Source organism: Vulpes vulpes, chromosome 16 (genome assembly GCF_048418805.1).
Source record: "Vulpes vulpes isolate BD-2025 chromosome 16, VulVul3, whole genome shotgun sequence".
Taxonomy (NCBI): Eukaryota; Metazoa; Chordata; class Mammalia; order Carnivora; family Canidae; genus Vulpes; species Vulpes vulpes.
The window spans coordinates 85,134,923-85,711,638 of record NC_132795.1 but is presented as its reverse complement, the minus strand read 5'-3'; the positions used below and the strand labels follow the sequence as shown (position 1 = coordinate 85,711,638).

Sequence of the window (576,716 nt, the reverse complement as noted above, 5' to 3'; positions counted from 1 at the left end):
TATCATTTGGCTGTATTCATAATCTTCACAGAAGAAACAGGTGACCAAAATTTCTCTTGGGCCTTCCTACAAATGATCAGTAGAAGGCCAATATTCATGAGCTAATTGAAACGAAGTTGAATTGTATATCCAGAGAAATGCCTTTTGTTAAAATGTTTTAAACAAATTTTACAAAGGCACAAATCTTTGATTCTCATTTTAGTTAAAAATCTCCCTGATAATGGCAGGTGGGTAGCTCAGTCAGTTAAGCATCAGACTTTCAGCGAGGGTCGTGATCTCAGGGTCATGGGGTCCAGCCCTGCGTGGGACTGTACTTATCATGGAGTCTGCTTGAGATTCCCTCCCTCTGCCCCTCCCCCTGTTTATGCGCTGGCTTGTTCTCTCCAAAATAAACAAAATTTAAAAAAACAAAACAAAACTCCCTGATACAAAGAAGCACAGATCTCATTAAAAAGATAGGCCTATCCCTTAATATTCAGGCTCTAATCCAAGTCTTTGGGGAATTAAAAACAACAGTCTTTGTCCTACAAATCTGTACAAAACCCTGGTGGCTCAGGGGTTTAGTGCCACCTTCAGCCCGGGGTGTGATCCTGGGGACCCGGGATCGAGTCCCATGTCAGGCTCCCTGCATGGAGCCTGCTTCTCCCTCTGCCTGGGTCTCTGCCTCTCTGTCTCTCTTATGAATAAATCTAAAAACAAACAAGCAAATCTGTACAAAACTAGAAATACAACTCTTTACTAATCTCAAAACCTCACCTATTCGTCTCAAAATGTTTGGGGTATGATAAAAGATCTGGATAATGGAACAAATATCATCCAAAGGTGGAAAAAGGATTGATTTTTAAATAAAAATTATTCTGAAACCCTAGGGGGAATTTTTTTTGCTTTGTTTTTACATTCTTTCTCTGTCCCTTGAAATTATAAAACTTGCCTTTGAAATGTAAACATAGCCCACAAATACCTGAGACTGCAGGAAGAAAAAAAAGGCAGGAAGGGACCATGTTCAAATATAAACTGCAGAAAGGGCTCTTGCTGACCAGACTCTAGTACCTCTGGAAGGAGGCAGGTATATCCGATTATGCACCTTAAAGGAAACTTAAGATCTTCTCTCTGTGCCTTGTGATACAAATTTTCTAACCACCATCACCATGATCCCCTTGCCATTTTCTCTGGGACCTAAAAGTCATTCTTTGAAATGGAAAATTTAGGGAGAAGTTGTTCATGAATTTAAAAAAAAGATATTTGAAAATGGGTCCTGTGGTGTTCCCTCCACAAAAAAAAAAAAAAAAAAAAAAACAAGAGCTCTAAGATTTTGTTTGCATTGTGCCTCTGTATTTGTATGTGTGTCATGTATGTTGTAAATGTGATTTTTTTTTCTACTTCCAGATGTGGTTGCTAAAACTAATTTGTAAAAGAATTCTATTTAGTTGGTTTGAAGGCAAGGTTACTTGTAAAGATTGGACATTTTAAAATTCAAAAGTTAAAAGCAAACCTAAATGTTTTTCAAGTTCATGTAATCTGGGAAACTCCTCAGTATTAAAGCTAATTGAAGGTTGTGGGCTCGTACGTCTGTTTTTAGAGTTACCAGCATTAAATATAAAACTTTTATTCTGCATATGTTTACTGAAAGTCAAATAAGTTCATGCAACCTCTGATGCAAAAATGGTCAGGAAAAAAAAATAAATGGTCAGGAAAAAAATTAGAATAATGTTCAACTCTGTTTAATGTCCAATAGAATTGTGGATAGTCTAAATATAATTAAAAACAAGTAAGTAAATAAAAAAGTGTGTAGGTAAACTTTTAAATAGCTTCCAAAATCTTTGATGATCTGAAACTAAAGTTTTGCTGAGTTAATTGATGAATAAAGTTAAATTAATCAAATACTATATCTGTTCCAAATAAGATAAACTTATGTTCAGGACTTAAAGGTTTCATTATTTTATCTACTTTGGTCTTATTGATGGGGGGGAGGCAGAAGAAAAATTCCCTTACTACCTGCATCCCATTGACAAGTCCTTGAACTAGTGATATTTCTCTAGGGATTCAACTGGCTCAATGTTAATACCTTAAGGACAACAGGTAATATCAGTCTAGCCCTCAGGACCCTGTAAGTCTACTTTCACACATAAAATTCCCTTGGGAATTTTCTTTAAATCCCCCAGGATACATGTTAGTAATCATTCCCCAAGCATATGGCCCACTGATGTATATGTGAAGGGTCTCATGAATAAGGTTTATTAGACGGTAATAAATGACCTTTTAACAAGAGCTAGCGCCCTTAAGGTCCTAGAAACTTTGTTCCAAAATTCCTTAGAGACTAGCACTACCCCTAACTCCCTCCCAACTTGAAAGTATATAATGGGCCATTCCTTATTACCCCAGGACAGTTCTTTCTGCTCATGGAGGGGGGAATGGAGGAGGGTGTTCTGTCTGCCTGCTTTAATAAAGCCACCACTTTGTACCAAAGACATCTCAAATTCTTTCTTGGCCGTCAGGTCTAAATCCCACCAATCCTCACCTATATATTCAAACACTACATCATTTTTATAGAAAAACTCAAGATAAATCTGTTAGTACAATATTCTAATATAGCATAAAACAGGTTTACTAAGAAAAAGCACATATTTCCAAAAGTTAGGAATATATTCATAAATTTGCCAATCTCAAGAATTCTGATGAAACCCTTCACAATTGTTTACTACCTAGTTTTTATTAGAAAAGTTTCTGAGCATTAAGAATTCTAATAAAAAAAAAGAATTCTAATAAATATGATACTGAAAATAGTAACTATGCAAGGAAAAGATCAGGGTTTTTGGTCAGAAAGTATAAGGAATATATATTATATATAATTTTATATTATATATAATTTGGGGGGGGGTTCTCCTAAAGTGAGACTGGTCATTTAAAGAGGGAAAACAGAATAAAATCTGAATGGTAAAAAGAATGTTTATGGAGAAAGAATCTTTGGAAAGAAATCTTATGAGTGGTCAGTATTGGCTAAGATTAGGATAAATTTAAGTAAATGCAGTTTTTAAAAATTTATTTTAGGGAGTGCATGGTAACAGAGGGGGTTCGGGGGTAGGGGCAGAGATAATCTGAAGCAAACTCTGTACTGAGTGCAGGGACTGATGTGGGGCTCAATCTCATGACCCTGAGATCATGGACTAAACCAAAACAAAGAGTCAGACACTTAAGGGGTGCCTGGGTGGTTCAGTTGGTTAAGTAAATGAGTTGTTTTACTTAAATTCAATTTGCCAACCTATAACAGCCAGTGCTCATCTCATCATGTGCCCTCCTTAATGATCATCACCTAAGTACCCTATCCGCCCCCACTCCCCTTCTGCAACTATTTGTTTCTCAGAGTTAGGAATCTCTCATAGTTTGTCTTCCTCTCTAATTTTTCCCCACTCAGTTTCTCCCCCTTCCCTTATGATCCTTTCACTATCATATTCCACATATGAATGAAACTATATGATAATTGTCTTTCTCCGATTGACTTATTTCACTCAGCAAAAATACCCTCCAGTTCTGTCCACATCAGTGTAAATGGTAGGTTTCCATCTTTTCTGATGGCTAAGTAATATTCTATTGTATATATAGGCCACATCTTCTTTATCCATTCATCTGTCCGAGGATATCATGGCTCCTTCCATAGTTTGGCTATTTTAGACATTACTGCTATGAACATCGGGGTACAAGTGTCTGTCATTTCACTACATCTGTATCCTAGGGGTAAATATCTGGTAGTGCAATTGCTGGGTCATAGGGTAGCTCTATTTAACTTCTTGAGGAACCTCCACACTGTTTTCCAGATTGGCTGCACCAGCTTGCATGCCCACCAACAGAGCAAAAGGGTTCGCCTTTTTCTGCATCCTTGTCAATATGTTTCCTGTCTTAATTTTAGTCCTATTCACTGGTATAAAGTGGTATCTCATTATGGTTTTGTAAATAAATTTTGATATCAAAAGTATACTGGTATAAAAATTGTTAAAAGGACATAATTTTCTTGATCAATACGCTTTTAAGATATTCTAAACAAAAACATTTTTACCTTTTATCTGCCAAAAGTATTCTGGTTTTCCAATACTTCCTGTTTATCAGGTCTTTGATTACTACAAAAAAAAAAAAAAAAAAACAAACACCAAACTGAATCTTAGTATTAAGAGCTAAATTTTGCTTATGTAAACTTCTATATTTACCTTCAATGTCTTTTATTGTCACTTTGGTTAAATGGATAATTACTATTTCATAATGATTTGTAATCAATTTAATGTTCAGACCTTTTAATATTTTGACCTTGGGACACCTGGTGACTCAGGTGGTTAAGTGGCTGCCTTTGGCTCAGGTCATGATCTCAGGGTCCTGGGATCAAGCCCCGCAGTGGGCTCCCTGCTCAGTGGAGAGTCTGCTTTTCCCTCTCCCTCTGCTCCTCCCCTCTACTCCTGCTTGCTTGCTCATGCTCTCTCTCTCTCTCTCAAATAAATGAATAAATCCTTAATATTTTGACCTGTTTCCCAAATCAAATTCTAAAAGCTTCCTGACCACAATCTAAGGGGCCCTGGAATATTTCAAAAATTTCATGAGAAATTAAAATCCATTTTCCAAAAACCATATAAAAGCTTTTAACAAATGTGCTCAGGGAGACTCATGGGGGAGGGGGGGTGGAAACTAAGTACAGGTTTCTGATAACCTTAAGATATGAATTAAAACTGAATTTCCACAAGTCATGAAAAAACTGGAATCAAGCAAAACAAGAGTTAATAACAGAACTGAATAAACCAAGGAGGAGAGTTTTATGATGTTTGAGACGTTATAGACCTAAGTCTGGGAAATTTTTTTTTTAAGAACTTCTTTTAAGCTGACTTACAGAAATTTGATTAAAATACACCTTTGTGAATAAACTGATCTTTCTTTCTGCCTTCCTAAAGCCTCCAGATTTCAGAAAGTCTTTGAATATTCTTATATAAATATATTGCCATAAAATGTAAGTTCAATAAGTATCTGTTCTCCTGACAGGGTGCAGTTGAAAACATTACCAAAGCTTTGATTGCAGTGTCCTATTTGAGAGAAACCTCAGATATGACCAGACAACTTTAAGGAACTAAAGTTGACTTTATAAAGCCAATAAATCCCCTTGAAAATATCAGTCTGATGCCTTACTTACAGGGTTCCTAGCAGCCTTATTAGTTCCAAACTGCCTTAGAATGTCAGTTCCTAGCAGGTGCAAGAACTTCAGGGAATATGGGGAACCTTGAGAAGAGAGGAATTTATCCAAAACTATAGGTATTTCAGGTGAAGTTTGATGGCAAGTATTTGTCTTGGCTTCTGGCTGTGAGGCTATGATAAAGTTCAATCTAGAGATTCCTTATGAAAAGTTCAGCAAGCAGGTTTTAAAGAACCCATATTATTGATTGCAAGTCTTGCTTCACTTACATAAATAAGGCCAAGTGGTTTTCTTGAAACTAGACTTATTTTGCAAACAACTTATTTTTGGTAGAAATGAAGGTGATTATAGGGAGAAAATGGCACACCCCTTTTGTAGGTATTACATTATAGTACTGTTTCTTATAAACTAGACAAGATCCTGATTTCTTTTAGTGTCCTCCAATGCCTGGCTACAACTCTCAAGACATTTTTAAAAAATATTCATGAGAGACACAGAGAGGCAGAGACACAGGCAGAGGGAGAAGCAGGCTCCATGCAGGGAGCCTGATGCAGGACTCTATCCAGAGACTCCAGGATCATGCCCTGGGCCAAGCTGGCACTAAACCGCTAAGCTACCCAGGGATCCCCTCTCAAGACATTTTACATTTTTCTTCCACATTTATGACTTGGAATAATCGGAAAAATAAAAATGTCCTTTTTCCTGAAGCCCTGCAAAATGAGTATAAAAAAGATAATATAAACTTCAGAGAAATCACAATAGCTCAACTTAGGACCTCTTAGGCCCTGTTGTTCTGTGGGCCACTCAAAGATCACCAGAGACCTTGAACAATAAAGGAGAAAGATCAGATTGCCACTGCCTGCCATCTATTTAAAAGAGCTTCAAGCATGACCTCTACAAATATTTTTGACCACCCTGAGAACTCAAACTGGCTCACAATTTGATTCAATCATTAAGCATGCTTTGTTTCCATAGAAATGCAGCTTAATTAATACCTGATTACTTGAATCCTAGGCCTACCTTTGAAAACATACCTGCATCACTCCTTCCTGAAATGAGATTAGCTAAACTGACCCATTAAGACTGAGACTGCTACTTCTTATTGAACAAATCTACTAGCTTAACTCAATATGGGAAACTCAGGGAAGTTTCAGAGGAGGGGACTGTAGGAGCTAAGGAGAGGCCAACCCAAGATGAGCCACGTCAACATGGAGCTTATTTTGAGCTGAAGGTAATTGAGTCGTAACTGGCTCAAGAAAAACTTTGTATCCCTCCCTTAACTCCGTAGAAGAAGCCACATTGGATATTCTTTCCCAGAATGATAGTTTATGCCAGAGATAAAGTTTATCTGAGTGACCCATCCGTATGGGAAGACAAATCCCAAGTTAATGAACATTGGCTCTTCTTACTGCCTGGAAATAGTTTTCCTTCCCTTGGAAATCTCAAACCCTTACCTACTTCTCCTCACTTTGCTTGTCTTTGGAATGTCCATGTCTGTATGGATTCCCCATATGTATTAAACTAAACTTTATTTTCTTATGTTAATCTGTCTCCTGCCAATTTGATTCAGTCCATCAAGGAGGACCTTGAAGGGAACAAATTCTTCTGAAACAACAAAACAACAAAAGAGAATCTTACATTTTTGCCAGTTAAGTTTTCCATCCCTCTAGGGATAGAGACCAAGCTATTAAGTCAGGCATTTCATGATTTTCCCTGGCACAAATCCAACAGTTAGTTTTGCAAAATCAGTTTTTTCAGGGTAGGGACAAAAGACTGTAATAAGGCTTGACCATCAGTAATAAGGGTCACAAGAAAAAATAAAATGCTAACCCAGGACTAAAATTATTCCCAATAAGAGAAGCCATTGTAAGAAGAACTTAGAATAAATGTACAACTAGTAGGAGTTGTAGATAGAATGGAGCAACTAAAAGAATTAGATTCAGTCCACATGGCAAATAACCAATATGAAAGTAGTGAGTTTTTCTAATACTATAGGATTTTATCAATTAAGGAGGCCTCATTTGTATAATATAGCAAAAAGCATTAGAATGCTTATTAGAACAAACAACCCAAATACTTCAACAGTCCTTCATGACCAATTTTCCTAAGAATCTTAGATGTGTTCTCCAAGTTAAAATGTCAAGCATAAACCCACTCTTGGTACTCTTCATTTTAGACAAAGAGGTCTACAAGGAGTATGAGGATATATGTTAGAAATGATGTTCTATTTCTTCAGAGGAAAGCTGACAAGAGCTTCCCCCGTAAGATGATTAGGGAAAGTGTTATAAAGACAATAAGTTATTGGCTTAAAAAACAACAACATGGAAATACGCAGGCCTGATCCAATGTCTTGGGAAAATTGTCTACCCGGATGTCCTCTGCTTCAACTCTGGGTCAATTTGAGTTTTAGGTCTGCAATACATTCTGGTGCCTTGTGTGTGACTGGAACTTTCTTTAAAATGAGAAACATGAATCTAAGAATCAATGCCTTTGAGTTTAGTTGCATAAACATTAGTTAAACATACTTGGTAGGATCCTTTCCATGAGGGTTATAGGGCAACTTGGTGGTGCTATCTCTTCCAGTAGTCACAATCTCCAGATGTAGATAATGGTGAACGTTGCTTTCATCTTTCAGGAGCATGCTAGGAAAAGAATTTTCTACAAAGTATGCGTAAGAAGGGAAATACTCTTCCTTTACCCTTCAAGGTCTTCCAGTTAGATGACAAATTAAACTTATGTGAGAAAGATCAACAGGAGAAAAAAAGTTTTATGTACACACAGATGCCAAATGATGAAACTGAGACCTAAATAAATAACCAAGGAGGCAGTTTTTAGGCAAAGAGATGGTCTGTGGGGAATTGACAGGACCAAGAATTTAATATTGGGAGCTTCAATTGGTGAGAAATTCTAAGCAGAGTTTGGACTGTGATAGTAAAATTGTAAAAAAGGAACAAGGTTGCTTATAAGTTTTCTGAGCCCATTTCCTGCCTTTGGTCATAACTCTTTACCTCCTAGTACGGGGAAGCCATCTTTCATATGGGAGACTTATTTTCTCTTTTCCAGGGCTATAGAGAAGGGTCTAGTGTCCTTGAACAGGCTATCTCCTAAGTAACTTTTACTTCAAATAATAGACCAAAGTGGCACATTTTGGGTGGCTGACATTTGGGCCTACTTCTCTGGAAGTTTCTCACATTAAAAGTTGACTTCATAGGTGGTTCAGTCTCAACAAACCAGTCTTAGTTCTGACAATAGGTCAGTTCAGTTAAATTCATCAGGAAGTGGTCTTGCAAATGTGTCTTCAAATTTAAGCCTATAGTTCAAATAATCCAGTATTAAATAAGAGGTATTTTTATGGAAACAAAAGAAAAATGATTAATAATTTAAAAAGCAGTTTGGGGGTTCTTTTTTTTAAGTAATAAATTAATTTTTTATTGGTGTTCAATTTGCCAACATACAGAATAACACCCAGTGCTCATCACGTCAAGTGCCCCCCTCAGTGCCTACCACCCAGTCACCCAAACCCCCCGCCCTCCTCCCCTTCCACCACCCCTGGTTTGTTTCCCAGAGTTAGGAGTCTTCCATGTTCTGTCTCCCTTTCTGATATTTCCTAGCCATTTCTTCTCCCTTCCCTTCTATTCCCTTTCACTATTATTTATATTCAGTTTGGGGGTTCTTAGGATAGCCAATTAAGAGAACTTTTAGAGGTCTGGCTTGAAACATCTTCAGATATATTGGATGATTTTTTTCCCCTCAAGTTCCCCCAAACAACCTGAGTTAATTGCACCTGCTAGGAAGTGACTTTCTTTACACACCTGGTAAGGTGGGAACCCTGTGTAGGGACCAGGGGCAGGCTGCACCAAGATGGGCCACTTTAGCATGAACATTATTTTGAGTTAAAAGCAACCCAAATCCAGCAGATGGTAGGAAAGCTCTCTACCTCCCGCTCAACTGCCTGTGTGTACCAGGGAGGAGAGCTACTAACTCTATCTATCTAAAGATAACTCTTTACCTAAGCAACTTCTCTGCATAACAAGCACCTTGTTTTCCCAACATCTCCTTTCACAGTCCTGCTAATGGTCTACTCTCCTTTGTATCCTCAGACCCTACCCTTCTCCTTAGCTCACATAAGTGTCATGTTGCATCACTGTCTTTGGAATTTCCACCTCTGTGTGGATTCCCCATAGTATACTATTAAATTTGATTTTCTCCTGTTAATCTGACTCCAATCAACTTCATTCTTAGTCCCTTAGAAGAACCTAGAAGGTTAAAGGAAGTACTTCCTCCCCAATGCCTGTAAAGCAAGATATAATGTTTTTCTGAGGGACTTCATTGAACCCCTATAGTCAATCTGAGTTCCTAAAAACTGTTTGACTGTATCTGAATCTGTACATACCTTCTCAAAATGACATTCCAGTCAAAGCCTTGGTAATATAACCAATGTTTTCAATTGTGTTATAAAACAGATTTTTACTGAACTTATGCAAATAAATATATTGTCATGAACATAAAAGAATATTCAGAGTTTTTGAATTCTGGAGGGGTCAGGTGGGGAGAAAAGGATATTTTATCAAATTGCTGTAAGTCAGAATTAGCTTAAGAGAACAACTTTTCTTTAATCTGGAAAAAAAAGAACATTAAAAAATATCAAATATTTCAAACAAAAATATTATAAAAATTATAATCCTCTGTTCATTTAGTCTCATGTTACTAATTTTTTTCTGCTTGAATTTAGTTCTTCCACTAGTTCCAGAAATTCTTACCTACTTTAGTTTTACAATCTTAGGGTTATCACAAACTGGCACTTAGAGTTCTTTCCGTAAGTCTAACTGAAGATGAAAATGTTTGCAGAAAGCTTCTGTAAAGCATCTCAATAAAGAATAACTAGCTGTAAATGATAAAAGACTAAAAATGGCCATAGTGAAAGATCTGATAAGAATTCATCACGATGTAACTGATACAGAAATTTGGTTATTTCTGTTACATGACTTACAAAATAACACACCAGGACCTATCAGATTTCTAGATGTTTCATAAACAACTTTTAGAATCTTTATTTTAATATACAAATATAATGTAAGTGGGTTTGTTATCACTTTTGACCATACTTCCTATGTAATTTAATATAACAAGTATAATTTATCTTAATATCTCTTTTACTATAAGAAACAAAATCTTTGAAATATTCAACTTTCTGGAATATTTTACATTGCTATCAAAAAAGGCTTCATTTAGGAATTTGATTTTGGAAGATTTATTTTAAAAATGAAAACGTCTGAACATTTGATTAAATCAGATCACAGATAATCATGAAGACATATTTATTGAACCAAAGTGACAGTCAAGGAATTTAAAGGCAAAAACAGAAAGTTATATAGTTGTGAATAAAACTTAGCTCTTTTATTATTAAAAAGACTCAGGGTTGTTGTTTTTTTGTTTTTTTGGTTTTTTTTTTTTGAATCATCAAAATCTGATACAGACAAAGCCTGGAATCTTTGTCTTCCAGGCATATTATGTTAAAGGTAAAGAAAAAATTTGTTCATAAATGCTTATAAACTAAAAATAAGTTTTTCCTTTTAACAGAAAGAAACAAATTCTAATTTTGCACTAGAGTACTTTTTTATTCAGGTTTTATTTTAATTCCAATATAGTTCACATACAGTGTTGTATTAGTTCCGGGTACACACGCTAGTTATTAAACACTTCTGTACAAAAAAATAAAAATATAAATAAATAAATAAATAAATAAATAAATAAATAAATAAATAAGTAAGTAACACTTCTGTACAACATCCAGTGCTTGTCACAATGAGCACACTCCTTAATTCCTATCATTTTGCTCATTTCCCCCACCCACCTCTCTGGTAGCCATCAGTTCTCTATAGTTAAGTGTTTGTTTCTTGGTTTAGTTTATTCCTAGGTATTTTAATACTTTTGGTGTAACTGTAAAAGGAATTTCTTTATTAATCTTTCTTTCGGTTGCTCCATTATTAGTGCATAGAAATGCAACAGATTTCTGTACATTAATTTTGTATCCTGTGACTTAAGAGTTTCAGTAGTTTTTGGTGGAGCCTTTAGGGTTTTCTATTTATAGTTTTATATCACCTGCAAATAGTGAAAGTTTTACTTCTTCATTACCAATTTGAATGCCCCCCCCCTTTTTTTATCTGATTGTTGTGCAGTATTTTGTTGAATAAAAGTTGTAAGAGTGGACATCTTTGTCTTACTCCTGACCTTAGGGGAAAAGCTCTCAGTATTTCACCATGGAGTATGATTTTAACTGTGGGTTTTTCACATATGGCCTTAATTAGGTTGATGTATGTTCCCTCTAAATCTACTTTGTTGAGGATTTTTATCATGAATATATTTTGTACTTTGTCAAATGCTTTTTCTGCCTTTATTGAAATGATCATATAGATCTCATCCTTTCTCTTAATCATGTGATATATATGTTGATTGCAAATATTGAACAACCTAGCATTCTGGGAATAAATCCCACTTGATCATGGTGAATGACTCTTTAATATATTGTTGGATTCAGTTGGCTAATAAGTTGAGATTTTTTTCATCTATGTTCATCAGAGATATCAGCCTGTGGTTCTTTGTGTGTGTGTGTGTGTGTGTGTGTGTGTCTGTGTGTGTGTGTGTTGTGTGTGTGTGTGTTGTGTGTGTGTGTGATGTGTTTATCTGGTTTTGGTATCAGGGTGATACTGGTCTTATATAATGAATTTGGAAGATTTATGTCCTTTTCTATTTTGGCGGGGGAGATAGTTTGAAAAGAACAGGTGTTAGTTCTTTCCATTTTTGGTAGAACTCACCTGTGAAACTGTCGGCTCCTGGAATTTAGTTTGTCGGGAGTTTTTTGATTACTCATTCAATCTCTTTGGTGGTAATCTGTTCAAATTTTGTCTTCCTCCTTCAATTGTGGTAGATTATGTTTCTAGAAATTTATCCATTTCTTCTTGGTTGTCCAATTTATAGGCATATAATTTTTCATAAACTTACTGTATTTCTGTTATATTGGTTGTTATTTCTCCTTTCATTTCTGATTTTATTTGCATCCTGCCACCCCCCCCACCCTCTTTCTCTTAATGAATCTGGCTAGAGCTGAATTAATTTCATCAATCTTTTTCGATGAACCAGCTCCTGCTTTCATTGATCTGTCCTATTTTTTTAGTTTTCTATTTCATCATTTCCATTCTAATCTTTATTATTTCTTCCTACTACTTGTTTTGGGTTTTCTTTGTTCTTTTTGTAGCTCCTTTAGGTATAAAGTTAGGTTGTTTGAGATTTTTCTTAATGCTTGAACTAGGTCTGTATTGATACAAATTTCCCTCTTAGAACAGCATTTGCTGCCACCCAAGATTTTGGAGTATTGTGTTTTCATTTTTGTCTGTTTGTTTCCACCTATTTTGTATTTCCTGTTTGATTTCTTGGTTGACACATTCATTGTTTAGTAGCATGTTATTTAACTTCCATGTATTTGTGCTCTTTCTGTATTTTTTTCTTGTGGTTGATCTCTAGTTTCATAATGCTGAAGTCAGAAAAGATGCACAGAATGATGTCAATCTTTTTAAATTTGTTAAGACTTGTTTTGTGGCCTAATATGTATTCTGGAGAATGTTTCATGTCAACTTGAGAAGAATGTTTATTCTGCTGTTTTAGGATGGAATGTTAGGACTATATCTGTTAAATCCATCTGTTCCAATGTGTCTTTCAAAGCCTGTTTCCTTTTTAAAAACTTTTTATTTAAATTCTAGTTAGTTAACATACAGTGTATTATTAGTTTCAGGAATATAATTTAGTGATTCATAACTTACATACAACATCCAGTACTTGTCATAACAAGTACCCTCCTTAATACCCACCACCCATCCAGCCCATCCCCTTCCTACTTCCCTCTATCAACCCTAGTGTGTTCTCTATTAAGAGTCTCATTGTTTGTTTCCCTCTTTTGCCACTCCCATATGTTTATCTGTTTTGTTTCTTAAAAAATATTTTTCATTTATTTGACAGAGGGAGCCCAAGCAAGGGGAGCAAAAGGCAGAGGGAGGGGGTAAAGCAGTCTCCTCGTCAAGCAGGAAGCCTGATATGGGGCTCAATCCCAGGACCCTGGGATTATGACCTGAGCTAAAAGCAGACACTTAATTGACTGAGCAACCCAGGTGCCCCCATTTCTTTTGTTTCTTAAATTCCACATGAGTGAAATCATATGGTATTTGTCTTCCTCTGACGTATTTCACTGAGCAAAAAACACTTCTATTTACATCATCGCAAATACCACTATTTCATTCTTTTTGATTGTCAAGTAATATTCAATTGTATGTAATTCTTTATCCATCAGTTGATGAACATTTAGCAAAGCCACTCTTTCCTTGTGATTTTCTGTTTGGATGATCTGTTTATCAGTATACGTGGGGTGTTAAAGTCCTCCAGTATTATTGTATTACTATCAATTATTTCCTTTGTGTTTGTTATTTACTGTTTTAATTATTTCAGTGCTCCCATGTTGGGTACATAAAGATTTAATTTTTTTTAAAGATTTTATTTATTCATAAGGAACACACACACAGAGGCAGATAAATAGGCAGAGGGAGAAGCAGGCTCAATGCAGGGAGCCTGATGTGGGATTCGATCCCAGGTCTCCAGGATCACACCCTGGGCTGAAGGCAGCACCAAACCGCTGAGCCACCCAGGCTGCCCTACATAAAGATTTAAAATTGTTACATCTTTTTGTTGGATTGTCCCCTCTATTAGTATATATTGTCCTAATTTGTCTATTATTACAGTCTTTATTTTAAAGTCTATTTTTTCTAGATATTGTTACTCTACTTTTTATTTATTTATTTATTTATTTATTTATTTATTTATTTATATTTCTACTTTTTCAGACATTCATTTGCATGACAGGTATTTTTCCATCCCTTCAATTTCAGTCTGCTGTGTCTTTAGGTGTTAAATGAGTCACTTATAGACACCTGATAGATGGGTCTTGTTTTTTTTTAATCCATTCTGTCACCTTTTGACTTTTGATAGGAGACTTTAGTCCATTTGCATTCAAAGTAATTATAGATAGGAATGTATTTATTGTAATTTTGTTATTTGTTTTACTCTTGTTTATAGTTTTTCTTCATTCCTTTATTTTCTTGCTCTCTTCACTTATGATTAGTTGGCTTTCTTTCATGACATTACCTCATTTCTCTTTTTTCATATTTATTATTGGTTTTAGATTTGTGGTTCTGATTTGGTTTGTATATAACATTTTGTGTATACAGCAGTCTATTAAGTTGATGGTCACTTAAGTTTCAACCCATTCTTTCTCCTCTCACTATTTTAGATCTATAGTGTCCTACTCCTATCCTTTTATTTTGTGAGTCCCTTGACTGATTTTTACAAATCTACTAATTTTTACTTTTGTGCTTCCTCCTTTCCTTACTCTTGCTTTTATAGTCTTTACACTCTAAAAGTCTTCTTTAATATTTCTTATAAGGCCGGTTTAGTGGTGATGACTTCCTTTAACTCTTGTTTGTCTGGGGAAACTCTTTATCTCTACTTTTATTCCAAATAATAGCCTTGTTAAATAGAATATTCTTGGTTACATGTTTTTCTCCTTTTGGCACTTTGAATATACCATGCCATTCTCTTCTGGGCTGCAAAGTTTCTGCTAAAAAATCAACTGAAGCCTTATGGTGTTTCCCCTTGTATGTAACTTTTCTCTTGTTTTAAAAATTCTCTTTACTGCTACTTTTTGCCATCTTAATTTACTATGTGTCTTGATGTGGACCTCCTTGGGTTGATTTTGTTGGAGGTTCTCTGTGCTTCCTAGATCTGGATTTCTGTGTCTGTCTCAAGATTTGGGGAGTTTTCAGCTATCATTTCTTCAAATTTTCTGCTTCCTTCTCTTTATCTTCTTCTGAGATCCCTATAATGTGAATGTTGTTATACTTGATGGAATCACTGAGTTCCTTGAAACTTTTCTCATCTTGCATATTTTTTCCCTCTATCCTTGATTATTTCCTATTACTTTGTTCTCTAGGTCACTGATTCATTCCTTTGCTTTGTCTAGTCTACTATTTATTCCATCTAGTGTGTTTTTAATTTCATTTATTCATTTATTTCATTAATTCATTTATTTCATCTCTGATTAGTTTTTTTTTTTTTTTAAATCTCATTGTTAGGAGTCTCATTGATGTCCTTACCCTTTTCTCAAGTCCAATCGAGTATCTTTATGGTCATTACCTTAAATTCACTATCAGGCATATTACTTATCTCCATTTCCCTTAGGTCTCTTGTTGTGGTTTTGTCCTGTTCTTTTATTTGGAACATATTCCTCTGTCTCCTCATTCTATCTAAATCTGTGTCTATTTCTGTGTGTTACAAAAGACAGCTACATCTCCTGCTCTTGAAAGTGATTGCCTTATGAAAAATTGGTCCTATAGTGCCCTGCTATCCAGTGTCCCATGTTCACCCAAACCTGGTGCTTGAGGAGAGTCTCCTGTGTGAGAATAGTGCACCTGCTCTTGTGCCTGAGCCACTTTTTCCTTTAGTCCAGTCATCAGCATTGGTTCTCTTTTAACTTTAAGTGATCACTACACCCAACATGGGGCTGAAACTCATGACCCTGAGATCAAGAGTCACAAGATCTATTGACTGAGCCAGCCAGATGGCCTTGCAGTGAGCATCTTTGCCTGTTGTGATCAGTGTTTGGTCCTTGTGGTGTTAGTGGTCGAGTTTGGGGACATTTTGGGCTTGAATTGAGTTGGATTAAGCATTTTCTAGAGATGCAATAGCATGGAACTGCAGGGTACTTTCCCTGTGTTGTCTCCTGAGAAGCTTTTGTTGGTAAGTGGAGCTTGCATTCAGATCAGTTGTCTGCCTCCAGCCCAATGCTAGGGTCTCTGACTAGTTTGTGTGGTTATATTTCCCTGTCTTAGGGGCATGAGTCACTTTGGAATGGTGATGGCTGCTGTAAGGGCTACTTGTACACTGGCAGGCCTGTGGCACTGCCCTATATGGGCTCTGGCCTAAGGAGTATTGTTAAGGATAGACATGCTAACACTCAGCACAGGGTGGAGGTGGTGGGGTGAGGAGTATGCTGATCCCTTCACAGCAGGGCTATGAAGTTAGGGAGTTAACCCCACAGGTGGCCATGTGTGTACGTTGAGTGGTAAGGAAGGGAAATGGCTGCTGCCAGTTCCTTAGCTCCTGAAGTAGTTCCCCAAGGATTTCTGTCCAATAAATTTCCTTCTCATAGGCTGCTCATGGGGACTCTTTCCTCTCACCCACCTGCTATCCCAGAGCTGAGCCCTATATATATATATATATATAGGTTTTAGGTACTGCTGCTTTTAAGAACTCATGAAATTCAGCTCCCCCAGTTTCAAAGCTGTGTTATGGGGATTTGTCTTTCCCATGCAGGCTCCCCAGTGTGGGGGTCTGTTTCTCTCCCTTCTCCATCTGGGCATGGTCCTTCCCTCTTTTTGGAGAACCCCACTTGTTTAATTTCTGATTGTTTCTCTGTCCTTTTCTTACTCTCTTGTATGTGGCCTCTTCCCTATACTTAGTTATAAGATTTGTTCTGCTAGTCTTTGGGTCATTTTGTGGATTATTTACACTGACGTGTTGTATAGTTGTATCTGTGGGATAAGGTGAGGCTAGTAGGGTCCTCCTACTTGGCCATGTTGCCCAGAAGTTGCATGAGTGTACTTTAAATATTAGGGAATCATTCTTAAACAAACATACTTCAATCTTATAGCCAGTACTGACCATGTATAAAATTCCATTGCAAAAATTTCTTTTCTGTAATCTATCTTTTTTTTTTTTGGTTCAGATTTTGTCCTATGTTTTCTTTAACTACCCTCCCTATAGGACAAAAAAAGTTTTTTTTTTCCTCAAGAAAAACGTATTTCCATTTCTTATACTTTATTTTATCAAAGATACACATCTTTTCTTGCATACAGAATTGTTTCTGTATTTTTAGCAACTTTAACTTCATGTATTAGAATTTTTAATTCTTAGAAGCTTTAACTTCTAGGAAAACTAAATAGTAGTAAGGGTATATTCTGTTGTAACAGCATTTTTTGGATTGGAAAATTTATGAATACATTTCATAACTTCTAGAAACATGCTTCTTCATAGTACAATCTTTTTAATAAAACACAAAACATGTTTGCTAATGGACCCAAACTTATTTTTAGTTTCTCTGTAATAAGCCAGAAGTAGATAAATCTATATTAAGTACTTAAAGTTTATCTTATTTGGTAATGACCTAGATATTCAATAAATTCAACCTAATTCAGCCTAATTCATTACTTAGCAAAATTTCAGGATTTTAGGTTACAAAAACAATTTGGGAAAGTTGTTTTAAAATTTCACCTAAGGGTGCCTGGGTATCTCAGTTGTTTAAGTGTCTGACTCTTGATTTCAGCTCAGGTCATGATCTCAGCGTTGTGAGATCAAGCCTGGCATGGGGCTCCACACTGGGAATGGAGCATGCTTAAGATTCTCTCTCCCTCTTCCTTGCCCTCCCCCACCCTCATCCCAAGTGTGTGTGTGTGTGTGTGTGTGTGTGTGTGTGTCTGTGTGCACGTGCACTGCACTCTCTCTCCAAAAGAAAAATTTACCTAAAAACTTATTTCTTATCACATCTGTTTGATTTACTTGTTCTTAATAATCATGCTTAGATTATCCATACAAACTGTGAGACATCCAAGTTAATTATCTTCCCATGCTAAACATATTGTAATAGACATAATAGTAGCTTTAAGTAAACCCAGGCAAAGTAAATGTTTTAAGTTTAAGGCTAATAACTTTGAAGACATGTCTGTTTTAATTAAACAAACAACCTTATATTAGCTTTAATATTAAATAATTTTTCAGAAAACATGAACTTGAAAATCATTTGGGTTAGTTTCTTTGAGAGTTTTAGAATGCTGATCCTTATTAGAGTTTCCCTTAATTTAACTAAATACAACTCTTGTATAAATTAATTTTAGGGGGACGCCTGGGTGGCTCAGTGGTTAAACGTCTGCCTTTGGCTCGGGGTATGATCCTGGAGTCCCAGGATCGAGTCCCGCATTGGGCTCCCTGCATGGAGCCTGCTTCTCCCTCTGCCTGTGTCTCTGCCTCTCTCTCTCTCTGTCTCTCATGAATAAATAAAATCTTTAAAAAAAATTAATTTTAGGAATGCCATCCAAAGGTAGTGAAAATAATCTTACATTTATAACATATGTATAGGCATTTAAACACACAGACATATACAAGTAAAATCTAATGCCTTTTGTTTTTACTAATATTTGTGGAAAGAACATTATAGATCTGATTTCCAAATACCTTTCATTTTCTAATAAAAAAAAAAAAACAACTCCTTAAAAGTCCATATTTCAAAGAATGGCTCTCAATGTCTTCTAGAGAAGACAGGGGCAGAAAATTTGCATTATAAAGGCATAGGGAATGTATCTGAGTTTTTTCCAAGGGGCCTTTTTGGGACATATTGGCTTCTAATCAGAGGTGCTAGACCCTGGGTAAGAACACTTTTAGCAGTTTGTATTTTTAGAAGATCTCTTCCTCTTTGTCCCCCTTTCCTTTTCAGTCTTGGGTGATTGTAGACTGCGTTTATATCTCAAAAATACGATAGAATGTATAGCTATAGGCAATAGAGAAAAAAATTGCAAGTTCTTTTTTAAAGAGATTTGAGATCATTGCTATTAAACATTCTTTCCCTTAAGTACAGGGTGATTTTGTCCCAATATCCCAATCTTTTGTAATATCTATCAGCATTTTTGAGAAGAAAAGGTGAGGTTTTGAGATTAGTGAAGATAGGTAGCCTTAGACTTGCTTTCCTTTTCTAGTTTTGCAGAGATTTAAAAAGAATTTTTTTTGGTAAACTTTTTTTTTTTTTCAAAGAACTAGACTACATGTTGAATATTAAGGAATCGACTCAGCATCTTTCGGTGTAAGCATAACTTTACAGTGTTATATTAGTTTCAGGGGTACAGTATGATTCAACAATTCCATGTATCACCAGGGGCTAATCACAAGAGCCGTCTTTAATCCTCATCACCTATTTCACCCAACCCTCTACCACCCACCCCCGACCTCTGGTAACCAGCAGTTTGTTCTCTATAATTAAGAGTGTTTCTTGGTTTGTGTCTTTGTTCTTTTTCTCCTGCTCATTTGCTTTATTTCTTGAATTCCATATGGGAGTGAAATCATATGGTATTTGTCTTTCTCTGACTAACTTACTTCACTTAGCAGAATACACCTTAGCTCTATCCACATTGTTGCAAATGGCAAGATTTCATTCCTTTTGGTGGCTGAATAATATTCCATTATATATCACTTCTTCCTTCTCTATCAATCAGTGCACAATTGGGCTGAATCCATTTCTTGACTATTATAAGTACTGATGCGGTAAACATAGGGGTGCATGTGTATCTTTGAATTAATATTTATTCTTTGGGTAAATATCTAGTAGTGTAATTGCTGGGTGGTCAGGTAGTCCTATTTTTAACTTCTTTGGGAACCTCCATACTGTTTTTCACAGTGGCTGCACCAGTTCATATTTTCACCAAGAGTGCATGAGGGTTCCTTTTTATTCACATCCTCCCTACCACATGTTGTATTTGAGTTTTTATTTTAGCCATTCTGGCAGGAGTGAGGTGATACCTCATTGTAGTTTTGATTTGTATTTCTCTGATGGTAAAAGATGATGAACATCTTTTCATGTCTGTTTGCCAACTGTATATCCTTTGGAGAAATGTCTATTTGTGCCTCCTTCTCATTTTTCAATTGGATTATTTGGTTTTGGGGGTGTTGAATTATAGAAGTTTTTTTTTATATATCTTGGAAACTAACCCTTTATTGAATATGTCATTGGCAAAGATCTTCTATTCCATAAGTTGCCTTTTAGTTTTGTTGGTTATTTCCTTCACTGTGCAGAAGCTTTTTATTTTGATGAAGTCCCAGTAGTTGATTTTTTTCTTTTTCTTTTTCTTCTTTTCTTTCTTTTCTTTTCTTTCTATCTATCTTTCTTTTTTTTTCTTTAATTCCTCTTGCCTTAGGAGACCTATCTAGAAAATTTGCTATGGCCAATGTCAGAAAGGTTACTGCCTGTATTCTTTTTTTAGGATTTTTATGGGTTCAGGTCTCACATTAAGGTCTTTATTTGACTTTATTTTTGTGGATGGTGTGATAATGAAGTCCAGTTTCTTTCTTTTGCATGTTGCTAACCCAGTTTACCTAACATCATTTGTTGTAAAGACTGTCCTTTCCCCATTGGATATTCTTTCATGCTTTGTCAAAAACTAATTGACCATACTGCAGTGGGTTTATTTCTGGGTTTTCTGTTTGGTTCTGTTGGTTTCTGTGTCTATTTTTGGGCAAGTACTGTGGTGAATGATTTTTAAAATATATTGTTGGATTTAATTTGCTAGTGTTTGGTTGAGGATTTTTCTACGTTCATTGGAGATATTAGCCTGTTCTCTTTTTTGTGTGTGATGTTTGGTTTTGGTATCAGGGTAATGCTGGTCTCTTATAATGAATTTAGAAGTTATATGTCCTTTTCTATCTTTTCAGAATAGTTTGGGAAGAACAAATATTAACTCTTCTTTCAATGTTTGGTAGAATTCACCTGTGAAGCTGTTTCTGGAATTTTGTTGGGGTTTTTTTGATTATTGATTCAAGTTGGTGGCGATTGGTCTATTCAAATTTTGTATATCTTCTTGCTTCAGTTTTGGTAGGATATATGTTTCCAGGAATTTATCCATTTCTTTTTGGTTGTCCAATTTGTTGGTATATAGTTTAATATTCTCTTAGTGCTTGAATTACTTTATTTCTCCTCTCTCACTTGATTTTTGAGTCCTTTCTCTTTTTCTTGAAAGTCTGGCTAGAGGTTTATCAATATTGATTTTTTTTTCAAAGAATCTACTCCTGATTTCATTGATCTGCCCTATTATTTTTTTTTAGATTCTATTTCATTTATTTCTGCTCTAATTTCTATTACTTCCTTCCTTGTACTGGTTTTAGGTTTTCTTTGTTGTCTTTTTCTAGCTCCTATAGATGCAAGCTTAAGTTGTTTGAAATTTTTCTTGTTTCTTAAGATAGGCCTGTATTGCCTTAAACTTCTCTCTTACGACCATTTTTGCTGCATCTCAAAGATTTTGGACCACTGTGTTTTCATTTTTATTTCCCTCTATGTAATTTTTTATTTCTTGTTTGATTTTTTTGGTAGGGCCATTCATTCTTTAGCATATTATTTAGCCTCAATTTTTTTTTCTTTTTTCAGATTTCTTGTGGTTGATTTCTATTTTCATAGTGTTTTTGTCAGAAAAGATACATGCAGAGCACCTCGGTGGCTCAGTCAGTTAAGTGTCTGCCTTCAGCTCAGATCATGATCCCAGGGTCCTGGTATTGAGCCCCACAGCATCCTCCCTCATTGGGGACACTGCTCCTCCCTCTCCCTCTACTGCTCCCTCTGCTTGTGCTGTCTTGCACTTTCTCTCTCTCTCTTTCAAATAATATTTTTTTTAAAAGAAATGATGTATGCAATGACATTGATCTTTTTGAATTTGCTAAGACTTGTTTTGTGGCCTAATATGTGACCTATTCTAGAGAATGTTCCATGTGAACTTGAAGAATGTATATTCTGTTGTTTTAGGATGGAATGTCCTGAATATATCTGTTCAATCCATCTGGTCCAGTGTGTCATTCAGAGTCATTGTTTCCTTATTGATTTCTGTTTGGATGATCTGTCCAGTAATGTAATTAGAGTATTAAATTTCTGTACTATTATTGTTATTACTATCATTTATTTTAAAATATTTTGGTGCTCCCATATTGGATGCATTAATATTTTTGATTATTTTACCTTTTTGTTGGATTGTTCCCTTTATTAGTATATATTATCCTTCTTTGTCTCTTGTTATAGTCTTTGTTTTAAAGTCTATTTTGTATGACCTAAATGTTGCTACCCCAGCTCTCTTGTGACAGCCATTTGCATGATAAATGTTTCTCCATCCCCTTACTTTCAGTCTTTAGATGTGAAATGAGACTCTTGTAGTCAGCATATAGATGGGCCTTTTTTTTTTTTAAGATTTTATTTATTTATTCATGAGAGACACAGAGTCAGAGACACAGGCAGAGGGAGAAGCAGGCTCCATGCAGGGAGCCCAACATGGGACTCGATCCCGGGTCTCCAGGATCACACCCTGGGCCAAAGGCCGCACTGAGCCACCCGGACTGCCCTCTCTCTCTCTCTTTCTCTCTCTCTCTTTTTTAAAATCCATTTCATCATCCAATGCCTTTTGATTGGAGTATTTAGTCCATTTATATTCAAAGTATTTATTCAGAGGTATGTTTTTATTGCCATTTTGTTCTTGTTTTGTGGTTTTCTATTGTAGTTCTCTGTAGATCCTTTCTTTTGTTCTCTTCTCTCATGGTTTGCTGGCTTGCTTTGGTGATATACTTGGATTCCTTTCTCTTTGTTTTGCATGTCAAGTACTGATTTGAGGTTTGTGGTTACCATTTGGTTAGTATATAATGTTGGGCCAGCGGGGGCAAGGGGGATGGGGAGGCACCAACAAAATGGTGGTAGACCCTCCACCTGTTGCCCCCACCTCAGAACTTTCCCATCACCAGCAGACGGCCGGCAGACATGTTATCAGGGGGAGCCTGGACCTATGCAGGAAACCTGATCCCATATAAGGGCATGGGCAGTTATTGCCCCAGGCCGATTTCACCAGTACTATGCCTAATACCTATCATCCTGTACAGACACACAATCCCCCCTTTAAAAAGCCCACTTGTAATCCCCTGCATGTGACTTCCCCGGCCCTCAATTTCCCTGCTCTCTTCCTCCCCTGCGGGCTGTGGAACCTCACCCGAGAGCACGTCCCATTAAAAACCTGTTTTGACCAACTTTGGCCTGGCCTCTCTATTTCATTTCACTACCGATCTGATTAAACCTGACATATAACATCTTCTGGATATAGCAGTTTATATTAAGTTGGCTGCTATATTAAATTGATCGTTTATGTTTGAATCCATTATTTACTCTTCTCCCCACATTTTAGATATATGGTGTCCTATTTTATATGCATTTATTTTGTGAGTTCCTTGGCTGAAATTTTACAAAAACATTCATTTTGACTGCTTTTGTGTTTTCTACTGTCATTTTTTGGTCTTTCTTTTCCGTCCAAAGACTGCCTTTTAATATCTCTTGCAGGGATGATTCAATTATCACAATTTCCTTTAGATTTTATATGTCTGGGAAATTCTTTATCTCTCCTATTCTGAATGATAGCCTTGTTGGATAGAAGGTTCTTGGCCACAGATTTGTCCCATTTAGCACTTTGAATTTATCATGCCACTTTCTTCTGGCTTGGAAATTTTCTCCTAAAAAACCCTTTGATAGCCTTATGGGGTTTCCCATGTATATAACTGTTTTCTTTTGTCTTGCTGCTTTAATTTTTTTATGACTGTATTTTGCCATTTTAATTATAATATATCTTGGTATGGATCTGCTTTTGTTGATTTTTCTTGGGGGCTCTCTGTGCCTCCTGGATCTGGATATTGTTTCCTTCCCCAGATAGGGAAATTTTCATCTCTTCAAATAATTTTTCTACCCCTTTTTCTTTCTCTCCTTATGGGATCCCTATGATGTGAATATTGTTATGTTTCATGGAATCACTGAGTACCCTATCTATTCTCATTTTGCATAATTCTTTTTTCTCTTTTGTTCAGCTTGATTGCTTTCCATTACTCTGTCTTCTAGGTTCTTAATTTGTTTCTCCTTTTCTTCTAGCAGCTGTTTATTCCATCAAGCATGCTTCTCATTTTGTTTATTGAGCTCTTTATCTTTGCTCTATTGTTCTTGATCTCTGTGTCTTCCACTCTTTCCTTGAGTCCAGTGAGTATCTGTATGATCATTACCTTGAGTTCTCTATCAGGCATGTTACTTACACTTAGATCTCTGGCCACAGCCTTGTCCTATTCTTTCATTTGGGACAAATTCCTCTGTCTTCTCAATTTGTCTAAGTCTCTGTGCCTGCTCTCTGTGTTAGAAAAGTCTACTTCTGTTCTTGAGGGTAATGGCCTTATGAAGAAGAGAACCTATATGCCCTACAATGTAGTGTCCCCACCCTCCTGCACTTCAGAAAGTACTTCCTATACATGCTGGTGTGTCCTGCTACTTTGTCTTGGTTGCTTTATTTTTCAGGTCAGTTGTCTGCAGTGACTCTCTTTGCCTGTCATAGAGAGTGTTTGGTACCGTGGTGTTAGTTGATCAGTTTGGGGCCACCTTGGGCTTAAGTTTAGTTTAAACCATTGGTTTGCCATAGATGCAGTAGCACCAAGTTGCAGGCACTTTGCCTGTGTTGTGTCTGGAGAAGTTTTCATTGGTGGGCAGATGCTTCATTTAGACTCCTGAAGTGCAGGAGGGTGGGGCTTTGTGTAAGCATTGTAGATCGTGAATGTTGGTAGTCAGGCTAGTTCCTGCAGATGTGTGTTTATGCTGATAGGCCAGGGAGTAAATGGCACCTGATAGCTCCTTTGTTCCTGGAGAGGTCCCTCAGTAACTCAGCCCCTCTGAGACAGGCTCTAAGGTTAGTAAATAACTGCCTCCCATATGCCAGAGGCATTTTCCAAACTGCTGCTTCTATGCTGTATCTCCGAAGGCTGTTTGTGATACTGTGTCTTTAAGGGTGAGGATTTAGCTTCCTCCCAACTTCTGGGCTCCCCAGCAGTTAGCCCACTGAGTTTTGAAAACTGTAGGCTTAAGTCCCACTAGTTGTAAGAACTCAAGAAATTTGGCCTCTCTAGTTTTTAAAACCAAATGTTATGGGGATTTGTCTTCCCGTTGCAGGCTCCTTGGTGTGAGAGTCTGTTTTACTCCCTTCTTTGTGACTGTAGCTGCTTCCCTATTTCAGCTGGTCCTACATGTCTGTGTAGCTCCTATGTCTCTGCCCTTCTCCTTAGTTGTGGACTTTTTTCTGCCAGTCTTCAAGTCATTTTTTGTGTTATTCACACTGATTTGAGTGTTACCTAGTTGTATCCATGGAATGAGGTGAGCTTACTGTCTTCCTACTCTACTATCTTGCCAGCCTTCTCTGGGCTCTGTTTTTGTATCCATTTAGTTACTCTGTCTTTTGATTGGAGCATTGAATCCATTAACTTTTTTTTTTTTTAAGATTTTATTTATTTGAGAGAGTGAGAGAGCAGCAGGAGGGGCAGTGGCAGAGGGAGAAGCAGACTACTCCTGAGCAAGGAGGCTGACATGGTGAATCAATCCCAGGACCCCGAGATCATGACCTAAGCCAAAGGTAGATGCTTAACTGACTGAGCCACCCAGGTGCCCCAAGTCCATTAACATTTAAAGTAATTATTGATCAGTATGTACTATTGCCATTTTGTTACTTATTTTTTGGTTGATTTTGTAGTTCTTCTGTCACTTTCTTCTTTTGCTCTCCTCCTCTGTGCTGTGATGGCTTTCTTTAGTTATGCTTGGATTCCTTTTTATTTATTTATTTATTTATTTATTTATTTATTTATTTAGTGTTACTGATTTTTAATTTGTGGTTACCCTTAAGTTCATAAGTAACATATATACCACAGTTTATATTAGTTGATGATTAAGGCAAGCAAATTGTAAAAGCACTACATTTTTACTCCCCTCTCCATCTTTTATGTTTTGAAGTCCTATTTAACATAATTGTTGAAGATATAATTGACTTTACTACTTTTATATTTTAGCCTCCTACTGGATTTATAGGGGATTGATCTACCTTTATTACATGTTTGCTTTTACACGTGAAATGTTTTTCTTTTATCAGTTTCTTATTTATGGTTCTGGCCTTTTCACTGAAAGAACTCCCTTTAACATTTACAAAACTGACTTGATGAACTTCTTTAATTTTGGGGGAAACTCTTCACATCTCTCCTCAGTTCTGAATAATCTTTCTGCATAGTGTATTCTTGGTTGTAGATTTTTTTTCCACTCAGCACTTTAAATAGATTATGCCACTCTCTTCTGGCCTGCAAAGTTTCTGCCTACAAGTTAGCTGATAGCCTTATAGGGGCTGGGTGGTGGTGGTGGTGTCCTTTATATGTAACTGTTGCTTTTCTCTGGCTGCTTTTAGGATTCTCTCTTTATCATTAATTTCTGCCATTTTATTTATTTATTATTTTTATTTTTAAAATTTATTTACCCTTTATTTTTAAGATTTTGTTTATTCATGAGAGACACAGAGAGGCAGAGACACAGGCAGAGGGAGAAGCAAGCTCCATGCAGGAGCCTGATGTGGGACTCAATCCGTGGACTCCAGGATCACTCCCTAGGCCAAAGGCAGGCACTAAACCACTGAGCCACCCAGGGATCCCCAATTTCTGCCATCTTAAATAGGTCTTGGTGTGGACTTGCTTGGGTTCACCTTATTTGGGACTATCTATGAATCCTGGACCTGGATATCTATTCCTTAGATTAAGGAAGTTTTCAGCTGCTATTTCCTCAATAATGTTTTCTTTCTCCTGGTTTCTCTTTTCTCATTCTGAGATCCCTATAATGCGAATGTCACTATGCTTGATGGTGTCACAGGGGTCCCTTACCCTGTTCTCTCTCTCTCTCTCTCTCTCTTTGGCCATTCAGCTTGGTTTCTTTTCATTACCCTTACAAATCTCTAATCTATTCTTCTGCATCCTCTAATCTGCTGTCAATTGCCTTTAGCATACTTTTTCATTTTAATTGTTGTATTCATCTCTGGTTCTTTTTAATATTTTCTATCACTTGGAGTTTTCACTGAGTTTATCTGCTTTTTCCTCAAGTCTGGTGAGTATCTTTATGGCCATTACTTTCAAATTTTATCAGACATATTGCTTATCTCTATTTCATTTAGCTCTTTTCTGTGATTTTCTGTTTTGTACTTTCATTTGCCTCTTCATTTTGCATAACCCCCTCTGTTTGTTTCCATGTATTAGGTAAATAGCTGTGTCTCCTGACCTTGAAAATAGTGGTGTGGTATAGAAGAGATCCTGTGCTGCCCTGTAGTGCAACACCCTTTGGTCACCAAGACCAGGTGCTCCAGACATCACCCTGGAGTAAGCTGTATGCTCCCTCTTATTGTGGCTAAGCATAATTGCTATGGGTATGCTGGTGGTTTGGCCTTCACTTGCTGTGGGCACTCTGGGCAAGGTTGGATTACTTCACTGTTGAGAGGCCTAGTTACAGTCTCTATAGGCTTCCTGATGGGCAGAGCTGTAAATCAGCCTCACTGTCTACATTTAGCTGCTGGGACAGCTGTGGTACACAAAGGGCAGAGCTTCTCTCTATGCAGCATGCTAGGAGGCTTGGCTACAGGGATTGCAGGCATACTGGTGTGTGTGGGGTTATGTCTACTCCTCAGGGCAGAAGTCACTTTGGAATGGAACGGCTGCTTGCCGGGTCTGCTAGGGCAGGAGCTGCTTTGGAGCTGTGTCTTTCCAGGTGGGGTTGTTGTGTGGGAGGGTCTGTAGGGAAACACAAAGCTGGGCATGGAAGTGCTAGCAAATTAGAGTGTTATCTGGACCCTTTCAGGAACCAATTCTATCTAATCTGGATAAGCAAATATCTGAAGGTCAAGAGAAATCGTGCCTACCAGGACAAATCTGTAGATTCCTGCCCTCTAACACACATCCTAAGATTAGTCAAATCTCCTTCAGGTATTTTTCAGTCTGCTGCTGCTGTGCTGTCTCAGGCCAAGTTATTTAGTGTGCTGGCCCTTTAAGTGTAGGGACTCAGTTTCCTATAATCTTTAAACTCTCCTGGATTTAAGCCTTGCCGATTTTCTTTTTCTTTCTCTTTCTTTCTTCCTTTCTTCCCTCCTCCCTTTCTTTCCTTCTTATGATTTTATTTATTCATGAGAGACACAGAAAATCGGAGACCTAGGCAGAGGGAAAAGCAGGCTTGCTGCAAGGAGCCTGATGCAGGACTCCAACCCAGGATCCAGGAATCACAACCTGAGCCAAAGGCAAACGCTCAACCACTGAGCCACCCAGGCACCCCAAGACTTGCTGATTTTCAAACCAGATATCACAGGGATTCATCTTCCCATGTCCCCAGGGCAGATACTGGGTCTGAACCCCAGGTGCCTCCATGCTTGTGATGTCCCTCCCATTTATGGTTAGCTGTGTTGGGGGGTTGGTTTTTGACTGTGGCTCTGCCCCCTTTTGCTCCTTTTGATGTGGCCTTTTTCTTTTGACTAGTTGTGGAAGATCTGCTAGTTTTCAGGTCAAAGTTAGTTATAATAGATGTAGTTATTGCTTCATTATGTTTATCCAACTAGGTGAGCTCAGGATCCTTCTACTCTGTCATTTTTCTTGGATTTCCTTATATATCTTACTTAGAATTTTGACTGATTTTGGTGACAGAAAACTAATCTTGACTGACTATAATTTGTTGCTAAGACTGTCACCAAGCAAAGTCTCCTACTGTGGCAAGTTGTAGATTTTGCAGATTTATGAGTCTCTGGAAAATCATGCTTTTGCCCATTTCAAAAATTCATGGATTCTCCAGTTAGGACTTGCATAAGGCTCATCTCCTTAAAGGTCCCCTGGTTCCATTTTAAAACCTCTCTTGCCCTAAATGACCTCATTTCATTTCATCTTTTCCATATTGGTAAGGTACAAGTTTATCCAACCCCAGCATAGAAAAAGTGCAAGCCTTTTTAGGATTTGAGTGCTTTGGAGAACTTCTATTTTCCACTTAGCACAGTGCCTTTTTAGCCTTATACTGTCTGGCAAAGAAAGAGCATGCATAGAACTGGGGATCACAGCAGCATGCCACCTTTTGAGAAGGCAAAAATACTTGAGAAGCTGATTAAAGTTCTGGGCATCTCCCAAGCAGGGTCATCTTGAGTTAGATGTATCTGTGACTCTAAAAGGTATGGGTTAGATGCTGCGGCAGAAGCAACAGAAGGAGAGTACCCTTGGAATTTTGGTCCCAGCTTTGGAAGGGGGCAGAAGCCTGATATATCACATAGAGCAACAGCTCCTAGCAGTGTGCAATCCTTCAGTAGAGCTGCTTAGGAAGGAACAGCCTAGCATGGTAAGAGCTTCCCTTTGAATCAATGTGTGGGTTGAGAATGTTTTATCCACTTACTTCTCCCATGGCTCAAACACCACTTTGACAAAGTGGCATGCCTATTTGCAGCAGAGGAACACTATGTTTGCCAGATTTCTAGCTTTAGAAATGCTGGTGTCAGTAGACCCTATAAATGCCCACATTCCTAGTCCTATGATGGCGCATTTGACCTGTAGAGAAAGGAGGAGGGGTAATTCTAACTCCTCTCTCCTAGGAGTCTACAGATGGGTCCAGTTGGGGCAACCTGCCCATATGGACTGCAGTTACTTTTCTGCCTAATACTGACACCAACTAGATGGAAACAGGAACGGACCACAGTAGCCAGTGAGCTGAACTCAGAACTATTTGGCTAATGATCATTCATAAGCACTGGCCGTTAACCCTTTGGATTGACAATTGGGCTATACCAAGTGATTAACCTTATGGCTTGGACAATGAGCTACTAAGGGGTGGATGATCATCATTAAGCCCTTGTGGAGTCAGGATATATAGTAAGACATTTTGGCTGGTCAGTAAAAACCTAGGGCAGTCTTCACTGCTTTCCATGCCCTGGTTCATAAGGTACCGACACTTCCTGGCAGTCAGGAAGCTGATGCCCTAGCTCAGGTATGAGCCCTTCAGTAGATAGAACAGACTGGGTATATAGAAAAAATGTCCACCATAGCAGCTGATGGGATGGCATATTGCCAAGGATGCCAAATAACCCTTGAAATACACTGAATTGGTTAATGGACTAACACCATATCCTGTGTTTTCTAAATGATACTCAAGGCAACTACCAAAAGAATCTGAGCCCATCTACTGGAGTTCCCAACTGGTGAGGGGCTGGTAGATGGATTATATCGAATCTCTTTTCTCTAAGTGATGGTTATAAGTAAGTCTTGGTTTGTGTGGACACTATATCTGGCCTAAACCAAGCTTTCCCCTGTTGCCATGTAAATCAGGCTGTATTAGAGAAGCTGTGTGCCCTGGGTGGATACTTATCAAATAAATGGTGATCAGGGTCACAGTTCAAAGGTCATGATATAGAAGACTGGGCAGTCTTTCCTTACTGTTGAGATTTTTGCCTCAGCACTGTTTTACCTTGTTCCTCAGATGGGAGGATGGGACGGTTCAGGAGAAGAGTGGCAAAATAGAAAATAAGCAAAAGGAATGAGGAAGGCCCTATTGATAATTTTTTACTCTATCACATAAAGAGAATACAGAACCTTTTTTCTTGTGTGACAGTAGTTAAAGGAATCACATGTTTAGACACTGTTTATTTCAATAAAATTAAGCCATTGTGATATTCTCCAATTTGCTGTGTTAGGAGACCATATATCCAAGTGATAGCATATAAAGTGTACAATTTTATTAAAATTTTGGGCAGTCTGTAACAGGATTCTAAATCAAACTAATTTAAAACAGTAGGGAAAAATTGAATCTATTTGAGAGCCCAAGATCAGAGTGGACTCCAGACAAAGTATAATCGGTGTTTCAGCCCCCTTTCTCCACCTTTTCCTATATGTGTTCTCCTCAGGATGACTTTTTAAATGATAGCCAGCATGACTGTAGGCAAGAGAAAACTCAGCACATCCAACATTAGACAGGAATGTTGTCTACCCATGAAACAAAATTTCTTCCAGGAGTTTAAATGAGCCTCGTTAGGTCTTACTGTGACAATTGGACCATAGGAATGCCATGTGTTGGTTGGCTTAAGACTGGCTTCTTGAGCCAATTATTAGTAAGTAGGACGAGATTACCATGGCCAGCTTTAAGTCTAGGCATTAATCAAGATTCAGCTCTAGAACTGAAAATTGCTTCTCTCCATTCACTTGAAAAGTGTGCAGGGAGGGGTATGTTTCTAAAGCAAAGGAGGGCTCTCCTAGGAAAAGAAAAATGAATCCTGAGTAATCAATGTGTTCACTGTTTGAATAGAAGGGCTATACTGAGTCTGGGGAATGGTGATAGCTTAAAAAAGAATACCCATAGAGACTTATCTGGTCTGTCAGAAAACCATTCCTACCTAACCTAGATTATTACAAAAGGAAAACAGATTTTTTTCTAATAAGGCCTATCTGAAATGCCATGGTAGTAAGCTCACAGAGCTTGGCCCAAACTCAACAATGAATCCATAGAATCAAAGGCCAATTTCAGACACTTTCTTCTTCTATAAATTGCACTCCTGATTAGCATATGAATCTGTTGCCATGGCCATTACGATGTTGCATATTGTATGCTATCGTTTCAGAACATGATCTAGAAAACTAAGGGTCCTAGGATAGGAAAAGGAAACTCTGAGTAATAAGACCAGGTGGAATTAGAACTTGGGCATCAAAACTACGAAAAACACTATTGTAAAAATGAGAGTATCTTGTGTGTTTAAAGGGACATTCTTAAATCTCAGTGAAATGAGACTATACTTCATGTTTGTTTTATCCTTACGTCCAAGTGGTTTTGAGATAGCCATCGACATTAAAACTTAAAATAAGGTGAGTAAAAAAGGAGAGGATGGAAGGAGACAGAAGGATGAAGGGAAATGGTAGAGGAAGTAAGAAAAAGCACTATGAGAATAATAGTAGCTGTTCCTCTTAATTATCAGACTTTTAAAAATCTTCTGCTAAATTCCGGCAGGATTTCTTGGCTTCAATCCTGCTAAGTTGCTCTCAGCAGTGTCCTTTCTGCTAAATGGCCAATGTATTGAGTTTTTCATGCTAACATTTTATTCTCAAGATATGAATTCTTTATAATGAATATGATATTTACAATTTTTTTTGAGAATATTGGACATACTTCTGAAATTCTCTTAATTTTAATTCTTTTCCTTGGTATATATTCTTTACGTTTGGGGCTTCCAATTCTGAGTCATGGCTTCCCTCCAATGTTGGGTGATATTTGGTTGCATATCCATCTTAGTATTGATATTTCCTCATTAACCTTGCTGTGTTTACCATACAACTTGCTTGAAGAAATTGGTCAGGATGCTGGGTTTGGGAGACCCCTGACCATAAATCTAAGGAGGATGGCGGGACAAACTTCTAGGCAGGCTGTTCCAATACCTAATGATCTGAGCACTGAGGGTCCTTCATCCTGTGGGTGTTTACCAAATGGGCGACTTTGCCTTGTGTCTGCAATTCAAGTATCCTTACTCTTTGCTCTGGCCTAGGAGAAATTCTTTGTTCTGTCTGACACAAGGAGGGAGAGATCATATGCGGGAATCAAAATGCCTAGCTCCTGTCAGTTACTCCAGAAGCGCACACGATGAGGCTCCAACTCTTGAATTTGTAGCATCCTTGCAGCCATTCTGAGTTGTCAACAGTACCCTCAATCAGGTACTTTGAAGAATGAATCCATTGTTCCAACCAGATACTGTTTTTCTTCCATTTTTCAAGAATTTATCTTAATTGCTGGTTCAGAGTACACTGTTATGTTCTAGTGGGATTGTAAATACCTCTTCAACCACTGTTAGAGTTTAAGACAAGAGGGAGCTATAGCAGACATTCTGCCATTTTTGAAGTGAAAGTCTTTGCTCTCAAATGTTTTTACAATGATATGAAAAATACAGAATTAAATAGTTGGGGGAATTTTGTTTTTCAAACATCTTGTTCCTGGGAGAATCAGACCATTATCCCCCTTTTCTCTCCATTTCCACAATTTCCACCTGTGATTGGCCAGGATAAGGCCTGCAGACCTGTAGTCTGGAGGATATACAGAAAACAGCTTGAAAGGGTGAGCTGTGCAGCTAGAATTGCTTTATGTGGTTAATAGACCTTCCATGTTTTGTCTATTTTTAGAGATTTTATTTGAGAGAGAGAGCATGAGCCAATCCCAGGACCCTAAGCTCATGACCTGAGCTAAAGGCAGGCACGTACTGACTGAGCCACCCAGGCGCCCCAGACTTTTCATGTTGATGTAATTCCCTCTCCCAACCTAAAGATCTAACATTGCCACACATGTAGGTCTAGGCTCCTGTGTCTTGGAAGACTTGGGGACCGTCAAGACCACGAGCTTGGGAACTACAGAGACTAAAGAATGTTCAAACAAGTCAACAAGAGAGATGCCCTCTCCTTTCAGCACGTCAGGATAGAGGCTCAGCAGAGGTAAGTTGTTTGAACTCAGCCCATTATGGAGTTGAATGCTGAACTTGCTGGCTAAAGTCTGCTGTGCTAAGCCCAAGAGCCTTTATTCAGTGCCGTACTTAGTAAAGCATGCTTCATGTAGGCTCCAGCCAACATGATCTTTTTTTTTTTTTTTAAGATTTTATTTATTTATCCATGAGAGACTCAGAGGGGGGGGGGGGGGGCGGCAAAGGGAGAAGCAAGCTCCATGCAGGGAGCCCGACGTGGGACTCAACCCCTGGTCTCCAGGATCACACTCTGGGCTGAAGGCGGCGCTAAACCGCTGAGCCACCAGGGCTGCCCCAGCCAACGTGATCTATAACACACTCACATCCAACAATGTATTACTGGGTGTCACATAAGATCCAATTTTTCTATTGTGCCTTGAGCATGTGTTAGAAACTTAAAAGACATTCATTTGAAAAGCTTAGATCACGATTGTCAGTCTGTCAGCTTCAAGGCTGGTAAAAATATTCTGCCAAGATGTATAAATTAACCTTTGTTCCAGAAAAAAGGAGATCATAAACTGATCACATAAGAGAATGATGCCACACATTTTTGATAAATATATTAGCAAGATTTCAGGCCCTGCACTATTGCCTATCAGTTATATCCATTAAAGTTGGGGCTAATGTTCAGTGCAGGAAGCCTTATTCTAGTCTTACTAGTGGTTTCCCAGAAGTAGGTGTGTTCTCTGAGCATGTGTATAATGGGTGTTTTCCAATTTTTGTCTTGGTCATAAGCACAGAGGTCAAGTTTTCCACTCTGCAATATTTCCCCTTAGTATATTTCTTCCTATTGACTGTTTTATTTTTTTTTCTATTGACTGTTTTAATGATAATTGAATTAAATTTAAATCTATATGAATAAGTGAAAAATTTTATAACCCTAATTTCTAAATATTAAATACGATTCTAAAGTTTCAATTACATTATAATAGAGAATGGTGTGAATTGAGTAACCTGAATATTAAATCCCTCAAACGTTCCTTTGGTTTAAGATAATGAATCATCTGTTTTACCATGATTAATACCATCATACAGGAATACTGTGATACTTAGTGACCATCAGAAATCTATTGAATGTAGGAAAAACATTTTGAAGGAAAAAACACTGAGATTAAATAATTTATTACCATTGCTAAGATGAACACATATACTTGATACTCAATTTTATGCAGAACTTTAAAAAAATAGTTTTAATACAGTATCAAAATTTACACAAGTATTTTGTCAAAAGACCAGTGTTCCTTGTATTAGCTTCTGCAGTCTCTACTGCAGGCACAAAAACTTGTTTTAAATATCTTCAGAGTGTAGGAATACAACAATTTAAGGATGAATGCTTTTCTACAAGAGAAGGTGTAAATATAGCAAGCCATTTTCTTTTACAGTGTAATAATATAACAGTTCAAAAGAAAAGCTTAACTGGTAACCCAATTACAATAATTAGAGAGATAATTCTATAGCAAATTAATTCATAAATATTTTCTGAAAACAGGGCTGTTTTTTCATCACCATAACATTTTAAAAAGTAACGAAATTCCTTCACATTCCTTCACCAGTGACAATTAGTATACTGTAATGAGTCCATTAAAAACAACAGCAACAATGAATATCTGCTATTAATCCAATCTGAGTAATTTAGAAGAAATCTAAAAACTGGGAATTGTTGCATTCCTACTTTTATAATCTTAAACTACAATAAAAACTTAGCATTCTGTCACAGGCCTCTTGCACATTCATACAAGAAACTATCATTGCATTTGAAAAAAACCAAAATACCTATCATAGCATTTCCAGTACACACAGTCTAATATAATATATATATATATATACCAAAAATAAGAAACTAAGCAAAGCTAGCACATCTCTTTTTCAAACCTCAAGCAATCTGAAGAGCTTTTAGCCTCAATAATGAAGGACATGCGTCAGTTTCATAAAACGTTAGCCACTGTAGGCAAAGAAAGCTTTTTTATCATAAATGCAGTGCAATATTTTAAAGTTTACATAAAGTTTATTAAATGTAACAGCAGATCTAGAAACTAAATTGTAGAAATTGACATCACAGCTGGAAACACTTAGAAAAATTATGTTTGCTTGTTCTTTAATTGGAATTAATATTAACATCAATGGATACACTGAATGAATAGGGAAGTTGGTATGTCCCCAAGATGTGTCTTCATGAACATAGCAAGATGAAAAGGAAAGCTATATTTATCTTGATTACTTGAAATAAATGGTACTCTCTGCTATGCACTCTACAAAGTCCTTCTACCCTGCTAGCTGGTAAAGAGAATTTACGTGATAGTTTTAGCACCTCAAAAGTCAAAACAAAATCCTAGAAACCTAATCTTATCTTACATCCAAATGCATTTTGTATCAGGAATTTGCTGACTAAAATAGAAGAAATAGGCTCCCAACTCAAACTTGGAAAGCTGGAAGATACCTCTTCCTCAAACCTCAGGGTAGGAAAGTCTCACCATTTTGTGCAATGAGTCAACTCTATCAAACCCACCGAGGCCCTACTGGTTCTTCTAATTGTGCAGGTTTCCTGATGACAATATTAGATCTGAGGAGTCCAAAAACATTTTAGTTCTAATGAAAATATTGGTACCAAAGTGGTGATTTTCAAAGCTATTTGAAATCTACTTGAGATGAGCTGTTGTGGGCACGGAAATGAGAGAGACATGAAATACAGCCTCAGTAATACTAAAGGTTTTAGAGGGAAAATATGTGCAATGTACAATCACTCCATGTTATTCAATGAGTCCAGGTTTGTGGAAACTCATTTTTTCTTCTTTTCTGTCTCTGGCAGTGGTGGTCTTTTGCTTGAAAGAGTGCCTTTCACATTGGTCCTTTGTACTGGTTTCCGGACAAATGTTGCCTAATTCCAGGACAGGAACCTGCAGCATCTCCAAGTTTCCTCCACACAACCTTAAAAAAGGTAGAAAATGAGTAAATAAATAGCATCTTAATGGCCTCTATGGTTTTTAAAGGGGGATCTATGAGAGGGGCAAAGAGGAATGTGAAGACGAGACAAAATATCTCCATGAATGAGTTCAAACACAATGAAATGTGATGGAAGTTCTAAATCACAAGGGCTGCTTAGTAGAGGGAACCTACTATGCCTTGTTAGCAATCAGGGTCAAAATTAAAGAATGATGTCCAACTTCCTCTGGTTACGTGAGTGGTCCTCAAGTCTGGCTGTGAAGTGTGCATTTGTAGAACCTTACACAGTAACTCCCCCTGGTAGTGAGGAAGCATCGTCATCTATACCTATTTTTTTTTTAAAAGGCTACCAGTGTAACTCTGTCCAGCCAGAACTAAGAACACACGAGCAAAATCCTCATGATTTCTATGTCCTACATCTTAAACCAGAGATATCAAAATGTTTAATCCACTAAGGAAAATGGAGTTTTTGTTCTTGAGCTATTTAAGCACTGAGCTTAAACAGGGTCACTGGTAAATTTCCCTGGCTTTCTCTACGGGGGGTGGGGGGGAGGAGTCCTAAATCTTAGCTACCCAACAGTACAATCTGATTATCAAAGCAGAGAGCATCCAAATGCAGGACAAATATTAAGAATACATTCAAGAATCATCAAATAAGTACACTATGTCAAAAACTGGGTCATTTTAGAGGGACAATAGCAAAAAGTGAGAATAAGACTAATTTGGGAGTAAAACCACTGAATTCACCAATGATATACCAATATGCTAAACTGGGGGTGGGGGGGGGGATGCATTTTCCAATTAACAGTCATAACCCTCCTTAGGGTGATTCTTTTCAGATTGACTCATTCCCTAGAAATTTACATAGCTCTAACATAAACGCGAAACCAGTTGGTTAATTATTGATAGACTCTTTGTTTTGTTTTTGTTTTTTGTTTTTTTTTCCGGCCCTCCTTTTAAATAGAGCAGATACTCTAGGGAAGCTCAATACTATTCATAGCAATACATAAGAATATAAGGTTCTGTCTACCTTCACTTCTAAGCTAATGAAACTATTAGCTCTCTTTTAGCAGACACCACTATGTGGTAGAAAGGACTGGTCCTTTTTGAAGAGGGTTGTACTGATGGTCTCTAGTAGGAAAGGAATGATCTAGCAATGAAGCTCAAGCTACCCACAGGGGAGTTAGAGAAAAATCTCATTTCTTAATAGACTGCGAAAAGGTGCAAACACTGCATCAGGGAGTCAAGGGATGCTCTGGACTTGCCCTTTCTAGCCCTTATGTGGTGTACACCATTACAGCTGACCAGAGTGCTTTGAATGTCTGATTCTATCCTCTGCTTCTAAGCCAAAGACCTCAAGGAACACAGACACAAAGCCCAAGATGGTTACAACTCCAAAGTGCAAACACTCTCCAAATATTCAAATATGGAATACCATGGGCCTTTGCCCCAGAAGGCAAAACTCTGAAATGAGCCAGTGCTACTAAGCACAGAGTAGCAACTCGTTAACTAGAAGAACAGGATAGGTGTGTGTCTGGGTTAACCAGTCAAGTATTTCAGCTGTACTCAGGGCATTTACAAGAGCCAAACAAACCTAAAAATACCATTACTACAAAAAGATAAGATACTGCTCTGTGAGAAACAGTAATTCTATTTTTGTGGCATAGTTTGGGAAGAGAATAAAAACACCTCTTACTAATCAACGTGATGCTAACAGGTCACGTTGACAACTGATCTCCAGGAGGAACACCGGAAACAGAGGCAAAACTTACTATCCAAAGTTCAGAGTCTTAGAACTGATCTCAGATTATGAGAAAACTTTCCATTCCTGCGACCTTATTTTATAAAAGCACATAGTTCCTCTACTAAGTTTAATAACCTTAGCTAGTTTCTAAGAAATTACTTATCTGTGAAAATTTCTCACAATCTGTTTTTCACTTAATTCTCCAGCATGCAGTATGTGATTTCGATGTTCATATAATTTATAATGTGACAAACATTTTAGGACCAACACCTTTTTCTCCTAGCACTCTTCTATTTGGAAACTATTTAAAAACTAATATCAGATTTAGGTTGGCTTATTTTTTTTTTAAGCTAATGTTGGTAATTAAAGACAAAAGTAGACAAGGAGCCCTAAAGAACTTCTACAGGCAAAAAAAAAATTTGTAGCATTTTTGTGAAACATAGGCAAACCTAAAGATCAACACAAACTAATCAAGACCCAGTCCATTAAACATTTCTTCTGTGACTAAGAAATAAATTTTCAAATGTGCAGAAGTCTTGTATCAAAAAAAAAAAAAAGAAAGAAAATAAGCAATCCTAAGCATGTGATTTTACAGAAATGCATGCATTGATGCATTGCTTTTCATTCTTGGGGAAAGAAAATGGAAGCTCCCAGATTTATCACACTTGGGACAGTGGCGATCTGGGTATAGTTCTGACTTCACTGTTCATTAGAGAACAATTCAAGAGGGCAACTTTATACATGAAATGCAAATGTGAGGATCATTCCCAGGGCTTCCTCTCCAAATTGTCCAGGGGGCTAGGGTGAAACCCCACCATCTGAATTACAAAGGATCCCCTTATACTACTCTTTGGAGAACCACTGTGTAATGATTGCTGTGGCCCCATCTAGTTCAATTCCTAATGTCTGAACCCGTATGTCTCATTCCCTAGCCAACAGAGAAGCGACAGGCTTTTTTATAAAGGTATGTGGCTTAACTTTTTGAATTTATCTGAAGGAAATATTCAAATTTAAAACTGTAAGGACAGGCTGAAAAAGCTACAGAAGGTGTGAAGAGTGGTGCATGGGGAAATAATGACTTGGAGAACTAATGACCTTTTTGAAAACAGATGAAAACAGATGCAGGAAAGAAAGAGTTTCAAAAGAAAAACAGCTACAACATGAAGCCGGAGACTAAGACTGTGGCCCCAGCACATATAAAATGCCCCTGGGACTTAAAACATTTCCTGGATTCCAAGAACACCTCAAGGAAGTAGATACCTTTAAGGTATTAGGACCTTCATGTATTTCTAAGCAATTTTGATATCCTAATGGACAAAGAACGAGGATAAAAGTACGATATAGAGCCAATTAAAATCAGTGCTTAAATTTTTTTTTTTTGCTTTTAACAAACATATTCCTCTACAATAGTCTATGTAGCTTTTTAACTTCAGTTATAGTCTTGATTAAATGATATACCCATGCATATTACTCAAAATTTAGCCAGGGATTAATAATAAAACCAAATCACATTATTGATATGCTTCATGAAAATAGCATGTCAATTTTTTTTTACTGTGTTCTGTGATTTCTATGTGTCTATCTCTTCATTATTTCCTCCTAAACATTTCTGAGCTTTTATTAACCACTGAAAGGTAAAGATACTAGTTTGCATGACACGAAGTGCCCATATCGCCTGATTTAAGTCTGAAGATGGCTGTGTTTTGATCACAGGCTTTTAAACACTGATTTTCAGATACTGATTAAAAGTATGAAACAGAAACCCATTTCTCAAAACTAGCAACACAATATTTTAGACAATAAGTTATGTAAAAATGTTCATAGATCATTTTGGAATAGAGAATTGGCTGATTATCGCTTACCTGAATATTTTGACTGTTAATAAAACTGCAAGAAAACATACTAAAGATAAAAACAAGGGGAATGGGTTTTCATATAAAACTATAAAGGCATTTGGCCAGAATTTTAAAAAGTAGATATTCAAAAAGTGGTAACTAAGCTACGATGGGGCTTTCAACACAGAATACACAATAAAGCACATTAAACTTACATTGCACATTTCTCTGACTATAGCTTTTTCTGTCTCACTAAGGTCATTTTCATACTCTTTACCCTGTTGACGATCTATAGTTTCCTGAACATCCAAGACCTGGATTTGTTGAAAAAGAAAAGCAAATTTCACATGGAAAAAAACTTGTTAGTTATGAATTAAACCATCAAGGAGCTCCACTTTGTAAAACCTTTGGTTTTCTCCGTGTCTGCATATCAGAGTGGATTAATATACGGCAAAATCTTTTAAAACAGTCAATTGTTCTAAAACTTACGACGGATGTTTCTACCTGATTTTCAAATGGCCATTCAAAGCAATCTACTGCATCACTAATAGTCAATTGAATTCATTCATGTCTAAAATAATTAGATGCATTCAGTTAATTGGGTCATTAAAATAACATCAACCATTTCAAGAAAATAGTTCTTGCTCCATTGTAAAGGTGAGCAAAATAATTAAGGATATGCCAAATAATCCAAACGATATGTAGACATGGCCTATAGAAAAGAGGACTAAAAAGAGATATCGACAGGTGAAACTGGTCAGAACCCAGGAATATGTACATAAGAACTTGAGTGAACATTACAGTTCTTGCCTCGACATGTTCCCAGGGCCTAGGAAAGGACTATAGAAATGGCTCTTTGATAGCATCAAAGAGAAAAATTGGCTCCTTACAGTGAAAATGTTTGAGCAACATTTTAAATATTTTTCATTAGAGCAAAGAAAGTTTGGGTGAGATTCCTTTAAGTAATTTTAGGGGCCTATCATTCCACTTCTCTACATTATCTATAAATGGATCCAAAATATTTCTTCAAATAGGTCTATAACGTTTTCATGCCATACTTTCTATAGGTCAAAAGGGGAGAAAACTTTGGTTTTGTTTTCTCTAGATTACCTTACAAGCCAAAGCATTAAACAGCAAAAAGACCCAAGAAAACAAAAAAGCCCAAAAAACCAATGCTTTTCCTCAAAGCTCCTCTAAGAATCCCCACCAAACTGTGACCTTGCTAACCTCCTTGATTCTGTTGTCATCATGGTCAATGCTGATGGCCACCCCTAAAAGCGTCACCTGAGAACTGGCACCAATGAACAGTTGAGCCAAAATAAATGACTTAAGCATGAAGTGGGGCCTTCATGTCAAGTTCGTAGATACTGAGTCTACACGGATATTTACTGGAGTTCAATCCTGAAATAATCTAATTCAGCAACTACTCCCTTGTTAATTCAAAATGTTGAGCAATTATTACTACCTAGGTACTACTACTTTTAAAGGAGGATATCACGGTAGTAAATGAAAGCCTTACCCTGATACTCTGATGAGCGTCTGTTCACATTCTTTAGACACTCAGAGGAACTTTTATTTCCTCAGTGAATATTCATAGAAAACTTAACTCCTGGAACAAGCTCCTTTGCCTACAAATTCAGTTTCTAATGCACCTCAGAGAAGTGTACTTCAAATCAGTTAATTTCTACTAAATGAAGTGAAGCTCCAATTAATAGTTAGAATGAATTTTAAAGCAAGATAAATGTGATGTTATTACAAGTGGGCTAATTTCTCACACCGATTTATAACACTTTCCTCCCAAATCACAACCACAGAGTTTTTTTTTAAAGCTTACAGATTTTTTTTTTTTTTGAACTCTATCAGAAGATGAGAAACTGAGCCATTGTTCTAATTAATCCTTTCACAACAGAAAAATTTTATGATGTAAATCAGCTCTAGAATCCATGGGCTTTTAAAAACCAAACATGTTGAGTGGCTGCTTCTTCTTTTACATTGTGGTATCCCTAAGAGGCATTTCCCACAGGCGATATTTCCCATAGGCACATACTTCTGTTTCATGACACTGTTAATTCATGGAAGTAAACATTTTGTATTCAAGAGCCTCCACTTATCCAATAAAGATGCTTTAGTTGCTCAGTATTACCCATCTTCCGAGTGAGGACACTTATGTCATAATCAGAACATGTTATCTTTCTCTTGAGACAAAATTTTACATGGAAATTAGAAAAGGAATTCAGAGAAAATTGGAGAGCTCCTCCTTGCTCTTCCTTTTAAGGCCATATGAACACAGGTGCAGTGAAAAAGTTTGGGAAAGATTGCAGTGCTATCCACTGTGCTGATCTGATTCAAACAAGATTTGCCATTTAATAAGGCAAAAAGTGGAAATAGTTTTCAATCTGAAAAGTAGAGCAATGTGTTGCTGGAGTAAGTGCAGATGCTAACCCTACAAGATTGAAGCCACACTCATTTTTTATTTCTAAGCTGCTTTTCAGATAGCTGGCGTCTGGTTCATACTCTAGTAACAGCATGTTTATAGCACGCTGCTCATGCTAACCAGCAACCGGATGCTGTTGCAGAGAGCGTGATGTCGGTCAGTTGATAAATCAGCACCCACCAGATGCAGGGTGGTGCCCCTCATTCTGGTGTGCCTTCGCACATGAATTCTTCTCGGTTGCTCACTTGGTGAATTATTCCAACCAAGACAGGAAGTGCCAGGTGCAATGCACCAGCCACCAGCATGGTTCTGCTACCTTCCCTCATCCGCAATCAGTATATATTTGGGAGGAGCAACTTGTTACATGGAAGCTACAGCAAAATATAATGAGCTAAATCTCCTGCTAAAACCAAACCAAATAAATACTTTGAATTTCTTATCTACTTATTTGCTTTATGCATGCCAAAGAAAGTGTGGCCCACTCTTCGGGACCACATCTTCAGGCCACATCTTTAGGCTGCTGATAAATCATCCCGAAACCAAAACCATTTTAATAAAGCTCTGAAGCTCCTGTGGCAAGCGCAGAGCTGAAGCACACTACCTACTTTATGGCTCAGAAAGGTCTGATTAAGGCTATATGTTAAGAAGTACAGATAGTTTGAAGGACAGTGATTCATGCCTTGGAATTTATAAAACTTCAAGGAACCACACTAATTTTTAAAGTGATTTTTATTGCCTGCATCAGTTTCTTCTTTTAGATTATTAATTTTACTTATAATGCTTATTTATTGGAAAGCTTGCTATTAGTAAAGAAAATAAATAATAAATTTCCTCTTTGGAAGTCCTTGGATGATCTGAAGTATAAGCCAAAAAAACTAGCTTTCTGAAAAGATCCTCTATTTTCTAACATGATATGGAAGAGCATTAACCAGCATTTGAAGACTTAATACTTAAAGGGGGATAGAGTAGGTTTTTAGTTCAGTATTTTCTTTCAGTACACTGCACAATATATTTCAATTGCATAAAGAAATATCCTTATTTTGGCCAACTATTATAACTCCCTATTTTGAAGACATGCATGCTACAAACACTGCACATAAAATACCCAGAACAATATTTTACACATATGGATATACATGCACATCAGACTTCAACTTCGATGCAGATTGATATGAATCACATTACTCAAAACAAAATGATAAAACCAGAGATTCAACCATAAGTACTCAAACCCGTTATTAAACAAAAATTATACTTCAAAAATCAAAGTATCTATGGTTAAAACAAGACTGTGAGAACTACCAGACTATAGCGAACAAGCCACAACACAACTGAAGTTCTGTATAAATGGTTGTACACAGTTGGTTACCTTAAGAGAATGTACCACGGGTTCAGGCTGCTGAGAAGGTGTGGTATGTCCACTGAAGCTAGCTGGAGAGTTGGGTGGACTGTTACTCCCATCAGCCCCTGATGACAACCTAAAAGAACCCTTAGTAGAAAATCAACAACTTTGTTATTAAAACAAAAGTCGTTTATAACTGCATAGATGTCATTCAGTATTCAATTTCACTGCCAAGTGAGAATGAGCCACTTTGTTAATTTTTTTTCTAGCCTGTTCTAAGATGCTCTCAACCTGTTAATTGGAATACTCTTGCTGCTTGACCAGCAAGAACACTTAACCAAGTGCCCTCCCTGTGCATGCCCAGATGTCATTTCTGATTTGCCAAAAAGAACAATGCCCCCTAAGGAATGCCCATTAAGAACATTTCAAGACTGATTTTTGAAATTTAAAGATACTCAAGTGCAGGGAATTTATGAGTTGCTCAGCAGCTGAGTTAAACATGCTCACTCAGCAAGACAAGCGCTATATTCCATATGTCTCGGAAAATACGGACACATCACATTCTTGCATTGGAGAGACAGTGTGTGTTATAAAAACTTTAAGGTAAAAACCTATAGCGGAGCATTTTCCAAAGAGATTTAACCAAACTGAACATTTTCTTTAAGGAAGAATTATCTTTTGGTTTTTTAAAAAAATAACTATGGTCGAAAATGACATTTGTACTTTAGTGAGCCTGACTTAATTGCTGAAAAACCAGCACTTGGGCACGATGAACTTGGCCTTGGAGACTCATAGTCACCCAAACAGGAACTGAAAAAAAAGCAAAGCTTCAGTTCTGTCCCCTCCTAACCCGTTTTTATGGAGATCATTACACTCGAAGGGCCTGAGATTTTAGTTTCTGTCCATCTACAAATCTACAGATATTTTTTCATGCCTAACAGGTTAATAATGGCTCCATTTAACTTGATCTTATGACTCTAATACTCCGAGAAGGAGCCATTGAAGGCACCTCCTGTGTGGATTCATAAAGGGAAGAAACAACTGTGGTGAGGAACATATTTTTTCCAGCACCTACAGAAGAGCTTCTGTGTTGTGCTCTTTAGGGATGGGAGGGAGGCTCTGAGAGCAGCAACAGTTCTAAGTACGGGTTTATGCAGACCATACTATTGGTTAGAGAAAATGACAACTCCCAGTGATTTTCACAAAGACTATCATTATTGCAGTTTGGAGTATCTTCCCCCTTCCCTTGTCCCTGTCGTTTCTTCCTGTGTCCTTGAAGGCTACCCTTGCCCCCTCACAAGCCAACTGAAGCCATGTTTTTTTTTTTCCCCTCGTGCATAGAGTTATGCAATCAAATCAGCTCCTACCCACTCCCCACCCCCTTACTAGCCACCAGGAGGAGGAAGCTGTGGAATATGACATTTAGGGGACCTCTCCGGCTCTACCCTTTGCTACTAACGTTACGAGCAGGTGATGACACAGGAAGGCCAATTACAATAGCCCCAACGCCTTCTGGGGGAAAAATGTCTATGTTTTCCTGTATTTGTAATTCAGATCAAATCAGATATAATAGTACCTGATACAAATAACAGAGGGGAACCTAGTAGAAGTTTAAAGATGGTGAAGGGGCCTACCAGTCCCCTCAACTTCACCACCAAATTCTGGACATCCTCTTCCTCGGTAGAGATGAAATGTTTGCAAAATGAAGGAGTTCTAAAGGAAGCTGCTCCTCTCTAAATAGTTCTGCTCCTCTATCGTTCTCTTTCCCTACTGCTACCACCTTTATTAATGGTCTTGAAGAGGCCTCTAAGATGAGGCAGAGTTTACTTCCAACTTCTCATTTAGGACCCACTAATGCAGTATAGTTTGCCCCCTGATAGTTTGCCCCCTGACTTAATCTCACTAGGCAGGCCACAATCCTCCCCCTGGGGGTTATCCGGCCTTCAAGCTCTTCCTTTCCAAACTTCTGCTGCCCAGTCCTTCTGTTTAAAATGTTCCCTTTCCGGGCAGCCCCGGTGGCGCAGCGGTTTAGGGCCGCCTGCAGCCCAGGGTGTGATCCTGGAGACCTGGGATCGAGTCCCACGTCAGGCTCCCTGCATGGAGCCTGCTTCTCTCTCTGCCCGTGTCTCTGCCTCTCTCTCTATCTCTATGAATAAATAAAATAAATCTTTAAAAAAATAAAATAAAATGTTCCCTTTCCAGAACTGGCAAAATGGTGGGCACATCAATCCCAGCATGCTTTTGCTTGGGCATGAGGCCTCTTTGCATTCAGGGCATCTGGATTTAAAAGAATTTCTAAAATCAATGACAACTAGTTCCCCTAAACCAAACCCTTTGGGAAAGTTAGTATTGTTTAAAATTAAGGGGAGTCTTGTTCTTCCCTTAAACACTCTTTTATTTCTTTAATAATAACAATGGCTAAAACAGGAATTGCACAGTGTGGAAAACTTATTCAGCGATTAAAGTTCTACTTCAAATTTGCTTGGCAAGCTAAGGACTAGTCATCACCAGAAAGATCAAGGTTCACATTTTATGTGGTTTTTGTAAAGTCACAGAGGTAACCAAATGCCCAGTAGAGTTGTACACTAGCAGGTGCTCAATAGTTTTCTAGGTTATAACACAAACAACATCATTCCTATCACATCTCATTTAATTACTCTAAGATAAAAGGTTACATATCTTTGTGCTTAGCAGAATCAGACCAATATTTGGAGAATTATCTAGGCTCAATCACTACCTACTCTCAGTTGACTAATAATACATTTTCACAGACCTCTTTTTAAAATATGCTGAGAGAAATACTAGTGAAACGAATGGTTTTAAACAGTCCTTTGGGATTTATGATAGTAACATTAAGCCTGTTTGTTTAAACTGTAACTTGGCTGGCTCAGGAGACAGGGAATTTAAAAAGAAGAAAATCTTAATAAAATTGGAAGTGTGACTTGCAGCTTCAGGGTTATTTTCAAACTACACATGATCGCATAGTGCATACACCACCTTTTGGGGCAGCGATCACTTCTGAAGGACAAGAAATCATTTTCTGGGCTGGTCTACAGACAGTTCATTTTCATGACTGTGGATCTTTTAAACTCCTTTTCATGAAAGGTGCAGGGTACCTTTGTTCTTCTCCAATGCGAGGGGTTACTCAACCTTCAACCCCCAAGTTCAGGAACAACAAAACAAAACAAAACAAAACATCGACGCTGACCATTTAGGAGATGAAAGACTCTACTCCCAGCTTCCCTCCCCAGGTTCAGACACACACACAGCAACTTTTTTTCACGTGTACAGACTTGCTCTCTCCCCCCAGCGTAACTTTTCCTCTAGCAACAGAAGCCATCTGTATGCACAAGCAAAGGCAGCAGCTGACTCATCTTCACTCACCGGGAGAGTGGGCAGGCATCGTCCTATTCCTCGGCACCCTTGCCACCACTGCAAGACCCGCCGGGCTCTGGGCCCCCAGCCTTTCTCCATATTTGAGCTGTTTCTAGTTGGAGGTTGCCTTCTATTCTGGGTGGCCTTATATTTGGAACAATATAGTACAATCACTCAGAAAAATACTGTTTCCCAAGTCTCAAGAAAGCAGATAGAACAAGAAACTTAATGAAATGAACCACAATGACCACAATGGCAAGCTGTAACATGCACCTCAAATTAGGAAAAAAATTAAAAACAAACTCAAGTCCTGTCTATGAAAGCTAATACTGATTTTTAAAGAAAGTTTATGACTAACTCTAAAGCTATCAAAAAGAGGTAGATGATAATGTCCAAATCCCCCCCCCAAAAAAACTGAAGCTACTTGGACAACTGTTTTGTTGGTTTCACTTGTGAGAAACAGAGAATTAGCCATAAGTCTTCTGAGTGTTTAAAACTGTGTAACTTCAGAACTTAGCAGAAATTATTTGAAATGCAATTGGGAGCACCATGCTCTTTTGTTAAGAAACCCAAGGTGGGTAGATATATTCAGCAATACTTCGCACACTGAAGAGTATGTAATGAGCTAAGAAGTCATCACTGCATTAAAATAACTTTTACATGGGACATATACATCATTATCAAAATTTCTATTTATTAAATAAAAATTTTCCCCTAAATTTTAATTTTTTCTAAAATTAGAAAATCTAAAATTAATTTCTAGAATTATGACTAAACAGCATAATTCTATTAAAATCATCAGAAGCAAAATAAACTTACTTGAACGTAATTTCCTCTCCCTGGCAACTTCCACTAAGACCCTTATCTAAGAGTGCTATGTCCTAAGGAATAAGATCTTTTTTTTTTTTTTAATACAGAAAATTCATCAAATAGTCCCCAAATTCCAGCATCTGAATGTTTAATTATAGGAGGATGAAAAATGACAACATAATTTTCAGTTCCCACTGATCTCTTTTCCCAGAAGTGTGTGCTGTGTGTGAGTAGCACTGGTCTAATTTTCACTCTTCTCCAATATTTGGAGGCTGAACAATGAAGAAAATGCGCCACGGTCTTAAGTGAAAAAGAGTAACGATGACTGGCAGTTGGTACTTGCATATATCTCTTCTGAATCTATGGAATCCGTAGGACCAGTTAAGAAGTCAGCCACACATATTCCTCACATATAACAGAGAAAATTATGTATTTGGACTATGATGATCATTTCATTGTTAGCAATACAAATTTGAACATCACTTTCAATAATCATTTCATGTGTCAATGCCTCATTTCTTTCTATCATCAAAAGAATTCTATCCAAGAATTTATAATATGGTTTATGGCTTAAAATCCACCTGTCATCCCAATCTGCATAATTCTATTTTTGAGATGGTCATTAAAAAGTACCGCAGATTTTTTTTGTTGTTGTTTACACGAATGAGTCCTACCTTCCAGATTTGGTTCTCTTCATGACTTATAAATCGATCAGATCTTATGTTTTTGGATTTGGTGATTGAGTAAGACATATAGGGATCCCTACTTCCATTCTTCTTCAATGTGTAGTGAGATTGAAATTCAATGCCTCTCCACTGTAACATGCTCATTATCATAGCCATGAGATCTAAGGTAACAACTATAATCATTTAGAAGCCTGCTGGAAGGAGCAGCCCTTTAACCACAATATTTCCCCAGTTTTATAAAGTAGATAGAACATGATATAATAGCTGTGCCTTTCAGCATCTTGTAAATGGTTCTCTTAAGACATTAAATATAGGTTGCATTTAATCTCTTAAGAGGGGACAATATACATGGGCCAGATTTTTGTGGACGAATACTTGATTGTATAGCCAGTTTCAAGGGAAAGATACTCAGAATCAGGATTATTGGCCTTCTACTCATGTTGGCAACTTAAAAAACAAAACAAAACAAAGAAACCCCCAAATCCCCCCAAAACTCCACGTCATGGAAAAATGTGTTCTGGACCAGCCATCATTTTGACCTGCAAGTAAACTGTTAGCTTTTCGCTAGCTCTACAATTGTCAATTATGCTATCTGCTAAAGGCTGTTTCATAAAACATAAAGCCTTCACTGACTTTACAGGTAGAGTGGTTTCTGGCAACCTCAGAGCTTGAGGTGAGGCAACCTAGATTCTGGCCATCAGTTGGAGAACAACTCCAAACCTTAAAAAACTCACTTTTCCATTTTGCTTAAGTTTTGTTTTCTGCAGTTTTCCAAAATTCCAAATTTATAAAGAATGCCTTAATGATCCTGCTACTCCCTAGAAATCTGTGTACTCAATGGCCACTTTATATACAGGTATACAGAATAACCCATAAATTATTTTAGGTATCAGGAGGAACCTGATGCTAATAGCAAAGTAATGCTCTGTGTCACAACTGCATGGATGTATTTACGATGTGGTAAGTACTCATTATAGAAATCATGAAATCCAGTGCTTATAAGCAAACACCCTAGATCAAGAAACAAAAATATCCCTTACTATCACTGAAGAAGATAAAATGTATCGGTACTGTTATGCATTTTATCACATGATATCTGGAAGATGTTTTTCCAAGAAAATTTGAGACTTGAGGTACTTTCTAGTATTGTCCTTAAAATAACCAACTTCTTCAGAATTAAGGGAACAAAAGAAGCCACTCACATATTTTAAAAGGTCACCTGAACAATAAGAAAATATATTACTTATGGTCTCATTGAGTAAACTATGATTCATAATAAGGGTTTTAAGAGCAACAAGATGAAGCTATTGTCATTAAGTTGTCTTCTTGCTATTTTATGGTTGTATTTTATTTATTGTCATTTTAATTAACATTCTGGAAGTTTCCATTCTTTTACCTTAAAGAAGTACATATTAAAAAAAAAAAAGTCTAACACAAAGAATAGAATGTTTTTATATTTTGTCATATATAGGCTTTTCACTTAGATATAAATCAGTTGAATGCATTTGTAACAAACTTTGGAGCCTAGCCCTCTATTCTAGGAAGCCAATTATGGAGAGCTAAAGATTGATCGGCTAAAGTGGTTTCCTGTTAGTTAAAGATGTTCAATTTTTAATAAGTTCTGAAGCTAGGTCAAACTATCACATGGTGCATCATACCTCATCAGAATGCATACCTAGTTTAGGAAGGAGGATGAACTTTCTTTCCTTATTATGGGACAAAGGCAAATGCTTTGCTTAATTTCATCAGGAAAATAATATTTTGTTCGGTTTGACCAGTCTTTATTCTGACATACCTCAAAATTGTGCCAGCACACAAACAGAAGCTTCGAAGAAACTTTAGAGGTTACCTTGATAAGCCTTTTCCAAAAGATTCCTATGAATGAGCTTAGAAATGCTAAGAGACCCTCTGCCTTATTCTAATAGATGATATTTAGTTGACCAGATTCAAAGAAAAGTGCATTTTAAAAATTTAGGTAAGGAATCTATTCAACACTGATTTAAAACATTAAAGAATTTCCTGGATTTATAGATATTCATCTATTCACTTAAATACTTACTAAGCACCCACCAAAGGTGACATCCTATGCTATGCCAGGTAGGTCCCGAATCCAACCAATTTTTGTGTAAGGAGCAGCAAAGTAGAAGTTCAAGTCATTGACTCTAAGGTCATGCTGCCTGGACTCAGATTCTTGATCAGACAGCTGGCAGGTGCGTGACCTCCCTGAGCCTCAGTTTCCCCATCTATAAAGTGTGGGTAATGATGCTACAATGGCACTTCACTCAATGAGGCTACTTATATGAAAAGAGCTCTTCAAATAGCACCAGGCCCACATTAAGCACTCTGCAAGTATGTGTTTGCTTTGCTTATCAACACATCTTATAATTTATTTGTCCACCTACTTCCACATATTATTATCAAGAGTAGTTCTCAACCTGAGGTGAGTTGACCCTCCACCGGGGACATCTGGCAAAAATGCAGACATTTTTTAGTTGTTAAAACAGGGCGATTTCTATGGGCACTTACAGGTAGAGGCCAAGGATGCTGTTGAATGCCTGACAATCCAATGGACCGCCCCCACAACAAAGACTTATCCAGCCCTAAATGTCACTAATGCTCAAGTTGAGAAACTCTGATTTAGAGAAGAACTGTGCTGGAAAACTGCAAAGCAAAATTTCTGGTGACAGCTTCATAGATTTTGTAGACGAGGACAAGTCACCTACATGATTTGGAGCTAGTGATGATTTTAAAGGAGACTCTCGAAGCTTCAGCCCTCAAGTGGTCTAAGAATAAAGACATCTATATTTCTACCCCAAATAGGAAATCACTCTAACAAAAGGAAAAGATTTAAAAAAAATACTCCAACATCCTACTGTTAACAACGCTAACGGAAACAGAATACAAATGGGCAGCACAGGGCAGCGGTCCAAAGAACAAAGAGCTCTCTGAGAGGAGACAGCATGTTGCAGGCACCTTAAAAATCGAGACACCAGTCCCACAGAGACTAAAATTGGCAGAAGATGCTTTGTGGAAATTATGAAAGGAAATAAAGCTTCCGTAGCAATAGGGCAGGTAAAGATTCTGCACTCAATTTTAAGTAGTCACACTAGGAAAGAACACAACTGCCAGCAAATAGAAATGAGAGACCCAACACGTGAAACAACATCCCTGTGCAGAAGAGCATTGTGTGACATGCAGAGGGAAATCAGAGAAAAATCCCAACCTGAATGGAGACCATTCTCTTCTTCACACCTGGTTAAGAGCTGTAGTCTGAATGCATATCTCCTTAGTAGGTAGAAGACTCCCTGAGGGCGTGTCTTGAGTCCCAAAAGTACTCAGCCACTGAGCTCCTACTCCCTGGTAGGACTCTCCTAAATGCTGTCACTTAAAAGGTGATTAAGATTAGCTAATATGAGCTCCTACCACATGGTAACACGTATTAAGACTCTAACTGTTGGCCTGGTGCTGTTCTTGATAATTTAAAAATTTATGCTCCATAATTTGTTTTGTTTTGGGGTCCTAGAGATCTCCTTCTGTTCAATGTACCCACTACTTAGTTCCTGGGCTGCAAAGAGATCCTGGGGAGGATCAGGTTGTCTGGAATGGTCCAGGGTTTTGTGTGTGTGTGTGTGTGTGGGGGGGGGGGGATCAGAATAAAAGTGTGTTAATGTTAATATCTGATACAAATGAACAGATGAATATATCAGCTGAACATCAGCTCTGTGCTCATTTGACTTTCTCCATTCAAGGCCCATAACTGGGGCTGCAACAGTTCATAAAGTCTGAATCTGGAAAAATAACCCAAGGATTCTGAAACTTGAAATTTTACAAAATCTCCTAAAGAATTTGAGAATTACTGACAATTCATTATGGAATACCATAGGAGTCATGCTATAAGTGAAATATGATAGGGCTCCAGAACAATACAAAGAGAATATTCGACTTCCTGTCTGGCTTTCTTCTATTTGAGTCTGGGCTCCAGCAATACTTTTCTGGATCTCATGGTTTTTTTGATACCATACCAGTGTCATCCAGGATGTCACTCTCTTGCCCCTGGTTCCTATTGATTCCTATTCATATTTTCTCTCCCTCTCTGGTCCTGGGATAGGTATCTTAAAAACTTGCTTCAATCCTGGCTTTGCTGCTGAAAAGTGATGATCACGTGAACTTTTCTTTCATTAACAGATGAGAATAATTACTGTGACCACTCACCTTCAGGTGAGATAAGACTTGTCCGCAGCTCAATTTTAAGCCCTATCATATTTTGCAGCAATATTCTATATCTTTGAGCTCCTTGAGGTCACTGTACTTTTATTATCTTTGTCATAATGATGACTAGTACCCTATCTGCACATAGTAGTGGCTCCATAAACTTGGTATATTATTGGATGGTCAAAATTTACTTGTGAGATTGACTTTTCCTTTATCATCTCAAAAAGAGTTGTGTAAATCCTTTACTTGTATGTCTATACACTTGGTAATTACAAGACACCCAACTACTTGTCAAGTAATTAAAGTATACCTCTGGAGTGCTAGCATGGCCTGGATCAAGAAGTGAAACTCCATTTTGGCAAGTTAAACTCCAACAAGATTCCCATTATTTTTTCTTCTTTCTCATTCCCAGTTAAGACCACAAAAAGTAGAGCAAGATAAATTTATCCTGAAAAATCTTGAACTACTTCTGTTTCTAAATAGTAGTAAAGATCAAATATGTTAAAATAGTGACTGAAAAGACCACTAGGGATGGATAGTAGACTGAAAGTAGAAATAGACTTACTACTAGGGCGTCCAAAGTATATGGTGGTTCTCATCAAAATTATTATGTAATGCCAAACACAAGCGGTAAAAATTAAATATCATCTAAAGAGATACTATTCTCAATTTCTTTAAATGTAGGCCAAACTAGCACTGGTTTGTTGGCAAACTGCATTTGAATAAAATATTTAAAAAAATAAAGTGCCAAAAAATGCCTAAAGAAGAGAAAAAAAATGTAGGGCAATCTTTAAGTATCCCAATATTCCCAGCCAGGGAAACGGGAAGGTAATATTTATTCACTCATTCTTCATTTTTTATGCCAAAAAATGGCTAAGATTGAGGTCTGTAGAGTCGTAGAAGAGGTGGCAAGGAGCTTTAATTCAAAGAACCAAAAATTTGGGATACCTGGGTGGCTTAGCAGTTAAGGCCCTTGGCCCAGGGCATGATCCTGGAGACCCGGGATCGAGTCCCACATCGGGCTCCCTGCATGGAGCCTGCTTCTCCTTCTGCCTCTCTCTCTGTGTCTCATGAATAAATAAAATTAAAAAAATTTAGATATTTGCCCTGTTTAGGGAAACAGAAGTGGTTCAGAAGGATGTGAGGGGCAGAGTAGGAAGAACTGAGGCTGACATGAAAGGCAGGAGTCACATCATGGAGAACCTTCTACACCACATAAGGATTTACATCATGCTAAGGCATGAGCTGTAATAAGACCCGATTTGTGTTCTATAGATCCTTCTAGTAATGATGTGGAGAATGATCTAAGTGGGACAGGACTAGCTGGGATGAAGCCCAATTAGGAGATTGACAGAGAAGTCCAAGTGAAATATGGTTACTTGCTGCCCACCAGACAACGGCAGAGGGAATGAAAAGAGGAACAATGATGGGCTAAAGGGCAGGACCCCCTGAGCCTTTGTGTTGATCTGCATCCAGGATGTCTCCCAGCTTTCTGGCCAGGCACTAGCTAAATAAATGGTCATGCTGTTGACCAGGCCAGGAAATGCCAGAGCAACTGATGCATCTAACTAACTCCTTCATCAGGTATGAAAATCAAGATGAAAAAGGTAATTAATTAAGAATATAAAGCCCCAAACATCTTTCCCACAGATACCCCCATAATGGTTTTCTTCTGACATGTAAAAGAGTCGGCAAAATACTTAAATTAAAAATGATTTGAACTTCATGCCATCATGAAAATAGCCCATCAAATAATATAATGTTCTTGGGAGAAAAACAAAGTCATTTTGAAATATCTGGGACTCCAGGTGAAACTTGCAGATATATAAATACAGTTTCAAAAATAAAACAAGATAAATGGAAGTAATTACAGAGGTTAACGTGAAGCCTTTTTACAAGAATTAGAGAGGGCAAACCCCAGAAGAATAGAATTTGTATCTTGAAAGGGCTAAGACAGCAAACACCCTGTATCTCTGTAGCCAGAGTGACAGCAGACAAAGAATAACAATGAAGGCCCAGTTAAAAAAAAAAAAAAAATTAGCTGTTAAACAATAGGTAGGAAATGTGAACAATTACATTTACGTACATTCTGCTTCTAGGTAATGAGTTTATGTGCTTAATTCTCGTCTTTTGTTAACCATAAAATCCCCAGTGAGAAACACTGAAATTTCTAGAAAAAAAAAAAAAAAAGAATGATTCATTTAGTTTTCCAACCAGGTTGATGTTAATTAAATAGTGAAAAATGATGGCGTTTTTGTTGAGAAAAACATATCTGAATACTTTCAGGCTTGTAAGAATGAGGGTGGAGGAGGCCAGGGTAAGAACTGAGGGTCAGGGCATGCAGCTGAATTGCCAGCGTTATATGCAGAAGCAGAAAAGGAACGCTAGTTAACACTGCATTTGGCTTGCTGAACAGAGCTGATTAATGCTTGTGTTAAAATACCTCGGCCCACCCCTGGAGCCCAGGGTGAAGACCTGGGCAGGGCTAGAGCCCCTGGGACTAAACAATAAGAGAGACACTTGTTGAGCTAAGAAATATTACTCTGTGAGGTGGTTTTGGCTGCCCTGGCTTTGGCAAAAAGGAAGAATCTTTTTCTTCAAGGAGTCGTCCAGTACACAGGCCTCCTGCACAAAATGGGAAGGTCAAGATCGCAGAGAGGTAGACAGAGAGGGAGAGTCTGCATCATCCCAGGGCGCCCACCTCTCTAGGATGCATGCTTGCATCACAAATAAGGCCAGCTGCTTGGGAGACTGAGGGTCCACCCATGCCATTTGTTGGAGGCTCCGTCTTGGAGGATTCACAGTGACTTTCTGCGTGAAGGCTCACAAAAGCAAGGGTGGCCAAGACGATTTCAGGCAGTGTAGCCTCTGCACACCTGGTGGTAATAAAATCTCTAGCCTGGAACAATGAAACTCTCCATTCGTGAGGACACCCTTGGGGCACAAAAGGAAGCATCTTGAAAGCAGGAGCTCTTTTCACAAACAGCTCTTACTGGGAAGAAAGAGACTGACAAATACAGGTTTATGTGTGCCCTGGCTCGTGACGTAAATAATTTATGATGAAAAGCAAGAGTTTGGGATTCAAACTATAACTGCTCGGTTTAAGTAAATAATATTCAGAAAGGTAAGTCGATGACCCATCAGGGGGTTAGAGGGTAAAACCACTTAGCAGAATTAGTACACAAGTAAGGTCTCCCCTCTTCTGGGAGATTAAAAAAGTTGAATGAGCCTCTCCTTCCAGTCTGGACTGCACTTTCGCCTTATCTTTAAATTTTAAAGTATACCAGGCAGGGCACAGTGCACAAACCTCTTTTTCCCTCAACACTCATTCAACAAGAAGTTCCAATCCAGTCCCATAGCCACATATTCTTGCAAATCTGTGTCTCGGGCCCTGACCTTTCTCCCGACTTTCAGAGGTGTAGATCTAACTCTGCAGGCGACTCCTCCTCATAGCTGGCCACCTCCAATGTACCATGTCCAACACAACTTGACTGCCCTGTACCTCCTAACCTGTTCCCCCCCAGTGTTGTCCATCTCCATTAACAGCACCACCAATCACACGAAATTACTTAGATCAAAATCCAAGGAGTCATTCTTGATTCTTCCCAGGGCTGCCATACTGTACCACACCTGGGCCGTCACTCGCTGTACAGTCTGTGTAGACAGTTCCTCCTGGGGTTGTCAGTACTCACACCATGAAGCCATAGGCAGCCTCTCCCCCCCCCCCCCCCCGCCCTTTATATTCCAGACCTAACCTATCACCAAACACTCCCAACTCTGTTTAAAAATATACTAGGACTCCAACACTTCCTTATCATCTCCAACCTACTACTTAGTTCAAGCTACCACCACCCCCTTAGGCAGGCTACAAACCTAGCTCCCTACGTCCTCAACTCCTCGCCCCTTCCTCCGGACTCCACTGCCTCTACTTTTTTAGGTCTCGTCTCTATCCAACATTCACAGTGACCTTCTGATAATGTAACTAGATGTATCACACCCTTGCCCAATTCCTCCAATGGCTTTCCATGAACTCAGACCCAAACTCAAAACACGTGGCTTTGGTCAACAAAGCCCACAGGGGTCTGTTACATGCCTGTCCCTGACCTCACTCTTGTTATTCTCTGTCTCACACACTCTGTTCCAGCCACATTAGCTTTCTTAATCCTGTTTCCTCACACATGCCTAGCTCACTCCCACTGAAAGCCTTTGCCCTTTTGTTCCCACTTCCTGTGACGCTCTCCCTTGCTCCTTCGGGTGCCTCTAGATGTCACTTCCTCAGAGAGGCTTCTTCTCTCTCACTCCAGTCACTCACCAATCCTGTACCCTGCTTTTGTTTCCTTCATAGCGATGATTACTTCCACACTTTACAAATTTATTGTCTTTTAAATAATAGTCCACCAAAATGTAAGCTCCTTGAGTTCAGGGCTGTATCCTCGTTGTCTAAGACAGTATCTACATAAAAGAGGTGCTCAAAAACTATTTAAGGGGCAAACTATTGAAAGAATGACCAATAAAAGCAATCAGCTTTCCATGACCTACAGAAATCCCATTCCATATTTGTTAGCAAGGGTTGTTTTGGTTATGCCAAGAAAAGCAGAGGAAGCCCACTAGTCATCTGTCTTAGATTACTGCAGGGATATGAATTCAAACAATTAATGGCAACATTTCTCATTCCAGATAGCAAGGGCACTGCTTTTTTGTCTAGATTCTATGACATTCTAGGGGTAAAAGCGTAAATAGCTGATATAGAAAGTAGTTTCCCCTCATCCTTCCATACTAACTCTGACCACAGCTAATGCCACAAACCAAGGCTGCCTGGTTAAAAATTTTTGTTTTTCCTTAAGTCTCTAGAGCCTAAATTCTGAGAACATTACCCAAGTAAAGGACCTGGCTGAACCTTAAAAACGCACAGCTAAAATTTCCTGGAAAGTTCTGAAAAGCAATGTTGTGAAGCTTTAGAAAAGGCGAATTTTAGAAAGGAATTTCTGAAAGTTAGAATTTTTATAACAGTATCACCCTGGAAAACAATCAGGTTAACCAATGATAATAAGTTTTCCTAAGCTAGCCAGAGTGGTCTTGAGAAAAAAGAAAAAAAAAAAAAAGGTTTTATGCTAGCTCAAGAGAGAAATGACCTGGAGACTAATGAGCTCCGTAAGTTACTCACTGCCTGACCCTCAGCAAGTCACTTGTCCTCAATAGAGAGGCTAAAATGGAGAGCCCTATCAATTAGCTTCATGTGGCGGCTGTGAAGGATGACTAATAAACCTGATTGCAAGGCTCTCTGAAAACATTAAGTGCTATAGAGAAGCTTCATAATTGCCAGATTGCCATCAGTTGCCATGAAAGCACTGTGAATGCATCTGGCTCTTTTTAAGCCCTTTCCCCCCACCCTTGGCTCTTCTGATGTCAATCAGTCCTAGTGACAAAGACAAAAAGATGAGTGAGGATTCTTCTCACCTTTCTATAGGTCTCGATCCACAGGAAACATGATGGAGACGCAAACTAGCCTTTGCACTCCTTTGTTCCTTCCAAAGTACCTTGCAGATCCCCATGAACAGAGACTGTATGAATGGCCGAGTGAAGGCCTTATCTTTTTTGTCCTTTTCAAGCATAACACAGATCATCATTAAAAACCATATATCTGACAAAGATCATGGGACAAGAGAATATTAATATGAAGGACCTGAAAATACAGAATTCACTTTATTCTTATTATTGATCTCTTGATTTCTCATTCTACCATGTGATGTCCTCACTTAAGGAAAAAGGGAGATTAATTGGTTTTTGACCTCCTTTCCAAGCCAGATATGGTTTTCCTCAATCGCTGATAGACGTGGATTTAGAATTTCACTTGCCTGAGAATGACTATACAGCAATTCATGTTCTTTCCAAGCTACCAGCCATGTGGTATCTATTTTAAAGACAAGCCTGCCCCATGTTATCTTTCCAGCAATCTCTCTAAGACATGCAAGGACACAAAAGCAATATAATCAATCACTCACTAAAGTGCAGCTTCAATCACCAGATATATGTGTTTCAGAAAAGTACAAACTTCCTATCCATTAGTACCACAATAATTGTCTTTCCTCTAGGGGAGGATTTGGCTTTTCCAGTCAAACACAAGCATCTTGATTTCCAACAATTTTCTTCCCAAAGCTCAGTGGTTTCTCGGAAAAAAGAGCTTTTGCCTCTTCTTCACTACTCCTCTGGTTCACTCACAGCGCTTTTCAAATCCCACATATTGATAACTCAGAGCAGGTTTGGGGATGACAGGACAAAGGAACTTAAGCCAATGAAAACATAAATAACACTGGTTAAAGTATTTGTATATAATAAACTCTTTATGTACAAATGAAAATTTACAAAATGAGAGACAAATTTAAATAACATTAAGAGATAAGCCGAGTAATTGACAATTTCAGTGTAGAGTAGGGGTCAGCAAACTACTGTCAGAGTTAAATCCAGACCCTTTCACCTGTTTTATAAGTAGTTTTATTGGAACACAGCAAACTCGTTCATTTAGATATTCTGTTTTCAGCTGTTCTGGTGCCACAATGGCAGACATGAATAGTTGAAAAACACCATATGGCTCACAACTTTGAAAACATTTACTATCTGGCCCTTTATTATAAAAAGTGCCAAGCCCTGGTTTAGAGGACAAGAAAATCATAGACTGGAATAATCTGGGAAATTTTGGAGATGGAGGCAAGTAGCTCACAAAGAAACTATAATTGAACCAGAAGTGATAAGTAGTAAGTAGACAAATCTTCTTTCCTGACTAATCAGTTATCTAGGGGCTAGAAATGTCCTGAAGACTAATAAAAAGAATGAGATCTCCCCATGCTGAGAGAATCATTATCAGAGCAATGAAATCTCTCAGTAAATAGTAAAACAGATGGACTAAAATCCAACTGGGTTTCTCAGCTAATTTCCAATTCAGACCCCAATGATAACTACACTAGAGGTCTGCTTTGGATGGTGATGGTGGTTGGTGGGGTTTTCATCATCATCTTGCTTCAAAAGAAACATACCTGCTGTGCAACAGGTTTCAGCAAGAATGCTAGAGTAGTAGTAACAGAAAAATCTAGGCATAAGCCTTGCCTCTGCCCATGAGTGAACATCCTCTCACCTGCAAAACAGAGATCATCATATGGGCTAGGGTCAGAATGGGAATCTGGCCTTAATCAAGGTGGCCCCCCGGTGTTGCTCCAATACGCAGGACCTCAGCTGCTACTCAGGATGTGGCTCTACTGCTTGTAACAGCAAAAAACTCTAATGTGGAATGGCTGACTCAACCATCCCCATCCTGTGTGTGCTGTCTGCACCCTGAAGCGGGCTCGACTACAAGGATTACAGATGATTGTAAATCAGCCATTTTGCTGTGGCCCAAGCTGTGTTTCTCAAGGGAGAAAGGTCCATTTCAGGCTGCAGCCCCATTGGTTAAGACCTTTTATTTTATTATTTTTTAAAGATTTTATTTATTTATTCATGAGAGATACAGAGAGAGAGAGAGAGACAGAGACACAGGCAGAGGGAGAAGCAGGCTCCATGCAGGGAGCCCGACATGGGACTTGATCTCGGGTCTCCAGGATCACGTCCTGGGCTGAAGGTGACGCTAAACCGCTGAACCACCCGGGCTGCCTGGTTAAGACCTTTTAAAAAGAAATCAGGCACTATCCCTTTCAGACCTCTAGTGTCTTTCCTTGGGCTCTAAAGACCTCAGATTCTGAACACTGAAGACCAACAGGATTGATGCCTTCAAACAGAATGAACATAAAAGATATACCAAAAAAAAAAAAAAAAAAAAACGTAATTTAATGAGGTAATAAGGTATTAAAAATCAATGTGATAGCAACATTGGACATTTTCTAGGCATAAAGACCAAAGTGCTATTGATTCATAAGTTACTACAGCATCATTTACAGCCCCGAGAAACCACCCGGAATTGAGAGCTGTCTTATGACACTCTCATGACTGATTCTGAAGAACTGTCAATACCAAGATCATGAGCAGGGGCAGGGTACTTGTTTTAAGTGAAAAACGTTGGAGAGCCAACTGTCCTTCCCTGCCCTCATGTCCATCTTAATCTCATTCTCCAATGTCAACGGCTCAGTGTAACTGGTTTCCCTAACCAAGAGAATCCTCTTCAATTAAATGAATGCCCATGGGACCACATGAGCCACCCTCTTCACAAGGGAGCATTTAGAGGGTCCAGTCTTAAATCGACTTCTCCAAAGTCCTTTTCAACTGACAAAGGACCTGAGCTGCCATCACCAACTATCATATCATTTATGGTGCTGACAAAAGTGCATGAGTTTTGCTGGTTAAGGACTCATGAGTTAAGATACAAGTGGGATAGGAATATGGAATGGCAAGTGAAACGGGGCTGGTTCCAAACAAAGTAACAAATTTCAAAATGCAAAGCTGCTGAAGCTCCTTTTGTCTAAAACTCTGTCAAAAAGATGTCAGCCAAATTCGAACTGTAGCTTCTGTTAACTTTTGGCTCTCAATACATGCTTGCCACCCAAAAGGATAAAGACCTATCATTCCCACACAATTTATTTGTGATTAAGTTTGCTGGAGTTGTCATTTATTTCTGAATGTGTATTTTATGTTCTTCTTGTATGAGATTTCTGTACTTATGGATATTCAGTTTTCTAGCATATGAAAATGTTTCAGAAAAGAAATTACCTTTTTGACATTAAGATACACCTGCTTTGGGTGTCAAAAACAGCTGAAATATTTTGGCTATTAAAAAGCTTCCCTTTCTTAGAGCCAGCTTTTATGTAAGTCCAGGATGGCTCCCATCTGGTCCTGGGTTTACTAGTTATTTGTTATCTGTCAAACATTAGAATTTCTGCCTCGCATGTTCTGCAAATGAGAGGCATTTTTAGGTCAAAAAAAAAAAAAAAAAAAAAAAAAGAAGACAGTACCAAATTTCTTTGTTACACTACATTTGAGACAGATTTGCATTTCTTTTTGATCCTTACGTTTCTACATGCAATCTTTCCTAATAAACTGCTGAGAGCCGGGGCTAGATGAATAAAACTAGCAAAATAATTAGTCCAAGCATCTTAAGCAAGGGGTTAGTGGTCTCCTTGTTGTGCCTTTTTTTTTTTTTAAAGGTCAATTCAAAAGTTGCCTCTATTCCACTAACCTACATTATGAAAGTTAGAAAAATCTCAAAGAAGGTAACAAATTCTGAAAGAGGGCTTGGTTGGTTGGTTGCCTTCACTAGGGCACTCCCGAAATCACAAATATCTCAGTTGAGTTGATTTCAATGAGGTACTGATAAACCTGAGGACACAAAGTTCTCCCAAAGGAAAGAATTAGACTGTGAGAGAGAGAGAGTAAGAGAGGAAGGGAGGGAGGGACACTAGAATGAAAAATAATGGAGTACTTTGAAAAGGGAGGAACAATTTTTAATAGATTGACCCTTCCCTAATAGTAACTCTTCTTCCCCACCTCCATTTCTGGGCTTACCGCCAGAACTTGTGGGGAGGAGTACTTTTCCCATTAGGCTTTGGATCTGGAACAAGGCAGAACCCAAGCAGGAGTAGGGGGATTTTCTCAGCCCAGAGAATGTTGGGAGCCCCATCACAGGAGTTGGAAATGGCCAGGACATCACTGTAGCAGCTGGTCAACAGCCAAAGTCAGGAGCAGACTTTGGAGGATGGTGAAAACTGATACACTTGAAGGCAAGCTCAGAGAGCAAGGAGTCCCTCTGTCTGACCCCAGTCTACACTGGTGTGGCCTGAGGAAACACAGTGTTCTGTTACTCCCAGTAAAGCCACATCTACAAATGTGGGTGGGTTGTTTCTCAAAACACTCCACTGCTTACTGATGTAGGAACTATTTTGTAGGATTTCTAGAACAAATCCCAAGTCATCTTCTAAGAATTATTTACCCAGCCGCCAAATGCCGTTCAGACTTAAAATTGAAGGGAAACCCATAATTTATTTCCTATGCTCTCTTCATACTGCTTCTCTACACATGCTTTAATTAGCTTCATATGATAACATGTTACCAGGTTATGCAGGCTCAATGGCACAGTCTAAAAGATAATCCATAAACGTTCCACATGAACTATAAAAGCAACACAGATTGTTGTCTTATGGTGCACCCCCGGCAATTCCTCTTTCATGCTCTGTGTCAACGAGAAAGTATGAAGAAAAGCCCAGTCTGCTGATTGCTGGCTGTTACTTCAGATGCTTTAGTGTACAGAACGAATCCAATACATCAGAGAGCCTTTGAAAAAATGTTTTTCCTCTGGACATTGTTCCTTCTGTGTATCCCTAGTCTAGCTGACTTCGATTCATATGCAAGACATCTTGTTATTCTCCTCAGTCTATCACAGTGTAAAAAAATAATGTATGTTATATCAAGTCTTTGTCATCTCTTTTTTACAGTAATTTCTTTTGGCTTATCTCAGAACTGGATTCCTGACAAGTATGTTACATTTTAAAATAGAGAATACAGATGGTTTCCATATAAGTTGCAGGTAAATAAAAGTCAATTTTTTTTTTAAATTTCCTATATTGGTATAGTTTTTCATCACCATTTAAAAAATTCTCTCTGAAATGTCAGATGTCCATGTATCCTATGCAATCTTTTAAAATATTTTTAAATGTGATTTAAAAAAATGTTAACATTAGTTTATGTGCCCAGGAAAGAATATCCTAAGTTCAGGTGATCTTTCGCTATCATCTGTGCCAACTTTTCAAAGGTATTTCCTTCTTGGGTAATAACAGCTAATACATAAATAATACCTAATGAGACGATTCATACTTTTAGGCTTTCTTTGAAATGTTGTGCTCACACTGGATTTAAAGGATAGCCCCACAATATTTACAATACCACAGAGGGCACGGCAGAGGAAGAGCGCTGTGCTGTCTGCTGAGGACTCCTTTTCCATCCATACCTCCTATGAGCTCCTCTTTACCACTGGTAGGACCAACTCAATCCATTGTATGTCTCTAGCTGTGCTTCAATAAAAACTTCTTCATTCTAGGACCTGGACACAACGTTTTTCAGGGCTTGAAAGGGACCCACAGTTATCAAATGAAGACACAGATGCCTTTGTTCCTGACCAGAGAGAAAACTATAAGCATGTATATGCTTGTCAATTTTATTTTTAAATATGTATACTCTTAGGGAAAACTAGTGCCTCTATGTTCATTATGTAGGGTTTACATAAAGAATAAAAATGAAGATTAGGGGAGATTAATGCACATTATCTCTCAAAATACACAAGCTAATACTACTCAGACTGGTATGTGAGCCCCTCTAATACGCATATTAATGTGTCACGAGCCTCAAAGATATATAGCCTTGACTATTACTTAAACAGCTCTCTGATGAAATTTTATTACTTTTAGAACCCAGCGAGGTAGAATAACTCACAATGACATAAATATACACCTATAAATAGAAGACCCTGTATGGTATAAAGTTGTAGTTTTAAGGAATTTAATATCAAAGTTAAAAGGACATGCCTATTTTTATACACATCATACACATACACAAACTTTCTCTGGATAGAGAGTCACGGATTTGTGGAGCTGAGCAGAACCTTCCCTATCATCTATGACAATCGTCTTTGTCACTCAAAGCATATCAAGGTCATAAAGGTTAAGATGCATCATCTTGGTCCAACAGCTAATTAGGCTAAATCCTAGCTCTTGCAATTCCCATTCTGTTTGTTCTAGCATATTTACAGGGACTCCTTTAATTACTTGGTAACTAAGTCACTGCTGACTATGTCTCAGCTTTCTAAAATTAACTCAGTTATGTTTTGCTTATTTTTCACACAATGCTAGCTTAAATATAATTTAGTAAAGTCTCAAATCACTTAGAAGTTTATTTACTTAAACTGTCTTATTGTGTCACAGAACCCCATTATTTGCCTCTATTACAGTGATTATCTAGATTATATTTAGGCAATACAGATAATGCCCGTATTACATTTCTATTTGTCTACTTTACATTTATAAGATATTAAGAGGCACCAACTTGAATTTTTAATGTGTTAAAAGCATGACTGATCACTTTGCTAAGGAAGAAACAAACCAAACCAACTAGAGGTAGAGACTTAAATGAGACATGCCTGAATCCCATTGTAAGAAAGGTCTGAACTGGAGTGGAGGACAGGATGGATCGGATGCCTCTCATCACAAAGAGTAGTGATCATCAGTGGAAAATGGAAAGCAAAGTGAGGCTGCTCAAATAGGAATCTTCCCATCTTTAGGAGCTTCAATTAGATCCAAGTTTTCACGGTAACTATTTTTTAGATATATTATATATCTATAGATTTCCATATCTCAATAGTATTTACATTTAACTAATTTAATTCCCATATCCAACACCACACAAACTTTTCTATCACCTTCTAGGAGACTGTTTCCTTACACAATTAGGAAAGGGAAGACTGTTTGATCTTTTTTGATTTTTCACTTTATTTTGGATAAAAATAAAAAAGAGCAGAAAGCCATTTTTCCAAGGCAACATTAATTTCTCTTATAGTTCCATCTCAAGTTTCCCCCAAATAGTCCTCCATATTGCTTCTCATTCAAATATCTATGATCCTAGTTGATATTACTGCACAGCTAACATTTTTGCTGAATTAGTCCTATCATTTTTTGTGTGTGACACATTCTGCCAAGGACAGGTGACCAAAATGCAACTTTTATGGCTACTCCAAATCAAAAAAAATTTTTTAATATGCCCTAGTGGTAGAACCATTATCATGCCAGTATCGATAGAAAAAGGCAGTACTGTTATATAAGATTTGGTACCACAGTCCCTAATGGGTGCTTTTAAAATTCAATAGGTCTCTTAATAAGTTTAGTAAGTGGCATAGCTGTATTTTCTGTTGCATTTCGATTTTATCTATTTCCTCTCATTAGATTGAAGACTTCTCATTACGTGTCTGAGATTCTCAAATAAGAAACCCTCAAGCATGAGAGGGGGTCACAGAAGAATGTCATAAACCCCCTCACTGTGAAAGGCTCCATGTTGATGCAGATGTTTTTTTTTTTTCTGTGAATTTCATTCTCTTCAATATTTTTGCTAATACATTTTAGCTTTTCCCTTAATCCAGTCTCCATTTATTCAGGTTCTCCAACATGACTTTTCCCCTATAAATTTATTTTCCATATCTATTTGTCTCTTTTATTCCAATACACCCACACCACTTGGGTAGCTCCCATCTGTCCTCTGAAAACTATTGAACTATACATAAAAGCTCTTTTTTTCTTTAATTATATAAATCATGGTGATTTGGAGAAAATGGCAATCCACAAGCATTATTCTTCTGGTGGAGTCCATTTCTTTTTCCCAAATATGACTCTGCAGCAATCAGCCCTTAATAGATTTAACTACTTTCTTCTATCAGTAGCATCCAAATTCTATTCCGGTTGTACCACATAGAGTTGCTTGCTATACATGAAAAAAAAAATTTTTTTTTTGCACAAATTACTCCTCAGGAGTGCCAGAATGGTAATTTCCAAGCAAGTAATAATTGAAGAATAGCACCACTTGCTTTAAGTATCCGGTAAAGCATTACTCTGTGCCTGTTTTTTATACAATAGTGACTGATTTTTTTTTTCCCAGAGCAATTCCAAACCCTAGAAAAGCCAGATATTTATGGCCCTTATAAGACAAAAATGACTTGAAAAACAAGAAAATATGAAAAAAAAAGGGGGGGGGGGCAACAAATAAGTATCTCCACGGCCAAAAAAAAAAAAAAAGGAATAACACATGAGGGAAATCTATGTGTCAGAAAGAATCCTCTCATTTCTGTCCAGGACACTGGTAATCTGCATAGGTACACAGGTAAGGGAGCTTTTCAGAGATGTGATGCTGGACCTGGGTTGTGTTGCCATGGAAGTGACAAGCTGTTTCTTTAGAGCCTGGGAACCCTCCTCAGCACTTCCGGTGATGGTGACAGGTTCTTTTCTTTTATTCAGAAACTGTTCTGGAAATGGCCATGCCTCCTTCCCAACATGCTGCATTGTGGGCCACACTGTAACCAAATTGCAGGAGAGGAAGATTTATTTCCATTGCTAAAATTAGACTCTTCTCTGTGTGTTAGCACAACAGAAATAGAAACACTTGCTTGAAAGGAGCCTTCACTGTGGAGATCCGAGTTGCCATGCTTTTCAAACCGAACCCAGCACAGGGGCAGCCATAGGACACTAGACAGATGAGGGCACCTTTACGGATTCTAAAAAAAATCTCTAAAAAGTTAGTCTCAAGAGGTGGGCAGTTCGTTTTGGAGAGGGACTTTGGGGTACAAAGGACACAGAGTGCTTTCCAGGCTGGAAATGCCAAAGCATTTGATGAAAGGAACAGATTTCCCAGTAGGACCTTTAGCAAATGTACTTAATTGACTTTGAATCAGAGCAAACTACTTATTTCTTGTCTCTTCTTGATGCACACCTAAATTCAACACAAAATAGGTGAGAAGAGTTTTAAAAATAATAGTTTGTACCTCATGGTGATGGCGGAATATTGACTGATTTCTTCAAATGAATTTTACTTATTTCTAATAAAATCATCAGATAGGTGTCCTATATCAACCACTTTAAGGTATTTTCTGGCTGAGCAGAATTCATTGGATAGAGCACATAAAGAGAGTAGATAGGTCTGGATTAAAAGTCCTTGTGACATCAAGAAAAGGACCATGGAATGGTTGAGAAATCCAAGCAAGATTTTTAAATTTGGGCTAAAATAACAAATTTCATGGGTACCTTAAGAACCACGACTATAACTGTTTGTTCCCTTACCCACCTATATCTCCAATTCACTCTGGACAGAAAGGCCCTCTCTGACCACATGCTGTTAAGTATAAATCTCATATGAAGATATGTGTGCATGTTTCCACAAAACCAGGATTCTGAAGTATTTTGGAAATGTGTCAGGAGGAGAAGGCTCTGTAAAATGCATTTTTTTTTCATTTGTGATGGATACCATCCATGGCTTTAAGAAATAGAACATTTATTTTAAATCAGGAGTAGAATGTCAGATAAATCTTGGATAGTCAAGCAAATCCAATGTTAATTTTTTTTTAAGATTTTATTTATTTATTTATTCATGAGAGACACAGAGAGGCAGAGGGAGAAGTAAGCTCCCTGCAGGGAGTGTGATGTGGGACTCAGTCCCAGGATCACAACCTGGGCCAAAGGCAGATGCTCAACCACTGTGCCACCCAAGTGCCTCCAATGTTAATTAAAATAAGTGTTTTTAAAAAAGAATTTGACAATAAGATAAAAAACAGATTTAGCAGTTTACTTACACCGTATTACATAAGTAGCATGAAACAATGGAAAAGGTGTTATGCAAATGCTAGAGCAACACTGAATAGGCCTACATCTTAGCCTGAGTCCATCCTTCATTAGCTGTCTGACCAGAACTATACTCCTAACATTCTATGAATCTTGTAAGCCTTTACTTTAAAAAATGGGATTGTCCAATGTGATATGTGAATTCTACTCAGCTTTGAAAATCTGTGACTCTTTATCCACAGAAAGTTTGTGTTTGTATATATGTCTATTCACAATAGGTATATTCCTTTTGAATTTAATATAAAATTCCTTGCAACTACTTTATACCATTTGGGGTCTTTTATCCATATTTATTTGCATCATTGTGGGTGAATCCACCTCAATAGATTTAAAATTAATAGAAAAAGATTCACCCATGTTGTCACATATTGCAAGATTTCCTTCTTTTTCAAGGCTCAATCATATTCCATTATATGTATATGCCATTTTTTTAATCCATTCATCTCTTGATGGACATTTAGGTTGCTTCCACATCTTGACTGCTATGAACAGTACTGCAGTGAATATAGGATTGCTAATATTTTTTTTGAGATCCTGATTTCAATTCAGGTAAATATCCAGAAGTAGGATTGCTGGATCATATGGTAATGATCACTTGGTAAAATGCCAAGTGAAATAAGACGGCCACAGAAGGACAAATACGACATGATTCCACTTATATGAGGTATCAAAAATACTCAAACTCATAGAGGCAAAGAATACAATGGTGGTTTTCAGAGGCTGAGGGGAAGGGGAAGGTGCTAATCACCATGTACAAAATTTCAGATATGCAAAAAGAATTAAGTTCTAGAAATCTAATGTACATCATACTTATAAATAACAATAGTTGTTATACACTTGAAAATCTGACAAAACGGTAGATCTCATATTTTCCTATCAAATAAATAAATATATAAATGGAGACATTTCCTTTTCAAGTAATATGTAGTACATAATACTGCATTTTCTGTTATTACTTTAGGATTCTTTTGAAATATTGTGTTCACAAACTGGATTTAAAGTACTGCTCAGTGATTCTTGTGAGATATTGCAGAAATCATGGCAGAGCAAAGAGCTACATGCTCACATGGGCTCCATACTGATATTCTAATCACATCTCCTGTAGGCTCCTCTTCATCACTGGACAGAACTGACTCAATCTTCACTGCATTTTTCTAACCGTTTTTGAATAAAAAACCCTTCATTCTGGGACTTGGTAACTTGGCATGTTTATAAAACTGGACCCATGCTTTATTTATACTTAAGGCCTACAAAAGGCTAAGAGGAACCTTGTCATTTATAAATTAAGAAATTAAAGTCTTTGCATCTAACCAGAAAGAAATCCATAAGCACTTATTACACTCATCTTCTTTACTTTTAAATACGTATTGATGGGGCAAAGTTGCAACTCAGTTCATTATACACAATTTAACATAAAGAATAAACATTAGCATTAAGGAGATTTCCTCCTCCAGGAAAATACTTTACATAATTATTCTAAATGCTAAACTATCAGCAAAGACCTGGCCACAGCCACAAAAGACACCCAATATACTTGGAATTCCAATTGCCAACTATATTTTTTATCCTGTCTACCCAAAGTCAAGAGGATATATTTTTATAAACTTGGGAGTAAAACAGAATATCTCCTAATCGAGGCACAGTGAGCAAGTTCCTACAATGGGAAAATCAAGTCTTCAGATATTGAGACTAATTTATGCAGGGATGTCAGCTAGTCACATTGAATTGACCTTGCAAATCAGCTAACATCATGCAGTCAGAAATAGTTTCTGCAGGGAAAGCATGTAATTATTTGTAATAGTACCAATAACATCCAAGAATAAGTCACATATGCCTTTGTGTCATCTGGTCCAAATCTCAGTCTTCACGGCTATTCCCCTTACACGATTCTCACTGCTCTGAGATTCATTTATTGCTTTCCATCCTCAGATCTATTGTCTGTTCATTTCAGTTGTATTTATACAAGTACCTGCCATTGGTGATCCCATCATATTTATCTTAGCTATAAATGAAGGCAACATTCTCAGATAACAGAAATTTCACAGAAATATTGTTTTTGAACTGAGATCTATTGTATTCTTTGCATATATGTCCCATAGCATATTTCAAACAATAGATTTTTCTTTTCAGTAAATTGCCCTGGACATGTAAAAAGCTATTCAATTCTAAAGCATTGTTTTTCCATTTTAACATCTCTAAAATCAACAAGAATCTGACATGGTATAATTGACAACATCTTTTCGCATTCTTAGTGGCACATATGATAATGGTGCATCCCACATTAACAACATCTTAGGATTCAGTCAAACATGATCTTTCCCAGTCTTTTCTGAGGAGAAAGAAAACCTTCTTTGATAGAAAACAGCAATGCATTTAAAAAACATATGTTTTAAGACTTGAGCCTGAAAAGTTGTTTAATCTCTTCTACTTCTTGACTATGCAAGTGCTGTGTGTTTAAATATGCACACACTTGATATATCAAGTACAGCTGAAGCCTCTTCTGATTTCTCTTCAAGACCTCTAACACTTTTACAGATTTTTAAAAATCAATCTTGTAATCATTTTCATATTTGTTGTGCCTCTTTTTAAATAACATAGCGCACAAGCTAGCATTTCAATGTTTGACAGGAACCTCAATTTCCACTCAGAGGTAAACTAAGAGACAGATCTCTTTGTCTTGCTCTTTTCATTTACATTCCCAGTTGCCCCAGAGCCTGTATCACCAGATAGAACACTCATGATAAACTAATTCTATTTTTAGGTTTCTTGGAACGGAAAGAAGTTAGGTGTTTTCAGTGAAGGGTCTCCGCACAGTCAGACTCTGAATCCCATATAAAAGGACAAATGACAAAGAAAAATTTTAAAAATGGAAAGTATAGAAGAGGAAAGAGAAAACTCTACCAGCAGTGTCTTGTCTTATGATGCAAATAATCCCTTCTGTCCACATCAGTATTAACATAGGCGTAGTTTGAGAAGGGAGAAAGTAGACTCATTTCATTTAATCTCATGATTTTTAGCCAGAAGGCTGGTCAGTGGAAGAAAGAGAAAGGCATTCTCTGACAGACCCCACATCATCATTAATGAGCAAAAGTAGTTTAAAAACAAAATGAGATTTAAAAGACCTAAAATATCTTTTCAAAGTGTTACTATTTACATGTCTTCTCTTGAATTTGAACCAATCTCTGTTTTCATTTAAACTACTGTTTGCTTGGTTTTTTAAGGGTTCATTTTCCCTTGGTCACTTAGGAAATAGAAATAATCACCAGAAGGTGGAAAAAAACACTAGCGACTGAATGCTTAGAAAACTCCTTTCCTAAAATATTGAAATACTTTCCTGCCTCCATGTCTGTAAAGGAAACCAAAATCTAGAACCAGGGGATTTGCTCAACTCCTCAACAAAACATTCCCCGAGAACCACCACCTCAGCCAACATCATTCTCATCAAGATATTTCAGCCCAAAGGAATAAGTACAATAATATGGTGAGGGATCCAAAGAGTGCCACTTTGTATTCACCAGGGAAAAGAAATTAAGCCCCAAGGTAAAACTGTCAATTACTGTCATTGCTTTGTTGTACTAGAAGAGTTCATCAGTTATATCACAAAGAATTTTAGGAAGTACTAATTTGAATTAAAATATGAAATCTTCAAACTACCTACAGCTTTCCCTAGCTCATAAATTAGCGCTTTTTAAAAAAAAAAAAAATGAGTCCCTTCCCTATATTCACCAACTACATGCATGATATATGTGAGTAGTACTAGCAAAGTATTTTCTACTTTTCTTCATTTCCTCTTTCTCTTGTTTTCTTCCTTTCAAAATTACTTTGCATTCTTATTTCAGACATCTGCATCCTTTGGTATCACACTTAAGAATCCAGATAATATGATGGTCATTATGGAAAGCAATCACAGTCTACATTGATGAATGACTATTTACAAAATGATTTCTATCATTTAAAGGAGAAAATGTAATTGAGACTTTAAATTCCAGATAAAATGCCACAACTCAAATGACACTGACTAGCTATGAGCTTCTGGAAGTCACCCACCTGGGGCAGCATGCGATTTTCTTCCTCCAGCTGTCTTACTCTTGCCTCCAGCTGCCTAACATAGGACAAGGTTGATTCTAAAATTAAAAAGAAAGAACTCACATTATACACACAGGTCTTGTTTGGTGCACTGTCAGGATATTTCTGGTTTGATTTCTTCAAATCAGGTAGTGACAACATAGACCGTTATTTAAAGAAAAAAAAAAAAAGATTTCTCCCCAGAAAAACAGTAACAAAAGTCATTGAAACCACAAGCAGTTTGAACAATTGTACAATGCTAAGGACAATTAGAAGAATTTATAAGGGGTGAGGTTACAGGCTTTCGTATATCATGCAGCCCTCAGAATGTCAGGCGTTAAGACACTTATTCCCGTTTCTACTTACTTTGTACTTTCAGGGAGCTGTCCCCATGTAAGACTTTTTACAATGTTAATTATCACCAAAATAAATTCCACAGGCATATTTAAAAAATAGAAAATTAAAATATTTCCAAATAGCCAGCTCCCTTCATTTCCCCCCCAAATACTTCAAGCCTTAAATTCAACATTTATCCTTCTCATCAATCTCCAGATATGATGACTATAATCCAGAGAACCATTACAAAAGGGCTAAGTGGAGGGGAGGCTAAATATTGACTTTGATTTTGGGTGAGTGTGACACAGATCTGTTTTTCCCAAATCTTTAGGTAAGCCAGGGGCTGACTTTAAAACTCATTCTTGTTTCCATTTCTTCAGGAGCTCAGGTGTGTGCTGACCGGTGACAATCAGCATTACACCTAGAGTCTGTTCCATGTGAACTCTACAGTTTACAGCTTTACGTCAGGGAATGATTCACAGGTGAAGGAAAGAGGAGTTTCACTTTGAGGAACAATCTGACAGGAACTCTTCTTAAAGCAAAAATATTCAAGTGCATCATATAGCAACATAGCTGCCATTGATTCATTACCCAAGAACACACATATTTCAGGTAGAGTAAAATGTACATGACAATAAAATCCCTCCAGCAGGTTTCCATAGTTAATATTAGAGCAGCATAGCTACTATTAAACCTCAGTGCATGTTCTTCAGCCTTGGAAACATAAAAGAGCAAGGAGCAAGACCAAGATGGTAGTGCATTTAAATGGTAAATATTTGGAGACCCCAACAATTTAAAGTTAGAAAGAATATTGATGTAAATTAATGCCTTGATCTGAAATTCATCATGGAAACTATAATTTCTGTACGGAAATTGGTTATATGAACTCAATTCTGTTTTTGTGACCTTCAAAGCAGTAAGATAGCATTTTATTTTCTTAAAATACACAAGAAATTTTGGTCCTTAATTTGCAAAATGTAACAATTAAGCTCATTCCAGACAGGTTTACAGCATGTCTGTTTTCACAAACATTTGCAAAAAGTCCCTATCACTGATGGTAATATAACCACCCACGAATCTCACACCAATAGGCGAGTCTTGGTTTTGGGCATCCCTCACATAAGACATAAACACAAGGTAAAGGAAACTGAAGACACTTCCTAAAAATATGCTCTCATTTTTTAGCTCAATGAAATGTTGAGTTCGCTTTATGACCAAAAAAAGAGGCATAAATGAATAACAAACATATTGATTTCATGAATCTGCTTTACTCCCGCAAATGAATAAGTGATTTGCAGATCATCAAAACATGAATGCAAATTGCCTGATTTACGCAGTTTTGCAAGCCCCACTCTCTATTTTAGAAAAACGATCATTTGATAAGGGCCATCCAAGTGAAAAGTTGCTCAGAAATGTTCTACTTAAGCCATGAACAAGTATAATTTTTTTCTCCCTTGTTCATAATTTATACCTTATCTTTATTGTCCCTAGACTGCACCATCCCCAAAGCCATGATACTTAAAGCACCTCAAAGACTCTTTATACACAGTCATTCAGGTGACATTTGGAAATGCCACTGAATGGATTTTAATTCGGTAACTATCTTCTATCACTTTAATCTACTTCTCTTTTTAAAATTTTTTGCAGTTTACATATTGGATGGTTTCACTAAGCCTCTCCCTATGTTAAGAAAGTTCTAGCATGTCGGTTCAAAAAAAAAAAGAGGGTAAATTCCTGATTTTGGAAAACATTCCGTAAGTCCAATTTCTAATGTCAAGTTAAAAAAATCAATGAAGTCCACATCTTTGTTTCCAAGCATTCACTGCATATAGGGGCAGGGGCAGGAGAAGATAGGTAGGTAGCCCTTTTAGACTGATAAAATAATTGTTAAAGATTAGCTTTATAAGATAAAGGCAAAAGCTAGGGAGAGTTTTGAATTCATTCACTCAGCACCTATTGACTGTGTCATTGGTTTGTGTCAGGCTCTATTGTAGGGTTGGGATGAAGAGAAGGCCAGTGACTACAAGACTCTCATCTCACAGAACACAAATTCTGCTTTAGGATTACACCCCCACATTCTGTGTTCCAGAAGGCCCTGTTGCTCCTGGCTGCCTCCGCTGCAATTCCTACTTAACAGTGAACAGATACCATGATGAGAAAACTCCTCAGGGGATGGGGGCAGGATGGGGGGCAGGGAAGAAGAGCTGATGCACGTGCATAAATAAGAGAATTCCTGCTGTTAGTTCTTTTATTCATCAAGAACCTGATTATATAATTCCTTAATGGGAGTGGAGTAGGCAAACATTTTTCTGAAACATCACTGGTCCTCAAGTATAGACAAAAAGCCACTCAAGAAACTCTCCAATCCCTCCACTGTGAGGTCAAAGAACAAGAAACGTTTTGTTAAGCTTTAGGATTGAGAGATTTCTTTGTGACTTTCTTTTACTGCTCCACAGGCGAGCCAAGCCTGACTACAAGTACATAGTTAAAATAATGGGAGAGAAAAGACGTAACCATTTTAAAATAAGATGTAATAGGATAAAGTGTAAGAAACTCCATGCTTTGGAAATCCATCACAATGTACATCCCAGTCATGGCTGAACATTGAATAAAATACTGGAGTAATTTCTTGTGAGAAAGAAAAGGAGCCCCTCTTTTATGCTACAACCTGTTGGCCACATTGGCACAACCCCTTCCCCAGCTGCTGCTTCCCTTGTCTTCCTCATTCAAGAAACTTCCAAAGTGCTGTCATCTATAAAATAAGCTGGTTTTCCATTACATGCAGGGAATGAGGACCATGGGTGTGCACTGACCAAAGAGAAGTATCTGGCAAACACTGGCATTCCTTTCTTCTTAACCGAGGTATAGCTGAAGTAGTGTTTTTTAAAATTATTTTATTTATTTATTTATTTATTTATTTATTTATTTATTTATGATAGTCACAAAGAGAGAGAGAGAGGGGCAGAGACATAGGCAGAGGGAGAAGCAGGCCCCATGCACCAGGAGCCCGATGTGGGATTGAATCCCGGGTCTCCAGGATTGCGCCCTGGGCCAAAGGCAGGCGCCAAACCGCTGTGCCACCCAAGGATCCCCTGAAGTAGAGTGTTGTACTAGTTTCAGGTGACAACATAGAGAGATTCCAGAACTCTCTACGGTATGCTGTGCTTATGGTGTTCTTTTTGATTATTAAGTGATACCTGTACACATGCATGCATGCAGCCCTGAATGTGGATATCCTATAATTTGAAGGGATTGTCCCGTCTTCCACCAGTGACTGACAGCTAAAGCTTAGATTGCAGAAGTCATCTGGCTTTCAGAACTGAGAATGAGGCTCTGGACAAGCAGCCAAGCACTATGTGACTCTCTACCCAGATCCACAACGTATTCCAGGAGGACTCCATCTTTCAGAAGGAGATAGCCTGTCGTGGGGAGGGAAGAAGGAAAAGGCAAGGTAATGTGAGATTCAGTGGGAAATCATGTGCCATGTGAGCACAGAAAGAGCAGTATTGGCTGCAGTTCTTAGTAAAGAGAAACTGAGCTTCTCAGATCAACAGAAGTTTGACAGGCCAGAGAGATGCAAGTGTAGTCACAGGATGGACAAGGACCAAATGCCAAGAATGATCCTGAGTGGAACAGGGAAGAGGAAAGGGAGACACAGGAAGGAGGAGAAAGGGACATACTGGGGAGAAGGAGGAAAGGCCAAGTCACTTCCCATATGAAAAGCTAACATCAAAACCCAGTTATGCAGATGGTGGGTGATTTGCTTTTAACATTCCCAAGATGTATTTTCTCTTTCCAGTCTAGGATTGAGGACATCTACATACCAAAAAGGCAAAGTGAAGCAAACAATACCCATGTGGAGAAGCAGGCTCCATGCAGGGAGCCTACGTGGGACTCGATCCCGGGTCTCCAGGATCACGCCCAGGACTGAAGGTGGTGCTAAACCGCTGAGCCACCTGGGCTGCCCTAAATGGCTCCAATTTTAGAACTGGAATGTACCTTAGAGGTTTCCTAGTTCAACCTATCCTTGATCCCTAACTCATTATGGAGATGAGAGGATAACCCCATAGTGTAATAAACTTGGCCGCTAACACGAGAGGTTAAATATATTCAGAAGGTTTTGTTTCATCGCTGGGGCATCACAGTGATTGCCATCTTGGGTCTTTGAAATGTGAAATGATATCACACTTCTCACATAGATAAATTCCAAATTCACCCTTCTTCTTGCTGGTTTTAGATATTTAGGTGGATTTTTATTTAAAATAACTTGATATTTTCCTTGGACAATACCTGGGACTTGACTTCACTTCGTTTTACCTGAAATGCTTTCAATCATATAAAGTAGCTGGACTTTTTCTCCGCTAGTTTGAAAATACTCTGCTCAAAATGTTAAGCCCTCTCTCTTCCCCCTACTTTCTAAAGTAGCACTTCCCTCCTGAGGGGAACACCCATCCTTGAAATCACCCAAGAATTACTCTAATTATTGTACATAAAAGGTTTACTGTTGGTAGCTACAACTATCTGAGGTCTGTCAAACTTCTGAGTGGTTTTGATTAGATGAAGTACCATTGGGTCTTCAAAATTTCAGGGCAGAAAATAAAATCTAGTAGTGGTCCATTCGAAGACAAATTGTATAGCATTTGGAAGGACATAAAGGAAGAAAATCACTTGGAAGACTTTTGCGACCATGGTTTTTATAGATGGTAGCTTTTTGGTGGCTCTCTCAGAGTTAGCCCCTTAGCCAGAGAGAGTCCAATGACCATGTGATTTAAATCTGGAGGCAATCCCTTTGATAAACCCCAACTTCTAAAGGCACTGCTTGGAATAGTTCCAAATTAATCTCACCGTCCACAGGCTTTTGCACATTCTTAAAGAAATTACTTCAAAAAAAAAAAAAAAAGAAATTACTTCAGACTACATTTTAAAAAAAATTATTACTGTTCTACTAGTGTTTCTCCTTCTTCCTCAGGCAAGCAAAGGTCAGCCTCCTACTTAGAATTCATATTAGCTCCAGAAATATAAGTGATTACATTTCTCACTAGAATTTGATGCCTTTCTTATTAAAAAAAAAAAAAATCTTGTTGGAATCAGCATTTTCAGATTTGTCTGGATATTTGCCTCCAACTGCCTTACCATGGGCAGAAATAGGATTTTCGTTTTTCAAAATGGGGAGTTTGCTCTAAATAAATAAAAAATGATGTCAGGTCTTGCTCCAGTCCATTATCTGTGGGGCTAATTTTACTCTTCTCAGACACTTCCCTCTGTGCCAACCCAAAAGAGATAGGAAATATTTTCCATCCTGTTTCTCCCATGTAGAACCCTGCTCACTGGTTATTCACTGGTCTGATGTTCCCCTAGGTCTCTCCAACACCTTCCCTTGGCCAAATACTCACTCCATCCTGCCTAGTACAACAGTCCTTATTCTTCTATGCATGGTAATGTAAAGTAGCTTTCTAATGATTAGAATATCCCAAGACTGGAATATACTGCTTTTTTTTTTTTTTTAATTTTTTTTTTTAATTTATCTATGATAGTCACAGAGAGAGAGAGAGGTAGAGACACAGGCAGAGGGAGAAGCAGGCTCCACGCAGGGAGCCCGACGTGGGATTCGACCCCAGGTCTCCAGGATTGCGCCCCGGGCCAAAGGCAGGCGCCAAACCGCTGCGCCACCCAGGGATCCCCGGAATATACTGCTTTGTATGAGAGCAGCCTTTATATTATCGGAGGTGTTTGGAGAAAGCTCAATAAGATGCTGCAGAGATTTCTACCTGTGTATGTTTTTGGGCTGTTTGAAGTTCAGTAATCCTAAATTTTTAAATATTTCCCATTCCATGAATCTCTTAGTTTTACTTCTTCTCAACTCACTTGCTAATAAATCATGTATTCAGTGCCTTACGATTTCTCTTTATCTACTTTCTTATATGTGATTTTTTTCTGTTTTCACACTTTTTTGCCCAAATATGCTACATGAAAATATTCCTTAAACTTCACACAGTGACTGGTGGCGCTCCCTGCAGGGGTTTAATATGGACTTGCTGATTTATTTTAATATGAAGACTTCTTCACCCAACAGAGAGTGTCCTGCTGTGTGCCAGACGCTGTCCTAGATATCGGGGATACAGGGACACACAAAAGTGGTAAGAGTCTGTGAGTTCATGGAGTTTGCATTCCGGGGGGTGTGGGGAGAAGACGGGCAGTGAAAACCAAATACGATGTGTTGTGCACTGAGGATAACACAGGGTACTGCCGTAGCAAGACTTGGGGAAGTACACCTACATTAGGGAGCATGGCCTGAGGCTAAGGTCCAGAAACAAGCCAACTATGTAAAGACCTGGGAGAAGAGAGTTCTAGGCATGACACAAGGGGAGTGCACAGGCTCAGGCTGGGAAACCCCGCATTCTGGAATCCAGTTGTGAAGAGGGAAGTGACAGCCACAGAGAAGGATCTGTCTTGTCACCTTCTTCCACTGCCTAAGTTTTTAAAACGTTGTCCTGTTTTTGTCTTTTATCCTTAGGACTAGATTTAAACCTTTTGACCAATAGGCTTCCCTTGTGACAAAAACGTGCGCACTGTGTTTGGTTCTCCTCTCCTCTCTTACACACCCCAGTCCTTTTTCATTCAAATTATGTTCCAATCCATAGTAGCCAGGGTTTTCTTCCTAAAATGCTAAGTCTCTTCAGTTCTTTCCCCACTCAAAACTCTGCAGTAACTCCCCATTTTGTTCCTCATAAAAGCCAAAGTCCTTTAAAAGTCCAGCAAAGATACAAATATAGTCATCTGAAGGGGCACCTGCCCCCCCGATGTTTACAGCAGCAATGTCCACAATAGCCCCACTAAGGAAGGAGCCCAGATGTCCATCAACAGATGAATAGATAAAGACAATGTGTATATACGCAATGGAATATGACTCAGCCATCCAAAAAATGAAATCTTGCCATTTCCAACAACATGGATGGAACTAGAGGATATTATGCTAAGCAAAATAAGAGAAAGACTATTATCATATGATCTCATTCATATGTGGAATTTAAGAAACAAAACGGAGGATCATAGGGGAAGAGAGGAAAAAACAAAACAAGATGAAACCAGAGAGAGAGACAAACCATTGGAGACTCTTAATCATAGGAAAAAACCTGAAGGTTGCTGGGGGGAGGGGAGTGAGGGGATGGGGTAACCGGGTGATAGACATTAAGGGGCGGGGCACGTGATGTAATGAGCACTGGGTATTATATAAGACTGATGAATCACTGACCTCTACCTCTGACACTAATAAGACATTCTATGCTAATTAATTAAATTGAAACAAAATTAAAAAAAACAAAGTCCAGCAGGGCCCCACATGACCTGGACACCAGATAGCTGTCTCACTTCATGCCACCATACCCTGTGCTCCAGCCACACAGCTTCCTTTCTGTCCTGAACACCTCAGGCATGCTCCTCCTTTATTGTGTCCCAGCTTTCTGGAAAGCCCTCCCCCAGATAGCTGCTCGGCTGACTTCCTCACTTTCCCCAAGTCTTTGTCCAGATCACAGCTTCTCAATGCAACTCACTGAGTCCACCTCCTTTAATCCCACCCCCCCCACCCCCACCTCTACCCATTTCTGAGCTTCATGTCTGTCGTACTTACTTTTCTCAAGACACTTCATCACCTTCTATCATATATATAAACCTGTGCACAGAGAGAAGTCCCATCTCTCCCCCTCAGAATGTCAACTCCACAGGCAGGGACCCTTTGTGCTGAGTGATGCCCCCCAAGTGCCTAGAATAGTGTCTGGTACAATTAAAATGTACTGAATGTGTCAACCGAGTGATGCAGGCAGTGCCCTGAAAGGGGATTATTTTATAGCACAGGTCTATACTTTTCAATCACTCCAGGCAAGGCAGGATTTGTATTTAAATGGAGCTTCATATAAATTGTGCTGTGCCATTTGAGAAATCTACTACAGAGCACTAAACTCGGGATAGAAACTTCGCAGAGGTTCTCAAATTATGCCAGATCAGGTAACTGGTGGGTAACTTCAGTAAGAAAATCTGAAATGTGCTCTCACCAGGCAGTTAAAAAAAAAAAAAAATCTGTGTATGTGTGTGTTGGGGAGGAAGAGAGAACAGGAAAGAGTGGGAAAGAAGGAAAGAAAAGGAGAGAGAGAGAGAGAGAGAGTAGCAGAGAAAAAGAACAGTTATAGGGGTATACAAAAATGGACCATTTCTATCATTAATATCTTCTAGGATAAATGTCCTTCAGCTGGAAATCCTCTTCAATTAGTAAGGCTGCTTTTTGGTTAGCATGGCCAGTGAGGGGAGTTTTGAGGGTGCAGGAGCACACACAGTTGTGGGGTACCCTGAGGGGCTCGGAGCTGTCAGAGAGCAGCTGGACGAGGGCGGTGGGCAGCGGTCCATATCAAAACAGGTTATGTTTCTTCGAGAAGGGGAAAACCTGTCATTTCGCAGTTAAAGGAAACAGGGCAATGTGCCGTCCTGTTCATTTCAATTAGAATGAAGGCTGAACACACTGCGTCTCTTTCCAAGAGTGCGTGGGACAGAAGTCATGAGTGCTCTTCTCCTGGTGCCCCCCACAAGTGCTCTAGTTTTTGAAACAGTCCAGATTTTGTTTCATTTATTTTCTATAAAAGACTAAAGAGTTAGATGGATATTGAAACCTGACAATTTGCATGTAAGGCAATTTAGAAGTCAGGAAAAAAAAAAAAAAAAGGTGATCCTAACTTTTGTGCCAGAAAATAGTCACCCTAAATTTGTCCTGGTCTCTCCTCTTCCCAATTGAAAGTGCTTTTAAAATGGGAGAAAATGGCACTCGTTGTGTATCTGCGGTCACCCAGCTGGCCTATTCCTTGGTAACGGACACGTGATGGCTTCAGCTTCCATTTCTCTCTTTCTATAAGCTGGAGGCTCGGTGTGGCAAGGTCCTGCCTTCCAGTTCTTTTCTGAGCTGCCTTTTGACCAGCACAGAGCTGTGTGCTATAAGGGGTTCAATAACTTACCATGGAAGGAAAGAATGAATTAATATCCCATCACCCTGGTCCCCAAGCACTCTGGCTGCTACTCAAAGTTTGTGTTCCTCGGATAGTCTGAAGCAGTTAACTCCAAATACAGCCAGATTCCCAGAATTTCTAGAAAACACACAACAACATGCAATCTAAATTGAAGTCTGGTTCAGAGGAATTTTTTTGTGCCCTAAAATTGCCTTCACTTTTACTACTCCCTTTGAAAACATCAGCCCCACAAAGGAGGTACGAGGTAAATAGCAATAAACTGGCAAAAGGACGGGGGGTGGGGGGGAGTATATGGAAAATATTTCAAACTCCAAAGAGCTGTTTAGCATGAGTACCATTTTCACAGCTATTCAGGGTTCAAATGCGTCTTACTTTCCACTGTTACATTGCTGCTGTCCTTGTCATTTCCCAGAGAAAATATCTGCCTTTTCCCAAGGCCAGAGAATAAAAACTGATGTCATTTTAATAAACATAACAATTTTCTTCAATGTGGGTGGCCCCCCTGTAAGTGTATCTTGTCAGTATTGTCAATGAATGCATAAGGAAGTACATCTGTAAAAAAAACAAATTTTCAAGGGACAGTAAAACCCATCAAAATGTTACCCTCTTCAGGTAATTATGTTGACTTTTTATGTATTTTTAGATTTTTAATATTTAGATATTTTTTAAAGCCAACCTACAGTTGTTTCTACTGTCATACTTGTCAGTGAAATAAAATCAAATTTTTATCAGAATTTACAGCAAAGCATCATTAATTTGGATTCCATCATTGGGGAATTCATAAAAACTGTGCTCAATTGAGCCTATATATGCTCTCTGCCCCGGCTATGACCGTTGGCAAAACCAAGACAGTGTAACAGGTAGGAATTAGTTCCCTCACATGAGAAAAGCTGTTTCCACAATGTCTTAGCATTATCTGTGCACATACAAAGTCCTGCAGATAAATAATGGATCAAGTTAGATAATGGATAGTTAATGAAGATAAAGTTGGAAAGATCACATACTTTGGAACAGTTTTTTTGTATGTTAGCTATTTTGGCATATTTATCAAAAAGCACTCTGTAATCTCAGGCGGTTAACGTGTATTTGAGTACCAGCTCTGCGCTAAACACTCTTTCCTGTGCTATAGACTTTCACCGAAAACAAAACCAAAAGGGCTCCTCTGCTTAAGGAACATTCTATATGGAAGGCTGACATGCGTACACAGACATGAATAGCTACAGTGCTCTCCCAGATACCCTCCACCACTTAGCTTACACCTGGACCACCTGAGAACATCTGAGGCATCCAAGTTGAAATCTGAAATGGAAAGTTTCCAAAGTGGAAATGAGCCAGAGGCACCCTCCAAGAACAAAAAGAAGGCCTGAGTGGCCAAGGTGAGGTCAAGAGAAGAGAGAAAAGATCACACTGGAGCAGGAAGGAGACCAGGTGCACACCGTATCAGTGGGCCAATGGGAGGAGCTTGGATTTTTGTACTGTTTGCAGTGAGGAACCATGATTGAAGGAGGCTTTGCCACTATAATGTGACATAATTGATTTACTTTCAAATGATCTTCCTGGCTGCTCTGTGGAGAAGAGAAGAACACAAGTGGAGTGATGGCTGAGGGGGCCTCTAGTGTGCGAGGAGAGGACCGTGGGTTGCAAATGAGCCATAGCAGTGGTGCAGAGAGCACTGGCCTCATTCACTGGATCTCCTAGAGGAGGCAGCCACACAGCACATGCATAGATAGAGTAGAGGTGAGGAATTATGGGGGAAGAAAAGGAATCAAAGATATGGCTACGGTTCTGCCATGAATAGGATTGGTGGTGGCAATCATGAGTTGGCTTTGGAGAAGGAGCACGATTGGAGTCTGAAATCAAGAAATCTACTTTGTTCACATTAGGCTTAACATTTCTACTAGGTCTGTCAGGTAAGACATGGAGGGGATACACAAATCTGGAGCTCAGACAAGAGACTTGGGGTTTTGGTTTAACCGTGAAAGGGAAGAGCAGAGAGCTGTTATAGAAAGGAAGCCTAAGGAGCAGAGCCAGGACTGAGTACAGAAGGCTGCGGGAGGAAGCAGAGTCCCAGGGTAGACACCCCTCCAAAATCTCTCCTCTCCCCAGCCCTGAGCCTCAGAAAGCTGACTACTACCCAGCCTCCCTGGTAGACAGAGTCTGGATCTGTATGACTTCCACGTGGGAATCCTCTAATGAGACCTCTTTATCCATTTTCATTCTCACTTCTGTTTCATTCCTAAGTCCAATCCTCCTACTTTCTTGTAGATCTGCTGCTCCATTTAGCACATCTCCCTCATTCTCTACCATCGGAGACCCCTTGCCCTCCCACACTAATTTTCGAAGGAGGGAGGTAAAGCATAATGGCTAGCAGTACTAGTTCTGTGGACTTTAATTTTCCCTCATCAAACATGAATATTGCAGCAGATGATCTCTTTAAGACCCACAATTCCAGGGTAACAATTATTAGGCATTTTACAATAATCCTTACCAGTGGTTTAACCACTAAAGGCAGCTAAGATAGGATTTCCAACAGGTGTATATTTCTGTTGTTTCATTTATTTGTTAAACAAAAATTTATGGAGCATCTATCACGTATGAGACCTTGGGGAAGCAGAGAATATTTAAGACCATGTAATGCTCTGAGAAATGAGAGAAAGCACACCCACGTGATATAGTATGCTTCTCTGAGGCTTGTTTACATTTTCAAATACTATCCTTTAAGAATACCTCCTTACAGATTTCAGTCCTACTTTGTACACTTAAAAACTCTTTCCAGTAAAGAAAATCATCAGGTTAAGAAAAAACCATCTTACTATAAAGGAATATTAGCTGATGCCACTGATGAGAACAAAGTACTGAATATTAGCTAAAGCAAGGACTCAAAAAACTATAAAAGTACTACTTAATCTAAATAAAATGATGGTATTCTAACTAAACCTAAAATAACAGTTTTTTTTCTGTCATTAGTAAAACTGATACAGGAAATATCTCTCAAAAGTCCTATTAAATACAGCCAATACAGGGCATCCTGTTTTTCATGTCCTTTGTTTTTAGAGGCACTTTGCAATAGTAAAGTAGGGAAGAGGAGGGAAAATTCCTACTGACCTCAAAGTTCAGTTGGGCTCTTCTTGATTCACAAGTATTCAATCATTTTGTCTTCACTAAACAGTTGCTAGGCAACAACAGACCAAGCAATTTGGTCCAGCAAGTAAATCAGATGACACAAATAATGGCTAATAACTTTAACTTGATTTATCATGCATCAAACACTTTGCTAAAAAGGCATATGCATTTTTCACATGCATTAATGCATTCACTCCTCACTGCAAAACTATAAAGGAGGTGTTATTATCCCCATCTTGGAGATTAAAGGCTTAAAGATGTTGAGTAACTCCTCAAAGTCACACAGCTAGTGAGTGCAACTCTGGACTTCAACCTGAGATCTGCCCCAATGAAGTCCACCATCTGTGGCACTGTGAATACTCCTCTTTGCTGGAGGACATAGGTCCTGTAGATAGAATGAAGGCTGAATAAAGCAATTATCAAAGAATTTGACCAGCACCAGCAGAGTCTGATTTAAATTCTCTTATCATAATTGAGCACTACATCATCACTCAATTGATGCACTTATTGACAGAAAGAAAACTGTATTTTTCCCCTAAGATGTAAATCAGTGCATCACCTCTTTGATTTATATGGTGACGCCTTCAAGTAAACAAGAGTCAGCCAAAGTGGAGACAGTAAGTTTCATAGTCAACAAAAACACCAAACCATCCCAAGCTAAGTGCCTGGATCTGCCAGGTAATCGGTGCACTTAATAAATGTAGATGCTATTCAAAATGCAATCTTTGGAAATGCTCACACACTTCTTACAACCCAAATCTTAGAAATCTTCAGTCTTGCAAGAAAATGATGGCAAAGGCAAAGGGCAGTTTCTCTTGCCTTGCAAATGCCTAATTTTTGTTTTCAAAGTAGCTTCTTTCCTGAATCTCCCCTGGATCCTCTTATAAAGGGGTGGTGGTGGTGGTGTCTACTTGGTCCCAAATGGGTTGAGTGGGCACTTTAATTAATAATAATAATGTTTTTATACACATGGGAGAATTTCATTCTAATAAGCTATCTCAGGGCATGCTGGGTGGAGGAAGCCTGGTCAAAGAGGTATTCCTGCTTATGTATACCTTTAATTAATAATTAACATTATTCTATCCCGGCTCCTCTAGGAATACACAGTTATGGGGGCACCTTCACCGTATAAAGAGAATTATAAGTCTATTTTCTCCCTGAGAATAAGCTAAGTTATGCAAGAACTTAAAACGATGCAGTAAAGCAGAGGGTCTGCTAAAAAAATTGCTTATAAATACATCCCTCTCCACTCTGTGTATGGCTCAGCTTTCTGCCATTAGCACCAACAACCCAAATGGGGCTTCTGTTTGAGGCCACTGGGTTAGCAGATTTACCGAAAAAGAGCTGCTTTAAATCATCACATTAGACCCAAGAATGGGACAAGATGAATTGTTTTTAATTTCCATTCTGTCCTTAAGAAGTACCCAGGAACATTAAGGTAGAATAAAACAATATCCCACGGCCCATGTATATTCAAATCCATAAAAAATGATAGATACCTCTTATACTTACAAATATATTTACCTTTTCATAATGAGCATTTTAACAAACTGATCTATAGGTAGATTAATCTTCTCCACCTAAATAACAACTCACTTGAAATTTATTTATTTTCCTATTGCCCTTTATGCAGGGATGACAGAGAAGTCAATCTATCATCAAGAGACAGCAACTTCTCTTATTCCATCACTCCTATCAAGCCAAGAATTTAGCTCTAATATACATGGAGAAAAATAAATTACTTGGAAGGAGTGTGCATAATAAATCTGAAGACAGTGCACCTCAATTCTATGTAAATAAGATCTGCCCTATTTTTATAGAGGCCTACAAAAATACTTGTATTGTGATCAACACTGTCATGGAATATTTGATACTTACGTAGGGAGGGGGAAAAAAAGCTTCCAAGCTTATCCAAGTCTTCGACCTCAGGTCAGAGAAGATTCTATCCTAGGAAGGGAGTAGCCAATGGAAATGTCTCAAACCCACTAGGGTCAGGAACTGCATGTTACTATCTTCTGCTCACTCGGATCGAAATAGCAAGCAGCTGCACAGTAGCTCCAAAGTTAACGTTAACACAAAGCCTCCCTGGACCCCAACCCAGCCTCCTTCCCAGGGGCTGGATTGGGCCTCCATTTCTTACCCCGTCAGAAGCTACCTTCTGTCTTGCTCTTCAGTCTCCTGGAACTGAGGCCTATGCTCCCTGCCCAGCCACTCTGGGTGTGGGGGTCCAGTGAATTTCCTAGCCAATTTCCAGGATATTTCACAGGGTCTACTCTTTGGTGTTTGGGTCTTCTGCAGGACTTCAGCATCACAGCAGTATGAGCTGTGCCCACTGTTTAAATTATTCTATTGTGTCATCAGCACCTGGAAAGTACATGCCATCTTTCTTTCAAGACAACATTTACTGATAATGTGCACTTTTAACTGGCCTTTTATTTTTTTAAATATTTTATTTATTCATGAGAGATGCAGGGGGGAGGGCGGGCGCAGAGACACAGGCAGAGGGAGAAGCAGGCTCCCTGCTGGGAGCCTGACGTGGGACTCGATCCCAGGTCTCCAGGATCATGCCCTGGGCCGAAGGCAAACACTCAACCATTGAGCCACCCAGGCGTCCCTTAACTGGCCTTTTAAAAGTTACTCTTAAATAAAAGGTTTCTAGCTTTAAAAAATTCTCTTACTACTATAATGCTACTACATTATACATTTTTATGCATTGTTTTCACAGTAAAATGGAACATGTCAGATCCAAAATCTTAGGATATTCCTCCCTGGACAAAGGAGGACTATCTATGGCCAGGAGATTTTGCCTAACTCATCCCAACCTTCTGTACTTCAGTAAACGTATGTGACGTGTACAGGCGCAGTCTGCTCTGACAAACTAGATTCCAGGCTCAGGAACTGGCCCTGGACTCAAGCCACAAACCCAAAATCAGGCCTGGGAGTGGAGGGAGCCCTGTGACATTAAGGAAAGCAAAGACCAGGTAGGAAGGCAGGTGCTAGACCTTCAGAGGAGGCATGTTAGGAACAAAGCTCAGGCTTGGAGATTACTGGGGTTGCCCTGTGCCTGGCGTCCAGGACCAGGCATCTTTCCTGTTCATTTGCTTCTACTCACTTTAACTCCAAGTCTTCCAGACAGTTCTAGCTCCTATCTGGCCCTGCTCTGTTTGTGTAATATTCTCTTTATGCAATTGTAAGAATGACTCCCCCGAGGACACTCATCTGGGGTCTGGTATAGACAAGTAGTGAAGAGCTGAAATGTTGGTGCCAGACTGCCTGAGTTTTAATCCTGGCTCTCCCTGCCTTCTCTGTGGCCGTGATGGAGTTGTTAAACTCTTGTGTCTCCATTTTCCCACTTGTAAAATGGATTAATAACACCTCCTAGGTGGAAGATTAAGTCAGTCAACTAAGTGTATGGCACCTAGTACGGTAAACCCCGGCTGTTAGCATTACAGGCCTCCCTTCTAGGGCCCAAGGTGGGTTTTGATATCACTGCCACCGCTGGCACCACACTGGCTCTCTGCAGTGGAACAGATTGCTTGCTCTGCTCTGCCCTCCTCAGGGCCACAATGGTGGAAAGGACTATGCTCAACAGTTGTGTCATCCTCCCTGCCACATGCATGATCTTGGGCCTAGCTTTCTCATCTTAGACCTTCGTGGGCTGCTCGGTCTCAGTCATCCACACACTAACACTGGCAAGTAAGGCAGCTTTCACTGAGTGCTCCCTGATTACTGCATGGAGCACTGGGCATCAGCAGAGGAAATCTGCAAAATGGGAGTGAAAACCGATGAATACAAACGAGTAAGATTAAAAGGAAAGTAAATGCCCATGCTTTGAAGCAGTATTGATTACATGATTAAATGTGTCCCAAATTTGTCCCATGAGTGTTAGGAAACTGGTGAGTTACACTCCGATTGTTAATTAACACTTTGCCTAGGTCACAACAAAGGTCACCATAAAGAGTAGATTCATCTATTCAACGAATATTTGAATGTTCCAGAAACTGGGAGATAGGACAGAGCAAACAATAGATAACAACAGATAAGAAGAAAATAAATAATTAATGTCAAATGTGTCATGAGAAATGAAAGAACCACTGAATGGTCAGGGAAGGCCTCTCTGAGGAAATGGGCATTTAAAAACTTGATAAATACTGAATGAATGAGAGCCAGCCATGATTTACAGGGTGGACCTTTGAGTTAGAGGGGTAGCACATGCAAAGGTCCTGTGGTAGAAATGAGCGAATTTTTTTGTTTTTTGGTTATCAATTGAGAGTACAATTAGAAGACTTAAGCAGCAAATCTGTACTGCCTCAAACCAGCTTGGCCATGAAAGTCATGTGACCTCTCCCAGTTCTAAAATTCCATAAATGGGCACCTAGGTGGCTCAATTGGTTAAGTGTCTGTTTTCAGCTCAGGTCATGATCTCAGGGTCCTGGATCCAGTCCAAGCAGGGCTCCCTGCTTAGCAGAGAGTTTGTTTCTCCCTCTCCCTCTATCTCTCCCCCCCTTTTGTACGGATGCATTCTCACTCACTCTTGCTTCTTTGAGATGAATAAAATCTTAAAAAAAGAAAAAAAAGTGACATATCTATAAGTACACATAAGGCAGATTACACTGGCTCTAGCACTTTGGTCTGATTATACAAACATGCCAGATGAAGGCATTTTAGTAGATGACCTACATAACACAGCAGTAATCAGTCTTCACTAGAGAATGAAGAAGATGGAGTGGATTCTAGAAACTTTGTGATCTAGTCAAAGAAAGAGGAAGTAGCATGATAATCCCCCATCTTCACATCAAAAGGACCAAAGGACTCAGGATGGACATGATGTGGACAAAGTAGAACCAGAGGTTACAGAGCACCAGGCAAGGAGATCCACGAACCACTTGGAATTTTAAACATTTTGATCCCTTTTTGCAAACTGAGACAGAGATCTTAAAAAGTTTAAGTTCCAAAGACTGTTTGAGAGCCTCAGTCAGACTACTCTGCTGGGGGCTTTGAAACAAACACCATTTTCAAGTCCCTTCTGAAAAACTCATTTCCTATTATGAACACAACTCCGATATTTCAGGTAAAATTTCCTCTTAATGAGGAAAGAGAAGAGTCTAGGGACAGATGAACTGGGTTGCTTGACTAAGTATTTAATTTCCCACTTAGCTTTCCAAGTCGAGATAGACAGCCTTAATTCAAACATTAATATTCATGAAAAAATGGCATAATGTTGCATTTGGAGAGAGGATTTGGGGGAAATGCTACATCCAGCAACGCCAGCTTAGGCTTTCTGAACTGAACTGCCACATGCTGGTGTAGGTGTGCTCCTTAATACAGAAGGAAACCTCCAATTAACATGGAATTTATTTTGTGAAAATATCTTTACAGATAAATTGCTCAAATAGATGGCTCGGAAACCATAGCAACTATATATTTTAATTAAAGTTTGCTGCTTCAAAGGAAAATCTTACATAATTGGTACCTACACATCTTTGCTGAATTGGCTTAGCTATGGGAAATACAGGCTTTTAATAACAGGAAAAGAAAAATCTTCCACTTTACCATCTTGCACTTACTACGTACATCTCTTATACTCCATTAGATAGCTTGCATTAATTTTCCGATATGCATGAAGCTAAGATTTGCTCTATGAATAGAAAGTCCGCTTGAACACAAAATAGAAAAAAAATTATAATTCTGACTTATCAGCCAGAGGTAAGACACAAAAAAGAAAAAGACATTTTAAAAACCTTTTGGCAACTATTATTAATACTTCTAATTTATTGGATGGCAATGATGTCTGTTTACTATAGAAAAGTGCCATTTTGCCATTTTGTGAATAATGCCTGAAACAGAAGTGGGACTCTTTAACCACACATTTACTTAAACACTTGTGTGCATCAACCACACAAGTCTTTACAGAAAACAAACAAAACAAAACAAAACCAAACAACCAATACCTAATAGAATATATTTAACAGAACATCCCTTTACTATGTACTTTTGGGATACTTTCTGTTTTACCCCCACAATAATATCATCACAATTCAACAGATAGGGTAGATGGGACCTAGCAAAGGTTAGTGACTCTCTGCAAGTCAAGTATGAAGATTGTGTCTACTCCTACAAGCCAGTCCACACCTTTAAAAGAATCGACCAGTTAGCTTCATCGATAGCTCTCGATTTTTGTAAATAGTAACAAAGCCAAAAACCACACTCAAGTGAATCACTGCACTGATCTTTCTATATATTCAACAGAACCAAAGGTCTTCTGTGTGGTTCCTTGGACCCAGTTAAAAGCAGAACTACAATTCCAAGGCTTTGCCTAACTAAATATAGAAGAGAAAAAAATGCAAGATGGGATAGGACCATTTGGTCTCTGACATCCAAGAACAGCTTATAAAAGAACCACAAAAGTGTCCATATAACCATATAAGTATCCTGGCAAAGATGAATGGTTAAAAGCTATCCAAACCATGGGTACCTGGCTCGTTCAGTCAATTAAGCGTCCAGCTCTTGGATTCATTCAGTTCAGGTCCTGATCTCATGGCTCATTGGGATTGAGCCCCATGTTGGGCTCTGTGCTCAGCAGGGGACTGCTTGGATATTCCCTCCCCCTGCCCCTTCCCATCACCACCCCCTCCAAATAAATAAATCTTAAAAAAAAAAAAAAAAAAAAAAAAAAAAGCTAACCAAACCAAATTTGGCATGGAGACAGCTCTTAGGATGATTCCAAATGAAAACTTGACATTTATTTTACTTGTAATTTATAATCTCATTGGCAGTCAACTAATCCAAATCTCTGAATTCTTTTAACAAATACATCTCAGAAACGTATTAATTATTATGATTCTTAATTGTTAACATCACATTCTTGTCACCACTTGATTGTGGTCCCAGGTCTCCCAACACGGAGTCCACCACTGAGCAGGCTTATCTGCCCATTCCACTGAGCTGGGGAAATTCCAACTTAACCCTCAACAGGGAAGCTGGACTTATGATTCTGTAGCTACTCTACATATGTTCATCTTCCTAGGTCCTACCTATCGACCTGCCGCCTCAAAGAAGGAGTTCTTAGTATCGCCCCCCTTACAAAATGCACTTCCCAGCACATAGCAGGGTTTCAAAAATATTTTGAGTAGGTTTGATTTGCTTATGCCTTTGCCCATCTAAACACTGTCCATTTTCTTTGCAAAATCTACAAATCCCACCTCATATTGAATGAGGTGGCTCTCAAAACCCACCATCTCTGCAGTACTGCCCTTCCCTACGTTAGCTTGTAATGGCCACGTCCATCTCTGAATTCCTACCACACTTTCCCTTGACTCAGGGAAGTTCTAGGTCAATCAATACTGGGTTCCATTCTCATGTCTCCATACTGTGGTCTTACCACCCCAGTTGCATACATTCCTTGAGGGCAGGAGCTTGGTTGACACCCCAAAGTCTCTGGTACGATGTTAGACATGTGGTAGAAATCGCATAAACACTTGCCATCTGAGTAAATATTGTCTTAAAGTCATTACCATAAGTAGATTCAATCCCTAAAAAAGTCACGTTTATTTCCACCATTTATTTTATGAAATTTTCCCAATCCCAAAAGACTTCTGGAAAGAAAAAAAAAAGTCAAGCTGTTCTTATTTATGCAAAATGCAGTCTGATAAAACAATTAGTATTTTTTTCCTACTCTTGATACAAAATGTTTAAACAGATTGTATTTGAGGAATTACCTCAGCCAACCCCATGGGATGTGGGGTGATGGGCAGAAATCCAGAAGCTTATTTGTAAATCAGATATTTAGAAAGAGGAAAACACTTTCCCACTGAAAGACATGCCCTATGAGGGGGTAAGTTTTCCAGAAGTCTTTAAGAGATGAAGTAAAAGGGACTGGAAGAGAAGCACGTGTGGAGAGGTGACTTCATACCAACCCTCCGAGAAGGGAAGGAGGAACAATTGCAGGCACTTTCCACACCCCTTCCTCTGTGCTGGGATCTGGGAAACAGGGACCAGTGTTCCTCTGCGGAGGGACAGGAAATGCCTAACAGCAATGGAGTCCCTAGCATAACTTTAAAGAGGAAAGAAAGAATGAGAAACCAAGTTAAAGTTGAATGGAAGGAGCCATTGGTAGCTACCCAACCGGACAGGCCATTTGTGTGTGTTATCAGTGGCCTCATAAATGAGGGTAGACAGACTTGAGGGTACGCTCAGCTGGCAGGCATCTGAGAAACCGGAGCCCAGTCTTTCTCAGATTGTGAGCTTCAAACTCCAGATCCCCTCTCACTGGGTTAACGGCTGCTTGGGGGGAGGAAAAGACATTCCATGGTCAGTCAGTTTGAGAACCACTAGGCTAAATAAAAATCAATCATAGGTTGATTGTCTACCGACTACCTTAAGATAATAATGAATATTGTAAATCTCGGTGATGTGGGAGGGAGACACACCATACAGCATTCTCCAAACTATTTTAATGCAGAATGCTTTTTACAAAAGGTAACACTCCGCAGGTCACAGGTCATCGTAGGTTAGAAAATGCACATCAACCCATCCTCTGCATTTTACAGATGAGGAAACTGAGACCTAGAGAAGCAGAATAATTTCTTGAGATGGCAAGGTTATACGTGGAAGAGCAGGGGCCAGAACTCAGGATTTTCCTACTCCAGGTCAGTGGTCTTTCTTCTGTGGCAACGCACACCTTCTAACTCCAGCTCTGATCACAGGTTCAAGCGTGTTGGCAAGCTGTGCCTCAGCCCCTCCTCCTCTCCTCCGGATCCTGAGGCTCTGCGCTCCATGGCGAAATGCCGATGCTCATTGAGGACTGCCCTTGACTACTGTCCCTAATTTATTCTACTTAATACCTGGTCCAATCTCAGCTGCCAGCACACCCGGATCTCTGCAGATTACCTGCTGCCAGAAGCCTCATCACAATGTGGTTGATCACCAGCCAAAACACACCTGCTGCCCTTAGCGGCCTTCTTCAATAACGATCACTGCTTGCAGCAATACCATCTCCTGATCCCACAGGCTCCCTTCACAGGCCCAGCCCTAACTACCTGCCTAGAATGCCCCCTGTCCCCCTCATTCCCCCCCAGGAAGGGGGGAGCTCTGCTGGGTCCAACCAAAGTCCCTGCCCTCCCTGTGAATGTCTGGTACTCACATTCCACCCCTGCTCCTCCACCACCCACCCACCGCCCACCCACCGAGCTATTTGTTGCCACAGGCAACATCCTGTACAATGCCTGTAGGACAACCCTCTGAGGCAGCAAGTATCCATGGCAACCAGATGGGGCCAGCAAATAGAATTAAAGTCCACAGATAATTCCCCAAAGTTAGCTTAGCCAATAGATGATTTATCAGAGCAGTGAATGTTTGGCAAAACTGAGTAGAGTGGGTTCCAAATCCTCTTCGTTGCACCACGGTCTGCTGGGCAATGACATGCCTCGAAGTGAGAGCTGGGAAGGGAGAGGCAGCAGCGCTAGCCTTGCCTGGCCTCGAGAACAAAACACTGCCTCGGAAAGGAAGCAAACGAGGCCCTATGCAAGTCAGAATGCCAGTCCTCCTTATTCCCACTTCAGATCCACTAAAGTTATTGGTGGCCTATGATGTGCCAGGTAATAGAAGGAATATAAAGAAATAGAACACCCATGAGATTTGCACAGGCTAGTTAGCCAAATAAAACTGCTATGTATAAAATGATAAATATGCTTTAAATGGCTATTAAAATAAACATAGAAGGCAAAGTTATCACGCAAGGGAACGTGATTAATTGCCAACTGGCTCATACAAACAATAATAGCCATGAATGTTCAGAACAATAATGAAAATTCCTCATCTGTGAGCATAATAAAAGACTTTTAAAATGCAAAGGGCAATAAGATCATCTGACTCATCCATCCGTCCTTAAAATGGGCATGTTAAGACCTAATGCATGTGGGGCTTCAATAAGATGGTAGACAGGAAGCATTTTATTTTATTGTTTTTTAAAGATTTTATTTATTTATTCATGAGAGACACAGGGAGAGAGGCAGAGACACAGGCAGAAGGGGAAGCAGGGTCGCTGCGGGGAGCCTGATGTGGGACTTGATCCCAGGACCCCAGGATCATGCCCTGAGCCGAACACAGATGCTCAACCACTCAGCCACCCAGGTGCCCCAATAAGAAGCATTTTAGAAGCAGAAAGAGCTCTACACACTTAGCCAACATGCTTCTGTATTTCAGGATCAAACCACAGGCTAACAAGTCTATCCTTTCTATACAATATTTCAGAAACAATATGTCAATTCAGTTTTGTGACTTGTGAATATCATCAGATTTTCAAAATTTGAGATGAATATAATTAGTACATAGAAGGCACTCAATATCAAATAAATATTAAAATTAAAGTGCTAAGCAGATAGCGTTTCCTTCTGTGAAGTTAAAATCCTTACAATCACTTTGCAAAATGGACGCTCATAGAGCAAATCATCTTTCCCACTGAGACTATATCATAACTGGGTATTTGTTTCTGACCAAGGATTCAGACTTACAGCTATCACAAATATGACCTACAATCTTATAAAAGCAAAGGTAAAATAATCCTAAGTATAATCATGGAAGGTACTAAAGTTATTCTTCAAACTCTAGGATAGGGGCATCATGCATAGTACACATTGATTAGACAAAGGGCCCTAATGCCTCATAAATTGTACCCATATCACAAAAGACAACCCTATTACACTATAAATTCAAGCCCAAGCTACTGTGGTACCTATAATCAACATTAAACAATTATCAATGCTTTTTTTTCCCCTTTTGTCTTTTTACCATGTCTTCAGGTGTTCAAACATAATCCAAGAAATTATGACTTAGGATCCCGTTTTCTCCTGAACCATGTCTCATGACAGACAGAGATTTTCTAAATCGTGTCATCAATGGAGAGCTGTCATTCAAGAAAAAGGTGCTTGGCAGATATTTAGTACTGATAATGACAGTGATGGTGGTCCAAAATTAGTCTGTAGGTCACCATTACTGCAACACTGTTCTTCATTGCCCCTGACTGCTCGCTGCTGTTAAAGTCAGAAAACTAGATGCTCCACAACGCACCTAAATCATACCACCAGGAAGTGCCCCTGACACCCCATCACCTACTGCAGTTTGCAGTTTAGTTCAACTTCTGAGTGAAGCAGTGCTTCTCGGATATCAACGTGCATTCAAATCACGTAGGGATCTCCTTACACTATAGATTTGGGTGCAGGGGTTCCGGGCTGGGCTGGCACCCTTGTGGCTACCCTCTGAGATGTGCTACTAGGGATGCTGGGCTCCCTGCTCCGCCCGGCCCTGGCTCTGAGAACCTCAGCGAGTTACACAGCCTTCAGATCTGGCTTGCATCTCCAAAAGGGAAATTCTACTGCTACACCTTTGGAATTACTGTAAAGATAAATCGAATTCACATAAAAGCTTCTGACACATAGAGTCTCATTAACTGTTAGTTACCCTCCCTTTACTGCAAAGTCATTAAAAACAATCCCAACCACAATGATTAAGAGATCATTAGCTTGAGCTTTTAGAGGCCGTCTGGAAGCAACTCTCACCAAAATTGCTAAAAGCCACCAAACACCAATATCTCATGTTTTAGCACTGATGAAAAGTGTCAAATGGAGAAAGGCATTGAGACCCGAGGAATGGTATGAATTATGCAGCGTGGCTGAGGGCAGCAGAAAAATAGGAAGCAGGCGAAGAGGAAGGTGGTCCCCAGTGACGGACTCTAGAGTTCAGGACATCCGAGTTTGTATTCCCTTTATCTCTCTTTCCCTCAACCTCATCACCAGACATTACCAGAGGTTCCGAAGAATTTTAGAAACTGAAACAACTTACAAATCAAAATTATTCTTTCCTTCCTATATTGTAAGTCAAAATGCCAGCCTGTAATAGTAATGTATCCATGAAAATGGATAAGGACACCACCACTGAGCTTACAGGAGATTTGGGTGGACAAGGTCTGATTTCACATTTTCTTTCTGAAAGTTATCAGCATTGCAAGGATCAAGAGTTTCTTGAAGATCTAATTCAGGAGAGGGACCGAAGGCTCAAGCTGTGGGAAGAGCAGGGATTCAGCAATCTCATTTTCTGTCTCTTCAGACCCACAAACCTTAAGTGGGAAATCAAACTAAGTTTCTCTTCCTGAAAAGTATGTGCAGTTGTCTACACAACCTTGCTTCCATTTTGCTTCCTGGAAGAACTCCTGGCTGCTTCTTTTTCTCAACGTTCCAGAGTGCTGTAGACCTTACACATTTAGATGTTAGGGGGACAGCTATAAAACTGGAAATCCCATTTTTTCTTTTTCCACCACTGGGGGAATTCTTAAATGGGCATTCTCAGATATAGCCACATAAAAACTAAAAAAAATTAATAATCAGAGTAGTGCTAAGCCTAGGGAATGTGAAATCAATTAAGAATTTGCTCAGATGATACAATAAAATAAAGTTGCAGTAGATCAATTTTTTGTTGTGTGCTTGGTTGGTCTGCTCACATTGATTTAGTTTTTAATATAGAGACATCATTGTAGTCCAACTTTGCAAAGGCCTTGTTATAGGTTACAATACAGGAAATCCATTTTGCCTAAAAAGAATTATTTTGACGTTTTTGTTGCATCCTTAGATGAACTCTGATTTCTTGTTGCTTCTGGTAGTGGTGGTTGACAAGAATAACAGAAAGCTAGATTCCAGTTAGAACCTCCTCGGGGTCCTAACTTTGTCCTTGGTCCATCAGAAGTGGCTTCTGGTATTTGGGGGCAGCCCTCTTTCCCAGAATCCCACCACCTTTGTCAAAATGAGCAAACCATGCTCAACAACCAGCTGCATCAGTGAAGATGGCCATGACACTTCACCCAAGGCACGCTCCTATCTCCCCCAAGATGATAAGTATGAGTTAAACAGTGGCTAGACCCAGAGACAGCAAATGACTCTAACCCTGTCACAGTTGGATGGGACCAGGAGTATGTAATTTCTTCAAGCCTCTGTTTTTTCCTATGTCATATGGGGCAAAACAAGGCAAAAGTTGATGGTGTGAATAGTGTGACTCCTCCGGGGCCTTGTACAACTGTTTTGAGGGCCAAAAACTGAAGTAGAAAGAAAAATAGTATTTTTCTCTATTAGGCAAAGTACACATTATGGTATAACAACTTAAGAAGCTCCCATAAAGTCTAGGCATGGGACTGACATCCAGCCAACTGTGGTGCAGTGAAGCCAGACTCAAATCCCATCACCATCCTTTTGGGTCCTTAGCTAGCATGAGAGTCAAAGTCAATGCCAACCTTTGACGCTGGGATACTTGATAGCTTCTTAATTAGTTTAAATCCTTCTTGAAGCTGTTGTTTAAATGTGACCATCGAAAGATGAACCATTAACAAACAGGCTCATTTCCCCAGTTCACCAAATCGTCTCAAAGTTTATTTTCAAATCACCTCTGTTGTTAACCAGACATTCACAAAATCTCACCACCTCTCAAATCAGCATTGCTATTACTTTCTGAGCAATATTTTACATTGTGGCATTAAGCAAGGTATCATGACACCATAAAATATTTTAGAAACCAAGGTTGTAATGCCAACTAGGGTCTGTGAACCATTTGTGATACTTAAGCTGGCAGCGTCACGTACTGTACTGCAAGCTGAAACTCATAAAACATATTTACAAAACTGCTATGATCTGTGAAGCCGCCTATCAGACTTAAGAGCTGAGTCTGATGTTAAGAAAAATTTAATTTTAACCATATAAGGACTCACATCATAAACCACTTATTTTCTTCTGAACAATGCTTGAGCAAGACATAGAATCTAAAATCTTACACTGCAGTTATTTTCCTATAAAAAGGCTTTGTCACATAAGTTCATATATTATGTTTTCCCTCTTTTTTTCCATAGAAAGAATGCCTAGGTCCCCATCTGACCAAAATAAATCTTATTAACTCTAAGCACAAATTATGATATTAATAATAGTTTCCTGATTTCTGTAGGAAGTAGTCTTAAGGATCAGCTGATGGTTTGGAACTTTAGAAGTTAGGGAACCCACCTTTCCTTTCCACCTTCCAAAGGAAGTTCTGGTTTCTACAGAAGACTCCCCTCAGTCGTCTCAAAGGTACATCCTTCTCTCCCTCCCTGAAATAGCCTCTAAGTTACAAGGGTAAGATTCTGTCTTAAGTCTGTGCGATTCCAAAGCCAAAGAAGCTGGCTTTGGAGTGCAGAATGGATGCGTAAGGTTAAATGAGACAGTACGTGATGTAGATCTGCCAAAGGACTGGGCTTAGTAGACTTCCAATAACTACACACAAGTTCTCTTTCCTCTTGCTCACAAATAAATGGCCTTTTGGGCTGAAGGCCCCACTATGCTTTCAGTAAATGTTGGTATCAACAGGGAGAGAATCTTACACAAAACATGGTAGGTAGCTATTAAGTTCACTTTTCCAGTTGAGGGAAACTAAAGCTCAGAGACATTTAAGTCTCCCCGCCCCACATCAATGTCCACATAGCTAGAAGGCAGCGGAGCCAAGATTTAAACCTAGGTCTTTTTGAGTCCAGAAGAAAGTTCAGTCTTGCTAAACCCCATATTAAATAGATCTTCATAGTGCCAGCCAACAGTGCCCTAACTAAAATCCACTTCCCTAAAATGACATTGGCTCAATCCAGAACCTTTGGATAAACCTACTGATAAGAGCTCCCCCAACATTCCCCCCCATTTTAGTTCGAAAGTAGGGATGGGAGCTAGGGGGAGTTCTTTTTACAGAGGTATAGACAGTTTAAAGAGTGGGCTTAAGAACAGAAACATTTTGATGAGCATAAATCTCTCTCTGGTCGAAGTAGCCAAGATGTCCTTCAGTAAGTGAATGAATAAACTGTGGTACATCTGGACAATGAAACAGTACTCAGTGCTAAAAAGAAATGAGCTACCAAGTCTTCAAAAGAATGGAGGAATCTTAAATGCATATTGCTAAGTGAAAGAAGCCCATCTGAAAAGCCTACATACTGCATGATTCCAACTACAGGACTTTCTGGAAAAGGCAAAACAATAAAGGCAGTAATAAGATCAGTGGTTGCCAGGGGTGGGGTGGGAAAATGAAGAGACAGAGCACAGGATTTTTAGAGCAGTGAAAATAACCTCTATGATATCATAAAGATAGATATCTGTCATTATACTTTCGTCCAAATTGACAAAATGTGCTACACCAAGAATGAACCCTTAAGTAAGCTATGGACTTTGGTGATTATGATGTGTCAGTGTGGGTTCATCATTTGTAACCAATGTGCTACTCTGGTGAGGGATGGTTATAATGAGGGAGGCTATGTATGTGTTGGGGTAGGGAGTAAATGAGAAACCTCTGAACCTTCCTCTCAATTTTGTTGTAAATCTAAAGCTTCTCCCAAAAATATAGACTTGAAAAAATAGTTTTGCTTAAAAAAAAAAAAGGCTGAAAATGTTGAACTACACTGGCTTCTCATGACTAGTTCAGGGACAAGTCAGGAGATGCTCAAGATGGTCTGGACTGGGGTTAAACTGCCAGGTCATCAAAGATCTTCCTTAAATATTTAGTCATGGTACAAAAATAAAACAGGATGATCTCAGAGTGAATGAACTTCAGGATAGGAGTGAGTGAATCATAGAAAATATACTTCCTAAAGACACTTGTTTGCTATTGACAATGATGTCATCATGGTTGTGCTCAGAGAGGCCTTTCTTTCCTGCATTGTTACTGACAACCAAGCTTATCTTGACTGTCAGTAGCCACTGCTCAAAGCACCCAAGAAGTCAGTTGAGATATATAAAATTTATTTATAAAGTACACATATTAAGATTTTATTTACTTATTTATTTAGAGAGAGCATGCATAAGCAGGGGGAGAAGGTGAGAGAGAACCTCAGGCCGACTCGGAGCTAAGTGAGGAACCCTGTGTGGGGCTCAATCTCATGACCCTGAGATCACAACCCGAGATGAAATCAAGAATCTGATGCTGAATCAACTCAGGTGCTCCCAGAAGTCAGTTCTATATATGAATCATATCCACTTGCCTGTACATAACAGATGTATTTGGTAACTATCTGTGTAAATCAAAGTTTCTACATGTCAAATCATTTTATACTAGGTTTGATTTTGTCATAGGTATTATATCTTCATCAATGCCAAGAGCAGCAGGAACAGTGTGGCATTGGAAGAAGCAGAACTAAATATCAACCATTCCAGGTTACTCATTCTGTCACCTTTGCTTTTCTGAAGGCCAATGCTGGAATACCCTTGGGTTGGCTATACAACCCAAGCTATCACTGGGTCCACCATCTTGTCTCGCCAAGGCAAAGAGTGTCACATGCGAACAAAGCACAGGCTTTGATGCCATGGGTATATTGGTTCTTGCCTTCTGAGGGTGCTGACTACAAGGAATACTACTTTGGGCAGTTTTTAATTACCTCAGTTTTCTCACCTGCAAGATGAAGAGGGCAATACTTTGTAGAATTGCTGTCAGAATAAGACGTGAATGACTGGCGCAAAATAAACAATGACATGTTAATTGTTACTACTTTTACATGCAGACATCGTTTAACAGCAAACTCAAAGTTTCCATGTATGTCACTCTATATAAGAAAAAGGGCCATTTATTCAATAAATATTAGTTCATTAAATTTCTATGCTATCTCTTATCACTGGTTTAGATATGAGGATTACTACTAGGAATGAAACCTACATGGAGCTTAACTCCCAGAGAAAACTGATCTGATTGAATTGGACTGAACCCAGATGGGTGTTTTTTTTTTTTTAAATATAATTTGGAATTAATATATTTGGAATTAATATGTTTCATCATGGTAAACCTGATTATCATTTTTCTTGCCTTGCAAACTTAAAAGGAGGCAATCTCTTTAACTGGTAAGACTATAACATGTAAGAAAATTAAGAAAAAGGAATTAAACATTTATCATACAGTATTTATTTACAAAGATGTCAATTTCTTCTATTTGAAGCACAGGAAGTAAATTATAAAGATAACCCCTGATATTTCTTTGGTTTGGGCTACAGTTTAAGAATTAAAAAAAAAAATCCTTAACCTTACCTCAGCTTAAAAATCTAAACTATTAAGAGTTACATAAATTTTGAATCTAGCAAAACCACTCATTCTAAATTTTCAGCCCATCGATCTGAACTAGGCAAATGTCTTTGTAACATAAGAACAGCTAGGAAAGGAAAACTACATTCCCTTTCGGACAATAATCTCATGGAATCTAGCAGTATCCCAGGACAGTGTCTTGTCCAGGACAGGAGTTACAACTTGCTCACTACCATCACTCAGCAGGGCTGGGCACGGCACATGGTAGATATTCAATAAATATCTCCACCTAACCAAGTAGCAAACATGCTTACTTGAAATTTTAGTCTACTTGGCAGATCTCTAGTTAGAAACAGTATGGGTCATGCTATATGGATTGAATGTTCATGTTTGCTCAAATCCCTACAGTGAAGCTCTAACCCTCAAAGCAATGGCATTTGGAGGTAAGGTCTTTGAGCAATACTTGGGTCATGAGTGTTGAGCCCTCATGATGGAATTAGTGCCCTTATTAAAAAAATATGGGGTCATTCCTCTCTCCCCCCATTATGGAAGGAGATCCCAGTCAGGAAAAGGGCCCTCCCCAGAACATGATCATGTGGGCACCCTCATCTTAAGATTTCCAGTCTCCAGAACCGTGAGAAATAAAGTTACACTAAGAAGCCACCCAGTCTATGATATTTTTGTAAGAGCAGTGCAAGCTGACTAAAGCCATGACATGGGTTCACTATATAAAATAAATACAAGGTAAAGAAAGCATTTCTAATTCATACGTTTTATTAATTTAAACCTATACCACCATAATTTCTCTGATTAAACTGGATATAGGATTATGTAAGTGGTTAAACTTTCAATATTTCTATAAAACCTTTTCAACCCAACTGAACAACTGTTGTTGTTTAGGAAGATGCCCTTTCTTGATGTTCTGGAACCCTCACAGAACTTATAATGCAAAGGAGAGACTGCAACCTTCCCATTCATGTTCATTGTTGTAGGCATAATATTTTGTACCTGGTAAGCATTTAATCAAAATTTTGTGAAGCAAGTGAGGAAAGGAAGAGAGCAAGAAACAGGAGGGAATCTCTTTTTGGAACAACTTTATAGTTCAGTTGAAAAGAAATGTATCAATCATCAGATTGTCATTTTGGGTACCTAATGTCATTATCTGGGAAACAGGAGTACTTAATTATTAAATCAGCAATGCTGATTACAGAATCAGAAGTACTCTATGCTGAATTAAATTCAGCAATTAATCAAAGCCAATGTGCCTGCCTGTAAATATCAATATTGAATTTTAAGCATACAAGCCCGCCAATCAATTAAAACCAAGACCATGACTTTAGTCAGTGAATGCTGAGATGTGATTTGCTGAATTCTGCAAGTAATGAAACCGAAATCATTGTTGAAGCCTGATAAAAGGTAAACTGAGGCAAAATTAAAATTTCTGAAAAGATTATCTGAGCAACCATCAACCAGAATCACGCAGTGTCAAATGGAAAGTGGTTAAGAGTGCTCCAGCAACAAGAACTAGGGGAGAGGTTTTTACAGCGAAGATGTGGGGAAAAAAAGCAAAGCAGTTATCTGATTATTTATAACTTAAGCAGTTGCTTTAGTTGGCCAAGTCCAGTTAGTGGTCTGTAAATGCTGTCCTGAAGTTTCACTTTCTCATATTCATATTCAAGTGTATCCACTCTGATTTTGGTGTTGGTTCACTTAGATAACTGAGAGACATTGGGGAGACTTGAGTAATGGTCTCCATCTTTAAAATTTTTAACAAGTGTGATCTTGCTGCCTTTGAGGCAGATACTGAAATTACAGAATCTTTTGGAGTCATTATCTACTGGCTGTGCCCTTGCCTTTTGAATAAATCTGGAAGTAGAAGTTGTGTACTACAAAGATTATACTCTCAACTGCCAACACAGGACAATGTATTTTAGAGTTTAAAAGTGCAGGAACCAAGAAACAAGTGTTAGCAAGGATGTGGAACCAAAGGAACCCTAGTCCACTGTTGGTGGCAATGTAAGCTGGTGCAGCCACTGTAAAAAAAACAGTATGTAGGATCTTCAAAAGGTTAAAAATAGAAGTATCCAATGATCCAGTAACTCCACCACTGGCTCTTTACCCAAAGTAAATGAAAACACTAATTCAAAAGTATAGATCCTATATTCACTGCAGCATCATTTACAGTAGTTAAATTATAGCATTAACCCAAGCGTCCATCAATAACAAATGGATAAAGAAGATGTGGCATATATAATGGAATATTATTCAGCCCCCCAAAATTTAGATCCAGTCATTTGCAACAACGTAGATGGATCTAGAGAGTATAATGCTAAGTGAAATATGTCGGTCAGAGAAAGATAACTACTATATGATTTCATCCATATGTGGAATTTAACAAATAAATGAAATGAATACAGAAAAGCAGATATAAGCCAAAAAAGACTTAACTCTAGAGAACAAACAGATGGCTACCAGCGGGGAGGGTGGGAGCACGGGTGAAATAGCTGATGGTGGTAAGAGTACACTTATCATGATGAGCACTGAGCTATGTATAGAATTGCTGAATCACTATATTGTACACCTGAAACTAATAACGCTGTATGTTAATTATACTGGAACTACACACAGGAACTGGAGACTCCCCAAGTTCAAATCCCAACTCTACTACTTACCAGTTGTGTGACCTAGGGCAGGTCACTTGACATCTCTGTGTTTCAATAAAATAGGGATAATACCTACTTCACATGCTTGCTGGAAAATCAAGTAAGTTAATATCTGTGAAACACTGAAAGTAGTATCTGCTAAACTGTGACTGTTCAATAAATGTTAGTCATTACTAAAAAACTTACGTATTCACCTCCATCCCTTAAAGTGACAATGGGTCAATAGCATTATGTACTAAATATACTCAGGACAACCATTATTGCTTTTTTCATTTTCTTAATACTCCTGAAGATAATCTTCCATAGATTGTTAAACATTGCAAAAAATTTAAACATTTTTAAAGGAAACCTAACTAAACTCAGACATTTTCTTTAGGGCAGCCGGGTGGCTCAGCGGTTTAGCACCGCCTTCAGCCCAGGGCCTGATCCTGGAGACCCGGGATCGAGTCCAGTGTCGGGCTCCCTGCATGGAGCCTGCTTCTCCCTCTGCCTGTGTCTCTGCCTCTCTCTCTCTCTCTCTCTCTCTCTCTCTCTGTCTGTCTCTGTCTCTGTCTCTCATGAATAAATAAATAAAATCTTTAAAAAATATATTTAAAAAAATAAATAAATAAAGTATTTCAGATATGTTTTTATCTCCTAGACTCTCCCATGGATAAAACTTAGAGTGAGCATCAGGTGCATATTTTTTTTTTTTTTTTACATTAGCTATTTCAACACTTCTGAGTTTCATTTTCATCACAACATTATCGTGGGCAGCTCAGCAGTTCTTCCCATAATTTGGATTTCCTATTCTGCTACCAGCACAAATGCAAATAAAATCACGAGTGTTATTTCACCTCATAATTAAGTCTATGCGGCCTGGTGAACTTTCGTATAAATGCATCAGTCCTAGAGGAAATTAGCAATGCCACTGCACAAAAGTCAAGCTTGCTTGCATATCCTATTCCTCAGATTTAAAATTCATCTCAGAGCCCATCTTCAGTGCCATTGTTTAGTGTGAGCATGAGAGTGTTTCAAAAATATGATGTATTTGAAATGTCAGTTCTGTGAATTCTTCTTAGGTCTAGAAAGCCCAAATAATAGGTGCTATCTTCAATTAAAACTATAGAATCAAAGGTGACTCTTACTGTCAGTGCACTGGTCATGAAATGTGATGGGATTCCCGATAACATGCCCTATCTCCTAATGAGAATGCATTTACAACAGCCCAGTTCATAACACCGTAAGGAACCATCACAATTGCTACCTAATTGAAATAACTTATGTATCAGATTTCATTTGATGAAAATCACCAGGACAGAGATCTGACATCGACTCTTTCCTCTCTTTGTCACTTGATATCTCTGTGTTTATCTCTCTCACAGCTCCTCCTGGCTTTACTTGATAATGTGAATTTCCTCAACTTACTCAACTCTTAATAGCATCAGCCATCAATTAATTAATTTCATTAAAATTTAGCACTAATAAATATTAATACAAAATTAAATGTCAATAGTTTACTTGCCAATTATTAATTATTAATGTTAATTCCCAAAAATGTCCTTATAGATTGTGAGCTTCTAAGCAACCTTCATTAGGAGATGCTCATATCAACCAACATATTGCTTGTCCATTAGTGATGCCTAAACACAACATATGTTACACTTAGCAAATAATTGCTCCTTGCATTCAACAAAGACAGTCCAAAACTTTTATGGATATAATTTTCTTCCTTCAATCAAAAGAAGTTCATGGTATTTTCTCATCTGCACTATAAATACACCAATCATTCGGAGGGGGAAAAATAGCTCTATTTCTAGGAAGATAAACTCATTTTCCCAAATTTTTTGCCCAAAAGCAATTATCATCCTAGAATGCTTTTACTGCTTGGTGTCCTTCAAAATCCCTACTTACTCTTCCAGGTTCAGGGTTCGAATTAAGTTCTTTCCTACTTGTAGCGGTCGTTGCTGACCTTCCTTCTTGTCTTCATGCAACAAATACTGATCAAGTGTACTCCGTGCCAGGTCTTGAGCCAAGAATTGAGGGTGCAAACAGAGAAGCCAAGAATTGAGAGTGCAACAGAGAGGAAAAGAATTGATGCCCTCTGGGTTCCCGAGTCCAGCATTGTGTCTTTTGAACTATTTTTAGCTTAACCACAAAATCATGCACATGCTTTCATTTAAACATTACATAATGATTATTTACTCCGAGCCAGGTCGTGGGGGATAATAGGGTATAGAGAAGATGAAACCTTGGGCCTGAAGCAGTTTACTCCAAGTCTGGTACAGGGAACAGGCAAAAACAAGTAAAAAATTATAATGCAATGAGATGCAATCCCTTCCAGATTGAGACGACTGGAGATGACTTCACAGTGGTAACACACAGACAAAGGGCAAAGGCACAGAAACACAAGGGAGCAAAAGCAGGGCCAGGGAAGTGGACAGAGGCCGGAAGATGAAGAATCCCTACCCATCTTTACCAGCTCATTAGGCCCGGGCAACGGAGAGCCACTGAAAAGTAATAAATGGAAGAAGAGTAGACCAGATTGCAGGCTGAGGGTACAATGGGTTAAGAAAATAGTAAAATGGAGGACATATAATTCTCTAAGTAGCTAATGGGAAGGAAGAGAAAAATATTTTCTGAACATTAGTGACATGCATTCCCATCTGCTTTACCTTCCTTGGTGGTGGGCCATGTTTCAGACCTCTTCTGTATCACAACGCTCACTGACTGCAGGCTATAGCACAGAAAGAACTTTCATACAACTTATCCAATTGATTGTTTAAGAAAACGAACCAGCAAAATGTTTAACTGGTTTGAACTAAATCTAGAGGAAAAAAACCCCAAATGAACTAAGAGACAATGAAATAAAGAGGAAAATCAATTCTACTAATAAGATATTGAACAGTAATATCACTTCCAAATGGTTGAAATTTTATTTTAAATGGAAAATAAATTATTCCCTGGAAAGTTTCAAGCTCTTTCCTTATTTTTAGCCCTACAACATATACATTAAAAATGTTATGGTAAACTTTCTGGAATCTGTGATTTAGAATCCTATATATGCCCCAAATGCCTTGTATGTGGAAATTACTAATAAAAAAAAATACATAAAACATTTCTGTAACACTGCAACTATTGGAAGTATATTCAATCAGAAGTCTCTAAACCCACTAAAGATCATCTACTTTGCAATCATCAGCCTGTCCTAAGGGTTACATACTACAATCAGCCTCTCGGAAGACAGACAGTACACTCTGGAATCATACAAGAGGAAGAAAGGCCCACTGAGTGCTCACATTAGCAACATTTTATCCCAACTTAGACAGCCCTAAACAAACTTTTTTTTTGTTTTTCTTCACCTTCCTCCCCCCGAGTGCAATCTTAAGTCTTACTTATGAATCCTGGGCTTCTGTTTATCTATCAAATGGCGGTGGAAAATAGTTCTTACTTCATGAGGTTAGCATAAAGTTGACATAAGTCAATATATATAAGGTGACTGGAAAAAGTTTAAGTGTTCAATATTTCCTATAATAATAATAATAAATAATGATAATTATTATTATTATTATGAACCTAGTCCTATGACAAAAGTCCTAAGAGTGTTCTAACTCTGAATTTTGTGAGAAATCTCTGACTGGAAACCCAATCACCAGTGTTTCCAGCAGCCTATAGGCTTTCCACTTGTGTCAAGGACAGAATATTCCTTGAGTTCCAGGAAGGAAATCAGCAGGTCTATCCAAAGGAGGCATGGAACATAAAGAGGAGAGGCAGTGGCCCGGGAATCCTGAAGCCTGGCCTGACTCCTCCTCTTCTTAGCTCAGCTTGACATGGAACACGTGGCCTAACCTCTCCCCTCCACTCAGGTTCTCAGCTTAAATGCTCTAACAAAGCCTGTCGATTTCATTTATCTCACAGGGTTCACTTGAGCATCAAATGAGAGGAAAAGAATGGAAATGCAATTTACTAAAATTCTGTTCTCAGTTCCCTAACTGGGCTGGCTGGCTGTAGAGGATGGGAGAAGAGGAAGGCTTAGGAGAGCTGACCTCATGGGCACTAATAAACAAGATGCACGTGCACAGTGTGAATCTCACACAGGTATCTGTAAAAACGTGCTCTATGGTGAATTTGTGATATTAGTCTAAGATTAGGTTCACACCAGAGAACGGTAGAAACAAAGATTTGTTTGTATTGGAAAGATGGTATCTAGACATCCTAATCTCTGTCCAGATCTCTTTGTACTAAGCAGACAGTACAAAAACAAATGTATTTCTCTCAGGTTGTTTTCCTTCGGTATTCAAGGGGTTAGTTTTTCTGGCCCAAAATACTGGAGGCCATGCCCATGTCATTTTCTGACAGGTGGGAAAGAGGAAGGAAATCTCTCCAGGCCAAACGAGCACATGTTACTCTCAGTGGTTTCACAACCCAGTCTCCTTCCTGCCCACCACCTCGACAACAGTCATTTTCTCTAAAAGCCCCTCATTATACGTTGCTTCATCTTACTTACCCAAGTATCTTCTTCTACTGCCCTAGGTCAAACAAAGCCTTCACTCTTGAAGAAGCAGGTCTATTTACTTTCTTTTAAATTCTACCTTTTGTTTAAACCAGTCTTTATGCATAAAATGTCCATCTTCTGCTTCAGCACCTAGAAAAATTCAAATTCCACACTGTCTCTACAGTTTCTCAACACTCCAAGCACCATCTCTGAGGACCTTTCCCTTCTCACTTCCTTTTCACTAGGTGTTAATCACATATTGTCAAGAAAGTCATGATGTGGCCTTCTCTCCCCTGTGTATCAGAATCATGGGTGGCAGGCACGTGCTTGTTTAAAATGGAGGTTCCCCAACTCTGGCCTCAAGAAATTCTGACTGGGAAGATGTAGCCAAAGAAACTATTTTAACCAGCACCCTAGGTGATTCTGTCTCAGGTGGCAGTCATGGTCATATTCAGAGGCAGGGTGCTGCCACAAATTCATCCTATGACAGAGCTTTGCACACTCACATGTGTGCACACACACACACTCAAAACACACTCAAGCCCTCCCAAGTCGCATTTAATGCTCAGTAATTTGATTTGCCTCATAAATATTTATATAGAACAAATATTATTTTGAGAGGGAAAGTATTTTAGGGTAGAGCTTCTTATTATTTCAGCATCCAAAGTCTAGAGGTTCAATTCTTTTACAAAATTTCTGGCACAAACACTTATTAGCAGCTTGGACAGATTAAAAAAAAAAAGAAGGGGTTTAATATTGCTCTTTTGATTCATTACTGCTTATTAAATAAAACCAGGGTTTCAAAATCCACATTACTTAGCTAGTATTCCAGGCTGAACTCTATAGTTGGCATCTGTAGGAAAAAATTATCATGATTAAATGTGACTCAAAGCACACACTTGTAAAACAAGATTCACTGACCTTCCTGGGCAAACATCACAAATGCAATCATATTTGCAAAAAAACACCATTCCCACATGAGAGATGACAAGAGTGGACCAGCCCATCCACACTGACTGCAACGGCCAATACTGTCACCTGTTTTTACCTCATTGGGTTATGTTGTACATACTTTGGACTGTTTTTCCTCAAATGCTCTGAGAAAAAAAAAAATTCAAGTATAAACTCATGGAGTTACAAACAGAAAAGTAGTCCATCTTCGACAGTCAGCAGTATGAAGTAACCTGTGTTTTCTATAGATTTTTTTTCCACCCAACCAGAACCACTTGATCAAACACTAGTCAGCTCTTCCCCCAACCTGGTTCAGCCTTGTCCCCAGGTGACTACAGCTGCCTGTAAGTCAGGGAGGGGGAGAGGGGATTGCTGGGAATATCTAAATCAACTCACCAACAATTAAGCATTAAATTACACCTGCTGATAGGCTACCTCTGAGTCTATTTCCAGCACCAGGAAATGCTGTTCAAGTTCATTCACCTTTTCAACAAATATTTATTTAGGACCTACTTTATATAATGTATGGTATTTACCTTCAAGGGTCTTCCGATCAAAATCAGAAAGTCGAGCTCCACCCATCCCTTCCCCATAGAAGAACCATGTAGCGTCCTATCTTATTCCACTAAATCTGGTGCTGAACCTTGAGAACTTGGTCAGCAAGCCAGCTGCTCTAGGTCTGGGGCCTATGGAGTCCTCTCTCTGAATCCCAGTCACTTTGGAGGGGCCTGAAGCTTGCATTTATGTGGACTGTTCCTGAACGCAGGCCACCACTAGGATACACCGTCACGTCACTCAGACACCTCTCACCTGCTACCACTCTCTCCTTTCTTTCCTAGAACAGAGCTTATGGAACATGCCAAAGGCCAAGTTTCTTGACCAGCTGCTCACCTCCTCCAGTTTTTCCTGGTTAACTCTTCTAGTCCCCATTATGTCCCTTGAGTCACTGCCCCTGGGAACTCTAAGAAATGTGTCCTCGTACTTGAAATCAATCACTGCAAATCTTCAGTTAGTAAAAACTCACAAGCCAGCCCCACGTCCAACACAGACTCACACAGATAGAAAGCAACTGGAGCTGGGGTGGGGGGGAGCCTCAGCTGATTTCATGAAGCCAGTGGCAGGGATCACAGCCAAGGTGACCTCAAGGATCGAATTCAGTTTGTCTTTTTGCTTATGGGGAGGTTTTCCTCACCCTCCCCAGTTTCCTGATTCAGGAAAAGTAGTCACTGGCTATTGTCGTCTGTCATCTACTGGGCAGCTGGAGCCTCTTCTTCCCAGTCAGACGGACTGTGACTGACCACCCTCCCTCCCCAGCATTTTCCTTCTCGCATGCATGCTGCTCATCCAACCATCAGCCAAATTGCCCGGAAATTTGTTTCCAGTGGCAAAGCTCGGAAACAAAAGACGTCTGCGCTCCAGAACGGAGTACAGCCTCGGGATCCCAAGCAGAGATTATGAATTTTAATTCTCTACTGCAGCACAGGCGCGCCCAGGCAAGAACATTAGACCAGGCTAATCAAGGAAGAAATCAGCAGGGGGCATGTGCGCGGCTCACTGACAGCACTCTAAACTTAGCACAGCCAAGGCTAATAGCCTCCTTATATCCTCTCCTCCCATTAAAGATGCCCTGAAAACAAGCTACCCAAGAATATTGCTGCAGTTATCACAGTTAGCAAATTGGCAGGTGATAGTCTCTAAGTGCACTAGGCCGCGAGTCGAGGATTTCCTGTGCACCCTTTACTCTCTCAGACCGAGTGCAGTTCTAAGAGAAGAAGGAGCGGAGGTACAACCATAAATAATGCATGAGAACTACAGGTGTGCAAAGCTTCATTCAGACCCTAATGCATGCCCAAGCCTGGTATTCACTACAATGGGGCCGGGTTTGCTCCTCTGTGTGTCTAAAAGGGGGATGAGAATGAACATTGAAGAGTCCGTACCAGCGATCCAGTCCTTAGCCCCACTCTCCAGCCGACCTGTCCACTCTGTGCTGCCGTCCCTCCCAGGTCTCTCCTCTCCAGACCTTGGAGATTTGGCCAGGTAATAAAATCACAGCACTTCCAAGGCCACGAAAGTAACTAGAACTGATGTGTGCGGTTCAATACTCTACCAGTAAGATCCTAAATTCCCAACCCTGCAAAGCTTTATTAGCGATTGAGTTAGCTGCCTCTCCTATTTTCCAACTGTTCTCAAAATTTTTAGAGTAGTGATGTCACCGCAAACCAGTGACCTCTGGACTCTAGTTATCCTAGAAAGAGTTGAACAAAATCTGAAACTGGAAAAGGAATAGTAGGCTTAAAGGATTCCCTAAACTCATCACGTCCCCTGAGAATGCATGAAACCATGTATCTTAAAAACAATTTTCCCTTAAGAATTTCTGAATTAAGGAAAATTTAGCTAAGCTCTGACACAGAATTCAGATCCAATACTTAGTAAGAGTATTAATATTTTCCTTTAATTAAATGTGGAACAAGATCACTTTCTCCATAATGTAGCCTATCATGTGGTTGAAACAAGAGCTCTCATGCATTTAGGATCCTTTCAGATCTGAACTTCCATGATGCTCCCCAGGAGGTACGAGTGTCTTCTAGAATGTATCCTCACACCAGAGCCCTCACTTCCACAGTGACCTCTGTATGAGACTCAGCACTGGGTATCTGTTCAGTCTTGCAAATTCTCTCTCCTGCTGCCATTTCTCAACTGGTACTATTCAGTCAGCTCCAGATTACCTGAAAATATCTCCTTAGCACAAGAGGCCATTTGGCTAGTGCATCTACAAACAAGGAATTGTCATTTCTCAACATGACATCAACCTCGGGAAGGTTCCATGGTTATGCAAGATGGTTCCGGTGCCTGGGGCATGACCCTGTAAATCTCTTCTGCAGACTGCATGTGATGGCACAGCTGGAGAATCACAGCTCAAACCTTTCCTGGAGATGAATATGTAGTTGATAGCCAATCATGGAGTCTCCAACATGGAACAGGTTGGAAAATAGGACCATTTCACAGTCTCTGCCCCCCACTTCCTTTGTTTTACACAGCCCTAAACACTTCCAGTAGTTGGTGCCAAGCTCCACTCACCATCTGCTCAGCGCCAATTTGGCCAAATGGCTAAGGTTTAAGGAAGCTCCGAACCTAGTTCCAAACACCACCATCCAAAGCCATCAAATTTTCTCAAGAGGCAAGCTCTGACACTTACCTGGATTAAGTGATCAAATACCTCTCCCAACAGTCTCTGCTATTGGATTGGGCCGAGAATAAGCCATACTCTTGTCCTTAGGGACCTCACTGTCTGAAACAGGAAACCTACCAATGACAAGCCACTTTCCATGCCCACCACTATGATTCCACTCAAAACATATCACCATTCAGTCAATGAACTCTTGTTTATTAAGTAGCTACATCACAAATTGCTCCAACTGTTGGCCTTAAAACTTGAACAACTGTATATACATACGTTGGAGACAAAAATATACCTACATCATACAAAGGTCACACAGTGGAAAATGCAGGCTGGTACAAAGACTGGTGTCCAAAAACCTAAGAGAAGAATGAGGTTTTCTAAGCAGCCAGAAGAGAGGCACTGCCTCTCTGTTGTCCTAAGTTTCCCCAACTCATCCACACTCCACTTAACATATAGGTAAGAATCCATTTCAGTGAAGCAACCTCGCCTGGCTTGCTCATTTCCTTTGATCATTTTAGTGCCACTGTGGGAAGCATTTGTAATGTGCTTACAGACTCAGGCCTCCACCTCTCAACGAATAAGTATTTCCTCAGTAAATCCCACTGAGAGTGCACTCTAGAAAAAAGCAGTGCTTGCAAAACATCTCATGTTCATTTTTCAGAATTCAGAATGAAGTGACTAACCCCTGATATACAATAAAAATGATTAAATGCAAACACTACTGAGACTCTGTAATAAATATTTTATGTATTAATATGTTTTCGAAAGTCTTATTTCATTTTTACTGCTTTTCTGTATGGCATTATTCTATTTTAGTACATTCAATGAAGTGATCTTCCGTGAAAAAAAAAATAGGCATTTCTGGCCCATTTTAAATAAGCAAATGGATAATTATTATGCTATTAATTTGTTATGTAAATTGTTTAAATTGCTAACTCTTTCCTCTTTCCATTATTAGGGACAGTTCACTCCTTCCCAAGGAAAATGGTTTCCTCCCTCATGCCCAAGATACACCAACCAGGTGCTATATGTCCTAGGGTTATCTTACAAAAGCAGCCATAAACTCAACGAAAAGCACATAGTTCAGTATAACAGCTGCTCATTGCTCACACAACATCAAAACTCACCAAAATTCTCTTCCCTGTTCTAGAAGTTACCCCCTTTCTTTAGGAACAAACAGTAGATGGGGACTATGCCTTCATATAGCAAAGCCTGGGGGCCTGGTGATCTTGAGTTGTCTTCTCCTTTGACAGGCGAAGGTATGTTTCAATAGTCTCTCTTTCTCATTTACATTTGCTGTTTATGGAAAAGGGAAAGAAGAAAACTATTGCATTCTAGGGAGTTCTCAGCTGGTATGCTACAAAGTTATTTCATAACATCCTGGCACAGTTCAGCAGAAAGAAATCTTTTTCTAAACTATTAATGACTCCTTGGGATAAACCTTTTACACAGGTGCTGTTACGGTAGCCAAAGTATGGCCACACATGGCCATCAGACACGTATTTAGAAGCTTCTATCAAGTGGGAAATATTGAGGAGGAGAATAAAAAGAGGCACTGAAAGCTATACACATGAGATCCTGCCAGGGTGCTAAAGTTCCTGATGCTATTTTCATGGAGAGGAAAGGAAAATTGCTGCTTGCAGGTTTCATATTTTAGAAACTGACTTATTTTTCACTTTTCAAGCTGCCTGCCTCCTCTCTCTCCTTACCTATAAGTAAGAAAGATGTCAACACTTTACAGACTTAATTAGAAAGTAGTAGAATACACTGTCAGCTAGATTTGCAGAATTCTGACACAGAAATCCTCAGGCACACAGCACCTGGGCAGTGACACTGGCAGCTTCGCACCTCACCCTTTACCAGGCCTTTGCCTGAGGCCAAAAGCTAGTAGGTGTGGGACCAGGAGAGATGACCCCAGGCACTTCCTTCTTATCTCCTATCCCCGCAAAGAATTTCCTGCCATTAGATAATGATGCTAAAGCTCATGGGAACAACTTAACTACATAAACATCACCTTCTTAATTTAGCAATGACCTGGAACAAGATTGAGTGGCAACAGAATCCCACACTCCCAAAAAGAGGGGTCACTTCTCTTTATTGGAACCACGCACAACCGATTGCCAGCCCAGTGAGGGCCCTTCGGGTAGATTCCAGCAGCATCCTTTAGGAAGAAGTCAACCCCCTTGCCTTTACCCACATGTAGGCTGAGTTTCCGCATCACAAAGAGTGAAAAGCTTCAGCGTGCTAGTAAGCAGTTCTGCTTAGTTACTGCCCCTGTATAAGGTCTGGCCCTTGGTAAAGAAACTAACTCATCCTGGAAATCACAGTTTAACAAAACACAAAGGAAACCTTGATTACCTTGATAGAAGTCTTACCACACAAAAGAAAAAAGACAGCTCAGGATTAAGATCAGAAGCAATGCTCTCATGATCTTAAAAATAAGTGTAAGGGAAAAATTAATTCAGTAAGTATGCTAGTCAATTGGTTTCTTTCTTTGAAGCTGTGACCTTTTTTTTTTTTTGAGGCAGTGGCATTTAGAGAGGTGTCTGTTTCATTCAACAGCAACCAAAAAAAAAAAAAAAAAAGAAAGAAAGAAAAGAAAAAAGAAAACAACCAATCAATTTTAAAAAAAACGTGGGGAGGACAAGCATACTCAGCAACTAATATGTGGCACACTCCTTCAGCAAGTCTGGACTTTGTAAATATACCATTTTTAATCCCATACTCACATCAGGTAACGCACATGATTCAGCGACTCAGGTTTCTGCTATTATGTGTTCAGTCCTCATGACTGCCCAAGTTGCTGTAATTATTACTGCCCTACCTCCACAGCCACCCATTGTGGGTATTTCAGGTACCCAGCAATTGGACGTACTGCCTTAAGAACCACCATGTACTTCCTCACAGCTGAACTCCCTGAAACAAGTCTTATATTGGACTTAGGATCTTAACTTAGGATCTTTTCCAGAAATTCTCTCCCAGCAAGGTGGACACATTAACATCTTTTCATATAGAAATCCTCACGTATGGAAGGTGCTTAAGTTATGGTTTTATCTGCATTGTCAGTCTCCAAGTGATCATACAAGTGACTTGGGGGTGGCGGCTGGGCAGGCGGTGGGGGGAGATGTAAACCCTCAATTCTGAATAGTTATCTCATTGGGATGAGCAATTAATTCCATGAGGTCACTCCCAGATTAAGGGTATTAGGGACAGGATGCCACTGGCTGCAATGCAATCTACAGAATTGAAACAAAACAACAACAAAAAAACCCACATGACCTGGAAAACTGATTTTAAAGTTCCATTCCTGATATACCCTTGGCTTTTCTCTTCCTAGAATCCTCCAGACTAGAATATTCCAACTGGTACACCTGGTGGGCAGCAAATGGGTCACTAATACACCACAGATATTGCTCCCCTTCCTCACTGAGCAGCCATCCAGTGCCCAAGGGAGCTGAGCTCGGACTCTGATCTTCTCTAGCTAGGGGTGACCTGGGCAACTCACTCCACCGTGAGGTTCACAATGCTCATTTTCTGTGTGCCATGACACAAAAAGGCTGCAGTGCTGTTCTGCTCTCTTCTCCTCCAAATGGGCTATCAATTGGGTTCATAAGATTATCCATTCTATTTAAAGCATCTGGGGAAAGTGACACCTTTATAGGCTTGCAGACTACCTCATTTTCAGCCTCTTTTTATAGACATTTTCATCAATGTTAGCCATAATGGGATGGGATGATAACTAGCCAGGAACCAAGCTAGAATGGGATGTCCTGTCCTGTATGTCAATGCCTTCATGGCCTCTTTGGAAGATGGACGTATAAATGGCATATCTAAGGGAACTGCCTGCCAACTGTGCAACTGGTAGCACAGAATGCATCACATGGAGTACTTTGGTTTACTTCTGTCCAGGTCTCAGGCGAGTCCACGTGGCCTGCAATAATACAAGCAGGCCAGATCAATCTCCTATTCCCTCATTCTACTGCAAACCCAGCATCTTATTCATACTACCTTTTCTTCCCAGGGAACTACGACAGGGCTGGGGAAAGTAGAGGGATCTATAACTCCTTCTAAAGGCCGAAATGGAAAGGTTGCGACCAGGGGGATATGAGAAATAAATGTTTATCCTTTCTCAAAGTTTAGAATTATCCTGCAACTCAAAATGCGCCTTTGCTGCAAAAGTCCCTGTTATTACGGAGGCACAGGTATTACTGCAACGTTGCCTCAGATCTGCCCAATCCTCTTCACCCCCAGAAGCATCACCATGGGCTGAGCTAGCTTTTGCTTTCTGCACCTGGCCCTGCACCCACCTCCAACTGGCCCTTGGGCTTCTACTCCTTCCCCTACAACTCTCTGTTCAGGAATCAGCATGAGCTTCCAACATGCATATCAGGGTTATGTCACCCCTCTCCTTAAAACTTTGCAAAGGTTTCCCATTTTTCTTTGAATAGAAGTGAAACAGGTAACTCAGTCTGCATGGTCTGACACTTTCCATCTCCATTTCCAACCCTGCAATGCAAGCATTTGTCTGCAAAATTCCAACCTTCTGGGGCTCTGAAGGCTCTTCAAACATTCTTTCCCACTTCAGGGCTGCTGTACTTGCTGGTCCTCTGATCTTCTCCCAAATTTCCAAGGGAATATAATCTTTTTATCCTTGAGGTTTCAGCCTAAGCATTATCTACTCACATCTCTGCCTACACTAGCCAGAACAGCCCTGTTCTCTCATAGCCGCAGTCTCTTTGGAGCACTCACCATCTGCTGTTTGCATTATCTACAGAAGGGTTCAGTCCTTTACAGCTTTATCTCACTAACTATTGCCCTGTTGTTCACTCCTCTGTCCCTAATGCCCAGCACAGTGCCTACAGTGAAGGACTCTCTCAGAGCTTATTGAATGACTGATCCAGGAATAAATGAGAACCCACAATATGGTTGGATCTATCAATGCATATTTTGTTATCGTTGAGCCTCTACTCCAAGATTAAGACATCAAGCTTTTTAAAAATTCTTTCCTCATAAAATTGGACTCTCTTCAATATGTGTCTAAATAAGAAAGCAATGCATTTAAATTTTCAAGACCAGAATTTCCCAATTTATCATCAGTTGTGCTAATAATGACTACCATACAACCTACAACATCAGTTCTGACAATTATCCCCTCAAAAAGAGAGCCGTGATCAAATGAATCTAGGAAACATTCCACATCATTTCTTTTTTTGCCTTGGAAATTCACAATGCACATTAGCATATTAAAGCTCCAAAAGAATTAGAGTAGAGAAGCCTGATTAACTGTGTGTAACCCAAGATTTTCCATACTTATTTGACAACAGAACCCCTTTTTACCACTACCAATTAACAACCCCAAGAACTAGTATTTCCAAGAATACACTGGAATACATTTTAGAAACAATTTTCAGGTAAATATATAGAATAAAACGTCAAATGCAGTGTTTTTAAGAGTCACTCGCTAGGTTCAAGGTAAAGATACTGGTGATAAAAATCTGAAACACTAACAATGATAGTTAAAAGTCATGATCTCTACACCAGAGGTTAATTAGATGATGATATCATATCATAATTACATAACAATTATCATCTACACTATTTATTTCTGTTTATCTTCTGGACAGTTAAATGGTCACCGTTGGTGATGTTCCTATGAAGTCAACCCAAAGCTGAGTAAGTCTGGAATCGTTCAACAGCAAAATTTCACCACGAATGCAAACATAATTCATTTGATCTCATTTGCCATAGCTGAGAGGCACAGACTCATGCATATTTAATCATAAATGCAGGAAAGAGCAAAAAAGCTTTTCTTTCCCCCCACCACAAAAGATGGATTTTCTTAGGGCCCCTCCCACCAAAACCAGGAAGAAAACAGAGATGTCAGGTTAGCAATGGCAAAAAGTTCCACCTCTAGCATTAGCATAGATTATATAGTTAAGAATCAAAATAGCTAGAATGACAGAAAGATAATGGATTAAAACTAAGACTGATATTTGAGTGATTATAGACAGAGAGATTATGAACTTACTACAATTGAAATGTCAGCACTGATAGGAGAACAAGACAGGGTTACTGTGGAAGGATGTGGCCCACAGTAATGCAGGGCAGAGAAGCACACAGGAGAGTGACTCAGAACTGGATAAAAGCAGAGAAAGAGGGTCTGGGTCAGAACCAGTTCAACCACTACCCCAACTCCTCTAGGATAAGGTTTGAGAACCAAGTACCAGAATTCATTGTTCAACTTGATCTGTAGTTGAAATATAAAATATTAAAACAGAAAGCACCTGACAAAGAGATTATAGTTTATTGCCAGCATGTTCTTCTAGGACTAGAAAGAATGTCATGGTAGGCTTTAACTTCACTCTCTCAAAAATTAGAATATTAAATTAAACTTTGCTAACTGAAAATTCATGACCATCCCAACAACAGAGCTGAAGTTTACCTCATGCTCTTTATTGAGCATGTAAACAGATGAACTGTGGGAAGACGATGGCAGAGGTGCCAGCTGAAGGGGTTCGTTCATCAGGATCTAGTGTGTGCTTACTCCCAGCCCCAGCTCCCAACTCCCAGCCCCCGTCCCCCCCCCCCCCCCCCCCCCCCGTCACCTTTGCCCTGTTTTGGACTTTATACTCCAAGCATCTCATACTACATTGCTTCCCACACATGCCATGTTCTCTCCAGCTGCTCCCTATGCTCAGAATGCCTCTCTACCATCCAATCACCCCCTCCTGCCCAGCTAGATCCTACTTATCTTTCAAGGCTGGGCTCAGGTGCCCTCCACAAGCTCTGCTCCTTCTCCGTCTGGGTTAAGTGCATCTTCCAGTCCTTACACAACCACATCAGAATATTTACACTATACTGTATGGCCTATTTACTTGGCAATTAATTTGTCAGATTTATATCCCCAGTGTCTGCCACAGTGGATAGTCAACAGTGATTGATAAATATAGGTAGAACGAAATACAAAAAAAATATCCATTTGTAAAAAGAAAAAGAGTGACAATCTGAAAACTAAATTCAGCCAACAATCAGAAATCATGGGTTCTGGAGCCTATTGGCTTATGAGTAAATATACTTCATTTGATGTGCTAATTGCAGTCTGGACAGCTCTGCCTATACCTAGGAACCCTGGTGTATATCCCAGGCCCCAATTTCTTCCCAGGGCGACTCTTACACCACCTCTGCTTGCACTATTGAAATCCACTTCCATGTTAGTGAAACTCTCAGCAACTGAAGGGTCACCATATATGGGCACATGGCTCTGTGCACACAGACCCTTAGAAATAATTATCACTTTACCACCACAAAGGGCAGATGTAATGGCCCCCCACAAGTCATTTGAACAGTTAGTACAGACACTGAACTACAAATTTGCAAGGTTCACAGACTAGAAAAATGGTGTTAATTGTGGCGCTCTGGTTTCAGGATATACAATGCAGGAAGAATCACATTTGTTTTAAAAATATATATATTGATTTTGCTTCAATGATGGTAGGGGGGGAAGCAGAAATAGGGCCTCAGGAGATGAAATGTATTTCTCTGCTGATGTGTTCTAAAATACGCCACTAAGCTTGGTTCTGGAAATGTCATTTTCATGCCAAATTAAAAGTAAACATAATTATGTGTAATACATCAAAAGTACCTAATTAAGCACTCTGAAGCCAAAATATGCAGACAGACATAACCAGTTCTAACTTATTTCATATAATTTCATTATTTATTTATTGAAAGGTGTCACTCAAAAACATTAAGCTCGTTTGTGTTTATAAGAAGAGTTTAAAAACTGACAGTGATTTTCATTATAATTCCTTCCTGGTTTTCTTCTTTGGGAAATATACAAGCATCTGATTATTTTGATACTAAAAAGGGGGAAAAAAGAACACAGGCAATTTTAAGTATGGAGAGGCGGTGGGTGAAGATAAAGCCTGATGAGTCATGATGAGCTTGCTGCAAATAAAAACACCAGTATTGTGACCAGATATAAAACTATCCATCAGACTAATATAAAGACCTCAGTCTCCCTCAGTCCACTCCAACCCTCCACAATGAGAAATTACCATGGCATTAGTGCCCTCTCTTAGGTATGGGGAGTGAGCTGTCAATTACTTCCAAAGGCATTGCATCCAGAAGTGAGGCTGACACCAGGCTCTGTTAAGGAGTTTCTGAGAAGGGCTAGAAGGAGATAGGGCTTAAAGCTTCCCCAGAGAACCCCTGCCATGATTCTTGGCAGTTCTGTGGGGAAAAGAGAAAACCAGAGGATGACAGGAAAGGAAGTTAAGAGGCCTAAAGTTCTGCTCCAAATTGGGAAGAAAACTTCACACTCCCAAACGTATTTCGCATTTATATGCACAGAACATTGTGTGTTAGGTGCTAACATGTCCCGTTTATTAAAACCAAGCTGATAGTGAAAAAAGGAAAAAATGTGAAAAGGGCAAAGGCTAGAAAATAAAGGAGAAATGTCAAGAAAGAGCCAAGAAAGAAGAGTCACATAAATACTGGGTCTGAAAGTTGAACTTATCATAGATACCGCAGAAGAAGAATGTAGGATGACCAAGCATCAGTCACGGAGCTCTAGCATGCCTTCCACAGAGAATGTTACTTCCAGTTATGATAGAATAAATTGGAATTGGACTTGCTATCATGGCATAAACTAAAATCTTGGATGGAATACTGGCAACTATTTCCAGACTAAGACAACAGGAAATGAAAAATAGTAATCTCTGAGAGATGGGAAGCCGACAAGGTGAGCCCACATCTGTCCTGGCTTTTTACCTAGGAGCACTTTCTGGAACTGGCACAGGAAGGCAAAACTCAGGCAGAGCACTGTGTTCCTGACTTTAGAGACTGGAGCTTGCAGCCACTGAGGCAACTGGAATTTGTGGGGCTGGGAACTGGGGAGGAGGGCACTCTCTAGGGGGTTACCCAGAAGTCTGGTGGTCTCTCATGGTCCTTGACTCACTGCTGGGATGTACAAATGTGGAGTGAGGCTCTGTCAGGCATGGCAGAGAGTAGCTGATACAAGGCTAAGACATAAGTAAAGCTACCAGATGCTGCCCTGTGCTGAAAGACAGTGGAACCCTGCTGTGGCCAGAGTGGAGGAACCTCACCTAATGCCTTAGCATTCAGCTAAGACCAGACTAGGGCGATATCTGTGGAGAAAATAAACAAAAAGGCGCTCCCTACAGTAAGGAGTCATGCCTGTTCTAAGAACAAAATCTAAACTAGTGCAGTCTCCATAGAGAATAAAACTGAGTCAGATAGGATCTAGAGAATCCACCAGTAATTTAAGTATTGGCCAAAAAAAGAAGCCAATATCTTTCAAAGAAGATAATGTACTTAATATTCCCTACAAGAATTATCCCAGTTGTCCAGTATATAATAAGAAATTATAAGTCATACAAAGCAGTAGAAAAATGTGACTCATATAAAGAAAAACAAGCATTCAACATAAAGACAGCAAATGATGACCCACATGTAGGCCTGAGTAGATAGGATTCTAAATTAGTTATTTTAAATATGGTCAAGGACTTAGAGGAGAATATGGACATATGAGTGAACAGATGGAAAAATCTCACCAGACATAGAAAAAAATAAAACCAATTCTACTACAGCAAAGCAATACATTTAAATTTTAAAATCCACCAGATAGTCTTAATAGCATATTGGAGACTAAAGAATAGAGGATCAGTGAACTTAAAACAGATCAATAGAAATTATCCAATTTGAAGAACACAGATAAAAATATTAGCAAAATAAAATAGAGGCTCAATGGAGAAACTCTCAATAACACCAATGGTCTAACATGTGTACTGCAGGAAGAGAAAAGAAAGAACGGGGCAGAAAACTATTTAAGGAAATAGTAGCTGCAAAGTTTCCAATTTGATGAAAAGCATCTACATACAGATCCAAGAAGCTCAGGAACCACAAGCAGATAAATACAAAGAAAATCACAACTAACCACAGGCTGCCAAACTGCTGAAAACCAAAGCTAGAAGGAAATTGTAAAAAGCAGTCAGAGAAAAACAAAGACATTACCTACAAAGGAACATAATTCAAATTGCAACTGACTGCATCAGAAAAAATGAAGACCAAACAACAATAAAGTAGTCATATTTACACTGTTTAGGGGGAGGGAAGGGAGGTGGGGGAGGGCAGAAAAACTCTGTAACCCTTGTAAACCCTAATTCTATACCCAGTGAATATATCCTTCGAAAGTGGAAGTGAAAGAAAGACATCTGCAGAAAAGATAAAACCTAAGACCTGCACTCCAAAAAGATATTTCTGCTGGCTGAAGGAAAACAATACCAGTTCAAAACTCACAATACAAGAGAAGGAGAGCACTGAAAATAGTAAACATGTAGGTAAATACAAAATACAACCTTCCTTTCTTAATTTTATTAAAAGAAAACTTTGTAAAGATAATATCCTTATACTGCATGGCTTATGATGCATATACAAGTAACATATATGACACAGTACACAAGGACAAAAGGATAAATGAAACTATATCATCAAAGGATTTTTTACATTGTACATGAAGGGTATAATATAAATTCTGAGAAGACTGATAAATTCAATATGTACAGTGTAATTCTCAGAGCAGTGATTTAAAAATATAAAGAATTAAACTAAAAATTTTGATTAACAGTAAATTAAGTATTAAGTAAAAATGAAGTAATGAAAGGAGAAAAAAGAAGGGACAAATAAACAAATGCTTTTCCTCAACTAAATTATATAAAAGCACATTAAATTGAAATTGACAAAATACTCTAATTAAAAAGCAGAAACTGCCAGATTGGAAAAAAAACAACAACATCCAATTATATGCTACCAGAAAAGAACAAATATAAAAACACTTGAGGTCAAGGTAAAAGAACAGAAAACCATATACTATGTAAATAACACGCATTTAAAAAGGTTGTGTGAATATATTAACAATAACAAAAGATCTCAAGGAGTAATACTGTAGATAAAAGATAATTCATAAGGATAAAAGGTAGATTTTTCAGAAAGATAAAACAGTTATAAATATGTGCATAACAATAGCACTTCAAAATAAGGGAATAAAAACTTGATAGAACTAAAGGAGAGACAAACCCAGAATCATGTTCAATATTCCAATACATCTCTGTCAGTAATTGACAAAAACAGTAAACAAAAAATTAGTAAGGATTTAGGCATTTCAAACACTATCAACTGATGGTCATTTAAAAATCATTACATCCGGGACACCTGGGTGGCTCAGTGGTTGGGTGTCTGCTTTTTGGTTCAGGGCGTGATCTCAGAGTCCCGCAATGGAGTTCAACATCAGGCTTCCTGCGTGGAGCCTGCTTCTCCCTCTGCTTATGTCTCTGCTTCTCTTCTCTCTCTCTCTCTGCATGTCTCTCATGAATAAATAAATAAAATCTTACCAAAAACCCCACAAAAACCCATTACATACAAATCCTGGGTGGCTCAGTTGGTTAACTGCACTGAGTGTGGAGCCTGCATAAGATTCTCTCTTTCCCTCTGCCTCTGCCCCTCCTTGCTGTGTGCAAACACAAGCTCTTTCTCTCTCTCAAAATAAAAAAAAAAAAAAAAAAAAAAAATTAAACCATTACATCCAGAAATATCAGAATTCACATTCTTTTTCTGTGCAAATATATTCTCTAGAAAGAACAATTAAAGGCAAAATAAATTTCAAATTGTCGAAACATTACAGTTTGACAAATGAAATAAATTAGAAATCAATGTGAATATCTAGAAATTCCTCAATATTTGGGACGCCTGGGTGGCTCAGCAGTTGAGTGTCTGCCTTTGGCTCAGGGTGTGATCCCGGTCCTAGGATGAAGTCCCACCTCGGGCTCCCTGAGAGGGGCCTGCTTCTCCCTCTGCCTTTGTCTCTGCCTCTCTCTCTGTGTCTCTCATGAATAAACAAAATCTTAAAAATAAATAAATAGTTATTTGAAATAGACTCATTCCTTTAAATTACCAATATTGATTCAAGAAGAACTAGCATACCTCTGATGCCAAAACCAAAGAATCATTTTTTTTAAAACTTGCAAATCAAAATTCTTCATAAAAATAGCCTAATTTTTTAATAGAATATCCAAACCCAGCAAGATGTAGAAAAAGAGAGTCATGAACAAGAAGGGTTCATTCCAGATACACGTTTGGTTTAATAGTAAAAAATCAATGTAATTCCCTTTAGAGAATAAGAAAAAACATATCACAATAGACATAAAAGTATTTGACAAAATGAATACCTATATATGATGAAAACTCAGCAAACTGGGCAGAGGGCAGAACACAATAAAAAGGCCATCTGCAAAAAAGGGACAGAGTGATGGAATAACTATGATCCATATGCAAGAAAATTAATCTAGACACAGACCTTAAATCTTTCAGAAAAATTCAAAATGGATCACAGACCAAAATATAAAATGAAATACTTAAAAATTCTTAGACCATATCATGGGAGAAAACTTGGGTATGGTGCTATTTAGACACAAAATTAAAGACATGATCCATGAAAAAAACAATTGATAATCTGGACTTCATGAAAATTAAAATCTTCTGCTCTGGTAAAGACTGTGTCAAGAAAACAAGATGACAGTGGGACCCCTGGGTGGCTCAGCGGTTGGGCACCTGCCTTCGGCTCAGGTCATGATCCCAGGATCTGGGATTGAGTCCCTCATTGGACTCCCTGTGAGGAACCTGCTTCTCCCTCTGCCTATGTCTCTGCCTCTCTTCCTCTCCCCCCACCCCATGAATAAATAAATCTTTAAAAAAATAAAAAAGACAAGCCACAGATTGGGAGAAAATAATTCCAAAAGACATATCTTTTTTTTTAAGATTTTATTATTTATTCATTCATAAGAGACACAGAAAAACAGAGACATAGGCAGAAGGAGAAGCAGGCTTCCTGCAGGGAGCCCAATGAGGGACTCCATCCCAGGACTCTGGGATCATGCCCTGAGCCGAAAACAGATGCTCAACTGCTGAGCCACCAAGGTGTTACAACAAAAGACATAGGAACTGTTCTTCAAAATATACAAAGAACCCTGAAAATTCAACAATAAGAAAACAAGTAACTAGATTTTTTAAAAAGGGCCAAAGATCTTAACAGATACCTCACCAAAGACGATATACAGACAGCAAATAAGCACATAGAAAAATGTCCCACATCATGCTTACGTCATGAGGGAAATCCAAATTAAAACAATGAGACACCACTACATTCCTACTAGAATGGCCAAAATTCAGGGCACTGACAACACAAGTCCTAAAGAGGCTGTGGAGCAGCAGGAACTCTCATTCATTGCCTATGGTAATACAAAATGGTATAGCCACTTTTGAAGACAATGTGGCAGTTTTCTACATAACTAATAGTCTTACAATACCATCCAGCCAAAATAGTCTTTGGTGTTTACCCAGAGATTCTGAAAATGTATGTCCACACAAAAACTTGCCCATGGATGTTTACAGCATCTTTATTCATAACTGCTATAACTTAGTAATCCATTACATCCTTCAGTGGGTGAAGTGACAAACTGCTACACCCACAAAATGGAATATTATTCGACACTAAAAAGAAATGAATATCTAGCCATGAAAAGGCATGGAGAAAATACAAATCCATATTACTAAGTGAAATAGGACAATCTGAAAAGACTACATACTGTATAATCTCAACTTACATGATCTTAAGAAAAAGGAAACACTATAGAGAAGTAAAATGATCAGTGGTTGACAGGGCTTTGGGAGTGGGGGAAGGAATACAGACTATATGGAGCACAGAGGATGTATGGGACAATGAAACTAATATTAATATTGGTATCTGGTAGCTCTATTTTGGTTATATAGAGGAAAAAAAGTCCTTCCTTCTCCCAGATCTCAGGGATACACACTAATATTTACATACCATATAAACACTAGTATTTATACCAGGGATCTTCTTTAAAACATCCTAGATGTATACTTCTATTCAACTTTTGCAATCAAAATGTAAAAATTAAGAAGATAGCTAACTATGTCAAGATTTGAGGTTACAGCCCCATAGGATTTGATGACCAATGGTTTTCCATCTTTTAGAACTCTAAAAGTCATCTCCTGTTATGTAGCAAAGGTTATTTAGTTACATACTTAACCGGCTCACAAAAAGAAAAAAAAAGAATGCTACTGATAAATAACAAGCATCACAAAACAGGTAAAATCAGTTAAATGAAGAAAGAAATTTTAAAAACTCAACCATGCTAAAAAAGAAAAAAGTGACAAGTAATAGGGGAATATTGAATGATTTCCCCAAGATGAGAAAGGACTCTCATCATTTATATTCAATGTCTGAGTTCCTAGCATGTACATTAAGGCAATAAAAATAAATTGAAAGAGATAAAAATGTCTTCATTTGTACATTACTTCTTACACAAAAAATCCTAAATATTTTATTAAAATACTACTAGAACAAGAGAATTTAATATTGTCAAAGGATACAAGGTTAATATATAAAGATCAGCTGTATTTCTCTATGTTTGCAGAAAAATAGAAAATATATTAATGCCATTAACAATACTATAAAAAAAGTCTTCAGAAATACATTTGAGATTTGGAAGGCTGCTATTCTAAAAAATACAAAAAAACTGCCAAGAAAAGTCAAAGAAGTCTAAACAAATGGAGGTTAAAAAGAATGGCTCACTATTAAGATATATAGATTCAACATAACAAAAATCAAAATCCCATCAGGCTTTTTTTCTCTAAATATAAACTGATAAATTGATTCTGAAATATATCTGACTTCAAATGAGCAAAATAATCTTAACCAAAAGAACAAAATTTAGAGAACTCATGCTACCTGATGCCAGGACTTATTATAAAGCTACAGTTATCAAGATATTGTTGTAGTAATTATAAGGATAGACAAATGAACAGAGTCCAGAAAAAATACATTGTCAATTAATCTTTGACAGAAGTGTCATTTAATTCAAAGGAGAAACAATACTCTTTAATAGATTGTTCCAGAACCTGGCACAATTTCATATAAGAAAAAAAAAGGGGGGATCCCTGGGTGGCGCATCGGTTTGGCGCCTGCCTTTGGCCCAGGGCGCGATCCTGGAGACCCGGGATTGAATCCCACGTCGGGCTCCTGGTGCATGGAGCCTGCTTCTTCCTCTGCCTGTGTCTCTGCCTCTCTCTCTCTCTCTCTCTCTCTGTGTGTGACTATCATAAACAAATAAAAAAAAGGGGTGGGGGACTTAAACTTCCCTTACATGATGAAAGAAATAAAGAACTTGAAATGGATCATAGATCTAAAGGTAAAATCCAAAATGATAGTTCTATTTAAAAATATAGGGGGGATCCCTGGGTGGCGCAGTGGTTTACCACCTGCCTTTGACCCAGGGCACGATCCTAGAGACCGGGGATCAAGTCCCACGTCGGGCTCCCGGTGCATGGAGCCTGCTTCTCCCTCTGCCTCTCTATCTCTCCCTCTCTCTGTGTGTGTGACTATCATAAATAAATAAAAATTTTAAAAAAATTATAAAAATATAGGGGATTTGCAATCGTGAAGTAGGCAAAGGTTTCTTAGAAAGGATAAAGCAGGGTTGTAGAAGGGAAGGTGTGTGGGGGGATAGGGTAACTAGGTGACAGGCATTAAGGAGGGCACATGGCAAGATGAGTACTGGGTGTTATACTATATGCTGGCAAATTGAATTTAAATAACCCTTTTTAAAAAATAAAGAAAGGATAAAGCAAATACAAACCCCAAAGTTTTTAAAGTAATATACTGAATTTGATTAAAATTAAGATTTCTTGTTCATCTATTAAGAAAATTATTACATTTTTCAGAAAATGACAAGTCAAGCTAAGGTTGAGAAAATATTTGCTAGATGTTATATAGTCATGATGTATATGACAAATAACTAAAGACTATATAAAGAACTCCAACTCAATAAAAAAAATGAACAGTCCCATAAAAAGGGCAAAATACTTGAACAGTTCACTAAAAAGATATACAAATGACCAATACTCACACCATAAAGTATCCAAATCATTATTCATCAGAGGAATAAAAATGAAAACCACAAGATACCATAATATATGCCCACCAAAATGGCTACAACTAAAAAGCCTGAAACTACCAAATGTTTATAAGGATGTGGAACAACCAGAGCTCTCAACTTTCAAAAATTACCTGATTTTTTTTAATAAAGCTCAACATACACCTATCCTATGACTTCCAATTCCACTCCTAAGTATTCAAAATAAATAACATATGTCCACAAAAAATGTTGCACGTGGATTTATAATAGACCAAAAGCAGAAACACAAAATCCAATGAATATAATCATATATAAACAAATTGTGTTATATTTAATATAACTGAACAGAACATATATCATAAAAAATGGAGTGAACTGACAGTACACACAACAACATGGTTTCATCTCATAATCATGTTTAATGAAAGACTACAAACACAAGAATAGATACTATATAATTCTATTTATGTGAAGCTCAAAAAAGGCAAATCTAATCTGTGGTGCTATACATAAGAAAAGTGGTTGTCCAAGTGATTTAGAGATTGAATGTAAGGGGGTACAAGGTTACTTTTGGGAGTGATAGAAATGCCCTACATCTTCACTGAACTGTTAGTTCTATGGAAATACCATTTTTCAAAAGTCATCAAACTACACACTCATGATACATGGATTTATCTCTTGAAATTTTTACCTAAAAAAGAGATCAGAATGTAGGACATCTTACAAATACTAATATTTAATGCTAAAGGAGAATGTGAAATTTCATTAGTTTGTGAATGTACCTAGTTAATAATACAGCTTGATTAGGATACTACCTCCTCACCAAAAGTGTGTGTGTGTGTGTGTGTGTGTGTGTGTGTGTGTGAATGAGAGAGAGAGAGAGAGAGAGAAAATGGACCAGGAATGGCTTTTCTGTTCAATGTATTTGCTAACATTACTGCCTCTCCTACACTTTATTCTTCATTGATACTGTCTGACACTTAAGAAGGAAATAGGGATTTTCTCAGTAGCTGGATCCCAATTCCTATCATTCTTGGCAAATGGCTTAGATCTTTAAGCATCTCACTCTCTTTGACCAAGAAATGGCACACCCAAAGCCATGAAGCATTTTCAAACACTAAGCTATACTGCACTTGAGATGTCTTTAAATAAGATCTAAATTGCTCAGTCTATAGATGAGAAAACTGAAGTATAGAAAGGATAATGACTCTAACTGAACCATATAAACTTCAAGGTTAAGAATGACATATCCTTGCACACCTGGTTCAAGGCAGAGCTAACTCCAAATGCCAGGCCAGTGGAATTGCATGAACCATCAAATTCTGCAGAAATAATGGAAAGTGCACAGAATGAAAAGGTTCTAAGAAAGAAGGACAGACATCACGGATTAAATGAATGCATGCCTTGCATTTCGGAGGGATTGAGCACAGTTCCCAAAGTAGTTAAAAGCTTTTGGATTTTTTTTCCTTTCAGGCTTTAAATTTAAGCATTGGAGACAACAATATCAGTAAAACTGCAACAGGAATTTCTAGTACTCACCCTTCCTCCCAAGTAATATCAATTTGAACTATTTGCACAATAAAATACCTTCATAGGAGCCAAGGATTCCAGGTGATAGATAATAGCACTGGTGAAATACAGAAATAAGAAAAGCACAATGAAGAGGGTAGAAATGATAGATTCAACCTACCCACATCACCCCTTCTCCCAAACTCAGGCAGATCAACACAGAAATACCCTCCCTAAGGAAAAAGGAGACTGAAGTCAGTGCTCAGCATCACTATGGATCCCAGAGCCAGCCACCTCAGCAACAGGCCAGCTCCTGCAGCCACAGGTGATATCATATGAGCTCCCACAAGCCCAGGACCCAAGCTCATCCCTATAACTGTGGGCTCCTGCAGCCCCATGTGGCTGACCAAACTCAGGAATCCAATAAAGAGCTTCAACTGAAAACTCGACCAATAAGAAGAATTAATGAACAAGAAAACAAGACATTTGAAGTCATCCACTGACAGGAACAAAAAAGTGAAAAGAATACAGAAAGCCTATGTAAATTATGGGATACCATTAGAAGAAATAGTCTATGTGTTACTGAAGTTCTAAAAGGAGAAGACAGAAAAAGAGGAACAGAAAATTTATTTAAGAAATAACGGCTATGAACTTGCCAAATCTGGGGAGAAATTCACACTTCCAGGTTCTTGAAGCTTATAGGTCATCCCCAAATATGAACCTAAAATGATCTTCTCCAAGACACATTATAGTAAAACTGTCTAGAATCAAAGACAAAAAGAATTTTAAAAACAATAAGAGAAAAAGAATTTCTCACATATAATAATTTCTCAGTAGAAACCTTGCAAGCCAAGAGAGAAGGGGATGATATATTCATAGTACTGGAAAACATACACACATACACCTTGCCAACCAAGAACACTTTACCCAGCAAAGCAATTTTTCAGTGATAAGAGATAACGACTTTCCCTAACAAATAAAAGCTATGGCAGAGTTCATCACCCTGACTTACAAAATGCTCAAAGTTCTTGAAGCTGAAATAAAAGCATGATAATTAATAACATGAAGACATATAAACATATGAAACACAATGTTAAATGTAAATATATAGTCAAATTCAGAAGGCTCTAATACAGTAATATGATAGTGTGTTAATTACCAACTCTAGTATGAAGGTTTAAAGTACAAAAGGATTAAAAAGAACTAGAACTACAATTATTAGAGAATACACAATGTAAAAAAAAAAACAAGTAAATTATGACATTAAAAAAGTAAAATATGGGAAGGGGAGTAAAAGAGTAGTATTTTTGTATGTGATTAAACTTAAGTTGTTACCAGCTTAAAACAGAGTGCTGTATTTACATTTAATGTTAGCCTCATAGTAACTGCAAAGCAAAAACCTAAAGAATACACATAAAAGATAAAGAGATGGAAAACAAAGCTTATCACCACTATGGAAAACCATCAATTCACAAAGAATGTCACCAAAAGAGGAAGAAAGGAACAAAAGAACCAAATAGTTAGAAGACAATTAATTAGAAGGCATTATTAGCACTTATCCATCAATTACTCTAAATGTAAACTGATTAAATTATCCAATCAAAAGCATAAAGTAGCTCAATGGTTTAAGAGAAGAAGCCTCAACTATATGCTGCCTTTAAGAGAGTCACATCAGCTCTAAGAATATACATAGGCTCAAAGTAATGGGATGGATAAAGATATTCCATGCAAATAGAAAACAAAAGAGAGCAGCGGTAGCTATAATTTTACCAGACAAAAAATAGACTCTAAGTCAAAAACTATAAGAGACAAGGTCATTGTATGATGATAAAGGGGTCAACTCATCAAGATATAACATTGCAAATGTACATGCATCCAACACTGAAGCAAATATTAAAAAACATGAAGGAAAAATAGATAGCATTGCAATACTAATATGGGACTTCATTATCCATTTTTAACAATGGATGGATCATACATATAGAAAATCAATAAGGAATCACTGGTCTTGAACTATACCTTAGATCAACTGGACCTAAAAGACAAATGCATAACATTCCACCCACAAGAAGAATGCAAATTCTTCTCAAGTAAACAGAACACTCTTCAGAATAAGTCCTATTTTAGGTTAATAAAACAAGCTTTAACAAACATAAGATGAAAATCACACCAAGGATCTTTCCTAACCACATGGTATGAATTAATAACAGAAGGAAAAATGGAAAATTCAGAAATGTGTGGATGTTAACACACTCCTGAATGCACAATGAGTCAAAAAAGAAATCAAAAGAAAAATTTAAAAATATCATGAAAGAAATGAAAAGGAAACACAATATATTACAACTTACAGGATGCAGAAGTTTTAAGTGATGAACACGTACATTAAGGAAAAAGAAAGATCACAACCTAACTTTATAGCTCAAGGAGCTAGAAAATGAAGAACAAGCAAAGTCCAAAATACGCTAAAAAAAGAAAATAAAGATAAGGCAGAAATTAAAAGAACAGACCAGAAAAGCAATAAAAAAGACCAATTAAAATTAAGAGCTGTTTTTTGGAAAAGATAAAAATTGAAAATCTTTCAGCTACACTAAGGAAAACAAGAGAGAAAAGCCTCAAATAAAATGAAAAATGAAAGAAGAGACATTACAACTGACACAACAGAAATACAAATTATCATGAGAATATTATGAACAATTATATGCCAAAAAGTTGGATAACCTAACAGAAATGATCCATTTCTAGGACATACAACTACCAAGACTGAAACAAAGAAACAAAATCTGAACAGGTCAATTATGAGAAAGGAGACTGAAACTGTTATCAAAAACCTACCAAAGAAAAGTCTTGAACCAGAAGATTTTACTGGTGAATTCTATCAAAAATTTGAAGAATTAACAGCAATCTTTCCCAAACTGCTCCAAAAAGAGGTGAGAACTCATTCAAACACATTGTACTAGGCCAGCATTACTCTGAGTCAAAAGCCGGAAAAGAACACTAACAAAACTACTAACAAAACTAACCTAAAAAAAAACACTAACAAAACTACAAACCAATATCCTTGATGAATATAAATGCAAAACTGCTCAACAAAATACTAGCAAATCCGATTCAACAACACATTTGAGAGGATTATACAGGCTGATCAAGTAGTATTTACTCCAGGGATTCACAATGGCTACACATACACACACACAAAAAATGTGATACAGCACATTAATAGAATAAAAGATTAAATTCATATGATCTTATTAGATGAAGAAAAGTTTGACAAAATTCAATAATTTTTCATGATAAAAACTCTCGAACTGGGTATAGAAGGAATGCACTTCAACATAGTAGAGGCTATAAGTGATAAACCTACAGCTAACATCATACTCAGCAAAGGTCAAAAGCTTTGCCACCAAAATCAGAAAAAAAGATCAGGATGCCCATTCTCTCCTTTACAGCATGGTACTGGACGTCCTAGCCAGAGCAACTAGGCAAGAAAAAAATAAAAGGCCACTAAATTGGAAAGAAAAAGTAAAATTCTCTATTTGCAAAGGATATGATTTTTTTAAAGATTTTATTTATTTATTCATGAGAGACACAGAAACAGAGACAGAGACACAGGCAAAGGAAGAAGCAGGCTCCATGCAGGGAACCTGACGTGGGACTCGATCCCGGGTCTCCAGGATCACATCCCGGGCCAAAGGCAGGCGCTAAACCAGTGAGCCACCCAGGAATCTCCTAGGATATGATCTTATATACAAAAAACCTTGAAGATTCCACCAAGAAAACTGTAACATGTATTAAATGGATTCAGTAAAGTATAGGATATGCAATCAGCATACAAAAACCAGTTGTTTCTATATACTGAGAAACTCTCTAAAGAAGAAATAAAGAAAATGATCCCATTTGCAAGCATCAGAACAATATTTAGAATAAATTTAACCAAGGAGGTAAGAGATCTATATACTGAAAACTGGAAGACACTGATGACAGAAATGAAAGAAGACAGAAATAAATGGAAAGAGTCCATGCTCATGGACTAGAAGAATATTGTTAAAATATCCACACTACCCAAAGCAATCTATGAATGCAATGCAATTCTATCAAAATTCCAGTGGCATTTTTCACAGATATAGATCAATCCTAAAATTTTATGGAAATACAAAATACCCCCAAGTGACTCTGATAAAATAGAATGAAACTGGAGGCACCATAATTTCCGATTTTAAACTTTATTACAATGCAATAGTAATCAAAACAGTATGGTATTAGTTATAAAAGCAGACACTTAAACCAATAGAAGAGAATAAACACCCAGAAATAGACCCATGTATGTACAGTCAACTAATATTTGACAAGGAACCCAAGAATACTCAGTGGGGAAAAGATGGTGTCTTCAATAAATGGTGCTGAGAAAATTGGATATTTGCATGTAAAAGAATGAAAATTGACCCCTCTCTTCTACCACTCACAAAAATTAGCTCTGGATTAAAGACTTAAATGTAAAATCAAAAACTGAAAAACTATTGGAAGAAACCACAGGGTAAAAAGCTACTTGACATTGTTCTTAGCAAAGTTTTTTTGGCTAAGACACCCAAAGTGCAAGCAATGAAGGCAAAACAAACAAGTGGAAGTGCATCAAACTAAAAAGTGTCTGCTCAGCAAAACAATCAGCAAAATGCAAAGGCAACCTACGGAATGGGAGAAAATACTTGCAAACCAAGTATTAAGGGGTTAAGCTCCAAAATATATAAGGAACACATAGAGCTCAACTGAAAAGAAAAATCCGATTTTAAAAAATGGGCAAAGAACCAAGAAAGAATATGTCTCTCCCATGTCAAGCCCTTGAGACTGACTGTTGGGCACTGCTTATAAGGACAGGAGACTGAAGTGAGACCCAAGCCAGGTATCAGCTTAAAGAATTTGGCAGGACTAGATTGGAGTGGACTTTCTTAGATATGTGTAAGTGACTCCATAATTACTCAAGTTATCATTAAAAGAGCAATTCAACATAGCCTGGTTGAAAGCTGTGATTACAGAAAAACGAAACCATTTCATCTATGCACCCAGTCCTGTTCAACCCAGAAATTTGGTTTATGTTATGAAGAAATCATTTTCTTGGTTTTCTTCATGAAATCGGGGAAGAGAGGAGAGTAAATATGCAGACCATCAAAGGAACTAGAAATTGGCATGGTGGAAAGACACTAAAGACACACAGGTTCTAATGACACTTCTGTACAATCACCTACTAAGCCCCCCATCAGAGCTGGTATCCTGAGCACCCGACTGGTATATCCAACGGTCTGCCTGACATCTCATTCCAGTGTTTTTTAAGCTCCCTGCACTCAGCATGTTCAAGTTTGAAATCGTAGTCATCTACCCTCACCTGACATTCTCCTCCTATGTTCTCGATTGATCCAAGCACGTAGTTCCTTTGCCCTTCCAATCTTCATTAGCTCTCACCAGGCCTGCTGCTTTCCCTACACACCCCCCTCCTCCCAGCTGCTCCTCTCAGTCATCCTCCATGCTCCTGTCACACTGATATTTCCAAAAGGTAAAGAGGATTACATCATATCCTCATCTATAAATCTTTCAAAAACTTCTAGGTGCCTTCTTTGACATGCAAGGTTCTTGAAGATAGAGGTCATGCCTGCCTCCCCAGCTGTTATCTCCCACATGTCCTCACAGGCTTCCCTAGTCCCACCAAGTTGTTTGGAATATCCTGAGCTCTCCTGAGTGACTTCCTCTGCATGCTGCTCTGTCTCTCCCATGTCCCCTCATAATATCTAGTCTGAGTTACTCGAATTTGTCTTCCCAAACTCTGAGCAAAAGTCATCACATCTCAGAAACCCTAAGCTAAAGGGTTAAAGGCTAAAGCTAAAGGCCATTCTCACCACATTTCAATGTTTCCTAAGAAGCAGCTACTCAACAGCAGACTAGACTGACAGTCCAGAGTCTCATCTTACTGAGGCTAGTACACCCTACGCTGGGCAGAATGCCTTGTACACAGAAGGTGCTCGATAAATGCCAGCTGAAAGAATAAAGACATGAATGAACCAATGAAGATATGGATTCTGTTGAGAAAGTCTTCTAGAAGATTCTGAAATGTAATATATGAGGCAATTATCATACAGCAAGGTCAGCTTTGAATCCTGCCTATGACTTACCCAAGTTGCATGAATTTTTTATGCTCTTCTGTCTCCATTGTCATATAGAGAGATTGGTTAACCAACCTCTAAACAATTCTTTTCAACTTGAAAATTCTACAGTGCCAGGATTCGGAGAATCAATAAGGAATTTGAAGCAGGAGAGATTTTAGTTAAACATAATAAAAGAACCTCTTAAGGAAGAAAATGAGGACTTTCTGTTCCCAGTTTTCAAGAGAAAACCAAACAACCATCAGCTCTAAAAGGTTTAATCATGTCCTGAAAATGGGGAAACATGTAAGATGATTTTAAATTTTATGTCCTTCCTCACTTTGTAATTTGAGGATCCAGACATCAAAGACACAGGTAGAAGTTCCTCATCAGGGAAGACCAAGGAAAATTTTATCCTGCCAACTTGGCACCAGGATCCAGCTTCCTCACGTGGGCTGCTATTATGAAAAGAATCAAAACTGTCACTGAAGGCAGAAGGGCATGCCAAAACGAGAGGACTCTGTGCCCTTAACAACCTAGCAACTCAGAGTATCTGAGAATTTGTCTGCTCTTGGAAAGTCTGGAGATTGTATTCTCTGCTCCTTGGGTTGTATAATAATTCTGAGATCTTAGGGTTCTTTGCACTGACGAGAAGCTAAAAAAGTTAGCTGCTGAAGCAGGCCGATGCTTGCTTAAGTGCTCGCTGGTCTGCATTTGCAGTCCAGATGTACATCAGCCTTCAAGCTAAAATATGCTAAGACTTCAAAACTGCCCAGGACACTAACCAGTCATCTTCGGGAGGCAGTGTACCAAGAGCCAGCAAGCGAAATGGAAAGCACCAAATAAAAAAAGAATTCCTAGGCGTGTAACCTTGCAACGCTATCCTGGCATATTCCTGGGAATAATTCTACATTTACACCCAAAGCTTAAGTAAAAAAAAAAAAAAATTAATGAGTTTCTAAATTTACCTAATAGGGATATAAGAAGGGGAGGTGCCCTATATCTATTTCACATAGTGTGAAATTGTCTCCAAGCTATCAATCTCGCTGAACTGATGAGGTGTGAAATATTTTTCCTGAGCCAAATTTAAAGAGAACCCTTATGGAGGACGAGGAAACATCATGAGGCTAGCCCACAAGATCTTAATTTTTCTGCCTCAGAGTCTTTTCTCCTAAAATTGCAAAATTAGACCTGCAAACGGTGCTGAAAACAATGGACCGATTTACTCAGAAGGTTCACGATGAACTTTTGCCTCCTGTTTCCCAGGAAGGAGGACCAATTTATATTTTGTTTGGTATCAAGCGAATTGTGTCTCCCCAAAATCTGATGTTGAAACCTTAACCACTAACGTGATGGTATCTGAAGATGAGGCCTTTGGGAGATAATAAGGTTTAGATGAGGTCATAAGGGTTGGGCACTCACAGTGGGATTAGTGCCCTAATAAAAAGAGACACCAGAGAGGTGGCTTAGTCTTTCTCTCCCTGCCTGCCTGCACATCCCCAAGGAGAGGTCACATGAAGACAGTGAGAGGGCAGCCCAGTGGCTCAGCGGTTTAGCGCCACCTTCAGCCCAGGATGTGATCCTGGGGACCGGGGTAGAGTCCCACGCCGGGCTCCCTGCATGGAGCCTGCTTCTCCCTCTGCCTGTGTCTCTGCCTCTTTTCTCTCTCTTTCTCTGGGTCTCTCATGAATAAATAAATGAAATATGAAAAAAAAAGACACAGTGAGAAAGTAGCCCTCTGCAGTCCAAGGACAGAGATTTCACCAAACATCTAACCCTGCTGGCACCTTGATCTCGGACTTCCAGTCTTCTGGATGTTGAGAAATAAATTCCTGCTGTTTAAGCCACATCATCTACGGTATTTTGTCATGACAGCCCAACCTAAGACACAGATTATGCTTAACAGGTTAATGTCTTGTATCAATGTGGCTGAACTACTTTGATGGTGTTTGAGCAAACACTAGCCTGGATGTTTCTGTGAAGGTATTTATGGAGGTGGCTGATCTTTACAAAGCCAACTTTACGTAAAGTAGATTATCCTCCACAGTGTGGATCCAATCAGTTGAAGGTCCTTAGAACAAAGCCGGTGGCTTCCCAAGCTGCAATTGTGCCTCAAGACTACGCAACCTAAACTTTGCCCGAGTTTGCAGCCTGCTAGCCTGCCCACGTTTCAAACTTGAACTCACATTACCGAAACTTCCAGCCTCCTTGATCAGCCTTATAAACTGCAGACTTGCCACCTCTCCCTAAATGTTCCTTAAATACCTATATTTCTTTTTCTGTGTTTGTGCATAGATAGAACACACACACACACACACACACACACACACACACGCTCTTTGATTCTATTTCTTTGTAGAGCCCTGCCTAATATATGTTAAGCAAAATGACAGAATAAAAATATAGAATAAATAAGCAATGATGGAGTAGAGTGGGGATAGGGAACAAGGAGGAAAAAACACACAGAGATCTTTCCCGAGTTATCCTCAAGGGTTGGGGTAATTTACAGAGCTTACTGAAATACAGGAGAGTTATTTTAGACTTATCGACTGATTTGATTGATAAGTCTAAGCAAAAACATTTAAATGAAAACTTAGTATTACCTCCTCTGTTCATGTTTCATTAACTTTATGTTTTACTTATACAGATAATAATGGCCGGTTTTTCTATAGTTTTCAATTCATTCACTTCTATTTGCCATCAGACCCGCCATATGCCTGACAAGAGATCTCCCCCCTCTAATAACAAACATCAGACACTGTCAACTCTTTTTTTTTTTTTCCTGGAGTCCTTCACAATTACCTCCCAGTCACCCTCCTTCTAGAACCAGCTCTGCAACACAGCTGCTATCTTGGGACTTCCCTTCTCCTTTCCCCAGCATTGTTCTTTCTGGAAGAGGAAACTAGGTCTTCCTCTTCCTTGACTTATCCATTCATTTTGCTGAAGAACATCCTCTAGTAACTTTCCAAGAAAGAGGAGATGTGTTCAAAAAACATAGGTCTTTAGCTTTTTTTTTTAAAAAAAAATGCTTCTTTGTTGATTTCCTGCCCTCTTTTTTATGGTGACTTTCTAGAATATTGGATTTGACCTTCTCAAATGGATCTCCTCTTTCCCACACTTTTCTTTTTATTTACTTTCTAGAGAGTTATCTTCTAAATCTTCCTTTAGATCTATTTTGGCTAAGTATATATTTATAAGACCTCTTGTCTGTTCCTTAATTGTTCCTTTTTCATAGCATTCTTTTAATTCATAAATGCAGTACCCTCAAAATCTCTTTAGGAATATCAAATATGGTTATTTTGACATTTTCTTATCTCAATTTTCTTTATTTCCTTTTTTTTTCAATTTGTTCCTAGCAGTGTTTTCTCCCACAATGAAAGCTTTCCTCTAATGCTCTGTAATCTTTGTCTGCATATTCATATTTACAAGTTGAGGCACTAAAAATCTCTGTGGATGGTTGAAATGTATGGGCCGGGTACTTTGCCTTGGAGCCTTAGATGAAGGGCAATCAGCCAAACAGAAGTTGTTTGTTTAAGAAGCTCTCAAATATAAAGATCTGGAAATTTTTTTATCCAGGAGTCATTCTATTTCTCAAGACACTCGTTTTCTACTCTCCTGCCTCAAGAGTAAGTACCTTGCAGATTTACTGAGTCTCCTCATTGTTGGTCCTGTGACTCGGCTTTGCCCTCTGCTCTGTATGTTATATCCCTCTGTGTGGAGCTTCCCAGTTAAGTTCCAAGCAAAAGGGATGGGAGGCTGGTGAGGAGAGGTGGAGAGATAGCCAAGGATCCCAAACACCCCTGTTCCTTAAGAACTTTCTGAATAAATATATTTTGGCAGCTTTTGAACCTATCTCATTGCCACCTTCTGTGGTACTCGCTACTTCTACAGCCATTAGAGGCTGTATTAGTTGAATCTACTCGCTTTTGGACAGTATACCCCTCCACCAGATGGTAGGTGGTAGTTTCCTTTGTTTTGCTGAGTTGGTCACCACTCCTCTTGCTGTGTTTTACCTTGCTAATCTTTATTAAAGTCTATTACTGAGGCCCATTTTCTTTAGCCTTGGGGATCAATACCACTTAATGAGCTTACTATTGTTTGGTAGTATTTTTGGAAAAGAGAGAGAAAAGGAAAAAGCAAAGTGGTCAATTTGTCATATTAAATTATGTCCAAAGCCCCAAACTATCTTAGTCTTACAACCCAGCGGGCTAACCTGTTTGGAAATGAATGCCACCAACTGGTCCCTACCCCCATGCCTCATAGCTTTCTGCTAAGGTTCTTGCTGTAGGCAGAAACTAGAAGAAGCCTGGAGGGAAGCTTACAAATCCAAATGGTACAAACCTGAATCTACCCTTCACCTCATCAATGCTGTCATTTGCCAGACAGCAAGGAACACGCCAGGTAGGGCCTGCCACCAACAGAAAAGCCAAGATCTGATAGATTTCTGCCCCTTTATGCTGTACCTGAAGCAGCCCAGCCCTTCACGGAAGATGAGGCTCCTCTCCTTCCCAGACACACAGGAAATGCCTGCCCATATCTCTGTTCCTAATCTCCCATTAGCACGGAGAGCTCTAGCAACAGAGACCTCCTAATCAGTACAAACTCTGGGGATAGAATGATGGATTGGGAACAGCCTGAAAGGGAGAGGGAAGAAACCAAAGGACTTGATATCCCTGGATTGCTTCTTTATAAGGCAATCTTCAGCATCTGCCCTGAAACTCACCCACATACCTCTGATACCTGCTGTGTAATGTTTGTGGCTCAGAAGCAAAAGACTGCACAAAATATGGCAGGGAGCAGCTCTGGCTCATATACAAAGCCTCCCACACTCCAGTTAGTGCTCTTGCCTTTTTGGCATCTCAGCCCTACCAGCCTAGCCAGTGATGCCTGTCTGCTCCTCTCCATTATAGCCTAGCCATCTGGATCAAATCCTGTGCTTTGCCTAACCACACACAGCATCAACCAACTCTCCCACTGTGCTCTGTCCAATAGTAATTCATTACTCCAACTATTCTCATCTCTACCAAGGACCAGTTCTTGATCAAAATCTACACTCCTCAGAACTGACCTACATACGACCCAAATCTGACTCAAGCCTCGTTAACTCCAGCTTAGGAAATCCTATAGGAGAGGTGATGGAGTAAACTAGTAATAGATTACACACTGGAGCCAGACAGACTTGGGTTCAATGCCAGCTCTGCCACTCATTAGCTGTGGGATCCTGGGCAAGTCACTGCCTCTCCTTGAGCCTACTTCCTCATCGGGAAAACGGCCAGAATACTAAATTCTAATTCAAAAAGTTGTGATGATTCAAGGAATTAATTTAGCACTATCAATTAATAGAGTACATGAAACAGAACAAGCATGTGATAAATACTAAACCCATCCCATCAAAGCTGACCCGAAAAAGTAGCAAATTCAGTGGTTTTCCCGTGGTGGGCTGCACGGACTACCTGGGAAGCATTACACGGATTTGCTTGCCTTGAATTCCTAAGTTAATCACCTTTATCTTTAGTACTGATTTCTGGGTGCTTCTAAATCCCTTGACCTTCAAATACACAAACAAAGCCAATCTTTCAGACCTACTACAATATAAAATAACATTAAAATAGCAAAAGCATAAAAACAGGAGGTTAGGTAATTGGAACTTGTAAAAAAACACTACAAAAATAACTCCTAGGTTTAGTTCTTGATTTAAGTGGAAAATTAACTCTGTTCCAGAGTACACAATAATTGACATAATATTGCAGGCATCCACAATGTATCTATTACTTTTCATCCTAGGTGTTTAAATGGGATGTAGGATACTATTCCATTCATTTTTTTTTAAAGATTTTATTTATTTATTCATGGCAGAGAGAGAGAGAGAGAGAGAGAGGCAGAGGGAGAAGCAGGCTCCATTCAGGGAACCCACCGTGGGACTGGATCCCGGGTCTCCAGGATCACACCCCAGGCTGAAGGTGGCGCTAAACTGCTGAGCCACTGGGGCTGCCCAGGATACTATTCCATTCAAAGCTTTTCTTGTTCTTTGGTATTTTATGAGCACATTTTCTTTGGAAATCTGAATAGTAGCAACATTCTACCCTATTACCCAGGACTTTTTAAAACATCAGCCTTCAAAGATACCTTATGAATTAATAGCAGCGTGAACTAACTTTTTTAGGTATTGTTGCTATTAAATTACAACATTATATGACTAATACATAAGAAAATGATGCTAATTCTCCCACAATTCCTAAAGTTGTCAACTTCCAATCACTAGCATAAATCATTAAACCTTTCTGGAGCCTACCTATATTAATTAGTATAACAGAAAGGTGCAAATCAGGCAATCTGGATCGACATAAGTACATGTATACATTCACTGGCCAAGATCTTCATAATTCCTGCAGTGGAATGAAAACAGCTGGGGCATACATGACAGGCTATTTCTGCACAAAATGAAACTGCCACTCTCTTAGCTTGACAATGCCATTACTATGAGAAAGCATTTAGCAGACAAGACTCCTAATAGCATTCCAACTGACAGATATGCATACCCCATGTTGAGTATAAAATAAAAATCACCAGCAAAGCTAATGTGCAAGGAAAATTTAATAGTGTTGTTTATGGTAATGGATCATCGGAGATAATCCAAGGGAATGAATGGGTGTTAACTCCCATCTTGTGCCCGGAATCAGCCTACCACTTGCATATCCTCACTTAAAAATAAATAAATAACAGCTTTCTATCCTGGTTGCTTTTTAGCAAGGAGGAGGATAGTACTAATGGGGAGGTGGGGGGAGAGCCTCAATTAAGCACAAGGGGACTTTCAATCACACGTTAAATGATGAGAACCGAATGTGACCCTGGGGATAGGAGTTGGTGAGAGGAAGTGCCACACACTCTTTCTCTGGAGAGCACTCTTGGTGATGGATTTGATGAATCATCAATATGTATTAGCTAAGGCAGATTTACTGTGACTGTAAGAAAGCATGAGCTTTAGGACTCTTCACTTGCATGGGCCTCTTCCAACAACTTGGGAGGAGCTCTAGCAATGTGTTCGTTCAGAGTTACATCTCTGTAAAATCTGCACAGATGAGATGTATTACAACTACCATTAAGATTGTTTCCCTCTATTCCTCTCTCCTCCAAGTTTTCCTCCTCCATATACCCTGTCAGACATATGCACGTACACCCTGCCAGGGGGTGTGGTAACATCTATGGACATTTGGAACACTGCTAAGGAACAGTTGAGTTGGGAGTAGATTGAGCTTTAGTAGGATACACTTACGTGTTTCTTTTTTTTTTTCTTTAAGACTTTATTTAAGAAAGAGTGAGAAGGGGATCCCTGGGTGGCGCAGTGGTTTAGTGCCTGCCTTTGGCCCAGGGCGCGGTCCTGGAGACCCGGGATCGAATCCCACGTCGGGCTCCCTACATGGAGCCTGCTTCTCCCTCTGCCTATGTGTCTCTGCCTCTCTCTCTCTCTCTCTCTCTCTCTCTGTGACAATCATAAATAAATAAAAATTTAAAAAAAAGAAAAGAAAAAAGAAAGAGTGAGAAGGAGTGCATGAGCAGGGAGCCTGATGCAGGACTCGATCCCAGGACTCCAGGATCATGACCGGAGCTGAAGGCAGATGCTAAACTGACTGAGCCACCCAGGTGCCCCCACTTAGGGGTTTCTACACGAGGTAAGTTATTGCTAGCTGTCCTGGTGGAGAAATGGCTTCTAGGAATGCTCCTGTCCTAATTCCCCCTGTGTCATGACCCAAAGATACAGGGATGGCAAAATAAACTGCCCAGGACCAAAAAGGAAATAGAACAGAGGAGGAGAAAACGAGGCTTGAAATAAACGTTCAGAGCCAGAAATCAGTCTACGGAAAAGTCTTCCAAATCTTACAGAAAGATATTTATAATGAAAGAAACTTGATTGAGTTTCCCAATTTGACAGCAATGCTGAAAAATGTATATGACATTATTAATAAACCATAAAATTTTCCTAAACTAGCAATAAAAAGCAAAGTCCAATCAATCTTAAGAGGGGGAAAACAATTATCTTTCTAACTTCTCCATGGAAAATATTACAAAAATCAGAGCGCCTGGGTGGCTCAGTTAGTTAAGCAACCAACACTTGATTTTTGGCTCAGGCCATGATCTCAGGGTCATGAGATCAAGCCCTTCAATGGGCTCCACACTAGGCATGGAGCCTGTTTGAGATTCTCTCTCTCTCCATTTTCCTCTACCCTCCCCTCACTAGTGTTCTTTCTTAAAAATAAATAAATAAAGGAAAATATAATAAAAATCACTCTTATATGAAGTGATCAAAGACCATGCAGCCAAAAGTATTCTTTCAAACAACAGACAATGGAGACATTTAATTGAAATATTACATACTTTTCCTGGATATTGTATGATAATGGTATTTTTCACTTTTTAAAAATATATACTTTGCTGTGATCTCTTTTCCTATTCTAAATATTTCACTGTACCTAATCTTTTGTTTTCCTTTAAGATGTCCTCAAAATTTTACATTTTAGGCCCACAAAACCTAGGTTTGCCTCTGCATATTAGATCCTTTTCTTCAACACTCCATAGGGTAAATGAATAGCATTCCTGATACATATGTGGAAGCCCCAGCAACTCGGAAACTTAACCTGGTATTAACCTGAAGAGCTCATGTAAGTCTTCTGATAATATACAACAACCTAAAATGTTTTAAAAGTAAAATTTAGACTTTCTCTATTTTGTATGCCAAGTTTCAAGGGCATAATTTAGCCATCACACAGAAGACAGAGAAAGTCTAAGAGGTCTACCTTTGAAATTAATTTTAAGAAAAATAATTGGCATAGGCTTCCTAAAGCTAGGCAACTTCACACCAGACATCACTAGCTATTTCACCACTGCCCATTTAGCCTTTTCCTCTAAATTGTGTTCAAGGAGAAATGCCCAATGTTCCTAAATTCTATAAGTTAGATATTGGCTATTAGGTTTATAAGTGTAATTGAAGGGAGGGGTGTTCAAAATAGTCCTGAATTATACGAAATCTAGCTCTCTAGTGTTCCTAGTGAAATATGGGTCTATGTGGTTGCCTTCTGAGGTTAACATAGCCAGTTTAATTCTTTATGAGGGTTGAGAGCACTCAATAAACCTGCTCAAAAGCCAACCCCCACCTCCCACCCAGCTCACCCTGGTTTCCAGCAGGCAGAGCCACATCCCATCTGGTCTCAGTCAGAATGAACTCAAGGGCCTAGGCACTGTGATGAACACAACAATGACCTTTTTGAAGAAGAATCCAAAAAGTATATGGATAAAAACAGGTTAAAATTACTTAGGTATGGACCATATATGTAAAAAGGCACTTGAAACATTACCATTCCCCACGGGTTTCATCAATCTTTTCACAGATTTGAGTTTTTGTGTCTAAAAAAAAAAAAAAAAGGCATCAGAAATAGCAATACTGGTTGTTAACGAGCTCTGCCCAGGGAGCTGGCTTGAATCCTGTTCTGTAGCCTTGGCCAGGGATGGTGAGAACTGGCAAGAAAGTGGGGTCTAGGGGGTGGAGAAGTTGATCTCTATTTTTAGGGCCAGTGAAAATTGTTCCATTTTAGAACAGCTTCTACTTCTCAGTTGGAAATACCACAAACCAAGCCCATGAACATATTTCATGGTCCATAATTATATACTACACTTGCTCTACATGGCATGTTAAAAAAAAAACGATAAGGTTGTCTTCATGTGTGCAAGCACATGAAGATTCACAAATAAAACAGTCTTCAAAGAACTTGCTCTCAGTAGGGAATAGGTCTTACAGCCACTTACGTTTTCTGCATAGCCAAACATGCTCCACTGCCTGCTGGACGCCTGACGTTAATGGCCTGCCATCTTGTTCTTCGTATACGGGCATTAGAGAAGCCTTCATTAACTGCTAATATATTTTAAACATCCTCATTTGTACAAAGTGCTAGTAATTCTTAATGAAGAAGATACCGCTAAGGGTCAGGGCCGTAAGTGGGTGACTGACAGCAGGGACAGAGAAGCTTGTGTAACAACAGGAGTCAGGAAGTTGTTCACCCATGTAAGACTGAAAATCCAACCCATGAATGCTAGTTTGTACATTTCAAGGCTTTCTTCAATTCTTTTCAAAGGAATCAGGGTTAATCTTGGCTGGTAGCTGTGTTGTGAAAACGGTTCTCCACAGAAGAGATTACCCTAGCAAGTGTGTTCAAGTGAGGGAACTTTGACAGGAGCAGCAAAGAGGCAGCACAAGGAAGTACAGCTTTTCTTTCTAGTGCTTGTCCTTCCTTTGTCAAGGCCTCCTTTCTCCCTTTCCTGCTCCCTACTCCTTGGGATTGCCACTGGCATCCATGAGCAATGGTTACCTGTGCTTTCCCCCACTCCACCCCCAGCCCCCAGGGGCACTCTGGTTAAGTCTTATAGTAGTACGTGCTATGGGGGGGAAAAATAAAGAGGGCAGAAGTAACTCTAGGAGGAGAACGTTATTATTGTGTTATTTTATACTGGCAGATTCAGGAAGGCCACCTTAAAGAGGTGACATTTTATCAGCGATCTGAATTTATAAAGGCCTAATCAAGCAAAGTACCACCGCTAGCTGGAAGACAGAGGGAGCAGTACATGCAAAAGCCCTGAGGCAAAGCTTGCATCCAGGGTGTGACTGAAGAGCAAGAATGCAAGGAATGGGGGGAGGGGGGCAGCCCCGGTGGCTCAGCAGTTTAGCACCACCTTCAGCCCAGGGCCTGATCCTGGAGACCCGGGATGGAGTCCCACACTGGGCTCCCTACATGGAGCCTGCTTCTCCCTCTGCCTGTGTCTCTGCCTCTCTCTCTCTGTGTCTCATGAATAAATAAATGAAATCTTAAAAAAAAAAAAAATGCAAGGATGGCCTGGAGAGGAGGGAAGGGAAGCCTGCCAGGAGGGAAGGTCAGAGAGCAATGGGCACCAGATCACAGAAGGCCTGCCTCTTCAGTCCCATCAGAACTTCTGCTTTCAGCCTGTAAGAGGGAAGCAGTCAGGATGGCTGTGAAGAGAAGACCGCTCTGGGTGCTGTGTGAAGGGCAGCAGGAGCAAGGGTACCAGCAGGGACCCCAGTTAGGAAGCTGATGTAATGATCCCAGGGGCAAACAATGGCACCTGAGACTGGAGTGCTGGTGGAGGGATGGGGAGAGCAGAGGGTGGATACTGGGTAGCTTCTGAAAGCAGAGCCAATAGGGCTTGCGGGCATTAGGATATGAAAATTCAGAGGTCAATAAGATGTGAGTCACCGGTGACCCAGGTTCCTGCTCTGGGAAATGAAAAGCATAATATTACTACCTATGACTGGCTGATCAAGAGGGGAGAAAAGCAGATTTTATGGGGATGAGGATATTATAAGTTTGGTTTGGGACGTGTTAAATTAGAAAACCTCCTGGATAGTAAGGAAGCAGATATCAAAGTCTGAAGTTCTGGAGGGAGGTGAAGGTTATAGATAAAAGTCAAGAGCAGAGACCCGATATAGGGCTGTATACACATGTGAGACCAGATGCAACCACCCAGGGAACGAGGGGAATCAGAGAGGGGAAGAGCATCCAGGATTCAAATGCTAAGCAGTCCAGGGTTTTAATTTGTAAGTTGGAGGAGATAAAAATAAACTGGGGAAAAAGGGCTGAGAAGGAGTCCCTCATAAATTATTCTGTTTACCGCATTGTAAAGGGAGAATGAATCAGTTCACAGTCTTCAAGAGCCAAACTCTACTGCAGGAAGGAGGCTACTGAAGTGTCTACACCGTCCCACTCATTGCTTTCCGACATGAATTGCTCCCATCCGCACAGGCATACTCCCTCACTGTCAAGAACACACGTTCGCATACACCTTCACACCAGGTTGCACCTCCACAGGACAAGCCCCAGATACCGCTAAAGTGCAAACTTAGGAGAACATACTTGGGGTTATCCGGCTAGGGCAACCTCAGAGCATCATCACCCCCACAAACCTGAAGAGGCAGGCAGAGTGTGGGGAGGGATCAGGGAACTCACTGTCCACTTCAAGATCCTGTCCTGATTCAATCACACAGGCTGCTTTGCCAAATGGAACAAAACTCAAAAAGAATTTTATACTACCTATCCCCAAACATTCTTCCAAGTTTAAAAGAAGAATTTGTATCTTAATCAAGTCTTAGTAGTTACAGAGCCTAATACTACCTAGAAGCTCTCTGTGGGTGTGTGTGGAATGCAAGACAGAGAGGTCCAGGACATCAACTCTCCTCCCGCATCAGGACTTTAGCGATCCGAGGGCACCGGGCTACCTGGAAGAAGTCTGTGCCCGCTGGATTGTACTGCATTTCTGTACAAGATGTCACAGTGCCCAGGAAAGGTCAAGTTTTACACGCTCTGATTAAGTACTTTCACTTGCTTTGTGCTGCTTGCAGTATTCCTAGTGCTGTTCTGAACTAAGTATTCATTTGGTCCCTGCTGGTCTCTTTGTTAATCAACGCTTTAAGTGGTCTTGAAAAAACAAATGTTCTGAGGCGCCTCTTATTTTCCAAGCAAGGTAATTGAAGCTGTAGTTATACTTTGCCTAAGTAATGGAATGATCCAGTGGGGCAAGAAGTGGGCAAACCAAATGCCCTGTTTAGAGGCACATGGCTGAGCATTTAAATCTCCTATTTGTGAGCTACTGTGCTGGCATCAATCAGATGGACATTCTCTGTGCTATGGAGCTTGCCTGTGAGGACTCCATGGGAAAGCACAAAACTGAGAAGAGACAGTGATGTCCTGCCTCAACCTTACTTTGAACATAAGGTCTGACCTGCCGTGGTCTCTCACAAATACAACTGCTGCTACTTACCAGATACCACAGAGAATTTAATGAACCCTTAGCGATGTGTGGATTGTTTATTGATGGCCACCACTGGGGATGAGCATCTCCCAGTGAGGTGAAGACAACTCTTGATTACCTGGGGGCAACTGAGTTACACCAGCTTATCCAGCAGTACCTAATGGCCCAACCCTGGCTTCTCATGTAGGAAAAAAATATATATATATACATATAAAACACGGACAGTTGAGTAAAAGCCAATTTTATAGTAGACTGAAAGAGACATTTCTAGCAATTAGTTATAGGAAAGGATGAGACAAATCTTTATGAGCAAGTCTCATTGTTCTGTTTGAAATAAATCCCCCAATTATCTGATGCACTCCTTGTCATACCAAACTCTTGTTAAAAATCCAAAATCAGTATTAGGTTAATTCTGAATAACCTACCCTTCAGTTATCCAAACCTTAATCAAGACAAAAAGAATCAGTTTACCATATAGAAGGGGTCACTGCAAAGCTACAGGAAATTAGCACACACCTCCACTGACCCTCTCAAATTTCCTCTACAATCCTATTCCTCTTCCAGGCATGTGAAATGTCATCATCACAGTGAAACTAGGCTCATGCACAGCTGTCTCCTCTTAGCTTCAAAGTACTCCAAAACTCTCCAGCACATCATGTGGCAGATGTTCACTAAATACCTACTGAACGAGAGTATGGGTAGTTGATTTCATTAGGTCTTTCCTCATTGCCAGAGGAGCTAGGACAGTGGATGCTGGAAAGGGGGTAGGTGTGAAGGGCCAGGCACATGGCCTGGGTTGGGCCTCAGGGTCATGGAGCGCGACTGAATGGGAGTAGAGGGGCAAATGAAATATTCTACAAAAATTCCTTTCACCCATAACACAATTTGCATTAAGTTACTAGCATTGTTTCTACTTTTCAAATGGCAATTTTACAGCAAGTTTATTCTCATGTCACCAGATGGTAAGTCAGTCCTCGCGAACAGGGGCTGTGCCATGCATATGCCATATATCATACCTTGCATATGTTTGATGCTCACTCATTAAATGTTGGGTAAATTGAAGTAAAATGAAGCATAGATTTTTGTGAATACAACTCAAACGATCCTACTGGGGTACGATGCGTGCAGAATTTCAGATGGCTTAAATGAGATAAATCTTAGCATATGAATTTGGTTAACGGATGTATGAATGTTCAAAATGGCAGCAGGACTGTGCCAGAATCACTTTGGATGCAGTAGGATGTACACACAACATTCATAAAGGAAGGAAAGAGGATGAGAACACCGAGCTTAAAAACTACCTATCGTGCTGCTCTATTTCTCTCTGCAAAGCTGAGGGTTTCAGTTCTAGCCTAAGAATAGCACCATATGTTTGTATAGCCCTATGGTTTTCAAAGTGCTATCACAGGTTTCTCCACAACCTCCCTGATGAAGGAGGTTTCACTTAAGAGATAAGAAAGCTATATTCCACAAATTTCCCCAACATCACCCAGAAGAAGACTGATCTGGGATGGAAATCCAGAGTCCCGATGCCTATTCAAGGCTGTGGCAACTTCGTCACTAAATCAGATTCTTCTCTTTCTTTCTTTCTTTCTTTCTTTCTTTCTTTCTTTCTTTCTTTCTCTTTCTTTCTTTCTTTTTTTTAAAGATTTATTTATTTATTTTAGAGAGAGAGAGAGTGGGCGAGAGGGGCAATGAGAGAGGGAGAGAGAAAAGCTCAAGCAACTCCCTGCTGGGCACAGAGCCTGACACAGGGCTCAATTTCACAACCCTGAGATCATGACCTGAGCCTAAACCAAGAGTCAGATGCTTAACCGACTGACCCACCTAGGGTGCCCCCAGATGTTCTTAAGAAATGAAAAGAAAACTAGATTTGTACGAGATAGTTCTGTAACATCAAGATGCATTTAAAAAATTGTTAGTTTTTGTGAAGGCCAGATCTATGAGAAACAGAAGTCTAATAAAGATTAGAAACCCTGAAACAGGATACAAAGACTATTCAGGCTAAATGAGATATTCAGCCAACAAACTGAATCATTGGAAATGTTTGTAAAAATGATGCTCATTTATGTGTCCAAAGCACCTCATCCTGATACTAAAGTAATAACCCAGATAGACATGGTACCTATACTTCCCAAGCCGATGGAGTTTATACCAACTCCAGGCAACCTCACCCTCAAAAGATGCTTCCTGGCAACAGCAGGCAGTAAAGAGATGACTCGAGTCATGAACACAACGCACGTACTAAAGCAGCCCTTTCCTGCTCATGAGGCTAACCTGCAGAGCCACAGCATGTGGCTGCTCCTGCCAGCAGATAAGCTACCATGACCTTAGAGCAGCTCAAGAAAAACTGGACAAATTTATCATGTTCATGGAAGCCCAGGTTTGAATAAATTAGTTCCACTAAAGTTATTTCAAGCATGACTTCTCACATTATGGGCAGTGGCAAACATCATCTTGAGAAGAACAGTGACCAAATGGAAGATTTTTAGGATTCCTTGTCAGAATCCACCATTATTTATTTATTTATTTTTAAGCCACTGCCCCACTCCTAATCCCTAAGAAAGTGAAACTCAAAATTAAGCTAAATGGTATTTTGTGGGGAGCATGCATTACTGGTCACCTCTTTTTGCACACTGTCTTATTTTTCCTTGTTTTTTTTTTTTTTTTGGTTCCTTACTATCTTTCTAGACTTTAAGATGCATGCTGACTTTCACATTGGTATTTTACTGCTTCCCATCAGCCATCCTGGTTCTCTGACCCTCTGGTTCCTTTCACATCCAACTTCTCTTATCTTAAATGCTAGCATTTAAGCAGGTTTGACTAAGGGAGTACTGAGGTCTCAGCAACCCATTCTTAAGGAAGTGGGTCCAGTTGGATTTGGTGAAGACGATCCAGCTATTAGACTGGCCCCCAAGATGATAATGGGTAGTTCAGCATTCAATGTCCAAAGAGACAAGGAGAAATCAGATCCTGGGCCATCATCAGTACCTGAAGAGGCCCAATTTGGCAAGAAGGCCAAAGCAGCTTCTTGGTATTTAGACCATGAAGGGCAGGACTTCAGTCAATAGTGAGGCTTCTAGTCTCTGCAGAGTAGACTCTAGGGAGATCCAGAACCAGACATGCAGGGGGGTGGTCCAGGCAACCCCAAGCTCAGGGAGGAGCAGTAAACAGAAACTGAAGGAGATCAACTGTAAGGCTACTACTCCACGGATGTGCGAAGGCCATGATTGAGCACATCTTTATCAGACACTGGGGTACAGAAACAGAACTAAGTCCACCTCCAACCACCAGCAGACTAAAAGCTCCCAGTGGGCACAATCACTGTTCTACCCAGGGGGTCAGGGATGGGACAGGCCTGAAATGGGAGAGGAGGAGCCTGGAAGGCACGGCTGGAAAACTGGTGCTGGGGGCACTAGGGCCACCAGCTCTCTGGCCACAGCTCTTTCTTGGGACTCCTCCATTCTCTACCATCAAGATATTAATTCCAACAGGTCACCCTCTAGGAGTACAGAGGAATGAAGCCATTAGTGCCCATGATCCAGTCTAGAGACAATGAACCCCATCCAAAAACACTACTGATAATGTACCCCTACCACCCAGGTTCCCCAGTCACCATATGTCAATGTTCCTGGCTCTGTTCATCCTCAGCACTACTGGACTTCAACTGGCTAAGCCCAGCACTGCAGGAAAAAGCCATAAGCTAGGTCACTACGAATATAGGATTATCCAAATTCACTTGGCCTTTGAGGTTGCACAAACCTTCTATTTTTATTCATCTCACTTTGACACTGAACCATCTGACCTTTATTTTTTTAAAGATTTTATTTATTTATCCGAGAGAGAGGGAGGGGGGGCACAGAGACACCGGCAGAGGGAGAAGCAGGCTCCACACAGGGAGCCCGATGTGGGACTCGATCCCCAGGTCTCCAGGATTCCACCCTGGGACGAAGGTGGTGCTAAACAGCTGAGCCACCCAGGCTGCCCCACCATCTGACCTTTAGCACTTATTTTAAACTCTCTCAAAAGCCTTAGCTCTACATCTTACCCACCTATTCACTCTTAAAGAGAACATTCACATTTTATTGAAAAGATCAAGGAAATCTAACTTAAAGTACTCCAAATTTCCTTCCATTCTGCTTCAAAATGTCTCTATCTTTACCTTCACCCTCAATTCTCAGAAAGAACTATCCCCTGTTCTTGCCTAGCCAAACCCAGAACTCGTCTCTTCCCCTCTGGACTTTGCAAAGTCATAACTTTATCAGTTAGGTCTTTTCTGTCATAATTCAATCTCATTTTTTTTCTCCTGACTTCATTCCTGTCTTAATTATATTTAGGTGTCTCCTGTTCTAGGTCCTATTTTTCCCTTTCAACTACCATGTTGTTCCACCAAAGTTCTGGAATATATACCAAAGTCTATACCAGGATGTCAAGCAGTCTGCCCAGGGCCACCTCTGTCCATAATTATATCTGGAAAAGAACTCAAACCAAGGCCAGGCCATGGCCAATGGTGGAGCAGGACAGAAGGCAGCAGCAGTGAGAGTGCTAAGCACACAGCCTTCATCTTCCTGCCCTCACTCACCCCTGCATTTTTTAAAAAAATATTCTTTTCTTTATTTATTTATGATAGTCACAGAGAGAGAGAGAGAGGCAGAGACACAGGCAGAAGGGAGAAGCAGGCTCCATGCACTGGGAGCCCGACGTGGGATTTGATCCTGGGTCTCCAGGACCACACCCTGGGCCAAAGGCAGGCGCCAAACCTCTGTGCCACCCAGGGATCCCACACCCCTGCATTTCTGACTGGCTTTCAGTGAGATCATAATGGATAAATCCAGACATTCTCATTCTTCATTTTCCTCAGTATCCCCCTTATGCAAACTCTTCCATTGGCTTCTAGATCACTCTGCAGGCTTCAATTTTCTCCCCGCTGGCTGCTCTTCCTTGATCTCCTTCCACAGTCATCCTTCCTCCCTCACCTCTGAACCACAGGTATGCTGGTAGACCCTGCTTTCCAATTCCTTATACATGCTCACAATCCATCCTCTGAAATGGACTCACCCTTCAGTGTAATCTCCATGGCTTCCAGGGCAACATCTCAAGGGAGAGCATTTGATAAATTCTACCATTCTATGATTTAAGGATTAAAACCCAAACTTTTTACCTTAGCTGATCCCAAATAAAAGACAGCCCTTCCTCCTGATTTACCTATTTCTGTTGATGGAAAAGATTTCAATATCTTACCATCAACTTCACTCCCTTTTTCTTCCCCTCCATCAGTAGGTAATATGCATAAGTTTGACATCCATAATATCATTTGCATCTTCTCCTTCGTGTCAGGCTCAGAGTACAGCTCCCCTTGTTTCTATCTTTACAATTTCTCATTTAGATCATCAGAATAGGGGATCCCTGGGTGGCTCAGCGGTTTCGTGCCTGCCTTTGGCCCAGGGTGGATCCTGGGGTCCTGGGATCGAGTCCCGCATCGAGCTCCCAGCATGGAGCCTGCTTCTCCCTCTGTCTGTGTCTCTGCCTCTCTCTCTCTCTTTTTCTTTCTATGTCTATCATAAATAAATAAAAATAAATCTTAAAAAAAAAAAAGATAATCAGAATAGCTCCCTACCTCAACTCCCTGCCTCCAGCATCTCTCTTAACCTATCTTATATATACCTAAATACAAACCTAATTCGACTTCTTAAACATAACTTCGCTCCTCCACTCAAAAAAGTACCAATTCCTCATGTAGGCATCTAAGAGCTGCCAACTTAGGCCCAAACCTACCTTCTTCCCACATATTTTTCATGTGACTCCTCTCCTTCTGTACCTTGCTTCTGTCAGACTATAGGACCACATACACCTTGCCTTTTCACACCTTTTGTTTTCCTCCCACTGCTTTCTGCCCTCACTTCCACCTCCCTGTCTTCTTAATTATCCCATCATAATTCAGGTTCAGCTTGAGGACTCACTTTAAATATTACCTCCTTCATAAAAACTTCCCTGATCCCCTAATTCAAGACACTATCTTCCTCCAGTTGAAAAAGAAAACTGAAGCTGGTGGCATCACAATTCTGGACTTCAAGCTCTATTACAAAGTTGTAATCACCAAGGCAGTATGGTACTGCCACAAAAACAGACACATAGAACAATGGAAAAGAATAGAGAACCCAGAAATGGACCCTCAACTCTATGGTCAACTAATCTTCAACAAAGTAGGAAAGACTATCCAATGGAAAAAAGACAGTCTCTTCAACAAATGGTATTGGGAAAATTGGATGGCCACATGCAAAAGAATGAAACCGGACCATTTCCTTACAGCATACACAAAAATAGCCTGAAAATGGATGAAGGACCTGAATATGAGACAGGAATCCATCAAAATCCTAGAGGAGAACACAGGCAACAACCTTTGTGACCTCGGCTAGCAACTTCCTGCTAGACACATCTCCAAAGGCAAGGGAAACAAAGGCAAGAATGAACTATTGGGACTTCATCAAGATAGCTTTTGTACAGCAAAGGAAACAGTCAATGGGAGAAGATATTTGCAAATGTTTTATCAAATAAAGGGCTAGTGCCCAATATTTATAAAGAACTTATCAAACTCAAGTCCCAAAAAACAAATAATCTAGTCAAGAAATGGGCAGAAGACATGAACAGATATTTCACCACAGATGGCATATAAACAGCCAACAGACACATGAAAAAAAGATCTACATCCATTGGTATCAGGGAAATACAAATCAAACCACAAGGAGATATCACCTCACACTGGTCAGAATGGCTAAAATTAACACATCAGGAAATGTCAAATGTTGGTAAGGATGCAAAGAAAAGAGAACCCTCCTGCATTGCTAGGAGGAATGCAAACTGGTGCAGCCACTCTGGGAAACAGTATGGAGGTTCCTCGAAAAGTTGAAAATAGAGCTACCCTACGACCCAGCAATTTCACTACTAGGTATTTACCCTAAAGATACAGATGCAGTGATCCAAAAGGGCACCTTCACCCCAATGCTTATAGCAGGAATGGCCACAATGGCCACAATATGGAAAGAACCCAGATGTCCATCAACAGATGAATGGATAATGAAGATGTGATACAGAACAGAATACTACTCAGCCATCAAAAAAAAAAGAAAGAAAGAAAAAGAAAAAAGAAATCTTGCCATTTGTAACGATGTGGATGGAACTAGAGGGTATTATGCTAAGTAAAATAAGTCAATCCGAGAAAGACAATTATCATATGATATCACTCATATCTTAAATGTGGGATATAACAAAACAGAGGATCATAGAGGAAGGGAGGGGAAAAATAAAACAAAATCAGAGAGGGAGACAAACCAAAAGAAATTCTTACCCATAGGAAACAAACTGAGAGTTGCTAGAGGGGAGGCAGGTGAGAAGATGGGGACTCTGGGTGATGAACATTAAGGAGGGCACATAATGTAACGAGCACTAGGTGTTATATACAACAGATGAATCACTGAAGTCTACCTCTGAAACTAATAATATGCTATATGTTAATTGAGTGTAAATAAAATTTAATTTAATTTAAAAAAAGACATTACCTTCTTTTTTTAAACTCCTATAGCTCCTTTGGTCTCATTTACGACATCCATTAAATTCTGGTTGCATTACAATTATTTATGCCTTGCCACCATCTCCCCAGTACACATACACATATGATAATATGCTATAAGCTCCCTTAAGTCAAAGATGAGGTCTTAAGTTTATACTTCCAGAGGTTTATACCTCAATACCTCGCACGTGAAAGGTACTTGTTAAACATGCTGTGAATAAAAGCCAACAGAGGTCTATCACCTGGTAACTTTCAAGGTCATAGATCATTTGAGTTAGTCTACATTTATTATGGCATAGGAGGGGTGATCCTGTGCAGACTTCAGATGAATGTCTCCCCTGTGACTAAGCTTTCTCCTTTTCCCTCTCAAATATTTTTGACAAGTTGAATCTGGCTAAGATTACTACCACCTTTTTTTTTTTTTTTTTAACTTTCAAGCACAAAGTGAAAAATAAATGGCATTCATTTAGCAAGAGTTTACAACTGTTGTCTGATTTTTAAAAAAATCTTTCGAGGTGAGTCTGCAGGGCTGTTTACTCTTTTCACAAGTCACAGGGAGCTTACTAAATGCATGTAGCAGTCATTCACACAGCTTAGGCATTGGGCCAGGAGGTCTATATTTATCTGGCTGGACAAGAGGGTCAAATCCAGCCCAACAATACCTCAGTCACCTGTGTGGCTCTTAAATTGGGATAAAAATGGCCTGCCCTCCTTTGAATTTTTAGAGTGAAAGTGAAGACCTAATCCTCCAAAAAAAATATCTGACTTAATACTGCAAATGAAATTCTAAGAGGTGTAATTCATTCCCTCCCTATGCATGAGTTATTTTAGTCAACCACCTTATAATTGAATTTTCTTTAGGCAATTCACAGCTAGGCTGACTGACAGGTTTTAAAGTGATAACACTGATCAATAGGCCACCAAGGACACAGTGTGCCCACTTAATAGTAATAAGAATCAGGTCCCTGACATCTGAAAGATACCTATTAATTCTCATACACAGTCCTACAAGGTACCCTGACTCCGCTTAAGAAGATCTGTAATCCATTCCACCCAGCAGGTTGGTTCTATGTTCCCAAAAAAACAGCATAATTATTCAAAATGCAACATTGACTATTGTTTTAAGTTTCCCAACGGCAGCCCTTTCATTGGGTCCTCCATAGTTCTGGCCTGTAATTAAGATGTATTTGAATTCTGATGATCATGAGCTAACTTGAATATTGAGTCCTGCTGTGCAACTGATTATACATCTCAGGATTTGAACAGGAAACCTCTAAGCGTTCTATATAGGCTATGTACATCTTTTCTTCTCTCCTGACATGCCCTTCATCACCCCAAAGATAGCTATATTTGAAGTCTCCTGTCATCTACTGCTCTTATCTGTAAGAAAGAAATAACCCTCCACCCACCCCATTAGCAAGGCTAACTGAGGACTCTATCTGCTCATCTCCCCTAAATCCTCATCTTCCTGTGTTTCCATTTTCTCTTTTCCATATAATCATGACTCTAGGCCAATCGTCATGTCCAGGATTCACTCCCTCCCACTAAAAGCCCCTAACCCATGACTTTCATCATCTCCCATAATTCTATCTTTTATTTCTCCTTTCTAGATCATCAATAACCTCCCTCAATTCCCCAACCCAATGACCTGGTCTCATTCTCAATCTTTAACATCTACAGTATTTGACAATAGCTGGCCACTGCTCCCTTCTGAAACACCCCTTACCTGAGCTAATGTAACTCCACGTGCTATCCTTTGATTGCTCCTCTTATCTCTGGATGAGTCTGTTTTCCTGGCTCAGCTGCACAGAATGGTTCCCCAAGGTATAGTTCTTACTATCTTCTGTTTTAGTTTCACCTGTCACTCTTTTTTTGTACTGCTCTCAATATGCCATATCTCCAACCCTCACTTCTAGAGCGCTAGTACCAAACTTCCAGCTGCTTATTAGACATTTTATCCCAAAAATACCCCAGACTAAACAGGACCTAAAACAGACTTATTGTCCCTCTCTCTAAAAGTCTCCATCATTTCCTTAACTTTGTGAACTGTACTCTAATTCTACATTCACCCCGGTGCTAAAGACTACCTCCTTCTTCTTGACTCCTTCCCCTTTTGCCAGCCACATTTTATAAGCCATGCTATTGATCTGAGATGTCATTTGCAGGGTCACTGACCTGTTCTCCTTGGATATAGCCATAATCACACTTCAGTGAATGTTATTATCACCTCACAGAGAAAATCATACCTTCTAGTACCCTTTAGCTGGTGTGCCAGTGTGATCGGTCTGGCCAATGGGCCATGAGCAGAAGTATTCTACTTCTGAAAGGGCAGAGAGGAAACTAAAGTGAAAATTCCATGTGTCTTCTCTACTCATGCCACAATGACTTTCAATGCTTTAGAAGAAGTCTCCATTTGGTGGGGTCCCTGATTAACCTGGTCTGCTTCCTTTCTTTTTTTTTTTTTCCAACTACCCTACTATCAATGCTTTTCTCACCATCCTCTCTTGTCCAAATGATATTACTTTTGCAACTGAACCATCACTTCTCCAGGGAGGCCTTTGCTGCTGCCTCTCACTAGACCCAGTCCCTATCTATATGTCCCATAACACCATATATTTCTCCCTTACAGTATGCATTGTTGTCATTTGTTTATTGTTTCTTTAACGTACATTTCCACTACTAGCCCAGAAGCTCCCTGAGAGCAGAGATGTGATGCTTGTTTTAGTTCACCATTGAAACCCAAAGTCCAGCGCAGAAGAAATAAATTAATATGCACTTGCAAACTGAGTCAATCTTACTGATCTTTTTTATCTACAGTGTCTAATACAGCACTTGGCATAATATTTGGTTTTTAACAGGAGATCGTTAATCAATTTGGCACCACTGTACACAATAGACATTGGCATAAATGTCTTATCACCTCTATTCGATTGTTTCAGGGCAGGATCCATATTTAATCCTAATCACCATTGCTACCATCACTACCTCAAGTAGAGAGAGATGACATCACTAAAAGCTGCAGAGTCACCAATGGGATTTAGGGGCTTCTCTAAGAACTTGCTAAGGGTGCTTTATGAGCTGTGAACAGGTATAGGTACTAACCCTTCCATAGTCATCAAATTCAACAGTTATCATCATTCCTTCAAATACTTGAACAACCACTCCAATGAACTCCTGCCTGATAAAAGGGAAAATACATATAAAGCTACATATGTGTAAGTATTTGTGTATATATTTGTGTGTGTGCATCTCCTCCTCAAGAGTAGAGTTGAGGGCAATGAGTTAGGAGACACATAAGTAAATGTGGCACGTTCTTTTAATACTGAACGTACCAAACTGAGTTAGAGCCAACATTTGCATAGATGGGCACCAAACTAATTACATCTGCCCCTTGTTTTGCCTACCTCGTTCCAGACTGATATTCTGTGAAGCCATTTGGGTTGAGCTGACAGATGATCTCAGCAGCTAGCATCACCATTCTTTCATGTTTCCAAACCAGAAAACATGGAAGTCATCCTTGACACCTTCTTCTTCTGGTCTTCATGGCTGATATTATCAATAAGTTCTATCCATCTTTGCTACAAAACAGCTCTCAAATCCACCCTTTGTCTACATTGCTACCACCACCCTGGACCAAGCCACCTCCTCCCCAGCTTAGAATATTGCAGTCACCTCCCAACTGGTCTCCCCATATTCACCCTCTTCAATCCATTCTTTACCCCGCATAAAACACAGGTGGTTCCCAACTCCATTGCTTTTATTATGTGTCAAAACCCTGTACAACGGTCCATGAGACCCACCATAGCCCAGGCTTACCTTCCTCTCTAGCCCTCTCCTATCCCAAAAAGAACTTTTTTCCCCCATCCTGTGCTTGGCTTTTAGTTTCTCAAAAGCTTCCTGCTCCCTCCTGTCATAGGATGCCTTACCAGGAAACCCTTCCTTCAATCTTTGCCTGCACTCCTATCCTACTTAACCTCAGCAATCATCTCAGGTCACATCTCTTTAAGGAATGTTCTCCTACCTTTGTATTTGACCCATGCTCCAAACCAGCCTGCATTGTGAGAAGTTGAATTACAGAGGCTGCAATCCTTACATAGGGAGTAGGACCTTAAAGGGAACACAACAGGGGCTTCTGGGGGCTGATAAAGTTCTGTTTCTCGATCTGGTGCTAGCTACACAGAACCAATGAGTCTGTGAAGATTCATCAAGCTGCATGCTTTTATGTGCTCTCTCTTCTCTGTATATTATATTTCAATGGAAAGCTTTTAAAAATGCCAAGAGCACTTTGATCCTCATATATTTGTCCTTTTACATATTACGTCTTTGCCCAGCTGCAATTTTACATCATTAGCTTTACATTCAACACTCCACCATTAGACCCTAAGGTCCATGGAGGCAGCCTGGGTTTGCTCACCACAACCTCACAATGGAAAGTGAGTACCTAAAAATGCACTCAAGAATTACTAGATGATTTGGCCAGTGAAAATCTGTTGGGATGACTCTCATAGAAGACTAAAATGGGTCAAAGTGAAGGACACAGGCTCTCTGACTGAAGAAACATCGGTTGCTCTCTCTCCTGTTGTGGACATTCTGTTCGCTCAGGGTCCCTCCCACATGCCAGTGTGCAGGTGCTGTGACAAAGCACCAGCTCTTTATCTTAGAAAGACCAAGACCTGTGCCATTTAGGCAGAATGAAAGAATCAAAAGGCAACGAAAGAGGGAGGGCAGTAGAGGAGTCACAATAATAAGGCCTGGAAAAGCATGGCAAGGCAGAGCAGGCCAAGAGGAAGAAAGGCGCTGGCACCAAGACAGCCATGAAGGAAGGTGTAGGCCGGCCGCCGGCAGCACAGTCCAGAGGTGGTGAGCCAAGAGGAAGGTGCAACTTGATAAAACATTAAGAATCAGATTTACTATAAGAACAGAGAAAGGAAAAGAAACAGCAGAACCCAATGAAAATAGGCAATTGAGAAAGAAACAGAGTGCCAAGACAAACTGGCAGCCAAGACAGCTGAGCCACCACACCAGATGCAAAGCCACATGACACCTGCCCACACCTTCCCAAACAACAGTCCTCACTTTCCACTCCAACTGGCCCAAATTTTTCAGAGAATACAGCCACGGCTCAGTAAGCACTGAATGTAGGCCAGGTAATGGGCAGACCCGGGCCATAAAGCATTTGCTATCTAACAGGAGGAGGCAAACTGCCCAGCAAAGGGCTCCTGCACTCATGCTCTTCCTTCCCCCAATGTCTATAATGTACTGAGGCATGACTCCCAGGTTCCCGGGGACACCTTTGGGACAGGAAGTGATGAGACACCTGGCACAGGTAATATCAGATGAATAAGAATCTGGGACCAAAAACATCCCATAAGGAAATACACACACACACACAAAGGAGAAGGGAACTAGGGTGGAAAAACAAATAAAAGGGAATTAGAGTGACAAACAGAACAGGAGAGACTGGAGGTCAGGGCAACATATTAAGTAAGAATCTGGCAGAGGAGAAAGGGAAAAAAAGATAACATTTATAGTAAGAGACTTCAGCAGCTAAAATCCTTCAAATGACCTTTTAATATTCTTCTATTCACTCTGATTCCATGGACTCAATGAACGGAGATCTGATTGCTTATTAATAACCAAGTTCAATTTTTCAGGATGTGTAGGATTTTTTTTTTAAGAAGTGTATTTCAGCAACTTGAAACACAGTATAACCCCTTCCTCTAAAGCATCTACTTCTCAAAATCCTTAACTTACTGCTTCCTAGAAGACTTCAAATTCTCAGTCCTCAGCCTCCATGTCCTGGCCATGGGCCTTCTACTTTCCCTGAAGCTCTCTCTCCCTCCCACCCAGTGTCTTCCCTGGTTAGGCTGGCTGCCATGTCAACCACGATGCCAGAAGTCCAAGGAGAGCTTTTCCTTCCCTATTTTCCCTGGCCAAGTCTGTATCATCTTATTTTGGGGACACATTGTAACATCCTTCTCGACAATGTTCCCAAAAGAAAATTTGCTTCATTTTCCAACTTCAAACTAGGAATATTTTCCAAAGGTTGCATATGCACAGCCCTGGGTACATGGAAGTAATTGTAAAAATCTACTATAGTCTTTATGCCAATTACACAATTGAGTCCAGGGGATATTTCTATTGCTAATGCTTAGAAAAGCATTCCAACTTAAAATCTTGCTATATTTTAAGTAGGCATCTCCCAAACTAGCAAGTACTAAGCCTTTAACGAACAAATACTTGCTTCCAGAGGCTTCCTGCTGTCCCACAAGCCCTTCCCATCTACCTCACTCTCACCAAATTGTTGAGAAGCAAGCCTTGAACACAGAGATCTCATCTACGTGGCCTGGCCTGCCCTTCATGGCTGCTGGCACGCTGAATGCATTTACTGCTTCAGGAATCTCAAAAGCAGAGGCAGAGCACAGAATGAGGCAATGAAGCCATTTAAGTATAGCTATGGCTGGGCCTGGCAATGTTACAGCAAATTAAATTTTAATGAGACACAGAAAATGCTGAACCTTCAGAAAGTTTATCAAAGGAAGGGGCATCTGAAGGACACAAATGCCCCAGGGCCCAAGTGTAGACACAAAAAGATAACTACATGCCAGGGCCGCTCAAGGTCAAAAATTTGCAACCTACACAGACATCCAGATGTGAGGAGCCCAGCCCTCTACAAATATGCTGGCTTTGACTCAGAAGGCAAAGCAAATTGATACAGGCTTCTTCCAGAAGGCTTAGAGAAAACAGATACGTAACAAGGTCAAGTGAAAGATGCTGCATATACAAAGGTAACCAACCTAAATACAGCTGCTGACCAATGACCCTCTCCTTGCCAGCTGTGCTGTGGCAGTGGATACATCCCTCTACCTAAGGGAAAGCTCACATCTGCTGGCCCCTCTCCCCTGGTAAGAGCCACTTCCTCCCCTTGTCCCTGTACATCTGGTCCATGTAGATGGGAGCAATGGACTCTCCTGGCCGCTGGCTTTCCAGCACTGGCTCAGTTTACTGAGCAACTCTTGCAGGATATTAGAGGGAAGAGAGTGAGATCCTGGTACTTATTCCCTCAGTGCGCTCCCCTCCAGTACCACCTTGGGCTGGTGCATTCACACCTTGACCCCAGTGCCTAGAAACTCAACAGTTTTTATGAGGCCCTGACTGGTATGGGCACTCACATGATGTGATGTGCAGGACAACTGCAATAGCTAAGAATATGGGTTCTGGCATCTGACTCCCTGATACGAATTCTGATTTTGCCAGGCATTAGCTTTGTGACTTTGGACGAGTCGCCTTCAGGCTTCCTCACCATGGGATCCTAATGGACTCCAGCTCAGAGTGCTATCATGACAAATAGTCATATATGTGACATTTACTGCACTCCTGGTCATGTAAAAGTGCTCGATAAATGTGGGTCATTATTGTTATCACAATTATTATCTATAAGAATCACTCTCTAGTTCCTCCCTGAATTGCTACTATTGCCTGAAATCCACGCTTTTGTGATGAGCCTCTACATCACTAGAAGCCACTGTTAAAATAGAAAGGCTTTGGGGGTATTTGGGAAGTCTCTATACCTTCTGCTCAGTTTTTCTGTGAATCTAAAGCTGCTTGAAAAAATATGTCCTATTAAAAAAAAATAAAATAAAAGCACATCAGGGAGATAGGACACATTCAGCAGCTAGGACCATCTACCACTCCAAGCAAGAAGCTACCCAGAAGTGACAGGCATGTGGGCCTGGATAGGCAGGCTTCAGCGGATTACCACAGTGGGAACCCTGGGGTGCCAGGGCCTTTGAGTGGGAATGGAAGCCTTGAGAGACAAGCTGGCCACAAGGCAGAGAAGACAACACTGGGAGGGAGGAGGAAAGGCACCCATGGCCTGTGTTATCTGCTTCCCCATTTTTCCAAGGGAAGCCACACTTGGCCAAGGAGCATGCAAGTCTCCTTCAGAGTGTACCACCCACATCTTAGCACCTGATCAGGAGGCTAGGGCTGTCTCCAAACCAAAGGTCACCAAGGCTGGAGACCTGAGCAAGGGACCCCCATGCAGGGCCAGTCATGCCTAGAATTGGCCCTTTGCCTTAAATCCATCATCCTTCCTGCCAACTGGCAAAACATTCTCCCTCCAGAGCCAATGTTTTGGTAGGATATTTAGAGAGTAAAAGCATTTATCACAGTGATATAACCTAACTTCCAGAAATTAAGACATCTAGAAACAGGCATCTGAGTAATATCACTGATATCCCCTGTCACTTTCTGAAATGATCCAGCGAGTGGGAAAGACAAAGTTGTTCTAACTTTCTCCCAAGCAGGTAGAGCATTAATACACCTGACATGTCTCCCTGCTCCCCAGCAAATGAGGGGAGCGTTTCTGAAGCACCTAGCTTTCCTCTCTCAGTGGCTTGTACCTCCGTAAACAGCTTCTGGTACCAGCAAAACACTGGCCCCAATTCCAATATCCCCAGATTTTCCACTTGTTTTTTTTTTGGAATCAGAGCATTCCTTCCTTTCTCCTGTAATCCAAAGGAGAGAATTTAAAAGGGCTGTATTCTAACAAGACTGTATTAGAAAAGAAAATTTAACTTCCATCTTCAATGTCCTTCATATCCTCTCTGATGTCTTTTTATTTGTTTATATTTTTTAATGGTCTGGTCTTTTCCATCTCACTGTTTCATCAAAGCGTAAAAGGAGATACTTATCAGTCACCATCAAAACAAGACACAGTTTGGAAATATCCAAACAAAACACTTCACATTTAAATAAGGTGGCTTCAAGGAGCCCATTTCTCCCTGTGGAGTCCTACTACATTAAAAGTCTGAATACCTTTAAGGAGAAAAAGCCGGACAACACTCCAAATACTTCAAGATTGGAGATGAACACCCTTTTAGTTGTACCAGGTGTGCGTTCTATGCGAGGCAGAACTGCACAAGGAAAAAATGTATCTTTCACATTTCTTTGCTTTTCCTTCCAAGAAACAAAAAAAATCCCGTAGCTGTTATATTCTATGTCTATACTTCCCAGGTAAGTATTAAAATCAAATTTCAGGGCAGCCCCAGTGGCACAGCGGTTTAGCGCCACCTGAAGCCTGGGGTGTGATCCTGGAGACCCGGGATCGAGTCCCACATCGGGCTCCCTGCATGGAGCCGGCTTCTCGCTCTGCCTGTGTCTCTGCCTCTCTCTCTCTGAATAAATAAATAAATAAATGAATAAATAAATAAATAAATAAATATTTAAAAATAAATAAGTAAAATAAAATTTCAATTTCTCAGGACTCACGCTCACTGGATACTAGTGGGTTAACGTTACTTCTCCTAAGCAACATGTTTTCATAGCAACCAATGTCAGAGACAGAGAGAGCCTCAGTGCTAATCCAAAAGATCATGACACCGATGGGAAAAGCTCTGGAAACCCACTGTGTTCTGGTCACCTTCAGATTACTCCCTATTATCAGGCAGCCACACATCCAGGCCAACCTTGGCTGCTGGGAAGAACTTATCCTATGGCATACCCACATTTTAAGAGGACATCATTTAGCACATAGCATATCTGAAATTTTGTAATAAAAACATTAGAGGGTAGAGCCTTGCTGAATTTTCATAGGAAAACGTTGAAAAAAATCATAGCAATCACAACTTTTTCAAGTCTCTTACACATTCTTCAGCTGCAAGGATGACTAGAATCAATCGATCTTTCTCAAAACAAATATATTTTCAAACTATGAAGTCAGAAGTCAAAGAGCCTGAAATCATCAACCTTCAGGGCAGAAACAAATCCAGCAAGTCAATGTTTTTTATTTCATTTTCTAACTTCAATCTCTAAAAGTCTATCTGTGCATTGAAAGCTACAGTGTTGAAATCTAAGTGCACCATCCTATCATATGCTGAGTCTCCGCTTCCTCTTATATGTTTTCTTTCCTTCATTATTTTAGACTGAGTCTATCATCTTTCCAAGAAATTATTAAAAAACAAAACAAAAACCTTCTATCCTTCTTTTCCCAAATGTCCCCATTTAAGATTTAAATGGTGGGTACAGATTTTTTTTTTAATAAATTTATTTTTTATTGGTGTTCAATTTGCCAACATACAGAATAACACCCAGTGCTCATCCCGTCAAGTGCCCCCCTCAGTGCCCGTCACCCATTCACCCCCACCCCCCGCCCTCCTCCCCTTCCACCACCCCTAGTTCGTCTCCCAGAGTTAGGAGTCTTTATGTTCTGTCTCCCTTTCTGATATTTCCCACACATTTCTTCTCCCTTCCCTTCTATTCCCTTTCACTATTGTTTATATTCCCCAAATGAATGTGACCATATAATGTTTGTCCTTCTCCGATTGACTTACTTCACTCAGCATAATACCCTCCAGGTCCATCCACGTTGAAGCAAATGGTGGGTATTTGTCATTTCTAATGGCTGAGGAATATTCCATTGTATACATAGAGCACAGCTTCTTTATCCATTCATCTTTCGGACACGAGGCTCCTTCCACAGTTTGGCTATTGTGGACATTGCTGCTAGAAACTTTGGGGTGCAGGTGTCCCGGGGTTTCATTGCATCTGAATCTTTGGGGTAAATCCCCAACAGTGCAATTGCTGGGTCATAGGGCAGGTCTATTTTTAACTCTTCGAGCAATCTCCACACAGTTTTCCAGAGTGGCTGCACCAGTTCACATTCCCACCAACAGTGTAAGAGGGTTCCCTTTTCTCCGCATCCTCTCCAACATTTGTGGTTTCCTGCCTTGTTAATGTTCCCCATTCTCACTGGTGTGAGGTGGTATCTCATTGTGGTTTTGATTTGTATTTCCCTGATGGCAAGTGATGCGGAGCATTTTCTCATGTGCGTGTTGGCCAGGTAACGCACATCCTAAGGAAACGCACGTTTCTTGGCAATAGCTACCTTCAGGATAGCATGGTTTTCCAGTAACTCCTCTGGAAAGTCTAAAACCAAATGAAGTAATCATCCTCTGGAGGCTAACCAGTAAGGATGCTATGATTTGCCTTCAAATGCCAATTCAGATCCCATACCTCCATCACCACTCCTCATAGCTCAAGTTCCACTGAATTTTGTTAAACATTATAGAAGGAATTTCAATATAAAGCCTTTTCTTCTCAAGACAGTAGACTGAACATCCAGTTGATTTTAAATATAAAAAAATTATACACCACAACCAAGGAAGATTTATCTCAGGAATGCAACATTGGTTCAAAATGTGAAACTCAATATAATATACCATATTAATAGGATAAAGGACAAAAACACATCTGATAAAATCCAATACCCTTTTATGAGAAAAACACAACAATTCAGGACAAAAAGCAAATTTACTCAATTCCATAGAAGCCATCCATGACAAACCCACAGCTAACATGATACTTAGGACTTAAGACTAAAATTTTCTCTCTAAAGTTGGAAACAAAATCAGGATGTCCCCTCTTACTACTTCCATTCAAGTTTGTACTGGAGGTTTTAGCTAGAAAACTGGGCAAGAAAATGAAATAGAAAGCATCCATATTGGAAATGTAGTAAAAACTATCTCTCTGGGCAGATGGCATTATCTTGTATTTAAAAAATCCTAAAGAATCCCCAAATAAAATATTAGAGCTAATTAGTGAGTTAGCAAATTTGCAGGACACAAAAACCAGGTATATTTCTTCACATTAGCAATGAACAAAACAAACAATTAAATTTACAATTCCACTTAAGACAAGAATAAAAAAAAATACTTGGGAATAAATTTAATGAAAGTCATGCAAAATATATACCCCGAAAACCATAAAACTTTCTTGAAAGAAACTAAAGAAGATCTAAATAAATGCAAAGATATCCCATGTTCACCAATCATGACTTAATATTGTTAAGATGGCAAAACTCCCCAAACTCTTAAAAAATCAACACAATCCCTCTCAATATCCTAGCTGGTTTCAGGGAGCCTGGGTGCCTCAGTCAGTTAAGAGTCTGACTTCAGCTCAGGTCATCATCTCAGGGTCCTGGGATGGAGCCTGATGGGGTAAGCAGGGAACTGGCTTGTCCCTCTGCCCCTCCCCCTGCTCGTGCTGTCTCTCTCTCTCTCTCAAATAAATAAATAAAATCTGAAAAAAAAAATCTTAGCTGGTTTCTTTGAAGAAACTGACAAGCTCATATGAAAATACATTCAGAAATTCAAAGGATCAATCAAAATAATCCTGAAAAAACAAAGGTGGAAGACTCACTTCTCCAATTTCAAGGTTTAGTACCAAGCTGCAGTAATCAAGACAGTACAGCACTGCCATAAGAGCATATAGATCAGTAGAATAAAACAGAGTCTAGAAATAAACTCTCACATTTATATATGACTGATTTTCAACACAGATGCCAAAACAATTCAGTGGAGAAAGAATCATCTTTCAACAAACAGTGCCAGGACAATTGTATGTCCACATGAAAAAGAACGAAGATGGAACTCTATCTCATACCATATACAAAATTTAACTCAAAATGGATTATAAAACAAAATGTAAGAGGCAGAACCCACAAATCTCTTAGAAGAAAACATGGGCATAAATCTTCATGATTGTGGATTAGACAGTGGTTTCTCAATTATGACACCAAAAGCACAAGCAGTCTAAGAACAGGTAAATTTAACTACATGGAAATTAAAAGTCTATTGTACTTCAAAGGACACAATCAAGAAAATAAAAAAACTAGAGGGATGCCTGGGTGGCTCAGCAGTTTAGTGCCTGCCTTCGGCCCAGGGCGTGATCCTGGAGTCCTGGGATCGAGTTCCGCATTGGGCTCCAAAACATGGAGCATGTTTCTCCCTCTGCCTGTGTCTCTGCCTCTCTCTCTGTCTTTCATAAACAAATAAATAAATAAATCTTTAAAAAAAAAAAAAGAAAAGAAAAAAACCCACAGAATGAGAAAGAGCATTTGCAAATCATATCTAATAAGCAACATGTAATCAGATTATACATAAAGAACTCTTAAACAAAAAGAAACTCAATAAAAAATGGGCAAAAGATTTAAATAGACATTTACCCAAACAATATATGCAAATTGCCAATAAGACACAAGATGTTTATTAGTCATTAGGGCAATACAAATCAGAACTACAAGAAATACCATTTACACCTACTAGGATGGCAATGATCCAAAGGACAGACAATAACAAATGTTGACAAGGATGTGGAGAAATTGGAACCCTTACATGTTGCCAGTGGGAATGTAAAATGGTACAGCTACTTTGGAAAACAGTCTGGCAGACCTTCAAAAAGTTAATCACAGAGTCACCATATGGTGCAGCAATTCCACTCCCCAAAGAATTGAAAACATATGTCCACACAAACACTTGTACACAAATATTCAGAGCAGTGTGATTTCTAATAGCCAAAAAAATGGAAACTCAAATGCCCATCAACTGATGAATAGATAAGAGATGGTACATCCATACAGTGGACTATTACACAGCCTTAAAAAGAACTAAAGCACTGACATGTGCCACAGTATGAACAAACCTTACACATTAGACTAAGTGAAAGGGGCGGGCACAAAAGATCACATATTGCATGATTCCATTTGTATAAAATGCCCAGTACAGGCAAATTCACAGAGACAAAAGTATTTAAGTGGGTGCTAGGGATTGAAAGAGAGGAAAATGAGGAACAACTGCTAATAGGTACGAGGTTTCTTTCTGGAGTAATGGAAAGGATTCTATCTGGGATTATACAGTATTGATGATTGCACAATGCCGTGAATTTACTCCACACCCTTTTAAAAGGTGAATTTTATGGTGTGTGAATTACATCTCAATTTTTGGAAGCTTTTGCAGATTTCTATGTAGATTTTAAGATTAAAATCTTGATTTAAAAAAAAATCAAGCAATTCTATTAAAAAATTGCCATGGAACAGACCTAAGCATATAAAGCGACAAGTTGATAAAAAGATCAAGTTATGATGGTCCTTAAAAGTATGATTCCAAGAGCCATCCAAGGACACAAACGATCACATCATATTGCCAGCAGCTGTCACTAAAGGCTCAGAACAATACGCTCACTGAATGAGACCAGAGCATGCCCTTTCCAAAACCCAAAACCTGGAAAAAATCTTTCACTTGGTCTGAAGAATTAACAATGAACACCCTACTCAAAGCAAAAGCCATCCCAAAAATATTTTTTTAATGATTCTTCATCATAAAAATGAACACTGCCAATTTATTTCTCAAATAAGCTATATGCTGCAGGGTATTTCAGACTTGTTTCACAAGGCTCCAGGCCCTAACCTACTAAGCGATTCTATCTGAAAAGCACGTGGCTAATTCCCAGCAACTGGTAGCTTCCTGCAAAGTCATTTTAAAGAGGAAAGAGGAATGAGGAATGTGCCAGATAAAACCTACAGAGAGTAGTCTGTCAGCCAATACAAGGCATTAGACAGGCTTCATAAGCATATTGCTTTACCGTTTCTCTTATGGGCTTCATCATCCAGAGGTTTCCTCTCTCCTGCCCACTTCTGAACAAAGAAAACAGTATGACATGTACCTTGAGTCTCAGGACATTTAATTCTCTCTTTTTCTGACCCAAACAGGCTGTCTGTGCATACTCCACAGTCATACAGTGACCTTGACAACCAGTTCAATAAAAAAGAGTGAAATGTCTACTCAGGGAACCTCAAAAGCATACTGTCCTCTCTTCAACATTTTTTTTTAATTTTTTTTTTTAATTTATTTATGATAGTCACAGAGAGAGAGAGAGGCAGAGACACAGGCGGAGGGAGAAGCAGGCTCCATGCACCGGGAGCCTGACGTGGGATTCGATCCCGGGTCTCCAGGATCACACCCTGGGCCAAAGGCAGGCGCCAAACCGCTGCGCCACCCAGGGATCCCTCTTCAACATTTTAAATTTCAGCACACTTTAGAGAGGAAAACTACCTCTCTTTTCAAGTTTCCCTGAATTTCTTTTTTTTTTTTAGCTGCCAAGTAAATTCTTAAGCATAAGGATCCATTTTGCTCTTAGATAAGTATTGAGCATAGGAGTATGATGTTACATCTCATGAGGAGAGCACAAAATGAAAAGATACAGGTAATTAAGTAAATTTTAGCAAACACTCATCTCAGAGCCATACAGCTACGGTTACAAGTATACGTGATGACCTACCGAATGAGTCAATCCTCCATGAAAAGGGTTGGTTTTATGTAGACTGTGCCCATGGCTCAAAATAATACAAGTTTATTATTCTTGCACAGTACCTACCTAACAAGTGGTCTTGTATTAAGAAAATGATCAATTCTTTGAAAGGAAAATGAATGAACACGTGAACAAACTGCCCAATTCCTCACTCTAATTAAGCAAGTGGTCCCATAAAAACAGAGCTTCCAAATAATTTTCAAAGATTTTCTCTATCTTCTAATATATTTGCACAATGTTCAACCAAATGAAAACATGGGCTCCACAGACTGTGCCGTGAAGGAGTCGTAGACAATGAGTCATATTTTTAATAAAAGTATATATTATGTTGTATTTGTTTAATGACAAAGTTGAATGCTGAGTGCTGCGTTTATTTTCACCTGCTACCTCACGGCAGCATGGCACAGTATAAAGAGCAGAGAAAACTGGACAGTCAGGCAGACCTGGGTTCAAAGCCCAGCTCCACAACAAATTGGCTATGGGTGAACTTGATGTTACAGCCAACTTTATTCATTTTCATTATCATTCAATGGTTAGAGGTAGTGCAGCATCACAAACCAGAGTTACAGTAAAACAGGGATGAGATTTGAGTTTGAATCTTAGTTCCACTGCATCCTGGTGAAGATTTGGACTGAACTTCTTAACCTCCCAAATGCAACCTCTTTATCTTTGAATTAGGGATGAAACATTCATAAACTGCTCAATAAAGAGCTTGATAAACATTAGGCATTATTGTCACTATTGATCAAGATTCTTACACGATTTTTTTCTCTACTGAATTCCTTTAAGGTACAAACCTGTTGAATCTCCATGGAGAAAAAGTGACATTATGGCAGAAAGACCAGCAGACACCTTCTTTCTGCCTCCTGCAGCCGACCCTTCTGGTCAAATGAGCTAGGTCTGCCCAGTATTTGAATTATAACTGTAACAATAAGCTTGAAGAACTAAGTGTAAATTATATGTGCTCTCTAAATCATTGCAGGATTCTGAAGGGAACATCTACCTGGCTTTAATGGGCGCACCAGCCATATATAAGTGAATGGCTCTCTACACTGGGGAAGGTGTATGGTTAGCCTTCTTAGCAGGCTACAGATTATGGGCCTATCCCCAGTGGGAATCCTAACATAAAAGAAATGTCGAAATAAGAACCACCTAGAAATGGCCCTCTGCACTAAAGCAGCACTTTGCACGGATTAGCAACCAACTAAATAAAATACTGTAAATAAGTTCATAGGAAAGCTGGACATGACAGAAAGAATAGGACAGAATCAGTATTCTTCAGGAGATGGGCCCTACTTTGCTCCTCGCCTCAAAGACAATCTAGCACACCTCACAGGTGACTGCATCATTCACACATTCAGGCGTGAAACTAGGAATGAGAACCATGGGGACAGAAGAAGCTGGACAAATTCACACAAATATGAGGCCAGAATGCCAAAGCGGCCATTTATAGAGACAAAAGAATTCATCTGGGAAATCTGGGTTCTTTTCATTCCTCCACAAAACTGCATGTTTATTTTATATCGTGTGCCCTCCTAAATCATCCCCCCTTCTCCTGATACCCGTGCAGGACATTTTTAGGTCCTGAAACAGAATATGTAAAATGTGGGTGGAGAATTAAGAAAAAATGAAAGTGAATTTAGCATAAAATGTCAAGAAATGTGACATTATGGGGCACCTGGGTGGCTCAGTAGGTTAAGCATCTGCTTTCAGCTCCAGTCATGATCCCAGCATCCTGGGATTGAGCCCCACGTGGGGCTACCTGTTCTGCTGGGAGTCTGCTTGTCCCTCTCCCTCTGCCTCATCCCACCCCCCTGCTCATGAGCTCTCTCTCATTCTCAAATAAATCTTTTTTTTTTTTTAAGCACGAGGTCACATCTCCTCAACCCTCCATAAGTTGCTTTTCCTCTTCCATCTCGACAGCACACAATCTTCTCACTTCTCTTTCATTATCTGTGCCTGACTTCCAACTCAAGGGAGAGGTCAAGACCAGAAATGGACTGCAGAAGTCAGATCCAGAACACACCTTGTCACCTCTCCTGGTCTCCCAGTTGCCTCAAGTCTCCCCCCACCCCATTCCATCAGGCATGTGACCGTGCCACTTTCCTGCTCAAACACAGAGAACAGCTCCCTACCATCCTCCTACTACCGGTCAAAGAGTGTCTGCTAGGTACCAGGGATGGACTGCACAGGACGTTTCCTGAATTATTATTCAGGAATTATTTCCTGAATTATTCCCAGTGCTTATGTGACCCTAGAAGCAAGTTATCATTCCATTATTGTTATTATTATTATTATCTGCAATCTTATTCAAACTCCATACTTGTATTTTCAGCAGTATTCCTTGAACCCCAAACAAACAGAACTTCTCCCTGCCTCAGAGTTCTTCCCTTTTGGTTCTTGCTTGTGACTTTCCCTCCAACAGGAATACTCTCCTACTTACCCTTCCTTTTCAAAGGGGATCTCAAACACACCTTCTCCTCAAGGACTTCTCATACTACGTAATCAAAACTAGCAGTCTCTCCTGACTATTACAGATCTTTTTAGTACCACCTTTATGAAACTTCCATTTGATTTTATACATCTCTCTCCTCTGCTAGACTGACCATTTTTCAAGAGACTTAATATCATGACATCAATGCCTGTGTTGAACATTAGGCACACAACACACATTTGTTTAAGAAACATAGAGAAATATTACCTTTGAGGAGAAAATCTCATCTCTTTTTGGTATCTTACGCATTTTGCTTCTCTTATTATTTCTGTCTTTTCCCTAATTTACTTTTTTCATGCCTGTGTAAAACCCAGTATCAAAAAAGCCTCCAATGTATTATATTATTTTTCAAAGTATATCTAATGATGGTTATTTCATCAAGGCTCTGGCTGGTTCTACAGTGAGTGGACTTTGACAAGAAATTATAGGAGGATTCTATACAGAAAAATTCTATGCCTATTCTATTAACTATTCCAAGTAATGAGGTTATTCACATTTTTATTTAGATAAGTTGGCAGATTAGGAGTCGTATTTAGCTTTATATTTTTTTCCCAATCACACTGCACACTATGGAAGATGGTATTTCATATAATTCCACTAAAGATATTTTTAGCTTGTGCATGGAAGTTTAAGTCTCCAGGAAGTTTAATGGAAATTAATGACCCTAAAATCTTACATCTGTTTTGACTTGTTTCTGATTTTAGTAAATGGTTTTTCACAACCTGAGATCAACTCATTTATGCCCAGGCTTATAGGTATATGGGAACCTTTACTAAGCTATTTCTATCAGCAGAGATGATAAAAACTGGTCAACCTTTCATAATGTGGTAATTATTATTCACCAAATAATTAAACCATAGTGTCTTCCCTAAGTCAGCAAACAGGCAGGACAAGAAAAGAATGTGTAAATACTCAGGTGAAGAGAGAGGAATACATAATTAAGGGGTTACAAAGATTAGATCAATTCTGAATATCCTTAAGAAAGGTCTAAGCTGGCTCCAGAGGACATGCATTTTTCAGAGGGAAATGAAACCTGGAGAAAAGAAAAAGTGGATGATAAATAATGGCTGATGGAAATGAAGCAGATAACTTTGAGAAAAACAGTGAGGAGTCTCAAAAGAACCCAGATTGGAATAAGCATGAAACCCAAGAGAAAATGAAAATCCATGAAAGTTTAGCTTTCTTTTTTTTTTTTTAAGACTTTATTTGAGAGAGAGAGAGAGAGAGAAAGAGAAAGATAGGACATGGGCCTGCCTGTGAGCAGGGCGCAGGGCAGAAGGAGAGGGAGAGAAGCAGACTCCCTGCTGAACACGGAGCCCAACACATCCCAGGGCCCTAAGCTTATGACTGAGACAAAATCAAGAGTCTGATGCTCCAACCACCTCCATGGAGGTTTTTTTTTTTTTTAATCAGAAGAATAATTTAGATTCATTTTGAATTGGTAAGAGCAGTAGCTAGAAAAGAAAGGCTAAGCAAGCTCAGAGGGGGGCCAGTCCAATTCAATAGCTATTTACTAGGTCCCAGTAAGGGCCAGACAGCCATTATAAGAACTGCTGAGCCCACAAAGATGAAAAATAAAGAAAGACTTTGCCCTTCAAAAGCTCAATGAAATGACAGAAACAAAGCTAGCACCAACCAACCACAATAGATGGCAGATTGAGAGGACTGTCAAGAAAGGAGCATCCAGGGGTCAGGAAGCAAAGAAGAAAGCTCCCTAATGAAAGAAGGAACTTTTAAGAGCACATGTTAAGCAGGCATGCCATTCTCATTCATGGAGAAACAAGAGCTAAATGAACACCCAAAAGAGCCTTGTATGAAAAAGCCGGAAGCAGTCCTTCTCATTTTTATGTGGGCAGGCTGGGAAGAAAAAATTTGGAAATAAAAAAGGACCAGAACAAGCAATACCTGAGCTACAGTGTTAAGTATAAGGACAGAGGTCTTTCAAGTGCTGATGAATATGAGGAGCCAATGAAAGACATTCCAGTTAGCATTTCCGTAGACAGAGCATTTTTCAGGTGCTGTGCCACTGTACCTTTAGAGCAAATTTTATCCTCCAAGATCTTAGCACAGAAGTGTGAAAACAATACTTGAAAAATAACTAGCCCTCAGTCCATTTCCAATTTGATTATGCATAAGCTGACTTTCCCCCTTTGCTTTTGACCTAAAATGTAAAGAGAATCTTTTCCTTGCAGACTGCAAAATAGGACTTAACAAAACGGAATCAACTGAGGCAAGCATTGGTTAACAAAGCAAAACAAAAGTCATGGTGAGCAACACATCCCAAGGGCCTTCCCTCAAGGAGCTTATAAGTAGCTGCAATTTAGAGGTAGTCATGAAGGTCATTCTTAAGATTCACAAATACAGCACTTGAAAACTCCAATAACATTCCTCAGCAAACTATGGCCCCTGGGCTGAATCCAGTCTACTGCCTGGTTTGGTATGGCCCAGAAGCCAAGAATGAGTTTTACATTTTTAAACAGTGGAAAAGGAAGTTCTTTAAACATACTTTGTGACACGTGAAACTATCTACAATTCAAATTTTAGTGTCCATAAATAAAGTTTTATTGGAACACAGCCACATCCATTTGTTTACATACTGCTTATGGTTTCTTTGGCACTACAACTGCAGAGCTGAGTAGTTATGACAGAGACCTATTGGCCCAGAAACCCAGCCTAAATATTTACTATCCAGTTTTTTACAGAAAAAGTTGGCTGACTCTTGCTTCAGAGCGTGCCAGGATTCCTCAACACAAATGTTTAACATGTATCCTCTCTGCTATTTTTCAGAAAGAGGAGACAAGAAAGCTGTGTACTTTTGTCATTACAGAGGAGGCTCCGTAGTCAGAAAGACAGGCCTCTAGGCCTGGCCCTTCAGTCTTCAGCTGTCATCTGCCAAGTGACTTAACTCATTACAGCCTCAGCTTCCTTTCCCATCCAGGAGAGTACCATTAATCCACACCCACCCATCAGCAGCCTAGGTTTACCAGAAGCTGGACAGGCTGGTGAGTTCTTGGCCTTGGCTTCTTAAGTCACATGCAAGCCTTTCTTCTTCCATGGGCACATCTCTGAGATGTTTATATCTGCACCACACAAAAGGCATTGGTCATACGATAGCACAAAAGACAAATTCCAAACCACAAATCGACTGTATTCCTTGAGAGCAGCCATTCTTAATGCCTTTCAAATCAGGGATCACTTCAAGTATAATCATGTATTAATTCATTCAGCAAATAATTTAGCTCTCAGGAAGTACCAAGCACATTGTAGACAACGGGGACAGAGCACTAAACCACCATATTCTGTGGGGGAAACAACTAACACAAATGTGTACCCTTATAAATATTCATATATATCTCCATTTCATGTATATAAAGCCTATTTCTTAAATCTAATATGGTAGGGGGCAGTTAGTGGACTGGATGTAGAGGGTAAGGAAATGCAAGACATTAAATGCAAGCAGTAGATTTTTGGCTTGAACAAGTGATGCCATTTCCATGGAAGCAGCAGCTACGGAGAAAAAATCCAGAATCTTAGACACTTAGACATCCTAGTGATAATGCTAAACAGGTATTTATATATCAGAGTCTGAATCCTACAAAGAAGTTATGGGTATAGGTACAGATCTGGGAGTCCTCTATATTTAGCATTTAAATCCATGGGACCAGATGAAATGACCTAAGTATGTAAGTAAGAAAGGGAGATACCCAGAAGAGCATTCTCCAATACTGAAAGGTCAAGAAGGGGAAGACCAAGAGCTCAAGTGTAAGGAAAAGCACAGCCAGAGAAGGCAGGCAAGAGATCATGCTTTGCAATTCACTTAAGCACCAAGGCGACTTTCAGCAGCTAAAGAATATGACAAAAGCACAATCTGAAGCAGGAACAGTTTGTTCTTACTCTTTTACTTCCCCCAATATTCCTCTCCCAGCAGCTACCGTGCCCTCTCAGAAGGCTAGTACTGGAGAGCAAGAAGCAAGTGCTGAGTGACAGCTGAGGTCCTCCACTCTTGGAGCTCACATTTTGAGTAGATGAAAAAACAACAAACAAGAAAAAATAAACAAGCACGCATGAAATTTTCAAATGGGATTACTGCTCTGAAAAAAAATAAATAAACCAGAGTCAGAAGCAGAGAGGACTGTCTAAATCGGGTGCTCTGGGGAGGACTCGGAGACCTGAATGACAAGAGGCAGCAGCCACAGGAAGAGCAGAAGAAGAGGATTCCATTTTTGCTTTTAACATCTCATCTCCAACATCAAGCTTAAAACCACTGGAAAATAATCTCGGCTTTGCAGTTTAGCAGCAGTATTTCTAATAGCAGGAAAATAAATATGAACTCCTGGGAGTGCCTATAAAAAGGAGTGAGTCATTACTTATTTTATGAGGTTTTCAATGACTAATTAAGAGAGTAGGGAGCATGGAAAAATAACAACTGTTTGTACTTTTACTGCCAGTGTCCAGGAATTACATCATCTGCCCTAGGTATCTGTCGCTAGAGTAAATAAGTCTATGTTCCTAAATGATCAGTCATGAGTTACTAATATCATAAGCAGAGAGGGGTTTATTTAGCTCAATTAGTCTAAGTAATTGTGCAAATCTCATCCAGCCTCAAGAAAATATTTGAAATACAGAAAATGAAACTAACCATGAGCTACAGGCAGTAGAATGTTGGGTAAGCTGGGCTTAATATTGCCTAATACCTTGCTAAATTTCACTGGCTGATTCTGAAAATGACACCATCCAGTATTTTAAAAATATTGACCCAGCAATACTTACTCAAGCCTAATTTTATGGACAACATCGATACAGGTATCAATGATACACATAAAATTTGATACAGATATCAAACTCACCAAAATTCTGACAATAAAGAAACAATTTTTCCTAGTAAGATATCAGAGTCCAAATTCAGGTACAGCTTGCTAGTGCTAGTCAGCTCAAGGTCAAAGTCCTATTGATTGCCTGGTGAAAACCTATTTGTTGATGCTGATTCATCTTTGCCTCAGATACAACACAAAGACCACATAGGCCCTGTAAGCCAAATTTGTCCCATATACTTTTTTGAAAAACTGATCACCTTGTCACATTTCATTTAGAAGAAAAATCTAGACTTAAAGATTTAGCTGTTTAAAACTATGCTTCAAAAAAATAAAAAAATAAAAAATAAATAAAACTATGCTTCAACTTGATTCTTCTATCTTTAAAAACAAAACAAAACACAAGTTTATGGTCACCTTGAGCAAAAATCAGAGGTCGATGATAGCAAATGTGCTGCTCTTTTTCCTCTTCATTTTTCCCTCCTCTTCTCTACACGCAGGGCTTGCCACCAATACCAAGTTTTTTCAAAACTTTGCAAAACTAAGGTCTAGGATGACTGGAAATCACTGACCCATAGAGTTCGCCATGATTACTAGCTACAGTGTTAATAATCTTACCTAAAAAAAAATAAATAAAAAATAAATGCTTCCAGGTCTTCTATTAAAAACCAGAGAAAACATGACACGTGTCCAAAAAACTCAGCCAATCAAAACAGAGAAATAAAACAGTTGCAAAATAGCACAGATATTCACAGACATGAGTCTGTGTCTTGATCAAGTAGGATTAAGATCCTTATAAGCAAATACACACACACACACACACACACACACACACACACACACACACACACCCAAACACACACACACAATGATATGAAATGGACAAATGAAACTTTGGATATATCCAAAAACCCATAGAATTTCCAAACAGAGGGGGTTGGGGATAGGTCCTAATTCTACTGGTGAAAGTATCCAGGTCACAGCAATCCAGGTCTATGATGGGAAAATCCTATCCTGGGCTTGATTTTGCATAACAAAGAGATTTCTAACCAGGAAGAAGTTTAGAGTCTTCAGAAGCTTTGCAATCATCACAGGTATCTGGTCCCTTTATTTCAGTAATCTCAAAGCCTTAACGCAAAAGCTCATTATTTAAGCATATTACTGTCCAATATAAAGACTAGAAAATATATAAAAACTTCCACCAACTTAATCTTGCGTCTTAATATGGCCGAGTGGAAGAAAAGTTATAGGAGGAGGAAAAAGAATATTAGTGTGTAGGCTTTTATGTTTTTGCCTTTTAATGCCTAATATTAATAACAAAAGCAGATGTATTACTTTACACTTACTGCATGCCAAATGGTGTGCTGTCTTATTTAATTCTGAGAACAGTCTTATAACAATATGTACTACTATTATCCTCAGTTTATGGAGAAGGAAACTAGGGCACAGAGATGTTAAGAATTTTGTTCATATCACAGAGCTTGTGAGTAGCAGAGTCCAAAAGAAATATTAGACTGGCTGGCTTCACAAAGGCCATGTCCTTGAAAAAAAAGCATCTCAATCCTTCAGAAATTCAGACATTCCAGGATTCTGAAATAAGAAAGCACTGGTGGGAACAGCACAGAGTCTTTCTCAATTCTTAAAATCAAGGTGAGCATATTTCAAAAGAGGCAAGCAGACCAGCAACAAACATCAATAAGGTCACAGGATAGGGATAGAGAGTGGTTCTGAAAAAGGCCTCCAGGGCCCTTGAACTCACACAGGAGACAGAGGCTAGACTCTGTCTATAAGGAGTAGGCTGGGCAAATCTTCAAACCAGGAGCCTGAGTCTCAGCCAGAGTTATGTACACAGCTCAAATGACAAAAACCAATTCCTGCTTAAAACATTTCTTAGAAGGCAAATGCAAAAAAAGATACTGACATTATGGTCCATCTTCTGCCTCCAGGCCTCTTTTCCACAAATAATGAAATCATTTTAATAAAAAAAAATGAATAGTAAAGCCCTGGATTATTTTTAAAATCTGAAAACATTATATCTTCCCTTCTGTTGCCAAGCAACACACTTTTGCTATGATACAATTTGAGACCTTGATTAACATTCTCAGTTGTATAGAAAGGATACAGAAACACGATATCTTGATTACAAAATGAAGTTTTAAAAAAAATAAATAAAATGAAAAGAAAAGAGAAAGAAATAAGACTTACATCAAATCATTTGATTTTTAGATTGGAAACAGTAAGCCATGGATTCTTCAATTCCAGAAAACTCAGTGTGCAGAACTAATAATAAAGAGAGAATCTATGCAGCTACTCAAATTGCTGCAGCCATGTTAAAACATAGCAAAGTCACTCTTCCCACATCAACTGTCATCATGCATTTTCAGTTATTGAATGGTTTTTTTTGTGTGTGCTTTTGCACCTTTTAGTGCTAGAATTCACCTGCCGAAAATTCTCAGGATGCATCCTCGCAAGTGTTCATATAACAAAGTTATAAGTTTGGGTACAAAACTCCAAGTCTGTAGCTGCAGCCCATGTTAACAGCCTTCCACTGGAGCTACGAAGTCAAGCATCAAAACTGGGCAGAAATTTAAGACAGATTTCAAAGGTGTACCTACCATGGTGGGTGAATTCATTAATCCTATAAAGCCAGCAGGGAGAGTGGGAGGACTGAGGACAGGTAAGATTTGGGAGATAGAATTAAGATAACACAGTTCAACAAAACAGAAGGAAGCAGTGAAATTCACAACAGCAAAACTAACACCAAATGTAATGATAAGCACTGAGGTTAAAAAAGATCAAATTGGGAAATTACGATTTCATAAGTAAAAGATCTTGGACGTTTAGATGAAGAGAGTTTTAATATAAAGTATAATATAGTTGTGGGACGACTGGGTTGCTCAGTGGTTGGGCACCTGCCATCAGCCCAGGGTGTGATCCTGGAGACCCAGGTTCAAGTCCCACTTCGGGCTCCCTGCATGGAGCCTGCTGCTCTCTCTGCCTGCCTGCCTGCCTGTCTCTCTCTCTCTCTCTCTCTCTCTCTCTCTGTCCCTCATGAATAAATAAATAAAATCTTAAAAAAAAATCTTAAAAAAAAAGTATAATACAGTTGCTTAAAAAGCATTTTAAAAATGAGTGAATGCTAAGTTCTGGGCATGGCGCTAAGTGCTTTCAATGCTACGAGTTCTGTGTGACAGCATCCATTCGCACATCCACTCAATACATATTTAATGAGCACACACTGTCATCTACAAGCACCATCCTAAGCACTGGGTAACTGATGGTAAGCAAAGAAAACAAATATAGTTCCTGCCCTCATGAATTCCATAGGCTAGAGGCACTCCCTTATTTTATGGACGAGGGAATTAAGGATGTTCAAGTAACTTCCCCACAGAGCTAGTAAGCAGCAGGCCTGGAATTTAAATTCCAGTGTCTTTGACTCCAAAGCCTAGAGTCTTAACCACAGTTCATTACGTATGTCCTCACTGCACCTTGCAATGACATCACACCTGAAAAATCATATTCAGTTCTCTGTGATGCATTTTAAGAGAGGCCTTGAGTTCCTCTTGATACATTCCATTTTGTCAATCAGGATAATGAAATTAAACTATGTTGACTAAATCAAGGAGAAAAGCTCAATTAAGTATCAATTTATCTTTAACAACTCTCTTTAACACTTGCTGAAAAAACCAAAACAACAGAATAGCCAAGAAATGGCAGGAGTGGGCTGAAGCCAACCCAAGAATTGAGAATCTAAGTTTAGCTGACGAATATAAATGAATATTCAAAACTGAATTCTCTACCAGCAAACCTAAAAGGCTTCCAATTCTGACGATGTGTAATCCTATCACAAGACCACTGAGCATAGTTGCACATTTTAGTCTATGTGAACTGTACTCCCTGGAGTTGTTCAATGCACAATTTGTGAGGCCATAATGGCCCAAACCTGCTTATCCTTCATAAACCAAGAGAATATGACTGACCCTCTTCTAGTTAGACACACTGCGTTCCATTTTCACTGATGCCCAAGGCTTTGTGAGCTCAACTCATCTTTCACCAACACCTCATGATAACCAATGTTACACAATTAAAAGACTGCCTAACACAGTGGTCAAATTATTTTGATCTCACGGGTCCACTGCTCTGAGTAAATAACCTAAGCAAGACTCTTGTCTGGTTATGACAAAAACCCAAAACCAAAAACTCACTACTTTTGAAAATTTTTAATTTATTTATTTGAGAAAGAGAGAAAGCGTGCTCAAGCATGTGCACACAAGCAGAAGGAGGACTTGGCAGGGAGGAGGGGAAAGAATCTCAAGCAGACTCCCTACTGGGCATGGAGACAGTTGGACGTGGGGCTCGAACTCATGACTCTGAGATCATCATGACCTGAGACATAACCAAGAGTTGGCCACTGAACTGACCGAGCCACCCAGGCACCCCAAAATCTATTAATAAAAACAGTAATAACTTCTTTTAAGGAGTTCTCACTACTATTCTAACAAAGACATTTTCTTATAACTAGCTATAAAAGATAAATTTTATTTTTTCATCCTCTCCTTAACTACAGTTAAGGTTCTGAAAATGGAAAATTACTTGAGATTTCCCACGCGTACTGTGTTATTTATCTCTCAGCCTTTTTGTCATTCTTGAAGATCAGCTGCTGAGATCAGAGGGTACAGTTGCTGGGAAGGAGACTTAACTATGGTGATGAAAATGTGAAACAGTTACAGAGGGTCATGAAAAAGGATGTTAACCGAGTCCAATAAAATAAATTTTTTTTAAAAAAATGTTTTATTTGCAAGTTACATGATCTAGTGTACAGAAAATTCTAAGGAATCCATTAAAAACTATCAGAACTAATACATGAATTCAGTAAAATTGCAGAACATAAGATTAATATGCAGAAGTCAATTGTATTTCTATATACTAGCAATGAACAATCCAAAAATGAAATTAACAATTCCATTTATAAGGGAATCAAAAAGAATAAAACACATGAAAAAATTTAACCACAGAAATATAAGACTTGTACACTGAAAACTGCAAGACATTATTGAAAGAAATTTAAGAAGATCTAAATAAATGGAAAGACATCCCATAATAATGAACCAGAAGCCTTGATATTGTTATGCTGGCAATATGCCCCAAAATTGATCTATGAATTCGGTATAAACCCCATCATAATTTCAGCTCCCCTTTTTGAAGAAATTGGTAAGTGGATACTAAAACACACAGAAATTTAAAGGACCCAGAATAGCCAAAATATTCTTTGGGGGTGGGGGGAAAACATAGTTGGAGCAGTCACATTTCCCTAATTTGAAAACTTACTACACAGCAAAGGTAATTAAAACAGTGTGGCAATGACTTAAGGACAGACCTATAAAGCAATGAAAGAGAATCAAGAGTCAGAAATAAAACCACACTTTAATAGTCAGTGATTTCTGATATGAATGCCAAACCCATTCAGTAGGAAATAGTACTTTCAACGAATGGTGCTGGAAAAACTGGATATTTGCATTCAAAGAATAAATTTGGATCCCATACCTCAAACCATATATAAATAAAAACACAAAATGGATCACAGATTTAAATGCAGGAGCTAAAACTCAAACTCTTAAAAAAAATAGGCGTAAATCTTCATGAGCTTGGGTTCAGCAGTGGTTTCTTAGGACACTAAAAACACAAGCAATAAATGAAAAGAAAGATAAATTGGACTTAACTGAAATGACCTTTTGTGCTTCAAAGGGCACTATCAAATTGAAGACAAGCTACGAAATGGGGAAAAATAATTGTAAGCGGGATAAATGTTTGTACAACAAAGGACTGAGTGTAGAACATATAAAAACATCTATAACTCAATAATTAAGACAAACCAGTTTGAAAATGGGGAAAATAGGGCAGCCCGGGTAGCTCAGCGTTTAGCGCCACCTTTGGTCCAGGGCATGATCCTGGAGATCCGGGATCAAGTACCGCATTGGGCTCCCTGCATGGAGCCTGCTTCTCCCTCTGCCTGTGTCTCAGCCTCAATTTTGTTTTTATTTCTTTGATGATTTATGATCTTGAGCACCTTTTCATGTTTAATGATCATTTGTATATTTACTTTGGAGAAATATCTATTCAAGTATTTCCCCCATTTTTTTTTTTTTAAGATTTTATTTATTCATTCATGAGAGACACTGACCTAGAGAGAGGCTGAGACACAGGCACAGGGAGCCCAGTGCAGGCCTCGATCCCGGGTCTCCAGGATCATGCCCTGGGCTGAAGGCAGTTGCTAAACCGCTGAGCCACCCAGGGATCCCTGAAACTTTTTACATACATGTTCACAGGAGCATTATTTCTAAGAGTTCAGATACGGAAACCCAAATTTCATCAACTGAGGAACAGATTTTTTTTTAATGTGGTATATGCATCCAATGACATATTATTCAGCAATAAAAAGGAATGAGATACTGATGCATGCTAGAAAATGGATGAATCCTGAAAACATTATCTTAAAGGAATCAGTCACAAGTGACCATACATTATATGATTCCATTGATAGGAAATCCACAATAAGCAAATCTATAAATACAGAAAGTAGATTAGTGGTTCTTCAAGGTTGTGGAGAAAATGGGGATCAACTACTAATGGAATTAAAAATTAAAGAGGAATTCTTTTGTGGGGTGATGAAAAGGTTCTAAAATTGTTTGCAGTCAGGATGTACAAGTATGAATATACTAAAAACCACTGATATGTATACTTTAAGTGGGCAAATTTTATATGTGAATTATATCTTAAGGACATGAAAGAGAGTGAGAGGAAAAGTACTGGGGGGAATGGAGGGAAAGGTGGAAGAAGGGAAGAAAGACAAGGTACCATCAGACAGCTGAAGTGAATTCTAGAGGGTTTACTTAGGGAAATGGGAAGACCCATGTCATGATGTCTTTCTTAAATCTCTGATGCAAAAAAAAAATAAAAAAAAATAAAAAAATAAAAAATAAAAAATCTCTGATGCAGCCATTCCAAGTATTTGTATGAGCAGCCTTTGGGGCAACAACAGCGTTGGTCACAATAACACCATGGTAGTGAGCACTTTCAGCTCATTAGATACAGAAGTAAATTCCCCTTTAGACTTCTGATTTAGGTTATTGGCTAAGAATATCAGATTGAAATTGTATGTTAGGATGGTCAGGTATTTTTTTCTTTCTTCGACATAGGAGACAATCTTTTAAAATGGTGATTCTTGTATCAGAGATGGAAGCAAGGATTCCAATTTATATTTTCAGAGGATGAGATGGAGGCTTAACTATTGAGAGGCATTCATTTTTCAGGGCTCTGTAGAGCAATGCTTGACAACTATGGCCCATGGGCCAAATTCAACCAGTTGTCTCTATTTGAAAATAGAGTTTTAATGTTTTTTATTTATTTATTCATGAGAGGCACACAGAGAGAGGCAGAGACGTTAGCAGAGGGAGAAGCAGGCTCCCTGAAAGAGCCCAATGTGGGACTCGATCCCAGGACCCCAGGATCATGACCTGAGCCAAAGACTGATGCTCAACCACTGAGCCACCCAGGGGCCCTGAAAATAGAGGATTATTCATTTATATATTGTCATATAATGTCATTCATTTATATATTGTCTCTGTTTGTTTTTGTGCATAGTTCAATAGTTGTGACACAGATCCACGGCCCGCAAAGTCTAAACTATTTACTGTCTGGCCCTCTATGGAAAAATTTGCTAATGGCTGCTCTAGAGCAATGGGACTAATTCACCTTTTTAACAAATGATTTGCATATCCAAATCAACACTCTCCTCTTCAAAGCACCCACTTAATTAGATGGTTTATGTTTATTTCAGTGATGCTACAACTGCTCAAGCTTTTTTTGAACTCTCCTTTGGGGCTGTCTTTAGAACTTGAAATGCATGCTTTTTAATATTCTAGTAGTGGAACATCTTGACACCTAGAAGTAGTAGGTAGCTATTTGGAACCAAGATGGCAAATCAAAATGGGTTAAACTATCATTGGTTTCAAAACAGGTATAACTCTGAAACAAGTGAACTGGCATTCCCATAGCATGTAAATTGCCTTCAAATGGGTTCCAAAACTTTTCGAGTAGAGACAAAATCTTTGGAATAATTGTTAAACCTCCTACTGTCATTATTTTGAAAAAGCAAACTCATTTGGATGTATAAATTCTGGTATATTGGTTAAACTGGTCTCTTTACTTCCCAGTCACATCTCATACTGGGGACTTAGGACACATTTATTATCAATGGGTGGGAAAATGTGTCTGATATGCCCCTGAATATTATGTGCCAGGGAAACAGATTTACAAAGACATTAACTCTCCACGGTTCAATTATCCTTGATGGGCTCCCTAATAGCTGGAGGGCCTGCGCATCTTCTTCCCTGACTGGGTCCAGAAATTCATTCTTCTATAAAAAAAGAAATGTTCCAGTTCAGTGGTTCTAACAGGGAATTCTCTTCTGTGCATGACAACAGATTAACAAAAGGGGGGGGTCCCCGTACTTCAGATGCTTTCTAAGTCTTTCATCTAAGATACACCATAACAAGGGACAAGGGTTATTTCATTAATTTCAAAAGCTGGCGATCACTTTTAAAATGATAAATATAGGCCAGGTTCTTTTCTCAGAACTTATACTGTTATGCTCACAAAAGCCAATGCAAAATGCATTACCCAGATTTTCTGGTTTTGCTGTCTTTAAAGTATAGTGAAAAATCAACACTTAAACTTTCAAAGAGAAATCTGTAACCTAACAAAATCTTTAATTTTTATAATTCTGTTTCCAAATATTTTACCATTTTCTTGCCCATCCACACTTTGACAATTTTCTTAGACAGCTTGCCTTTATTGAATCTTTCCATAGCATTTTATTTCTCTCTCATAGAAAAATAACTTGTTTACAGTTCTAGTTCATTAACCTATGCAATATTTCATTAAATTTCAAGATTTCAGTAACAAGTGCAATGGACATACACAGGTTTGGGAACACACACAGCTAACTCCCAGTAAGCCAACAACTCAACTAGTTGGGAGAAATACACAAGCTTACCAAGGAGTATCCATCTAGCTGCAAGTGCCAAAGGCATCAATATGTTTTACAGCAAAAATGGAAAGCATAGGTCTGTTAAGTAGGTTGAGTGGAAGCCGGCTAAGTACACAACTACTACCTAGTAAGTACATATGTGGTGCACAACTTCGTGATAGGACATAAATGCCTTGGCAGCCGCAAGTGTAAAATCACCCTGCACACAGGCTGATTCTATTCTTGAGTGGCCAGCCAGGAGTCCAAACCCAACTAAGGTTCCTCTATGAAATGATCTGTGGCTCATCTCTTATTCATAAGCTAGTGCTGATTATTAGTGTACCAGGAAATGGAGTCAGAAAAGCAAAGAACCACAGAAAACATCAGGAGAGTGAGGACCTTAAATATAGACATTTTCACAGAAGGCAAATTTGTCTTGGAAAAAGAGGATATGCGTCTCCAGCAAATCGTACTGTTAGGAGGGAGCAGAGGGTCAGTAAGGTATCCTTCAGACTGTGAAGGTGCTGTGATATGGAAAAAGGAAGAGGGCCACTCCGTACTGTTCATGTGGGGTTTTATTAAAGGTCACTTACTGAGGGGAGCAAGGGGGGCATCAGACAGACAAAAAATCCAGTGCTACGCAGCTGTTCTGCAACCCATACATGAACTTTCATGCACAGTGAAGGGCAGTGTGGTGAGGTCAAAGGGTAGTTGTCTAACACGGCACCTTTTGTGCACCACTTTAGAGAAAGCCAGAACAAGCCTTCCAGTCAGGGCTTCCATTAACCTCCAGGGGCCTGGAACAGGGAGCCTTGAGGGAGGTCATTGAGTGGGTAAGAACACGATGGAGGGCCGAAGATGGAGGCAGTGCTGTCAGTACTTCTATACCCAGAAGCTTTAAATCTTTAGAGTCAACTTTAGTGAAGTCTTCCTTCTTCCCCACATGATTCAATCCAGAGGCCCAAAGGTCAGGAGGGGGCAAAAGGGTGGCAATGGCTTTGGTGGGAATGGAGAAGCCATATGAGAACAAAGAGACCCTACATCCATGGCCTCCTGCATATTTCTTTCCTTCTCGATTCCTGGAAAAAGTTATTACAAGCTATTTTTAGTAGCCAGGAGACAGAAGAAGTTATCAGTGGAGACCAACTTTTATTGCTATTTTGTTAGACAAAGCCAGTCTTACTTAGCTTTTAGACAATCCATTTGCGGTCTGTCCTATCATTAAGCACACTGACATTTCTGAAAAGTGATCTTCCAGAATGCCATTCAGCTACTAAGAAGAAATGATGAAGTAGAGCTGCCTTCTCAGAAAGGTCTGACCTGCTAAACTGTCTGCAAGGAAAGGAATATTAAATGATGGAGTTTCTGGAAAACAAAGCACCACACCATGTGGTTTTGTTGTCCGAGCTTATTCTTTGAAATCACATTCATCTCTCTTCAGAACGATTATGAAAAGGTAAGCTGTTTGCAGAAGCTTGGCGATAGCTTTCGGACTTGCTACAAATAATCACATCTTATTCTCTGTTATGACTGTGCTTTGCTTTTTTAGATTATACAAGCTTGGCTTCATTAAAGGGAAAAAAATGTCTACAATGTTTATTCACACATGGAGGTTACTTGATTTACCAGCCTTTAAGTAAAGGACGCAATATGGGTGATAGAGCTTAAGATTAAATAGAAAAATGGAATTAAAAGGGATTACAGAAGGAAATATTTGTATCTACATTGGCAAATATATTCACATGCAAGAAAGCATCTTCCAAGTACACAACATCTCAGAAGTCCCTGAATGCGTCATGACTTCACAACACTATGCTTTCATGCGTATTGTCTGCTATGCTCTTATCACCTCCTCCTTCTCTATCTAGCAAATCCCAGAATCTTTAACCCTTTGGAATTAACTTCAATGAAGCTCTGTTTCTTCCCCACACAACCAATGGCTCTGTACTCCTTGCTCCCATGGGTCACAGTACTTCTACTACATTCGTCACGCTGTACTGATGCTGTTTCTATCGCCCCTGCTGTATCTCAGTCCCAGGAAGGAAGGGACAAAGTCTTGGCTCAAGTTTTGTCTACCCCAGGATTGCGCATTAAGCCTGCTATATAAGGGATATTGGGAAAATATTTACTCAGTGGACGAAACAGAAAATGGAAAAGAAAAAAGGTTGCTCATAAAAGGGCAAAAGTAAAGTTAAACATGCTGTTCGAGTGGCACAGAAGTGTATCATGCAGATACTTTGGTCAACAGTGTTACACACAAAGACCTCGGAGCACAGAGGAGGGGTTAACAGTCTGGCGGGAGGCGAAGTGAGTCTTGAGAAGCAAGCAGGGAGGAGGGCATTCCAGACAAAGGCAAGCAGCAAAACACACAACACATATCAGACAGTCAGAAGAGCAAGGAGAAGGTGGAGCTTGTCTTCGACTTCACAAGCACTTTGTCAGTGCAGCAGGATGAAGCAGGGGGTGGTCCCAAAATAAGACTGGACACTTAAAATGGGTGCATTTTACTGAACATAAATGAGACCCCAATAGAGGTGATTTTAAAATACAAGATCAGATCATCTTTTTTACTGAGCCAAGAGTATCCACTAACATTATTTCTCCCTATTTTCTGGCCGGTCTTCCCCCCATAATGATTTCAGAGAGACCCCTGAGAGCTGAGTCTGTCATTCATTTTTGTGTTGCTCATCTTTACCTTGCACAACGTCTAACAAGGCATAGCACACTGTAGGACTCTATACCACTGCTTTTAGCAGTCGACCTCATGGCCCAGGAAAAAAATGTATCTGCGTGTGAACACACACACACACACACACACACACACACACACACACACACACAAAGTCAGTGTGAAGGCAAACAACAGTCTAAACAAAACCCCAAAACCAGCCTCTTTAGTAAATTGAGGCTCATAATCAGCCTTGTTAATACAATAAGAAATAAAGGCAGGGCTTGGTGAATTCAGAGTCTCACAGTTTGGGAGACAACATCTCACAGACCCAGTATGTAAATGATAACTAGCACGTATACCCTTGTGGAGAAGAGGGTTCTCTCGCTTCGGTGACATTTAGGTCTACCTTCCCTTCTCCTCTTGCTTCTGGTCCTCCCGAAATCTCTGAAGAAGTGACATGAATGATTCAAGAAGTCAAATATAATTTCGAACAACTTTCACATTAAAAACCTCTGGGTAAGGGCGCCTGGGTGACTTAGTTGGTTGAGCCCTGGACTGTTGGTTCTGGCTCAGGCTATGATCTCAGGGTCATGAGATCAAGCCCCATTCAGTCTCCATGCTAAATGCAGAGTCTGCTGGAGATTCTCTCTGTCTCTACACCCCCAACTCTCTCAAATAAACAAATAAACAAACAAAATCTTAGGGGGAAAAAAAACCTCTGGGTACGAGACAAGTTGCCAAGCTTCTTCAACAAGTTAGTGTCACAGGAAACAAAATAGAGACCATGCTAGACAAAAGGAACTTAAGGGCTGTGGCAACTAGACACAACAAAAAACAGAGACACAATCCTGACTGGACAAAACAGCTCTCAAGGATATCTGAGACAACTGTTAATGTTGAAGGTGAACCAGGGAATATGTAAGAAGCAAATTTATTGACATCAAAAGCCAGGGATTATTATTACTGGGAAAAAAAATTTACAAAAATGGGATGTAAAGCATGATCTTTTTGGCTAAAAAACAGGCACACAGAAATGGACATGAAAAAATGTACAGTCTTAAACGATAGTCTCTAGTGATAGGAAGATGAATTTTCATGTTCTTATACTGCATAAGTTTTTACAATGTCTATCACTATTGTAATAAAAAGGCTCTTAATTTTAAAAAAAAGTAGTGGATGACTTAGTGCTTCTTTAGCAAGTATAGCTTTGGCTTTAAATATTTTAGATTACTAAATTAAGACTGGAGTTCCCATTTTCAAATTGGTTTTGAAACTTCTTTCTCACAAATAAAAAATATTCAGCACTATATCCACAGTCACCATGTATGATATATTTGCCGAAATTACTTAAAAAGCATTTTGACTGAGGAAAATCTTACGTTGCTGACGTTTATTCTTATTTTTTGTTGCTTTTGTTTTGGTTTCTGAGCAAGATTTTTCACACAAGATGTTGTATCAGACAAGATGCCATATGTCCCCAAACCTCAGCAGGAACAACTCAGAGTCTGTAAAACAAATTTAATGATGCTTTTCCATAAATTGACTTCCCTATGATCCTTAAAATATGCACATATTTTAAGAAACCAATAATGAGGCAAACCTAATTAAGAAAGAGATAATTATGACTAACAAAAAACATTGGCAAATCACGTTCAGAGATGTATATTAGGATGTTTGCCATGATTTCCATGTATAACATAATAACTGTACATCGTATGCTTTAATCCTTCGATAATTAAGATACACTACATTAAGCTTTTAGAAAGAAAATCATTATTTTGAGCATTTTGCTTTTATTCCATATAGAAAAAAAATCTGTTTTCCTTCCATTCTTGATGTTTATGACTTTGAGAAGAAAACACCTTACAAATGCTGGCTCTCTCTCTCTATGGCATCCTCACATGTGGATAAAAAAGTAAAATAAATCATCCACTTATTTTAGCTTCTAACACCAAACATTCATGTATTTTTACAGCATTGGGAAAAAAAAAATGTCATGACCTCCTACTGAAAACGGCTAAGCAAAGGAGTTCATCTCCATCAAAAATAACCAAAAAAATTAAATACAGAAGAAATTACTTTGGAACAAGAACACAGTGGCAAATCCAAAAGGCAAAATACAGAGCACACCTAAGAAATGGAGGGTAGTTCTATACCTCCTCATAAGTTAGTGGAAATAGGTTTCCCTAAAACCTCAAGTCAGGGTAAGCCTCTGGAAGAGGCCCGTTCAAGCATTAGGGCAACTAGGTGGACCTGTGTAGGTCTGCAGGGGGAGGTTAAAGGGAATATATCTGGAGGCAATAAAGTTGCAGAAGATGCCACAGAATGTCACCGGACATACAGCTCACACAAACCCTTTTTACACCTGCCCTGGTGTTATCTGTGACCTACACTTAGATAAGGAAGCCATCCAGCAGGGAAGTAGGAGATGACACAGTCACTAACTTCAGTGTCTTTGCTGTTCAAGGCCAAAATCTAAGGGAGGAGAAATTCACATGGCAAAGACAATAACCTATTTGGTGAGAGGACTTTTGAAAAAAAAAAAAAAGTGGAAACTTTAGACTATCCCAATTCACATTCCCCTTGCCTCATGAGCAAAAATGAAGAACACAAGGGGGGAATAAAAGCCACAACAAGACAAAGGATTTTCTCAGGCAAATAATCTCCCATGTCTGCTAAGAAAAGTTGGGTAAAAGAGTCATAAACAGACAAGTTCAAAAATGTGTGTGTGTGTGTGTGTGTGTGTGTGTGTGTGTATGCCAGAAATCAGATTTAAAAAAGAAATGAAAACATTAATGAGATGAAAACATTAGGAAGAAATAAGTGAAATAAATACAGCTAAAATCACAATCAAAAACAAGGTGGACAATATTGAGTAAGAGGGAATTGGGGCAGGGAGAGAGACAACAAACATATAATTGGTGCTTTGGAAGAAAAGAATGCAAAAAAAATACTTCAAAATGGGTGCCACTGGTGATCAAGAAGGAACAAATCAACACTTAAATGATATATGAGGTCACATCTATCACACTGACAAAAATTTTAAGTCCTACAAACAGTGATTATTGGCAAGCATATTTAATGATGGGAGTTTCATCCACTGCTGGTGACAGTGTGGCTGCAAATAACCACTCTGGCATCACCACTACAGCTGGAGACAGACACCATCCATGACTCAGCAATGCCGCTCCAAAGCACACACCCAGCAATGATACACATGCTTACGTGTATTAGTATACGTGCATAAAAATGTTAATGACAGCTTTTTTATAATTCCCAAAAACCAGGGCACCTGGGGGCTCAGTCTGTTAAGCATCTGACTCTTGATTTCAGCTCAGGTCATGATCTCAGGGTTGTGAGACTGAGCCCCACATCAGGCTTCACATTCAACACAAAGTCTGCCTGAGATTCTCTCTCCCCTTCTCCCTCTGACCCTTCCCTTGCTCACTAGCTTCCATGCTCGCTCCTTCTTTCTCTTTCTCAAATAAAAAAATAAAATCTTTAAAAAATAATTGCCCAAACCAGTAACATCCTTAAGCCCATCAGTCCAGTCAAATGAGCACATATCTTTTGGACGAATATATGCAGTGGACTACTATAGAGCAGGGGTCAGGAAACTTCTGTAAAGTACGAGATGGTAAATATTTTCCATTTGGAGATCCTGTGGTCTCTATTGTGACTACTCTGTTCTGCCACGGGAACACAAGAGCAGCCACAGATGCTACATAAACAAATCAGTGTAGCTGGTTCTAATTCCACTTTATTTACGGGCAATGAAATCTGAATGTCATAATTTGCATATTACAAATTCTATTTCTTTAGATCTTTTCAATCACTTAAAAATGTAAAAAATCATTCTCAGCTTGCAAATCATATAAAAATAAGCAGTGGGCTAGACATGGCCTACAGACCAGAGTTTACTAACTCATTATACAGCAGTAAAAAGGTATAAATTCCAACTACTGGTACAAGATTAGTGAGTCTTAAAAGTTCAGTTTTGAAAAAAAAAAAGTGAACATGTTCAAAAATACATACTAAAAAAGGGAAATCACATGATCATGTCAATATAGAAGAAGCATTTAGACAAAGCCCAACATTCTTGATAAGAATTCTTAACAAATTTGACAAGAACTTCCTTAACGATCTCTTAATAAAGAGGGGAACTTACTCAACTTGACAAAAAGACATCTCCAAGGAGCTTACAGCTAACATCATACTGGATCTTCTACCCCTGTGATCCTGGACAAGGCAAGAATGTCCTATCTCTGCAAGCCTAGGCAACATCACACTAGAAGTCCTAGATAGAACAATAAGGAAACAAAAAGCATACAAGTTAGAAAGAAGTAACACTTTGCTCACAGAGGACACCACTGTCTGTATGAAACACGTCAAAGTGGAGGGGAAAAAAATCCTTCCCAGAACTAATAAGCCAGTATAGCAAAAATACAAAGTTAATACATAAAAAGTCCATTGATTTCCTATATACCAAAAATGGACAATTGTAATCTGAAATTCAAAAATAAGACCATTTACAATAAAGAGCTATTCTGTGCTCATAGATTCAGATGACCTAATTTTGTTAGGACATCAGTTCTCCCCAACCTGATCTATAGGTTCAATGGCATCCCAATCAAAACCTGAGCAAACTCTTTTGTGGACATCAACAAATAGCTTCTAAAGTTTATGTGAAAAGAAGTCACAGAAGAGCCAACAGGACATTGAACAACATATTTAAGGGACTCACAAAACTCAATGTCTACCATCACAAAGCTGCAATAATCAAGGCAGTGCAGAATTAGCAAAAGAATAGAGATGTATATCAATGTAATAGAATAGGCAGCTCATAAATACACAAATATAGTCAATTGATCTTTCATAAGAAACAATGGTAATTAAATAAATTAAATAGCACTTTCAACAAATGGTGCTGTCTATATGCAAAAAAAAAAAAAAAGACAACGATGACATTATCCTCATACCTTTCACAAAAATTAATTCAAAATGGATTCTATATCTAAATGCAAAAGTAAAAAAAAAAAAAAAAAACCCTAGAAGATAACAGGAGAAAATCTAGGTGACCTTGGATTTGACCATGAATTTTTAGATGTGCCACCAAAAGCAGGATCCATGAAAGAAAACATTTTAAGTTAGATTGTATTAAAGCTGAAACACTCTGTTCTACAAAGAACACTATTTAAGAAAATGAAGAGACCAGCCACAGACTGGGAGAAAATATTCGCAAAACACCTACTGGTAAAGGAATTGTATCCAAAATATACAAAGAACCCTTAAAAATTCAAAAATAAGACAAACAATTCAGTTTTTAAAATGGGTAAAAGATCTGAACAGACATCTCACTAGAGAAGATTCACAAGTGGCCAACACACAAAAGATGTTCTATGCATTTGTAATTAAAGCATACATGCAATATGGGCTCAATTAAGCTAAATTTACTACCAGCATTCATGTTTTGAACTGGTACAGACTTTAGTATAAAGAAAAGCCAGGGAGTGAGTGGTACCTGTCAGTCAGGACAGGGGCATCACCACAGAAAGAAAGGCATGTGGGTGAGAAGGGGAGACCAGGGAACTTCTGGGGAGGCAGACAGGATTTGGGTCTTCACCCAGGGGTGGGTACTTGTGGAATTTGCTTTATAACCAATTCTTAGAACAGTACATTTTAGTTTCATTCCATTTCCTCTGTTCCATGTTATACTAAGAAAGCTAAATATTTTAAAGTTGTAATAAAAGATAATTTCCTAAAATTAAAAAGTGGCCACATCAAGAGGGCCCACTCCATCCCAGAAAAAAATTCTGAAGCATCAACATCAAGACGATACACAGGGAAAGTTCACTGGAAAATGTTCTAGGCACAAAAGTAAGTTGCATTCATGGGGAGGAAAAATACCAGGTTGCCCATGTTTTTCTCCAATACAATCCTTTAAGAAGGCAAGGTGGGGTATAGATTTACCTTGGTTTATAAAATAATTTATATCCATCTACCTTTCATCTATATTATGCTTAGAGAAGGGTGTAGAAGGTTCACAAATGTGAATGGTGTGTATTTCTGGATACTACAATCTTGGCTTGTTTTTTGGCCTTTTTTTTTTTTAATTTTCTGGACTGCTCACTAAATTTTTTTTTATGATAATGTGCCATTTTTACAAAAACAATGAAGTCATTTTTCTAGGCATATCACTTTTCACTTTGATAAGGTTTGAAGTCCAGATTTAAGGCTCACCCAAAATGACCATGTACTGTCAGTCAAGCCCATGTCCCAGTGCCTATTCAGCCTCATTGGACGTAAGTGGCACCCCATCTTAGCCTCCCGTACCATGCCATACACTGTAGCTGACTGTGCACCCTCCTCACCCAAATTCCAGTTGAATAGTAAGGGGTGCCCCTCTCGAACTGGGTCATACATGATCAGGTCACATTTAGGAGAACACACTATTTTTGGTTTTTCTATTTTCAGCTATTAGACTTTGCTCCTTCTGTGTCTGAGACAAGAAAGAAAAAAAACCACTTCAACAGCAACTTTTTATACTTGATATAAATACTCTTTAATATCCAGTCATGAAAAGTGCATTAGTCTCTTTTCAAGGGTTCCTAGAGAGCATAATAATAAAAATTTTAAGAGGCAGCTCAATCCCCGTTTGGCCTAGATCCTAAAGCCTGGGTATTCAGACAAAAGTCGCCTATCTCCCCTCTTCCTCCAATCTCCTAGAAAAAGGCAGTTCCTAGAAGACTTTTTGTTTGAAACACAGGTAATTTTAGCTTCAGCTCTTAGCGACAACAAAGAACCTGCTGCCAATCACAGCCAAATCTAAACTCTTCATAAAGCAAGACTGTTGGTCCCAGTTGCTACTGTACCGCCTCACTACCCAAGCCTCCTGGGCTTATATCTATCTACAGGGCAGGAATGAAACACAGGTAAACGTAAAATACTGACCTAATACCCTGATAGCAGGTAACAGGGGCCCAGACTAACCAGTGAGCTTGAAACTGAAATTTGGACACACTCAAAGCACATTCAAATGCTTACTTCTTCTTCTATAAACAGTAGTGACCAAGGTGACTCATTTGACAGGTGTCAGCTGAAAAAAAGCGTAGAGCCCTAACCAAGACTGTAGAGTCAGCCGAGAGGTCTTCTCCTCTCATTCTCTCGATTCTGTGTTCGGACATCCTCCTTACACTCAGTGACAATTAACTTTTAATAGGAGGCTTACAATCTCCTAAGCTGCTGAGATAAAAATGACATAATAAAGAGCTAAGATGTGAAAGAGATGACTATCCAATTGTCAAACAATCATAAAATTAGGTGCACTGTTATTTCTCCTCCGGAGGGAGGAAGGGACCTAGCATTTATCAACTGCTACTCTTATCTGCTACCCACATGTTTTAAGTAAAGAGAGGCTCTGAGAAATGAAGTAAGCTGTCCCCTAGGATATGGAGCTTAGGAAGAAACTGAAACCAGAGTGTGCCTCGGTCCAAATTCACATCCCACCTACTATATGGGATGCTCTTGAGAGAATTTTCAGTGGAAATTGGGCTGCTCAGTGAAGAAACTAAGAAATGTGCAGGTGCACACAAAGGAAGGTTTTTCTTGACATTTACCAAGGAGGGCTGGATTTACTACTTTCTACTTCTGTAATATATACAAATATATCATCAAGATGCATATTTAGAAGATCTTCCTTGTTCTCCTCCCAAATACAGTTTACACGTTCCCTTTCAGTGTGAAAGGCACAGAGAAGGATTCCCTCCCCCTGTCAAACACAAAACCAGAATTGGGTCCTCTACTCCAGTATAAATAGACTGCTATTCAGCAAGAATAATTCTTTCTCTCTTTTTTTAAGATTTTATTTATTCATGAGCGAGGGCGGGGGCGGGGGGCAGAGGGAGAAGCAGGCTCCATGCAGGGAGCCCGATGCGAGACTCGATCCTGGGACTCCAGGATCACGCCCTGGGCCAAAGGCAGGTGCTAAACCACAGAGCCACCCGGGAATCCCCTCAGCAAGAGTAATTCTGGCACAGAATCACTGGTGGGTTTCCATCAGCCAGCCATTCCATGCACATTTACCCAAAGACCAATCTATGCCCAGCAGCAATACATGGAGACAGGAGAGGGTTTCTGCCTTCAAGAAATCTGAATTAGAATTGGAAAGATAGGTGAAAAATAATTATTACAATGGCTAAAGGCTCTGGGATACTACAGAAAACCCAAAGATGGAACATGTGGCACAGAATGGGCAAGACAGAACAGTAGCCAAGGCTTCCAGTATAGGATTTACCCAGAAGTATCCAGAAGGTGCCCAGAAACAAGTGGCCAGTTATGACTGGAGCAACTTAGGGTGGGAGCGTACTGGAGCAGGGAGGAGCAATCTGAAGATGAGGTCTAAGAGCTAAGCTGGGTCCAGATCAGATAGGACCTCCGGGGCCATTTACAAAACAATGTTTTCTCCAGAAGCAGACTGATCCCATAGTTGGTTTGTTCACAGGGAACTAACATGACCTGACAGAGGTTCTAGGAAGATCATTCTTAAAGTAGAGCAGAATGGAATGGAGCGAGATTACAGACTAGCAACCCATCTAGGCAGGTGGCCTACCACCAGGAGTCCCGATTCTGTGGGTCTAAGAGAGTGACAGGAGTCAACGAATAGATGGAAAAATATTTAGGAGAGTAACCTGTCAAATTTGTTGACAGTCTAGGATGATGGGCAAGGAAGGGACTAAGGTAATGCCCAGTACTCCAACTGGGACAACTGTGCATGATAACTTCACTCGAAGGACAGAGTTGGGTAAAAATGAAGAGATGATCATTTTAGACACTTTTCCTTCACTCCCTCTTTATACTATGGTTACTTCAATTCTAAGACTTCTTGTAGTGTACCACTCCGAATTAAGATTTCATTATTTACAATGATAGTGGTAACATCCATAGGGTAGTTTTTAAATAATTTTAAAGATAAACAAATGGCTTGGCCCACAGTCTCCAGAATAAGGAAATGCATGTATCCAAGGTGAAGAAATAAAACAGTGAATACATGAGTAAGAGAACCCATTTCTCTAGATGCAACAGAGAGCATGGCCACCACCATGAGCGTGAATCATACCATAGTGGGTTATTTCCCCCAGCAAAAACTCATACACTGCTTCCCCAAAAATGTTTGCAGTGGGAGTCAACGTTGCTTTCCACTCCTTCTCCTAAAGGCAACACTTATCATTATAACTGTTGACAGAAGATGAACTCTAAATTCTAGTTCTAGTTAGAGTCCATCTAAATTTAGAAGTCCCAAGGAAGAACGGTAATCTCTAACTCAAATGCCCTCAGGGACAATCAGGTAATAGAAATCAGTAAAGCAGCCTGGACACAATGTCATGGGGGGTGAAGAGGACAGCAAATGGAGCCAGTCTGCACCCCTTGTCAGTCTGAAAACACAGATGCAAATTCTTTAATTAGCCCATCAAGAGGTGGAGTATCTGGCCCTTCACTTTCCAACTTGGTGTCACAGAAGAGAGTGACAGAGTCTGATCTCTGAGGCTAAGTCCTGAGAGGCCGGGTGGCTTTTGTCTTGTCCAGCTGGAACACTGGATCTTGGATCACTGAGTCGCCATGTGCGAAGGCTGAACACCCTGAGGCTGCCATGTTGCAGAACCTGCATAGAAAGAACACATGAAAAGCCTGGAAGCTGCATACAGATTTGGGGGTTTCCCAAAGAGCCCCACGCTCTCCTGGCCCAAGGACCATTGTAAATTATTACTCCTTTGGATGATTCCAGCTCCCCAAATTTAAGTCTCCCCAGACGAGGCCCTAGCCACTATGGAGTAGAAACAAATCATCCCCACTATGCCTTGTCCAAATGCTCAACTCACAGAGTCCATGAACATAATGAAAGGGTTGCTGTTTTAGAATGCTTGGTTCCAAGGTGGTTTGTTACACAGCAGGAGAAAACTAGAACACTCAAGAGACAGGTAGCCGCTGCTCTATTCTGGCTGACTGTTGACATGAGGGAGCACACGTGTCAGGAGACCCTCCCATTTATTAAAAGTCAGAAACTTCGATTTGTAGGTGACTTTTTCAATTGTTAGGACACTATGTGGGCCAAACAAAACACGATTATAACTGGATTTAGGTCATGGCCCACCAGCTTGCAACTCTTCACATAGTATATAGATTTTTTGGAGGCAGAGAGATGCACCCTTGAAGAGAGCCACATTCAAAGAGCACAGTCAGTGCTTCAGACCACTTTGCCATCACCACTCTGCACCACACCAGCTTTGGTTGCTGCTTTTCCTTCGACAACACCAAGCAAGAGTCAACTTTAGGAAAGGCTGAGAAATTCCCAACAATATTCCTAAAACCACTCCAGGATTTTCCTTAGTTTTAAATCTCCCACAGACTGGAATGTCCTATGCTAACAGCTCAAGCCATGGTGAGGACAACAAAAGCCAAGGACAAATTTGGAAGTCATAAATAGGAGCTCAAGTGGCATGCCTGGGATCCAAGAGCTACAAAGCAAACCAGGAATCCAGTTGTGGAATTAAAAGTGAGCACAGAGCCTAGTAGGCAATAGTAGCTCAATAAAAAATAAATGTATACATGAATGGATAAATAACCATTTCAACAGACTTGTCTAACCCTCCCTTACACTGCATCTGGCATCTCCAAAAACCACAACCACAACCTAATCTAGGTTCACTTAAAGTCTTAAACTAATGTCAGTTGGTAAGTCTCTAGAATAGAAATGACCAATTCTCCCAAGTTTCTGTTCCTGTTGGGGACCAGCCAGTACAGGTAGTCCATTACAGTTCACTCTAGATTAAAACCTTTGCCCAAAATAAAAGTATCAAACAACCCAAAAAGGCCATTCTCATTTAAACTACTTAGTAGGAAGTCTTGTATCCAGGCCAGCATTTAGTTCCAAAAGAAAGAAAAGAACAGACTCCTATTTGCATCTTTGTAGTTTTTACAAAGTACCACCCAGGCCTAAATTAATCTTGTAAGTGACTAGGGTTTTATTTGTCTGTTTTAATTTTCTTTATAAGAAGCAGAGAAAAGAAGTCACATGAGACTCAGCAAGAATATTTACTTTCAAATAGGTTGCATTCAACAAATTAGCATTCTATTTACTTTCTGTGAAATCACTGTACCACAGCCATCTGTACAAATGAGCTAGGATATAATTATCCTATCAAGACTGAATATTAAAGATGACTTAAACATGAACTCAGATAGCAAAGTCAAATCCACCACCGCTCTGTGATCTGGTCAGGAGGCCTTCAGAGAAGGATAGCTCAGAAGGGCCCAGACTTGGCCACCATGGCCAAAAGATTTCTTCCTTTCCTTTCTGCCTGCATTAGACCTTAGACTCCCATGCACAAGAAAGTCCTCGAAACAGGTGAAGAATGCCTGCTGTCTCCTGTCTGGATTATAAATGGGGGGTTTTTTAGATTGATATGGGGTACCCAAGGAATTCTGGTTTTTCCAACATTTAGTAGTGGATGCCAAAGACCATGAAGCGCCAAGAGTTTACAAGTAGATGGGAGGAAACATCCTGCAGGCTAAGAGCCAACGCTGCCAGCTGTCCTAATAACATTCCCTTCTCCTCCACATCCCTTTTATCACATTCTGGGTGAGCCTGGAGGAGAACAATGTGAAAGCTTGCTTGTCATCTGGAAGCCTATAAAATCACGATGAAAGTTTGAGTCAAGCTGAGCTCAAGAACGTCGCTTGACCTCATGGCAAGTGCTTCACCATGTGCTCCCCAAATTCTAAGATTCTACTCAGAAACCAGGCTTTTCTTGATTTACATTATCCTCAGAGTCCAGGAACTGTGACTGCAGGGAAGTAAAGGATCCTGTGCTGCTGTCTCGTACACCCCACTGCTCCAAAGTACTCTGCTACAGTGAAGCTGGATCTTCAGTGAGTTCAAGTAGGTGTTGGGAGAAGGCTAGGCATACATATGTGTGTGTGTAAAATGGAGGGGAGAGAACCAGAACCAAATTTCATTTTACAGATAAAATTAGCAATTTTATTTTTTCTGAGCTAACGAAATTCAATATGCTGAATACTCTTAAACACTAGCTCTTGGGGTACCTGAGTGGCTCAGTTGATTAAGCATCCAACTCTTGATTTCGGCTCAGGTCATGATCTCAGGGTCCTGGTATGGAGCCCTACAGTGGCCCCTGCTCAGTGGCAGTCTGCTTGAGGGTTCTCTGCCCCTCCCCCCATGTGGGTGCATGCATGCGCACACACATGCACACACTCACTCTCTAAAATAAATAAATATTTTTAAAAACCCACAGAACTAGCTCTTAAATAAGTAAACCCTCCTATAAGAACGTCAGAATTGAGGCAGACAGCCAATTCAAGGAACCTCACTGAGGTCACAACAAAGCTCACATTTATCTAATTAAGCTATTAAAATAGACAGTCTGCCCAGACAGTTCCATAGCAAAGAAAGGAAAAGGGAAGGTGCAACGGGAGACAACTAGATACTTGGTGGATTCAAGGATAAATATTGTTACACTTATGGAGCAAATTTTGTTACTTCCTTAAAAAAATTAAAAATTATCAGCACCTCAGCAGTTATACTTAGAGGTTAGCAACAGTTTGGTTTCCTTTACAGAATTTATATTCTGTTTCCTCTCCAGCCCCAGAAGGCACCACAGAATAAAGAACACATAGTGGAGACTAAGGACAAGAACCTAAGGTCAAAGTTGTCAAAGATATGCCAACGTGGATGTCTATCTCTGAAAAAGAAAATCCCCATGCCTATAAGTTAACTTCATTGTGTGTTTTTATAACATACGTATCCCTACAGATGTGACCAAGTATGCACATTCAGCAACAAGAAGAATCCAAAAACGGTATTATCAGGGACCATCCATTCACTGGTCCAGAAATCTGGCTGGTGTGTCCAAAATATTGGCTTTTGGTGTCTCTGGCTTGGACCAAAGGTTTTCAAACTTTGTAAAGTCAAATCTGTTCAAGTAAAAGCTTAAGCAGAAGTGTGAACAAACCAGGAGAATATAGGGTTGCCCCAGCCGAGGGGTACAGTGGTTGGGGCGAGGGGGTGAACCAGCCTATTCCCCTTCACTCACTTCAACCTGTTTCCAAAGAGGCTCCACGGACCCACGAGGGCTCAATGGAGCAAAGTCTGAAAATGATCTGAGACTTAACATCCAACACCACAGGCTAAAATGAGGTCAAAATACTAAAGTGGCAAAACATCAAAATGAATGAACTATAAAGACTAAAGTAGGTTAATTTTCCTATCTAGACTTACCAGAGGGTCAACAGGTTTCAAGATTATTTTTCTTTCTTTATTGTTTTAACAGAATCAGTTCATTGATTTTTACTTAGCGCTATCTTTCTGCCTTCCAGGCAACTAGGCCATATTTTCCCCCAAATCTTATAACATCTTCATTACTGACTCAGAAGATTGCAGTCAGAGGATGGATTTTCTTAACTGATAACCCTCACTGTAAAACTCCTCCACTAAAAAGAAGTGGTCATGCAGCATAACCTGTGCTAGAAAGAATAAAATAATGGAAGAGGTTTACATGGTGGCATAAATCTGAGTCTATAGACCCCTGAAGCCCTGACCATTGTACAACTGCTTAGCCCAAGAACACTTAAGAAAAGGAATTAAAAAAAAAAAAAAACTATTAGCATTAAACTGAGTTATAAAATCCCAACAAGAGTTTTGTTTCGTTTTTTATTGCTTAAGAAACTCCGCTTTCCAGGCCCACTTCGTTTAATTACAACGTCTAGAGAATGGAGAACATTTTACGTTTCTCCCCATTTGGACACAAACCCTGTTAGTAGGAAGCACCCACGCACAACGTTTAACACTTTGCCTAGCCCCTACTTAGTTTCTAAAAGGATCTACCGCAATCTAGCAAAGACACCAGCACAGATCTACTCATCATTTCTCCAATGCTGTTTGCTCAGTTCTCCCAGACATCCCCACCCCTCGTGCCAGCCTACCCAGATCCAGGCACTCCCCAGGACTCAAGCTTACAACACACTTCCATAAGCTGCCAACCCTGGCCTGGAGCCCATGAGCCACCTCCCAAGCCCACAAAAACCCATGGCACCAGGAGTTCATTCTGTTGGTTCTTAATCATGCACCTTGACTGTTACTTCCATCCTCCCACGGGTGTGTCAGACCATCAACTCTGAGGGCGAAGGGGGCTGTAGCTCGCTTTGCTCTACCTCATGCAGTATGTATCACCATGCTGCACCCACACCAAACGCCTAATAGTTGTTGGCCCAACATTTATGCATTATTCCCAATAATCTCCCATCCACACATGGAACAGTGCAGAAATACAGAAAGTGAGCCACGAACAGAATTTGGTCTTCTACTACCACCCACACTTAGGAGTCTTTTATCAACTCATGCTTCCCCTTACTGTCATTTATGTTTGTTTTACTATGTTGTTTATCACAGGACACACTCCGATTAGCCTTTAATTTGTTGTAATAAATCTCTATTATCCCTGGCGGTGTTGAGAACTTGTAGCTGCCTGATGAGTCAAGGCAATGATTTACAACGAGATTGCTTAGATTTTTGCCCTTCCTCTCACTTAATGTTACCCTCCCGATTTCATTCAAGAGCCTTACTCCAAACCAGTTCCTACACAGCTGTAAAGTAGTAGGATTAAAATGAAGAAAGGAGAAAAGGTCTTCATCCTGTCCAAAGGTTTCAGAAAAAGGCCACTGATATCTAGTTAGAGGAGACACATCATCATCACATGAAGAGCCTGGTGCCATGGACTCGTCATCGGTTTACTCTCCTAAACTCTAGGTGATAGCCATACTTTCCCATGTGGTGCAAGGATGGCAAAGAAGGGACGCCTGGGTGGCTCAGTGGTTGAGCGTCTGCCTTCAGCCCAGGGTGTGATCCTGGAGATGCCGGATCGAGTCCCACATCAGGCTCCCTGCCTGGAGCCTGCTTCTCCCTCTATGTCTCTGCCTCTGTCTCTCATAAATAAATAAAATCTTTAAAAAAAAATAAATGGCAAAGAAACTTGAGAAAACTCTACAGTTGAGAAGAACATGAAATCCCTCATTCTGATTTTCCAGAGCATCGTTCCACTAAGCAACGTGCAAAAACCTGGAAGTGTCCAAACAGAACGCACACATTTCATACATGGCCAGTGCATTTGCAGTCTGCCCTCTGACATGTGCCCAAGGACAAGAAACCAGACATCAGGCTGACTTCAGAACTGTACAAATCCCAAGTCACCTCCACTAGAGCCTCTCTAGCTCCTTGCGCACCAACAAGGTATTCAGACTCCCCAGTGTGGCCACTTGAAAAGGGATTGGGTCCACCCTATCATTATTAGGAGGACTCCTGCAATCCTGACGAGGTCCCCATCAAGCACAATGAATGGTGCACAGAGCACATTTAGCTCAATGGTCCTCATGTTGGGCCACGCACAGTGAAGTCTCCTCCTCAGCACAGAAGCCCCCTGAGATACCAACCTTACTGTTCTCGGGTAGGAGCCCAGCCCCAGCAGCACAACCACTGGAAGACGACGGTGGGACAGCAGAGAGAGGAACCCCCAATCTAAGCTGGCCAGAGCCATAGGAGGCTCTGTCCTGGGGAGAAAGTGGGCAAGAATCTGGTAGTGATATGTGGATTGTGAATCCTGGCTTCCACTGAGTCACACGGACTGTGCTTAAGGGAAACTGAATTAACTCTGAGAATTCTGTTTATCAACAAACATACCAAGGGGAAACCAGATTTCCTATGATGGCAGCGATAAAGTACCCCGAGTGGAGTGGACACTGGAAATGTACCTGGTATTGCATTGTTGAATCTGAACTCTGGGCTACACATTATTCCAAAAAAATGTTCAACAGAGTTGCAGCCCTACAACATTGCCAGCTATCTCTTTAGGGAGAAGGACTGACCTTTAGTAAATATGTTTTCCTGCATTAAATATCCAAATGATCTTCTATGAAATGATAGTGTTAGATGAGGATTATGATTTTATAGTGCACGCCTAACAAAAGTAAAAAGCTGGCACTTCCAAGTTTATTTTTAGGTCCTTTATATCTGGAAAACTTAAATTCTGGGACTATGGACTTAACAATTCCCTATCCGGAGCCCCTTACTCAAGGGAGAAATTATTTTGCCCACAAAAGGTGGTGGTGTGCTAAAGGTCACATAGCAAGAAAGAAGCAAAGTCAATCCCACAGATCCACATCACCAGCTGGGCAATTGTGCCAGGATGCCTTTAATTTTTTTAATTATTTATATTGAATTTGTGGGGACTCCAACAAGCTGGGGGACTCCACGAGAACAACTTTAGGGGCATATTGTCCAGCAATGTACTTATGTAACGGACTCTTCACCACTTTTTTGAAAAAAAAAAAAAAAAAAAAAAAAACCCTCAAGTATAGTTGACACACATCGTTAACAGTTAACCCCAGTTTCAGGGGTACAACATAGTGATCCAACTTCTCCGTTAATTAGGCCACGCTCACCGCCAGCATAGCTGTCACCGTACAACCACGCTCTATCCCAGTCCCACGGACTGCATTCCCTAGGCTCTACCTCTTATTCCTGAGGTTTATTCACTCCACAGCCAGAAGCCTGGATCCCCTACTCCTCCTCACCCATTCTCCCAATCCCCCCATACTCCCCCCTTCCTTCTGGCAACCATCACTTTGTTCTCTGTATTACAGATCTGGATTCTAGTTTTTGTTTATTCATTGGTTTTGTTTTAGATTCCACATACGAAATTATATCAGATTTGTCTTTCTTAGTCTGACTTTATTTCCAAATGTTTTCCACAGCGGCTGCACCAATTTATATTCCCACCAACGGTGCACGGGGGTTCCTTTACTCCCACGTCCTTGCCAACACTTATGCTTTCTTGTCTTTTTGATTTGCAGTTGCCTGATGAGGGATGTTGAGCATCTTTTCCGGTCTCTTGATGCCTTTTAAGGAGTTAGTGCATCACACTAGTTTGGTGGGTTTTTTTTTTTTTTTTTTTGACTCGTTATTTTATTTTTAAGGATCTTTAAATACATCTTAAAAGACCTATCATTTCTACTCACAATTAAAATAGAACTTGGCTAAAGGAGGTTTATAAAGTTGTTTCACTGCTTTAAGGCTTTAAATAAAGTTTAAATGCCACATGCCAATTTAAGGATGGTTATTTACATATTACTTTAATATCTGAAATCCAATAGATACCTACAAATATAAAAATAACCAAATAAGCTTTGTGAAAAGGTTCAATAGTAACAGGCCTAGCTCTTTTTAAAATGAATGTTTTTTGTATACATGGCTGTATAGACTCTGGTGAGAACAAGGTTTCCAATAAAGACATTTACGTGGTAGGCCAACAAACCTCAAAGTGGGCAATTTTGAGAACACACAGGGAAAGCCAAAGAGACTGGGGTGAAAACCACGTGGCACATAGTGTTAAGGTAAGAAGGACTGAAGTACTGGTCTTCAGTTTAATGTTAAAGGGACACCATAAAAATAATTTTTAAGTCTGTTCTTCCACAAATTTTGAAAAGCTTGATGGTGCCAAACGGTTTCTCATGAATGTCACTATGCCGGGGGAGCTATTCATGGCAAACCACCTGGATAATGTTTATTTCTAGACCTCTAATTGATCATAATGCTAAGTGTACTCTCTTCCAAAGTACCCTCACATGTAAAATATGCATCTAAATTCAGCTAGCTCCCCACCACCGCTGCCGCCACCGCCTCTACCACCACGGCTTCACGACCAGGACAATTCTGGTGGGTTCTTATAATCAGCAAGAGGCCCCCATGAGTGTAAGACAGGTGCCTGTTAAGAAGGACGCCCGCTGCCAAACAGACCCTCTGAAATTCTTCATGGCCTCATCCCCTCACACCGCCTTTGTCTGCTAGCTCGTACTTTCTTACTCTAAGTTGACTCTTGGCTCACTTTCCTGGGAGCTGCATCTAATCCATCATCTGCAGATAAGACTAATAACTTGCCTTTCAGGGTCTTATTATTCTGTTTGGGTGAACTGGCACTTGCTGTCTAGGGAAAGAGAAGAGATGCTGAATTAATGAGCATGGTTAATTTGAATTCTCAAGAGTGGTTCAACAGACCAGGCTGCTTCGAACAGGAATCTGCAACTCAGATATTCTGACCTTTTAAATGCCATCAAAAGTGTAATGTAAGTGTACTCTACTTCTGCCTATAGTAGCATAAATCAGAATAACTGGCTTAATTAGTTTTGTTTGCAGCAAGCTGAGTTATTAAAAAACACAACTCCTTGAGAGCAGTTGGTGTTGCCATCTGGCCCATCCTCTTGCTCCTGGTCTCTCTCCCTTCTGTTTCTTGCAGTCCAGGAGCTGACACTTCTCCAGACACCCAGCATTTTGGCAGTGAATGCAAGTGGATGTGTGAGGACAAGACTAAGGTCAGTCCATCATCCCAGGAATATTTATGTGGAAGGAATATGGCCTTGAAGTGGGGAAGAGTCCACGTAGGAGGAAAAAGGGCAGGAAGGTTTTAGCCTGAGGCTACTCCTTCTAAGACTGCATTTCAGGAGCTGACCACTGAGCTGTGAACCATGTACCCCATCTGGCATAATCAGAGGTTCCCAGGCAACAGATATGAGCTCTCCTGCTAGACCATCAGGTCTTCTAAACCAGTTTCTACTGGTTTCTACTGGTCATTCACCTTGTCTCATTCTTATCATTGCAGGACTCTGGTTTTCAGGATTATCCAACAGGACTGGAGGAAGAACAGTTCTCTCTTCCATTTAGGATCTTCATAATTAACATTACCCCTACTTCAAGCGGCCTCAAATCTGTAAGATTAAAGGTCTTCCTTATAAGACAAATTTTGTGCCCTGTGAATCAGCTTGATTTTAGCCTTCTGCTAACTGGCAATTGGCCTTGGAGAATTCTTTGAACTTCTTTGGAAGTCAATTTTCTCCAGAAAATGGGAAAGTTAAACTGATAAAATACAGAGTACTTTACAGATTTAAGTTCTAGGATTCTCTGACTTCCTGAACTAAATACAACCACAGTGTCCTAATTTCTTTCTATTCATCAGCATTAAAAAAACTCATTCTCAATTGAATTAAAACATACACACCTATGCATATATGTGTGCATATATTTGCATGTAAATATTCATCACTAATTAGGTTTTTCTACTAGTAAGCACACATACATACCATGTCCCCACATGCAATTCATGCTTCTCATCGATATTGAGCCAACTAGTAATTACAGACACTCAGGAAGCTGTAGCTATACACAGCCTAGATTAGGAATATCTTCTAAAACCCAAAAGACCCCTTAATAATTGGAAGGAAGGGGGCACCTGGGTGGCTCAGTAGGTTAAGCATCTGCCTTCGGCTCAGGTCATGGCCAGGGTCCTGGGATCTGAGCCGACTTCTCCCTCTGCCCTTCCACCCTGCTCATGCTCACACTCTCTCACACTATCTCAAATAAACTTTTTAAAAATCTTTTTAAATAAATTGGATGGAAAATGAGAAGACCTTTCCATTTCCTTTAAAAAGGAAAAAAAAAAAGACTAGAAGACAAATTTATGAATTTAGTGCAGAGATGAACACACTGGACTAGAAAAGCCATCTCACCGAAGAAGCATCAGAGACCTTGGAGTCTGTGGCCAAAAGTTAACCAAAACATTCTATCCCTTAACTATATCAGCAGCCGGAAGCAGTGCTCTACACGTTTGCAAGATTTTTAAAATGTAAAGATTCGCCACTTTCTTTTATGTAGCTGAAAAATGAAAGAGGTATAAAAAAAAAGTCATTCAATAGACTGAAATTCAATACATTTAATGTTCTATTAAGTACACATACAAGAATACTAAATATGATGTGGGTATGTGCACAGAATACAAATAACTAAAACAGTCTGAGAAATCACCAAACCCAACCCTTCTCTCTAACATACCCTCTCTTACAAAAAGCTTACCAAAGGCCTACGTAAGAATCTGAAGGAAAAAAAAAAAAAACACACTAAAATATTATTGGAGTTTTCATTCATCTGGTAATTAAATGTGTGCCTCATTCCAATCCACGTCCAAGACCATATCCCAAGTCCTTCTGCACCTTTCCATAAGGACTCAGGTATGGAAACTCTATAATTCGCAACTCTCTGTTAGGTGAAAACTGTAAATGACCACCATCCAGCCGTGTGTGAAGAGCCAGTTATGGTCTTTTATCTTAAGGAAGACAAACCAGTATTGCCTGCAGAAGGGTGATAATGCAACCTGCTATTTTTCTGCCACTTTCTCTAACACCTCTTCTGCTTAAAGATGCTCTGTCTCAGAAAGAGCAGCCACTCTTTTTATTGCAAACTCTTGAACAGCACTCTAAAGATGAGGTCATTTATGTCAGGGGCAGCAATAACCTGAACTTCATTCTCCTGTGGACTAGAGACTTTTATAAATTAGAGTTGAGATTTCATGCCTGGATTCTCCAGTGTCCCATGGTCTGCTCTTGATACTGAATCTCAAAATATCCTAGATTCTTGAAAATGGGCTCATTTCACAACATGAGACATTCTTAACTTCTTAAATATTCAGAATATAAAGTATTCTTAATATTTCCTGGAATCAAATCTAAAATAATTTTTCAGAAGTACACAATATGTCCCATGAACGTTATGTACTAAAATAGCATTAAAGGCAACTTGGTTGTGCTCAAGTATCCAAAAGGCAATTATTTCTTATATTACAGAAATATCTGAGTTCCCTTAAGTATAGTCACTACCCAGAAAATAAGCCAAGAGGAACCTTGAAAAGCCAAAGTATGTACCAATGCAGGACACATGGACCATGCACTATAGCTCATGCATCTTACTGCCAGAAGGACACTTTAACATCATTCATTCCTATTTAAAAAACAATTCTAATCAGTGTGATTATCTACTTTCCCAAAGTATGACCAGGCATTAGAAAGAGAACAGAATTTAGAAACAGCAATGAGAAAGAAAATAAGTTAAAGTCAGGCTTGCTGAGGGCAGCAAGGAATACTGCTGTTGGCATACTGCTACTTGAAGTGACTGCAAACCTATTATTTGAAAGTAAACATGGAGAAAGAAAAGAATAGCCATGTGGGGCCAGCTGATGTAAGGGACTCACGGTTCTATCTACCATAGGGGCAAAGGAGGCCTCAAAGCATCCGACGTGGCTACAATTTACAAAGTTTTAGAGCCTAAGGTCATACATTTGTCTGGAAAACTTATTCCATCAAGCATACACTAGCCCAATGATACTACACAAGTAAAACTTTATTATCGCTATTTTTAAAGCTTTGGCAAAGTTCATCGTCACATTCTTTTTTCTGACCAGTGGAGCTTGACTGATCCCTACACCACTGCCTCCAAGAATAATCTATCATCACCGTGAGTGAATGTATAGCCTTATGGCAGATCACCGTATTTGTACTCATTTGACACTTCTGAAAAGGTGTCCATCAAATGGAATACTCACCGTAACTTTGCACTTTCTCCTGCTTGGTTTTAAATTATTTCTGTTAAGAGGATAAATGTATCACTAATTAAATGATTTTTTTTTTCCTGTTACATCTTCTGGCAACGAGCCAAAAATACAAACATTTAATGGACTTCAGTTGGGTCTAAAGAACATGACCGCAATCAGGTGAAAGGGACTCTGGACTTCGTGGCATCAACTGGCTTCCATGAGTGGATGCTGGATGCATCTGGTTTGACCAAATAGAATCAAACTGAATGTCTGATATTGTTCAGGTACAAATTTATTTATTAACAAAAATATATACATACACACACATATAGATTATAGATACAGATCATCTCCTCTGGAAAAAAGAAAATGGTCCCCTAAATTTAAAAGAATTTTTATACCTTTCTTATTGCAAGTAGAGTTGAAAACCTTAAATTCTACCAGAAAATACCTTTCTAAGCCATCTAGGTTTTCCAATAATAGCTTGCCTCTTAAAATATTTAGAGATTTCTTAATCTGTATTTCCAGTATTAAGCTCTGTCATTAAATCAAAATGTATTCTCATGAAAAATGCACTATGCTTTGCATACACAAGTATGGTATGATAATTGGTTCTATTTTTCAGACCTTCTTAAACTGATGTCCTATCGAAGCATGTTTAAAACTACCAGATTGCCATACTGAAGCTTAAGGATCAAAAAGCATCATCTACTTCTTTTACCAGCTACATGTCAGTTCACACAATAGAAAACAACACTCTGAGGTCCTCAATTTAAATCAGTTCTGGTATTCTGTAACTTAGAATTTGTCTCCCAGGAGACATTTAATTCCTATTGTCCAAAATCATTCATAAATGATGTTCTGACTTTTTCTAAGCAAAATAAAAGATTTATGAGAGCAATTACTCATGCTATAGTGCACCACTACTTAATTTACAGACAACCTTGCTTCAGAGAATTCCTGCTGGGCTCTTCCACTTGCAGGTTATCTTACCCCTCGTAGAAGGTCATTTTGTGTTATCAGCGTTTTTCGTTCACTCATTAATAACCTCAACAGAGAATAAGGAGAAAGCCAAAAACTCAGAGTAAAACTTATGAGGTGGGAGATGTGAAACGCAGTATTCTCAGTGGGAAACATTCATTAGCATCGCAGGCGTTACTTGATCTACATGCACCATCGGCATCCACTATAAATGGGTTAGAAATCCACGTGCTTCTTTCAGTCTGGATGTGAAGCCTTGAACAAGTAGCTCTTATCTACTCATATGCCAGAGTTTCCCCCAAGTTCACCTAAAAATCCCATCCACCAAAAACTCAAATTTTCAACACGCACCCCAAAGGTGTTATCTGAGGACCTTGGTCTGGGGTCGAGGGTTGAAGTTCCATAGTACCTGCTGGGGCCAGTCCTTCTCAGTCTTGGAATTCAACAATGGAAGGAAGGATGTTGGCTTTCGTCTTCCCAAGAAGCTTGAGTTCCTCACCACTCCACACACACGTCCACCCGTCTTATACAACATGCACTCACCCAGGGAGTGGTTTTCACCTGGTCTGAGCATTAGAATCACCTGAGGAGCTCTTTTCTGCAACGTACACAGGGCCAGACCAATTCAATGTGTATCTGCAGGTGGGGCCCAGGCATTGGTCATTTTTTCAAAGCTACCACAGTGATTTTAATCTGCAGCCAGGTTGAAAAACACTGCTCTCTCTGAAGCAGTGGTTTTGAATCAGGGGCAATTTTAGCCATTCCCCTACCCCCCTGGGACCATTTGGAAATGTCTGGAGACATCTTTAATGATCACAAACCGGGGGTTGCTCAGAGCCCAGAATGTTGCCAAACCTCCTAACATGCATAAGGCAAACCGTTACGACAAAGAATTACCTGGTCGTGCCACTGTCGAGAAGCCCTGCTCTAGAGAAAGAACTGGTAGGAGAAACAACTTGCTCTATCTAGAGATCCCTCACCAAAGAAGGAAGCCCTAAGAAGCTTTCAGGAGGAAGCTGAACACACACAACCCTGACACTCCATCCAGCAAGGCCGAACGTAGTTTAAATGGACCCGGCCTGACACAAACCCATAGTTTCCTCATGGGTGCTCTCCTTGGCTAGGGTGCTGCGGAAGGACAGCGTGAAGCTACTGGTCACTGGGACATGCTCTAAGACCACAAAGTAAACGAGACCCACCAGGATAATTAGGCAACTTTTTCAAAAGGTCGATAAACAACAGATAATGTCTAGATGTAAGGGTGTTGAATCTACTTCCTCTTTGCGCATGGAATTCTCTGCAAATTAAAAAAAACAGTTGAATAATAACTTCTAAAAAAAAAGTAAATGAATTCATGAGCATGTTGTTCAATCTGGAGGGGTTATTTTTCTGTTTTGTCTTTGCTTTATGCTGTTCTTTAATCAGCTACTCATTTACATGAGGCTATACAGTCTTAGCTATTTTTAAGAAAGGAAAAGTACCCCACATTCACCTTTGTATCCCATTGGAAATTAAGCCAACTGTTTTAACCAAAGGAAACTCTTGGATACCCAGTTCATCAACTACTTCATCCACTGAGTTTGTACCAAGACTTAACGATGTCCAAGGCACAACCAACTAAAACAGTAATTGTTTTCACTGATGTTCCCTCAGGGGGTACATGTGTCTTTTTGGAAGGAACGTTACAAGTAAGACAATATTATGCCCATATGTGTTTCTTTTCCGTTTCATTCTGCCATAATGCAGACTTACTTCCACCTGCTTTCACCTACTCTTTCTTCATTCAAAAACGTGCAAGTGTTCATCCAAAACATTCATTATCTCACACAAACTCCAAACAGAATGAATCTATAAATGACTCGATGAATCTGCAATTTGGGATTTATCTTGCTATTGGTTCCCACTTGTTTCTAGGCCAACAATTCAACCGAAGTGTGGGGGGATTAAAAATATGAAAAGTCATGGCTTAGCAACCATATCAAAAATTAATTTGTAACGGCAGGATACATGCAGGCTACCAGCACCCAAGTTTACAGGCTGATGATCCACACACACCTCTTTGTGCCACTTCATTTTCCAATTAATTATTGAATAAAAATGCAATGCAAATGTACCACAAATATACTTTGGTGAGGATATCAACTGTCAGCAGATCTGTCACTTAAGAATGAGAAAACCTGAAGTAAACATAAGAATAAAATACAATGTCACTCTAAATGATGCATCTGTTATACAGAAATTTTAGCCAAATAAAATGGTTACATTTTAAAAATAATTTGCTCGATCAATAAGTTTATCTGAATGCAGGCAATAATAAGCCATGATGTAATGTCATCCTCATCTAGAAATATACCTTTATGCAAGGTATTGCTTAAAAATTGCACTTGAAATCTTTTCTCGTCAGTTAAATCATGTCTTGATCAAACTTGAGGCGTTCTTTTTTTCAACGAGCACTTTGGGAAAGAAAAGAATTGTTTCGTAAATGAACTACCTGGCCCCTAAGTAAATTTTTTTGGGGGGAGGTCAAGATACAAAGTTTCCCTAAAATAGTGCACAAATATACATGCTCAATTACAAAGAAATTGAGAAATCGGAAAGTCATTTTTCAATTTTCCGGTTAACCCATCACCTCCTGAAGACCAGCTTCACGGCTAACGGCTCACCTCATCAGGGTAACATAACTAAAATATCTTTGTAAATGACTTTCATCTCTCATGAGAGGAGCACAGCCAAGGCTGCCCACAGCAATCAGGGCGGCTTCTGGGCCAGTCCTGGAAAGAGGGAGTGAGGGTGCAATTAACGTAGGAAGGGCCCCAGCCAGCCAGCCAGGGGGCCTCTGCACACACTTGACTTTGCTTCTCCCGGCCTCCACTTCCCAACCCAACCCAAAAAGGGGCAGCATCCCATCTTCCCCATCCTTTCCAATTCCATCTGCACATAAAAGAACTTTGGATGTATTAGAAGCCAAGCTTCAGGAGTCAATTTTCAGCATCAGGAGAAAAGGATTAGGATGAAATGGGATCCAACAGGTAAATCCCCAGGTACAATATTGACAATTTACCCCTTCGTGTCACTCACTGCTCACACTGGCCGCCTCCGCCACTGCTCAGAGCCGACTGCACAGACTCGGCAGCAGCTTTCAATAAAGCAGAAAACCTCAGGTATTTTGGATGAAAACCCCCTACAGTTTATAAAACCAAACACGTTAGTTCCAACTCAACCATAAGTAACATCAAAGGATTGGGAGGGGGTTTTCTTTGTTTTAAGAGATGATTTTCCTCCCTCTTTGGTATTCAAAGTGGTTTTAAACCAAGATGCAGAAAATTTAACTCCTTCTAAAAGGCTCAGGGTCAGGGTTAGAGCTGTCCCAGCAAACGCAGTGGACGTTACTACACTCTAGAAACCAAAGGAGTGTCTGAACACATCTGTACATTTTCAGGAGGAACATTTACACAACTCGGGGAGGCTGGCTCGCAGTGTAAAAGGGCATGCTCTTCAAAGTATGTGTAAGGGAGCCAGGGAGAGGGTGGTGGGTTTTGAAAGAGCATGGAAGGAAATCATTTGATGTGTTTCTCCTGCAAAGGGAAATTCCCCCAACACGTGGACAAAATCAAGGTAGAAAAGTCAGGCCTATGTACAGGCATTCAGGCAACGTGGCATCAAGCCTGTTGAGGGACACCGTATTTCTTTCCAGTGTTACTGTTTCTCATAATAAATATTCCTTTCTTTATGCACATAAGCTGTGAACCGGATTCAAAAAACCTTTTGGTCAGCCGTTGCTTGAGAACCCCAGTGGGAAACTGTACACAGCTAGGAAAATACTCCAGCTCAAGACCAGAAAACCTTAGCTGGGTTCTCTTTTATTCTCCAAACCCACACACCTCGCCCTGAATTCTTGTTTCTCTCCTTCCCCTGACTCCTCATCCCCCGACTTCGCCGGGCTTACTTGACTGGGAACTGTATAAACTAAAACCAGTCGAGGCGAAGAAACACAGGGAGCCTCGGAAGCAAAAGTTGGCTCGGGTCCCCAACCCACTCCCTAGGCAGCACCTGCGCTCCCTACCGTGGCTGGAAAGCCCTCCACGGTTCATGACTCTCTAGCGTCGCCCCAGCCAAAGCGGTTCCCCAGCACGTACTGACCCACCGTTCATGCCACTGTAGACACTCCGGTGATGGGGTGACGCCTCCTCCTGCGCCTGCCTTCGGAGGGTGCCCTCCCTGCTGCCTCCGCCGCTGCCACTGCCGCCGCCTCCTCCGCCCACGAGTTTGTGATCGGGGCTCCCCCCGTAATGCTGTTTGAGGTGCTCAGGGCTGGTGCCCCTGGCTCTGGGGAGATGCTCCAGGCTCCCACCGAGGGCGTGTTTCTGCAGGTGCTCGGGGCTCCCCCCACTGTGCCTGGCGTGTTCGGGGCTGCCCCCCGGCCTGTGCTTCTGAAAGTGCTCCGGGCTCCCGCTCAGCACGTGCTTGGGCAGCGTTTCGGGGCTGCTCCCGGGGTGCGGGTGCCTTTGCTGTTCGGGGCTGCCCTTGCACAAGGGTTTGTGGTGCTCGGGGCTGGGTCCTTTGAGCGCTTTCGGGTGATCCGGGGTCCCGGAGGCCCTGGGTTTCGGGAGATGCTCAGGGCTGGTGCTCCTGTGCTTGGGGTGCTCCGGGCTGCCCTCGGCCCGGGGCTTCTGCAGGTGCTCCGGGCTGCCCCCGCTCGCGTGGTGCTTGTGGTGGTCGGGGCTGTCGGTGCTGCCCGTGCTGGAGGTGCTGCTGCCGTCGCCCACGTCCCGCACGTAGGGCGCCGTGGAGGTCGTCAGCTGGCACAGGCTGGCCTGGCTGTCGATGGAGCAGCGGCTGCCCGCGCAGCCCGCGCCCTTCTCCTCGTCCAGCAGCACGCAGAGCTCCTTGAGCTCCATGTTCTCCTTCACCACCTCCTCCTGCTTCACCTCCAGCTCCTTCAGCTTCTGCAGGTATAAGGCCACTTCCTTGTGCATCACCCCGGCCGTGTAGCGGCCCAGTCTCTGCCACTCCCGGGACACCCTCTTGCCTTTCTGCCGGTCATCATCCAGGAAACAGCAGAGGTCCCTCAGCTCCTGGTTGTCCTCCTGGAGTTTCTGGTTGATGTCCTGAAAAGAGGGAGGTGCACAGTTGAGGCATCATCAGGCTCAGACCTGCTGGCAGGGAGGCTGGAACTGGTGGACTATGTGGGATGTGAGGGGGCAGGCGAGAAGCTGAGAGGAGGTGAGAAGCTGATGACTGGCATTAAAACAACAATCGTGGGCACTGGTTACGCTCCCTGTCCGGTGCTTACCTGTATGATCGAATGTTCACAAAATATCGGGGGGATAATGATTATTATGGTTCTTTTACAGAGGGGGAACTGGACCTCAGAGCTGGCCTTCCCAAGGCCACCCCGCCAGTATCTAGGGAGCAGCCGGTTACTTAACAAGAAACCAATAAAAACCAAGGATCCCTGCCCCACCTTCCAGGGAGAAACTGGCTGCTTGGGATCTGAGAAATGCTTCCGACTCTGAGGCTCTGAGGCGACAAGCTCTCATCAGCACAAACACAAGCACTGCTGGGTGGGGTGTTCAGCCCTTGGCAGGAGAGGAACAGCCCGGATCCCACGGGGGACCAGCACAATTGCCCTCTAGTGGCGTTTCTGTCCCGCGCGTCTAAGCCCCACTGGCTGTCCCCCCTGAGCATCTCCTGGGCTTCCCACAGGAAACACAAGCAACACCAAGCTCTTGCGGGATTTCCAAAGTCGCCCCCCAAACTGCACCCCTCAGCAAATGCCACCTCCGCCCATCCTGATGCTCTTCCTAAGAGCCTGTGGTTATGTCTGGCTTCTCCTTCTCCCTCCCCTTTCACTTCTGAGTCAAACGGGTCTTCTGAACCCCACCTCTGAGATTTATCTCATCTTGTCACTCCCATGCTCACCTTCCTTAAAAGAACCTCCCTACCCTTAGGACCAAGTGCAAAACCCTTCCAGTCTCCCCAGACCCCCAATCCTCTTAACCTGGCCCATTTCTCCCGCACGAACGGCGGTCCACTCATTCATTCACAACCACTTAGTAAGCATCTACGATGTGCCAGGCACCGGCCCAGGTGCGAGGCAGGTGTCAGGGGACACAGCAAACACCCTGACACCCTCTGGCTTTCATTCTGGTGGGAAAAACTGGCATAAGGTAAGTATAGAGCACAATGCCGTGCCATGAAAAGTGCTGGGAAGGAAACTAAAGGAGATTAAAGAAAACTATTTTTTAAGAGAAGGCACCTCACTGAAGAGGAGAACACTGGAACAAAGACCTGGGTGAAATGAAGGAGCAAATGTTTGAGGGAAGATGATCCCAGGCAGAGAGAAGGGCAGGTATTTGCCCTGAGACCAACATGGTTGACGTGGTAGTGAGGCCAGGGTGCCTGAAGCACAGTGAGCAAGGAGAACAGAGCTGGGACAGATGAGACCCAACAGGGTGGGTGGCAGGGCTGGCTAATGCTGGGCCCTGGCAGCCACGGAGGGACTTTGGATTGTTGGTGAGCTGAGGACAGAGGAGTGACACAACAGGTTCCTTTTATAAAGAATCACCATAGTTCTGTGCGGAAAACAAACCGGAGGAGGGGATAGAAGAAAAGGAGACCAGGCAAAGGTGGGAGTCAGGAGAGATCAGCGAGGAGGCCACCAGGCTGATCCAGGTGGAGGGAGAGGAGAGTGGGTTGCACGAAGGACAGCCGTGAAAGGGCGGGACCTACCCCCCACCCCCAACAGAGCCCCACCGACACTGGCCTGGTTTCAAGGCCCAAGGAACAAGTCCTTCCACTCTTTCTCTTGGAATGCATTCCCCTAACAACCTAAAGGCCTCACTTCATAGTCACATCCCCACAGAAGCCGTCCCTGACCACTACCCTCTATCTTAAGCAGATCACCATGGGGCACCTGGGTGGCTCGGTCGGTTAAGCACCTGCCTCCCGCTCACGTCATGGTCCCAGGTTCGTGCAGTCAAGTCCTGCGTCGGGCTCCCTGCTCAGCGGGGAGTCTGCTTCTCCCTCTCCCTCTCCCCCAGCTCCTGTTCCCTCTCACTCTGTCTCTCTCAAATAGGTAAAATCCTGTTCCCTCTCACTCTGTCTCTCTCAAATAGGTAAAATCCTTAAAAATATAAGTAAAGGAGGTGGCCTTATATGCTCTACAATTATCCCTTTCACTTTCCCTCTGTGGCCCTTATTACAATCACATATGGTTGAGTGTGGCTATTAGAACTCACCAGACTCTAGTCATAAGAATGGTGACCTCATCTCTTCTGTCCACCTCTACGTGTCCAGAACACAGCACCCCCACTGTAGACACCTGAACCAAGGAACTTTGAAAATGCATTGTGAAGTCCCCCTTTATTCTCCAGTCACACAAATAGTAAAGGGACCGTTTCTAGAAGCATCTTGGTTTGGTAGGGATGAGCCAGGGGGTGGTATTATAGAGCTGCTACCTAAGATTTTCCTTTGCGTTATGAAGCCAGAAAACCTCTAGTCTTCCAACAGAGAACTAGAGGCACTCAGAGGAGACTTAATCCCCTTAAACTCAGATTCCTTCCAACACTTTGTCTGATACTGGTGAGAAAATAAATATATAACATCTGCCAACCACACCCTGCACCCTCTGACAATCTTGGGCCTAACGTGGGAGTCATTTTCGAGGCCTGAGAAAGAAGATCTCGCACAGCGTGGTTTTAACTCCAATTCTAACTCTTGGCATCCGACTATTCTGTTTCCTTGTTTCTGATGCCCACCTCTTCCTTCTCATTGCCACTTTCTGATCTCAGGCCTGGCCATCTCCAAACACCTCCCACCTGTATCTAGCTTCCCAACTAGAAAATACTGTCCTCTTCCCTATATGAACTCACCGAAGAGGAGAGATTCCTCTGAGAAGTCTCCCCTAACGCTGGAACAGCGGTTGACATGCAGCAGAGACAAGCACAAATGAATGAATGAAGTAACTTTGCCACTCACCACTTAATGCCTGTAAGCATTCATTGGGCATTTTTTTTTTTTCAAATGTGGCTACCTTAGCCTCTGGGGGGTGGGGGCAGAGTCCATTCTAAAGTCTTTCTTTGTGTAAACTGATGCGCCTGGCATGGTGCCTTGTGTACAGTAAACAGTATGAGTTTATGGATGGATCAACTCTTTAAAGCCCTAGGCCTGTGGCCAAAACAGGATGTGGCTCTGGATCCGGAGGAAAAAAATGTCATATTGTAGTCTCAGTAAGCCTCTGCTACGTAGGAGTCTGTCATAAGAGAGTAGATGATCTGTTGACATTGATGCTTTAAGGGAAATCAGAAGGTATGGATACTCTGAGAAAATAACACTAAAAAAAAAAATTAATCTTTCCAAGCTTCAAAAATTATTCTTACATTTAGTTTAATCCTGGTACGTCATAGAAAGTTCAAGTCATGTTCTTCTCCAACTAAATGAACTTCCATCTGAAAATACTTCCTTTTGATCATCCCACAGCTTTTCCTGATTTCTCCAGAACTGGGAAGTAAATAGGAGTTGTGCTGCCTCATGGAGCTAATGTCTTTCCAAATGGAGTGAAGCATGTGTACTTCCCAGAATTCCAGTTTAGGTAGAAGAGGTAATGGCAAAAAAAAAAAAAAAAAAAAAAAAAGAGAGGTAATGGCCTATTTAGCTTTCTTTATCACGCCTTCTTCCAAGAGTAAATAATATTCTTAGGGATACAATTCTGAGCTATTTCCTTTCCCTTCTGTGGAACAGCTAAGCAACCGATTTGATAATAACCTTATAATCCAGCTTCCTCAAACCTTCCACATGAAGATGCGGGTTTCCTTTTCAAAACACCAAGTGTCCCTTTAACATCGCCACTGGCCACCAGATGTTATCCATCTGTCTGAAGTGGACTTTTAAAAGGTTAAGCCCACCTCATTGCATGCCTCTCAAAACTTCATACGTGAGACTCTCGAGAACTGTATCTGTGGTTAAAGAATTGTTCCAGTTGGCTATTTTTCTTCATTGCAGGGCGGAGGAGGATTGGTGTGTTGGGGAGCAGAGAGGAACATTAATGTGATGCATAAGAAATCTACAGATTCAGTTCCCCCCAAATCTGCCCCCTGGCCCCTGAAATCCCAGGTCAGAGCAACCTGAACATTGCTATATGCTCAGCAGTGCATAGACATGGTTCTCGGACTCCAACTCCTTACAGCATCAGAACCAGAATCCCCTTTCTCCCCCCTTGCAGGATCACACGTTCTAACCAGAGAATGCCAACTAGCTGAAAGAAAAGAAAGTCAGCCCATTTTCAACATCCGGTATCTGTGTGACCTTGAGAAAGCTATTTAACCTCATCTACATAGCATTTAATCCTCATCAAACCTCTTGTGGAATTAGCATCCCCGCTTAGCAGATGAAAACACTGAGGCTCAGAGAGGTTCACAGCTTGCCCAGGCTGCCCAAATTGTCAGACTCCAAATCCTTTATCTCCGCGCAGCCCCACCCTGCCCTACCCTTGAAATGCTGAAACACTCACAAGTCGGCCAGTGCTTGGATCCAGTCACAGGCCCCTCAAAGGAAAAACTTAGCTCCCATCTCCCCGTCTCTCTAGCTGCAGTACCACCTGGTAGCCTTGAAAATACTTAGATGCAATTTCAAAAGCAGATCACAGAAAGGAACATAAAAAAGAGAAGCGTTGTGGCCTGAAGTACCCTAAATCTACCATCCTCAACTGGGACTCCCAAACCATCAGAGCCAAAAACAAAACCAAAAAATCCTTCCTTCTAGTTAAGCCAAAATAAATAAGTGCACAGATCATTTATTCAGTCGACCACACTAATGGATCATTAGGGTGTCCAGGGATGTTCTGGGTGAGGATGATGAATAGGAGGGAGCAGGCTGGTGTCTCAGCAGGGCTTTACCACAACCCCTCAGGGCTGGGCGTCAGGCCCTGGAGGCTCTGACATAACTGGCCAGGGATGATGGAAGGGAGGAGTAGAGGCTGCATCAGAAAGTAACCAGCCTCACCTTGCCAAACTTGTTAAGGAGGTGGACAGGGAAGTCTTTTGACTTCAGGTCATGAATCTTGACCACCAGGAGACCCTCCTACTTGGGGTGAAACTGCCCTTAGCTGGCCTCATAGGTATTTCTCTAAATGAAGCTACTAGATTGAAGATTAGGCATCCCCACCACTCACCCAGGGCCCCCCTCAACACACACACACACACACACACACACACACACACAAGCAATCCACTTAACCCAAGAGAACCCGCAAGTATTTCTGAACTACGATGTCAATGCTCCATACTATTAAAATCCTTGGGAAACTGATTAATTACCTAATTAAAAACTCTTCCAAGCTACATTATAGTTCAAACCATGGAAGATTAAATTGGAAGGTTATGAACCACATAGCTTTGTCCAGCTTTACCTAAGAAACCCAACCCCGGAGACGCACGCCCCTGCATTCACCCGGACTCTCCTGATGACTGTATCTACCATTGTTTTGTAGTCAAGTCCAGGGTTAAAGCTTCCCCTCCATTATCATAAAGCACTGTCGCGCCCCCCCAGGAGATGGTTATTATCATTTGCATTCTATTGATGACTAAAATGAGGTTCTGATAAATTAATTACCCAAGCTCACCCTCCTGGCAAATGAGGATTCTAGATGCAAAACCACCTCTGAAATGATCTTCCCACTACACCAGCCTGCCTCCAACTCCCCAAGAGTCCGGTGCTTAATAAATACTCCATTAGTAATGAATTAAACGAAAGGAGAGTGTAAGCCTTGGGATTTTCCTGACTGTGGGATCTGCCTAACTGCACCCCACTCTAGGAACTATGTGGCAGTGAGTTGGCGCCCCGGGAAGGCCATCTCCACTTGCATCGGGCCCAACCCCCAGGTGAGCATCTTAGCATCCGCCCCTCTTTGCCCCCAAATCCCAGAGCTGGAGCCCTAACAAAGTGTCTACAGCCCGAGATGTGGGGTGGGAGTGCAAGGGTACAAGAACAGCGTGTGCCTGCAGGAATTCGCTCCCTGAAGTCCCTGCAGTGTTTGCGTTTGTGTCTGGCTTCCTATAAACAAAAGCAGAACAATGAGAGGAAGGAATACGAGCAGGCAGCGGCGTGCGCAGCAGGGGGAGTTTGCGGGGCGCGCTGGCAGGGCGGGGCCCGGCCCGGCTCCTCCGGCCCCGCTGGCAGGCCCCCTGCCGGCCCACGGGGGCCCTCCAGGGAGGAAAGAAGTTGCCGGGTTTTGCTTTTCTTCTTCTTCTTCTTCTTCTTTTTTTATTTTTCTAATAGCAAAGAGGGAGGGCTGATGTAAAAAGCAGGCATCCCTGGCTGCCACTTGGGGCTGTACCTTTCAAATCCCCTCGCCCCCCCCTCAATGCCAGGGGACATTATGATCGAACTGGAGGTGAACGGGCAAAGGGGGTCAAGGAACCCCAGATGCCGCCGCCATCTGACCTGTGGAGAAGGAGCAGAGGAGCAGGGAACACACGGAGAGGCCGAGCTCAAGCTCCTCTGCACGGGGCGACACCCGCCAGCTCCGAGGGTGGCGCCCGCGCCTCTCCCCGGGCGCCCCCTCCCCGCCGGGGCTGCAGAGCACCCGCTCCCCCCCCCAGGACGAAGGTGCCTGCACTCGCTCCTTCGCTCCCCCGCCCCTGCTGCGACCCGGCCCCCAGACCACGGATTCTCCGGAGTCCGAGGAGAATAAAGGTCCGTGCAGGTGCGTCCGCTCCTCCCGCTCCTCCCGCTCCTCCCGCCACCGCAGAGCCGGAGCCGGAGCCCCGCCGGGGAGGGGACCGATCGCTTCCGAAGTTCGGAAAAGTTTCCCAAGGGCTGGGGCCGGGGAGCCGGGGGCTGCCCGGGAGCATCACCTGTTGGGGGGGAAGGGGGGCTGCCCGGGAGCATCACCTGTTGGGGGGGAAGGGGGGCTGCCCGGGAGCATCACCTGTTGGGGGGGGCTGCCCGGGAGCATCACCTGTTGGGGGGGAAGGGGGGCTGCCCGGGAGCATCACCTGTTGGGGGGGAAGGGGGGCTGCCCGGGAGCATCACCTGTTGGGGGGGGGCTGCCCGGGAGCATCACCTGTCGGGGGGGGGAGGGGGGAGCTGCCCGGGAGCATCACCTGTTGGGGGGGGGAGGGGGGCTGCCCGGGAGCATCACCTGTTGGGGGGGTGCGGGCCCCACCGCCCGCGCCCGCGCCCGCGCTCACCTTGAGCCCGCGGATCTCGCCGAGGTGCAGCTGCAGGCGGCGGTTGACCTCGCGGATGAGGTTGCTGTGGTCCAGCATCGCGCTCACCTTCTCGGCCTCGGCGCGCCGCAGGCTGCGGATCAGCTCCTCCTTGCTCCACTGCAGCAGCTCCTCGTCCGACACTTTGGACAGGTCCTCGGCGGCGGCGGCGGCGGCGGACGGGCCGCCCGGGCCCGGGGGACAACTTTCCGCCGCCGCCGCCGCCGCCGCTCCGGCCGCCTTCGACATGGTCCCGGCGCGGCGGCAGGTGCGCGGGGCAGGTGCGCGCGGCAGGAAGAGGCGAGGGCGGGCGCGGGCGCGGGCGCGGGGCCGCCTCGGTCCTCAGCGCGGGGCGCTCCGGCGAGTCAGCGGCTCCGCCCGGCGGCCGCGGGGTCGGGGCGGCAGGGGTCGCGCGGGGCCTCCATCCTACCGCGCCGTCCCCGCGCGCCGCCGCCGAGGCGCGTCCCAACCCGGCGCGAGCCCATGGTGCGGGGCGCCCGGGGGCCGCGCCCGGGGCCGCCGCCCTGCGCCCCGCCCCGCCCGCCGCGCCCCGCCCCGCCGCGCCCCCGGCGCCCCGCGCTCCCCGGCCCGGCCCGCGCAGCCCCCGCCTCCCTGCGCTCCCGGCCGAGCTAGGGCGTGCGGCGGCCTGTGCGCTCCTCCCCCGCCGCCGCCGCCGCCGCCGCCGCTCCGGCTCGCGAAGCCTGAGCTTGTGCAGGGGAGGGGAGGCCGGGCCGGCAGGAGGAGGAGCCTGCAGCCGGGGCCGCCCGCAGCCCGCCGCCCCGCCGCCCGTGGCCTCCGCGGCTCCCGAGGCGCGCCCCCTGCTCTCCCGCCGGGGCAGGCCGGGCGCGCGGGCGGGGCGGGACGCGGGACGGCGGCGCCGAGCGGTGCCTCCCGGGCTCTCGCAGGCTCGCGCGCGCCACCGTGTGGCGGAAGGGGCTCCCTCCTCGGCCCCTGCGCGCCGGGCTAGCCGCCCTGCGGGGGGAGTGCGGGGGTGGGGGGGTGCAGGCGACCCCAAAGAGAGACCCTCGGTATTTGCAAGGGATGGAGGGCAGGGAAGATGGATATGGGAGCACCAGAGGGACAAGCGTCTGTTTCTACTTTGGAGAACGCAGGGAGAGGTCGAGGACCAAAAAAAAAAAAAAAAAAAAAGTGGGGGGGAGGGGGGAGAAAGAACCTTTAAGAAAATCCCAGCGCTCTCCAAGGAGGGAAGAAAGGCTTCGCTTCGGGGCACCGCTCCTTAGGGACCACCCTCTCTTCCCCCCACCCCACCCCGCCTTTGTCTTTTCTAAAAATGCACTACTTTGTGAAGAAGCTTTAGGGGACCATATTGGGTCTTTTAATAAAAAAAAAACAAAAACAAAAACACCACATCAGAGCCTCAAGGGGAAAAGAAAATACCTTCAGCTCCTACTTCCCCGGACCTGGATTTTTTTTTTTTTTTTTTTTTTTTTTTTTTTATGATAGTCACAGAGAGAGAGAGGCAGAGACACAGGCAGAGGGAGAAGCAGGCTCCATGCACCGGGAGCCCGACGCGGGATTCGATCCTGGGTCTCCAGGATCACGCCCTGGGCCAAAGGCAGGCGCCAAACCGCTGCGCCACCCAGGGATCCCCGGACCTGGATTTCTAAGGTCAGCACAGTCCCCTCCCCTCGGAGCAAAGGACAGCCCCCAAGCAGCCCGAGGGCCCGCCACCCAGATTTTCATTTTGCTGCTGCTGCTGCGGGCAATGGGATCTTACAGGATTGGCTTTTTGTGATGGTGATTTCTGGAAGGGGGTATTATTCTGGGTCCCTGGGTCCTATAGTTGGGCTACAGAATTCCCTTCCCCACCCCTCCAATTCTACCCCCCTGTTGCGTGGACTCCAACCTGAGCTGAAAGCATCTGTTTTTTTCTCCTGGAGAAGTAGAAGCGTTTGTCCTGGGCATGTTGCTTCGATGAATACTCTCGGCCCCAGGATGGAGACTGGGCCAGAAAACTGCAGGGCCTTACCACGGGGCTTTGGAAAGCCAAGGTGCGGAGGAGGAGATAATCACCTGGCAGGATGAGGCTCTAAGTCAGAGTCCCTCCTGCAGCACGTCCCTGTGTGTCCCCTGATAAAGCTGCCCCCTTTTAACAATCGGATGGGGACTTCTGAGACCTCTAGCTTCCTGGAGAGCAAGGAAGGGGGAGCCACCCTCTGACCCAGATGGCCTTAAAGTTCCTGTCACCTTGACTGTAAACGTGAGACGGGTTCCTTCCTGACCCTAGGTCCCTGATCTCCCTTTTCTTAGAGCACTTTAGCAAACTTGCAATGGTGAATTCTTTCCCTGCTGCCTTGAGTTGTAAATCACCTCCCAGGTTCTCACCAGTTTCACCACCCAGCAGTGTCCTGCTCCAGGACCCGGGAGCCATCCCTTGGAAATGTAATTATCAAGGAAGATAGCAACCCCCCCCCCCACCACCACCACCACCATCCACCATCTCTCCATCCCTCTGGAAGGTGAGCAGCCTAAGTGCCAGCTAGCAAACATAAATGGTCTCATCACAGGAACCAGCTCTTCCACCCCTTCCCATTCCCAGTCTCCTCAAGTACTTTCCCAGTAGACACCCCTCCCTGCATGTTTAAGAGCCCTCCTGCCTCTTGAGGCGCCTGGGTGGCTCAGTGGGTTAAGCATCTGGCTCTTGATCAGGTCTTGATCTCAGGATCTTGATCTCAGGATCACCCCATGCTGGGCTCCTGACTGGGAGTAGAGCCTATTTAAAGAGGAAAAACCAAACCAAAACACCTTCCTGCCTTTTATGTCAGAGGAGTTCAGTGTTTCTCTCTCTCCTTGGATTTAACTACTAGTGAAATTTGTCTTTGACACCTCTTCTCTCGTGTACCCAGAAGGCTCTCCTCAGTGCAGTTCCTGAGACCTCTTTTGGCTCAGGAAAGGAAACACAACTCAGAAAAATATGAATCCTGTCCCTGTCCCTTGTCAATTTGTCTCCTTGAACAAATCATCTCGCTTTACTGGGCCTCAGCAGCTAAAAAAGTAAAGTCCACGAAGTGCTTTGTCAAATTACCTACAGAAACGCTAGTTCGTTGTGACCGATGCTGCATCTGGGCAGGCCACTCTCTGGAAATAGGAACCATCACGTCTGCGTGGGTTTTTTTCCGCCACCAGGTTTGTTCTTCAGGAGTCCTGTCCCAATATCCAATGGCCAGCACTCTTCCCCGCCAGCTCTCTCAGACACGTAACACCTAAGCAGTTATTAGAAGGCAGATAGGCGGCTGAGAGCTTGAGCGAGACGTGTGTTGAGGGGTCAAGGAAGAAAGAAACCAAAGAAAAATTTCTCCACAAACTTACATACAGCAGCAGCTACTTACTACTGGGCTGTATCACCCTGATGAGGTCTTCATGTTTCTCATTTGGGTCATTCATTCGGGATAATTATTGAATGAATGGTGTCGCTTCATGTTGCTAGGGTCATGGGTGGTATTGGAAATTTGGCTGCTACAAACAGAAAACTCAAAAACCAATCATTTAAAGACAGCATTTGTTTTCTCACACATACCCAACATTCAGTTGAGGATTGGCATGATGTCTTTATGATATCGTCAGAAACTTAAGATTCCTGGGGAGCCTCGGGGGCTTAGTCAGTTAAGCATCCAGCTCTTGATTTCAGCTCAGGCCATGATCTCCGGGTCGTGGGATCAAGCCCTGCGTTGGCCTCTGTACTTAGTGTGGAGTCTGCTGGAGATTCTCTCTCCCTCTCCCTCTGCCCCTCCTCCCACTCATGTGATCTAGAGTCTCTCTCTCTCAAATAAATAAATAAAATCTTAAAAACAAACAGAGAAACTTAGGCTCCTTCTCTCTGCTCAGCCATCCTTAGCACGATTGCCTCCTGGCAACGAGATGGCTGGCTGCTGGAGTGCTAGCCATCCATCTACCTTTGGGGCAGAACAAAGATAGGAGCAAATGGCAAAAGGACACGTGTCCTTTTAACATGTGTTCCTGGTACTACAACCCAGTGAGGCTCATTTATATCCTAATAGCCAGAGCTTGCCATGTAACCACCTCCCAGCTACAAGGGAAGCTAGGAAACTTTTTAAAGATAAGTGCATTGGCAGCCCCAGTGGCTCAGCAGTTTAGCGCCGCCTTCAGCCCAGGACCTGATCCTGGAGACCCGGGATCGAGTCCCACGTCGGGCTCCCTGCATGGAGCCTGCTTCTCCCTCTGCCTGTGTCCCTGCTGTGCTGTCTCTCATTAGTAAATAAAAAAAAATTTTTTTTAAAAGATAAGTGCATTATGGGGTGCCTGAGTGGCCCAGTCGGTTAAGCATGCAATTTTTTTTTTTTTTTAGATTTTATTTATTTATTTGAGAAAGAGAAAGTGTGCAAATGGGAGGAGGGGCAGAGGAAGAGAGAAACTCTCCAGCAGACTTCCAGCTGAGCATGGAGCCCAATGCAGGGCTCAATCTCATAACCCTCAGATCATAACCTGAACCAAAATCAAGAGTCAGATGTTCTAGCAGCTGAGCCACCCGGATGCCCCAAGATCTGACTCTTGATCTCTGTTCAGGTCTTGATCTTGGGGTTATGAGTTTAGGCCCTGAGGTGGGCTCCATACTCCACTGGAAAAAAAGAAAAAGACAAGCACATGAATAGCACAAGTAAAATCAAAGTTGTTTTAAAAAGAAATAAGAAAAGAGATATGTGATGGGCAACTAGCAGTTTTGTATGCGACCTGGCAGTAGCTTCTGGGCACGGTACAGGAAGGCACCTAAAAACCAGCCGTAGGTGACTCCCAGTCCTTAAGCCATGATGATGGTTTTATCTCAGCTGTCGCTGGAACCACCTCTCTCCACTCACTGTTGCCCAGCCCAGGCTCTCGCTAGGCCTCACCTGGTCCTGCTCACTGGTCCCTCTGATGCCAGCATTGCCCCTCTTGAACCTGCTCTCCACACAGCTGCCCAAGTGAACTCTCTACAAAGTCAAGTGCAGCTGCTTCGCCCCCAGTGTAGACTGAATCATTGTTCAGAGTTCTTCCCAGCCTCCCAGTGTGGCTCAGCCCCCTCTCCGCATGCGGCTTTGCAGGAGCTCCCACGGAGAGGGGCAGAGTTTATCTTCCCTCCCCAAGGATGTTGTGCTTGGCCATGGGCTTGTGGTGCTGATGGAACGTGGGTGCCACCTGAGGTGGGTCCCTTCTGTTTGTCCCCTCGCCGCCCTATACTTCTGCAGGTCCCTGGCGGGAGAGCTGACCTTGGGTAGCTGTTGTTCCTTGGGTATCAGCCCCACCCAGTGCCACCCCAGGCATCCCACAGACCTGCACCCTGAGGTGGAGCCTCCCTCCCCTTGGGAACACTCGCATCTGTGTGCAAGAGTGTGGGGCTGTTGCTTAATCCACCGAGCTTTGGTCAGACACATCGTGCAGCATGAAGGCAATAGTGGGAGGTTACAGCTCCCCTGGCTCCCCTGCCCAAATCCCTGCAGCGGCAACTCAGCACCTCTGCACAGAGCAAAGCCACATTCCTCAGCAGAGCGCATAAGACGGCCCAGGAGGGCCCTTGCCTCCACCCCCAGCGTACCTTGCCTCACACCATACTCCAGCAGCACCCACTGCCCTTAGATCCCCACCAGCAGCTCTCCATACCTGTCTCCTGACCCTGACACTATTCTCCCAATGCGTGGAATGCCTTTTCCCTGCCTTTTCCCCCTAGATCCTTCTGTCAGCATCATCTCCTCCAGAGCCCTGGCATCAGCCCACATTTCTCCAATGAAGTCAGAGGGGAGTATTCCTCTCCACTCCCATAGCCTCTCGCGTACCTCCAGCCCAGCACCTGAAACAGCACATTGAACCACGGGTGGAAGCTCTGTTATTATAGGCGGAAGCTCACATTAACCCAGCCCAACCCCAGCAGAAGAGGTTAGCTCTAGCTAGAACTTAATATTCCCTCTTTTTCACTTTCTCCAAACTCTGTAAACTTCTGTCATGCCCTGTGAAACGCCTTGATGGGATTAGAAATGCTGTCGAGGACATTGCTGAGTGGATCCCATATGCCTTATTACGACACTACACCCTAATCCATATGGTTCCTTGGGACTCATTAGTTTTAATCTTACAGACACTGTGAATTATGCAACTGGTGTACATTTCTCTTTGCACTGGCTGCCGGGAAGTCAGATCTAAACTTGCAGCCCACTCTCAGCAATTTAGATAAGACTTAAGGAGCATGCCTTGTTGACTAACCTTTTATCATTTTCTTACTTTTAAATTTCTCCCTCTTCATTTCTTCTATCTCTGCAAGTTACCTGATACACACACACACACACACACACACACACACACACACGTGTGTGTATGTGTATATATGTACGCGTAAGGTGGGAAACAGTAGGAAGGGGCAAAAGGGGAAGGGGGGTCGCTAGTCAGAGACTCTATACATAATGTTTTCTCTCATTCACCTTGAGGCCTTCTCCCTCTAGCAGCAGGCCACTTGCTAACCTAGAGGCAGCATTCAATAAAAGAGGGAAGCGGGGAGGGAACAAGCTTGCTTAAGGCCTTGGTTCAATTTTTTTATTCCGCTGGTTTGGAAAGGCGAGTCCTCACCTGCAACACACGTAGAAGACTTCTTCTTTGGGAAAATATTATTTTTTTTTAAAGATTTTATTTATTTATTCATGAGAGACACACACACAGAGAGAGATGAGGCAGAGACACAGGCAGAGGGAGAAGCAGGCTCCATGCAGGAGCCCGATGTGGGACTCGATCCCAGGTCTCCAGGATCAGGCCCTGGGCCAAAGGCAGGCGCTAAACTACTGAGCCACCCGGACTGGCCCCTTCCTTGGGAAAATATTAATGAGGGACGCCTGGGTGGCTCGGTGGTTGAGTGTCTGCCTTCGGCTCAGGGGTGACCCCAGGGTCCTGGGATCGAGTCCCACATCGGGCTCCCCGCAGGGAGCCTGCTTCTCCCCCTGCCTATGTCTCTGCCTCTCTGTGTGTCTCATGAATAAATTAAAAAAAAAAAGAAAGAAAATATTAATGGCATTTAATGTAGGCTATTTTGGAAGTCACATGAGTCCTATGCAGTTCAGAAAACTTTTCTAAACTGTTTAAGTATGGGATCAAACAGTGTTTTAATGCTCAAATCGCTGTGAACTGCACTCAGGTGCAGGCTTGCTCACCGATGATGTGGGACGTAAATAAAGGTACCGCGTGCACACAGCTGCCGCTTATCTCCTTGTGTCTGGGTTGTGTCAGGCAACAAGCAGCTATTGAAACATCTCATCTTGCTCCACTAAGAACCAGATACCCAGGCAATACTTGAAAACCCAATGAAGTACACCGAGATTTTTGTTTTGGTACCTAATTCTGAGGCCCGATCCAGAAAACACGATAGCTGTGTGGGAATGGGGAGTAGCTGGGAATCCCAGCAGTCACAGGAGCCTCTGGGGGAGGCAGGCGTTACTGATGGATGTCTCCCAAACCTGCTGCCACCGGGAGCCTCTGTGAAGGTGCTTTGCCTCCATCCAGCCCCACAAACCAAACATTAAGGAGCTTGCTGGCCTTTACTGTGTTCTGTTTTGCCAGGTACTCTAGCAGAAACTGCCAAGGAAGGGTTGCTTCCAGAAACACCCAAGGACGAGAGGCTCAGCCAGCCTGACCCTCAGAGTGTCGAGACCCCAGGGGTCTTCTGAGTCATGAAAACAGTTGCTCTGTGCCCTTCCCACCTCCACTCCATCTGCTCCCTGTGGGTAGGATGAGACACGCGTTTCAGGGAGGAAAACCAAAAGCAGAGGGTCCTTCAGGCACCCATAATTTCTGTTTGTGAAGAAAATGGGCAGACCCATTTGATAGTGCCCGGGGCCACTAATGCAACTTCCATTATCAACCCTCCTCTAGGTCTCTATCCCACAGATTCTCAACCCTTGGCTGCACATTAGAATCACCTGGAAAGTTTAACACATACTGCTGCCTGGGCCTCTCCCTAGAAATTTCTGATCTCATAGCTCTGGGGTGCAGCTTGCCTTTTGGGGTTTTAAAAAACTCCCCAGGTGATTCTGCTGTTCAGCAGTTTGAAAATTAACTCTTGTAGATGGTGCAGAGCACCATCCAATAGAATTATGACACAAATGACAAAGGTAAGCCACTGATGGAATTTTAAATTTTCTAGTGGTTGCACTTAAAAAGTAAAAAGAAACAGGCTTTAATAATATATTTCATTGGGATCCCTGGGTGGCGCAGCGGTTTGGCGCCTGCCTTTGGCCCAGGGCGCGATCCTGGAGACCCGGAATCGAATCCCACGTCGGGCTCCCGGTGCATGGAGCCTGCTTCTCTCCCTCTGCCTATGTCTCTGCCTCTCTCTCTCTCTGTGACTATAATAAATAAAAAAAAAAAAAAATTTTTTTTTTAAAAAATAATAATATATTTCATTTAACCTAATGTATTCAAAATGTTATTTCAACACGGAATCAACGTAAAAAATTGCTAATGAAACACTGCATTTTTTTTTGTAGTAAGACCTCAAAAATCTAGTGTGTATTTTACATGTACACCATATCTCAATCCAAACAAGCCACGTTTCAAGTGCTCAAGAGCCACACGTGACTGCCAATATTGTGACCACCAGTAAGTGGCTGCCACATTGGACATCACAGCTGCAGATCATTTGGTTGGGGGACAACAAGAGTGGTACCTGCTAAATAATGACCTTACCCCAGATATCTGCGTGCTAATCCCTAGAATCTGTGAATGTTACCGTTTAGTGCACTAAGGGACTTTGCAGGTGTGCTGATGTTAAAGCTCTTTAGATAGAGCAATCATTCTAGCTTCTCCTAGATGAACGCAATCACACATACCCTCGTAGGAGGGAGACAAGGGAGATTTCACAGATGGATCAGCAGGGCATGTAACCACAGGGGCAAAGACTGAGTGGTGAGTACAGTAAGGGAATGCTGGCAGCCACTAGACACTGGGAGAGTCCAGGAATGGAGTCTCCCTAGGGCCTCCAGGGGAAACGCAGCCCTTCTGATACCTTGAGTTTAGCCCCAACATCTCATTGCAGATTTCTGACCTCCTATGAGAATAAATTTCTGTTGTTTTAAGCTACTAAATTTGCAGTCAAAATAGAAAAGTAATACAGCCCATTTAATAAAAAAGCACTTTCTTTTTTATCTGCATGATTGAAGTTATCACAGTCTTTCTTCTTTTATTGCTGGTTGGATACCTATTGATTTTTTTTTTTTTTTCCGGAGGGCAGGGACCTGTCTTATTCATTGATGAACCCTCCACCACACTTAGCAAGTAAAGTGTTTGTTGCAGGAGCACAGTAAAGCGTCTGAAGCTCAGCCTCGGGGATGCCCAGATTCTGGTGCACATTCAGGGAAAGCGTGAAAGAAAGGCCGCCTCCCGAAGAGGTCTCCATCTGGGAAAGCAACAGATCACAAACATCCCAGACGTCCATTGGAGCGCCTGCCTGCCCTGGTCACTTGAGGTGTCTTTGAGAAGGCGTGACCCCTGGAGTAGAAAAGAGGAAGAAAGCTCTAAAAGCAGGACTGCCTGACAGATCTGAGCTTTGAGGCCAATTCCCGTGGAACTGGCCTACCCCTGCCTGTCCCCACACAGACCCACCCCCATGCGATCTGGAAATTTCCAGTCCTTTTGCTAAGCTGCCTGAAATAGACATAGTTAAGTCTCACAAGTGAAAATGCCTCTTCACACATTCGCTCCATAAGAGAGCTTTTCTCCTAGCAGAAATCAGCTGCCCTGAAGGTGGGCAAGTTTGATGAGGAAGTCCCTCCTGGGCCGTTTCTCAAATAGCCTGACCCTGGCAGCATGGGTCTCACCTGAGAGGTGGGCTTATCCTGCCCCTATGCACTAAATCATGATAAGTGACAGACCGAACACTGAGGTCCACTCGCCGCCTTTCAGAGTGGAACCTTCCAAGGGGCTATGATCACATTGTGACTGGGCAGGAACCATCCTGGATGACACACCCCATCGTAAGCCATCGACTCGGGGACAGGCACTCTTACCCCATTTTCCAGACGAGGCTCAGGCCAGACTCACACAGTCACTGCGGAGTATCATCCCGATGATGAGCTTCACCAGAAGAGACAGGAGGAGGCTGAGGACTCTGCAGGTGGCCCTTACGCCCCCAATCTTCTGTACAGCCTACAAGAGGTGTTGGGGGGGGGCTTCCTTGGTGTGTTTGGCGAGACCCAGGTTTTTAGGCTTTAGTGGTAGAGCAAGCAAGGAACAAGAACTGGCTCTAAAATGGACATAAATGAAGTCTTTATGCCTTTGCCACCTAAAAAAAGAGTCCTAATTGCAGAATAATTTGCAAGGAACTCATAATTGTGTCTTTCGTTTGTCTGGTAGCATCTACAGATGTTCATAAAGCAAGCTCTTTCCCAGGGGAATGTTCGCCGGCGATGCTCTCTGCCTAAGCACCACTGTGATGCTGGAAAGTTTGTACCCCTCGGAGTCACTGCCCCAGGGACACCCTCGCCAAGCAGGTCATCTAAAGGGCCTCCTCCTGCCTCATGAGTTCACCACCTGTTTCCTTCAGAACACTTATCCTTCACAGTTTTTTCTAGTTTACTCTCTACTTGGAGCTGGGAGAGGGATGAAGGGAGGAGCCGCGCGCCTGACCCGAAAGACACTCGGTAACTCTGTGACTGGATAACGTGAAGGTGTTTAATATTTGCTCATCAGCACAGCAAGCCACTAACTGCTCTTTGCTTTGTGACAATACATACTCCCCCCCCAACCCCCCAACACTAATTCATTTCACCAGAGGCGGTGGAGGCCTTGGAAATGTGTGTCTGATGGTTGCTTCTGGGCTGATTCTGGGCTGATCCATCAGCAGAACAGCATGTGGAACAGAACCCGTGCCTGCCTCCCTCACACAATTTTCATTCTCTTTGCAGTGAGAGTCATGGCAACAACCTAATTCACACACTCATTTCTGGGTCTTTGGGATGCCTGAGAGTATCCTATGAATCCTATTTGCATTTGTATCACTTGTCTGCCAGTGAAAAGCCATGAATTCGATTTTAAGGTTAATGTTACCTTCTATACACTATGATTTAACACTCACCACTGTCTTTGGGAGCATATTCAGGGCAGCAGAGAAATTGTGCTTTCTGGGAAACTCATTCCAAGGTCCTGGGAACCGGAAAGTGATCTACATCCTTTGGGGGCTTGTAAAAGAACTGGAAGCAAGAGCACCTAAGGTTGACCAGATGGCCTCTAAGCGGGACACTCTTGCAGTGGAAGATGTGTAGCAGTAGGGAATAGAAGTTCCAGCTGCACAGTGATGGCATCAGAACAAAGAGCAGAAATGGGATGAAGCACCTGAAGAATTAACTTTACTTTGGGCTCCTACTATTCATAGTGTGGCCTGTGGACCAGCAGCATCAGCTTTGCCAATGACCTTGCCAAACACTGAGAATCCCCATCCCTACTCCACAACTACCAGATGGGAATCTACCTTGGGATGATCTCCAGGAGATTTGTAAGAGCATCGACATTTGCGAAGTGCTGACTTATACCAATGGCAAGTAGGAGCTTGGGGAACTAGAAGAAATTCCTTACAATTTAGGAATTCCTTCACTTAGAGGAAATTCCACTATGGACATATTCAAGCCTTGGTCATATCCAAGGAGAGTGTGAGTCAGGGAAATAGGGCTTATCACTTCACTCTTGCATTCCTGAAGGTCTTGTTTCCTCGAGGAGGGTATAAGCTAACTGGGGCCAAGGAGAGTTTATGGAACTCCCTTCTGTTCCTCCCGGCACACAGCCTTGGGAACTAGACTTTGGTTTTTGGTAGGCAGTGACGTCAGGTCACTTAGCCAGCCCTCCTAGGATTATGTGTGAATATGAAGATCACAAAGTGTTAGAAAATGGTTTAAGAATCTGTTGTTCATGCTCATAAACATAATGTCCATTCCTCAGAACTGGGTCTTTCCAGAGCCAGAGGTGTGGCTGTGTGGTTTTAATCTGCATTAAATGCCCCAGAGGCAAGTTTGCATAAAAGCACAAGAAATCATGAAACCAATTTGGGTAGCCGCTGAAAAAAACAAAAACAAAACATTGGTTCTCTAGTTCATTGGCTTTCATCTTCTCCCTAGGGCACAGAGAACTCTCAAGCGCATCATAATAGCCTTGGTACTCTTCCCCCTCTCTCCTCCTCTGCACACCCCCCTCACCTCCCTACCCTTGCAGCTGATCACCAACAATTCTTATTTTGAAGATAGTATGTCAGGGACTGCAAACATGACCTCACATTTAGCTTCTATTGCAGTGATCTGTGTGATATCTCAGTGTCCAGAATACATGCAGTTTGAGAGCTTTTTAAGAAAATTACAGAACAAAATAGTCCTGGGATATCTGTGTGTGGTACGAGTGTGTGCATGTGTATGTGTGTGTGTGTGTGTGTGTGCATTTGTGTAATGTGTGGATTCTTGCCTTCACAGCAATTAGACTTTGAACCATGAAAATAGAAAACTAGGCTAAAATATATAATTCAGCTCAAGTAAACATGGCCCTTTTCTCAAGAAATAAAATTAAAATCTGCACCAGCCAGGATCTCTAGTATTTGTTCTTGAAGGAAAGTATGCTCCTTATTATACTATTCAATTTAAAAAAAAATTAAATGCTTAGAAAGAATGCACTAATGTTCTAAGAATTCCATAGGCCTATGAGGAAGGCTGGAATGGGCTTGGGAGCCTGGACAGCTGCTCAGCCAGAGGAGAGACTTCCCCTCTAGCCACCACCTACGCACAGGGACATCCAAGTGTCCCCTCTGCAGCTGTATCTGCACATCTTTCAAGTGAGAATGATAACAAGCATCAGCCATACATCTTCGTATTAATACAATGAAAGAAACACGTTTCAAAAAGTACACATCGCCTCCCCAAAATGCACCATTTGAGTAATTTCCATGCATATCACTCATCCCTGTTTTGCTGAATCTCCCTCCAGCAAGCGAAGGCATTCTCAGGGTTCACCACTAATGTAGCAGAGGAACAAAAGCCCTTAATTGCTTCCGTTCCTCTGGAAGAATCACCCACCTTCTAGAAGACTCATGCTGAGAGTAGGAGTTTCACAGCACAGCCAAAGCTAAGGAAGTGGAGGGGGATGAAATTTTCAAATGATGCTTATCAGCCCCTCCATACCCACCTCTCCATACCCAACTCTGTATCCATTGCCAGAGTCTTTGGAGGACTATGCCTGAATGAGCAAAAGGCATGCCTCTCCTGAGGGGTATCTCAAGGAGCGTACCTCGTCATATATATAAAATAAGGAATTAGCCCAAACAGTTCTGGAGGCTGAGAGGTCCCAAGATCTGCAGTTAGCAAGCTACAGACTCAGGAGAGCTGACGGGGTATGGTTCGGTCTGAATCCAAGTCTGAAAGCAAGAGAGAGGACCCATGTGCCAGCTCAGAGGCAATCAGAGAGCAAATTCGCCCTTACTTCACTTTTTATTCTATCCAGGTCTTCGGTGAATTAGATGAGAGTCACTCCCCTTAGGGAGTGAAATCTGCTTTACTCACTCTGCCGATCCAAATGCTAATCTCATTGAGAAACCCCTCACAGACCCACCTAGAATAAATAACACGTGGTCAAATATCTGGACACAACTGCCCAGTTGACACATAAAACTAACCAACACAAGTAGGGTGCATGGTGGACCACAGGCTGCATTCCACTCCCATCTGCCATCAGCCGGGCACGCTTGTGTAGAATCCACATAAACACACCCAGTGACCTGCCCTCCGTGGTAAGGACCCCTCTAAGAAATGACCTCTTCTCCAGAATCAAGGACACTGTAGTCATGCCTTTGTGGTTCCCTCAATCCCACCATAGTCTCTGGACTGATCATGGCATGGGCTCCCCGTAACGCCCCAACAAAGGGTATGTCCCCTTACAATTTGTTTGAATGCAGCCTCTCTTTAATGTTTTACTCGGGGTCACCCGGATGATCATCTGAGTTACATGACTGACATGAGTCAAGGGTACAACGTTGAAGCCCTCCTTTCACTGACAGAACCACAGCGTTCCCCTGGAGTGGCGGGTCTGCTCCATATACTCAATTTCCCCTCAGTGAAGAATAAGAGAACAGAGGAAATCCAAAACAGCAGGAGGAGGACAACAAAAACAAAACCCAAACCTCAAAATAAGCCCACAAAGTGAGGAACCATGTAAATGAACAGGGAGATAAACAGAAATAACAACTGACAGAGCATTCAATGAGAACTGGGTCCCCGCAGTGGCACTTGTACAGAGCTGTGGCATACGGACTGAATCATTGTTTACCAGCCACAGACACGCTGCTGGCAAGTTTGAAGGTGTGTGCAACAATTAGGAGTGGAACATGCGGTGCCCGGAGAACCATGGTATAGGGCCGGCATTGGAAAGCAAACAAACCCTACCTGTATCGTGTCTCCGAAAAGGAGAGGGTGGCATGTGAAAGGCTCACGTGCACAATATATAAATGTTTCATGAAGCAAAGGGTTGGAATAAATGGCAGTTCCAAGTGAATAACAACAACAACAAAAAAGGTTTAGATGTTGTCGGCCAGGAAACACAAACAGTGCCACCAGGGAGAGCTGGAGAACACAGTTCCTGCTACGGTAACAGGTTTAGAAACCAAATGTGACTCTGATGTGGAAATGCAATTTTTTTTTAGGTTGGAGGAATAAGCATGAAGTGCCTTGCCTTAAAATACACTCCCAGTGTCCAGCCTTGAGATCTGAAAACCTGGAAATGAACCCAGGTCCAAGGAGGGAGGAGCTTTGAGAAAGGGGCTTTCGGGTGATTTTTCAGGCCCAGAGTGTGAATGAACTTCTGGCCTTCGGACTGGCCGGATGGATGGTTGTCATAGGGAGATGGATTTGCTGCTAGGTCAACAGCTAGTCTTACAGAAACTCAGCCTAATCAGTGACTGGAAACTTGGTTCCAGGCTAGTGTGTCCAACAGAAACCATGGACTGGGCTCCCAAATGCTCTCAGTATTGGAGTCCCCATTTGGAGAACCCAGACCTCAGTCTCCTAAGTAAAGAGTCACCATCCCTGTCCCCTCTCCAGTCCAGCTCCTGGCCAGCTTAGCCGGGCCCAACCTCCCTTTGTGCATACTTGCATGTCCAATGGCTGCCTCAAACCTAGACAGTCCAGACCCAAACTCCTGACAGACGCTCATACTCGCTTGCCCTGCAGGCTCCCCATATCAGCAAATGGCAGCTCCATTCTCCCAGCTACACAGGCCAAAAGCCATGGGTTCATCCTTGACTTTTTCTCTCATTACCCCTCCTCTAATCATCTATAATTCTACTGGCTCTACCTTCAAAATATACCCAGATTTTGGCTGCTTTGCACCACTCCCACTGTTATCACCCTAATCAGACCACGCCTACCCCTTGCCCCCTAACTGCACACCTGCCTCCCAGCTTTGCCACCCTGGGTCTGTTCTCAAAATGGCTTAATCAGTTCATGTCACTCTAACATGCAGAACTCTTCAGTGCTCCCCAAGTCACTCAAAGTGAAAAGCCAAAGACCTTAAAATCACCTGTCAGGAAATAGAATCCATTCTCTCCACCTCTGCTCATCTGTCTTGCCTTACATCTGTTACGTTCCCCTTCATTCACTCTGCTCCAGCCTCACTGACTTTGTCTTGCTTCCTTTAACACACTGAACTTAGTCCCACCTTAGGGCCTTTGCACCTGCTGCTCCCTCTTCCCAGAATACTCCTGTCCCAGGTGCCTCTCTCCCTCACTCCCTTCAGGCTTTCAGGTCTTAACTTCAATATGTCCACAAGGGCCTCCTAGGCCACATTGCTTCAAATGTAATCCCCTCCCCAGGTGGATGGGCAAAGAGAGGGAGGGGGGTGGTCTCTCCCCACACCCAGAGTCCAAGGCTGTTTAATGTTTTGCCATCTTGTAGCTGCATGATTTGGGACATGTGACCTCCTGGGTCAGGGAAGGGAAGACAGAGTTCGGAAGTGACACACCAGCTCTACCATGCTGGATGTAAGAATGGCACATAACAGTTTCCTGCACAGCTCATCAGATCAGTCAGATTTTTACCTAGTTGCAAAAGGGCTAGGAAGTGTAGCATTCTACGTGCTGAGGAAGAAAAGGAGAACAAGACATGAGTGAATTCTATATCATGAACTATGAGCTGTTTCCTTGGAAATCCTTCACTGCTTGGGCAATATATTGTCCTAAGATTCATCTGAGAGTGATTCCTTTTCACTCACCCATTCAACAAATCTTTTTTGAATTTTGAATGCCTCCTATGTGCCAGACACTGTGATGATGCTGAAGATACAAAACATGAGGTATTTAGGGGTTCCTAGCTTCAGTGCCCCATAGCAGAGTAGAAGAGGGGCACTGCATTCTGACTTCAGCTGCCCCCACCTAAAGTCAATGGCGTGCTGCCCATTACCCATGGGAGTAAGTGCGGGATGGACAGAACAGTCTTACTCTTCTCAGGAATGCTAATATTGTAAGGGGATACTAGAGTTTAAGCATTCCTAAAAGTTCTTGCAGCTGTCTCAGAAACCTATAGATCCATTGTAGACATATGTAGTCACATAATTAACCATGATCTCCTTTATTCAAGAAATAACAGCTCATGAATGTATATTTGATCTCAGAATAATGATTTGAGCACAATTTCCTTCCTCTTTTGACTTCAGGCGGACACCATGGAATCTTTTGCTGCAATTACAGGCAAAAATCTAAACACGCTCGCAACAAGGACAGAGTTCAATTTGCACTTAATGTAATGTTTAGGAGTGGAAAATGTTAAGATAACATTACTTTTGTGAATATAACTTAAGTCAGTTAAAAACACATATTCTCAAAACCACAAAACATTATATATTCTTCAAGGAAGCATGCATATCCATCCACTCCATGTGTTAAACATCCTAGAAGAGGTGCTTATGGAAGAGCATGGAAAAGGAGTGGGGATCCACATTCAAGGAGGGGAAATGACAGAACAAGAAAGCATCCTGGCATGGACTACGAGGCTAATGTGCCATCAATTGAGGAATATTACTAAGTAATATTTAGTGTCAGACACAAATTTTATCTCTTATTTTCCTTGTTTGAAGAGACACTCAAAAACATTTGTTGAATGGGCTAGTGAAAAGACATCAATCTAAAATTACTCTTTAGAGCCATAAGATAAATTGACAAGTCTTCCTACTGTATTTCCATATTCTATTTTCTGATCTAAGCCCAGGGTTAAGTCTGTAAGTAAAGAGTGATCATATATCATTTTGCTAAAGGCAGACAATAGAGGATAAAGGATCATTAGGCATATCAGCTTCCTGGTGGGAAGCACAAAGTGTCAACTACTAGAAGACAGGCTCTCTATACATCCACAAAATCTGGGGGCTCTGTAGAAATGTGAAATCTCCAGTCTTATCCCAGACCTACTGAATCAGAATCTCCCTTTTAATAGGATCCCCAGGTAATTCATGGTGCATTAAAATTTGAGAGGCATTGGTCTATCACACAAAGCATGTGGAAGATTCTCAAAAACATGTAAGACAATTGAATCACCAATTTAAAGACTCTACTAGCCAATTTTACAAAAACAGTAAAACTGATTTATTCAGAGTCACCTTCTCTTTTTTTCTTCTTCATTAGTTTTTTTTTGGGGGGGAGGGGATATGCATTCATATGTATGAACCTAAGTGGAAAGTTGGTAATTGTAGTACTATTTTATGAGAAACTTCAGTAGAACCTATTTTCAATTAGGGTAGTCTACACTTGCTTATTGTTCTTGAAGCTCCTATCTTGCTCTCCTTTTCTCCCTCTTTCACTTCCATTCTACATCTCTTTTTTTTCTGCCCCTCATTTTTCTTACAGCTGCTCCTGACTCCCAGGGTAAGAGGAGATCCCTGGAAGGGAAGGATATGGCTTAGCTGTGCCCCTATCTTGCTTTTTTTTCTCCACAAATATGTGAATATGGTCCAGGCCTCTACCCTAACAGGATCCAGATTTAAATTTTACTGAGAGCAAACATTGCCTTAAGAACTCTTTTTTTTTAAATCCTACTGTAATGGATATAGCGATAAAACAAATGCAATTTTCAGTCTATTAAGCACACATCAATACAAAAGTGAGGCATGCTGGTGGTTAGATGTAAGGTGGTTTATTCCAAGGCAAAAAGTTTGCAGTTAACATCATTTGGAGGATAGTATTTTTTAATGATTGGTTTTTATTTTAAGATCCCACTAAGATTTAGAAAAGTACATGATTTTTTTTTGTTAAATGTGCTTTTGCAAATCCATTGACCATCTGTTACTTTGAACTATTGCCATTTTTGGTATTATTTTTTATGTTCTGTTATGTAGATTGCTTGAGTTACAATGAACAGCCTATAAGATCAGATGTGTTTAAAACTCAAATTCATCTAATGTAAAAAAACATAAAGAAATCAATTTCTATGTCTCACCTTTTAAAAATGATAACTCTGTCTAGATCTGTGGCTTCTATGATATTCACTTCTCCAAATATGAGAAATAAATCTCTTTTATATCACATATTATTATGGACTGAATATGTTCATTCAGATTCATATGTCAAAGCCCTAACCCCCAATGTAGCTACATGAGTATACCCCACTTTTGCAAAGTTCTCATTATACAACTTCACTTTTACAAAAGGCCTACATTAGTACCTGTTTTCACTAGCTGGAAAAAATACAAAGATAATATTCACTGTTACAAAAAAAAAAAAAAAGCAGTTATTGCAGTAATGCAGGTCTTTTGTAAAAGTAAAGTGAGGTAATGAGAACTTTCCAAAGTTGGGTGGGGGATAGTCCTGGCTTTATGCCATTGCAGCTTGCAAAAGTTTTCACAGGAACACTCTACTTCTGGATAGCTTAGGAAAGCTGTATTTGGAGATGGGGCCTCTGAGGAAATAATTAAGGTTATAAGGCTGGGACCCTGATCCCATAAAGCCTTAGCACTCTTTCTCCTCTAAAACACAAAAAAGAGGTGATGTTCATACAAAAGGCAGCTGTCTGTAAGTCAGAATAAGAGCCCTACAAGAACTGAACTGGCCAGAACCTTGATCTTGAACTTACAGCTTCCACGACTATGAGAAAATAAATTTCTATCGTTTAAGCTATCTAGTCTATGGTATTTTGTTATGGTGGTTGAAGCCAACTAATAAATAGCTATTTCATGTGATTCATATATTTTATTGGTACTGTACATCAAACAAATTTGGTTAAGGTATTACCTGATTAGATTCTACTAAATATATAAGCTTCTTCTATTATCTAGACTTTGTTTTAAAGATTTTATTTATTTCTTCATAAGCGACACAGAGAGAAAGGCAGAAACATAGGCAGACAGAGAAGCAGACTCCTCACAGGGAGCCCCATGTGGGACTCCATCCTCAGACTGGGATCATGCCCTGAGCCGAAGGCAGACGCACAACCGCTGAGCCACTCAGGCATCCCTATTATCTGGACTTTGAATTCATCCTGCAAATTGGAAATTATGTATATATGGCATTCCTGCTACCATTCTCCATTCTTAAATAAATGGTAGATTACTAATTGATGACAGCATTAGTTCCTACTGAATCTAAACCAGACTTTATAGTCCTTGTCAGCAACCCAAGCAGTCACCATCAATAGATAAACACACTTAAGTTGATCTGTTTGCTATTCATGTATTAGACTATAAAGCCATTGCATGCTTGGATATTATACTATCTCTTTTCTATAGTCTATAAACCTTCATGTGATAGAAATGGAGTAAATTCTCACTGAATTAAATAAACTGCAGTCTAACTATAAACCTCTTTTCTAAAAAAAAGATTTTATTTATTCGTGAGAGACACATAGAGAGTGAGAGTGTGTGAGAGAGAGAGAGAGAGAGAGAGAGAGAGAGACGAGACATAGGCAGAGGGAGAAGTAGGCTCTATGCAGGAGAATCCAATGTGGGACTCGATCCCAGGACCCTGGGATCACGACCTGAGCCAAAGGCGGATGCTCAACCACTGAGCTATCCAGGTGCTCTATAAAGAAAGTTCCCTATAGACGAGCTTTGGGACCTGAGTCAAGACAAATCTTTCTCAACTCTACACAAATGCAGGGGAAAGAGAGCATCTTGTGTACTTTTAACTTTGAGTGAATTTTTATCAAGTATGAATAATGAGTCATAATAATGATCATCATCATAATTCATAACAACAATGCATAATTCATAATAATGATTGGTGCATTATGCATCATTATGGAGGAAGTTCAAAGTTGGAAGATGCAAGGACACAAAGGATTGGAAAGCCAGTCCCTTGCCTTGAGGAACTCCCCATCTAGTTGAAATAGCAGGTTCTTACACATGAAAATCCCACTCACAATAGGAATAGAATGTGACAAGTGCCACTGCCAAGTGGATAGTTTTGGCAATAGGAGCATAAGGTTCAGAAGAAGGGGAAGGAAAGATTTTTCTTTAAGATTAAAAGGAAATTCAATAGATGAACCAATTCCTGCAGAATTCTTTTATTTTTCTTCTGTTTTCTCATAACAACCTCCCCTGTGGTCTTCTGTTGATTTATCAAATTAGCTATTCAGGATGGTTGCCTATTCCCCAAATAAAGATATACTCTCTACACTGCCCCACCCCATCATATTCAAAGCAGATGGAGGAGAATGATTTTCTAAATCTTTAAGTGCCTGGAAGATGCAACATGTCCTCTCTTTGAAGACTCAGTGCCCCATGGTCAAAGTCTTGCCATCCTGATTTAAGATGTCCTCACCCTCAATAGCAATTTGCAAGAACAGAAAAGATGTGAGGCTCCAAAAAACATCTTTGAGGCCTAAATTCTAAAAACTAATAAATTGCTTGGTCTCCTGCCTGCAGGCAGGCACTTCCTAGGGCTCTACCTCAGTTACTGGGCCTAATTAGTCAGTAGAGCAGAATTTAAACTTAAAAGTTTAAAATTAAAAATTTGGTCCTGCTGCAGAATAAAGAGAAATTAAGGCATTAATCCCCTTTACAATTGCACCAAAACCCATAAGATACCCAGAAATAAGTCTAACCAAAGAAGTAAAGGATCTGTACTCTGAAAACTATAGAACACTTATGAAAGAGATTGAGGAAGACAAAGAAATGGAAACATATTCCATGCTCATGGATTAGAAGAGCAAATACTGTTAAAATCCCTGTGCAATCTACACATTTAATGCAAGCTCTATCAAAATACCAACAACTTTTTTCACAGAGCCGGAACAAAAAAAATCCTAAAATTTGTAGGGAACCAGAAAATATCCTGAATAGCCAAAAGAATGTTGAAAAAGAAAACCAAATCGGTGGCATCATGATTCCAGACTTTAAGCTATATTACAAAGCTGTAATCATCAAGACAGTGTGGTACTGGCAGAAAAACAGACACATAGATCAATGAAACAGCATAGAGAACCCAGAAACAGACCCTCAACTCTATGGTCAACTGATCTTCAACAAAGCAGGAAAGAATACCCAATAGGAAAAAGACAGTCTCTTCAACAAATATGTTGGGAAAATTAGCCATATGCAGAAGAATGAAACTGGACCATTTTGTTATACCATACATAAAAATAGACTCAAAATGTATGAAAGACTTACATATAAGACAGGAATCCATAAAAATCCTAGAGAAGAACACAGGCAGCGACCTCTGTGACCTCAGCTGCAGCAACCTCTTGCTAGACACATCTCCAAAGGCAAGGGAAATAAAGGCAAGAATGAACTATTGGGACTTCATCAAGATAAAAAGCTTTTGCACAGCAAAGGAAATAGTTGACTAAACCAAAAGACAACCTACAGAATGGGAGAAGATATTTGCAAATATCTTATCAGATAAAGGGCTAGTATTCAAAATCTATAAAGAACTTATCAAACTTAACACCCAAAGAACAAATAATCCAATCAAGAAATGGGCAGAAGAGGGATCCCTGGATGGCTCAGCAATTTAGCACCTGCCTTCGGCTCAGGGCATGATCCTGAAGTCCCAAGATCAAATACCACATCAGGCTTCCTGCATGGAGCCTGCTTCTCCCTCTGCCTGTGTCTCTGCCTCTCTCTCTCTCTCTCTCTCTGTCTCTCATGAATAAATAAATAAAATCTTTAAAAAAAAAAAAAGAAATGGGCAGAAGATATGAAGAGACATTTCTCCAAAGACAAACAAATGGCCAACAAACAGATGAAAAAATGTTCCACATTACTTGGCATCAGGGCAATACAAATCAAAACCACAATGGGATACCACCTCACACCCATCAGAATGACTGAAATTAGCAACTCAGGAAACAACAGATGTGGAGAAAGAAGAACCCTCTCATACTGTTGGTGGGAATACAAACTGGTATGACCACTCTGGAAAACAATATGGAGGTTCTTCAAAAAGTTAAAAATAACTTTTTTAACCTATATACCCATATACCCTACAACCCAGCAGTTGCATTACTGTGTATTTTCCCAAAGAATACAAACACAGAGATCCAAAAAGGCACCTGCACCCCAATGTTTATAACAGCAATATCCACAATAGCCAAACTATGGAAAGAGCCCAGATGTCCTCCGATAGATGAATGAATAAAGAAGATGTGGTCTACATATACAATAGAATACTACTCAGCCACCAAAAAAATGAAATCTTAAAAATAATAATAATAATAATAATAATAATAATAATAATAAACCCCCAAAAGTGAAATCTTGCCATTTGCAACAAAGTGGATGAACTAGAGGGTATTATGCTAAGCAAAGTAACTCAATGAGAGAAAGACAATTATCATATGATCTCACTTATATATACAATTTAAGAAAGAAAACAGGATCATAGAGAAGGGAGGGAAAAATAAAATAAGATGAAATCAGAGAGGGAGACAAACTATAAAGGGACTCTTAACTATAGGAAACAAAATGAGGATGGCTGGAGGGGAGTGGGGGATGGGGTAACTGGGTGATAGGATTAAGGAGGACAGGTCCTGTAATGAGCACTGGGTGTTATATGAAACGGATGAATAGTTAGTTGACTTCTGTCTCTGAAACTTATAATACTCTGTATGTTAATGAAATGAATTAAAAAATAAAATTAGAAAAAAAGAATTTGGTCTTCCTGGACTAGTGGTAGTGAATCATTACTGTTCTTTAAATTACCAAAAAAAGAGCCCATCACCCAGCACACTGTAAGCAATAAGCAAATCAGCAAGACATTTTGCTGAGGCGGATGTTTGTTGTTAGCATTTGATTACAGAGAGATTCTCAATCATTCTGCGAGTCTGTTGATTTTTTTTTAAGTGAAAACTAGATAAGGAAGACAAAGTATCAAGCTTCCCTGCTTGAAAAGACTCAAAATACCCTCTAAGACCTGAAAAGTTGTACCAAGTGGCATCCCAGGGTTTTTGGAGTAGTTCACTATTGTAGACACTAAGAGTCATGCCCCACATTCCTTTTTTCCTGGCTGTCATCCAGTTTATTTATAGAATGAGATCAAAGAAAAGACATATCCCCGGGCTCCATGCTGGGTTCCGTAAAGAAGCATCTCCTGTTTTCCTCTAAATTTGAAAAAGCACCGAGAGAATCTTGTTTTCAAGATGTAGAGCCACATCCTCCTACCTCCAATCCATGACCTTCAACCCTACTGTCCTAGGAACATGGCTTTCACGGAAGGAATCTGATTGATGGAGCTACATGTTTTTAAGAATGTCAGAATGTCTTCATTTCTGAGAAGAGCTGGGAATTGGCAGAGAACTTCCTCCACTTAAAAGGGAGAACTGTTTCTATTACCAAGTGAATCACTTTCTCCAGCTGTAAACAAACAACTGAAACAGCGTTAAGGAGAGAAATACTGCCAAAAGGGAGAAGGCTGGGGCAAGGGCTACTGCTCATATTCTTATTTTTGAAGAGGTAAATGGCACAAGAACTTTTTCTGGCCCATTCTACTGCCTACTTCTCCCAGACCCCAAGCAGGCAGAGGAGCAGAAGCAAGAGCGTGGGCCCAGTCCTCCACATTACCAGCTCCCCCTCCCCTCACCTGCTCAGCTGGAGAAATCACAGTGTCAGTGGTTTTCTGGCTCTTCTCTAAAGAGAAATCCCCAACAAGTGAAGAGTTATTTGCCAGGAGTCCCAGGGATGAGAAGGAGAAAGGAAAAGACAAAAGAGGGAGTAAACCAACATTATTGAACTCATGGTTAATGCCAGACACATTATATTCTAATCAATTCCAACAATCAGATATGAGACACTGGAGTCGGATGAGACCTAGATTTGAATTCCAACTCTACCACCTACTAGCTATTTGACTTAACCTCCCTGAAAGTCAGTAGGGTCACCTGTAAAGTGGGGTTCCTAATAATAATCTAGGGTTCTAGAGAAGATTACATGAGGTCATGCACATGAAGTCCTTACGGTATAAATGGTAGTAAAAATTTATCAAAATTTAGCTCTATTTTCTATGTGACGTATATGAGTCAGAAGGATAGGTGACTCCCTTAATCAACTGATTCCCAGAAGATGGTACATTTCCTCCTAGGATGATGCCTGACTAGTTCAAAACATTAGACAAGAATGCAAGTGGCTTTAAAAAGGTATATGCATTCTCAATATACTCAGAAGTCACTTCTTACACTCCCTTCATAATTATGTGAAATATTGATCTTTAGAAGTTACTTTCAGACCCTGCATGTCAGTCTCTGCCCCAGACCATCCTAGCAGTCAGACTGAGAACTCAGCTAGCTGGGGGCCCTATGAAACCTTTTCCTGCCAGACTAGGCTCTCCTGTTGCCTTCCTCCACCTCTCTTTTAGATGGATTCCTTTGCACTTACTCCTTCAAACTTCTGGCTTGCCTCTCAGCAGCAGCTCCCCTCCTCCACTCCTTCGGATGGGATTCTTACCCATGGATCTTGTGGCAGAGACACATTTCTCACCAAGTATTATACTTAACTCTTCTACACCTGGCTATGCCAGAATGTCCAGCCTAATTTTTCCCGCTGTGGAGTACAAAATCTACAGGACCCAGATGTCTGCAGATACTAAAATAGCAGAGCCTTGGTTAGCCTGGGTTCCTGAGTGGCTGTGTGGAACAGATCATTACACCATGCACTCAGGATACTTTATAAAAGTAAAAACTTTTATTTTGTTAAACCACTGATTTGGGGCTGTGTGTTCTTACAGCACAGTCTAGCATATCTTAATTTATATAAAATTCAGTCCTTGTCTATAAATTACAATTGAGTCTCCTTGCTCTTGGCTACCTCTCCAAGAATTTTTTTTTTAAGATTTTATTTATTCATGAGAGACATATAGAGAGAGGCAGTGACATAGGCAAAGGGAGAAGCAGGTTCCCATGGGGAGCCCAATGCAGGACTCCATCCTGGGACTCTAGGATCATGCGCTAAATCAAAGGCAGATGCTCAACCACTGAGCCACCCAGGCACCCCTCTCCAAGACTCATACTGGGTCCCATTTTGCCTCTGTGATCCTAGCACACTGTGGCAGGTGCGGAATGGGAAGTTCTAGTCACCTTCCAATTTATTATTTGCATCCCTCCTTCCTCTTCTCCCTCAAATCCTACCTCAACCTCAAAGAGGTCAGGAGGTAACCCAGCTGGAGATTAGCTAAGTCACCGGAATAGAAACTGGAACAGGGAGTTTCCAGCTGATACAGAGAATCAATAGAGCAAGGAAGAGAAAAGTAGAGAACGAATTGACAATTTCAGAAATCGGGGTAAGTGAGCTGAATCTGAGAGTTGTTCAAAAGTAGGAATTAAAGTCTTGGAGTCTTGGGGTCTTGGAGCCAGTGCTTCGGGATGGAACAATGGGGCCAAAGGGAAAGTGAGTCGTGATCAAAAGTAGATGATCCTGGGCAATTCCCTCTCACACTGATTGATGTGGCTCATCTACCTCTGTTGGGTCAGCGGGTAAATCTGTAGAAGTAATCCTGGCTGGCCTCAAGGATCAGGTGTCTACTAGCACAGGAGCAATGACCAATGCTACTGTGCCAGGTGATCTATTAAATCCCATCATCCTTATAAATCCACATGGTTTATTCCATGCTCTTCAAGGCAGGGTTCCTCTTTCCCCCACCACGTCACACGTCATCGGTGGTTCCAATCCAACACGCTTATGACTTGCTTCTTATTCTAAAAGCTTATTCACTTGTGTAATGCAATTTCTCCAGAATAAGCACAGAGCTAATTGAGGAACTTAATGACTAATCTCTCAAGCCAAACAAGATGTTCACATTACCTTTTTAATGTTCGAGTTTGTGACCAGATTATCTGATTTGTCTATGAAAGCAATAATCACACCTTACACCCCAAGTAGCATTAAAAATCAATGTGCAGTGGAAAAGTTAATTAAGATTATGAAATATTAATTATCCTTTTTGATCTTTTCATTTAAAAAATCCATTCTTCCTTCATTTGCTCTATACTCAAAGCTGAACTGTAGATGATGTATCTCTGAATTTACAAGGCTATAAGCAGTGATATTTACAAGATAAATCTGCATATCACACACTGAATATGCAATGAGAAGCAGCAGACTGCCCAGCAGCCCCTCTATTATTAATACCCTGCATATCTGGAGAGATTGTAAATCTTTGCATATAGACCACATTAAATTTGTGATTAAGTGTAAAGGCAAAAATCCTTTTATTTCAGGCCCCAGGAAGTAGTGATAGGAGATACTGTTCCCAATGAGCTTTCTAAAATGATCCATTTTAAACAAAGCTAAAAGCTTTTACCATTAAGGAACACTGAGTCACCTTTAGAGTGGCTCTCATATCACCAAATCCTACCTGACTTTATTTCAGAGCAGATTTATCTTTTAAAAATCGTCTTTTCATTTTGTGCATATGGAAACTCATACATCCTATTCACCTTCTGCCAACATACTACTGCTCATTCCTACTAAAACTGGGGAAGGCAAGAATTTATGAAAATGTGTGCATTTAAACTCTGAAATTATAAGGTACCTTCAAATTCTAAACCCCTTTCCTTTATACAAAGCTGGCGCTACCAGTAGAACCCCTGGAGGTGGTTTCAATTTAATTTTTATTGTGCTTTTCAGACCACATACAGGTTTTATTTGATGTTTTTAGTACATTAAACGGTCAGTATATTACCTAACAGACAAATCAATTTGAAATGGGGTAGCTTGTCAGAAATGATGCCCCTACCCCAACTTTTACAATTTAGCAGTTTCTACTTCTCTTCTGAGAAACTTCTTCTGGGGGTGCTATTCCTAGAAGGGGAGGTGTGAATATTCCAGAACCAGTTAACATAGCCAATCTTATAAAATGAAATATGAGTACTCCATTGTCCAGGACACTGGAGCACGCATTGTCCTTCCCTCACTCACCTCTACAATCCAGTGACTTCTTACTGCAAATGTTTATAACTCTGCCTAATGTCTTTCTTCTCTGAGGGTGGCAACGTGTGCTGAGAATGCTAGGGAAGTAATGCCTCCAGAAGTGCTCATCCAATGGCCAATGGGAATTTGGTGGATAGACCACATTTCATTTGCCATTCAGTTGAGATAACTCTGACGCATATTTCTACATTACCTCTTCGAGTTGCCAAGGAGGGTTGAGTTCAGTTGCCCAGGGCTACTTGTCTAATAGTCTGTTTTTGGAGAAATCCAAAGGCAAGTCCTTTGTGCTTCTGAGGATTCAAAAAGAAAACCTATCTGCCTCCAAGTGTTGGGTACCTAGACAAAGAAGGGTCAGTAATTCTGGGTCCATGAGATGATGGACAACAGAATCACCTCTGATTATGACTTGGTAGCTGCAAAAGTCCCAGGTAGTAGTTTTGCACAGAAACATGAAGACTTACAGCCTTGGAGTCCAACCATGAGCAGTGTGGCCAAGGTTAGCCTGAGGGAGTAGGATCATATTCCCGAAGACTTGCAGGAGGAAAAGCAGGGTTCTATTACCTCTCCCTTCACAGCAAGCAACCGGCAACTGTAAGACAGCAGTGCAGCCCTGAGCTTCAATAAGCAACATAATTTGGTGATGGGAAGCATCACCTACTGTGGGTTACTGAGTCCAGTGATACTCCCCATGGGTACAGAGGTTGAAGCAAACATTATGGCTGTGCTATCCAACATGGTAGCCATTAAATTTGCATCTAAATTAATGAAAATTAAATAAAATTAAAAGTTCAGCTTTTAGTTTGAACTAGCCACATTTCAAGTGCTCACTAACTACATGCAGATACCCTCAGGGAAGAAAGTTCAATTGGAAGTAGCCTCCGTAGTTATTGGGTATTTTAGGGAGAGGAGAAATCTCAAGGAAGTAAAACATCCCAACTTCCTGACTATAAGGGACCTAATAGAATTACTGCAAGAGTCTGGAAATTATATAGGCCACCCTACCGACCTAACGTTTTACAAGCTAGCATGAAAATAAGATGAGTATACCTGTGACTATTGGAAGAAGTATACATAAATGCTAAGGGAACTGTAAAATCTCTATTATAAATTATACAGGCAGAGATTAATTTTAGCGGGGATCAATAAGATAGCCATGGAAGAGATGGCATCTTCATTAAGTCTTGAAGTATATGTAGGATTTCAGTAGGTGGAAAAGTGAGAGGAAGAGGGACATTCTGTTCTAAGATAGAGGCAAGGAAGCAGAAACCATCTTCAGGGGAGGTTTAATAGACTGTCTAGTAGTGAACGATAAAGATGGACCAATGGCCTGGGGCCACTTGAAGGGGAACCAAGAGAGTTGAACAAGTATCCTTTCCAGTGCAAAGCCAGAACTACAGACCCTTTCTAGGTACAGACCCTTTCTAGGGTCTAGGTAGACCCTGACAAGACTCCAGATCTTTTTCTCCATCTATCCCTCCTTAGCTAGCTATCATTAAGCCACAACATGTGATTTCTCACCACAAGAGCCCCAAGTGTTCTAGTGACCTTCAGGGACAGCCCCTGCCTAAAATTCTGAATGTCGGGTGCCTGGGTGGCTCAGTGTTTGAGCGCTTTCCTGCAGCTCAGGGTGTGATCTGGGATCCGGGATCAAATCCCTCATCAGGCTCCCTGCAAGGATTCTGCTTCTCCCTCTGCCTGTGTCTCTGCCTTTCTCTCTCTCTCTCTCTCTCTCTCTCTCTCTCATGAATAAATAAATAAATCTTAAAAAAATAAAAATAATATAAAATTCTGAATGTCCTGATACTAATTCTGATAAACTACACAAAGGTGGTGCCTCCACTTGCCCATTAAGAACAAAAAATTGACTACTTTCCTTTTGCTGGTTTCCTTTTGCTATTCCTGACTGCAGAATATTCTGGCATGATGCTTTGTCCTGATCCCCACTCCAAAACCTTATAAAATGGCAGATGAAAGAACCTCAACTTTAAATCACTTAAGCAAAGAGGGATGTGTTGTAAGATTGCAGGGTAGCTCAGAGAATCAAAGAGAAAGCTTATCTCCTGAGCCGTGAGCAGAACCAGGGAAGACCTTAGACTCTAAAGACCTCAGAAGAAAACAGAAACAGGCACACCAGCTGGGCCTTCCCTGCCTTGCCTTGGCGCTGCTCTCCCGAGGTGCTCCTCATCCTCTCCATTTGCAGACAGCCTCTGCTTCCCAGCTGTGGGCAGAGCACCACCACTGCACACTTGCCCCTTGTGGTTCCATCACCAGAGTGGGGCGGCTCCCATTTAACACCTTACAAGGGAAAACTCAGGGCCATCTCTGGACACATCACCGTGGCCAGGGAACTAGGGACATGTAAAATGATGACAGTCCTCGTTTAGACCACATGACCAGGGTTGTGGGGAGAGGAGTTTCCCCCAAAAGAAGGGGATAGGAAAGGGAAGATATAACTTGGCTCAGACATGACCACTCACGGTAGCTGTTGTGGTCAGCCACCCCAATCGGAATATGGGATACAGGGAGCATTTAGAACAGACTTGTGAGGAAAGGGGGCAGGCACGAGTTTACAGGAGGTCTCACTATGCTAGACAACTATCCTCAGATGTGTAAGAGGCCTGACGTTAGCCAAACCTTGTCCTGCTCCTGTTCCAGTCTTGTAACCTAGGCCTGCAGCAAAGAGCACAACGGCCTCCAATTTGCCAAACCCACGCATAAGATGCAAAGCACATAACTCTTCTGTACGAATCAGGCTGCCACACAAAGCCAAGCCACATCCTGATTCCCATCCTCTCCTATATTAGCTTCAGCGTGTTTTTCAGGCATACTTTGCACCTTTCACTAAACAAATGTATTTTCCAGGATTTAAATAATAAACAAATACAAACATGTATCAGTATGGTAGATAGCAAAATATTTTAAGACACATGTATGCGGGGCACCTGCGTGGCTCAGCAGTTGAACGTCTGCCTTCAGCTCAGGGAGTGATCCCCGGGTCCTGGGATCGAGTCCTCACACCAGACTCCCTGCAGGGAGCCTGCTTCTCCCTCTGCTGTGTCTCTGCCTCTCTCTGTGTGTCTCTCATGAATAAATGAATAAAATCTTAAAAAAAAAAAAAAAAAAGACACAAATATGCTAAAATCAAGGGTGACCCAAAATTGGGAAATCCACTCCAGGAGACAGTTTTCTTGGGGGAGACAAGGTGTCCAAATCACATATGGTATCTGGTGATGGCTGCTCACTGCTTAGAACTGGAGGCCTTGCTGACATTTTGTAATGGAACCAACATTAAATTTGATCCTTGGTAAGTCAGAAACTGTACTGGGTTGAGTTGTCCCACAAAGTAAACTTTATTTGCAGCAACTAAGGAGGTCATGGGAAATGGCTTCCAAAAAAGCCATGATTCCCTGAGCAAGAGTGAATGAATTCCTTTTATTTAGGGTTAGGATGAATGTAGTATATAGGGGCAAGCATAAAGTCATGCTTTGTCTTAAGGAAACATGCCTATACACCCATTGCTTGTTATGTAAACGAGCCTTGTGCTCCTTCTTGGGTGGAGATTTTAGTATTATAATGAGATAAAAGTAGTCATCAGTTATTCTAGAGGCCACTTCATCGTCCATGTGTACAGGCTCAAGTCAGGGGTTAAGTTCAAACTGGCCTGGGTGCTCTGGGCCCAGCTGGAGGTCTCACCAGGGCAGTCCCTGTCACCAGACGGTGGTTTCACTTTCCACTTGCCTGAGTTGAGAGACAAGCTGGAAAGAAGAGCTTTAGGAAAAATGCAGGACAAAGGTTGGTGAGTACAAGCAGGTGGTCAGGTCTTGGGGGGCTGACTGGTGACACTTTCTGTGGTGTCTACCACATTCACTTAAACATAAACGCATCCCTGTAAAAAGAATAAAACTTTCAAAACATTTGAGGAGAAGGGCATTTTTCAGCTGAATCTTCACCTTCCAGAAAGTGCTCCTCAACAGTAAAGGGGACAGAATTTCACAGCCATCTTGTGGGCTAGATCGGAGAAATCACCCCACCTTCAAACGGAAAAAAGGGGTCCCATACACCATTTGTTCCTAACCTGCACAAACCTTGAATATCATTTCCAACTGCCAGATTTCTGGATGTTTCCACACTGGCCAAATCCAATTGAAAATTTGGTATAAACTAAAAGCAAATGTATAGAAACTAAAAGCAAATGCGTTATTTGCCTCTAAAACCTTTTTGTCCTGACTTCCATGTAGCTCTACTACTGCTAGTAGTAATACCACCATTCTCTCTGTAGCTGAGGTTTTGAACCCCATCCCTAGATGCCTTCCATCTAAGCCCTTTCATGGAGTCATGAAGCCTAGCAGTTTTTTATCCTAGCTTCTTCCCAGCCCATTCTTTTGTTCATGTCCGTTGGCACATCTCTAGTGCTCTGGGACCCTAGAGCGAAGTCTAGCCCATCATCTGTTTTTGATAAATAAAGTTTTACTGGAACACAGCCACACTCATTCTTTTCTGTATCATCTCTGGGTACTTTCACACTACAACAGCAAGGTTGAGTAGTTGAGACAGAGACGGGCCCTGAAAGCCCAAAATACTTACTATTAGGCCCTTTGCAGGAAATGTTTGCTAATTCCTGCCCTATAAACAGTCTGCTCAGTCTTAACTTCTTTCCAGTTCTCCCTACTTTAAAAAAAAAATGCTCTAATCTGAACCTTGTGCTGAATTACCAATGGATCTTAACACACCCACACTCCTAGAGTTTTCAAAAAGTTTGCAAAATGCTTCTTACTACGTTTAGAATAATTCCCAATAAATACTATGTTCTACATGATTAGGCATGGCTTACCTCTCCATCTTGCCTGTCACCTCCCTCCTCCCTCACCATATTCCAGCCTCACTGGCCTTTCTCCTTCCCTTCAGGCATTGAGCAATTCCTACTCCAAGGCCTTCACAATTACTGTTCTCTTTGCAGCAACACTCTTCCCCACCCGCTTCCTTCTTATCCTTCAGGTCTCTGGCTCAATGTCCTTTCCTCAGAGATTAGATCACCCTTTCTAAAGATTTTTCTCACTCTGTTCTCTCCTAGCGCCCTGTTCTCTGACTCCATAGGGAGAAAACAAACATTTCCTTATTGGATTTTACTTACTGGATTATTATCTACCTCACTGGTCATCATAGCTTGAGGGGGCCAATCATTACATCCATTTATTTATCATTCCACATCCAGCACCTTTTGAAGAATAAGCCCTGAAATCATATTCTTACAAATGAGTGATGTTCCATTCATTCCCAAATAATATTCATTCTTTAGCCTGGTACGATATGGCTCTATTCTATTTTCCAGTGCTAATTGTATACCTCACTCCAGGTAAACTGGGATAACCATAATTTCCCACATACACACTGTACTTTCTCACCTCTAATGCTTCCTCATCCCTCCCCAACACTACCTCCTCTATCATATTTGCCCAGGAAAACCTTTATCTTCCAGAATTAATTCAAACAATTATTCTAGGAACCATGTTATAATGAAACATGTTTGAATAATATAAATAAACGACATGCTTCATAAAGATTTCTACAATGATCCTTAATATACATAGTTTGATACCCTCATGCCAAAGTCAATGAAATAATAGCAAATTTTACATGAGCCATGCCACAATGCTTTCCAGGTCTAATTCTCTGACAGGCTTCATTCAGGGATTAACTTTAGATGTAGATGAATGGATTGCATAGCCTTCAGGTTGTATACCATTAATATTATTTCTCTAAGTTCCAGTTTTAAAAGTACTTGAGTAATGATGGTACCGTCAGGTACCCTTATTCCATGTTTCAGTTCAATGGAGCTAAAAATGGGACTGAGAACTGTGTGAAATCTGAGGAACCTAAGACTCATGCCTAGAAAAAAGGCCAACACCCATTCAGTGATAATTCAGTAATAAGAGAATGCATCCTTATATCAATCATGACAACATGCTGTACCTAGGATATAGTAACCTGTTTACTAAGAGCATAATAAAGAATACATTTCTTTTTTTCATAAAAGAGAATGTTTCAGTGTCTATTGCCTGTTGCTTAAGGGTCTACATCTCCTCTAGTTTATTGAAAGAGATGGTGAAGTTTTTCTCAAAAAAGCTGAAAAGGATGAAGCCACAATATATCTTTGTGTGTGTGTATGCCTGTCCCCTCCCTTGTTCCACAAATAATGAATGTAGCTTCAGATTGTTATTGCTTCTGAGCTGTTTACTCATAATGAGTTTGTTATTGACAGGAGCCCTTAGAATTTTTTTATGTTGTTGCTAATCACATATTTCTGTTGTCTACTTATTCAGCTGTTATTTTAGGACCCAAGATCAGGAATATATACATACAAATACATGCATGCCCAAACTTCATTCTCCCACATAACTTTATGTCAAATGTAAATGTTATATGTATAGGCTCCCTGATGTTATTCAAGTTATTTACACCCCAACAAGGGCCAAACTAGCTTCATCACACCTCTAGTCTCTTCCAGTTGACATTTATTATCAATCAGAACTCTAATCAATACCTAAACAAGCTCTTTTGCCCTCAAATCTAGTTCTTTGACATGAAATCATTAAATAAACAATATTGACCTCCTACTATGTACTAGGCATCTTGATAGGTAGTAAGCTTTCAGCAATAAAAAAGAAAAAAGTTGAAGTGCCTGCGTGGGTCATTCACTTGAGTGTCTGACTCTTGATTTTAGCTCAGGCCTTGATTTCAGGGTCATAAGTTTGGGCCCTCTTTTGAGCTCCATGTTGGGCACGGAGCCTATCTAAAAAATAATTTTAAAAAAGACAAGAAAAAAAGCCCATTTATAACCTCATGAAGTGTCTACTGAAGACTATAAAGATAATAAGAAAGTTATCTTTCTTACTAATAAGAAAGGTATCTTTCTTACTGAATCATGTACTATTTTAAGTGCTTTACATGTGTTGTGTCATTTAATCCTCACAGATAATAAACCCTAAAGAAAGTACTATTATTCATATAGAAGAAAACTAAAGTTCAGGAGATTAGGTAATTTGCCCAAAACCTCTGGAAAGTAGTGGAAACAGGATTCAAACCCAAATGGTCTGTCTCCAAAGGTGGCACATTTAACACTTTTGCTATTTAATATTACTACCATGTGTGCCCACAACCTGTACACTGCACAACTTAGAGGAAGATAGTTCAAATGACTACAGCCTACATGATCTCATACAGCAGATTGTAACCCAGACACACCACCATATTGCCTTAACCTATGATTTTTCTACGCCTGGTGTCTAAAACAAAAATAACATATAAATGGAAGGAGATGAAATGGGAAATTTTCTAGACAGACACAAACTACTGAAATTGACTCAGGGAGAAATGGAAAATCTAAATAGACTAATAATAAGGAGGTTAAATTACTACTTTTAAAACTACCCACAAAGGAAAGTACAAACCAGCATGTCTTATGAATTCTGTCAAAGCAATTAAAGAAGAAGTGATCAAAACAATATGATACTGGCACAAAAATAGACCCATACGTAGGTCAATAGAACAGAATAGAAAAGCTAGAAATGAACGCATAACTATATGGCCAATTAATCTTCAGCAAAACAGGAAAGAATATCCAATGGGAAAAAGACAGTCTCTTCAACAAATGGTGCTGAGAAAACTGGACAGAAACATGCAAAAGAATGAAACTATACCACTTTCTTATGCCAAACATAAAAATAGATTCAAAATTGATTGAAGACCTAAATGTGAGACTTGAAACCATAAAAATCCTAAAGGAGAATACAGGCAGTAAACTCTCTAATATCAGTCATAGCAACTTCCTTCTAGATATGTCTCCTGAGGCAAGGAAAACAAAAGCAAAAATAGATGATTGGGATTTCATCAAAATAAAAAGCTTCTACACAGCAAAGGAAACAATTAACAAAACTAAAAGGCAACCTACAGAATGGGAGAAGATATTTGCAAGTGACATATCTGATAAAGAAGTATAGTATCTATAATATATAAAGAATTTATAAAATTCAACACTCAAAGAATGAATAATCCAATTGAAATTGGGCAGAAGACATGAATAGATATTTTCCAAAGAAGACATACAGATGACCAACAGACACACGAAAAGAAGCTCAACATCATTGATCATCAGGGAAATAAATATAAATCAAAACTACAGTGAGATATCCTTTTACATCTGTCAGAATGGCTAAAACCAACAGCATAAGAAATACCATGTATTGGCGAGGATGCAGAGAAAAAGGAACCCTCTTAAACTGTTGGTGGGAATACAAACTGGTACAACTACTGTGGAAAACAGTATGGAGCTTCCTTAAAAAAGAATTATCCTATGACCCAGCAATTGCTCTACCAGGTATTTTTCGAAAGAATACCAAAATACCAATTCAAAGGGGTACATGCACCCCAATGTTTATAGCAGCATTATCTACAATAGCCAAATTATGGGACAGCTCAGTGTCCATTGACTGATGAATGAATAAGGAAGATATGAGATATATATATAATGTAATATTACTCAGCCATAGAAAAATGAAATCTTGCCATTTACAATGATATGGATGGAGCCAGAGAATATTATGCTAAGCCAAACAAGTTATTCAGAGAAAGACAAATACTATATGATTTCACTCATAATATGGGATGTAAGAAACAAAACAATCAATGGAAAAAAAAGAGAGGGGCAAATCAAGAAACAGATTCTTAATTCTAGAGAACAAACTGATGGTTACCAGAAGGGAGGGAGGTGGGGAGATGGGTGAAATGGATGATGCAGATGAAGGAGGGCACTTGTGATGGGCACTGAATCAGTGCTGAATCTTTATATTGTACACCTGAAACGAATATAATACTGTATGTTAACTAGCAAGACAGGAAAGTTTTAAATTAAAACTTTAAATAAAGAAAAAAAACAAACAAGAATTAATCCCAACTCATTACAGATTCTTCCAAAGAATAGAAGAGAATACTTTATAACTCATCCTATCACAGCAAAAGCACAAAGATCCAAAGAAAAAATAGATAAGGTGGGACGTATTTTGTACTGCAAAAGGACACCACCAAGAAAGCAAAAAGACAACACACAAAATGGAAGAAAACATTTGCAAATTATGTAATGGATAAGGGACTAGAATACATTTCACATACACACATACACAAAAACTCAATAATAAAAAAACAAGTAACCCAATTTAAAAATAGATTGTTTGAATACATATTTCTCCAGAGAAGATATACAAATGGCCAACAGGGACATGAAAAGAGTCTCAATATTATTATCTACCAGGAAAATGCAAATGAAAACCACAATGAGATGTCACTTCACATCCACCAGGATGGCCAAAACAAAAAAGATAGGTAATAGCAAGTGTCAGTGAGGAGGCAGTCCTTGGAGCCTCAGGCATGCTGCTAGGGATATAAAATAGTTCAGACACTTTGGAAAAGAGTCTGGCAGTTCCTCAAAAGGTTAAATATAACTACCCAGAAATTCCAGTCCTAGGTAAATACTCCAGAGTAATGAAAGCATATATCCATACACAAACATGGGCATGAATGTTTCTAGGTGCATTATCCTTAATAGCCAAAAGTGGAAACCACTCAAATATCCATCAGTGAATAAATGGATAAAATGTGGTATATCCAAATGGATAACATTAATATTATTGGATAATGGAATATTATTCACTGATTAAAAGAAATGAAATTCTGATACCCGCTACTACATGGATGAACCTTGAAAACTTCATGGTGAGTGAAAGAAGCCAGGCACAAAAGACTGCATATTGTCTGATTCCATGATATAAAATGCCTAGATTAGGCAAATCCATAGATATAGAAAGTAGATTCATGGTTATCTAGGGCTGGAGGAATTAGGGGAAAATGAGTAGTGATTGCCAATGGGTATAGGGTTCTTTCAGAATTGACAAAAACATCCCAAAATTGATTATGGTGGTGGTTGCACAACTCTGTGAATATACTAAAAATAACTGAATATACTAAAAATAACCATAAATGGGTGAGTTGTATGATATGTGAATTTATTTTAATAAAAATAAATTGTTGTGACTAAAAGTGATGGAATGAAGGAAGGAGGAATAGAGTTCTCTTTAAATATATAATATTAAATGTACTCATTTATCTCTCCTCAAAACCCGAATAAAATGGTGAGAAAAGAATTTTTTATTCTTTTATTTTTTAGATCTTATTTATTTATTCATGAGAGACAGAGAGAGAGAGAGAGAGAGAGAGAGAGAGAGAGGCAGAGACACAGGCAGGGGGAGAAGCAGGCTCCATGCAGGGACCCCGACGTGGGACTCCATACTGGGTCTCCAGGATCATGCCCTGGGCCGAAGGCAGCACTAAACCGCTGAGCCACCCAGGCTGCACTTAAAAAGACGTATTCCCACGTGGACAAATAATATGGGAGAAGAGAGCACACACAGCAAAGGGAAGACGTCAACACAATTTTGGATGCTGGAAAGTAGAGGAACAAGTATCACGACCTAACAGACCCAGGAAAACTGAAAACCAAGCCTGTAGGAAAAGATAAGATGGAATACTTATGCTTCAGAAAGCTCCAGAAAGGCTCACAAATTGGAAGCATCAATTAATTCTGAAGACCAGGGTATGGAATAAGGCTGGAAGTTGGAGTGCTGGTTCAAAGTTTATATAAGAGGGAATCAAATCCCCTTCCTAAACCATGAAGCTAGACTACAAAGTCCACCCCCAACCCCACTCTGCTACCTTAGCTAGAGAGAGACAGATGGTTTCCTCTTTTTTTTTTTTAATTTAAAAAATTTGAAGTATGACACATAACATATTAGTTTTAGGTATATAACATAATGATTCCATATTTTTATACACTGCAGAATAATAACAAGTCTAGTTAACATCCAACCACCTTGCATACTTACAATTTTTAAATATTCTGATGAGAATCAATAAGCGATTTCTTTTCTGCAGAAGTGGTGGGTCTCAGACTCTGGGCTCAGGATTTAGGCTCTGGATTCAGGGATCTAAGACACAGAAGAGGAAGGAGTGAGATGGTCAACTAAAAACAGGGGAATTGAATACACTGCTCTACATTAAAAGGTAATCTAGGAAACTCACAGAAAGTAAAACAAAATGGCAAAGAGATGGGAAATAAAAAAGACAAAAAAGTTGGAAGCTCAATCCAGATGGTCAAACATCAAAACAACAGAAGTTCCATGGTGAGGTGGGTAGACAATGAGATCAGAGAAAATGGAGAGGAGAATATTATAAAAAAAAAATAATAATAACACAGGGCCACCTGGGTGGCATAATTAAGCATCAGACTCTTGGTTTTGACTGAGGTCATGATCTCAGGGTCATGAGATCGAGCCCTGAGTCAGGCTCTGCACTCAGCACGGAGTCTGCTTAAGATTCTCTCTCTTCTTCTGCCTCTGCTTCTGCCCCTCCCCTCCCCTCTCTCAAATGAATGAATGAATAAATAATTTTTTTTAAAAAAAGAAAGAATGGAATAAAATTTCCTAGGACATAAAAGAATATGTTTTTAAATTGAAGGGACCTACTAGGTATCCATCACTGTGAAATTTCATTAACTCTGGGATTCTGGGACACACTGGAACAGGGCCATCAAGGTCTAAGAGAAATTCTGTCCAACACAGAATTTCTTACTTCGCAAAACCATTAGTTAATTGTGAGGGGAGAATGTAGACCAAGAAAGAGAAAGTCATGTCATCTAAAAAGTTGGGATTCGACACCAGAGAGAAGCAAGCAAAATGCCCAGGATGCTGGTGAGGGACACTCCCGGTGACAGCTTCAGGCCCAGAGAGTGGAGAGTCACAAGCTGTGGGATGGACAGGAGCAGGAGGAGGAGGATTCTGAAAGTTAGGAAAGATTGAAAGGTCAGAGGGACATGGGGGAGGGTGGGTGTGCAGGGATTACTTAAAGAGATGACTTGATAGAGAATCTTCAGCCTTCAATCCTTTAGCAATGAGCTAAGCAAATAGATAAAGCCAGTCAACTGCTGTAGAGAAAAGAGAGTTCTATAGGAAAAGAAGGGTAAATTTAGAGGCACATTATAACTATTTATAATTGTAGGGTCCTTGCAAGCAATCTCATAAATCATTTTCTTCTTCCCCACCCAAGTTTTAAATAATTTGATCAATAAAAGTAAGGAATTCAGATGAAGAACAAAATATCTCTTTGTTTTTCTTCTTCATGACAAAGGTTTATTTGGCTAATGTAGTTCAGTTTTGAGAGCCAAATGGGCTTTGAACCCCAGAATTAGGCAGATTTTCCCGCCCAGGCAGGGCAGTGCTCCAGGGAAAGCTTGCTCCTTGGCAACAAAGAGCTTTCACTGGGCAGAGGGACAAAGGGCTGATCCAAATCTCCCACCCAGATGAAGCTGCTCCTCCTCCCCTAGACACAAGCCAAGTAATAACCGAATAAAGGGGAAGAGAGCACTGGATGTTAAGGGGAAATCCCACCTCGTGGAAGAAAACATGAGGAGCAGGGAATAGGCTTCCCCCCTTGATGCTAACAATGCCAACATAGTGATTTCACCAGGAGTTATAATAGAGCAACGTAAGAAGTGTGAGGGAATTCGGGGGATTACGATAGTAGAGGCATGAGGCAGCCAAATCCCTATCTTTACAATAGAAATCCAATGCACAGTGGATTGTCAAAAATGGAAAGTCAAGAAATGACAGCAAAACACATCAGGTGGCAGTAAGTAGCTAAAAATAGCTAAGAACCAGCTCCCAGAGTTGGAGGAGGCAGCTTTGGGGGAGAGAAGTCTGGGATGAGGAGATGGAGAGCAGAGAACTCCTGCCCTTTTGATATTAAGACTTGATTGTCCTGCTGTCGGACTTTCAAGACTTTGGGTTAGGTTAGAACATAGGAAGCTGCCAATATTTGACCATATGGCTTTTTAAAAAGGCAAAGCCATATGTTCATATTGTTCAAACTAAAAGCGTAACAGAAATTTAATTCAGAAAACCTTTTTAATGAAAGGAAAAGGAACACATTGCCCAGGGAACCTTCTGGGTCCCTTTGCCCCTCGGCTGGTTTTTGTGCCACCCCCCCCCCCCCCCGGGCTCCCTCACACTTGTGTCACTACGCTCCCACTATCTGGTGTCTCCACAGCAATGAGGTCGTCTGTGGGCCTGTCCCCTCACTTGAGGGGAGGGCTCTGTTTATCAGGGTGTCCGCCAAGCAGCAGGCACAAGAGCAGGACCCCAGGATTTTCCAAATGACTATGTTTTAACAACCCTTGCTGGGTGCTCGGAGCAGTGGCTTCCTTTCCCAGGTGTTTAATCTTTCAGTCTTGTGTCTAAGGATTTCCCTCAGAATCACACCAAGCTCACTCCTTTGAACTTTGTAGAATTTATTACTGTCTAGTCTCCTTCTTTAGGGGAAAAAAAAAAAAGTTTAAAACCACCCCCCCCCCAATAAAATAAAAATAAATAAAACAAAAACCCCATTTTTCCATCCTTGGATCTCCAGCTGCTCACTGTGGTCTCCAGTCCCCACCTGCGGGTTCCCCCAGAAGCTGGGGTGTCCTGCATGGGGTTCAGGAGACCCCCCCTTCCCCAGGGAGCAGCTCAGCCCAGCTCTCAGGCTGCAGATCCTGCAACCAGGTGGAAAAGGGGCTCTTTCCCCTCCTCCAAATGACATGAAATTTCAACATTCTGGCTTTACCTCCCTAAGTGCAGGGCTCCTGGTAGCTAAAGAAGATAGTGCCTGGGTCCGTAGACTTATTGGACAAATGAAAGGAGATGATGCAGGTAAAACACTGAGCTCTGGAAGCATGCAGGTGCGTTTCTGCTCCCATGTGATACGCAGTTCTCCAGTCTGGACTTCCTTTCCCTTTCTTAGCATTTGTTCTATGCTTTTCAACCCAGGGATCATTCCTTGTTGCAAAAAATGAAGATGAACAGAAGTGTGGAGCTCTGGTATATATATATATACTTTTGGTATTATTGGCCAGAACACAAGAATCCCTCCGAGCAGCAGACCCACACATGCCCCCACCTCCTTGTGGGTCTCACTCTGAAAGTAATTTTATGGTTGTTGTCCCCCTGAGCACTTCCCACAAGCTCCTGGGAATTAAAGCCCACATAATTCTGGTCTCAGTGGTCTTGCCTCTCATCTCTGGCTTCAAGCACTCATATCTCTCTCTCTCTCTCTCTCAAATGTTCTTTTGAAATCAGGACTCATAGGTGAGCTCCTGTGGAGGCACCAGTGGTTTCCCTAAGCACTTAGTTAATTATCCATCAGTGGGCAAATTTCCATTTGCACTGCCAGCCTCCCAGGTTTGGGGAGGTCCAGTCCCTCGTCCCTCGTGCATGGTCTTCCCCCCAAGTACCCACTTCTCTTTGAACTCAAGAGCCCAGGGCCTGTGCCTCCAGAGCTCAGCTTTCCTCCGAGGCTCTCACTGCCTCTCAGTGCCATGGTCACTTCCCACGAGGTTCTCAGCCCCCATCACCCTCTCTTGGTCAGAACTGGATCTAAGTCGGCAGCTCTTCTGGTTACTTTCTAAATAAGCAGGGAAATAACAACTACTCAGAAAAACCCTGTGTGTGTGAAGGTGTTTGTGGAGACAGGGTGCAAACGAAGAAGCAGAGGTTTCCACTCACAGGAGCAACTCTAATCATGAGACTTTCTAATAGTTTGCCTAGCCAGCAGGAGAGATGGTGGTTTGGGCCCTGGATAAATTCCAGATGTCCCTTCAGTCATACTGTGTAGCCCAATGGCCACTCATCTAAGTGCGGACCATCTGGGTGCTGGGAGATACTCGGAGCTCCCTAGCTGGGAAGCACGGAGCATCTCTACTCCTCTGAGCCCCTGCTTCCCGTCTGTAACATGAGGGCTTTGGGCCGGGTGATGGCAAAGCTCTCAGCCCTTTGACAGTTTTGGGATTTTAAGTATAGACCGAGGGTTTCTCCTGACTAGTGTTTGACCTGATGTAAAACATAGTATCTTATCAAAGGAAGCACATAAGGGTTCAAATAAGAATCTTCCAGATGAAGCTAAGTGTACGTTCCATCTCTTTCCATGTTTGCCTTGACAAATTCATCAAGTCCTCTGTAACTTTTCTGTCCTGTACAATGAGACCCCCATCGAATTTTCCTTTAATCTATTGTTCTATTTCCCCAGTAGATGGCACCCCATTACAACTTTCAATTACCTTCTGCCCACAAAGGGCAGATAGCCCAGAAAATAAACACTGAGTGAAGAGCATGTGTGTGTGTGTGTGGGGGGGGGGGGGGGGGGGGGTTGTATTTGTTTATCAAACACAGATAAATAAGAGGAGCTTCAGGTTGAACATCCACCTAAAATATTCATTGATTTTTCTAAAATGTAAACAATCGTGTAGGTTCTACACATAAGGTGTCATAAATTAGAACATTTTGATATAGACCCATCAGACTGTTGGGTGTTAGAACTGAGTACAGCTCTTCAAAAGGATGAAACTTTGAAATTACAGCTGATCAAATGATGCTGTCACATTGCTTTAAAAAAAAAACATTTAGAAAATCATTCTCTAGAAATGTAATCTCATGATCAATTTCCAGCCTACATGAAAAAAAAGTCTCAATACCCCCTTTTGACAATCCCTTCCCCATAGCACCATCTTCCTAGATAATCCTCACATTCACGAGTCATTTGGTTTTTTTAAAATTTCCCCTTGGAAAGGCTATTTGCAAATATTCCACACTCAATGAAATTTGACCATTCACTTTTAATGATTTTGGAAAGAATAGAACTCATCCACTTATTACCTTATTTTCACCCCATATGTTCTGACTCCCAGCTGGCTGCTTTTGCCATGGGGTGGGGGGTGGGGGGTAGAGCAGAGCCTGTTCTGTAGGAAGATTTATTCTAGTATGCTGGCAAGCAAAGAAGCCAATAAATGAGATGGAAAAGGCCTCTAGCACTGGGAAACATGAGCTTAGAAATTTGAATTTAGCTTCTGAGGAAAGTGAAGGGAACAAAGCTCACCAGACTCAGGTCATGAAGAACCAATCCGTGCTTCAAGCCTGGCAGTGGATTAGGAACCCCAGTCCTACCCACATAGGTGTTACCGGGATTGTCCCGCTGCCCTTAGCCCAGAGCTGCTGGGACCTGGCTACCTGATACCCTTGGAGCTAAAACCATCACCGGTTATTAGCTGAATGCATTCCTGTTTCCCTCCTGGAAGGGAAGCCCTGAACCGCTTCTCTGGGGGAATCCATCCCTGGTTCTTCAGGCGTTGCTAGCTTGCCCCTTTAAAGCATGGGGGAAAGCACAAGCAGGTAACACCCAGCCCGACCCACAACCACCTTGCATCTGACTGACGTGTCCTTACCTGCTCTCATCTCAGCTGCTGGGTTCCAAGACTTTTATTTTCCAGCCCCCAAAACCTTCCTCAAGCCCAGCTTATTATGGTGACATTCTTGCCCCCCTGCTGTGAGCTCCTGTACACTCCTGGGATCGAGCACCCTGGCTTGCTGGGTAAGAGATGGGCCCCACGGCCCCCCTCCCGTGCTATTTACCGCCCTGCTCTCTGCCTGGAGAAAGGATCAACATCTGGCTCTACTTCCCCTACTCGTCACAGCCTAGTCACCCCTCAAGGTCAGTTGCATGATCTTCTGGTTGCGAGACCACTTAAGCTTCCTAGATGCCCAGTCGGGTTGGAGCTGAGTTTTCAGTGATCTGCTCCTCTGTCTCCCTCTGGTGGTCAAAGCCACACCCGCGGGCCACCACACCAAGCTGAAGGTGTGATGGTCCTGCTGATTTATGGGCTCAGTTCAGTGGCTTCCTAAGGATACGAGGCGACAGTTTCGGTTAAGTGGTGGGGGAACTAGGCCACCTGACTCCCAGGTTAGGTTTTCTTGGGCAAACCCTCACCAATTCTGAACGACTTCCATATTAATCTTCTTTATGTTTGCTCCACAGCCTGAAAGCCCTTGGCCATGGGAACCGGCAAATTGGGATGACATAGACCGTTCTTTCAAGAATCTGTATTTCTATAGTATTATGTAACTTTTCCTTTTTTTCCTAATATTTATTTAATATATGCTTTGTGCTGGTTCCCATTCTAGGCACTTTTCCTGTATTAACTTATTTAATTCTTAAAACAAGTCTATGGGGTTGGTGTGATTATCATCCCATTTTTTAGAAGAAAAAATAGCCACATGTTGCCTCAGATGCCACAAGCCAGAAAGGACAACAAGTATTCATTTTTCAGCTTCACGCATAAGTTTATGAATCAAATGAGCCGTTGAGTCCATAAAGAGGCACCAGGCTGATAGCAGTGGCCAAAACAAGTCATTTTGCAGGAGCTGCAGAGCCCAAGAAGAAGTGTTTGGCCGGTGGAGGACACTATCACTGAACTTCACTCAGAAATTTCAAGCCAAGACCTTTAGGAGCTTAACCAGTAGCATATGGTTAAGGACCAGCTTCTAAACCAATATAGGAATATGGAAGAGAAAAAGGAGCTAGAGATGCATATGACATCTGAGATGGGTCAACACTGTGGTCTTCCAATAGACTGACCAACTGTCCCAGTTTTTCGGGGTTCTCCAGCGTGTGGAAATTTCAGTGCAAACACCAGGAAGCTTCCAGGAAAACAGACAGTTTGGTCACTCTATCTTCCAAAGAACTGAGATTTGCTTTGAACTACTAGAGACTCCAGGGGTCTCCTGTCTCACCTCAAAGTTCCTCATAAGGCTCCTCATTTCATTGGCTTCCATCTTCCTTTAACACTGGCGCAGGGATGGGGTCTAAGCATCAAGCTCTATGTCACCTTCTGGGGGCTTGTCTAGTTGTTTTAGTACGAAAGAAGGAAATCTTTGGCTCCTTGCAAACAGTAATAAACTTGTTACCCCCAAAACAGAACAAGCAAGAAATACATATTTTTCAAAGTTTGGATATAAAGGAGTTCGGAACATGCTACCCCAAAATACGCCACTTTGGCATATTGATTATTTTGAGTTAAAATCACTTGAAAAACAGTAGGTGCAAGAAAGACACCCTGACTTTCCTTTTTCTTCCTGAAAACAGGTGATAAAATTTCCATGTGAAAGGTGCCCCTCTATACCAGAGAAAGAAACATTCTCATCACCAGGAACAGGGGGTCAGGGCCAAGAGAAATCTATAAAAAACAGACCTTGTTAAAATAATTTTAACAAATTTATTTTCCTTTAGTCTCCCCACATATTTTAGTAACCTTCCATTTTGCCATTCTTTGTTCAATTTAGTATACAACCATTTCTTTGGATCTTCATTTTTCTTTTGATAATTCCCACATACATATAAATAAAATTCATATGTTTTTTCTCCTATTTATTTCTCTGATGTCAGTCCCAAATGGAAACCCTAGGCGGGTGGAGGAAAATTCTATCCCCCCTACGGATGAACTAATGAAATTCAGATGTCTAAAATATTGGGAACAGGAAGGTGGGTGTGAGGAAAGGAAGAGACGTCACACTGGATGTCCCTTCGGCCCCCCTGTTGGCCAATAAAATGGTACCTAAGTGGACCACGTGTCTGAGCTGGTGCCCAGTCCTTATGTCCAGGAGCTCTTACAGGTACTTTTAAAGAAAACAATGAACAAATAACCTTGACTAAAAGAAATACATGACTGAAAGAACTATGAAACAGAAAGTCAATTTGATATAGCCAAGTGATTTATTTACCCTTTCTTCCATCTTGCCAAATCTAAAATACTCATAAAGAACCAAGAAGAAAGATAACTTTAGTGCCTGATTTTCTTATCTCCGTTTTGTACCCTAACTGGCTAGATTTCAAATGAAAAGCCTTCCTGAGCTTGGGTAAGTACATAAAATCCTGTAACAGAAGGGACTCGCCAAGGACTTGCCTGAGGGAGAGCCGGCCTGGTCCTTCAGTAGACCCACCACCCACGTCCAATCCAGCTGTAGTTTCAAATATTTGTCCCAGATCCTGAGCATTTCCAGCTTGCCATATTTGGATCCACCTTCTTCTAAATCTTGACTTTTGGCTCTGACCTCTGAATTTAATCCCTGTATTTAGCTTCTGTAAACATGATGTTTAGACATCTTCCATCATCAAGATTTCAGCTACAGACTTTGTCTTTGCCTGTCCTTTGGTTTCCTGGGGCCCCCTATGAGCTCTGATAGGAACTCACAGCCCTAGCCTTGACCTCACAAAATCTAATCCACTCCCAGTTACTTAGCTGGACAATATTAGTTGGCCAGGAGTCAGGCCTGAGAGTCAGACAATAGAGAATCTGGCATTAACCGTTCAACCCCATGGGTCTCAGTATTTCCATATTAAAATGTAGTGATCCCTGCACATGCCCACCATTAGGGCATCGGGACTCTTCAGAACAACCTCATAAACCTATAAGGAAAATTGTTATAATCCTAAGAACCTCATTTTTTTTTCTTTTAGAGAGAGAGAAAGAGTGGGAGGCAGGAGAAGGGTGGCAGACACAGAGAGAGGAAGAAGCTCCAAGCCCAGTGCAGAGCCTGATGTGGAGCTCTATCTCACAACCCTGAAATCATGACCTGATTCAAGCCAAAATCAAGAGTTGGATGCTCAATGGACTGAGCCACCCAGGTGCCCCTAAGAACCTCTTTCTACACAGCATTACCCTTGCCTATGCTTACACATAGGCTCTTTGATTTCAAACTTAAAAACAAAGCAGGTGCCTGGCTGGCTCAATTGGAAGACCATGCAACTCTTGATCTCGAGATTGTGCGATTGCGCCCTACGTTGGGTGTAAAGATTACTAAAAATAAATAAACTTAAAAAAAAAAAAAAGCAAAAACAGACAATCCTGACCCAGAGAAGGAAAACAATTAGCAGGCTTTAGGTAAATACCCTGAATTGTTAAAAAGAAACATACTGTCTAAAACTGATTCCCAGACGTGGTTTGTATTCATGTCTCCGGCCTAGAACCAATCAACAGTGCAGCATTAATAAACCCCATTTGGCATAATGCAATGATGACCGTCATTATTAGTCCAAGAAAGAGGACACAGGAAGTGGAGACATCACTGCCCAGAGAATTGCTAAACAGGATTAATAGAAGTGCTCTGAGCAGTTCAAGTTTTCCAGTATCAGTGAAACCATGTCTCTGTTTAGCACCTTCTCTAGAAGTGTCTGAATCAGATTTTGGTACCCTCGCGGTCTGCTTTTGTATCAGCCCTCGGATTCCCCGGTTCAGACAGAAGCTTCCTGGTAGAAAGGGTCCTCATCCAAGCAATGAGACAAGCTTTTTAATTAAATGCCCTTTATATGCTCCTGTGACTCTTTCATCTGCGCTGCCTCCTTTATCTCTCTCTGGGATGCAATTCATTCAGTCTTTTTTAAACAGAACACATCTGCTTAACCTTGCCCAAAAGAAACTTCTACTGTCCTCTTTATTTTAATAACCATGTGATCTACTAACGAACATTGAACAGCAGAGATTAATCAGAGGAAATCTCTCCCTAGTTGTGCTTTATCCATTAAACACGTGTGAATCTGTGATGATCTCGGCTTTCCTTGTGCCCAATGACTAATTGAGTTTGAGACAGTGGCTGTCAAATGCTGGAATAGAATGATTTATGTTAAGGATATTTTTGGTCTCTGATATCTCCAGCTTCAGAGGGAAGAAAAGAAGTCGTTACTGTCTCAGGATTGTGACAATAGGCAGTTTCTAACAATGGGATCACCCTGCTACCACCAGCCAGGCTATTAACGGAAAGCATCTTTGCTTTCACCCACTGCTCCTGGGCTAGTGATCTTGCAGATTTTTATTTGCGTTTATTTCAGCTGCAACATGTATTCTATTCCCAGTTATCCTTCCCTGAGATCTTATTGAAGCTGCCACTGGGAACCATGGAAATAAGTGATAGTCTCAGTGAAGAACCAGCTGCTGGGCCCGGCCCACCATTCAGATGATATATACCCCAACCTGGCCCCTCTCTCAGCAACAGAGACTCAGAAATACTCTGGCTATTCATGGAAGAAACCCATTTCCTGCCAGGAACTTGATTACCATTGCTCTCACTTGGGACTGTAAAATGGCAGTAGGTGAATAGAAATTTGAGGCTGATGTGTGTGAACTAGGTTTATAATACCACCCTCTGGGGTGGGGTAGGGGGGGCGGTGTGGAATAGGGCAGGTGGGACTGATTTTTAATTGTTTTAACAGACACAGTACACAACTCAGAACCCAAACTATGTCGACCTGTAAGCTATGGAAATATTATTAATAACATTTAAGTGCTGAGTTCTGATGACTGTAGATTTGCCCCCACCATTTGATCACAAGGGTACTTTAATCAACCAGCCAGATTTGAAAGACTGGCATGGATCACAAGGTGAAGAGACTTGTGACATTGCTTCCCTGGCTCTTCTGCTGCCTCTGGGAGCTGTCTCGGATCCAGGAAAAGCATGGCCATTCTCCCATCTGCAATCTCCTCCAGGCTCTACTGCTCTCCCGCTGCCAGTCCTGCCCCAGGTAACCACCAGAGCACCCTCCCAGCCAGCCTGCTTTCTGCTTCCCACCCCTAGCTGGTGCTCACAGCCCCCATCACTGGCCCCTACAAGGCTTTTCTGATACCATGTCAGATGGGTCTTCAGGTGCCCAAGGAAATGGATGCCAAATGCCTCCAGGGGGTTAGATACCCAGCAGTGAGGCATTCCAAGGGCAGGTATTCACATCTCAGGGCAACAGTAGGAAATGGTGTTCCTCACATCGCCCTCCTCTTTCATGCTCTAGCCCTCCTGTCCCCCATCAGTGGGTCGGCTCCCCCATGAAGGGCCCCACCCTCCTCTCTCCCCAACAACGCTGCTCAGAGCATCCATCAGCAAGAGTCATGCAGGGATTGGGCTGTGACTCTCAACTGTAACAGACAGAGACTCCTCTCACTCTTAAACAAAGGAGATTTCCATACGTGGGATGTTCAAGGGGCAAAGTACCTCCAGGCATGGTTGTATCAGGGGTTTTGACAATGTCCTCAGAAACCTGGCACCCTTTCTCAGCTCTGCCTTTTTTGGTCTCAGCTTCATTTTGAGGTGTGTTAGCAAGGTGGGTTTCCAGCAGCTCTCGATTCACCTCGTCTTTATGGCTAGTGGTCCCAATAATCCCAATACAAAAGCCAGGGTGCACTCTGGTTGACCTAACTTAATCAAGCATCACCCCTAAACCACTTACTACGGCCCTGTGGATTGTGCAGTCAAATTAGTCAGCCTTATGTCATATGCTCAGCCTAAAGCACTTGGAAACGGCTCCCTACTGAAATTAGGGGTTTTGTTGCCAAGAGGAGATGGCTCAAGAGACATGCAGGGCAAACACAACAATAGCTATGATGATAGCCCTCCGTACTGTTTACAACGCCTCGCCCCAGATGAATAGGTCCATAGTGGAGAAGCCTCCTCCATTAATAACAGGTTAGTAGGATATGGGGCCTTTTAGAACAATTCTAGTTATATTTCCTACATGCTGCTATTAATTGCAGTGATATCTAACCCCCTCAAAGTATTACGCTCATAATATGTGTAATATTCCTATGGAATCAACCCTGCTTGGGTATCACTCTTTAAAGCAACAGATCTCAAATTTATTTTTAAGCACCATGACTTTCTTCAAATAAAATTGCATGTAAATCCTGATATAGAAAACAGAAGTTAAGGGGCTCTACTTACAGCTGAGAGTTGGAAGTGCTAAAGCATGGAGACAGGCAGATACAGATATGGTGCCTAGCCCCCTCCCCCTCGGTGGTCCCTAGGGTGCATCTTAAGAACCCTTGAGATTCCTGAAAGAACAGTTTACAAACAAAAGATCCAACTGTTCTTGGTACCAGGCCCGTAGGTCGCCTTAACTAATATTTGTAGCTAACTCAGTTCCCTTATCATACCCATATGTAAAGGAACTCAATGATCACACCAACTCAGCTGAGAAACTGAGTCTCATGGGTCTGTAAGTGGTAAAGCTAATTTCTAACCCGGGACTAATTATTCCCCTTATCTCTACCTATTAGAAACTCAGCATATAGGACAGCACATTGATTGAAAAAAACAGGACACAAAGTTACATATGTCTAATATGATCCTACCTATTTAAAAATATAAATGCATGATTAAATTATTAGAAGATTGAAAGGGAATATGCTAAAGCATTTCTTAACAGATCATCTAGGTTGGTAATTATAATGATTGTAATAATAGCTAAACTCTGTTTACTACATGTCAGAGACTTTGCTAAAGACTTTATATAAATTGTCTCATTAAATCCTCATAACAACCACTTGGGGCAGTTATCATTATTTTTCTCATTCTACAAAACAGGAAATGGCAAATGGCTTGCCCATAGTCATACAGGTTCTGAGTTCTGGGCTCAAACTCAATTTCTGAAGACCTTGCTCATAACCATATACTCTGGTGCCTTCCACTAATAACGGACATGTATTTATTTTTCAATCACACAAAAAATTAAATATTAAGATAAAATCAGATCTGGAGCCAAATTTTCTTCAATGCATGATTACGGGCCAGGACATGGGAATTTACTGGGCTTGGTGCCTTGTCCACCATGCAGGTTAACCTGGGTGGCAGGGCCTTCAGCCCATCCCGGGCTGTGTGCCTGCAGGCCATACCACCTGCAAGCACCCAGCCATGAGAAGTACCCTCCTTGGTGGTAGCTCAGCTCATGCCCTCCCTGGGAACCTTCCCTGGGTGATCTGCTTCAGAACTAAGGTTATATGACAGGGACCTGATCACGGTTGGTTTGAATCAACCTTTCTATTTTCCCAGACTCTGATTTAGTGCCTGCTTCCCTTCTAGCCTCCTGTCGCTACCCGGGCTCCGACTCATCGGTGGCAGAGCGTACATTGCTCACTTGCAGGTAGCCTTCAGAGGATGGGCTGCGAAGGTCCACAAATCACAGCCACAGCTTTGAAAATGGGCAGAAAAGGCAAAGTTGCCAGCATAATTTCCCCTTGACCAGCTAGCTAGCCAGCCCCTGCCCGTCTGGTGACCGAGGCCCCAGCACCCCTTGGCTCTGTTGATTCGCTGGTAATGCATCTGCTCCAATAGCAGGGGGCTGAGGAGTGCTCCTCAGTAACTGCCTCCTCCATGGCTCTTCCTTGGCTCTCTCCTTGCCCATCGTAGTCCTGGGGTCTTCAATGGGACACTGGGCCAATTATGCCTTCTTGACATCCTCGATGCTGTCCTGTAGGCTGAGCAATTCTGAGAGCTGAATTTCTGCATCCAGCGGGAGTCGGGCTGATAGCCGCTCTGTCAGCCAGGTCACTAATGTTTCTGGCCTGTGGCTTCCTTCTCGTGGGATGGGTCACACTGGTCCACCTGGAGCCCAGGTGTGGCAGCCTAGCTGTCAGAGTTGGCTGGTCTAGAGCAAGTCTATGTGATTGACAACCTGCTGAGGACTCTAGTCTTTGGTGACTATGCCCTTTCTCTGGCTGGTCTCAGGGCGAGGACAGTATATCACAGCAATCCCCCCAAACAGTACTCCTTACAATAGTGTCTGCTGAGACACAGATACATTACAAAGGAGAAGAAACTGTCTATTATTAAATGAGTTTGCAAAATTCTGCCTCTATAACTTTTATTGGAGATTCACAGCTCCCATTAGAATATTCAGGGGGCTATGAAATCCTGCAATAAAGAAAACTGGTTAACTAGGCTATACCCAGTGTTGCCTAAACTTATTTATAAGGCCATAGCTCACCCCTTTGTCCCCCAGAACTTCTAGTAGCCTCACCTTGGACACTGGTATTCTAATGAGCTGTCTGGAAAATCTCAGTGGCCTGAGAGTAGAGCCAGGTAATCACCCAGTGATGTCTCTAACCGGCTCTATGGAAGTCACTTCCTTTCCCTGGGGCTCAACTTCACCTGTAAAATGGGGGCTAGGTTAACACAGTTTCAAATGAATCCTGAAGGAACCCTGAAGTGTCCATGGATCTATCTTAGGTGCTTCCTCAGGGGATGAAGTAGAAGAGAGGTCAGCTTGGAGCCCTGCAGACCCCCTCGGCCTCAGCTGGCACAGCTTTGCTGGCAGCTATTTTATGTATAATAAAGTTTCCTTGTAAAGAAATTCCCTTTGGAAGGGAAGGTGGTAGGAAAGGGACAGAAGGAGAGGAAGAGTATGAGGATGTCCATTGCCATCTTGTTCCCCTGACTCCCACAGCAGTGTCTGACTCCTCCAGTTGGGGTATCAGTTTAGGAACCCCACCACCACCTCCCCCAACATACACACACTCTCAGGTACTCTGCTAACCAAAGGCTCAATGTCATATGGTCCAACACCATCTTGCCACCACCAAACCCCTATTCCCCAAAGTGAAGCATATGAACTACCCAGCTGCTCATTAAAATACAGATTCCTGGGGTTCACCTCAAAACTACTGAATCAGAATTCTGGGAGAAGGGACCTGAGAATCTGCATTTTAACAAAAGCCCCAGTAGATTCTTAGTTACATAAAAGTTCTAGGCCCACTGCTCAGGTCTTGGGAGCTGGGCAATTTCCACTGCACCCCCCTCCCTGAGGTATTTGATGCCCCCTCCCCAGCACAGGGCTGGAACTCGGAGACCACCCCTACCACCGACCGGGTGCAGGGGCCCAGGCGAACCTCACAAGCATGCCCAGAGCAGCCAACACAGAGGCCTGGGGATGAAGGTCCAATGTCGGTCGCTGGGAAAAGGCAGTCTGGAGTGAACACGGGGCATTAAACACTTAGAGGAGGAGGTTGGAGCCAGAGAAGCAACAAGCAAGCTAGGGAAGATCTGTGTGGGCACAACAGGAGAGAGGAAAGCTGGCTGAGCCCCAGAGATCCAGGGAAGCTTGTGGCTGGGCTTTGCTTTGTCCTTTGTACCGTATTGTGATGGGCTATTTGTGTCTTATCAGCCTATGTAGCAGAAGCAGACCAACCGGTGAGGGAGGGCAGGAGGGGGACGCCCATGGGTGGCCTCAGAAAGAATCCCTTGCCTTCTGTCCTCTTCCCTAAAGTGCAGGCTACCCCAGAGGTCACTGGAAGAGGGCACACAGTCTTCTGGGATAGTTCCTCCCCCATCCCCAAGCGCACCCCAGGGTAACGAGTTTGGCGGCCCCCAGAGCACCCCACAGGGACACAGGCCGTGCCCTGTGTCCAGGTCTGCGTCATTTCTCTGCATCCCTGAAGCTGAAGAGCTGTGGGCCCAGAACCCAGTCAACAAACAACAGTCAGAGAGCCTTCTGGCTTCAGGATCACATGGCTGGGCTGGAAGCAGATCAGGATCAAATCACCAGGGAAGGTCCTGAACCCCCAGCATCCAGCTTCTAGAAGGTTCTGGCTTTTCCACCCTAGTGACGTCAGTGGCCTCAGATTTCCATCAATCTTTCCTCCTCTGTCACATCAAGTGTGTGGCTAGGAGAGTGGGTCTGGGTGTCGGGTGGACCTGGGGTGGAATCCTGGCCAAGTGGTTCACGCGGGGCGCTCCAGTAGTTCCCAAAGTTGGGGGCAGGCAGGGGGTAAGGGTTCTCATCAGCACCGGCACTGGCACCGGGGCAGCAGTGGGGTCCCTGCCCCATGATGACCTTTACAAAGACTCAGTGATGCGGGGACAGGGCAGCCCCTAGCACTGGGCTTCTTAACACATTTAGATTTTTATTGTGATTTTTATTATGTGCGGCAGGCCCCCAACTAAGGCCCTTTCAAATTCATGCAGCAGAAAGGGTTCAAAACCTTCCTTGATGGTTGGGAGGTTAGTGAACTAAACCCAAGGACCAGGAGAAGAGGAGAGCCTGTGGAGAGGGGACCTGCAGGAGCTCACACCTGCACAAAGTAAGAGGGGGCCCCCCGGATTTGAAAGAGACGTGGGTACTTTCACACTAGTTCCTATACACAATTCAGAGACATGGGTTTTCTCATTTGTTCTATGGGAACCTGTAACACAAAGTGAAAACACAATAGCACCAACCAATCAATTTTCTTCATACAAAAAAATATATATATATATATACACACACACACACACACACACACACACAGAATTCCAGGATGTTTACTGGAAGAAATACAGATAGGAAAGGAAAGTCTGCAAAAAGGCACTCCCCGGTCCTCAGCGGGGTGCATGTTCTCTAGTCCAGGTTGCTCCCTGCTTCGTCACAGGTTCACTCCTGCCCCTCTGCTGTGCCTTCAATGCCTTGGCCTTCTGGCCTGTGGTTCTGATGGGTTAACAAGCCTCTGAATTACCAGGAGGGTTTGTAAAAACACAGACTTCTGGTCCCACACACCAAATTTTGGATTTAGGACTCAGGAGTGGAGGGCCTCGCTGTGAACAGCACGGGTCTGACACTATCCCTGGTCAGCAGCTGAACCTCTTTACACCTCAGGTGCCTCATCTATCAACTGGGTATAAGAACATCAACTTCACAGGGTTCTTGTGAGGGTTAAACTAGTTACCCCTCATAAAGTGCTTAGGATAGATACTTTCTGGAATTTATGAAGCTCTCAATAAATGTGGGCCACATAAGTCATAATCCCAGAGAAGGGGTTGCAATAAGGATGCGCTTTGCTGTAAAGTGCGCCATGCTCCCTTTGTAGAACCCAAGTCGTCCCTCAAAATGGATTTTCTCCTTGTGTTCATCACTACATCTTTTCAAGCTGTATTAAAATTCATAGCACCTAAAAATGTACTGAGTACCGAGTATGAACTAGGAATGCTAAGCAACTCACCCGGGGTTCTTTCTACCACCTTCATGATAATCCTGTGAGATGGGACTATGACCCTGCTCTTGCAAGTGAGGAGAGCGAGCCTGCCAGAGGACCTACATATCTGAAATATCTTGCTATGGGTCCCACAGCCTCTAAGTGGCAAAGCTGGGGTTTGAGCCTTCTAATCCCATTTGACTGCAGAGCGTATGCCCTGCTCTACTCCGGACACAGCAAATAGATTTCATCATCTAGTCATCCCATCAGCTAACAGTCGCCCGGGGCAGAGGATTTTGAGGCATAAATATCCTGGTTCAAGGGGAAGGACTACTGGAATTGATTAGAAATGTCTAGCTGCCATGCAGCCAGAGAGGGGGATGTGAAAACATTGGCCAGATATTTGCTGCGCCTGCACTTTGCTATGGCAACACAGATGGTGGTAAAGGTTTCCTCATTTTATTGAAGATTATATTTAAATACACACAAATCAGGTGAATGCCCCCAGGAGTTACTAATGATTTCAGATCTGAGCTCCTCTGCCCACTGTAATTTCATTTACGTGGCATTTCAGTGCACACCAATGAAGGCAAATAGTCATGTGACTAAGGCACATCTGTAGATGATCCAAAACCATTTTTTTGTTGTTGTTGCTGTTTTAGAGTTCCAACAGGGATACAGTCAATAGACTATCTGACATGATTGATAGATATTCCAGCAAGTTTCTGGACAGTATGCAAGTATTTAAAGAGGAGAGGGATATTCCATCTTCAGGTGAAACTGAAAACACAAAGCTTTAACCTTCTGAAGTTAATTCCTGATTGTGTGAAGGTTATTTTCCAATTCCCTTAAACCCATGGTTCTCAAGTGCCAATGTATGGGAAAAATTGGTGTTAGTAAGTTGGTTTTAGAAGCAGATTTCCAGCCACCCCCCACCGTCCCCCCCATCCCTGCCCCCAGGGATTCTAATCCTGACTGTCAGGGCTGCAGCCAGGCAATCTGCACTTTGCACTGTCCCTCAGAGTTTTAGGACCACACCTGGGAAGCCCTGCCATAAGCAATGCTATAGAAGAGCAATTCTCCTTGTTTTTCAATACAAGGAAAATTTTTTCCTCAAAAAACTTCTCAGGCATCACTTGATAGTACTTGAGAAATTGAAGGGGCAGGGTGGTAAAAAAAATTACAATTCCTTTTGTATGATTATAGATAAATATGTGTTTTAATTACCTTAATAGTGGATATGTGGATATTTGAGAAAGAATAGGAACTCTGTGTAAAACATAGTGTTTAATCCATCCATATGCAATGCTCATTGCACATATGGATTTAAAAGCTTTTGCAGACATTCTGCTAACTTCCCCGCCACCCTTGCCCCAAGATGTCCACAGGCCAAAGTGCGAAACCGTTGACTACAGTTTTGATTCCTGCCCACTCTTTAGTATGGTTGTCTCTTGATGTATTGAAGGGACATCACTCACCTGAGAAGAGGAGGAGAAGAAAAGTCCGATTATTGAGCACTTACATGACAGGAGTAGATCCATATTGGCTGGTTTGTATACATATTTTCATTTAAAAGCAGGAGTCCAATTCTTTCTTCTATCACCTGCATCAACAGAATAGAAATCCAAATTTGATTAATAAATCCTCATTTTACTGTAAAATCAGATCTCTCTACCTCTTATATCTCCATTCCAGTTTTTATGCTTCATGTGGCTAAAACTCACATTTGAAAATAATACTGAATCCAAAAAGGATGTTGGGTATTTGGCGAGCAAGGCACTATGTCGACAACAATAAAGACCTCATGGAAATCAGCATGTGAATACAGGGTTGAGTACAGGGGATTCTCCTTACCAAAGAGGCACTCATTTGGATGTTTCTGGACGGTTCCTATTCTGTTTGCCAAAATCAAAACTCTTCTCAACCTTAGATATGGGAAAAGCAGAAGACAGGATTGTCTTTCCATAATAAAGGGTAATTGGTAGCAGCAATGTCCACAATAGCCCCAACTATGAAGAGAGCCCAGATGTCCATGGACAGATGAATGGATAAAGAAGATGAGGTGTATATATACAATGAAATATTACTCAGCCATCAAAAAATTAAAATCTTACCATTTGCAATGACATGTATGGAACTAGAGGATATTATGCTAAGCGAAACAAGTCAATCCAAGAAAGACCATTATCGTATGATCTGACTCATACATAGAATTTAAGAAACAAAACAGAGGGGTATAGGAAAAGAGAGGAAAAAATAAAACCAGATGAAATCAGAGAAGAAGATAAACCATAAGAGACTCTTAATCATGGGAAACAAACTGAGGGTCACTGGTGGGGAGGGGGGGGAACGGGGTAACTGGGTGATGGGCATTAAGGAGGGCATGTGAGGTAATGAGCACTGGGTGTTATATAAGATATGAAGCACTGACCTCTACCTCTGAACCCAATAATACAGTATATGTTCATAATTGAATTTAAATAAATTTTTTTAAAAAACAAGTAACTGGGTTCTAACAGATGTAGCTTCAATAAGATGATGATCCAAGTTATGTTTTGCTTAAATTCACATTCAAATTGGCTGAGAAGTCCCTCAAGACAGTAGATGCCCATCTAGAATTCAAAATTTACAGAGAAAATCTATTAAGCTCGTGTGGACAATAACAAAATGATGTCTATAAAAGACAAAGGGAAAGGCAGTCAGTAACCAGGGAGTGGTGGCCCAGTGGCCCTGTCCTGCCTGGCCTGAAGGACTGGCTCGCCCTGACCACATGTCTGTTTGACACTGTCATTAAGTGGTAACAGGGAGCACTCGGGCTGTGGTGAAGCCCCAACCTTCTGGACACAAGGACAAAAGTGCTCTGAACGCTGGCCCCCATCGACTCCGGGCTGACCATTTCGTCCTGGGCTCTGCTTGGACTGCAAACCATCAGGCTCATAGGCGACTGAGTCCTAGTTCATTAAGAAATGCTTGGAGGCTGATGAGAAAGGAGAGTTTCATTGGGAGAATTTTTTTTTTATTGCAATTTGTCTTCATGACACCAAGGAGAAGCACAAGGAGATTCGGCAGCCCCATTTAGTTTGTGATGACCTTTCCCCTCTGTTGATCTCTGACCCAGCTGTTTCAATCACACAGACATGGAAACAAAACTGGAAAAAACTCAACTGGGAGATGGTTTAGGAACCTTTTCCTTTGTAGTGCGGGGGTGGGGGTGGGGTGGGGGGGGTAGTTGAGAAGAAAATCTCTCTGCCAGACAAATTGCCTCTGGGCTTCAGCTGACAAAGGGTTAACAGAACATCAGGTCCAGTTTCCTGCTCAGCAGTTTAATTGCTGCAGCCAGGGAAACATTTGAGGGAGAGAGGGCTGTTACTGGGGACCTCATTTTTCAAAGACCTGTCAGAAAGCTAGTCCACTGACTGGGTTGGATACAAAAAACCAGGAATCGGGTCCCTTTTTCAAATTCAGATGACTCAGATTCTATTGACTTGTCCCTCAGCAGAAATGCTCTAGTTGTTGACTACCTTGGTCCTTCCATCTGTTATTAGATTATTTCCCAAAAGAGTCACCCCACATAGAGGGTGTGTGTGTGTGTGGGTGTGTGTGTGTGCGTGTGCGTGTGTGTGTGTGTGTGTGTGTGTGGGAGAGAGAGAGTGATTTTAGAGCAGAGTTCCCAAAGATGAGCATGCATCCGTCATTAGAGAGCTTATAAAAACAGTAGCAGGCCCACTGTGAGAGTCGTTTCAGGAGATCTGGGTGAGGCCCACAAATGTGCATTTCTAACAATTTCCAGGTTGTGCTCTGCTAGTGGTCTTAGGACCACTTTGTGAGAACTACCATTCTAAAATATACTTTCTGCTGTCATCTTTCTGCCTGAATATAATTACACTCACACTCACCATATTATGTTTAAAGTATCTATTATTATCAATATTAATGACTGAGTACCCACTGTATGCCAGCACTACCCTTTTTTAAAGGCAGATATTGTTGCCCATTTTACCAAATTAAAGCCTGATTCGGCCCAAATATGACTCCTAAGCCCATGTTCTTACTTTATTACTTTCTTAATAAGTAATAAAACAATGAGTCCAAACCAGCTTACAAGTATTTTTAAATAATGTCTTTTCTCTATTCTAATCAAATAAATACTGTACTAATTCTAAGTAGAATAATATAAACTTTCTTTTTCCTTATGCCATTTAGAGCCAAAAAAAACTAAAAAAAGAATACTAAGGGAATACTGTAAAATTAACCAGCCAACAAATATGTACTGAGCTCTTCCCGGATGCTTGAGGGCCACATGACAAGCCAGCTTCCCAAGCCAATGCACCTGAAACAATTAGGGAATAGTCTGAGATTAGTGTAAGTGTCAAATATGAGTGCCACAAGATTTTTTTGCCTTGATAATTAGTGGTACAAGCAAAAGATAACATGGCACCAAAACAATATCTCAGAGCAGTAGATCTCAAGTGTTAGCCAGCAGGAGAGTCACCCAGAGGACTTGTTAAAACACACATGGCCACCTCCCTGTTTGTGATTTAGCAGGACTGGTGTGAAGCCCGAGAATTTGCATTTCTTACAATTTCTCAAGTGATGCTGAAGCTGCCGGTCCTGGGACCATACTTTAAGAACCACTGTTTTAGAATAAGCCTTCCTGGATTAACTCAGCTTCTCTGATTTATCTTTTACTCACTGATTCAGCAGACATTACTAGAATATCTACTATCCTCTGTTTTATTCTGAGGATAGAGCCGTAACCCAAGAGTAAAAAAAATCTCTGCCCTCACATAGCTCGCGATCTAGAAGTAACAACCAGCCAGAAACAATAAATATAAAATGTGGCTGGGGGAATCCAAAGAAGATCAAAAAAAAAAGTGGGCAGAAGGAGGGATATTATTTTAATAGGCCGCTTACCTCTTGGAGGAGACGGTATCCATCAGAGCAGAGATGCAGCGTGGATCTATAGGTGAAGAGAGTTCAAAGAGGAACTAGCAAGTACAAAGGTCCTGAGGCAGAACTGTGCTCAGTGTGTTCAAGGAGAACTAAGGAGACTGGTGGCAGAAGGGAAGGTGTGCAAGAGAGGGAATGGCAGGAGATGAAATTCAGATTTAATAGGAATCTGCATGTTTAAAAAGCTCCTCAGAAAAAAAAAATAAATAAATAAAAATAAAAAGCTCCTCAGGAGAGTCCAGTATGCACCCAGGTTTGGAAATGACTTCTCAGTTGCATTTATTTCTAAAGCTCATCCAACTTTTCTCAATTCTCATCAACACTGTTTTGGTGTTGAGAGGCCTGGGTGGCTCAGGGGTTGAGGGTAGAGATAAGCTCAGGGTGTGATCCCATCCTGGGATGGAGTCCTGCATCAGCCTCCCCACAGGGAGCCTGCTCCTCCCTCTGCCTATGTCTCTGTCTCTCTCTCTATGTCTCTCATGAATAAATGAATAAAGCCTTTAAAAAAAACCCCACTATTTTGGTGTTGACACAAAAATAGAGTGTGTCTCAGAGTAGATACATCCCTGGAGTACAAAACAAAGTGCATCCTCACAGGGTAAAGTTTATGGGGCATGCCCAGGGATGAGCTTTGCATGACCGCCATTCAAAGAAATCACTTCTTCCTCTTAAACAAGAGCCTGAACCAAGCTTATATATTGAGTGTGGAAGAAAGGGGCTGAATCCAAAGAGGAAGGAAGAGCTTTTGGTGCAGATAAGATATGGAGACATATAGGAGGGAAAGAGTGGATACGTGTGGCTATCCAGGGGGATAACAAGGGATCTGATCTCATTCACTAGGAGTGAGTGTGTGTGTGTGTGTGTGTGTGTGTGTGTGTGTGTGTGTGTTGGGGAGTAGGGGAGAAAGGTTTGGGAAAAAAGGTCGTGGCTCTGTATGCAAACAGGTGACAAACGAAGCCCCTAAATTAAAGACTTCTTCGCTGAAGAAGTAGATGAGGACGATGGAGAATGAAAGGCCAGGACTAGGTCATCGGGGTGACAGCTGGCCGGGGGGGGAGGGGGGGGGAAGAGACACAGAATCAAGAGCAGAGCCTAAGAGAAGCCCCCCCCCAGCAGCCCATTACCCTAAACGGCTACTTCCCACAGAGCTGCCGCAAACACCCCGGGCAAAGGGCAGCCTCCTGTCCTTCGGGCTCATGGGCCTGGAACCAGCTGGCTTTGCAAGGAGGACCTGGCGTTATGGAGAACACTCTATCCCATAAATAAGTCAGACTCAATTATTTGATATCAAAACAATATCTTAGCTTTTAACGAGCACGACTGCCAATACCCGGAGTCGCGCGTTATGAATCACTATTTGCTCCTTCCTACACTCTCTAATTTCCTGCTAAGGAGACAGGGCTGAATGGGGTCATTAATCTGAATTAGAAATACCGTGACCTGCTCTGCACTTTGCTGGCTGACACTGTGCGCCAGAGCTGGATGTGGAGGGGCTGCGGGGGGAGAGGTACTGTCTACACAGTTCTGAGGAAGAGGTGGGGCGCTGGGGGGCAGGGGGTGCTGAGCCAGTCTTCACTCTTCAGCCCTCCTTCAGTCCAGATGCCACGTGGCCCTCTCACACCGGCCTCGGAAATCATTGCTATCATTTCGATGCTTTTACTGGAGCTGGTGTCCAATGACAAGCTTTGCTGAGCCTCTGTCTGGAACTCTAGAAGATTCACCTAAGCAGCCTAAAATAATGTGCTCCCTTTGCTAGAAAAGGGGGACTTGTGTGTGTTTCGGGCTGCATTGGCGTAGCTCACCGGATGTTCCACCGGGGAGGCCGTGTAGGGAAGACTGGAGGAAGCCGGATGGTCTACACGGCCCGGGGTTCAAGAAGTCTCTCTTGCAGCTGCTTGCTTACTTCAGAGGGATACGATGAATGGCCCTCGGAAGAGCACCGCTGCAGAGTACACTCGCGACGGGCAAATACCCAGAGAGCAAACTCCAGTTTATTAATGTATCTTCTTGGTAGGACCCCGGGGGATTTTGATGGACTTTCTGGGATTAATGGGGAGCTGGGGACTCTCTTCAGAGGCCCACCAGCCTTGTTCTCCCCAGGATCCTGACACAGAGCTGCAGATGAGAGCGGACCCCTAGGCCTGCAGCCTTTGGCCAAAAGATGCTGTTCTTGACCCACCTCACCCTGCTCCGACGTCTAACTGGTCACACCATTTACTGCTAGCAATGCTACTGGTGGAAACTCACTAGAAGTAAAAAGTGAGTTCCGAAGGGTCGGAAAAAGTCCTGACAGCCAGGTCTGTGGAGGCCGGTCTGCAGGTGAGCCCCAGCCTCCTTAGGCATTCAGGAACAACAGCTGCGTTCCCTCAAGCTACTGGCGGTTGCCTCCCCCAGACCCAGAGTGCAGGGCTGACAGGTCTGTGGTCCCAGCTGAGTCCTTCATCTGTCCTATCCGCTGGGCCCCACCACACCATTCCAGAGCCCCTTAGAGCTGGGAGGATAAGAGCCTCAACTTTTCTTTACGGTGTGTGCGTGGAAGCTTTTCCCTTTCTGACTCATCTCCTGCCTCCCTCACCCCCTTCCATGGTACTGGGTGGTGAGGTCCTTGAAACGGCTCCCACTGTAGCTTTGCCCTGAACTTCCTGAACTGGCCAACCTCCCACTGTTCCCCACTCCCCCTCCCACCAATGCTCCACTGTTCCCTGAGAGACCCAGAGGTGACCGCAGTCAACTGGCTTCAGAGCCTCGAGTATTGGGGGTTTTGCTGCTGCTCTAAGGCTATGGAAAACTTGAGTAACTTTCTGTGGTCCCAGCCCCAGGGCCCCCAGTCAGTGTAATTATAAGCCAATCACTCTCTTTCCAACTCTGGTTCCTCTTCCCTTTGGGCAGGTAAAATCATTACCATGGCTCCTTTCTCTCCTCAGCCAGACATTTATACAGGCCATTTACCTCATGTCTCATGAATCTTCTCAACTGAATGTTATTCGGTGGTGGTGGCGGTGGCAGGGGGGTTGTATTTATTTATTTAACGCAGAGCAGCAGAAGGCCTGTCATTGATTTCTCCGCCCTCCACAGCCTACGGCCTCCTTCTGTTTTCCTAAGTGTGAGTGAAGGGTGGATGATCCCCACAAAGAAATCTTCATGAGGCCCAGCCCCAGAGGGCCCCCCAGCATGCAGGTCTCAGCCCACCACAGCCTTGCCTGGAGATGGCCCAGCACGCAACAAGGTCACAGGGAGCAAAACTCTCCCTCCAGGGAGGCACTGGGGCTGTATAACGGAGAGAGAAGGCTTTTTGTGTATTGAGAAATGTGAAGAACTCCTTCCAAATTTCCTTTACTATACTAATTAAAAAGAAAGAAAGAAAGAAAGAAAGAAAGAAAGAAAGAAAGAAAGAACGAACTTCTTGGGTCGGGTAAAGTAGTGCCAAAGGCAGGATGGTCATTTACAAGAGTTTCGTTGAGCCAGAACTGAACTGGCTGTTTAAATTCTCCCCAAGACATCTCCTACTTGTCCTTCCCCTCCAGGTCCATCAACAACCCTACCAAATAACCCCGCAGAAAGTGTTATTTTATTTTATTTTATTTTATTTTATTTTATTTTATTTATTCTATTTTAAGAGAGAGAGATAGAGAGAGAGAGGAAGCACATGCACTAGCCAGGGGAGGGACAGAGGGGAGAGAGAGAGAGAGAATCTTAAGCAGGCTCCACACATCTCAGAAACTTAAAAATTCCCTGAGTGATGTTCATTTCCAAAGTTCTAGATTGACAGCTTCCCTTTCCTGAGGGCACAGATCTTGTGGTCACTCCTGGAGCCAGACTCACTGCCATTCCTAGCCCTATGGCACATACTTCAGAGGCCTTGTTGCATTTTTAATTTTGTAGTTTAATAGCTGTCAGCATTTCCACAGTCGTTTCTCATGATTCTTCCTTCAGTGTTCTATGACACAGCAGCAATTCCCTCAAGAGGATGTCAATACAGCCGCATAAAATAATGAGAGAGTGTGGTCACAGAGTCTAGGGGGCTGGGGTTCAAGACCCAAGTCAGCCAATTATTAGTTGTGTGGCCTTGGACAAGTTATTCAACTTCTCTAAATTCTAGTATCTTCAGGAATAAAATGAGGGTGATAACATTACCTGCCTCATGGAATAGTTGGGGGGATGAAATAAGATAATGAACAGAAATACTTAGCCTGATCCAAAATCTATAAAGAACTTATCAAACTCAAGACCCAAACAACAAATAATCCAGTCAAGAAATGGGCAGAAGACATGGATAGACATTTCTTCAAAGACACCCAGATGGCCAACAGACGTGAAAAGATGCTCAACATCATAGGAATACAAATCAAAACCATGATGAGATACCACCTCACACCAGTCAGGAAGGCTAAAATTAACAAGTTGGGAACCAATAGGTGTCGGCGAGGATGCAGAGAAAGGGGAACCCTTGTACATGGGTGGGAATGCAAGCTGGTACGGTCACTTTAGAAAACAGTATGGAGTTTCCTCAAAAAGTCAAAAATAGAACTACCCTATGATCCAGCAATTGCACTACTAGGTATTTGCCCAAAGGATACAAAAATAGAGATTCAAAAGGGCACCTGCACCCCAATGTTTACAGCAGCATTATCCATAATAGCCAAACTATGGAAAAAACCCAGATGAATGGATAAGGAAAATGTGGTGTGTATATTATATATATATAATATTACTCAGCCATCAAAACGAATGAAAATTTGCCATTTTCACTGATCTGGAAGGAACTAGAGGTAATATGCTAAGCAAATAAGTCAGTCAGAGAAAGACAAATACCATATGATTTCACTCATATGTAGAATTTAAGAAACAAAGCTGATGAACATAGGGGAAGGGGAGGAAAAAATAAAATAAGATAAAAACAGAGGGGGAGGCAAACCATAAGAGACTTTTAACTATAGGGAACAAACTGAGGGTGGCTGGAGGGGAGGTAGAAGGGGGGATGGGGTAACTGGGTGCTGGGCATTAAGGAGGGCACTTGATGTGATGAGCGCTGGGTGTTACATGCAACTAATGAATCACTAACTAGTACCCCCAAAACTAATAATACACTATATGTTAATTAAATTGAATTTAAATAAAACCTAAGGAAAAAAAAAAGAAATACCTAGCCTGAGGCTAGAGCAACACTGTCCAATAGACAGACACATAGTGTGAGCCACATATGTAATTCTAAATCCTCTAGCAGTTTCTTATAAAAAAGGAAAAGACACAGGTAAACTTAATTCTACATATATATAACTATTATCACCACAAAACATCAGTATAAAATATATAAATGAGGTATCTTTAAATTCTTTTTGTCATATGAAATCTGTGAAACCTCGTATGTATGTTACCCATCTGGATGGCGACCAGCCACATGCCAAGTGCTCGCCAGGGTGGCTGCCGCATGACGTGGCCCAGGCCTAAATTGTGGCAAATATTAGGTAGAGGCACATTCCTTTCACTGTGTCTCTGTCCTTCCAGACCTTGGAGTTTAGAGATATTTGGAAATGAACTCTCAAGTCACCTGTAGCCCCAGTGCCAAAAGGTTCCTTTTGAGTTCCAAAGCCAGGTTTTTCTTGTAAGGGAACAGGCAAGGCCTCAGTGCTTAGCCCACTGTACACAGGTAGAAAGTTCTATGGATACTCTACATGACCAGCCTCACTTCCTGGAACTCTACACCTCAAAGTTGCAGGGGCTCCGGGCAGTCTAGCCTCACCTCTTACTGGGTGCTCGGGCACCGTATGCAATGCTCAGGCTAATCCCTCAGCCTCTCCTTGAATGCCCCCCGCGGTGAGCAGCTCACTCCCTCGGGATCAGATGACTTTGGCTTAGCACCCCGTCCCTCTTCTCTCCACCTGCTGCTCACTGGTCCGGATACCAGCCCTCGGGAGAGGATAGTCAAAGCTGTCTTCTGTGTGACAACTTTTCCAGTCTTTGAGGTTGGTTCTGAGGAGCCCTTAGGGCCATTTCCACGCTGCTCACATGACAGTGTGCAACCCCGGCTCCATTGGGGGGGAGGGGGGTCGTGCATCCTTTGCTCCTTTGCAAATCGCAGCTCCCAGAACTACACGAGAAGTGTGCAGCGTGGGCCTGGAGGACACACGTTCCCGACTGTGGGCCACCTCGCCACCTCTTCGCCACAGCCCCCCAGCACCTGGTGGCAGGCCGCCCTGGGCCGCAAGGCCCTGCATGCCCAACTCTGTGCCCCGTGCGGGGCGCTCTCCGGCTGAGCATCCCAGGGATGCAGGCCCCTCCGTTCTTGCCGCCCCCTCCTCCCAGGCCAGGGCCTCTGAGCCTCCTTGCCTTATTGTTTCTCTAGGGGATGAAGGTTGCCCCCCACCCCGATCCCCTCTGGCAGTGGGGAAGCCCTCGGCCAGCCTTCCTCTTGTGTGATATGGGGGCTCCTGCCAGGATCCCAGCACTGCGGCTGCAGCTTCAGCTCCTCCCTTCTAGATATTTCTCTGCCACTGATTAACTTCACACCAAACTCCCATTAACGCCCAGTTCAAAAGAGTGGGGTGGGCAACGGATGTGGCTGCTGGGCGGGGCCAAACACACTCCTCCCGAGATAGGGAAGGAAAGGAGCAGCTGCAAGGGAAGATTAAGCTCGGCCTCACTCCCATCGATCAATAAATCAGTCAATCTTTATTGAGCTCCTCCGCCTGCACATGCTCATTAGCCAGCATGGACCCAAGGGTTGCAGCTCTGAGTCTGGGATTTGAGGGGGAGGAGAAGGCCTCTGTGAAATATTTTCACCTCACAAAGGTCAGTGGTTTCCCTGTAGGGTCATTAGCTAATTCACGCTAAGGTGTTAATGACTTATCAGCTCCCTTGCTTTCTAAAGAGATTCTAGCCAGGGAGGGCCTGGGTAGGGACCTCCTAAAAGGGTTAAAGATGGAGAAGTTAATGCTGAAGGCCAATGTCTCTATCTTGCCGTTTTCCCTCGGGCTCAGGATGCTGAATATTCATCAGGGTCAGGAAAGAAGGTAGGAGCAGAGCTCCAGTGACACTGCTACCTTCAAACCCTGGTTCTTCCCTCACCAGCCAGTGACTTGGCCTCTTGAGCCTCTGCTCCCTCACCAGTAAAGCAGGAGTGTCCACCAAATAGAGCCGAGGGGATAAAGCACTTGGTACAGTTCTTGGTTTAAAACAGAAAACAAAAACCATGATAATTACTTTTGTTCACGTTGAATTAAACCCAGACTGACAAGAGCTATGACCTTCCAAAAAGGGGACGGATGGTGGATCTTCCTCGGCCTTCAGCTATAACAATTCTTGTCGTCCAGACCTCATTTGGTGGCCTTCCATGACACTGTCATTTGCAAATTTGTCCAATCCTTTAGATATTCATTCCCATTCATCTATGTATCCTCCTTATATTGCCTCTTTATTAATGAGCGTCACAAGTTTTTTTGTTCTAAAATCACCTCCCTGAAATGCCAAAGGCAGCCTCCTCAGCCCAGTGTTTTGGGATTTGATAACCAGACTGCGTTTTCCTTTTGACTCATAATTTTATAAATTCTGCCCATGTCTTCGCTCAGGCTTTTCCCTCGGCAGAGCCTGTAGTGTGTCTTTCTGTCTCAATCTGGCCTGCTTCACATTATTCATCCGTTCATTCATTCATCAAACATTTATTGGGTGCCCTGTAGGTGCTGCTGCTAAGGGCAGGACCACAAACATGATGCCTCTCCTCATAGTCATCACGTACTACCAGGCAGAGGCAGGGAGGAATCAGCAGACAGGAAATAGGTGAGGTAATTCCAGTGTAATGGAGTATGAGTAAGTATAATGAAGAAAACAACCAAGAGACGGAGCTGGGGACTGCTAGAGAGAAGGCCATCGGGAAGGAAGGGGGAGGTCCTCGGGTGGCCAAGAGCTCAACGTGAGATCCTGAGATGCTGAGCGTAGGGGAGAAGGCAGGAGGTTGGGGTGAAGGGCTAGGCTGGGGCCAGACCATGAGCAGCTCTGTAGCCCACCAAAAGGGGCTTGAACTTTATGCTAAATTTGTTGAGAAGTTGTTGATAGGATGGGGGTGACTGGGTGATGGGCACTGAGGGGGGCACTTGGTGGGATGAGCACTGGGTGTTATGCTATATGTTGGCAAATTGAACACCATTAAAAAAAAGAGAGAGAGAGAAGTTGTTGATAGGTGTCAGTCATGGCAGTAACATAACCCAACGACGTGTGTCTTAAAAGGTTTAACTTCGCCATCACGTAGAACACGAGTTAGGTTGGGGAAGAAAACAGATTGCAGATTTGGAGACTGTTGCTTTCATCTAAATGAGACATGATGGTGGCCGGGACCGGTGGGAAAGAATAGATAAATTCTAGGCACATTTACAAATCAGAAGTGACAAAAGCAAAGCAGGGAGAGAGTCACAGACACACATTCATTTTGTGATGCCTGTGAGGTGTGATGTGTCAGAAAGGTGGCTGGATATGTGAGCCTGGAGCTCACAAACCTGGCCGGACATGACTTTAGAAATCAGACCATAAAGGTGACCCACTCCTGTCATCCACAGGGGTCCATCCGCTCACCTCCGTCCTGCCAAGTACTCCAGCTCCTGTCCTGCGGACACATCTCCAGCACTATTATATTTGCTGAGCGGCCACTAAGGCTGGGCCCACAGATTTCTGGGAGGACCCAGGAATCCCAACAAAAGCAAACTACGAAAGAGGCAGTAGCCACTGCGACTTGCTATGGAATCAAACCCTCTTACTCAGTTCTAAGCACTGTTCTGGAACAGGTCGCTTTGCCCCCCAGCTCTTTGCAAGTGTCATTATATGTATTGTTTGGCAACATGGTCATCTCCGTACTATTCAAGCAAATACTTGTTCTGGTTTTGAAAATGGAGATAAATGACCATCCCTATGTATAAAATCCTCTCACTCTGATTGGTACCACATCTTTTGGGTGGATAAATGCACTTTCCATTGCTCCTGGCTTTTTGAGACAAACATACTTTAGACATTACATATGCCCATCGTTAGGACACCAAATGAAAGGAAATGTTGAATTTGACAAACATGAGAAAGGGCAAGAAAAGAGACAGAGGCATTTTTGATTCTATGGCTACATCTCAGAGGGCCCAGATTTTCACAAAGATGCTTCTGAGTGAAGGGTTGATGAATAATGAGCTACCAGAAACGAGAAACATTGCTTATGCCATCTAATTTTTTCTAGCTTTTACATTTCTCCCATTGTAACCATGAAAGGACAGTTGAAGTCTTTTCTTCCTTCTTTGTTTATAGAATCGACTCGTAGGCCAGGTTTAACAAAATTTACATTTTGTACTTTTAAAAATATTTCCAGAGGGTAGTAATTTATGAAGGAGATTCTGGTGAATATGTACCTTAATCAAAAATCACTATAGCATTAAATGTTTTGCATGCTGTGGTGATGTCTTCCATACAAAATTACCAAAATTATCCGCCAACTGTTACCTGCCTCGGCCTAAGGAGAATAAAACAAAGCCATCAGCATATGCCACGCCAGCAACTTTTTTTCGGTTTCGAACTGCAGTAGGGAGCTTGAATTTGCATGCTAAAGTAAATGAAACGATTTGATTATATTTGCTGAAACAGCCCATTACTGTATATCATTTCAGAGACCACAAAATTTAGCACATGTAATCGAAATGGATTGCCTCCTTCTAACTGTGAGGAGAAACTATAAAAACACCGGGTATTGTGATGAATTGAGTTCTCATACATGAATCTGGTTCATTTTCTGACCATTATCTTGCTATTACTTGAATACAATTTAAATACAATCTACATCTAAAGTCTTTGCATCTTGCCTGTGAATTTGTTGGCGTTTCCTTTAGAAAGACTTAATTCCACATTAATTTCTTTGTGCCTCATCTTCTCAGCTAATTAGGTATTTTTTAGCTTCTGAGGCCCAAAAGAAAGTATTGTTGGACGCATGTAGTTGCTCACTCTATAGAAAAGATTGTCAGCATATAACAATTTTAATTTCGACTTAGAAGTTTCTAATGTATTTATTTTCTAGTTAACACACAAAAGAAGATGTGGGTTAAAGGAAGGTTTTTTTAAATCTTTCTCTATAGGAGTACATGTGCTTAAGCAAGCTAGCAAGCTAAAATTAGAAATGTTCTTTTGCAAAAAGCACACAAAGTCTACAAGAGGACTGGGAATTGAACAGAGTGGGGAATAAAAACCGGTAAGTTGTGATAAGGAAATACTTGGTGACCCAGTGTGCGACTTCTGTGTAGACACTGTGTTCACCCTGGTCATGCACAAAGTCCTTTTGCTCTCCTGGTTTCTACCTGAGAGGTTGGTTAGAAAATCAGAAGGAAAATATACAGGTATGTCAACATAATTTGGAGATTTTTTTTCAATTCATTTGGGGAGGACTTTTCTTTCTGATGAAAGAAGCAGCATGCTGTCCAAAACATTAAAAAAAACAAAAAACAAAAACCGACCCAACAAACCTATGAAAAGACATATCTAAAAGAACTTTTCTCACAAATGCTTCTTGATACAGAACATCTTCATACGAGTCAATATTAAGCCAAAGATAAAATGGTAGAACAAGAATATTATGAAAAAGAAAGCCTCAAACACAGAAACAAATTGGAAAACCAAAACAGAATAACTAAGGAAATAACAAGTACGTTAGAAAAGCAAGGGACAAAATAAATAGCCCTCGTGGCCAAATTACTGGCATGGAAGAAAGGTTTGAAATAATTAAGGTACATGCACATTTAAAAAGATAAAGCAATGAAAAAAAAGACAATAGTCCTGAAAAAAGCCTGATATATGGAATAGTTATGCATTCAAAAATACAAGAAAATTTATCTGAGTTGAAGAAACATTTTTCTAATTATCTATAGTTGGAAAAAACCTGTATTCTGAGAAAATTTAATCCAGGACTCTATACTAAGACAGACTCTAGCCGAGCTCCTGAATTTCAGGGGAAAAAAAAAAACAGTTTTAGGCATCTGGACAGAAAAAGCAAATAACCTACGAGAGATTAAAATCAGGCTGCTTTAGATCAATCAAGGCTGTAAGACAATGAAACAATTGTTCTGAGGTGAGAATTGCACAACCCAATAATGTTATACCCATGGTGGCAGTCAAATAGAAAAGCATGTAAGCCATGGAAGGACTAAGAGGGCATGTTACCCATGAACCTTTCTGAAAAAAAAAAAAAAAACTAGACAAATGAACACCTGCCAATTCCTTTTTAATTAAAATTAAAAACTCAGAAATAGAGAAAGTATGATTTTTCTTTAAAAAGACTAATAGTGAACATTCAGTCCACTAAATTATTGATCCTTAACACATGGAAATTGAAGTTACAGGAGAAAATGCAATGTTATAAACCCAAACAATGTACAAATAATAATTAAAAAAACTTCCAAAAATTGGAGGTAGAGGAGAGAAAGGTGTGAAAATGTGATAGTACTAGGGTCCAATTCTTTCACAGGAGAGTAAATTTAAAATGTTGAAAATTAAAATAAATAAATAAAAAAAATGTTGAAAATTAAAATATAACTTTAAAAATCTTGATTCCAACATGAATATGTTTCATGTTTTCTTAATTTTCAAGAGCCCTTTCACAAAATATTTCCCAGATGAGGAAATCTGCATTTGAAATACAATAATTCCTCTGGTCTTACTTCTATAATTTCAAGTAACATTGAATTTAATAACTTTTACTTCAAAATAGCATTTATAATTTTATAAGCATAATGATAAGGAACTATCATCTTCAAAAAGACTAGAAGCAGATATGTCAGGATATTAACAGTGGTTCCTTTTAAATCATAGAAAACAGGCATTATTATAGTTCAGGCATTATTATAGATCCATCTTTGCTTTTTCTGTAACTTCCTTTTTCAGGCCTTGTGACCTCACTTGTGACACATTATCTCCTGCCTGGTGACAGTAGTCAGTGAACTAACTACTTAGAGAAGACACCTGGGTTGGGATTGAGAGACATGGAAGAAACCCAAGCGTTCCAATGGGTTCCAGCCCCAACCAGCTGCTGCAGGAGTTCCAAGAGGATAGTGGGGGGAGGAGGGCAGCTGGTTCATGGCTGGACCAAGATGCTCACTCAACCTTGGCAGATGAAGGCCAACAGCACAAACACACTGATGAGTTTTTTCAGTCCTCGAACTTTCCTATTCTTTTTTATAGATTTAGAAGGGGGGCAGGTGAGTAGAAAGTAGCAGAGAGCAGGAAAGCATATTCTATAGGCTCATTGGTATGCAAAGAAAAGAGAATTTGGGGAGGGACAAAGGTGCGAAGCAGCTCTATCTATGACAGCTCATTCAGTAAAATGTTTGCCTAGCTCAGGACTTCACACCTGTGACTTCCTGGATCCCAGTGACAACCCTAAGCATTAAAGGGAAATGACATCACTGTGGTCCCCACTTTAGAGACGACAGGGACTCAGCCCAGTCAGGGATTTCCCCAAGGCCACTAGGTTAGTGAGTGGAAGAGTAAGGATCCCAAGCCGGACCTGCTCGCCCTAAAGACGATGTGCTTTCAAATGTAATTCATCACAGCTCTTAGTTCATTTAGCAAGCAAACAAAGCAGAGAAACTAAAGAAACATAGAAAAGGGTAAAAAAGAAAAAAAAAAAAAAAGCCCTTCAAATATCCCAGTCCCATATAGTAAGACCTCTTACTCCTGACTTGCCCTGTACCTTCTTCCCTGCGGACAGCATTCCACACAAATGCACAAATGTCTCAGGGTTCTCCCCCCTCAGTGCATGAGGCTCAGCTAAAGCCTATGCACGGGAAGTGGACAGTGTGTGGGGAGGCTGTGTGTGTCACGTGTACATTTACTTTTGAGTATTTCATTCCCCAGATCTTTTCATGTCTATATATATGACTTTATTGATCTGCTGGCAGCCTCATTGGATTGACTGGCAGGTGCCACGCAATTCCTCTTATATCTAAAGAAAAGAATAAAGTTTTTAGAAAATATTGGTATGCTATATATTTCTAAGCCCCTGAGAGACTGAAGTTCTGTTCAGTCTTTCCAAGTATCCCTTCTACACAGGACTCCAGGGGCTAATTTGCTCACTTCCTTCACTAATGTAATCTTTAGTAGTCTGCAGCAGGATTGCAACTGTGACAATAATGGCTAACATTTCTTGAGTGCTTAAGGCTCTGGACTAAGTGCTCTGTTAACATTATCTCATCTAAGAGAATTGCTATCTTGATATTTGAGATGATGGAATTGAGGAGCGGAAAGGTTAAGGAGCCCATTCCCAATGGCACAGCTTTTATGTAATGGCAATGAGATTTGAGCCCTGGTCCAGCTGATTTCAGAGCAATATTCTCAACCACTAGGCCAGCATCCTACACATTTCCTCTGGTCAACACCACAGTTGAAGAGCACGAAACACCTGCCGAATGCCTGAACAACCCCCCTGAGAGGAAGCATGGAAAAGATTGGTGGCTCAAAGTTTGGGCTTTGGAGTCAAGAAGTCTCAAATTCAAACCCCAGCTCTGACACCTGCAACCTGGCAATATATTGAAGCCCCAGATTCTCTAGTGAGACAAGGGTAATGACAGCAGCAGCTTCATTGCTATTGTAATCATTAAATGAGATTAAAATCTAAAAATGCTTAGCTTGATGGTTGTTGTATGGCAGAGACTCAAGAATATTACTATTATTTATTTAAGCCACAATAGAAGCAATTATTCCTTTCTGTCAACCTCCATTAGCAACTTACTAAAGGTACAACTAATAAGAATTTGCATATTTTAAAACTATTGATTAAAATGAGTCAATCACTTGTCAGAGATCCCAGCTTTCTAACATTTATCCTAAAACAGCGCTGCAAAGACTGTCCAGTATAAATCAACCAACTAATATTTATGAAGCACCTAGTATTTGCAGAGCATTTGAGACCCACTAGTGAGTATAAACCTATGTGCCTGCCCCCAGAGCATTTTCGGGCCCTGTTACAGAACAATAGAATGTTACATACATTACAACGATAGCAACAACACAAAGACAATCCAATGTAGGTGAACTTGCAAAGCAGTATTCGATAAATCCCACTTGAGGGGTATAAATAATGACACGCTTAGCTCAAAGTAAGTGAGCCAAAAAATTTGTATAGGCCAAGAGGGAAAGAAAGAATTTAAGAAAAGGCCAAAAGGCAGTGCAAAAGAAAACAGTCCCTGGTAGTGCTGAGTCAGGGAAGGAAGGAGAGAGGTGGAAAAGCAGTGTGTATGTGGGTAGCTGGGGAGTGGGGGGTAGGTGGGCATGCATGAAGATGGGGTAGAATAGGAGTCAAGTAAATAATGAGGTTCTCACATCCCCTTCTTCTCCACTCATGAGCACACTCAAGAGAAGAAGAGAAATTAAAGCTCTGTGATAAAAGAAAAGTCTTAAAGTGACTTTAAGGAATCTTAGCAGCACTGTGTCTTGGGGGAGTTGCAGGGTGATGATTGCTCACCACCTTAAATCTGCTGTGAATTGGGAACTCATTAAAAAAACTGAGACACCAGAATCAAATAGTCAGAATACAGTATAAGTTCATAAGCAGATAAGGCTGGATGAAAAATGGAATCAGATCTTGGCCAAAACACTATGACTAATTTGTTGGTCCAATTAAGGGTGAAGTTGTATAACCGCAGCCTCTCCACAAATCCCACCCAGGAAGATCACTGCACATTGTAGGAAAAGAGATGAGATATATCCAGAAGGGCTCAGTGCCCTACCCTCCTGCCAATCATACCAGTCAGGTGCATGGCAAGAAGGGACAGACGATTCCCTCCCAGTATTGGGGCCATATATGTAGATCGATAGATTGATAGACTGGCCAATAGATAGACAGCTGATAGATACCAAAGTTTTAGAGTGTAGTAAATAAAAACCAAAAGAAATATTTTATCCTCTGTATTTTCCCTAGGAATTTATTATTCAGATTTTGTTTGCATCCATGAACTAGTAATTTTTCAAAATAGCCTTCTGTGTTTTAAGGAGATTGGATCCATTTCTGCTATTTTTTACTCTTTTTTAAAAAAGATTTTTATTTGTTCATGATAGACATAGAGAGAGAGAGAGAGAGAGAGAGAGAGAGAGAGAGATGCAAAGACACAGGCAGAGGGAGAAGCAGGCTCCATGCCAGGAGCCCGACACGGGACTCGATCCTGGGACCCCAGGATCAGGCCCTGAGCCAAAGGCAGGCGCTAAACCTCTGAGCCACCCAGGGATCCCTATTTCTGCTATTTTTGAATAAGCATCTCAACTTCACTTCCTAGGAAAACCAAAGTAAGTGGAATTTTAAGGTCCATTTTTTTATGCCTCAGATTTTGTGAATTTAAACATGTTGAAATTAGAGATAAGATGTAAGATGTGTAAAATATACATTTTATAAGGATAAATTGGAAAATAGATCATAATTTATTTGAAGATTATTATCTAAACTTGAACCAAGTTCAAATATCCTTCCAAAGAATCAAAAGAAATGAAATCTATCAGTGGGAAGGGAGCACATCATCGTTCTGTTTTTGTTTTGATTTTGCAGTGGAAGGCCTAAAAACATGACTGCTTTCAAGAGCCTGTGCATTTCTCTCTTCTTTTTCCTTCCTTTTCCCAATCCAATTTGAAACTCCAATGTCTTAATTACCTAAGCTAAATATTGATCCAATTAAAGCAAATAGTATCAAGATGACTAACGAATAGCCCCAAATATCCCAACGTGCATTTATATTCCAGGGATGCCCTTGTTCACTCAAGTAACTCTGATGGATAGAATATGGGTCGCTGGACTGAGCAAAGATCCCCCCCAGTCTAGACCACAGAGATTCTTCTAGTCACAGTTCCTCTAGGATCAGTAACTTCTCTTTGATGTTCTACTCACTCAGGTCAGCACCCTGGTCAGCTAAGGAAGAGGCAATGATTGGGCCACTTCAGGCTCCGGTTGGTTCCAACAGGTGGGTGGGGCTAGGGGATTTGTCTTGTTCTGGTACACGTGAGCTTCAAGCTTCTAAACACAGCCTGAGAAATTTAAGCATTTCGGGTACCTGGGAGGCTAACCAATAAACCACAGAGCTCCTCTTGGAAAGAGATCCTTATCCAGCTGGCTTCGATGTTTAGGTATCCTAAAGAATGCACATCACTGGGTGGGTAAACTTGACAGTTGTACTGACGTTACCACTATGATATGACAGTCAGATTTGATATATTTTTTCCTCAAATAGCTTTTTTCTGCTGCCCAGGCCCCATCTCTCTCTGATGGTACAAATGTTATCACCCTAAGCCAAATGCCTCCAGCCACAATGCCACTACATCATCTCTCAAGCCGACCCCACATTCGTCATCTCCCCTACGTTCCCTCACACTAAAAGCTCCTTTTTCTCTCCTGTGTTACCAGACACCTACAGGTTATCCCCCACAGAATTTTTCCCACAAACTCATTCTGAACTCTAAAGGAGAGGTCCACAATTAGAAAAAATTGTTTAAACAAAGTACATGCTTGAGACTCACGGGTGGCCCAGTCGGTTAAGCATCTACCTTTGGTTCAGGTCATGATCCCAGGGTCTGGGATCGAGCCTCTCATCAGGCTTCCTGCGCAGCATGGAACCTGTTTTTCCCTCTCTCTGATGCTCCCTCTGCTTGGGCTTGTTCTCTCTCAAATAAATAAATAAAATCTTTTTTTTAAGAAAAGCAAAAAACAAAGTGCATGCTTTATTAAGGGCACAGGGACGTAAAAAAATGGTCTGTTGATCTTCCTGAGCCCTAGTTGGGCATCAGTGTCCTTATTTCTGCAGTGTCCAGGTCATTAGTGACTCCCATTGATGGAATATTCCAGACTTCAGTGTATAGGGAGACTAAAGGCAAATGGACTCAACTATCCCTAGAAGAGGAATGTGAAGGAGGCACAATGTTCCTGCTACTCAAAGGGAACCAAATGCATCTTAAAACAAAACACTAAAAAAAAAAATAGAAAAATGGGGGAAACTAATTTGTAGTAAAATGCTGGAATGCAAAGTGAATCAGCCTGGCTCATTGTGTTGTACTGACAGCCCTACTCCTCCTCTATTTCTCCTTCTCAAATCCCCCTAGACCTTAGAGCAATGATTTCCAATGGTTTCCCGGACTAGCAGCTCAGTGTCTCCTGGAAACTTGTTAGAAATGCAAATTCCTGAGTCTCATCACAGATCCACTGAATTGGAAACTTCGTAGGTAGGGGATAGCAATGAGTATTTTAAGGAGCCCACCATGTGGTTGTGAGGCTCACTAAAGGTTGAGACACTGATTTAATGCATCCTCTAAGCATCCCCTCACTTTCTCCTCAAGCTGTATTTGACACAACCAGTCGACAGTCCTCCTCCCTGTCCAGAACTAGGTATGGTCTACTCTTTGAGGGACCCTGGAACCTGCAAGTGAGAAATACTATAAAGGTTTATATTCAGGGCACAGGACACTAGGAACAGGTTTTTATTTTGCCCTCAGGCTTTTTTGTTTATATATATACAAAAGACAGGCCATAAGAGTACAATACCAAGCCTCACTTATACCAGAGCTTTTGGAGATAAAAAATAGCCTATATTAGGTTCGACTTACTACAAATAAATTCTTTAAAAAAAATCAAAAACCCACTATTTAACCTCTTGTTGATTCCTAAGTGATCAGATGACCCTTTGATTTTAGCACCCCCAAGACCACAAAACAATTAATTTAAATTGTACAATTTTAGGAGCTCATTTATTCTTCCAAATATTATCCACATATTGCAGACTCTGATCAGTAAACATGTCGTAACTATGATCATTGCCTTTCCTCTACCTCTCCCTACCATGTTTGTAACTTACGGCCTCATCTCTCCTCTAGCAAAATGTTTCATGCCTTGAAACACCTACGAACACTGAGAGTCCTTTTTGGTACCCAATGACTAAGGAAAGGTCACTTGGCAAAGGCAATGAAGGCAGAACTCAGAAAGGACAGGTGAAATGCAAATTCAGGAAGGAGAGGAGGAATAAGTCAAAGTTCAAAGGAAGGCCTGAGCATTCAGCAAGGAAATCAAGGTCTAGATGTCTCCCTTAACCTCAGTGTACTGAATTAGCATCGTTGGTAAATTGAACTGAAGATGAACCTAGCTGCTTGAAAATCCACTCCAGAGCAACCTTTTTCCTTCTCTAGATAAGCACAAGCTGGTTGAGATTCCTAGGAGCTAAGTAGGTTTCCTTCCCTCTATTTCTCATTTCTAGGTAATTCCTATCTTGGCCAATTTATTTTGGACAACCACTTTGGCCATTTTCAGATAGAGAATGTTGTTCTACTGGGTCCTCTCCAATTTTTCCAAGTTTTCCAATTTTTCTGTGAGTGCTTTGAAAGGAAAGGGGCGGTCCAAAAGGTAGAGTTTGGGTTGATCTGGAGACATTGGACACATAATTGTGACATTTGGGTCTGGGTGATGTCTAAGGAGACAATGTTCCCTGACACAACCAAAGGAGCTTTTCTATCTTTACTGGATGTGATTTCTAAACACCAACTGTACATTAGATGACTAAAGATTAGGCTGATGAATGTTTTATTTTCCTATGACAAAAAAAGTAGAGCATTCATAATGAAAACTATAGTTTGCAAATGTTTTTTACTAAGAACATTACATCCCTGTAATAAAAGAGTAAGAAATGAACAATGCATCAGAACGCTTTATTTCTTCTTTTTCCTTTCTCAATCTTCCAAAAGTAATAAAAAGATGTTTGTTTTTGCTCCTTTAGAGTCTTGAAATGATTCAAATGTCTACCTGGTTTATACCCTGCCCCCTACCAGCATAAATATTGAAAGGAGGGCCTGTTACCTTAAAATGTCAATTTTTGGTCTCCATTACTGCAGTATTGCATTGGTGACCCCAAATGTGTATTTCTGGTATAAGAAAAACCATTAGAGAAAGACCACTAGCAGAGTACCCAGTAGAGACACAAAGCCAAACAAATCTCTTCATTTCCTATTTTACTTAACAAGTAAACATTTTACAAAGACAAAAGTTATTGTTCCCTTTGAAGGCATCGGCAAGCTACATATTCAGGGAGGGATGCATTTGTATAATGTGTGGTTAGAGAGTAATCAATATTTCATATCTATTTCAAGGCAACAAAATGCTCATATAAGTTATTCGGTTATCCTTTGGCATTTTATTAGTTAAGTGAAATTAATTTATTCCACAAATATTAAGTGCCTACAATAGTTCTCGCTGCATAGTAGGCATTTAGTGACTATTGATGCAGAGAATATTTTTTGAGCATTCACTATATGCAGACTCAGTACTGAAGTCCTTGGCTGAAATGATTCAGAAGCCAAGATGGGAATTTTTTTTCTCTCAGAGCCTGATTCTATGACTATGAAATCATTTGCATACCAAGCATCTCTGGCCTCTTCCTTCCTCTACACGTAGCCATTCCCACCACTGCTAATGAGACAAGTAATCTCAGAGCTTGAGCAACGTGCCCATAAATCCATCTCTAAGGCTCTGCTCAACAGTATGACCTCCCCTGGGCCCACTGCAGCAAAGTATGCACCACTTGAAACCTGAACCATCCGCTGCCATAGAAAAGCACATACATCAAATGCCCACAGCAGAGTCCGATGCTCACTGGCTCATCATCCATAGTAATTCCAATCACTGATATCCTAGTGGTTTGCTGAAAAGAACAGACTAATTAAAAGCTACTGCTCAAACCGCTTCCCTACACCTGGGGAGCTTAGAGATGAAAATCACCTAGTACTCCCCTCTAGGATCTCCTTGCCTGGGGGCCTTCCTCGATGTTCTCACCCCTTTTCTTTAACCTTTTATAGATTGTGAGGCCACTAAGGTCTAAATGGACATTGCTTAAGAGCAGAGTAGAATTTGAGCACTTAGGCAAGAGAAAGGACAGAGGACGAATTAATTCTCTGATCAAACCTTCCCTTTCAGAATAATATGGTAGATTCGTTTTCCTTTGTGCCTCACTCCTACACTTTGAAAAACTCTCAGTAATACCAATGATCGATCACATTCTGCTAAAATTATTTGTTTGCATGCTTCTTGAGAACAGGAGCTCGGGCTTCTTCATCTGTGAAGCCTCAACGCCTCACATGCGTGGCAGTGACAAAATGATCTTCAGGTAGATTTCCTTTGTTCTTAATGAATCACTAAACAAATACCACCTAGTCATAGCCCACAAATTCTATAAACATTGGAAGTATCTGACCTGCTGCCTACCCACCTAACAGTCCTATAAGGTCCTTACTGTAGTTCATCATTATATGCAAAGCCTAAAAATTATTTTGCCCAATTACACTATTAATAAATCATATAATTTTTAACAAGTATGATCTTGAATATCTAGTACAAATCTCTTAATTTTGTAGATGAGAAATCTGAAATTTCCAAGAAGTTAAGCCAAAGCTGGTGAATAGCAGAGAAGGAATAGAATCCAAGTCTCCCTGTTTCCTGCCCAGGACTTGGTATACCAGTCCACAAGCCTGATTCATTTCGTCGAGGTTCCATTTCTTCTAATGCTCATGAAAGGGTTTAGGGAAGGCTCTGACAGTTGAGCTGGATTCAGAAAGAGGGAGACAACACCAGCTGCTCTATTTTTTTTTCCTCACGAGAGATATAAACACTATCTAAAAACTATCTTCATATAAGAAATACGAAAGAAAAGAAATGATAGAACACATAATTTGAAACTAATGAGATGTAAGAAGGGCCTCTAGGATGGTTTCAGGTTTATCTAGAATCAAGAGAGGCTGCCCCTAGGTCAGATCTTGTGCAGTAGTTGACCTCCAGAGTAGTGTCTTTGGGTCTGCCCTGGTCTAAATCTCCATCCCTGACTGACATGGACCAAAACATGAATAGTGCATGACTTTAAAAAAAAACAAGAAGGCAACACTTCCTGAAGCTTTCTTTCATCAGGCAGTGTTTTATCCATTAAGTCACGAAAGGTCTATTGACTATGTACTAAACGTCAGGCACAGAGCTGAATACTCTGGCTATAAAGATGAATGAAACAGAATCCCTGCTCTCAGGGTATGTGCTGACTGTGTTATCTCTGAACTAAGAACTCTACGTACACACAACCACCCAAGTGTGTATTAGAAACACATGAGCACTGGGGAACTTGGGTGGCTCAGTCAGTTAAGTGACTGACTCTTGGCTTCAACTCAGGTCATGATCTCAGGGTTGCAAGATTGAGCTCCACATCCAGCTCTAGAAGTCTGCTTAAGGTTCTCTCTCCCTCTCTTCTCTCTCTCTCTCTCTCTCTCTTTCTCTCTCTCAAATAAATAAGAAAGAAATACATCTCTGTCACAACTGAGGATTTGACACTCAATTACTGGCATAGGACCCACCCAGACCTTAAACTTTCTGTCTCATGACTAATACATTTAGGTTTCCCTATATCTTTTGTCCTATATCCTCTAAACAAAAGGCAGAACTGTGTCTGGATTCTGTGAAGGTTTATAGATTGTGATACCATTAAAGTCCAAATAGACATTGCTTAAGAGTAGAATAGGATTTGAGCAACAAAAGCACTCAGGCAAGAGAAAGGACAAATTCTGTTATCAAACTTTCCCTCTCAGAATAAATATTTCAATTCTCACAAAACTAAGAGTTACTTCTCTTCAAGGACCAATTTGTGATTCTGAAGATACAAGCACTATATTTACAGTTGTTGCAGATAGAAGTTGAAAAACGTGCACAACATCAAGCAATTCATGTTACTCCTAAATTTATCTTCATGTAGATCTAAACATAATATGTGTGAAGAATAATAAAAATTCTCTATATTGGCAACCAGGTGACTTTCAACATTGGAACTGTGAATAGTTTTATATCTATAAAAATGCTCAGAATCTAAATCTTAAATGCCACTTTTAAAAAAAGTTATATTCATAAATTACAATTTGTACTTTTAGCTCATTTTTATTAAATCTTGAATATTTTAAGATCAATGTAACTTTTAAGACAGGATAAATGAATTTAATGTTTTTATTCTTACATTTACTCTATATTTTTGACAAAATGGAATCAATTGTACACTTTAGAGTACAAATATATTTTGCTTTTAATCCTTTAGTTCATTTCTACAAATAGCACTTAAATTATGAAAAATATTAGGTATAACAATATGTTGTGATTTTGCTAAAATAAAGAAAAAAGATATCTTACAGGATATATAACATTTGATAAAACATGCTTGTATTTATTTTATTACTCATCCAAACATCATTAGTCTATACCATAATACCACAGCATGCACAATAATACTTAAATTTAGTCATGTTAACATTTAACAAATGTTAACATTTGCCAACTTTCTATCATATAAAACACATGGCTTTACACACATTATTTTTACTTCTCATTATGAAGGTACATAGTAGAAAGAAAGAATATATTTCTTCTAGCAGTGTGTCAGCTTGACCTAGAACCTTCATGTGTGTGGACATAAGAACGGTCTGTGAGCCTCTGTCCTCTCATCCCAGGTGCTGAAACATCAGGGGGTGCGGCCAGTGTCTGAGTCACCAAAAGTTAACATAGAACAACTGAAGCAAGCCCCACAGTAAGCCAACAAGGTATATAGGGAAACAAGCCTCTTCTGTCTTCTTGAAGTCAGGACTCAGTTTCTCTCAACACTACCAGTCTCAGGTGGAACTAACAAGTACATGAGTCCATGGAGATGGTTTCCCTCTGTGGAACCAGTATCCGCAAAGCACTTATTTATAAGTTTATAGGTTATGTCTCTTGGTACAGCATCCCTTTCCTCATGCTCTCCATGTGATTCTGTGCACTCCAAACTTAGAGAACCAGGACAGGGGGGCCTTTCAGCAGCATCTATGCATTAGAATCACCCAGGGATATTTTGTTCACTAACAAACCCTGGCCCACCCTAGACCGAGCAATCAGAATCTCTAGGATGGGGCTGGTCATCAGCCTATCTTTGAAGTTCCTCAGGTGGTGCTACTGGGCAGTTGGGGTGAGAATCACTGGTTCAGGGGCTTCTCTCCCACCTTAGCTCATTTGCAATTTGAAGTATCAACTCCATTCAGCAAACAGTGGGCACTGGGAAAGAATGGGAGAGGATCAAGGATAATGAACAAATGCCAGGGTTTCGGGGAAAGCTAAACTCTGGGCAAACTGCCTTACAGCCATGGCTTTCAAAAGCAGTGTCACAGTAAAAATCACTGGCTCTCTCTAAGCCAGTAAGAGAGGGACATTTGATGGAGGCACCATAAAGAGGCTCTTTGCTACCTTATGTGTGTTATCTAAAATAATTCAATTGTACCCATGAAGTTATTCCTAAGACTGGCCTATGGTAACGCCCCACTGGAATTAGAAGGGGATAAATTAATCCCTTGTTTTAAAAAAATAAATATTTGACTGCTCTCTGGGAAAAAAAGGCCTATTTGACATAAGCTGTTTATAAAAAAAAAAAAAAAAAAAAAGAACTATCGCTACTGTCTCTTACAAGCCCTTTGTGCTATCCACAGGAAAAGTACTATTGTCCTCACTTCAGAGATAGTAAAATCTGGGTGGAAAAGGTTAAGTAGCCTTCCAAGGCCACATAGGAGATGGAAGAAACAGGACATAACTCAGACCCTCTGACCCAAATCTAATTTTTTTTCTCACTCATCCAAGTTCATCAATTTTATCCTTCCCTTAAAAAAAGAAAAGGGATTCAGATTATATGGAAAAATATCACCTGCCTGCAGCTTTCCTACGACACTTACTACTTCCTGCTTTATTTTTATAATAATTTCAGAGCTAGATCTCTCTTGCTGCTCTATGTGAGGGATAGTATGTGTTTGCTTCGTCTTTATATCACCCACAATGCATAGCTCTGAGCAATGCTGGGTAGTAAGTGTTTCTTGGATAATTAGATGAAAGTCAGATATGGTTAAAATTTCCAATTGTAAAATATTCAACCTGAGAGCAAGCATAATCCCACTGATCACCAGTTAACGTGATCTTTTCTAGAATGTCTCTGTCTTCCTCTTACAGTGATATTTTAACTAACACCATTACTAACCTTGTCATCAGCCCAAATCCTAACCAAAATTGGGAATTATATACCAGGACTCAATTACAGTTTGAGAAATCAATGTTTTAATTCTGGGCCAATATGTTCTTTCTTTGATTTTATTTTTATACCTCAGCTTTACTGAGATATAACTGACAACGTAGAAATATATTTAAAGTGAACAGGATAATTTGATATACATACATTGCAAAAGGATTCTCAACATTGAGTCAACACATGCATCACCTCAGATATTTACCTTTTTTGTGAGAACACTTAAGTTCTACTCTCAGCAAATTTCAATTCTATAATATGGTATTATCAACTATAGCCACCATGTTATACATTAGATCCTCAGACTTTATTCATCTAATAACTGAATGTTTGTAGCCTTTTACCAGTTTCTCCCCATTTCCCTCACCTCCTGGTCTTCCCCCACCACCATTCTACTGCTTCTGTGAATTCAACTTTTTTTTTCTTTTAAAATTCCACATATAAATGACACCATGCAGGATTTGTCTTTCTCAATCTGGCTTATTTCACTTAGCATAATGCCCTCCAAGTTCATCCATATTGTTGCAAATGGCAGGATTTCCTTCCTTTTTAAGGCTGAGTAATACTCCATTGTGTGTTTATACCACATTTTCTTTATCCATGTGTCCATTGATGGACACTTAGCTTGTTTCCATACCTGGGCTATTGTGAATAATGCTGTAGTGAACATGGCAGTACAGATATATCTTCAGGAAAGTTACTGCATTTACATTGGACATGTAGCCAGAAGTGGGATTGTTGGATCATATGGTAGTTCTACTTTTTATTTCTTGAGGAACCTCCATATTGTTTTCTATAGTGGTTTCACTAGTTTACATTCTTACCAACAGTGTGCAAGTGTTCCCTTTCTCCTACATCATCACCAGCATTCATTATCTCTTGCCTTTTTGATAACAGATATTCTAATAGGTGGGAGGTAAACATCTCATCGTGGCTTTAATTTGCATCTCCCTTGATGATTAGTGATGTTGAGCACCTATTTGCCATTTGTAGGTCTTCTTTGGAAAAATATCTAGAAAGTTCCTTCACCCATTTTTTAAACTGGGTTATTTGGGCTTTTGTCTTTTGAATTGTATGAGTTCTTTGCATATTTTAGATAGTAACACTTTATCAGATGGGTTTTCAAATTGTTTTCTTCCATTCTATAGGTTTCCTTTTAGTTCTGTTTGTGATTGCCTTTGCTGTGCGGATGCTTTTAAGTTTGACATAGCCCCACTTATATTTTTTTTTGTTTTGTTCCCCTTTCTTTTTATATCAAATCCAAAAATAACATTGCCAAAAACAATGTCAAACAGCTTACCCTCTATATTTCTTTCTAGTTTTATGGTTTCAGGTCTTGTGTTGAAATCTTTAATCTATTTTGGGTTGACTTTTGTGTACAATGTAAGATGGAGGTAGAGTTTCATTCTTTTGCGTTTGGACATCCAGTTTGCCCAGCACCATTTTTTGAAGAGACTGTTCTTTTCCATGATTTATTCTTGGCTCCTCTACAAAAGATTAATTGAGCATATATGCATGAGTTTATTTCTGGGCTCTCTACTTTGTTCCATTGACTATATGTCCGTTTTTATGCCAATACCCTTGTCACTTTTATTCAACATAGTTGGAAGTCCTAGCTAGAGCAATTAGGCAAGAAAAAGAAATAAAAGGCATCCAAATTGGAAAGGAAGAAGTGACACTGTTACTATTTGCAGATGACATGATATTATATGTATATAAAACCCTAAAGACTCCACCAAAAATTGTTAAAACTAATAAATTCAGTAAAGTTTCAGGATACAAAATCAATATACAAAAACTTGTTTCTATACACTAATAGTAAACTACCAGAAAGAGACATTTTAAAAAACAATTCCATTTACAATTACATCTGTTTCTTGATTTGAATAGTAGGTACAGGGTACGCTTACTTCATGAAAATTTATTGGAGACATTTTTTTTTTGCTAAACAAAAACTTTACTTAAAAGGATGAGGCTCTTGGCACCCCTTAACTAGTAGTGCACTGATTCAAACAAGCTTCTAATTGGCAGGAATTGGGGAGTTATTTCTCTAAAAACAGGATTTTAACAGCAGCATTTTATATCTAGTTAGAATTCATATACTCATGGGGTGTTTCCTTGATTTACAGTTTTTAGAAATTCATGTTATTATTTTCACATTTTATAAATACCACGTATTACTCTGGCTTTTTATCTATCACAGAGTCTCTTGATGCTCTTTAGCCTCTGTCCTCTCGTTGCTTCCATTCACCCACCATACTCCTCAGAGATCTTCAAGGGCATGAAAAGAATCTCTGCCTTGCCTGTGCATATGGGGACTTGGTTCTCTGTACCTAGGCAAGCCGAGAGAGGCATGTTAGGAGGAGGCACTTCAACAACATTGAGTCTTTACTCCAAAGCTTCCCTTAGTCTCTACTGCCAATGCCTTCTAGAACCATCACTGGCTAGGGCACATGTATCATAAATGGCTCTTTCAGCTTTCTCCTAGCACCACAAAGCAATTTCAAAATGGACAAAAGAGCTTTTCCAAGAACACATAAAGAACAATCTTAATCCAGGGGGCCTTGGAATCACCTCCCATCACTTCTGTTTCTGCACTTGGCTGCCACACACAAACGTTGTCCCTAGACTTTCCAAGGCATCATTTTAGTCAAGAGCTTCTCCTTCTGGAGTCTAACTTTACAAAATAATTCCCACACTATCTCTCTTAGGAGGCAATTCCTATACTTGAGAGTGGAGGAAATGACCTCTTCAACAAGTTTGAAATTCCTTTTAGAAACTGCCAGCAGCAATACACGCTTCTTTTCCAGTAAAGGCCCAAACTCCCTGGCCCTATCTGGTGATTTTCAGAATCCAATAAACCCACATGTTGTATTTAAATTCTCTATGAGGTACTTTCTGTCCCCTGGACAACTCTGGAGTCGTAGTTGTTGAATCTCTTTTATTGATAAAATGAATTTCCATTCCCAGGACTTAGGATGATAATACCTGCATTGGGCCAATAAGACACCAGGAGTTTTTACAGCTCCATTAACTTCAAGTGGTGTCTTAATTTAGAGCAGGTTATAAGATCAAATAAATGGAAAGGGTAATCCAATTTTAAAACAGAACTTTCATGCATATTGCAGTAAATCCTTCCTAAGTTACATTCTGGGAGAAATATTTAAATTTTAGATGTATATTTTCCCTTCTGATATCAATGTCTGCCAGCCAGTCAAGAATTGGGGATCCCCTGTGCAATATATTAGACCTAGAAAATATTTTTACCTCTATTATTTCTTAAGATTTTATATATTTATTCATGAGAGACACAAAGAGAGAGGCAGAGACATAGGCAGAGAGAGAAGCAGGATCCCTGCAGGGAGCCTGATGTGGGACTAGATCCCAGATCCCAGGATCACACCATGAACCAATGGTAGGTGCTCAACCTCTGAGCCACCCAGGCATCCCTATCTTCATTATTTCTCAAACCCACTGAAATGACAGTAAAGATAATAAATAAATTAATAAAGTCATAAACGTTCTAGGAAGTGAAGAATAGAACATGAATGGGCCAAAGGTATAAAATTTCCTGAAGATGAATAGCATATGAGAGATTACACTAATGGATAAAACAGAAGAGAGAATGGCATTAAGAGTATAAGAGAAGGCACAAGGGAAGCAACAGTAAAGGTGAGAGCTGTTATTTCACAAAATGAACCCTTGGAACCCAGCAGACACTGATGCAGCTGACTGAAGAATCTGTGGGTTGGCTTTTGGGTGGTGAATAACAAAGAAAGTTTGTGTTTCTCATGTCAATAAGAAAAATTAAAGGAAATCAGAAATTCCAGGAAAAATAAGATGTATAAAAATTTATAGCAAAAATATGAAGCATGATTATAATACATTTATGGAGAATCTAAAAAAAGAAAATCTTAAAAAAAATAAATAAAAAATAAAAAAAGAAAAAAAGAAAATCTTGAACTTGGAACTTGAAATATTCTACTTTAAAGAGACTTGATTTAAGAACATAAATTACATTCTATAGTCACATTCTGGCTCTGCAGTAACATCATAATATGGTCAATGACATTCATTTCTCTCCGGTTTTCAGGATTAACATATAGGTGAAAGCATGGAAGGCTTAATTAAAGTTACTCTTTAGAATGTAAATGCCTTAAGCCTTGGTGATATAAAAATGATGGTATAATTGACCAGCAGTAGAGCAGTCGAGGAAGAGGGATGGGAGAAAGTATAGGGGTCATCAACTCTAACATATCTTATACCACGGGTAGTTACCCAATACGTCTGAGATTGATGGAACAAGAATAAAAGCTAAATATGTTATTTAAGTATAACCAATAGGAGGATCAAAAGAAAAAAAATTGAGGGAAGATATAAGAAAAAGGAAGAGGGCTGGTAGATGTGAGCTGAAATAGACTTTTTTTTTTTTACAGCAAAGAGTTACAAGATGAACTTTCAAGCTAAAAAATAGATATTTAAAGTTTTATAAAATCGATATTTAGAGCTATCCTGATAACTGTTGGAAGAGCTAAAAACAGAAAATGTTGTGGGTGGTAGCCTCTTGGGGATAGGGCTATGCATAATGGAAAGAGACGCATTTTTCATTTGGCGTTCTTACCTTTGATTGAAATTTTATTTCCATGAGAATGTACTTTTCAAGATTTTCATCAGTATGCTGAGTTCTAACATCCCAAGTTTTCTATCTTTTCAACTTTCTAATCCTCAACCAGTGAGGCAATGCCTCCATACTATGACCAAAGCCTGACAGCAGGTTAAATCTCCATGGTCTTCAACCCTCTGAGGTCAGTAGCCACCTCACTGGCACTCTCTGTTTTGCACATATTACCTCGTGAGCTATAAAAGCAGATACCTCTGAACTATCTCCAACTGTCTGCTTGTTTTTCCTGCCAGAATCACCGATTTTCTGTGAATGCCATCTTATCGTACCACCAGGCATCATCAATCTCTCCCTAGGTCTCTTCAGTAAGGTGTTCTGATTAAATCCAGAGATTTTTCATTTGGGAACTACCAGAGAAGAAAAAGCTGCCAGAACTGAAATCCTGACAAGACATTCCAACTTTGAGCCTTAGCAGAGGGTACTGATTACACTTTAGAGCACTCGCAATCTTAGAAACTTCTGGACCCTAATGACAAAGATGGAAACAATGGTTATTAAATCCTAGAAATATCCCCACTGCCTACTTTAAAATGCCAAATCCAAATGCTAAATCACCAGAGGATAAGAGGTAATGCTGTGCAATCTGCTTTGGAAGATGCAAGGTCACCATGTTTTTTCCTCACTCCCCATCCTCATCCAGCCTGTAAGCACACTCCTACCTTCACTTGACTTGCTTGCTTTAATATACCCCTGGCATTATTTCACTTTGCTTGGCTTAACACGTCTTAGGATCACTTCATCTTACTCGGTTTAACACGGGATAAAATATTGAGAGAACAAGTGCAAAGTATAAGGGAAGTAATCAAAACTTCTTAAAAGAAGAGATATTCAAGTTTGATACAGTTTTTTTTAAAGCATATAGATTTTTAAGTATTATAAAACTATTGTAGGGTTTCAAATTTGCAAGATTAAGGAAGGTGGGTAAGGTCACACAGCTTGTAACATTAAGAGTCCATTCCAGAATTGTTGTTTTATTAACTAAATAATGATCAGGCAATAGGGGAGATGATAGTCCTCAAATCTATAAATCTATCTCAAACCAAATGAATATTGCCCGAGCTAAAAGCCGTGATGGTAGAAATTTTTTTCCTATATATTAGCAAATTTTTACTGAGGCCTATTCTAAGTCCTCAGGGGGTACCTAAGTTCAGGGAAATAAAAGATTTGGATTTTTCCCTTCAAATTAATCACAAAAAGACTGGGACAAAAATCATTCTGTGTGATTATATCAATCTCAGAGTCTGAAACATAAGAGTTTTATTTCTGAATAATAAGAATTAGTTAAAGGCTAATTTATTCAATCCAGTATTGCAGAGTTAGCATAAAGTACCTTTTTCAAAAAAATGCATCAATCTTTTGTCCAATTGTCCTCCTCTTTATATGGCTAAATGTGAAATGTCAAACATCTTAATCATTATGGTTTGCAGTCAAAAAATTTTTAAGGGTAGCCCGGGTGGCTCAGTGGTTTAGCGCCGCCTTCGGCCCAGGCGTGGTCCTGGAGACCTGGGATCGAGTCCCACCTCAGGCTCTCTGCGTGGACCGTGCTTCTCCCCCTGCCCATATCTGTGCCTTTCTCTGTGTGTGTGTGTGTGTGTGTCTCTCATGAATGAATAAATAAATCTTAAAAAAAAATTGTTTAAAGAATGCTTCCCTAAATCTATTCCAGCTATTTCTATAATACAGCTCTTCTACTTACCTTTTTTTTTTAAAAAAAAATTCCAGTATAGTTAACATCCAATATTATATTAGTTTCAGATTACAATACAGTGACTCAACAATTCTATACATTACTCAGTGCTCCTCATAATAAGTGTACTCTTAATCCCCTTCATCTATTTCACCTATATCCCCACTCACCTCCCCTCTGGTAACCATCAGATTGTTCTCTATATATAGTTAAGAGTCTGTTTTTGGTTTGCCTCTTTTTTCTTTGTTTTGTTTCTTAAATACCATAAATGAGTGAAATGATATGATACTTGTATTTTTCTGACTTGTTTTGCTTAGCATTGTACTCTCCAGATCCATCCATGCTGTTTGCAAATGGCAAGATTTCATTCTTTTATATGGCTGAGTAATAATCCATTGTATATTTGAGTATATACCACTTCTTTTTTATCCATTCATCTATTGGTGGACACCTGGGTGGCTTCCATAGTCTGCCTATTGTAAATAATGCTGCAATAAACATAAGGATGCATATATCCCTTCAAATTAATATTTTTGTATTCTTTGGGTAAATACCCAGTAGTGGAGTTAGTGGATCACATGGTAATTTCTCCACACTGTTTTCCACAGTGGCTGCACCAGTTTGCATTCCCACCAACAGTGCACAGGGATTTCTTTTTCTCTATGTTCTTGCCAACACTTGTTGCCTGTGTTGCTGATTTTAGCCATTCTGACATGTGTGAGGTTTTGATTTGCATTTCCCTGATGATTAATGATGTTGGCCTTCTATATGTCTTCTTTGGAAAAAAATGTCTGTTCATGTCTTCTGTTCATTTTTAAATTGGATTGTTTTTTGTGTGTGTTGAGTTCTATAAGTTCTTTTTAGATTTTGAATACTAATGCTTCATCAGAGATGTCATTTGCAAATATCTTTTCCCAATCAATAGGTTGTCTTTTAGTGTTGTTGATTATTTCCTTTGCTGTGCAGAAGCTTTTTATTCTGATGTAGTCTCAATACTTTATTTTTGGTTTTGTTTCTATTGATACAGGAGGCGTATAGAAAGGTATTGTTATGCTCAATGTCAGAAAAATTACTCCCTATGATCTCTTCTAGGATTTTTGTGGTTCCAAATATAACATTAACTCTTTAATCCATTTCAAGCTTATTTTTGTGTATAGTGTAAGAAAGTTGTCTGGTTTTATTCTTTTGCATGTAGCTGTCCAGTTTTTCCAATACCATTTGTTGAAAAGACTTTTTCCCATTGAATATTCTTGTTTCCTTTGTCAAAGATTGATCATATAATCGTGGTTTTATTTCTAGGTTCTCTATTCTGTTTCATCGATCTATGTGTCTGTTTTTATGCTGTAGCACTGTTTTGATTACTATAGCTTTTTAGTGTATCTTGATATCTGGAATTGTGATATCTCCAGTTTTGTTCTTTTTTATGATTGCTTTGTGGGTCTTTTGTGATTCCATACAAATTTTAGGATTATTTGTTTTAGTTCTGTGAAAAATGCTGTTGATATTTTGATAGTGATTAGATCAAATGTGTAGATTGCTTTGGGCAGTATGGATATTTTAACAATATTTGTTCTTCCAATCCATGAGCATGGAGTATCTTTCTATTTCTTTGTGTTGTCTTTAATTTCTTTCATCCATGTTTTGTAGTTTTTCAGAATACAGGTCTTTCACTTCCTTGGTTAAGTTTATTTCTGAGTTTTTTTTTTTTTTTCACTCCTTTCCCCTTTAATCCCTTTCACTATTTTTTATATTCCCCAAATGAATGAGACCATATGATGTTTGTCCTTCTCCAATTGACTTACTTCACTCAGTATGATACCCTCCAGTTCCATCCAAGTTGAAGCAAATGGTGGGTATTCGTCGTTCCTAATGGCTGAGCAATATTCCGTTGTATCCAGAGACCACATCTTCTTTATCCATTCATCTTTTGATGGACACTGAGGCTCCTTCCACAGTTTGGCTATTGTGGACATCGCTGCTATAAACATTGGGGTACAGGTGTCCTGGTGTTTCACTGCATCTGTATCTTTGGGGTAAATCCTCAGCAGTGCAATTGCTGGGTCGTAGGGCAGATCTCTTTTTAACTCTTTTTTTTTTTTAATTAATTTTTATTGGTGTTCAATTTACCAACATACAGAAAAACACCCAGTGCTCAACCCGTCAAGTGCCCCCCTCAGTGCCCATCACCCATTCCCCTCCAACACCCGCCCTCCTCCCCCCTTCCACCACCCCTAGTTCGTTTCCCCGAGTTAGGAGTCTTTATGTTCTGTCTCCCTTCCTGATATTTCCCACACATTTCTTCTCCCTTCCTTTATATTCCCTTTCACTATTATTTATATTCCCCAAATGAAGGAAAACTGTGTGGAGGTTCCTCAAAGAGTTAAAAATAGACCTGCCCTACCACCCAGCAATTGCACTGTTGGGGATTTACCCCAAAGATTCAGATGCAATGAAACGTCGGGATACCTGCACCCCGATGTTTCTAGCAGCAATGGCCACAATAGCCAAACTGTGGAAGGAGCCTCGGTGTCCATCGAAAGATGAATGGATAAAGAAGATGTGGTTTATGTATACAATGGAATATTACTCAGCAATTAGAAACGACAAATACCCACCATTTGCTTCAACGTGGATGGAACTGGAGGGTATTATGCTGAGTGAAATAAGTCAATCGGAGAAGGACAAGCAGTGTATGTTCTCTTTTTAACTCTTTGAGGAACCTCCACACAGTTTTCCAGAGTGGCTGCACCAGTTCACATTCCCACCAACAGTGCAAGAGGGTTTCCCTTTCTCCACATCCTCTCCAACATTTGTGGTTTCCTGCCTTGTTAATTTTCCCCATTCTCACTGGGGTGAGGTGGTATCTCATTGTGGTTTTGATTTGTATTTCCCTGATGGCCAGTGATGCGGAGCATTTTCTCATGTGCTTGTTGGCCATATCTGTGTCTTCCTCTGTGAGATTTGTGTTCATGTCTTTTGCCCATTTCATGATTGGATTGTTTGTTTCTTTGCTCTTGAGTTTAATAAGTTCTTTATAGATCTTGGAAACTAGCCCTTTATCTGATAGGTCATTTGCAAATATCTGCTCCCATTCTGTAGGTTGTGTTTTAGTTTTGTTGACTGTTTCTTTTGCTGTGTGGAAGCTTCTTATTTTGATGAAGTCCCAATAATTCATTTTTGCCTTTGTTTCCCTTGCCTTCGTAGATGTATCTTGCAAGAAGTTGCTGTGGCCAAGTTCAAAAAGGGTGTTGCCTTGCGTTCTCCTCTAGGATTTTGATGGATTCTTGTCTCACATTTAGATCTTTCATCCATTTTGAGTTTATTTTTGTGTCTGGTGTAAGAGAATGGTCTAGTTTCATTCTTCTGCATGTGGCTGTTCAGTTTTCTCAGCACCATTTATTATTAGGATTATTTATTCTAGTTCTGTGAAAACTTGTTCTAGTTCTGTTATATTGAAGAGACTGTCCTTTTTCCAGTGGATATTCTTTCCTGCTTTGTTGAATATTAGTTGACTGTAGAGTTGAGGGACCATTTTTGGGTTCTCTATTCTGTTCCATTGATCTATGTGTCTGTTTTGTTTTTGTTTTTTTTTTTTTTGCCAGTACCACACTCTCTTGATGATCACAGCTTTGTAATACACCTTGAAATGTGGCATTGTGATGCCCCTGGCTCTGGTTTTCTTGTATTTTATTATTCTTGATGCAATTGTAAATGGGATTGCTTTCTTAATTTCTCTTTCCGCTACTTCATTGGAAGTGTATGGAATTACACAACAGACATTTGTATATTAATTTTATATCCTGCAGCTGAACTGAATTTATCAGTTCTGATAGTCTTTTGTGGAGTGTTTAGAGTTTTCTATATAGTATGCTATATGCAAATAGTGAAAGTTTTATTTCTTCCTTACCAGTATGGATGTCTTTTTTTCCTTTATTATTTCTTTCTTCTTCCTTCCTTTCTTCTTTTTCTTCCTTCCTTCCTTCCTTCCTTCCTTCCCTCCCTCCCTCCTTCCTCTCTCTCTCTACTTCCCTCCCCTCCCCCCCTTTCCTCCTTCTTTCCTTCCTTCATTTTTCTTGTCTGATTACTATGGCTAGGACTTCCAGTACTATGCTGAATAAAAGTGGTGAGAGTGGACAATCCTTGTCTTCTTCTTGATCTTAGGGGGAAAGCTCTCAGTGTTTCACCATTAAGTATAATATTAACTATGGGTTTTTCATACATAGCTTTTATTATGTTGAGGTAAGTTCCCTCTAAACCAACTTTGTTGAGGGTTCTTCCTCTTTACTTTTAACTTAAGAATTTATGTTCCTTACTAGAATTAATCTGAAAATAGATTAACATTTTATCAGGCAAGACCAAGTGGTAATAGTAGTTGCCTGGAGCACTGCGTTAAGAAGGATTCTGATGTTGTGTCCAAATTCAATGGTAAGGTCGACCCTAATCAATTAAAATGTTTACTACAGAAACAAAAGAGAAAAATGACAATATGTACTTGTCATCTTTGCCAGGTACTTGAATCTAGCACATTTTAAAACTCTGTATAGTTTTGTGTTTTCTAAAATAAAACATAATTTCATAAATTGAAATTCTGTAATAGAAAACCCTTATTAAGTCTTTGAAAACTACCAGAATTGTAAGGGCTATCCAAGCTGCCCCAGAAAGAAGAAAGAAGATGGAAGCATTCCAATATAAATATCAACTTGTCATTCAAAGTCCGGAGGGTAAAGTCATAGGCATCAAATGACGTGCTAACCTAAGTCCTCTAACTTAGCACCATCCTTCTCAGAATCCAAGTCAATTTCTCCAGGGATCATTACTGACCACAGACTAGAAGTATTTTCTTTTTTTTAAAGTATTTTCTTCTGAATAAGTAGAATAGATAGCCTAGTAAGAGACCCATGTGAAATATATGCATATATATATATGTATATATATATATATATAACATATGATCAAGAAGATATCACAAATCAGTGAAAAAGGAGAGGATTATTCTGTAACAACTAATTAACTATTTGCATTTTTATAAGATATTTCAGCTATACCCTTGTCGCACACATACACAAAAATAAATTCCATATGGATTCGATTTAAATAAAGGCAATATCATGTTTTTCAAATCTACAAAAAAAAGTAGAGGTGAATTTTTACCTGATCTCTGATTAGGGAAAACATATTTATGTGTAAATTCAATGTAAGTAATGACAAAGGAAAAGATCAAAGATATAACTATCAAAAATTGCACAACATATATATTTTTTAAAAACACCAAAAGCAAAAATCAGGGGGAAAAAAATCTTAAGGCTTCAAAAAAAAAAAAAAAAAGCTAAATAAATTGCTATAATTAAGAATACTTTTTGTTGAAAAGAATGGGTATCTATTCACATGACTTCCTGTGAAAAACTGATGAAGAATCTAACTAAAGTAGTACAGGTGGATTCATGGGAACAGGAAAAGATTAGACAGCTCCCCTCTTCATCTTCATCTCTCTCTGGTCCACATGGGCTCTTTTCAATCTGTACACTTCCTTCTCTCTCTCTCTCTCTCTCTCTCTGAAGGGAACTATGTTCACTACTCCTCTACAACTTTAGTTTGCATGTGGCTTTAACTGGCCTTGGTGCCAATCCTGGCTCCAGAACCCAGCACCATTTTAATGGCTCAGTCTTTCAGTACCTTTGTTCTAAACTTATGGGAAAAAGATGTACCAGGCCCAACCTAGGTCAGGTATCCATACATAGTTCAGCCAGATATGGCCACTGGACCAAAAAACAGTATCCCATGGACATGGAACTGGTGAGGCCAGTTTCTCAGCAGATCTGTTTCTCAGCAGATCCAGATGCAATGCAAGCCCAAAGACAGGGATGTGGGACGGGCAGGCACCAAAGACACGTCTACTGTGCATTTGATGGCATTGTGATATGAACATGGAGCTTCATTAAGCAAGAATAGCCTACTACAAAAAAAAATAATAATAATAGCCTACTACAAAGTTTTGTTAGTTGATATTACCTCCAACATGTGAAGAATAGTATGCTTTCCCCCACAGACCTGCATAGTTCCAATAATCAGGAAAGAGAGAAAATAAAATACCAAAAGGAAAAAAAAAACCAGAAGTGTTGGAACCTAAGTGCCAAGTACTCAATTTAGGGTGAATTCTCAGGTCACTTTTCATGACATGTTCCAACTTTCAACCCCACCACAACCCTTTAGAGTCATTTCTACAGTCCAGCCTGTTAGCGACAGACTCTTCTCGGAAGACCCTACCCACACTCATCTACTCCACCAATCTCATGGTCATGTTGACTATAATATTCACCAGACTCTCTCTGCCCAGTAGATACCACTCATCCCTCAAGGCATGGATGAAACAGTCAGTGTTCCTCAACTGTCATTCTCCCAGCAAAACTTCTCACTTGTGTCGCTTGGCACTGAGTTTGTAGCTCCACTGTAACCCTCAGCCCAAATGTACATTCACAGGCTGAATACACCTTTGTGCTCCCAGCTCCACTTGCAGATCTTTGCAGGGAGGCGTTCTGTTCTATTAATGCTGTTTTACAGCAGATAGTACAGGACATGAGCAAGAGTACTTCTTAATGAATGTCTTGCTGAATAAATGTTGAAAGTTCAGGGAATTTTTTTCTGTATTAGGGTCAGAGACTTCAAATTGTTCTCATACCAAAAAAATGTTTTACTAAGAAAAAAAATGAGATGTTTGCAATATACTGGAAAAAGTATCAACTTCAAAGACCAGGAGGCCAGTTTTGAATCCCAGAAAATTGTTAAGCTTTCTTTTTTTAAAGATTTTTGTTTATTTATTTGAGGGGGGATGGGGGAAGGGGCAGAAGGAGAAAATCTTTCAAGTACTCCTTGCTGAGCACAGAGCCAGACACAGGGCTTGATCTCACAGCCCATGGGATCATGACCTGAGCCAAAACCAAGAGTTGGAGGCTCAACCAAATGAGCCACCCAGTTGCCCTGTTGAGCTTTTCAGAGCCTCAGTTTCCTCATTTTAAAAATGAGGATGACACTATTTCATGCAGAGTTTGTTTGAGGATGAAAGGTGAAATATATAAAGCGGCTGGAGCATTTAATAAATGACAACTATTATTCATATTGGGATTATTAACTTGATTAATGAAATACGTATGAAATACTTAGACAGTTGTGTACTCATGGAAAATACATGGTATTTGAATTTTTTTCTCAAAACATTAAGAGGGATTTTGTCACTAAAAATAACCAGTATTCATAAATGTATAGAAGAGCCACTATCTCTAAAATGTATAGGGCTGGAAAATTATGTGAAATCCTAAAGACATTAGAATTTCCAGGGGCTGTCTGATTGAATTTTAGCACCCAACCCACCACTTCAGAAGCACATTATTTTAAACAACCCTTGGTTTTTCAAACTCTGCTATTGTTCTGGTAACTGGGGTCAGATTTTTCCTTTTTTCTTAGCCGTTACCAAGGCAAAACATAATGGACCACTTATCAATAAGATCATTCCAAGAGGAAGGAACAGGCCAGATCTAGAAGGCAGAGAAATTCATCTCCTTGCCTGGCATGTGATGTGCCAAGGAAAGATAGTAAGAAATTGGTACTGGATAAAATGGAATCCTCTTAGAGATGCCTGGTGGCTCAGTTAGCTAAGAATCTGACTCTTGATTTTGGCTCAAGTCATGGTTTCAGGGTCATGAGATTGAGCCCCATGTCGGGCTCTACAATGGGCATGGAGCCTGGTTACAATTCTCTCCCACCCTCTCTCTATGTCCCTCCCCCCTTCTTCCCTTCCATCCCCTCTCTCTCTCTCTTAAAAAACAAAAGTAGAATCCTCTCAAAAGCATGGTTGTTTTTTTTTTTTAAGATTTCATTTATTTATGAAAGACACAGCGAGAGAGGCAGAGACACAGGCAAGGGAGAAGCAGGCTCCAACCACAGAGCCACCCAGGTGTCCCAAAAGCATGGTTCTGATGAGACAGCACTTGCTGTGGGTACACTTGGGTGGGAAATTGTGAGTTTTATCATTACTTTATTATATTCATGCTCTTTTAAGATACATATTTATTGAGCATCTATTGTATGGAAGACCCCACACTGGGGAGTGGGCAGGATACAAAGGTACAGATGGTGTCCATGCCCCTTGGGAGCTTCCACTCTAGCAGGGAGGCATGACAAACTCACCACTACCACCAACATCAGGTCACGCAGGATACATGTCACAATGCATCCATTTTAAGCATCCTGAAAATATTATATGATTTCAAAGGACTCTTGGCATCTCAAAGATTATCTCCTAAGGAAAAGGTTCAGAACACTTACTGAAAAATTCTTCAGCAACAACCATAGCAGTCCTAGATTGGATTGATAAAATCTATGCAGCAAATGTCTCCTAAAACTTATGCATGCAGTAGATATTTTCCTCCTACAAAGTGGATGCTGGGGTGGGGAGGCTTTCAATTACTACAAAAATACTATTAGGTTGTCTACACTAATTGTTTTTTAAATTATAATAGCCACCTTGGGGCCTTTGTACTTCCCATCGCTTCCCCTTAAAGACCTCCTCCCAGATTTCACATGTCTTGCCCCCTCATCTTTTCAGATCTCTGATCAAATGCCATCTCCTTAGAGACACTTGTCCTCCCGTCCCTCACTCTCTCTTGCTCTCTGCTTTGATTTTGCCATTGGTATCTATTATTATTTGACATTTTATTATACATGTGCTCATTTTCTGTCTCCCCTCACTGGGAGCCAAGAGATCTTCTGTGTAGTTCACCACTATAACCCAGGGCTTAGAATAGTACCTGCTCATAGATGGCATCTTATAAATATTTGTCAAATGAATAAAAGAGTGAGGAACGTGCCTTATTAGGAACATTAGATTCCTTTGAATAGTCTCAAAAAAGGCAAACCTCCATCTAATGGATGTCAATTTGAATTTTTTAATTCAGTTCACTCAGAGCTTTCTGGTTAATAAGTTGGGTAGATGAAGCCGGGTTCATTCACTCGTTCATTCAACAAGTACATGTTGAGGGCAGCTGTGTGCCAACCATTCTAGATGCTGGATTATTCAGTTGGCCCCAAATGAAATGTGGCTATTAAGACCATGGGCTTTATTATGTGACAGTAAACTAATTCTGAAAAGTTCCAGGAAGTCTGTCGCAGTACATAGCAGCATACCTGAAACAGAAGCAAAGCTTTCAAAAATGACCTACATGTGGAGGCTCTGGTGTCGGTTTTTTGAAAAATGGGTTTCATCTTCTCATGATTCCATTTCCTAGAAATGGGTTCTCTCTGGTGCCCACACTGAGTGTTGTGGAGGCACAAGGGGGAGGTATTGTAATAAGGTCTCCTCTAAATTATTGTGGACACTCTACTGTGCTGTTGCATAGTTCACCTTCCACAGCTGTTTGAGGGTGGAAAATGTGTTAGCCTGCAACTTGAAGCAAAGACACTTTGGGGGTTCACAGATACAGGGGAAAGTATTTCCAGATGTAAGTAAAAATCTTAAAGATGTGAATGTGAAAAACATATGCAAACAAGTATATCTACGGTTGGGTTCTTTTCTTCCTTTGAAGTCCAGAACAGAAATTACTTGGTAAGTAATCATGACTTATAATAGAATCCTTTAGAACAAGAATGTCTAAATCCAATCTTCCTAGTGTATCAAAATGATCCTAAATACTTGTGTACATCTAACTATACCAAAAGGTTCTAATCCGTTGTGGATGTGTTATACTCTACGGCCAGGCCAACTCAGCATTTTCCTGTACGAACTTAGGAAGAATCAAATCTTGTTTTCATTTCTCTAAATGACTGTCTTTGCAGAGTCTTCATTCTCAAGAAAACTTTGCTTTCAATTATAAGAAATATTTTCCCCATAAGCCCCATAGGGTAGCATTCTGATGGAAACTGGTTTGGGTGTCTCCCCTGATCCGACATCCCTTTAAGCACAGCAGATCCTCAAGAACCGGATGTCCAAATTAAGATAGTTAAATCCACAAGCCTGCAGGACCCATACAACTATGGCCCCTGTCAGCTCTTAAATAAAATATTAGATTGTGTCTATTGTTGGTGAGCTGTCCACGGTCCCTCGTTCAGCTGGCTGGGGTTAAAGGGTATGTAGATTAGTTGGCCAGCTGTGTGGTAATTGTCACAGCCAGTTACTTGGTAACCCACAGAACAGCCTTCTCTCGAGGTAGAGGCTTTGTTGCTAAGCAATAAATTCAGGTAAAACAACCTTTCCCTGATGCTTATCGGTCCAGTTTTATAACATGGGGTATAGGTTAGGTTGTGTCCCTGACGGGCTGCCCAGTCCTCTTTTGTTTTCCCTCTCGGGCCATGAAATGAGTGTGATAACTTGGACAGCTCTTGTTCACTGGGGCTTGTCTACTGCTCACGCAGGCTGGGAGCAAGCAAATGGCTGGGGAGCAGGGCTTATTGGGGTGTGCCCTCACGTTGCCACTGTCTAACATACTTTCTGGATCTCAGGTTTGGGATTGGCCAATATATCAGCCAGACAGGCACAAAGACCAAAGCCAACGACAGAGCTTTCATGGAAAGGAAGGAAAATGTGTGCCTGATGATGTTTTGTCTACATTAGCATCAACTCTATAATAATAATCATATTATTATTGTCATTATTATTTGTTATATCTTGAAATACCTCCTTGCCCTCAATGCGTGAATGAGTGCTTTTTAAGTAAATCACTGTGTTGCAGAGACCAAGAGCTCTGAGAAGGAGGAGACTCAGGCAGGTGAATCTCAGGTCAGTCCCTTCAGGACAGGTTTGAACCAGCTTTCTCCTCTTAGGGATTTGTTGCAGAGGCTAATCAGCCTGCGCCACAACTATACTTCAACATTTTTGAGGAGGTCAGGAAATACTATGGGTAAATTTCTGAGACAAATTCCACTTGCTATTTTTATAGTCTCACTTGGTAGTGTTGGAGTAGAAAAGAAGTAAGGAAGAGTAGTATCCCAGTTTTCTTAAAAACCTAAGAATTCGGGGCACTTGGGTGGCTCAGTGGTTGAGCACCTGCCTTCTGCTCAGGTCATGATCTCGGAGTCCTGGGATCAAGTCGTGAATCAGGTTCCCTTTAGGGAGCCTGCTTCTCCCTCTGCTTGTGTCTCTGCTCTCTTTCTCTCTCTCTTTGTGTCTCTCATGAATAAATAAATAAAATCTCCAAAACAAAACCATTTGAGTTCAACTGAGCATACTTGCCACTTGTGGAAAGTCACTGTTCCTCAGGGGAAGTGTTTGGATTCAGCCTGGGATTATTCCCATTTGTTGGGGCCTGTCACTGCTCCTTCCATGGGTGACCCTCACCTTAGGAAAACCCCATTCACAAATATCCAGACCTGTCCAGGTCTGGACAGGTTAACAGGTAAATATTTTCTTTCCCAAAAGCCCAATTCCTTGTAATAGCAATCTCCATGAATAGATCTAAAACGTTTCCTCTTTTCATAGTGAATCAAAGTATAATTTATAGGGTACAAAAATTATGGGCTGTAACATGCCTCCGGGCCAGTACAGAAGCCACTCTCTCGGTGACACCCTCTCTCAAGACTGTCAGCTGGAATTTAAGAGCCCCTGCCAGCTGCCACTGGTCCTCCACACTGAGTAACGGTTAAGAGCAGCAGAGTCTGAGACCCAATCCCCCCCCCGTTTATTAGCCGGACAGCCTTGGTTGGGCAAGTTACTTGACTTCCCTCTGCCTCAATTTCCTTATCTTTCAAATGGGCATAAAAGAAGTTTTTTAAAAAACAGGGTTATTGGGAAGTTACATGACATAATGCATTGATACCCTAACTATATAATAATTGTTAGCTTTGATTTTAACTAGTTCTCCTTTTGGAACCATATTGTCTTAAAAATAACACTAATAAATGCCTGTTGTGTGTGGGCAAAGCTTTATGCTGGTCACTCAAAATCTCGCTTGAGTTCAATGAGGATAAGACGTTAAAGACCTCTCTGGGTGTTCATTACTTAATGTAGTTACCTGACTTTTCTGGAGAGACAGGCCCATAGAGCACAGGGAGCAGTGACAGCAGAAGCCTCAGCGCATGAGGGGCCCGCCCTGCCAGGCAGCAGCTAGGACCCCTGTGTGTTTGCTCAGTGACTTCCCTGGGCTGGCGGCAGGCACGGGCATTTAGCTCTGCCACCTTCCCTCGCCCCAGCAAATCCCCAGCCCAGAGTAAGTGGCCCATAAACATTTGCTCAAATTGCTGAAGCAGGAAAGGATGAGGCAGAGAAAGGAAGAGGTCACGTTCAAAGCGTTTCCTATTGGTGCTGGGGTTGTTTTCTTCTCTGTTTTCCTTTTAGATCTAAAAACGCTCCAATCCTTTATGGACTCCTTCACCAGGCAGCCAAATAGATAGGCACGACTGCCCTCCTCCCCAGTCACTGCATGTGAATTGAGAGAACGTGCAACTGGATTGCAGCCCAAAACTATGACAGCCGCACAAACACAATGAAACAAAGCAAAACATTTACTTGGACAAAATTCCACGCAGGCCTCCTCCCACGCCTTAAGTCACGGAGTTTCCCTTGAAAGGGCAATTTAGATAAACCAGCTTTTATGCAGAGATGCTCAGAGTCTTTCAAAAAAAAAAGGAACTCAAGAATGCAAAGAAAGAGAAGTGCAATGCTGCGCACCGAAGGGCGAGACGTCCAGACAGGCTGGCCCCAGCTCCACATGGGCGAGCCCCTCTCAGCCCTGCTCCATAGAATCTTCCATTGGGCCCCCTGTCCCAGACAGGAACCAAGGGCCAAGGGTCACAAGGTAAACTGATAGGTGAAAAGGACAAAAAGAATTCCCCAGAACGGGTTTTGTGAGCCAAAAAAGGAGAAATCCTAGTCTGACTTCTGAGGACAGTGACAGTTTAACTTCATAAACTCTGTTGATGTACAGAGTAAGTGTTCTGGGCTAAAAGGAATTCTTCTTAGCCATAATTAAAGTTCAAGAAGCCATTACACTGCTCATTGGTAATTTGTGGATGGTAAATCTTCTAGTTGATGGCTCTAAGGAGAACCTAAAAAAATGTCCCATGACCTGCATAACATGCTGAATTATTTTTGTTCCTGAACTTCACCCTTTGTTAGACTGATAATCAGTTGTCACATAAATGTATAACATTTAAAATGGGCTTTTTACAGTCTTTTCAAGCCTTATGGTTGCGCTGCAGCCTTCTTATAACAATTTCCTCATTTTAACAATCTCCTTGTATACTGGGCCAATCCTTTGGATAGCATTACCTCATAAAGAAGTCATTTTGATATTTCAGGAATAAACCCCTCTGGACAGACTCCAAGAGCCACTACCACTTTAAAACAAATTGGTCTTTGTGACAAGTCATATATTAAGATTCCTGTGTGTTTTAACTTGGGTCTGCAGAATGCTCGCTCTCTCTCTCTGTCCCAGACACTCAAATGTCAGAATCCTAAACTAAGATGTATTCACTTTTTTGCTGTGTCCGAGTATTAAAAGACACTATTTTGACAGCTGAGGCACATCCTATATTGATACTTCACACAAACAAGTCACACGTGCACATTTTGTCACCACACAAACCTAGATAAACATCTCTTTCTTCTCACACATGCCATTTGGCCATGAGGCATTATTTTTGCTTCCTTATCCTTGGTTTTTGAGCGAGTGATGTTTTAACTAAACTTTCTTTTTTCCTGGAGTTAGGGATCAATTAGACGTCTCCCTGCCCTGCACAGTTACAGAGGGAGACCCTGTGTGTGTGTGTGTCCCCTACTTCCTGAACCCAGAGCTCTCCACGACTGGGAACAATTCTTTCTTATTTTGAGACAGGGTTTACCATGAGCAATGCAGGCAAACAGTAAAGGGCCTCCCAAAAGTATGCTCTTTTTAGAACATGCTTGTCATTAGCATGATACAAATCTGCTTCATTATTTTTTGTCTAGACAAAACTCTGGTGAGGATTTTTTTTTGTTGTTGTTTGGTTTAGGTTTTGTTTTGTGTGTGTGTGTGTGTGTTTTTTTTTTTTTTCTTTTTTCTGTCTCACAAAAACCAAGTGTTCTCCAGCAATGAGGCAACGGAAAAAATCAATACTTGCCATGTACCATGTAACCAATAGAATAAGGGGAATGATTTATGTATGGATGGATGCAGCCTGAATCAGCTGGGGCCTCGCACAGAGAGCGAGAAGGAGAGAGGGAGAGACAGAGGAAGAGAGAGTGCACAGAGGGAGGTGGGGGGCGAGCTGAACTGCGGTGATTATTTCTACAGTGTGGCCAGATTTTTTTTTTTTTTCCTGCAGCAATAATCCCCTTCTCCAGCACTGCAGGACATAGGGAAAGCCTGCAATCTGCGGACTATCTGATGGCTCAGCTCCCCTCAGAGTCCTGATGCCACGCTCACACTAAGGTGTACCGAGAAGGGGAGAGTGATGTATGGCCTGCAGTCCTTCCACCTTCCGGTCATCTCCACCCTAAGAGAGGCCAGTGATGGGTCGACAAGCACTAGTTGACAGAGAGTCCAATTATGAAACAGGATTAAAAAATAATAATAAAACGTTCCAGCACCGCTTCCTAAGAAGACCAGCGGGAAGGGCTTCCAGATGAGAAAACTCTCTCTCTACCCCAGGACTTTCTGCTGGAAACAGAGTTTGGTTAGCTGGAAATCCAGGGCGCTGCAGCATGAAGCGATTGCATCCTGAAGGTAACTTTTAGGCTCTTGCTCACAGCTTAGATCCTCACTGTAGTTATGTGCTTGTGGTGCGAGGGTGCAAATCGCACCAAAGCCAGCTACCTCGCGGCTGGGTACATGGTACTATTGTATATTGAGTTCTGGTGGTTGTAACTTTAAACCGGGTTAATCATTTGCTTTAGAAAGACATAATATATATTTTTAAATGGAATGTTTTCTAAAATGCCTACTTTTGCTTCAAACCCAGGATGAACCATAGAGGAATTTGTGATGGGCACATTTGATCATCTCTCTGGAATATCTTTGGTTTTTGATGGGCATTTAAATAGATCTAAAATTTTTTTAAGTTACCTGCTTTCTGCATTGTGCTGGAAACTATCGGAAGTTTGAGACCATCATATTTCCATCAGTCTGTTGAAGAAGACTGAATTATGGCCATTTAGGAGGCACGTTGATGCCATATAATTTTTTTCAATGTTTTTACAACCTTTAACTCAAGATACAGTGCTAATGTCACACTAGGTATTCCCCCATAAATATCCTGTATTCCATATATGATTCATTACACTGAATCGTAATACATGGAAAGATACTTTAAATACTGAGTGTAGGAGAATAATGCCATGCCATTAATGTCTGCTTAATTTGGAGCCGGGAGTGTTAACACCCATAAGCTATTTAACTAGTTTTTTCTCTCCTTCATTGAAAGTATCCACTCAACCTAACATTATTACAAGCTCTCATGACAAAATGCCATGTTATTTTTTAAAATATGTATGTTTACCTTATACAAAGTATGTTAAACTCTGTTGACAAAAATCCCATGTTGTTTTTAAAATATGGATGTTAACCCTGTAAAAATTATCGTAAATTCTACTAACAAATTTCATGTTGTTTTTCAATTACACGTGTTCAAAGCGTACTGGATGGCAATTTTTAGCGTTTTCCCACATGTGCACTCATCTAATTTTTTTCTTTCATTTGTTACAAAATTGTCTTTTTTACCTAGCATAATGTATTTAGTTGCTCATTTACATTGCATAGTTTGTAGGTTTATATTGTAGCTAAGTATGCATATGTAGGATTAAGGATTAGAAGCAAAAAGTAGAAAATTAGAAAAATATGAAGAACTATCCTCAGTAGTCCTCTTTTAAATGATTCTTCACACTTTAATTCCATTTTTATAGGTGTTACTGAAGAGCAATTAAAGTCGAAGCACTGTCAGTTAGAAGTCAGTAAATATTCTCATGTCTTCATTAAAATATCTAGTCATTGACAGATTTGATCTATCCTGTTCCTTGCAAAATTATTTTGGAAAGATCTTTCTGCAAACTAAATAAATGCATGCATAAGGTGTCTTTCCTCTAAATAAAATTCGAATGATAAAGAGGCACTCCAACAGTAAACTGTATAAGTAGGGAAATATTTTCAGGAATTGTAATACCAAAATGATTACCCAAATTAGCAGAAACTGCACATAATCCTCCTGAGAAGGGGAGACCAAGGAAATGTTTGCTGCCTCCACCCAAGGCAGATGAGCCTCAATTCTTATATTCTGCTCCCCATCTTCATTCCCTCTCTCACTCTTCTCTTGCCCCAAACAGGTGAAACAACAGAAACCCCTTACCATCATCGCTTTCCATTTTGCTGCTTCAATCAAGCTGTCCAGCGAAGGGTTAATAAAAAACAAAAAACCTGGAGACAGACCAAATACTGTGAGGCCTGTGAAGACCAAGCTCAACAGTGACCAGTGACTGGTGGCCCTAGGCAGAAGGAACATTCTCAGCACCTCCAAGCAGGTATGAGCTCACCAAAGCACATGGAAATGAAGGAGCATGATCACAACCAAGGTGCTGCTGAACTGCAAGGTAAGCACAAGTGGGACCTTGTTGTGGGCTTATTTTGGGGGACGTTTGCTGCCACTTAGGATAAACTGTTATTTATAGCAGACAAAAAGATTCAAAGCCTGCCAAAGGCCACAGAGAGTGGTTAAGGAGTCCTGCCACGTCTATTACATTGTTTGAGGAGGGCCTTATGACCACAGGTACCTGGCGTGTTAGCAAACAGAAAACCCTGGCCCTAACAGTAGGAGCAACACACAACATGAGTGATAAGCTAACTGCAGGCAGGAGGTAGGTAAACAAGAAGGCCAAAAACTGGTTTTCACTGCCAGTCAACAGAGTGCCAACAGAGTCTCTTTGTTTAAAAAGTTTATGTCATAAACTTATCATAACTTTCCAATTTCTAATAAAGCCAAAGAATCCCTCTCCCCAATATGAGATTAATTTCCTAAAACACCTGGAGTTAAAATGCATACGTGAAACTCAAGTTGGCATCTTAGGCTGTGACCAAAAAAGCAAATCTCACTGTGAACGGGGTCTTCAGTGAACACCTGCTATGGTTTATTCTCCTTCATCGGTGGTTACAATTTCACTGATGAAATACCCAGTAAAGAGAAAAAAATCAATATCTGAGTTTAACCACCTGCTTTGTTTTAGTACCTCAAATTATTTTAAAAACTGATTAACATAAGTAACTCACTGTTTAGGAAACAGCAGATGAATGTTTCACATTCCTATTCTAGCATTTACTGAAATAGAAAAGGTAAGGTGATATCCGGTTCTGGTTTACTTAGCAACTCCTTAATCTACTTAGTAAAAAAGAAAGAAAAGTTCACATTTTTACTTTCATCCTTGCATTAAAATAAAAATGAATACAAGCGAAAACTTCTGGTGTTAAAAATAAATACTACTACTTCTAAGTAAATCTGCTTACACTGAAGAGATAACTTGTAGGTTCCCCCGTAAAAGAGCTGTTTCTCACTCAGTCTCTCTCTTTTTCCTTCAATTAGTCCACAGCAGCCAGAGTGTCTCGGGTTAGCCTAGTTTAATCTGAACATAATTGAATGGCAAATTTCTAGTCTCTAATCTAAATGAGCTCACCTCAAAAGCACATAGAGGGTGGATTCTATTGAACAGGGAGGTCAAACAAGGACAACAAAATGTGACATTGCATTTCTGTTCACTGATAAACTATTACATATGATTACCTGCACTTTCCAGATCTTGCCAAGGCATGGATGCACAGGCAACAGCCTACCAAAAATATTAAAAGACAGATGCCCGAACCCTCACCCTCAACCAGTACGTCTGGTAGCATGAGATTCTAGGCCCTCATCCTGGCCGTCTGCATTTGCATCTTTATAGATTATGTGGAGGTATAGATCCTTTCGTCTCTCAAAAAGCTGTCTAGTTGGAGCTACAACTCAGATGGTTTTCCTATATGGGCTGCTTCATTTACTTGAATAGAATTTTTCTCTGGTGAGATCTAAATGAGAGCACGTCTTCCCCCCTCTCCAGGGAATAATCCAAAAGATCGGAGGTTCTTAATAAAACAATTAATTGTGATAAATTTCTGATTTTTGCTCCTTCGTCCAGGGCTATTTCCATGGCAACATCCTCCCGTCCTATTGTTGGGTTGTTCTTCATTCACACAGCAGGTTAAGCCCAGGGCAGCCAGGGCAGGCTGATGGTCAGCCTTTATTTTCTCTGGCCCTTCAACAAAGGTTAGTTGAGGTCACCAGAAGCCAAAGGGTAATTACTTTTCCTCCACAGGGTTAAAGGTACACAGATTGCTATTGGGACAACTGTATGGATGACCTTCAGCTTTGAATGTTCAATCTTCTTTTCTTTCATCAGAGCGAATAAGTATGATATAAAGTGGAGATGCCATGAAATTCAGAATAGAAAGCCAAAGGTCTTTTTATGTTGTAAGCTTCTATCGATTAGCATAATATACTCTTGGAATAAATTTGGAAAACACAAGGTATATAAGAGGTTTCCTAACCTTTAAATTAAAAACAACAATAACAATAACAACAACAACACTACCTCATGGCAGAAAATTGCAGCCATTCACTGGTTTTCTTAGCTAATCTGATATTCATAATACCCAGGCTTCAGTCATTTTCCTGCGGGTGTGCTCTGTAACACTGAGAAGAGAATGGAAGCTTTCCAGACTCCAAGCAGCATCTGGGGCTCTATTTTCCCCCTTCAAATACGAACTGTGGCCCTGTCCTTCTGAACTAAGGGTAAATCAGATTAAAATGAGCTTCCATTCTTCGCTTCTCTACTCTCAAAGACAGTCTCTAAAATAATTTGGGGGAGGGAGGCTTTTGAAACTGAATGCTTAAAATGTTTTGCCCATTTGCTTGAAGAGCCACTTTGAGATTTCAGCTCTTTACTTCAGTCTGAAATTTTAAAGAAATGATTGTTTAGACTCCTCCAAAAATGGAGCCAGCTACCAGCCCGAAGGATGATGTGCTGTTGTTTTACCACCAGAGACTTTCAGCTCCCTGACCACCATGGGAGCATCCATGATGCTGATGGTTCATCTCAATAGAGATGCACAGAAGGGAGCCTGAGCCCCTTCAGAGGGGAGGAGCTAAGTCCATCTATCTGAAAGAGCCACTCAACCTATTGGGTAGTGTTAGTGAGAGAGAACCATCAGCTGGTTGACAACAGTGTCCCCCGCTGGTCAAAGAAGTTGTCCTTTCCTCAATTACAGACCAAAGCCAAGAGAACCAACTGCATTCTCTAGTCAGGGCTCCCCGGCCAAGGACATTTAATGAAAACAGGGCTGTCAACTCCTAATGCGGACTCTAGGCTGGTCAGGTGGGGCTTTAAGAGGTGTCAGGGAGAGTGAAGAGTTCTCACCAGGTCAACCCTAGGAAGGGTATTCCTTTCCTTTCTGCACACTTTCTTCCCTTTCTTATTTCCTCCCCATCATGTGACCAGATACCTCAGCTCCTCAGGGTCCCATCTCACATGGGCTGTAATGTCAATAGGCTGTATTTTCCCCAGATCTGTAAGAAAGACGCCTGAAGGAAAAGCAATGAATGTCTAATGATGGCATTTCAGGCGATTTGGATTTTGGTGAGAGAGAGATTTAGAAGTAAGTGTCACTTTTCTAGACTTTGCCAGGTCACCCTTTGCACGCTCTCTGGGCCAGGGACAAACTGAAAGGAGAGCGCCCAGGTTGTGTTAGGTCAAAGCTTCCCGCAGCGCTAACAGGTCCCACACTTTCATGGATTCCAAAGTGGACGCATTCTTCATCCCAAGGCAAGCGATCCAAGCACTTGCCCTTAGCCTCTTACTACTTCTTAAAGCTCGTGTATTTCCTCTTGACAGCCAGGCCCAGTGGGTTCTGTGTCCTCCAGTAGGCTTCTCTGTTCCCTATTTTGAAGAGAAAAATGTTACTAAAAGGTTTAGCATAGAATCTTTGCAATCATAATCGATTCCTCCTCATGTGCCAGAAAAAAAGATGTGACTTGTCGTCTCTTCGAACTGGTGTCTTCAGACATGGGATGTAAGGCTGTCTCCTACAGAAGGCACAGCAGAAACTTCTTTCGTGGTTGTTGAGTTGTTATGGAGACTGAGAGGGAAGTGTCACGGTCCAGAGCATCAGGCCTGGGTGCCAGACGAGTGATGAGTGCTCAGGGTTCCAGCGCTGACAGCTGGGTGACATGGTGTCCTAAAGCTTGGAGGCCTTCCAAGGCTGATACAAAATGGGACCGGGGGAGAAGACTACAGCACAGCGTGGCTTGTGTCTTAGCATGCGGAAGAAAGAGACTTCCCTTCTCTGGATTTCTTGCTTCTACCTCTAAAACGTACCGCCACCTTTCCATTGGTCAGAGGCCTTTTCACCCGTTCGGAAATGCTAACACTAGTGGTCTCTAGACACTACTCTGACTTTCCTGCCTCTCTGTTCCAGTTTTCACTTCATTTTGACATAGCCCTTTAGTTCGTATGGATTGCAGGGCCCCTTAACAATAGTGCTTTTCTTATTTTTATTCAACTTCAAGGTAACTCCGGATTCCTGCTTATTGAGGCCAAAAAACACTCTTGCCTTCCACCAATCCCCTGTATCCACAGAACCCCCTTTGGTAAATTCCAGATCCTCACATCTCGACCAAGCCTTAGGTGATCCATTTTCTTTTCAGTCTTAAACGAGCCACGAGATGGCCAAGACACACAGGGTGACACAATCCCTTTCTCAGGAAGCTTGTATCAGTGGGTGACAACTTAGTACAGGGCCTTAGCACTAGACAGAGGTTGAGTTCAGGCCTTTAATAAATTGTAACTCCTGACAAATAATTGAGCCTTTCTTAGCCTCAACTTACTTTTCTGCAAAGTGGGAATAATGCACACATACATGCCTGTTAGAGTTATGATAATTTTTGAGTAATATAATGCATAAAAAGAGCTTAGGCACAGTGCCTGGAACATAGAACAGCCTGGATAAATGGCAGCTATTATTGTAGAAAGCCCACATTATGAATAAATGGCACAGGCTTTAAAATTCCAGCCCAGTTGCTTCCTTGTCAGATAATTTTAGACAAATTAATATATACCTGGGCCGCAGTTTCTTCACTATTAAGTGAGGATAATTCACTCACCCTTCAGGATTGTGATGAAATTAAAAATAAAGATACATAAACTTCCTAGCCCTCTTCCAGGAGGTACTCAACCAATAACTAGTACAAATAGTATTAAATATATTGCCCTTCATGCAGCTGGGGTCAGAACGTAAGTCCTGCCTTTGACTTTGAACTCCGGACTCTGAACAGCTCCTTCAAAGACACTCCCACAGCCTTCAGTCTCCAAATAAAGTCACACTACTACTTAATTTCTGTGTCCATGGAAGTCTAGATAAGTCATTTCCATAGGTGGTGCCCAGACTTTGGGATTTCACACACCAGGAAATGTATGTTTACATGTAATATACGTAAGCACAGTATATATATTAATTGTATTATCTATTCTTCCCAATGGGGCTCAAAAATCAGGCACCAGAATTTTTTCTCAATAAAAAGATTCTGTTTTTGTTTTTATCTACCGTCTGTCAATACTGACATTTTGTGAAAGAAACAACAGTTTATCGTTAAGAAGCATACATATCAGGAGAACACGAAGTATTCCTTGCACACACACACATATATACACTCTGCCTTGTCTTCTCATTTTATTGTTAATGTGGGAAACATTCCCACATTATGCTGATGGATGGCGCACAAATGTGAGTGGGAACCCCTGACTTACGTTATCTTAGAGCTGGCCTCCCCTACACTCTCAGAGGCTTTCCTACTGTTTCTGGCCTAGGTAGGCAGGAGAGGAATATGCCTCTTCCAGGTCTCAGATTCCAGATCCCACGGCCCCCTCCCCTTCCGAGCATCTGAGGAATGGAAGGGTCAAAGTTCCCACCCACTTGCTCTGCAGTTGTGCAGTATCCTCCCCTCCTCTCTGAGGCAGACATCCTGGTCCAACCAGGCCCCCCAGTGCAGGCTGCTAGGTGATGCTTCCCAGCATGCCCCAGGCCTCCCAGAATCTCTCACCTCAGCTGGTTAAGCATTTTGCAGGCAGATGCTCATTTAGCTGCAGGATGTTGTGCATGTTATTATTACTGTGTCATGGATACATAGATTGGGGTCCCCAGGGGTCAAGAGGCTCTCCCCAGAGACCCAGGAATGAGCCCTCTCTGCAGCCTATTTGAGTCACAGGACAGGGTAGGAATAATATAAAATGAATGTCTCTCCCGGGCAACAATGAGGCTGCACACACAGAACTCCCCAGTGTCACAAGCTGAACACTATTTTGGTCCATGTCAATTCAGCGGGCATTTACGGAGTCCCTATTAGATGCTGTTAGGTGCCTGGAATGCAATCATGAAGAAATGTAGACTTTACTCTCGAGGCAACAGTTTACAATTTATTTCTTCCAGAGCCGAGGGAGAACCTTGTATACCTCTCCTATTCACTATGCCAGAGACCCAGACAAGCAGGTGTGATGTGAGGCCTCAGGCAGGCAAGAAAAGGCACCGCAGCGAGCAGCTTCAGTGTGAAGGGCTTTCAGGGAATTTATGCAGTGTGAGGACATGATCCTCCAGTTCTTTCTGAGAGCCTCTTCCTTCTCCCTGAAGATAGGTGATTTTTTTTTCCTCCCTCGAAGATACCTGAAAGATTTTGGCAGGGTTTTCTTCATTTCAAAATTTTCATGAGAAGCAAATCTTGCTGACTGAGGAATAAGCAGAGGACGATGGGAAGAAGTAGAAGGACACTGACCTAGAAGTCATAAATGTGTTCTAGTCCTGGCCTGGCCACCCAACTAAGAAATGCCTGGAGCAAGTCGCTTTGTCTCTCCAGACCTCAGTTTCCTCATCTGAATAATGAGCCAGTGGAACTTGCCATAACATTGCATTCGGTACCTTCGTCCGTGCAGATTCTCGGGGCTCTGCACAGACTAACTCGCTTAATCCTCACAACCAGTCTGTGAGATGGACAGCAGCTTCATACCCACTTTCCAGGCTGAGAACACTGAAGCACAGAGAAGCAAAAATATCTTTGCTCAGAGTCATGCAACTAGTGAGTGGCAGAGATGGGATTTGGACATAATCTATTTCTAGCATCTACGCTCTTGAGCAATATGAATGAGCTGCCTTTGGGGCAGGTGAGAAGAACTAGATGGTACTAAAGTCCCTCTTAATGTTCACATTCTATTGATCTATGCATTTAACATGACCCCTAAAGGCTCAGCTTCTATATTTTAGACCAATGGAGTACAGGGTTTATGAAAAACAATTTATAATTTATGAACCAAAACTAACGGCTCATACTAGCATGAAAATAAAAGTTTTTGAGGTGGTTTCACAGATGTGATCACTGAAGAGTGTCACTGGATCTTGCATCTCTGGGGAAGGGCATAGCATCATCTACACCATCTACTGTGCCAGAAAAAGGAAGCTTGGAGAGGCCAGGACTTGATGCCACCCAGTAAACCCAGTCCCTAAGCCAGCGGAGGAGTCTTACTTCTCCAGCAAGACCAGAGGCCTCCAGGCTGCTATCCTGTAGCCTATCCTACCGAGTCACACGTTTCCTCTAGAATGGCCTCTTGGATTCAGAGAGACACCCTGAATTCCCAATAGCTTCAGAGAAAGGAGCCTTTCTCTCTGAGGCTCTCCTCCATGCCTCTGCAGGACTCAATATCTCACACCAAGATAGCTGACCCTGCCATCAAGGGAGTCAGCTCACAGACCCTTCAGAAATCAGATGCATATGGGTGTCACTGCAAAATGAGCTACTCTGGCCTTGAACCCCCATTTGGGCCCTTTTAAAGAGCCATCGAACCTTGTAGCCTCCGCCAACACTGCTCCTCCTCCTTCTCCCACATCTGCTCTCCATTCGGGGGAACCGCACTCTCACACATCACCTGTAACTTCCAGCCCAGAAAGCAGCTGCTGATTCCCTGCACGCACCTGCTGCTTTCCCAGCAGTGACTTCTGCTCACATCCTCCCCATCCCCTGGGACACACTGCCCACCGCCCCACCTTCACATCCTACCCTCCTCTACCAGCCTCCCTCACGGGCCACCTCTCTCCCAGGAGGCCTCCTCTAGTCCTGCCAATCAGATGTGCTCAATATATCTCTGATCACCCACAACTCTTTTTCTTGTGCCTTTCTTAGGACACGTTTGACTTCTGCTTTTTAAAATTTGTTTATTTATTTTTTCTATCACCATTGGCCTTATACTTTCTTACCTCCTTCACACTCAGACTGGTTTTTACTTCTTGGTAATGCCAGGAGCAGTGCCTGACACTGATAAATACCTGCTTGACCTTAAATTAATCTTCTCCCAGGCCATAGAAGGATAGTGTGCGAAAATATATGGCAAAGAAAAGGGGTCATTACATTCCAATGGCTTTCCCAAATTTCACCAAATGCTTTTTTTTTCTCCTTAACCAATTCCTGACTGATAGAGCTCAGCCCCAGAAGTGAGAACATCCTTTCAGTAACTGCCACATGGCCTGTCTCCAAAGAGGTGTCTGAGGGTGAACATGTCAGTCCAAGACTGTTAATGGGACCTTGGGGTGTTCAAGGTCCACACCGCACAGCTGCTGTTTTACCCAAGAAACAGAGCTGGGAGCACCAGAAGCAAAGGAAACAGGATCAGGAGAAGGTCCCCACTCTTGCAGGGCACTCGGTTTTCCCTGAAACTGGTCAGCCTCGCAGGCGGAGAATGTGGGACCAAGGGGAGACTAGTGAGCTGTTTCTTCCCCCTCTTTCCCCTCCCAAAGTAACATATTAGAGAAGGGGACTTAACTTGGAATTTTGACAATTGGAAAAAGTTTAAATTCTTCTGGTGAAAAGGAAAATCCCAATCCTTTCCTCTTGGGCCCGCAAAACTGGTCAGCACAAAAATGCTGCCCAGATTTCCAAGTCTTATGGAGTCTCTCCTTACAAACAGCCCTATGCAGGCCCTTCTAGATGGTAGCTCCAACCGCGGTAACTAGTAATTGGCTGGTTTCTCAGCCTACCAGCACGTGGAGGTGGAGAACCATGACCAGAGGACTACCTGTGGCACAGTACTTTGGGGGATCAGGTCTGGTGGAGGATCTGGCTTCTCTCCACTCCCTTAATCCCCCCCAAATCAAGACAAACACTGGGCACTTCTGAGGCTTTGATACAATTCACCAGCAGATGGGTGGCCATCATTCACTTGATCAAGCCCGCTCTGGGAAGTTTGAGCAGAAAGGTGAAAGGGGCCTCCTTCTTACTCACAGGCAGTGCTTGTCCACTTTTCTTTCATTATCACTCTACCCAGGATTCTTTTTATTTTTTAAAAAATATTTTATTTATGAGAGAAAGAGAGAGAGAGAGAGAGAGAGGCAGAGACACAGGCAGAGGGAGAAACAGGCTTCATGCAGGGAGCCTGATGTGGGACTCGATCCGGAGACTCCAGGATCATGCCCTGGGCCAAAGGCAGGTGCTAAACTGATGAACCACCCCACACGCACACCAAGGATTCTTTTTAGACATTTTTTTCCAAACTGCTTCCCCTGGACATTTTAATGCCACAGACACAGGGTATATTTGCGTACTCGGACCCCCTAAAGGCCACAAGCCCTTGTAATGCCTCAGATCTTTTGGTCCCTCAAACACTGACACATACCCCCCTCCAGGGGTAATACTGCTCCCTTAAGAATGCAAGTCATGGACCACCCTTTGGGTTGAGAAGCAACTGGACACTTCCTGGGCACCACCCCTGGATTCTTTTCTCATTCTTTTCTCTCACTCTCCTTCAGACTCAGTATGAGCCTTGTAGGCACAGGGCCAGGAGGCCCACTGTGACTGGGGGACTGCTCCGTGGGATGCCACGGCAACATGAGGCTGTTAGGGCAGAGAGACTGAGGGTACAGAGAACTGATGGGCTTCATGCAGTGAAAAGCTCAACCTCCACAGCAGCAAGCGTTGCACTAATAATAATACATGGGTTCGATGGGAAAACTCCCTGCAATAAACTTCTCCAAAGACTAGCATTGCAGAGCTCAGAGTGGATTCTCCTATCACCTTTTTCCCCAGCTAAAGGGTCTGAAATTGGATATTCCCTTCCATCTAATTCATTTTTCCAATATACTAATTAACTTGAGAAACAGACCTCAACGTCCGCACTTTCCCTTTGCACACTTTACAGGCACCACATAATGACTCTATTTACTAGCTCACTTAGGCCAAAAATAAGAGGGCTAATAATACATTAGCATTTCCATTATCAATCAGAAAATTGCAGGTCAGCTCTTGAATGATATGTTGCTCAGCACATTAAATCCTTGAACTCAGCAAAAATGTATAAATACTTTCACTCCTGAAATTACGGTTTAAGAGAGACATGTGGCGGGGTAAATGGGAGTAGGAGGATCAATTTAAATTGGTCTAAATGGAAGAGCAATAGATTGCTATTTTTCTCCTTTATCTAATATAGAAAGTGAGTGCCCACGGGCCCCCTCTGGATATTCATTTGGTACCCATTTTGGTATCAAAGAGGTGGCAGTGAGAAACCAATCAAAACTCCACTTCTCAGCCTTTGGCTCTGTGCTAGTACTTGACCATCTGCTCCATATGCATCACCTGGGGAGAGCACCAATAGATACCTGCCAACTGCTATCACTAAAATGAGGTTAAGAGCGAAATTATCTGCCTTTTATCTGGGCACCAGAGGACCTTTTTTTTCTGTGTGAAGCTGGTGCCAACTGTGTGTGCCAATTCTGTAGATTCCACAGGTTTATTATTAATCTCTTCCTAAACATTCATTAGTGCCAGAATTTTGAGATCTTAATAGTGCTTCCAGAAGGGAATCTCCCCTATACTTGTTTTCTCCACAAAGTAAGCAAAAGAAAAAATACATATATACACATACACCTATATGTGCATGTGTATATATATATTTATGTGTGTGTATATGTGTGTGTGTGTATGTGTATATGTATATTTTTGACATACCCTTAGTAGTGCCCATAGCAGGGATAAGCAAACTAAATAAAGCCAGTGGGCTAAAATCAGTCACACCCTTTGTTTCCATATTGTGTGGCTGTTTTCCCTACAAGGGCAGTGCAGAGTAGTTGAACCAGAAGCTGATTATTTGGCTTGCAAAGCCAAAAATAATTACTGTCTTTTCCCTTCACAGAAAAACTTTGCCGAACTCTGTTTTGTGATGTGGATTTTTTTTTTTTTGTACTAAAGATGAAAAACAAAAGTTAAAACCTTTTTCTTCTATAGTTTTCAAATTCAGAAACTAGGATTTTTTATTTTTTAGAGCAGAATAACATTCAGTTGTTTTTCTATACCTAGGGATGAAATTTGGAAATATAAGCCCAGAAATGTTGTAAAAAACATTATTGATAATGACATGGATTGTTTATCAGTTACTTTTGTTGAAAAGGAATGTTAGGTTTTCTCTTTGAACCATAGTTGTAGATACCCATTAGAAGACAGACTGGCATTTTCCCAAAGACAGATGTTTTCTTCATAAGCAAGGAAGCATGCTTGAAAAATGAACATAGAATTTTTTCACATGTATGTAAGTTTACCATTAATATCCCAAATGGGGATGCCTGGGTGGCTCAGCGGTTGAGCATCTGCCTTCCGCTCAGGGCATGATCCCAGGATCAGAGATTGAGTCCTGCATCGGGCTCCTTGCACAGAGCCTCCTTCTCCCTCTGTCTGTGTCTCTGCCTCACTCTTTCTGTGTCTCTCATGAATAAATAAATAAAATCTTTTAAAAATAATGATAATATCCCAAATGATCTCTTAAATAATATGAATGCAAAAAATACAATGCAAGTAATGATATATTGTTGCTGAATGAGATCTTAAGATGAATCAGTGATCTAAGAATGTGAATATGGTAGCCAATGACCTCACCTATACAACCCTATGTTTGCATCTAAATGTTTTGAGGATATCAATATACCCATTAAATCTGATATTTATTAAATATCAACTATTAATATTAAGTATATTAAATATATTAATCTTAAATAGGGGGCACCTGTGTGACTCTGTTGGTTAAGTGTCTGCCTTCAGCTCAGGTCATGATCCTGCGGTCCTGGGATCGAGTCCTGCATTGGGCTCCCTGCTCAGTGAGGGAACTTTCTCTCTCTCCTCCCCACCCATGCTCTCTCTTACTATTTCTCTCTCTCTCTCAAATGAATAAATAAAATCTTTTTTAAATTATTAAAAAATAAAAATAAATAAAAATCTTAGTACTAAGGTACTATATAAAAGGCATAATATCTACTCTCAGAGAACTTAAAATCTAGTAGAAATGCTAAGGGGTGCTAAAAGTATTCTATTTCCTATATATACACTTTAACATTTTGAATGTTCAGAGGTAAGAAAAGCTTCATGTTTGACTTAGGCAATTGCTTATCATAACAAACAGTATTAAAAAGCTAACTGTATGCACCCCTAAAAAATTATCTTTCCTTCCCAGGTGTTACAGTGACTGAAATTCTACTATATTTTAGAAATTCACTTACTTATATTAGGCACTGCTCCAATTTCCTTACAATGCCAATGGGTCATTATTTAGATTTTCCTAGGCATATTTAATTGCTGGCATTTTCAATATAAGAACCACCTAAAAAATTACTGTAATAGATAGCTTCTTTCCAATAATCTCACTTAAGATGAAATTTTTCATAGGTGATTTAACATGTTTTCATGTCATATACTTATCAGGTCACTTTCCACTATGAGAAATAGTACCCCTGCCCCATGAAGGCACTGGAAATTTTGTGCAAAGGAAGGATCATTAAAAGGGAGACAATATACACAAAAGGCAGGGGAAAGAATCCTATAAAATAAGCTTAAACTCCTCACAATCTATCAAGACTAGGTGTGTATAAGGAGTTAATGTTACCAAAAAAATCAAGAGTCAGAAACAGAAAAGAAAGATATTTTCAGTTGCCCCCACACCCCTAAAAGTCAATCAGAGTCAATAGTCATATCGAAGTAGGATGATGGTGATAAAGGGAAAGAGAAAAAAAAAGAGATATTTCCCATAAACTCTATGTTATTGATGACTGGCCACACAGAGGCTAATGTCCACAACAGGAATGAGCATTTACAAACTCATGCATTAAATCTCTGTTCTATTATGATGAGAAAAAAAAAAAAAAAAAACCTTTGTTAACTTAAGATTTTTGTGCCTCAATCACAGAGCCACATGAAATTATTAACTAGGCCCAAAATGCAAGGAACTAAAAGTGTAACATACTTGTCGGGAATTTAAATGCATTATTATTCATTAGTAGGCACTAAAAGCTACAATAAAGCAGACTTCAGTGAACCTATTTCAACTGACATTGAGTGTAAATATGATTTGATTAAATGTGTTCTCTTGCCTGTCCAGCTACAGCCTATAAGTCTGCTCCAAATCCTAGCAATACATGTTGTATTTGCTCTCTATTTGTGGTAGTTATGTTTATTTGACTTAATGCACGTTATATCATGTCATCTTGCTAGGATTGTTTTTCTTTTTTTATTTGTGTGAGTGTGTGAAATTTTGTCACATGTAAAGATTTGTGTAACTACTACCACCATAATCAAGGTACAGGACTGAATCATACAAGAGAGAATTCCCTGTCCACCCTTTTATAGTCATATACTGTCCCTAACACCTGGCAACCACTATCTTGTCTCTATCTTTATAATGGTGTCATTTTTAGAGTGTTATAGAAATGAAATCTTATGGGATATATCTTTTTATTGAAGATTCACCTATTTTTTGAAGTACATATATGGCATATATATATATAAAACATTTTATATATGTTTAGATTTGTTTTATATTTATATATATATAAAATCACATTCATATATTTACATGGTATAATCTTGCCTCAAATTTTATTAAAGTGTTTCTAAGTTCAGTTTGATTCAATCTACAGCAAGACATTAGAGACAGCCCTGGGAAGAAAATTGCCAGAGTGTGGTCTGCCGAGCTCTGTGCTTTTAAAATGGCTCAATAGCTCTGAGAGCTGGAGTCTATGATAAAGCTGAAAGGCACCTAATATGAGAGTATTTGGAGCAAATCTCCCCCACCCCCCCAGAGCGCTGTCTTTGGAAGGCACCACTGGGGAGGGTGCACTCTTAGGAAGGCAGGCAGCTTTGCTCCGCAGCTGTGATGTTCATGTCGCCTTCACTGGGATTTTTTCACAATGGAGAAGCCTCATGAGTGATTTTGCTGAACAAGGTGAAGATAAAGAGTTAATGACTTCTAACCAGGCCATAAATTAACCTTTTTTGTTTGTTTGTTTGTTTGTTTGTTTACAAACTGAAGGAAAAGGTGCTCAGGAGGACTAATAAACACCCACATCTAAAAATAACTCCTTAATTAACAGCACTCCACAGTCATTCTAATTAAACTGGCCAGGCTAAGGATTTAGGCCAGCTCCAGGGTTTTGTACCTTAAAGAGTTCCCTAAACAAGGAAATCATTTGAACTTCATGGGGAAGTAGCAGGTAGGCAACAGAGTAGAAGGGTGTCAGAAACAGGGAGTTAATTGCATTTTAAGCAAAGAAGAGGCAGTAGACTGGAAGTCAAGCTGTGCTGGAGGTCAGGGTGAGAAAGGGAGGGACCAACAGTGGAACCAGAGGGGCACAAGCCACCGGTTCCAAGCAACCTCCATGATGGGTCTGAGAATGGGGGAGGGGGCCACGTGATATAAGAAGTGTCCATCTCTATCTCTGGGACATTAAGCCCAAACTAACATGGAGGAAGAGTAGGCACCTGTCCAAAGTGGAAGGATTTCAAGAGTTCAAATAACAGCAAGCGCCAACATTTGCTGAGTTCTTATTTTGTGAATTGCACTATGTCAACACATATTGCCTCATGTAATGCTCGCAACAACCCATCTTACAGATCATAAAACTGAGGCTTAGAAAGTTATGTTACTTGCTCAAGGTTCCCAAGCAAGTCAGTAGAGGAACCGGGAAATGGGCCCACACAGATTGAGACACTGTGCTGCCTTATTAAACAGAGACTACCTACTACCAGGACTCCTGTGATGATTCAGGAGGGCCTTATAGTTACTAGGTGCTCAATAAATATTCCCCCCAAATCTTTCACAATAACCTATGTCAGACCTTAAAAAAAAATCTACCAATGATATTTGTTCCCTTTGGGTAACGCCTGTGTGTCTAGCAGTCCTCTAAAAAAAAAAAACACACAACACAACCACCACAACAACACAAATACAAATAGTATATATTATATGCAACGTTCCTGAAAACTTCCACCAGATTTGAAAAAGGAAAACCGGAACGTGACTTACATGCTATAAGAGCAGTTTCATTCTCAGAGAGCTAATATATTAGAAAACATTCCTCTTCTTACAGACCTGGTTTTTTATTATATCTTTTTTACATATGACACATCCTCTTTAAGTTTCCAGCTAAAACCTCAATGAGGGCTGAATAAGCCTAACAAGTAGTGCACCAAATGATTTCAAGCTTTCTAACACTGACATTAGCACTTTTATCATCTCCATTAATTTTTGTAAGATTTTATAAGATTTTACTTATTTATTAATTTATTTTAGAGAGACAGAGAGAGAGAGAGAGAGAGAGGGAGCGCAAAAGCCGGGTAGGATCAGGGGAGAAGCAGAGGGAGGGGGACAAGCAGATTCCCCTGAGCTGAAATCAAGAATTGGACACTTAACTGAGCCACTCAGGAGCCCCAATTTTTATAACAATTTTTTATAGAAAAAGTAAGAGTCACACAAATATTCATATAACCCCCCAAATACTGATGTGGGTAGAGACACTAATATTCCCAAGTCTCATCTGGCAGGTAAGACCCCTGCAACATCAGCTTGAAATGTTTGTTCATCATCTTAATTCAGCACGAAAAAGGTAGTTCATATGTACTGATGTTGAATACATGGAAAACATTGGAAAGTCATGTATTTCATGAAGCCAGTCCACCCATTACTACCTGTTGAGGATTTAAATTTGTTCAGTTACAAAAGCAAGAGACTCTGGCATCAAGAGGAAGGCAAATAACGAGGCGGGCCAGAGAATGGTAGACACTATGGCAAACTTAAGCAGCACCAAGCTGTCTGGAGAGGACTGCGGCTATGCATCTGCTGATGGCCACTAGGAAGAGGGGGCCCCAGGACACATACCATTTCTTGGCTTTTATCTGAAATTTCCCTACTGCTAGAACTTAGTAACTAATACTTAAAAAGAAGAAAAAAGTAAGCACTGTGCTGGCCAAAGAAAATAAGTCTGAGGCTAGATCCAACCTACAGACAAGGGAACTACATCCTCTAGATGAAAGACATCTAAGGATGAATTCTAATTGCTTGAAAAGGAGGAAAGAGGGTCTGGGGGTTTAATTGGGCAAAAGGCCCAGAAGTGAGCATGAGCACGCTTCCATGCCAGAGCATATCTAAAGAAGGACAGAGGAGATAGAAGAAATACAAGGTAAAAAGACAAAGCTAAGAAGCTTTGCTTTCTTTCCACTGTGCATAATGCTAGCAACAGCTGAAACTGTAGAAAGAAAAAAAATAGATAAAAATGGCTGGAGATGTCTGTGAGCATGTTGAATATCATGAGGCACAAATGAGCCAAGTGAGATATGAAGAAGCACTCATTTCACACTCTGGAACAGTGAGCTGGTGACAATCACTGCAGCCAACGTTTCTAGGCATCAATGTGTCCAGCTCCATGCTGTGTGCTTTAGAGAGATTATCACCTATTTAACCCTGACAACAAAATCAAGTAGATACAATTCTCCCCGCTTTACAGATAAGGAAACCGAGGATTGGAGACATTAAGTGTCTTGCCCAAGGTCATAAAACTGGTGGGTGCAGAGCAGACCTAAGCCAGGACTGTGCGACTCCAGTGGCCGAGTTCTTTATCAACGTCCACTATTGTCTCTCTGGCTGGGCTTGAAATGGAACCAGAAGAATAAAGTCCTGAAATGTTGCAGGTGCACAACCCTTCAGGAGTTTAAATAGCTAGAGAGAGCGAGGGAAGCATATGTTCTCCTTTTCCTGACAACGGCATTTTATGGGGAGCAGAATGAGGTGTTGATCAGAGCCGTGTATCAATATGCCCAGCGTTGCCTTCACCTTCCTCTGATACTTCTGTGTGGTGTGACACTGGCCAGGTCACTGGAGCCCTCTGTGAAGTTCTCTACGGTTCAGTTCTCCATCTGTACAATGAGAACATTATTACATTTAGCTGCCAAAGAAAGGAGACCCCAAGAGGATTTCCTAAAGTCTACCCCTGCACATTTTCAAAAAAGACTTTCAAGGGTAGCATTGCCAAATTCCTTCAGCACCCTTCTGTTACTCTGGAACGTGCTTAAGAATTCACTGCAGTGTGCCAATTCCCAGGCTCTTTGGCTATTTGAAGAGCCCATAATCCAGTCAGTAATCACCTCTGACTCTATGGGATTTGTTTTTGCCTGTTTTCAACCAAAGAAATGAGAGAAAGTCTTACAAAGTGTAAAAGCCCAAAGTCAGGCCCCTAACCTAAAGATGAGGACACAAATGATAAGGACAACAATATAAAAGTGGCTTTTAAAAGTTATTCCTAAAAATACTGTTAACACCACAACCCATACCAATGTATCTGCTTAGCTGCCCTTTCTTGAGGTAAGAGAGTGAGATTTTCAGAGAAGATCACTCTCAAAACCTTCACAACTAAAGACCTCAACAGTAACCCAGGATAGCGACATATCTGAGCATCCAAAAGTCAGAAAAGCTTCATAAATGTATACTGATGGTGATTGGGATGACAACACTACAGTTCAATCAATGTTAATATATTGTGTTGCATTTAATCTTAATTTGAGTGAAAGATGTTGAGGGGAGTCACCCAAACTACAGTGGGATGACCCACCCTAGCCCTGCATGTGAACAGTGTCTGGTCCACCCACACTACTTCGTAGGTGGAAAACCTCCCCATCAGCTGGCACCTCCCTACTGCCACACGATTGTAGAGCCAAATGCTGGGCTTAGGAATGGATTTCCTTGACTCCTGCTCTTTGAAATTCTGAGACATTGGCTTATTCAAAAGCACCAGTAGTTTTTGAGAGCTTAATGTATTAAGGTGCTGAAATTCTTAAACAAACTATATCCTGGTTTTTTTCAACAAATACATTGGAAGAAATAAAGGAGTGAGGGAAAGGGAAATCCATACATTAAAAGAAACTTTGAGACATAGCAACAAATTACAATGTATGAACCTCATTTCATACTAATTTCAATAAATTATAATTTTTTAAAAATTATGAGACAAAGAAATTTAAACACTCTTGTATATTATATAATATTAAGGAATTGGTGTTAATTTTTAGAGGCAATAATGATATTATGCTTGGTTTTTTAATATATTTTTATCATTTAGAGAGAACACGCTAAAACATTTAAGGGTTATAGCACATGTAATGTCTGAGATTTGTTTCAAAATAATTCTGGAAAAGAAGAGAAGTGGGTAGAGTGTTTCAGGCATTATAAGTTGGGCATGAGTTGAAAACTGGTAAAAAGTCAGGTGATGTTTAAGCGGGGGTTCTTTACACGATTCTCTCTCTTTCATATATATTCGAAATTTACCGTGATAAAAGACAAAAAGAGATTGTGGCTATCAGCTTCTATCAGTTAAAATAGATATTTGAAAAAAAAATAGATATTTGAGAGGGAACTCTTTTGGAAGAGGATGCCCACAATTCCATGCAACTACGGCTGATTTCATGTAATTAAACAATGTACTAATTTTTAAAAATAAAATAACTTTAAGGCACAGATGACCCTTTTAAGCAGTGGTCCTCTAATGCCTTACTGCTACCAAGCTATAGATCTTCTTTCTAAACGGCCTGCTGATGCATCTCCATCTAAAAGATGATCAGAAAAAAAAAAAAGATGATCGGAAGACAGAGCAAACTCATATCCAAAATTGAACTTATTTTTCCAACCAACCTACTTCCTCATTCTTAGTATTATTGCAAGCCCCATCGACTCAGTAGCCCAATCTATAGGCCTAAGAGTTATTTTCAACTTCCCCCTTTTCCTTGTCCTTACATCAATCTACTTGTCATATCCAATCAATTCTAGATCAGAAAGGGTCCATCAACAATGAACTGGCATAGATTCTGAGAGTGACAGAACTGAAAGAGGGAACAAAGGGCCTGCCAGTCACCCAGTCACATGTAAATATCCCCACCCAGTGGAGTCACCTACAAAGACCCACAACCGTAAGGAAGAGCAGTAGCAATGAGAAACCTGCCACTTTACGTGAAGGCACCTCTAACTCCTCTCAGGGCCTGATATGGTAAGAAGAGGTTGGGCATAACCATATTCCCCATCTACCAGGGAGCTCAAGCACACTCAGAGGAAAACAATAAACCAAAACCCTCTTCTATAAGAGGACCAAACCACAATCTGCAGACTACCAAAATGGGAGAATGAGAAACGCTGAGTTGTTCAAACGGCAAAAGGAGACTGTAACAAAATACAAAAATAGCAGGGAGAGTAATAGAACTTAATTGCTGTCTATGAACAGTATCTGAATCTATTGTATCAATGATACCATGATTCATCCCCACAAGTCAAACTTGGAGCCAAATGAACAAAAGAAAAAAAAAATCGCATTTGACAAGAAAGATGCTTGCAACACATTTAATTTTGCATAAGGAATGTAAATTTCCCAAGGATTTGACCTAAAGCATTAAACCAGCCCATATATTGTTCTAATCAATTAGGCCTTCCTGCATCAGCACTTTTGCCTTGCAAACAACCAAAGCCATCATGTTCTCTAATCAACAGGAAAAAAAATTCATACAGATTGGTTTTTTTTTTCATTTGTTTCTTATTAAATTTCTAGAAAAAAAAAAAACAAGAACTTCTCAAACATCTGAGGATCTCTGCAAGTGGAAAGGATGAGTCATCATTAAATGACACCCATCTAGGGGCACCTTGGTGGCTCAGTGGTTGAGCACCTGCCTTTGGCTCATTGTGATCCCTGGGGTCCCTGGATTGAGTCCCTACATCAGGCTCCCCATGGGGAACCTGCTTCTCCCTCTGCTTATATGTCTCTGCCTCTCTGTGTGTCTCTCACGAATAAATAAAATCTTTTTAAATAAATAAGTAAATAAATAAATGACACCCATCTGAAAGGGAGAGACAGCTAGATGCTACTTGGTAGTTGTCTTGGGGCTTTTCAACATTCTGAGATTTTAACTATGGACTTCCACATTGAGAGATGTCATTTAGAATTATCCAAATTCAAAAAATGGAGCCCTCAACACTACTCTGGTGACTATTCAATTTATCAAAATTGGAAAAGTGTATATTTTTAGCTAAAATGAGCTCAGAGATAATTATTCCATACTTTTCAACCTCTGTATGGAAATGCAGCAATCTCTGTGGTAGGCCGTTTATTAATTCTGGTAATAATATCAATGAAATATTTACTGAACACTTACTATGTGGCAGTATGGTATGCAAAGCTCACTCTATACTTTATCTCATTTAATCCTCACCAAATCCTATGAGGTTGTCATAATTACTAACCCCATTTCATAGATGGCAAAATTGTGGCTACCAATCAATGAACATTCTACTGACTTCTCCATAGACAAGAGTGTAAGAGCAGTGAATAAATGCCCCAACACAGAAAACTTCTTTAGTTCTATACCAGTTCTTTAGTTCTTTAATAATAACTTTAAATTTTCCACTTCTTAAGCCCTCAGAAAATGTCTTCATAAGGAACAAAAGTTCATATCAAGGATTTTCCTACAAAACTTCAATGATACCACCCTAAGACTTACTCAGTATCTTCAGCATTTAGGTCATTTCGTTGCTCATTGGACTCTCCAGAACGTAAAGATACAAATTAGACCGATGCTTTAAGAGCCTCCTGTGTGCCAGATAGCACACTAATAACTTGTGAATTATTTAATTTTCACAATGTAACTATGAGACAGTACCTTTCATAGCAGACAGGTATAAACCCAGAGTAAAGGGACTCGCAGCTGATAAAGGCTGAGGCTGGCATATAGTTTGAGGTCTTCCAATTCCAAAAGGAGAATAAGAGACTGGTTAAGTTGCTTGTGTCGGGGGGTGGGAGGTGGGGAAGAGAATATATTTTGCAACAAAAATATATTGAAACAAAAAGCCAAAGGCTGGATAGTTTATTGGAGGTTTTTAATTATTCATTCAATTCTTGGATCTGGATGGCAGCACAGAGAATGTTGTTCTGGTTCCAAGTTTCTTTTGAAAATTTTAACATGGGCTATGTAAGTAGTGAAATGTAAAGGCTCGCAGCCCGATGCTCTTGCTTTCTGCAATACAGAGTCCTCTGCTTCTCATATTTCTATCCAGAGCAGCATTAGGAGATATAAAAAGGTGTCTCAAATTTCAGCAAAGAAAAAGGGAAATGGGAAATCACATCAACAAAAACATTCATGATTGTTTTCTGATCTGTGACTGTGCCTGATAACTATTCTCATAAACTTAAATTCCAACCAATGAAGTCAATAATGGTAGATGACCTACATTGTTGGCATTTTGAGGCAAATGAACTCAGCCTTCTGCCATTCTAACAGCAGTAGCAGCAAATACTGGCAAGTGTATAGCATGAGTGTATTTGCTAGTGTATTCTTGTTCTGGATCCCCTGAATGGATCTCTCTGTTTCAAAGAATATCCCTGGGCCCCAAATACCAGGTGAACCATACAATATAGATCAATAGATTTTTCGAGTGCAATAATTGTTTCTCTCTGGGAGATCCCCATTAGCCCCAGAAGGAAGAATACTTTGATTGACCTCGAGGAACACAGCAGATGTGGATAAACTGTGTGTGCTGCTGACCTTATCAGAAGAGAGCCAGGCCTTGAAAATCACAGGGGAACACCCTGGGCATGTGCATGTGGGCTGTGGGAAACCAAACAGCTGGTCAAGTGTGTGCTTTCTTTAAAAAATATAAAATAAAATAAAACAACAACCAAACCCCAAACTGCTTCCATATGAGGAGAAAGAAGTATCTGAATTAACTGTATTTCTTGATATTTAAAAACATTGCCAGGAAATAATAACATGAATAGAAACAAGAGGAGGTATGTTGTAAGGATCTAGGAATCTTTAATCCACTAGTGAAAAGATTTTCTACATAAAATCCTGCTTAAGCTCCTGGGGACAGGGAAGAAGTTTACTATGTTAGCTTTGATATATTTCTTGCTCTGTGTAGGGGCTCTGTAGCCAAATAAGATGGCAGGAAGAGGGTGGACATTCAGCAAAATTGATTTCTCATATAGATCCAACCCAGAGAAAGAGGTTAGAATTCTGTAAGAGGGAGGGGCGAAGGGAGAGAGAGGGAGAAAAAGAAGGAAGGTAGGAAGGAAGGGGAATCTAGAAGATGCTCTGGAAAGTCTTGATTTGGAATGGAAGGAATTTTTATCTCCACTGAAATCACCACCAACACCAACCGGACCAGATTTGTTTGGAACAGAGGCGAGCCCTACTCCCCTGCCATGCACTGCAGCAAGAAACTGAACACGTTGCTAGTAGGAAGAATCACAAGCCGCTGAACCCTCACACATCTGAGGAAGCAAAATGTGATCCTGGGCAAAGCACTGCAATGAGAGCTCAGGAGATGAGCTTTTACCATCTCGGGCTTCAATTATTCCAGTTGTGCAGCAAAACCAGTGCACTCCTGAACAAACAGAGCAGACACGGGGACATGAAAATAAACCCTTGTCCATGTGTCAGGAGACGACTTATAGGAAATCCAGAGACACCTCCTTGGAATCACAGCAGATGAGGACTAAGGGGAAACTAAAATATGAATATCCATCATCAATTCAGATGTTAAAGACCTAGAATAATTTTCATTCATTCATCCACCTACCCACCCACCCACCCAACTAGTATTTAAGGCAGCCTACTATGTGCCAAATACAACATTAGGTGCTAGAGATATAGGGCCAAACTAAGACAAGAGCCCTCAAAGAGTTCATGGCTCACAAGAGAAAAATGACATGAATTCACTTTCAATAGCACAGTGTAGTGGGTAGACCTTAGGTCAGGGTGACGGAAGAGGGGGCAGATGGAAAAGCAGAGGCTGGAGGCGGGAGGGTGGAGGTAGACACACTGAGAAAGTTGCAAAAAGTTAACGTCTATTAAACTTTCATTTTGAACACCTCTGAGCAAACCATGCACATTTCTCCAGCGATCACAGGACACACCACTCCCTGTTGTCTTACGTGGGGTCAGATTAACACGTTCATGTTATCTTAGCCTCCGGCACCACTGGCATTTGTGTGAAAGAATCCTGAGCCAAGTCATGGCCAAAGCACATATTGCCAATGCCCATAGGTCTTTTGCAAGGTGCGAGGGTGTTTCTGGATGTCATAGTAACTTGCAGGTGCTACTAGAAGTTGTGACCCAGGACCAAGAATGCCCCCCCCACACACACATACCATCCTGCAAGGCCTGGAAAAGGGGTTCATGAGGAAGACTTGCTGATCCCTGAGTGCCTGGAGCACCTCATTTGAGAAACTCTGGGCCAGATTGTGTCATGAGCCACATTTGCACCTTAACCTTAATATTTGTCTGATTTATAACACTGGCTCCATTTGAATTATTAACCTTTTAAAATTACTAACCAGAGAGCACACACAAAGAATTCCACAGAGAATCTTTATTTGTAATAGATGCTGAGAAAGAGACATGTTTTGCTATAGTTAAAAGAAGAACAGTACTTTCTTCCCTGAAATAGTAGCAGTATCTGGTGTCATAATAGTCTTCACAAAAACAAAATGTCCCTTCCCACTGGGGTTTCATGATTTCATATCAGTGCCCCATTAGAGAAACCAGAAGGACTACTACCCCAAACCACCTTTAAAGGGGTTAGCTTTCACATGTGATATTCCTGGCACTGCCCTCCTTTTGATGGCAGTAAGTGCTGTGGAGGGGATGAGGGGCTACTTACTGCACACATTAGGAACAAGAACAATGTAATGGAAACATTTCTGGTTGGCCATACAGGGCACAGACCAATGTGGGAATGGTTCAGAGCCACTCATGTCAGCACTTGCTATTCTGTGGTACCCCCTCCCGGTGTAAAAAATCAAGGAAAAGAAGTAATTGTAATGCTCCTGGCATCACAGATTCAGAGTGTGCAGAAAAGGAGGAATTACGTGTCTGCTGGGATTCAAAGGCACATTGCTGGTGTCTTCTAGACTTCCCGACTGCACAGAGAGAGACGAGGGAAGGTCTGCCCCAAGCATGTTCCTGACAAATGACTGCCCAAGATCATACTCAGGGGTGAAAGGCATGAAGATGGACAGTAACTCTGTGGTCAAGCCATTATTTCAGTTTTTCAGCAGGTCCTATTGTTGGGCAAATGAGACAGAGACTGGTCTTCATGTATCTATAATCATTAAAGAGCAGTGAGGGGACAGTCTTCAGTTGCAAGTGTGGAAGGCTCCTATTTCTTAACAAAAGCATAAAACCACTACTGCCATTTAGCATTCCACTCCCCTTACTGCCAACGAACGTCCTTGAACACCGAGCCCCACTTTTGATGCACCCGCTCACTTATCCCCACTCTCATCAGTCTGGCTTCTGCTGCTGGGAGACTCCTCACACATTCACTAGGTCAACCCCCCCACCCCCAGCCTATTCCATTCTCACTGTCTGGTGGCCTTTCCTCAAATTCATTCATTCACTCATGCAGTATTTATCAAGAAGCCACTAGATCCCAGCATTATCCTAGATCTGGTGAAAACAGCAGGAATGAGAGAATGAGGTCCCAGTTCTCATGCAACTCAGAGTCTAATGGGGCCGAGGGGAAGACAGGTAAGAAGTGAGGAAAAAAAAAAAAAAGAACAGGATCATTTCAACTACCAAATAAGCATGCTTCACACAGCTGTTCTGAGGATTAAATGAATGAGGAAACACTTTCAGTAAATGCATAGGACAATGGAGTGGGCATTAACTAAGGGCTCAGAATTGGCAGCTAGTTCACATTTGTATTACTATTCTCATCACACTTACCCTGGGTGGTAAAGAAAAGCCTACCTGAAGAAGTGGCATTTGAGCTGAAACCTAAATGATGATTAGAGACCAGATGAGGAAAGACGGGGAGGAAGAGCATTCCAGGCTGAAGAAAAAAAAAAAAAAAAGCCACGGTGGGAAAGAACATGAGAGGGTCCTGGGAACAGAAGAAAGGGCCGTATGGTGGGGCAGTGTGGGTGATGGAGAGGGGGCAAGAAATGAAGGTGAAGTGGTGAGCAGGACCCAATCAAGCGGGGCCTTATGAGAATATAGAAGGTCTCCCTGTTCTGAAAGTAACTTAAACAATTTGCCTGTCCACAGGACTTGTAGCAACCTGTCGTCTCTACAAAGGCAACCCAAGCCAGAGCAATTACCTGCATCTGCGTAGAGCTTTGCATCTCACTGACACTAATAAAATACTGGACAGGTGGTCAACAAACTTTGAAGTGGTCCCTATAGATTAAGGAACAGAAGACAAGTGCCTTAACTTCTCTACATTTGTTTGGCAATCTACAAAATAAAACGGATATAATTAGATGGTCTTTCTGGTCCTTTCCAGCCTGTGATTCTATATTTCTATTCCTGCATTTCCACTAGGTCTGAAAACAGATCTAGGCCAGTAGAGCTATTGCATACTTTCTGTAAAGCTAGATCTTTACGTATCCTATCAAGTGATCTGCTAATTAGAAAATAGTAATTTTCTTGAGCAATATTACTATGTAAAAAAGTAAAAGCAACAACCCAAATCTGCCTCTTCTAAGACTGATTTTGTAAGAAAATCTTATCTTCTGATAAATACAAGATCGGACCAGGAGGCTTTTCACTCCTTCCTGTGTGCAATTAACAGCAAACACCTTGTCATAAACATTTTTGAAAGGTCAGAGATGGCAACAGTTTTGCTAAAGAGATAAACAGTCAAATAAAACAGTGCCCTGGTAATTCCCAGGCTTCAAAAAACAGCATATGTCCGATCAATAATGAGACACACAAAAAGGATTGTGGGATAAAAGGGCGGGTCCAATTTGAGGTATTAAAAGCTTGCCTAAGTCATTTTTTTCCCAACACATCTTGTGTTGCAGCAGATACTAGAGCCATGAGTGGGCAATGTTAGAAAAATAAGATTCTGGCTATGAAACAAAAGACTGTTTTAGGTTGGAGAAGTAAATAATAGTAAGAATAAGGACTTTTGCAAAAGCCAAGGTAAGAACATATTCCCTCTGTAATCAACTATTGAGCTCAAATTTCAGATGTGATTTTGGATTTATTATTATTGCCTTTTACCTTTGTCCTTGCACAAACTACAGGAGCTCAAAGGATGCTAGTTTATTCCTAGATGTGTATATTTATACTTTAAATGTGCCTTAGAAGTAGTGTGTTTTCTGTATATGTTCCTATCTAGTACTGTTGTCTTAAAAGTAAATTTAACTTTTTGTGCATCGAAGAGATACGTTTACTTTCCAAACTGTTCATTGTAAATTTTAGTATCTTAAATAAGGCATTTCTAGTCCTTATGGCAGATTTTATATTCCTGGCAAAGGTATTTTATCACTTAAACTGCATTACACATTGATTATCTATTATCTGTTCATATTAAGAAGGCTCTATCATCAATTAATGTTTACTAAACAATCAATAAAATCTGAGTGAAACCAGAATAAACTCAAACAAATACGTGCGATGAAACTCAGAATTGAGACCATGTCCACTTAGAAGGGCAACTTTTGTGAGATCTCATTTCTTCCTAAAAGATCTAATTTATCTTTTTTAATGCCATCAAAGTTAAAAATGGATGACATGTCTTATAGCTTCAGTGATGCAGCAACTTGTCGATAACACAGAGAATTTAGAAACCAATTCATCAATTCATGATTTTTTTTAATTGGACCATGGATGGTTAATTCTAAGTCATTAGACTCTCCAGTAGTAAACCTCTAGAAAGAGGGTGTTAATACAGAAGGTAGTTCTTCCCTATCTCCTCAATGAATAAGAGTTCCTATTCTGTCTCAATAACAGGTGGCACTTTACACTTTGAGCATTTTGGGGGTAGGGTGAAGATATGTAGAATGGGAGAAAGTGAAGTAAAAAAAAAGAGGGGCCTATATATTATATATATTTATGTATATATAATTATAGGCTTATGTATAATCATATACAAATAATTGCATATATGTGAGGTGTTTATATATTTATATTTGTTCTTATGTAGGTTTATATTTAAATATATATTCTATAGATCTATATTTAAATATATATTCTTATGTATTTATTTACATTCAAGTATATTTGCATTTATATGTATTTTGTTATAGGTATATTTACTTCACAAATACCTCTCTCCCAGACACTCACAATGAGTCTATTATATTCTGGGCAAATAAGAAGGAATGCAGCTTTTTCTTATTTCCTTATTCAGAGGGGAGGTGGGGTGGTTGAAGGATTTCCCCACATCTCAGTTTTGCACTTACTGGTAAGTCTGCTACTCATGCATTTGCATATTGATATTCCATTTCCCATTAAATGTCCATGTTGGAAGGGACCTTAGTGATTATCTGGACCCCCTTAGATCCTTCCCAGTTAGGGAACCGGAGGCCCAGGAACATTAAGAGGCATCCAGGGTCACACAGCCAGTTAGAGGTAGTTCCAGCCTCCCAGCTCCCACCCCCAGCAATCATCGCACCATGCTTCTCTGTTCTCCCCTGCTCAAGAGCACATCTCTGACACTCACAATGGAGAAATTAATGAGTCTGCAAGTTAAAGATTCGCTTTAAACAAATTGGTTCATTACTATTTAATTGAGGAGGCTTCAGAGCAATAAAAGCCTTGCTTACCAAAACTAGATAAGCAGCTCATGAAACATTGAGCTTGAGAAACTCAAAAACTGTCACAAGTCAATAAGTGCTGCCTTTCTGTTTGATAAATGCCACCCAGTAGCTTCAGAAGTATCAGAAACTAATGGTGTCCCGGCACTCCATAGGCATACATTAATGGGATCAGGAACATAAAATATAAACAATAATGTACATATTGATTGTTCCGGACATTTGAAGCCCTGCTAACATTTGAAAGGTCAGTCGTTGTACTTGCATCACATTACAGATAAGTCATTTGCTTAAAGCTGGAAACTTGGCTCTCCATGTAAATTTATCTCGTGACCTATAAGCTTAATCATGCCATGCCTCTGTTGGCTTCCTTAGGCTGTCTGGCATAAAAAATATACCAGAAGTGCTTAACCCCATAAAGCATATTCAAATAAATGACAATATACACATTGCCAGGAAGGATACTGTGGGGGAGAAATCTATTTTCTAGGCTGAATAAATGCCATGACCCAGGATTTTTACTCTGACAGAACATATTCAAAGGTTTCTATAAGGCACTTACTACATAAGCTTACAAATGAATCTGTGTGTGTTCAAGGTGTTTCAAAAATACACCAGTTTTGAAAGTACGATGCCAAAGTTACTTTTACTTTCACCGAAAAACTAAATTTGGTTTAAATAGTTCACACTAGAGCATAGGCATTTTTTCCTGCAATGAACGATTTCTTTTCAGAGCTCCTCCAAAGCAATCTAACAATGTGAAGATTGTCTGGCTGCCTGTGTAGACAGGATGTCTCCTTGCTGGAGCTTTCACCCCTGAAGGCACCTGTCCCCCCACCGAAATCAGTCAGGCTTCCATGTAGTTCCATGTAGCAGTCTTTCTGCTGCTCCCACTTCTGAATGAAAGGATAGTGGATGCAGATGCTCCTTCCCCCAAATGCTAAGTCTCTTTCTGGAGTCAGAATCCCACTGCTGACTTTTTTTTTTTTTTTTTGCGGGGGGGAGTTCAATTTGCCAACATATAGCATAACACTCAGTGCTCATCCCGCCCAGTGCCCCCACTCAGTGCCCGTCACCCAGTCACCCCCACCCCCTGCCCACCTCCCCTTCCACTACCCCTTGTTCGTTTCCCAGAGTTAGGAGTCTCTCATGTCCTGTCTCCCTCTCTGATTTTTCCCACTGATTTTATCTCCTTTCCCCCTTTATTCCCTTTCACTATTTTTTATATTCCCTGAATGAATGAGACCATATAATGTTTGTCCTTCTCCAATTGACTTACTTCACTCAGCATAATACCCTCCAGTTCCATCCACGTTGAAGCAAATGGTGGGTATTCATCGTTCCTAATGGCTGAGCAATATTCCGTTGTATCCAGAGACCACATCTTCTTTATCCATTCATCTTTCGATGGACACCGAGGCTCCTTCCACAGTTTGGCTATTGTGGATGTTGCTGCTATAAACATCGGGGTGCAGGTGTCCTGCCATTTCACTGCATCTGTATCTTTGGGGTAAATCCCCAGCAGTGCAATTGCTGGGTCATAGGGCAGGTCTATTTTTAACTCTTTGAGGAACCTCCACACAGTTTTCCAGAGCGGCTGCACCAGTTCACATTCCCACCAACAGGGCAAGAGGGTTCCCCTTTCTCCACATCCTCTCCAACATTTGTGGTTTCCTGCCTTGTTAATTTTCCCCATTCTCACTGGGGTGAGGTGGTATCTCATTGTGGTTTTGATTTGTATTTCCCTGATGGCAAGTGATGCAGAGCATTTTCTCATGTGTGTGTTGGCCATGTCTGTGTCTTCCTCTGTGAGATTTCTCTTCATGTCTTTTGCCCATTTCATGATTGGATTGTTTGTTTCTTTGGTGTTGAGTTTAATAAGTTCTTTATAGATCTTGGAAACTAGCCCTTTATCTGATAGGTCGTTTGCAAATATCTGCTCCCATTCTGTACGTTGTGTTTTAGTTTTGTTGACTGTTTCTTTGGCTGTGCAGAAGCTTCTTATCTTGAGGAAGTCCCAAATATTCATTTTTGCCTTTGTTTCCCTTGCCTTCGTAGATGTATCTTGCAAGAAGTTGCTGTGGCCAAGTTCAAAAAGGGTGTTGTCTGTGTTCTCCTCTAGGATTTTGATGGATTCTTGTCTCACATTTAGATCTTTCATCCATTTTGAGTGTATCTTTGTGTCTGGTGTAAGAGAATGGTCTAGTTTCATTCTTCTGCATGTGGATGTCCAATTTTCCCAGCACCATTTATTGAAGAGACTGTCTTTCTTCCAGTGGATAGTCTTTCCTCCTTTATCGAATATTAGTTGACCATAAAGTTCAGGGTCCACTTCTGGGTTCTCTATTCTGTTCCATTGATCTATGTGTCTGTTTTTGCGCCAGTACCACACTGTCTTGATGACCACAGCTTTGTAGTACAACCTGAAATCTGGCATTGTGATGCCCCCGGCTATGGTTTTCTTTTTTAATATTCCCCTGGCTATTCAGATTTTTTTCTGATTCCACACAAATCTTAAGATGATTTGTTCCAACTCTCTGAAGAAAGCCCATGGTATTTTGATAGGGATTGCAATAAATGTGTACATTGCCCTGGGTAGCATTGACATTTTCACAATATTAATTCTTCCAATCCATGAGCGTGGAATATTTTCCCATCTCTTTGTGTCTTCCTCAGTTTCTTTCAGAAGTGTTCTGTAGTTTTTAGGGTATAGATCCTTTACCTCTTTGGTTAGATTTATTCCTAGGTATCTTATGCTTTTGGGTGCAATTGTAAATGGGATTGACTCCCTAATTTCTCTTTCTTCAGTCTCATTGTTAGTGTATAGAAATGCCACTGATTTCTGGGCATTGATTTTGTATCCTGCGACACTGCTGAATTGCTGTATGAGTTCTAGCCATCTTGGGGGGGGAAGTCTTTGGGTTTTCTATGTACCGTATCATGTCATCTGCGAAGAGGGAGAGTTTGACTTCTTCTTTGCCAATTTGAACTTTGAGAGGTTGAAAGAGAAGACTTGCAGTTTATGCCCTCTTTATGAGAATGGGCAAGAGTGGAAGTATTCCACATCTCCTTCGAGAAGGCATCGGATTACCCTAAGTTTGAAGAGTTTCTCCACTTTTTGTCAAGGTAGGAACCAAGCTTTTAGCCCTGATTCCCAGCCTCTCACCCCCAAAGGTTGGTGAGGGGGAGCGGACACAGGACAATGTCCCCTGGAAGAGGCCTTGCAAAAACACTTGCTAGAATCTCCTCTGGCAGAAGCGATTCCTGTATCTGTGGAAGAGTGAAAATACATATGCCTCTAGGCTGACAGTTTTAATCTTAAGTATTTCAACTGTTTCCTGTGAGGAAGGCAACCAGATTTTCTTTTGCATTCTATGAATCTTTTACATTGGCTTCTGCAAGATTCTGCAACAGCTAAAACCAGCCATTTTGAAAATCAGATTTCCTTATTCATGAATGAAACTAGTTTCAAGAACATTTTTTAAATTTGTATTACATTCTTTAGCTATTGATAACCATTGTAAAATCACATATTTATAATTTACATTAGAATATCACCATTCTAATAATAATTTAAATCCCCAAAGGAGAACAACAGTAATTTTTTTAGTAGCCAAATGATCTGATTTGAATGTAAAAGACCTCATTTCATAGTTTCCTAACAAAATCATTACCTATAGAAGAGATTTTTCTATTTTAAAATGTATATAAAACCTCAAGTGGACCAAAGGGATTAACATCAGTTTAATCAAAATCCAATGATTATATTTGGGCAAAAGAGAAGAACATTTCAATTCAAAGAGAGTTTTTGCTTCTTGCTTAAATCTACTCTGAATGTAGTTCCTACATGTAAATTGTATTCTATTAAGCAAAGTAAATAAGCTCACCTTACTATTTTCCTGCTATTTAGATTTGTAAAGACTCCAAAAGCCTTCATAGCTCAAACCACTTTTATCACAATGAAACTGAACTGAGACAATCATATTAATATTTTGAGCAAAGAAAATTCAGGAGCCTGATAGTGATTATGTTTTTTGATAAAGAAATTGTATTCTGAAATACAGGTTGTAACTTCATTTTGTCCTAGAGCCAGTAGGATGAGGGACCTTCATACAAAGGAAAGGCATCATTTTTAAGCTGTAAACACTCTTTTAATTCCAAAATGTATCTTTTACTGAGTTAACTTTTAATTGTATAAAACCTGCTGCCTAAGAATCCCTTTAGAAGATGTCCTCTGTATTTTCTGTGCTTTAAATTTTAAACTGAGACTCTAAAGATCAATGAACAAGAAGAAAAACCTTTCATTTGAGACAAAAGAATCCTACTTCCCTACCACTTACAATAAGATAAATACAAAAAATGGTCAAAGTCATGTCCCCATTATATCAAAAACTGTTCACACATCCTAAGATGCAGACTTACAGTGATGTTCAAGGACAGAGCCAACTGAACTATCAGATTGAAGTCACTGTGCAGGCCTCCCAAGGAGGTCTTCAGGGCAAAACTTCAAAATAAAAGGACGCTTATCATACATATCCTCCCTCTTAATGTTTCCTCCAAAGTGATGTGAATCTTTCAGGACTCAAGTCAGATTTACAGGTGGACTACTTTCCCTGTGCTCCGACTTTGGAATCTCTTCTTCCTTCTTGAAAACTACCAGCCGACTCTCTGGGTAGCAAGTCCACCAGGCCAAGGACTGGGTACCTCCAGGTCCTGCCCTTGGCGTCTCACATTTAGAAAACTAGAACTCGGCTATCAATATCACCTGAGTTTCAAAGAAACGTTCCCTGCCACAGTACCTAAACTCAAAGGATTTCCTTTTGACAAGAGGCGTGTGGTGATGTGAAAAGGGAAATGAGAGTCCCTACTGGGACTGTGAACATCCTCGCATTTGTAAGGCCAACTGCCACACTCTCGGCTTTTCTTATTCCCTGACAAGGCTCGTCTGGCCCTCTCCTGGGAGGCTTTTGACAGCAATTGCAAACAACAGAAGCCAGCAGGAATGTGTAAGAACAGGTGCTGGAGCCTCCCAGGGCAGCCTGCTTGCAGAGAAAGGGCGTCCTCAGAGCAGCGTTGGGACATCCCACTTCGGAGATGCCCTCTTGCCCTCAGCCATTGCAAGATCTTGCTTCTTTTCATGCAGCAGATGTTTGGAACGAGTTGGAACAATGCATATGGCTCCTAAGTTGCTGCTGGCAAATTTTCTCGGTCAGCTTTTAAGGGGACTTTGGTGGGATTGCCAACAATATAAAACGAGGATGGAAAAATTCATTCTTGGGTTTGTGTTCAGATAAGGGAAATAATAATAAAAGGCTAGGACCTTTCCATATTACTCCATTATTCCAGCTTACTGCTTTCCACTTCCTACCACATCTCAGGAAAAGGGACATTCCTAGGTTCAGGGGATCTCCAGCATTCAAGAGGAAACAGATCAGAGAACACTTCCTCCACAAACAGGTCAGGAATATTCACATACTGCACACTCCAGCATGTTAGACCCCACTCCAGGAGCATCTGGCCAACTACTATTAACTCTTACTCTTTTCCACTTATTAAAATTGCTCTGTGGACAGAGTGCTCTGCACAGTGGGCATAGTCACCTGTGTCAGTGAACAACCACTCAGAGTGGCTATTTCGGCCAGCTTCTTAAAGTATGGTACATGGACTAGCAGAAGCAGCATGAGACATTGCCTGGGAGCTTGTAAGAAATGTAAAGCCTCAGGAGCTCCTGGGTGGCTCAGTCAGTTAATTATCGGACTCTGGATACTAGTTCAGGTCTTGATTTCACGGTCTGAGTTCAAGTCTCTCTTTGAGCTCCACACTGAGGGTGGAGCTTTCTCAAAAAAAAAAAAAAAAAAGTAAAATTTTGCCCTACACCAGACCTTTTGAAACTGCATTTAACCAGAACCCCAAATGATTCTTCCACAGATCCAAGTCTGAGAAGCACTATACTACAGCTTCTTAGAGCAAGTCAGTGCTCGGGATTCAGAGAGCAAGATCTGCCCTATACCAATGAGTGATTTACACTTCTCCGAGAGTACTCCAGAGCATGATGCAAGCCTCAAACTTCCCAGGATATACAGGCAAGAATCAATGAGTCTATGTTAGAGTTGAGAAGACTGAAGTCAAACAGTAGATGACTGGTGGTAGCAGAACTCAGTATTCCCAGATCTTAGATTTTTGCCCTTTTTGCTGCTTCAGCTAGTCCTAAGGAATGGCTCTTTCACATCTGGACCATGAATTTTTTTTTTTTTTCCTATTTGAATCATTGGTATAATGGAAAGAAGACTTCAAGTACGCTTTCTATCATTATTCACCCTCATGACTTTGAACAAATCACTTCTTTAGAAAATAGGTTGAAAGCCAAATAAAATGAAAAACATTTATAAAATAAAGTTATTATATTAAAATTAGAATAGAGTAGGACCATGAGTTAGTAATAAGTAGCAAACACTATAAAAATATCAAGTTCTAATTTAATTTACAATTTCTGAAAACATATCCTAAGAAAATAATCCCAATGAAGAAAATGTTCCATGTACTAAAATGATCATTACAGCATTATTTATAATAGGAAAAAACTGAAAGCCACCAAAATACTCTCTTTTCAGGATATGGCTAATTAAAATATGGAACGTTTGCTCGTTTTACATGATATTCACCAAGACTTGGCAGCAACGTGAAAAATTCTGTTACAATACCAAGAGGAAAAGCAGGTTATAAAACTGGTACATTATAATTCCAACCATGTCAAGACAGGCGCACGTCTAGAAAACCATGGAAAACATTTGTGAAACCTATCCTGTTTTATCAGGATGAACAAGATATAGGTGACTTTTCTAAACTTTCAGTAGTTATCCAATTACTTTTATTATTTCTTTAAAACAAAACAAGTATTATAAAGAGAAAAATGAATGTAGTAGTGATGAGACCTAATGCAGTCATTACAAATTATCCTTAAATCTGGCCCTGAACTCCACAGATGATAACAAGAGTGAACAATGACCGAGCACTCCATCTGTGCTCATTGCTGTGTCGAAAGCCTTGTCAGCATAGTTCGTTGAGTCCTCTGAGAACAGTAATATTCTCATCCCCACTTTATAGATGAGGAAACCAGAACACAGCGCTCAGCCTCTTTGACACTCCACCGTGCACACAATATATATATCTTGCAGTTTTCTCATGAGAATTAAAATACTGTCTTGTTAACCTATGTGGTTCTATAAAAAGACCACAGAGAGAAAATACTGGGTGGGAACTTTGTTTTCCTGTCAAGCTGGAGACAGAAGCAGCTCCCCGACTGTGGGGACCCTTACATACCATCACCATACTAGGCTGTCTCATACAAGGGTATGGATTGAGGTGGCATCCTCAAACACTCCTGAACAATATCATCTTCAGAGCGTAAACGCTAAACAACAGAAATCTGTGTTACGCTTTAAGGTGGGATAGTGAAAGGAGCCAGCAATATCGGTCCTAAAAATTAGGAGACATGGGTTCTGAGCTTGGTTGTGTCACTTCTCAGGCCTTAGCTGCCCCATCCGCGCAGTGGGAACACGTAGTTGGTACTGCTCGCCCCACAAGCAAGTCAGCCTCTCCCAGCCAAGGCCCCACCCTCGCCCAAACTTTTCCCACATTGCTGCCAAAATGGCCATGTCAAAACCCAATCTAGTCAGGTTATCACACTTCTCCTTCAAACCATTTGCCCCTAGGACAAAGCCACATCATCCCTAGCATAGTCCACTGAACTCTGTAGGGTCTGGCCTCCTTGTCACTCTCCATTTCACAGTCCAAGCTGCCCTCACACCAGCTTTCTTGCAGGTCCTCACACTGGCTGGTGCACCCTTTGCCTGGGGATCTCTCTCTCTCTCCTTCTGCCCTTCCCAGGAGGCCTCGGCTCCCTCACCACTTCCTCAGGGAGCCCTACAGACCTGTCTGATAGGAAAAGCTCACCCTATGGACCCACTCACCCCTTCAGGTCTCTTTCCCTCATGCTACTTGGTGGAGTGGTAATTTTATAATATTTGCATGAGTCTGTAGTTAATGTTTCTGTATGCCCTGTCACTGCCACCCTATCTGCTATAATGTAGTGTCTCCGAATGCAGAGGCTTTTAGTATTCCCAATTCTTAGCACATGGCAAGTCTTTGATAAATCTTTGTTGAATGAATATTATTCTGACTCCCCAAGATTGCTGTAGAACAGTGTAACTAGCACATGCTCAAATAAACCCAGTAGACTTGAACTGACTACAGAAATAATAAACATGACATCTAGATTCCACTCTCCCACCAAAAAAAAAAAAAAAGAGAGAGAAGCTATTATACTAGATCAACTAAGAAAGTAAGAGTCCATGCAAAAAAAGTACTTCATAAACTCGAAATTACAGTGTAAACATAAGGACTTGCCTCAAAAAAAAAAAAATAAGGACTTGCCTCCACCCTTTTTTAGAAACAACTGCAGTACGAATATATACATAAAATATAAAACACGGGCTGTAATGGTCACTGACTGGAAAGCAAATTATTAAGTTAAATTCTCTGGAAGGATCTAAACACAGTTAAATCACATTGAAATAGCTTTTAAACTGAGGTTTGGATAAACTCTAGAGTAGGCTTGTCTGTATCTCAATTTCCTCATCTCTATAAATGCAGAATTTCACTCAACGATCCTGAGCATCCCTTGAACGCTCAGATTCTGATACTATGACAATTGACATTAACAGCGAGACTTGTTGGGATCCCTGGGTGGCCCAGTGGTTTAACACCTGCCTTCGGCCAAGGGCGTGATCCTGTAGTCTCAGGATTGAGTCCCACATCGGGCTCCCTGCATGGAGCCTGCCTCTCTCTCTCTCTGTGTCTCTCATGAATAAATGAATAAACTCTTAAAAAACAAAACAAAACAAAAAAACAGTGAGACTCGAGAAACCTACACATGCATAATGCCAAGCAAAGGTGACTCTATGGACCCTTGAACTAGTCTTCCTTAGGTGACACCCTGAGGAAGCCCCAATTTGCCTCTCCTGCCTTCACCCCTTCTCCATCTGGAGGGCCTCCCCTCCTGCTCTCCTCCGCTTCTTTTTGCTCTCTGAATAACTGTCATCAAGATTAATTTAAATCCACGTGCTGTCTCTCCCTGGGGGCATTTGCCTTTGAATTTTCTCTTGGTGTGGTAAAAGTTGTTTCCTGCCCCCCAGGAGAAAGGATTTCAGGCATTAATGCCCTGGTGGAAGAGGTATGTACGGAGCAGGGACCCTGTCTGCCTGCAAAGTCAGCTTCCTTCTCAGCCTTCGAAGGAGATCAGCCCCTCCAAGGAGGAAGGGCAGGTGAGGGAAGCTCAGGGAAGGGGCCAAGTCCCCACTCAATTCAGACTTTGTCCAAATGCATTTGCACATGGATTCACAAAAGCATATACGGCTGAAGCGTCTCGCAAAACTGACACACAAAAATTCAATCTGGTAATAATTAGAAATTATTTGTTATCTAGTTTCGACATTGCAAAGTATTCTTGGTCACTTTAAGAAAATCACCTTTTGGGTTTGTAGTTTATTAAAAATATCTTACATAAAAAAATATCTTACATAAAGCATTTTAATCATATATATGTAAGAGCTCTCAAATCTCCGTACAACATACATATGGCACATTGAGTAAAATATAAAATGTAAAAAGTACATATTTGTGTAATTGTAATCAACTAAATGCTTATTTTTACAATGTCTTCTTGACAATGTAATTATCCATTAGACAATGAATATACTTACTGTAAAATAGTAAATCTAGTACATATAGTGGACATACTATCTTAAATTTTTTTAGCATTTAGGAAAATTGGAAGAGTGACTAGGTAAAACAAGTCAGAATGAAGCACAAAATTTAACTGAAAATTTAAATTTGGAATAATTCTGCAAAAAAAGAAAGCACCTCACTTCAACTTTCAAACTCAAAACTTCTATTTTATGATTCTGTGTTTATGAAAACTTCTGAACTATGTATGCTAGAAATGGTGTCCTACATTTAAAGATTTCAAATAGACACCTAAAATCATTCATTAAATATACAAAGTTTTTAATGCAAAATAAATTTGTACCTCAAAAATTATGTAGCATTTTGGTAGCACCTAATCAAAAGCAATGCCGTTTCTAACTCCTTTATTATCAATTGATACATCATCTTCTATACAAGTGTAGCATGACTTAATTGATTTTATTATGATTAGGCTTGTTAACTTCTTAGAATTGATTATGATATGGAGGGGGTGGATTTTATTTATGCACTCTGAGATTTATGAAGCAAGAGGTTAGCCCATTAAAACCTCTATTTGGGGAGAGCAGCAGATTTGTTTTTGTACAGGTTTAAACTACATTAAGAAAAAAACCCCACGAATCCTTAGAATTGAGAACTTTCCAAGCCATCCATGGTTTTAGCCGCAGAGTTGGCAAAAACCATAACTAGGTACAATTTCCTAATTTTGTAGTGTTAGCTGTTGGGAGTGCAGTTACAGTTTCTCACCCCCCCCCCCCTACTTTCTTGGGAAGAGAACTATTAAGGAAGGACATAGCATACCTAATACAGTTCGCCCAGATTTGGTAGGCTGCAGGGTGAATTTCTTACCCCAACATTAGCGTTAGGACGCACACAAGTTTAACTGTAGGTAGCAGACTTTTCATTCAGGGCTCTTTTCAGCATCTTATGGTAAAGGCGTGGATAAGAAGGAGGGGAAAATAAAGCTTTGACAGATGGTACTCAGCGCTTGACTCCTGCTGAGCTCAGCAGGACCTGTGGTTTCCAAGGTTAGGGCTGTCAAAATGGCTCTGTCTATCAAGTGAATAACAAAGTGTAGACTGCCTGTCCGTTTCCTATACAAAACTTAGATTTCATGTGCCATTATTGGCCGTCTTTCTGCTGATTTAATAACTTCCAAGGAGAAGAACTGAGGGTTCCGATAAAGCCTCACTATTTGGGAAACTACCTGGAAAAGGGATTCTCAAGGGCTGAAAGAGGTAGGCTGAGATCTGATCTCTTTCACTTCAGTTTCTAAGGCTTCTTGACTTGAAAAGGATTGGAAAAGCCACCAAAGGTTCGCTTTTGGTTAAAAGCTAAATGTGAACCTTTCAAAATGCACTTAATGATGTCTCTCTCTCTCTCTCTCTCTCTCTCTCAAGGGTGAAAATGTTTCTGTTACAAATCCTTGCAGTGGTGGCTACTTATTCAACTAGAAATATTGAGAATGGAAAGGAAAATGTTTCTATTATGAAATACAGTGATGTGTTTAGATGTGTTTGTCAAGGTCCATTTCTCACCTTTCACAGCTCTTAATATTAAAGCCACCACCTTTTTTTCCCCCTCCTATGTCTAGAGCCTTCAGATGGTCGGAATAAGTAGTGGATGCTGAAAGAATGAATCATGTCATCAAACTGGCCTTTTGTCTTAACGCTGTTACAGATGTTTTTCTTGGTAAGTCTTATGTTTTTCTTCTTCCTGTGTATTTTGTGATTTCCAGATTGTTACTGACCTCTTTGGATTCCAATAAAGGGCCAGTTAGTAGATTCATAAACCTAGGCTTTTTATTAAGATGCTGCTGAAATTAGGATTGTGATAGTGTGCCTGAACAAGCTAATAATTTCATGTCAGTGCTCAACTTATAACATTTAAATTAAAACTTCCCATTGTTATTCCATAAAAACAAAGTAAAATTAAAATGTGGCATTTCAAAAGTGACATAGTTGGGCACATGTTGGTGATGTCCTGTTACTATTTTCATTACTCTTTTTGATGAGCTGTAAAAGTACCTATCTTGTCCCTTTTTTGAGCTGGCTTGAGCAGACTCATCCATTTGTGTGGTGACTGTTCCTTACTAGCATATCTGAAAGAAGACCGTCTTGCTATAATATAGTTGAAGAATTTTCCTCTACAAATATTTAGTTTATGTAAGTCCCATGATCACGATGGGAATGTTATTTGGAAGGATGGCTATTATTATTTCCAGTGTATTCAGTTACTTCAAACATTTTTTTTTAAGTTTTAGCTTTTTAAAAAAAACAAAAACAAAAAACTCCAACCCAGAAGTCTATCTGAGACACTGTATAATAGATATGCAGTATATGTTACTGAACTGGAACTAAAAGGGTATTAAAATTGAATAAAAGGAATTCATGAATTGAAATAAAAGGTATACAACTTTTATATCAGATTATGACAAGAAATTATCAAATGCTAATTTAGCATAAACTCATTTCTGGTTGCACTTGCTTCTTATCCTGGAACTATATGATGCTTTTAATCATCTTTGTAGACAATAATGATTATTAAACTGGAATTTTGAAAAGAAATCCTACTCCCAGATGAAATTTTCTTCTTTTTTCTCTCTCTACCTCTTTGCTTGCTTTGTTCAGTAAGGTAATTTCAGCCTATACCACCCCCTGAAGATGTTTTTTTGTTAATGGTAAACTTGATCAATCAAATTTGCTCTTCATGTGTCTGTATTTTTTGAAAAGTCTCTGGAGTTTCTTCATATGTCTGTGGGAGAAAGTGTGCTTCTGTAATTTCATCTGGTCCATGAAATATAAGGCCCTAGAAATTAAGTCCATCCTTGGCAAGAAGTCAGCAATCCCAGAGGAAAGAAACAGAACTAAAACAGATATGACCTGCTATCACACACTTAACCCCCAAAACATTCTCTGTTCTGACCCACTGCACTGACCAGGAGCGCTAAGACCGAAACATCAGAATGTCCAGATTGACTAATACAACTAATATGCTTTAATTGCACACTTTTTAATTGCACACTTTTTATTTTTAAAAGTTTTAAATGATGGTAAAATACACAAACATAAAATTTACCTTTTGAACCGTTTTTAAATACATAGTTCAGTAGTGTTAAGTACATTCCCATTGTTGTGATAAATCTCCAGAACTCTTTTCATCTTGCAGAACTGAAACTCTTGTACTCAAACAACTCCCCATTATGCCCTCTACCCCAGCCCCTGCCAACCCCACCATCTGCCAATCACCATTCTATCTCTGAATTTGACTTCTCTAGCTACTTAATGTAAGTGGAATCATACAGTATCTGCCTTTTTGTGACTAGCTTATTTCACTTAACATAGTATCCTCAGGTTTCATCCATGTTGTAGCACATGTCAAAACTTCTTTTTTAAGGGTGAATAGTATTCCAGTGTATGTATATATTACAATGTATCTATTCATCCTTGCAGAGACACTTGGGTTGCTTTCACTTTTACTATTGTAAATAATGTTGCTATGAATATGGGGGTACAATCTTCAGTTGTTTTCGAAAGTGATTACCGCATGCTATAGAGTAAATGAAGACCATAGTACACATTGGATAAAGAATGGCAGAAAAATATAGTAATAAAAATAGCCAATATTTAAGGGCTTACTATATACTGTCACAGTGCCATGCCTATCACTGGTATTAATTCTATGAGCAATGCACTATTATTAGCCTCATTCCATAGAAGGGAAAACTGAAGCACAGAGAGGTTGGTTAACTAATCCAAAGTCACTCAGCTAGCAAGCCATTGGGATGCAAATCTGGGAAATGGTAGGGGGAAGAGTAGGTGTACTGGGAGGAGGGAAGAAATCACAGAAGTCCCATTTATGGAGCCACAGCCAAATAGTAAAGAACTCCCTGACCACTGCAGAGGGTGTAGTTTGGCCAAAAGAGTCCTCAGACATGAACCAGAAAAACCATTTATGTCACCACCTCATTGCAGGACCCTCAGCAAGCAGCTACTCTCTCTGGGCTCCTTGCTGGGGAAGGGGAGGTTGAATTGGGTGTATGAATTTCCGACAATCCCTAATTACACATGAGATTTACCATGTAGTACTTCGTGACTTAGAGCATTACCTGTGAGATGAGGATGTAATTTAAAATGTTTAAATGTATGCTTCAGTCTTCCAATATCAATAATAGTTTGCTGATTCTTACTCCACTATGCTCAAATCACTATTTATACCTTTTGAACAAAACTAAGAAATGACACAATACCAATAGGAGTGTGTGAGGGGAAATGAGGTCTCTCATTCAGGTGTGCCTGCCCCAACAAAAGCAAAGCAGAGAATTATGAACAGTGCTCATTGCATATATATTTACGTGATTAGGGTCATATATGCCCCCAAACCCTGCTACTGGAGGGAATGAGAGGGGTAAATCTGAAATGAATCAATATTTTCTTCCACAGTCAAACTTTATCACTGTGAAACAAATACTGTACTTAATTGCCCTCATCATCGTAAATAATTTACTAGCTCTTTTAGTTCTATGGTTATGAGTTTAGGTTGTAGATCTTTTTGTGTTCATTTTCAGAGCATAACCCTAACTCTTGCTTGTTGTGACTAAACTGGACCCAAGGACACAAAGATATTTTTAAATACTTTTTTTTAAAAAAGCCTTTTAGACATTCTAAGGTCCTGGAGGAGAGCATTTGAATGTCACACATGTAATTTATAAATAGGTGCATGTTTGAAAACACATGAAGAACAGTTCCAAGAAAAGGCTTTGCAAATTAGGCTCAAGAAAAGACTTGAGTTGCAGTATTGTTGGGATTCTTGGCAAATCAAGCTACAAACGCTTATTTGACCAAAGTCCAGGTATTTCAAATAGAGTTAAGACAAATGATCGATGAGGGCTGCGTTTTTTTTTTTTTTTTCAGGGATATCCATTCAATACTAACTTAAAAGTATGTTTTCATTTATTTTCATCCAGCATTTACAGGGTTTATGACTCTATTTTAAACCAAATAATTACGATGGAAACACCTTTCAAATTCCCATTATGAATTTGCTTTTCGATAGAGTAACTTATATTTACCTTCAGCAAAGCTACAGAATTCTGTGGTACATGGTGCATCTTCCATCTGTGGTTTCAGGAGACGCAAATTCTAGAAACCAGACAGAAGAGGGAGCTATCCATCAGGAAATTAACTGATCCTTTCAAAAATATGTCAAATAAATATAGAAGGAAATTCTAACATGACCAAGTCTTACCTTATTTGGTCTTGTATTTTATAGCAACACTACAAGTTTTCTGGTGTATTAAAAACAAGAAAGAAAACTTCCAGTAAGAGCAAAAACATTGAGCTAAATTAATGAATAGGCAAAGCATACAAACCATTTGAAGTCCAGCTAAAAATACACTCAGATTTTATGGTTGGATTTCCCACTTTATAGCAAAGTGTATAACCACAACACACCCCAAAGGCCAAAATGATATACTGCTGCCATACACATCACTAGTATTGACTTCCTATAGGACCTGATAATAAAAGGGAACTCTGACTTTAAAATTGGTAACATCTGGAAATAATGGCAAAATAGAAAAACTGTTGGGCTGCATCTGTCTTGAAAATGCTATGTAATAAGATTTACTTAATATATTTGAAAGAGAAAAAAAAAATGTTTTGTTCCCCAATTTGTTGCAACATCTGAAAGTTCATGAGGTTATGACCCCTCTTTAAGAAAGCATCTCCCACCACCTGCAAATACCCCAGGAAAAGCAGTTGGAAACAATAAAACACGTGCTAGTTAACGGTTACCAGGGAAACGGTTCTGGTTCACCAATCTGAGCGCCTGCGCTTCCCAGTGGCTTTGTCCGAGGGAGACATGCGCCAGCTGTTAGTGAATAACCATTGTTATAGATCATCAGGAAATCACAGTCAGCAGGCAACCCAGCCCCACTGGAAGTTTATTTCTCATATTTGTTCATCACCAGGGCAATCCTCCACCTTTAAAACATCCCCTTAGGCTGGGTTAACTAAATAATACCCAGCACCAGCAGGAACGTTTAAAGGGGGCAAATTGCAAAAAGGTCTTTGCGCAGCAGGTAGATTTCTAACTTCCATTCCAACTGCATCACCTTCCTGCCCGCTTCACTTTCCAGTGGCAATTACAGGCCAGATACCTGAAGTCATTCTCCCTTTGGATGCTGTCCCTCCTTGCTCTGGCAGGACACTCCGGCACACATGCAGCCCTCTCCTAGAGCTTTCAGAGATCATTGGCTTATTCCATGCTAGAGAGAGCCCTATGAATGGTAATTGAAGGACTCTACAGGCAGTTTGGTGCTGCCACCAGATGAGGGTCTGAGAGGACAAAACAAGGGGACCCCGCCTCACCAACACACACACTCCAAACAGAACAGCCTCCACTTTTACCAATTTTATGTATTCTTAAAAGATTTGTAAATTCATAGATTTTTCTCTGAAACAAGATCATATTGCCTTTTTAAAGTTTAAAAGCCAGTGAGTTCCAAACCCAGTTATCAGACTCAACTTGAAAAATAGATTTCTAGACTTCCATACCCCCATTTGGCATGGACAGAGCTCCAAGTCACCGCTCCATTCTAACAATAAAAAGCTGAATAAACTGAAACATCAACAACTCTTCTTAGATTCATCAGAGAAGTGAATTCATAGCACAAACCAATGCCTCCACAATAGGAGAGACAGGTGAATGCAGAAAATAACAATTTACTAGAGCAGAAACCTCTACGGGAACCAGTACCAAGGTAGGAAAACCTGAAATGCTATCGAGGAATTGCCAAAGGCTCGGTGTGGACAAGCCTGAGAGTTAAAAACTCCGGTAGGACTCAGTCATAGAGGGCCCCCCAAACTTTCGTGAGGCTTACATCCAGTTGCTCCACCAGGTCCTTGTGGCTTATGTTGGAGAAAAACCTCCTTGTGCTTCCAGTAGGGGTAGGGGAAAAGGAACCATTTGAAAATATGCTAGAGCATCCAGTCTTTCTTAATAAGGCCTCCCCTCAGGTGAAACTATTTTACCAGAGCCTGACCCCTATTGGGGTTTTATCAGACCTGGGAGAAGCCCAATTCTAGCTCTTTCTAGCCATCCTGTTCCACCTAAGGTAGGGGAATAGGGGTACTGAGAAGCGCTATTGAAGTTCAGAGTCCAGGGGTGCAAGCTCACCAAAAAACTGAAACCTAATCATAGGACTGTAGAATGCTTCTACTTACCCAGCACCTTTCCACCATATTATTAAAGGCCTATTTACCAGTACATTACCTTTACCTTTTACCCAGTACATTCCTACCTTTCAACAAAAAAATGACAAAGCATACTAGAAGGCAAAACACAATTTGATGACACTAAACAAACTTAGGAACCAGAGTCAGAAATAGCAAGAATATTGGAATTATCAGATCACGAATTTTTTTTTAAACGATGGAAAGGAATTTACTGGAAAAAGTAGACAACATACAAGAATACATGGCTACTGAAAGCAGAGAGATGGAAGTTTTAATAAAGAATCTAAAAGACATGGTAGACTTCAAAATACACTAACAGAAATGAAGAATGCCTTTGATAAATTAGTTGGTAGAGTGGACATAATAGAGGAAAGAATCTCTGAGTTTGAGGATAGGACAATAAAAACCTTCAAAATGGAAAAGCAAAGAGAAAAACAACTAAAAAAAGCACAAACTTCCAGTTGTAAGTAAGTCAGGGGAATAAAAGGTATATCATAAGGAATATAGTCAATAATATTTTAATAACACTGTACAGTGACAGATGATAACCACACTTACCATGGCAAGCATTGCATAATGTATAGAATTGTTAAATCACTATATTGTACACTTGAAACTAGTATAACATTGTACATCAACTACAACAATAAAAATTTTTTAAGAAGAACAGAATATCCAAGAACTATGGGATAATTGCAGAAAGTTTAACATATGTGTAATGAAAATACCAACTATAGAAGAAAGGTGGGAACAAAGGCACTATTTGAGAGAATAATGATGGAGAATGTCCCCAAATTTACATCAGACATCAAACTACAGATCCATAAACTCAGAGAATACCAAGCAGGATAAATGCCAAAACAAAATAAAGCAAAAACAAACAAAAACCACCTGTACCTGGGCATATAATTTAAAATTCAGAAAATCAATGATAAAAATCTCAAAAAAACTCAGAAGAAAAAACTCACCATATCTATAAAAGGGAAGGACAAAAACTACATTAGTTTTATCCTCAGAAACCATGTAAGCAAGAAAAGACTGGAATGAAATTTGTTTAAAGTGCTAAAAAGAACAAAACCCAACCTAGAATCTAATAATTTGTGAAATTATCTTTCAAAAGCTGAAAAGAAATGAGTTTATCGGGATCCCTGGGTGGCGCAGCGGTTTGGCGCCTGCCTTTGGCCCAGGGCGCGATCCTAGAGACCCGGGATCGAATCCCACATCGGGCTCCTGGTGCATGGAGCCTGCTTCTCCTTCCGCCTGTGTCTCTGCCTCTCTCTCTCTCTCTGTGACTATCATAAATAAATTAAAAAAAAAATGAGTTTATCAAACAAAACAAAAATTGAGGAAATTTGTTGCCAGAAAATCTGCCCTACAAAAGAGATTAAAATTCTTCAGAGAGAAAGAAATTGATATAAGCTAGAAACCTGGATCTAAATAAAGAAAAGAAGAGCATTAGAAAATGAGTAAGTGAAGGTAAGATAAAAACTTTTATTTTTCCTGTTCTTAATTGACTTAACAGGTAACAGTTCTTCAAAATAATAATAGCAACAACATATTAAATTATGTATGTTTACATGTGATTTATCTATACCTTTATAAATATATATGCTTATGTACAAATAAACTGAATTACAATGATACAAGGAATAGTATGGAGGAATATGGAATATATTGTTATTATGAAGTACACTACTTGAGAAATGGTATATTGTTATTTGAAAGGGACTTGGATTAGTGGTATTTTGCAAATTTTAGGGAAACAATGAATAAAAGTTTTAAAAATATATAATTTATATGCTAAGAATGGAGAGAAAATGGAATCATATAAAATGCTCCATTAAAACAATGAAAGGCCTAAGTGTGGAAGACAAAAATAGGGGCAAAGAACAAGGACAACAAATAAAAGTCAGTAGTAAATACGGTAAACATTACTCCAACTACCTGAATAATCACTTAAAATGTTAATGGTCTACATACACAAAAGACAGACAGTCAGAGTATACTAAAAAATAAAAACCAACTGTATATTGTCTACATGAAAGCCAGTTTAAATATAAATACACATGTAGATTAAAAGTAAAGGCATGGAGAAAAATATACCATGCTAACACTAATAGAAAGAAAGTGGGAGTAGCTATATTAATTTCAGACATAGCAGTCTTCAGAGCAAGTAAAGCTATTATAGAGAAAGAGGGATATTATATAAGGAAAAGGCATTAATTTTCCAGAAGACACAACAATCCTTTAAGGTGTATGCACCCAAGAAGAGCATTAAAATATATGATGCAAAAAGCAACTGAACTACAAGGAGAAATAGATGAGTCCACTATTCTAGTTGGAGACATTAACACCCTTCTATCAGAAATGGACAGATCCAGCAGCCAGAAAATCAGTAAGGACATAGTTGAACTCAACAGCACCATCAGTCAACTGGAAATAATTGACATCTATAGACTACTTCATACAACAACAGCAAATTACACATCTTCTCAAGCACATGGAACATTCACCAATATAGACCATGTTGTGGGCTATAAAACACAGCTTAACAATTTTAAAATAATAGAGATGTGCTTTTAGACCACAATGGAATTAAAGTAGAAATCAGTTAACAGAAAGATAACTGGAAAATCACAAAATATATGGCAATTAATCAACCCACTTCTTAAACCCTAAAACATGGGCCAAAAAAAAAAAAAAAAAAAAAAACTCAAGAGAAAATTTTAAATATTTTGAACCAAATTAAAATGAAAACACAACTTACCAGAGTTTGTAGAATGCAGTGAAAACAGCACGTAGAGGGAAATTTATAGCGCTGAATACATCTATTAGAAAAGAAGGGAGGGGCAGCCCGGGTGGCTCAGCGGTTTAGCGCCACCTTCAGTCCAGGGCGTGATCCTGGAATCCCGAGATCGAGTCTCAAGTCGGGCTCCCTGCATGGAGCTTGCTTCATCCTCTGCCTGTGTCTCTGCCTCTATCTTTCTCTCTATGTCTCTCATAAATAAAATCTTTTTTTTAAAAAAAGAAGGGAGCTCTAAAACCAATCATCTAAACTTCCACCATAGGAAACTAAAGAAAAATAAATCCAAAGTGATCAGAAGAAAAACAATAATAATTACAGCAGATACCAAAGAAATTGAAAACAGGAAATCAATAGAGAAAAATCAGCAAAAACAAAAGCTGGTTCTTTGAAAAGATCAATACGATCAGTAAGTCCCTAGATAGGCCAATGACAGAAAAGAGAAAATGCAAATTACTAACACAGAAATGAAAGAGGGGATATCAATGCAAATTCTGTGAACATTAAAAGGATAAAGGGGCATTATGAACAATTCTATGCCCATAAATTTAATAACCTAGATAAAATGGACAAATTCCTTAGAAGGTGCAATTTCCCAAAACTCAGAAAAGATTAAATAGACAATCTGAGTAACCGCTGTTGATTTAAGAAATGGAATTGATAATAATCTTCCAAACAGAAAGCACCAGGCCTAGATAATTTCTATCGTAAATTCTACAAAAAATTTAAGGAAGAAATTATGCTAATTTTTACTATCTTTTCCAGAAAAATAGAATACTTTCTAATTCATTCCATGAGGCCAGTATTACCCTAATGCCGAAATCAAAGACTTAAAAGAAAATAAAAAATAGACTAATATCTCTCGTGAACATAGGTGCAAAAATCCTAATGAAAATATTAGCAAATCAAATGAACAATGTGCAAAAATAATTATACACCATAATCAAGTGGGATTTATCCCAGGAATGCAAGGCTGGTTCAACATTAAAAATCAGAGTGCCTAGGTGGTTCAGTTGGTTAAGCATCTGCCTTCAGCTCAGGTCATGATTTTAGGGTCCTGGGATCAAGCCCTGTGTTGGGCTCCCTGCTCAGCGGGGAGCCTGCTTCTCCCTCTTCTTCTGCCTGCAGCTCTCCCTACTTGTGCACTCTCTCTCTCTCTCTGTTAAATGAATAAATAAAATCTTTTAAAAAAAAACATTCAAAAAATCAATAAATGTTATTCTGTTCAACATTCAAAAAATCAATAAATGTCATCCTTCCTGTCAGCAGACTAAAGAAAAAAAAATCACACGATCATACTAACTGGTGCAGAAAAGCATTTGGTAGAATCTAACACCTGTTCATGATAAAACTCTCAGCAAACTAGGAATAGAGGCACTTCCTTAACTTTATTTTTTAAATCTATAAAAAAATTTATAGCAGGGACGCCTGGGTGGCTCAGTGGTTGAGCGTCTGCCTTTGGCTCAGGTCAGGATCCCAGGATCCAGGATCTAGTCCCACATCAGGCTCCCTGCAAGAAGCGTGCTTCTCCGTTTGCCTGTGTCTCTGCCTCTCTGTGTGTGTTTGTGTGTGTGTCTCATGAATAAATAAATAAAATCTTTAAAAAAATTTACAGCAAATATCATACTTAATGGAGAACAACTCGAAGGTGTCCTGCTAAGATCAGAAACACAGCAAGGATATCCCTCTTACCACTCTTTTCAACATTGTATTAGAAGTCCTAACTAATGCAATAAGATGAAAGGAAAGAAGGAAAGAAAGAGAAAGAAAGAAAGAAAGAAAGAAAGAAAGAAAGAAAGAAAGAAAGAAAGAAAGAAAAGCATACATAGTGGGAAGGAAGAAATAAAACTGTCTTTGTTTGCATATGACATGATTATCAATACAGAAAACCCAAAAGAATTGACAAAATAAGTCCCAAGAGCTAATAAGTAATTAAAGCAAGGTTGAAGGATATAAGGTTAATAATAAGCTAAAGTCAATTGCTTTCCTATATGCCAGCAACAAATAAGTAGAATTTGAAATTAAAAACACATTGCCATTTATATGAGTTCCTCAAAAAAAGTGAAATATTTAGATATAAATCCAGGCAAAAGATGTACAATATCTGTGTGAGGAAAATTACAAAGCTCTGGTGAAATATTTAAAGAAAGATCTAAATAAATGGTGAGATAGCCCATGGATAGAAAGACTCGGTATTGTCAAGATGCTAGTCCTTACCAACTTGCTCTATAGATTCAAAACAACCCCAATCAAAATCCCAGCAAGCTATTTTGTGAATATCAACAGATTCTAAATTTTAGATGAAGAGGTAAAAGACCCAGAAGAGCCAAGTCAATTTTTTAGAAGAACAAAGTTGGAGGACTGACACTACCCAACTTAAAGACTTATAAAGCTACAGTAATCAAAATAGTGTGGCATTGGTGAAAGAATAGACAAATCAAAAAATGGAACAGAATAGAGCCCAGAAGTACACCCACACTCAACTGAGCTTTGACAAAGAAGCAGAGGCAATACAATGGAGCAAAGATAGTCTTTTCCAATAGTGGTGCTGGAACAACCAGATATCCACAATCAAAAACAACAACAAAAACACAGACTTTATACCTTTCACCAAAATTAACTCAAAATGGATAACACACCTAAATGTAAAATAGACAAAGTCCTAGAAGGTAGCATAGGGGAAAACTTAAGTGACCTTGGGTATGGTAATAACTTTTGAGATCCAAGACCAAAGACACAATCCATGAAAGAAATAATTAATAAATTGGACTTCATTAATATTAAAAACTTCCATTCTGCAAGAAAATGAGCAGACAAGCCATGGACTGGGAGAAAATATTTGCAGAAGACACATCTGATAAATGTCCAATGCCCAAAATATGCAAGGAATTCTTAAAATTCAACAGGAATAAAACAACTCAACTATAAAATGGGTAAAAGACCTAAACAGACACCTCACCAAAGATGATATACAGATGGCAAGTAAACATAAGAAAAGATGTGCAACATCATATGTCATGAGGGAATTATAAATTAAAACAGCAATGAGAGACTACTGCATACCTATTAGAATGGTCAGGATCCAAAACACTGACAACCCTAAATGCTGACAAAGATGTGTAGCCTCAGGAACTCTCATTCATTGCTGGTAGGAATGCAAAATGGTACATCCACTTTGGAAGACAGTTTGGCAGTTTGCAAAACTAAGTATCTTCCTACCATATAATCCAACAGTCTTGCTCCTTAATATTTACCAAAATAAACAGAAAACTTCTGTTCACATAAAAATCTGCACATAAATGTTTACAGCCGTTTTATTCATAATTGCAAAAACTTTGAAGCAAACACAAAGTCCTTCAGTAGGTGAATGGATAAACTGTGGTACCACATCCAGACAGTGGGATATTGTTTAATGACAAAAAAGAAATGAGCTATCAAGCCATGAGAAGACATGGAAGAAATGTAAATGCCTATTACTAAGTGAAAGAAGCCAATCTGAAAAGGCTACACACTGTATGATTCCAACCTTATGACTTTCCGGAAAAGACAAAACTATGGAGGGGGTAAAAAATTAAGGGTTGGAGGAAGAGATGGATGAAAGACAGAGCACAGAGAATTTTTAGGGCACTGGAACTATTCTGTATGATGCTACAAAGGCAGATACATGTCACCATAGAAACACTAAGAATGACCCTAATTTAAACCATGGATTTTGAGTGATAATTATGTGTTAATGCAGGTTCATTGATTGCAATGGATGTACGTATCACTGTGGTGCATGACGTCCATAATAGGGAAGGCTGTGAGTGTGGAGGAATAGGGAGCACATGGGAACTCCAAACTTTTCACTCAATTTTTCTGTGAACATGGAAGTTCTCTAAAAGATAAAGTTCTTTTTCTTTAAATAGAGACTTCTCAAATTCACATCTGGGAAGTTCATGTTCAGGAGGTCTTGGTTGGGGCACAGCAACCTGTCTATTCCATAGATTCCAAGATGATTCTGAGGTGCAGTCCAGGTTGAGAACTACTTGGTAGATCTTGGCCTCCTGATCTTTCGAAATATAACTGTACTGTTTGATTTTTTTTTCAGACCTTTTATCTCTGGTACATGTAGTATTCTAAGTTCATCTGTGATATGTTAATGTCAGATAATCCTTATATGTCAAAATATTTGCATTTATCAAGGAGTCTCTCTGTGGAAGTGTTTAAACTAATGGGAACCCTGTGTTATAGGCTGGCTGCCTCTAAAGAGCCCAGTTATGCGGTTAAAATGATGATGCTCTTCCAAAGATGTTCCATCCATGCCTTCTCACGGAGCAAAGAAACAAACAAGATGTCAACAATCAGGGACATGGCAACTATGATTCCATCATTCACAAGATCAATTTTCCTTCAAAAGCACAAGTGATACTGTTAGCCAGGCCTTGCAAACACATAGGAAACAAAAAGCATCGCCCAAAAAGAAAAAACAAAAAATGGCATAAGAAGCCTTATCCTCCTTCCATAATCGAGTACATTAGTCCCACCCTTTGGAGCTTAGATGATCAGAATGAGGTTCATGGAGTTCCTAACACTAGCCCTTTCTTTCTACATAACCCAAAATGATGTAGCTCTCTATTTAAAAAGCAGTAAAATGGATGGAAATGTCCTCTTTTAAAACCAGATGTTTTCTATCTTTCTAAGCTCCAATTACTTCAACACGTTATTTAGCTCCACTCACATCAGATCAGGGCCACCTGTTATATCCTCTGCACACTTATGAGAGATTTAAGGTTAAGTTTGTATTTATGGTTTATCTAGAAAAGTCAGAAGGCAATTGATAGGATGCTTTTAAAGTCATTTTGAGGTCAAAGGATGTGTATACGGCAGATTAACAGATAATCAAGATGCTGTGTTGTGCAGTGTAAACAAAATCAAACTTAATTTTGTGACTCATTACATAAATTTGGATATAATCCAGGACTAAGAACTCATCATCTAAAATAAAACTACATGCCAGAAAAGCATAATATAGCATTGTTAGACTATAAGGCAAAAAGTTTTAAAGCTTCCATTATAATGTTTTATTAGAGGAATATTCTTTATTACCAAGATAGAGTTTTGATATTTAAATGTTCTGGTTTTGTCTTGTGTGAAGTTAAATATGTTCACTCTGATATCAATAAAATGTGACTTAATGTATATATCTATTGCCTTTCTAATGGTAAATAAGCTTTTGCAAACAACAACAACAAAAAAACTAAGTAAATTAATGTCCATTCATTAAATAACTGTTTGTTGAGTATCTGTGTACCTGTTACGTGCCAGGACCTGTTCTTTATGCTGGGATACAACAGGGAACAAAATACACAAGGTCCCTGTTTTGGAGTCAGATGTTGAAATAAATTTACAGCTAATGTGGGAAAAAAGCATGTTCTGACAAATGAACAACAACAACAACAACAAATCCCAAAGTTATAAACTTAATGATATCACAATGTTCACAGATTATTGACCTTCTGAAGTGAATATTGCTTATTATGTATTATTCCAGCACTTTAAAAATTAGTAGCAGGTAATGGCATTTATAAGACAGCTGTCCTAAGTAGAAGAGAGATGGAGAAAACAAGTGAGAAGCATACCTCCTCATTCCACTCATCCCTTTTGTGACTAGTTAGACATGTGTGTAAATTAAGAAAGACTGGGAAACCCAATCGCAAAGTCTAACCATTAGATAAAATTGCTTGAAATTCGAGGATATTTACTTGGATTGACCATAAAGATTTCAGTGTGGCAGAAACACTGTTGCAAATGAGATTGGTTGTGGTTTGAGGAAGGTTCACTTTTCCTATTTTCCTTCATTCTCCATGGAGCTGTGTGCCAGATTCAGAGTATCCATTCTCCTTCACTCTCCTATCTGAACCCCAACCATAACTCCATTTTCCCATTCAGTTTTGATCTTGGGTAAATTAGGTTTAAAATCTAGCTTTCCTGGAAAGATCACTGTAGAAAGAAGACAGCTTTTTTCCATCTTAAGTACAACTTCAAAAGTGACAGACTGGAAAATCTCTGCAGGCAAATGTGATGTCACTAAAGAAATCACACACTTACCCGTAGAGATTCTGCAGTCTGACATCTTCAAGCATCGAACCATTCATCAACTATGCTTTTCTGGATGCAGTCCTTTGACTTGAAATAAGTCTGGACTGGCCAAATAACTATAGATAATTTACTGAACTTTGCCTTCTTCTAAACTAAGGGGACATACAGGGCTCATGATGGTTGAATCCCACCGAATTAATCTGTAAGATAAGAAGGTTAAAGGGCTTAAAGCTGTTAAGAGCAAGGTGTGATCCCAGACTCACAGCATCAGCATCACCTGGGAGCTTATTAGAAATGCACATTCTCATGCCCCGCCCAGGCCTCCTGAGTCAGAAACTTTGAGGATGAGCCCCAGTCATGCCTGTTTTAACAAGCTCATGATTCACACTTAAGTTTGAGAACCACTGGCTTACAGAAAACAAAAGATTATTGCTGGAACACTGAACTCAGAGATCTTCTGATGTTATGTAATATATGAAAAAATTGGACGATGTATTCACAAAAATATTACTATGTAGGATACATGTCTTTTCTAAGGGGATTATCTTAATAACAAGTGTAAATGTTAATAATTGAATGGAACATCTTTCTTTAACTCTTACTTTGCCAATGGTATTGCAGAGCTCTGCAAGTTTCCTTAGAAATAAAGAGTTAAGAAATCTTATTTAGGAGGAGAAAACGTTTTCATGTTTGGGAGGATTAAAAGGGTACTGACATCATTCAAGTCATGAGCCATAATTCTTATTAGATTTTATTGCTACATTCTTCACACAGCTTTGGAAAGTTATTCCTAAGAGCACAAAATATGCACTTAGACTGCACACAGAGAAGGAAAATGCTCTCACAATGAAATTATTTTAGCCTGACCCAATAATATCTGAAAGACTCAAGACTTGTTCTCTATGTAATATATCTTTTCAAAATAAGAGATGAGTTTATATGAATTTGTCTTTTTCAATATCTTCAATAATTTCCCCTCTTAACAGTTAAGTTTGGCTAAAAAAAAAAGATACTAAAAAAATATATTCCTTTCTAATATAAAAATTGCATGGCTGAAAGGTAAAAAAAATACAAATTAAAAATTATAATCAAAGTTGGCCTTTAATGACAATGGATAAGATACACAAATTAGTTCTTCTATATGAGAATGTAGTATCTGAAATACTGGTATGCCTGTTAATCAGTAACTTCTGGTAGCGTGTCAAAAATTCATCTTCGGTTTCATTCATAATGAATTCATTTGTATTATTTCTCGACCACACCAGTTTCCCATGATGTGATGGAAAAAATTGTAACATTCAAAAATTGAATTAGATCACACACAAAATGACAAGTTACTCAGATTATAATTATAAGATTTGGCTTATTCATTGACAAGTGAGAGCCCAGTTATGTCCAGAATCTGCAAAGATGGTGCGGAACAGCAAGATGTTTCAGAGACCTCAAACATCCTGAAAGAAGTGCATTTACTTAGATGAGGGTGAAAAGGCTCTCTAAATACCAGGTTTCTTTGCTCTTATTATAATTAAATCAATTCAGTATTGATGAAATTGCTGATCAGGTACTCCAATTGGTATTTTTAAGTGTCTGTGATAATAAAAAAGGAAAAATTATTAACCAATACTACCAATTTGATATACCAAATCTTTCAGAACATGGGGTTCGTTGGAGGAAACAATAAAAAGTGATGCTAGGAATTTAGCATCCCCCCAGGCAGTAGGAGAGCTACAAACTGTCTGAGAGCAACAATGTGAAACACTCTATACACATTTTCTAATTTAGTCCTCACACAAACCTGAAGAGAAAGGTATTATTAACAGTCCCATTTTGTGAGCAAAGAAACTAAAGTTGAGAAAGACATAAATGGAAAGAAAACAACATGCACAACTATACATTGGAGACAAAATAGTATAGAGAACAAACAGGAAACTATAGGTTAGCAAATCTGGGCTGGGAATATTTGACTCCCTAATTTGTGCCTCTGCATCTAAATGTCCTCATCTTTAAAAACAATGCATCCTCTTTTCCTGTTTACTTCCCATGGCCAGGGAAAACACTTGCCAATGATAAAGAACTGAAAAAATGTAGGACATCGTTATAATACATGAGGTGAACTGGGCAAGCTTTGGGGATGGCCTGGTCTCTTGCTATTTCCCCCATCATAAATCCAGAGCTGTGGAAACTGCAAGAGAAAGGATGTTGCTGGAAATACTAATTTGCCCCTATCATCAGCCTCTCTCAAAACTCTGGTCACTCTCCCTCCCAGGCCCAGCCATGTTCCTTTGCCCCACTCTAGTGACCCCAAGGCCACTCATCTTTAAAGCCAGAGACACCGTTTCTTGAAGGGCTGTGCCAGACAAGTTCACATGGTCTTTCTTCTTTTGACAGGGGAGCAAATTTCCTCCATTTTGCTTTCAATGGATGTCAGGATTTTCAACAAACATGTAATTGAAATACACTAGTGCCCAAAAGCCTATGCAGAAATAGAGCTTGGCTACAAAATACCACCCCTCCAAAACCTGAAATTCCTAACAGATCTAGTCCTTCAGACACTTTACAAACTCTATCTTCCATAGAATCTTAATATTTTAACTCCAGAAAGGAAAATAGTGACTACGTATTCCAACTCTATTATTTATTGAGCACTGATTGTATGCTGGGCATTTCACATGCACTGTCCCATTTAGTCTTTATAACAACCTCATATGAAATCAGATTATTAGTAGTACCATTCTGCAGATGAGAAACTGAAGCTCCTGGAGGTTTAATAAGGGCCTGCAACCAGATCTGTTCGACCCCACAGCCTATCATCTTAACTGCCCAATTTTAAGGCCCAGGTTCAGTGCCCCCAAGCCACATAACTGGTTAGTGGTAGGCCTAAAACTAGACTTCAGTTTTCTTTGCACCATGTGACACTTGTTACTACTTGAACTGTGTATATTCTTAGGAAAGTGTCCTAAAGAATTATTCAATTTGTCATATAAGCCTAGAGGCTGACTGGAAATCCAAACTGCTAAGTTTTAATTCACCAGCTCGAGTAGGCATCAAGGAAGAAAGTTTCATGTGAATTCTCCATCTATTCATACTTTAATGGGTAAGTGCTAAACACATGCCTTCCCATTCCTGAGGACACACAAACCATCAAATTCACTCATCATTATGAAACAGGTGTCCTTCCTAATGTCTGCTGGCAACCTAAAAAGCAAGGCAAAACAAATAATTAATACAGTTGGCCCTTGACTTACAGTGGTTCAACTAACGATCTTTCAAACTTAGGGTGGTGGGAAATTGATACGCATTTAGTAAAAAACATACTTTGAATTTTGATCTATTCCCAGGTTAAGGATACATGGTACAATACTCTCTCATATTCAGTGGTGTAGGATAAACAAGGGTAAACAACCAAGAGACTTACAACCATTCAATACCTACTCAACTATTCTGTTTTTCATTTCACTACAGCATTCAATACATTACAGGATATGTTCAACACTTCATTATAAAATAGGCCTTGTGTTAGATGACTTTGCCCAATGTTGCTAATGTAAGTGTTCTGAGCACATTTAAAGTAGGTGAGGCTGAGCTACAATTTTCTGTAGGTTATGTGTATTAAATGCATTTTTGACTTACAGCATTTTCAACTTAGAGTGAGTTTATTGGGATATAACCCCATCATAAATCAAAAAAGGTCTACTTGTAGCACAGAAAGGATCATTTTGGGGTTTTGTAAGCCCAGACTTGAATTGGCACTCATGAACAGGTAAATGTTACCAATTTATTACTCATCATCAAATTTCCATGTCATTTGTCAACTCTGTCTTCTGTAAAGTTTCCACTGAAGGGCCCATTAAGGATATTAAAATACGTGAAAAATAGATAAACTTTCCATTTGACAGATGCCTTTTAATTTTCTGTCTTAGTGGTCACCCACTCTGGTGGCAGCCATGAATAATTTCCTTCATCTCACAAATGATCACCTACCAACATAAAAGTAGTGCAAAATGAAATCTGATCTAATAAAAAGTGTAATTAATTGCCATGACAATTGCAACATTAATTCCTAAAGCAAAAGAAAGTATAAAGGGACCTCTCCTGAGGGCTTTAACCAGCCTTTTGTTTTTCCCTCCTATACTTGCTTCTCACCATCTTGCCTCTTATTTTCTTTCCTTCCTGCTACCCTCATCTCTGCAAAACTCAGTGTTTGGTTGTAGGGAGGGATGGAGGTGAAGGGCAGAATCATTTTAACTGTTATGTTAAGACACATCATCACTTATTCATAGATTCTTCTTTCCCTCGAGGCGCCCCCGGAGGAGCATCAGAAGAACTAAAAGGCATACTTCTTTGCCCAGGTGATTGCTTTAAGGAAACCAGGGATCCCATGTACTTTATAACTTAGCACCATTACCATTATTGACAAATATTTGCTGAGCACACCATGTGCTTGGAACAGGGCCAAATGCTGTTATGTTTTTGAAGGCTTTAGGCAAAGAAGACAGTGTATTCCTTTTTCTAGTGGAGACTCCTCTCCGAAACTTAATTTTCAGTGCCCCAATGGTTTGGGAGGTTACCCAAATTATCCCTTATTTCAGGTTTTAATTATACTTTATTCAGATTTTAACATCTCATTTTTATGGAATTTTATGGATTTTAAGTGTTTTCTTCAACTTGTTTTTAGAGCAAACTCTCTTTTCTCATTTTATATATAAAACATCCTAACTGGCCCCATTTCTCTTTAAATATCTATGTTAGAGGGACAGGCATTCATTTAAGAAACTAAGCATGTGAAAACGATGAGTAGTAAATATTTATAAAGATGGTAATGTTCTCTTTCTTGACCTGGGTGGTGGTTACATGGGTGTGTTCACTTTGTGATAATTCATCAAGCTGTACACTTATGATTTGTACATTTTTCTATAAGTGTTTATTTACCTCGACAAAATAACTTAGAAATGCCTATTTATAAAGAGTCCTGCCATCCCCTCCCAAACACATGCAAGCCCACATCAGAATAATTGATTTCGCAGGAGAGTACTTATTTTCCCACTCCTAAAAGCCCTCATTTTTTGCCCCAGAGATTTAACTCTTCAACCTCAATCCAAGAGATTGTAGGGCCTCTCTCTCATCAGATATTCTCGCCCCCTTTTTTTTTTCCCTCAGGGAATTTCTTCTGTTGACTTGGTCCCTGTCTTCTCTAATAAGTCTTTATCTTATCTTAATATCTCAAAAACAGTGCAACAATGGTATCCTTCATCTTTCCCTCACAGTGTGCTCTCCAGCCACCCTTACCACAAAGATTTAGCTGTCCTTTTGCAGGTGCTGGCTCTATGGCTTTCTCAGGTTCCTCTTCAAGATGGTCTCATAGGATTAAAAATGACCATGCCTCTTACTCTCGCTCTCGTTCTTTTTCTCACTGTACCTCTGGAACTTGTACTTCCAGAAAATGAGTCCCATGTTTCTTTCCAACTTCATTGAAAAGCACATTCTCCCATTTTCAATTTAGTTTCTATAAGAACCTTCCTGGATTCTATAAGAATCCTTCCGAGGATTGTTGTAAAAATCAAATGGAATACTCTACATAAGATACTAAGTTATACATACTAAGTAAAATAGACACATGGTAATCACTCATTAAATAGCAGCTTTTGTTATTGTTAATATGATTAGCTAAGGTTGTTTTTTGCTTGTTATGACCATAGGGTCTACTTAAATTCTTAACATGTGAAAGTTGTTGTAATGCTGAGAGAATAACAAAATAGCAGCTACCATTTTTTGAGTATTCTATATCAGGCATTGTTAGGCACTGTACACAGATAATCCTATTTAAGCCTCTGATAATAGTACAAAATAGATTTGGGATGCTATTTTAAAATAAAAAACTGAGTTTTGTAGGGGTTACACCATTTGTCTGGGTCACTTGCCAATTAAATTGACCATAGAGATGCATTTGCTTCTGAAATAACCACCTTCTTGCAGGATGTGCATCCTGCCAGATTGTGGCATGGCACTCAATCCCTCAACAAGAAGCCACTGGGTTGCAATTATAGAAGATATCTCAAAACTGGCCCTTGCCTCTAAGGATCAGACAATGGGTAAGTCAGCCCTGTCACCATCTTGCCCAGAATTTTGTCTTTGAGACCTAAAAATTTGTAGGCTCCAAGAACCTAATTAATCATATTGAAGTCTTTTGTGATTGTTGCCTTTAGCATCTCCCCCATCATCCCAAACCAAGTATCACCTTAGAAAACTGTGACAAACTTATAGACTAAAGTTTCTTCTCTGTTGCAAAAATCTACAGAGGTCTGGAATTCTAGACACTTTCCTAAAAATTTCCAGGCTAAACTTTCCTCCTTCTTTTACTATAGGTATACTCTACAAAAGAAGGTAGGTTTAAGCTGATTCAGCCACTCATACCCCAACCCTGCTGAGTTATGATCAATGCCTCATGTCACTGAAGCTAGTTATTGCTGTCTTTAGCCTCCAGAAAGAGGACCTTTAAAATACTCTTTTTTAAGAAATGGAAGGTGGCATACACTGTCTTAAGACTTACACCCAATTATACATAGGCAATCCTTAATGTTCTGATAGCATCTAGTTTATTTATTTCTCCCCAGTTACTCATATCAATATCATTATCCAACCTACTAATGGCTTTCCTTGAAGAGGTCATTTATTCCTCTGCTTGGCTTCAGTTGTAAAAGATACACTGTGTTCCTTGAACTAGGGCTGGCTTCTTTTTAAGGCTTTCTAGAAGCTTAAACTAGAGAAGTATAAAAAGTCTTTTTTTTTATGGGAACCATTCTTTATATCAATTACACTTCTGCTCTGTCATTAATTGTGACTACCTATTCAAGAATGTCTCCACCATTCAGAATGTGGAAAACATGCCAATGGGAAGCTCAGCTCAATGGCAGTTCTGGCTTTGGCTTTGGGCTGGACACCCACTTATGCACAGTATGACTCAGACTCCCTTCTCGTAACGCCTTATCTCTAGACACCATTCTCCATGAATCCTTTTCTTTATTCGTAATCACTTCTAATCCTCATGCTCCTCTATCTGACCTTCTCTTCCCACAAAAATCCAGAAAGTATGCACTTAATAAACAAACAAATCCATTGACAAAGATAGATGTATTCAGGGCAGCTTTACCAAAATTCAGCTTCAAACTGGTATTTAACAAAATTCCAGCCAAAATGCTCATTTGTAACTGCAGCCAACTGTTTTATTGAAACCAATTCGAAGCCAAACATTTTTTGAATGCCTACAAAGCTACAAAAATAATAAATAATGTTTGGCTGTCTTTCAAGCCTCAAGGGATTCAAAGTCCCAATCCCATAAAGAACAAGAAGGCAAGGTAAAAAGGAAGCAGACCTGAAAAAGGCTATTGCCTGGAGAGTGATTCTCATCCAGGAATCAGAAAGAGGAAGTTTGTTTGGGGAGACCAGGTGCTTCTCACAACTGCTAGGAAATTGGGATATAGAATAGAGTCTCATTGAATGAGTTCTTATAAGTCCTCTCACCCATCAGCACCTTTTGAGTTGGTTTTTATAGATTTTTCTGCCTTTGTTTTGAGTTCATTTCCAAAAGAGGGATTGTAAAATACACTGAAATGTAACAAAATTAGTACTATTCTAGCACCAGTGTGAGTTTGAGTACCTAAAGACATAAGATTTTTCAGAATTCTTGAAGACTAAGAGAGGATTAGATTTTTTTTTTAAAGAATTGGTCATGAGTGGTTTTTTTTTTTTAAGATTTTTATTTATTTATCCATGAGAGACACTGAGAGAGAGAGAGAGAGAGAGAGAGAGGCAGAGACACAGGCAGAGGGAGAAGCAGGCTCCATGCAGGGAGCCTGACATGGAACTCGATCCGGGTCTCCAGGATCACACCCTGGGCTGAAGGTGGCTCTAAACCGTGGAGCCACCAGGACTGCCCAAGGATTAGATTTCTAAACATGTCTCAAATGATGGAGTGCTCATATCCAGAAAGAAGGGCACACTGGATTACAAAATTGTTTATATCAACTCTGGATACCATGGGGTTCTGAGAAATCATAAACATCGTACAAACTCAGAAGCCCCTCAATGTAGATATAGAGATCTCTCTAGGCCTACACTCTAAAATACCCTGGTACATCAATGAATAAATCAGTAACTCGAGCAAGGTACAGAAGTAGGTTGGAAAAACTAGGAAGAAAGAAAATAACATAAGCATAAAAATAAGAGTGGAATTTGGGCACCTTTTCTAAAATCTAGAGGTTGGAAATTTGAAAACAAAAGTAATTGAGTGAACCAAGGCACATGATAACAAAATTAAAACAAAACCAGAATTTATTGAGTATCTATGTATCAGATTTTGTGCTAGGTAGACATTTTCATAATATTATCCAACTTAATCATTAATAATCTCACCCCCAAGAATTAACAATGCAGAAACTGAGTCTCCAAGAAATAAAATGATTCACCTTGGAGTGCCCCACTAGTAAGTGATAGTACCAAAAACCACACCCCAGTCTACCTCACTCCAAATCTCATATGCTTCCCAACAACTTATGGTATGTTCGAGTCAAACTTGCAGCAGGAGGAATAATCCTCTCAACTTTTCAGAAGGTATCTAAAAACTGCCAACTTTGAGTAAATAACATGATCTTCAGAGAGATATTAAAATTGCCTCTATCTGAACAGATCCAATGATCTGATAGAAATTTCTGCTACATCTCAATACAAATCTATAGAGAGTAATATCAAAGAATTTACAGAATTAAGATCACAAGTGCATACATTGCAATGCCCCCAAAGATGCCTGTAGAAATACTTTACTATGGATTTGGAGGCTCCTTTCCTTTGGTAATATCCCTAATATCTTTGAATAGGATGAACGGTGTTAGAAATAGCTTATTTCTTGATACTTTGCTACTATTTCTTCAGTTTATCTGGCCCATGGATTATCCAGCCACATTAGCATAGCCACTTTCTATCGTTTCCCTCCTTTTTCCTTTTAAGTGCCCATCATGACAACTTGGTAAAGGGGGCAGGGCAGCAAACATGTCTATGCTTTCTCTTCAGAGCCTTCTCCACTGAGGTTGTGGGCATGACATACCCTATTGTCTTGGGTTCACCACAACCTTTCATTTTCCTCATCAATGTACAGTATTTCCATGTATGATCTTCTTTTTCTAATGTTTTCCAGTAGAGGGAAGAAGAACTACATCTTTATTTTTGCTGTCTCTTTACAGTCAGTTTTCAGTAATACGCCTTCTAGGGAGAAAGGAAAATTAAATCTAAGGTTAAGAGAAAAGAAGAAGTGAAGCAGCATGCATGTTTCTTTGAGGCTGGATCTGATTTACCCTAACCCCTAGAGAAAAAAAAAAAAAAAAAAAAAAAACATGAGAAATGATAGGCCCTTGTTTTCTGCTTAGGATAAAATTTTCTTTTTGATTCTGAGCAATTTTACCCCAGAAAATAGGCTTAGAACTGTATTTTAAATGCTAAATTTCAGTGAGAAGACATTTTTACTTTTCAAAAAGTAGCCTTTTACTTAGGAGTTCATATGAAAAACCACATTATATTCTCTTGTTCTTTCTTTCTTAGATTTTTTATTTATTCATGAGAGACATAGAGAGGCAGAGACAGAAGCAGGCTCCCTGCAGGGAGCCTGATGCGGGACTTGATCCCTAGACACTGGGGTCATGCCCTGAGCCAAAGGCAGATGCTCAACCACTGAGCCACCCAGGCATCCCTCTCTTGTTCTTTCTTAATTATTTTGTAACTTTATATCTACCTGAATTTGCTCCATGAAAAGCCATCTTTCTAACTAAGCAAATTATCACTATCCTTGTTCTGTCAAGTCTCATTTAGTGACAAGTTATGAGCTGGAATCTATAATTCTTTGCTACAACAAACATTTCTTTAGCTCAACAAATTTTTATTGTGTACCTTTTAAGTACCAGATGCCATACTGAGAATTGTATGGCTGAGACTATAAAGATGCATAACAGTGGTCCTTACATTTAGTAGTTCATAGTTTGATGAAGGAGGCAATATGTTAGCAAGAAAACACCACTGTGCATAATAGGTGTCAAAATAGAGAGGGTACAAATTGAACAGGATCACAGAGAAGGGAGAGAGAAGAGAGAAAGAAGTGTCTGATATTGATGTTAGATTCAATGTGTGTGTCAGTCCCACAAGGTGTGTATGTGGGCATGTGTGGTGGGGCAGGGCTCAAGGAGGGAGTGAGGAAGAGGAAACCATCCCAAGTATGTGCAAAGGCATAATACAGCTCATTGGATTCTTGGAACTTCAAGCAGTTTGTTATACTGGAGTCCACTGTGTATGGGAGGAAATGGTTAGTATGCAGGGAAAGTAGAAAGAAAGATGGGGCAAATCTGTACCTAAGTGCAAATCCCAGCCCCAAATGAGACCTACAGAATCAGATTCTGGACTTGGATCCTGGGGATCTGTATTTGAAACAAGGTCCTCCGATGCTTCTCATGCTCCCTGAAACTGAGAATCCCCGCAGCAGATGATGGAGAACCTCTGCAGTCTCCCTCTCCCTCCTTTCTTGATCATTATCCCTATGATTGATCAGCCCCATTCAATGAATTGAAAAGGCTGAGGTTCATGGCCTAATCAGATTTAGCTGAATAAAGCAGCATGGGCAAAGGGAAGGACACAGAAACTACTATCTAAAAAAGGTGAAGACCTGGACCCCCATTGTCACACCTGCCCCTTTGGTGAGTATATGGTCATTACTTTTTTTTAACATCTGTAATTGCTGGGGTTTTTGTTTTTTGTGTTTTTGTGTTTTGTTTTTTATCTGAGGAACTATTTTAGGGTGTTGGCTTTGGTATTCCCAAATTCTTTATAAAGTTTGCTTATAAATGGGTTTTGAGTGATTGTTTTTATACTCACATATACTCTTGTGTTTCTTATTACGTAAGGATTAAATAGAACAAATCCTTTCTAAATGCAAAGATTAGGACATTATATGCAATGTTGTATGTACTAGAAATGTGTGAAAATGGGTTTCTATTCACCGAGAGAAGTAGCTTGATAATGTCTCATCAAGAAAAAAGCAGGAAAAAAAAAGAAAAAAGAAAAAAGAAAAAAGCAGGAGACACAGGTCTTCAGCTGATGGGCTCAGTGAACAGCGCCATGTTTTTACCTAAGGCACCCATGTGCCTCTGCTGATATGATTCTCTTCTTCTTGCAGGTCTAACCTGGATGGCTGTGAGTTGGCTTAATCTCAGCTGGCAACTGTGAGATGTTCATACAATCCCCCACAGTGGTCTCTGGGATTATGCTAAACAGAGCAATTTCCTTGCCCTCATGGATCAAAAGACTTATAGGCAACCAAAATTACAGTACCAAATGTCTGTTACATGAAAAAGTAAAGCTGCTATGGTTACCATTTCATGTTCAACCTCTTTCAATCTTGATAAAGTCTTTTCTGAAGTCCTGCTATGCTGGAAAAGACAACCAGCCTTGGGAGTTAATTTGCCTTTATTGGATTCACATTCCATTTATAGCATTTCTTCAAGGTTCCTTGTTTTTTTTAAAACAAAACAAAAACAACAAACCACCAAGTTCAGGTGTTAGAAGCTAAACTTAAAATGTTTTCTTCTGAAAGCTCTTTCCACTCTTTTTTGGGGTGTTACTCTGTCAAATTCCAACCAATCCAAGAGAGGATGGATCTGCCAGGCCCTACTCAAACTTCAGCTGCCCAGATTATCACACCGATTGGCTCCTCCTCATTCCTTCTGTGAACATTTGCATTCAACCGCCCTAATTGATAGTGAAATTTAAAATCAACTCTGACTCTGGCCTCAAAAACTTTTTTGAGCTATAGCTAACTCTAATTCTTGGTGACCCCTGGAAACAGGAGCAGAAGACCATATTCTGGAAAAAGATTGAGAACAAATGTAATTCCTTAGAATTAAAAAATCGAGGCCAGTTCTCTTTCTCATTCACCCAGGAGTACAAAACAAACTAGACAGAGCAAATTTATAATTAATGTAAGATTAATCTTAACAGAATTATTAAAGATGCTATTTCAAAGGTCTTGGCTGACACACAGGAACTATTCCTTGAGTATCTTCAGGAAGAGAAAAAGTCTGTACATCTATCTCATTAAATTACTTTCTGCTATTGTGATGTATTAGATTTCCTTGCCAGAAATTGATGTTGGGTAGTAGGAAGTCAGTCTGAGAACTAGTTATTCCCAGACTAACAGGACAAATCCTGAACGTTAAGCCAGGAAATAACTTGTCCCTGGTAAGAAGAGGGTTCATATTAATCCTCAGGGCTCATTAGGGCCCTTTATAGCTATGAAATTCTCCAAAGTTCATCTGTATCTTCTTGTTTGTTGAAATAAGCTCCCCCCCAACATTAGAAGATGACCAATTCCAACTCTTGGTGACAATTTTTCAAAAAAGATAAATCATTTTTTCAAAAGAAAAAATGTAATGTAATTGAACAGGATAAGACAGTTTTTAAATAGACGAGCCCATACTATGTATCAGGAACTGTGTTTGCTGTCATGCTGGCATATGCAGTAAGTACTGTAGACGTTTGCAGCACTGTCTACACGTACAGGCACCAGCAGGGCTTTTAGAAATGCCAATGGCAAGGGCTTCATCACAGGTGAATCAAATCAGAATGCCTAGGCCCAGCAGATTCAAAGGTGCAGTCGGAGGTGAGAATCAGTGTCTGTGAGTCCAACAGAAAGGCTATGTAGATGGAGTGGAGCGGAGTGAGAGAGAAACTGATAGGCACTAGAGTTGGAGCAAGAGCTGGGTGGGCCATGGTAAGGATGTGGGGTTTCACTGTGAATGACTTGAAAAGTGTGGAAGAGTTTTAATGAGAGAAGTAGCAGGACTTGTTTATTAGGTCACATAGATCAAATAGGATTTTCTCGGAAGTTCATAATTTATAAACTCTAACAAAAAATATTTGCTGTGGGTTCCAAATAACCTCCTCACAACTAAACCTCAGCACGGACCATAGATAGGTAGGTTCCTACTAAGAGGAGAGCTAGTATAAAAGAACGCAAAGAAAACTGGCTCTGGAATTAGGAGCCCCATCTCCTTTTGGCAACTGATTAGCTTTATTACTGTTAAGAAAAAAACAAATCACCTATGTTTTCAGCCACATAGAATCTGACTTAAAAAAAAAAAAAAAAAGCTTAAAAATTCTAGCGTTTACCCAGTTGGTAATTAGCATCAAAATAAGGGAAGCCTTTGGCTTTGGCATCTCTGTCAATGAGACATTCAAAATATTGTTTAGAAGGGGTTAGTTTATGACTGGGGTTTCGAAGGGGTTAGTTTATGACTGTTCAAACACACAGTACAACAGGCTTCCCAGACTTTTCGTAGGGAGGTTATGTCTTGTCCACTATTGGAGATCTTGTTAGGGCTCCTAGGAACCAAGTCTCCACCTTAGTTGCCAGCACCTACAGTGTGGCCCTTGTTAGTCTTCAACTACCTATACCGTGAAGACTACCTAGGTCAAAGTGGGAGCCGGTGGCCCCTCTGCCAGAGGAAGCAAGCAGGCAGAGGCTATTGCCAGTCTGCAGGCCCACCCCTTAGGTGTGTGCTCAATCTATGATCCTGAGCTGTTGCACTAAACCTGAATTCTATTCCTGCTCAATACAGATGACCATGTTCTCTTCATCCCCCAGCCTGCATATTCCTGTTTGATCATAGATCCCAACTCACTGAAGCTCTAAGCATTGCTCACACTGATGTGAGCACCTCTACGCCCCACCCCACCTCTACGCCCAGATTTGACTTTGCCACTGTGACCATGTGCCTCTTACAGCCTTAGCTATTTGGGGCACCACGTAAGCAGCATCCCAAGACTGCTTCTTTAGATCTTGCCTGATTATTCCTTGACCAGTTGTCCCAGTATGTGCTGCACATCAACCTGTGTTGCCCAAAACTTATACTGAGTGTTCTCTAAAGATCCCTGGCTTCCTCCCTGGTTATAGACTGCCAGCCCTGAGGTATCTCACCACCACCCAGCTCTGGTGCCTACCAGAATGACAGAAGTCCAGAGGTCCAGTGATTTTTTCCAACCAATTTCCTGGCTTTCCATACTATCTGTCAGTTCCTCCAAATGAGCAAAGGTCTCCTCCTGAGCTCATTCCTCTAGAAAACTCTTGTCTGAGCTATCTTAGTGCTAGAAGTCAACATTTCAGTCCTCGCTCAAAAAGCAAAGTAAGATTACCAGCCCCATTAGACCATTAGCGATGCTGACTCAGGAGGTTGACCTAGCATTTCAGCTGCTGCAGGGAGCCCAGTGCTATGAGGAAGCCCAACTTGACAGCAGGTTTTATTTATTCCATTACTGAGACCAAGTTAGCGAGATGAACCACTCTTCTGCCTTCAAAGGATTTTATTGTCCTCTGCATCTGAATTAGGTAGTAAGGAATGTGGGCAGGCTCAAATCAGCCCATAAAAATTCCATCTGCCACCAAGAAGTCCCTGACAGAGAGCAACCAGAGGCATCTTAGCAGCACCCCCATGCAACCTACAAAGGGGTCCCAGTTTCATAGTGTCTGTCTTCTATGTATACCCAGATTAGAACTTTCTATGGCCCTCCCCAGGCCATACTACTAGAGGATAAAGAGTTGTTGAATGCCCAGAAAGACCATATTTGTCTTACTTTGCCAAACCCTACTCCTAAATAAATGGTTTATTAATTAAAAAATCAGAATAAAACAACAAAACAAAACAAAACGGCTTATAGGTTCACTGATGATTGCAAAGTCTCAGCAAGTCTATAGCTGCCCACCCTATCTAAGCCAGAGCTGCTGTCTTCCATCAAGGTGGAGGAGGTTTAAAGAAACCTTTCCTGGTTACAGATTCAATCCCATATCACCTAGAGCCCCTCGAGATCCATAATCTTGCCAGGATACGATCTAGCCCATTCTTCAAGTAATCCTTGAAGTCCAAACTTCTCCTTAAAAACACACTTTCTCTTGGGAGTTATGGCATTACTTAAATCACAGTCTTAAAAACTGCTGCGCTTGCATCTCACACTCTGCTAGCAATGAACATGATGATCTGGAGCCGGTAAAGATGGAGAAGGTTCCAAACTCAGCCAACATGCTTGATCTTCAAGAAACCCTGGTTTCAAGTTCTCCCCATAGGATACAGCTGCTTTTCATGTTTCACTCAACAAGTACTTAAAACCAGTGAAGTACCAGGCTTTGAGTTGGGAATGCAGCAGTAAACAAACCGTCTCTCCCCTAGTAGAAGAGTTGGTGGTTAAGCCAATCATGTAAATACCTCCACTGTAAATAGGTTAACTGCTATGAGCTAAGAATGGGGGAAATCTCATCTAAGGAAGGTAAGGTCAAGATTTGAAGAAAGGGTAGGAGTTGTGGGAACAGCATGGTGAAAACCTTGGGAGAAGGGAGGAGTTTCATCAACTCTAGAAACAGAGAAGTTCTGCTACCTGGCTGTCCCACGTTCTTGTCACCTAGAACGGACATACCAGGAGGATCTCTCTACTAAACCCTCTGGGAGATCCTTTAGAAAAAATAACCCTCTGCTTCTTAATTCTACTATAGGGCTCTCTCTTACAGAGATGTCTTTGGCCTATACAATGCCCCAAAGATTACTGAATTGTCTTTCTTTACTATCATTTTGCCCTGTCCACAGGCAAACTAACTATATTTCCAAACTCAAGTAATCCAGAGAACTGAAGAGTTTTTATTATATAATTTTTCTGGGGTGAAAGGAAATGAAAACAGGACGTTGCAAATGTATTCCTAAAAGATCTATAGTAATATGATGTCTGAAGAGCAACATTCCCAAACTCCAATAACTACTAGAATTTGAACTTCTGTAGGTGCTTCATTCTGGTCCTTTTTCCTTCTAGATCATCACATTCATTTTATCACAGTCCTGGTTAGGATCATTTGTTTCCAATAGCCCATAGAGTCTTGGACCAGGCTAGAGCAGTTGTTCTCAAATTATAGTCTTTGAGCTGTATCACTAGGGAACTTGTTAAAAAAAATGCCAATTCTTGGGACCCATCCCAGATCTATTAAATTAGAAACTCTGTGTATCCCAGTAGTCTTTTAACAAGCCTCTGGACAACTCTGCTGCATGTTCAAGCTTGATAACCACTGGCCTATATAGGAGCTTTTACCCATCTCTATGAATCTCTCCTTTCCCACCCAATTCCTTGTAGTAGTTTGTAATTACAGATGATATTCCCATAGTCAACCATCCCAGCCACCATGTCCCAGTCCTGAGGGCTTTCAAAAATTCATTGCTGTCCTATACTAGGCACTCCAAATAGCCAGTAGAAGCCTAGAATCATGGCATGTGGGCAAACGGACTGCTTTTACTTTGGATAAATGAGATTACATAAAGATCACACTGTATAATTGCAACAATCAAATCCTGAGGGATCCTGTTCCTCACCTATTTTTATTTCCTTATCACATTCCTTCTAGCTCACAAATGACACAATACCAACTAATTTCCCAGCCACTGCTGGAGTTATTAACTCTTTCCCCAGTCTGTCAAATTTACCCATAAAAACCAAAACTATACTCGTGAGAGACAAGGAGAGCTACAGGGAAATATTAGGATGGGCTGACTTTTCAGGTCCTTCTCCTGGGGTTTCTTCTCCAGGGAGGAGAAGGGGGTCTTCAAGGTTCCCAGGACCATTCTATTTACAAGTCCTTTCACTACTGAAATACTCTCTATGAAAAGCATATAAACTTTAAGGGAATGCCTGTTAAAATAATTAATTATAATTAATAATTAATAATTATAATTAATAATGCCTGTTATCTCAATTATATAAAATATATAACAAATTCTAGAGCTCATAGATAAGAGCTCTAGAAAGAGAATAAATAATAAGCTGGATTATTTTAATGTATTCCAAAATTGTACCATTGGTAGAATTAAAATACAGTGAAATCTTAACTCTCAGGTCTACCTGGTATTCAGATAAATGAAGACAGATGAAGAGCAATCAGTGAACTTTCCAGTTTCCATTCTGTAGTCTCCACTTCTATTCTACTTCCAAATCCCCTATCCAGTTATTTCCTACCCTTTGTGTCCAAGATAGTCCATGTAAACCAAAAGTTCCATTGGATAAAAAGATAGATTTTCTAAATGATACTAGAGCCCTTCATTCATTATATTTGGGGGAGCTTTAGAGGACTAATTGGAATTTTCTGAAAAGATCGTAAAAAAAAAATGATATACAAAATGATCAATATGGTAGGAAACCAGTAACATTCTTGGAGTTCTGTATCTGACCACTATGTTCTTCCTGGTGTCCTGTGCCTCTCATATCTGCTCATTCTATCATTTCAGCGAGCTAGAATTCTAGAACAACTTAAAGACATGATCAGCCTATCTTGAATATGTACATACAATGTATTCTAATCAGAGAATTTGAAATTAAATGCTCACCAGTTTGTCTCATTCACATCCACCTTAGGATTTTAACATTCTCAAAATTGTCATTAAAAAAACAGGAACAAGTAGTTTAAGGAAAGCTATTTTTTAAAAAAGATTGTATTTACTTATTCATAGAGACACACAGAGAGAGGCAGAGATACAGGCAGAGGAAGAAGCAGGCTCCATGCAGGGAGCCCAACGTGGGACTCGATCCCTGGTCTCCAGGATCACACCCTGGGCTGCAGGCGGCACTAAACCGCTGCACCACCAGGGCTGCCCAAGGAAAGCTATTTTTAAAATATACTCTTTAAAATAGAGTTACACACTGGTTTGCTATGAAAAATATGATTATACTACACGAATCTTATATATATCAGGTTTCCAATGTCCCTCAAAATATGGTGAAACCTTAACACTCAGGTCTACTTGGTATTCAGATAAATGAAGACAGACACACAGACAGCAGTGAACTTTCCAGTTTCATTAGTGTGGAAATTACTGGGGAAATTATTCATTAGTGTGACGCTGGATTGATTTTATCGCACATGTTAAAAAGGTTTACTTAATTGCAAATTTTATATGTAGGAACAAAAAGAACACAGCTGTTGCATTTGGAAATAAATATTTCATATAATTACTACGAGTTTTTGATGTCGCAGATACTGCATCAGGAACTGATTGGATAAGAATGGGTCACCATCAGTTCCTAATGCATTGCCTTCAGCATCTAAACAAGCCTCAGTGAACACCTCATGTTAGATGTGCTGTGATGTGTTTATGGTTATACAGCAAAAGAAGCACTTTTAATTTAACCCTGAAGAGAAAAGTTTCTAAAGACATGGTCCCAAAATGCTAAAAAACCTATCTTTAGCCTACCCTTTTACAGATTTATCACTGAAGCCAAGGAAGTCAATCTAGTCTCATGTTTGTGCCTATACTAACACTGGTACTTTCCTTGCTAAATATATTTACTCAACAAAACAACCTAAAGCTGCTGATTATTTTTATAACTTGGGAAAAAATTAATAGACAATTTTGGATTTTCTTACCTTTGCTTTTTTTGTTTGTTTTGTTTTGTTTTTAATTTTTTTTTTAATTTTTTATTTATTTATGATAGTCAGAGAGAGAGAGGCAGAGACACAGGCGGAGGGAGAAGCAGGCTCCATGCACCGGGAGCCTGATGTGGGACTCGATCCCGGGTCTCCAGGATCGCGCCCTGGGCCAAAGGCAGGCGCCAAACCGCTGCACCACCCAGGGATCCCTTTTGTTTTGTTTTTAACTTAAAGGCTTATGGGGTTTACATAAGCATTGCTATTCGAATAGGGATTATTTCCCACTATTACCACTAAAATAAATGTTATTAAAAGAAAAAAATGCTACAAAGCAATTACTATAAAAGATAACCTGTTAATTAAATTCTACTTTCAACTAGCAGAAAGTCACTTGTACTTCTAGCACTTTCTAGTTGAGGGGTCCCAGCAATTTGACAAGCTAGCTCATTTTACTTCGCTTACTAATTCACTATCAAGTATTTGCTGAACACCTGTTGTATGCAAGCTCCTATCCTGGGCATTTGTGATATAGGAGTGAGCAAAATGATACTAGTTTTACATACTAGTGAAGGGAGCAGACTAAAAATTAATTTGTAATATTCTGTGTGAAATCAAGAGTTTCCAGAAGAATAACAGTCTTAAAATAGACATGTTTTAACATGGATTGAAGAATATTGTATATAAGCAACAATACAACTTTTGTGGGTACATACTTGTTAAATAAATTCCATAAGCAATTTAATAAGTTACTTGCCATATATTCTATGTTATATTTATTTTTTTTTTCATACAGTCAGCTGAATATGTTCCCCAAAGGGAGAAAAGGGTACTATGCAGGCTCTCTGAATAGTCTTTCCTATAGGTAATGTGAGACATAAATTTAATGTTTATTAAATTTAAAAACAACCCAAATATGGCCATACAGTATAGTTCCAGTGGCGTACTACACAGGCTAATTATCCTAATTATAAAAGCAATCCCCAATTCCAGTCATATCTGGCAAAGAACATCAAAGGAAAAGCAATTCATAAGCTTTAGCAACACTTCTAGGAATCTCCTCTCTTGTTTTTGGTGCCCTCATAATTGCTCAGGAGTTCTGAATCTCAATTCTCTAACAGTTGCCAACTGCAAGACCCCGGCCCTCCTGGCTTTTTTATCTTTTTTCCTCTCCTTTCCTCCGGCCACTCTAGTTTCCCCTTTGCCTCCCTCCTCCCCCTTCCTTCTCCCTTTCCCTCTCACTCTCAAGACCCTATAGAATCAGACCCCTGGATTCTCTTCCAGTTCCTTCCATTCTTCCTTGTTTACAATACCCAGCCACTCCATTCCCCACTGCTCACATAATTAGCTCACTTCAAGTCTCTTCAAGAATGCCTTCGCCAACTACCATATTTAAAATAGCACCTCCAGGGGTGTCTGGCAGGTTCAGTCACAAGAGCACATGACTTTTAATTTTGAGGTTGAGATCAAGCCCCACGTTGGGTGTAGAGAGTACTTAAATAAATGAATAAACTTAAAAAAAATAAGTAGAACCACTTATTTCCATCACTTTCTATCCCCTTACCCAGCTTGATTTTTCTTCATAGTACCTATCACTACCTGACATTTGTTGTATTTTTATTTTTTTGTTTGGGATTTTTTTCATTCTCTGACTTTCTTACCAGAATGTAGGTAGCTTGAAGGCTGGGACTGTGTATCCTTGCATCTAGAAAATTTCCTGGCATATAGTGGGCTTTTAGTATTTATTTGAATAAAGGAGGCTTTTGTACTGGAAATCATCATTTTAATTCTTCTTTTCAGAACAATGGTGCACACCTAAATATGAAATTTTAGAAAGACTACTAATTAGGTCTTCAGGCCTTTATCTACAGTCATTCCTGGGGTGGGGGAGGGTGGGAGGTTTTAGAATCCAGTCCTATATCTTTAAATACTATCCACATGCAAAAGAATCGCAAATTTGTATTTCTAGCTCTAACTGTTCCCCTAAGCTCCAGACCAATATATCCAACTCTGGATTGGATTCATTGGATGGAATGGGATCCTGAAAGTTGGAATGGGGACAGATGGGAAGTTCCTGACAAAGCTGGGGACATTGAACCTCTAAATTGTGAGGTGATTGTGGTGAAAGTGGTCTCTCCACCTCCTCCCCACTTCCTCCAACTTGATGGGATTAACCCTGCACTTCCTGAGAAAACTAATGGTCTCTACTGCAGTAGTTTCCTTGTAAGATGATGTGGAGTCTCCGCAAGAGACCCTCACCCTCACCCCAGCAGGCCCTTAAAGGTGAGGTACAATGTGTCCCATGAGGATGTGTCTATAATCCAGAAAAACTACTTGAGTTCTCTAACTTATATAGATAGAAATTCAGAGAATAGATGTGGGAATGGATAATATGAGTGTGAAATAATTTTGGAAGGAACATAAAGTTGAATCGGGCCAAATTTATTGATATGAGCTCACTAAGTAGAGATTTTGAATTTAATATTGAAGAATGGAGAGTTAGAAAGGGCCCTAACAGTTTGATCGGTTAGCTAAAACATGGACCAAAAGGAGTGAATTAGAAATAAGTGAGTGAGTTAGAATGAGTGAGTTAGAAATGTCAGACTCTACCTTGGTTAAATGTAAAATGAAGGATTCAAAGACTTAGGGAGATTGGAGTATTAGAGTGGACTTGTCATTTAGGACCTGCTCAACTACGCGGGGAGGGTCCAGAAGACATATAAATTCATGAGAGAACCCTAGACCCCTGAAGAGCTCTTCTCAGTAAGTCAGATCTTATAGTGGGAACAGAGGCCATTGCATTGGGGGAACCTAAATATGAGGGGAATAATTGGATCCTGGGTGGTAGCAGCACTCAACCACCAAAGGCAAGGTGGGCATGGTTCCCATAAGGGACAGCAGATTCAAAGGGGCCATAGGAATAGTCTAACTCATGACTATGGCATTGGCTAGTCAATCATGGTAGTTCTAGAAATAAAATAGGAAGCCTACTAAATTCTTACTTATCTGTATAAACAGAAAAGTTCTAGGTCAAGTGAACAAAAGACTAAACTGAATCATAAAATTAACTACCCTCAATCAATTCCTAGACTTGAGCCAGTTTACAGACCCAGAACTCCTTGAGTGAAGGGAGGCTCAGTCCCCTTGAAGAAGGACCCCAGTACACTGTCAAAATTTTATACTGTTTATCTTTCTCCCAGTAGGTCCCATTTCCAAAGGGACCTACAGACTTTTAACAAGGTAATTGTGCACTAGGGAAAGGAAATAATTGGACCTTTAGGGAATATGAACACTGCTCTAAACTGATACTAATTCCATGAGAAGCAAAATGTTACTGTGGTCCACAAATCAGAGTCTGAGTTTATGTAGGTCAGGTCTTTTTTTTTTTTTTTAAGATTTTATTTATTTATTCATGAGAGACAGAGAGAGAGAGAGAGAGAGAGAGAGAGAGGCAGAGACACAGGCAGAAGGAGAAGCAGGCTCCATACTGGGAGCCCAAAGTGGGACTCGATCCCGGGACTCCAGGATCACATGCCCTGGGCCAAAGGGAGGCACTCAACCGCTGAGCCACCCAGGGATCCCTAGGTCAGGTATTTGATGGAATTTTAGCTCAGGTCTATCTCACAGTTGGCCCAACGGGTACCTGAACCCATCCTGTGGTTATTCCCCTGTGGTTATTTCCCGTATTTTAGAACACAAAATTGGAACATATATACTCAGAAACCAGCAGAATTCTCACATTAATAACCTGACCATAATTGCCTACTATGGTAGGAAAGGTTATGTAGAAGCCATTAGAATTATATCTACCTAGGGACCCTGGGTGGCTGAATATGTTAAGCATCTCACTCTTGATTTCACCTCAGGTCATTATCTCAGGGTTGTGGGATCAAGCCCCATATCTGGCTCCATGCTGGGCCTAGATCCTCCTTAAGAGTCTACCTCTCCGGGGATCCCTGGGTGGCGCAGCGGTTTGGCGCCTGCCTTTGACCCAGGGTGCGATCCTGGAGACCCGGGATCGAATCCCACGTCAGGCTCCCGGTGCATGGAGCCTGTTTCTCCCTCTGCCTGTGTCTCTGCCTCTCTCTCTCTCTCTCTCTGTGACTATCATAAATAAATAAAAATTAAAAAAAAATTTAAAAAAAAAAAGAGTCTACCTCTCCTTCTGCCACTCTGAAATAAAGAAGGAAAGAAGAAAGAAAGAAAGAAGAAAGAAAGAAAGAAAGAGAAAGAAAGCCAGCCATATCTACCAGAAAAAGCAGTGGACCAAAAGCAATACCTCACACCTGGAGGAAGAAAGAAAGAACAAGAAAGCAAGCAAGCAAGCAAGCAAGCCATATCTACCAGGAAAAATAGTGAACCAAAAGCAATGCCTCACACCTGGAAGAGTTGCAGAGATTAGTACCTTCATGAAGGACCTAACAGAAGCCAAGAGTTGTGATTCCCAACACATCCCCATTCATTCTGCCCATTTGGCTTTTGCAAAGGACAGATAGATCTAGAAGCATGCAGTCATGCTTAAGCTTAATCAAGTACTACCAGATGTGGTTTCATTGCTCGAGCAAATTAATATATTCCTTGGTACCTAGTATGCAGCTATTGATATAGCAAATGATTTTTTTCTCCATACCTGTCAATGGGGACTACAAGAAACAATTTGCTTCACTGTCCTATCTCAGAGATATGTGAATTGTCCAGCCCTATGATATAATTTAGTTCACAGAGATTTTGATCCCCTTTACCTCCAAAAGATATCATACCTATTACATTGATGACATTATGCTGATTGAACCTAGTAAATAAGTAGCAAGTACTCTAGACCTAACGGTAAGACATTTGCTTGCCAGAGGTAGAAAATCTGAAAAAAATGAGGCTTTTTACCTCAGTGAAATTTCTAGGAATTCACTGGTATGGAGCATGTCAAGAAAGCTCTTCTAAGGTGAAGAATAAGTTGTTGTATCTGGGGCCCCCCTACAACTAATGCAGAGGCACAATGCCTAGTGGACCTCTTTGGATTTTGGAAGCAATATATTCCTCTTTTTACCTTACTGAGTAATTGAAAAAGTGGCTCATTTTGAGTCGGGACCAGAACAAAAGAAGGCTCTGCAATAGGACAAGGCTGCTGTGCAAGCTGCTCTTCCACTTGGGCCAGATGGTCCACAAATCCAATGGTGCTCAGAGTATTAGTGACAGAAAGTACATTGTTTGAAGCCTTTAGCATATCCCTATAGGTAAGTCACAGTGCAGGCCCTTAGGATTTTGGTTCAAAGCCCTACCAACTCCCCTAAATAACTATTTTCCTTTAAGTAATAGATCTTGGCCTGCTACTGTTAGTAGAGACTGAATGCTTTACCATGGGCCGCTAAGTTAACCGGTGATCTGAGATGCCTGGCAAAAAAAAAAATGAGCATTAATCTGATCCAGCAAGCCATAAAGTTGGGCATACATGGTAGTACTCCATTATCAAATGGAAGGGGTAGATCTGCCATCTAACCTAAGCAGGCCCTAAAGACACAAGTAGGTTATATGAAGTGGCCCAAATGCCCATGGTCCCTCTTCCTGCTACACTGCCCTTTTTTTCCCAGCCTGCACCTATGGCCTCATGGGGAGTTCCCTCTAACCAGTTAACAGAGGAAGAAAAAACTCAAGTCTGGTTTACAGATTGTTCTTCTGCATGATATGCAGGCATCACCCAAAAGTGGACTACTTCAGCACTACAGTCTCTTTCCGGGACAGCTCAGAGGAGAGCAATGAAAGTTAACCCTCCCAGTGGGCAGAAGTTCAAGCAGTTTAGCTGATTGTTTACTTTGCTTGGAGAAAGAAATGGCCATAAGTATAAATATATATTGATTCATTGGCTGTGGCCAATGATTTGGCTGAATGATCAAGGATTTGGAAGGAACGTGATTAGAAAACTGGTGGCAGGGAAATTTGGGGGAGAGGTATAGGAATAGACCTCTCTGAATGGGCTAAAAAATCATGAAGATATTTGTGTTTCGTGTGAGTATTCACCAAAGGGTGACCTCAACAGAGGGGGATTTGAATAATCAAGTGGATTAGATACCCATTCTGTAGGTACCAGTCAACATCTTTCTCCAGCCACCCTTGTTATCAGGCAACAGGCTCATAAACAAAGTAGCTTAGCCATGGTATTAAGAATGGAGGATTTGCATGGGCTAAGCAACATGGATTTCCATTCATCACTACTACTAAATACCCTATCTGCCAGCAGGTCACTACTGAGTTCTCAGTATGGCACCACTCCCTAGGGTGATCAGCTAGCACCTGGTGACACATTGATTACATTGGGTTATTTCCATCGTGAAAGGAGCTGCATTTTGTTCTTACTGGAATAGACAATTACTCTGGGTATAGATTTGCCTGCCTTCCCTGCATGCAATGCTTCTGCCAAAACCACCATCTGTGTGGACCTATAGAATGCTTTATCCATCATCATGCTAAGCCGCAAAGCATTTTTTTCTGAGTAAGGGATTCATTTCTCAGAAAAAGAAGTATAGCAATGGACGCATGCTTATGGAATTAAGTGGTCTTACTGTGTTCCCCACCATCCCAAAGCAGTTTTCCTGAAAGAATGGTGCAATAACCTTCTGAAGACTCAGTTACAACATCAGCTGGTAATAATACTGTGTAGGATTGGGGCAAGATTCTCCAGAAGGCTGTATACACTCTAAATCAGCATCCATATATGGTGTTGTTTCTCCCATAGTCAGGATTCATGGGTCCAGGAATCAAGGGGTGGAAATGGGAGTGGTACCACTCACTATCACCCCTAGCAACTCACTAGCAAAACTTTTGTTTCCTGTTCCCATGACCTTATGCTCTGCTGGCCTAGATGTCTTTGTTCCGAAGGGAGGAATGCTTCCACCAAGAGACACAACAATGATTCCATTGAACTGGAAGTGAAGACTGTTGCCCAGCCACTTTGAATTCCTCATGCCTCTGAATCACAGGCGAAGAAGAGAATTAATAGGCTGGTTGGGGTGATTGATCCTATTAAGGAGAAATTGGGCTGCTACTCCACAGTGAAGGAAAGGAAAATATGTCTGGAATACAGGAGATATCTTAGTGTGTCAAATACTCCATGATTTGAGTTAATGGAAAACTACAATAATGCAACCTAGGCAAGACTACCAATGGCTCAGACTCTTTAGGTATGAAGGTTTGAGTCATACACTAGGTAAAGTCATACACTAGGTAAAGTCATACACTAGGTAGTCATACACCATGACTAGCTCAGGTGCTTCCTGATGGCAGAAAATACAGAATGGGTACTAGAAAGTAGCGCTACATATGAGCTTAACCACATAATTAGTTACAGCAATGAACACTGCAATTGTCATGAGTATTTCCTCCTTATTTTCTTATGAATATATTTGTCTATGTGTATTTTTATATGTACATTTATATATATGTGTCATATATTATATATACATTTATATATATAAATCTGTGTATATATATTATATATGGCAAATATCTTTGTTTTCTCTTTTGTCTACTTATCATGTAACATAAGAACTATTGCTAATTTTTACATCATAGTACATAAGTTACAGGATATCAAGAAGAGTAAACTTTACTCAAGTAAACTTTACTTATGTGCAATGGGTTTGTGCATTTTGGGTTATATGCAGGATAGGTCTATCATGTTAGGTGGAATAATGATCTTGTTATTATATTTATTTGGAGATTAAATGTGCATTAAGGAGATGCTCATGGGTAGCCAGATTGACAAAACGTGGACTGTGAGAGTTCTTTGTGTCAACCTGACTGGGCTACAGAGTGCCTACATATTTGGTCAAACATTATTCTGGGTGTGTTTGTGAGGATATTTTTAGATGAGATAAACACTTGAAGCAGGAGACTGAGTAAAGCAGGTTACCCTCCCTAAAGTGAGTAGCCTTCATCCAATCAACTGAAGGCCTGAATAGAAAAAAGAAGCTAACCTTCTCAAATATAAGAGGTAACTCTTCTTACCTAACTACCTTGAGTTGGGACATCAGTCTTTTTCTGCCCTCATACTGGAACTTCCACCATTGGTTCTTCTGGATCCTTAGCTCGCCAACTGCAGATCTAAGGACTTCTCAGTCTTCATAATTATGTGAGCCAATTCTTTATAAAAATCTCTCTTTGGGGACAGCTGGATGGCTCAGTAGTGGAGCGTCTGCCTTCGGCTCAGGGCATGATCCTGGGGTCCTGAGATCAAGTACTTCTCTCTCTGCCTCTGTCTCTGCCTCTCCCTGTGTCTCTCATGAATAATACAAAAAAAAAAGTGTTTAAAAAATCTCTCTCTATGGATAGATAAGTAGATAGATTGATAGATTTTTTGGGTTCTGTTTTTCTGGAGAACCCTAATGTAGTTGGCATCCTCATCTGAATGGACAACCTTAACATGACCAGAACATAAATTATGTTTTGAACTCACAAGTTTGCCATTTTGTACATCTTCACCATCTCAGCAAAGGCACTGACATCTATCTAGTTGTTCAAGTCATGATGTTGGGATTCACCTTGATTCCTTTCTATGTCATTCCCTCCAGCTCATCCCAAATATAGACCATATCTGACAACCCTCATCATCACCACTTCTTCCATTATAGTCCAGGTTCCCCACTCTCCTATACTTCTGCAAAAGCCTCCTCTAGATCCCCATTTCTATTCCCAGGGAGACACTGCTTAATGGTTAAGAGTGAAGACTCTAGAATCAGAATACTCCACTACTTATTTAGTGGGATTTGCCAAATGGCTTGACTTCTTGTGCCTCAGTTTCCCCATTTGCAAAATGGAAATAATAGCCTCATGAGGAGGTTATAAAGATGAGAGAAGAATATGCATTTAAATGCTTAAGATAGTGTGTGGGATAAAATAAGCACTCAAATGTTAGCCATTAGTATAACAATTATTCGATTATGATTGCTCTGTGTATGTGTATTTCTCAACATTCTCTCCCTGGATAGGTGGAGTAATTCTTTAAAAAAGGGAAGGGGCATGACTTAGGCTTATTGTGGTGATAATTTTGCAATAATGTCTACCCTTCCCAATTTTATGTCACACAATTTGCTCCCTATATTTAGGAGTCAAGATCCCAGCAGGAACCTTAAAGAGTAATTGAAGGGACTTCACAAAAACCCTAGTGAGGGTTAAAGAGCCCAGAGACTTTGAAGGACTCAAGGACTTTTAACTGTAGCAATAGTGGAAAGCCAATACCTCACCTAGTCCTGAAGGGACAAAAGTAGAGTAAGTGGTCACCAGAATTGGAGCCCTAAGAAAGAAGCCACTGACAGAGAAGCCACTATCAAATCATAGCCTGGTTGGGTGTGGGAGTACAGGAAAAAATAGTCTAACTTCTTTCCTCCTCCTGCCTTTTGAGCTCCATCTAGTGTTTCCTGTTGGGTAAACTCACCTGAATGCCAAAAGGCAAAGGAGCCCAGATAATAGAGTCTGAGAGGTGAGCCTACTGGCATACAGAGAGTAGAAAGTATATATGGAAAGGTAAATGCAAAATTTCCAGTACAATTCATCACTTTTGTTCCTCAAAATTATCTCTTGTCCTTTATCTGTATGAAAAAGCCAGGTACGTAACACAGTTGACACAATTGGTCCTATAATCATTTTATTGATGCTGGGTATAATATTAATTCAGTTATACCTACCTCAAACCTAAATTGTAAAGTTAGTCACCACCAATGCTCCTCAAATGAATTAGCAGAAAAAGGGAAGGAAAGGAAACAATGAATGTTCACACATAGTTATGTTAAACTGAGCTTCCTTGGGACTTTTTAAACCACTAAGCCAACATGCACATCCTTGTACTGTCCAAGGTGATTGGCCCCAATTACCAAGGGGAAATTGGGTTGCTGCTAGACAACAAGGGCAAGAAAGACTATGTCTGGAACCCAGGAGATCCATTGGAACACCCCATGGTACTCCTGAGCACAAAAATACTGGTCAATGGAAATAGTGGTGACCCAATAAAGACAAGACCACCAAGGACTTGTGTCCTGCAGGCACAAACATTTGATTCACCTCACCTGGTAAAAATTTCTAGTTAGCCAATGTTCTGGAAGAGGGTAAGGAATAGTATTGCTGTTATGATTATCAACATAGGCCTATGACCATCTACAGAAGCAGGAACTGCAACAACTGCAACCAGATTATGACTTTAGTTCCTTGGTGAAAGTGAATATGAGGAAATGGATACTCTCTTGGTTACTAGGATCTCCAAACCCACCCAGCTCAAGGCTTTAAGGAGAAGAAACAATTCCCTAAGTGGAATATTAAGTAAAATAGTAAGAGAGGCGATTTCCATCCCCATGTCTCAAACATGAAGAGTGTAGTGCCCAATTGATTAAACAACCTGCTCTAGAATGTTCTTTTTTCAATCTTTACATAACTAGCTTATTTCCAGACTCAGCTCAAATGTGACCCCTTCAAAGAGGTTTTTCCATGACCATCTGTTGTCTAAAGTAATGCATTCTCCCCACCTTTATACACATACTCACTCTATGGTATGTTTTATTTCCTTCCTAGCATTTCACACACTCTGAAATTATTTTTATCTCCTTATTGATTCTATTTCTTCTTCAATCCTAGAAGCCTATGACTTTGTCTTATTTCTTCAATACCTAGAACAGTGCTATATAGAAGATACTCCAAAAATACTTTTTTTCCCCCAAAATACTTTTGAATACCTTAAGGGCTGATGGCCTCTAAGAACATAAGGCAAGAGAGAACTGCATGCCAAAGTTCAAGTGTAAGCCAGAAGATTCCTGAAGAAGGAATCCTTTCACTAAAGGAGAAACTCAAAAGTTTATTTCTAGAACTGACAAGAACATTCTTAAGACATTCTGTGATTACTTGTACTCTTTATCTTAAAGTGATAATGATGGCATATGGAATCAGAAGGGAAATATTTAAGCAATGCTTGGATTATGGGGACAAAACAAAAATGTGGATTTGGGGGAGAAAGAGTACTAGATGTGACCCGTATTGGCTGCTCTAGTATAGTCTCTCTTTAAAAGAGGAAAAATGTAGTTTGGAACATGTAGTGTGATAAGGACCCACTGGCATTATAAGGACTGTGAAGACATATGTGAAGTCCATGTGAAGGACTATGTCTTATTCCTCTAGATTATACCATCACTAAGCAAAGCTCCTGGCAGCAAGAATGGGAGGTGGAAGGTTTTGAGAAACTTTGTGAAATGCTTTTGCATACACTTCACAGAAGTCAGGCCACACCCAGCAAGTAACTGCCACCATGGAAAATGCACCATCTGAGGTACCTTTCATTTCCTTAGGAGGCAAGTGACAGACCACAATGCTGTAACTTCTCATCCATTTGACTAAACAATCCCAATCCTGTTCTGCTTATTTGGACCAGAGACATAGAGCAGACGTGTCTGTTCTCCATTATTAACTCACTGAACTGGACTTAGGAACATTTTGGGAATGGGGACCATGGCCCATATCGCATCAATCACAGATTTAAAAAACACACACACATACACGAAAGTACCCGAGTTTATAAATCATAGTCCCTCCGAGAACCCGCATGACATCCCATGTGCTGGATGGTATTTCTGAAAGCTCTGAGAAAGCTGAAAATCATACACAGGCAAGCAGGTCCCTGCTGAATACACATCTGAGGAGCTGTGCATGCATTGTTTATTCCAGCAACTTTATGGAATAAATCACACAAAACAAATTAGTTTCAGATGGTAGGATATGAATAGCTGATGTACAGTATAAAGGAAAGTGAACTCCCACTTTTGACCCAACTACTTCCCATCTCAAGCATCTCAGAATCCAGATGCAATTCATTTTTGAAAATGCAATGGAGATCAGAAAATTAATAATTGGTGAAGACTGGAGATTTCAAAAAGCAATTTATGAGTATTATTAACTCATTATATTATCTTAGGATTTTTAGTTGTTATACATGAACCCATTCCTTCTCCATTATGCATAATAATCAAAAATAAATCTCTTTGTAGGGCACCTGGGTGGCTCAGTCAGTTAAGCATCTGACTCTTGATTTTGGCTCGGGTCATGATCTCAGGGTTGTGAGATCAAGCCCTGTGTTGGGCTCTAGCACTGAGTACAGAGCCTGCTTAAGATTCTCTCTCCCTCTCCCTCTGCCCCTGCCCCTTCTCGTGCTCTAAATAAATAAATAAGTCCTTTTGTGACATTTCCTACCTGTAAAGATATTCTATAATAGATTTGACTCAACACACACTTAAATACTTCACTGTATGCCATACTGGGACAATCATTTATATTCCTGAAAGAGGCATATTATCTCCCTCCACCAATCTTTTTTCTTTTTAATTAGCACAGTAAAGTTGACATATTTTGATGTATATTTCTATTAATTTTACTACATGTATAGAGACATGGAACCACCCACTGCTGTGCAGGGTATAGAACAATTCTATCACCCCCCAAATTCTCTGGTGCTAATTTATAAATTAGTACTGGCAAACCACTGATCTCTTCTCTGCCACTATGGTTTCATCTTTTAAAAAATATCATATAACTTTTTTCATGTAACTTGTCACTCACCAAAAATGCCTTTGAGATTCATCTAAATTGTTCCTTGTCTTAATAATTTGCTCCTTTTCACTACTGAGTAGTATTCCACTATACTAATGTATCACAGTTTGTTTATTCACCCACTGAAGTTGAGTTACTCTCAGTTTGGGGCACTTATGACTAAAACTGCATGAAGCATCTAAGGACAAGGTTTGTTGTGAACATAAGCTTTCACTTCTCTTGGGTAAATACCTAAGGGTGTAATTACTGGGTCACATGGTATATGTCTGTTTGATGTTATAAGAAACTGCCCAACTTTTTCCAGAGTGGTGGTACACAATGCCTTTTTTATAAGTAAAATAATAAAGAGCTATTAAAAGTGACCCCCTGATAGCTTGTTCATTCATATCTAAGTGATTCCAACATTATTCACCATGATAAAATATTATCCCCCAAAATCAAAAGCGTTTGGCTTTTTTTTTCTTTTCACTTTTAAAGCTTCAATCAAGTTTTTAATACTTTAATATGATGTTTTAAATAAAGTTAGATGCTTGAAAATTGTAGAAATGTAAAGCCTGAGGAATCTACTTATAAATGAGGAAATTTTAACGAGAGAGGGAGAACCAGGGAAAGTTTTCATCACAGTTAAGTTTGAGCAATTTAAACCAATGTCATATGCATGAAGTCCAATTTTCAATTCACAAAGAAGCCTCCCCCTCCCTTCTTCTAAAAACTTCCACCCTAGGCTAATTACAAAAGAAGAAAACGGAACATGAGCTCCAGCCAGAAAAGATTCACAGCTGCCACTCTTTAGCTGCTACTTTAATGGAAAACACATGTGCAAGATACCACCCAGGAGACAACTGTGCTCTGACAAAAGGATCGTCACCAGAAAATAAGCCACGTGAGAGGCCTTATTCTCATGGATAGGCTGAACCCAGAAACAAGGTTGATAGCATTGTTGTTCTTATCTAATATGTGCTGGTCCAAAGATGAGATGCTGGAACAGAAATTAATCTGTAGCAACAAAGTTGAAAGGCAATGATGTGAATTAGCCCTCAACACTTCTCATCTCATCCACATGCCCTGCAATCCATCAGTTTACCATCAGATTTGAGGAGTTCTTAGCAAAGTTAACATGAGGATAAATCCTGCAAAGGGATTGGAAGCAAGGACATAATGATGACTGCAATTATTAAATAATACCATTAATACTTACTATCTGCCTCCTTTTACAGGTAGCCAGCACTGTTCCAAGTCATACACACACACACACACACACACACACACACACACACACACACACAATTTACAGGGTAGGGATTATGTCCACTGCATTAAGTTAGGCTGCTATGACAAAATATATAGGCTTAAATAACAGGAACTTCTCACAGCTCTGGAGAAGAACAAGATCAAGGTGCCAGCTATTTAGATTCTTGATGAGGGCTCTCTTTCTGGTTTGTAGATGGATACCTCCTTGTCATGTACTCACATGGTAGAGAAAGAGAGAAAGGAAGCAAGCTCTCTAGTCTCTTATAAGAAGACTAATCCCATCATGAGGCCCCTCCACCCGCCCCCATGACTTAACCAAAGTCTAGTTAACTCCCCAAAACCTTATCTCCAAATACCATCACATTGGGGCTAGGGCTTCAACATATGGATTTGGGGGGAATACAATTGAGACCATACCATCCACTTTACAAACAAATGATGTTTTGAGAGGCTATAGAGTTTACAATGGATCATTCAGTCAGCAATCAGTCAACCCTTGAACTTGAATCCAGAGCTGTCTGACTCTAGAGAATATCTTCTACTTACTGACTGCCCATTAAAGGCTGGGTGAATCTATACAATATCTCTAATATTCACAGAAAATCTTGCAAGTCAATATTATTCCCATTTATAGATATGGAAACTCTGGCCCAACTGGAACCTTCTGAACCTAACTTATTACACATAAAGTATCCTAGTGGTTCTAAAAGTATAGTCCTCAGACCAGCATCATTGCCATATTTATGTGGCAGCAAAGTAGAAATGCAACTTCCCAGGCCAAACAGCAAGCCTACTGAACCAGAAACTCTAGGGGTGGTATCCACTGTGTATGTTTTAACGTGCCTTCTAGGTGATTCTGGGAAATGTTGAAGTTTGAAAACCATTTGTTCCATAAATTTATTAGAATAGTTAATACATTCAAAACCCAATAATAAGTGGTGTATCTGAGATTCAAATACAAGTCTATTTGGTGACAAAGCCTGTGGCCTTTTGCTAAACTATACTGCCTCATCCCAGCATTACCAAAGGAAGATTTTGAAGATGGAATATATTTTAAGTGAAGTGTGACTATAGAGTGTAATTCTGAATTCTGCTTTGTCACTATAATGCTAGTCAGTTCTCCCACCTACAATAATGTGATATAGGAAAATGTCTGAAGGACAGCCCCTGAGAATTGACAATGATGCATTCTACCAATAAAAGAATACCTTGTGTTATGAACTAGGAAGCCAAGCTTTGTGAAATTTTTATTTTGGCCTGACAATTTTGTACTCCATTTAGTGAAAATGAGAAAAAAATCTAGTATAGGGAAACAGTATAGAACAAAGTCACTTCTTTAAAAAGTGAAGCTTACCCCCCCCCTTTCATTGATTTTTAAAAGTCGTGTTTAATTCAACCACTGCTTTATCCACATAGAGTTGCTCTATAGTTATACCATTTTTCCCTCCAAGGAACAAGACCATTTTGAAAGTCTGGATAATTTGCAGAAAGAGACAAAAATCTGACTATAATAGAAATAGCTATTTTTCAGAGAGTGGTGAATAAAGGTGCTTAATCACACACACACACACACACACACACACACACACACACACACAAATCTCACACCAAAGACTTTTTAAAATCATTTGCAAAGTCAGAGCATTTTGAAAGAAGTTATTTCCAATAAAAATTCGTTCACCTACATCTATGATCAATAGAATGTCTTTTTACCTCTAAAAGACATTATTATATTAAAAATATTAATGAGCATTGCTAGTCACTGCTGTGTTTTACATGTAGTAAAGCTCATTTAATCATCACAAACCTGTGAAGTTCATTTTCAGATTATTCCTGTTTCACAGGTGAGGGAATTGAGATGGAGCGAGGTTTAGTAACTTGCCAGATTAAGCCTATTAAAGAGCACTTGCGGGACATTCATTCAGACATGGATGCTTGACCCTGGATGGATGGGCTCAGTGTTGCTCTGCATCTGGATTAGCTCCAAAGGCCCATCTGTGAGGCTGCCTGACCCCTGGGGTGGGACAGTGCGGCCTTCATAGCCTTGGCATTCCATCTGGTTAGAGTGAAGAAAAGCAGCAGTGTGATGGTGCAGCAAATCTGACAGTCTCCTCCCTCTAATGAGAGATCAAAGTGATCAAGGGACGGAGTGGGAACTATAGTTCTATTGACCTGTTTGTTTTCCACTTGATTCTTGAAAACAAAACTATTAATCATTTAGTTTGTGGTTTTTGTAATTTCACTGACTCCTAACACATTTGAGTCAATGAGGCAAGGATTAGCATGAACTGTAGATGTTCAAACTTCTCATATGGAAGAGGAATTGAAATCCTTTAAAAACATATCATTAGCCAGCAGAAAGATGTTCATGTTTTTCTACTTCAGAGTTGTAGATGGATGTGACTTAAGCCCTAATTGGGAAAGACTTTATGTGATTTATAATAGCAGATATTCTTTTAAGTAAACTTCCCATACTCTTTTATTCCATCTACCAAAAACAAAAGCTGTTTTCAGCAGAGCATGTGGAGGTGAAAAGGGCTTTCCAAAGAAACTGTTGTGTGTGATTTTTTATTCTGTCCTGGTTTGGGAAGTTCATGGAGCCTAAGATCATTGCGTGCAGCTGACAGGAAGTTTGCTTGATGGCTTTTGCCTTTCACACCCCAGTTCTTTTTATCTAAACAGGCAGATTTCCCACTTTCATTCTTTTCTTCCTCCCTTCTTCCTTCCCTTCACACACACCTCCACTCTGCCCATCCACTCTGATTCTATTCATTAACACCAGAAGGAAACCTGCTGGGAAGGGAGGTAAAGGTTCTATAATGTCCAGGGGGCTTTTAGTGCAATAATTAATTAATTATTTGTCACCACAGTTTGAGTACAGACTCCTCAAAAACTCTGTAGATTGAGAGCCTCCTACTTTGAGTCCCTCTTTCGTTTCTTGGTAAGTATTTGAGCTCAGTGAATATACTAGGAGCTCCATATAGAGCAAAAACCCAGTCCTTGCCCTGAAGGAGCTCAAGCTTCCCTGAGGAGAGGTGGGTGGGTCTATGGATAGCAATGCTTTCCCTAGTTTATCTGGACTCAAGAGGATTCATTTAGAAGGCAATTTCTCTTAAAACTGTTTATGAAGGAGGTCCAGTCAGGCATCAAATTTACAAATCTCCCTAGGTCAAGAATGGTAAGCTTTCTGGTATAAAATGATGAGCTTTGGAATCAGATCCACATAAGTCCAAATCCCAACTCTGCCTTGGACGAGCTACTGAGTCTCATAGAGTCTCAGTTCTCTGTACTATAAAATGGGAATTAAACCCATTTCAAGAGTCTGCGTGAAGATTAAATGAGAAAATGTCATACAAAGCACCTGGCATAATTCTTAGTAAACAATAAAGGCTTATTTCCCTTTTCTTTTTCCTCCTCTCTTCCCAGACCTCACAGGAAGAGGGGTATGGCCTCTTAAATGGAGGATCTGAAAGAGGTATTAATATTAAATACTTCTATATCACCTGCTACATCCCAAGTACCATTCTAAGCACTTACACATTTTAACTCATTTGATTCTTCCCCCAAATCCCTATAAGAGAAGCACTATTATTATCATCTCCATTTCATAAATGAGGAAACTAAGGCACAGAGATGCCAAGTTACTTGCCAAGGTCATACACACTATAATTCGTATCTGGGTTATCAAGTTCTTAACCATCATGCTATCAGAAAGGCATATCATGAGAAAGGAGCTAACCACAGCTGGAATCTGAGAATACATACTGGCAGTCCTCAGATAATGGGTTCTGTTTTGTTGACATCAATTTAAAAATCAAGAGAGTCCACTTAAGAGCCTGCATTTCTGACTTCTTTCAAAAATTTTTGGAAGATCTTGGGATACCTGCGTGGCTCAGTTGGTTAGAAGCTCACTCAATTCCAGCTTGGGTCATGATCTCAGGGTGGTGGGATTGGCCCCATGATGGGCTCCATGCTCAGAGCAGAGTCTGCTTGTCCTTTCCCCTCCCCCTGTTCTCTCTCTCAAATAAAAAAATTAACAAAATATTTTTTTAATTGGAATATCTAGCAATATACAGCCCATACCCTTGTAGCAATCAGCCACTGACTGATGGCTATTCTCTGGACTAAACATGTATTCTCCAATTCAGTACAGTCATTGGTGCTCACAGTGGTATTAGGTAGGCCCTGCTTCACTTCTAACCTGCACACGCACTTGAGCTTTTGATCCAGAATTAGGCAGTGCTCTAAACATAGCTTTGTCCATAAAGACATGAGAACTATGTTCAATATTGCACACCCAATGGTCAAAACGTTTGAATGATTTGAAGGAACAAATGAATGCAGGAAAGAAGTCTGAGTAAAAAGCAATCAACAACTATGTTCAAATCACAACCACTTATATATGCTTGGATCAGCTTTCAAGTCATACGTACAAGACTCATAAACCCCTACTGTTCCTCTCCTCATTTCCACATCTAAACAAAGAGCAAAAAATGCAGGTTTCCTTTTAGCCTATGGGACTAAGAACCATTTGCCTTCAATGTTAAAAACATCCTTATTTGTTTGGCATAGATAGACAAGGTAGTTTAAATCTTCATGTACTACCTAATTCAAGCAACAACTTCTAAACCATTTTTTTCTTCTTTTAGCATTTTAGGGTTTGGTGATTGGCATGATCTTGGAGAATAGACAGATATATAGCAAAACTCTCCTAGAAACCTGGAAAAATGTGGAGAGGGGAAGCATAGAGCCTTTCTGTAATAAGCCTATGAGAGAAAAGGAATCACTTCAATTTACAAGGAAAGAAACTGAGACCAAAAAGTTATCCAAGACCATGTAGCCAGCTGACCCAGCATATCTGAACCTAGTCTATACTCTAAGACTTCATACTACCTTCCTCACAGCCTATCAACCTAAAAGTCCTGTTTTAAGAAGTGATCTATGGTATTACCATTTGTACCAAAATGATATCACACACCCTGTATTTAAAAGTCTTCCTAAAAGATATATCTTTGCCCAAGAGGGAGTTCTAATATTAGTCACCAATGACTCTGTCTTTGTAACATCTGAATTGGTTTTTGTTTTACCTTCTCAGTTTTATTAAACCCAGTTTTATTAAACTGAGATCAGAATAAACATCTTTTTACCAGTTTATAATCATTTTATTTTATTAAGAACCTGCAGTAATGCTTATTATATTTACAAATCACTAAATGAAATTTTTAAAACGATTTTCCTCCTCTAATCTCTCCCATCCTGCTTTCTTAGAAGTACACAAAGCATTTCAACCACTCCCAAATTCCCTCTTGATACCCTTAATGATTCTGAAATATTTTGTTATTCCCCAAACACCGCCCTAAAGACAAATCATTGGACTCCAGGCTCTTTACACTGCCAAGTTGAATAGAGTTCAAATGTTCTATCTAACCAGACTCTAACTTAACAAAGACACATATAGTAGATGATGTGTAAGATATTCCGAAAATACCAAGGCAACAGGAAAAAAAATCTCTATCATCAAGAGGTCCTCCCAGAATTAATTGTAATCTGAAATAATCATCTCTATCAGGACCCTGTAACCTGGTCATAACACATATGTGTATATCCTTATAACTAATAACATAAGTCAACTTTGATATTAGTAATGTATAGCTTAAGATTTCTCACATCCAAAACAATATTTCAAAATTTATGGTGATTTCTCTAAACATCAGAGCATGCACAAGGACTTGAAGAGGGGGAAAAAAAAAAAAACAAGGAAAATAATCTTATCCTGATAAAACAAAAAAATTTAAATAAAATTATGAATCACTTAAAATACAATCTTGCTTTTTACTTAACCATTCCTGGTTAATTAAATGGAGTTAATGGAATTAATCCATTCCATTAATGGATTCCATTAATCCATTCACCTTTAGCATGGCATAAATGTGAAAACAGGACATAGAAAAAGCATTTTCTGAAAAGATATGGGATCTGTTAGAAATTCCTTTTTTTTGTTAAAAAAAAATAACCATAAAAAACAGTTTTCAGAATGATCAAAGCACAACCAGGTACCTCTTCACTAGAAGCTTCACCGAAAGGGACACTTCCCCCTACCTTTAAGTTTTGATTCTGGAACCAGTTCTTGCCCAAGCTTACTGGGAGTTTTGTTAAGCTTTGAGCCAATCTCACTTAGAAAATCTTTGGAGGTAAAGTTTAAGGTTAAGTCCTCTTATTATTTTCAGAACTATATGAACATAAAAGCAAACTATGTAAAGATACATTAAAATGATGGAATTTTTTTCAAACAATAAGTCCTTAAAGACAATGGTACTCCTATTTTCTATCACTGTTGTTTTACTTGCACCTAGAATAATGCACAGCACATAGAAGATACTTAATAAATTCAGCATTTATATGGATAAACTGAAAAATTCTCACAAGCCCAATGGGGCAGCTCTATAAACCTCTCGGTAGCTCTGCAATTTTCAAATGTTTCATCATACAATTTCCCCGTGGCTCTTCAGTTCACCAACCATAAAGCCACTTAACCTGAAAGAAATTCCAGGGCCTGAAAAGTAGTTTGCCACATTCATAAACTCACATATTCACAGAGTTCTAGAGCTAATGGGGATATTTCTTTGAATATGTATGAAAATATATGATATTTTTTGAACTCTTTTGCTCACATGAGGAAACTGAGGTCTAAGCTCTCAGGTTAAGTGACTTAGCCTTGATTATCCAGTTGAGAGGTGCCAAAGCCTTTCTTGTTATTTCTTATATCTACCTCTGTAACTCCCAAAAAAGTACTTGTAAACTTGAAAATTCCATCTTTAATAGTCGCCAGGAATTGCCCATGACTTCCCCTTGAGGAAGGAGCCGCAATTTTAATCTATCAATAACCAGGAGTTTTGCTTCACCGAAAAATGCATTGACTGACTTGCTAGAGTTTTGCTTTTGGGGAAAGATCTGTTGAGCCCATCTGAAAACTTGAAATGTTTTAATATGTTACATTATTTCATGAATAGCTTAGGGGTTGGAGAGTGAGGCTTGATATCCCTTCTGCAAGTATTGAGAGAGACAAAAACCCTCCAATCTGGCCACAAGAGGGCAGCTACAACATTTCCTCCTTGATCTTTGCAGTCCCAAACGAGGACAAACTGGACATTTCAAGGCCCAGCCTGCCATAGATCACTGATAGCACCTTTCAACCGAATCCTTAATATGTCACAGAATATTCTCTCATGGTGTTTCTCGGGATTTGTTTTGTTTTGTTTTTAAACAAATTATTTTCCAACTTCTTTCCAGATCTAGAGAGCCCTCTTTTAGAACTTTGTGCCAAGATGACCGTCTACAAAGATCTTTGGAGACCAATAAATCGTTAGACTAATTTGGAAACCCACAGAAGAGGTTTTATTTTAATTATGTTTGACCTCAGATAAAAATAAAAACAGTAATAATCATCTGATTCCCCTACACTTAATAAAGCTTGTTCTAAGTGCTTTACAGGATTTGCCAAATATTTGCCTCATCTCATAGCCTTCATTCGTCATTCTCATTTTTGTGATATCCTGAAATCTTTCAAGTCAAAATTTATTGTGGAATTTTATCACTGAGCTAAACAGTGGGAGGTCTGCAAACAAAAAGCAGAGATTAGTGATAGCTAAGTTCCGTGTCATTATAGTTCTACAAAAACATAAAGTCAAATTTATTTCATTTTTTTATATGAATAGATTTGGGGGTTAATTTGAAAAGTAAATGTTAGGTTGTTGTATGTGCATGTGTGTGCATATGTGTGCATATGCGTGTGTGTACTCACTAATAATTACTAGTTTTGATGTCTACTACTTTGAATTTGTACACAGATATGTATTTCCTTCAAGTTTTTTTGTAGGGCTTTCCCTAACCATCCTATTTTAAATTTCAACCCTTCCCAATTCCCACATATCCTGTCCCCATTCCCTGCTGTACTTTTCTCTCCAGCATTTATCAACATCCGACATATTTTATATTTCACTTGGTTTCTGTAAATTTCCTCCTCAAACACCCTCTCCCCAACTAGGACACAGCCCTATGACAAAGGAAACTGTCTCTTGTCTGTTGCCATATTCTCAAACCTTAGAATATTATTTCGAACATCATAAGAACTCAGTAATGCAGCAGCATGGTGAAATCACAAAAAAATGGGAACATTTTTTACCAGAAACTGATTTCTTTAAAAAAAATCTCTGATAGTGCTTAATTTGCCTCAGTACATTTAAGGAGACCTCCTTTAAAGAACCCACTTAATCAGAATTAAAGCATATTTCTTAAAGCAAGTACCTTTTTGAAAAAGATTTTATTTATTTATTCATGAGAGACACAGAGAGGCAGAGACACAGGCAGAGGGAGAAGCGGGTTCCTTGTGGTGAGCCTGATGCGGGACTCGGCTCCAGGACCCCAGGAACACGCCCTGAGCCAAAGGCAGACGCTGAACCACTGAGCCACCCAGGGGTCCCTAAAGCAAGTATCTTAAACAATACTTGGGTTCACAATTATTGCCGAAAATATCCTCTTGAATGCTTAGACCAAGCTGGGTCCTGTTTCCCAGAAATTAGTTAAACCTGGAATGAATTCTCAGTGAACATGGTCCTTTAAGAGATGTCACAGCATCACTGGAGCAAAGCAGTGGCCCAAGGAAAAGAGCAGTGACTTAGCAATGGGGAGCTCATAGTTCCAGTTCTGCCCCTGCCACTAGCTGACCAGGAGTAAGATGATTCATTTAAACTGTTACCCACCCAAAGAGTGGGTATAACACCATCCCAACCAATATCAAAGAATTTTGGAGCCTCGTGAAATAGTGAAATGTGAAAGTATTTTGGTAAGTATGGAGTATTTTTCAAGTGCAGGATATTAAAATCAGTGTTTCTTGCTCTCTGCTATGTAGTGCCAACATTTGGCGTAGCCAATAAACGATATTTAATGATTTAATTGTTAATTATAGGTTATATGGAGTTCTATCAGTCAAGAGACATTTGTCAGGCCCTCATCGGTACCCAGCCTGCAGACCTTCTTGCCACAGCAGGTATATTTGGCCCTGGAAGCTCTGCCCCATCCTGTCTCTAGGATATAGTCTGACTGGAAACAGAAGACATTTAGGAGAGCTCCAGCCCCATAATAAGGAATTCACATATTTCCCAGCAGTTAGTCCAACCCTGATCATGTGTCCCGATGCTAATAATTAGGCACCTTCCTTCTTTCCCTGCTGACAACCAGATCCGGAATTCACCTCCTCTTGGAAGCATATTCTTAATCCACTCAGGCTGCTGTAACAAACTATTTTAGACCAGGTGGCTTATAAACAATAGAAATCCATTTCTCATAGTTCTGAAGCTTGGGAAATCCAAGATTAAAGCACTGGCAGATTTAGTGTCCAGTGACCATATACTTCCTGATTCATAGAGGGCTGTCTTTCTACTGTGTCCTCACGTGGGATCTCTTTTCTATGGATGTTAATCCCACTCATGAGGACCATCCTCATGACAAAAGCACCTCCCCAAAAAGCTCCACCTCCAAGTACTGCCTCACCAGGGATGACGTTTCAATGTTAAATTTGAGAGGACACAAATATTCAGCACATATTGCTGAACAAATGATAAAAGTCTTTGTGCCAGTGTTCCCCTAGGTTTAGAGCTCTGCCAAGCTCTTGCCAATATTCCCTTCATAAATACACATACACTCTTACCTGCTGACAGATTCTCTGATTCTGGGGGACCAATTAGCATTCGACCCTCCCGCCAATCACCTCTTCCTCAACTCCTCCTACTCCTTTATTTGACAAATCAGTGATTTGTCACTGATTCCAACAGACTCCCTAGAGCCAACTGTTCACCTTATATGTTCTTGGTTGCCAGACCAAGGGGATACCATGTTCTACTTGTCCCTGTGCTCCCTCAGGACATCTATAGTGGTTTATATCATCGGAGCCTGCCTTGCTTTGCTCCTGATTCACTCATGGCTTATCCCAGACTGCACTACTGTCACTACTGTTAACTGAAAGGATGCTGTTTAGTCATGCTCATCATGGGCAGAGCCCTGTGAGTATACAAACAAGGCAAGTGATGCCCAACCTCAAACGCTGCTATGTTCCAAAAGTTTGCTTGTAAATAGGTTCTCTAGCACTTGAGAATGCATTTCCCAAGTCCCCACAAACAACTCATTTATTTTAATAGCCATTCCTTCAAAAATATTAATTATCTCCCCACTTTGAACTAGTCACTGCTCTTGGCACAGGGAGACAAAAAGAAATGAGATTCAGTCCCCTTTTTCCAGAAGTTCACAAAATAACAAAGGAGAAAGTGGTAGAAGCACATAATATATATACAGCACAGCATGTGTAAAAATAGAGGACTGTCCACAGTGCAGCAAGGACAAGAAAGAAAAGGTCATCCCTCTGCCTGAGTAGATAAGGAAGGTTCCACAAAGAGATACTCCTGATGAGGCCTGAAGAATGAGGAAGTGTGCACCAGACAGATGAGTGGAAAAGGGTGTTCCTGGTATGTGATTGTCACGCTGCCAGACCAACACCCAAGTATCAATTTAACCCCAATGTAGCTCTGCTAATGTTGTAGCACTGTCAGAGACAGAAAAGGAACAGGTTTTTGTAGAATGGTCTGGGGAAACTTGTTTCTTTTGGGAGATTAGTTATAAAACCTTCAATAAGACAAAATTGGCCCTGGGCTCCTGCCAACACATACCCACACACCACCACCACCACCCCTACCACCACTCATCATCTGGGGCCAGAAAGAAAAGCAATTCAGTGACAGAAGGAGTAATTCTTACACTTTCACTTTCTTGCAAAACACTAGCTGAATGCTAGGTCATGAGTAAAGCTTGTTAGAGACTATACACAATACAGAGGTCCATACCCCTAGGAGTTTAACTAGCTGTATAGGCAAGATTCATGCTACAAAATAACTAAGAGCCCAAGGCAGTAGCTGCCAAAAGAATGACGCATACTGTAAGCTCTATACTCCTAGCCATCACTGCTTTCTTCAGAGAATAATTCAGTTTAGTTCAACAAGTGTTTTATATTAAATGCCCACTATAGGTCTGTTGATGATGTAAGGCTGCGTTCTGAATTTCACAAGGCAGCATCCACCAGGTTCTGTAAATGCACATAAGTTTTCCTCCCAAAGGTATTAGGTTAAGTCAACTCTGGAAAGTCTCTGGGGGGCCTAATTAATAGGAATTCTGTTTTACTCAATACAAGAAACACATCCCCACTGAAGAGGTATGAGAAAGAATTTCCCACCAGTCGGAGCTGTCCGAATTAGAATGAACCGCCTTGGGAGGTAATAAGTTTCCCGTCAGGCTAGATAATTAGTTGGCAGTGATTTGTAGAGGTGACTCAAGCATTCAGTGACCAGTAGGCTCCCTTCCAATCCTGTGATTGTGTGAACTTCTGCAGCTCCACGAATCTGGGAACGCTTGCTGTGGAACAGTCACAATGTTGCAGATTAGCCACGGGTTAACCTCATTCAGGGCACCAGTGCCCTGACCGACTGGTGGTGAGGAAAGAGAAAATGGGACTATATAGCTTCTACCAAGAGCCTGACCAAACTCCAAGAGTATCTGAGAAGGCCTCAGGATGCCAAAATTCATTGGTACTTTAAGGAGATAATGGCTATCAGACAAGAAGCATCCCAAACAAAGGCTAACACAAGAACTAAAGCTGTAGCCCCTAGGAGAAAACAGATGGAGGATTCTAGAGTACTCTGAAAGGCTCATCTGATTCAGACTTCCTTGGCCCCCATGCTGAGAGGCCCTCCTGGACATTAAGGCATTAAAATTCTTGAGAACGTCCAAGCAAAGGTGTTGCCAAAGATGTGCCCAGGAAGAGAGAGTATCTCCAAAGAGAAATAAGCAGGGGATGGACAAAGCTAAGTTATAAAGACCTCCTGGGTAGAATATAGTCAGAGGATGGTAGGTGTAAAAGAGAAGCAATGGCAGGAGGGTCCTGGAAACCAAGAAACCAAGAAATCCTGTGTCACATGGCACATCAGAACAAATTGCAAAGTGTGGCTCATTGGGTTCCAGGCTTCGCACATCTAAACAAGCTAATTGCGTTGATGCCGGCATGTTGGTGGACACAGTATCAAAAGAAAATGTCCACATTTGGATCCCTATTTAACGAATTCTAGGCTCTGTGACTGAGACAGTTTGACTCCTCTGAACTTCACAAAGGAAAAGAGTGAATAAGAAAACTTTCATGGAGTCCCTTCCAACTTTAAGATCCCAGTGCGCAAAAGAGAACATCTTATAGCTGAAGAAAATAGTCATCAACAGGCCATCACAAAACATGCGAGAAGAAACTAAATAAAACAAAAACCTTGATTCCTGAATTTTGACTTGTGGCTTTTTTTTTTTCCTTTTGGGACTCAATTGTGGTTTAAATAGTTAAGCCAAATGAATGGAAGTGAAACCAACACACCACACACCAGCAGCATTCTTATTTTTGTGGGGAAAGAAAGCAAATATGTGCTATTTGATCGTATAGGGAAGATCAATCTACAAAGCTTCCAGAGACAAAGCCCCATTAAATCAATAGGGGTTCTGTCCAGTGCCCAGGGAAACCCACCAGGAGGAGCCAAATTATTTCTTTTTTTTAAAAAAAAAAGCTATCAACTTAACATTACAAATCATTTGCTATTCTCAAGAGAATGGCCTAGTATTGCAAAACTTGATAATTACTGATTCATGACTGATTTAGGAAAAACATGGGCTTAAGTAATCAGGCCAGAACACTGCTGCTGACCGCAATGCTGGCAGGAAACCTATCCTTTCTTTCATCATTCCTTTCATGAATGTTTAACATTCTACAAAATTTAGCTTTCAACATATTAATAGTGGTTTGATTTTTCCAAAAGTTGCAAACACAGAACATACCAGTTGTGTGGTATCAAGCACCTATAAGTCTCTCTTTTATTCGTTTCAGAAACCAGAGATCATGAAAAAGTGATTTCAGAAATCCGAGTTGGTAAGACATGGATTGTTTTATGTAATGTATCAGATCTCAGACACTTTGAAAGAACTCTGCAAACACATAAACATCTCTTCCATGACCTGACACTATGGTCTGTATAAACTAGCAAGAATTTAATTAATGTTTTGGACTGACCCTATGTACTAGTTGCACATACGTACATTAGGATAATATATGCTTCTCTCATAAAAGTTTTGCTACATAATCACTTCATTTGCAGGTAACAGGCAAATCAGAAATGTTCATCTGCATATGCCTGTGGGAAGACGTTTTCTATAAGGATATGTGAGTCCCATATCTGCAGAGAGAAAGCTACTCCCTCTCTGCTGGAATTGCTTTTCTGCTTAAAGTTAAGAAATTAAGAATATTTTCTTTTCTGCAGAGGAATTACAGAGAAATTCAAGCCAAAATACTGTCCCACAGATTCAAAGAGACTGCCTCTAAAACGATATCAAATTCTCTTCTCAGGTCTTTCTTTTTCTGAAATTCTGCTCTTCAAGTAAACATGCTTTTGTTAGTGAAAGGCGAACCCTTGTCATCAGCTTAGTTTCTACTATCAGTCCTTAAACGCATATATCACAAAAAATATCAGAATTGTAGGTTTATTCACTGAGACACACCACCAGTGTTCTTGGAGGAAAAGAGTCAATTACTTAGAGAGCAAAAAATTTAAACATTTTAGCAGGGCTGTGGTAAGTAGGTACTTTTCTAGATTGCTGTGTGCAAGTTGACAAAACTCTCTCACAAGTAACTCAACAATATATTTATACCTTGGATCCTAAAAGTCCATTTTGGGGAACTTATCATTAAAAAAGATCTAGGCTAATGTAAAGCTTTGTGCACAAAGATATTTACTACAGCATTATCTATGATACAAAAACATAGAAACAACTTGTATGTTGAACTTAAGAAAATGATTCAGGAAAAACAGATGAACTTAGGGGAAGGGAAGGAAAAATAAGATGAAATAAAAACAGAGAGGGAGGCAAATCCTAAGAGACTCTTAACTATAGGAACACAAACTGAGGGTTGCTGGAGGGGAGGTAGATGGGGGAATGGGGTAACTGGAGGATGGCATTAAGGAGGGCATTTGATGTGATGAGCACTGGGTGTTATACGCAACTGAAAAATCACTAAATTCTACCCCTGAAACTAGTATTACACTATTTGTCAACTAAACTGAATTTAAATAAAAAAGGTAAAAAAAAAGAAAGAAAGAAAGAAAACACTTCCATGTTCAGAAAAGAAAAAAAGAAAATTGTTAAGGAAAAATTAATATAACCTCTCAACAGAATACTATGCAGCCAAAGAAATATTTGTGAACAGTAATGACATGAAAATGCTTATATTATAATATTAAATTTAAAAGCAGAAAACTGGGGATCCCTGGTGGCTCAGTGGTTTATCGCCTGCCTTCAGCCCAGAGTGTGATCCTGGAGTCCCAGGATCGAGTCCCACATCGGGCTCCCTGCATGGAGCCTGCTTCTCCCTCTGCCTGTGTCTCTGCCTTTCTCCCTCTCTGTCTCTCTCTTTCTCTCTCTGTGTCTCTCATGAATAAATAAATAAAATCTTTTTTTAAAAAAGCAGAAGACGAACATGTTGCAGATATGCACATACATATATAAAACACTTGCTTTTAACTATGCTTATAAAAATAAACAATAAATCTCTACATGTAAAAAAATGAAAAGATGGGGTAATTTTTTTCTCCTTTTACCTTTTTTATATTCTCCAAATTTTCTTCAATGAATTCCTTAAGGGAACATTTTAAGTAAAATAAGAAGGACTCTAAACAGACACAGATTAGAGTGAATGCTCAATATTCCTGACCAAAATTAGATTAGGCCTGAGGGAGGTCAGATGTGGAGAAGGGATTTTGATGGCATTAATATTATTGAATTAACTCATAATTAATTCATTCAATGAATAGTGATATAAATTGACTGTAGGAGGGAGGAAGGGAATCACAGAAGTCATGGTTAAACCAAAAGAATTATCTAGTTCACGTTATGCAGCAGCAGGAAGAAAGAACCCTGGGGAGACCAAGATGTAATTTAAGAAGTGGAATAATATAGCAGCAGAGAATTCATAGGAAGAGAAACTTTTAAGAAGGCAGAGAAGATCAGAAATGTTAACACAGCAGCAATGCAGGGAAAGTTAAGGAAAATGAGAAGGAAAAAGTCACTGGACTTAACAAGTTAAAGTCTAATCAGAAAACTAAAGAGAGAATCAAATGCCCAAGGGGGAGTGGTGAGGAAATGGAGGCAGTGAGTGCAAAGAGAGATGAAAGGGGGTGGCTGGTTAGATCCAGGGTCATTTGTTCTGTCCTTTACAGAAAAGGAGAGACCTGTATAAATTTGGAAGCAAGAGAGAGAAAGGCTAGCCCTGAGAGACAGATCAGAGACGTGGAAACAGCCCAGACCATTCGGCTCCCTGCCTGCCCGCAGTGGTCTCAGGTTGACCACATGCCTGCATCTGGCACAGAAGTGCCCCCACAGACTGGTTCTAAGTACCTGTGTGACCCTATCTCTAAACCATCCCTCATCACAAATTGCCCTTCTGATCAAATGATGCTTGCACTTAGGCACACCTGTGCTCATGTGGCTCTTCCTCCCTCTGGGACGGTTTCTTCTCTGCCTCTTTCACAGGTCCTCCTCCTCAGCTACCCTCAAATGTCAGGTTCCAGGATCCATCCCTAGTCTTTGTATTAGTCTCCTAGGACTATTATGACAAAGTGCCACAAACTGGGAAACTGAAAACAATATAATTATACTCTCTTACAATTCTGGAGGCTGGAAGTCTGAAAGCAAGGTGATATCAGGGCCATGTCCTCTCTGCAGGCTCAAGAGGAGGATCCTTCCTTAGCTCTTGTGAGCATCTGGTAGTTCCTGGCACTCTTTGGCATTCCTTGGTTTACATGGGCATTACTCCAATCTCTGCTTCTGTCTTCACATGGCATTCTCCGCTGTCTCTGTTTCTGTTTTTCTTTTTGAAATGACACCAATCATTGTATCAGGGCCCAACCTAGTCCAGTATAACTTCATCTTAACCTGTTACATCAAAAAAGATCCTAAGGCGCCTGGGTACCTCAGTTGGTTAAGCATTGACTCTTGGTTTCAGCTCAGGTCATAATCTCAGGGTCATGGGATCAAGTCCCACATCAGCTCTGCACTCAGTGTGGAGTCTGCTTGAGATTCTCTCTCTTCCTTTCCCTCTGCCCCTACCCACACTTGCATGTGCTCTCTCTCTAAATAATAAATAAATGAAATATTTTTTAAAACCCAAGATCTTATTTCCAAATAAGGTTGCATTCTAAAATTCCAGGTTGACATGAATTTTGGGGGTACACCACTCAAGCCAAGACAATCCTGAACCTTTCCTCAGACAGTGACCATTCCAATGTGGTCCCCTCTACTTCCAATTTCTCTAATCTCTGTTCATGAAGCTGTATTCCCAGCTTCAATCTCAACCCAACTTCCCAAGCCTGTATTTCCCATTGCCCACTGGATATGGTTGAATGAGAAATCCACAGGTCCTTTAAACAAAACATGTCCACTTCCAAAAGAGAACCCATGGTGCCTCCTGTGGTTTACACTTTAATTCATGATAAATCCATCTGGTCTCTGAAGTGAAAAGCCTTGGCATTATCCCCAACTTTCCCTTCTTTCTAATCACCTCCCACCACATCTGATCAGACAAATAGGTCCTACAGATTCCATCACACATACATCACTCAATTTTGACCTCTTCTTTCCACTTCTACTGCTAAGGCCTGAGTCTGGGCTCTCAAACTTTCCTTAGAGTATTCAGGCCATCAAAAAGTTTACCTCAGTGAAATATTATAGAACATGTGATAATGATAGGCATACCAACGGGATAAACACAACCTCACCCTTGTGTAGCTTTCGATCTCAGCTGGTCTCCCTGCCATAGGCTTAATGCATTTTTTTTTATGGGAAACAAAATCTTATAATGTCATGCTGTGACTCACAACTCTCTTTTAACTCCCTTTATCCTTCCAGATGAAACAGAAGTCCTCCCCTTGTCATAAAAGATGTTTCATCACCTGCTTCCCCAAGTCCGACAACCCTTACCCCCAGTCTTTTATCACTGCCAGGTGACATCTTTTCCTTTCCAGATCCATGCCCAGGAGGAAAGCTTTCTTTGATTTGATGTGCCTTTCTTCCTTCTGTACCCTGAGAAGCCCCCTACCTACCTTTAAAGTGCAATTCAAATAGCTCCTCCTTTCTTCCTTCCCATCAGAATCTAACTGAGTCCCTGTGCCCTCACAGGACTTTGTTCCAATCCCTCGATGAGCACGTTTACCACATTATGTTGAAATTTATGTTTTTACTTGTCTGTCTCCATCACTAGACTATGAGCTCACAGAGGATTAGTACCGGGTAGTACTCATTTATCTAGGTCTAAATGAATGTGGCTGTGAGTGCACTTTGCCCTCTGCTTGTGTGAATCCTACTCAAGATTCCAGGCTTGACTCAGTCTCAGCTCTTTCGAAGACTTTTTCACTCCAGGTAGTGAGTGTCTCCCTCCTCCGAATGGCCACACCACTTACCTTCTGTATCACTGGCTTGACATTTACAACATGGTGCTTTGAGCTTTCCTCCCCGCTGCACTTCAAAGTGTGTTTTCCAAACCTTAGTCCAGTACTTGCATCGTAGTAGCCATTCCTTAATATTTGCTGATTGGTCAATCTTTTAGGGGATGTAATTTTAGAGGAAATGACTGGGACACAGGATGGATAGTGTTTTCAACTTATGGAAAGGTAGGGTATATTTCCTCCCATGAAACTAAAAGGATGAGAAGGAAGAAATAGGAAAATGATAGAGGAGAATACAAAAGTCCTGAATAAGAGAGCCTCAATCTTACAAAAATAATCATGAAAAAATAATATACGAGGTTAACTATGCCACACAAATTTTAAATGCAGCCAAATAAAAACAAATCAGAACTTACCATGTTTGGGTAGATAGAGGAAGAGTTGGCAAGAGTATGTGTAACTTATATACAGTAGAACATATCATATACACATTTAACTTGTGTAAAGTAACCCTAGAGGCTTTATTGGAAGGAGAGAGTGAGAGAAAAAGAGCCATAAAGGGTGGAAAATTCTGCCACTGATTCTGATAAAGGAGCGAGAGACACCGAGTCAGTCAGATGCACCTTCCATGCACCCCTCACAGTACAAGCAGCTCATGATGCTGAGGCTGATTTTGGGGTTGAATATAAACTTGAGACAGGTTCTCCAGCTACCTGTTTGTACAATAAATGAAACACTAACTGAATACAACTTGCTAAGAGAAGGCATGTGTCAGTATCCAATGTGGCTTGTATTTGTGATGATTGAAATTTATGAGCGATTTAAGAGACTTTCGAAAATATGGACTTCACATAGCTTTTATATCAGGTATTAATTTTGTTTGGCACCAAACCCCCAAGTGAGATGTGACTCCACTGGCTAAGTCATAAGTCTACTGATACTTAACCTCCAGAAGAAGCACTCACAGTACTTGCTGTTTGAACTGCTTATTTTCACATGCAGACGTTCTATGTCTTATGCCATTTTTTAATTGCCAAATGCTCAGATGTAAATGTGACCACTTCATCCAGACTGTGAGTTGTTGATAGTAACACATCTTAAGCTTTTATACCCCATAATACCAAGGATAAAAGTGTTTAATTGTTGAAAGCTCATTTTATCAACATCACTTTCTCTATTATCAAACTCAGAGTCTAAAAGAAATCACTAAATGTGTGATTTTCATATTTTCTGTTGTGCCTTCTAAGTTATTCTGACAGCTATAAAATTAGACTGGCAGGAGGGAAAAAGACCTTGTTTGACCCAAAATCATTCATTAAATCTTAAATAATTGACTGTTATGTTGAATTGAGGAAGCATGAAGAGGCCCAGTATTAAGGGTAATAAAAGAGATATTGTCATCAGCATTTTTCTAGAGAGATAGTAAAAAAAAAAAAAAAAAAAATCTTCTGGGAAAAGAGGCCTGCCTTTATTAGTGGCCTGAGAGAGAACATCAAATCAAGCAAAGATCCACCCACTCCTTGAGAGAAAATAGAAAACAACAGAGCAAAATCTCTGAGGATTAATCAATAAAATATAGCTATTTGAAGAAATTAATCAGGATTTCTTCAGGTTTAACTCAATTATTATGTATCATTTTTAATTTAAAAACAACATTTTTAAAGTAAAATGAGCCTTTCACTGCTGATTCCTGACATACTATTTCCTGAAATCCTTTCATATTATTAATATAACTCTGTCCACAAGGCAGCAGGGATCCGATGAAGATTGAGCAATTACTGAGTGTCTTGGGATTATAAAGATAAGCTATTTGGATAATTTAAACTAAAAAAATAACTCTCCTTTATCTCCAGGGTGGGTTTGGCAACCTGCGTTATTCAGATGATTTGGCCAACCTACACTTTATATTACCAGAGTAGATATTCTAAATGTGCCTCTAACACTAGAAAATTATTTCAAACTGTTTTCAACATGTTCTGTGATAAAGAGATGTGAGGTTAAATATCACCCCAGTTAAAAAGTAAGTTTGCAGCTATTTTTACTGTACTGGTCAGCTAGCTCTTTTTAACTCTTGGGTCAAAGTTTTTGGACATTAAAACAAATAAATCCACTCTGTTTTTTCAAGCATAAATGATATGCAATAAGCCTCAGAGAACAGAGGTTACTCATTCTGGTTATGTTTTACTTTCTTGCAAACACATACTCATGCTCAATTGAACTGCCTCCAAGTGATTTTTAAGTATTAAAGGTGAACACAGCCCTCCTTTTTCAAGGATATTTTAGGCAACTGTTGTGAAACAAAATGCAAATCATTAAAAAAACTGATGTTAAATAAAAAAGCACTAGTCAAGAAATCACTCAAAGTTTAAGCTCACATAAAAACAAACTAAAATTAATGATGGGTAAGCACCTCATAGCATTCAACAGGAAAAACATTCAGAACTCTTGACAACGGGTTCAAATTTCCTGACCTGCTGGACAACCCTCCCTTTCCTAGATTCCATCAGGTTCTGTTTTTCTCCCTACAATAAACTGTCATTTATCTAGAATGCAATAAACAAGAATGTTAAAACAAAGAGGGTGATGTTCTCCTATGCTCCCTTTTCAGTTAATTTACAGGTGATTATTGAATACCTACTATGTTCCTAACACTGCTTTGGATACTGTAGTATATGTCACAAATGTTGTCTAGAACTGCATAACTTCCCTTTTGTGAGGAAAAAAATAACAAGTAAACAAGCAACTTCTAACACATCAAAAAAGTAATGTAGTCCATAAAGTAATTTCAAATACATCAAAAAGTAATTCTGATTCAATTCTAAACAGCCTTGTTCATCTCTAACCACAGGCGACTAACAGCCAATGCTCCGATGGTAAGTGGCAAAGACTATAAAATCTGGAAGCACCAAAGAGACTCAAAGTCTCTTCCACATACTTTTAGTTTCAAATGTACTCCTATTATTTGACTTTATGAAAAAAATGTGACTAACTCATATGTTCTATTAATAAAAATGGCCTACTATTCTACATTATAAATAAATAAGGGGTGAAGTCTTTTTGTACCCTACACAAAACCCAAAATGAGATTTTGAAGGGTCAACAAATAGCTGCTGAATGACTGAGATTATGTTCATAATTTGAGTCTCACAGAACAGTGAATTTCTAGTTTGCATGGAAATGTTTTAATAGATACAGGGAAGCTTGACTAAAAAGCACAATTTAATCTATGAAAAAGAGCCTAAGATTCTTCTACAGAAGTTATCCACACACCTCTCTCAAGTTCCGATTTTCCCTTCCAAATTAACATGTGTCTGTTTTTAATTCTCTACTAGATCACCAATAATCACGTCACAAAAAGGGGGATCCCTGGGTGGCGCAGCGGTTTGGCGCCTGCCTTTAGCCCAGGGCACGATCCTGGAGACCCAGGATCGAATCCCACGACAGGCTCCCGGTGCATGGAGCCTGCTTCTCCCTCTGCCTGTGTCTCTGCCTCTCTCTCTCTCTCTCTCTCTCTGTGTGACTATCATAAATAAAAATTTTTTTAAAAAATCATGTCACAAAGGAGAAATTCAATATAAGCAAGATTCTGATTTCAGAAAAACAAATGTATACATGAGGTCAGCAAAAATCTTTAATTCTGCAGGTTTTCCTATTTTAATGCCCCATCTTATAGTATCCTGGGAATTTTTGTGAAAAAAAGATATCTTCCACCGTAGGCATTGGCAACTAAAATCAAGGATGTAAAAGTCCATTCTCTTTGCAAGAGTACAAAGGAAATTAAGAAACTTTAAAAAATACAAAAGCAGTCATTTTCATAATTTTTTTCCATATTATGCAGCTAATACATACGCTTGTAACTTCTATTCAACACAAACCCTTTTGATTGGCAATAATTACTTCAGCCTTAATTATTTCATGTTTTTATGTTTTGATAAATTACCTAGATTTTGGGACAAGTTAACTGTCTGAAAAAAAAATAAACCTAGATTTCTACTTCTCGTGTTTGATCATGATAAATTCTAAATAAATATTTAAGCATTTAAAACATGAAACTATGAAATTATAAAATGAAAATATATGTGCATGTTTGAATATTCTTGAAGTGGAACAGGACTTCCTAAGTTTAACACCAAAACCAAAACCCAGTAAAGAAAATATTGGTAGATTTAACTACATCAAATATTTAAATTTCTAGATTTATAATCCCAGCAATATGGTATGCCCCAAAGAATGCTTCTGTACAGGGCACCAAAACATTCAGAATAAAATATTTTTAAGACCTTTTAGAAGTGTAGCTTAAAAGGAAGAAAATAAGGGAATTCTTCAGAGGCAAAAATTACTTAATAGCTAGAACCCAAAAAGATAATCAAGCACTAAAGTACACAGTTTCTTGGGGCCACTTCTGATTTCTAGTAGTTTGAAGATTTCAATTTTAATGAGAAACAGGAAACAGGGTCAATTCAAAGCAGAAATTAAAATTAAGATACTTCCACAAAGCTGAAATCATGAAAGGAGATATTCTCAGTGAAAAAGATAAACTGAAAAAAACAAACAAAATAAAACCGTTACTCCTGCCCCACAGAAGAAGGGCTCTGGATTCTGGATTCTGGAAAAGAAGATGAGAATGTCTAAAAACTAAACCTTAAGTCAACTTTCATTTTGGTTTGGTAACAGACCTCACATTATCTATGAGGACTGGGAAAAAATTAAATTAGGCCAAAGTAGCTTTGATTTCATAGCACCTAATTGGTTTACAGAAGCAAATGAAAATTCTCTTTACAGAAGATACTTTTAACCCAGGCCTCATAGGCTTCCCACAGAGTTTCAATAATTATGAGTTTACAAACAAAAATCCCAAAACACATAAGGAACCAAGTCACCATAAAAAAAGAGTCAGCAGAAAAACCAAGCCATTCAATCAGACTAAGAAAATTGGAGTGTTGGAATGATAATATATTGGATTTTTTTAAATGTGAGTTTAATGTGTTTTTAAAAGTACTGAAAATTATGAAGAAATAAAAGACTATAAAAAATGGACAGGCTTTTAAAAAATGCAATGTTACTTCTAGCAATGAAAACTATAATAATTAAGACTAGAAACTTAATTGTCGGATTAATCATCAAATTAGATAAAGCTGAAGAAAGAACAGTAAATCAGAACATAAATCTGAGTACTAATATGCAGCAAAGAGATCAACTGTATAAAGGAGACATCAAGAAACTTGAAGGAAAGAAAAAGATAGAAATATGTTTAAAAGGACAGCCAAAGAAGATAATAAAGGCAACGAGAAGATGCCAGAGATTGCTAGAATTATGAGAAGACATAAATCTTCATATTCAAGAATTACACCAATGCAGTGTAAATAAATCCTTATCTAGACACATCACAAGGAACTGCCACATACCTGAATTAAAGAGGTCTTAGAAGAAGTTAGACATAAAAGAAAGATTATGTACAAGTGAACAACTAAAATGACAGCTAACATCTTGAGAGTAATCACGGAAGCCAGAAGATTATGAAAATAATACCTTCAACATGTTAGATAATAATAGCTCTCCACCTAGAATTATATACACAACAAAAGTATCTTTCAAGATGAGCATAATGACATTTTCAGACAAACAAAAATGGAGAAAGTTTATCACTGGCAGATACAAAAGGAATTTCTAAAGGAACTACTCTAAGACAAAGCCCTGAAGTAAGGTCTGAATACAGAAGGAAATACTGAGAGAAAGTAAACATGTTGGCAAATTAAATAGAAATTGGATACAATGATACTAATGTCTAATGTGTGGCATTTTAAAAATACAGAACAAAAATAAAAGCAAACAATAGTACAAAGTATGGATATCAAAGTTAAAATGTTCTCAAGTCCATATAATATTCAAGAGGATGAAGACAGTGATTATCTTTGAATATTTTTAAGATAAATATGCATGCTAAAAATTTTAAGATAACCGCAAAATTAATAGAAATGGTACATATAATTAAAAACTAGAAGAAAAAGTAAAATGAACAAAATAGCATAACAAACCAGTCCCAAAGAAGGCAAAGGGGAGAAAAAAGAACATAGAAAAGATAAGACAAAAGGAAAATGAAAGTTAAGATGGTAGAGATGAATTCAAAATCACAATAATCACTATAAATAAAAATGGCTGTTTTCTCCTTCAAAGAAGAAAATTGTTAGACTAGAATTTAAAAAAAAAAAGAGAGAGAGAGATAGCTAATCAATAAGGGAAAAATATGGGGAAAAAACATAATAGGCAAATACTAACCAGAAGAAAACCAAAAAACTAGAGACATGACCTTATATAATGAAAAGAGAAACAATTGGTTTTCATCCAGAAAAAAAAAAAAAAAATGAAATTGAATCAGCACCTTTATCAGTTAACTAGTGTTACAGAACTAACCACCTTAAACCCAGTGGCTTAAAGTAGTGATGGTTTATTATCACTGACAAGTCTCAGTTCTTTGGAATTCTATTGAAATCAACTGGGCTCAGCTTGCTTGGTTAGGATAGCTTTCTTTCTCTTGGGACTAGCAACAAACCTAGACATGTTTTTCTCATAGCAATAGAAGAAGCAGAAACACACAAGGCCTCTTAAGGCCTAGGCTTGAAACTGATGTCTCTTCTGCTCATTATATTGGCCAAAACAAGCCAGGTGACTGATCCCAACTCAAGCATTGGGGAAATAACTTCTAACTTTGTGGGAGCAACTTGAAACCACATGTCAAAGAGAATATGGGGAGGGGTGAAAAACTGAGAACAATAAAACAACCTACCACACAACATGAAACTACTCACAAAAACCAATATCAGATGTGTAAAGGAATATAAATATGAAAAACAAACCATTATCTTTCAGGAAAAAATAGATGAATATCTTTATATCCTCAGAGTAGAAAAAAGATTTAAACAAGAAATAACAAAGTACAAATCATGAAAGTAAAGCCTGATGAATTAAATTATGACACCAAAAAATATCATAAAAGGAAGTGGAAAAAATAAGTCACAAGCTGAAAGAGGGCATTCTTTCATAAATAAAGCTAACTTAAGATTAATATCCAGAATATATAAAGAACACCTTAGAATAAAAGAAAAGAAAGGAAAAGAGAAAGAAAGAAAAAAGAAAGAGAAGCAAAAACAGACAACTCAACAGAAAAATGGTCAAAAGACATAAAAAAGCTTTTCTCAGAAGAGCCATCCATGAATGACCAATAAACATGAAAAAGATGCTCACTTCAGCAGAAATTGGAGAAATGAAAAAATTACAATGGAAACTATAGCCACTGGTGATATTATTCCTAATAATGTGGAACAAGAGAAATTTAAACACTGCTGGTGTGAATACAAAATGGTATGAATCCTTTGGAAGACAATTTGGGTTTTCTTAAAGCAGAAAATATGCCTATCCTTCAAGCCAACAATTCCAATACTAAGAATACACTTTTTTGCACATAAGTACCAGGAGATAGGTACAAAAGGTTTATGGTAGCATTTTTGTTTTATAACAAAAAAACTGGAAATAACAGAATGAATCAATAAATGGTGATATGGCTACATGATGGAATACCTTACAAGCATCAAAAAGGATGACTCTGTATGGGTGATTTTCAATGGGTTACATTTAGTCAAAAAAATAAATAAAGGGTATCACAAAAGAATTCATAACGTATGACTCTAGCTATATCCATTCAAAAATACACAAAATTAAATAATATATTATTAGAAATTACTCATATGTGACAAAACTATAAAGAAAAGAAGTCAAAATTTAAGGAAATTGGCTGTCTCTGAAAGAAGGGGAAATGTAATTCTATAGGAGTTTTGGAAATGTACTGTCCTTACTGGGATGTGAGTACAGAGTTTATTATTATTGCTGTTCAAACACTATGGTATGGTATTTACATGTTCTCTTGTACAAATATTTAATTTTTAAGATAAAACTTAAAGGTTTAAATTGTATATCAAAAATATCACAAATATTAAAAGGTCAATGATAAAACTTTTAAAATCTTGTGTCATATCTAATAAAGTCATTGCATTTTTAAACCCTACAGATAGAAAAATAAGCTAGACACTGAAACAGACAACCCATTTTAAGAGATCATAGTTGTACAAGTAAATATATTGAAGGTATTCAGCCTCACTAGCAATCAATGAAACAGAAATCAGAGCAACCATGTGACGTCACTTTCAACAGTGAGAATGCCAAAGACTAAGAAGAAAGGGATAGTATGGGATAAAAGATCACTCATATTCAACAGGATGGACTATATATTGTTGTAATATTTCTAGGAAACAATTTAGCAAAGATATCAAAAAGCCTTAAGGTGTGCTTACTCAGTGACCCAGGAACGATGCTTCTAAAAATTCATCCTAAAAAAATAACCAGTCAAATGCACAACATCTATGTATAAATTCACTGGTTGGAAAACTCTTTATGACAATATGAATTTGGAAGCAATTTAAATGTCTAATAATTGGTAACTAGCTAATTATTATTATTGCTAAATAAATTACAGCAATCTACAATAATACATTAAACAACCACTAGATAATAGCATAAATACCTAATCGTGGACAGGAAAATGTGTCTATATTCATATTAGATGGGAAAAAACATTTGTGCTAGAAGTAGGCATAGTATGACCCCATTATATACACTTATATATGTTTATGTATGAATGGAAAGACACTGAAGGATATAAAACACATCCAAACAAAAATACTAACACTTGTTACCTCTGAGTAACAGAGATAGGATTTGAGGTGATCTTAATTTATGTCTCTTTGCCTATCATTTTCTTATTTTGTATAATAGTCACATATAATGAATAACTTCAAGAGAAAAATATTTTAAATGTAATATTTAGAAAAATATTTTGGTGTGTAAACAGCACCAGAGATAATACCATCGCCACTTTTTAAAACTTCACCTTTTCCTTTATGGTGAATCCAACACTTTCCAAAGGGACACACTGAAGCTCAAGAAGTACTGTGGAATCCAATACAAGACTATCCAACTATGGAACATGGTAGAAGTCACAAGTGAAATCATTTTTAAATGCCATATTGGATGTGTCCACAAATTTAATATAAAGAAGAGTAAAGAAGTCATAAAAATTAAAATCCAATATCAGTGGGAAAATGAAAAAAAATCTGCAGAAATTTAACAAAAGAAAAGTTATTTAGAGTTCAATAATGGTATGCATACATTAAATATGAGAACTCTACATCTAAAATGAAGAATTTTCTAAGTTATAAATTGTTTATTCTTTGTGCTTCCATTATAGACATTTATCCCCTGACATTATACAATTAATAATGTAATGAGATGAAAAATGAAAGGAACCTAAGGGACCATGGGGATTCATAATAGGACTTACGGACTTTTACCTCTAGTTCATTGTTTGGAATTTGGCCTACATCAACAAATAACTAAAAATTACAACCCATATTTCATACTTGCCTAGAGAAAATATATTCAATCCAAAAAGCTACCTACTGAGGTGGCATTTCTACTAGGACCCTACAAAAGCTTTAGAAATTAAAGATAAATCCTGATTTTTACCCATTCTCTAAATAACCGTGTATGTATGAAAGAGGAAATGAGGGAGTAAAAAATTCAGGGCAACAGGTGGTTTAAATTCCACCTAAAATCATTCAGTTCTAACTTTCATGCAAGTGTTGGTAGCTTTTTGCTAAACAAACAAAACCATGCTATAATTAGAAGACAAACTTGATCAGTCCAAAAATATCTTAAATTTCATTTAGAATTTGCTTCCCCAGCATCAAAATTCCAAGATGTCTGTTATATTTAAAACATGATTTAAATCTCCCAATGATTACCTCCCAAAAAGTACCCCTAACTCATATATTTTCTGTTTTCATAGCAAAACATCTTCCCAATAAGGAGTTCTCTATCAGATAATGAACAATTAGCCACAACTTACTAATAAGTGTTCTTTACAGTTCTTTGCAGTGAAGACCCAATTAGTTGTGTCTGTTTAACTCACGCTGGCTTTCATTCAGAGGCTAAATTTATGTGGTGAGACCTGCTCTTTCCTAGAGATATGACTCGGTGATTGAATAATGCTAAGTATACATGGCTAAGATCCCAAAATCTGACAAATTGGATTATTGCTTGTAGAAATTTAAATTCCAGTTGAGAGCATCTCACAGTTCCCAAGAGCCATCACATACTGTAATCATAAATGTTATTTATTCATGACTAAATAAGACAAAATTAGTAGGTAGGGGGTTAGAAGGGCAGGAGTGGGAGGTTATTGAAAGGATAAATCTGTCAGCTATTCAGGTTACATGTAACATTCAGAAGCAGCTCTTTTGGCTATAAAATGATTTGGTAAATTTCTAATAGATTTCTTTTCGTTCTTTCTTTCTTTTTTTCTTTCTTCCTTTCTTTCTTTTTTTGTAATTTACCAAATACAAAGACCCTAAAAATGTTACTAAAACGAAGAAATCTCAGTTGTTTGTTTTTTCTAAAAACCAGATTTTAGATTTGAGACATAAAAATACACTGTGCTTGGAGTACCAGGTGCTCTTTAAAAGTAAAATATTGCCGGACTGGGAGGAAAGTAAGGGAAGCCTTAATAGTCCGGGAAAAACCTGTAATAAACAATGAAACCCTTTCCAGGCTTCTAGAAAGAATTCTGAAGACCAGGGATCAGCCTGAAAACAAAATCACCACAGGAGGATTCAATTAAACATACATTTGGTTCTATGGGATAACATGACCCCATTTTGGTAATATAAATGCTTTGACAGCTGGGTACAAAAATGGGATGACCCATTCAAGTACTTCAGGTACTCATGGATGACTTTGGCATAGATGACTCTGGCTATGTCTACCAGAAGCCCCATTCACATTGAAGTTTTTTGGTTTTTGTTTTTTAAGATTTATTTGAGAGAGAGTGTATGTGTGTGCACTTGTGCATGTGGGAGTGGGGGTAAGGGCAGGGGGAGCTAATCCGAAACAGACTCCCCGCTGAGTGCAGAACTTGATAGGGGACTCAATCTCGTGACCCTGAGATCAGGACCTAAGACAAACCAAGTCAGTCACTTAACTGACTAAGCTACCTAGGAACCCCATCACCTAAGTATTTTAGTGACAAAATAGATCTTAGGCTGTTGTGCAACAACTGGCATCTGCATCATATACAAACTATTCAGGATATTTTTATTGAATGTTTTATTGAATGTCTCTTTTTCCCATAGCCATAGGTAATTTAGGCCCATCTCCTTCATTTTATTTTGTCAGAAGACAATACTTTACCTCTCCTTTCTTAAAAAGTCATTTTCCTGATAGCCATTCAAATGCTCCAACAAAATTCTGATTATGGACAACCAGTGGTTTTTGAGTTGTCTAATGCTCTCTCAGGGTGGAAAAAATTTTTTAAGATTTTGTTTATTTATTCATGAGAGACACAGAGAGAAGGCAGAGACATAGGCAGAGGGAGAAGTAGGCTCCATGCAGGGAACCTGATTTGGGGCTCGATCCTGAAACTCCGGGATCTCGCTCTGAGCCAAAGTCAGACACTCAATCACTGAGCCACCCAGGCATCCCTGGGGTGGAAAATTAATAAAATCCCTCAGGTAGAACAACCATCTAAAATATACCAAAGCAATAAACCATCATTTATGGCTAACATGTCAAAATTTACTCTTGACGAGACACATGCTTGGGGTCCCTTTTCCTGTGTGGTCATGGATTTGCCCTGAGCCAGCCATGGCTCCTAATAGTACCTTTATGACCAGGGCATTTGTCTTTAGATAGATTTTTCTTTGAAGAGTGAACTTTGTTCAGGTATGAAACAGAAAAACCTCACCACTTGAACCACTTGAATGTATTGAACATTTGAACAATATACAGCTAAGTTATGCACTTTCTTAATGGACACACCCAGATGAGCCTCAGCTCTGTAGGCCTCAGTCTCCTCATCTTTGTGCAATGCAAACACAAACAGACCCTACCTCCCAGTCTGCTGTGTAGATTAATTTGAGCCTAGTTCACAGTGACCCCTAAAATTGTGAACTCTTACTAGATAGCAAAGCCACACAAAAATAACATAAAATGACTTCTTTGTAGAAATGTTTTGCTTTGTTAGTTTCCAAGAATATTCTCTACTCGTTGACATTTGCTTAAAATTTAAGTATGCATGTTTCTCCCTCCAGTAGCCTATTCTCCCAATTTCTTGATAATGTTCAAAGTAGAAGCTTTAAATACCTACACTGAGATTCTTTTTCTAGAGATTATCTATTATAGATAAATCAAAGAAGACCCAGGTTTTTCTTGGTTTGAAACTTATATAATTTGAGGGCCCTCTTTAAGAAAAAGAATCTGAAATTATAAACACAAAATTAGGTGTAAGATCTTAGGAACTGGAAATCCAGAATTAGGTAGGAGGCTGTGTAAGTGAGGGGGCTCGGAAGTCTCATTAACTTCATGGTAAATCGACCCTTGATAAGAGTTTCAAGAACAGAAGTATCATCTATGGGCTTAATTCTTAATGCTATAGCCTGAAAAGTAGTTTTTATTGAAAGGTAGGCAGCATGATTCTTAACAGTACAGGTAGACTGCTTTCTATAATATTATGAACAAGGAAGTCTTATAAATAAAATAATTTTACATGTATAAAAGAGCCAAAGAAATTCTACAACCAATGTCAAGAATTCTTATATAATGCCAAGAATGTCTGTTATATAAAGTGAATAATTTATTTTCAAAAGTTAAATTCTTGTTAACTGTTTTATTTGTAGCCATAACTACTCAAAAATTATTTGAGATTAGCGGTGCCTGGGTGGCAAAGTCATTAAGCATCCTACACTTGATCTCAGATCAGTTCTTGGTCTCAAGGTCATGAGTTCATGCCTCCTGTTGGACTCCATGCTGGGTATGGAGACTAATTCAAAAAAAAAATTTTGAGATTATATAAGGTTTAGATGTACAACATAACAGCGTGATATTTGTATATATTGCTAAAGGGTAAGCATAATAAGTCTAGTTTACATCCATCACCATTTTATAGTTATGAAATTTTTTTCTTGTAATGAGAACTTTTAAGTGACTATCTAAGCTACTTTAAAATATGCAATACAGTATTATTAGCTACAATCACCTTGCTATACATTAAATCCCCATATCTTATTTATTTTATAGCTGGAACTTTGAACCTTTGATAACCTTCACTCATTTCACCTATTACCCACCCCTGCCTCTGACAACCACTAATCTGTTCTCTGTATCTATGAGCTCAAGTTTTCAAAAATTAGATTCCACACACAATATAATCTATTTTAAATTCTCTCAGTCACTATGAAACAAAACTTTGTAGAAACTTCTCAGATTTCATATGCACCATAATTCTTCAGTAGAAACATTAACCTTGTTCATTAAAACTTCTTTTTGGAGGAAACATTTTTATCACCTAACATTATTTTCTTCATAGTATTCTTGGAAAATAAAATTAGCATACATCAAGAAAGATACATGATAGTAATCCTATCCTCTCTTATTGTAACCAACCTAAAATTCCATACTAATTCTATGCATTTAATGGCATACAAACTTTCACTGTTTCATAAATTGAATTAACTTCTTGATAGCAACCACTGTCTCTACACCATCATTTTTTAGCCATTCTTCAACCTGTTGCATTCTGATTTCCACTCCCATCCATTCCTGTTAACTGCTCTCTTCAAGGTTGAATATAAATTCTATTTCTAAATCCAGTCAACACTTACCAGTTCAAGACAAATATACTTGAAACCCATTTACATAGTACCAAATAGTCCCAATTGCCTAGTCTGGGGGAAAAAAAAAGGTCTCATAATCTAACCCCAGTTTATCTCTTCAGCTTCAACTTCCCACTTTACTCTCTCTACCCCAGTCAGATAATCTGTTTACTACTTCCCTGGAGGCTCCCTGAGCCTTTGTGAAGGGCTATTTTCCTTCCTTACCTTGGTTAACTCAATTTATTCTCCAGGACTCCCCTGAGATGTCTCTCCTTCCAAAGCAAGCCTTCCATGGCCTCCCAAGATGGAATGAGTTGCCTCTTCCTTGACCTCTCTATGCTGCCCCATCACATTGTGTTATAATTGCCTATTTAGGTGTTTGACACTCCTCTAGACTATAATATCCTTAGAGGTGTTGTGGTAATCCCAGTGCTTAGTATTGGGAACTTAGTACATAGTTTGTTAATCAGTTTCAAATACATAACTAGGAGTTTTCTCACATAAACATTATTTTCACAGATTGGAAGCCAGTCAAACTTAATGTATTAACACTCACAAATAATGGAAATACACATTCACTTTCATTTGGAGAGGAGTTTTGAGTTTGGGCATGTCTTGAACATTCTATGTGCTTTAAAATCTCACTGTTGTCCAGACAAAGTAGGAAATCAAAAGAAAAAGACATAAACTTTTACAAATTTGCATTTTAAGAAATCTACTTGGAAAGACTAAAACATACTCAGATTAACTCTACGGTATTTCTAAGGTCTATTAAACAAACAATCTCTTAAGCTTTTTTGATATAATAAAAAAAAGGTAGCAGCAAAACAGAGTTGCAAAAGGAAGATGATAAACATTTGTGGAAGCCAGTTACTCTTTTTTTTTTTTTTTTGAAGCCAGTTACTCTTTAGCAGAAGGTGGAAGGAAGGAAGACATATTCTTGATAATATCCTTATGGTGTTCTGTGAGATTTTTCAACTAAACCACAGATTCCAAGAAAAAACTAACTATTCATTCAATAATTCATCCAACACATTTTTTTTTGAGAATCTATTTCATGGCAAGCATTGACACAAAAGTGGACAGACAGAAACAGCCCTTGCCCCTGTAGAGCTTAGATTCAGTTGTAATATATATTTGACAGTAGCTTATTACTGAAAAAAATCTGAATCTCTTAACTCTTGCCTCAAAACTATGCATTTATAATTTTATTCTGTTATAAACTATTTCTCAGACCTGGATAAGTACCTTATAAATGTATATTGTGTGTCTCAAAAATATCTTTGACTCCTCTAGGAAGGATTAAGCATTATCTTTCTTTCCTTCCAAATTAGGATGGACCAAAGACTGAGCTTTCTTCTTTGTAACCCTGACACTTAACCCAGGGCCTGGAACATAGCAGGCATTCAAAAAGTCCTTAAGAATGAATCAAAGGATGAATATTATACAGGATAAGAATCAAGAAACCAGAATTCCAGATCCATCTCTGCTATTAAATGTGTTTGTGTGTCTTTTGTTAGGTAAATTTTTTAACCTATAGAATAGAATAAGATTAAACTTGTAGCTCTGAAGTACAATCATAAAAGAACAAAACTGGCATAGGAAGTCAAAGAATTAAAGATCTAGTGCCTATTTAATGTTGCAAGATTTTGATAAATAGGAGAATATGGAAATAAGAAGGGTCTAAAAAATTATCCACAGGCTGAAATCTAGACCCTGAAATGTTTTATTTTATTTAAATTAATTATTAACTTGCTCAACTCCAGTTTCAAAGCTATTATAGAAAAAGAAGAATGAAAGGGACAATAGTACCCTTATTGTCTGTGACCCAGTTGTTACCTATTTTATGTCAATGCAATGATGTTGGTTTAAGAAATCTGGCTTTCCTCAGCAGCTAGGAGAAAAATAAAGGAGGGGGCGAAAAGATTCTAGGGAAGAAAGACACATAGCAGATGCTACAGGGAAGAGAAAAAAAGTAATAGTAATTAGGCATACCAGTAAGAGCCAATATGTAGCAAGAATAGCAAAACTTTTCAAGGAAAATACAAAAAGAAATCTAGAATTAAGAAGTTTCAAAAGTTCTTCAGTCTGTGCTGGATGTTCAAAATCCTTTTCATCTTCATTATCCTTCATTATCTTCTATCGATCTACAGATCACCCTTGCAGATCAAAGTATAATTTGATGTAGAGATACATATGCCATGTTCTTCTTTGAAACATATGAGTTTGTCTGGTGAACTGGGAGGGTGGGCCTCCTAGAAGATAATTTGCACTGGGAGACTGAGAAGCCTCCTGGAGACTCCATTCAACAACAAAGACACAGTTGCTGGGGAGGAAGAAAAGAGGGTAGCAGCGTGTTTTTAGTATCATACCATCACCCAGATTTTTCCTATTGGCCAAAGTCTCACACACTGACTCCTAAGAAAAGGTACTGATGAGAGAATAGACCTAAGATACTGTTTCTGTTATTGATTGTGTAAATATTGATGTCCAGTGCAATGCCACTTTGGTGCCCATGTGATAAAATGTAGCTCAAAAGGAAGAAAGAGACATTTCCTTTACTTCTGCATGGGTGCAGGGCAGTGTCAGAGCATTGAAAGCTCCAGAAAACAGTTCACTTTGGAGACCTTGAAGGTTCCAACCCAACCATGGAAACTTCAAAGCCCAATAGAATGCCTTAGGCTGCAGCATTCCCACGAGAGTTATGCCATTTTTGCAGGCTCAGCAGCTCTCGGCTAACAGCAGAAGTGAGAAGGACACATTTATGAGCCTGTGCGGGACCACCACCCTCAGACCTGAACTTCCCAGGAGGAAAGACTTTGAGACTGAAGGTCCTGCAGTAAAAAAAAGACATAAAGGCCAGAAAACAAATTATTATTCTCAATATAGGCCTGCTGTGGTCTGCAGTAACTTCAGTAACAAAGAACCTAAGATCAGCCCTGTCCAGGAAAGAGGCCTAAACTAAACCTGCTCACTGGGACCATGTAATGTCTCTGGGCCTCCTTTTCTTCATTTTTCTTTAATAAACACACATGGAGCACCAACTAAAGCCACTCTGCTGAGTGCTGAGAATATAAAAATTAACATGGCCTGACCTCTCAAGGAGCTTGGATCCCAGAGGGGAAACAGACACACAGATGTATATGTCCATGGCAATCATAGACTGTACGTCAGTGTAATGAAAAGGGAAATACACATGGTGCTGCTAGAGTGTAGACAAGTATTTACCAATCTGTACTTGTCATAAAATAGAAGGGATAATTTTCCTGTGAAAGACAGATTTTGAACCTATGAAAGTGGAGTGTGATTATTATCCAGGAAATTATGATAGTCCAGTTCAGTAATGACTAGAACCTAGGTCTAGAGATTGCTCATAAAGAAGATAAAAGATAAGCTTTATAAAGCATTAAATAGTTGAGGAAATGTCTAAAACAAAATGTTGATAAAGAAAAAATAATATACAACCCTTGGTACCATATGTATAATGTATATGCTTCAAAATAACACCATTGTCTATATTTCCATATATACTTAGAATGAATATGGGAGGAGAGAAAAATCAAGGAAGACTGAGTAAATATATATATAAACAAATCTGGAAGGAAATACAACAAAATGTTAACTGGATCTCTTTATATGACAGTTAAGTCATTTTATTATGGATGACTTTAATGTACATCTTCATATTTTTGTATATTTTGTAAAATGTCTACATTGAGCATATATTACATTTAAAAACAGAAAAAAACAAATACTATTATTTAAGAGAGTCATTTGAAAGAAGGAAACTACAGAATGTTCAAAACATAATAAATTCATGTTGAAATGTTAGCAAATCACTGAAAAAGAAGCTTCTAATCATTTTTAAACTCATTGTTATCTCCTTTAATATAATTCTGCAAAAGAAAAATACATTTTGTTTTCTAAAATGAAACTGGTTAACACATTTTTCTTTTCTCTTCAGAGAGAGTGTGTGAGCAGTGGGGAGGTGGGGAGAGGCAGAGGGAGAGGGTGAGAGACAAAGAATTTCAAGTAGGCTCCATGTCCAGTGCAGAGCCTGATGCAGGGCTCGATCTCACAACCTGAGATCATGACCTGAGCCAAAATCAGAAGCTGGTGCCTAACCAAATGAGCCACCCAGGTGCCCCCCCCCCCACACACACACACACATTATTTTTAAATTGTTAAGTATTAGTTAGCTCCAAATCAGAATTTCTGAAAATATTTAAATGAAGACTAAGTGGGGCACCTGGATAGCTCAGTTGGTTGGGCATCTGCCTATGGCTTAGATTGAGTCTCCCCACCCCCACCCCTGCCACCCCATCTTGCTCTCTGCTCAGCAAGGAGTTTACTTCTCCCTCTCTCTCTCTCTGCCCTTCCCTCTGTTCATGCTTTCACTCTTTCTCTCAAAATAAATAGAATATTTTTAAAATAAATAAAAAAATAAAAGAAGACTAAGGAATAGAAACTCAACTAGGGTTTATAGCACAATCTTCACTGATTAGAGAAGAGAAAATAATCCCTTAATATAGCACAAACTTATAATCAAACTAAGTCTTTACAATACAAAGAGGGAGAAAAATAACCAGGTATTTGTAGAATTTTCCAAGTATTTAAAACCAACTATCTTGAAGTTCAAGACTAAGAGTAAGTTCTATTTATGTATCTGAATGGGATCAAATGAACCATGACCATTTTACATCACACAGGGTACTTAACATCATCTCTCCAAGCTAAATGTTCAATAAAAAGATGAAGATAAGGACAAATATGATGCAATGAAGTGTCTTTACTGTTCATTCCACAAACATCTATTGAAAATCTACCAAGTCCCAGGCTATCCTTATTTCTTCAGCAATACAAAGATAAAGACTATCACTTTCAATTGCCAGACAAATGGGGCCTGGGCACTATGGTGGGATGAGGACAGTGTCCCAGGAGTTTGCAGTAGGGGCAGAAATGTAGGTCACTTGCCCTAGAAGCATAGTGTTAAACATAAATAATATAAAAGGTAGTCTCCAAGAAAGACACCAAAATCAAAGTCAATTTGAAATGAATGGTCAGTCCAGAGAGGGTACTAGAGAGAAGGACTCCTAGTAGGAGACAATGGGACAGAAATCAAAACAGACAAGAGTTCATAGGATAAAGACAGCTGGAGAAATTTACTGAGGCCAAATGTATTCTGCATAAAGCTTCATAGAGCGTATATGTGCAATGTGGGCTGGGAAGGAGATGGACAAACACAATCCCTGCCTTCAAGATCACAGCCTGGCTGAAAAGAGAGAAAATACTCATTTCATTCTGAACATGTATGTGTCAGCTCCACCCAACAGTTCACTAGGCCTAGAAACATACCTCAGTCAAATGCTCAATTTGTGTTGTATGGATAGATAATGATAATGAAGATTACGTCAAATAGACAAATAAGGCTGAAAATAAAGAGATAATGCAGGGAGGTGGAACACTCCCAAGACGAGGAATCAAGACACCTGGTTCTAGTCTTTGGCTCTGCCACGAACTAGGGTTAACTTGAACAAGTCATCTGAGCTCCAAGTTTCACAAAAGAGTTGGAACAGATGGTTGCAAAGATCCCCTTTTCCTTCCATTTCCTTTTCACCATGATATTGAATACATCGATCTTAAATCAGATTGGAAAGTCCTTTCTGATCCTGCCATTCTTCCAACTGAGTTGAACAAATTCATGTTTTATAAGTTTTGGTCCTTTTAAAAACCATCTACAGTTGAAGCATCTGTTTGAACAGAGTTAAAAAAAATACTTAAATCTAAGTAATATTCCTGTGATATCTCCCTTGTGGATATGTAAACTTTCAACCTCTTACCTTGAATAGAGTTTCCACATTTGCCCTATTTAATCAACAATAAAAGTCAGATATGTCATTCCCTATATTTTTTTGTGTGAGCAGCATACTATAAATCCCAAGTAGAAAGGGTTTGGCGTTTTTTTGCCTTTCCACATTCTATACTGAGAAAGAAGTTAAAGATAGTTAACCAAAATAATTTATGCCTTAAAATTCCTCAAAAAGCAGAGAGAAAACAATGTCCATTCCATTTTAGGCTTTGGTCTCAGCAGTTCCATTTGTATAGGATATGACATATTAATGGGAAAAAACAAAATATGTATTTCTAACATTATTACACATTTTTTAAATTCTAGATTTCAATGGGAACCTTTCAATGTTGTTTGAACCACTGCTTCCTAAAAAGCTAATTTAAATATTTTCAAAGAGATGTCAAAACCCACTTTGTTATCTGTGATCCGTATCAAGATAGAAGATTAAGTATTCACAAAAGGACACATAAGGAGGATTTTCTATTTTAATAAAAATCTAGAGTAAGGAAAAAATAATTCACAAAGGTAAAATAAAGTTGGAAAGTAGAACATAGAAATATTAAAAGTCAACAAAATATTATGTAAAGATTCCAAACTGGCAAAAGTGGGAGAGTAATGATCCTGTTCTTTAAATTACATATTGAAATCAAATTACTAATTTACAGGGGGTATTTCTTTTCTAATTTTATGCTCCATAATGCAATCATCTTGAAACCCCATCAGTCTTGATTAGCCAAATGAAGTTTCCGGAAAAGCTAAGTTTGAAAGGAGAGGGAGGAACTTGTAGCTGAAAACAAAATAAAGCTTCACATCTGTGTCAGCATCTGAAGTTGCTCTGTAAGATCTGATAACTTGTTAGAAAGCAATCTTTTTTGCAAGGCAGTGGATTTACATCATATATTTTATTTCTCCAAGGAAATTTTAATTACTGGTTCCAATCATTTCTGATTGATTTGCTTTTTATTCATCCAAGGTATTCTCTGCTCTATGATGAAATCAAGCCTTCAATAAAATTCCAGAAATTTCAGAACAATTTACAAGCTCCAGATGACTGAAAGTTTTCTCATGTCGGTTTGGCATTCAGGAAGAGCATTTCACCAAATACATTCTGAAGAAGAATACATCTGGCACTCACTAAAATAAAGAACTCACCAATGACATACTTGAGGCAAATTAATGTCACATAAACTCAAATTTGCCAATATTTTCTGGGGCCAGAGCTGCAATCCAACTTCCATGTATTTCAATGAGTTCTCTTCTAAAGCACAAGCCATCAGTCACATGGCTTAATGTTTGGGGGATATTATAGCAATCAATTTAATAAATACACATTATTTTCTGTGTACAAGTTTATAACAGTTTGTGTATGTGTGTGTCGAACGAGTGTATTAGAATAGACTTAGTATTTGCTGAAAGACCACTTACATTAGTCTTTTCTCTTGGCCTGGTGTGGACTCCAAAAGACAAGCTAGAATCAAGGAATTTTAGCACTAAAAAAGTGTATTAGAAGCTATCTCTTCCAAGAACTTATTTTCAATAATGGGAAGTATATCAGAAATCCATATGTGTATTCACCATGAGAATATTTTCACAAATAGGAACAGTAAACCTAGCTATTCAAAAATATTGAATTTTTAAACATCAGTTTGAAAGCAGCTCAAGAAAATAAATAACTTAATCAACATTACTCTTGAAAGGGTATGTTACAGGGCTATCATTAGGCAGAGATCAATTTTTATCATGTCACTAAGAATACTAGTATTTAACAAATGAACTCTTTCTACAAAAGGCAAAGGCTTATACAGCCAATTCTGGCTTCAGTATTGGATTCTCCTTCAATAGCTTCCTAAAGAAATATACTTTTGCAAACCACTGGACCCAAATATTGTCTGGTTTGGCTACATGGCCAGAAGTTGTAGGCTAATTCTAAAATTCATGTCTCAGTCTCTAGAATGTCGGGGATACTCACCGTGGGTTCTTGCTAGGCACAGTTTGCCTGTACTTTAGTCAGCCACTGTTAGAACTGAGCCACACTGACAGGACGTGTTTGATTCAGACATAGATTAAAGCATATTGAGACTTAGAGCACAACGCATGTTCATCGACATCTGTGAATCTCTTCTGAAATTGTAACTTTCCCCCCACCAAACAGATCTTCAAATCTTGAAAATCTCAGATTCCCTTGAGCTCATAGCAATTTAACAAAGTGAATTTATTGCAATCTCTAATTGCGGTCTGCGCAATCTATGACTCTAGGTTGGATCTCTGTAGTTGCATTACATTGAAGAAATAATCCATACTTATGCTCTGTCCCTGCAGCCCTAAATTCAGTTGATGGTAGGGAGGAAGTGACATAAAAGAGCATTTATGGCATGGGCTTTGGCACCAAACGGTCTGCTTTTGAACCATTACTCTACTGTTCACTAGCTATATGACTAGGGCAAGTTACTAAACTGCTCTGTGCCTTAATTTCCTTTTTAATAAAATATGCATAATAATAGTGCTGCTGAGTTAACACATATAAACTGCTTACTATAGTTCCTGATACAGCATAAATAATACATAACTGTTAGCTATTGCTGTTTATTATCAGTAAAGAAATATAATTTTTAGCCATTCAAAATTCAGAATATTGGGTATCTCAGAGTCACTTATTCCCAAAATATTGTCACCTCAGGACATTTCTCAGTATGAGGCCACACATTTCCATGACTCAGTCATAAAACTGGAGTAGATTAAGTGTCCAGACCCTGCTTCTTCTAAATATCCCATAAACTACAAACGGTTACAAACAAAAATACGAAGATAATTTTCAACCTTAGTAACTTCTTTTAATTTATTGTACAGTAAATCTGATCTACTAAGCTCACGGCACAGACCCCTGAGTGATAGGTCCCTGGGATTAATAATAACAACAGCAGCAATAACTATATGCAAGGAACTATACTAAGGGCTTTATGTGCAATTTCTTATTTAATACTCATAAAAATTCTGCAAGATAGGAATCACCATTATCCCCATTTTCTATAAGAGAAAACTGAAGCCCAGAATGTTTAAGTAACTTTCCCAGGTTCATACAACCAGGGAGTGGCAGTCAGGACTTGAACCCAGACTCTCCAGAATTCTATTCTTATGCCCACTGACCCTTCAGTAAGGGTTGTCTTCAGGTGTATTTATCAATTCTGACCCAATAACTGTGGATATAGGAGATTTGATGTTATGACTAGCAGAGCCTTCCTCACATGCTTACCTATAGAGTCAGAGGAAAAATAAGCTCCATGCAAATCATCCGGATTGGAAATACTCTAGACCAAATCACGGTGTCTGGATTCAGGGATGGAAAGAATCAGCCAGCGGGATGCCTGGGTGGCTCAGCAGTTGGGTACCTGCCGTTGGCTCAGGGTGTGATCCTCGAGTTTCACATCAGGCTTACTGCATGGAGCCTACTTCTCCCTCTACCTATGTCTCTGCCTCTCTCCCTCTCTGTGTCTCTCATGAATAAATAAATAAATAAATAAATAAATAAATAAATAAATAAAATCATGAAAGAAAGAAAGAAAGAAAGAAAGAAAGAAAGAAAGAAAGAAAGAGTCAGCCAGCAAAGGATATAATGAAATAAGGACTCAGGGAGTAGGCCTCAGCTCTCCCCCTGCCTTATAGCTCAGATGCTGGTCTACAGCTTTGACATCCCATGTAGAATGGGCTCCTTCCAGTCAAAGAAACATGGAATGATGGGCCTGTGTTCTTTGTATCCTCATTCTTATCAGCATATGGAAACAAGAAGACAATAATTGTGCCGCATTAGTAGGCCTGATAAACAGGTTTTGGGCTTTGACATTCTTGTTGTACTGGCACTGGGCCATTCCCCCTTATTTTTAGGACCTATGAGTTTTCTCTTTTTGTATACTTAGTGGCATTCTGTGGGCAGACCTGGTCATGGCCTATCACTATAAGGGTTGGTTTCCCAAGGAAAGTCAGGATATTATTACCAGAAAAAGAGGGAATAGATGAGGAACCAGCAAAAACAAGGTTAAAAAAAATCAGGTAAATATAATAACTACAGTTATAAATGTTGTTACCCTGGTCAACATTTGTGCAGTTCTGTTTCAAAGAAGTTGAGTAACTGCCATGGTTATGTAGCTAGAGCATAGCAAAGTCCAGGCAAGAACTCCTGGCTACCTGTCCTATTTTTTTTTCCCCACTACACAAACCTTTGAATTTGTGTAGAACTGAGGACTTTCCCAAGACACAGAACTGTCAGTGCAAAAACTGGAAAAGTCCTGGACAAATTGGGGTGAATTGATTACCCTGCTATTAAGCCCTATGTAACTGTTTCATCTTTGCTGCCTTTTTTGTTGAGTTCATTTTGGTTTTTGTTTAATGTTGTTTTTCTTTGTTTTTTACAGATTTCACTGTCTTCAATTGCCCACACATCAGTGAATATTCTTTTTTTTTTAAATTTATTTATGATAGTCACAGAGAGAGAGAGAGAGAGAGAGAGAGAGAGAGAGGCAGAGACACAGGCAGAGGGAGAAGCAGGCTCCATGCACCGGGAGCCCGACGTGGGATTTGATCCCGGGTCTCCAGGATCAAGCCCTGGGCCAAAGGCAGGCGCCAAACCGCTGCGCCACCCAGGGATCCCTCAGTGAATATTCTTAATCAGGTTTTAACCACAGGATTTGTTGACTCCATGACTCAATTAATTAAAGAGTCTGTGGGTCCCTGAAACTTCTAATTATTCTCAGGGAATTTTTAAAAAGGGAAATATTAAAGAACATGTAATATAAACTCTTCTTTGCAATACATATAGTGTAATAGTCGGCAAACTAGGAAGCAGAGGGCCTCCTTATGAAAATTAGTCACTGGTTACTTTTCAGATCATATGAAGAGAGGCCAGAGTTGCCTTCTTGAATTAAAGGGAGCGTTCAAGTCTTAAATCTTTAAAAATCGCACACACATACAAAAATGCCAGGGGATGGTGGGGAGGAACTCACAAGCTGATCCAAGCAGAAGTGGCTGGAACACTCAGCTTGCCCAAGGACAGAGCAGGCTGGGAATCTCTCCCAACAGCCTCTCCCAAGAAACACTCAGAGCCTTCTACTCTGGAGTGCAGGACGCAAGCATAGCACATCACAAGGGCCAGAACTTCCAGAGTAGGAGGCTTCCTCACGCTAGCAGTGAGTACATTTTCTTCTGCAAGTAACTGAACACCTGACTTGGACCATTAGAAAATATATTACCTCACAAGACTGGAGTGTAGAGGTAGAACAGAGTCCACATTGCCTGATTTGGAAGTGCAACAATCAGGGCCACATTATGACTTTCATGATCCCTGGGCACTTTTGCCTTCATGGACCTCTTCCTCCACTTAAAAAAAAAAAAAATGTATTTCATAGACTGCAATTGTATTAAGACATTTAATTCAGACTGGATGAAATTTTTTTCCTCTGACTTTATAAGAAAATAAAACATTGTGGAGAACGTCTAAAAGTATCATGGTTCCTAGGACCAGTCAGTCAGCCCCATGAAAAATCTATCAAGGACGTAGGTTCCATCCATGTGTGGGCCATTCACAGATTGTACCACCTTCCAGATCAGGCTGGCTTACCTCCAGGTGGTAATATGGTTGCCAGTGGTGACTGAAGCAAAGAGCTCTATTGTTCCCCTCTACTGTAAGCTTTGAAAGCCTTTCCCCTAAATCTGGAAATGAAGTACTTCCTTTGAGTTCTGATTAATTTGAAGTGGGACAATAGACTACCCCTGAATCAGTAGCCCAAGAATGCCATTAACAATTTCACTATTTTTCAACTAGTAAAGAAATACCCTATCATCAGAAATAGGAAGGATGGGGTGCCTGAGTGGCTCATTTGGGTAAGTGACTCTTGATTTCAGCTCAGGTCATGATCTCAGGGTCATGAGATTGAGCCCCATGTCAGGCTCCTCGCTGGGCATAGAGCCTGCTTAAGATTCTCTCCCTGCCTCTTCCCTTACCCCCTACCCTTCTTCTAAAAAAAAAATTTTTTTTAATTTAATGAGATATTCACAAAAGAAGATATATTGATGGACAATAAAGAAATTTAAAAATGCTTAATATAATTAAAAATGAGATCAGTGTAAAATAAAACCACTAATGAGATGTTACTTATTTACCCACCATAACAGCTAACTCTATAAATGACTGACAATACCAGGTATTAGCAAGGATGTGGAGCAAATGGAATCTCACATGTTGCTGGTAGGAATGTAAAATGGTACAGTCACTTTGGGAAACACTTTGGCACTTTCTTTTAAAGTTAAACATATCCTTACCACATAGCCCAGTAGTTCCTCTCCTAAGTATTTACCTAAAAGAAAGGAAACCATGTATCCACACAAAAATTTCTACATGAATGTCCATGACAGCTTTATTCATAAACAGTCCAAATATTTATCAACAAGTGAACAGGTAAAAAAAAAAAAGTCAGGGTATATTCATATATTGAAATAGCATCAGCAAAAAAAGGAGTGGATTTCTGACGTAAGGATACATCTCAAAAGCATGCTAAGTGAGAGAAGCCAGATATGAAAGAGTACATACTCTAGGATCCATCTATATGAATTTCTGCTGAGAAAAAAAAAAAAACTGCAGGGAGACCAGTTAGGAGGTTACTGTAATAATCCATGTGGAAGATGCTGGTTGCTCAGACCAGGGTGTTAACAAAAGAAGAGTTGGAGAGTGGATATATTTTGAAGATGGAGCCAAGAGAATTTTCTGAAGAACTGAATGCAAGGTGTATGAAAAAAAAAGAGAAATCAAGGGTGACTCACGATCTTGGAGCTGAGAAAACTGAAAAAACTGAAATTGCTGTTAATTGAGATGGTGAAGCAGGTGGATGGAGAAGGCTGGGAGAGAGAGTGAGACTCAGCAGACCTAAGTCTGAAATGCCCATTAGGTGTACAGATGAAGATAACAACGTCAACAGTTGGATATTCAGGCAGGAAGAGTTCCAGGTTGGAGATAGAAATTTGAGAGTTTCAACCCACTTTTTCAGGGGCTAGTGCTGAGGATAGAATTTTTTTAAAAATTAGAAGAAAGTGTCTGGGTAGATTTTTTTTACTATACAAAGACAAAGTTCTTCTCTCTGTCTCTTTTTAAAAAAAGTTTGGAGGTCATTAATGACTAGGAACACAAACTTATTTGAATTTTGGTGGTAAAAATCTTCAACACTAAAAAAATAAAATAAAAATGAAATTTAAAAAATCTTCAATACTTTTAGCAAAATCCCACATACTTATGTAAGGTTCAGGGCCATGAAGCTCCTTTGATCTTGCCCAATATTGTATGGCTTGCAACCAATCTGGCAAGGTCTAAACAACCCACTGCATACCCCAGAGATAAGGAGAGAGGCCTCCACCCAACAAACAGCCTCTCTGTCTTGCAGTGTCTACCACCTTCTTCCCTGGTGGCCAGCAGAAAAGGGAAAGGAGCTGATCCTCTCTCTCCCACCCTCTCTGTATCTCATTCCAGGTCAAAGTCCTCAGCACCTTCAGTTGGCACATTGTCTCATTCATGAAGCTGTATTTGGCTGTTTGCTTCCTAGAAGACATGACTGAGTTGGAAGCAAACTATTAATCTGACTGTAGAGTTGGAGCCTTCAGAGATAACAGCAATCTGTGTGGTATGATTTGAAGAAGCCAGAATTTTCTCTCTCTCTCTCTCTCTCTCTCTCTCTCTCTCTCTCTCTCTCTCTCCAGATTCTGGAAATTCCACCATTATTAGTATGAAAGGTGAAAGTGAAATGCCCAACTTTCAATAACCAGTCCTGGGGGACTCCCGCGAGCAAACCGGTGGAGAGAAGAGAAGCAGCAGGTAAGAAAAAGGGCCCATCAACAGGAGAGGCTTGTGAGCCCCAAAACAAAGCTGACCTCACAGTCGTTAGCCTGAGCTATCCCTGGCTCATTGCCCCTCCTAGCACATAGTAGGTCAAGAACGTTTGTTGAATGAACGGATTCTCTTTTTTCCTACATTTGAGGAAGCAGACCTCAAATAATAAAACCAATAAATAGGGGATCCCTGGGTGGCGCAGCGGTTTGGCGCCTGCCTTTGGCCCAGGGCGCGATCCTGCAGACCCGGGATCGAGTCCCACGTCGGACTCCCGGTGCATGGAGCCTGCTTCTCCCTCCGCCTGTGTCTCTGCCTCTCTCTCTCTCTCTCTGTGTGACTATCATAAATAATAAAAAATAAAAAAATAAAACTAAATAAATAAAACCAATAAATAAAGCGTTTGAAAGAAAGGGCAAAAGAACCGGTTCAATGAATGCGGTTAATTCACTATCCTAGGATCCACTTATTGGGGAAAAAAAAAAAAAAAAAAGTTTAAGCAATTTCTCAGGACCCCGAGCGGCTGTCTCTGTCTCTGTCTCTCTCTTTGGAGAGACGTGTCCCCTGTCCCCAGCACGGCACCGGACACTGTCTGGAAGGCTGGAGCGTCAGCAAGGCTGATTCGAACCCAAGACCTCCGGTGCCATGCTCGGCCGGGCCCTGGGAGGGGGCGCGCACCCGGCTGCGCAGAGCGCTCCCCGCGGGGCCTGCGGCGCCGGGCTCGGGCCTCGCGCCTCCCTCAGCTCCCTCCCCGCCCCCCTCCGCCCTCCCCCTGCCCTCCCCTTCTCCTCCTCCTCCTCCTCCTCCTCCTCCTCCTCCTCCTGGTCCCGCCGCCGCGGCCGCCGCCAGACCTCGCCCGTCCGGACCCACCGGGCTGCGCTCCCCCGCGCTCTCCCGCCGCCGCCCCGGCCCGCAGAGCAGCGCGGCCGCGCAGGTAGGAGCCCCGGGCGCGCGCGGGGACGCGGGGGGGGGGGGGCTGCCCGGGCGTGCGGGGCCCCCGGGCGGGGAGGGCGGCGGAGGTGCGCGTCCCGGACCGTGTGTGGGCGCGGGCGAGCCCGGGTGACAGCTGCCGGGATGGGCACGGGGGTGCGCGCCGGGCCGGCCGCCGGCTCCCAGGTTCCGAGCCTCGCGCCGCACCTGGATTCCAGGGCCGCTGGCTGCACGCGAGCGCGGCGCTCCGGGGCTGCAGCCCGGATCTCGCTGCAAGCACGGGGAGCTCCCCCCCCTGGGGGCGCCAGGCCGCCGCCTGCACCCCGCTGCGCACCACCGCCTCGGGCTCTGACCCGGAGCAGCCCGAGCCTGCAGGCGGCGTGTCGGGTACCGGCGGGACTAAAAAGCTCCCCCGGGAGGTGGGGGGGGGCGAGCGGGCGGTCCGGGCTGCTCCTCCGCGCAACCTGGGGCTTCCGCACAGAGCTGCGCGCAGAAATGCCCATTTGGGAGTTTGTTCTGGGGGGTGTGAGAAGGAACCCCGCAGGGCAGGTATTCCACTAGGGGAGGAGGTTGCCCCTTTGAGTTTTGTTTAAAAAAAAAAAAAAAAAAAAGTTTGAAGCCAGGGTAATTCATACTGGCTCAAAAATTCCTATTTTTGCTGAGCTGTGCGAGGAACTTCTCGAGCCGGAGGTGAGCACACGGGAGAGCCCTAATATTTCAAGGACTCCGAGGCTTGCCCCTCCACCTCCTCGGTGTGTGTGCGTGTGTGTCTGTGTCTCTGTCTCTCATACACACATGCACACGCACATGCACCATCTCCTTTGAAATTCTTTCCCTTCCACCCCCTTGCTGGAGCCTGTTGTGAAGGTGCAGTATAAAATACCCGCTGAATATCCTTTGTATATGTTCAGCGCAGCTGGACGGAGCAAAGTGAAATGTAATTCTGCAGCCGGTTTACAGGCTTTGCTGCCTCATTTGGCCCAGGGAAGGTTGGGAGGGGGGGAGAGGGGGGGAATGAGAAAGTAGATTGGAAACTGGGTATGAGGGAACCTCAGCCTCTCCGTCCTGCCCTTCCTTGCTTGTTTCTGCACAGCTACGGTTTTGTTATTTCTCCAGCAGCAGATACTAAGCATCAGTTTGTCCTTTGTTTTCTTTGAGATTCACGATGTTGAAAGCCCTTTTCCTAACTATGCTGACTCTGGCGCTGGTCAAGTCACAGGACACCGAAGAAACCATCACATACACGGTAAGGGGCGATGGAATTTGAGATAAGTGTGGTTCAGCGGGATTCTGTGACACAAGGGGGACTTTATCCATTCCTGCCAGTGTATGTGGGCTGTAGGCTGTAGAGGGTAATAAATTAAACAACGCTTTAGTAGGCTTCACATTTAAGATTTGTTTAAATCACTCGTGGTCCCTCCAAAAGTTCTTTTAGATCACCAATTGAGATAGGGACTGAAACTTAATGATTTCTGCAAGACTCAAAAAGGAGACCCTTTAAAAACAAGAACTAAAGTAAGCTACATGTTTCCAACACATTTAATAAATGAATGAGGATAAGAATTGGAAAGCCTGGATTCCTATATACATGCAGATAAAACCAAAACTTGCAGAGTAAGACAAGTCAAATAAGAACATACACTACAGGGGATCCTTGAGTAGCTCAGCCATTTAGTGCCTTCCTTCGGCCCAGGGCATGATACTGGCCCTTCCGGATGGGGATCAAGTCCTGTAACAGACTCCCTGCATGGAGCCTGCTTCTCCCTCTGCCTGTGTCTCTGCCTCTCTGTGTCTCTCATGCATAAATAAATAAAACCTTAAAAAAAAAGAAAAAAACATACACTACAAAAGCACATACCTCATTTGTGTATGTGACTTATGTTCTCATGTAAATGGCCTTTATTAAACTTATAAAGGCTATATATTCAGTTATGGTATAACTGATAATTCATATAAATGCCCTTCAGGTAAAATTTACGTGCTACCAGGATGCAGTATTGGCTAACGTGGTCTTAAAATACATTGTGTGGGGGATCCCTGAGTGGCTCAGTGGTTTAGCACCTGCCTTCTGCCCAAGGCATGGTCCTGGAGTCCTGGGATCGAGTCCCATTTCGGGCTCCCTGCATGGAGTCTGCTTCTCCCTGCTTCTCTGCCTATTTCTCTGCCTCTCTCTCTGTGTCTCTCATGAATAAATAAAATCTTTTTAAAAATTTAAAAATAAAATAAAATGCATTGTGTGAAATTTGGTTTTGCATTTTCTAATTAATTTGCAATTTTTAATTAATTGCATCTGATTATTTCCAAGTAATATTTGATTAATTAGTTGATTGCATGGAAATAAGCAATGTTAATAAAATATTGAAAACTCATCGGACCCATCCTATTATCAGGAATGGATGTGGCGAAAACAGGTGACAGTACTTATCTCACTTCCAGTGAGTTTGTTTGCACCTCTGCTTTGTGTTTTCTTTTGTTTGTTCGTTTTTGTTTTGTGTTTTCTAGTCTTTAACCGGTGTTGTGAGGCAAGTGACATTTGTCCTGGATCAGAATATGAAAAACATATTTTTCTACTTGCTCCCAATTTAAAATTAAGTAATCCTACTCAAAAGAATGTGAAAAAATTTTGAAAATAAAACTCCTAAAAGTGAGCTAATGTCAATTACTGATAATAAACATTATCTCACTTTTCGGTATCCTATTATCCCTAGAATGTTAATATTCATCTGGAAAATGTTCCTTGTTGTTGTTCAGATCAACTATAAATCAAATTGGGCTTCACATAAATATTTTGTTAACTTAATGATAAATATAGTTGCTTCCTTTGCTGAAGATAAATAAAGCATGAGAAATGAATACATGTGTTGTTTATCTTCAAATGAGAATGTTTTATTATTCAGGCTAAACTTACTACCTTCTTAGATAAAATTAAATTAACTACCCATTTTTATATTTATCCAATAAAATATTTTATTGCTTTTAGAATTGCCTGTCTTAGTTCATCAACTAAATCACATTCATCTTTAGCAGAGAAAGGTCACTGTGCATTAAACATTATAGTTTTAGACCACTAACTAGGATTCATTATTATTATAGCAGATTTTCCAGATATGACATCCTTTTTGTTCTAAAATTAGGTCTGTTTTCTCTTCAACTGGGTATGACCTATAATTCATGGTTAAAGAATAAGATGTAACTACTTTGTGAGTACCCCATTGTGGAGACATTAGCTCCTTTCATTTTCACAGCAAAGTATGAGGTAAGTGGTATCATCTTCCTTTCACCAATAGCAGAACTGAATATCAAAGAGAGCATCTAACTTGCTGAAGGCTACACAGCCAGCAAGTGGTGAAGCTAAACTCAGCCTATGCTTGTTTAATAACAGGCCTATATTAAATGTACTGGAACTAAATACCTAAAACAATCTGCATATTTTCTCTAGCTAGCTAGCATACAGATTATTCAAAGTGAACTGTCATTGTGCCTGGCCTGAAAGATACTTTTTGGAAGATTGAGCTCATATCCATAAGACAGCCTCATATTCCCCTTCCATTTTAAAGTTCGGGTCCATTCAGCCATTTCCTTGCCAAGTAGCTGCCATGTACATAAGCATTTCTTACCACCAGCAAAATTTAAGTTTGTTTACGAAGAAAACTCAGACCTTCACCTCAGGGAATTTGCCCCGGGAAAATACTGTTGAGAACTACAAAGTTCCTAAGCAAGTACAAATCATACATACTATACAAGTTGCTAAAGAGATAGAAAAGCAAGTAAATAATTAATGTCAGTACTGGATTGGGGAAAAGTCGAGTTCTAGGCTGAATCTTGAAAGAAGTAATGATGTCAGACTAATCCAGAAAGGCTAAAGGGGCACCTCAGTCAGAGAAAGTGTCATGATCAAAGTCTAGAGGTAAAAATAACCGAGACACATTGAGGAGATGACCAGGTTAGATGGGCTGGAGCTAGGTAGTGCGGGGAACCTGAAGATGACAGAAGTGGGAGTTGAGAGGTCTGCAAGCAATGTGAGCTCTTAAATGTAGGAGTAACATAATCAAGAGAGCAAGAAAGATTGCTGTGGAGGCTGTGTGTGGGGCACAGAGACATGGAGGACACCCAAGCAGCCTTGGCCATGCTTGAAGCCAGGAAGGCTTATACCGGTGTGGTAGATATAGACATGGACACAAAGTCAGCAGAGCTTGAAGGAACACAATTGGAAAAGTCAGTGTGGGTGTTAGGATTATAATCCGGGGTCCCAAGAAAGGTAGTAGTGCCTTGGACAAATGGGAGAAACTAGAAAGAATTAGCCTAGGAGATAAAGTGAGTTTAGTTTCCACCCTGAGAAGTTTCAGATATATCGCTAAAATATTTAAACTGAGCTCCCCGTCTCCATTCAGCTGTATACTTGCCAAGCATCTGTTGTGTGTGTAAGCAACTCTCAGCTCTATTAAAAGGATTCAAGTGTATTTGTTCACTCTACTTTTTGCTCAATCTTTCGTGAAGCGTCTTCCTCAAATCTGCATCTGGTCAAATATTTTCCTTAAAAATGCTTTAGGGACAAAATAATCAATTAAAAAAACTATTCTGGGGCTTCATCACCTATAGCCGCGTTTCTCAAGAAGTAGCCTGTAGGCAACCTGTGTTAGAGTCACCTGGGATGCTTGTTAGGAATTCAGATTCCAAGCCTCCTACCTACACCTACAGAATCTGATCCTTTGGGTCTACGTTCATGGACATTCAAGGTAGGAATTGATTCCTGCCTGTCCCTCTAACTGCATCCCTCCACCCAGACTATTTGCAACCCCTTCTCTCTTATGCAATGTTACACCTTTGCTCACATGTTCCCTCATCCTAGAATTCCCACATTTCCCTGGGAAGAGCCTGTAAGGCCCAATTCACTTGTGGCCTCTCTCATGAAGCCTTCTCTTGCACCCTGTTATACCTCCACACAGCCCTGGACAGAGTCCATCACTCCTTCTACATGTATGCTTGTGTCACAGCACCTGACATCTTACTCCAACTTGTCTACCTCTCTGTCTCCTCTTCTGATCTGTGAGCCACTTAAGGATGAGGACAAGGCCTTCATGACCTTTGCATACCCAGGGAACAGAATGGTGCCTTGTATGAAAAGGTACTCAGCAGATGGTTTGTTCAGTGAGTGAACTAGAAAGGACCTGTAGCAACTGAAGCTAGGAGGCAGGCCAGGGTGTGAGTAGGAGGCTCGAGACTCAGCTGAATAGGAATAAGGAAAGGCAGGTGCTAGAATGCTCCAACAGAATTAAGAGAGGAAAGGAAGGGTCAAGGGCTGAAAAAAGGGACTTGGTTGAATTTTTTTTTTCCTAAAATGTATAATGTGGGAGAAGGGCAAATAAAGCAAAAAGGACATTCAGAGAGTTTAGAGAAGATCAGTATTGAGTCAGAGAAAAGAATTCTGAGATGGTGACGGGCAACTGTACCAAATACAACACAAGTGTTAAGGCAGCTGGTGATTGAGAAGGGAACCCTGAAGTGGTCCAGTGCACAGCTTTGTCCGAAGGAAGGAAGAAGGGAGAAAAGGTGGGAAGGAAGGAAGGAAGGAAGGAAGGAAGGAAGGAAGGAAGGAAGGAAGGAAGGAAGGAAGGAACCACGAGAACATTAAACTATCCATCTCATCATCTATCTAGGACTCTAGAGCAAAAATTGTTGCCATAGAATGCAGCTTTTAGAGTGACTTCTTAGAAAGTGGATACGCCAATTAACTGTCTCCTGGTCCCATCTTTGATGTTTTCTTCACAGCAATGCACAGATGGCTATGAGTGGGATCCTGTAAGACAGCAGTGCAAAGGTGAGCCAACTTCAAAGACTTCCCACCTGAACATAGCTCTCTGTCTCCATCTCATGTCACTCCTCCTGTCCTGTTTGTATTCTACCAAAAAGGCATGAACATATTTTTACATGTTCAGATTTCCCTCTGAGAAGATTCCTGATTTATTTTATTGCTGACCACAGATATTGATGAATGTGACATTGTCCCAGACGCTTGCAAAGGTGGGATGAAATGTGTCAACCACTACGGAGGATACCTCTGCCTTCCTAAAACAGCCCAGATTATTGTCAATAATGAACAACCTCAACAAGAAACACCTGCAGCGGAGGGCGTGGGTGCAGCAGCCAATGCAGCCGCCACGTCTGGGACAGGTGCCGGGGGCGTGGCAGCCAGTGGCATGGCCACCAGCGGGGTGATGCCCGGTGGCGGCTTCGTTGCCAGTGCTGCCGCCGTGGCAGGCCCTGAAGTGCAGACTGGCCGAAATAATTTTGTCATCCGGCGGAACCCAGCTGACCCTCAGCGCATCCCCTCCAACCCTTCTCACCGGATCCAGTGTGCAACGGGCTACGAACAGAGTGAGCATAACGTGTGCCAAGGTAAGCATGATTTATGTTAACGAGAATGTTCTGATCCCAGTGCACCTCGGGGTGAGGATGATAACACCTTTACTGAGAAGCTTCCCACATCTCACGGTTGTGCTGAGTGCTTTGCCTGAGTTATCATTTAATCATTGCAAAAATCCTAAAAGATGGTTGCTGCCTGTATGGTCCTCATTTTATAAATGAGGAAGCGGTGGCTCAGAGAGGTCATCAGTGATTGTCAACCTTAGCTGCACTTATCTATCTGCAGCCACTTGGGAGCTTCTAAACTTCTCCATCTCCAAGCCACACCCCAGCCCCATTAAATAACGGTCTCTGGGGATGAGTTCTGGGCACTGGTATTTTTTAAAGCTCCTCACAGTGGTTCCAGCAGACAGCCAAGTGTGAGCACCAGGGCCCACACAGGTGGTGAGAGCAGAACTAGCCTCCAAACTCAGGCATCAGAAGGAGCAGTCAGGTTATTCATTTGGAATTTGAAATTGTGCTGTCAAGCTACTCCATAAATGTCCACCTTTGGGTTCTCAAACTTTCTTTTCATTGAACTTGCCACTAATTTATTTTTCTCGCTGAGGGATAAAGAAACGGGATTTCTGTTTCTTGTTACCTTTGCAGGAATCTCCCCCTACTCACATTTATATCTTGTTAAGTCCTCATCTGAGTACATTTCGCTTGTATCACTTGCACCATGGCACCATCTGCTTGGACTTTTCTGTTTATTTTCACAAGGAGTACACATCACTGTGTATTCTAGAAACAGCTGTAGACTCATGCTAGCAAAATGATAAGAATCTTGGGCTTTGAAGATGTGTAGGATATTAACTAGCTAGACTGTGCTTAGAGATTTTGTTTCCCTTTTCCTATTTAGCAAACCCTTTCAGATCTGCCTAGTGTGGAGCTTGTTACTGAAATGGGCCATAGGAGCCCCCGACTCCTTTTTTCACCACCAGAGGCTGACAGAGTAGATCCCATATGACACCACAGGTGCCTGGTACACACTGGCCCATAGAAAGGGTCCAGTTCTTACCTTCTACCCGTGCATAAGTGAGGAAGAGAGCACTTTCCTCCCTCAATACTAAGGGGTTGAATCAGGATCACCTAAGTAAAGGAAGCATCTTCTGTTTCTCTGATATGCTGCCCTTTATTCACCAGTGTTGAGTTTTATCTTCTGTAGGAGATAGATTTCAAATGGCTTATGAATGAAGGACACCTATCATGCCCTGACTTTAATTATTTTGTATTTTGTGTTCAAATTTTTAAGTACCCCACATCAAGAGCTAACCCATGCTGTGATGGTGTCACTTTTCAGAGGGTGCATCATATCAGCATCTGTTTCGTGTTACTGTCATGAGTCAGAATTCCAATATTGATGATGAATGCTTCAGCATCTGCTTGATACTCCAATATCTAATTTAAGGATTATGTCAAGGAGATAGCCTTATGAGGTTACTTTACGTATGTGTTTGAATGAATATCGATAGGAAGTTATCTTCAGTTTATTTAAGATAGCAACTTTTAATTGTGTTATTTAAATATATGGTTGGAATAGATGGTTTGGTGGTATTTTTCTGAAACTGGAAATCTATGCTGAAATCTTCTTAAGTATTGACTTTTATATGCTGAATTATTTTTCATGCTTAAAATGTATATTTTAATGGTACTTAAGAGAGAAAAAAAAAACAGATAAATGAATGGGTCATTTCCCAAAGTGGCTTATAGTCTATCACTGACAATTGTGGTTGAATTCAAGAACAATGCCTAGAACTGAATGAAGAAGTTCCAGGACAGAGCATATTCAAGACTTACAACATTCATTGGTTACAGTAGAAACTGTGTAATAAAAGATGAATAATAAAAATGAAATCCTATTTAATTTTTCTTAAAAAGATTTAGACTTTAGACAAAGTTATATTTCACAGATTAAAACATTTGTAATTCTTACTTTTATGAGATTTTTTCTTTACTTATAAGCTAAAACTATTAAATGCCTTGCTTATGATGGATGCTAAACACATACTTACTGATTGTGTACACACAAGGGTATTTCTAACCCAACTGTTCTACACAATTCAACCAATTTCTATAAACTTGGGGTTGGGGTCGGTATCATTGAAAGCAGGGTTAAAAGTTTTTTGGATGACTTAAGGCTTAAGTTGGACTTCTTCCCACCTCACAATTTTGCAAAGTGCCCATAAATGTGGATTTACTTAATTGTTGATAAAAGGGGGTTATTTCATATGATAACAACAGGATAATCTGTCTAGGGAATCTGACTAACATAAGTGGAGTCACACTTGTGCCCGTTTATTATTGAGCTAATCAAACATGCAGTCCAGCTTCTTCTAATTGCCTGCAGATGTATGACATTCTCATTCCAGGCCAGCAGCACAAAATAATGTTTTATAACCAATGTGAAAGTGCAGGGACCTCCGCTTAAAACAATAATGTGCTCCAAGGACCTATATTTCTGACATCATTGTGGAGTTTGAAGAGCCTTCTGTTTTAATAAAGATCTCCACTCCCTTTTAAATGTTTCATACTATGCCCAGTAATCCAAACACATTTACCATGGTTGCTGGATCAGAATAAATGAATGTCTACAGATGAGTCATATTTGTATTAAAATAATTTCTTTTTTCCACATATATTTTTCAACAGGTACAGTTTATCATTATATAATCTAAAGCTGAGGGCATTTTTTTAATGTAATGGCTGAAATCTGTACTGTCCTTCAGTGTTAAAGTCAATTGTACCTTTGAACACATTATTACCAGTTATGGATGGTGCCTAATAATTTAAATACCAGTAGATATTTTAAGAGTAGTTCCTTTTATAAATATATTTTTTAAAGATTTATTTATTTATTTATTTATATGGTGGGGAGAGGCAGAGAGAGAATCTCAAGCAGACTTTCCGCTGAGCCTGACTTGGGTTCTTTTTTTTTTTTTTTTTTTTTTAATTTTATTTATTTATGATAGGCACACAGTGAGAGAGAGAGAAGCAGAGACATAGGCAGAGGGAGAAGCGGGCTGCATGCACCGGGAGCCCGACGTGGGATTCGATCCCGGGTCTCCAGGATCGCGCCCTGGGCCAAAGGCAGGCGCCAAACCGCTGCGCCACCCAGGGATCCCTTGGGTTCTATCTCACAACCTGACCAACTCTCTGTGTTTTAACATTCAGTGAAACATGATATTTTTTATTCCTTTTCATGTATTTGTCTATAGTTTTTCAATTTTATGTAAAAGCAAGAGATTTAAAAAGCAACATAATATCCAAATATCAATTCACACTGAGCAATTTTTTTCAGAGAATTTTTGCCAACCATGGATAATGCTGGGGGGAGCAATTTGCACTGAGAATTTCAAATGAAAGACACCATCCTTGGCAGCTATAAAACTATGTGAATATCATTTTATTGTCACATACCTGGAGTCATGTATAAACAAAGTTTTCGAAATTGTTCCTCTATGAGCTATCACCTACAAAAAAGACAACAGACCTTAATCTGCTCCAAAAGGGAGCTGAGTGAATGGGGAATATATTATAACGCATTGATGGGTCACTTTATTTTTCTACAACTTTATTGCAAGTTTCTGTTGATCTTCCTCAAAAGTAATGGATTTAGAAATCACTAGTTCAAATTAAGAAAGGAATTTTTAAAATAATATATAACTTTCTAAAAGCCTCATTCTTGTAGTAAAAAAAAATCATTTGGGAACTGGCAAGTAAGAGCATCAATTGCCCAATGTGAAGAAATTTGTTTACTTAATTTAACTTTCAAACATTTAAACATAGGGTATTTTGTATAGCTAATAACTAAGCCATTACTAAAATCAGTCAGGATTTACAGATAGCATTACTAACTTGCCAAGAAACTCCAACATCAAAAAATCAACTTGATACAAATGCCTAATGAAGCCGATTATGGAGCCAAGCCAAGTGTAGTACCTGGCTTGTATTATGTAAGGTATAATTGAGAGATGTGAATACACAACCTTCTGACAGTCTCTGTTTACCCAAGACTATCCTGGCTTGAAAACTGAAAGCCCCACATTCTGAGAAATTCCTCGGTCCTAAGCAAATGGGATGGTTGATCACTCTAGCACACCCGCAATAACCAAATCTCTTGCACCTCCCAGTCAAGAGTGAGAAAGTCTCAACGTTAAAGCCATTTTTTCAGGTTAGGGCATTGTTTGCCCAGTGAAATAATTCTTTCCAATTTGTTTTAAACTTTCAAAAACCAAACTTCACTAATTGTTAAGTACCTGGACAAAGTCTTTCTTTGCTGTTATCAGGATCCCACTTGCCAGCTTGTCAGTAAACTGGATTCCACATTGTTCTAGACTTTGCATGTGCAGAGGACCTAGACATTAGCACCTACATACTTAGATACATATCATACCATAGGTAACTCACTTTCCCACGTTTCTGCTGGTGAAAAAAATGTACTACACTGCCAAATTAAATACCATGCTTCATCTATAAAATTTTGTCAAATTAAAAAAAAATGCTAGCTGTATCTTAAATGATTTTATTTTTATTACTATTGTCTGTGATGCAGGAGCAACTAAAAAGCTAAAAAGAAAAAATTGCCTTTTTTTAAGGCCTAAAGGAAAAAAAAATTATGCTCAGGGTTTAAATAGCTCTACACTGTTGGAGATCACCTATTATCTTTTGCACATTTCTTTATAAACATAAGGATAACTAAAATATTATTTTGAAAAGGAAAGAAGTTATTATCTATACATATACTTTAAAAAGGAGAAACTTGAACTAACATGTACAGATTCTCAGATGCTAGGGACGTCTTTCTTTGATTTCTTTCATTTGAAACATAAATGATCTCATATCCAAACGAGGATTTATAAATTATAGTGTAATCAAGTGGCTTAGCATACCTCGCATTGTCATAACAAAACAGCTTTCAAACACTACCCTTTTTTTTTTATCCTCACTAGTGTCATTAGGGTTTCTCATTGCTTTGCTTAGTTTTGTGAGGAAATGCATAATTTTTGTTACGTATAATTATACAACCCAGTGAAAAACTCTGATCTCAGAAAATACATATTTTGCAAAAGGAAGACTATAATTGAGTAAAATATGATATTAACAGAAACGAATACTTCAAGCAGAAAGTAAAGTAGGTATTTAGCCTGCTTACTGCTTTTCATTGTTTTTAGTTGTTAATTGCCTTTGAGTATCTAAAAATTCTCAAAAGCCATATAAATGGATAGAAATTGAGTTTATAAGGATAATTTAATTACTTTTTACAATAAGCTGGTGCAGTGCAATAGAAGTTAATTGATTTTCTCTTGAAAAATCTAGCATAGCTTCATAATTTACTTTTCCAAAAACTATAGTCACTGAATATCTAGTTAATTAAGATAAGTCTAGTAGGGGCACTTGAGTGAGTAAGTTGATTAAGCCTCTGACTCTTGGTTTGAGCCAAGGTCATGATCTCAGGTTTATGAGATCAAGCCCCACTTCTAGCTCCAGGCTCAGTGGGGAATCTGCTTGAGACTCTCTCCCTCTGCTCCTCCCCTCTTCCTCACACGCACATGTGCACTTGCTGTCTCTCAAATAAATCTTTAAAAAATATTTATTTCTAATATACATTTGTGAACAATATGTATATGTACCTGATTCGTGCACACTCATAAGTGTCCTTAAAATTACTTCGTAAAAATTGAACGGCAACTATTTGAGGTGAAAGGATGAAAGTATGATCACACTTCTGCAACAAAAGACTATGCTGTATAATTACCTAAGTCAATGTCTTCCAAAGTGTAATCCCTAGACCAGAAGCATTAGCATCATCCAGTAATTTATCAGAAATGCTAATTCCTGGTTTCTATCAGACCTACTGAATCAGAAGCTATGGGGATGGCACTCAGCAATCTGTGTTTTAACAAACCTATGATTTTGATGTGTGCTCAAGTTTGAGAACCAATGCCCCAACTTAATCTTAACATCCGAAAATTGCATTCAGCTACAAAAATCAGAGGGTAGGGTCATAATACTTTACATGGGAAATGTGAAGTAGGAAAGACAAATCATCAAAAATATATATTCTGTTCCTAGGATATAATATTTCTATTTTGGGGATCCCTGGGGGGCTCAGCAGTTTAGTGCCTGCTTTCGGCACAGGGCGTGATCCTGGAGTCCCAGGATCGAGTCCCACATCAGACTCCCTGCATGGAACCTACTGTTCCCTCTGCCTGTGTCTCTGCCTCTCTCTCTCTCTCTCTCTCTCTCTCTCTGTGTGTGTGTGTGTGTGTATGTGTGTCTCTAATGAATAAATAAATAATATCTTTTTAAAAATGATAATATTTCTATTTTACTTCTCTCATCTTTCTTATTGTCATCATTAGCACTCTGATTCCTAAACATGAGTGGTCATGAGTCCTAGTTAGTAGGGTATGATATGTGCAAACTAGAGTGAAAGGAAGTGTCTAAAGTAGGAAACGAGATCTTGCTTGCATCTTTCTATAAAACCTGCAATTGCTGGAGCACCTGGGTGGCTCAGTCAGTTAAGTATCTGCCTTCAGCTCTGGTCATGATCCCAGGACTTTGGGATTGAGCCCCCACAGCAGGCTCTTTGCTCAGCAGGGAGTCTCCTTCTCCCTCTCCCTCTGCCCCTACTCCTGCTCTCTCTCCCAAATGAATAAATAAAATCTTTAAAAAAAAAACCTGCAAATGGAAAATACCGTAACAGTCCTTAAATTGTCAGGTGAAACTCTAAGTTCTGCTCTGGCTATGGTAATGGTTGGTGCTAAGAGATACTCATACCTTCTATAAGCATCCTCCATATGCTCACAGCATGAACTGATGACATGAGTTAATGCTGTTGGGAGGTGAAGTTCATGCAGAGTCACAAAAGAGGAGATTGACTCTGACTTTGGTCTTAAAGCATCTTTCATTTACCAAAGTGATAGGAGATCCTTCTAATACCAGATGCTCAGCTGACATCTCAATTTATTTAGATTCTGTGAAATCATCAGATATTAGAAGAGTGTTCCCATAGTGTCTTCTGTTAAATTTAAACTCGATCAAAGATTTCCTTCTCATCAAAGACAAGATTCTTGTTAAAACTAGTTAACACTTCTTCTGTGGAATGGATTTCCGTCTCCCCATAGCAGCAAAAAAGAAGCAGATGAGAGTAGAATTGCAAGGCTGGGTAACTTTAGGAATGTGCACTGATACTGGCTTATTATTTCTGTCTCTAGCAGAAAGTCTAAAACTGTATTCTCTGAAATCAACAAGTTGCCCCATTTGTAGGGATTGCCTTCACACTTGCTGAATTACTGGCACAATTCTAGTCTTTGAAACCAAAGAGTAAACAAAATTTGTCCCAAATGTGTTTGATTTTGCACGAACGTACAAATAAGTAATTCCCGCCACATCTGAAATCCATTAGCATGCTTCTTTTTTCCAGGAGGTAACTGCAAATTGCACACTCAAAAACAAAACTGATCAAGAAAACTGCATTCAAATATTGGCAGAAAACCACAGCTGTCATTGCAAGCATTTAGCTACAATTTCAGGCTTGTAGCTTGAACCTGATTAGTAAACATTTAATAGAGATGAAGCGAAGAAATGACATGAAAGGAAGCTGAGTGGCAAGATACTGGCAGCAGCACGGATCACCTATTGCTGTCCATTTCATATGACCACAGATTCAAAGGAGGGAGAGACAGTGAATCAATGTTATGTAAATGTGTACTAAATAGACTGAAAAACTTGAGATTTGGACAAAATCAGTTCTTAAACCTTGAACTGCTTTTCAAATTGTTGTGTATCTGTACTAGTCAAGGGTAACCATTCAGTTAGTGCTCAATAAATTCAACCAAGTTTGAGGACCACTTTCTATTGTGAGGCACTTTGATAGAATCAAAGAGGAAGGAAGGAGTGGTCATTGTCCTAAGGGAACTTGGCATCATTGAGCTTTCAGTTATCAAAGAAGCAATAAAGGAAACCGACAACAGTCCAGCAAAGAAGGACATCACAAGGAGTGCATCACAAACTGCAAAAGTATCACCAGTGAATGATACAGGTATCCTAAGATACTTCTTAGTATCAAATATGTAATTCCTCAGAAATCTAATGGTGAATAATGAAAATACAGTTGTTTGGGGGAAATGTTAATATTTCTGATATTTGAAGTAACAAAATCATAAGGCTGGAAAATATTTATGTAAACTCTCTGATATTGTGAATAAATTCAAGGCACTTGATAATGCTCTCTAAAATAAGAATAAGAAAGGAAGAACGGTTCAGAGCAATCTATGTTGGTTGTTTTCCTCAACTACCAGCCAGAAATTCAAATGCTGAAGGGTCAAATCCAGGAAAGTCACTTAGTTGAGTGTAGGTGACTTAAAGAAATACAGTTCTTGGGCAGCCCAGGTGGTTTAGCGCTGCCTTCAGCCCAGGGTGTGATCCTGGTGATCTGGGATGGAGTCCTGTGTCAGGCTCCCTGCATGGAGCCTCCTTCTCCCTCTGCCTGTGTCTGTGCCTCTCTCTCTATGTGTCTCTCATGAATAAATAAATAAATGAAATCTTAAAAAAAAAAAAAAGAAAGAAAGAAATACAGTTCTGAACTGGTCTCAAGGAAGGAAGAGCTGAATTGCTTGGGAAGTGAAAAGGAAATCCATGGATCCCAGGGGCCCCAGAAGAAAGAACCCAGCTTACTGAGGGCTCCTTGGGAGCTAATAACTAGCTTATACTTAAACTGTGGATGAAATAAGAGTGTGAAGTAGGGAACGGAAACAGAGATAACCATAAAAGCTGTGTGTATAGCTTTTATGTATGTCCAACTCAAATAAGAACCATGATGGGAACTGGAACTACTTTTGTGAATATAGTTAAATCCCAAAAAGTTCCAGCAACTGTAATGAAATAAGTTTTGCACCTTAAACAGCTTTGCGTACTATAAGGAATCTACTCCTAGTCCCTTGAGTGGAGGTATAGAACATGATCCAAAATGGGAAATAACTCATGGGGTTCTATTCAGTGTCCTCCCTGGATACCAGGGTCTATCACAATATGGATTAAGGAAGATTTTTTTTTTGTTCAGTAGTGAATTGATGTGCAAAGGTTTTGCAGCAGAGCTCTCCTGTCATACATACATTCACAAATGAGTATGCCACTAAGTTGTAGTTGACATTTTTTACTATTCAATAAAAAACTTAAATATCTCAGTATTTTTAACCAAATGTTGGTTAAAAAATAAGCTTTTTACCAAAAATTACAAAACTTTTATTCAGTATTAATTACCAAAATTATGAAGAGCAGTATGTCTGTTTTGTGGAGTCTGCTATTCAATCAATTCAGAAGCCTCTTAGAGAATTAGTTCAGCTCTAATTATTCTCTTAAAATGCAGGAGCTGTTGAGGTATCTGGCATCATTTAACTTTACTAAGCCCACTGATGAATTTTTTTCTAATCACCACATTTCATAATTTGAGGCCTGAAGAGAGAAGGTTATATAAGATGGTTTTCTCTCCTTATCCATCCATGTTCTTTCCTGAGCAGTTTGTGATATCACAAGACACCTCACCAAAAAGAGAAAAAGACAAAGAAGTTGTTAAAAGACACCTCAGAAATCTGCCTCTGTAGGCTCAACACCCCCTTTCTTGCCTAGATTACATTTATTCTTGCTCACACGCGTGTATGCACACACACACCTACTCAGGTTCACACCCATACACATGCACAGATATGTATGATGCGCAATCCTTTTTGGTAGGAAAGTAACATGTATCCAAATTAAACTGATGGAAGCCAATAAAGCTTCTAACATGATTCCGTTACTCTCTCATTATTTCTGGAAAACCAACACTGGAAACTTCATGTGTTTACCTATCATAGGAGAACAGAACACCTTGGACAGCTACTGCATTATTTAATCAACTAGTAATTTTGTTAGATGGAGTAGAGACAGGGTCAACAAAATAGAAGTAAATGTGTTAGGATGTGGCTATCTCAGCATTCTACAATGAGAATGGAATTTTTAATAAAATAAACTTTGCAGATAGACCCTCGTAGAATGGATTTAAAAAACAGATTATTTGGGCCTGACACTGAATCCCCATGCCCTTTCATTCTTCAGACTTTGGAAAATTACATAGTCAGGAGGTAACCCAGAATAAAAGTCTACTCAACAACCAAGACAGAAAATTCCAGTCATTCATGATTAAACATCCCAGTAAAAGCTGTGGGCCCTTTTTGTAAAAATAGTTCATGACCTGGTGTATCAGTAGAACCCTAATCCAGGAAGGTAGCCAGAGAAAAAAAAGAAAAATCCTTCTGCACAAGCTGGTAAAGATGCAGTGCTTTGTTCTGAATTTCAATTGCATTACCTCCCTTCTTTAGTGATTGAAAAATAAATAAAAAGCTAATGATTAAAAAAAAAAAAGCCATATGAAAGAAGGAAACTTAATCATGGTGCAATTTAAGCAGCTAATGATAGTTCTGAAATACCAGGAAAGATTATTTGGTGAATAGCTCATTCAAAAAAAAAATGTTAAATAACAAAACCATTGTAAATTAGAGTTCAACTCTAAGTAAACTAAAAAAAAATCTTCTCATTGATTTTTCAATTTAAGCGTAAAAATGGATTGTGTAAGCATGCCAGAGCCATAGTTTTCAATTAGCCAAGCTGTCACAGATGGTTAATACCCCAAATAGACCATCAGAATATCGCTCTATTAGAAGATCTTGGGCTATTTGGTTATCATTGTAAAAACCGAGCCACAAACAATATTAGAGTCGTAATAGAAAGTTTTAAAGAATTGTTGGAAAATCTGGTTATAATATCAAAGTCAGGGGTAGACAGATTACCAAACCAAAACATGGTTTTTCTTGGAAAAATACAGTTTCTGATCTCATGTTAAGGGAACAGTTTATAGTGACGAGAAAATAAGGAAGACATCAAAAAGGAAGATTGCATGAATTATTTGATTAAATATGAGTAGGGTTTTGAATTTTCTCAAGAGCTAAAAAGATCAAATAAAGGTCCTGAGAAGTAGGTAAAAATACCTGCTAGTTAATGGAATCCTCAAGTTAGGAAGAGTCAATGCAGATTCAAGTTCAGACCACACCTTCGCACTTGATTTAGAGAGCTACATTTACAAATTCTTCTAATAGATGACACATCACTGGTATGTCAGTTCTACTACTCAGCAGGAAAAAAAATACCATTTTTCCTTAAAGGAGAAGAAAACTTCTCTATGCTCTTAGGTGAACCTATGATCCACAAAGATCACAACTGAGTAACTGCAGTTGCCAAAAATTCAGGACTTAAGTGTTGCTTATTCATTGACTGATTGCAAATATATATATATATATATATACATATATATATATATATATATATGTATATATATATATATATATACCAAATATTTATTAGGATGGAATGGTGAGCCTCTTATGGGACTTTCCTGAATCCTCTGCTGAGAGACTGAAGGAACAGTAACACCCTCCCGCAACACTACCTACCACCACCACATACCACTCAGTATGAAAATCAGTCGTCTAGGGAAAAAAAAAATGCAGCAAACACCTGTTACGGTAGAGGCCAGGATCATATTCACACATTTGTGGAGGAAAAAAAGCAAGATAGGGCAAACAGCTGAGCCATATCCTTCCCTTCCAGGAGTCTCCTCTCACCCTGGGAGTCAGGAGCAGCAGTAAGAAGAATAAGGGACAGAAAAAAACAAACGTAGAATGGAAGTGGAAGAGAGAGAAAAGGAGAACAAGATAGGAGCTTCAAGGACAAAGAGCAAGTGTAGACTACCCTAATTGAAAATAGGTTCTACTGAAGTTTCTCATAAAATAGTATTACAATTACCAACTTCCTACTTGTGTTCATACATATAAATACATACTTTCCTCAAAAAGAAAACTGATGAAGAAAAATGGGAAGGTGACTCTGAATAAATCAGTTATACTGTTTCTATAAAATTGGCTAGTGGAGTCTTTAAATTTGCAATTCAATTGTCTATTATGTTTTTGAGAATCTTCTATATGCTATGTGTGATAGGCTAGTGCTTCTCAAATTTTAATGCACCATGAATTACCTGGGGATCCTATTAAAGGGGAGATTCTGATTCAGTAGGTCTGGGATGAGACCTGAGATTTCACATTTCTACAAAGCCCCCAGATTTTGTGGATATAACAGAGTCTGTTTTCCAGTAGTTGACACTTTGTGCTTCCCATCAGGAAGCTGATATGCCTAGTGATTCTTCATCCTCTGTTTTCTGCCTTTAGCAAAATGCAGTATAATTTGGATAATTTGCATGAGGTGGGATTTTGTTTGCTTGTTTTTTCAAAAAGATATTTTTTTCTTCTGGTTAGTACTCAATTTCTCCCATGTAAATTCATTTGTAACAGCTACAGCTGTAATACATAGATGTTTCCTTTGCTTACTAATTAATAGAATTTTCTCCTGTGGTGGAATGTTTTTATGCTTGAATGCTCAGGAGGATCCCAGAAAGTAGTCTTTGGCAGCAAAGAATGGCAGAAACCCCAGGAAACTCAGCAAGAGACAAAGGTTCCCATCTGGGTCTTCCTCTAAGTGACTCTCACTGTATTAAGCCAGTTAACCTCTCTGGGCCTCAGTTTTCTCAGCTGTTAAAATTAAGAAGTTGTCCTTCCCAGCCTTTTTTCAAAACAATTTTAAAAGAATGAGAAAGAAAGTAAAAGAGAGGTAAGCAGAGGGCACTTTGTCTAGGTTATAAGCTTTCAAAGTATTGTAGCTATATGGCTCTTGATTGATACATGTCTGGCATTTAGACTGCTTCTATTGATAGGCGTTTTTCTGCACCTTTCAGGTGGCATTTTTATCAAGAAAACATACCAGAGCAAGTTAAAATCTGCCCTGGGAAGAATGCAGGTGCATTCTGTGATTATAATAGCATTAATGACTCAGAAACAAAAAACCAGACAGTTCTAATGACGTGAAGCTTTATTGACAAAACAGTTCACACCTAGTACTGGTTGTTTTTTAAAAGTCTGGACCAAATCACTGAAGCTTTAAAGCTAGATCACCACGGTCTTTTCCCCAGGCCCTGACAGGGATAATTATTGTGGTTCACGTACAGCCCAGGACTCCACTTTAATCCTAGCAGAGAAAGGAGTTATTTTTATTTTGGTGCACAGTAAATATCCTTTTTACATGTTTTAATAGAAACTGCCGTAACCTGTGAAGGTGCAACACTACTGTTAAAGGCTCTGTGTTATATTCTTGATTTTGAATTAAGATTTCCTGCCTTCCTAAGTATCTTTCACTAAAGAAAAATCTGTTTCAGTTCTATAAGTCTGTTCATTTCACATTTGGAGATTTTTCTCAGCCTCAGACTCAAACCAGGTTTACAACCATAGTAACCAGTCTTTGCTGAGCATATGCATTATTATCCATCACATAGAAACCATAAGGAAGTCTACACGCTAGTTATCTGTTGCCACATGACAAATTACCCTAAAACTTAACAGCTTAGAACAACAAACCTTTATTATCTCACATTTTTTCTGGGTCGGGAATCAAGATGTGACTTAGCTGGGTCTCCTGGCTTAGGGTCTTTCACAAGGCCAAAGTCATCTCTAGGTTTCACTGGGAAAGATCCACTTTCTAGCTCCCTCACTAGTGGTTGTTGGCAGGATTTACTTCCTACCTCTGTTGGTCACGAGTTCTTCCTCCTTCAACTCCTTGCTACATACATCTTTTCACAGGCCATCTCACAACATGGTAAACAAACAAGAGAGAGAATGCTACTAAGATTGAAGTCACGGTCTTGTGACTTAATCATGGAAGCAACAACCCATCACTTTTCTCATATTCTGCTCATTAGAAACAAGTCACAACATCCAGTCTACATTCAACAGCATGAATGCCAGGAGTCAGGAATCATTGGGAGCTATGTAGGAAGCTGCCTACCACAATCCATAATGAAAATTCCCCCTCCATTGATTCCAACCAAACCTTTAGAGTTAAGTCTAGAATTTCAAATGGTTTCAAAAAGTAAAATAGGAGTTAAAAAGCAAAAAGTACCCACCTTCCCAGCAGTGCAGGAGACTGGATGACTCATTCAGATACAAGCCTGATGGGTGTGGTTGAAATAGGCGAAGTACTGTCTGTAAGAAGAACCTCACTCTTCTGACAGCTTCTTCTGAATGAATGTACCCTTCTCTCCTTCATGGACTTGGAACTTCTGAAACGCTATCCATCCTCTCCAAAACCATTCCTAAATAATTATGACTATATCCTTTGATTTTGAAACTTTGTAATTAAAAACTCCTTTCATCTACTCTATAAACAATATCCCTGAAATAAAAACTTTTTGCAAAAGTTTTGCAAAATAAAACGAGCAAACAGAAGAACTACCTTTATTCTTGCAGATTAACATATACCTACATGCCTGTTACATAAAATAAATTTAATAAACATCCTTCTTGCTTCATGTTAACTTTTGTCCTAGACATCTGTGATATTTGTGTGTGTGTGTGTGTTAGGGAATTGTAGAAAATGTTCTCCACCTCTCCCACAGAAACCTCTGTTCTGTTTTGGTCACATTTTTGTTCCTTCAGCCTAGTCAAAAGCCTGTACCTAGAACCATCATTTTTATGTTTACACTTGTTTACATCTTTTTCTTTTACTTCAAAAATCTACTAGGAGACCGTGCTGAGCATAACCTAAGATTACAATAAATAGGTTAGACTTAAAAATTCAGAAATCATAAAATCCAACATGGATTTTCTTAGGACTCTAAGGAGTAGGTATCTTGATAAGGAGGCAGGATAGTGGCTTGTTTTTCAACAAGAAGACAATAATAATGTAGAAGAGCCCTCTAAGGGAAAGAAAAAAGAGAAAAGATATATGAGAAAAAACAGAAAAATCAGAGAAGATGGAAACCAAAAAATTGAACAACATATAGGAGAACCTGTAAAATCAAATGGTGCATGTAGGGAAAGCCACCAGCCACATCCAATCTCTCCTAAAAGAATATTCTAGTAGCTAAATTGTAAACCCAGTGGAAAGAATAGATAAAAGGCTGATGTAGCTATTAAAAGGAGTAATTAAAATCCAAAGGAAGTGCAGGTTTTTTTTTTCTTAAAATGAAAAGGTACCAAATGTTTTAAATTGCTTTTTAAAGTGCAGGATACAGCTCTGTGTGGAATGCAGTACATTTTCTCTTTGGTTCACTCTCCCCAGAATCAGTTTCCAGATTTGTCCAGGTGTCTCTGATGCCAATGATAAAATCCTCTCTGGGCCTGTTGAGAGGATGGATAGAGGATAAATGGGTGCTTTAGCAACCAGGTAGAGGCTAGCCTCTGACCTCAGGCCTGTAGCATCCTGGGGAGGTGGGTTTGTTCCTGGGAGCAGGCAGTGAAAGCTGGGGAAGCTTCAAGGGGGCTGTCAGTCAGATCTGGTTCCCCTTACCAGAGAGGAAAGGCCAGAGAGGAAAAAAAAAAGCTTTACGCTCATAAGATTTCTTCATATTCAACCATCCATTTGCTAATACATTCTCTTGACATAAGTAGCCCCACTAAATTCCTCTTTCCTCATCACTAACTCTAAAATGACAGCTTAAGGATTATCCTCTCTGCCATTTACCATGAAACACAGCTCCAAACCAGTTTGTTGTAGGTTTCTGAGCTTAACCACATAGCTCACACTGAGTGGATAATCAATCATTCTATGACTAAATCCATCTGGAACAAATTTGAAGAAGTGGCCATGTAGGGTTTTTTTTTTTTTTAAATTAAACTGAAACCAGAGTTGATCTCTTTTTTCAAAGGTTTAAAAGAAAAAATATATATATAAAACTCAGCAATGACTTTAACCCCCAGAACTCATGTATGCTCTCTGAGTAAGATTGGTTCTATACTGCCCCCATTTTGGATTTCACTTAATTTTTCAGAGAGATGGTCTTTGAATGCTTTGGAGGAGAGTCCCCTTCCCAGAGAATGAGGTCACAATCCCTCCTTGGGTAGAAGGAAAGGAAAGGGGGATATTGCTTGGCCAAGTTATCACCATAACTTCATGTTGGTCTTAAATTCCCAAATGTGCAGGGCTCAACTGAAAGATTATGGAACTAAAAGAGCCTGTTTCTGGCCATTCTTGCTGGAACCACTACTTTTTTGCCCTGTAAGCATTAAAGGATCAGTTAGATATCATGAACCTTGGCTTTAAAGAACTCCACCCTTCCCTCATCAGACCCCAAATTGTTCATTTAAATTTAGGTTATAGCTTCTCGTGTCTACTCTGACATCTGCACCATTCATGCATTCATTTGTTCAATTTTAAGTCATTTATTCATCGATTCATGCATCAGTGTATTCATTTATTATGTAATCAAACTATACTAGATGCCTAGACATACCACCTTTCTTGCAAGGACTTTTCAGGCTATCTGAAGAGGTAAAGTAAGGTTGGATTTAAAAAACATTAAATCATACAAATAATTCAGCTTAACAATTCAGGTCAACAAAACTTTAGTCAAGAGCCTCAGTCCCCACGAAGTCAATGGTAAAAGCAGTGGTAGAGTCCAGCGGAAGGACTGCTTGCTACAATCCGGGGCCATCATGGGCTTTTCAGAAGCAGTGAATGTAATCTGGGTCATGAAGTTAGAACTGGATATAAATAATCCTGAGAAGAGAAGGAGCAGGCTTTGCTGGGTGGATGCCCTATACACAGAATAATAGTGACAATATCTTGTTGCTGTTTGGGGTAAAGGAAAGGGGGGCTATTGTGGGGACTGCCGGAAACAAGAAAAATCATTAGAGGGACAGTTTATATGAATCCTGAATTCTCGGTTAAGCCGTTTAGATTAGTGATGTCATAACTTGTGAAAGATTTTGAGCAAAGAGTGACATAATAAAAATGCTACCTCCAGATAGTTGTTGGATGAGGGGGGGAAATAAGTATACACATATGGTTAAATGTGTTAAATCATCTTAATAGGACTGGGATGGGAGATGAGAGTAGATCTTACTTCTTGTAAAGTGAGTGAGTTCCTCAAAAAAGAATTGCATTAATTTTCAAGTACTATACATTTGATAACAATGCTGACAAGTATAAAGACTTTTATCCACAAGGACTATTTTCAGGATCATAATAATTTGTTTAACACCATTTCTAACAGACATATTCACTATTTTGCATGTAAGTGATGAGTCAAATCCAGAGTCAAAGATGATTCTAAACAAGTTCCACTCCAAGTAGGGTAAACAGTTTATAATATTGTTTAACAATATATTTATTCATAGGTATTACAAAGGAAAACATCAAATAGTCAATTAATAATATTTTGGTGTAATTTCAGCTCCTATGCCCCATGAAATAACCAATTAGGAGCTAAATAAGCCCTTAAATGATCTTCTGAACAATCAGCCTTTCTGCCTCTGCTCACATCCATTAAACTGTAGAATGTTTATTAGTCATAATATATGGCTGTAGGAATACAGAGCAAGTCTCTAACCATAAACTACGTCTGAACATAGACCTTTAACAGCAGTTGCTCTTATTCTAATATGGCTAAGGCTGAGATGCTGTGAAATGCAATGAGCGTAACCTAAGCAGAGTCATGCCCTGATTAAAACAAGGTTTTTGGAATTACAGGAAATTATGGCAAAAGGTAATTATCCATAGGCCCACTCTCTCCCTTATAAGTTCCCTACCATCCATTTTGCATATAAGCATGAACGAAGAAATAATCTCATTATAAATAGAGGAGAGCAAAAAGTTCTCCCAGTATGGCTAGGGGAAATGAATTTCCTAGTTAACAATTACCTTCATTAAAAATAAGAATTTAAATAGAATACAAAAATGGAAGGAGGGATTTGGGAGTGTTGTTTGGGATTGAGGGTAAAGCTGAACTGCTAAGTGGATAAAGCAAGAATTTAAAATCCTAAGAATATATAGTTTACCTTATGATATAATCCAAAGGAATTTTAGCTGGATTTAGATCTCACTTCACTTAGTTGTGATACTGTGTGTGTGTGTGTGTGTGTGTGTGTGTGTGTTAAGACTTCCCAAGAGCTAGAATTTTGCAAAGGTAAAACACATGTTCTGTTTATTACCCTATTTAAGTTTCAATTCTAACTTCATAAGCAATAGTCATGCCTGTATTTCTCCCAGAAGTGGGGTCTTCTGGAGATGATGCGTTAGTTGCCTAAATTTACTTTATTCTTTTATACTGGATTTGGGAATGAGTTGGGGAAAGAAAATTTTAACATTTGCTTTGTTAATTACAGTTTGGGAGATGGCACAAGACCACAGACCAAACATCCTATTAACTCTAAGATAATTCAACAAGCCTGAGTTGAGGAACTATTGTGTACAAAGCATAGTAGGTGCTGAGAATATAAAAATAAAAGAACTTATAGTGCCTACCCTGAAAAGCTCACAGTCTAGGAGTGAGTGGGCAGTAATTACAATGTGGCATTTTGAATCTCATTTTAAAGACTTTCCAGAAAAGGTGACACCAGGCTTCAGTTTAAGGAAGTTGTAGGAATTGGCCTTAACAAATTGGGGGAAGGGAAGGAGAGGAGAAGGAATGTTCCATGCCTGGAGAACAGCATTTGCTAAGGTCCTAAGTAAGAGACAGAAAAAGGAAACAAGTATTCTGTACAATTCAGTGATTCAGTGTGTAGTACGTGGTGATAAGCAAGGATCAAATCATAAGGGCCTTGCATGTCACATTAAAAACTTTGGCTTTCATCTTGAAGGTAGTGAAAGTGACATGAGTTTTCATCTGCACTAAGTGAAAGATATCCTATGCAAATATGAAACTTCTCCAAATCCAAATGAAGTCCACTCTTTTCACTCACGGAGGAGGGAAACATCATTTACTTTCAAAACATTTCTGAATCCTAACTTCCTTGTAAGTAATTAGGACAGGTTTTATTCTCCACATATAACAATGCTACAAAGGCAAATTAAGTATAAATTTCTAAAAATAGCACAGCTCACATTTTAACCAAATAAAATGCAGTGGGGAAAACATCTTAGCTCAAAGAAAAGTTACAAACATTAGCATTGGGCAGCCTGGATGACTCAGCGGTTTAGCGCCACCTTCAGCCAAGGGCATGATCCTGGAGTCCTGGGATCGAGTCCTACATCAGGCTCCCTGCACGGAGCCTGCTTCTCCCTCTGCCTGTGTCTCTGCTTCTCTCTCTCTGTGTGTCTCTCATGAATAAATAAAATAAAATAAAATAAAAATAAAATAAACAAAAAACCTCAGCATTAAAAATCCACTTGGCATTCAGTGCATTGTTCTAGGCCATTATGATTTTATCCACCTAGAATATAACTGTAACTCTTAAAGGATTTTTACTGCTTGGGGTTTGTTCCATCTTAAAGTTTATACTAAAACTTATTGGAAGACTAATTTGAAAGTAAAATTTAACTCGGCCTTTGCAGAAGCTATGAGAAGTTCTGTACATTCACCTTACTTGGCACGGCATCCCTTAGTCTTGTAAAAAAAAATGTAATAACAATTGTATAAATACTATGGAAGCATTGAGTATTATTTATTATGTTTTGCAATGTTGTAATATAATGGTGCCAGAATTTATGCATCAAATCCAATAGAGAGCTCAGTTGGTACCTTCAACACATTAGGGCCATAAAATTTATATAGGCCACTGATGTGTATATAGGGTAATCCAGAAGATGGTTTCCTAATGAAGAATGCCAGAAATCAGTAGTTGGATCAAAACTTGTTTCAGACCCTGAATCAGATAAAGTGCCAGGGGCACACCTTTACCCTTAAGATGGCTCTACTTAGGAGGAAGATAGGAGGAGTTATTCAAGACCTCTCAAAAGCAATTGACTTTCTAGAGATAGCAAACTTGCTGCTACTGCTTTCTTAACAAGATTACATCTGTCCCAAAGTCAGCTGGATAAGCTGCTTTCTGTAGTGATCTTACACTGACCAAAGGAACTTAGGAAAAGAAGCATAAAGAAGGTAGGTGTGAGCTGAATCTTGAAAAGGAACCTGTCCTGTTAAAGTAGAGGGGTTAGGGAGAGGCTCATGGACAAAGTTAGAGGTAGCAACATGTGTCTTACACATGGCAATATGTAGCCTGGCCGATGCAGAGGATCATACAGGAATGCATTGATAAGGAGCACCTGGGTGGTACAGTCTGCTGAGCGACTGACTCTTGTTTCCGCTCAGGTCATGATCATGGGGTGTGGGGGTGTGGAGGGGGGTGGAATCGCATCAGGCTCTATGCTCAGAGAGGAATTTGCCTCTTTGCCCCTGCCCCTTTGCCCAAATGCACTCTCTCCCTCTCTCTCTCAAAGACGTATATGAAATCTTAAAAAAAAAAAAAAAAAAGTACATTGGCAAATTGGAATCTAAGGAAAAGGCTAGTTTTTATATTAAAACCACCTAATATGCTGCAGTGAGGCTCAAAATAATCTTATAAGACCTTCTGCATTTTGTCAACATGTAGGTAAGTAGTGATGAGACTAGCTGCAGGTGTAGGGAGTTCGGGGGGCCTGGACAGCAGCCTACCTGCACTGAGGAGATAAAGATGGCAAGGGCACCCTGCTGAGCTCCCAAAGGGTGCGCTGGAGAGTCACAGCACTGGGCCAGAGCACTCACCAACCATTGCTGAAGCAGCAGTGCCCAAGACCTACAACCAGCGGGAGATGTCCTAACACTACCTCAGATGTGGCAGCAGTCGGAGCTCTCAGGTTAGAAGAACGGTCTGCCTAATCAGGATGAAACTGAGGAAGGGCAAATGCAAAATTGAGTATTTAAAGAGGAAGGAGTCAGAAATGCAGGATAGAGAAAGAATAAGTAAGAAGATGACAGAAGGAAGTCAGCCTAGCCGTCTGCTGGATTGTCACACTGTCACCATCAGCATATTCTTTTACCTCATGCTTTAAATTCTTTTATTTTTTTCTTAATTTTATCTGTCAAAGCCTTAATCTGGAAATAAGAGTTTGTCATATCCACGTACATAATTTGCCTATAGCTGTAATGAAAGCTATAGGTCATTTAGCTTTTGGAGAAAACCAAATTAGTATTTCTAAAGAATATTTTCTAATATGCCATGGTTTTGCCATATCACTAGCATAGCATTACAAAACAAAAATTGGCTCCACATCAGACTCTCCTGTATGATATGATTGATCAGATGCTTCATCAACCACAAATGATTATGTAGATCACTGTTATGTTTTGTAGAGAATCCTGCTAATTTGAAAAGTCAGACATCGATGTTTTCACTTTAGAGTCTTGTCCTTATGAATAAACAACCAGAAATACTTGTGCTGACTTTTTACATGCGGTTGTTTCCACTACATTTGAAAATATTCCCCATCTGTTCTTTAGGTCTGATTTATAACTTCATCCCTGCCTTGAAAGATGATGACCCCAATGTCCTTGACATGGCCAATATAATAAAAATTGCTGCTGAAAATTTATATTTTCATAGATTTTTCATAGTTGGAACTTGTTCACAGAAGTTCTTTCTCAGAGTTACATATAGGTTCTAATTAGAGCTCCAGTTATTTTTTTTAAAGATTTTATTGATTTATTCATGAAAGACACAGAAGGAGAGAAACAGGCAGAAGGAGGAGAAACCAGCTCCTTGCTGTAGCCCGCCAATGTGGGACTCATTTGGACCCTGGGCCGAACAGACACTCAACCGCTGAGCCACCTAGGCATCCCTAGAGCTCCAATTAAAGCTATGTTTGCTAAGTAGTCTTTATAAACCTTAACCCTCCATTGCTGTGAAGGGGGTCCTATAGCCATTAACTGTCCTTTCATATCACAAAATACTGTGAAATGCAAAAGTTGCTAGGTATTTCTTTGCTTTTGTATCTCTCTTGTTTGAATGTTTGCAATTTCCCTAATGAGAAATAGCTTTAAGAAAGAAAGGCTGGTTTTGCCTATTCTCCTATCTGTTCATCTGGAATATGCCAAAGGAAGGGAAGTCATTCAAGGCTGTGATGATCTTCCCGATTGGATTTCAGTCATAACCGACCACATTCAAAATATGACACTGAATAAGGAAGCAAAGATAGGATGTGTAATTATATACAAGTGCATAGCAAAATATATTAAAAGCCCTGACTTTCTGCAGTTTTTTGCTTCCTTCAGTCTGTAGACAATAGTAGTACCAACCTGATTTACACCAACTCATAGCCATGTCACAATGTTAAGTACAATTTATTGAGCACTTAGTGTCAACCAGATACCATTTGAGGTGTGTGTTATTTCAATTAGTACTCACAATAACAGTATGAAATAGGTATTATCCCTACTTGACAGATTTTGTCATTGAAACTTGGAAAAATTAAATAACTTGACCTGAACACACACCTAAAATGTGGTGTTTCTTGGATTCAAACTGAGACTTATTTTATGCTAAAACCTGTGATCTTACCCACTCTTCTGTCTCAGTCATATTTCATATCATTCTGTCTCAAGTTACGTAAGAAAAAAAATTTATTCTCTGGTTCTCAGACTTTCTAAAAAGATCAACAAGTCCTCCCATAAACTCTCATTCTTGGAATAATAAATTCTTGGAGTAATAAGGTTTTAAAAAAGCTAGCACAAGCAACTAAAGAAACGATCTCGAATAAAATAATTTAGAATTAAAAAATCTTATGAAGTAAGAAAATAGTATGATTGTTGTCATTGTGAAAGCCCTGAAAGAGATCCTTAGTTGATGGGTCCTACCTATCTGGCAGCCTCACAGTCATCCACATTAACCACATACATGCCTGAAGCCAAAGATTTTCATTTAAAGGTTTCCATAAACAAATTATTACATTTCTAGGGAAAAATAATTCCAGGCTAATTTTAAAATTAACAATATGAATTGCTCAATTTTTCCATTTTCTTCTAAAATGAAAACTTGGAATATGATAGACTCTACGGATGTGTTCCATGCAGTAACCAATTAAAAAAATATATATAGGGATCCCTGGGTGGTGCAGTGGTTTAGCGCGTGCCTTTGGCCCAGGGTGCGATCCTGGAGACCCGGGATCGAATCCCACGTCGGGCTCCGGTGCATGGAGCCTGCTTCTCCCTCTGCCTGTCTCTGCCTCTCTCTCTCTCTCTCTCTGTGACTATCATAAATAAATAAAAATTTTAAATATATATATATATGTATATGTTCTTAGATCTATATATATCTATATCTATACAGATCTAAGAACATAGTCTTTTTTTTCTTCTGTGTTTATGCATGCCAAGAAATTCCCTTAAAAACTGACTTAGCTTAGCATCTACCTTTAACATATCAACTGTATGACTGGAACAGGTCCATCTCCCTTTGTACTCTATAGACAGAGAAACCATGTATTGGGCGTGTTTCCCCATGAGATTTTTTTCAGAGTTCATGCTGCCAAATAGACATTAAGCAAGTCTAAATTCCTGAAAGTATGTAACTTTACAGGTACACAGTAGTGCATTTAAACATTTAAGAGAACTTTCTAATCATCTCACTCTGCTAACAGAGCCATTTAATCCTGAAAGATGAGCCCATTTTTAGACCCTCCTTTGATTCTACAGATCAGAAGCCACTGCTGAAACATGAAAAAAAGGAGGGTGGGGGAGAAATAGAGACCTATGATCATGGTCCCCAAAAAAACAAGAGCATATTTGTTCAGGTTTCCCAGGATCCAATATTTTAAGGTAGAGAAGGCAAAAGAGGTAAGAGCTGGAAAATGAATATTTTTTACAACAGAATCCAGGAATTCAGTAAAATGAACCTTAATTTCAGATTTTTGAAACTGAAAGAGATTTTGGGATGCCTGGGTCGCTCAGTGGTTGAGCATCTGCCTTCTCAGGTCACGATCCCAGGGTCCTGGGATCAAGTGCCGCATCACACTCCTTGCAAGGAGCTTTCTTCTCCCTCTGCCTATGTCTTTGCCTCTCTCTCTGTGTTTCTCATGAATAAATAAATAAAATCTTTAAAAAAAAACTGAAAGAGATCTCAAAGGACATTAAGTCCACAAATTTACCAGTCATCCTTGCACAGGGGCCCTGCTAATCTTCTCTGTATCATTCTAATTTCAGTATATCTGCTGCTGAAGCAAACACAGAGAATATATAGCCCAAACATAATTTTGTCTCTGATGGAAATGTAAGGTAAAATGCCCCAAATTCATTTAAAAGTCCAAAGACTATTTTATATATGCTAGCCTGAGAAATCTGTAGGATTGAAACACTCATAGGCACAATAGTTTTATTGAACAATATTTTCTTTAGTTCTCAATTGCCTTTAGGTACCTTGAACTCATGGGAGTTATTTGAATGCTATTACTTCACAGCACTGAAAGTGCCTTCACATAGACAGGAGGTTATCCCATAGCCTATATATGTCAGCACAAGTTATAAGCAAGTTAAATTCAAACATGCATGATAATTCATGAATAACTTGGGAAAAAGTGACAACTATAGTATCAATTTGAAACAAAACCAAAAAGTCAAATCTCACTTAGTTTAATGGTATATGTCAGCTACCCCACTATTAAGTAAGCCAGCATTCTGAATTTCCCTGTCTTAAACCTTGTAGTTAAATTGAGATTGTAGGGATCCCTGGGTGGCTCAGTGGTTTAGCCCCTGCCTTCGGCCCGGGGCGTGGTCCTGGAGTCCCAGGATCAAATCCCGCATCGGGCTCCCTGCGTGGAGCCTGCTTCTCTGTCTCTCTCTCTCTCTGTCTCTCATGAATAAATGAATAAATCTTTAATTAATTAATTAATTAATTGAGATTGTATAACTCTAGAAAAAGTCTCTCTGTCTCTCATGAATAAATGTATAAATCTTTTTTAAAAAATAAATAAATTGAGATTGTATAACTCTAGAAAAAATGTTTTAAGAACTGAGAGTGAAACTGAGGAGGAAATTGCTAAAATATGGACTATCATTGATTTTTACACAACTATTTTAAGAATATTCTAATTACCTACACCCCTAAGGTTCATAAATGTAGATACATATTCATATGAGTCCACATAAAGACTTGACATTTCCAAACCACATCACATTTGACACTTCCAAAATCCTTCAATACAGGCATCAGAAATGTAAAGAATGAGAAGATACAGCTTATAAAAATGCTTAACAGATTGAAGTAGCAAATAAATTTGCAGTCAAAGCCCTCTTTCTTAAAGAGGAAAGCAGGGATTTTTTTGTGATTCTAAGGCAATACTCTAATTGTTAAGGATAATTTCCACTCCTGATTTGTAAGTTTAGTCCTTTGAGGACAATTGAAATAATGGTGTTTCTGTAAATGCCAAATCCCAAGGGTTACAGAAACCTAAAGAGACATAAATTAAAATAAAAAAAGAAGTTGGAAAAAAAAAAAGAAGTTGGTAACTCTGGGAAACAAAGGGTTGCAGAAGGGGAGGGGGGTGGGGGGAATGGGATAACTGGGTGATGGGCACTGAGGATGGCACTGGATGGGATGAGCACTGGGTGTTATACTATATGTTGGCAAATTGAATTTAAATTTTTTAAAAATGTAAAAAAAAAAAACAGAAAAAGAAGGTTCACAGAATGCAGATGGTTACAGAAAAAAAAAGTTTAATAGTATATGAAGCATTTGGACATAAGCCGATAGTTGTTCAAATTTAACATTTTAGTCACTGAATAATCTTATGCCTTAGAAAGCTGTAGAGCCTACCTTCCTGAAAAAACATTCATACAGGACAAGGAATAATAAGTCTGGGTTTTAACTACCACATTGCTCAAGGAAGAGGGATAAAATAAATAACTGTTTAAGATGAGATATTTCCTGGCAATACTTTATCATAGAGCAAGGTTTTCAGATATTAGAGGATAAATTATGAAAGCATCAATGTCAACATGGCAACTCTACAAAGATATATGTATGTATGTCCTGTGTCAAATGAGAGAAGGCACAGATATTCATTCAATGTTGTCAGGTTCAATAATTGTCAGGTTCAATACAACCTGACAATGCAAATTGTAAGTTGAATCCTTACAACTTTCTATATTCAGGTCGATGTGGCTTCTATTTTTCAATTTTTTAAAGATTTTAGTTATTCAACAGAGAGAGAGAGAGAGAGAGAGAGAGCTAGTGGAGGTGCAGAGGGAGAGGGACAAGGTGACTCTGGGCTGAGCACAACTTGGGGCTTGATCTTAAGACCCTGAGATGGTGACCTGGGCCAAAACCAAGAGTCAGACCCTTAACCAACTGAGCCACCCAAGGGCCCAGTTTTTCAGTTCTTTAACATTTTCAAACTCAGAGTAGAGTGCACAGTGCAATGAATATGGAACACCCACCATCCAGATTCTAAAATCGTTAACATTTTGCCGTGTTTGTATGCAGTGCCTTAACACCATTTTTAAACACAGATAACTGGTCAAATCCCCACCCACTATGGAGATCCACATTGCACCACTTGCATATTTCTGATAATAGGAACCTCACTACTTCCTAATATATTAAAGTGTCTAGTAACCATGTTCCTCTCTCAGACTGAACTAAAATCTGCCTTCCTTAAATTTCTACCCTTTTATTCTAGTTCTGCCCTTGGAAAGATACGGTCAAGACTTTTTCCTTCTTCTCTAAGTGGCCCTTCAAAACCCTAAAGTTCACTTTCATAACAGACTATCTCAGATACAAATCTTATTTGTATTTTCTTCTCTCTTAAATTGAATAGAGTGGGGGCAAAGAGAAGGAAATGTAAAGAGAGAAGGAGGGATTATCAACCTTCTGAAGGGCTGGCCCTTTTTTCCCCAAAAAGGTTTCATATGTGATATTTTCATTTTCATTCAGTTTGATGTAGTCTCAAATTTCAGTTTTATCTTCTTTAACCCATGAGTTGTTTGGAAGTGTACATCTTCTTTTCCCAAAAAAAGGGGGATTTTTCTAGTTTCATTGTGGTAATTGCTGTCTTTTCCATCACATTTGCATTGTAGTGAGGGAACAAAAATCCATATATTGTAATTTTTGACATGTATTTAGACTTTCCTTAAGGCCAGCATATAACCCTTTTCTTTTAACATTCTCGCAATGCTTGAATAGGATATGTATTCTGTCCCGTGTTCTATATTATATCAAGTAGGTCAAAGTTTGTCATCTGTTATTCATATTTTCTATTCATTTCTGAAAATGTATGTTTGTTCATTTAGTTACTAAGAGAAGTATGTTAAAATCTCTTAGTGTAATTGTGTGTATTCATCCTCCCTCTAGTTTTACCTATTTGTGCTTTGTCTATCTATATGGAGGCTGTGTGATTAAATGCAGTTAAATTCTGAATTTCTGCATTTTCCTGATAAACCAAAACTTTTGTTACATAGTATTTTTTATTCTTTAGTAATGTTTTTTTCCCTTAAAGTCAACTTTGTCTGATACTAATATTGCAAAGCCAACTTTCTTTTAATAAGTGCTGGCATAGTACATTTTTCATCTTTTTTCCTTCAACCTATCTTTTCTTTTCATCCTTATATTTAAATTGTTTCTCTTGAAACAGCATATTTAGGTTTTGTTTTTATAATCAACCTGAGAATTTCGGTTTTTAGTAAGATCTTTCAGTCTGCTTACATTAATGCAACTATTGCTATGATTAGGTTTAAACTACCCTTTTACTATTTGCCTTCTATTTGTTCTGCACATTTTAGTTTCCTTTTCTTTCCTCTCTTGCCTTCTCTCTAAAATAATGGACCATTTTGTATTATTCCATTTCTCCCCTGTATTAGATGCTTTTACTATTCCTTTAGCTTTCCCGTAGGGGTATTTTAATATGCATATTTGATTTATCAAAGTCTAAAATAAATTAGTAGTTTTACCTCTTCCCTGACAATGCAAGGATCTTCAAACTCTATTTACCCTCCTTCCAACTTATTATTCTCGTGTATTTTAATTATAAATATTTTATAAATCCCAAATATGTTATAAATCCCAAATATGTTATAAATCCCCAAAGACCTTCCTATTATTGTTTTATACAGTCAGTATTCATTTAGATTTACTCACATATTTATCCTTTCATTGCTTTTCATTGTGCTGGAATTTTGAATCAAAAAGAGAAAGGAATTTAGTGCAAATTTGGTGAGTTCCACCCCTCCTTCATCCTACCTCTCTGCTTCATTTGGAATTCAGAAAAACATAAGGGCCCTGAGGCATATGGGGAAACATTGTGCAGAAACATCATAAGTAAGATGTAATGAAATGGGTAGGAAAATATACACAAGAAAGTAACATGCTCTGAAGGCAAGAAGCACAAAGATACGCTTTATTTAAAAAGCCTTAAGCAGTTAATGATTTGGAGAAGTATTGCCAAATTACACTCAGCAAATTTAGTAGTATGCCCCAATTTAGTGGGCACAAAAGCTGTTTATTGTTGAATGAACAACAAGTTTAATGTAATTGGTTTCATACAATTAGGAGGTCACCAAGCCATGCTTGTTATAATTGGCATTGCCATAGCCAGGGGCTTGTGCGACCTCAAGCGATGATTGGCCTGAAGGAGTAAGCCAAGAATGTGTGTGCTTTGGGCTAGGGAGACTGACTAATCTGGCTGCAAGGCTCACGGAGGGGGCCAGGAATCAAGTCACAGTGCTTAGGCAAGGCCTGGTGGACTCAGCTGAATGTAGTCTCCATTCAGTTCATTGCACTCCGGGGATTTGATCTAGAGCTAGGGATGGAAGGTGATCGAGAGGATCGAGGTAAAGAGGTAGGGCACCAGGAAACTACAGTTATTAAAATGTCAGTTCAGAGGCATCCCATAATCAGATGGGATCATAATTCCTCTGAAAGCCATCCAGTTTGAAGCTGGTCTCCAGCTTGTATAGACTGGGCTTGAACTTTCACACAGACCATCTTTAATTCCTGGTATTGAGCCACTCTAAAGCAAAGATTAATGGTGCTACTTATGACAAAATACAGTTTTTTTACCTCCACAAGGTTGTGGATTGATGACTAGTTGTAATATCACTCCAAATACCAGAGTCATCTTTTCCCAAACATGTTTTTAATGGATAATTAAGTTTAAGAAGCAAAAAAAGGAAGTTTAGCTGGGAATGACATACTCAAGAGATGCCAGAGAACACTCCTGATGATTAGCAATCATTTATCAGTAGAAAATGTTTTTCCTTAATATTCTGAAAACAATAAGCTTCACTTTGCCAGTTGCAAAAAGAGCTGAAGAATAAGTAAGGCCTTTGTTCCCTTGCTTGTTCTGTTTTAGCCTATGAGCAGTTGGTTCATTTGGTCTGTGTGTAGTACAGATGAGTCACAAATTGAACTGGTCATGTGTGCCACTTGGTTTTCTCCCCATGTTCATGAACTGCATGTCTAACCTCATCCCATCGTCTTGCAGATGAACCCCACTAGCCACAGAGGAGACTGGGTGAGAAAAGGTCAGTTTGCAGTGCAAATCAGTCATCATTGCTGGAAAAGCAACTCCGTACATGTAGCATAATTTTTCCATATGAGAACAGCATATTTCAAGGTTCTGATAGAACACAGTGCAATGACAAGGACTTCCAGAACACTTGATTCACCACTTTATAAAACAAAGAAATGAACTATCAGTGAGGCTGATATTTGTTGATTTTGGTGATATTTTTGTTTATCATTTAAAGCACACCAAATTATTAACAATCTGTTTTGCCAGAACAGATAAGAATCTAGAACTATAAATCTACTGCTGGCCATAGATGAAGACAGTTCTCTTTTGTTACTTAATATCAGTATTTATTTTCTCCACGAGAACTGCTTAGCTTGGGCGAATTCTAGCTGATAATTTCAGAAGGGTGAAAAGCTAACTAGAACTGGGCATTTAGCCCAGATAAATCTGATTCCAGTACTATGAAAGAAGCAGCAAGGGAAATAGAAAGTCTTTGACAAAAATTGTTGATAATTGGCTAAGGACTGGGGAGGGAAACAGAAGACTTGGAGAGCTATGAATGTTATTCTAATGTAGAAGAAAGACACAAGGGAGGAATCTAGGCACTACAGATGAACGACCCTCTTTTTACTTCTAAGAAAAATTAAATATATATACATATACATATAAAACTATAATTAAAGGCCTGCTATCCAGAGTTCTTAGGAAATAAGTCTTTCTGGAGACCAAAATTGCAGGGACAAAAATGGAAATCTGGGGTTTGAATTTCTACTCTGGGTGACCTTAGGCAGGTTACCTCACAAATCTACACTTCAGTGACATCCTCCTGCCTCATCCACAAATTGTGCATGATGTGACCACTTATTCCACTGAGCTGTTATCAGGATGAAATCAGAGGCTCACTGATCTAGTTTTCTAACCAAATAATAGATGTTAAAATATTGCTAAGCATTTACCTATTTTTACACCAGTTAATTTTAGAATTTTAACAAATTTGTGTATGGTTATATAAAATATCACACAGCTCTTTCTTAATCAAAATTTAAGCAACATAATTTAATGTCTTGAATACTCAGATTATCATTAATAGGAGCCATGAATGGATGAAGCAATAGTAAAACAGCAATGCTCTCAGCACTTGTTGAGATAGCTCCCACTTTCCAGGATTGTACTGAAAAATAAGATGAAGACCCAAAATAACAATAAGATACTTACCCAATGAGCCCTTTTTATTTGAAAAGTTTTATAGAGTAAATAGAAAAGGTGCTGAGAACTAATTTACCATCCTGTCATGAGAAAGGATTAGGACCAATTATTCTGAACAGATGGGTATCTATCTAAGTTGTTAAGAAAAGGAAGAAAGAAAGGAAAGAAGGAGGGTAGATAGGTGGGAGGAGGGAAGGAAAGTGGCTAGGAATAAAGTAGCTCCTTCTCACAGCAAACATGAATCCTTGACCTCTTTTTTTCTACTTTACTCCATTTATGAGATTAAATTAGTATGGTTGCAGAAGATATAAGAATGTAAATCCACACAGATGAAGAAATAGCAGCGACTTGAATTTAACCACTGCCTTTGCTTTAACCACAGGACCTCAAAGGACAGCACCAAGTAATATTCACAAAGCATGCACAGTGCTCCCCACAGACCTAGTAAAGATGTGGATATTTTACTCTGAGGATTTACAGTCTAGAGACAAAAAGATATATTTTGAAGATTCTGAACTTTAAAAAAAAATCTTTGTGTCATTAAGGATGAACAGTCTATTTTACAGACAGAGAAACAGAGGGAAAAGAATTGATGTTGTGGTCCTAGATCACCTGGGCAGTGATGGATGCAAAATCATTTCAGTCCCTTCCTTCTATTCACGGTGTTCTCCTCCCTGGTCAGTGGTGGCTTATTCCAAAGTAGTTCTGAACTATTCCTTAAACCTAAAGCAGCGAAGTCTAAATGGTAATCTAAAGCATTTAAGGTACAGAAAATGTTTGCCCATGAAAACACACTGAATGTCCATGTCGTGGTAAGTTATCAAATTATGAAAAGAACATTGCAGAGATTAAAATGTTGCATAAGAGAGAGAAAGCAGCATGAGTCAGGGGTTTGGGAAATATGAGTCAGAATGACGGGAAGGAGCCAAAAACATAGAGAATGAGGGCCTAAGCAGGGACTTAATGGACACCACAGAGATGTGGACACAGTCACCTCCATTAACTTTTGAGAGGAAACCAAATATGTGGTTCCATAGACTGCGGGTCAGCGTGATAAAGAGGCTAGGAGTGAGAGCTGAGCAAAGATCAGACTGCATTATTTGAAGCAATGATGGTGCCAAAGTCAGCAAGAAAGGGACCTACAACAGTATAAATCACTAGGAGGGAGAGTGTGGGCACATTTTTGAAAAATGAGGGAATCACCAAATACTGCCCTTAGCTATTCTTAATGCATTAGAATGATGAAATGTGAGTTGATTTACGTGTTGTGATATTTTAGGAAGCACACTCTATTATTTTGTTCTTTGGCTATGTTTACATTAGGCTGTGTCTGCATAGTTCAGAGCTGCTCCCCGTGGTGTCCAATTCAAATTCCAATCCCACCTTTAAGGCCCTGCTTATGACTTGAGCTACCACTTTATGAGCACCTTCAAGCAGGCACTGCAGCAGGCTCCTCACACACAGCCCCTCCAGCCATGCTGACTCCAGCTGTCCTGCAGACCACATTGGTTTTATTGGATGTTTTCTAATGCAGCCTGCCTCCTGCCTAGAAAGAGCCTCCTCACCTTCTTCAAAATGCAGCTCAAAACTCCCCTGGCCTGGCACACCTTCCACAGCCACCCACCTCTGCTGCTGCCTTATGCCTCCTAGTTTCTGCACCTCTCAACACCATTGCTTTCCTACAGTTTCCATGTGCTGACATCGTGCTGGTTTTACTGTTTCTCACATATTTCCTGTTACTCTTTCTTGTAAATGATTAGTTCCATAAGACAAAACACTGATCCTACTTCCCTCAAACTCTAGGCATCAGTTCCCAGCACACGATTATCATTCACTCATCCATTTATCGAACAAACATTTATTGAAAACCCACTGTTTCATGCACTCTGCTAGGCATTAGGAATACAGAAAAAAAGTGAGATGTAGACCCCATCCTCAATGTGCTTGGGCCCAGGGCCCAGGGAAGGTGTTAACTGATTGCTTAAGAACCTAGTGAGCTTCACTGTTGAGGATAAATTATAGTTTAAAAGCAAAACAAAAACTCCTCTCCCTGGAGTACTTTTTCCTAGATTACCAGGGAAATCATGACTGACCTGAGTCGTTTCCTTATGAATAAGGCAGTGCTTTTGCCACTCAGGATATTCCTACCACAGAAGCCTTTTCTAAACGAAAAGCCTGGGAAAACGAGGTCTTCTGGTACACCAGCACAGGAATGTATATTCTGCTTCAAGTCTCTGACATAGATGTATGTTTTAGTGACTCATCACGTTAACTCTCTGATATTTAAGACAAACAGAAATGCATACAAGTAGAAAGGAAGAGTGCAGAGGTGCCTGGCTAGCTCAGTTGGTGGGACAAGCGACTCCTGATCTCTGGGTTGTGGGTTTGAGCCCTATCTTGGGCGTAGAGATTACTTAGAAATAAAATCCTGTAAGAATAAACTGTAAAAGACTTTAACAAGGCATAACAATTCTTACATGACTTTCTCATATGGCATATGCTCTATGAATAAATAATAACAGGGTCTCAAAGGGCAACTTTTAAAATAATAAAATTGTGTCACTTAAGTAATGGTATGAATTGACAGTATAATCGAAGATAATACAAAGAAACCCTATTTGTCTATGTGTTATTAGATAAACTGCTAAGAGCAAAGGAGAGGACAAATATTCTCAACTTGATTTAGAGAAGCTCTCAATGAAAATGTAGTCAGTTCATTTCCTAGAAGATCCAGCTCCAGGTATATGACAAAGCACATGCTCAACTTCTTTGGAATAATTTCTTGAAGGGGATTTCATGAAGTTGTATTTTATTGAATTTCAGGAAGTTTCCCATCCAAAAATTAAAGTGAGTCCAAGTATGTACAAAGTGTGTTAAAAATATCATCCATCGGTGTTAGGTGCAGTGAGTGCTATTGCGGTTTTGTTGGTTGTTGTTGTTGTTGATGATAGAGAAAGGAAAAGAATATAGTGACAGTGAAGGCAGTGATTTTTTAAAATTATTAAGTTATTTTAACTCACCGAATATTTTTATTCAATAATCCTTTTCAGAAGGTAAATGAACCTGGTTCTTAAGAAGGAGTAGGTCCAGCTAGCACAATTTTTATGTTTAAAATCTATTTAATTGATATATTAAGTCCACTGGAAATATTGGCTTATTTATCAAAGAGCCTTAGAACTGAATGAGAAAGTAGGAAGGAAACTGTAGGATATAGGGAATGCAATGGGGTGGAGGCAGTTTGCAGAGAGGTCTCAGAAAGAAAAGCCACAGTCACTGGTGAGGCCTCCCTTAGAAAATGCAGCAGACAGCCCCAGTCCTTGATCTTTTGCCAGCATGCACTGAGGAAACTTGCCACATCTGAATCTCACATTTCGGTATCTCTCAGGGCTGTTATCACTGCAAATGCTGGCAGATGCTCTTGACATAAAACAATAGGAATTCTGCTGTCATTTCTGCATTAGCGAGTCATAAAGCTCTGAAAGAAACCCCAGTAGAAATGTTTTCATCAAGTGCATATGAGAATATAATAAAAGACAGAAAAAAGACCAGATAATTTCAAAAAAAGATCGTGGCCCCTCTGCATGGTACCTTACAAAGGACAGAGTTAGAATCACTGATTTGAAAATAATGATGATGATGATGACGGTGGATTACAAAACAAAAATAAAAAACAAAAAAAAGTTCACCAAAACTTTAAAACCAGGTTCAAAGAATCATGTTAGGTAGATGCTTTTATAGGGTATTATCCAATAAATGGCCATACATCCCTAAAGTATTTTTCACCTCCCCTCTCTCTTTCTTTTGGGAAAAATGTCTGTTATCGTTCAAATCCAGTATCAGAGGACAACTCTTACCACAGGAATCTCCCACATTCTTACACTGGTAGTGTGAGTACAGCAGTTCTCCCTGAAAATAGAGCGAAAAGCAGCAGAAGCCACTCTCTGAGCTTCTTTGAAGGAAGGCAGGAATTGAGAAATACCTTCTAATTACTGATGGCTCATCTTTTGTATTGAATTTTAGCCCACTGTTTGTTCCAAAGCACCACCCTGGGTTTACCACATTGATGATCTAAGGTTCCCTAAGCCTGTCTTAGTTTTTATGCAAAATTTGTCATCTAGGAATTCCAAGTTTGATGATATTTTTTTAACAAAGCTTAGACCCTTCCGTTGTTGAAGAATGCCAAAATCACATAATCCTTTCATCTTCTTAACTCACCTACTTAACTTCGTAATGTGAGAGAGTTATTGAATGCGAAGGTAATGTTGAAAAGGCAAAATTAAATTTCACTTATAAATCACCGTAATATAAATGCACATGCATAAATTCATATCACCTTTCATTCCAAAGAAACTCATTATAACAGATTCATTATATTGTGACGAGCATTTTTTACTTTTCTAAAATTATAATCTACTATTCCTTTGGGCACATTTAGTAAATTAAAGAATCGTTTTGGGAAAATATCTTTTTTAAACTGAAATGAAATGCTTTGGGAAAATATGTATTTTAAACTACACCAATCTATCTCTCCTAGAGAAATATGATCAAGTTGAATCCTTTGCATTTTGAAATTTGCAATGAAAGGGTTTTTTTTTTAAGATTTATTTATTTGAGGGAGAGAAAGAGCATGTGCATGAGCATGCTGTGGAGGGAGCGGCAGAGGGAGAGGGCAAGAGAATCTCAAGCAGACTCCACACGGAGCGTGGAAGCCTTACACAGATTCCATGACCCTGAGATGATGACCTGAACCGAAATCAAGAGTCAGATGCTCAACCAACTGAGCCACCCAGGCACCCCTGCAATTAAAGTTTAATTAAAAGGCAACAAGAAATACATAGTATTAAAGTTTGATTTATACCTGGTTACTGGACAGTTCTTTATAGACTTGTCAATGTAAATGATCTCAAATGCAACATATTGTGTAGAAAAAGCAAGTATTATACAATTTATTTATGCTTTAAAGCACGCAACACAACACTGTATATTCTAATGGATGCATATCTATATGGATGCATATCTATATAATTAAAGTATAAAAACCTTTCAGGGAAGGATTCACACCCACCAGGACAGTGGTAGGTGAGCAGATAAAAAGATAAGAATACAGTAAAGCTTTAATTATGTCTCGAATGTTTTATTTCTGAAAATAAAGTGAGCCAAGGCAAACATGGCTAATGTTAGCATGTGTTAAATCTGAGTCGTACACACTGGCATCTATGAAATTATTTTCCAAATGTTTGAAATCATTTATCATTTTAAACATTTCTAATACAATATTACAGAGTATTGCCTTAATAAAGTGAAAACTTTATTTCTTTTTAAAAAGTATGATGGGGCACCTCTGTGGCTCAGTCAGTTAAGTGTCTGCCTTCAGCTCAGGTCACGATCTCAGGGTCCTGGAATGGAGCCCCACATCAGGCTCCTGCTCAGTGGGGAGCCTGCTTCTCCCTATGCTACTCCTCCTGCTTACTCTCTCTCTCTCATGCTCTCTCTCTCTCTCTGTTAAATAAATAAATAAAATCTTTTTTTAAAAAAGTATGATGGCAATTCAACATAGGGAATATAGTTAATAATACTGCAATAGTATCATTGTATGGTAACAGATGGTAGCTAGACTTGCTGTGAATATAACGTAACGTATAGTCTTGTCTAACCACTATGTTGTGCACCTGAAACTTATGTCATTTATGCGTCAGCTACACTTCTTCGGGTTTTTTTTAAATGGAGGAAATAGTAACATCTGCACAACCAACTCAAACTTTGTGCCGGCTGTCTTTACCAGACATAGACGAGTGCACTGCAGGGACCCACAACTGTAGAGCCGACCAAGTGTGCATCAATTTACGAGGCTCCTTTGCCTGTCAGTGCCCCCAGGGGTACCAGAAGCGGGGAGACCAGTGCGTAGGTAAGTACAGCAGAGCAGTAAGCAAAATTCTATCCTAAACCTCTTACTTGTTTAAACCCGTCATTCAAAGCAAAGCATTCATATTTATTTGGAGAATGATAACTCCAACTGCTTGTTCTGTCATTGACTACTGAACCATTTTCCACATTAATAAGAAAGAGCTAACCTTAAAGGGTGAGCACGTTCTGGATTTCAAAATGTTGGTTCCATGTTAGACTAAGCCGAAGCAGAAATTTGGAGTATGAATGAGACCACAAAAGCAACCAAGGAAATAATTTTAAATTAGCTGTTTGGTGGCCACAGCACCAAAACATTGACGATGTGACCTTCATTCACTGGTTCATAAAATAGCATAGCTTATAGGGCACATGAATGAAGTTCAAATCCCAACTCTGCTCCTAACTCATTTTGAGGCTTTAGACAAATGACTTACATACTCAGGAGCTCATGCGTGGGAGTGCTCCGAGCTGAGGCAAGTATTGCACGGAATAGCTGTGTGCTATTATTGTGTGATGAGTTAACAGATGTGTACTAAACATTCGGTGTGTTGCAAGTGGGTGCAGTGCTGGAAAGGCAAAGCCAAGTATAGCGTGTGCCTCTACTTGAGAGCTCTGCTTGAGCTACCTGAGGACAGGAGCCAGGTCTGATTTGTGTCACTGCTGTCTCTCCGGAACCTGAAAAAGTGCCTGCCAAGTAGATGCTCCGTGCATTTTTTTTTTTTTTTCAATTGGCAGGAAGAACACAGTATGAAGAGGCTGACTGGCGAATAAGTAAACAGTAAAAAGTAAATGTGTTCCAGGTTCTGTCATGGGGTCCAGCACTAGGAATAAAACGTCCTAATTGAATCCCTGTGTCAGTTGTATTCATGTGATATTCATGGTGATTTACATACTACCGTTTAACATACATCAGTGAAGAGTCCTTATTTTCTCTTTAGAACAGAGGGATAAGAACATGGGGATAGGAAGCTAGAATTAATTTTCGCCTGAGAATGTTAGCTCTTGACATCGAGATGTCAACACTGAGCTCCTTGAGGACCCGGTTCTGCCCGCCATGGGGCTGTGCCCAGGTGCTGGGGTGAGTGCCCAGCCTCTGAGGAAGGCCCAGGGTTTGTGTGACTAAAACTGTGACTTAGAAGATTGTGTGGAAAACTGGACAGGCACCAAAGTTTTGCCCAATGGATTAGTCAGGAAAATAAACAATTGAGGCTATAAAAGGTAAAGAGAAAGAACTAACTCAACTTACTATGGGAACAATTAAAGGGAATAAAATGTGTGATTATAGCCCTATAGGATCTGGTAGCAGGAAACATTCTTAAATCCAGATCTAATCATGGGGCTTCTCTGCTGTTCCCCTCACCCACATTTGCCAGCAGAGCATATAAGATCTTCCTCCATCAGATCCTTGTCCAGTTCTGTTGTACCAACACCATTCTTCCTGCAAAAATATTATACTGCAGCCTTGTCTACTAAAGTTCCGCACAAACATCATGCAATGTCACACCTTATTGCCTCTACCTAAGCTCTTTTAGCACCAAAAACATGTTTGCCCTGGCAAACTCCTATTCAATTTCCAAATCCCAGTTCAGGGTCACTTCCTCTGGGAAGTCTTCCATGATTTACCCAGATATGATTAGTTCCTCCCTCCTCTGCATCACTACTTCTCAAACCTTGATGAGTGTTTTTTTTTTTTTAATTTCCAGTCTATTGTAGATCAATACTACTAAAAGTAAAATAAAAAATGTTGTAGCAACACCAAACTGCTATTCCTAAACACATATTCTCAACTTCTATACTTATTTGTAGCAGGCTGTTCCAAATAGTCCATGAACCAACAGTGGTCAGCAGGCCACTTGAGTAGAATGGTGCTCTGTCTGTCCCTTGTACAGCTTTCTACTGTTGATCTTACCATTCCTTGCAATAATATGTTTCCGTGCCATTCTTCATGCTAGACAGAGTATAAAGTATGTATTTATCATCATTATAAGACTATAGTGCCAAACACAATGCTTGCAAATAACAGTGATTCAGTGGGTATTCCCTGATTGAGAAGACATGCATGATTTATTTATCAAGTATTTACTGACACTGTTCTAAGTGCTGGTACACCATGATGCTGCACCAGATACTGTTCTAAGTGCTGGGCCTTCATGGTGAGCAAACATATTTTACAGAATCATGTCCCTCATGGAGCTATTAGGAGGGACTATTTTTACAAATTAGCTGTCAGTAGGGGCCCCTGGCTATAATACTGGGTACAGGATGAGCTATGCTAAAATTGCTCTTAATCAATATGAAGTCTGCACACACATTCAACTAATGTTTATCGAGCACCTACTATGCCAGACCCTGTTCCAGGCATTAAGCACATAGCAATGAACCGACAAAAATACTCTATTTTCATCTGAAGAGTAGACAGGTCTTATTTGCCATGCTTTATAGTGAGGGAGACAGACAAGAAGCAAATAAACACATAACACAATATCAAGGAGTGTCAATGGCCACAAAAAATAGAAAGCAGGAAAAGGTGACAGATGGGACAGAAGAAGCCATTTTATATGGATGGACAGAGATGGCCTCCCTGAGGTGACATTTGAGCAGACACTTCAAATAAATGAGGTGGAAAGCCATGTCAATGCCATTACCTTTGATTTCAGTATTCAAGTGAAATCAAATATATTTTGCAGCCTATTAATAACAGCTGCCATTTATTTTTACCTGTTTTTTTTGCAAGGAAATTTGCCTATAATTTCATGGTATCCTCCCAACAAGTCTACCACATTGTTGTATTATCACTTACAGAAGAGAAAATTGAAGCTCTGAGAAGACCATGCTAGTAATTGCCAGAACAAAGATTCATCTCAGGTTATCCCGAGGCCACTTGAGCCTACCACTTCCCACAGTTTTAGACAGAAGAACTCAACATAAAGTATTGTTTTGTTTTTGTTTTTTACCATAAGGAAGTGTCAGTCTTATATTGTACAGTCTTCTATTGTACAGTGTACAGTCTCATATTGTACATGAATAATTGTTATTTTTTAATTACACACGTCATGTTAGCATTGTCGCAAAGTGTAGAGTTAATGAAATTTTACTATGCTTCTAAGATGTTAATCCTACTCCGCAAGTTCTCAACTGACCATTTTATAGTTGGAAATATTTATCTGAGAAGAACACAGCCTGGAACACTTCATCAGAGTGTCAGAGGGCAGTCTCAAGAGGTAATTTGTTTAGCATCCTATTCCTTTCACAGTGTTCTTTCATTTGATTCTCATGGAAACTTCATAAGATACACATAGCAAGCATTACTATCCAAATTTTACAAAAGAAACAATCAAGATACCAAGCGTTTATGTGACTTGGGCAACGTCAGCAGCTGAGCAGTAGACCACACCTCCTTTCTCTTAGTTTTATGCTACATCAATCAGTTCTTCCATAGTGCTTTTTTACTTCTGTCATTACAAATAACCTTTTGGATCCCAGAACTGACATATATATTCTCATATCTATGTGAAATAGTCTTAATTACTTTTCTGTCTTTAAATCTCAACCCACTCAACCAGCTTTATGAAGTCTTTGTTTTTAACATCTCACTCAACTGCAGAATGCAAACCAAAGCTTGTTTTTAAAAGAATATTTACCCTAATTTAAAAAGAGAGAGACAGAATGCCTTTTAAAATGAGATTTTTCTCTGGCTAGGTTTTCTAGATAATGTTCTGCTGAGAACTAAAGAGCTACCAGCTCTGAATAGCCAATAACTTGGTTTTCTTTGTGTGTGTGCCTGACAACCCAGACATAGACGAATGCACCATTCCTCCATATTGCCACCAAAGATGTGTGAACACACCAGGATCATTTTATTGCCAGTGCAGTCCTGGGTTTCAGCTGGCTGCAAACAACTATACCTGTGTAGGTAAGCTCTGGGCAGACTGCCATCCTAACTGATTTCTGTCTTCACAAAAAATGTCAGGGCGCATTGCAGTATTTCCAGTTTTCTGTGCTCTTCAGTGGACTGGTCCCCTTTATCTTCCCTGCATAAAGCTATAAAGACAATAACCAATCTGCCTCTTAAAACACATCAAGATGTGAATGGAAAACTTTATTAACCATGGTGTTAGTCCTCCTCTGTGAGTCTATCAAAAATATAAAAAAAACTACAGATCAATGGATACACACACACCAATTAGTCAACAGTATGTGATATAAATGCTGAAGGTGCCAGTAGATTACTGTAAGTTCAAGTACATAAACTTTCCACTGAGAGTGCATCTGATTTTTACATGCTTCTTCTCCCCTTTCAGAATGCAGTGTCACGGCCCACAATTTTAAGATTGGCATGACATGGAAAGAATCTAGTGCGGGAAAAATGCCTTTTCACAATATTTTCAGTGCCTTAGAGCATTGCAAAACTCTGTATGGGTCTCAACGGCTTATGTTATAATTGTAATGGAATTTAACAGAACCCATTTAAAAAGTAATAAATAGCACAGATAAATCTTCACCACAGCATGCTGAGAGACCGTATCAGTATGAATGTCTTATATCAATTATTTATAGACTTGGCACTTTGCATCTGAACAACAATAAAAGAAAATAGATACTGGAATGTATATTTATTAGAATCATTAAATTCTTTTGGAAAGATTCATCAAACACAAAACTAACTGTCATTCCCAGAAAGAAATATTCTGGTATTTCTAAAAGAAGTGCATGACAGATGTTTGAAGTCACTCCAATAAATATGAAACCTGAATGGATGTTCTCCAGTGAGCTTCTGCAGGGCAAAGAATCCAACCCAGGAATTATTCACTTATCATTAAATGGCATAGGTACAAAGGAGCAAGGATATGTTTAAAGACACAGATATATAAATGTATATAATATTTCCTTTCAGATATAAATGAATGTGATGCTAGCAATCAATGTGCTCAGCAATGCTACAACATTCTCGGTTCATTTATCTGTCAGTGCAATCAAGGATATGAGCTGAGCAGTGACAGGCTCAACTGTGAAGGTAAAATATTTTCCAAATAATTTGTAACAACAGTTCAATCTGTATAATTGCTGTTGCTTTATCCAATTACGTACCTGTTTATGAAAACAATTTTTTTCTCCATGCAAATTCTATTTTAAAATACAGTTAATTAAGTTCAATTATAGTATTTTCTTTTTAGTATGTTATCAAGAGAAAGGAGAAGGAACAAAATAACTGAAATAGTAGATGTAGGCTGGGTATAATAATTAGAAGGGGTGTTCTAGTGTCTTGCTTCTCAAAGTGATGTGATGGCCAGCAGCGTTGACACATCCTTGTCTCTACTTGTGAGAAATACAGATCTCAGGCCCCAGACCAGACCTACTGAGTCAGATGCTGCATTTAACAAGAATCCCAGGTGACTGGTATGCACATTTAAATTTGGAAAGAGCTAATCACATGTCAGAAACATTAGAATATAAACCAAGAGACCTGTCCTCTAGTCTCATTCCCGCCACTGTGTGACTTGGACACATTTCTTTAAGTTGCCTGCGTTTCACTTTCCACATGAGTAAAAAGAGGGCCACTTAATTGGAAGGATGACCTTCAGAGTCCATTGCCTGTGCATGTTCTACTGTGCAATTCTAAGGCATACGACATCCTGAGGGGAATGCCATTGACACTTGATGTCTCTGACTTCATTCCAGCTTTACTTAAAGCCACAAAGGTCATACCCCACCCAGAGAGGCCTCATATCATGCCACTGTGCTCAAAACCAAAAGGGGCTGGTTCTGGACAGCTGCCTCTGTTCTTCTGAGCAAACTATAAGGACATCACCATTGAGAAATGCAAAGCATTCTTTCCCTGAACTCCCAATTCATTCAGTCTGCTCAGTCAGTATGGTTAAGTCCAAGATTCGCCAGACTCTCAGCAATCATTGAGTAAAACTGATAGTCAGAAAAACTGTGCGGTGGAGTTCTGGAGGAAATGAGCTGATATTGTAGAATTTTCCCTCCAGGTTCTTACAAAGTTTTATATTTCTGTTTTATTTTGTTTAAGGTTTTTTATTTATTTATTTGAGATGGGGAGAGAGAGAGTGAGAGCACATGTAAGGGGGAGGGCAGATGAAGAGGGAGAAGCATACTCCTCACTGAGCAGGAAGCCTGGACTGGAGGCTCAGATCCCAGAACCCTGAGATCATGACCTGAGCCGATGGCAGATGCTTAACCAACTGAGCCACCAAGCACCCTATATTTCTGGTTTAGAGTTTGCAGTGTTTTTACCCTTTTACCTTATCTTCAGAAATATTGTCAAAGTAGTGACCTGTAAGTTTTTCAACTCTGTGTACCTACTCTTGTCTGATTGAACAGACATTGATGAATGCAGAACCTCAAGCTACCTGTGTCAGTATCAGTGTGTCAATGAACCTGGGAAGTTCTCGTGTATGTGCCCCCAGGGATACCAAGTGGTGAGAAGTAGAACATGTCAGGGTAAGTTTATTGTTTTCATATCTGTTAAGTGTTTGTTTTTAACCAGGAAAAGCAGGGAGAAAGTTACAGGATTCTCTACCGTGGACTTTCATTTTTCCCTCTTAAATATATAATTTGAGCTCCTTTTTCCCTTGTTCATCATGTAATATGATTATCTCATAAAAAAGGTATTACTCAGTTAGCATTGACTTTTTTTAGATTGAAAGTAATTTTTGCTCTTAAGATGTAAATAATTTTAATAAAATATTGATATCTCTTCTATATAGCCTACTTAATCTCTATGATATACATCTTCTAATCACCTACCCCAAAGATTCAATTATTAAAATATTTCACCATGAGTTTGAGTCTAGGGAATAAACTTAACATGTGGGGTAGGCAAACCTCAAATCAGTCTCATATCCTCTAAAATACCAAGATTATAAACCAAAATGTGCTGAGAAAAATCAGCCTCAAGTATATTAAAATGTGCTTGAATTCTTAAGCAGAAAAGAAACAAAAATAGCTAATATCCTAGGGTCCAGTTTTAAAATAAACATTCAGGTAATCTTCATACTTACACATCTCCAATGCTACATGTAGTTTCAAATTTCTTTAACAGAGAAGTCTGTTCAGATAAAGCCAAAAGTATACATAATCCTCGAAAAGCTAGTATAGATACTTGCCTTTGCATAAAACAGTGAGTGGGAAAAAATGACTGAACTTGAAGACAGAAAATTTGTTTGAGTTGTACTGCCTTCTATCTCTACAGTCTTAAATAATATCAAACATCTCTAAACTTCAGCTTTCTCATTTGGAAAAGGGAGTTGTGAGCATGAAATTGATAACATACATAAAAATTACTTGTAAACAATAAAGCCTTACTATCCAAGATGTTTTCATAAAATTTACTTAGCAATGTAAGTGACTAGTAGCAAATCTGCTCTAAAGAGTCCTCTTTAATCAGAACTAAGAAAGGACATACAAGGGCAGTAAAATCCTTTGAGAAAGGAAAAAGATCAGGGCAAGGATACAGTAGGGCTTCTCAGTCTATATCATGATTTTATAGAATATTAACTCAGAGGAACACCCAGGACCTGGGATTATTACGGTATGCATATGATCATTCAACTAGATTCCAACCACTAAGTATGAACATAATCAGAATGCCATTCATTGCACAATGAACACCTTTATACCCCTTTCCAGGAAAGTTACTAGAGACTCTAATATTAATTGTGGAAAAACATTGCATTCCAATGATTTTACTTTCTGAAGCCTGAGACTTTTAACATGAATATTACATGGAGGAAAATGTTAGCCAGTGGGATATCTTAACTAATTTCCCTGGAGTCCTTCAAATAAATGTGTCTGTGTTTTTTATCATAAATATATTTGGTGCTCAGCAAAAGACAGAGGCAAATTAACATACAGGGAGAGTTTACCTACCTACTCTATTTGTATGGGAATATATCTGTTACTATTTAAGGTGAAAAATATACTAGTATTGCAAATATACTAGTATTGCACTCTTGAAAAATCAAGAGTGTTATATCTTGAAGATATGCAGCTCCAGAATGTTTGGTTAAGCCAAAACATTTTTTAAGAGAGAGGCTTAACATTCTTTTAAAGTACAAAGCAATTAGTTTTCTCCACTAAAACTATCTCTTCCCAACCTTGTCCATATAGACTAAAGTAAAACTGAAAGAGTTTGGAGTAAGGCTTATTAATCAAAGGCTTATTTTCGGGATGAAATAACTGTTCTCATTTCCACAACCTTGCAAAAATGAAAACTCTCTGTGTTTGAGTGGGGTGGGGGAGGCTAGAGAGTAGGAAAGAGACAGAGAAACAGAGAGAGAGAGTACACATACACACATTCATCAAATATTTTAATACTATTAATAATTCCTGAAAAACATTCCAGAATGATTAAGGTGTTGATTACATTAGGCTCTAAATTAATGAAAGTAATAAATGAAATTATTACATAAAGTTTCCTGTTGTCATTCTTGGTCTCCATATAACAAACCAGTCCTAGTTTTCCTTGTAGCTAAACAGCATATTTATTTTTCAGAAAAGAGAAGAATATTGAAAGGACAAGTCAATTACGATTTCTTCTAAGAAATCTAAATTCGTTCTTTAGCCATAGCCAGTCCAAAAGAAGACACTTCGTATAACTGACTCTTGGAAACTCTTGGAAACTTCTCTAGTCTCCTCTTGGGTTCCAGATGGCTTTGGCCAGTTTGGAATCTAAAAGAAAAATTTTTTCCTCCAAAGACAAGGCATAAAAGTATTCTCATTTAGGGGATGTAGTACCTCACAGTGGAAAGATGCCTATGACTACCTGTATGAACTTGGGCCACTTACTTAACCCTTACTTGTTTTTCCTCCATGTCAAGCAGAGATAATCTTTCTTGTCCATGTCTGCATGATTTATGTGAAAAGCAACTTAGTTCATTTTAATATTTCTTAAAAACCAGGTGCCCCCAAGTGTATTAATGCTAGGTGATAAAGGGATTTAAAGATGGATACTATAGTCCTGCCCTCAAGGGGTTTATAAGCTAATAGAAGGGTTAAAATAAACTGGAATGAGTAAATTAATGAATGAAAATGTCTGGTTATTAGGTAGAAGGATTCAGGAAACGGTTATAATGGATAAAATCTAAATCATTGTTCAAATGTAAAGGGAGGTAGACATAGCTAGGGATGTGAATCTTAATATAATTTTCATTGTTTGTTCTAGTAGTAAATATAATGGCTCTCTAGTGAAAGTGTTCTCTCAGATGTCATCTGGAGGCTCATTATTCCCAGATCCAAAATCAGTCCTTGTCCAGCACAGCCCTCGTTTTCTGGGACTCTCTCCCCTTTTGGCTTCCTTGCACTGCCTTTTCCTGGCTTGCCTCTCACCACAGCCCCTTCTTTAATTCTCCTTCTTCAGTTCCCCTTCTTCCACACTATTTCTAAATAGCTATGCCATCCAAGGTGGAACAGATTCAGGCAGATTCAAGTTTGCAAGGTAAGAGGCGTATAGGGATCTGGGCTAAGTTAAATGTGCTTTTAGACACAAAACTGAGTAGGACCTAAGTTCATTGCATTTAATTGAGGACAGATGTAGCTGAGTCATTCCAGACAGATTATTAGTATGTGTCATTTCATGATATTTTTATCAACCACCTATTGTTCATCTGTTGAATTCAAAGCCAAATGTTAGCCATTGACTGTGCTTATATAAACATGAAAGACACCAATCCTTGCCCTTGGGGAGTTGTAATTTAGTTAAGAATATAGATATGGCAACAGTTAATTATAAAATAAAATGGAATTAAATAAGAGATGGATACGTGCACTAGAAGATTAGAAGCAGAATTAATTCTGCCTAGAGGGTTAGAAGCCTGCCGGAAGGAAGAAGAATCTCAATTGGCCTTGAAGTGTGCTGGTTAGATGGGATTTTTGTGGTTGGGATGGGATTTTCGTGGTTGGGTCGTGAGGGTCTTCTAGGCTGGGAAAGCAGCAAGCAAAACCAATGCGGGGAGCATTTGACTCTGGCTGGGGAGCTTCCAAGAGAGTTACAGCCTACAGGTATGGTTTTGGTAAGCACGGCATGCAAGTGGAGACTTGATCCCCTGGGAGTAGATTACACTGTCCAGAGGAAGCACAGCAGAAGTGAAGCTATGAAGTGTTATATGATTTGCTCAGATCGGTAAATTCTTTGACCCTGTGTGTTTACAGATATAAATGAGTGTGAGACCACAAATGAATGTCGGGAAGATGAAATGTGTTGGAATTATCATGGCGGCTTCCGTTGTTACCCACGAAATCCTTGTCAAGATCCCTATGTCTTAACATCAGAGAAGTAAGAAAAAATCAGAGCTTTTGAAAGTGAGAACTTTCTGGTCTTACCACGATAAACTGGGAAATACTTTTGTTTTTCTCTGCAGCCGATGTGTTTGCCCAGTCTCAAGTGCGGTGTGCCGAGAACTTCCCCAGTCTATAGTCTACAAGTACATGAGCATCCGATCTGATAGGTCTGTGCCATCAGACATCTTCCAGATACAGGCCACAACCATTTATGCCAATACTATCAATACTTTTCGGATTAAATCTGGAAATGAAAATGGAGAGTTCTACCTAAGAGTGAGTAGTACCCTGTGGGCAGCTGTAGCTGTTGGGACAGGTGCAAGTTTGCTGTGGTTTGGCAGTATTCACTTAGAAGGAAAGCTAACATTTAAGGAGTTTTTATGTGCAAGCATTGTGTAAGTCTTCCTGAGTGCATTATCTCATTTAATCTTCTTGGTAGCATTGTCAGAAAGATACTACTGTTTCATCTCCATTTATACGGAACAGTGAGACTCAGATTTAGTAGCTTCTCTGAAGTCACTCAGATACCAAATTGAAGACTAATGGAGTTGTGTGTGACCATGTGTGACCAGCAAAACAAAAGTTTACACACACTCCAAATAGATACCACAAATCAGTGCTGGTTACTTGATTGTACATAGAAAAAATAATTCCTGGAGAGCTTTTCAAGAACCATAAATTCCTTGTTGGTACATCTGCAAGATCATTTACATTCACACCAAAACTGAAACCCGGAAGTCCCTAAAGGGCCCCCATCTTTTTGCACCAAAAGGGCCAGTAGTTGTACCATTCTTGCAAACTTCCAGGCAGACAGTGTGAGGTCATCTTTATGTTTTCCATTTCTTTCATTGCCGATATTGAAATCTTTCTCTGAATTCTGCTATTTCTTCATGGTTTCTCCTTTCTTATGGTAGTCTTTGCTTCCCTGTGCCCCTGCTTCTCTTCCTTTAAACTGGCTCTTAGTAGCCCCTCATCCCCCCAAGGGCTTCCAAGCAGATCTCCCTTACTTTGGTGCCTCAGCCTTCCAGGCAAAATCTCAGCAAGTTCATTTTAGGTGAAAATTCTGACATATTTTAAATAAGGCTCACCACTTCATGTGCAAATGATGGCACCCCACCAAGCAGTTTGCAGGGTTCCGGTAACTGTTTCACGCTAAGGATGTTATTCATCCAGTTACAATTTTCTCAAAACTCCTTTGGGCACTCTCCATTTTTAATCAGATTTTAAAGTCAGTATTTCATTTTAAGAACATGAAAAGTAAATTGGGAAATTCATCCTTGTGGTAAAGTTTACAGATTTTTAATGTTTACATGTTTATCCCATTCTTTGATATATTAAGTTCCCTTCCAACTCCAGAATTTTGTGATTCTGTTTCTTTGCCAATAAATTAGAAATGATTAATTTCTCATGACCGACTTCTGAAGAGAGAAATCCAACCCAAAATCTATTATTGTTCTTTTTTTCTAATAGCTAAGAATAAACTTCTCTAACATTAGATGCTTCAAATTTGAGATATGCTAGATATTTGTAAGAAGTTTACTCTAAATGCATTTCACACAGTTCAGATAATACCAATTTAATCATTCTAGCCCAAATAAATAACATTATTTGTAACCCATGGCAATAAAATAGGTTCATCTCAAAATCTTTCTTAAAAATAGTTTTCCACTTTGATCTTTTAGCTATAATTTAAGAAAATAAAATTTCTAACATAATCAAGAGTTAAGCAAAGTTCCAGCATGTTATTTTCCTTGCAATAAACATAGCACTTTAAAAGTTTTATGATTCATATCAGTACATTTATCGACTTGATATTTTCAAATATAAATTCTCAGTGTTTTTCTCAAGTAAAATCTCTTTTTTCCATGAATGATATAAAACATTAGCAATTTTTATAATCCCAGAGTTGATTATTAAATTATTTGAAACAAAAACTATTTGAAATAAAGTCATTTTTTTAAAGATTTTATTTATTTATTCAAGAGAGAAATAGTGAGAGAGAGAGAGAGAGAGCACAGCAGGGGAGAAGGAGAAGCAGAGAGCCTGATGTGGGGCTGAATCCTAGGACCCTGGGATCATGACCTGAGGTGAAGGCAGTTGCTTAAGCAACTGAGCCACCCAGTGCCCAATAAAAAGTCATTTTAAGATTACTTCTTATCATATAATTCAAGAAGTAATTAGGTTGAATCCTACAAAATTTCTCTACTGAAAAATCCATTTTTGTAGAGGACATTTGATGCATAAGAATCAGTCATCAGGCCTTAATATTGCACCTACTGTATGCTCAGCCCCATACCAGGTGCATGTAATACATACTTCCTTATTTTAAAGGCTTGAAATATTACATGTGGCAAAAGTTAACATCTAGGAAGGGAAAAGAGAAGCAATTTTATATTCAATTCCATGATACAAGACATCAAAGAATTAATGTTGACTGGAACAGTTAAAGAATGTATCTTGGGCACCTGGGTGGCTCAGTGGTTGAGCATCTGCCTTTGGCTCAGGTTGTGATCCCAAGATCCTATGATTGAGTTCTACACCAGGCTCCCCAGGGGAGCCCCTCTATGTCTCTGCCTCTCTCTCTCTCTCTCTCTACATCTCTCATGAATAAATAAATAAAATCTAATGTTTCTTGATGGTCATGATACTGGACCTGATCTTTGAAGGATCTGTAGCATACAGGTTTTTATTTATATTCCTTTTGGGAGAATACTGAGAAAACTTTCATCCTTAGAAAAGAGGGCATATTGTAATAGAAGTAGTGCATAAAATTGTAGGTAGAATACCATCCTCCCCACCCATGCCACCCAATACCTATACTTTATTGAGGCTATTTTCTTAATAGCCCTTATTACCACTTTGCATAGTATTCATTTGTCTATATGTGTGGTCTACAGTGCAGGTGTAATGAAAGCAGACTTTACCTGTCTGTCCACTCTTCTATGCTCAGCAAAAGGAATATACCTGGCACCTAGCAGATGCTCAAAAAATATTTTTAAATGAATGAATGAATTCAACTAATGCCTTCAAGGGATTACTATTACCTTCAAGGGACAAGCACCATGCTGGGTCCTGGAGACACAGCAGTGAATAAAACCAAGCCAATTCCTGCCCCAGTGGAGCTCATGGTCAAGGCACTAAGCAAGTGCTCACAAGTATGCTGAATATTACAATAGAGAGTTGCAAGTGCTCATGAGTGCCTACCAAGTCAGCCGCTAAGAAGATAGGAGTGATCTAGAAGCCTCTGAAAGAAGTGAACTTAAGCTGAAGACTAACAATTAAAGACCAGCAAATAGAAGGAATAAAAAGCAGTCCAGTTGGTCTGAAACTCCAAGTGCTGCCAGTGAAGTGGCTTGAGAGGAACCTAGAGAGATGAGCAGGGCCTAGATCACAGAATGCCTTACAGAGATATTAAGGTTTCAGGTAGAGGAGTTGCTATTAGATTTTCATGTTAAAATGAGGGTGCCTGGTATACTGCAGAGCCTGGATAAGAGTGGGACAGGAATGGAAATGAAAAGACCAGTTAGTAGTTCAAGAGAATGGGGTATTACACTAGTAGCAGTGAGTTCAAAAACAGCAGACAAATTTATGAAGATACAGGAAGAACTACATGACTTGGTGAGTTATTTGCTATGGGGAAATGGAGGACGAGGAGGCACCAAAGATAAGTGTCTCTCTTGAGCAACAGTAAATGGTGGTGGTGCCATTAATTAATATGGGGAAGATAGAGCCAGTGTAGAGAGGAAATTAAGTTCAGTTTGGAGATCTTTTCAATTTGGACCCTTCTTTTTCAGTAGGGTCTCTTCTGAAACCCCTGAAGCCAACAGACATGAATTACCTGAACTTCCCACTCACCCCCTACAAATTTAAGTTCATGTATCCTCCTTCTTACCTTCTCCCTTGAGTTTTTCCAAAGATGAGGTTTTACTTCTGTCAATCAAAGCTAATCTACCACCTATATCCTTCCATCCATCTCTTCTAGAACCTTGTTCCATCAAACTTGTATCTACCTCTTAGGTATTCAACTTGCCTCCTTCTAGATGTTGCTCTCTCTCTCTTCTCCCAACCCAATGTTCTTAAAGCACAGCCTATAAACACAATCTCTGCTTTCTCACTTCCTAGTCACCCTTCTATCTTCTGTTCCCATTACCCTACTGGAGTTGCTCTGAAAAGGCAATGACATCTATACTGCTAAATCCAGAGGGCATTTTTCATTTCCAGTCTCTCTCAGCCTCACTATGCCATTGGATACTGCTGGCCATTCTGTTTCCCAATTAATCATCTGTTTCTTCTCATCTTCCCTCAATGGCTTCTCCTCTGCCCACTCCTTAGATATTAGCCTCTCCCAAATCCAGTCTTATCACATATACATTCTCTCCCTTGGTTTAATGTCCACCCACTGAAGTGATTGCTAAATCCTAACCCACTGTCTCTACCCCCTGCTTTCCTCTGGCATTCAGATTCACACATCTCCTAACCTGCCCCTCCAACTCATTTTCCTCTACTCTCCAGCACCCATAACATTCTTCATCAAAATGAAACTACATCCAGTTCTGAACATACTTCTTTACAAAACTTCCAGTCATCTTTGGTGACTCTCCTCAGAAATTCAAAGCCTCCCCTCAATGCTTCAAGGTCCCTCTTCTTTTTCCCCATATTTTTCACCCTTATGTATCTTTGTACATACACTACATAACCTCATGTATCTTAGCGTTTGCTGTGTTCCATTGAAATTAACTATTCACATTGTCTCTTCATGTACTAGAATGTAAACAAATGCATAATGCTAAGAAGAAGTGAAAGATGATAACTTTGTTTACCAGTTCAAAAATTATCAAATTCTCACCTGAACTACAGTCTCTGTAAAGGCTGGTACTACTCAGTAAAAGTGAAGAGAAACATTAACAGAGAGGGATGAACCGAAAACACAGAACTATCAAAAAAGCAGGTCTCTGTAACTTGGAACTAATGACTATGTTTGCACAAAGGGAAAAGAACCAAGAAAGGTTGAAACCAAGAAGGAATTAAGTAGTGACTTTTATCCTACCCTCAAAATTCTTCCCCTAATTCTTATAAGACTAGGTATACTCACAAATAATAGAAACTCCAATTCAAGGAAAATTATTCTCTCCCTCCCTCTTTTTTTCTTTTATTTTAGCAAACAAGTCCTGTAAGTGCAATGCTTGTGCTTGTGAAATCGCTATCAGGACCAAGAGAATATATCGTGGACCTGGAGATGCTAACAGTCAACAGTATAGGAACCTTCCGCACAAGCTCAGTGTTAAGATTGACAATAATAGTGGGGCCATTTTCATTTTAGTCTTTTAAAAGAGTCCAGTATAGGCATTTAAATCAGCCAAAGAATATTGTTACCATAAAGCACTATTTTATTTATAGACGTATCTAGTACATCTACATCTATATGCTGTACACTCATCAGTAATTCAAACAGTTACACCATGGTATAAAGTGGGCATTTAATCTGTAAAGATTCAAAGTTTGTCTTTATTACTGTATGTAAATTAGACATTAATCCACTAAACTGGTTTTCTTCAAGAGAGCTAAGCATACTCTATCCAATGAAACTTGGATTCCTTTCTGTAAAAGTGGGACAAAGCAATGATTATCTTCTGTGGTGCTTAAGGAAACTTACTACAGCTCCACTGGCAGTCTTATAAGGAGGCAACCATCATAACATTGAACAGCATGCAAGTTCAAGAATGAATTTTTTAACTGCTTTGTAAGAAAATGGAAAAAGTCAATAAAGATATATTTCTTTAGAAAATGAGGATCTACCATATTTGTGTTGGTTTTATTTTCATAAGCAGTCTTAACACAGTTGTTTATTACTTAGTAATAAACAATTATTGTATAATATGCTGGTTTCTGTTGAATATTTTAAATTTTGTCTGAAATTTTTTATTATGAATGTAAACAAAAAAGTAAGCAAAATTCCCAAAGTGAATAAGGTATCCATAGAGTGATTCTTATATTGAGAAATCTACAGAGAGGAGATGAGAAAACAAATTCTTTTTAAACTATATTGGAGTTGACCTGAAGAAGCAAATTCAGTGTCTTCATCAGTTCAAACTGCTATAATAAAGTACCATAGACAAGGTGGCTTCTAAGCAACAGAAATTTATTTCTTACATCTTGGAGGCTGGAAGTCTTAGATCAAAGTGCCAGCATGGTCACATTCTGGTGAGAGCTGTCCTCTGGGTTGCAGACTCATATCTTCACATGGTAGAGAGAGCGTGAGAGAGCTCTCTTGGAGTCAGTCCCTTTTATAAGAGCACTATCTCATTCATGAGGACTCCATCCACATGATATAATTACCTCTCAAAGGCCTCAACTCCATAATGCTACCACATTGGAAGTCAGGATTTCAGCATATGAATTTGGGAAGGACACAGACATTCAGTCTATAACACTCAGTAAAGGTAAGAACATCACTGAATTCAGGTCTTCCTCAAGATGCAGAACAAAATGAAGAAAAGGTATTGTACTGAAAAAGCTTTAGTTACTGAATAAAATTAAAACTCTAAAACTTCACTTATAACTAAAATTTCTCATCTTAATAACTGATGCTCACAGAGGAAAAAAATGGGAACAGTTCTTATTCTTGGCATCCAGAGTGACTGTGAACTAAAGCAAATTGCCCTCCCTCTGAATTCAAAGAAAAGGTTTTATGTCTTATTTGTTTAAACTGTAACTGCTTCACTTTGATGTGTTATATTTTTAAATAAAAATATTCTTTTAGAGGATCACTCTATCTTTGGAAGTTTTTTTAAGTGTAACCAATAACAGCCAATATAATTCTGTCTGGGAAAAAAATTAGTTACAGCTGCCAGAGCAAGAATGACCATTTGATTTTTTTCTAATAGATAATCTAGGAGAAAAGGAAACAAAAAAACTGCCAAAATCATGCCACAAAAAGGTGTGCAGCCAATTTTCTCTTACGTCAAGTTTAAAAGCACATAGAAATAACTTCTGACACCCAGGCACCTTCGACCCTGAAACAAGTGTTTCTCAAAGAGTTGACTAAATGTTCAGCAATTGTCAAAAAGAAAGCTCAGAAGAAATCAAGAAACAAAACACAAACTTCTTGTGTGAACAGAGGATGGGCTTTTGTTAAAGGAGCATTGAAACATAATGAGGCAACAGATCTAATCAAGAGTCACACAAGGGAGCAGAGAAAACAGCCAGCCACGACACAGCTGGACTGTTGAGTGCATTCCTATCACTCTGTCCACATGAATACTTGTATGCAAGTATCAACACTATCTAGTCCCATACCCATTATAAACCCCATATCCATTAGTATCAACTCCTCATACCCCAACCCACAAGCCCTTACAGGAGTTACCACTAATTTAGTTTCTGTATCTGGATTTTCCTATTCTGGACATTTCATATAAATAGAGTCATATGATAGGTACCCTTTTGTATCTGGCTTCTTTCACTTAGCATGATATTTTCAAGGTTCAGCCATGTAGTAGCATGGATCAGTACTTCACTTCCTTTTATGACTGAATAATATTCCATATTGTAAACATATCACACTTTATCCATTTGATGCTGGCAGGTGGAGTCCAAGGACCCAGAAGAGGTCCTGCAGAACCAGCCAAGAGGGTCTTTGGCTTTGCACAGGATGGAAATCAAACATGAGCCAGCAGGAAGTGAGAGCAGAGTTTACTGAAGATTCAGAGCAGATATACATGGAGTGTCTTGGAGACTTAGGAAAGGAGGGAGTCTGGTCTTTGCTTGGAGTTTGGTGGTTTTTATTAAGGATTGTGGTTTGGTGTATGTGTCCTCTCAGGCATCCAGGAACCAGTTAGAACAAAGACAAGGGCCAAGGTGTCATTCCTTGGAAGCAGGGGGTCTTGGTGTTGAGATATCTAGCTACAGTGGTGGTCTGTAATATGCATATGATGGCTTCATTTGGTCATTCTCACGTGGTCCTTCTTTAAATGTTATCTAAAGAAATCATCAACTGCTATATACTATTTGCATTCGAGGCATATGTAAATAGAGGTGTAGGTCCTAATAAGAATAGAAGCAGGAAAAGGGGCAAAAAGCAGATTTTTTATGGAGTCCTTCAGTTTCCCTGTCCCACATTCATGCATTGAGAGATGTAATTTGATATGTTGTTTCCACCTGTAATTCCTTTTTGGCTTACCCATCAAAAAGGACATTGATTCAATTCATCCACTAAAAATGAGCCTAAATCACTCATTTTTAGTTTCATTTTTAACTAAAAAAAAAAAATAGCAAGTGATAAAAAAAATTTTTTTTTTCATTCACAGAAGCAAAATCCTGGAAAGAACTTTGGGAAGCTTACACATGAGTTCCCTTACAGGTACAACCATCCTCAGTAAACATAAAAATCTCCTGTTCTCTTTTTAATGTAATTTGAAATTCAAAATAAAGTAAACATCTTCACTAAAAACAAACCAAAGCAGTAAGACAAAGACCTGCTTTGTTTCCGAACTACACATGACTCTCTCCTCCCCTCCTCTATGAGAATCACTGATTTAAACCAGCTCCCAAAGATGGGAATTACAAGACAAATTCATCTTCAGAGTCATTTTTATTCAGCAGCAAACATTTATTGAGCAACTTCTATGGTAATCCTTTCCAGCACTTAAGAGTTTAATGTAGAATAAATGAACCATTTCTAACCTTAACCACTGTGAGACTTAGCTTTTGAGGCCCTTGGTTTCTTTATCCATAAAACTGAGATATTGAAATAAGGAGTTTTTCCAATTTTAATGACTGTAACTAACTAATCCCTAACCCTGGGCTACATTGAGAGATAAGGTAGCTCAATTTGCCAAATTTTTTAAAGCATCTGAGCATTCCTTTTATGCAGTGGCTATTGGGAAGCATTGGACATTGGTAGAAGAGAAAACTCCTACTGCTTTCACCAAAATAGTTCTTCACACTGTGGGTTCATTATCGGGGGCAAGGATCAATTTAGCTATACATTTTTAAATTACAATTCAAAATAATTTTTTCTGCTATTCAGTCTGTTAAATTGTGCATGTTTTTGCTCCTTTTCACTGTACTGAAATATAAATACTTATGTTAAATTAAAAGTCATTTTGCCTTTTTTCACCAGTGAAAAAAGTGCAGCCATGGGTTCCCATACTTCCAAACATGCTTCCAAACATGCTTCCAGGGAAATAAGTACATTCTTAGTAAGTTTCAGTATTGAGGCCACAACTAGTCATTTCCATCACTTCATCGTTCTTTTACCATACCTGCTCTTGGAGAAGTCCATGCTCTCTAACTGGACAATTACATTCTGACAGTGATTATGAAAGGCCTCTTGGTTGTTAAGACAGCCCCAAAAAAGAATAAGTTCCCTTCAACTGCCAAATTTCCCTCTTAACTAGTTTCTTTAACAACTTGCAATCTCTACCCCCTCTAAACATAAAATTTCTTATTATGTGCACTTATTATTATTAATAATAATAATAATAACAGGATTCTAAATTTAGACACCACCTAGTCAGGGCATCTTATTTTTAAGACTTGCTCAAAGTCACAGTTTGTTGAGCAACAGTGCTGTGCCTAGAATACAGGTCTTCTGACTTAGATTAAGCTCTTTTCGTTGGCCATACTCCGAATTTCAACACCAACAAGCAAACCCTTTCTTTCCTGCAAATAGTCCACCCTAGATTGTGAACCAGCTTTGCTGATTGCCATGACCAGTTGTCACCACTGCTGCTAGATGCAATTGTGTTGAAATAACACAGATACCAACCTGATTCTGATTTATTTTCTTAAACTTTAGCTGATTGTTCTCTTTAAAAACTCCAGAGAGGCAAAAGTCATCATGTTACACAAAATGCTCCTAAACTCTAGAAATTCAAAGTCAAGAACCAATCATGTGAGCCTTACTATACTGGAAAGGACAGCAATTCCCAAAAGATAAAGTCTATTACTTACGATCCAGATGTAGCTGTCTGCGTGGGGGAATTTTGAGAACAACCATGGTGAAGAGGGATCGAAGCTAACACTCCCCTGGTTCAGAAGCTGGGCCAAAAAGCTTACAGAGTCCTTCCTTCCATAGGATTAGTGTAAAGTAAGGAGCTAATGTAAAGATTACTGCCATTCCTTGACATATTCATTAGGTGATTTTTGAAGGAACAAACAATGAACATCATCACCTGGAATAAGATAAAATGCCTCATTTTATTAACAACTCAGGCCTCAGTGGGGCTTTCAGTCCTTTCACAGTATGTTTAAGTAAAAAATGGTAAAAAGTAGGGTTTTTGGATTGTAATTTTAAAATATAGATATCGAAGGGTAGAAATCAGCTGGAAACCAATCCCCACATCTAATAAATATAGTCATCTCTACCACTTTGCCTCTACAAGGGAGATGTTTTAATGAATCCAAATAATGGAAATAGAAAGATTGTTCAGTATCCTAAGACCACCTGAAAACAGCCCAGTGGGATTATTATTTTTGGGGAAGCTTCACAAATAGAAGTTTATTGTTGAATCCTGTTTCCATGACTCCAAGCAGTTGCTTATGTTTTGAATAGCCGTGTATGCTTCTAACTTTCTAACTCTTCTTTTAAAATACAGAACAGCTGCTGGTCTGCTCATATGGTATGCATAAGAAGCCCACAAGGGACAAAACCTTCCATTAATATGTCGAATTATTTTTAACAGACTTATATTTCTATCCTGAATCATCATCTCAGAAAGATGGCACATTTCCATCCTCCCAGCTGGGGGGAGCACCTGCAAAATACAAACCCAAACTGTGACACATCTGGTACCAAAAAACCAATCTTGTTTCATCTGGCCAGCAGACTAAAATATCAAGATCGTTGAACAGAAACAAGGCAAAAAGTTAACTGCCTCTTATATGTAGTCAACACAGATGTCTAGTTAAGCTGTTTATATTGTAAGTGCATGTGTACTTTAACGGAGCACAGACCCCTTTAATAAGCCAGAGTTGGAATACAAACGCAAGAGAATTTTAAAGACCTGAATGCAGTAATTCAGTTCTTTTTTATCTTCCCATAGAAATGAAATTAGTTTCTGCAGAATCACAGCATTATTTTTAAAGAGATGCATATAACACAAATAAATAATTTTGTTGAGTTTCCTTAGTATCTTCAAATTATTTCCTTTAAAAACTGTATTCCACATTTTTGTATTTTAATATTTAGATTACATTTCTTTAAGTGGTAAATTACTTGCCTGTGACTTAAACCAGGTGTCCTAGTGTGTGTTGCCCCAAAAGCAGACCCTGACACAAGAATTGAGTGTGGATAGTTTGAGGGGTTAACTCAGAAAGAACAGGCAAGGAAGTGGGGGGGAAATGAGTCAGGGAGAGGAGAGATGCAAATAAATGAGTGAGTTAATGAGTAGATCACTTCTATGGGCAACTGGTAGGCATTTCCTCTAGGGAGCCTCTAAGAAATCTTGTGGAACTCACCTCAAAAGCATCCCACCAGAAGCTGCCTAAACCGGGCCATTTATCTACAACTTCCAACTCTGTTGTGAGGGTTGCCCCCAAGGACACTAACACCACACCCATTTATAACTGCCTGCAGAAGAGGGTGCTCCCTAGCACTGGAGAAAGCCCTCAGGCAGATGGGAAGAGAGACAGAGGCTTGATGTAGGATGCTTTCAGTGAGCTAGAAATTTCTACTGCCGCCCCAGTAAACTCAGGTGGCTGCAGGGAGTTAGGGGAGGCATGAAAATCGGCTGACCAAGGTCAGCGCATTGTGTGATGAGTCTGACACCTGAAGAACGTGTACCTGGCCTGATGGCTTCAAATCACATGAACTTCTTCCTTGACTTTTTCCTGTTGGTTCTCCATCTTTTTTTCCTTTCTTAACCTTTCTCTTCTTCTAGTCTAGTTTTCTTCTCCTCCAAGTATCACTTACCTCACAAATTAAGCAGCAACCATACCCAAAATGCAATTAGATGCAAAGACACATAAGATGTCATGTAAGATAGTATTATATAGTTAACACCATGAACCTGTGTGATTTCAGAGCACATCACAAGTCCAGTTACAGAATACTGTATAAAACTAGTTGCCCTTCAAAGGTCAATTTTCAGAGAAGCTAATGAAATTATATCTCAAGACCCTTCCCCCCCCTAAAAAAAAGAAAAAGAAAAAAAAAAGAAACCCTTCCCATGCACCAGTCTCTTCCAAGGTCCTAAAGGGACCCTAGCAATGTGTTCACATGGTCATATTTTTGTAAAATTTGCAAAAGTAATACACTTTAGCTGACTTGATTAGGACTGCTCTTTCTGCTTAATGCCTCCCCCCTTTCATCACATCGTATTTCTCTTCGTGTTGGATGGCATTGGAGTGGTCACAAGCATTTTTGGGAATCCAGCCTGGGAAAATTAAGTTAGGAGGGTATATTTAGTTTGAGTTTGGTGAGATATAGCTAAACAATTCATAGTCACTTCTATATATGGTTAATTTCAGTTCCTGTCTGGTTCTAGAAATATTCCTACAACCCTCTGTGTTGACAACGTGTACAAAGGTTCAAGGCAAGGATACTACCACAACACAATGTGTCCCACAGCATTCAGTACCAGAGTAAGTAGTAGAAGAAAAATAAGTTTTGATAGACTGGCAGAGAGCCAAAATGGATACAGATTAGAAAGTTATTCCAGCAGCCCAAGAAAAGATGTGTTCACTTGAATCAAGTGTTAGTGGAGAACATGAAGAGAAGTGAACACATTCAATCCACATAGGAGACAAAATAAAGAATTCAATGATGGCTTGGATATGAACAGTGACAGAGAAGGACATGTCAGGAATGAGCCTAGGTTTCTGGCTCCCATAATCTGATAGGCAGGCAATTGTTTTCAAGCAAAGATTCAGAAATCTATACTTCTTTCATTTTGGGGCTCTATCATCTTCAGAAGGTTTCCAAGGCCCTGTGCTCATCTACATCAAAAGATGGATCAATGACAGATGGAAAGTGAGAACTTTTTATGGGGCAGGCCTGGAAGTGGCTTCCATCACAATGCTCACCTTCCTCTGGAAGGCTGGGAAATAGAGTCTAGCTGTGTGTCCAGGAAGATAAGAAAATGGGTTTGGACACTAGCTAGCAGTTTTTGCCTAAATGAGGAAGCTAGCAAATGAGTATATTCTTTAGGAATGGAAGTGTTCCACTGGAACAGAGAATAATTTTCTTTTCTTTTTCTTCCTCCTCCTCCTCCTCCTCCTCCTCCTCCTCCTCCTCCTCCTCTTCTTTCTTCTTCTTCTTCTTCTTCTTCTTCTTCTTCTTCTTCTTCTTCTTCTTCTTCTTGGAGAGAAAGAGTGTGTGTGCTAGTGGGGCGGGGGTGCACAGAGAGATAGGGAGAGACAGAATCTCCATGTTTAGTGTAGAACTCAATGCAGTGCTCAATCCCATGATCCTGAGATCATGACCTGAGCCAAAATAAGAGTCAGATGCTGAGTCAACTGAGCCACTCAAGCACCAGAATAATTTTCTGTCAGATTTATATTTTAGCTCTAATTCTTCAGTTAGAGCTTCACTTATTTTTCTCTGTATTCCTTCTCTCTTTTTTGTTTCTTCATTTCTTTTTTTTTTTACTTTTAACAGCTTTACTGATATAATTCACTGATCATACAAGTTATCTGTTTAAAGTATACAATTCAATGGCTTTTAGTATATTCACAGATATGTGCAACCATCATCACAGTCAATTTTACATTTTCACCTGCTCAAATAGAAACCTTACATCCTTTCCCTATTATCTTCCTATCTTCTACTTTACCCCATCCCCCAGCTCTAAATGATCACTAAGCTACTTTATATCTCTATGAATTTCCCTATTCTGGACAGTTAATATGAATGGAATTATATAATTTTTCAAGATTCATCCATGTTGTAGCATTTGTCAGTTTTCCATTCTTTTTATGTCCAAATAATATTCCATCCTGTGCCTACACCTCATTTTGTTTATCCATTCTTCAGTTGATGAACTTTCCGCTTGTTTCCACTTTTTGATTATTATGTATAATGCCACTATAAACATTTGTGTACAGTTTTTGTGTACAAAACTGACATGTTTTCAAAACTGACATGTGTCAGTTTGTGTTCAAAACTGACATGTACAAAACAGACATGTTTTCATGTCTCCTGGATGTAGTGTCTCCGTTAACCCTTTTAGTACTCCTATGACCTGTTGCTCCCCCTTTTTTTCCGAGAGACAGAAAGAGACAGCATGAGCAGGGGAAGGGGCAGAGGTATAGGAAGAGAGAATATCCCAAGCAGACTCATGCCTAGTGCAGGAATCGAGCCACAACTCTAAGATCATTACCTGAACAAAACCAAGAGTCAGACACTTAGACTGAGACACTTAGGCATCCCTGTTATCCCCTTTTGCACAAGTGGAAACAGAATTGCAAAGTAAGGTTACTTGTCATGTGATCTGTACAAAGCAGAGCCAGGCCATAAACTCAGGCAGGCTGACTTGAATTTGCCATGCTACTTCTCTCTAGATCAGCTCTTCTCAGACGGGTTTCTAAGCTTTCCTTTTAAGGAATCTAAGAAATTGTACAAAAGTAATGACTACCATTTAAATATGCCCACCCCCCAGCCATTTATCTGTCATCTCACTAAATGCTACACATATTTCCTAAAGTGTATCCAGAAAACATAATTCTTAAAAATGTAATAGCTGCATGAAATTACCACCACTTGCATATTTTACATCATTTTAAGTCACATTTTTCTTGCTTTGCCCCAAATTACACTTATCTTTTTTCTTCTTCAAATTTTTATTTAAATTCTACCTAGTTAACATATAGTGTAATACTGGTTTTAGGAGTAGAATTTAGTGATTCACATTTATCTTTCTAATACACGGTGTAGGCAGACGTTTGGAATGGCAAAGACCATTCCCAGACTACCTATTAACTAATCCTCTTAGATACCCTTTCACCTTAAATTTTCTTTGGAATAAATCAGTATTACATGTTAGTACCTTCCTTCCCATACTTACTCTAGGTTAAAACTATATTCTTTGAGATCAAGATTTTTTTGTGTGTGACTTTAACATTAGCTTCACATGCCCTTACATAAGCCCAGCAATTGCTTTGACCCATTTTAACCTCTTTTGAGTGTCATCTGCAAGGTGTACTGTCCTTGACAATGAAAGAGACCTCCCTTTTGTCTGTCTAGGCAATCTTTAGCATGAAGCTAAATGCCTTTCAGGTGGAAGAGTTGACCAGATGAAGGAGACAAAGGAAGCTCTTGCTCCTGAGTGACTTTGATTCCTCTTTCTTTTAGAATGGTACATTTCTATACAAGATGACGGACATTTGGACATTTTGATAGGTGCAGTGTGCTTTGAACTGTTGTGTCTAATAATTCTTTCGTCTTGGTTTTTCCTAGCAGAGTGGTATATCTTAGGATGCTGATATGCATATTGTTTGCTTTTCATTTAATGTGGTGAAGCCTTCCTTCTTGTTTTCCCTCCACCTTGCTCTTTAAAATGCATATCACTAACCCGGGTGGGAAGGCAGGCATTAAGTGCAGGAAACTTTTCCTTAACCTCCCCCTCAAAATTCTACGTCCCTTTTCTTTTTCTTTTTACATCCCTTTTCTTTAGTGTACTTCTTTTGTTCAGGGATAAGTAGAATCCTTAAGTAGTTCCACATTTCCATTTATTTACTTTTAATGAGGGCAAGTCACCTTTTCAATACCTATTTATTCATTCAATGAATATGTAAATATCCACAATTGTTTCAGCCTAGTTGTTTACTTCTTATCCAAGGATGACAGAAAGAAAGAACACTATTCCTTTACTCTTTAAGAAAAAGGTAAAAAAAAAAAAAAAAAAAAAAACCTGAGTTTTAAACTTATAAAAAATGTTTATGCACAAATATTATTACTTTAGTGTTATTTCTAAAAAACAAATGAAAAGCATTTAAATGCACAATAATGGGGGAATGGTTAAGTTAAAACTATGGCATATCTATATGGTAGAATATTATTCAGTGATTAAAATGTTTATCAAGAGAAGTATATAGAGTGGGGGATGTTTATGATATAGTGTAAAGTGGAAAATATAGGAGATACTATTGCAATCACAAATATATGTTTTGGAAGAAAAAAGCATGCCCAATTCTAACTGTAGTTATTTCTGGGACAAGGTTGAAAGAACATTGTGTTCTTCTCTCTGTACTTTTCTGTATCTGCAACTTATTACCTTTTTTATAATGAGTTTCATGTCAGATTAAGAAGTTCTTTTTTAAAAATTCAAAGCAAACTCAGGAAGCCATAGGAGACTTGGAAAAATGCTAGATAATAACAGACAGACATTAAACTAAAACTAGAGGCTGAGGCCAAAATCTGGGAGTGGGTTACTAGAATCATCCATATGAGTGCTTGTTCAGTAGTATTTTGATATAAAGTCCACCAGTCCCATTAATTGAGAACTTTAACATTTTAGTGTCCTATATGGAGCCCATGGGATAAGTCCATCAATGTTGACCTGGTAAGACAAAGCCAAAAACCAGAACTCAGGCCAGAGAATCAGGCCTGGATAGATGAGGTGGTATAACAAAGCCAAACTTTCTGGAAATAGAGTACCAGGGGAAAAGTCCAGACTTTGACTAACACAATGGCAGAGGCAAGAGGTGCCAGACATCAAATAAGTAGATGGAAGAGGCAAAAGCTGCTGGAGCAGTTTGGATTCAAACATTTAAAGTGAGATTCAGAAACAAGGATTCAGGTGTTGAGCAGTTCACATTAATCTCCTAAAATGAGATTTAGGTTGGTACCTCAGGTGAAAATCTAAGACATGCCTTTAAACATCTTCAAGGCAGAGCTTAGTGTCAGCAAATCTGTGTTAGCCTTTTCCAAGAAAGGCATTTTTTCCACCAACAGTGTAAGAGGGTTCCCTTTTCTCCGCATCCTCTCCAACATTTGTTGTTTCCTGCCTTGTTAATTTTCCCCATTCTCACTGGTGTGAGGTGGTATCTCATTGTGGTTTTGATTTGTATTCAGATGCAATGAAACGTCGGGACACCTGCACCCCGATGTTTCTATCAGCAATGGCCACAATAGCCAAACTGTGGAAGGAGCCTCGGTGTCCATCGAAAGATGAATGGATAAAGAAGATGTGGTTTATGTATACAATGGAATATTACTCAGCAATTAGAAACGACAAATACCCACCATTTGCTTCAACGTGGATGGAACTGGAGGGTATTATGCTGAGTGAAATAAGTCAGTCGGAGAAGGACAAACAGTGTATGTTCTCATTCATTTGGGGAATATGAATAATAGTGAAAGGGAATATAAAGGAAAGGAGAAGAAATGTTGGGAAATATCAGGAAGGGAGACAGAACATAAAGACTCCTAACTCGGGGAAACGAACTAGGGGTGGTGGAGGGGGAGGAGGGCGGGTGTTGGAGGGGAATGGGTGACGGGCACTGAGGTGGACACTTGACGGGATGAGCACTGGGTGTTTTTCTGTATGTTGGTAAATTGAACACCAATAAAAATTAATTAAAAAAAAAAAAAAGAAAGGCATTTTTTTTAATGCCTAGATGATTTAAATAGTAATGATGAGAGTTAGCACTAAGTGCCTATTATACGCCATACACTGCGGCCTCCTGCTATGCTAGACATTTGATGTGCTTTACAATATTACCTCATTTTATGATATGGGCATTTACATCCCACTTGAAAGAGGAGGAGACTGAACCTCAGAGAAGTGAGAAACAGAGGTCACACAAGTAAAAAGTGATAGAGCAAGGTCTATAACTCAGGTCAATTTGACTCCAAGGCCTGATTACTGATCAATGGCTAATTCTGTGTGACCGTTCATATTTTCTGTGCTTCTTTTTTAAAAAATTTGTTAGTAAAACCAAAAACCCTCTCTACGAGGGATGAGAGTAGCAGATACCATGGATAAGCAAATTGCATCAAGTTCTTTGGTACCTGTTAAAGGAATATTACTAATAAAATTATTATATATTTGAAGGTTATTAAGGGAATAGATCTTACAAGTTCCCACCATAAGAGAAAAAATTCTGTAACTGTGTATGGTGACAGATGCTAACTACACTTCTTATGATCATTTTGTAATATATACAAGCATCAAATCATGATGCTATCCACCTAAAACCAATATAATGCTATATGTCAATTATACCTCAATAAAAATGTACTATTTATGAGAGTTAATTTGGGAAATAAAGAATTCTTAGTACCATTAAAATCACACCATGGGTCAGTAGATGACTCTTCCACATCTGTAGCCAAGGTAAATAGGGAAGAAATGAAAAGTTCCTTTCATTTTCATTTAAAAGGGATGTCTAAGGTAGCTGTAAAAATTAATCTAGATTCACTAAGGATCTAAATGGAGTAAGTAAGGCATTAAACAATTAAGATTTCTAATTAAAATAGAAAATACAACACGTACAGCTCTTTTGTGAATTTTTCTTTAAAAAAAAAAAGATTTTTATTTCTTTATTTGAGAGAGAGCACAGAGGGAGAAGGAGACTCCCTGCTGAGCAAAGAGGATCCTAAGATCATGACTTTAGCCAAAGGCAGTCACTTAATTGACTGAGCCACCCAGGTGCTCCTTGTGTGATTCTTTGGATCACTGAGCTCTACCCCCTATAAACCAAGTATCTAAAGGACACTAATATATAAGCGTTAAAAAAAAATCTTTATAGTGCAGTAAACATTTCTGTGGACTGAAAAAAATCAATTGCACAAAGTTGAACAATGGATAAAAAGAGGAAATACTCCTTTGTTTGCTTCTTAGAGATTAATGTAGAGCTGTTGAATATCAGTTGCAACTTAATAATGTCCTCAGGTGCTTTTTTTTTTTTTTAATTACTCAAGATTTGACATGTTTTCTTCTGTTGAGTGAAAGCTCATTCAATTAGCTGTACAAAAAGCTACAGACACACCTGGGCTTCTTTACTTTAACAGAAGTAACTGTTCACACATCAATGGCATTCTCTCCATCACTCTTTCTAAATCTAGCAGGCCATTCCAAAAGTCACCATGTAGCTTCAGCAAACATCATCCACTTCCTGTTCAAAAAAAAAAAAAAAAAGTGCTTTCAACAGTAATCCCTTTCCCAAGAGATGTTTCAAACATTCTGTGATGAAATTATGCAAAGAAAATAGGAAATAAGTGATTATGTGAATGTCACAAAATAGCAATGGGGAAGTCTCACAGCAGCCCTTGATCACATTGGGAAAAGGTGAAAATTTTAAACATCTGCTCAAAGACCCAAATAAATTTCTGTTTTTTTGTTTTGTTTTGTTTTGTTTTGTTTTTTAAGTGCCAATCTGAAGATTTCATTTTGAAGTTATAGCATTGATATCAAGATAATCCTTTTTATTCTATGAATGTACTTAGAAGAGGGTAGGGCAAGTTTTGATGTCAAATAAATCGAAGTAGAGGATAAATAAAAACCAAGAAATGAAGAATGATGTAATACAAAGCTACTTAGCTCTGCCAGCTGCTTCTGTAACAAACAAGGGATCCCAGCAAGTCAAATGCATGCCCTATTGTATTCCCAGTAGCTTCAGTAACAAGCTATTTGGTGTGGAAGCAAATTTAGGCCCCAGCTCTTGACAGTTTTATAGCCCTTGGTCAAAGTTTTCAACAGGGTTTGGGGCAGGCGTGACTAGGCAGCTAGATTACACATACTGACTTACCACTTGCAGATACACAATATTTACTTTTCAGGGTGAGCCAGTACACCAGCTGACTAATTAGGCCGCAGATTCTTTGCACTTCATGAAAGCTAAGCAAAGACTGAATATAAAAGCCACAGAAATACATGTAGACTGGACTTTTCTTTCATGTGTCCTCATATAATCTCCATAAAAAAAGAATGTCAATGACCAGTAGTCTTCTACATTAGAGCCACTTAGGTGTAAAAAAACACAGAGGGTATCTCTCAAGTGGAAAGTTTAGTTCTGTGGTTTATGGACACCTACATTCAGGGTAAATAGGACCAAACTTCAGAAACAAAGGCAAAGTTTTACATGAAATCTGAATTCCTGGGGTGCCTGGGCGGCTCTGCCAGTTGAGCATTCAACTCTTGGTTTCCATTCAGGTCATGATCTCATGAGTTATGGAATCCAGACCCACATTGGGCTCCATGCTCAGCGAGAAATCGGCTTGAAGATTTCCTCCCTCTGCTCCTCCCCCTACTCTCTGTCTCTCTCAAATAAATAAACGAACCTTTAAAAATATATATATGAATTCCTCTAACCTCCCTGTCATTCAGCCTGTAACTCAATTCTTCCACAGTCAACTGTATAATTTTCAAATCAGTATTTCCTTCAATGAATCCTTTCTTCTAGCCAAAGTGATCTTCTTATGGTACCATGAACATGTGGTATGTATTCCTACCTCTCTGCCTCTAATTAAGCCATTGCCCCCCACTTAGAATGTTATCATTCCTCCTCCCTCTCTCCTAGATCCCACACCTCCATCTACCAACTCAGATGCCAGTTTCCTCTATGATGATTTCTTGGCCAGTGATTTCTCTCTCCTCTGACCTCCCTTAGCATTAACTGTTTATTTATCTATTTAATACTCATACCAGTGCATGACCATCCTCATATAATTATATAATTTTTTTATTTATGTGTGTTTTGCCCTCCCAAACAATTTTCTAGTCACCTGTAGGCTGCTTCTACTCGAGTGGCTGCCATCCTTCAAATTCAACAAACTTACTACCAAGGCCTATAGTCTTCTTATTCTTCTATTACCAGCACCTTTATTTTTACATTTCAGCTAGATTCAAAACCTTAGACTCACTTTTGAGTTTCCTTCCTCTTCTATACTTCCCCTGTTAAACCAGGGCCTGTAAATTCTAGCATTGCTATATCTCTTATAACCAACCACTTGTCTTTCCCATTTCCAATGCCAACACCCTTGCCTTTATTTCCTCACCTGGACTGTTTAAAAAGATTTTCACTGTCTTCTCTGTCTCCAGTTTCTCCATCTTCAATCCAATTCAAACACCTCAATCAGATTAATTTTCCTACATGCAGCTCTGAATCACATTACTATTCTGAGAGAATACCTTCAATGGCATCTTTACCAAATAAAGTATAAATTCCTCAGTCTGGCATGAACTAGGCATAGTGTCAAGGATGCTGTGGTGTGCCATCCACATTCCCCTTCAGTACCAAAGCATTCATTTCCCTAGATGCTAGCAGTGCTGGCTTCTGACAGGTCATAATTTAATTCTTCCCCAGAAATTGCCATTGACCAAAAGAAACTATTTGGCCCAAGGTGTGTTTCTCTCCAAAGCCAGACCATGTTTAATAACTGATTACTATGGGAATACAAAGGCCCAACTTCCTTGTCTCGATTCAGGACAATTTTGTATAGTTATGCTTCTACATGCCATGTGGGATTAGCTGAGGGCCCTGTTGGAACTTCATTTCAACTCAACTTGTTCCTCTACCTTTCCCTAACTCCTTCACAAGGGTTGACCCTACAAGCATTTCCCAATAAACTTCCTGCACTGGAATCTTTATTTCAGAATTTATGTTCAAGGAACCCAACCTAAGACACCTAGCGATCTCTCTTTTATATCTTTCACACCTGTCTTTTCTATATCCTACATTACAGTCAAACTGAGTGATCTGCCATTCCTTCAATCACCAATACCTAATACCTAACACATCACCACTTATTCATCCAAAAAATATCTACTAAATATCTAAAATATTTCAGATTCTATAAGAGGTATTGACTGATGTTAAGAGATATAGGCAAGTAAACAAGCCATTAGAATCAGTGTGAACAGTGATTTCCCAGCTGAGACCACAGAAACAGCAAGAAAGAAGAATGTGATAGATAGGAAACAGTATACACAAGGTCTGAGAGATTAAAAAGAAAAAAAAACTCACCTGGTGAGTCAGTGAACTGCAAGTGCACTTCAAAATGGCTGAAGCTCAGGGAGCTTGAGTGGTGGTGACAAGAGAAGAGGCAAGAGAGGCCAGCCAGACCAGGACAAAAAAAGCAAGTAGCCTTATTTAAGAACCTGGATACCATCCTTATGGCAAATAGAAGCTATTAAAGGGCTTCAAGGGTAAAAAAAAATCACAATGACCATATTTGTGCCTTAGAAAGATGTATCTGGCAACACTGTACAGAAAGAATTAGCTGGGGGAGAAATTAAACGTAGATGCTACATCAGTCATCCGAGCAAAAGATGATGGTGAGCAAAAGATGATGGTGAGCAAAAGATGATGGTGAGCAAAAAAGGAGGTGGCAGTGGAGATGGAGAGCCCTGGGCAGATTCAGGAAATATTAATAAATTACAATATAAAGGGTATGATGGTTAATCATATAGAGAGTAATAGGGAGGAATCAAGAATTTACCATGTTTCTGACTTAAATGGCTGGATGTACATTATCCACTGAGATAGGAAACACTGAAGGAAGCAGAAGTGGGGATAAAGATGGTGAGCTCGGAACTACCCATGCTAGACATAAGGTATTTGACTAAAAGTTGGATATGTGGGTGTGCATAGCAGATATATAGGTCTGACCTTTAAGAGAGAAATCTGGCTAGAGGCACAGGCCTGGTATCGTGAGCATCTCTGCCGTTATAGAGGTGAGACTGAAAAGAGCAATTGGAATAGCAGGAGAAAATCCAGTAAAATATGGTGTCACAGAAGCCAAGAGAACCCTTCAAGATGAAGCAAGTGGTCAAAGGCATCAAATATTAGTCACACCAAATAAAATAAAGACCAAAAACAGTGTCCACTGATTAGAAACATCTCTGTGCCTTTGCTCAAACTATTCCAACAACCAAAGAGCATAGAAATGTTTTCCATTTTTTGAGGATCAGCTCGAATTGCCTCACATTTGCATAGTAATTTACTGAACTTCATCACATGTTACCTCATTTATTGACTAAGATTTTAAGAGTTAAAACTATCTTTTATGTATCTTGACTTCTTCCTCATTAAAATGTGGTTGCTGTAGGTTCAGGAAAGGAGTCAAACTTGCAGAGAAATTTTCATTGCAGAGAACCTATGGATGGGATGAGCTGGTCCATGGGTCGGAACCATTGCTTGTCCCTATTGGGAAAATGGAACAGTGAAGCCCTTGTCCATGTAGGACGAGTCATGAAGATATGCCCTTGAATGTTAGAAAGGAAGATGAGACAGTCTTCACCCTTATACTCAAACTTAGTGAACGAAATGATGATGACAAAGCCATCCTACGTTCTCACTGTGATGTTAACCTCTTGGACCATTTTAAAGCTAGATCTGGAGGAAAACGCCCACATCTAGACCCCGACTGACACTCACCCCAGAGAGAGGCCACCAGTAACCACTGATAAGCAGGCATTCATCCTCTGACTGTTTTTTATGGAGTGTAAACATCTAAAAACAGAAAGCTTATTTGAATAGGTACAACTGCCAACTTCACTTACCCCTTCATATTTAATGAGCCTATTTTGTTTTATGGGTGCTTCAAAATTGCTGACAGAGAAGAGCAGCTATGAATGGAAAACATGAAGCAACTTGCTGAGCCCTCATTGTGAGCTGGATGGCTTGCCTCATCGTGCCCTCACAGACCAACATTTCCATGATTCCCTTAATTCTCTTCAAATGAAAGAGAAGAATTCTTACTCTCCTCCACAGTGTTAACATGAAAGAGTATTTTTTTTACATGAAAGAGTATTTCAAGGCAGCCTGAGGGAGATGCAGGCACCAACATAGTAACAGTTCAAGTAGTAATAAGTGGTACATTTTTTGGAGACATTCAGCCCAGACTTCCAAAGTTCGCTGCACAGCTACAGGGCCAGGCATCAATCTGCCCTTCCCCTATGGCTACCTAAGCAACATTCCTCTTAGGTTCTCAAGAGGCCCTGGCATTTAGAACATTAGCAAATATTGACTCAACGCCCAGAAGAGTAGCTTGAAAATGGTGGGTCCTTGATGGTGGTGACACTCAACAACTGTAACAAATAGTCCTTTAAGCCACAGATTTTTATAAATGGAGAGAAGACAGAGTAGTAAAGATGAAAGTTAAAGATTAAAAATTTCCAGCAGCTTCTATATGGAATATGTTACCTAAAGAAACCGGCTCAGGCAGACAGCCTGTCCTTTGCTGTCCTGCCCACTACAACCTTGTGGTGTACTCAATAAACTTCTACCTCTTAAAAAGAAAAAAAAAGAAAGAAAGAAAGAAGAAGAAGAAAAAGAAAAGAAAGAAAGAAAGAGAAAGAAAGAAAGAAAGAAAGAAAGAAAGAAAGAAAGAAAGAAAGAAAGAAAGAAGAAAGAAAAAGAAAAAAAGAAACTTCAGCACAGTAAGAGGCTAGTAAATACCTATTAACATTAAGCACTGATGGGACGCCTGGGTGGCTCAGTGGTTGAGCGTCTGCCTTCGGCCCAGGGCGTGATCCCAGAATCCTGGGTTAAAGTCCCACATCAGGCTTCCTGCATGGAGCTTGCTTCTCCCTCTGCCTGTGTCTCTGCCTCTGTCTCTCTCTCTCTCTCATGAATAAATAAATAAAATCTTAAAAGAAAAAAAAGCACCGAAGGATTTAGGTGATACTCTCTTAACGTCATCATTTTGTCATTTAGCACTGCTTCCATATTAATATTCATACAATATCTTTTTTTTTCATACCATATCTTATACTGTGGTTTCCACTGACAAACCTGAGTGGGTTAAAAACAGATGATATACTCTACCTTGGCCCATCTTATAAGTGTCCAAGGATGTAAAGCATAATTAAAATGATGTGTAAGGAGAGCACTTCAGACAAGAGGAAGAGTATTACAGACCTGAAGCTTAGGAAGGAAATTGTGGAAGTAGTCCACAGCCTGCATTTAACATGGCTGAAAAAAAATTTTTAAACAAGCCAAGACATGAGAAAGTGCTTTACCAAGGTCAAATAGTTCTAAATACCTTCTCATAATTAGTTTTACTGTCTGTATGTTCCTGCTGTTTTAATACCTGCAATATTAGATTCCTTTCGCAATATAATAGTATGCTATTTTTTTAATCTTAGTGACTGACCACACACATACACACGCACACACACACACACACACACACACAGAGGCCACAGCTTCTGAAACTCTTTCATGAAGATCATTTAAACATAGAAAATGATTTAGGTAGCAAAGAACATTCTCCAAACACTAACTATATATTAAATTCAGAAGAAGGATATTTGTAATAAGTGAGAAAATTCTCTCCCGTAACTAGTAATAATAACAACAACAGCAACAGGTAAGATTTTTAGATGCATTGATTTAATAATAATAACAAATAGAATTTTTTAAGATTTTATTTATTTATTCATGAGAGACAGAAAGAGAGAGGCAGAGAGAGAAGCAGGCTCCATGCAGGGAGCCCGATGTGGTTCTCGATCTCAGGACTCCAGGATCATGCCCTGGGCTGAAGGCAAGCGCTAAACTGCTAAGCCACCCAGGCTGCCCACCCCCTTTTTTTTAAAACAAGTAGAATTTTTTAGATGCAGTAACATATCTAAACTTGACAACAGTCGTAGGACTATTATGATCCCCATTCTAGAAGTGAAGAAGCCAGGGATGGAAGAGTTTAAGTCATTTTCACAATTGTTCACAAGTCCTATAGCTAATAACTAAGAAAGCAAGAATTTCTAAGCCTAAACCGTCAGGGTCCAGAGCCTCCCCTCTTAACCATTATGCGACTGACTAGGTTTAACATACACAATCATAAACATAAATATACACATGCATTAAACTGATTTGCAAATGATTGCCCAGAGCTTAAAAAAAGTTTCATTCTATATACAAAATTTAGATTTTTTTTAAAGATTTTTATTTATTAATTTGATAGAGAGAGAAAATGAGCAGGGAGGAGAGGCAGCGAGAGAGGGAGAAGCAGACTCCCCACTAAGAAAGGATCTCAGCATGGGGCTCCATCCCAGGACCCTAAGATTAGGACCTCAGCTAAAGGCAGATGTTTAACAGACTGAGCTACTCAGGTGGCCCTAAGTTTTTCTTCTTTTTATAGTGTGTCTTGGAACTGTTGATCTAAAACAGTAGAATAATTCAACACTTACAATTCTGATGCTGCCTTTTCCACATTTCATCAGATAACTTTTATAACAAATTAATGTAAGATGCATCCAGTTTAAGAACTGGAAGCTATTCACTTATTTTAACATTTTTCAAGAACTTTAATTTTTTCTCTAGAAGATTGCTCTTTTTTAAAATAAAGATTTTATGTATTTATTCATAAGAAACACAGAAAGAGAGAGAGAGAGAGAGAGAGAGAGAGAGAGAGAGAGACACGGGCAGAGGGAGAAGCAGGCTCCATGCAGGAAGCCCGATGTGGGACTCGATCCCAGGACTCTAGGATCACACTCTGGGCCAAAGGCAGACACTCAACCGCTGAGCCACCCAGGCATCCCAAAGATTGCTCTTTTTGATGAAACATTTATCATCTGTACTTTTTGGTCTTCATTCATCACTTTTTCTGGTTAGTTCTCATAACTTATCAGTAGAAATTATACTTGGTTTGGGAACAACCTAGGAAGATTATAAATGGGGTATTTTCCTTTAAGGGTAAATGAAAAATTCCAAAAATTATGACACATTTTACCAGTGGGGAATTAACTATAACTTCAGGTGAGCACTTTTTGAAATAGAATCTGACTTTTTAATGGTCAAGATAAGCAATGGCTTCTTATATTTTTAAGCTGTTCAGAATTTTCTAAACTGTCAAATTATAAATCATTGTCATAAATTACAAATTAAATTCACTATCAACTTACAAAAAATGTAATCAAGTAATTATAATTGAGTAAAACTTAAGTGACTGCAAATGAACTAAATAATCAGCAACCATCCCAAACAAGTATCCGTATTATTTACAACCAGAAATAAAAGGATTATTTATTGACTAAATGTGAAAGATCAACCTTTTCTTAGCTCTTCCTTTCCAAGTAGCATATGGACCCCAACAGTTTTTCACTTATCTTCCAAATAAGATAAAGTAAAAATTTTATTTGAAAAGGATGAAAACTAAGCATACCTATGATGAACAGGATCTCATGTTAAATACTGATAATATATCCCTAAAAATGCAAAAACAGTCCAAAATAATTTTATCCATTTTTTTATTTTATCATTTTTACTCTGTGCTGTCTTGACTACATTTTTACGGAGAAAGATATACCAAAGTAATTTAACTAAAGGGGTTAAAGATTTATGTACTGAAAATAACAGAACATCAATGAAGGACATCAAACAAGACACAAACAAATGGAAAGACATCCTGTGTTCATGAATTAGAAAACTTAATGTTGTTAAAATATGTATGCTACCCAAAGTGAGCTACAGATTCAGTGCAATCCCTATCAAAGTCTATAAGACATTTTTTACAGAAATAGGAAAAAACAATTCTACAATTCATATGGAACCATAAAAGACCATAAATAGCCAAATAAATCCTGAGAAAGAAGAACAAAGCTGGAAACATTGCATTTTCTGATTATATTTCTTCAAAATATATTATGAAGCTACAGTATTCAAAACACAACGGATGGCTATATAGACCAAAAAAACAGAATAGAGCCCAGACATAAATTCACACACATATAGCCAATTGATCTTTGACAAGGGTGCCAAGAATACACAATGTGAAAAGGATAGTATCTTCAACAAATGGTGTTAAGAAAACTGGATATCCATATGCAAACTGGACCATATCAGCTTAAACATAAGACCTAAAACTGTAAAACTCCCCAAAGGAAACATAAAGGAATAGCTTCATGGCATTGGTATTGGCAATTATCTCATGAATATAACACCAAAAATATAGGCAACAAAAACAAAAATAAACAAGTAAGACTCACTACATCAAACTAAAGCCTTCTGCACAGCAAAAGAGATAATCAACAAACTGAAAAGGCAACGTACGGAATGGAAGAAAATATTTGCAAAACATGTATCTGATAAGGGATTAATCTCCAAAATAAAGAACTCCTACAACTCAATAACAACAACAACAAAAAAACCTAATAATTTGATTTCAAAAAAGGGCTAAGGACTTGAGTTAAAATTTCTTCAAAGAAGGCATACATATGGCCAACAGGTGTATGAAAAAATGTTTATCATCATTAATCATCAGGGAAATGCAAATCAAAACCATAATGAAATATCACCTTATACCTGTCAGAATCACTATTATGAAAAAAGAAACAAGCAAACAAAAGAAGTGTTGGAGAGGATACATAAAAATTGGAACTTTTTAACACCCTTGGTGTGAATGCAAAATAGTGCAGCTGCTACAAAAAATACAATGGAGGTTCCTCAAAAAATCAAAAATATTTAAAAATTTTTTAATCAAAAATAGAACTACCATATGATTCAGCAATGCCACTTCTGAGTTTACATCCAAAAAAATTAAAATTAGGATCTCAAAGAGGTATTAGCCCTCCCATATTTATTGCAGCACTATTCGCAATAGCTAAGAAGTAGAAACAACCTCTTTATTTGCCATTGACAAATAAATGGATTATTTTAAATGTTGTATACAATGGAATACTATTCAGTCTTAAGAAAAAAAAAGAAATTCTGTAATATTTGACAATATAGATGGACCTTGAGGATATGGTGCTAAGCGATATAAGCCAAACACAAAAAGACAAATACTACATGATTCTACTTATATGAGATATATAAATGAGTCAAATTCATGAAATCAAAGCCAGGAATGATGGTTACCAGGGGGTAGAGAAAGGGAGAATAGGTTATTAATCAGCAAACATAAAATTTCAGTTAAGTAAGATGAATAAGCTCTAGATATGTGCTGTACAATATCGTGTCTATATTCAACAATAATGTACACTTAAACTTTATTAAGTATATACATCTTTTGTTAAGTGTCCTGGCCACAATGAAATTTTTTTTAAAAAGAAAACATACCTCAGTTTTAAATATTTGAGGTCTAATAATTTGTAGGATGCTTACTATAACATATAGATAAATATCTTTGACATGTAGGTCTGATCAGCTCTCCCCATAAAGCATCATCCTACCCCCAAAGCATTTCAATGACTTCCCACTGTTTTTAGAATTAGAGACCAAATCATCTATAACATGGCCTTTGAGCCTCTGAATGATCTGGCCCCTGCTGCCCATCCTTGTGTTGTCCCCCCTTCACCGCTGTTACCCCCCCTCACTCTACTCCCACCGCACTAGCCCCCTCTCTGTCCCTCCTGTCACAGTATTCTGGCACTGACCCTAAGGAACTGCTCACTCCACTCTCGAACAACCTTCTCTTCTTCCTTTAGGCCTTTTCCCATCTCACAAATATGTCAAACCCACCTATTTTATGCTCCAATAGTTCCATATCCTCCCTTTTGTTTTTTAGCATGTATTACTGACACCATTTTAAGTATATTTGTGTGATTATGTGATTACTGCCTGTCTCCACCGCCCCCTGCAACCCTGCCCAGACTCTATACTTCATGAAAGTGGGAACTTTATGTCTGGCTTTACTCACCATGGTTCACCACTGAGTAACAGTACACCTGGAAAAGAGTAGGTGAACTATGAAACAAATATTATTTTGCCTCAACAAAATAAATAGATTTGAATTTACTCTCGCCTCTTGTGACATAGAACTTTGCAGTCTTCCTTTTTAGTAACTCTCATATTGAGCAAGTTTCCATACAGGCAGCGGCTTTTTTGCCACAGAGATCTCAACACAGGAATCCAAAGGAGGGCATGGAATGCTACCTGTATCAATGACCTCCAGTTCTCCTGAGAGGATTTAAAATTACCAACAGATTGGAAGAATCAAAGTGTACCAGAGAAAGACCTGTTAACTGCATTAGGAGTTTATCCTTCTACAGTTAGTCTGCCTTGTGAGTTAATCCCTTTCAGATAATATAAGGATTTCGGACTATCTAACAATATTGTGATTTATTTATTTTTTTTATTTTATTATTATTATTATTATTTTGCCTCTCTAAAAAGAGGCAAATTTTTTGTGGCTTGGAATTTTTTTTGTCTGTTTATTTTTTAGCTTAGCAGAACTTAACTTCAAACTATCATTTTAAGTTAGAGAAGTTAAATGCACAAAAGGAGTGTACCTGATACATCAATCCCATGAGTATCTCTTCATGGAATAATGGCATCATAAGAGTGAAATGGGCCTAAGATCCTAACACATCCCCTTTCATGCTTGCAACTCCGAGTCATTCCATGCCTCTCACTGGTGTGTTCCCTGGAGCCAGGGCAATCTGTTCCACATAGTGTAAGGGGATTTGGAGCAGAATTTCATGAAATTTCTGTGATGAAAGAGCAAAGAAAGTTGTGTCTCTCCACAAAGATCTAGAGAAGTAGGAAGGGGTGGTACAGAAAATGGAGGACATGTGGGAATAGGAGTTGGGGAATGAATAACAGGAAAAGGAAGAACTAGAGAAAATAGTGAAAATGAAAAAACAATAAAAACCCAATTCTGGAAACATGCACAAATTGAGATAGCCCAGGATATGAGTCAGATGAGGCTTGCAAAAAAAAAAAAAAAAAAAAGAAAGAAAGAAAGAAAGAAAGAAAAGAAAAAGAAAAAGAAAGACAACCAAAACCAAAGAAAAATAAGAAAAATTAGAATGGCTTTGCTGTTTTTGTTAGTTATTGTTCTCTTACAAACAGAAGCTTATAGTTACTAATCAAGGCAAAAATTAGAGTTGTTATACTGTATGTCTGGGGCTAAGTTTTTTGAGGTACAGTAGTACAAGGGTATATGCAAATCAGATAAAAAGATTCAAGAAGCAAAATAGAGCATACCTTACATTTGTTTTCAAAGAAACCACATTGGGCAACTAAGTATATTCCTTCCACAATACTTAATTTTCCCTTCTCTTCACCAGCTTCCTCACAGTGCGTTTACCCACACACCTTGATGTTAGTGGCACATAAATCAAAACTTTCATAAAAGTCAGAAATAAAAAATATATGAGCACAGGAGGTTCCTGATATTGGCAAGACTCCAACCCACATATAGTCCTGGGCCTGCTCCACTAACATTTAGAAACCAGTTTGTTCTTGGTTCAGTAATGGGGAGGGTGCTACTAGCCTCAGTTTATATGTACTCATGTACTCCTGTAAGGAGCAAGAGGTCTCCAACAGATTACTTCAGAATGGTCATATGAGATACTGCGGCAAGGTGTATAAAGTCTTCCACCAATTTGCAACCAGGCAGTGATTGAAGTATCAGAATATTTGGAAAATCTGGCTCAATATATCTGTGACCAACAGCAGTGTAAGGAAAGCATGTATCATTGCATGGGTGTGACATCTGTAGTAGGAAAACCATCTCTTAGCACAAGAAACTTGTATACTATACAGGACACTCTGCACCTGAGAAAGACCTAATGCTCATCAACAATAAAGCAAATAAAAGTTAACTCCAAAAAATAAATTAAAACTCTTTGATAGGGACAAGCTCCAGGTCATATAGACTCATCTTAGCCGAAAAAAATGTCAAAAAGGAGGCACAGTAACTCCCTTTCTGCCAAAGACTAACTCCCTGGGAGGGGCTCCCAGAGCAGTCTTCAAGTCTGTTGACTTGTTTTTTCAAGCCCTTAATGTAACTTGCAGCTACGTTGGTTTGTTTTGTTGTTGTGACATGGTCTCCATAGATGTGCATTGAAATTGTGCCCAGCTGCACTGAAGCCAAGAACCATGCAATCTGGAGGTTGTGCAAGCAAGATTACAAGGCTCCAAGGTATCCAGTGCCTGGGCTGCTCATCTCTTCCGCTTACCTCGAAGCTTGGCTTGTCCAGCTGGGGCAACGAACGCTGCATTGGGACCAGATTCAAATGCTTTAAGATAGTGACTACATTTGCAGAGAAGAAATAGAGCCTTATCTTGACATAAGGGCTTTATTTGCATGTCTAGGGAATGGTCAGTAACCACCAGGACCTGTTTAAGTGCCTGATTATTTTTAGTTACCCCTTTTATTTCTGTATGTAGCCCAGTTTGGCCATTTGTACTCCTCTCAGGAGTCTATTACACTCATGTTTTTCTTCATCTCCTGTCCCTCTCAAGAAATAACTTGATCAGGGATGCCTGAGTGGCTCAGTGGTTGAGCATCTGTCTTTGGCTCAGGTCATGATCCTGGGGTCCTGGGATCAAGCCCCACTTCAGGATCCCCGAGGGGAGCCTGCTTCTCCCTCTACCTATGTTTCTGCCTCTCTCTCTCTCTCTGTGTGTGTGTCTCTCGTGAATAAATAAATAAAATCTTGGGGGAAAAAAAGAAAAGAAATAACTTGATCAGTTCATTCACATGAGACTTAGTAAATAAAAAATACAGGACATCCAGTTAAATTTGAATTTTGGATAAACCACAAATACTTTTCTAGTATAATTATATCCTGTACAACATTTGGAACCTACTTATACTAAAATTATACTTACACCAAAATTATCCATTGTTTATTTGAAATTCAAATTTAACTGGTTGTCCTGTTTTTTTTTTTTAATCTACCACCTCTATGCTAAAGAGTAAGTGACTTGTGATATCTTTACTTCTCTGAAGGTTATTGACTTAATATATTAACTTTGGGTCAAAGTCCCAGAGCTTAAACCAGTTAATAATTAGGATATTTTTAGCAACAAACTAGAAGAAAGATATAAGACATATGGTAAGCAATCACTTATTATGCCTAGCCATGAAGAGTTGTCTTTTTTGAAACTGGAAAAGATCATAATTCAGAGACAGAAAGCATAGCTTGATTTTTTTTTTAATTTTTATTTATTTATGATAGTCCCAGAGAGAGAGAGAGAGGCAGAGACACAGGCAGAGGGAGAAGCAGGCTCCATGCACCGGGAGCCCGACGTGGGACTCAATCCCGGGTCTCCAGGATTGTGCCCTGGGCCAAAGGCAGGCACCAAACCGCTGCGCCACCCAGGGATCCCGCATAGCTTGATTCTTAAGGCTACTTAAGGCTATTTGATTTAGTTCAAATCAGACAATATGATTATTTATGTTAATTGGTGCTCTACTCTTCTATGATTTCAAAGCTATAAGCCTCTCCCCCAAAATATCTATTCCTATGGGATATAGGAATAGAATATAGGAATATAGAATATAGGAATAGAATATAGGAATATTCCTATTCCTTGTGTAGCTAGAGATATAAGTGGTGTTCATTGGGTATTCTAGGCCTCAGTTCACACTCCATCCACAAAAACTTTTTACATGTCATGTCTATTGACAAAACCAAGTATGAAATATATACTCAAGTCCTCAGGAAACCTATAATTAGGGTCAGGAAAAAAAGACGACTTGTGAAAAGAATGGTAATCAGAGCAAATAGGGAGGAGAAAGGAGTAAAAGAAAAAGGCAAATTAACTTGATCTAAAAAAATGTAAATAAGGAGTGAAGAGGACACCTGAGCCCACCCAATTACCTAGACTAGGTGGTTGCCTGGTGGTGTGAGTTAAGGATCTCTAAGAAGAACCCTAGAGATGAGCTCATTTAACATCTACTCCGACTTCCTTCGGGAATGCCCTACTGTGTATTACAAAGGCTGGTAAACTAAAAACTGCTTTCTGCTTTTTTCCATGACTTCCTTGTAACTAGAGTTCTGGGTAAAAGGTTGACTCTATAATCAGATTCACTTTCAGAACATGAATGGAAACTTAGTGAAACAAGAGAGAGACTGGACATGAAGCATCATTCTGCTCCTGCAGATGGAGTGTTAACTCCCCAGTGAAGCAGAAATGGCTTTCGACCACAGCGTCTCCATTTGATGGGCAGCATCCAGATCAAGGCAAGCACAGCGGTTCCTCTGATGGCTCAGTTGTGGTACGGCTTTGGGATTCATTTCTGGAAGCCCATCAGCCTAGAGTCTGTTTCTTCAGCCCGCAGACCAGTTCTGTAGAACACTGAATACCCTGTCATTAACACATTTCAGTTTAAACTAGCTAGAGTGGGATCTGTTCTCTGCAACTGAACACTAACTGATACAAGCTGCTGCTCCAAAAATATCTTTTTCACTAGCCTAACGGTTCTCAACTGGTGATAATTCTGTCCCCTGCCTAGAGGATACGTGGCAATGTTTGGAGACATTTTGGTTATAACAACTAGAAGGCATAGATACTATTGGCACCTAGTGGTTAGAGGTCAGAGATGCTGCTAAACATCCAGCAATGCGCAGGGCAGACACCTGCAACAAAGACCTATCTAGTCCAAAATGTCACTAATGCTGAGATTGAGAAACCCTTCTCTAGCTCAGAATCCCATTTGAAAATCTGTCATTAAAAAGACAATATCTGGGGCTCCTGGGTGGTTCAGTCAGTCAAGCATCTGACTCTTGGTTTTCACTCAGGTCATGATCTCATGGTCCTGGGATGGAGCCCCACGTTGGGTTCTTAGCTTAGGAAGAATCTCCTTGAGAGAGAATCTCTCTCCCTCTCTCCCTCTCCTGTACCCCTCCCAGAGAGCTTATGCTCTCTCTCTCTGTCTCTAAAATAAATAAATAAAATCTTTTTTTAAAGGCAACGTTTGCAATGTTTAAAAAGTACCTTTTTCACAGTTCAAATAGCCCTCAAAAAATTATAAGTAAACTTTTACTCTCATACAACATAGTATTAAAAACAATATTCTCTTTATTCTATTATTTTCACATTTTAGTATTTCTGAAAGTATGTCATACCCTAAAATTAAGCTGTCCTTTTAATGTGGTGATATTTTTTCTTGTTCTTTTTTCTTTTAATAAAAAAGCTGTTAACAAATCTATGATATATGTCAGAACTTAACATGTTACTTCTATTGACAAAGCCATGTATGAAATATACACTCTTTAAGTCTTTAGAAAACCTAAGTTAGGGTCATGGAAAAAGAAGACTTGTGAAAAGAATGGTAAAGAGAAAATAGAAAGGAGAATGGAGTAAAAGAAATAAGAAAATTAACTCGATCTAAAAAATGTGTACACAAAGTGAAAAGGATATCTGGGCTGACCCCAATTATCTAGAATAGGTGGTTGCCTAGTGGAGTTCTTGCCTAGTTCCTGAAATCAAGGAACTAAGGATAATGTAAGCAGGCAACCTTCCTGAGGGCAAGTTTGCCAAATTGACATAGAGGAGAAATGCTGACAGTGGGCAAGGGGTACTGTAGTCTCAACCTCAAGCTGCACAGTAGAATCACCACAGTGCTTTCATTGGTTTGGGTGTAAGGCCCAGACATTAGTGTTTTTTCAATGCTGTTTGCAACCAGAGTCAAGAACCACTAATGTAGGGGCATTTCAGTGGCTCAGTCGGTTAAGTGTCTAACTCTTGGTTTTGGTTTATGTCATGATATCAGGATTGTGAGATCAAGCACTGCATTGGGCTCCATGCTCAGTGGGGAGTCTGCTTTAGATTCTCTCTCTCTCTTTCTGCCCTCTCCCTGCTCATGGGTTCTCTCTCTCTCTCTCTCTCCAAAATAGATAAATAAAATCTTTTTTAAAAAAAGAACCACTAACTAAAAGCATCTTGAAAAATTTGGACCCCTAAATATGGAGAAAAGGGAGGGAAAGGGGTGCCACTGTGAAAAAAGATGAACAAAAGTGATGGCACATAACCAGATACATCACAGAACTTTACTGGTTTTTCTTTTAAGATTTATTTATTTATTAATGAGAGACACAGAGAGAGAAGCAGAGACACAGGCAGAAGGAGAAGCAGGCTCCATGCAAGGAGCCCCACGTGGGACTCGATCCAGGGTCTCCAGGATCAGGCCCTGGGCTGAAGGTGGCACTAAACTGCTGAGCCACCCGGGCTGCCCGAAACTTACTGTTCTGCCCAGGACTAGACCTAGCTACTATTGCTAGGCAATTTGCTAACACCTTAGGCCTATAGATCTTTAGTAACTTCCACAAGCTCTCTGCCCGCCCCACCCCCACCACCACCAAAAAAAATCACAACTGGAGAATTTAACTAATAATAGATCCTGACAAGAAAAAGTTCACAGTTCAAATAGCCCTCAAAAAATTATAAGTAAACTTTTACTCTCATACAATATAGTATTAAAAACAATATTCTCTTTATTCTATTATTTTCACATTTTAATATTTCTGAAAGTATGTCATACCCTAAAATTAAGCTGTCCTTTTAATGTGGTGATATTTTTTCTTGTTCTTTTTTCTTTCAATAAAAAAGCTGTTAACAAATCTATGGTATATGTCAGAACTTAACATGTTACTTCTATTGACAAAGCCATGTATGAAATATACATGAATATTCTTAGTTACTCCAAATTTAGCACATATTCAGAAGCAAAATGTATCGTATAAATACATTTTCTTTACCTTGTAAACATCTCATTCTCCTACAAAGTCTAGCTCCCATATTGAATGAAGAGGTGCTCAGTAAAGATTGGCTAAAGTGAATTAAATCCACTCCCTAAAAGTGCTACTGACTGAAAATACATGGAGAAAAGATATAAGACCCTTTAAAAAGGAGAGCAACACTTCAAGAGCAAATAGTAAGGAAAGACAAAGGAATTAGCTCATTCCAACTAGTTCCTTCCTCCACTAGTGAGAAGAGTTCTACACTGGTCCAAATAAATGTTGCTTCTGAAATTTGCTACCACGGCCAGCCTAACATCCCTACTATTTCTTTGCTAACTTTTCAAAGTCAAAATAGACACAATAAATTCTACTGTATCCCCAATTGCCTCAAGACACAGAGTATAGACTTGGAAAGCCAGATATTGGATAAGATCCGGAAGCCATGCCATTACATCCAAAGGGTGTGTTTAGGTGACATGTACTGATATTGTAGAGGGATTAGTTTCAAGCAGTAGAGTCTGAAAACCTCATCTATCTTTTTAGAAACAATCACTCTCATCATTCCAGCAGAGTCAGTTTTTCCTTGCTTTACATTTATTTATTCAGAGACTTCTAAATATATGCCGGTCTGTTGAAACAGCCTCTGGGCCCAAGTACAATAAAAACATTAATTAAAATACATGGTTAGAAACACCCAGCAGTGAGCCTGGAACAGCATCAAATGAGCTCTGCCATTTACATGTCAGTCATAGAAGATAAAGCCACCTCAAGGTGACCTGTACCAACCGCCACCACCCTCCTCCCTGCTTCCCTATAGATACCTGACCAGCTGATGTTGAAGTGGGTGCTCTTTGCCGATAGATGGCCACATCCAATTATTGCATTTCTCTACTAACCCCTGATTTGGCACAGTCTCTACCAGCTTCTCCTTTCATTCTGCAATGAGCTAATGAGAAATTCACAGAATTCTCAAATTTGGCAGAGATCTGGGCATGGGAACCTTACATAACTGTTGGGCTTTGGCAGGGCAGGACCTGAAGAGCTGAGTGCCCTCTTCAGAAATGCGCCCCGCATTTTGTGGGCAGTGGAACTCTCTCCCTGAGACCTTCAGTCCATCCTTGGTTGTGACTGTGAGCACTCCTGAATGAAGAAGCAGCAGCCGAAATAACACAGAATACACAATATAAGAGGCAAAAGGACTACCATGCGGGGGTAGCATGGATTTCAGACAGTCTATACTATCAAATTTGGGGAGGACCCATCTACAAAATGGGTTCTAAACCTTCACTCCTATGTGACATAGAAGATTCCCTAAATTCTAAATTTGTTTACACAGCTATTAGGTATGAAAGTTTTGAATCTAACACAGGCCTATTAAGAAGATCTTGCTAAAATAAGTCAACCAGAGAAAGACAATTATCATATGGTTTCACTCATATGTGGAATATAAGAAACAGCACAGAGGATTATAGGAGAGGGGAGGGAAAACTGAATGGGAAGTCATGGGAGAGGGAGACAAACCATGAGAAACTCTGAACTATAGGAAACGAATTGAGAGTTGCTCCAGGGGAGGGGGGTGATGGGGTAATTGAGTAGTGGGCATTAAGGAGGGCAGGTGATGTATGAGCACTGGGTGTTATATGCAACTGATGAATTATTGAACTTTATATCTGAAACTAATGATGTACTATATGTTGGCTAATTGAATTTATTTTTTTATTTTTTTTTTAAGATTTTATTTATTTATTTATTTATTTATTTATTTATTTATTCATGAGAGACACAGAGAGAGAGGCAGAGACACAGACAGAGGGAGAAACAGGCTCCATGAGGGGAACCCGACATGGGACTCGATTCCAGGTCTCCAGGATCACACCCTGGGCCAAAGGCAGCGCTAAACCGCTGAGCCACCCGGGCTGCCCGGATAATTGAATTTAAATTTAAAAAAGATCTTGCTTCTGTATGCAGACATGTTCTGTCAAGGGTACATATCCAGTGAGGGATGTCATGAATGGGCAATACAACTTTCTTTAAAACTTCTACCCTTTTCTCAAAGGTTTGCAAGTAAAATAAAAGCAAAAGATCTTGGCTTACTTCTTTTATGTATGATTTTCCCACAAATCTCTCATCTTAGAAAAACAAGAAAAGAAATTTGAAAGAAAACAATAGAAGGTCAATGCTAGGTAAGAATAGTATTTTAAAAGTGACAAGAACATATTTGTTGTTCCACTGTATTCTGTATTATTCATTTCTCTTTTTTTTCTTTAATGACAAACGTGTCCATATCTTTTTACAAAGAGGTTACCACCAAAGAAGATAAAAATGCCTTTTATCATGCATCTGGTCCAAATTATATCTCTGGAACCCCTTTTTCAATTAGCCATGGTGTTTTTCACAATTTTGCAATTTCATCATGTACCGCCTGCTACTATATTCTGAAGTGCCAGGCTGGTACCTAAAAGGAAAAATAACATTTTCCTTCACTTTTAACCCACATTCTGACTTCTCATGCTGAATTCAATCCCTAGCTAATTAGTTCAAGAGCAAGCAACTTTAACCAAGATTTGGTATTACTTTCCTGTTTCTGAGAGCTGGGCTTTCCCCGAATGTAGCTCTCTTGTTACCCTTTGCATTTTAAATAAGCCATTTTGGAGCATGGCTCTTGTTTTTTTCTTTAATATATGCGCCCCTTGGGGCTGCACTGAAGCTTGTAATGGCTCTCTGCCGGCAGTCAGGGCAACAGAATGTCTACAAGATCCGGCTTTGTCCTACAGTTGGCATCCATTGTGCAGCCCCAGCTGAATAAGGAGATTGCAAGTCAATTTTCTCACAAATTCAGAGTCCCTGGTATCCTAACATAGAGTCCTGAGTCTCCCTTAGGTTCCTCCATTTTGTTTGTTTTAAATATGCAGTAACATTTCCCTTTATTGTCAGTTCCTGGAGTAAAGTATTCCACAGAAGTCAATTTTCCAAGTAACTGAAGTCTTGTTAATGTAAAGGTTTGGTGCAAACTCTTTTTAAGACGTTAAGTAGTTCTCTTGGGTCTCAAACAAGTTATGCTAAATGTACTTGACTTTTTCCTGATGATAGAGGGTCATCTTTAACTATCCATTATAAAACAATAACAGATACATAGAATTATTTGCCCCTATATTAAATAGGCCACTATGTTTTCTTGGTTACTTTGGCAAATTTTTATGTTTTTATTTCTATGTCTTTCCATACATCATCAAACTTTCAGTGTTCACTTTGCACTGATGTTCACAGTCAGCCCCTAGAAGCAGACTTTGGGTTTATTGCTTCCAGCTTGCAGATGACTGGAAACCCAAACAAGTTTGTTGACACAACATCTATGTTAAAAGTAAATTAGTTCTGGATGGTATTCTGAATCCTAGCCCTCTCATATAAATGCGTAAGCATCAGTGTATGAATGTGTAGCATCTATTCTGGTTGCTCAAAGTCCTTGAGGTCTTCATCAGCTCTTCATCTATATCTCACAGCAGAGAGATTACTTGTCCTTGGGTATTGCAAAGCCAAGCTCAGCGGTCAGCAATCAATTTGTTCACTCTCAAGAGTTCTTTTTCCCTCCTATTCTTGTCTTCTCTTTGTCTCTCTGATTTCTGCTTTGGGCCATGTCAGTAAGTATTAAATTATCCAGTATAAGGAAAGAAATCATAAAGGACAAAACATTTTAAGCCATACAAATTGAACTCTGATTATTTTTTGTGGAGGGTAGCAGAAGTTATGGGGGTTGGTGGGAGAAAAATGAAAGTACATCGAAAAGAAAGATTTTACTTTTTAAATTTGCCTCTCAGCAAAATGGAAGCAAAAAAGTTGGCTATACTCACAAAGGCACCTAACACTCATATGTGGCCATCTCCCCCATTTATAAAACCCCAACTTTTTTGACTAAATTCCCAACAGCTGTTTGAAATGCCTGTCCAAGATGACCCACGCAAAGCTGACTTGGAATGTAAAAAGAGCCCACACCAAAAAAAAAAAAAAAAAAAAAAGATAAAAGCTATTATTCAACACCATGCTATGTGATGCTGGCACTGGTTGGGGATAGGGTGACCAACTCATCCTGGTTTGCCAAGGACTATCCTGGTTTTGAAACCCAAAATCCCATTTCTAGAGAACCTTCTCAGTCTGAAGCAAATTGGGACATTTGGTCACCCTAGTAGGGGATGATCCCTCAAAACTTTCTCATGCTTTTCCCTCAGTGGTCAGTTTTACTTTTAGAGCAAATTTTTTTATTTTTATGTCTAGCATTTCCAACAATTCAAAAATTCCTTCTCCTTCTCTCCTTCTGCCCAATCCAGATAATACTTTCTTTTTTTATTTTATTAAGACTTTATTTATTTAAAAAGAGCGGGATCCCTGGGTGGCGCAGCGGTTTGGCGCCTGCCTTTGGCCCAGGGTGCGATCCTGGAGACCCGGGATCGAATCCCACGTCGGGCTCCCAGTGCATGGAGCCTGCTTCTCCCTCTGCCTATGTCTCTGCCTCTCTCTCTCTCTCTCTGTGACTATCATAAATAAATAAAAATTTAAAAAAAATTTAAAAAAAATAAAAATAAAAATAAAAAGAGATAGCAAGGGGAGGGGCAGAGGGAGAGGAAGAGAATCCCAAGCAGACTCTGTGCTGAGCAAGGAGCCCTACATGGGGCTTGATCCCATGGCTCCACAATCACAACCTGAGTCCAAACCTAGAGTCGGACACTTAACCAACTGAGCTACCCAGGTGTCCCATGGATAATTCTTTCTTAGTGACATTTCTACCATCAATCTCTTCTTATTGCCACCAATTTGGACTTTATCCCCTGATCCTGGGCTACTGCAAAACTTCCATGAAGTCTCCCAATCTTTACTCCAGTGTGCATGACCCTCTCAGATTAATTTTTTCAAAGTTCTGTTTTGCACAAGGTTCAGTTGAAGTCCTTTCTCCTCTCTGGCAGGAGGGTAAGCATGACCAAGATGGGAGAAAGGAATATCAGGAAGTGTCAGCTGCTCAGCACTGGTAGTAGTGTTGTGGATCCAATTTAGGCTGTCACCTTCCAGAAGCTGCTAAGGAACAAAATTAAGCCATGCTGCAAAGGGAAGAGACAGGCAAAACACAGAAGTCAATAATCCCGAAAAGGTGGTGTGCATCAAGCCAAGAAAGCCTAGCCACAGACACAAAACCCCAGTGTCCATGTGGATATCCAAAAGCTAGGGTGTGCTTGTAGCACACCAGGAGCAAAAGGGTCATGCAGAACACATCCCTAGGAGAACAGACTTTGCCCCACAGTTCAAGGCAGAACAGGCTACATGAGAAATAAAGGGGGATTTCAGTAGCAGGAACTGCCTGTCCTGGACTTTCTGCAATTATCAGGTTCTAATTTGGAAAGTGGCTAATGTTTTAATGTATGCATCCCTTAAATGCAAAGATTACATCTTATCATTCTCTGTATTCCCCACACGTAGTGCAATATTTAGTCAATAAATATTTGATTTAAATAATAATAAAATGCTCTCCAATATTCTAAAGCCATATGCATAGGAAACATGAGAAGGTTGCAGAGTCTCCACTTCTTTTCAGGAAGTCTGGAAGTCATCTGCCTGGTTGGAGTTTAAGATGCACTAATCAGCAAGTTCAGAGTGGACACAAATCCTCCCTTTTCTCTTTTTAAAGCTTCAGAGCAAAGCATCAACTCTCCTACTTCCTTTTTTATCTTGATTTAAAACCTAAGCACAAGAAAAAAAATAACACAGTAAAACCTTTCACCAAGACTACAAAAATAACCCCATCCCAAAATATCCTCATCTTTTCATGCTATAGTGTTCATTAGTACTTGAAATTCAAACAGAGGGAATGAAAAGTTGATCTAGTTCAGTTTCTCAACTTGAGAGAGTTTTCAGCATACATCTGAAACACTTCTCAAGCAAATGTTATGGTGTGTTCATGCTGAGAATCCCTTTAAAATAGTCAAGTCATAAAAAGACGTTTCTGAGAATATATTTTTTCATCCAAAAGCATTTTGGACAAAAAAGATCCAATTTAAGATAAAGAACTATTGTGTTAACTTTATAAATGTAATCACCTTTCTTTTTTCACTGATTTATGAAGTCCCTTGAATAAACAGGGGGAAAAAAGTGATAGTTAAGATTTATAAATAATGTACTATTAGAAATGCCTCAAATGAAAGCCTTGTTCTAAGTGCCAAAGTAAATACCTGCCAACTATAAAAGGGGGCTACTGTATTTTGTGTTCTGTCAAAAAAGAAGTCAGGTGTAATTTTGGACAGTTGCTGGAGAAAATTTTAAAAAGAAGTTTTCAAAATTAATCTCTGATAAGAATCTGCATGACTTATGTATGTTGGAAATATTATTCACCTAAAGAAGGTGACTGCCCTAAACTTCCTAAATCGTCTAAGCCATGATTTCTCAATCTTAGCACTCTTGACATTTTGGACAATAATTCCAAATTCTCCAATTGGAAAAGTAAAAGTCGAAGTTGAAAAGACATGAGTTAAATCCTAGTGGCATTGGTCTTATATATGTGACTTTGGTTCCATTTACTCCGTTGTACTCTATAGAATGAGTTAAAAAATCCTACCTCAAAGGACGATTAACATAATCATGTAATATAAAGAACATATATTAAGAAAAACAAACTAGGTCTCTTGAACTGTCTCTCCAAGAAAAATGGAATTCTAACCACAAGTGTAGTATCTACCCAAATTAACTTTTCTCTTTGAAATAAGAAAGAAAAAAAATCTCAAATCAGTGTAGACCTAAAGTATCAACAAAGTCCCACATCAACAATAATGCAAAACAAAACAAAACAAAATAATAAAGGGGTTAATATCCAAAATATCTAAAGAATTTATATAACCAAATATCCCAAAATATAAATAATGCAATTAAAAATGGGCAGAAGACATGAACAGACATTTCTCCGAAGAAGAGATAGATTGCTCAACATCACTTATCATCAGGGAAATGCAAATCAAAACCAAAATGAGATTTCACCTCACACCTGTCAGAATAGCTAAAATCAGAAAGCCAGAAACAAGTGTTGGCAAAGATGTATAAGAAAAGGAACCCTCGTGCACTGTTGGTGGGAGGTAAACTGGTGCAGCCACTGTGGAAGACAGTATAGAGGTTCCTCAAAAAATTAAAAATAGAATTACTGTATAATCTAGTAATTATACTATTGGGTATTTCCCCAAAGAAAATGAAAACACTAATTTGAAATGCTACATGCACCTCCATGTTGACTGCAGCATTATTTACAATAGCCAAATTATGGAAGCAACCAAGTGTCCATCAATAGATGAATGGATAAAAAGGAGGACATATAGAGGAGATACACACACACACACACACACACACACACACTGGAAAAAAAATACATATGGGGTATATGGAATTTATACAGAAAGAATATATATATATTCTATACATATATATGGAATATATAGAGAGGAGATATATATATAAGCTTATATATTCCATCTGTTATATTATATATATTCCATATGCATATATATATATATATTACTCAGCCATAATAAAATGAAATCTTGCCATTTACAACAAAGATGGATCTAGAGAGTATAACACTAAGTGAAATAAGTTAGAGAAAGACCAATACCGTATGATCTCACTCATATGTGGAATTTAAGAAACAAGACAAATGAACAAAGGGAAGAAAAGAGACAAACTAAAAAAAAAAAGGAGATTCTTAACTATAGAGAACTATGGAGAGAGTAACCAGAGGGGAGGTGGGTGAGGAAATGGTGAAGGGAATTAAGAGTACACTTATCTGGGCAGCCCTGGTGGCTCAGTGGTTTGGCACTGCCTTCAGCCCAGGGCCTGATCCTGGAGACCCAGGATCGAGTACTGCATCGGGCTCCCTCCGTGGAGCCTGCTTCTCCCTCTGTCTATGTCTCTGCCTCTTTCTATGTGTCTCTCATGAATAAATAAATAAAATCTTAAAAACAAAAACAAAACAAACAAAAAAAAGAGTACGCTTATCTTGATGAGCACTGAGTAATGTATAGAATTGTTGAATCGCTATATTAAAAGAAAAAGATCAACTTCCTGTCCCCAAAATTAATCAATACAAAAAGAGGACAGAAATTTGGGATTAAGTTGACACAATATTAATAGAATACAATCAATTCAAAGTCAATTAGTGAATTTAGCAGTCTTTTATGAAAACTCTAAGGTATAAAGAAAAAATAATGTCTAAATCATAATGTCATCTCTTCTTTTTTTATAAAGTATTTAAAAGCTTATCTGTAGAATTCTTTAATAATGTCTTTAAAACACTTCTAAAAATCTATGTTAATGCTGTTTTTATTTTTTTTTAAGGTTTATTTATTTTGGAGAGAGAGCATGTGAGTGAGGATGGGGTGGGGCTGCCAGGGAGGCACAGAGAGAAGGAGAGAATCTGAAGCAGACTGCCTGCTGAGTGTGGAGCCTGGCACAGGGCTCGGTCTCATCACCCTGAGATCATGATCTGAGCTGAAACCAAGAGTTGGACACTCAATCAACTAAGCTACCCAGGCACCTCAGTGCCATTTACTTAAAAAAAAAAAAAAGATTGATTAAGTTAAATACATTTAGTTAAAATTATCTTCCAACCTTGTCTATCCCTGCACTTGCTGCTTATCCCTCTCTCTCTGCTCCTCCACCCCATACTCTCTTGCTTTCTCTCTCTCTAAAATGATAAATAAATAAATCTTTAAAAAGAGAGAGGCACCTGGGTGGCTTGGTCAGTTAAGTGTCTGTCTTCAGCTCAAGTCATAATCCCAGAGTTTCAGGATGGAGCCCCACCTCAGGCTCCCTGCTCAGCAGGGTGTCCACTTCTCCCTCTGCTTCTCTCCCACCTCCCGCCCCCTTTGCTCGTATTCATTCTCTCATTTGCTCACTCTCTCTCAAATCAATAAATAAATAGAATCAAAAATTAAGCATCCAACTCTTGATTTCAGCTCAGGTCATGATCTCTGGGTGGTGGGATCAGACTGAGATGGGATCAGCACTGAGTCTGCTTGTCCCTCCCTCTGCTCCTCCCCCAACTCCCACTCACACACTCTCTTTCTCTCTCAAATAAACAAATAAATAAAATCTTTTTTAAAAAGCCAAAATAAAGGGGCACCTGGGTGGTTCAGTTGTTGAGCGTCTGCCTTTGGTTCAGGTCGTGATCCCGGGGTCCTGGGATCGAGTCCTGCAGCAGGCTCCCCACAGGTAGCCTGCTTCTCCCTCTGCCTATGTCTCTGCCTCTCTCTGTGTGTGTCTCTCATGAATAAATAAATAAAATCTTTTAAAAAAAAAACAAAATAAATAATACCTAAAAATATTAAATCAAGAAATAGCAGTATCTGGATAGTATTTTGATATTAGAAATAAATACAGAATTAAAATGCTTAAGATTTTAAAAGTAGTTATTGGAAGAAGGCAAGGGCAGCCCAATTGACAAGAGACAATGAAGACTGGAAAAATTAAGAGAATAATGGGTTTTCACTAAAGCTCTTAGTATTATCTGACTTTTCAAACAGTGTGTTCAATTTATTTTGATTAAAAAGAGGACGCTTGGGGGGAATCCCTGGGTGGCTCAGTGATTTAGCATGGCCTTTGGTCCAGGGCCTGTTCCTGGAGACCCGAGATTGAGTCCTACGTCGGGCTTCCTGCATGGAGCCTGATTCTCCCTCTGCCTATGTCTCTGCCTCTCTCTCTCTCTCTCTGTCTCTCAGGAATAAATAAAATCTTAAAAAAAAAAAAAAAAAAAAAAGAGGACGCTTGGGCAACCCCAGTGGCTTAGCGGTTTAGTGCCACCTTCAGCCCAGGGTGTGATCCTGGAGACCTGGGATGGAGTCCCACATCAGGCTCCCTGCGTGGAGCCTGCTTCTCCCTCTCTGCCTGTCTCTCTCTCTCTCTCTCTCTCTCTGTCTCTCATGAATAAATAAATAAAATCTTTTAAAAAAGAAAAAGAGGACACTTAGTTTTTTACAAAAGGAAGAATGAAGAGAGAAAAGAATCAAGTTATTCCCTTTAAAATAGATTTCTATACATGCTGTAGTATTAAAAAAATTATAAAAGTATTCTTAAAATGCAACCATACATAATTCTAGAGACTACACCTCAAGAAGAAAGCAACTTTTCAGTTTGTAAAAACTTCACCCTTAGAGTTTAAATATTCAGTATTTACTAGGTGATGATTAGTAAGAAAGAACCCTGCCTAGAGGTGTTAGTTCCAATTACTTCCTCACACCCTATCCCATGTGCTTCATAAGAGTTTGGCTCCCATGCTTTCAAAGGTACTGAGGACCTAGGAAACATCTCCTACTGCTTGGGCAATTCTCACATTCCCATATACATAATAAATAGCCCAAACTTTAATTACAGATACATAAGGGTTTGGATAAATCTATTTAATTGATGGAGCTAGGAAGATGGAAATTAGTATCTGATTCATAGGGCCACAAGAAGAAAATCTACCATTCATAAAATACATCATTGTAAGCATTCCCAAGAAAAAGCATGCTGCTCACCACCAAATAATCCAGGAGGAAAACAAACCCTTTATTACGTAACTCTTATTTTACCTTTCATAATCTTTGAGTAATTAACGTGGAAAAGATTTGTTTTCTGGGCCACTCCACAGACAAATAGTTTCCCAGCAAAAAGAGACAAGCAAATAGGCCTAAGCATGTGATGGACTGGGAAAACAATGAATCTTAACAAATTTGCAGTTGAATTATTGAACTGCTACTGCCGAGTTAAACAGAAAGGATTCCAGTACATAAATGAAGTTTTGTTACATTTGTTTCCTTGCTAATTTTGTTTGTTGCAGCTGCTTGTTGCCCTGAGCACCAAAAGTTATGACACTGCAATTCACAATGAATATTTTTATTTGGAAAATAAGGTTTTACTTACATAGTTGAGGTTCATCAATCACATGAACTGAGAGTGGGAGGTTTGCACACACACCACAGATTTATTTGCTAAACTACTGATCTTGTTTATTTTTAGATGAAGTACAAAATGGTGCTTCTTCAGTTTAGAGGATCTTTTTACTGACTCATTTGACAAATATTTGTTGAGTATCTTCTATGAGCTATGTGCTACTATGTACCATGTATGCACTCTAGGCTCTGTGCTAGGTGCTAAAAAATACAGCAATGCAAAACAGAGCATTTACAGTCTAGTAGGTTAAACAATTAGGCAATTAAATAAAAAATTATAATAGGATGATTTAAGTGCTTGGAACATGTATGACACATTCAACGTATCTTCGGACACAGGGGTAGGGAAGACTTAGGGAAGTTTCCTAAAGGAAGTTACATTGAGGAATGACTGGATGTTATCCACACAGGATACAGATGGGACAAAGAATCTGAGAAGGCCAGAAGCCAAAAGGAGCAATGAGGAGGCCACCACAATCATGGAGAAGGAGATGACAGTGACCTGGACTTTGCTGATGGCAGAGCTTTAGAGAAAAAAAGATGGATCTGAGAGCTATTAAAGAGTTGGAACTGCTCGGATTTCATGATTTATTAGGGATGAGAGATGAAGAAGAACAAGGAATGAGCCCAGGTCCAGATTCTGGCTTGGACAAGTGGGTGTCACTCACTGAGATAAGGGCTCACAGGAAAGGCAGGTTGAGGAAGGAGAGAATGAATTCAGCTTAGAAGATGTTGACTTTGGGGTACCTGTGGGAAGAAAAGCAAGAAAGAAGCTTGATGAAGAACAGAAAGGAGAGAAGGGTAAAGTACAAGATGCCACAAAGAGGTCAATTCAACAAATATTTATTGAGTACCTACTATGTACCAGGTATGTGCTACTGGGTAATGAGGATAGAGCAGTGAAAAACAAAGAGACCCAGGCACTATCATCAAAAAGAGAAAAAGTGGCCATGGGATTCAGGATTGCAGAGCACTATGTGCCTTTTGCAGCCGCAGTTTCATGGAGAGAGGAGGTGAGAAGTATATGTGACAATGAAGACAGTCAAGAATAAAGAACAGCAACCAGAGGAAACAGGGAGCTGAGGATGAGGGGCTATTTTGTTGGTTTTGTTTCCTTGGTTTTTAATTATATGAGAGACTTGAACGGGCTCATACACAAAAAGAATGTGCCATGGAGAAGAGGTTAGAAGTACAGAAAAAGAGGGGGTGGTGGTATGGAGGAGATTGGTGTTGATGAGGATGGTCCCTGAGGGAAAAATAGGAAATGGGATAAGGAAGTATGTAGCTCACTTGCAAATATTATCCATATTATCTTCTGTCCTGTCTTTGCCTTATTCCAACCCTGAAGGATGCATCCAACTGTACAAAGACTTCCCCACCTTGCCACTAGAAACACTATAACTAAGAGCCTTTAATTCCTATAACAGTGGAATTTGGAAATAATTGACAGGGATCTTATACCTTAAAGCCATGCCTTAATAACACTTTCAGGGTGTTATTAATCACAGAACTTCTTTCTCACCCTCAGCAATCCCTAGACTATAGGATGACCAGATCGCTTTTCTTTCCCTTTCTACCTAGCCTCTCTTGGGACAGGAAGAGTTCTGCTGTTTCCCCCACATTCCCAGGGCACTAGTACAGAGTGAGGCAAGAAGGTGAGAGAGAGTCCTGTCTTAAATCCCAGGTATAGGGGCACCTGGGTACAGGGTACAGGTAAGGATGGCTTAGTGGTTGAGCATCTGCCTTCAGCTCAAGTCTGAGGTCCCGGGGTCCTGGGATTGAGTCCTGCATCCAGCTCCCTGCAGGGAGCCTGCTTATCCCTCTGCGTATATCTCTGCCTCTCTCTGTGTGTCTCTCATGAATAAATAAATAAAATCTAAAAATAAAACAAAATAAATCCCAGGTATACACATACACACACACACACACACACACACACACCCCTGTGCCTAGGTCTGCAACCTATTGTATTTCTCATCTTATTTTGAGAAAGGTAAGTTTGCTTGGTTCCTTCACTGTTGCTATTCTGCAATTTAAAACCATTCCCTCTGCCAGTCCCCTCAAAAGCAGCTCCCTTCGGGCCTCCCGTATCTAGCTTAGAACTGGACTAAATTTACCTCACTCCTATTTGACCTACATCCACCTTTCCTCTAACTTCCCCATCCCTAGCTTTTGCTTTCCTGGATTCCCAACATGCTTTAAATTCATGTGTAGTACTCCAATGGGATTCAAAGGCTGATAAGGAAGTTTGCAAGGCCCTGATTCTAAAGTCAAAACATAAGGGGGCCTGGGTGGCTTAGTTAGTTAAACATCTGACTCTTTATCTCAGCTCAGGTCTTGGTCTCAGGGTTCTGAGTTCAAGCCCTGCACTGGGCTCCATGACAAATGTGGAGCCTACTTTTTTAAAAAAATAATAATAAAATAAGTCTCAATAATTTCCTTTTTGCTAGCCTAAAATCTGGACTATTGCATCCTATCATGTTGGTTGTGAGCTTAGACTTGATTAATTCTTGACTGATAGAAAGGACATTAAATCAATCACAGCTCAGGTGTCCACTTGCCATTTATTAATTTGAGGGGTTTTGGTAAATTGCTTCAGTTCTCTGAGTCTCACTCTTTTTTTTTTTTAAGATTTTTGTTTATTTATTTGAAAGAGAGCATGCAAATGGGAAAGAGCAGAAGGAGAGGGATAGAGAGAACCCCAAGCAGATTCCATGCCCAACACAGAGCCCATCACCGAGCTTGATCTCACAACCCTGAGATCATAACCTGTGCCAAAACCAAGAGTCAGACACTCAACCAACTGAGCCACCAGGCACCCCTGAGTCTTACTTTTCTTATCTGCAAAATATGGTCGATTATAGCCAGCATTTCTGTGTTTACAATGTTCTAAACACTTTATGAATAACACTATGTAATCCTCACAACAACCTCATAACACAGATTCTATATTGTTAACAAATTAATACTTGATAGGTGAAGTTTAAGCCAGATAGCCCTATTCCAGGGCCTTCCCCTTTAATCATTGTGCTCTACAGAGCTAATAATACCTTCCCCTCTCACTTTCAGGGCTATAGAGAAGAGCATGAAATATGAAATAGTATACAAGAAAAGAAAACATTTAGTAAACTGCTATTTAATGGGTGCAGGGTTCCAGTGTTGCAAAATGAGAAAAGTTGTAGAGCTGGACAGTGGTGACAACTGCACAAAAATTTGAATACTGGACTCTACACCTAAAACTGGTTACATGAACATTTTTTTGTTATATGCATTTATCACATTTAATTCTCTTTAATTTCTAAAAGAGAAAACACTTGGTAGATTATAAAGTGCCAAACATATGCAAACTATTAAAAATGTTCTTAATTTTTTACAATTTATGAATCAGCAGTTTCCCCAGAAGAGGATTTTATGTGACTTACTTTTTACTCCTTCTCTGAACATCTAGAATAAATGATGGAAAAGGAGAAGCCTAGTATAAACTGGCAGTATCTGGACTTTAGCAGCCTCAATGGTAGAACAGAAATCAGAAGGAGAAAGTGAGTCCAGCTTGGTTTTTACATGACAATCTGACAATTTCCAAGCCTGACTGCAAATACATTCTCTGGCCACCCTCTACATTGTCCAACAAAGAATATAATACACTTTCAAGAGTTAGACTCATCTTCCAAAGGGAAGGATCAAAGCTTAGGCCAAAGCCAAGGGGGAAATGACCTGGTTTATGCTTTAGAAATATCACTTTGGCTGCTAGATGAAGAATAGATTTGCATTCAAGAATGGAAACCAGGAGTGCAAATGGAAGCTGTCCATATCAGTGTAAACTCTGGTTTAGAATCTACTCATTCACATCCATTCCTCTTCAGGCTGAAACTGAGAGCTCCACCATGGATTGCCAGCATCATGTGTGAGTGATTCCCAACCGTATGCACATTTCCTACCCTTGCCTCCACTGTGATGGGTCATTATGTCATTTATGATATTTATGCCATTGTAGTCCCTGTATGTCTTCGCTTTCTTCTAAAAATATTTTTTTTTAGTAAAAAGGACATATTCATTATAGAAAATCCAGAAAATAGAAAACTCAAGTGTTCTTGGCTAAGTAACTCCAAATTAGCTAAATTGGCCCAATAACTCCAAAAAATTGGTTTCAGATTCTCTCCAGAGAATTAAAAAAAGTGAAGTTCATTCTTATTTTGTGGGTGAATTAAGTTCTAAATTTTTCCTTGAAGATTTATTATCTGGCACTCTGGTTGCATTCTTCCTTTAAAACAATGTCATGAAGAGCTATTTGGTTTCCAGATCAGCCCACAAAATCCTACTTAATGTATAAGGGAACTGAACTATGGCATGGGTAAAACTATGACGCCAAGCCACCAAACTCTAGTCTCCTCCAAGGAGGCAGAGACTTTGCCAGCCATTTCTGAGCCACCAGCACTAGCGCATATTAGACATGAAGCAGTGGTGATTTCTAACTTTGACCTTACAAAGAGAGAGTAATTGGCTTTGTGGGCCTCTCCTCCTTTAAGCATCACTAAGATCACCTAAAGTTTCAATAGTGGGAAGGAATATGAAATCCCACCTGGTTCAAAAAGGGGACAGAATTCTTTAGTATGTAAAGGTCACTGGTAGATTGAATGCTCACACTGGAGACCTGCTTGCTAGAACGTGTTGAAGGACATTATCTCCTATTTTATTGGTGATACATGCAGTATCACATGCAGTCAAGAGCTAGTCATATTTGTCAGATGGCTGTCTTCTATTTGTTAACCAAAAATCATTATTGGAAAGGAACCCCAAAGTATGTCTGCAGGCAACAAATCACCTAACCCCAGTAAACTTTCTCCTTCCTGGACCTACAGCCATAGACACAAAAGGACTAGACAATAGCACATATATAAAGCAATATGATTTAATAGAAGAATAATTTTAGTAACTCTGCAATGGATTGACTTCTTAAAAGCTTGGAGCTTATTTGCTACTGTATTTCCCCTTTTTAAAAATTTGTCCAACAAATATTTGCCTATAGTTTCTATGTGCCAAGTGCTGAGCTATGTTCTAGGTATACAACTGTAATCCTAGCCCCTCAGGGAATTTCAAATGAGCAAAATCAGGGGAAGACTGGCAGGGAGCAAGTACAAATCAAATAAAAATATATTCCCAGTCTTTAATAGATGCTGTAATAGGAAATAACAGGAGGGACCTTTTGAAAGAGGAAGGAGTGAAAAGTATTACAGATGAAGCAAGTTACCTGTGTGGATACTCAAGGAACGGAGAGAAAAGCAATGTGGCTGAACAAGTGAGCAAAGGGGCAACTGGCATGAAACAAGGTTGCAGGTTGGCAGGGCCAGATAATGCAAGACTTTGTAGGAGTCTGGATCCCATTCTAATTGCAAGAGAAGCCACTGAAGGGCAAAGCCAAGGAAGAAATGACCTGGCTTGTGTTTAGGAATATCACTTTGGCTGCTGCTGAAGGACAGAAGGTTTGCATTCAAGAGTAGAAACCAAGAGTTCAAAAGGAAGCTGTTGCCTGTAGAGGAACCAAGTTTTCTTGGGGAAAAAAAAAAGTCATAAATGATAGAAACATTCTGTCAAAATATGTCCAGGAACTGGAGGGCAAGGGGCTTCTTCATAACTTATTATCATCTGACATTATATTATATGTTTATTCATTTATATAATTGGTTTGTCTGTTCAGTGTCTGTCTCTCCCATTAGAAATTAAGCTTGATGAGGGAAGTTTGCCTTGTTCACTCTCGTATCCCCAGTGCATAGAAAGGTGTCTGCCACAAGGGTTCTCAGTAAATATTTGCTAAATGAATGAATGAACCATGTATTTAATCTTTTTAGGAAGCAAAGGATTTTTCTATAAAATCATCATCCTCTTTCTTATACACTTTGCAAGCCTGGATCTTTATACATCAACTGAAATGAACTTGAAGGAAGTTTAAAGGAAGTTTTTCTTTAACTAAGTCAAAGGAAGTTTATTGTAATAAATGAAAGGACCTTATGAAATATGAATCTCAAGAATACAAAGACCTTGAATATGCATATTATATATTTTAACAAATAAATTAATGAAAGCAGAGCTCAGGGATCCCTGGGTGGCGCAGCGGTTTGGCGCCTGCCTTTGGCCCAGGGCGCGATCCTGGAGACCCCGGATCGAATCCCACGTCGGGCTCCCGGTGCATGGAGCCTGCTTCTCCCTCTGCCTGTGTCTCTGCCTCTCTCCTTCTCTCTGTGTGACTATCATAAATAAATTAATTTAAAAAATAAATTTAAAAAAAAAAAAAAAAAAAAAGAAAGCAGAGCTCAGAACACTTGTCTGTGGTTTCCGGAATTGTGCTCTTTTAACAGATGACAAAAAAACTTTGCATTTTAAGATGGTATTTTAGCTGTTCATCAAAGTATTTAAACTGGGCAGCCCAGGTGGCTCAGTGGTTTAGCCCCGGCTTCGGCCCAGGGTGTGATCCTGGAGACCCGGGATCGAGTCCCATGTCAGGCTTTCTGCATGGAGCCTGCTTCTCCCTCTGCCTGTGTCTCTGCCCCTCTCTCTCTCTCTCTCTCTCTCTCTCTCTCTCTCTCTCTGTGTGTCTCTCATGAATAAATAAAATCTTTTTTTAAAAAAAAAAGTATTTAAACTCATCCAACTTGACAGCTATCAAAGCAAGCTGGTAGGCATGAGTTGTGAAAGAAAAAGACTTCCACCCATTTCAGGAGAAAAAAAAAAAAAAAAGGTCTGCAATGAAACTGGCAAAGTGATCCACCCATTCATCCATAGCAAAGCTTTCTGTTTTGGGCTCAGAAACTCAGGCTTCAGCTTATTACTGGATATGAAGGTCAGCAAGTTAGCAAATTTCTGAACCCCTTAACTCAAAATTGCTTCTTGAAGCAAGCTCTACAAGGCTGTTAGTTTTCTATTGCTGCTGTAACAAATTACCATAGACTCAGTGGGTTTAACAATAGAAATTTATTCTTTCAGTTCTGGAAGCCAAAAGTCCAGAATCAAGGCATCAGCAAGATTTGGTTCCTTCTCGTTGTTCTGAGGGAGAATGTATTCATGCCTCTTTCCTAGCCTCTGATGACCTGATACCGTAGGAACCTCCTTGGGCCCTGTCAAGTGCACCAGCTCTGTACTTCATTGCTTCCTTTTCCTTTCTCTGTCCAAATTAGCCTGGAAAAGCCTTCTCCAAACTTTAGCTCTTCTCTAGATCCTGAGTTTCCAAGTTGCAACCCAAATCTAAACTCTAGATGTTGATCTCTTGTCTAACCACTTGATTTTTAATGCTTGATGCTAAACTGTACACCCACTGGGATGAGCCCACTATAGCAGCTCGAGGTGAAAGACCTGATCTCTTTCCTGGACCATCAACCCTCAAACTCCATCTTTTTCTTTGATGTGTAATTGCAATAGATTGTTTCAAATTCAACAGATGCTTGTGCATTGTCCAGAACCCCTTCCTTTACACAGTCCCTGGCGATCTGGTGTGGAAGAAACAGCCAACCTTGGCTGACAGCTTGGGCGACATTACAAGGCACATGAGGCAGGAAGAAGAACTGCCAAAATTTCATTTCTGTTTTTGCTGGTCTCTACTGTGGTTTCCAATGAAAAAAAAAAAAAACGGTTTTAAGAAGGTAAAGTTGGCAGAGCCACACTGTGTCAATGGGCTACTTTCAGCTTTGAGGAGCAAAGGCTTTTTTTCTTTTTCTTGGGGTACAGTCCTCTGAAAGGTTGGAATTCATTTCTGGCATAGGATTTCACTAGAATCAATTGTGCATGTTTAAAATTGTGCTTTTAATGTTATTTTAAGTACCTATTTTATAATTTCAATAAACTACTCTCAAGCATGATGTAATGCTGATTAATGACACTTCTCTGGTACACCAAGAGCTCTCAGTTCTGCCTTATGCCTCAGTGCTCACCTGAGGCATCCCATTAATCATTGTTATGCCACAATCTGTCCTATAATATTGCTTAATTACCATTTCTGTTACTTATTCATCTGCTCTATTAATCCCCACAGAACATATTCATCAAACCCTGGGGCTTTGAAGCTACAGTGTTCCTGGTCTTGCCAGAATCTACCTCTAGAAGCAGCTTATCCATAAAAGATGTAAGAATCTCAAGTCTTGATATTCAAGAAAAACTTACCTTAACACACATTGTATACACAAGGGAATTTTGTCTCTCTTTCTTTGCAGACTTAACTCACCTTTCAAGGTTCAGCTAAATCCCTGCGTCCTTCATGAATTCCTCATTAGATACAGTTCTTATTGCCAATATCACAATCTACATCACTCAATTTTGTTCTTTATTCTGTTATTTGTTTCTTTTTAAGATTTTTTTTATTTATTCGTGAGAGACACAGAGAGAAAGAGGCAGAGACACAGACAGAGGGAGAAGCAGGCTCCCTGCAGGGAGCCTGATGCATTACTTAATCCCAGGACCCCAGGATGATGACCTGAGCCAAAGAAAGACACTTAACACTGAACCACCCAGGGATCCCTGTTCTTTATGGTTTTATATGTGAATATTAATTCAGCTAAACAGTATATTTCCTTGGGACAGTCTTCGTGTTTAACACTTCTTAGGAGTAGTGAAGAATAAGAATTATAAGTACAATAATAGTATCTATTGACTATTATGTACCAGGTACTGGGCTCAAAGTTTTATGTAGATTATTTCAATTAATTATATCAACAGTCTTTGATGGAAGTACTCTTACTGTCATCTTCACAGAAGAAAAAAATGCCCATGTTCACACAGCTAGTAAAAACAGATGTAGAAACCCATGTAATCTGATTTGAAAATCCAAGTGCTAAACCACTAGGCAACAGTGTTCTCATCACCTTTACAGTGCCTGGAAATGTACTAGGCAAACTATTTAAAATTTACCTGTTTAATTAGTTAATGGTTTAACTTGGATGAAAAACCCTGTTCTTCAGAATGGAAACAAGAAGAAGAAATGCTGGTCCAGATTAGAATAAGGACAAGAGAAAGGAAAAATCTAAATATAAAATATTTAAAAAATGATTGGCAGGTATTTGAAGTGGGAGAAATATATTCAAGAGATCAACTGTACAGAATTCTACATTGTACAGGAAATATTTCCATATAAAAATTTAAATAAAGTTTTGAAATTTAATAGGGGAATAGTGAAGCCATAATGTAGTTTCAAGATATCAAACTTGGTTCTAGAAGACATAATAGTGACTAGATCAGTGGACTAGAATCTAAATGTTTCTAATCATTTTTTCAGTGATTCATACCCCAATTTTCTCACCTTTTTCCCTCATGCAACCATATTTGTGATTTTTCCTAATGGGGAACTAAAGGCCGAAATGCAGGTATCTGTTCTCTGCTACTAAAAACTATGCAGTAAGATGAACCAAAATAGAAATGGATCATCAGAAATCACCTTTTGCATCTCAGAATATTTGAAATGTAGATATATCATCATCAACTCATAGAAAATTATTGGATACATATTTTAAGTTTCTGAGCCTGTTAGGCAAGGTGTCTTACCTGTAAGTAAGCAAAGCAAATTACTTACAGGCTAACCTCTGGGACACTTCAGTTTCACCACAAAATCTCATATCCCGTTTTTGTGCATAAGCATGCATATATAATATAGGGAATAGTTTTCATGAAAGTCTTTATTGTGGAAACTTTGGGAAATAGAAATTAGGATATGCTTATCTATATCATTTTAATTTTTATAATGACCATGCGTACATTTTTACAAAATGGTTGAGATGAATTAAAATTTAAAATTGGTGGATATCCATAACAATTGAGGCTTCATCAGCCACATAAGCCTTATTGTGAAGACTGAAAGAGTAAATTTTGTGAAGAGTGATGAGAAGACGAGAAGAAGACTTCAGGTGCTGGGAGTGAGTTGAAGGTAGGAATACCACTCAAAATGAGAAAGGACCCACAATGCTGAATCCAAGAACACCAACAGTTAGCTTTGCCTACTTCATATTATTATATAAATCTAGAAACTGACATCGTCAGGAAAAATTAAGTTAGTATATTCAAACTCCAATTCAGATTCCAGTACTCTTTATAAAATCATAGAACTTGAAAAATTAGAAATGGTAAAGCCGAAGAGCATACTCTAGGTGAATACTAGAGAAAAATTTTATCATCTCCTTTCTCAATTCAACACATTTCACCCATGTGGTATATGATGGCTGTTTGCACATGCTCACAGAAGAGAGACTAATTATTCACATAATCACTCAGTGTTTTGATTTGAAATTGCTTCTTCTGTAAGTGATTTTTTTTCTTAGCTAAATATTGTCTTCAGAACTGAATTAGATCTCAAGAAAGAGTAAATTTTCCTAGGATTCCTCACGCTGACTGCCAGAATGCTGGTCAACATAAGAGGCACTAAGTAAATACCACTTCTCCTTCACACCTTGGGAAAAGAGTTTACAACCCCTACAGGGATAAGAATGAGAAAAAGAAAATCAAGTGGGAAAATTCAATTCTACAAATCATTGCTACAGTCCTAACAAAGGCAAAGCATTGTGCTGCAGCACCACCCTACAGTTGTACATGAAATACTTTCCAGACATCAACGTATAGAAGTCTTCAGAACATCTTTATGAGGCAAACACCATTAGCAAATGCTATGCAGATTCACAATAAGTAGCATAAGACAATCAATGGAAAATTTATCCTGAATATTTAGGAATTCATGGAAAACTGAGGCCTCCTACCTCTCAGATTCATATTCTATCCACTTCAGAAAGCTATCTCTAATTTCAATTCTTATCACAAAATCAATCCCAACAATCATTTATTCCTAGTGACTCCTGACACTAGAGGAATTCGAGAACTCCTGAAAAAACTTCCAAACATTTGCCTCTTGTACATAAAGACTCATTCAGAAGATTGGCTCTAAACGCAAGGAGACTTTGCTGATAACACCGTCTACTTTGTTTAAATTATTATTCAATGCTTCCATTTTCTATAAACTTTATTTGAACCTTCTGTAATTATTGTTCTGTAATTATTGTAGTTACAAAACAGCCTTGCATTAGCTAACTTGTGCCACCTAAAGGCTATAGTGAGAACCTCTTTGAACATGAAAAATAAAATGAAATACAAAATAAATGAAATAAATAAATAATATTCATCTAGAGCTCTACAAAATGAATTCAACAAATCGTTCTGTGGAAATAAAAATATAAGACAGATAACAAGAACTTGGGAAGATTTTGGTATTATATCAAATTAAAATACACAAAAGGGGTGCCTGGGTGACTCCGTCAGTTAAGCCTCTGCTTTCAGCTCTGGTCATGATTTTGAGCCTCAGATCAAGCCTTTCATTAGGCTCCCCACTCAACAGAGAGTCTGCTCCTCTCTCTGACCCCTGCCCCATTCTCTCTCTGCTTCTCTCTCAAATAAATAAATAAAATCTTTAAAAATTTTTTTAAAATTTAAAAAGTTTTTAAATTAAAGGGTTGAACATGATTTCAAAAGAAACTTGACAGCATAATTTTTTTAATTATATAAAATGAAAAACTGAAATGTATATTTATATGAAATTCAAGAAAATGGATAGTGGTTTTTTGTGGGGTTTTTTTTAAGTTTTTATTTACTTACTCATGAGAGACAGAGAAAGAGAAGCAGAGACACAAGCAGAGGGAGAAGTAGGGACCCCAATCCAAGGACCCCAGGATCACAACTTGAGCCGAAGGCAGACACTCAACCACTGAGCCACCCAGGCATCCCAAGAAAATGGATAGTTTTAAAGAAGGGTTGATGAACTAAAAGAAAAGTGGATTTAATTCAGAAGATTCCATAGTCTTTTCCCCATTTTCCACTATTCTCTCTCTTCTCTGGACATACACTGGTATACATTTTCCAGGCTCCCTTACAATTGGGTTTTGGCCAGGTAACTGAGTTCTAGTCCAAGAATTATTAGTTAAAATATAGGGACCACTTCATGTCTAACCCATATAAGTCTCACATGGGTGGCATCCTCCAAACTCTCCCCTCTTCTGCAGCTTGATGTGGAAGTGTGCAACCACCTTG

At 39.8% G+C, this 576,716-nt stretch overlaps 2 protein-coding genes, 1 long non-coding RNA gene and 1 other non-coding gene across 12 annotated transcripts; 1 reads left to right on the top strand and 3 right to left on the bottom strand.

Moving 5' to 3' along the window:
• Positions 1-34,481: 34,481 nt before the first annotated feature.
• CCDC85A (coiled-coil domain containing 85A) lies at positions 34,482-226,170 on the bottom strand. 7 transcript variants are annotated; one of them, XM_025992785.2, is made up of 7 exons: positions 225,780-226,169; positions 217,733-218,696; positions 72,145-72,221; positions 47,055-47,189; positions 43,698-43,817; positions 40,110-40,208; positions 34,482-36,300 (listed from the first exon to the last, which is right to left on the bottom strand). In XM_025992785.2, exons 1-7 carry the CDS (start codon positions 226,044-226,046, stop codon positions 36,211-36,213), a joined length of 1,752 nt encoding a protein of 583 aa, XP_025848570.2. In that variant the 5' UTR covers positions 226,047-226,169; the 3' UTR covers positions 34,482-36,210. The 7 variants fall into 7 exon arrangements, with proteins under 7 accessions (XP_025848570.2, XP_072597725.1, XP_072597723.1 ...); XM_072741624.1 differs by lacking the exon at positions 47,055-47,189; XM_072741622.1 differs by lacking the exon at positions 40,110-40,208 and having other exon boundaries at positions 225,780-226,168.
• A 27,445-nt stretch (positions 226,171-253,615) lies between these two features.
• Positions 253,616-554,627, bottom strand: LOC112915346 (uncharacterized). 2 transcript variants are annotated; one of them, XR_003234050.2, is made up of 4 exons: positions 374,948-375,019; positions 282,344-282,424; positions 264,086-264,187; positions 253,616-253,743 (listed from the first exon to the last, which is right to left on the bottom strand). It is a non-coding gene; the product is annotated as an uncharacterized lncRNA (long non-coding RNA). The 2 variants fall into 2 exon arrangements; XR_011997836.1 differs by lacking the exon at positions 374,948-375,019 and adding an exon at positions 554,541-554,627 and having other exon boundaries at positions 253,658-253,743.
• EFEMP1 (EGF containing fibulin extracellular matrix protein 1) lies at positions 464,022-524,181 on the top strand. 2 transcript variants are annotated; one of them, XM_072741630.1, is made up of 11 exons: positions 464,022-464,270; positions 465,425-465,512; positions 470,036-470,084; positions 470,249-470,662; positions 506,997-507,119; positions 510,912-511,031; positions 512,013-512,132; positions 513,461-513,580; positions 517,289-517,412; positions 517,498-517,693; positions 522,576-524,181. In XM_072741630.1, the coding sequence occupies exons 2-11, from the start codon at positions 465,432-465,434 to the stop codon at positions 522,735-522,737; spliced, it is 1,509 nt and encodes a 502-aa protein (XP_072597731.1). In that variant the 5' UTR covers positions 464,022-464,270; positions 465,425-465,431; the 3' UTR covers positions 522,738-524,181. The 2 variants fall into 2 exon arrangements, with proteins under 2 accessions (XP_072597731.1, XP_072597730.1); XM_072741629.1 differs by lacking the exon at positions 464,022-464,270 and adding an exon at positions 464,617-464,956.
• LOC112915417 (U6 spliceosomal RNA) lies at positions 494,623-494,725 on the bottom strand. The gene has a single exon (XR_003234059.2). It is a non-coding gene; the product is annotated as a U6 spliceosomal RNA (small nuclear RNA).
• Positions 554,628-576,716: the final 22,089 nt, after the last annotated feature.

Coding starts and splice junctions, on each gene's coding strand:
- CCDC85A (XM_025992785.2), bottom strand. CDS start 226,046: ATGTCGAAGGCGGCCGGAGCGGCGGCGGCGGCGGCGGCGGAAAGTTGT. Junction 218,697..225,779: donor GCGAGATCCGCGGGCTCAAG/GTGAGCGCGGGC, acceptor CCCTCTTTTCAG/GACATCAACCAGAAACTCCA. Junction 72,222..217,732: donor TGTCTACAGTGGCATGAACG/GTGGGTCAGTAC, acceptor TTTTAATTTTAG/AATCAACCTTGTCCTATGTT.
- EFEMP1 (XM_072741630.1), top strand. CDS start 465,432: ATGTTGAAAGCCCTTTTCCTAACTATGCTGACTCTGGCGCTGGTCAAG. Junction 470,085..470,248: donor TGTAAGACAGCAGTGCAAAG/GTGAGCCAACTT, acceptor TGCTGACCACAG/ATATTGATGAATGTGACATT. Junction 517,694..522,575: donor ATGGAGAGTTCTACCTAAGA/GTGAGTAGTACC, acceptor CTTTTATTTTAG/CAAACAAGTCCTGTAAGTGC.